General features: G+C 45.3%; 1 protein-coding gene across 1 annotated transcript; it reads right to left on the reverse strand.

Annotated features, from left to right (window-relative positions):
• Positions 1–96,246: 96,246 nt before the first annotated feature.
• Positions 96,247–336,853, reverse strand: MMD2 (monocyte to macrophage differentiation associated 2). Its single transcript, XM_069209978.1, has 7 exons — positions 336,403–336,853; positions 219,755–219,836; positions 180,872–181,032; positions 145,587–145,661; positions 123,191–123,292; positions 115,812–115,881; positions 96,247–106,406 (listed from the first exon to the last, which is right to left on the reverse strand). Exons 1-7 carry the CDS (start codon positions 336,618–336,620, stop codon positions 106,194–106,196), a joined length of 921 nt encoding a protein of 306 aa, XP_069066079.1. The 5' UTR covers positions 336,621–336,853; the 3' UTR covers positions 96,247–106,193.
• Between the last annotated feature and the right edge of the window lie 202,871 nt (positions 336,854–539,724).

Consider the following 539,724-nt stretch of genomic DNA (forward strand, 5'->3'; position numbering starts at 1 on the left):
TAATGTATTTGCTCAGTTAGATCTCATTCATTTACATTCTGATTAATGCATTTCATGTGGGCTCTCGTTGCCCCCTACACATTCTGAGAGGGAGAAGGACATTATCATATCTTCACTATGCCTGTTAATTCCCATCCTTTGAAAACACCCCGCAGTCCTAAAATAGCACTGTCCTGTGAAGAAATTAACATTAATAAAATAGGAACTGAAACACGTTTTCACTGAGCCAGGTAGGAGAAGAGCTGAAACAGTCATATCCCAGGTCTCTCTTCAGAGAAATGTCAGTGTTCTATGAAACTGATCATTTGCTTGGTTGGATGGATCTAAAGTTATTAATTGGCTCATCCTCCCAAATATGCGTTGACTCTCATTGTCTTCCCAATTTTCCTTTCAGTCTCTCTCAACGTCTTCATTGTGGTACCTTACCCTTTTCTTCCTCGCTTGTTTTAATTTATAATACATGCATGTCCTGCAATAAGAGCTTCTAAGAGCCCTAAAGAGGCAACAATATATTTTTATAAAGTAAAAAATAACATTCCTAAAATAAAATCTAATTTAGTCTATTTAACTACATGAAAAGCAGAGTATAGGATCACATAAATATTCGTTCAAAATACATTGATATGTCTCTTCATTTCCCATCTCTCATTTTCAGTCTATAATAACCGTAATCCTCTCCAAATTTCATGTTCAAATGCGTGTATTACTCTTATTTATCTCTCCCCTGCGTCATCATTGGCATTTTTCCCATACACTCTCTCCCTCTCCTCTCTTCTTCCCTTGTTCTACTAAACTTATGGTCTCTCTGAATCCATTACATCTGTTTGTTATTCTGTGCTGTAGTGTTTTTATCACCTCGTCCCTCAAAATGCAGAATTAATGCATTTACTCTTTTATCGAAAATGGGAAAAAGCTCTAAAGTCATTACATTACCCTGAAAAGAAGAGGCTAAGGCTCAGTAGATTAAATGGAGCCTTAAATCAGAGAACAAATCACTGTCCCCTGCACCCCCCTCTTAAAATTCGACAGCAGGATGGATAGAGCTTTTCCTATATGTTTTCATGCTGTCCCTTATTCCTTCCCCAAACCCTGCCACCATCAACTCGAATGGTATATTAAAGATGTGATGGAATTAGGAAACAAAAAAATCAACATCATAAAATATTTTTGCATGCATGATAGCATTCAGATTTAAGAATGTAAAGTAACCCAAATTCAAAGCAAGTAGCCCAAATTCTAATATCAAAAATATCATATTCTAACATTGATTTTAAGCAGGCTAAACTGTGAATATAACTGTTGTTTTGCATGCAGTGGTATGTTCTGTGGGCATTTCAGTTTCTAAATAAATATTTAATATATTAAAGAAAAAACTAAACTTACTTTTATGAAAAGGGGACAATATTAAACTTTCAGTTCTACAAGAGGACCAAATTCAGGGCAAGCATCCAAAAGTCTACAAAGTGGACCTTTCGCCACATGGATGAGCAGCAGCGTCCTGTCGATAAGGGTGAAGGGGCCACGTTGCAGCATATTTTGGACATAAATAGTATAGAACAAAGGTCAGCCTGACAGGCACTCTTTATTTTCAGGTCAGGCAGCCAGGAGCTAGACATGTGCTAAATGCGCAGGCTCCTGGCTGTCTGAGCTGAACTTTACTGGACTGAGGATGGCACAGCTCCTGTGGGTGTATTACTTCCTCAGCTCAGCAAAGGTTCTCAAAGCCCTTCCCCTTGTAACAAGGGGCAGCGTCAGTGATAGCCTCGTACATGGGTGCTTCAACTTTAAGTACAAAAGTTCCCTGGACTGAGTATCTATCACTGACACCTCATGACAGAGTCGGTGCGGTCAGCAGTCAATTGACCCCTTTCTACTCAGTGACGAGGTAGGAACTGCTGCCCCATCTCATTGACTGACCTAAGGTCAGCCAATGTCGAGAGGCAGCAGTCCCAACCCTCCTGGCACCTCCGACGCTTCTCTCCCCGAGAATTGCAGCAGGTAAGTGGTTTTCAATTGACTGGTGCGTACATGGATGTATGTGTGTATGTGCATTTGTGAGTGTTGTGGGCTCCCGCGCCCATCTAAGTTGTACTTACTAGTCACTACTGTGGATGAGGGTGCCACCTCTCAAGAAATGGCAAACCTCTCAAGAAGGATAATGCCTTCAAAAGATGTGGATCTATCACCGGATTGTTTTTTAGACCAATCCCTACAAAACAACACAGTTGGTTAGGAAACACAAAAAAGCCTTGTAAAAATATGAAAGACTCTGAAGACCAATGTTTCTGTCCTAAAGCATAGTGTAAGCTGAGACACCACCTAACTCATCCCTCCCTGAGCATAAATGGTCACGCAGCTGAGTTTAGGTACTTGGAGAAGCAAGGGGTAACTCACTATGACATTGTTGATTAGGTCTTTAGCGTTATTTCCTTGACCTTCACAGTGAGGTTTGCAAAATGCCAATGACTCTGTGGGCCGATTTGAATCTTCTTATTGTTTGCCTTTACTATATATTCTAATCATATATTCTTTTTTTTAAATTCTGTGTAAAGCACAGAATGTTGTTTTTAATAGAAAGGGTTTTATTTTCATCATTTCGGTGAATTATGTATGGCCATTTGCTTCTAAAATTATAGAAGCAATATCAGTCTCCTGTTAAAACCACTGCATTGGAAACACCGGTGGCATTGTTTTTGCCTTCTGACAGAACGAGAGTTCCCTTGGACTAAACCCTAGTTTTTGTTTGAAACCAGGGTTTTTTTAAACAACTTTAGGACTCACCGGCTCTATGCATTAAAACTACAGTTTGGCTGTTACACAAATATATCTTAGTGCATTTGTGAATTTAACATGGTGCAACAGCCAGTGGGTGGGCAAGTTGTGAATGGCAACTACATTTCACTCAACTCTAATTTGAGTAAAACACATTTATTCAAACCCCACTGTCTCAATCCCTTCTTCTCCTGGGCTCTCTGTATCTCTCTCTTCGGCCTTCTCTGTTCCACCCTCATTCTGTCTATCACCCATCGCTTTGCCTTTCCTTTTCTTCCTCTTTACCTCCAGTGGTCTGCTTTCTTTTTTCTCTCAAACTTTCTGTACTTGCCCTCTCTCCCTTTCTTCCTCTTCCTCTACTCTGCTATCTTGTTTGACCTCACACCTTTCACTCCCCTTGTGTACCTCTCTCCCGTCATCTCTGCCTCATTTCACCATTGCTCCCCCGTTCTCATCTTCCACTTTTCCCCAACTCTTTCTCCAAAACTCACTGCCTCCCTACAGTCCTTCCATCTGTCGCACTAGTCCTTTTTCTTGATGCAGTTTTTTTTACCATCAACTACAAGGACAGGAGGAAATGGGAAACATCTCTTCAGTCATAACGTTACCCTAAACTGAACTCTAGAGTGCAACATAGGAGAAACAGTCAGTTTTTAGACTATAAAGCAAGTAGCCAAAATTCAAAGTGAGCAGTCCACATTCCACAAGTTGAATGTATTACATTCTAACAATGATTTAAGGCTGCATAAACTATGAATATACATTTATATGATTGGTATTTTGTACTCAACTGTGCATTGTGTTGGCATTTGATTACAGAAGTAAACAGTCTTTTTAAAAACCTCACTAACTTACTTGTGTCCAAAGTTGACAATGCTCCACTTTCAGACCCCCAAAGAAAGCAATCCAAATCTAAAACAAGTACCCACATTTCCACAAAACTGATTTTTCCCCACAGGGATGAGGCTACTACCACTCAAGAAACAAAGAGACTCACAAGATGGATTAAGTCTTCAAGAGATATGGACAATCATCTTTGACAAAAGAGGTTTTGTCTCCCACAAGAAGATGGATTATTTTGACAAAACTCTACCAAAAAACCCAATGAAAATCAGGATTTACAGAGGAAGCCCTACAAGAATAGATAGATTCAGAATGCCAAAGTGTCTGTGCTAAAGAGCAGAACAAGCAAGTCAACTCCAAAATCATCCCTCTCTGGGCCAAAATGGCCACACAGCTGAGGTAAGACACACTGATGAGCTGGAGGTCTTCCATTATGACACGGCTGATGATGGCATGTACAATATTTCCTTGTCCTTTAAAGTTAGGTTTAGAAAATGCCACAGACTTTTTGAGTAAAGTAGCTTTTTCTTATTTTATCTTTCTTCTTTATAATTTTTTTAATTATGTATTTTCCTTTTGTTCATTCTCTGAAAAACACTGGATATTAAATAGCAAAAGTTATTTGCTCATTTCGGTAAATTCTGCTTGACCATACATGTCTAAAATTTTACAGAGGAAACTAGTCTCCTGTTATTGCCACATGCATTGCAAATGTTAGAGAATCGCCTAGTAAGATCATATAATGAATGGGGAGTACTAGACTCCATTTTTAAAATTTTTAACCAGGAAGTATTTTTCGAGATCGAAAACATTGTTCCGTTTAACTAAAAGATCAAGGCGAGGTCCATTGTCCACCGGCTTCAACTGCTGAAAGTAACTGAAAAGTTGACCTGGACAAAATGTGAATAATAATGCTGAAGTTCATGTAGTTTCCACAGTCAACAATGTCACATATTTTGCATGTGAGAGGCTTTTTAGAGAAGATAATGTCTCACCAGCAGATATTTTTGCTTAAGCCAGTCTTCTGCAAATATCTTTTTTACACAAATTACGCCTTTGCACGAAAAAAGTCCCACAAAATGCCCGCAAACCATGTTAATTCTAAAATCATAATTTTTCAAAATATTTGTGGAATTTTGTGAAAATATTACACATCGTTACACCCACTATACTACAACAGAGCCACAAAATATGTCTGATGCCCTTTAATGGTGTGTAATTCATGCCTGGCCCTCTCAAATTACACCATCCAACCATAGCATCATCAGGGACAACCTGTTCGAGGGTCATATATGCTGTTATACCCATTCATACTTTTAGGAGAGAAAGGCTGTTCTTGTAGGCTCAAAACGAACCTGGTGACTGATGGACATGGTTCACTGACCTTCAACTGATTGGATTTCACTTTCCTGTATCTGAAAACTATATTTGACTATGTCAAGTGTACAGAAGTCACAGAAATTTAAATGTTCATTGATTCTGTAATTTCTTCACTCAGGGCCAAAGGCGTTAGTCCACGGTACTCAGCAAAGTTTTGGTGGCTTGTGAAAGTCCAAGTAATAAAAAAGTTGCCTTTCAATTCTGTATTTATGATGTGACATGTCCTACGCTTCAAAGACAGAGATCATATGACAGGCTATGTGTTCTGACCAATTGCTGCTTATGTTTTCTAACATGGGGACTGGGTGGTTACAAACTCATCTCACTTTGCGGTTACAGAAAGAGAAGTGAAATCAATTATATGAAATCTTGCTGGGGTACACAAGTGTAAAAGTAAAGGCTGTAGGATGTAATTTTTGTAATACACAACACATTGTAAATATCTGTAAATGAAATGTACACATTCAACAATCAGGAAAGCAAAAATTAGGAACTTTGTTGGCAATTTTGAAGTGCGATGGAAACAAAGATTTTAATGGGATCAGAAAAAAATCAAGACAGTCTCTGGGGATGCACAAATAATTTTCACTGAACCCTGGATTCCACATATTATCATTTGTGTGCAACATAGCTTTAAACTGTATGTCTGAACAAAACAAATTTAGTGGCCATTTCAATGAAAATGTGCTGCCTGTAAATGACAATGTGTTACCACACGACTCTATAGTTAAATTCAAAAATTGCCTCTTCATGTCTTTTAAAGCTAGATTGGTTGTAAATGTTTGTGGTTCTAAAAAAGTGGGTCGTGGTTCTCAAAAGCTTGGGAAGCACTGGAGTAGGAGATTTTATGCATAAGGCAAACATATTTAAATTGAATTCTCTGCCTATCTGCCAACCAACAAAGATCTCTCTGTGCGTTTCATATATGTTTGGATTTATTCATACAACAAATAAAACTGGCTACTGCATTCTTCCCAACCAGTAGGCCGGTATGGGCATAGCTCATCAGGCCAGTGTGCAGACTATTGCAGGAGTCTAGTCCAGAAAGTACCCGGCCCGCTAACACTGGTGCATGAAGGTGTGATGGAAGATATCAAAGAGCTCATCTAAGTAGATGGAGGGCACAGTAGCGTGCAATGCATACTATCCTAATCTGGGTAATCATGGTGAAATAATCTAATAAAATGGCTGACAATTCCACATTCATCTGTGGTGTGGCACCAGGGCACACGCAGGATGTCTCGATTGAATTGTCCCACCTCTCTTTAGGTTCCCAATAAGAATGCTCCCTGTCTTCTTGTGGTTCAGTTTGAGGCAGCTGTGCCCCTCTCGTTGCTACACAGCAGGATGACAGTCATGGAGATTCACCACATATCGGGTGGACAGACGACCTAGGAACAGAGTGAACTGTGCCTCATCAGTATATGATATTTCATTGTAACCAAAGGAGTGAATGAGCTTGGAGAGAAAACAAATGTTTATATTAAAAGGCAATGGGGTAAGTAAAGACCTTTGCAACACTTCTGAAGAGTCGAAAGTCATTTGACTTAAATTGATAAGGCTTGACCCTTTGCATTCTCCGTACCAGAAAAAAAAGGAGTACTGTTCCAAGGCAGCCCTGATCACACTGATTGCTTCAGTCAGTGGACCAGAATGACAGAGTCCACCTTATCGAAGGCTGCAGAGAGGTCCAAAATGACTACTACTGTTGCATCCTACTAGTCCACAATGGGCCTTAGATATGCTGAAAAACGGTGGTCAGATGTACAACTGTTATTTTCTTTAAGGTTTTGTCCAGAGGGGGATATAAAGTGATAGATCAGTAATTAAATTATATCCTCTGGGTACAGAGTAGTTTTTTAATAGGCCTTTTATCAGCCTATGGGAACTCGCCCTTCTGTCAGGGAGGCATTGAACATGTTCAGTACTTTTTCAATAATTGAGGGAATAACAGACTCCAAATAGTTACCTGGTAAGGGTCTTCCAGGGAACACGATTTTGTGTTCACACGGAGATCTTACACTTTTTCTGGTGCAACAGAAATGGACCAACAGGTTACAGGTTTGGCAGGGGCGGGCACTGGGTTGGTCCTGCATCATTCAGCCTCAATTTGTCTGAGTAGATGTTTTGAATTTCCTTGTTTAACAGCACTGTAAACTTGTTGTACAGTACCTGCAAGGGTTGAACTGAAGTGATCAGGCAGGTAGGTTTAATAAAGGATTTTACCACTGAAAATAGTTTCTTGTAAACATTTTACACCACCAAGTTGCTGTCACTAAGATAACTAACTTCATCCTTCATTACTGCTCAAATGTAAATCTTCCGCTGTGCCTTATAATAAGAAAAACCTTCCTCCCTGTAGGTACAGGGCCTGCACAATTCTAGCTGCCTGACATGAACATTTTCCTATGTCAATGTGTTAAGCCAAGCAATCTAAGACAGATGGTTCTTGTCTGTTAGGGCTTGGAGGTTAACATAATTTCCCAAGATACGGTCAAGCCGCTTGTTTAAATCAAAAACTTCATGATCAAGGTCTGAGGATAGAGATAGCCACTTCAATAGGGTGAAAATAAGGACAAGATTTACAAAACTGTCACAAAATGCAGTGCAGCACCCAAAGCTATTGCGCTGCATTCCATAAAACAGAGAGAGCAGGAAAGCGCCATATCTACTAAGATATGGCGCTATCATGCTCTCTCCCTAGTGTTGGCACACAACCGTGAGGCTGAGTGCCCCATGCACACCTTTGCACCTTAGTGCAAAGTAGTCTGTGTTAGTCTAGTATAGGTTTTGTCACCTTCCAGTACAAAATACTATGCAAATACACGCTTTAAAACTATTCCCATTTCAGATGTGTGATGCATATTACTTACCTTGTCTGTCTTACTAGTTACAGTCATAACTAGTGATCACTTCCTCTCTCACCAATACAATTCACCCATACAAGGACACAACTATGCCCCTCTAATAAGGCCCCAAAAGAAGTGGATCACACCGACCCTTAAATCGGTGTAAACCAATGTAAATTCTTGTTTTACCTTTTATGTTCTTCTCATTAGAATCATCCATGCTGCTGTTTAGGCTCTAGTGCCATTCTGACTGGGAGCCTGGTGTAGCAAGACAATGGTTGAGAGTGCAGGGCGACATGGCCCCTGCTATGTTTCTAGTTCCTTGGGCTTGTAGACATCTGTTCGATCTGGTCTAGCACCTTCTTTTGTTCAGGGAAACCATATCTCACAAGTGTGACCTCTCGGTCCCAGTCCTGATTTATCCAAAGCTGTAATGATAACTCTACCCATTGAATCTGGCGAAGGGAATTCTGTTAGATCCTCCTCTCTCTTTAACTATAACGATGGGTGCCAACGCTCTGGGTTTTGAGAGCAATGGAGGAAGAACAATTGACCCAGGGCTATTGGTCTCTGGAAGAATTCTTGACTACTTTGAACTGGAAAGAGCGGGCAGCTGTTTTGTTCCTTGGATCAGAGGCAAATTGGTACAACTCAGGACAAACAACCAGGTCACCAGGGTCCAGGTCACCAATTTGGGGCAATCCAGAGCCCCGTCTCTAGTAATACTAGCTGAGCAGATCAGGATCTGGGCAGAGAACAATCTTTTGTCGTTGACCGTGATTCATCTTCTGGTGAAGTAGAACAGGGTTGTGTACCAGCTGAGCCAGTCATTCACCTCCTCGGTCACAATGTCTCCCTGTCCTCAAATATTTCAGGAGATAGTTAGTGGCTGGGCCTATTTGAATCCCCTCTGGATGCCGTGCTTCCCAACTATTGCTCCCTCCTTCCATGCCAGCGTACACGGAAGATTGATACAATGAGCTTTCAATGGCCTACGGGACTCCTGTTCGCCTTTCCTCCCTTTGCTATGATCAGCAACATTTTGGTGAAGATCAAGAGGGAGCAAGTAGATGTCTTACTGGTGGTACTCTCCTGGTACTGCCAACCTTGGCTTCCCTGGCTACACCATCTTTCAGATCTTCCTCCCTGGATCTTCATTATAGTTATCTCTCCGATTCCCTGAACCTCCAGAGAGAACTCTGAATCCTCTCTCTCTAGAGGTCTGGCAATTGAGAGGAGAAGGTTAGAGGGTAGATGTTGTTCAATTGATGTCGCTCTTTCTATCTAGAACCCACAAAGCAGCGGTCTTAAGATTTATGAGCGATATTGGAAGAAGTTTGCCAATTGGTATTTTTAATGGGGTATCTTCCTGTTTCCTGAAGTGGTGTTAAGATACTGGACTTCCTCAGGGATGGTTTCCTTTTGGGTTAGTTTGTATCACCTTTACACAGACAATGGGCAGAAATTAAGGCCACCAGGAGTCTGTCCATTGCTTATTTTGGTCCGTAGCTCTTTGCTTACTCAGGTGCTTTATTTTGAGGAAACTAGTCATTAATTTCCCAGTCACTTCTTGGGACTTACCTCTGGTATTAAAGAACTTACAAACTTCTTCTTTTGACCCTCTTTCTTCTGTTACTCTGCATTTTCTCACTCTTAAGGTCTTTTTCTCTTGTGGCTAGTATTTCTGTCTCTAGATTGAGAGAAATTGGAGCCTTAGTTTGTCATGCTCCGTTTTTAAGATTCTTCGATGGCAATGTGGTATTGCTCCCTGATCCTTTGTTGTTGGCAAGAGTTCCCCTGCTTTTCATATGTGTTAAGACTTGGTGTTTCCATCTCTCTTCTCTATCTCAGTCTTTGCAGTAGGAATCTCATGGTATTCTTTAGATTTGTGGAGCAGCCTTATTATCCACCTGGAAAGAACTTCGACTTTAAGGAAGGTAGATTTTATCGTTGTTACATTTGTGTTGTGCAACAGGAGCCATCGTCCTACTGCTTCCAATTAAGCCAGTGGATAAGGACAGTAATTTTGCCGTCCTATCAGAGTTCCACCCAACATTGAAGGACGTTCCACTAGAAGTATCTCTTCCTCGAGGGCAGCATTCAGAGGTGCTTTTCAAAAAGACTTCTTTGCTTTGCTAGAGCTACATAGTCCTTCCCTAACACCTTTATTTCTCACTAAAAGTTAAGAATTGGTCTTTTTTTCTTTCTGATTTTGACATCTGTTCTGTCTGCAGTTCATTAAAGGTTATATGAATGTAAATTAATCACTTGGGTGTTGAATTTACCTCTTCTGGCTTGGTGTCAATTTGTTTAATAAATGAGCTTGTGTAGATGCTCACTAGTCAGGCCTGAACCAAGGAAGATGGTTGAGGTAGATAGTGACTCAGTTACTTACCAGTAATGTTCCGTACTCTGAGTCATTGACTTCCTTGGCACAGCCCTGGCTTCCCTCAGTGCCAAAGGAATACAGGGAGGAAAAAATGGATACGTTTATGTCTTATCATTTCAGGAAGATACATCAGTTAGCCCACTCCTTTACCGGTTGGGTGTGATCAATTTCCTGTTGCACCATCCTGGAAAGGCATAGTTACGTCTTTTTTCTTGTATGGTTGAATTCTTTGAATGAGGCACAAAGTGCTCACTGGTTTACGTCGGTGGTGAGGAAGACTAGTAATATACAGAGTAACGAAGATGACCTCCGCTGCCTGCCAAACTCGTACTGCCACCTGACCGCCAGTGCGGCCAGAACACTGCTGACCCTATTACGAGTTGACCGCAGCCTTGTGGTGAGCAGGGCCTTAACATTGATGCTGCTCGTAATCGAGCCGGCGGCAATGTGGCGGTGCGGCGGGTGCAGCAGCACCTGTCGCGCTTTCCATTGCCTGTAAGTCGGGCAGTGAAAAGCACAACGGGATTGTCCATGGGGGGCCCCTGCACTGAGCATGTCAAGTGCAAGGACAGTGCAGGGGCCTCTGGCAGCCCCTTTCCACCAGCCTTTGCATGGCTGGGCTACCGCCATGTAAAGGCTGGCAGAAAGGGGTCTCATAATCCCAGGGCAGTGCTGCAAGCAGCGCTGCCCTGGCGGATTGAGACTGCCAGGCTGTCGGCTGCTGGCAACCTGGCGTTGTCAGCGGTCCGACTGGGGCGTCTCTGCCACGGTCGTAATGTGGAGGCTGGATTGCTGCTTTGGCGGTGGTCCAACCTCCACCGCGGCCCTGACGGTCTCATGACTGCCAGGGTAGTAATGATGCCTATAGCCCTCAAACCTCTTTGGCCTTGTGATGGTGGGCCTCAGCTGTTACGAGTGTTCCTGACCCGTTTCGGGTGATGTGTGAGTTTCTTGTGTTTGTCAGACTGCTTCTAGGTCGAGAGGAGCTGCTATCGGGAGTGAGGGGCAGGGTGGTGGGTCACTCCTTAGTTGTTCTACCTCCTGATCTTTTTCCCACTCCCTCAGAAGGGTATCTGGCAGCTGAGTGCTGATCTCTACAGGAGTTTGTGGATGCATTTGGGGAATGCAGACACATTACTTATGATCTTGTCTTTGCTGTTTCAGGCAGTCACCATCGTGCCATCGTGCCTTTCCTCTCCATGACTTCAGGACAGGAGTTGGAGCTTCCCTCCAGTGTGTCAACCGCACACCAGAACCCAGACTCCTATGCGACTGCTTGATTCTCTGGTCCTACGGGCACCACCAGCTTAGTGGTTGTTTTGCCTTCTTCTCTGTTGGGTGTCTGTCACATCGATGAGCTCCAAGTCCAGTATTCTGTGTGTGGAATGTTGACGCAGACAGCTCATCTGAATACGATGTCCTCTGGTGCTCTGTGGGTTGTGTCTGTAGGCACTATGGATCTTTTGGATGGAGTTCTCTACATCCCCTTGCTGTTTGTATGTAACCAAATGGTTTTATTAAGTGTATGCATGAGCTTTTCAACTTCACCATTGGCTTGGGGTCTCCGGGGAGAGATTTATCTATGGGTGATAGCAAGAGTAGAAAGGTACTCTTAGAGTCTTGGCTTAGGAAAGTGGGCCCAGTATCACACTTGAACATGTCTAGGACTCCTAAGTGAAGATTTTGTCAAAGCTTTTTCTGGTGTGTTAGAACATGGTGTTTTGTAGCTCTACTATGGGAAACTTTGAGACGGCATCTGATACAACAAAAATGTAGGACACCAGTGTGAATTCTGATGTTGCACCATGGGCCTGCACCACAGCTGTCAATTATGACTGAAGGAGATTGTTACGGAGACTTGCTCGCCTGCCACTAGTGTCACCTGGCAACCATGTTGCCGACTTCAGCATACAGCGCTGGGAACCAGACTTTTTGCCTTAGGAGAGCTTATGTATTTGTGGACTCCTGGTGTCCCTATGCGCAAGGGGCAGTATGGTTGGCCTCAGTTACTGGAGGATGACCAGCTGGTGGCCCCTAGCAGGATGCCCATTTTGGTGGCACTGAGCTCCTGGCGGATGTTTCACAATGTAGTTAGATCGCGCTGGGCTACATCACCATAGTTCTCCAATTTCCGCCTGAAGTCTCTCGACTTTCCTGATTCAACAGCTTCGCAGCTCTTCTGGAGACATGGATTCAATGTGGTGGCACTGGTGATGTATTGAAAAGTGATAGTTCGGGGGCACCCAGTGTCTGCTGTCCAGTGTGCTTACTTGTCAGTATCAGATTGGGAGGTGGGGAAACTGCTATCTGGTCCACTGTGATGTCTGGAGAGGTTGTCAGTTGGGTTATCACAGCCTGGCTTGTAGCCCACCATCAAGTTATAATAATGGAGTTGTAACATCAGTGCTTAATTTGTGCTTGTTGTTTCCGGTGCTGTGCACCGGCGCTTATATTTGAGGCCTGGGGCTTATTCTTCTGCCTCAAGCATTTGCTGTGAGCAGAAGATACATATGGGAAAAAAGGATGAAAAGAAAAACGAAAAACAGTTACAAAGGGAGAAAGTAGAAAGTCGCAAGAGTGAGCTGAAGGGGCAGGGAGTGGATTTATATGGATTGAAGAGGCCCGAGATGGCTTCAGGATTATGCTGCCTCAGAATTCCATGTTCACACATTTAGTTGCAGCGGCCGCATGTTTAAGAGAAGGGCTTTGGGCACCAGCACCTTTTTATTTACAAATTAAGCACTGTGTAACATCCATTTCTTGATACAGGTTGGTGGGGGTGGTGCAGAGCCTGTGAACAGTTTTATGAGCAGTTTGTGGTCTGTTACATCCCTGAAGAGCTGGCCGCAGATGTATAAGTGAAAGTGAGGGCCACTCCACTTGATGGCAAGTGCTTCATTTTCGATGTGCGTATAGCACTTCTCGGTGTCTGTGAGAGCCTTGCTGGTGAATGCAACTGGTGCCCTGTGGTCATTATTGTCATGTTGCATTAGGACTCCTCCAATGATGACAGGGCTGGCATCTACCATTAATTCAGATTCCTTCACAGGGTCAAAATAGGCCATTATTGTGTCTTGGAACAGAACTGTCTTGATGGCCTGGAATGCGTTGTCTTTTGCCTTCCCCCAAGAGATGTGATAGAAGGCAAGCTAGAGTGGCTATATTGGGGATGACCCTCCCGTAGTATGTTGGGAGGCTAAGGAAGCTGCAGACCTCAGCAGCAAATAAAGGCGTGGCTGCTTCTTTAATGTTAATGCACTTGGCTAGGTTGACTCTGATGTTGGTATTGGAGAATATGGCGCAGAGGAGCTCCATTTCATGTCCAGAAAACTGGCAGTTCTTCTGGTTGACTGTGAGGCCGGCCTAGTTGATTAATTTGAGTGCCATGTGTAGGTGGAGGTGATGGCTTGCAAAGGTAGGGGTGTGGATTAAGATATCATCACTGACATTGATCACTCCCAATGAGGCTGTCAAGGACTTCACAAGTGGCATTCTGGAAGATCTCCGCTCCTTATGATATCCCAAAATTGAGGCTTCGGTAGTGGCGGAGGCCAACATGAGTGGTAAGGTCTGCCAAGAAGTGTGGAAACTCGAGGAGCAAGCAGTCAAATATGCTGGAGAGCTCCCCGATGGCAGTGGTGGAGTGGATGAGCTGCAGGCACTCTGCCTTGTCGTAACTGAGGAGTGCCTCCAACTCCACAGAGGTGACGAAAACTTTTATTGAGCATACTTGGGTGCTGTGGAAGGTGGAGCACATGAAGACTCCTGAAGGTGGAATGGGTGATGAGCTCCTGTAGGCAAATATTCTGGGTGCAGTGGGCAGCAGCAAGGGGCTTAGGTCAAGAACATTATACTGCACGAGGCTGGTGATGTTAACTGGTGCTCCTGTGCCAATTAAAGGTGTGACTGGGGTGTGTCCAATAAATATTCAACAGGTATGGTGGGTTAGTCACAAGAGTTGTTGAGGTTTGAGGGTTTATGAGATCTGCAAGATCTTGTCGTAATCATCATCAGTTGCAGCACTACAGAGGGTTGAGGAGGTCCCTGTTTCCTCTGGGGGGGGGGTGTTATTTGCTCTTGTGTCACCGCTCTCACACCTTGGTACCTGGTGTTGTCACATCCATGTGTAGTGGGGGCTCAACGCCCACAACAACATACCCTTACGAAGTGGTTGCGGCATTGGCACGTGAAGCAGATTTTGCAGTGGGTGGGGCATTCAGCCTGTGGTTGGGTGCGACCTCACTATAACCACACAGTTCATTGGTTTGGGCAGGTTTGAGTGATTGTCAAGAATTGGGGCTTTTGGAGATAGCTGCAACCGTTTCTAATTTGATGGACTTTGGTGCTGATCTGGTTTTGTGAAGAGCCTATGGAATGCCATCTAGATCTAGTCTGCCCGGTCATTAGACAGTTTGTTTGAGCGGGCGAGAGTTAGGATCTCGTTAATCAGCATGTTGGGCTGGCGAAGTATGTGATGCCTCAGAGCAGCAGACCGGCAACTTTGGATGATTTTGGCCCCCACTTCCTTCTGTGGATTGTCGTCTGTAAAGGTTCTAGCCAGATCCAGTAGGTGGGCATAGAAGAGGTCAGTGGATTTCCCCTTGGGCCGTGAAGCCTGGCGAAGCTTGATTCTTTCAAAACTGGGGTTTATTTGGAGGTCAAAGTAAGCATTCCGGGCAGTGATGACTTTATCGTAGTCAATGTCTACACCTGTGTCAGGAGAGTGTGGAACAGCTTGAAGGTCTCTTCCCCAGAGTAGTGCAGCAGCAGGAAATGTTTTGTCTCACCATCAGTCTTTTTGGTGGCGCTGAAGTAGCTGTTCAGATGCACAACCACATATGCCACTGCAGGGCTGTCTAAGCAGGATCGCTGAGTTCACTGAAGGGCAGGAATGGGTTGGAGGCACCCTCGATGGTGTGGGCTGGCATTAGATATTGTGGTGGGGTGCCACGACATGGAGCGGGCCGGTGCTCGCTGGTCTGGCATAACATGTGCATCATCATGTTGGCCAGTGCTCACTGCCAAGAGTGTAGCAGCTCAGGTATGAAGGCATCATAGTGCCGTCTTTAAAACCTACTGTGGAGGAGACTGCATGGCCAGATGCCTGAATGGGGTGTCAGGGCGAGGTGGCACTCTGTGTTCAAGGGACTGTGGTGAGGGGAGGCGCTGAGAACTGTTAGTTGCCTCTTTTTGTGGGGGTATCATTTTACTTCAAAATCTAGACTTATTGGTAGACAGATTTCCTCTGTCAAAACTTGACTTATTTATGGTGAAAAACATTTGTTAAATCCATTATACATCTTAGCATGAATTGTTATTACACTGTGATAAAGCCTGTACACAGGTATTTTGTTATATGGAATCTCACAAATTACTGTAGTAGGCTAGGACACCCTTGTTGGCTACCCACAGCGTAAAAGACGCAGGACCTCCTAACCTTCAGAAAGCACCTTAAAACATGGCTTTTTGAGCAGTAACCGGCACCTTGAGAACCTACCGGGTGAGTAGTGCACTTAAGAAATTATTTGATTGATTGATTGATTGATTGAAATATTAGGGTAGAATACTTGCACTGTGAGAATCCATAACATGCCTATTTAGGAGGCAATGTATATTATTTTTTCAACAGTAGTTCTGTACAAATTTTAATTTTGAGACTATATGCAAATGGATGACTTGTAGGAAAACCTATGTATAATATAGTGGCCGAGATTGGTTATTGCCACAAGCCATTGATCTGTTTTAATGAAACATTACAATAAAGGCAGAAGGCCTGATTTATTTATTGTGGAAAGCATATGTTAAAGTCAATCAGACTGTGAGGGGGGATTGTTACTACACTCTGAACAGGTAAACAGGTAGTTAGTTACATGGAATCTCAGAGATTACTATAGTATGGAAGAGTTTTGGTGTACATTACCCTTTCTGAGAAACTCTTCAGGTATAAAATTTGCAATGTGAGAATATCTGCCAGGCACGAAGGGATCGCTATTGTTTTGCCAATTGTGATTTTGTGCATATTTGTGATTTTATGCCTGTATGCCAGTGCTTGCCTTGTTGACCACTTATCTTCAATTAGGTACACCTGAGTTGGTTATATTGCCAAGCCAATTCTAAAGATTATGGACCTCATTACGAGCAGGCGGTCTTAAGTAGGTTGGACTGCCAAAGACAGGGCAGTCCGACTGCCCCATTGTGACAGTATGCAGCCTGGAGGTTGTAATCCGCCAGGGCAGTGCTGCAAGTAAACACTGCCATGGAAAGGTGTACTTGGCATGGGCAGTGCAGGGGCCCCCATGCACAGCCCCATCGTGCATTTCACAGCCCGAATTACGGGCAGTGAAATGTGCGACGGGTACTGTCGCACCTGATGCACCACAACAGTGCCACCGGCTCAATCACGAGCCGGTGTCAATGTTGTAGTGAGTGTTCCGCTGGGCAGTGGGCGAAAATGCTGCTTTCGCCCGCTGGCCCTGCGGAACACTCCTAATATGGCATGCAAAAGACCTCGAGTACTGGCGGTTTTTGCCTGTAGCGGCTTCGGCGGTCCTGTGAAAGGACCGCCAAAGTCGTAATGAGGCCCTATATGCCTGAGATCTTCATTGGGGAACGCTAATTCAGATACCACATGTCTGATCAATTTATTATGAAATGTTACAAAAAAGGCAAAAGGACCAACACATTTATAGTAAAAGCACGTTAAGTGAATAGAATTCTAATAATGGATTGTTATTACCTGGGTTCAAAAGTGTAGATTGGTGTTTTGTGATACAAAATCTTTAAGAAAATACCGTAGTAGACAAGGGTTAGATACTGCCTTTGTCAAATCTTGACAGTAGGAGATTTGCATTGCATCTTGTTGTGATAATTCTTGTTAGGGCATTTTAGGATGACTTGTTTATTGTTTTCCCAGCTGTAATGTACATATTTGTAATTGTTCTGACCATTGCCTTATGAGAATACTTCTGCTCAATACAGAAGGCCTGTGTTGAATATTCTGACAAGACAATGACAAAAGCTATTGGTTTGATTGGTTTATTGGAAAACATTGTCAGATGTCGTAGGTCTGATATATGTATTATGAAAGGTTATCAAAGGTATTAGGTCAGACTTATTGTCCTTTAAAGGTGGATTGATATTACATGTTAAACACTTTAGACATCCATTTTAAAAAGTTACTGTAGTAAGCAAGATATTTATTATGTGTTGTGTTTCCCCTGAAGACAATCCTGGTGGTAGAATATATTAATTGTGATAATTCTTGTTAGGCCCTTATTTAATTATTTTGTACATATTGGTAATTTTATGACTTAATGCTTGATGGTTGCTTTGTGGTAAAGCTTGTGTTCAACAGTGTAGAAGTGAGTTAATTTTCATTGCAGCAATTAGGACTTACTGGTTCACTGGGAAACGTTAAGCCAAGTGCAATAAATCTGTTTTTTTTTATTTGAAGAGCTAAACCAAAAGCAGTATGCCATATTTATTTATGGTGAGAAGCATGTGTAAAATCGAATAGGCCTTTAAAGAGGGGATTTTATTACTTTATTTTAAAACCAGTACACATGTATTTTGTTAGGTGGATTTTCATGGACAACAGCAGTAGGTATGAGCTTTGTTACTGGTTGTCTTTTCTGACAAACCCTAGCAGTAGAAAATCTGCAAAGTGATATTCCTTTTAAGGTAGGGTTGCATGTATGTTTTGCTCAATTTACTATTTTTTACATATTTGCAATTTTATGATTTATTTGCATGATAGCTGCCTTGTGGGAAAGGAAAGTAGGCCTGAGTTGGTTATAGTGACAATCCAATAATGACATAAGTAGACCTGATAGGGAATGATGTAGTGAGAAGCTGAAGGTCTTATCTGATTGTTATGCAAATTTGTGAAAAAGGCAGTAAGCCTAACTTAATCATTGTAAAAAGCATATGTTAAGGCCAATTTTAGATGGATTGGTATTATACTGTTGTAAAGCCTTTACACATGTATTTATTTTGTTAAATGTATTCTCTCAGACTGAATGGGAGGTGAGGGATTTAATGTTGGTTACTGTCCCTAAAATCTTTATGATAGAAGATTTGCAGAAGTGTTACACTCACTTAAAAGGGGTTGTACATTGGTTTGTCAAGTGTAATTTGTACATATTTGTAATTTTATGGAATTATGCCTGATTGTTGCCTTCTGGCAAAGCACGTGCTGAATTAAGTAGACCAGTATTGGTGTTAGGACTTTTCTCTGTGCAATTTTTGGCCCCAAATAGCTCAGTCGGATGAATCAAAATCTACAACTGAGGCTGGTCATCAAAGCAATACATTAAAATCAAATAAAAACATTAAGCTCCACAAGCAGGGCAGAGGGTGGCTAGGTTTTCAAACCATTCAGGTGTGCTAAATATTTAAAGATTTTACAAATCCCAAATCATCAAATTAGTTGATGTCAGACAAGAATAAATGAATGTGTTAATTGATACAATGTTCAAATCAAACTCATATAACACACGACAAATCTATATAGAGTTGTCTTGAAGGAAAGATTAGGTAAATCAGTTCTCTCATAAAGAGATCACCCTACTCAGCTAAGTTAAGGAAAGTGTTTAAAAAGCTCTGCTAAATGTCTGAGACGGTCTGCTGGAAAGCCTGAGGACCCAATTACGAGTTTGGGAGCCTGAGGATTGCCAAGCTCTTGGTGGTGGTCGGACCGCCGCACTCCTGGCGGTCCGACCCCCAGAATATGATCCTGGCAGTCAGACCATCAGGAGACTGCCACCTCCTCTGGGATCAGGGATCCCGACGAGTTGATGGTGGTTGAAGTCGTGGTCAGCCAAAACAATGCCGAGTTCGGTACTGCGATGCGGATTATGACTTCTCTTTCTGCAAGCCTTTCCATGGTGGTGCAAAAGGCTGGTGGAAAAGCAACGCTAGGGGCCACAGGAGACCCCCCTGCCAGCACCCTTGGATTGTGCACTGTCTGCAATGCAAACAGTGCACATTCCAAGGGTGCTGTGTGTTACAAAATTGGCCTCAGCTCCTAAAGAGGAGCTGAGGCCAGTGCCATAGCACTGTCTCCATGGGGCTGACCGGTGAAAATTTAGTAGTATGAAAGTTTCCGCAGGTCAGCCCCATGGAAACATCGTAATACGGCAATGGTGAGGCCGCTGGCTTGACCGCCGCCTCACCACCGCTGTATTGGAGTTGTAACGGTCCGATTGCCCAACTCCTAATTGGTCCCTGAGTTCTCATATACATTGCACTAGCTTAAATCAAACAATTCTTTTGTTTGATAAATCTACTCATAGTTCCCATAAAGCAACCAATCAGGTTAAGGTAGAAAGATATGCTGAGCTCATTATACTCTCAGGATCGTTCACAATGAGGCTTCTCTGAGCGACCTTCAAAAGTACAGCTATCTGTAACATAACAAAATACATTGGACAGTCTGCAATCTGCTGGTGCACAGTTATCACATAAAAGTAAACATTTCTCATGGAAAAAGAAAACAAGGACAGATCACGTTAGTAAATATAAAGTTTTCTTCTACTAGCAATAAAGAAGTATGCACATCATATGGAACAAAATGTCAACCAGACATTAGCTATTTTAAACTACAGGCCTTAATTAGCTATGGTCAATCTAATCATGAAAAATACACAGTTAATACATTTTGAATACACATTGTAATGTTGATATGAATAAAAAATATTTAGTATGAAAAAAAAAACCTCATTGGTTATGCTGACAATTGATTAATAAAGGTTATGGACCTGATTGATTGCTTTGAAAAAGCGATATCAAATGCATCACGTCTGTTCTGTTTATTACAAAAAGCTTTAGCAACGGCAGGAGGGATGATGTATTTATAGTGCAAAAGATATGTTAAAGGCAATATGCCTTTAAGGATGGATTGTCATCACACTGTGTTAAAATCTTTAGCCAGGAGGAAAATGTTACTTACCCTGTAAACATAGTTTCATAGCATATAGTTCTGTAGATTCACATGCTCTACATACTTGTGCGTTCTAATGTTGGGCTTAGATGTTGCACCTTGTTTTGTTTGAGGAGTTTAGAGTCACAATCTGTGACTTTTTCCACAGTCCATGAAGCAAGAGGATCCTGGCTACACCTCAGATTGTTTTCCATACAGCGAGTAAGTAGTGTAAGAGTCAATGACATGTTATGTGTATTGCGACATATAGGATAAATGAAAATAGAGAGAATCCTCCATGATCAATGCCAGCTTCCAGAGAGAGGGGTAGAAGTATGTGAATTGCCAACAATACACACTATGAACAATTGCTTACAGGATAATATTTTGTATTGCCATCATGTGTGGCTGTAGATACAGGTGTTCTGCACAGACTGCAAAACATTTTCCCTGAAAGCGGTGGCTAGCTGACATATGATGGAGTTGCCTGTGACAACACCCTTAAAAGTTTTTCTCACTGCATTGCCTGTTGATGTGCTAGAGTACCAATGCAGTAGCTTGGTAAACATGTGTGGTGTTGACTAGGTGGCAGCTTGCAGATGTCAGATAATGAGATGTTACAAATGAAAGCCATGATGGCTCCCTTTTTGACCTGGAGAGGAGAGGAAGAGCATGCATTGTTTTGGCCTAGTAAGTCTGAATGCACTTTATAATCCTTTTACAATCCCAGCTTTAGAGATGGGGGAGAGGTTTACAAACATTTTTCGCTGGGTTAGTGTCACAAAAGTGACACTAACCAGCACAAAATGTTTTTTTCCTCATATACTTTCCAATTCAAAACTTGTGTTGCACTGGAAAGTACATTAAAAGTAATACAACGTAGTGCAAAACACTGCTTTGCATTACTTAGCGCCGAGGGGGCATTACATGGGTAGTACATGGGTGTTCCCATCCAACCACCCATGCCTTTTGACACAAAAACATGTCTGCAAACAAAAGTTGACAGGGTTTTGCGCCGAAGGTTAACACCATTTGAAAGTAGAAATGTTTTAATTTCTCCTATCTTTTCTGACTGCGCGTGTGCTGCATTGTGTGGCACGCATACAAAATAGGAAAAGTTTTAAATTGTGTCTAAGCATTGGATTTTGTACTGGAAGGATACTTTTCCAGTATAAAACCTATGCTGGACTCATGCACACCCCTGCACTATTTCGCAAAGGTGTGTGCGTGGCGCAGGGCAGCTGAAATCAGCCTTGGCGCTAGGGAGAGGGGAGGAGAGTTCCATATCTTTGTAGATATGGCGCTCTCCTGCTCCCTCCTTGTCATGCAATTCTGCATTGCGTTCCATGCATTGTCTCTAAATCTGGGCCGTGGTGTCCCTCGTATGTTCTGGCAAAAGCCACCAAGAACTGTATTCTTTCCTATAGGGTTTTGTCCTGCCTAAATAGTAAATGAGTACTGTTTTAACATCTAGAGTGTGTAAAGCTCTTTCTGGTGCTGAGTCGGGTCTGGGAAGGTGACTGGCAGCTCAATGGAATAGTTAGTGTGGAAAGCTTAGACTACACAGGGCAGAAATTTGGGATTGGTCCTGAGGAGCAGACTGTCCTTGTGGATATGAATGAAGGATTCCAAGATTGTGAGGGCTTGAAGCACTTTAATACACTCTAGTGAGGTTATCATACAGAGAACGCATCCTTCCATTACAGAAACTGCAAGTTGCAGGAGTGCAGAGGTTCAAAAGATGAATCTATGAGCACATGAGGACTATGTTGAGAATCCACAAGAGTACATAAATGATTCACTTGAGCCCTATCATGTATGTCTTCACAAATGTAATCTTGAAGGGAGATGAGTAATCCCTATTTTGCCTTCATGCTGCAACCATGGCTAAGTGTATGCATATGGAGGTGTATGCTAGGCCTGAATTTTGCAAGTGTAGGACGTTGCAAAGTACATTCTGTGGTGAGTCCTGATGTGTCTATTTGTTTGGAGATGCAGTGGGGGACAAATTGTTTCCACTTGGCCACATAACATGCACATGTTTTGGGTTTAGGTGGTTTGCACCATATAAGCATAGATTCCGCTGGGCTAGGAGGTTGAGGTAACCAAATTCTAGCACCTCAGGTACCCAATCATTAGGTTGAGCCACTTGGAGTCTGAGTGAGTTGACACTGATGTTATGTGAGAAGGTCTGGCCTGAGCAGCAGCTTTTCATGGAGGCTGATGGACATCTCTAGTAGCATGGAGTACCTCAGTTGTCTGTCCCAGGTTGTAACCACGGATATGAGTGTTTCAGACACCTGCTGCTTTCCCCTCACTATCTGTGGGATGAGAGTGAGAAGAGTAAAAGCATAGGCAAATATTGCTGATCTGGCAGGTTTTATATACGTTCTTGTATATATTCCCAGGCTGTAACCAGTATCTCTTGCACAACATGTGCTTCTTGATGCCATAATAATCTGCTTTGCTTGGTAGGTACTAACTGAACAGCAGTCACCTTTCATACACGATCAAGAAAACATTAACCACTCTATTCTTCCTAGGGCTATAAATCTCTGGAAACCCGACAGATGAATATTACAGGACAGACTGAATTTTGAACCATCTCAATGCTCCCTCAGAAACTGTCCACATGTTTATTTGTTTGGTGCACAATTTCCTGAAGGAAGTCAACATTCAAAAATATATGGACGTAGTCAATAGGCTAAAATGTGACGTATTGACTTCAGAGCTAATGTGTGCAGTGAATGAGTGATTTTGGGGCTGAACAAAATTAGGAGAGCTGCGAAGAGAGCACTCTGCGCATAACTGCCTGCTATCTGGACTCGGCTACTCTGCTACTGTCTCTTCACTGTAGAGATTATGGCCCTCATTATGACATTGGCGGTAAAAAATGAATACCACCGTGCTGACTGCTGACAACACACTGCCGCAGAGGCGGACATCCGTCTGCCACATTATGACATATACATCCAAAACCGACAGAAAACAGCCACAACCACAAATCCGCCAAACCCACTGAATGTGATAAACTGTTGGTGCTACCACCTATACCGTTATGCCACCAACACTACGCCCTCCAAATAATGACCCACCAATCACCACAGCAGACATTCAACAACGATAAACCATTGGCGGTGAACACTGCCGCGGCGGATAAGGCCACCCAAAGACAAAACAAGACAATATTGGCCAGAACAAAAAACCCACACCTGACACAAATACACACACTACACACACCCACAAACAGCATTATAAAACACCCACCCACATTACCCACAATCCTTTGCTAACACGACAAGACCGCAATAGCTAGCCACGCAAATCACAGAGACAACTTCATACACACACACCACAACCACCCATTCATCCGTCACACACCACACACCCCACACCCCACACCCCACCACATTACTCTATACCCTCTGCACAACACACATACCACACAACACCCATGTTCCCACAAAGGCACCCCCATTTCACTGATGAGAAGTTGTGGGTCATGGTTGAGGAAATAGTCTGGGTAGAGCCACAGCTGTTTGGAGCACAGATACATCAGCTCTCCATTGCCAGGAAGCTGGATCTACGGCAGAGGATCGTGGACAAGGTGAATGTCTTGGGACAGCATCCACGAACAAGGGACGACACGAGGAAGAGGCGGAACGACCTACGGGGAAGGTACGTTCCATACCAGCAAGGCACCAGCTCGCCATCCAGAGGACTGGGGGTGGACCCCCACCTCCTCCCCCACAGCTGACAGCATGGAAGGAGCAAGTCTTGGCAATCCTGCATCCTGAAGGACTCACTGGAGTTGCCAGAGGACTGGACACTGGTGAGTCAATTTTACTACCTATCCCCCCTACCATACCTGATGCCACCACCACCCCTAACCCTGAAACACATCACTCCGCTCCATCCCGCACAGTGCACAATCACAATTAACTAACCCAAATGCCAAGCCCTGCATGCCATACCCACTGCATGCACATCCCCTCAAACCCTGCATGTACACCCACCACCAATGCATGGAGAACTAACAACCCCACAATACATCACCCAACACAAACAATGGTGGCAGCAATGATATAGGGGAAGCTAGGGATGCGGAATATGTCACAGACATGTAGCATAATACACCACTTACATCCCCACAGGTGCCTCAGCCACTGCTAGCGGTGAGGAGGTGCCACGGCTACCCAGTCCCCCACCAGAAGATGCCCCCAGTGATGACAGCAACTCTGGACTTCTGGATTTGGATGAACTGCCTGGACCGTCAGGGGCCACTGGTCAGTCGGATACCCCAGCCCACACCCAGTCCACCACAGAGCCTCCCCCTCAGTATCCAATACCACAGCAGCCACCCAACGTCCCCAGACCTCTGTCCCCAGGACACGTCAATCAGCAGTGTGTCCACCTGTACAGGGACCCCAGTCCACACCTCACAGGCAAGACAATGAGGGTCCTGGGGTCAGTGGCAGGGGGCACACAATTCAGGGGACAGAGGCACAGGGAGGGCCAGGGACACACAGAGGACTGCTGTGCACCAGGGGGTGGGCAGGCCCAGGGAACCGACTGTCCAGGAGGCACTCACCAATATCCTGGGGTCTTACCAACAATCCCAGGACAAGATGGGTCAGGTGATAGACATCATGAGGGAGAACCAGCGGCTCCAGGTAGAACACCACCTGGATGACAGGAAAGAATTGCAGGTCCTCAACACCACTATTGTCTCCATAGCAGGGGTGCTGAATGATATGGCCAACATCATGAGGGAGTACACATCACACCAGTGGGTCCCTTCCACTAGCCAGTCAACTGACCAGCCCTCCACATCTGCTGCAGCTAGTGGACAGCAGGCCCTGCCACAGGCCACCAACAGCCCTCCCCCTGCAGAAGGTGAACCACCCCACAAACTTTTCCTGCGATCCAGACAGACACCAGAGACACTTGCCAAGACAAAGCCCACTGCCAGGAAATGAGACCTTTCTGAATGTCCCCTTTGTGTTCCACTGTGTCACCTTGTCCACTTTGCACTGCCATTGCTCCCCTTCCTACTGCCCCTTGGACACTGGGCCTGTGCTACAAACAGACTGGACCAATGCCCTGGACTATTCCCAACCATCACCCCACTCTATTGCACTTCCCATTGTAGAACTATTTTCAAGAAACACCCTTGGACCCAACTTGTGTAATAGTGCTTTATCTACAGGTAATGTACAATGTAACGAACAGGTAATGAACTGCATGATCCTGTGTTTAATGTCCAGTAACATGTTGACCCATCCAACAAATGTGTCTCAGAAGTCTGTACACATCACAGCAGTACACTGTTGGAACAACACCAACATCCGCAGTAAGGGAAGATAAAGGTGATAGTCAGGCGGGATGCAGAGGGAATGAGTGCATCATGCTGCAGTCACACAGTACCACACTAATATGTATTCTTGCTTAGTTCAACAGTCTTATCTGAGTGTCATTGGAAGTACTGCTGGATCAAATGTGACCTGTTGTCCACATCCTCCTCCTCTTCCTCCTCACTGTTTTCAGTGTCCACTGCTTTCACAGCTGCATTGCCACCCCCTCCTCCTGCAGATAGGGTACATGCAGTCTGAGGGCCAAATTGTGCAACATGCAGCACACAACAACGATTTTGCAGACCTTCTCAAGGGTGTAGCATAGGGATCCACCTGTCAGATGGAGGCACCTGAACCTAGCCTTCAGGAAACCGAAGGTCCTTCCGACAATCCTCCTGATACGCCCATGGGCATCATTATACCCATTTTCAGCCCCTGTTCTCGGATTCATAACAGTGGTCATGAGCCAGGACAGGGTTGGGTAGCCGGAATCACCTGCAAGAAGGGACGCACATTAGCCTTGCACATTGGTAGGGGGTATGACTCCTGAAGGCATACACTGACATACATTGGGTGGGGACTCTGTGCCTTTGTAGTTGTCCCATCAGCTGTGGGACACTGCTATTCCTCAGGACAATGCACCTACCCTGGATATTTGGCAGTGATGTGGGGGTGTACTAGTCAGCCAGGCACACCATCTGGACATTGAGTGAGTGGAAACTCTTCTGATTCCTGTACACTTGTTCATTGGCCCTGGGGGGGACTAAGGCAATATGGGTCCCGTCGATGGCCCCAATAACATGAGGTATATGTCCCATTTCCCAGAATCCAGCCTTCACAGTGGGTAAGTCATCTACCTCGGGGAATGCGATGTAGCTGCACATGTGTTTGAGCAAGGCAGCAAAACCCTTGCAAGCACAATAGAGAATATTGGCTGTGACATCCCTGCAGCCAAGCCCACTGTCACCTCTAAGGAGCCTGTTGCCAGGAATTTGAGCACTGAGAGTACCTGCACAAAAGGTGGGATTGCTGTGGTGCTACAGATAGCAGGTACCAGATCAGGCTCCAATTGTGCACACAGCTCTATGATTGTGGCCCTGTCCAGACGATAGGTGAGTATGATGTGCCGGTCCTCCAGTGTAGCCAAGTCCAAAAGGGGTCTGTACACAGGTGTTGCCTCCTCCTATTCCTCCTCAGTGGTTGGTACCTAAGGGACCAAAATGTGGAAAAGGAGTGTCAACAGAAACCATGAACACACTATAGCAGTCTACACAGAGCATGTTTGTATGTTGGACACTGGAACTGTGTAGGTCAGTACATTCGACTACAATGACGCACTTATTAATCTATACATGTGTACCAGCATTAGAAAATGGCACCCACTTGTCCTGTATTCAGGGACAGGTGGAAGTGACATCACACCGCTGGCGTTGACGTCGTGGTGGAAGGCGGTCCGCACCGCCATGCAATTACTCATTGGCTAACATGGAGTATGAGAACCAAGGATGAGAAACGCCGGTGGTGACAGTGTTCACCACCGTGGACGTGATTGCCATTTCCTTTCTAAAACTTCACTTGATTTCTCACTTTCCACAGAACGACATCTCCACTGCATGTGCTGCTGTGATCTGTGTCTGGAACCTGCCATGGCTCATGCGACAGGGGAACTGGCCCCAGCCTTCATGTAGGAGTAGTTGGAGTGCCTCGTGGACGGGGTCCTAACCCAGTATGGCCAGTTGTATGGGCCTCAAGACCAACAGGTGAGTACACCATGGGTACTTTGCATGCGACATGACTGCACTGTGTCAGGTGGGGGTGGAATGGCTGGTGTCAGCATCAATGCAGGGGTATAGGTCATGTGTGTGCCTGATGAGGTGAAGTGCTTTTTGTGGGCCATACGTGTGACAGGCTGGAATGTCAGGTTCATGGTGTCCCGCCTTCTGTGTTTCCTCTGCAGGTCAGCACCCATCAGAAGAAGGGATTGTGGCATGCCATCGCCAAGGATGTGCGGACACTGGGGGTCTATAGCAGGCGAAGCACCGACTGCAGGAAAAGGTGGGAGGACCTGAGATGCTGGGCCCGGAAGACGAGGGAGGCCCAGCTGGGGATGGCCTCCCAGTGATGGAGGGGTGCCTGTCAGGACATGACCCCACCGATGGCCAGCATATTGGCGGTGGCCTAACCAGAGCTGGATGGGCACTTGAGGGCATCACAGCAGCCACAAGGGGGTGATTACAATTTGTATGTCAACCATCTCTGTTGCCTGGCATGGGATTTGGGTTCAGGGTACTAGTCAGTGGATGCCCCAACATGCCAGTTCAGATATATTGCTGCAAGGTCCAGCTCAGGATAATAGGGTTGAAATCATGTATTAGATAGCTAGAAAGGTGTGAGACTGGCAGTGTTTGGCTCCTACCTGCTGTGGTACTTAGCCAATGATATGCCAGTGTGGTCTATCCTGCCTATTCTCAGTCTCAGTGTGTGACAGTGATGTGTCTGGCACCTGTGCTGTTGGTGCTGTTGGTGCTGAGATTGACCCAGTGCTCCCTTTCTCTCTCTCCCCTCTCCTTTTGTCATCCTGTAGATGTGTGGATTAGCATCATCTGGCGAAAGAGTAGGGGCACCAGCGAGTGAGGGACCTTCAGCTCACGGGACCCAGGAGGCAGAGTTCCCAAACGCGAAGGGGAGGGGACCAGTGGGACGGAGGGAGATGGGAGCACCATCGCAGGGAAAGGAGGTGACACCACTGACTCTGAATCGTCCTCCGATGGGAGCTACCTGGTGGTGGTGGACCCCTCTGGGACCACCCCAGCTACAGGTTCTACCGCCACCCCCGTACCAGCACCGCTCACCCAGGAGGGTGGGCTTCTCCTTCGCCCCAGGCACCTCAGGCCCTGCCCCAGTCAGCCCTGCTGCCCTCAGTGAAGAAGCTATTGACCTTCTGAGATCCATCTCTGTAGGGCAGTCAAGCATTGTGAATGCCATCCAGGGGCTGGCATCCCAGATGCAGCAAAGCAATGCCTTCCTGAAGGGCATCCACGGTAGACTGGCGGCACTACAGAGATCATTTCAGGCTCTGGCCTCTTCAATAACAGCAGCCAGTGTTCCTATTTCATCCGTCCCCCTCCTACTACCACTATCCAGTCCCTGTCTCCTTACCCCCAACCCATCCCACGCACACATTCTGACAAGCGTGCACCCAAAACAACACACAAGACTCGCACAGACAAACACAGGCAGCACACTTCAGTCCACAAGCACTCACACAGCCAACCCCCAGATGCACACACAACATCATTCACTGCCTCTGCTGTCTCCCCCTCCTCCTTCACAGTCACATCCGCACTCACACCTGCAAGCACTGCATCAACATTCCCAGATCCTGCCACCTGCAAAGCCTTGCCGACATCATAATCCATATAAGGTAGAACAACTGGAGCATCCCATCAAATCACCTGTAAATCTATGTCAGCATGCTCATCATGCCCTAGCTAAAGCTAATATTTCGTCCTAATCTAGGCCATAACTCTCCAAAATCTTATCACCTTTAGGAAATGCAGTTGGCTGATAACACCATATCATGCATATTCCAAATCTTCACCTGATCAGTCCATGTCCATAAGTCATGTCCAATGCAAGTAAAGACAACTCTATTCACAAACGGCACAGCACCTGCCTTACCAATCACATGCCTAGCTGTTCCCTCAGTACACATATGACACAATGGCTACATTCTCTGATGAAGACACAACATGTGGCAGTCCCATACAGGTGCCATCACGTTTTTACATTCCATGTCTGGAGAACAGCTATGTCATTACATGTACCAAATCTTAGAGGAATAGCAGCAGTCATTATTCACAGAGATTCCATATCACACCATAAATACAAGCACAGCTACAGTGGCCTACCTAGCACACATGAGACATCCACTGACAATCACAGAGCATAGTTACAACAACTAAACAAAGGACAGCCTACTTATTCCTAATAGGATACATTACCTTCCACCTGACATGCAGATACAGAGTTACAACATGACAACATTGAGAACACCAACATCATTCACCATTCCTGACGTAATTTCCAGTAACTAAGTCACATATGTCATTGAAAAGACATGTACACATGGATCACATGACTTCCATTGCACTGACAACATATCCCACAACACCTGTATGAGAAATAGTAGTACAGCTAAACCATGACATCTTGAAATATGAGGTGAGCCAAAACCAATTCCTGCCCACACTGGCCACATCAGCTAGGCTAAGGGCATCAAAGATTGTCCCACTCAACAAGATCTGCCCCCAAGTAAGCATAGTGACATGATGTAGGCAGCTAATACCATATGTAGCACTATTATTGGTAGGGCATTGGCACATATACCATGGACATTGCACATTGTCAAAGGGTACGACAGCCTAACCACTTACTTCATCTAAAACAAAGGCATTGGGATAAAAGTGATATGCCCACATTTCAATTACATGAAAATGCATGGTAACGGCAGATAGACAAAATCAGTCACCCGTAGTGGATGTCCTTCCGCTACAACCTTCACATACCCCATAGTATGAATACGAAGGGACAATAGGGACACCTCCCCAAACATATATGGGCAGTCCAAAACTGGCCATACCTACTGACTAAATGAGATGTCAGCCTCACATGGAGTCAATACCTGTACCAGGACAAAAGGTAACTAGGCCCTATACCAAATATGTCAGGCACTATGTGGCATATACAGCTGATCCTTACAGATTGGAGTGGTCTGACACCTTAGAGCTACATATTCAAATATTCAGAATAATGGACCTGGAAATACTAGATGGGTAGGATGATACAGCAGCTTACATACATATATACGGCTGGGTAGAGTCACACATGTGGCATTGTCAATTGTGCTTCTCCACACGCAGTCACAGATATTCCTTGACACAGGTGATCTAAACGTACACATGCGCAACCCTAAGGCTAGATCTCTATCTTTTAGTCAGGCAACTTGAGTACAAAGTATTCCCAGGAGTCAGCATACATGTAGCACCTACTACAGTGTCACAGCTGCTAAAGTGTGACAGCAAACACCTAACTACCAGAATAAAGTACACATAACTACCAGAGTATAGTACATGGAGTCAGTCAGTACTTACCACCTTGTGGCTGCTGTGCTGCCTTCAAAGGCCCATCCACCTAATGGTAGGCCACCCCCAAAATGCGGGCCATTAGGGGGGTCAGGTTCCAACGGGCACCCCTCCTTTGTTATGGGGACATCCCCAGCTGGACCTCAGCTGTCTTCCAGGCCCAGCTTCTGAGGTCCTCCCACTGCTTTCTGCAATGGGTGCGCTGCCATCTGTGGACCCCCAGAGTCCACACTTGCTTGGTGATGGCACGCCAAATCCCCTTCTTCTGATGGGCGTTCACCTGCATGGATGACACAGACAAAAGGAGAAAGTCATATACACATGCACTTTACCAATAGGAGTGGTCAGTACATATCAGTCACAGCAAGTAGGTACAGATACCCATCGTTTCTGCACACATGCCTTCACATTATGCCATCTCCATGCATCCACATCCTCACAAGTTCACATGCCCGGTGCAACGTCACACAGAGCACCTATCACACATAGCTAGGACATTGGACTCACCTGCTCCTCTGGTGCCCCATATAACTGTCCATGCAGGGGTAGGACCTCCTCCACTAGCCTCTCAAGCTCTTCCAGGGTGAAGGCAAGGGCCCTATCACCTGCAGGACGTGACTTGATGGCTCCCAGAGGAAGTACACGGCAGCACACATCATGGAGGGCTTGCTGGCAACAGTGTCAGGAGTCAAGTGAGCAATAGTGCAGAAGATGGTGGTCTCGGCTGCCACGTACATGACACGTCACTGCGGGAGGACATCCCCATTGGCCCAAGTCTGCCAAAGGCAGCAATGTCTACCAATGGCAAGACACACAGCAGTTACGCCTGCCTACCGCCATGACGACTTCTGCCGGCGGACTTAGGTCACTTCCCACCTGTCCTTTCCAGTAGGTAAGACGCCTGCCATTTTGGGTACATTTCATAGATGGAAGTGATCACTAATCTGCATCATTCGCTTACTCCCCTAAAATGCTGTATATTTGTATGTGTGCCATCATGTTTGTGTAACATGTTGTGCAGATGTGAAGTAAAAGCTGTGTTGAGTGAGTAAATATGGTGATAACTATGTACAGCTACTCAGAGGGTCATAGTCCACAGGAAGATATTGATTGATTCTAAAACATATGTGTGATTAGTGCAGGACAGCTAAGTCTTACACACATATACTCTAACATTAGTATCATATGTACAATCCCATTGTCATGGTTGTCAATGTGCACCAAAGAGGGTGAAATTTTGCATATCTATGGGCTGTACTGCATACGTCAGAGGTGCTAGGCATCCTTTACAGATGTTAGGTGTGAGGTAATAAACAAAGTGTACCTGATGTGTGCATACTGCATTACTCATAGTATTTTCACTTCTCTCAACATAGTTATCCTGCCTTGAGGAGAGGGAGACAACCACCACTACCATCCACTAGGACACCTGGATACCGTGGAGGAAAGGTATGTCATCCAGACATATTGTCGTAATCGTCATACTCCTCCTTCTACTCAGAGACCACCAAGATCATCTGCGGCATCCCGCAAGGCGCTTCTTTTAGCCCCACTCTCTTCAACCTCTACATGGCCCCATTAGCCACCATCGCCCGACACCACACAATCAATATCGTCACATACGCGGACGACACTCAGCTAATCATCTCCCTCACCAACGACCTGCACACAGACAAAACCATCTTCCACAACGAAATTAGGGCAGTCTCCGCCTCGACGAAGGAGAGCTGCCTCAAGCTGAATAACGAAAAAACAGAAGTCCTCGTCATCGGCAACAACCCCTCAGCCTGGGACATCTCCTGGTGGCCCACTGCCCTTGGATGCGCTCCGGCCACCACCGACCACGCCCGCAACTTCGGCTTCATCCGGGACTCAGCACTCTCGATGAACCGTCAAGTCAGCACAGTCTCCTCCGCCTGCTTCAACACCATGCACTAGTGGGCTGAGATATGAATTGTAGAGGAGTAGAGAGACGATAGAACACTGTGGTACTTGGAGCAAAAAAGTGTTACAGTGTACAGTGGGAGCGAGGCATTATCTTTTGCAGAGTTAGAAAGGGATGCAATCCAGAATAGTTCTTTGAATTTTGATATCTACTAGCCATCACTAATTTGTGGTGTGGGACAACAGATGGTTATATCACTTTTGTTTTTAAGTTGCATTACGTTAATGTTTGATGAATGTGATTTAAAAGGCAACACTTTACATCCATTTCACCAAAATGTCTCCAGGGGAGAATAATATGAAACTCAAAAAATACAATAGTGTTAATACAATACAATACAATACTTTTGATAAGAGTTACAATAACCATGATGACCACACAGTATACTAAACAACCACTACAGGAAAAAATACACAATTAAAAAATAAAACAAGAACTGTGTTGTTCATTAATATCTAACCACACCTAACGTATTTTCAAAAACACCTCTTCATGTAGAAGACCCTAACCCACGACCCTGGTTAACACAGTCTGTGAACCTTCAGTTTAAATATTTTATAGTGTTATCATCACTGGGTGCCATGCCCCCAAAACCTAGGTTTCTGGCTAAGGTAGCAAGGTCTCAGTATTCCTGAAATTCACGGTGGGGGTACAGGCCAAGACTGAATAACGAAAAGACAGAAGTCCTTGTCATCGGCAACAACCCCTCAGCCTGGGACATCTCCTGGTGGCCCACTGCCCTTGGATGCGCTCCGGCCACCACCGACCACGCCCGCAACTTCGGCTTCATCCGGGACTCAGCACTCTCGATGAACCGTCAAGTCAGCACAGTCTCCTCCGCCTGCTTCAACACCATGCGCATTCTCTGGAAGATCTTCAAATGGATCCCACCCGAATCCAAAAGAACAGTCACCCAGGCCCTTGTCAGCAGCCACCTAGACTACGGCAATGCACTCTACGCCGTAACCAGAACGCCTAAGCCCGTCTAATCATGAACACCCCCAAACACAGCCACACCTCTGCTCTACTGAGACACTTGCAATGGTTTCCAATAGACAAGAGAATCACATTCAAGCTTCTGACGCACACCTACAAAGCCTTCCACAACACTGGACCAGAATACCTCAACCAAAGACTCCACTTCTACACACCCACCATACAGCTCTGCTCCGCCAACCTCGCACTCGCTGCCGTTCCACGTGTCCGGAAGGCCACAGAAGGAGAAAGATCCTTCTCCCACCACGCTGCCAAGACCTAAAAACTCCCTTCCCATCCACCTCAGAAGATCTCCCACTCTATCGCAATTCACAAATGACCTCAAAACTTGACTCTTCACCTGCTGTCCTCCGTTCTTCGACGACCTCTCACTTACTGCCCCGTGCCTTGAGATCTTAGCGGGTGACTAGTTGCGCTTAACAAGTATGAGTGATTGATTGATCGATTGATCATGGATGTTTGTACTCAGTTGGAGAAAGATATGATGCCTGCCATTCACAATCCCTATGGCATACCTCCCTTTGTTCAAGTCTTGTCAGTGCTACACTTCCTGGCCCCAGGCTCCTTTCAGAATACAGTGGCTTAAACAGCAGGGATGTCCCAGCCCATGTTCAGTCTGGTTTTGAAGCATGTACTGTGTGCATTGTTGAGACACCTGGCGAGCTACATCAGGTTTCTCCACTGAACGGATTTGGCCTATGTGAAGGCAGACTTTTATGAGATGGGGCACATTCCTCATGTGGTAGAAGCCATGGATGGCACTCATGTAGCCTTGGTCCCTCTCAGTGCCAATGAACAGGTGTATAAGAACAGGAAGAACTACCACTCAGTCAACGTTCAGGTGGTGTGTCTGGCAGACCAGTACATCTCACAAGTTACAGCCAAGAATCTGTGCATGATTCCTACATCATGCGGAACAGCAATGTCCCACACAAACATGGCATGACTCCAAACAGATAGGGCCCGGCTGGCTGTTAAGTTTCCATTGTAGTGTGTGTTTGTGAGTTATGTCTCCTGTCATCCAAATATAGCCAGTCCCACATACATTTTTGAGTCGTTCAACCATTGTGTTCACAGGTCACTCAGGCTATCCATACCGTCCTTGGCTGTTGACATCAGTGAGGTACCCAACCACGCCAGGGGAACTCCATTACAACGAGGCCCGTGGGAGGACAAGTTGTGTAATCGAGTGAACATTTGGGCTTCTGAAGGCAAGATTCAGGAGCCTGGACCTATCTGGAGGAGCCCTCCTCTACTCGCCCCACAAGGTATGCCAAATTATTGTTGCCTGCTGCATGCTCCACAGCCCTGAGACATCAGATACCATTGATAGCAGATGAGGGGGAGGCAGCCAAACCAATGTCTGGAAATGCTGATTTGGCAAGTGTTGAAGAGCCAGAGTAGGAAGGAGCAGGTGACTCTAGGGCAGATCTCATCAATCAGTACTTCAACTGACATACAGGTATGTGAACTGGACCTTTTTTTGTGATGAATGTGCACAACTTGAAGTAGATGGCTGCCATTACACCTCCTTTCTTGCTTTATCAGTGGGGTGTCATGAGCTCCAATGCCTATGTGTGAGTTGTGGATGCAGGCAGACTGTAATGTGTACAGGACAGGACTGGATGTTCTGCTTTTTCATGTATTGTTACAGCAGATGCTAACATACACTTCTAGTAAAGAACTCTCAGATTTGTGGTATGCTTCGTGCAATCTCTTATCCTCGTTTCATTCCACTCATTGATTTAGTTATATCTTGTTTGGTTCTGCAACCTAGGTTTGAGGCCTTCATTGTCAGTAGCCAATGGTAACTGCTGATGGACATGAGAGGTCTACCTGACAGATACTTGGTAACATTAGTTTAGTTTCAGTTGTGTGTACCTTGATAGTTTATCCTTCATACAACTGGGGTGGTAAATGATTGGTCCTTTTCTTTTACTTGTGGGGGTTGAGGAGGATGTAAAATGGCATATGACATGTCAGGTGAAGTTTGTGGCACATTTGTGAAGGTTGGATCATGGCCTCTTGCTTCACAATGGGTGGAGTACTTTGTCATGGCCATGGGACCTAGCTGTGTTGTTTGTGTTCTACCTTTCCTGTCCAAGGTGCATGTAACTGTATGCTGACATAGGTGAGTGACAATCCTACAGGTATGGGGCCTATGTTAGTGTATGTTTTATGTACTTGGTTCTTCTGTCATGTGCTTTGTGTGTTCCATGGAATATGTGAATTTGAAGATATGGTATGGGTATGTGAAGAGCCTCTACCTGGTGATATAGAAGACCTATCTGTATGCCCCTGCTTTGTAGATAGTTTACCATGAGCCTGACCTCTATAACCTGATATGTGCATTGTGTGACAGATTGGCATACTGACTATACAATTGTGTTGAACTGGATTTCAGCCTCTCTGAAAATATGTCCTGTGACATTTCTGTTGTAATGTGTCTCCTGCTGAGGGGGCCTCCGTCTGATGACCGTTACACTGGCTGTTCGATACAGGGGGCATGACCAGACCAAAGTTGGCAAGCATGACTATTGTACATGTATTATAAAGGACACATACACAGTAGTTGTGTTTAATTATGATTTATTGTGCATATCAAATGCTATCAGTTACAATTAAAGTGCATAAATGAAAATAAAAGCGATGAGTGAAGTCATGGTTGATGTATTCATCAGGGTAGCTGCTACACCCGTTGGTTACACAAGCCCAGTCAGTAGGGTGTATCTGTTTCACACAAGGGTGACAAATTAGGAAAGGTTCAATTCCTTACAGTGGGTTTAGTCTTGGCATCAGCTCCAGCTCGATATCTGGGTGGACATCCACATGTGCGGGCGGTTCTTCAGCTACAGAGGAATGGGTGTTGAGGCATGTGGTTCTCGAGGCAGGACCTCCATTCCACTAGCAGCCGCAGATGTAGAAGGGGCAGATGTAAAATTGCTAGTGGAAGGAGCCTAATGGTGTGTGGAGAAACCAAACAGGGTGGGATTGATGTCCCTCAGCACCCCTGCAATGGTAGCAATGTGGGCATTTTGCCCACATCAACTCCTCCCAACACTGTTGCATCCACATCACCGGAAACCATTCACCCCAAACCTGTGTCCTAAGGACTGTTCAATCAACCTAAGTCTTACCTTGACACCCCCTGACAATGATGGACCTCCAACAACAATGAGTGGGCGCACTGTGCCAGGGGCACAGGCACATGGATGTAGGGTGCGTGGGCGGGATGCTGTGGGCCTGAGGATGGGGCCTCAAATGGACACAACTGACCAGGAAACCATCTCCCAAGTCTTGGGAGCTTACCAAAGTTCCCAAGAAAGGATGGGCCAAATTATCACCATATTGGGGGAAAATCAATGGCTGCAGAGTGAACACCACCAGGAAGTCATGCAGAAGTGGCGTGCACAAAATGCCCACATGGCTACCATTGCAAGGGTACGGAGAGACATCAATACCACCCTGTTCATCGAAAACCAATCCAAGGTACGGCAATAAAGACACCCTGGCAAATGTCTTCCCTTCAATAGATAGGGTCAGCGTTTTAGCATTCTTCGGTAGGCACACCATAATAAATGTTTTTGAGAAATTTGTCTCCAAATCAAGAACTTTCCTAAAATCCATAATGCTGCTAATCAGATTCTTCAGACCATTAGCCTTTCAGCAAGCAACACCGTGTCATTTGCATATAACAGGGCAGGCACTGCTTTTTTCTCGACCCGTGGAACGACCGCCCTGGCAACCGCTAATGAGATTTCTAAACCATTTATGTAAAGTAAGAAAAGAATGGGACCAAGTACGCAACCTCATAACTCTGACACCTTCACAAACAGGAGTTTAAAAAGGGAGGACAGAAAACACAGACCCACTGGGTATCAAGGTCTATGGTTTAGTCATTGACACCTAGCCAAAGGTGTAATTACCTTGCAATTCGAGTTAGGGCACAAACTAAAACCCACTCTGTTAGATTATTACTTGTTAAGTAAAGACTGCCAAGATTTAAATGGTTGTGTCTAAGGCATATGTCTGAGATTTATTATGATGCATAGCTAATTGGTGGAGAATCTGCATTTGTCATAGTTGAGTAGAATCGAATTTAGAGTACTGGCAGGAACAGATGGCTCTGGCAGAGGAAGGTTTGTAGTGGTAAAAGTGATCACATCCTTTTGAAAGCATACAAACCAGTACGGTCAAAATAAGACAATTAATGTAAATATTTGTCAAGGGATATTATTGTTAACCCCCGGTGTGTGTTCTAGGGCTAAAGATCCACTGTTGCAGCCTGCACTGGCTGCCTTATAGCACTTTTTTTTCTTATTCTTATGATGGATGGGCGTAGGCAACAAAAGGCAACAGGAAGGAAGGTGAGAGTCAACGGTTCAGCAAAAAAAAGGTACAATGCGTCCAGATCTGGCTGTGTTATAGGTCATTTTTTATGGCTGGGGCAGGTGCAACAAAACAACGGGAGGGTGGCAGGGAAATAGCAACACTGACAAAGGGTGGGTGGTTAAGAATTAACACAGACAATGGAAGGGTGGGGTGGAAAGGAAGAAGCACCACGGACAAAAGTAGGATGGGAGGGAGAATAAACGACATGGACAGGGGGTGGTGGGATGGGAAGATGCAAGACATTTAGTTGGTGAAAAGGGAAGAAGCAACATGGACAGCGAGTGGTGGGATGAGGGAAAAGGAAATAGTACCTCAATTAAAGTATGAGCAGTGGAAGGACAATAATCAAGCTGAAACAATCAGTACTTGGTCAGTGCTCCACACAAAAGAGAGGAAGTGAAGACAGCACGTGCTGGCCAATTAGGAGGCAGCAAATAAGAGTGAAAATGAAACCAACAAAGGGTAAGCAATGGATGGGCTCCAAGCCCCTTGTTGTACACAATATCTCTTGAAAGTGTCAGTGCATGTGTGCTGTCTTAGGTCAAGATCTGAAAAGAAGGTCTGCTTGATTGCGAAGGAGGAACAAATGTTGGAAGGACAGACTTAAGATTTGACTATAGGACTTTAGGAAGGATCTCCTACAAGATATGAGATACATCAACAAATATATTTACAAATGGAATAAATGTGACAAATTATGCTGTATAGGATAGACTATAGCTCCTAAAAACAAAAGTCAATAAAATTGCATTGCAAAGCATGAAAGGTGCTTGAAAAAACAGGAGCTGTGATCATGCGTTTCAAAAGTGGTACAGAATCAATATTAAAAATGTAAAAACAATTATTTTTTAAACTGCTGTGCCACAGTCACATTTCATGTCACCTCTGAAAACGTCCCTGGTTTTCTGTCAATGAGCACTTATTATTTACAAGTTAATGTGTTTGTTGCAAGGCCTTGCTTAAGAAAGGCCCCTATATTATTTGGCAACCTTTCTCCTGGTATGCCAAGATTCATCCTCTTAGATTGTCTTCAGCCTGTTTGTCTGGAGAGTTCTCCAGAGCAACAAAACATCAAGTTAGCCAGGCTTTTTCCTATCAAGTTGTATTAATTTGGCATACCCTACCTCTTGAATTATGCTCTATTTCTTATTATCTTTTTTTCAGAAAGAACATAAAGCCTAGCTTTTCAATTCTGGTTACCTGAGGGCTGGTGAGACTCATTTCCCGAACTCTAGTGCCATGAGGCCCTAAAGGTATTTGCATGCTTTACAAATTCTAAAAAAAAATAACTAAAGGCAATGAACTAACAATAAATACGCAATTATTTTTCATCATTTTCAACAAGATGGGTTTTCAAATCTGAATTGGCTTTTTTAGTTATTATCAAACTAGCAGAATTGTATTTTAGTCCTAAGTCATGGCTCACACCCCTTCCTGTCTTGCTGACAAGGAACCTTCTCTGGAAGCTCAAGACACCATAAGATAGAGACAAAGGGCCTCATTATGAGTGTGGCGGTTTGCGACCGTCACACTCGCGGTCTGACCGCCACATAACAAACAAGGCGGTCCGACCCCCAGGGAACTGCCAGCTCTGCCAGGACCTTGGATTCTAGTGGTCTGATGTGGCAGAGATCCTAATCCTCCAGGACATCACTGCATGCACCACTGCCCTGCGGATTACAACCTTGTTCTCCACCAACCTTTTCATGGCGGTCATACCACCATGAAATGGCTGGCAGAGAGCAGGTGCAGGGATCCACAGGGGACCCCCTGCACTGCCCATGCACTTGGCATAGGCAGTGCAGGGCCTCTCTGCCTAGCACCTTCTCAAAGTTCACTGTCTGCTTTGCAGGTGCTGCACACAGTTCTCTTTTCAGTGTTTGGAAAGCTTTCTCATAGTCTGGGGACCGGGGGACCTTGTCTGGCACCTCCTTGTGGGTGAGGTCCTGGAGTGGGCATGCTATGAGGGAAAAATCTGGGACCCAGTGTCTTCAGTAGCCCGCTACACCAAAAGAAAGCCCTTACCTCCCTCTGCATGTCTGGTCTGGGAAATTGCATGATGACTGCTATCCTATTGGGTAGTAACTTTCGTGCCCCCAGAGAATGTTTGTGGCCTAAGTACCATACCCTTTGTTGGCAGAACTGTAATTTCTTGGGGGGGCACTTTGTGGCCCTTCTTCGCTAGGTGGCATAATAGTGCTATGGTATCATGGGTACATGTTATCCGAGACAGTGAGGTCAACAGCAGGTGGCCAATGTACTGAATTAAGGTAGACCATACAGGTAGCTGCAGGGATGCCAGATCTGTCCAAAGGGCATTTGAAAATATTGAAGGAGAGTCCTGATACCCTTGTAGTGTTCTTTCCCGAGTTAGTCTCCTTCCGGAAAATGTGAATGAGAAAAGGTACTGTGAATCTTTATGGAGGGGCACGGAAAAGAAAACATTGCTCAAATCTAGGACTGAGAACTAGGTGGCTGTGTTTGCAATACTGGACAAAATGGTGGCCGGGTTTGGAACCACTGGGAATAATGGGACCAGCACCTTGTTCAGTTCACAGAGATCTTGTGGGAATCTGTATACTGGGGCCCCATCTGGCCCATTGGAGGCCTTCTTCACCGGAAGGATAAGAGTGTTGCAGGGGCTGTGCTGTATTTCCCTCAATACCCCTTGCTGCAGAAGGTCTTGTATTACTGGAGATATAACCCCTCCCCCTCCTTTGAAATTTTTAATTGTAGGACTCGTGGCAATGGTGCACCAGGTTGCAATGTTATTTGTACTGGGGGTAATCTAGTACCCGTCCCACATCATTTGCTCCTTGTGCCCAGACCTCGCTAGGAACAGGGTCCTGCAGTTCTGGCAGCAGCATCACATACATTATCAGTGTAAGGTGGTGCTGGTGAATTTTGTTGTTGCTTCTGCTGGATCCTGCCTCTAGGTCGTCTACCTAGAAGGGGGCAATCAGCCTGCCAGTGTTCTTGTTGATTACAGTGGAGACAGGTTGTGCCAGGAGGGGGCTGAGAGAATGCTCTCTCATTTTGTCCCCATCCCCATCCTCTACCCCTACATCTCTCCTATTCGCCACTATAAAACTTCTCCTGTTCCATCATCAACTTAACTTTTTCCCTTTTTGTCTTTTCTTCTTCCGCCTTCTGCAAGTGTGGATGATAGTCTGTGCAGGATCTGGCTGCAGCCAGTACTTTGTCTATAGTCTCCTGCTGCCAACAGACAAAAGAGATCTGTAGGTGTGTCTGGATAGGCTGCAGTAGCCCATATACACATTTTGTAACAAATGCTGGCATTGCCTCGCCTAGTGGGTTCTTCCTCTCACTGTCCTCCTGATAGACCTGTAAGAGACGGTCATAATAGGAATTCACGCTTTCATTCTTCCCCCGCTTTGTGTGTATTAATTGTACCAGTCTACCTTATCTCCTGGCACCTTTCTCTTTATATATTCCATATATTTTCTTGCCTTCTCTACCTCTTCTCCCGGTATTCCACCTTTACCCCTCGTGGCTCGTCTGTAGGCCAGTTTGCCACTTTCTTACAATATTCTCACAAGTCTTTTGGTACAATTATGCTGAACAGAGTGTCTAGATCATTCAACAGCAACCCTCCCATTGCTATTATTATATTTAGTTCTGTATTCCACCTGTGTGGTTCCTCTCTCAATTTCGGGAAGTCTTTGGTGAAAGACATTGAGTCAGATCTAGTCCAAGCACATGAGCATAAGACGATATTGTTGAGTCATCATTCCCTGATAAGACTGTTAGGATTTCCCTCAGAGGCATGGTCAATGCTGTATTTGTTAATACCGGGTAGATGGTGATAATGATGTCATTAATAACCTGTGCTGTTGTGATGCTTTCTAATAATTATTTCCATTTTTGTAACTTCTGTATGGTATATTGCAATTTTTTCACTTAATTTAGCATTGTCCCAAGACTGCAGTTCGCTATCTGTGAAGCTGAGCTGGGATGTGTCCCAGGTGTGGAGTTGTGGTAGAGTGGATGTGCCCTTGGTGTGCAGTGCAGTGTACATGGGGATATTTTTCCATAAAGCCAGCACACGCTAATGTTATTATTTCCTCCCTATGTGGTCTGCTATAATTCTCAATTATATCTGTCAGCATTGTCGGTGAGTAACATGCAAAACTTTGTGCTGTCTGCCCTGAGAATATTTTTTTTCGGCATCACAGGAGACCTGCGTGGTGTGCTGTGGGGGGTAGACTTCTTAGAGGGAAGGTGTGACATACTATCTATCCTATTCCCTGGTATGGGGGTAGTGCCCTGTAGAGCCTCAGTTAACGTGTCTATGTTGTGTTTGGTGTGATGTGCATAAATGCATATATCCCATATTAGTTGTCACATCCCCTCGACCACCATAGTATGATCCCCAGAATCATCTTGGAAAAACTGTGCCCAGTGAGTTTTGACCAAAAGGGGTATTTTGCCCCTTTTCCTTCACATTCTTTTTGCAATCAGGCACTAATGTTGCTGAGTTTCCCTGCAGCATGAGCTACTTCCTCTTTTATTTATCTCAGTGATGGTGTGTCTTTCACAGTGTTAAGCGCTGTTCTCTGTGCTTCTTCTTTTGCCAGGATTTGTGCCAAATTGCGGCAGGCTGCCTTCTGAGTTGGACACAGCTGAGAAGGTTGAGTCCCTAACGCAGAGTCATCGGGAGTATGCTGCTTTCTAGGGGCAGCTGCTTGAAGGGTGTTTCCTACTCTCCTCATAAGTATGTCTTCTATCAATAGGTCTTCTCCCTCGTCCCTTTCTGCACCTTGTTCCTGCGATTGTGACCCAACGCAGGAAGAGATGGAAAGGTCCAAACTACTTCTAACGTATGTTCTTTCCAACCCTCCATTTTCTCTTTTCCTTTTTCTCAGTCCAGAATCCCGTTTCAGTTTCAACAGTTCCTTATGCACTTTCTCCTTCACATCACTAGTCGCACGCAAATCATGCAACACAATGTCCCACATTCAAAATGCTTCCCATTCGAGAGGCCTAATCATCCTCCCTTTAAGGACCAAAATCTGCCACAAATAAGACAGTTTTGTCATGTCATACATACCGGTCTATGGGAATTGCAAGTCTGGTTTTGGCCATCGACCTGTGCCACTTATCAAAGTAGAGTACTGCGCTGTAGCCTTGTCTAACCGCAACTTGGTGCGCAGGCAAATCTCTATGGGGTGCAGGCTGACTGGTATCCAGATCCCTTTTGCTAAAGGGGTTGACCATGGTGGGGAGAATTACTTTCCCTAGTTGCAGACACAAACAATTCAGCTGTACTCAGCATGGAAAACAAGAGGGTGTTGACAGGCTATCCCTTTTGCTCATTTCCCGTGGATCATTGGGGCGCAGACAGTGGATACTACAAGCAGTCAGGCACTCATCTGCCAACAGCTCATGTTGTTAGTGAAAGCAAAGAGACCATCTGAATCTGGCAACATTCCACTTGGAACCAGTTCACAGTAAGCATTCACTAGTTGGAAGAAGGTAGAGGCCAAAGGTGCTGTTTCCCAGCGTCCTTATGCAGCCAGAAAAGAGGATGACAGAAAAGAAGGGAATAAGGACAGGAATTTCCACGTCCTTGCATTCCTTCCCGCAGGAAGGGGGCAGCTAAATGGAACTGAAACTAGCTGAATCCACAGCCAGCAGCACACAGGTGATGCAACAGTTGGTGAACCCAGCGTGCACTTACATTCATACACATGTAATACAGAAAGCGGGGAACTATCCCTCAACTATACCAGTGCGTCCTGCCCTTTGTACTGAGTGTTCGTCCCAGCCCAATGAATTAAATAGGAGCCATAATATGAGCATGGAGATGAGGCAGTCAACACATATGATGGCAGTAAAAATAATGTTGCAATTACAGGTGGCCTGTTGTCGGGCGGCATTAGCAGTCTGTGTGTGTGTCAAAATAATAAAAAGGAAAACACTGTCCAGGTAAAGATAGCAGCCTGGTACCGTCCGTTCCACTACAATGGCAATGTACCCCTAAAATTGAAATAGGGACCTCACCGGAATCACACAAGCATCCAATCCTCAGGCATGCGGTCTCAGCAGACATCCGATGCCACACAATATCCGGTTTCACATACAATTCACCAGTGGCATCCAAAGAAACATGGAATCTTAATACAGCAAACAACAGCCAAAGGATCACAAAATCCACAGTACTAAAAACAACATACAAAATCCCCATCCGCCACCCCACCCCTTGTTCCCCAGACCTCAGTAGGCCCACAGGAACAAACCAGAGGCCTGCTGGAGTAGGTTTTGTCCACATCAGCAGATCCCTTCCATTGGCCATTTAACATCAGCCCCTTCTACATCTGTGGCAGCCAGTGGAATGGAGGCTCGGCAAGGGGAAGGACATGCCTCAGACACCCCAGCCTCTGTAGCTTATGAACATCCCCACAAACTTGGACGTCCACCAAAACATTCAGGAGGAGCAGATGCCAAGACTTCAACCACTGCCAGGAAGTGATCCTCTACTCATTAGTTCTCATTGTGTGTCACAGATATACCCTGTTGATTGTCTTACAACCACTCTCCATTTTTCAATGGTACAAGGACACTGGACTTGAGACTCCAAATGTTGTAGCAGCTACTCTGATGATTACATCAACCATGACTGAACCCTTCATTGTGTGGTGTTTGCACTTTATGATTTGATCCCTATTCTATAAATTTCCAGTGCATTTGTTAATAAACACAACAAAATCACATCATATTTGGAATCATTTTTCAGCTATAGTGAACAGTTAACTGAAATGTGTTGCTGTTACACATAATATTCACAAATGTACCAATTCTGTTAAGTCCCATCTCACATGTACTCTAGAATCTGGTTTAGATTAATGTACAATGATACAAATGGAGACACTCCTATTCCCATTTATTTCACCTTCCTCCACATAGGTTGACAACATGCCTAAGATCACAGAGTGCAGTACAGCTTCACATTTCAATGCTTCAGCATGGGTGTGAATAACAAGCAACCCACAGACTAATGACGTTAGGGACATATCAGTTTTTTGTCTATCCCAGTAGGTAAACAAATTGGTACAATGTGTCATCAGCTAATGCCCTATCACATACCCATAACATACCTCCCAAAATACCATACCACTATAATACAGATAGAGTTCAGTACAACTGTCCCAAGTCATGGAACCCTCCACTTACCATGGTCAGGTATCTGTAGGCATGTTACTCACCTATGCCAGTCTTGACACACATGCAATGAGGAAACACAGTGACAGTTACATACTAGTTGAATAGTATCATTGCCAAACCAATGAGAAGGTTGAGATTATGGATTGCACAGGATGACATGTGTCAGAGGCACAAGATCACACACATGTCACCACTGGACCTAGATAACATGGCACACAGGTCTATCTTGTGGAACAGAACAGAACCAGCTCAGTGTCCTGACAGTCTGGGCTTGGCTCTCAGACACCACTAATATGATGCCATACAGTACCTGGATCTATCCGTGTTCACTTCACATATCAGACCTGCAAATCCCACCAGCCTCTGACACAATTCAGAAATGACCACATAAGGATGACCTTGTGAAGAAATCTGCAAAGTAAAAATGTAATACAAAAGATATAGGTAGGTAATGGTAATGAAGACATGTCCCAAATACAATGGTAACACTGATTGTGCAGTGTAACAAACGTGAACAAAGAAGATCATCATGATAGTCACAACTCCATGTACCATTTTGCGTGCACAGCTGAGGATTGTCCATCTAAGCAACTGATGGGCTGTCTAATGGTCATACAAAGACCCTTCTCAGACATCTCTTAGCCCCCCCAATAACCCACTGAGTCTAGTTTTTTTTTTAAAGAACAACACATACCTACAGTAAGTTGAAGTACTGAATGATAAGATCTGCCTGAATGTCTCCACCTTCATCCTCATCACAATCATCCTCACTTGGCATTTCTGCATTCTCACCCGCTGGAACTGCAGGCTCCCCCTCATCTTATGTATATGGGATCTGACGTCTCAGGGCGAGGTTGTAGAGCATGCAGCACGCAACAATGATTTGACACACTTTGGCGGGTGAGTAGAGGAGGGCTCCACCAACTTATCAATGCAACAGAATTTAGCCTTTAAGAGCCCAAATGTCCGCTCCACGATACGCCTTGTCTTTCCATGGGCATCATTGAAGAAAACTTCCCCTGGCGTGGTTGGTTACCTCACTGGTGTCAACAACCAGGGATGGATTGGGTAGCCAGAACCCCATGTAAGGAATTGTTACATGTCTGCAAACATCAATCTTGGTCACATTTGGCAGCAGACATAAGATACTGACACACATCACATATATGACTAACCAACCAGCCAGGCCCTCTTTGTGTACTATTGTGTCATCAGCAATGGGATATTGCTGTTCTACAAGATGAAGGCATCATGAACTAAACCAGAGTACTTTGCACATACTGGGGAAATGTAGAGGTCTGCCAAACAGACTACTTGGCTGTTAATGGAGTGGAAGTTCTTTCTGTTCTGATACACCTGTTCATTGCCTTTTGGGACTTCATGAGTACCATCAATGTCTCCCACCACATGTTGGATGTACGCCAAAGTATAAAAATCAGCCTTCACATGGGCCAAATCTTCACCTTGTGAAAATCAGATGTAGCTGTCCAGGTGTTTCGACAGTGCTGAGAGGATATCCTTCAGGACGAAACTGAACATAAGCTGTGACATCCCTGCAGTTAGGGCCCTGTTGGCAGGTAGTGCAGCACTGACATGAATTGTGCAATGTGTGGATTGGTATTGGGATGTTGAATGGCAGGCATCAGATCTGGCTCCAACTGATGACAGATATCCCTGACTGTCTGCCTATCCAGGCGGTAGATCTGGATGAAATGTCAATCCTCTATGGTACACTGGAGGTTGTCTGACGCTTCTCATTCCAGGGTAACTAGATGAAGGAATATAAGAAAGTATATCTATCAGTCATTGTGTCCATTGTAAGTGAAAATACATATATCACACATAATGCTTGCACATGCCAAATCCAAAAGTTTAAACATGGTAAATAGTACATACCTAGGGAAATAATGGCTTATTGCTGCAATGTCATCGTCTTACATCAATTATGACTTGGAAATGGATACACATGTCACTGGAAGTCTATGTGATAGGGACATGCTTACCATGTTTCACATACAATAGGCACAACAATCATCTATCCCACTGCCATGAGAGTGCAGACTATGTCACAAATGATACATTACTCACATATCATCAATATAACAGCATGTCTATGAATTTGGATTTTTATACATGGTTGCTCAAAGTCAGCACTGAATACCTTGGCGTTAAAAGTTTCTGACCTCGTGGCACATCTTTAAATAAACTTTTCAGACCATCTAAGGGCATTAAAACAGCAGCTGCCTGACCTACTGTACTGGACATTAGGAAATGACTTATGTCTGCTGGCGGAAGTCATCATGGCAGTAGGTGTATACTACCCCGGTGGGCATTGCCATTGGAATACATTGCGGTCTTGAGCCAGTGGCGACGTCCACCGGCGGTGACGGTCTCTTACGTGGTGAACTTGACCGCCATTTTATACTTCATCTCTCACTTGGCTCCTGACACTGATGTCAGCAAGACATCCATGACTTGAGCTGCTTTGTACTGCCTTTGGGAGCAGTCATGTCACTTCCTACAGGTGATAGTGCTCTGCCTTCTCACCCGAGGAGATGGAGAAGCTGGTGGAGGAGGTCCTACCCCTGTATGACCAGCTCTGTGGTGCACCAGACGAGATGGTAAGTGCACCACGTGCGCAAATATGTCATTAGCACAACTATACTTTGTTATACTAAGGATGATGGGTAATGTGACTAATTGTGTCCTTAAAGTCTGTAGGGTGCCAAAGTTGTGATAGAATGGGATGAGTTCCTGGTCATGTATCTAAGGGGGTCATTTTGACCCCGGCGCTAAAAACCTACTACCGCTGCGGTGGCGCCACCAAAAGACCTTTGCAGCGGCTACCAGCCGTCTGCCAAATTATGACCACAGCCAGATTTCTTCCAGAAGGATGGCGGAAATCCGACTGTGGCCATGCCGGTGGATGGCGGTAAGGTGGCGCTGCTGCCAGCAGCAGTGCCACGCCAGTAGACTGCCGTCGGCCATATTATGAGAATAATACGGCCTGGTGGTGTTTTGCTGGCGGACGCTGCTGCTGGCAGCAGTGTCCCGTCCCATGCCGGATGACCCCTTGGTCACAGGTAAGTGGGTTCTCCAACAGTGGAGGGGGGGTGTTGTGTGTGTGTGGGGGTGTATGTCTGTGCATGCGTGTATGCGGGGGGGGTGTTGAGTGTTGTATGTGTGTGCATGTTTGGGGGTGTGAGTGCGTGTAGGTTGAGTTGTGCGAATGCATGTCTGTGTGTATGTGTGTAAGTGTGTGTGGATGTGTGTGTTAATGGATGCATGCATGCGTGGATGAATGTAGGAATGGGTGTGTGTATGTGTGTGTGAAGGGAGGGGCGTGTATGAAGGGGGGTCTGGAGAGGTGGGGTGAACCTGGGGAAGGGGTTGGGGAAGACCCCTTTCAGTAACAGGGAAGGGATTCCCTGTCACTGATAGTGCCTACCGCCATGGTTTTCGTGGCGGTAAGGAAACCACGAAAACCATGGCGGTAGGCGGGGTCATAATCCCGCAGGTGGGCAAGTGACGGCCGCTGGGCTGGAGACTCTTGTCTCCAGCCCGACGACTGTTACAGCCATGGCGGTCGGTGGCCAATGTCATAATATGGAGGAAAGTACCGCCAGCCTGTTGGCAGTACTTCCGTCCATATTACCGCCGACCGCCGGGGTCATAATGACCCCCTATGTTTGGTGACAGATATTGAGTCCTGATACATTGTGAAGAGTGTTTGATGTATTTTCCCTGACCCACCTAGTGACTGTTGCATAAGGTTAGTGGAGTTGGTATACCAGACTCCTTCTGCAATACCATATTTGCATATGTGTTTGCTGTCTGGTTATATGTGATAACATGAAAGCTGGTGCTGGAGATGCATGTCGACTGTCTGTGTCCACCTAACGTATGGCTTGACTGCATATGCTCATCTATCAGTGGAGGTGATGTTCAAGACAGTCTATGTTAGGCTAGTTGCACTAACTAGTTAGTTACCCTGCCTGTTTTTGTATGGTACATGTGGACATGACATTCTTTATTTTTTCTATGTCATCCATGCAGGTCAACGCCCATCAGAAGAAAGGGATTTGGAGTGCCATCGCCAAGAAAGTGTGGACCCTTGGTGTCCACAGCCGGCAGAGCGCACACTGTCGGAAGAGGTGGGAGGACCTGAGACTGTGGGCCTGGCAGACTGCAGAGGCCCTGCTGGGGATGTCTCCCCAACGAGGACTGGGTGCCTGTCAGACCATGACCCCCCCCAATGGTCTGCATTTTGGCTGTGGCCTACGCTGAGTTGGATGGGCGTTTAAAGGCTGCACAGCAGCCACAAGGGGGTAAGCACAGATCTAACTCATGTTTGTCCCTTTACCAGGTGACTGAGTTAGGGAATAGTATGTCAGCTCTGACAATGTGGCAAGTGGAAATTGTCACAGATCTCCTGTGTACATATTGATGTACCATAGCCATCTATAGCACTCAGGTGTGCACATACCAATGTATTTGGAGGCATGTTACTCACTATGTAGTCCGCTCAGTACAATAGCATATTTTGGTGCACATATGACTGTGTCATTTCAGTACCATTATACTGCATTTTCTACACTGGTGATTGTACATACCCACCAGCAGATCAATCCTCCCAATGCCATGGTGGTAAGATTTGTAGGTCCTTGATTTCTGTCCCCTGCAATGTCTCAATATTCCTGTCCATGTGCTATAGAGTCGGGCATATTCAAGTCATCTCTAGGATTCTGATGCTTTCTGATAAGTGACAGCAACATGTAAGGCAATGATGTCCATCTGACATGTCACATGACATACAAGTTGACATTTTCACTCCTGTTACAAGGTAATCCCCCTTGGTAAGTGAGGGATGTAAATAGACATATGTGAAGTCTCATCAGAGTAGACAACATGCATGTTGGATACCATTGAGATGTTGCAACATTTCTATGGGCACATATATATTGGTATCAGAGGCTAAGAATGTTACTACCTTGCTAATGTTTTGTTACTGGAAAGTGGCCGCAAAGCTTTGTCCTTGGACATACTGTACCAGGCATGATTCCTAGGCAATGATAGCCTATTCACAGGTCCATTCTTGACAGTTATGTATCATTATCATGTATCAATTGAAAGCTTCGGTAATGAATACCATTGGACATAGTTGTGTTTACTTGCTGTTGAAATGAAAGATGTGGCAATTGAGTCCTTGCTGTTTGGGAACCTAATGTTGGCAATGGCACCTATGTCGTGCACGTGTGATAGTTCACATACACATCTGAGTTGTATTGTAAGTGTATCTAGGCTTGCATCTCTCATCAATGTAGGTGTACCTGTCATGTTAGCAACACGTGCTTTGGCTCTGAGAATGCTACACAGACAGATATAAGGCCTGATGAGTCAGTGATATATTGTCTGTTGTGTGTGTAGTGTTGTTGCCACTCAGTTATTGGCCTATTTATGGACTAATCGCATGACTAGGTAAGGCTGGTTGTCGTCTTTCTGCACTGTATAGTAGTCCATATGTAAGGTACAGTCTTTTTGGCATCTTGTGGTTGTGTGTGGGACATAGGTCTGAGCTTACTTGGCCCTTACTTGACTGATAAAGGTTGTTTACAGAAGACCAATGACCTAGATGACTTGGTCCCCATTGTAATTTCAACCCTTGATACAGCACTATTGGTGGATGTGTGTGTGTCATGTGTTCTGACTCCTTAACCGAAATTTGAAAGGTGGGGCAATTTGAGTTGGTACAGGTTTCCATATGTCCACAGTGTATGGTTGTAACTATGTGAAATAAGAGGTTATGGCTTGTCTACACTAGGTTTGCTTGACTATGCTTTACATCACGTGTCATAGCCTCGTACATGACATCAGAGTAAAACATTTGTATGTGTTGAGTATGTGTTTTTGATTAGTGGCAAGCAATTTCACATTCTTAATCTATTTTTGATTGGTGATTGACTATATTGCTATGGATTGGGAACCTGTCTCATGTGGCAAAGTCACCTTGTCATGGTATGGTCAGTGTGATTGGTCAACTTGATTCATGGTGTTGTAGGTGTCAGTTAGCTAGCTTAGCTGGTGTATAACAATGTTTATATTGAGGGACATACTTCATATCTACTTATAGTTGTGACATGATGTTGGCACTTTACTGGCACTACCTGGGGGTGTTGATGAACAGGACGTAATGAGACCTATGTTTACTGTGTGACATAAATGTTATCTTGTGAATTTGGTGACCATCCCTGACTTTCTGTTTTTCAGCATCAGCACCAGCAGGCTAAGGTGACGGGGCACAGCCGAGTGAGGAAGCTACTGGCCACTGGACCTCCAGTCATGATAACACCGACGAGGGACCCAGTGGCCCGGAGGAAGACAGGAGTGCCACAGGGGAGACTGGATTGACTACATCTTCTTCAGAATCCTCCTGCAGTGGCCACTCCTTAGTGGTGGTGGACCCATCGGGGACCACCCCTGTGCAATCACTGTCTGCCACCCCACATTCTATCACCGCTCTCCCTGTAGCTCCCCACCCAGTTGGCAATGCCCACCCATCCAAGAGGGTGGGTGTCTTCTTTGCCACAGGCACCTCTGCCCCAGTCCCTGTTGGCCCTGCTGCCTTCAGTGAGGAGGCTATTGACTGACTGAGGTCATTCTCTGTAGGTCAGTTGACCATTGTGAATGCCATCCAGGGACCGGTAACTCAAACTCAACAGAGCAATGCGCTCCTGGAGGGCATTTACAGTGCATTGGCTGGCCTACAGAGATCTTTTCGGGCTCTGGCCTCCACACTGATGGCAGACAGTCACCCCTTGTCTACAGTCCCCCCTCCACCTTCCTCTTCGCAGTCCGAATCCCCCCTTTCCCGACCCAGCCAAAGCACACAAACAGACAGGCATGCATCCACCCCAACATCCAAGGGTAGCACATACAAACATAAGCACCACAAGACACACTACTAGCACGCACACAGACAACATCCACCTGCAGACACAGCATCAGTCATGATCTGCCCGGACACTCTCACCACCACCAGAATCACTCACACAACATCTGACAAACCTGCAGACACCACACCAACATTCACAGATCCAGCCACCACACCTATTCTACCTTCAGACAGCCCCCCAGCACACCCTCAGACAACCACTCTAGTCACCACACCCACAGACACCACAACCACTGACACGCCTACATGTAGCACATCCACCATCCCTGCCGTCACCACCCCAACAGACAGCCACCCACCCACCATGGCATCCCCCAGCACCTCCACCCCCTCAGCCCAAGACACATAAACACCCTCACTCAACCACCCAACAGACACCCACCACACACAAGCATACCTACCACAAACACGCACCCAAGACATCCACACTCAAACGTCAAACAACCACGCCTTCTCCTTCTACACCCAAATCCCTTTCTGATGACCATCCCCATGTGTCTAAGAAGGCTTTCCTATGTGAACTTGGCCTTTTCCCTACTGCTCCCCCATGACACCCCTAAATGTTCTGTGACCCTCCCCAAGACCATCCCTTCCACCTCCAAGGCCTCCCCTTCACCCCCTGCCAGCACCCATGCCCATCCCCCATCAAAAATAAGTCCACCCCTCCCAAAAAGGTCCAAACACCCAAGCTAAAGCCTAAATCCCCCCCTCCCAAGCCTAAGCCCAGCTTCCCCCCACCACCCTATGAATCCCTCAGGTGCCTGCCTGCGCCCTTGATGCCCCTACCTGTTGAGGTTACTGGCAGTCAGGAGTCAAGTAGGAGTACCATTTAGTGCCTTTGGTGCTTTTTTATTATGGACAATGGACTGGCCTATGGCCTTGGACACACTTATTTTACTCCCTATATTTTACATAAAATTAACCAACCAGTTGGGTTTCTCGTTACATCTTTCTCCTCCATTGCCTTACCTAGGTTTGAGTTGTTTCTGGCTGACATTGGTTGTGTGCCAGTATTTGTGTGTGTGTGCTGCTTGATGCTTCCAGTATTGTCTGAGCAGTCTGTGAGGTTGTGTGCAGTGCTTTTATCCTCTAGGGATAGGGTGTGTTTTGTGTGATGGGTATGTGCATGTAGCTGAAATGTTCTCATGGTGGTGTGTCTTGTTAGTGATGATATGTGTTTGTTGTAGTGCTGTGTGGCTTTGTGTGTTTAGGCTGTTTAATCTGTGTGCATTGTGCATGGCATAATAGGTTCAGTGTATGATGGTGTAATTGTGTGTGATCCAAGACAGATGGTTGTACATTGTGTTGTATGTGTGTGACGTCCTCGGCCAGGGTCGGCAGTGAGTGCTTGACATGTGTTTCTATTTGAGCAGTTGTGGTGTTGTTGTTACAAGTTCGTAAGTTGTATGTATATTTGTGAGGCTGGGCCTGTGCTGTGTTGCCGTAAGTAACAGTATGTTCTTGAAGTGTGGTGTGAGTGTGCTCTGGCTGCAGTGTGCGTGCTGTGTATGTGTGAGTGTATTTGTTGCTTTATGTGAGTGTGTGTCACTGTACTGTTGCGTGTGACTATAGCCCTCGCACCCGTCTCCCTATGTTATGTTATGTTACAGTTCAATTTTATATATTTTACAAATGTATCAGATGAGTGTGTGTACTTACGGTTGTTTTTGTCCTCATAGGCGGTGATTCCATTGTCTTTCTGCGAGCAGGAAAAGCGGGATGATATGTAGATGTGGTTCCATGGCGGCTCTGGATGAATATGGCTTCCTGGAAGTGAGCTACTTCTTTTATACTGTGAATTTCTGCCTGGTGTTCCATGGTAGTCCGACCACAACGGAAATGTTGGCGGTGTTCAACCTCGTAATGAGTCTGGCGGATACATAATCTTCGCCGGACTGATGGTGGCTCCAATCGACCGCAGCAGGCTGACCGCACTGTGGGTGCGGTCTGTGGTTTGGTGGTCTTCTGTGTGCACCACCAACCCTTAGTTATGTATCCTCAACACATATGCTCTCATTGTAATGCATTTTCATGTCTCTGTCACTCCACTAACACTATCACTGACTTCTCCCAACACAGAGTACCCCATTAACTTCCTTATGTACTGTCATGTTACTGTGAGCCTGAGTACAAGTCAGGCGGAACATAATTAATGCGAGGTTGTATGTGTTTCTTACTGGTTAGATTTGTCCATACCTTGTTTTATCCAGTGCAGCCTTACAGATTTTTCTGGCTGGTAAAACCTGTCTGAAAAATTGCACTAGGCTTTGGCTGCAGGAGCCACCAAGGCGGTCATTCTGACAGCGGCGGACGGGGGTCGCCGCCCGCTAAGCGGTTCCCGCCGAAAGACCGCACCGCGGTCATAAGACCGCGGCGGCCATTCCGGCTTTCCCGCTGGGCCGGCGGGCGACCGCCAGAAGACCGCCGGCCGGCCCAGCGGGACAGCCCCTTCAACAATGAAGCCGGCTCGGAATGGACCCGGCGGAGTTGAAGGGGTGCGACGGGTGCAGTTGCACCCGTCGCGATTTTCACTGTCTGCTAAGCAGACAGTGAAAATCTTTGTGGGGCCCTGTTAGGGGGGCCCTGCACTGCCCATGCCAGTGGCATGGGCAGTGCAGGGGCCCCCAGGGGCCCCACGGCACCCGTTCCCGCCATCCTGGTTCTGGCGGTGGACACCGCCAGAAACAGGCTGGCGGGAAGGGGGTCGGAATCCCCATGGCGGTGCTGCTTGCAGCGCCGCCATGGCGGGTTCCCTGGGCCAGCGGGAAACCGGCGGGAAACCACTGCCTCCCCTTTTCCGACCGCGGCTTTACCGCCGCGGTCAGAATCGCCCAGGAAGCACCGCCAGCCTGTTGGCGGTGCTTATGCCGCACTCCGCCATGGCGGTCATGGACCGCCAAGGTCAGAATGACCCCCCAAGTCTCATTCCACATTATTTTCGAGCAGCGGAAGCATACAATGCTTCCGTCTGCTAAGAAATAAACCCTTCCCCTCCCCTCGACTATGCCCCGTCTACACCCCCACCACCATGACACCCTTCACACTAGCCCCAGCGGAGCAGGTGGCAAATGTATGCGGTAAAACTTCAAGGAATAGAGGATTCACTGCGTCTTTATGTCCGAAAATTTCAGTTCTGCACAATAATTACCCATTTCATGGGTTTTTCCTCGTAATTGCTTAGTACTAGGGCGATTTTACTGCCAAGTAGCAATATCATCGCATGTGAATTTACCATATGTTAAAATTGCCCCCATATGGTGCAACTCGCAATTAGGGTCTTTGTTGCGTATTACTGGCAGAAAAGCTCCCAAATAAATGCTTTACTGTGCAGCGCGGCGGTCGTTTAACATTTTTTCTACCCAGCCCACCATGAGTGAAAATGAGCTGAGGCTGTTTTTTATTTACAGTCAAATGTAAAAAGCCACGCACTGTGAGTAAGCAGCACGATCTGGCAAGGTTATTATGAGTGCTTTGTAACATCTTTCTAAAAATGGAACTGATATTCAGTGTTGCTCTTTTAATGAAAAACATGTCAAACTAGATTGGGAAAAGCTGTCCAAGAAATGTTGTCATAAAATGATTTTGTGTTGCTCTTTTTGATTTTCTCACAATAATTCCAGTAAATGACATTGAAAACATTGCCCGGCAGCCAATAAGTCAAGGGTGTTTTTTTGTCAGGGGAGTTTAGTCCAAGACTTTTTATTGCCTTTTTTACGTCACCACAATAACATATTTAACATTTCAAAATATTGCAATGAGGTACAGTTGTTAGTTTGAAACTACATGCTTTCAAGTACTTTAGTAAAAACACTGTAGGTGTCGGGTCATTTTGTGACATAAACGAAGCAGCCATAGTCCCTTTTTGCAAAATACTCGAGCCCCCACCTCCACCCCCGGATGTCCTTTCACAGCTCCCAAGGAAGGAATGGACCACAGTCTGAAGGCCTGTGAAGCAATGCTAAGTGAGAGAGATGTATTTGTGTTGTAGGAGGTACTTTTTTTGTAAAGGTTTTAAAAGTATAATAAATAAAGGTTGTGTTGGACCTCGCCCTTTTACAGGGTCATTCCCCAGACTTTTTGCCTTTTACCTCCTTATTTTTCTGACCTTTGTTGGCTGACGTTATGACTCTGAGCACTTTTTCACTGCTAACCAGGGCTAAAGTGCATGTGCTCTCCCTTGTAAAATTGGTATGATTGGCTTATACCTAATTGGCATATTTAATTTACCTATAAGTCCCTTTTAAAGTGGTATCCCTATACCCAGGGCCTGTAAATGAAATGCTACTAGTGGGCCTGCAGCGCTGCTTGCGTAACCCACTGAAGTAGCCTTTCAAACCTATCTCAGGCCTGCTAGCACAGGGCTTGTGTGCCCTGATTTCTGCCACAGGGACATGGCATCTAAATTTACTTGCCAGGACCAGAACTCCCCTTTTACTACATGTAAGTCACCCCTAAGGTATGCCCTAGCTAGCCCTATGGGCAGGGTGCCATGTATGTAGAAGGCAGGACATGTGCCAGGTTGCGTGGCCTGTCCTGGTAGTGACAAACAGCCTAACTTGGTGTCTCACTGCTGTGAGTGCTGCCTTCTCATAGGATTGCATTAGAAATGCCCTACCTTATGTGTAAGGGGTATTGTCTGATTTATGAGGGGTAGCGTAGGCATGTTTGGTATGGTTGTGAGAGTGATGAGAAATGCAGTTTACTGGTGTAGGTGTATTTTTTATTACTATTACAGAAATGCCACTTCTAGAAAGTGCACATTTATCTGTGCTGATGACTCTGGTGTTTTTGCAGCTTGCCTTCAATCCACGTCTGGGCAGACTGACAGTCGGGGCATTGTTCATACTTTTCAGACAGCCTGTACACAGGGAGGGTGGAGGTGTCACCGAGGTGCACCTACATTTTGTATAGTCTTCCAGGGCTGAGAGAATGGAGAGGCGGGTCACACCTGCATTTGTAAAGGCTGTTCCATGGCCATCGCACAATAGGGTCGTTTACCCCCACTGATGTTTGCAGCCTATGCTGGAGGAGAGAAGGGGCTCTCCCAGAACCAGTTGTAACTGGTTGGAACCCCCTCGCCTCCTCATTGCAAAACACACCGTAAACTTAGTATATGTACAGGGGAATTTTCCCCACAATGGTGACATTCTGGAGACATTCTTGGAACTGGACAGAAGGCTGAGAGGACTCACCAGGGACCGCCATGGACTGCTGCTGTTGTGCTGACCTGTGACCTGCTGGGTCACCAGGAGGACTTGCCACTGACTGCATTTTCCTTGTGCTGGCCTGTTGCTGGGCCCTGCCGCCTGTACCTCCCTTTATTGTCCCCAGGGGCTGGGTACTGTGGCCCCTATTCCCCTGACTCCTTCACTACTCAAGCGCTGAGAGAAGTGCTCCTTTTTCAGACCAAGCACGAGGACAGCGCTGTGTGGACGAGCCCCTGGCGCTGGAAAATCCTTTTTATTGTAGTGAGGGCCCGAATTCACGGCCGCAGCCCGGGCATAGCGCTTTGAAGCGCGCTGTCTGTGGAGCCATGGAGCGCTCCTACGCACTCTTCTGAACGACCTCACTGCTGTGACCCGGGCTCCTAGATCACCACTGCGATTCGGCTTTTGGTGTGTTTTCAGCACGCCGGAGCCGCGCTGTCCTCGGTGACCCTGGGGCACCTCAAAGTAAAGGAATAGGAGCGAGCGCGCTCCTATCCTGCCCCCGAGGTGAGCTTGCTCTCCGGAGTGCCCCTGGGGCACAAGTAGGCACCTGCTTTGGGTGCCTGCACGATGCAGTGTGCCGGACCGTCTCACTGTGAAGATTCACGTTCAGTACATCAGAGAGGGTGTCGACTGCCCCTCTCTCCTAGGAGCCAAGCGTGGCCCCCGTTGAGCGCATAGGAGTGCCGGGGCCCTACATCAATCTTCCAGGCACTAGGAGTGTCTTGTTCTACAGATTAAAGTACGTTCTGGGACAGTGGGAGGGCGGTAGGTTCCAGGTTTAGGTTCTAATAATATATATTGACTAAATGCTCCTTTCATGGGCATCTTAGGCTGATGTATGTTTACTCTCTCATGACTTGCCATATAATTTTGTAATGTTCCTGATATAGGCCCTTTTGATATTTTCTATGACAAGTGCATACATTTATTTACTGTGATTCCTGACTACTGCTTATGCTGCTTATGTTGGGAATCCTGAGTACTTACGTGTTCTAATGTGACAACTGCTTATTCTTGCAGAGTATTAGTAACTTGTGTAACGTTCTGACAACTGCTAAGGTAGCAGGGTATTATTGACGTGTAATGTTGGTCTAAATATGTTTTGTGCAAGACAGTTTATTTTTACCTAGCTCAGTGTTATGTTTACTTTGTGGTGTACATCTTGCATCACATGTTTTGTGTGTGTTGTGCAAACGCTTTACACATTGCCTCGGGGTTAGGCCTGACTGCTCGTGCCAAGCTACCAGAGGGGTGAGCAGGGGTTATCTTGGACGTTTAACTCCCTTACCCTGACTAGTGTGGGTGGTTTCTGCCTGGCTTAGGTGCATACCCTAGCCAACAAGAAACCTTATTTCTAACAGGTTGCAATTTTGCCAATCTCTCCTCAAGGGGGAATACATTCTAGTGGTTGAATCGGTTGTGGGTGTTTTGAGATGGCAAGTGGGTGGAGGATTTTTGACCTGATGGGGGCTCCAGAAGTGTAGTGTGTAAGCATTAGGTTAGGTAGCTGAGAGATTGTAAAGCCATTAAATGAGCTGAAGACTAGAGAACCAATGTCTAAGTGAATGTTGGTGACAATTTGTCTGCCATCTTCTTCAAAGAGGTAAGTGGACATGGTTTGTTGCTTAGTGTATTCATTGAAAAATTGAAGACCTTGTGGGGGGTTTCAAAAGAATACTAAGGATGTAAATGTTGCAAGGATCAAGCCGACGAAGAACCAGCGCTTTGGTCAAAGTTTTAGTGCAGATGTGCAAAGGATGGTATTGGGCTGATGTGACAGTTTAGGTGCCAAGAAAGATGACATAAGGCGACAGGTGGAGTCAGGCAGAAGGGTGTTGAGAGGAGGAGCTGTGTACTGTTTAAAAGAGAAAGCTTAATATCTTGGTATTTTTTAAGTTAAGCTTTAGAAAGTGTGTGGTCATTCCAATGGTACCGAGAAGAGCCCCTCAGAGATGCAAGTTTCTGGTATGCTGGTGGAGAAGGAAGTAGATGAAAATAATGAACTACGATCTGTTGTTCTGGGAGTCGAAGCCAAATGAAGATATGACTTGTAATATGGTGGTGGATTCCAGCGGGAAAAGGACAGTACTGACGAGAGAGCCTTAGAGCATCCACACCAGAAAGGAGGCTAAGAGGAGACCTTCAGCTGGCATCCATGTGATGGGAAAAGATCAATAGGAGAGCTGAGTGCATATTCAGGAAAGAGTGGTTCCAGTGATATCGGATGGGATCGAAGTAGAATCATTTTGGGTTACCTCTGATTCCCCCATGTCACAAGAGTGTGGCATAATCAGCAGTCCCACACGTGGCAGAGAGATGGCAGAGGACTATGATGGAGCACAGACAGTCTTCATCTGGTTACATCATGGGTCCAAGGACCCTATTTAGCCATCAAGGAAGGCTAATTCTCCTGGTATGATTAATAGCAGAAAAGCCATCCGTATATGATAGTAAAACCAATGCTTGAAATACATCATAGTCCTGCAGGAACTGCGGAGTTCCAAAGCTGTGTCATCTGAGCTTTTGGCATAGGTATGTTTGGCTGAGACAGGGAAATTTTTCCAGTAACCTACAGTAACAGTTCCTACTTTAATATTGGTTTAGGAACAACTCTTTATTTCTATTGCAAGCTGCAATAAGGTTATTTGCTTAAAGACAGAGAGATGAAAGATCAAAGGCAGGAAGACAAGGTCAAAAAACAAGAACAAAGGCCCTCATTACAACATTGGCGGCAAAAGCCGCTAACTGCCGTGCAGAAGACTGCCAACACACAGCTGCGGCAGCGGAATTCTACCACGGTCATTATGACCCACAGCTCGGAATCCGCCAAAATTGAGACACCCACACAAGTCCGCCACACCAAAGGTCAGTGATAACCTGGCGAAAACAAAACCTCCACTGTCACGCCAACACAAATACGCCCACACTATCACGGCGCGCTCAAAATACACACACTCTTACAAAACACAGCCACATTGGACAAATCGAAATACACACACCTGATACACATACACACACCACTCCCACACACCCATTACAATATAAAACAGACACCCACATCACCCACAAACCCCTACGACCAAAATACCGAAAGAAGGCCAGAGAGAGACACTACAAACTACTGCCAAGCATCCACAGGCACACAATACCATCACCCACATAACTTCCACGCACCTCACACAACACACCACTAAATCTCACCCCACTTATCACAACACACACCACCCCACACATCACCCACACCACCCCATGGCACGGCAAAGACACCCCAGGTTCTCTGAGGAGGAGCTCAGGGTCATGGTGGAGGAAATCGTCCGGGTAGAGCCACAGCTATTCAGATCACAGGTGCAGCACACCTCCATAGCTAGGAAGATGGAGCTATGGCGAAGAATAGTGGACAGGGTCAACGCAGTGGGACAGCACCCAAGATATAGAGATGACATCAGGAAGAGGTGGAACGACCTACTGTGGAAGGTGCGTTCGTGGTATCAAGACACCACCTTGCGGTTCAGCGGACTGGCGGCGGACCCCCATCTCCTCCCTCACAACTAACAACATGGGAGGAGCAAGTCTTGGCGATTCTGCATCCTGAGGGCCTCGCAGGAGTAGATGGAGGAATGGACTCTGGTAAGGCAATGCTTTACTACTATATCCCCCACCCTACCTGCATGCCATCACATACCCCCATCACTCCAACTCCTCACAAATGTCCCAGTATCACAAACCACACATCCCAACACCAAGCCCTGCATGCAACAACAAAGCATGGACACCCATCACCAAAGCATGGCCACTGCACATACCCATACACCCCCCTAAACCACCATCACACAAGGTCCCACACAGGAATGCAAGCACTTGGGCACACGGTTACCCACCCATTGCACACCATGTCACACACAGATGCAATAAACATCTTTTTATACCCCTGCAGGACCCCTACCCAATGTCACCGGACAGGAGGGTCCACACATGTCCACACCACCAACAGAAGATGCCCACAGTGATGACAGCAGCTCTGTCCAACTGGATCTAGATGACCAGCCCGGCCCATCTGGGACCTCGGGACGGTCGGTTCCCCTCACACTGGCACAGGCCACCACAGAGCTTCCCCCCTCTGGAAACACCAGCACAGCACCCACCCAGCGGGCCTATACCTCTGTCTCCAGGACACGTCAAGCAGCAGTGTGTCCACCACTACAGGGAACCCAGGCTAACCCACCACCCAACAACAACAGGGACCTGAGGGCAGTGGCAGTGGGCACACGGTCCAGGAACACAGGGGAACTGGAAGGGCTGCTTTGCGACAGGGGGAGGACAGGCCCAGGGAACCCACTCACCACGAGGCCCACTACAACATCAGGGGAGCCTACCACCATTCCCAGGAGACGATGGCAACGGTACTGGCAAAGTTTCAGGAGACCCAGCGGCTGCAGGAAGAACAGTATTCGGGCTACAGGGAGGAACTCAGATCCATCAATTCCACCCTGGGCACCATTGTAGGGGTGCTGTAGGAAGTCCTCAACACCAGGCGGGACACTGTGGCACAACAAGGGGCACCTGACACTAGCCCGGATGATGAACTGCCCACCACCTCTGCCGGCGCTAGTGGACAGGAGGCACCGCCACAGGATCACCACACCAGCACCCCACCCCCTGCAGAGGGAGAACCACCCCGTAAACGGTCCCTGAGATCCAGGACAAAGACAGAGAACGATGCCAAGACCCCGCCAAGAAATGAGACCGCCCTGAATGTCATCCTTTTGTCCCACCTTGTCACCCTGTCCATCCTCAAACTTCCCCAGCTCCACTTCCTATGCCCCTTTGGGCAATGCTCCTGTGACACTAACAGACTGGACTCTGCCATGGACATTCCTCCACCATCACCCCTCACCATTTTACAGCACCCTCCAATATTGAACACTTAAATAAACACCCTTAAAGCACAAAACAATCTGGAGTCTGTCTGTGATTTGGAAATAGTGTATTAGCAATTACAGTGACAAAATGCTCTTTCAATTGTAATTTCAACATACCTATGTCACACAGCTCTAGTCCATGAGGAAACAAAGCAGATGTCACACAGTGGGACCCACATCTGTGAAATCGTAAGGCAAAGTGACAACTCAGTGACCATACACTGGGTGAAAATGACAGACAGTAGAGAGGTAGTAGTGTTAAAGTACATGTAGTAGGCAGGTTTGTATTCTTACCTGTGTCTCATTGGAAGTATTGCAGGATCACCGAGTTCCTGTTGTTGATGTCTTCTTCTTCGTCTTCACTGTCCACAGGCTCCACAGCTGCCACAACACCTCCATATGGACCATCCTCCTGCAGAAAAGACACCTTTCGTCGCAAAGCTAAGTTGTGAAGCATACAGCAGGCCATGATGATCTGGCACACCTTCTTTGGTGAGTACAATAGGGAGCCACCTGTCATATGGAGGCACCTAAACCTGGCCTTCAGGAGGCCGAAGGTCCGCTCTATAATCCTCCTAGTTCGCCCATGTGCCTCATTGTAGCGTTCCTCTGCCCTTGTCCTGGGATTCCTCACTGGGGTCAGTAGCCATGACAGGTTGAGGTAACCTGAGTCACCTGCAAATGGCAAGGGACAACTGTTAGACACATACTAACCTGTAGGGATATCCCCAGACCCAGACAACCATTCTCACTGACTTGCTTCCAGGTGCTCACCTAATAGCCACACACGGTGCCTCTGGAGTAGACCCATCACATAAGGGATGCTGCTATTCCGCAGGATGTAAGCGTCATGCACTGAGCCAGGGAATTTGACATTCACATGGGAGATGTACTGGTCTGCCAAACACACCATCTGCACATTCATCAAATGATAACTCTTCCAGTTTCTGTACACCAGTTCACTCCTGAGGGGGGTACCAACACCACATGTGTCCCATCAATGGCACCATTGATGTTGGGGATATGTCCCAGGGCATAGAAGTCACCTTTCACTGTGGGCAAATCCTCCACCTGAGGGAAAACGATGTAGCTCCGCATGTGTTTCAGCAGGGCAGACAACACTCTGGACAACACGTTGGAAAACATAGGCTGGAACATCCCTGATGCTATGGCCACTGTTGTTTGAAATAACCCACTTGCAAGGAAATGGAGTACTGACAGCACCTGCTCTAGAGGAGGGATTCCTGTGGGATGGCGGATAGCTGACATCAGGTCTGGCTCCAACTGGGCACACAGTTCCAGGATTGTCGCACGATCAAGCCCGTAGGTGATGATCACATCACATGTCTTTCCTCCATTGTCGACAGGTCCACCAGCGGTCTGTACACCGGAGGATGCCGCCATCTCCTCACATGTCCCAGCGGACGGTGCCTATGAAAGACAACAGAGAGCACAGAGTCAACCAACTCAGAGGTACGTACACACAGCTTACACAGAACACGATTCATAATCTGAAATTTGCATGTATGAGGGTTTAGGCAAGGCCTAGGTATGTGTGACGCAGTTAAAAATTAAGCCATGTGGGCCCCTGAAATGGCGGCTGCCTGACCTGTAAAGTGGGACAATGGGACCGCTGCGGACGTGACCGCCATTTTCTATCTGTTCAATCACTCGATACCTGATCTTTGACAGGAGAGGACCTACACTGCAAGTGCTGCTGTGACCTCAGTCTGGAAGAGACAATGGCTCGTGCGTCTGGGGAAAGGGCACCTGCCTTCACCACGGAGGAGTTGGAGAAACTCGTGGATGGGGTCCTCCCCCAGTACACGCTACTCTACGGTCCTCCAGACAAACAGGTTAGTACACTGGGAGCATGCTGTATGGGCTATGCCTGTGTGGAGTGGGGTGGATGAAAGATGGGGGGTGGAGAATGAGGCGTGCATGAAACGACGGTGAGTGCATGTGCCACATGGCAAGGGTAGGGATGGGGGCCAATGACTGTGACGGTGCAGTTGGTAATAACTTTTCTTTTTCCCCTGTACAATTCATGTAGGTCAGCGCCCACCAGAAGAAGGACATCTGGCGTGCCATCGCCAAGGAAGTCCGGACCCTGGGGATCCACCACAGACGGAGCACGCACTGCCGTAAGAGATGGGAGGACATTCGCCGCTGGAGCAAGTAGACGGCGGAGGCCCACCTGGGGATGGCCTCCCAACGTGGGAGTGGTGCCCGTTGCACCATGACCGCCCTAATGTTCAGGATCCTGGTGGTGGCGTACTTGTAGTTGGATGGGCGCTTGAGGGCATCACAGCAGCCGCAAGGGGGTGAGTACACTCTCATTCAGCTGATTCAGCACGCAGTGGAGGTGTCTGGGTGGGGGAGGTGGGCTGTGGGTTTCCCTAGGCCAGGGCGAGTGTGCTAGTTAGGTCCCATTCTTCTGGCAGACCCTGTGGCACCCCACTCCACCTGTGTACAGTGCCAACTACACCTAGTCAGGCTCCTGTGACATCCATGTGTGCAGATGTCGGCCATAGCCTTGTAGGCCATGTCCCAGGGATTGAAGAGTGGACCCCAAGTGCACTGCGTAGTGCAGGGGGCTTCTGTGTCTGTCGTGTCCGCCAACGGTAGCGGTAATGCATGCACTCAACATGTCTTTCTTCTGTCGTCCCTCCCTTTTTGTGGTCTCCCTGTTCTTGTGTGCGTTAGCATCATCAGGCGGAGGAGCAGTGGCACCGGAGCAGGAGGGAGCTGCATCCCACATGGCCCTGGAGGGCGACACTACAGAGTCTGAATTCACCAGTGGGACGGAGGGCGAGGGGAGCTCCACGGTGGGGACAGGAGCTGACACCAGTGATGTGGACTCGTCCTCTGATGGGAGCTCCCTTGTGGTGGTGGCCACATCTGTGCCCCCCGCATCTACAGGTACAGCCGCCACCCCCCCTATCAGCACCGCCCTCCCAGCAGCCCCTCAGCCTTTGCCCCGTGCCTGCTCACCCAGGAGGGAGGGCATCACCTTCGCCCCAGGCACCTCAGGCCCTTCCCCAGTCACCCCTGCTGCCCTCAGTGAGGAGGCCATTGACCTCCTCAGGTCCCTCACTGTTGGGCAGTCTACCATTTGAATGCCATCCAGGGTGTATAGAGGCATTTGCAACAAACCAATGCATTCCTGGAGGGCATTCATTCTGGTCAGGCAGCCCTTCAGCGAGCTTTTCAGACTCAGGCCTCAGCACTGATGGCAGCCATTGTCCCTGTCTCTAGCCTCCCCCTCCAGCTTCCTCCACCCAGACCCAATCCCCTTTTCCTCAGCCTACCCCAAGCACACCATCAGACCAGCATGCACACACCTCAACACACAAAGGAAGCTCAGGCAAACATAAGCACCACACATCCCACAGGCACTCACGCAAGCATCACACACATGCAGACACACCAACATCCACTGCCTCCACTGTGTCCCCCTCCTCCTCGTCTCCCTCCTCCCTCCCAGTCTCGTCTCCACTCACACCTGCATGCACTACATCTACAGCCACTACTTCCATCACCAGCACACACACCACCACACCCCGCTCACGTGCAGTCACCACCACCACTACCATTCACACATCCCCTGTGTCCTCTCCCAGTGTGTCTGTGACGCCACCTCCCAAGGTACACAAACGCAGGCACACACCCACCCAACAGCCATCCACCTCACGACAGCCTCCAGCGCATGCACCTTCTCCCAAAGTCACCAGGAGTGCACCAGGCAGCAGGGCAGCCAGTGTGGCAAGGAGCCACAGCACGGACAGTCCCCCACCTGTCAAGCATCAAAAGTTGGCCAGTGCCCGGCGGGAGAGGGGGAAGACTCCAGCCACCAAAGCCGCTCCCAGGGGTACAGGTGGGAGTGTGGAGTCAGCTGCAACACCTTCCAAGGTGGGGAAGGGGCACAAGAAACCCAGCAAGTCTGGGAAGAGCAGCACGGCGGAGAAGACTGCCATCAGCCCCGCTGCCGAAGAGGCCACTGCCATCAGCACCGCTGGCCAGGAAGCCATCGCCATCATCCCCGCTGGCCAGGAGGCCACCCCCATCAGTCCCACTGGGCCAGACAGGACTGCCAACAGTAGCTCCGCTGGGCCGGACAGGACCGCCAGCAGCAGCCCTGCTGGACCAGACAGGACCGCCAGCACCAGCCCCGCTGGGCCAGACAGGACCGCCAGCAGCTGAGTCACTGCCAAGGACCCCGCCGCAACAAGCACCGCTGAACAGGTCACCGCCGCCACAAGCACCGCTGAACAGGACACCTCTGCCACAGGCACCGCTGCCAAGGACACCGCCGCCACAAGCACCGCTGAACAGGACACCTCCGCCTCAAGCACCGCTGAACAGGACACCGCCGCCACAAGCACCGCTGAACAGGACACCTCCGCCACTGGCACCGCTGCCAAGGACACCGCCGCCACAAGCACCGCTGAACAGGACACCTCCGCCTCAAGCACCGCTGAACAGGACACCGCCGCCACAAGCACCGCTGAACAGGACACCTCTGCCACAAGCACCAGTGAACAGGACACTGCCGCCACAAGCACCGCTGGCACATGAGCGCCAAGGGCACTGACGCTACTGAGTCCGCCACGAGCAGGGTGAAGCACTCTGAGCACAAAGCCCTCTCCAGAACCAGTGGAGAGATACATCCACTCACACAGTCTTTGGCAGGATGAACCACTCTGGGCACAAAGCCCCTTCCAGAACCAGTGGAGAGATACATCCACTACCTCTGTCCTTGGCAGGATGAAGCACTCTGGGCACAAAGCCCCCTCCAGAACCAGTGGAGAAAGGCATCCACTCACACAGTGCTTGGCAGGATGAAGCACTCTGGGCACAAAGCCCCCTCCCGAACCAGTGGAGAAAGGCATCCACTCACACAGTCCTTGGCAGGCTGAAGCACTCTGGGCACAAAGCCCCCTCCAGAACCAGTGGAGAGATACATCCACTACCTCTGTCCTTGGCAGGCTGAAGCACTCTGGGCACAAAGCCCCCTCCAGAACCAGTGGAGAGATCCATCCACTACCTCTGTCCTTGGCAGGCTGAAGCACTCTGGGCACAAAGCCCCCTCCAGAACCAGTGGAGAAAGGCATCCACTCACACAGTCCTTGGCAGGATGAAGCACTCTGGGCACAAAGCCCCTTCCAGAACCAGTGGAGACTGTTATTCACTTGAGAGACTGTGGCTTTGCACTCCCCAGGATTGAACAGTGGGCAAACCACCCACTGTAGAGACTTGAGAGACTGTGGCTTTGCACTCCCCAGGATTGAACAGTGGGCAACCCACCCACTGTAGAGACTTGAGAGACTGTGGCATTGCACTCCCCAGGATTGAACAGTGGGCATGGGGCCCACTCGTGGATTTGGCGTCGTGCACTCAACCGGCTGAGGTGCCCCCCTTTCCCTTCCCCCTGAGGTGCCTGTTTTATTGCTATCTGATGCCCCTGCAGTGTTCTCTCTGTCATGTTCGGGTATTGAGTGTGGGCCTTGCCCATGCAGTGTGGGCCCAGTGTTCCACGGACTTCAATGGAGCAATACCTGGGCTTCTATTCTTGGTGTATATATTTGTTTATAGTGTATATATATTTTTGCGTACTGGATTTCAATAGATTACAATGGTTACACTCATTACCTTTTGTCTTTGCATTCTTCCAGTGGGTTTGGGGGGTGTAACTGTAATGTATCATGCTGTATTAGTGTGTGTGTTTTCGTGGGTGAGGGTGGGGTGGGGGTGTTGCGTGTTGCGTGTGTGTGTCCCTGGTTTTTCCCTCCCCCCTCCCCTGTGTCGTAGGTGCAGTACTCACCGTGGTCTTCGCCACTGGCGTTCGTGCTCCGGGTAGAGGAGCAAGAAGATAAGGGCAGGGAAAATGTGAAGCTCTGGTTCCATGGCATCCTGGTTCCTCGTGGGGTGTGTAGAGGTGAGCGTTTTCGAAGTCCTGTTTCTGCCGTGTTTTTGTTCGCGGTGAATCCGCCCCGGATTGGTAGGTTGTGATACTGTGGGTGGTACATTGTCTCCCGCCTGTCTGTTGGCGGTGACCGCCGCGCTGTTTGTTTGTACCGCAGGGGCGGTCGGAGTGTTAAAGTGGCTGTCTTTGTTGGCAGTTTCCGCCACGGTCGTGATTCCATTTTTTTTACCGCCGGCCTGTTGGCGGTCTTACCGCCGCTTTAACACTGACCGCCAGGGTTGTAATGACCACCAAAGTCTGCTACGGGGTGGGAGGTAGTAGATTAAACTCTTGGAAAAACATTCCTCTTCTTTGCAGCTTGCTTAGCTTTTGGAAAGACGTTTCTTGCTGGCTATACATGAATGTATCAGGTACATTGTAAATGTCTTGAGTGGAAGAGTTTAACTTTAATACTTAGTGGTGCAAACAAGGGTTGTGAATGCTTTTTTCACGGTTGTAAAACTTTAGGATGGTAGCTGGAAATCATAGGCTATCTAGGCTGAAGTCTGAAGTCCTGCTGGTGGTTGCTGTGAGTGTTTCTCTATTCCTCAAGACTGGCTCCCGTCACAGTCCCCTCGGCATAGACATGTGATTGGAACCTGTGAGTGAACTTTGAAGCACATCTACCATTCACACGATTGGAGAGGACTAAAGGAAGGGTGGAGTACCCACTCTCGGAACAATGTGATTGAGCAACTGCTGGTCCTCGTCAACAGATAGCTCTGATATTAGCGAGGGTAATGCTTCACTGAGATTGATGCAATGAAATGTAAAGGTAGGAGTCCTGACCAAGATACTCCTGAAGTTAACCCTTTCCTCTGTTCTCAGCCACTGCAAATCACATCATCCTATTTCTGTTTACAGATACATTGCCGTGCTGCTCGTATTATGCTACTTTAATGATTTCATAAACAGCTCACGTGCCACGAGGAGTTTCATGGCGCTTAAAGAAAGAAGAAGACATGGCAGAGCTCAAAGCAGTACAGAACACCAGCGATTACTAAGGAACTGCTCAGTTGCTTTCTGAAACTCGGGAGATCAGAAGATGTGTGAAGATGGAGAGTCAAATTGTTTTAGGCGCTGGGGCCAGCTCAGACAACGCGATAATTCTTTGAATTTCGTAGAAAATCTATGTACTTTGAAAAGGAGAAGCTCATCTGATAGGAGAAGATGACCAGGGACATGTTTTGGAAGCTTGTTTATGAGGTATCTAAGGCTCGTTTATAGGTCAATCTGTGAATAACACAAAGCGCTTTAAAACTAACCCTAGAAGATACATAGAGTGAGTGCAGAAAACAGAAAATGGGAGTGCCTGTTCCAACTTACAAGCTCTAGTTGTGAGGCTCCTGTGTTTAGTACCATCTAAATCCGTGTAAACCAGCTCTTGAGGAGTCTCAGGAAGAGAGAATTAACAGGGCTCAATCCTAAAGTCCACTAGGGTTATAACAGCAGAAATCCTTCCCAGAAGGGTGGAATTTGCCGAAGTAACGTGAGCTGAAATATAATCAAGTGTAAGTTTTTGTAGATAGTTGCAGCTGGAGAGATAGATTTGTCAAATGTAAATCCACGATCCTCAGCATCTTGGGAGGCTGAAGTAAATCTCCAATCTTCTTTGCCCGGATTGCTGAGTCCCGTGCACTTTCACTTCTCAGATGATAGTGATCTCTGGTTTCAAAGTTGAGTTTCAACAAATTCGACCCTTTCAACCACAGACTTTGAATATGCAGCATCTCTGTCAAGCAAGACTAAAATAATGAAACCCTCCGTTAAAGACCAAAGCAGTGAGCCGGTGCAACCCTGATACATTTTCAGACTATTCATCCTTGTCACTTGTAAAATACCTCTGCCCATTATCCCAAAATAGACTAACTAATACTGCCATTAATTAGAAACACTTTGAACAAAGAAGATAAGCGAAAAGCAAGCATTGAAAGAAAACTAGAAATACAAGCATATCAAACAGGTAGACAGGGGAAAAAAATTAAATCTGCAAAACAGAAAGAGTGTTAAGGAATGGATATTGTTGGCTATTGATTAGTATTTGTTTACACAGGTTTTTGGGGTCAGTCTTGTGTTATGAGGAAACTATTCTATATATTTACTCCAGTTTCTTTGTGGTAAATTAAATAATAGGAGTTAAGTGTGATCATTTGAGGAGTGTATATGAGTTGAATAAATGGCTGATGGGATGCATTGATAGACAAGCGTAAGTTAGGCATTGCTAGGTTGAAGGATTTTTGTTTAAAAAAAGGAGGTTGTGATCAATAAGGTGAGGTGTGGACAAAATACAGAAGTACAACAACTGGGAGTAGTCAGATGTAGGCGGTTTGGGGTAGACTACATTCAGAGAGAGTAAGGCATGCTGAAGATGGAGAGTAAGGAGATGGCCGTTTGATAGAAAGGAACAAGAGAGAAACAGTTGCTAGAGTTAAGTCAAGGTCAAGTTCCCTGCATGTGACTAGAATTTTATGGGAAGAATGCAGGCTATTATTATGCCTTTCTTTTCTTGTTTATAGAGGTGCAATCAAGAAACTACAAATGCCGAAAGGCGAACAACGGTAGTCAATGGGAAACAAAACGTAGTCCAATGAAACCCACCAATCACCAACCAGACAACCCCTCTAGAAGTTATCTTGTCCGTGAACAGCCCTCTTTTCTTGCTGCTCACGGTCAAGATAGTACTTTCATAACGTTTCTGAATATTTTTAGTCACATTGTCATATTGCTGTTATTCTGTACGTATGCGTTACTGAGTGCTGATTTCCCCAACGCGTGGTCTCTTCCCAGTTGGCTTGTAGCCGCATGCTTGACTATCACCGTTGCGCTTTGCTCGCACTTTCGATTCTTAACACAAGGTTCTCCACAACTTGCGGTCGCCATTTTAGACAACAGTTGAGGTGGACGTCGTGTTTCCTTACCTGCTTCTACTTCGTTTGGGCATTTTTTCCAGAGTGTTCCTTCGTTTCTGCAGCCGTTTTTTCCCCTCGTGTGGCTCTTAAGACTGCTCCTTCGTTTCCAAAGGAATTTGCCTACTTCCTGTTACAGGTCACTCCCTTTTCCCTGCCCATAGGCGGAGTTGAGCTTCTCTGTGTCGTCAAGGTCTGAAATTTAACCCCTTCTGTACCGTTTTGTTTCAGTCAGCATTTCTAATAGATTTCACAATGAAGATTGATAGTTCTCTTATTTCTCGCAATTTCGATGAGGAAGAGTCCATCAAGGACAAATTGAGTGACTTTATTCAAGTCTCAGTGGAACAGGCAGTTTCTGCCTCTATGAACAAATTATCAAAATTTTTTGAAAAATCAGTGTTTAACCTGGTATCTAAGACAATTTTGGCCCAGTCTGTGGGGGATAGCAGAAAGCGCCCTGTTCCCAAAAATATCTCAAGAGTGGCGCTGTTGTTTGGTGAGAATTCCTAACGGGAGGTGGAGGATGTGGCTCCTCACTGGCCTCCTTTAAGGGAGGTGATTACAAACATAAAATCGTCTCTTAAAAGTACTAAGAAGTCCAAACATATATTGTCCTCTATAATTATTTCAAAGACATAGACACTGATGACGACTTGGGTGATGCAGTCTCGAATGCTGGTAAGTCCTCTGATGACAATGAGGATCCTTTTGTCTCCCCTCCTCCAAAGAAGTCCAAACCTTCATCTTCAGAAGCTCTCAAGGGGTCCCTATGTTCCACCCAAACGAAATCCATCACCCTCACTCAAAGGAATGGTTTCCAGCAGACCATGTTGGAGAATATGTTGTCTCACGTCTGCGCACTCCTCTAAATAAACAGACTAGGGCAAAATTTTGTTCCAAATGTCCTCGGCCATCTCTTTACTCTAAAATTTCTGTAAAACCTACTATTGACCTTTCACTCCTTACCTTTTTCACAAAATTTGGCAAGGATCCACGCAAAGGAGTAGATAAAGCATGGTCCACGTGCCAAGATAAACTCTTAGATGTGGTGGGCCCATTAAACACATTTTTGACTTAGCTGAATCAGCCAGGTTGGAACATGCCTCTATTGACCCAGATGAGTTATATTTATGGGTCCAACGTGCTATCTGCTAGGTAATGCTGATGCTGCAATAATGCATGAGCGCAGGAAGGGGCTCCTGCTCAAACTGGATCCCAAGTTGGTGAACCTGGCTGTCTCAGATCCAGGTATCAAGGCGGAAGGCCTTCTGTTTGGAGACGCCTTTATTAAGGAACTTAGCAAGTATGTAGCTACTTTTGCGTCACTAGATAAGGCACAACAATTTTGAAGTAGATGTTTTCTGGTCGGGTTTTCTCCAGTGCCGGCAGAGGTAGGAACTGCCTGCTGGCCGCTTTTACAACGTCCAAGGTTCCCGTGCCTCTTCCCAATCCTCATTCCAGGAGTACAGACCTCAATTTTACTCACAAAGGAGTTGTGAATTTTGCAGCAGAGGAAATAGAGGTTGCAGAAATACCTCTTTTATTGTAAGAGATCGAATAACGCTTTTCCTTCCAAAATGGCAGGCGATAACTTTGTAACACGGTTCAGGATTATGTCATAGAACTCTATTCAGAACCTTTTCAGGCAACGCTTCCTCATCCTCCACAGTTTTCTGCAGAATGACAAATCTAATTTTGTTGGAGGTCCAAGCTCTTCTTAAAAAACAGGCTATTGTCCCTTGTCATCTAGATTCTTCAGGTTTTCTCAGTTCGGTATTTCTGGTTCAAAAGAAGAACAATAGATGCGTCCAGTTATCAATTTAAAACAATTCAATCACTTTGTTTTTTATCGCCATTTCAAAATGGAGACTATCTTACACCTCAGGGATTCTCTCTTACAGGGAGATTGGATGGTTTGTTTGGATCTTCAGGATGCGTATCTCACCGTACCCATTCATCCTCAATCAAGGAAGTTCTTACAATTCCAATGGCTAGACCAGACTTTTCATTTTCCCTCTCTTCCCTTTGGCCTATCTTCCGCTCCATGGTGTTTTACCAAACTCTTGAAACCGGTGGTAGCTTTTCTCAGAGCTCAGGGAATCAGACTGATCATTTTCAATCTCAGATCCATTTAACTTGTTCGCTCCTTTCAGACCTCGGGTTCATCATCAATCTAGAAAAATCTGCCTTAATTCCAGTACAGCAAATAGAATTTCTAGACTTCCTCAGAAACTCCATCTCCGCTACTCTTCATTTTCCCTCAGCAAAAGTAAAGCCTATAAAATCCGAAATTCTTCATATTTTGCACACAGCTCAGTTTTTTCTCAGAGCTTTAGCAAGGATAGTCGGTATTCTGTCCTCTTCGATTCAACTATTTTTCCAGGCCCACTTCATTATCGGGCTGTTAACCCCTTCTGTGCCGAGGACGTAGTGGTTACGTCCTTCGGCACAGTGCTGCTGTTCCGAGGACATAACCACTACGTCCTCGGCACACAGCCCAGAGGGAGCGCTCTCGCTCCCTCTGTGTGCTCCCCTCCCTCCCCCAAGTCAGGGATGGAAGGGGAAGCCCTTCCCCTTCCACCCCCGACCCCCCCGTGACGTCAGCGCGCGAGCGCGCGCTGATTTGTCACAGGGTCTCCCCCATCGAAAGAGAAATGCTCAGCATTTCTCTTTCAATCACGTGGAGGAGGTCTGGAGAGGCTTCAAAGGGAAGGAAATGTATTTCCCAGGGGGGGCAGAAACCTCTAGGCACCAGGGATCATTTTTTTTTTGTTTGTTTTGGTTCTTTTTTAGGTGGGGATCGACCCCTTAGGCAAGGGTCGTTGCCCTAGGGGGCAAATTATATTTAGGCCATTTCTGCCCCCCTTGGGGGCAGATTGGCCTATTTTGATGAGCCCAATCTGCCCCCAAGGGGGTCAGAAACCACTAGTCACCAGGGATCTTTTTTTTTTTTTAAATGGACATAAGGGAGCAACCCCTTGGGCAAGGGTCGCTCCCGTGGGGGGCATTTTTTGGGAAGGCCTTTTCTGCCCCCAGAGGGGCCCCAGGGATATATATATTTTTTCTTTTGTTTTTGTTTATGTTTTTGATTTAGGTGTGGGGAGTGACCCCTTAGGCAAGGGTCACTCCCCTAGGGGGCAAATTATATTTAGGCCATTTCTGCCCCCCTTGGGGGCAGATTGGCCTATTTTTATGAAGCCAATCTGCCCCCAAGGGGGACAGAAACCACTAGACACCAGGGAGTTTTTTTTTTTACGTGAATTTCACGCAAGGGGAGCGACCCCTTAGGCAAGGATCACTCCCTGGGGGGGGGGGGGGGAATTATTTTAGGCCATTTCTGCCCCCCTGGGGGGCAGAAACCACTAGGCACCGGGGATTTTTAGTTTTTTTTTGTTTTACAGATGGGGAGCGACCCCTTGGACAAGGGTCGCTCCCCTGGAGGGGAAAATTGTATTTAGGCCATTTCTGCCCCCTTTGGGGGCTGATCGGGCAATTTTTGCTACGCCAATCTGCCCCCAAGGGGGGCAGAAACCACTAGGCACCGGGGATTTTTTTTTGCCGCCAATGTCCCGCAGGGGGAGTGACCTCGTAGGCAAGGGTCGCTCCCGGGGGGGGGTTGGGGGCGGTGGGGGGTCCAAATTTATTTTAGGCCATTTCGGCCTCCTATTGTTATTAGGCCGATCTGCCCCCAGGGGGGGCAGAAACCTCTAGGCGCCAGGGCCAATTTTTTTTTGTGTGTTTTTTTTTTTGTTTGTTTGTTTTTTCAGAGATGGGGAGCGACCCATTAGGCAAGTGTCGCTCCCCTGGGGGGCAAATTGTATTTAGGCCATTTCTCCCCCCCCGGGGGCAGATCGGCCTATTGTTATTAGGCCAATCTGCCCCCGGGGGGGCAGAAACCTCTAGACGCCAGGTAAAAAAAAATGTTGGTGTTTTTTTTTTTTTTTTCAGAGATGGGGAGCGACCCATTAGGCAAGGGTCACTCCCCTGGGGGGCAAATTGTATTTAGAACATTTCTGCCCCCCTTGGGGGCAGATTGGCCGATTTTAGGTCAATCTGCCTCCAAGGAGCAGAAACAACTAGGCACCGGGGATTTTTTATTTTGGCGCCAATGTCACACAGGGGGAGCAACCCCGTAGGCAAGGGTTGCTCCTGGGGGGGGTTTGGGCGGTTGGGGACAAAATTATTTTAGGCCATTTCTGCCCCCCCTGGGGCCGGCTGAGCTAGAGGCCAAAATCCACAGGTAGGCACTGTTTTCTATGAAAAAATGTGATGTGTCCACGTTGTGTTTTAGGCCATTTCCTGTCGCGGGCGCTAGGCCTACCCACACAAGGTATCAGGAGACTTGGGGGAACGCTGGGTGGAAGGAAATTTGTGGCTCCTCTCTGATTCCAGAACTTTCTGTCACCAAAATGTGAGGAAAACGTGTTTTTTTAGCCAAATTTTGAGGTTTGCAAAGGATTCTGGGTAACAGAACCTGGTCAGAGCCCCACAAGTCACCCCATCTTGGATTCCCCTAGGTCTCTAGTTTTCAAAAATGCACAGGTTTGGTAGGTTTCCCTAGGTGCCGGCTGAGCTAGAGGCCAAAATCTACAGGTAGGCACTTTGCAAAAAACACCTCTGTTTTCTTTCAAAAAATGTGATGTGTCCACGTTGCGTTTTGGGGCATTTCCTGTCGCGGGCGCTAGGCCTACCCACACAAGTGAGGTATCATTTTTATCTGGAGACTTGGGGGAACGCTGGGTGGAAGGAAATTTGTGGCTCCTCGCTGATTCCAGAACTTTCGGTCACCAAAATGTTAGGAAAACGTGTTTTTTTAACCAAATTTTGAGGTTTGCAAAGGATTCTGGGTAGCAGAACCTGGTCAGAGCCCCACAAGTCACCCCATCTTGAATTCCCCTAGGTCTCTAGTTTTAAAAAATGCACATGTTTTGTAGGTTTCTTTAGGTGCCGGCTGAGCTAGAGGCCAAAATCTACAGGTAGGCACTTTGCAAAAAACACCTCTATTTTCTTTAAAAAAATGTGATGTGTCCACGTTGCGTTTTGGGGCATTTCCTGTCGCGGGCGCTATGCCTACCCACACAAGTGAGGTATCATTTTTATCGGGAGACTTGGGGGAACGCTGGTTGGAAGGAAATTTGTGGCTCCTCTCTGATTCCAGAACTTTCTGTCACCAAAATGTGAAGAAAATGTGTTTTTTTAGCCAAATTTTGAGGTTTGCAAAGGATTCTGGGTAACAGAACCTGGTCAGAGCCCCACAAGTCACCCCATCTTGGATTCCCCTAGGTCTCTAGTTTTCAGAAATGCACAGGTTTGGTAGGTTTCCCTAGGTGCCGGCTGAGCTAGAGGCCAAAATCTACAGGTAGGCACTTTGCAAAAAACACCTCTGTTTTCTTTAAAAAAATGTGATGTCTCCACGTTGCGTTTTGGGGCATTTCCTGTTGCGGGCGCTAGGCCTACCCACACAAGTGAGGTATCATTTTTATCGGGAGATTTGGGGGAACATAGATTATCAAAATAAGTGTTATTGCCCCTTGTCTTTCTCTACATTTTTTCCTTCCAAATATAAGAGAGTGTGTAAAAAAGACATCTATTTGAGAAATGCCCTGTAATTCACATGCTAGTATGGTCACCCCGGAATTCAGAGATGTGCAAATAACCACTGCTCCTCAACACCTTATCTTGTGCCCTTTTTGGAAATACAAAGGTTTTCTTGATAGTTATATTTCAGCAAATGATTTGCTGTATACCCGGTATAGAGTGAAAACACACTGCAGGGTGCAGCTCATTTATTGGCTCTGGGTACCTAGGGTTCTTGATGAACCTACAAGCCCTATATATATCCCCACTACCAGAGGAGTCCAGCAGACGTAACGGTATATTGCTTTTGAAAATATGGCATTGCAGGAAAAAGTTACAGAGTAAAACGTAGAGAAAAAGTGATGTTTTTTTCACCTCAATTTCAATATTTTTCTTTTTCAGTTGTTATTTTCTGTATGAAACCCTTGTAGCATCTACACAGATGACCCCTTGCTGAATTCATAATTTTGTCTACTTTTCAGAGATGTTTAGGTTTCTGGGATCAAGCATTGGTTTCACGCCCATTTCTGTCACTGACTGGAAGGAGGCTGAACGCACAAAAAATTGTAAAAATGGGGTATGTCCCAGTAAAATGCCAAATTTGTGTTGAAAAATTGGGTTTTCTGATTCAAGTCTGCCTGTTCCTGAAAGCTGGGAAGCTGGTGATTTTAGCACTGCAAACCCTTTGTTGATGCCATTTTCAGGGGAAAAAACACAAGCCTTCTTCTGCAGCCACGTTTTCCCATTTAAAAAAAGAAAAACGAAATTTTCACTGTATTTTGGTTAAATTCTTGGCCTCCTTCAAGGGAACCCACAATGTCTGGGTACCTCTAGAATCCCTAGGATGTTGGAAAAAAGGACGCAAATTTGGCTTGGCTAGCTTATGTGGACAAAAAGTTATGAGGGCCTAAGCGCGAACTGCCCCAAATAGCCAAAAAAGGCTCGTCACAGGAGGGGGAAAAGGCCAGGCAGCGAAGGGGTTAAAAGACTCAAGATTCAGCATCTTCAGAAAGGTCTTTTCAGATGTTATTTCCCTAGATCAAGAATCTTGAATAGAGTTACAATGGTGGATAAACCATTTGGACGCCTGGAACGACACAACCATTTTGCATCAGCCCCAAATCTTGTATTGGAATCGCATGCAAGTCGTTCGGGTTGGGGTGCCCGGTGTGGCCTGATTTCCACTGGAGGTACATGGTCACTAGAGGAGTCTAGGTTGCATATCAATATATCAAACCAGATCAAGCGAAGAGTTTCTGGGATTTTTGCCTCCAGATCAGAATCTCCGTACATGCAGAGTATTTACCAGGCGACCTAAACGCAGTGGCGGATTGACACTCTCGTAATTTCCAAGACTCAAGCGATTGGAAGCTCCATCCCAACATATTCCACTCTATTCATTGCAAATGGGGTCCTTTCCAAATACATTGCTGCTCGTCTCAATGCCCAACTTACCCAATTCTTCAGTTGGCACCCAGATACATTAGCCTTGGCATCCAATGCTTTTTCCCAAGATTGGTCAACCTCTCTCAATTATGCTTTCTCTCTGTTCATTATGATAAACAGATTACTGGCCCAGGTAAGACAAGGAGCAGTACTGATTCTCGTGGCCCCTTTCTGACAATCTCAGGTGTAGTTCCCTACTCTTTTGGAACTCTCAATCGAATCCCCATTTCTTCTTCCTTCATTCCCTCCTTTTGCTTCGAATCCTCAAGGTCTTCTACACAGCCTGATTACCGACAATCTTCTTACTCTCTAAGCTTGGAAAATCTCAGGGATTCCCATTCAATCCCGCTTATTTGGACAGAAGCTTCAAACTTCATTAACCAATCATGGGCTCCAGGAACAAAAAAGGCATACAGATCTGCATGGTCCTTGTGGGATAGCTCGTGCATGGGAAAACATATTGATTCCTTTTCAGCAGATGTAACCTCTATAGTTGATTTTCTGGCCGCAGAAGCTAGCAAAGGGAAAACTTATCACACCAATAACTTATATAGGTCTGCTAATTCCTCTTCCCATCCTTACATCAACGGAAAACCAGTGGGAGAACACCCTTTAGTCTGCCGTCTAGTAATGGGAGTCAAATTTTGTAATCCTCCTTTACTAAAGTATAGTTCTGTGTGGGATGTTAATCTAGTACTAAACCTATTTTTATTGTGGCCTGATAATACAGTTCTTTCAGTGTTTTATTTACAGTTCGTAGACGTACCAAAACTAATTTGTCTACAGTGTTTTATCCCTATGTCCCTGACCATCCTAAGTTATGTGTAGGCCAATGCTTAAAGGTTTATGAACAAAAGGCAGTCGATTTAAGATCATCCTCAGCATCCCAACTCTTCATTTCCTTTAGGAAACCTTTTAAGCCCATTTCTTCCCCTACCCTCGCTTGTTGGGTTAAGTGGGTTATGTCTTTAGCAGGCATTGATACTTCCTCTTTTGGAGCACATTTGTCCAGAGGACAAGGCGTTTTGGGCTGGTTCTCAGCTGGAGGATATTCTCAAATCGGCTGACTGGTCAATTGATAATGTTTTTAAAGCATTTTATTGCAAACCTGTACATCATGCTTCTTTAACGGTGATTAATTTGCCTTAAACAAGCATAATTAGAGCCTCCGTACTTGCCATAAAATGTAGATTTTCCTAGTAAGTTAAGAAGAAAATTCTTAATTTTATTAAAGACACGGAGGCGAGTATTATCCCAACTCATTGTACTTACTTTGTTTTTCTCCCTCCCTAGCAGCATCATCTTTTACTGCACAATCTTCATCTCAAGGATAACATCCCTCTTTGTTTCCATAGACGGATCTATACGCCTTCTTCGGATTGTCTCCTTAACTCTGTTCCAGAAACTGTTGATACCTTTCAAAGTCTACATAAAGTTGTGAACTTTTTCCAGGAACGTTTTTAGGTTCTAATGGCTTGTTGTATCATTTTATCTATTGTTCCTATGTTCTTTACCTTATGATCACTCGCACAAGAAAAGAGGGCTGTTCACAGACAAGATAACTACTAGGGGGGTTGTCTGGTTGGTGATTGGTGGGTTTCAGTGGACTACGTTTTGTTTCCCATTGGCTACCCTTGTTTGCCTTTTGGGATTTGTAGTTTACTGACTGAGCTGCTTTTTAATAAACAAAAAAAGAAATGCATAAGACTCGCCTCTGTGTCTTTAATAAAATTAAGAATTTCCTTCATAACTTACTAGGAAAATCTACATTATACAGGAGGCCTTTTGACATAGCATGCAATCTGAGAAGTTAAAACAGTTGAAAGAAAGAACATTTGCATGGGGGATAGCATAAACTGTAATATTTGTATAGCTCTTACTACCCCCATGTGTCTAATGCCTATCCACAAAGGTAGCACACAATTACGTAGTCAAAGACTTACCCCAGCATAAAAACCTAAATGAAAACTTTTAAATAATGAACTGATCAGGTTCTACCTTGAATTTAATAAAAGATGTTTGTAAGGGATTGGACTGATCTATTTCTTCCTTAGTCAGAGGGTAGTGCAGGTAATCTGTAGACAGAGAACAAGAATTTGTATTGGCAATCGTCTTTGTGAAAAAGATCATGCATTGCTTTATGGATCAGACTGGGAATTACTAACTCTTAACCATTCCTCTAAACTCTGTGTAATTCTTGGTGACTCTATACATTGCAAGTAGGAAATTCCATAATTTGGCAGTTTGAATGGAGAATGTAGCATCACAAAAGGTTTTGTTCCTACTTACTGAAATTTTTGTATACATTGTCAGCCTTAAATGTATGGGTTATTTCTTGATTAATTGAATTTTGGTTCATAGCCATTTTGTGCTCTGTGATTGATGAATGCTTGTATTGAATGAAAAAGTCTTAGGGCCTCATGACAAGGCTAGCAGTCACAAGACCACCAGCCTTGCGGTGGCAGTCAGACCAATACTGCTGTGGCGGTCCAACTGCCACATTACGAGTTTGGCGGGCGTACCTGCCTGAACACCACCATCCTCGACAGGATCAATGATCCTGACAGGCTGACGGCAGTCCTGGTTGTAATCAGCCAGGGTGGTGCTGAACACAGCCCCTCCCTGCTGATTGCAACCTTCTTTTCTGCCAGCCTTTTCACAGCGGTTTCCCCACCATGAAAAGGCTGACCGATAACAAGTGATGGGGCCACGGGGGAGCCCTGCACTGCCCATGCCTTGCACCATCAGAATTCTCTCTGTCTGCTTTTCAGACAGTGCGCAGTCCGAGGGTGCTGGTTAGCTATAAAAGAGCTGAGTGCTTTCTTGTGGCACTGTTCCTGCTGGTCAGATTGCCGGGAACGCTCTATTTCAAGGTTTCCACCTGTCAGCCTGGTCAGGCCAGCGGAAATCTTGTAACAGGGTGGGTGGGACGCCACCGCCATGGTGTCCTTCCCGTGAGCTTGGCAATCCCATGTTGGGACCGCCAAACTCATAATAAATCCCTTAATGTCCAAGGCTAAAAACTGTGGAACACTCTTCCTTACTGGATCTGGAAACAGATTTTAGGTAATTCTAAAAAGGATGGAAGACCCACAGAGTTCCACTTACCCATTACTGTAATATAATGTTGTAGATGCTCCCTGAAGTACAGGGCTGTCTTCAGTACCACTTTCCTGCTTTATCACGACAACGTTTGATCCGTATTAAAATAATAAAGTAAATACATAGGGCCTGATTCACCCCAAAAAATTTGAATCTGCCCTCACAGTGGTGCAGATTTCCGACTTATGAAGTTCACAAAACTCTTTGAGGTCACAGTAAAATGTATTTTTACTTTCTTTACATGGTCTTCTACATCTCAGACCAGGCCTTAATGTGTAGGAGTGATCTAGGGAATAGTATGAATAACGTTTGCAGTACAAATATAAAAAGCTGCAGTCTAGAAAACGGTTCCCTACATACAGGAATGAATATATTTAATGTTACAAGCAAGAAGCATGCTCAGACATTTTCAGGCAGAAAAGGTATTACTGACATTGTATAGGTCAGAAATCAAACCTACATGAGTGGAAGGTTTCCAGACATAAATATGGAAACATTTTGCCAATTGAAGCTTCTCATGTGAAACACATGTGAATATTGTTGTATGACAAAAGATTTTTCCCACTCAAGAAACCACTTATATATCTACCATTCTTGGGGAATGAACAAAGTCAAAAGCTTGCTTCCAAATCCTAATTTCTCTTAAAAGCTTGTGAAATGAAAACCAGCTATGTGCTTTTGTTTCCCCTCCACAACAGGACAAGATCAGCTTACTTAACTGGGGCTCAACTTCTTAGTCAGGTTGGGGGAGGGGGGCAGGGCATATTTTTACCCTTAACAGGGTGGGAAGAAGTCAAATGTGACATTGTGGACACCAACAAATCTGCTCAATTCTATGTGTTTATAAGAACAACTCCCCACCATTGTCTCACCCATACTTGTAGATTTCCTCACAAAAAATCCTTGAATGAGTAAATTCATTTATGAGGATGTAACCAACTGTCCAGAACCGGATGAGCGCCAGTGAAAATGAGGGTATTTGTACTTCTAAGCCTGATGTACTCTTGCAAATAGCTTAACACAGTGATTCTTAACCTTTTGACTTCTGTGGACCTCCACTTTATCATTATTGGAAACCAGGGACCTCCGCTGAATCATTATTGGAATCTAGGGACCCCCCCACTGAATCATTACTGGAAGCAGGAGACCCAGGCCTAAACATTGTCGATGACAATACAGAAACGAGGATTTCATCAAATACATAAACAAATGATAACACATTTAATTTAATTTGCAAACAAATATAAATACATAAAATAAATTAATATGAAGGTTGGAGCTTATCTAAATTCAATGGAAGCCACACATCTTCTATACTATATTCTCTTTGATGCACCTGCATTGCTACCACAAATCAATCTGAGGATACTAATTACATTTTTTGCCTCTAATTTCAAATTCTTTGACATTTACAGAATGCTTCAAAATTTTCAATTGTACACTTAGCCACTTTATATATATACACTATATTAATCTATTAGTATTATCTAATTTTCTGAGCAGTCACAGACCCCCTGAGGAGGCTTAGCAGACCACCAGGGGTCCCTGGACCATAGGTTGGGAACCACTGGCCTAATCAAGTTGATCAAGACAAATAAATACTGACAGGCTTAATATTGTATTACCATTTGACCTACGGTACATTCGTGAAGACTTTTTCTTTCATTCATTGTTTAAAAAAAATACACATTGTGAGTGATGATGCATCTACTGAAAAGGAAAAATAAATTGGGGCGCAACATAGTAGTAGGGCAGGGAGGTAAAGACATTGGTTTGTGTCTAAGGTGTGACTGGAGACTTACGGTTAAGTGTTTATTTACATCTTTTTCTTTGATCTTTTTCAGTCTTAGGGCCTAATTAGGAGTTCAGTTGTTAAACCGCAGGAAATCCATTATGGCAATGGGGAGATGGCTGCCAATCCAGCGGTCCATCCACCTCCGCATTTTTGTAACACTGGCTAACACCATTCCTTAAATTTACCCTAGCTGGTGAGGGATGGCTGTAGGTCAAATTGCACTAGTGGGTCAGAAATAATGTTAGGCTGGTTAGCGGCAAAATCTCTGCCACTAATCAGCCTAGCGTCATTTTTAGATGCACAAGCAGCCAAAAAATTACTTCTGTCTAAGTATAGACAGGAGTCATTACCACCACCCAATGCCCACCACAAGGGGCCAGTGTCCTCTGGGCATATCTTACATACCCAGGGCCAGGCACCGGGTCCTATGTAAGGGGCCCCCAATGGCACACCACACACATACACAAACACTTACCTGAAACTTACCTGGGATGGGCTCCCTGTGTTGTGGGTGGTGGTGTTGCTGGGTCTTGGGGTGGGCATCTTTGTACCCATTCCATGGTGTTTCCCCAAGGAAATGGGCCCACCTGCTCTTTAACACCTGGTCTGACCAGGCGTTAAATAATGGCGCTAAGCGGGCTTAGCGCCATTATTTAGGCCCGCCTCCCACCCTCCCGTCATTTCTGCGCTGGGAGTTAAAAATGGCGCGAGGGGGGCTTGCGTCATTTTTGGGATAGCCTACCTTGCAGCTCATTGACACAAGGTGGGTTACCCCATCCAAAAAATGGCGCTTACTCCAATATTTTGCCGCTAGATGGGTTTAGTGTCAAAATATAAATATGGAATAATGTTAGCATTCCTTTAGCGCCAAAATAAATGGTGCTAATTCGATGCTAAGCTTCCATAAATATGGGCCTTAGTTTGTAAGCATCATAGTGCAACATAGTATTATAATAGATTTGTGTACTCCCATCAGGCTTGTGTTCATGAGTCCTTGTTAAAATATTCTCACCATGGTTTGATGCAATTTTCTTAAATCTGTCCTATCTTGCTCAGATTTCTTTATTATGGCTTCCTGATGTGAGGTTGGTTTTAGGTTCAGTTCTCCCTTCATCTTTTCTGACACATTGGCGTGAAGTGTTTTCTCTTAATGGTTACCCCCCCCCTGCACATTTTGTGAGGTTGGGGTTGCTTGACCAGGTTCTTTCTCTAGGAGCCTGGAACTCTGTCTTTTTCATTTAAGACCAGGTATGCTACTCTATTCTTACCTGAAGTCTAAACTTAGGGTTCTTCTTTAAGTGCAAATACTTATGTCCTTTCACTTGTGTTTTAGTGTTCCCTCTTTCTTGAGACTTTTAGAAAGTGGTTTCCTTTAAAGAGGAGATGTTTTCTAAGAATATCTGATTGGTAATGTTTTTATCACACATTTGCATTATTTTTGCCGGTCTTCATCATGTTTTAGCAAATTGTAATGTTTCAAAGATTTTTTTTAATGTTTCAATTTACATATGTGGTTGTCGTTTTCAGTCATCCCCTGTTTTTCTTTAGTGTTTGAGACGTTTGCCCTTAATGGTGTGTATTCTTTTATATTTTTTAACAACTTTATTAAATCATTTATTGGTACATGCATACTGTGTAAACAGTCAGCTCATACATTTAGTCACATATGAGAGATATGGGATAAAGTATCCTCAACCATAGATTAAATTAATATTAAAAGCCACTGAAGAGTTCTGTAACCATATACAAGAGCAAGGCTGAAGGCTGCTCTTGAATGATGTCATGGAGCTCGATGATCGCTTCCAATATCTTTTTATATGCTCTAATAAATATTATAAGGGATAAATACTCTATAGAATTTATTTTATTATTTATAATACTAGATCACATTATTACATTTCCTAAAAAAACAAATCCATGACCTCTTGCTCCTTCACATGGATGAAGATAGTTGCAAATTTGTAAAATAAATGAAGTGGGAAATTAAGCACACCAATAAACAACTACTTAAAGGCAACACAAGATTTTAAGCAGTTTAATGTAAGGTACCTTCACAAACAGCTATACTTCACACTGAATGGTAGCAAGCACAGAGATTCCTGGTTTCAAGTAATAGACTATAGACGTACAAATAGTTAACATGCACCCATAAATGAATCCTTTCTGCTAATGACTGTTAATTATCCTGAAAGCCAAAGAAATAGTTTTTACTTTCACAGTTAAAATACCATTTGTATTTCTGTTCCTTGACATTGCCTTTACACTACTTACTGGTTCTGGTAACATAAATAGTGACATCACAACTCAGTGTAATAAATTGTGCACCTACGTTACTTTCTTATTACAGATGAGTACTGATGTCATAACTATACTACAATAAGAAAATTAGGTGTCTTATTGTATATATTTTATAGGTAGATAAAGGTTTTTATGTAAGTTTTACAGGCGTCCATGAACTATAATCGGATTTCCTCTTAAAATAAATTGAAAAAGCAAGCAATTTCAAACACACTTATCTGGTCGGATCTTCGTGGTTGAGCAGAAAGGAGAGCGTTCATGAGCATCTCTGGGGAAGTACATTTTACAGGCTATTTCCCATGGCGGGAAATCCTAAAGGAACCTCAAATTTAAAGGTGGCCCAACAAATTGGGATTCTGTGGTTCCACTAATGAAATACTTTAGTGTTTATCCTGAATAAATATTCTGGGATATCCAGGATTGGTATTAAGGGGACGGAAACATTATCATCGCCCATGCCTGTCCAGCTGATACCTAATATCTGAGCGTTGAACAAGAAAAGTATAAGTTATTGAACTTCTTATAATGTCTTGAGGGAGTCAAAGTTACTCAGAGGCACAGACGATTGGTCCTGTTCCACGGAGAGTCCCAGTAGCCACCACTCCATCATTCTCAGGCCATGACCTGGATACTCCTGTTCGTAAGTGGTCCGACCACTAGTTGGCATAGTGGAAAAATGGTAGAGCAACAGTAGTGATTAGACTTAGGTGGAGGCTACTGCCCCTGGAGCCTTGACTCAGACGCCCTAGTTATGCCTGTGTAGTCTAGGAAATATCAAATAGCAAAGAGCTGTATCCATCAAAATTACCTGAGCTCTCACTTCCAAGACAGTGTTGTATTGGCTGTTGCCTAACAATCAGTGGTGTACTTGTCCCTCCAAGCTCATGGTTCGCCAGCTCTATTTAGAGTCGAGGAAGCGCTGTGTTTACACTGGTGGAAGATGCACACATGTAAACCTCTGACCCGGCGCCCCGTCCGGCAAGGAGATGGCAGTTCATGATGATGGCCGTCCCCTCTTTTTGAGTGCAGGGTGACTGTCACTCAATTTTCCCGACGGTGTCTGAGAGGCAAAACATGGCCTTTACAGGCAACAAAAATTTAGAAATGCCCCCACATGCATGGAGAAAATTCCCTGCTTGTCCGGGTCATCTGTTTTTTTATGTGGTCAAAGCATACCCACACTTTGGAAATGTATCTTCTTAACATACAAAATGTAATGAGTGGATGCTTTAAACATGGCCACTTGGTCAGCAAACCTTCGCTGCTGTAATGGAATGGTAGCACTAGAGACTCTGCTCACACCACAAAGATCCCTGCCATGCAGATGGAGACCTATAAATAAGGTAGATCATCCACCACCAGGGCTATGGACTTCACCCATCCTTGGGGTCGGCAGGCCATCTGCCAAAGTCTCAATGATCTTTTGATCTAGGTTGCCCTTTTTTGGACTCTCACTGGAATCACAAATTAGCATTTGGTGGCAGCCTGATTCCCCGGTAATTAAAGCTCAGGAAGAAAAACCCATAACATCATTGGGCTGGGGGTGGTTGAAATTTACATATTTACAGGTGTCTTAGACTTTGTTTGTCCTGGCTTCCCACCACGCTCATAGACGTAGGATACATACTGCCCACTTCAATCCTGTAACTTGTACTTTGTCTGGATGTTAGAAACAACCCTGCTTTGTTACACCAACACAGAAAGATGTTTGCTGGGAAAAGATTTGTGTCTGTTGCAGCTCCTTTCACGGCCAGGACCATACCTGGGGCTATGAAAGGAGCTGTACTGTTCTGAGCTGCTCTAGAAGAAGAAACTGCATTTTCTGGTGTGGAGAGCAGCAGGCCCACAGAACAGGGGTAAACAGGCTGAAGCTTGCATGTAGTCTGTCTGTAGGCAGTGAGCCTACATCATCTGAGACCCATCTCATGCCCTTCCAGACTTTGTGGAAGGTTACATTACCCCATATCCTATCCTAGAGAAAGATACATGTTTTACACTTCACCCCAGGTCCTAGAGTAGTGTCTTATTCTAGATTCATCTGAACAACCTCTGTTGCCCATAAACTGGTTTGTAGTTTGAGGTTAGTGATGCACCTTGACCCTTAATCCAGCATCCAGTTTCAGTTGGTGCACTACTGGATCCAATGGGTGTTGATGGTCTTTTTTTCAGTGCTCACCAACAAAATGTAATGACAACATTTTACCTTTTAGAGGTTTGGGACCATGCTATTTCATAGCCTATGGTGTGTAAATTGGGTTCAATCCTCACCAGTTGCCTCTCTTTCTAATGAATCAGCAAGAGACCAGTTTTGACAGCAATTTGGGTGATCTGTACGGTGTCCGCTGTGCTCATTTTCCTGGTTACCAACCACAAGATCCATTGTGTTCCTATTAAAACAGACGGCAGGGATTCTAGGAGGACCCTCCTGGAACATTACATTCCTTCTTGCTGCTGAATTGGACTTCTAGTTTATTTTAGACAGGACATTTTGAATTTTATAGAGATTCTTGATTTTTGTTGACAATTCTGGCAGATTCTCTGACACCTAAATTCAAAGCAGCTGAGTTGACTCTCGAGCTACCATTGCATTGACAAAGGGTTCCAGAGGAAAGATGAATAATACTTAACTTGATACTTTCTAGTGTTCCGTCTGTCTACTTTGACTTGTAAGACTTGTTTGGTGAGGGTTTTAAAGATACCGCAGCATTCCCAACCAATTCCATAGGTTAATATTGGCCATTGGTTTGGACACTATATAGGTGCTATGACTCTCTGAAATTTGAATTTTGCACTAAAAGCTGATTGGCCTCCTACTTTGTTTTTGTGATAGGACATAACTGACTGATCTACATGTATATGAAAGTCCAGCTTTTAAAACATAGTTATGAATAGTCATGAGTACTTTGAGTGGAGTTAGCTGCATGTTATTGCATATTTTACAAAGGCAGAACCTTGACTATTCAGTATGTTTGCCTGTTGGACCTGGCCCTCTCTGCCCGGTCACTCCCAAAGTTTTTGCCTTTACCCTCCAATTTTTGCTGTATTCGTTTTTGCTGGCCTTAGGACTCTGTGGACGTTATCACTGCTAAATGATGCTTATGTAATTGTGCTCTCTCTGTAAAACATGGTGGAACTAGCTTACACTCAATTGGCCTAGTTAATTTACGTATACATCCCTATTAAAGTGGTACTACATGTACTCAGGGCCTGCACATTAACTACACGTGGGCCTGCAGCACTTATTGTGCCACCCACTTAAGCAGCCCTTTTAACATGTCTCAGGCCTGACATTGCAGTCTGTGAGTGCAGTTTTAAACTACCATTTCGACTTGACAAAATAAACCTTTTGTCAGACCCAAACCTTCCTAGTGTTGGCCCTGGACAGCTCAGAAGGCAAGGTGTAATGTACTTATAAAGTAGGACATATAAATGTAAGTTTTATATGACATGATAGTGAAAAACTCTTACATTGTTTTTCACTAAGGTAAGGTCTGCCTGTCCCATAGGATAACATAGGAGTTACCTTATTACATTTAATAAGCTGTATTTTCCAAATGGGAAGAAGTAATCAGTTCATGTATGTTGTCTTTGGAATTGTAATGAAAAATAATCCTAATTTATGGTGAAGTAGGATGTTAATTTACAATTATGAAAATGTCACTTTTAGAATGTTGGCATTTTCCTGCATTAGCCATTTAGTGCCTGTAGCCTGTCTCTGGGGAACATGACTGGGTGAAGCTGACAGTTGGGATTTGTGTATTTATCTTATATAGCCACACTCAATAGGAGGTGTATGTGTGCCTGGTTGGACCATTGCTGGCAGGATGGGAGGACACAGCTGAACACAACCCTACTCACACTTGAGTAGGCTGTGCCCTGCCTCCACACAAAGATATGCATAGCCCTATAGTTAGATTGGAGCCAGGAATGCCTGTGGAATTCAAAGGTAAACCTCTAGAAGCTTCTCACTCACTTCAAAGGCACCGGAAGGACTGCTGTGCTGCTAAAGGACTGACACTCGACTGGACTGCTGTCCTGCAGGAATATTGCCTTGCTAGACTGCTGCCTTGCTGTGCTGTCCTAATGCCTGCTGCCCTCTTGCCTAAGTGAGAAGGACTGGACTTGCATTTCTTGAACTCAGAACCCCAGAGTGAGTCCAAGGGCTAGTTGGCTGGCCTACTGATCTGGAGCCTCCGGGACACAACAGGCTTACAACAACCTTGCACCTGTACCTGGGCTGCCATCTGTGTGAGTCTACCCTGTCAAGTGATACCACCCTAGTCCTGGACCCTTGGAAGTGGGCCTAAGGTGCTCTGCCATCCTCTGTTGATCCATCTGAAGTGGTGCATCTCCTTGGTTGCGTGGCCCAACCCCAAGCAGAACCGGTACATCACTGCTGCTCTGTGGATCGGAACCACTGCAAAGATCCACATCACATTCCAGCCCATTGCCTCATCGGAACCACAGCTGCGCAACACATCCTCGTTGCAGGCCCTCACATGAATGAATGAATGAGGGGGATTTTTAGAACGTGCAGTTATTCTGAGTGTCCCGGTGCATCTCTCATCAATGGCTGCCTTGGTGATGATGCCAAACTCCCTATTGCAGCCCTGCAGCTCCTCAGGACGACGCATCGCCTCAACTGTGTGATGCATCTTCGACACCAGACTTTCCTTTGCAAGACCTCATTGATGAGATCCTCGAAGATGCAACAGGACCAGCACTGCACACCTCGCCACATCTCAGAACCGATGTCTCGCCTAACCAGCCTGCGCTTCATTGTGGTCGGCCTGAACTTATGACTTTGTCCCGATCCATCGCAACCAGATATCCACAGTTGCCACTTTACACATTGGTGGTATTTCTACTAACATCTTTAAAATTGGGTATCTTCAATTCTACTGTTCAGATTTCTGTTGTTTTCATCTTATTTTATTTATTAAAAATGACTCTTTTTTTCTAAATCTGGCGTGGGCTTGTTTTGGGGTGTGTTTTTACTGTGTTACTGTTTGACGTGTTGCACATATACTTTACACATTGCCTCTGAGTTAAGCCTAACTGCTCTGTGCCAAGCTAGCCCAGAATTAAGCACAAGGTTAATTTAGGGTTTGCTTGTGACTTCACCCTAAGAAGAACTGTGGTTTCTGCTTGAGAAAGGTTTCACCCCCCTCAACCAGTAACCCAATTTCTTACAGTCCCTCAGCATCTCAAGCTTTCATACATCTGTGGTAAATAATAATAAATATCAGGGTTATTGTTCAATAACCACTCAAGGCAGGAAGAAAAGGCCTCACACATATAAAAGTCGACTTGTTATTGTAACTTTGAGTTTCATCAAAGTCACCTAATTATTGGCTGCACCCCTTATGTATCTGCATAAGTTTTCATATACACAGAATGGTTAAAAGCCTTTTACACTTCGGGCTCTGATGGTTTTATAAAGTGCCAGAGCACTGAGCCATGTCGATCAATTGGGATACCACTTACCATAGAAAAGAGAGTGCAGTTATGGAACAGCTGTATTGTGGAAGTTAGAACAGTTTGGGGTGTAGTTGTTAAGTAATGTGGGTAAGGTATGTTTGCCGAATGTTGGCAAGTGTGCCACGTCTTTCTGGATTTTTAGGGCGCTAACTCATTTATGAGATTTCACTTCTTAAAAGAAGATGACAAGTCTTCTTGTAAATAACTCACTTACATAGAGGGCACCTACTTACCACCAGTCACAATCTCTGTACAAACAACCACATCCTTTCATACACCCTCCTTAATTCATCAGTAGGGAATGGAACACAGACACTTCATGTATTTTGGGGTAATAAAATATAACATATCCCTGTATCTAACACATCTCTCAAAAACATAATAAAATCTAGTAAATGGAGAATGCCTATAGTCAAATACACTCATCCAGAGGAATCACACCTTCCTTACAATTTGGTCACTATTTCTCACCAGGGAAAAGCTAACAACCACTATATAGAGAACACATAAGCAGCAGGCCATCAGAGGGACACTGATACATTTTACCTAGATGGCGAAGTTTTATCTGCTTGGTGGATGTCAATGGATCTGTGTTGGCTCAATGTCTCTGTCAACTGGCCACCAGCTATGCAAAGTTATTACAAGAGGTCTCTTGACGCACATCTGTCCTCATGTCCACTAACAGTGTGAAAGGGACTAATGCCTTTCCAAACAAAAGGAGAATTTTGATCAGTCATTCATGTAAAAAAAACTAGCGTTCTAGGGGAATCTAGCATTAGGACTTTTATATACAACGTATAGACTCTACCCACCTTCTCAATAAAACTGTAGTGATATATAAATGTGGAGTCAAGTGTAATAATTCTATATTTCCCTATATATGCTTACCTTGATGAGTTGATAGTAGCCAACATTCGATATTATTGACCTCAACACTGTTCCTTCTGGACATAATTCGTATAGACTTAAATCATTTGGGGCCTATTCACGAATTGCATTTTGTAGTACATTTAATAGTACTGCAATAGTATTACTAAAGTAATTTCAAAATGCTATTCACATACCTTTGGACACTTCCTCCTCTTCTATCTTATGTTTGGAGCAATCTCCACACAGTTCTCTGCACACATATGTATACATAGTACATATTTAATAGTACATGTGACAGCGACAGAGGAGAGTGCCTGAACAAAGGGCAATACTACCTACTAACTGGAAAGGGTTAAAGGAGGAGTAAGGAAGGAGTAGGGAAGGATTAAGGGAGGGTTCAGCTGTCATTAAGGAGGGACATGCACCCACCCACAAAAGTGTGAACCTCTTTCTATTCACAAACTGCCCTTCTATAATTACTATAGCCAAAAGGGCTCAGAGCTGGAGTATGTCCAGCATCCCACGTGGACTCTCATAGGTACTGCAACACCCTCCCCAAGAAAATAATAGAGGTAGTGTCTTAAAATAGAACCCCATAGGAACCAATATTTAACTAAATTAACTTATTTAAACTGTTTGCAAATATTACATTTTATTTTTTAAAAATCTAAAACATAATAATTAATTAAAAAAAATATGTTATTAACCTTTTTGTACATAGAGATTAAAGTAACATCAATATTTATATTTATTAAAAATAATTAAATTACTATATATTAATTCTAAACATCATCTTTATAATTTTAAAATATAATAATGAATACTTTTTTACTTTTGCTGGGCTTTTTAACTAAACTTCAGAAAAATAACTTTATTTTTATTCTACATTTCAAATAAAAATATAAATTGTAATAACATAAATATTTAACAAGAAAATATGTTTTCTTGTTTAAAAAAAAACTTTAATAAACATTTAAACTCTTCCTTAAACTTTACCATAGGGAAATCGTTGCTCTAGTTGCGGTGAAAAAGTACAAGTTATTACTTTACGTTTGTATATTAAGCCCTACCCCCTGAATTTAATGAGCTGGGACTTGTTAGTAACTGTACACTGTTAAATAGTGACTAGCACTCTTAAATGGTGAATAGCTCATAGTACTAAAGTTACTCAAAAGGGTAAGAGTAACTTAAATGTGTAGATTTACTCACATGCAACTTTACCTTATTGAGTAGGCCCCATAATGAACACGTCTACCTCACATCTCTACTGATTGACTAACTGAACTGATAAATGGACATTGCTTAATGCATTGTCACCTCACAGGTTGTCAGGCTAAAGGTTAAAGCAAATGTGTCTTGGAGCCTGAGGTCTCTTTATCAGATGGTCATCACTTAAAAGCAAAGCATCAATTGCATGAGGTAAACATATGATTATACACAGAATATTATTAAAGGTTATGTTTTAAGTATTTCACAATATTGTAGTTTTTACTTCACATGCCATTAAGTAAGCAAATGTAAGGAGAGCATGTTCTAGTTTTAAGAAGTATGGTCTGCAATTTTTTGTAAAAATTTCTGTGAATAACTTCATCAAGAAATACATTTTAGTTTAGTGTGAGGTAGTAATTTTACCAAATAATTCCCATACAGTGCATGTTTTGTTGAGTGAAAGTAGGATCACTATGCAATAGTCATTTTCATTTTTGGAACTGGAAAGAGGTTACCCTGAGAAACCATAAATTGGGGAATAAGGAGTGGTAGAGGAAAAGCGGTAGAGTCACCAAGGGCAGAGCTTGAAAAGCAGAGTACAGTCAACTTATCCAAGCACAAGTGTGACAGCAAATGTGATCTAGCTTACTTAATTGATCTCAAAGAGGCTGCATTTTAAAATATCTTACAATGCTAAAGTACCTGCTAAAGAGATCTTTGTGTGCCCAGCAACCTTGAGGGGATTATAATAGTACTAAAATAACTCTGGAGGCTAATGCAGTTCTGTGCTTTCTCCAATCACAGTTTTGACTCAAAGTTGTATGTAGGGTTAATATGCCTCCTGCAAAGCACAGCGTTTAACATGCAGATCACAGATTTGTATTTTATGTAAATACATAAGTGAGCTACTACTTTTGACACTGAGATCATTTTGTTACTTCCAGTTCTTACATTGTAATACTAATATAGCACAGCAATATATTTACTGGCTTCAAGAAGCTGAATGCAAACTATAAGTGTTAGAAATGGGGTCTCTAGTTGGCTGTCAGTTTACACCCTATCCAAGTTCCCACTAATCAGGGTATGGGAGTCACACACCTAACATAACCCCTGCTCATCTCCTTGGTAGCTTGGCACAAGCAGTCAGGCTTATCTCAGAGGCAATGAGTAAAGTATTTGTACATACACACACAGTAACACAGTGAAAACACCATGAAAGGACTCCACCTCAGTTTAGACAAATAGCCAATATTTATCTGAATTAAAGAAGACCAAAACGACAAAAATCCAACATACACAAGAAAAGATATAACTTTTTAAAGAGTTAAAACAGTCTTAAGCCTGAAAAATCAGTGGTTGTATCCTTATAACACACAGTACCTTGTATGCGTCAAAACAAAGATGATGCGAGCCGCAAAGAAGGTGATGCGTCAGAAAAGCAAGTGATGCATCAATTATTTTCATGCTGGACTGGCGATGCATGGATGCCCAACTCTCAGTCTGCCCCAGATGTGTATTCCACAACCAGGCAGAGGCACAGAATGGTTAAGCATTTATAAAAGTGGCATTTTCAAACTTACAATCTAAAAGCCAACTTTACCAAAAGATGTATTTTTAAATTGTGAGTTCAGAGACCCCAAACCCCAAATCTTATTTGCTCCCAATGGAAAGCTGCACTTAAAAGATACTTCATGGCAATCCCCCATGTTACCCTATGGAAGAGATAGGCCTTGTAATAGTAAAAACCGACTTTAGCAGTATTTCACTATCAGGACATGTAAAGCACACTAGTACATGTCCTAACTTTTAAATACACTGCACCCTGCCCATGGGGCTGCCTGGGGCTTACCTTAGGGGTGACTTACATGTAGTAAAAGGGAAGGTTTGGGCCTTGCAGGTGGGTACACTTGCCAGGTCGTACTGGGAGTTGAAAAACTGCCACTTAGACACTGCAGTGGCACATCTGAGACACGTTTACAGAGCTACTCATGTGGGTGACACAATCAGTGCTGCAGGCCTACTAGTAGCATTTGATTTACAGGCCCTGGGCACCTCTCGTGCACTTTACTAGGGACTTACTGATGAATCAAATGTACCACTCATGGAGACACCAATCACCAATACAATTTACACAGGGGGCACTTGCACTTTAGCACTGGTCAGCGGTGGTAAAGTGCCCAGAGATGTAAAGCCAGCAAAAACGAAATGCAGCACAGGATCAAAAACAGGAGGTCAGAAGCAAAAAGTACAGGAGAGACCACACCATTAGCTGACAGGTCTAACAATAAGTCCTGGGTCTATACCCTTTTTTTTGTTTTCTTTCTCAATCTGTTGTTATTCTAAGTTTGCAAAGAAGGGCTGCCCTGGGAATTAAAGTCTTATTAATACAAACAACTGCAATCACTCTGTTACGTTTTATATCCTGACTTTGAGTTTCTCCCGTCAGTTCACTCTTAATGTGTAATGTCTGCATGTATGGACAATATGTGATTCCTACACCTTAGAACTCTGTTGCCTTAGGTAACATTTCCTGTACATAGATTTACTTGTATGATTTATGTGTCTATGTGTGATGTAAAGTACTCTTTCACCCTATTCTGAGAAAAGTAGCGCTATAAAAGAACTAAATAAAAAGTAAGTTAGTAGGTGCCATTTAAATCACCAATAGTTTAACAACCCATATACACAGATAAATGTTACATACTTACAGTGCGTGTACATCTCTGACATGGGGGTGGAACAAAATAAAAAATCTGTTTCTAAGTGTTTCTCTAAAGTGATAAGCTGTGCTCCTTTATTTCCTTATATTGCATTGGCATCTAGGAGTAGGCTCCAGAGGGCTCACACTACTCGAACAAAAGGAGGGAGGATGGCCCTTTAAGTAAGGCCTTTGGCTGTTCCCAGTTGGAAGTGAAAGCCACGATGCTCACGAAAGGGACTGCAGACCACGCGGCTCTACTGAATTGTGTCCCAGTGTCGGAAATGACATTTACCTGGTTCCGTTGGAACCCAAATCTAGCCCAGTAGTAGCTGCCGAAACCGGGAGTGGCGCAATCCCCCTACTTCCCAGCACTGGTGGTTTTAAAAAACAACAAGGAAGGGGTCACAGAGGCAGGAGAACTATATTTCTGGCACAGCAATCTCCTGCAGCTGCTCTGCATGGACCACTTTGCATGCGGGGAGGACAGGCTGAGTCTTTAAGAAGAGTCTCCAAGAGATTATCCTAGCTCTTCGTCCAGGGCCGGTGACGTGTCTGGTCTGGCTTGAAGATTCCTGGCATTTTCACCCAATGAAAAAAGCAGAGCCAAGAAAATAAAAGCACACCAAAGAGAGGCGAGGTGAGGTATCTTGAGCTTTAATTGACACTCTACTCATCAGGAAACATCACAGTCATTAGCATTGTTATCACAAACCAACTGGAAATAGTTCAATATAAAACAATATAATAGAAAACACTGACTTGATAAGTGCTTAAAAGTTACTTTACAAAAAATGACAGTGCACGAAACATTCACAGTCAGATTGACTAAATATTAGTTTTGCATGAGACAGCACCTAGTTTGAATCATACGCAGAACAGAGTGTCACCACTGGTCATGTTTGTGGCCAAATGCCTGGAGGATTACACACTATATCAAAAATCACAACTTAAAAAATGGCAGTCAGCTTCACCCTGCTGAAGTTCAGGATTCGAAATGCAAAAGTGTTCCAACCACTTCGCCTGTTGGGTTTTGAGAGTCATCACTGTGCCATTTTCTGGAAGCAACAGCATGAAATATGCAAACCTGTGAGCGGACTTCTTACCCATAATTCCTTTGTGCATTCTACCTACCGCTTTGTAACCAAAACATCTTAAGCGCTGTGTCTCTTTGGAAGAGCAGAACAAAAAAACTGAAATGTCAACTTCCAAATATGAATCCAAAATCTGATACAGTGCTTAATTTGTTAAGAAACAAGGTGCCAGGACCCTTGTCAGCAGACTACTGTAGCTTGCACAACCCATTGTCCCTACCAGCGCTGCCAATGCTAGTTCTAATACAACTATTAGCCATCACACTCTTACAAATGGGACAAGTTACGCTATACCTGGCCCCCAATGCTATACGAATGACTTGGGCCATAGGTATTAGTAATTTTTCATGTATATTGAATTAATAAACATCTGTTGCTGTGCGCAAGCCTAAACTAGACAGACAGCGTCACCATGTGACAGACAGTCATAAGTGCCGGTGTTGAAAATTAAGTGCTAGTGTTAAGCACCGAAAACCTAAGGCTCAAATTAAGCACTGGGTTTATAGAGGGCAAAATCCACATTGAGTCTTTAAAGCGCTTCCATTACCGGCGGTCAACATTTTTTTGTGTGACAGAGCAGACCACCCTAGGTAACTAATTCTGGCTGCAATATTTTATTTTTGTTCTCATACCAAGTGGGTGCCTCATTACAAGTTGACTGGTAACATCGAGCGAGAAAAACACCTCGGACATGTTATTGGGCCATTTTTGCATATGGTATTCCCAGCAACCACACGCTGCTTTGCTTTCCCTGCATATTTCCTTTGTGTATTATGTGGACGAGAAAGCTCTAGGAAACTCTGGTTTATTCATACTTTGTTCAAAGTACAAAACTTGATCAAAAATCAGTTTGCACTCATTTTCTCACTTTGCACCAATCTCGAAATGAGGCCCTAAGAATTCACCCAAAGTCGATTACACAGAGCAATAATTTTTTTATAACTACAGTTTTACAGCTGACAAAAGACTTTATCAGCAATAGAAAAAACACATGGATACATTTGTGCTCTGGTGCTCTAGTGTTTCCTTTTCTTGTCTTATTTTCATCAACACAACTTGCATTATTATTCATTAAACCAGAGATTGAAAACGTATTAACAAGCAACACCTTGATTTAATTTTGTAACTGCTGATTCCTGAGCCCAAATATTTTATTATTTAAATATGCATTTGACTAATCGCAGCTTCAAATATTTGGTATTGACTGTGTAAAAATAAAAATTATTAATCTAGTCTTATACTTTAATTTCGGCCAAACTTTGGGGCTCATTCGAGGTTGGCAGTCGGACAAGTCAACTGCCAAACTCGCAGAGAGGAGACCGCCGCGGAGCTGGCGGTCTCCTCCCGGGCCCATTATGAGGTTTCCACCTGGCTGACTGGCAGAAACATCCTGAAATTAGAGGTTTCAGCCGGGCAGCCCAGCGGAAACCGTACAGTGGCTTTGGCCTTGGCTACTCATGGAGCTGAGGCCAATGCCATCGCACAGAGGGGGCATTTGGCTCCCTCGGAATGTGCACTGTCTGCAGAGCAGACAGTGTGCATTCCCATGGTCCTGGGCAGGGGGGCCCCTGCACTGTGTTTCCGACAGCCTTTCCATGGCAGGGACCCTGTCATGGAAAGGCTGGCAGAAACAGGACTCATGAACCATGACTCCGACTGCTGTCATGCAGCCAGGAACCATGTTCCTGACAGAGACGGCAGTCCGCTGGCGGTCCGAATGTCACTGCGAGTCTGGCGTTCCTTTGACCACCAGAATCGTAATGAGGCCCTTTATCTGCATATTGGTGGAAGTCGAGCTTCGATACTTGTCTTCTTGCAACAGCATGAAGCCCTGAACTCCTTTGTTGCCTTTCACAAGGGGCATATAGTAGAAAGAAACAATGTGTTATTGAAACCCGATATCAATATTGCAGTAAACCTCACTTGCGCCTTCATCTTTGCTGGCTATATTTTCCACGTTTGCACAGGGACTGGAATTAAGAGTTGTTTGATGACTGCACCAACCTAAATTTTCTACTAATGAATTTTAGCAAGGCAGACCTGTCTCCATTTGCACAGGGGAAAGTATGGATGGTATATTTCCATACATAGCGGATTTATTTTGCAAAGGATCAAATTGCCCAAGGAATGTCCCATTTACACGCTGAAAACAAAGATTTGGAGGTATCTGTGGCACTACGTAAATACCAGACCCCATTATGTGGGTTAAATACATCACCCATAAATGATCTAATTGTGTCCTTACAAGTGAAGTGATGCAGAAAAAGATCTCACCTGCAGTTTGTGTTTTGGTGTTCTAAAGATTGTACTGCTGAATTTAGACAACAACAATATCGTGGTATAGGAATATTGAGCGGGTAAGTGCATTTAGCGAAGTATAGATTTACTAGTCCTAACTCCACATCTATGTATCCAGAAGATATATGTACCACGTAGGTACATAAATGTGAGGTCAGGTATAGAAGATCTGGACTTACTTGGTAGATTATTTCTTTTCAATAGTTTGCCTTTGCTATTCTGTGCCACTGATACTATGGGTTTCATATTCATGTGGCATACCATTTCAAAAACCTACGCTCTATCTCAAAAAAGCCTCTGGCCAGTAGCCACTAAGGAGATATGCTTTAGACTTTCAGTTATCACAAGTAAAGGATGACTCAACCAGACAACACTGACTAGACAATAGATTGCCATTATGTTTTACAGCATTATTGAGTTTTCTATATTGACCTACAAAATATTGATCCAGAATATTCACTACCACTGTATCTTCAAATGAATTATAAATAGGTAATCCTCGTATGGTTTCTATAGTTATATTCATGCATTTTTTCTGTTTTGGGAAGTTAAACGTATGTGTACAGTCGATCATCTGGGAATTTCACTTTGAGGTTCGATGTTCAGAGCTATATTTTTATAGCCAACATTGGTTGTTCTCATAACTGCAAGCTGTGTTTTTTACTGTACAGTATTTTTTGGAATTGCGGACTCCAAAACTTTAGGTTTTCTTTATGCTTCCTTATTAAATTAAATTAAATATTAAAAATACAAACCCATTATGAACTTCTGATCTCTACACTACTGACCACATTTCATAAACCTTCAGTGCAACAGTACAAGGCCAGCTCTAGAGTAGTGCACCTGGTACACCATCACCTTCATCTGATTTCGGGGTGTGGTGGTGGTGGCGGGGGGTCGTGTTTAAAAATAACAGGTGTTTAAAAAGCACTCATTGAAGAGTTCATTATGTGACCAGTAGTCTTCACACAACAATAAAAATATGAAGATAACTCTTGTGATTAATTTTCCTGCAGGGGAGAGATAGGAGTTGTGTCTAGTTGCAGTTTCCACTCATGATAAAGTAGAGCAGAGGGTTAATATACCTTCTGCAGGGAACATGTATCATGCAGGGCACCAAACCGTATTTTATGTGGCTAGGTCAGTGGGTTGCTGCTTTTGTTACAGCCGATTCTTTTGTTTCTTGCAGTTCATAAGTTCCAACACTAAAATAGCACCATCAGCTACGAACTGTCATCGGAGAGCTGCATACAAAATACATGGTATACATTAGGACGTTATGTTTTTTTTCCCAAGCTTTCATTTTCCTAATGTTGATAAAAAGGGTTCATTTGGGTAGAAATGCATTCTTCTTAGTTACGCCAGCCACTGTGGTACATTTAAAATCCTTTGTTTGTGCTTCTCCAGACCAAACACTCTTAAAATACCCTGCCTACTAGTATTGAGGACATATGACTCCTACACCTTATCCTCATTGTCTTATTTGCTAAAGACTGATTTACAAATGTTTGATTCATTGGCTCTGTTTGATGTCTGTGTGTGATGTAAAGTACTCTGACACCCTACACTGGTACGAGTAGTACGATAAAACCAATTACATGCTTGTGAGAGGGGGGAATGGAGAGATGAGGGGCAAAGGTGGAGGGTGGTAGTGAGGTAATCTGTGGAGAAGAAGGTTTTTGGAAGGTAATTCTGCCAACAAAAATTGTCATACTGGGCGGCACAAGCGCTAAAGCTGGCCTTCTCCAGGCCACCGGTATAGTCTTTTTGTTAAACAAGAATTCTGATAATTACCTCCGAATTAGAATTTACAGGGATGTGTAAAGAACTTAACATTGCACCAGAATTCCAAGGCCAGCATTTCAAAGCTAGTAGTGCAGTCTTTATACCAAGATTTTAGCAGGTCCCTTGCCCGTCCAGGCTGCTTAAGTCTGATATTTATATAGTGTGTGTAAGGGAAAGGTGACAGCTATGCCTTCTGCGCGTTACAGGTAAAGAAACCCACAAAGAGTTAAGATGGTACCTGTGCACATGGCTAATGTTTTTTTAAAGAATCAGTGAAATAACTACACTCTACATCCTTCCCCAGTACAATCAAGAGGAGTGCTGCATTGCATTACTAACTATAGTAGGCTGGGTTTTCCATTAAATATTAACGCCACTTGAAAGCAGACGTTCAATGGAGAAAAGTTTTCATTTCTCCCTTCTTTTCTGACTTTGAGTGCTGTTCTGTATAGGGCACAAACAAAGTAGGAACAGTTTTAAAACTGTTCTAGGCATGGTATTTTGTAATGGAAAGGAACCCCTTCAGTATAAAATCTATGCTAAACTCACACACACCCTTACACCATGGAGCAAAGGTGTGCATGGTGCTTGGCAGCAGAATTCTGCGCCCGTGCTAGGGAAAGGGGAGGAGAGTGCTATATCGCCGTAGATTGGCGCTCTCCCAGTCCCTTCCCGTCAAAAAACGTAGCACAGCTTTTTTGTCTGCGGCGCTGCGTTGGGTGACATTTTCATAAATCTGGCCCCCGGCATTACTGAAGATTTAGCACTATGCTCACAGAAATGGGAAATAAATTGTGAGTATTCTTTTTCTGCATGTCTATCAGCCCTTAGGCCCAGATGTAGAAAGTGTCTGCAAAATATTGCAGAAATGCTTGAGCTGAAAGCCATTTCAGCAATATTCAGATGATGTCAGGAGTACTGGGGGAATAATAGCAGAAATCTTCAGACATTAGTGCAAGCACGTCAACTCCGGGAACAAAAGAGTGTTGAAGTTACTGCTGCTAATAAATGAGAGGCATGCTCTGATACCAGGAGAAGCCCTGGTATTACAACCGCAGAAATGTTTGTCATTCCCAGGTGGAGAGCAGATGTATGCTAATTCGATTACCCGACTTAATCCCCTATGAATTATTACCAGCAGTTTCTAACTAACCTCTGTTAAAGGCACAATTAACATCAAGGAATCTGGGACTAAGTCATGTGTTTTCTTCTCAGTGACGCGATACTATCACATTTACAGTGTGGTAATACCACATGTTTCATTATTGTACCTTCATACCCCAGTAGAATTTTGAAGCTTCTATCTGGCCTGGCACTGCTTCACCAACTCATTAACTACTTGGGTGGTAGTGGGGCCAGCTGCCCCAATGAGCCCTGAGGAATACCACAGTGCACCAACCACACAATTTCCATATATTTAAAGACATGGTTATCCATGCCTAAGCTGGATGCATCACTTTTGCAATATTAATACTGAAGCACATACCCTCCTTTGGAGGTCTGTGCAGTTGTTTGTGATGGATTTGTCTTTTAATGGTGATAGATAGATCTTACTGACCACAAGGCTCAGATATGCCAGTATATGAATGTGCAACATTAGGATCTGAGACCCATGCACCTCTGTTAACTTTACAGGGCATCTAAGAGAAGATATTGAATATTACATCTCCATTTAGGTTCCTGCACAAAACTGAGATTGATGGCATCATTAAGAGTAGAGTGTTAATCTAAAATCATTAGATTTCCAGAGGAAAACTATCCGGATCTGCTGAATGTTTGAGATATTGCACCATGCTTTTTTCTGGATTTAGCACTTTCTTCAGAAATCAGAGGATTTACTGTAACCCACTCCGAACCCAAAAGCACGTCTCAAGAGCAAACATCTACCCTGTTACAAATCATGGATTCAATTTAAGACCAAATGTAGCCTGGTAATCATATTGACAGACAACATCCTTGGATTTCTTCAGATAGCGTTAAAAACATTAGTTACCCTGCTTAAATATGAAACATTCTGTATATGCGCACACATTCACATACAAATCTGAGCTGCCAGGTCTGGCATTCCCCATAAGGCCAAGAGGCAGGATCTAAAGAGAAAAGGGACAAAATCAATAAACAATCTTACATCAATCCAAACTCCTAATAGAGAGGCATAATGCCCACATCGTCATTAAATCAGGTAGGCTTTCTGTGTGGTGCCAATCTTTGAATTGTAATGCGCAAAGTCAATACTGTGCAGTGCAGCTCTCACGCCTTGTCCTCCTCACTGCTGAATGATGGTACTCAATAATCCATTGAGGACGCCCGACGAAAATATGCACCAGATCTTAAGTATCAACCTGGATTTCCAGCTGGCAGACTCCCTGACTTGATCATGTACATCTCAGTCAAGCTGCAAGAAACACCGTCATAACATAAAAAGTGCATTAAGTAGAAAAGGAATGTATATGTACAGTTAATACTGTAATCCAGTGCTTGGAGACTAAGCAAAGTGCTGGAATGTATTCAAGTTTTTTGTAGGGTGAAGGTTGTTGACGTTGGGGCTCTCCACTTCCACTAACCTGGCAAAAGCAGCAAGTGAATGAGGCCTGCATGGTAAATGGTACTTCTTGTTAGTGTTGGGGATGGTCTCAGTGCTACCTTTCTCCTTACTGTGGCCATTTCTAGTACTGCAGCTGCAATTAGCACAGTTGCAGACATGTTGTAATGGCCACCAGGAATCACAAGTCCTGTATTTCAGATCCCTAGATTTAATGTCAAGTTTCTGTTCCACATACACACGTCACCGTTTGGGACTCGAAACACTTCATGAAACATTTAGGAGCATATTTCTAAGCCTCTAGCGCCACCTTGTGCCACATTAGCGTCTTTATTTTTTACACTAATGTGGTCGAATGAGGCCAAAATCCTTGCGCCATATTTACAAAGTGGCACAATGCATGCATTGCACCACTTTGTAACCCTTTGCGCTACATTATGCCTGCGCTTGGCATAATGTAGGCAAAGGGGGCGAAACAATGGCGCAAGGAAATCTAACAAATTCCTTGCATCATTTTTTACGGCACTTTTAACGTCTGCTCAGAGCAGGTGTTACAAGGGGGCTTCCATTATTTATAATGGGCCCCTAAGTACTCTGCAGGAGTAGCACCAATATTTTGACGCTACTCCTGCAGAGTACATCAATAGCATCATAAAAAATGACACTATTGCCCGACCCTGCGCCATGGTGCATGTATTTTAAATACGGCGCACACATGGTGGCGCTAGGGGGTGCTAAGGGGCCCAAGGAAAGTGGCGCAGCACTGGGTGCAGCGCCTCTTTCCTTAAATATGCCCCTTAGTTTCAAAGTCCCAACTTTTTCATACTTGCTATGTCTTCTTAAAAGATCTCAGCCCATTCTCTTGGCCACGATCAATGAATAAAGTTAGTTTAAATTTAAGAATTTTGGAGCCTAGCTAGAGGAATTCTGTCAGAAACTCTCATTTTTTCCAAGATGTTCAATTGTCATGTGTGAGATGCTTGTACTTAACTTGGTATTACCTCTATTGATGTTGGATTCTGGGGTTTATTATTGAACCGGAACAACTTTTCCCATTCCAACTGCAGAGCTGTGTGTACCCAAATGGGGAGTAATGTGAACCAAACAGTCAGGACTGCTTCAACATCTTATGCTTTACATGGACAAATTGAGAGTTTGCATTTACATTTCTGTTTCAAGAAAGCAGGGGCCTGATAATCCTGTTTCCAAATTCTCCTGATAGCTTTCATGACTAAATCTGAAAGGAGATGCTCTTAAGTGATCTTTTGCTTTGAACACTGTAAGCACTCTGTGCCAGCTCATATAGAAAGAAGGTCAGGGCTGGGATTGCTTGGTACAACTCTTGGAGCAGGGGCCTCTTCCACGTGTGGCCTTTGTAGCGAGGCTGTAAGTGGGAAGTTAGCAATCACTGGGAGAATCCAGTCTGAGTGGCAGGTAGGGCGCCATATATACCCAACCCTCAATGCCATCTTAATTTAAAATAGGAAATTGTTATAGTAGAAGGCCCTGGAAGTCTTTTGTATGCATTTGCATCAGTTATATGAAAGATCCAGTGAGGTACTGGCAAGGTTTAACAATTTCGCAAATTTGCAGAGGTTGCTAACTCGCCCACCTTTGCTTGTGGGAATCGTTTTCTGCAACAACAAAAAACAAATAATTTTATAAGAAACGTTGTGTTGGAATACATTTTTGTAAAACATTTCTCCCTCTATTTTTGTTCTGGATATTTATTTATTTATTTTAATTAAGCAGGTTTGGCGAATTCAAAATGTTTTATATAAACATCACAAAGTTGAAGAGGAAAAACCTTGGCAGCTTTCACTGATCTTTGAATCACATTATGCTCCATTGTAACACAAATGCACTCATCTGATTGTCAAATAGGTACTTGACAGTCCGACAAAAGAGGCAAGGAATGTGAAATGTACTAATACAGAACGGAGGAGAACTTGGGAAATAAGGAGAAGACTTCAGTCAAAAACTAAGAATTCTCAGTTTTCAATTCCAGCTATTTGTATTCGTCACATTTCAGATGTCACAATCCTCACAGCGGAGACTTGGAGGTGAGACACATTCACACTCGTGTGTCAATGATAAAATGGGCTAATTACGAGGTTCAAATGGTAAAATATGATTTTCTGAGGTCAGATTCCAGCTTGTAAGGCATAGCCTCAAATCTCAAGTAGCCTACGCATGCTACTGAGATCTATCTGAGTAAAGGTATTATTCATTTGTGTTATTTGCAGAATTTTGACCCTGAAAGCCTGAAGCACCCGGCAGTACATGAATGTTATCTTGGTATTAGCCAGCTGCCCACCTAAGTTTAGTGTGTTGCACTATAGCTTTCTTCCTACTTTGGTCCCCTGTATCTACCAGTTCCCATTCCTGTTCCCTAAACCGTTCCTCTCAATCTTAAGTGGGCATATTTTCAGTCCCTGAGATTGGTGATATGTTGTAACTATCAAAAATGCCATTCTCTTAATATTGCTCCAAAATTCATTTTCTGTGGATTAAAAGAAGGGAATCTGCCATAGACCCTTGCCTGAAACAGAGTGGTTTATGGGACGTGGAGCTGTCAAGAAAGCCTTCACCCACAAGGTTTTTGTTACCAACTTGTCTTAAAACACTTTTTCGAGTAGGTTTCGGAGAGAGGCAATCCATTAAAACCAATAGAAATATATTAGGCACTTTTTTCAGGTAGCAGGCACTGGGACTTATTGTTCGGAGATAGAAAAAATAAATATTTCTTGTCTTGCCTCACCAAAAAGTAAACGGAGATGGGGTATATAGCAGGATTCTCTTCCCACTAACAAACACTGATAGTTCCTTCAGAATTACACTATTGTTTATCGATGTGAAAATGTAAGGTGCGGCCCTATTTTGATGTTTTCACTCCTGATGGGAATCTTTCAGGCTCCAGATACAGGTACCTCCAGATGGCATAGTAGTGGATGCCTGCTCCAAACGCCACAAAGAGGTGCCATATGGCATGAGCAAAGGGAATGCGCCCATCGCTCTTGAAGAACACCATTCCAAGGCAGTAGAAAAGTCCACCAATGATCAATTCCACAAGACCGTCGTAGTTAGTCTGTAGGGAGACAGGAGTATAGGAGTAAATCCTTGACACCTACATACTGTTTTTCAATAAAATAAAAGCCGTAAAACTCAATAAATTGCTTCCTGATTTGACCTTATTTCCTTACAAGTTGAGGACTTCATAGGGTCCTTGCTTAACATGATCTAGTATAGCACATCTAAATGAGAAAAAAGTTTAAGTAGAATAGGAAAGGACATAAAGAAGAGAAGCATATGGCACACATGCAACATTCAATCTAACCACCGACCAAGCCAAACATCTTCTTCCACCACCCTGAAGTAAGGCTACACAGCCCACGTCCTTCCATTAAGACCAAAGGACTACATCAATATTTGTTATATTCCTACAACTTCCCAATCTTCAATGTTCTTAACCCTATCAACACCATACGGAGTCTCATTTGGAGTAATTAATGCAACCCATATATTCGTTATAGGTCTATGGGGGTAACACCGTACTATCTTTCCAACTAAAGAGTTTTTTTACACAAATGTCCATTTATTTCCCCAAAATGTTTGGCGTACACCAGGGGCTCCGTAGCTTATCCAAATCTGAAGAATAATCAGCGAAACTATTATAAATTTTATTTCGGTTGTATTTTAATTTTTAAAATGTTTCATTTTTAAAATGATTTTTAATCTTTTAACGAATTTTGTCGCAATATCTAGTAAAAAAATAAAGGACAGAAAAACAAGCAGAATGTGACACACTAATAACGGAACTAGAGATAAACACACGAGGATTGGTTAATCTAAAATCTAGAAAAAAGTCACTGCACTGAGTGATCAGGTAAGATTAATATGCCTTAATTAAGAAATACAAAATACTATAAGCGGGGGAATCAATGATGGGAATCTAATATCGTGTAAACTATGTGCAAACATAATCAGAGAAAAGATAACTGTGGTAAAATGTCAGGTGGGGATCACATTAAGAGACTCTGACAGCAAATTATAAGTGTTTACTACTTACTCTCAGGAGGTCGTCATGCCTCGTATTCAGACAAACTTCAAAGACACAAAATCCTGCGCCTCAAGCTGGACAGGCACAGCCACTAGTCCCAGATTTTAAAACAGAAGTCATCTCGTACCTAGCTATGCTCAAACTTGGGAAGTCACCAGGCACTGATGTGTTCACCCCCTATATTAACAACCATTCTGGCTCCAGTACTAAGGTGCTTGTATAACACCTTGTCAGACCCTGGAACTCGGGCAAGCACCAAGATGAAGGTCCATAGCTCTGTAATACCTGAGGGAGGCAAACACCTGATGAGCTGCAAGTTCTGTAGGTTGACCTTTCTGTGAACATTGATGCAAAGATATTCAAAGGAATACTGACAGCTCATCTGGGGATGGTTTTGCCTGGCTTGAATGGCGCCGATCACTTTTCCCCCAAGAGAAACTATGGTGAGAATATGTAATGTAGACAACACATTGTAGATAATATAAAATGAACTTGGCAGAGCACCTTACTTCTGTCCTTGAATGTGAAAAAAGTGTTTGACTTACTAAACTGGGTTTCGTTAAGCAAACTCTTGAGGCCGTGTTAGCACAGGTAACATTCAAAATGTGGGTGAAATGTGGGTACCACACCCATCAGTGCGAACCAGGCTTAATCTGAATACCTCCCCACAGATAGCTATGCAGAAGGGAACTAGGCACAACACTTTTATTGTTTGGTAAAAGAAGCACTGGTGAAGTAACATAAACATCACAGGATCAAGGTAGGAACCGTGGTCCAAACCCTCACAGTGTATGCAGAAGATGTCATGGCATCGGTGACAGATCCAATACATTTAATCCCTGCTCTTTTGGAGGAACTGTGATGCTACGGCGAGGTCTCGGGATTTAAAATAAAACATCCACATCCCAAACAATACACATCTCCACCAGCCGAGCAGGTAAATTGAATCAAAGCAAGATACCCCTGCCAATGGCAGTGAAATTAATGACTTACTTAGGCATTCAAGTTGCCCAACCTCTGTTGGAACTAATCGGGCAGACCAGATAGAGAAAAAAAAGACTGCTTTATTAGGACAGGTGAGCAGATTATCAAGGTAACTTTACATAACATTATGCAAAACTCCACCTCACTAATACAAATACAAAAACCTAACACCCCCGCCCATAAACCCCCCCCCAAAAAAAACTTGAAACCATTGCCCCATCCACCATTCAAACTATCATTGCCTGCAATACCCTTTCTTTCCATTCACAGCCATTGTTAGACAACCCAACCTCCTTTTCCCTGCCTTTCCTGTGCCCTGCCTCCCCTGCCGGCCCCAAACCCTCCCAGCCTGTCTGGCTGTCCCCCCTTTCTGCCACCTGTCTGGAGCTCCCACGGTGCATTAAAATATACTCAGAAGCTGTGGGCAAGACGGAAGAAGCCCGACACTCGGTACCGCTGAGGGGTGTGGGAGAATAGCTGCAATCCTAATAGTAACAGTGCCCCGAGTACAATACCTCTTTAAGACCTTCTCACTACCGGCCCCACACATGGTGTTGACATAAATTGAGTGAACCATAAATGAACCATAAATGAGTTTATATGAAAGGAAAATCCAGAGAATCAAACGAAAGATTGGTTTATAAACCTCCTACAGTAGGGGCGTTGCAGCTTCCTAGTATAGTGAGATACTTCCAGGCAACACAGTTAAGATCCTCTGGTGGATTGGAGAAGAAAGTAGCCTGAAAACCATGCAGTTTCATAGCCCGACTAATAACAGGAGCCAGTTCCAGGAGTGTTCACTGGCTGGGAAAAAACACAGAGCTACTTGTTGACAATAACCAGAATTACGCCGACAGTGTGGAATAGGTTTGCAGTTAAGACGGGTGTGACTACATTTCCCTCCGGGCAGATCCTAAAAAACTCAGAATTGTCAGTACTGATGAAGAGGAGGGCACTTTGAGAGGAGGAAGAAGTCAGAATGCTACCAGTATCAGCAGGTGAGGCTCTTGGTCATGAGAGCCTCCATTAGACCAATGGGCAGTGGAGTAGAGAAGAGCTCACCCTTTCTAAGCAATGGCTGGTTACTAAGGAGTGAGACAAAAATTACAGATGCATCGGGGGAGAATGAGAGAATACTGGAGAAACATAGCCATGAGAATGAAAAGGTTGGACATTTTTGAGCAGGGATTGGGAAGAAAACCACCACAGAGGTCTTATAACTCTAGATGCATGGCAATAAGGGCAATAATGGCAAGGGTGATGAAATATTGGTATTTTTCTACTGCTAAGTCACACAAGTGAGATCCTCACAGGTTGAACGAGTGTTGGTGGTGATGCAGGGGGACAGGTACTCGGCTTTATTCAGTCTGGGGCTGCCACGAGCCTGACCTAGCAGACATCATGTTTGGGACATCCATAACCAGGTTTCTTGGCAAACCTCCTGTGACCGCCTGGTACAGGCAAATTGATGTCATTAACGTTAGGCACAGTAAGGAGATAATAATTATTCTTTGAAGGAAGGAATGCACTCCGGATATCAGAGAATTGAAATATGAATTATGGGACAATCTAGGGATGTAGAAAACACCTTTACATTTGAGCAGAGTTGTGAAGTCTTTATGAAGGTTTGGGCATCCTTCCTGATCTATCTAAGAACCAATTTAAGGGGAGTGAAATGCCCTTGATATCTCAGGGTATTGAAAATCCTTCCAAGGCAGGAGGCGATTTGTGAATTAAATACTGACGAATAGAACAAACTTATCTCTAGAAGCACACATAGGGCCTGATTTACCAGTTTTTGCTGCAGGACACCGCAGCAAGTCAATTTGCTGTGCTGCCCTGTGCCAAAAGGAAAGGGCAGGAATGCACCGTATTAATGAAATATGGCACATTCTTGTCCTTTCTGCCTGCGTCGGTGCATAAATTTGGTATCTAGCGCCAACACAGGCACCCTTGCACCATAGTCCAAGGGTGTCTGAGCTATTGGCACAATTGCTTTAGTACAGGAAGGGAGACCTTCCTGCACAAAAACAATCAACTGAGGCGTTTTCTTCTTCCTATGTGCGCTGCAGAATGCAGCACCTACAGAAAGAGGAAAAAACAAGGAGAAATAAAGAAATGTCTCCTTGTTACGCCTCTCCTGGAGAGGCGCACAGTTTTGACGCATTCCCAGTTTTGCAGCTTCTTGTATATCTGGGAATGTGTCAGAACCCATGGGTGTTTTGTGGGAAGCCCCACTGCAGCATGCAAGGAACGCCTCCTTGACGTAGAGTAAGGCAACAAAGCGCTTTGCACTGCCTTGCCTTACTCCATATCTATGAGGCCATGCAAAGCCACACAGAGTGGCTATGCGTCGTCTCATTGATATGAGTGAGAGGCCAGCACCACCGGAGCGTCAGAAGAAGTGATGCTCCGGCTTCGCAGGCCTCTTGTAAATGAGGCCCATAATTCAGAGGATGGAGACAAGGGACAAGGAGGAGAGCCTACTGAATCATACAGATGCAGGTGTGAGAAGATTAAGTTATTAGTGTTTTAAGTGGGTTGAGCTAAATAGAACCAAATGGGTGTGATTTTTTTAATTCCTCACTGGCCTTTGCTTGTATGCCGGAATATGTGTTAACAAATACATTAATAAAAAGATTAGTTACATGAAATAATTACTATAATTGTAGAAAATAAAAGTGTTTTATATAATTGTTGTTTCATGTGGTGGTCCATGTATCTTGGGGTGATTTTCTTCTCAAATGTTTTATGGCTATCGTTTTTATTGGAGGATTGTGAGGGTAGTGATTACTTAAATGGATGTTACACATTTAATTGTATTATATGTTTTTAAAATCTTGGCTTTCATATAAATTAAGATATATATATTTTTTTTTTTAAATTCTATGGTTATAGAGTTTATTTGTGTATAGTGTGAGGAATATTAACATTTTTGTTATTCTCTTTGTTTATAGTGTTCGGTTATACATTTTTATTGTGGGGTTCCTTTTTTTACATTTTTAGAATTTAAAATGCTTATATTTGTTAATGTGGTGAATTGGTTATATTGAGTTTAATTAGTGTTTTTCAGGATTTTGGTATTTCAGCATATTTTATTGTATATTTTGTGGTTTTGCTCATATATAGAAGTTCAGTACGTTTGAACTCCTCGAAATGTACTCAATTTCCACAAACCTTTGGGTTTGGAGCTGAGGATAAAATATTTGATCCTCTTCAGTTGACACAGTTTTCTAAAGGATTGAGAAACTGGATTGAAAATAGTAACAGTGACTCCTACCCCATTCATTTTGTAAACTTTCAGACATGTTTGTAAAATTGGTGTTAGAAAAGTTAAACTGGCCACCAGGATCTGTGCACTTTTCCTACAGTCCCAATGTGGTAGGACTGGAATTTGAATACTAAATCACACCACTACCACATTTATGCACTTTCCTCAATGTTTATGGGACTGGAGTTAGAATACTAATTCTCACCAGTGACGTTTTTGTGAGAGCAGACTTGCTGAGAAGCCATTGTTCCATAACCTCTCAGCAGCGCAATGAGGAATACAACAATGGCTGCAGAGAAATCGGGACAAAAGCAAAATGGAAGTAGGTTTAAGAGTATTAACACATAACACTTATGCAAAACCCTTCTTCTAAGTTAATGTGTGTTTTTATAAAAGGTGTGTTTTCACTAACCTACTAAGTTGTACTAATAGTAACAAAATGTAATTCACAAGCACGTTAAACTTGCTAACATGAATCTTCACAGCAGATTCCTAATTCCTTCTCTATGCCTGGACACTACAAGGACTTGCTTTGAATGTCACCCAAAGTTATTGCAAATGTGAATGTCTGCCAATCTCCTGAACCTGGCATGAGAAGGGAGCATCTTTCAGTATGAAGAGTATCTTAACGTTCAGGGATGTAATCCTGGTATTGATATATTGCGTGTGTAACTGTTGGTTAAACACCCGAACAGAACAAGGTAACATCAAGGCATCTCTTTAATTTGAACTGGGTTATGTCCCACTCTGGTCTTTCAACAGTTAAAGAGAGATTCATACATTTCAGACTTGAACAAGGACATGGATGACATCATTCTGAATCTGATCATATCTAAGATGAAATCATTGACACTGGTTTGTTACCAGTGGGAATACTTGATAGTTGCTCAGCTATAGCTAGGGAGGGGGCACATCTCCTATATAAACCCTTTCTTATAGAAGGTGGGGCAGAAAGGTCTGAAAGCTGAATGATATGCCCCTGGACAGAAGCCAAAAGAACATAGCCTATGTTTGTGTCTTTCAGTCTGTCTATGTGTGTGAACCTGGAACAGGAAGCTTAGCAACACATCTCAGGAATGTGATGTTGGTTGTTATGGGAATGAAAGATCTTGAATGATGAAACTCTATGGGGCATGCCCTCTTTCACCCTTGCAATTATCACAGGTAAGCAATTGGGAGATTGTACATGTGTTTAGGTATTTTTAATAGTCTTTCCTTGTTTTAATAATATGACTATATGACTAATAAATACCTAGAACAGAATATGGTTAGATTATAATTTTCTGTTGTGGGCTAAAACTAACCAATAAATGTTTTGAATCTAATTGTTGGCAAATCTAATGTCATAATTTCTATTATTCATTCTGATCTTGGTTAAGGTTTAACTTTGATGTTTGCTCTTACTATAATTTGTCAAATGATGTTACAAATAGTGCCTAAAAGTCCTACATTCCTATTAGATAAGGGTAATAAACATTTGTTATACATATATTGCTGTCGGAATCGATTAGCAGAGTCACTGTGTTTGAGGTTCCTTGGGTAGGTAACCTGCTAGTTTTTGGCAGGTATTGAACGGTCTTGTTCAAATGTGTACATTTTCATTTGAGTGGAGGTACACGAAACACATGTGGTTTTTATCTTCTGATCGCTAAAGCGGTTATTGTATGTAATTAACCTGGCTTCCACTTTATTGAGATAAGGAATCATAGTGGAATCTGTTCTGATGTAAACTGTTTGTAATACATCAGCTGTGTTCTACCTCAGCCAGCTTGTATGTAGACTGTAATATTCTTGCATAAAAAAATCTGACCAATAGGTCTTGTTTGTGCGATATAAAACTGAAAGATAAATAAATAAATAATTAGTTCACTAACGCTGATTAACAAAAGAGGATTTCAAAAGTTAATAGCATGTGCTAGTCATTAAGTTAATAGTCATTTCGTAGAAGTGAACCACAAAGAAAGAGTACAAAAATATACACCAGGGGGTAAACACATCTTAGCTGGACCTTTGTTAATGTTATGTTCCATATCTTCTAGCATCAATGTATGAAACTTTAGACAAATATATTGTAACCAATCATTTCTGAATTACATCCAATAATGTGTGACAACAGATGGATTATGTAGTTTTAGAAATCAAGTGCATTTGGACTATCAGTACTAAAATAAAAGAGTGCATAGAACACACCTTGAATTACGTATTTGAATTTAAAAGCTTGGGTATTATAGGTCACACATTGGACTATTCAATATATGTTTCCTTGGGTAAGCATTACCCAGCTTCAGACCATTGCACCCAGAAGAACTGGACATTTTCTGGACTAAAGTTTCCCATCACCAAAAACCCTTCACTTTCAAAACTGACTTTAGCTTCAAATTCTATAATACCTTCTGATGTCGAATGTTGAACTGGTTCTGAGATTCTAGTGGGTTTCCAATCCATTTCAGAAATGACTATATTGAGCAGTGCTAGTTATTAGAAATCTAACTTTGAGTATGGAAGTTCAAAACAAAAAATTGCTAAGGAGTACTGAGGTCAACATTTGGAAGAGCTTTATGTTACAGGAACAATATTGTTTGAGAGTTATTGACACTGAAAAACAAAGCTGGTCATGTTTTATCAAACTTTGGCCCAGATTCTGGTAGATGACATCCAATGCAGCGCAGTGCCCAAAGTTGCTGTGCTTCATTGCATGACCAGGAGAGAGCAGGAGAGTACCATATTCTCATAGAAATGGCTCTCTCCTCCCCTTTCCCAAGCACCAGCACTTTTTTCAGCTGCCGTGCGCCACGCACACACCTTAGCGCCATTGTGCTAGGTTGTGTGCGTGAGCCTAGCATAGGTTTTGTGCAGGAAGGATGTCCTTCCTGCACAAAACACTAAGCCTAGACAAGTTGAAATGCTTTTCCGACTTTGTATGTGTGATGTACACTGCAGAACACATGCAAAGTTGGAAAAGCAGGGAGATATGAAAACATTTCTCAGTTTTGCGCCTGCTTTTCAAAGGTGTTAATTTTTGGTGCTAAACCCTTCTGATGTTTCAGAATCAGGTGTGACGTTAAGAAACATAGTTGGTAGCACTGGTATGCCCATGTATCACCCATGTAACGCCTCCCTGACGCAAAGTAATGCAAAGAAGGGTTTTGCGCTGCTTTGAGTTACTTTGCCACACAAACCAACGCAAATACCTATTTGTGTTGCTCTGTGAATGCCCAAAAAAGTTTAGCGTTAAAAAAGTAACACTAAACTGATGCTAAAACTTTGAGAATCTGGGCCTTTATATTTGGATGTGCTTATGTCAAGTTAGTCATACATTGACAGTAGTTTACAATTCAAGCTTTTATTTCGGTTAAAAAACATTAAAAGCAATAATAAAATTTACAATAATAAAAGAAATTGTAATTTATAAAAATATAAAATTGACAGTAGTTGTCCGATGCAATGTATATTTACATATGGCACTTCTATAGAGCAAGCCTAGCCAGAAGATGCGGAGCGTTGCAATGATGAATTATACTCCCATCCTGTATAGTGTCTTGTCTGTTCTCTCTTTGTGTCCTTACTTCTGTGCCATGTTTTATTTCTTTAATATTAGAAGGTGAACACTCAGCAAATGATGTATGTGAAATATTTTGGGTGTGTTTATACAGATTAGGGTTATGGGATTGATATGTTATTTTTTGTTTGTAGATTTTACAAATGTGGTCTCACTATTTTGTTGAATAAAACTGAATATAAGACAGTTGTATATCAGCTATAAATAGAAGCACAAAACCGCAAGAAATTATCCATAATGAATTGTCGACAGAGCATTGGACATAGCCAATCACCTACCGACACCACATGGAACTCTGTAACCCATATAAAGCACACCCAAGTGGTTAACTTAATACATACATAGTGCTCGGAGATGTCTGTAATGAATCTTGTTGGCCCCTGTTAAAACGTTGAAATCAATACATAAATAAGCAAATAAATAAATTAATTAATAATGCACATGCAAAGTATGCAGGAGGAAGAGTGCATTGTTTGTGCAACTTTTGCTTACAGTAGTTCTAAATGTTCAACCGGAAGATATTGCTATTGCCCTTGCCCAAGCCCCCCTCACTCTCCCTCCTCAATCGTCCATTGCTTCCTGTCCCCAGCTTTTGCTCTGGTTTGAACATTTTACTTACCATAGAAAAGACCACAACTGCCGGAGAGAACCCCATGACAACGTAACAGATAAGCTCTACCATCTTGTACCTGTGGGAAAGAGAAAAAGAGGCGAACATAAGTGTCAGATAGTGCAGTGCCATACTGTCCCAACATGGCGCCCATACACAAATTGCTCCCAAAGAGAAAAGGCTGCTTCACACGTGAACACTCACCCCTGGGATCTGTCCTGGCTTTTCAGGCATTGATATTTTTTCAGAGTCTATATTTTACCAAGTCGTGCAAAAGTGACAGATACACAACACCATGACTTTTCTTCCTGTCACCCACACAGGCTCAAGTTGAAAAAAATGAGTGGAAGGGAAAATATAATTGTACGGGTTGTGTTTGACAGACTATAGTGTGATGTCCTATGATAGACTACATTGGGCCAAGCAGGTCATGGAGTGTGTAAAAATATGAAAATACTTCAACAGAGGTTGGTACTGGCGGGGCGTTGCTTGCTCGTGAAGATTGGGAACGTTATGAGTCAGATTGCCCAACAGTCACGCTGGCACATCTTGTTAAAATACTTTAAGAGAAGCAGGACACGAGGGGCCCTTAAAGAAGCAGTGGAAAGAGGGGAGTGCGAATTGTTAGGGCTGCTTCAAACACAATAGTTTTAAACTAACCGAGTGGGTGTGGTTGTGTGTGCAAGGGTGTGTTTGTCAGTGGGGCATGTTGAAATGACCCCAGTGAAACCCGACAAACACCTCACCATACCTGTACCCAACTATTTACTACAGAGTATTTTTTTTAGAAATGGGTGTGACACCCCGAAACAAACCCTGAAGCTTCGCCCCTGGGTAGTATGTAGCTAAGGTATCTACCTTCCAAACCACTTATACTCTTTCTCTGTAAAAAGCGGGAATCGTGACTATCAGTACGGTAGTATTTGAGCTATCCTACAGATGGCGCCATAAACCCGTACTTGAGACTTTACGTTTCAAGTGTTCAGAACATATGTTCAGCAAGAATAAACATCTGGACTGCTTGTTTATACCCAAATGGTCCTTTTACTCCTGTTTGCATCATTCTTTTCGGCAGAGTGCATAAACTGTGTATACAGTACTATAAACACATGGCTAAAGAACTTCACTCAAAGGGGTGTGAATGCTTAGATCCCAAACTTATAAAAAAACTATGAAAAATTTAATTTAAGGGTACCAAACGTGGCCTTTACTTCCCTGCTGCTAGTGTGCTACACATGAATGCACAGAGGACATTGCAAATTAGATTGTAAATTGACCCATGATGGCGTCATGTGATTAAATTATTGCTGACCAATCAGCTCCCAGCTGACCACGTTTCCTGTTAAACTCGGACACTGAACCATTTAATGGCGCACTCTCCTACCAAAGTAGTCACTTGTCCGTTTACACACCTGCATGGAACAACCTACTGATTGACCCACTCCCTCTCGCACACCCAGTTGCAACTGTTTACTACTTAGTTACAGTGCACACCTAGCTATAATTGCCGATCAAGGAGGGGCAAAACTCAGCCCCTGCAGCCCGTGCGACGCAGGTGGCGAGGCCCTCCCCTTCAGCCCCCACCCCTCAAATCTTCAGATGGCCCCACTGAACCCGCGAACAATAAATATATGCAAGATGTGGGAGACTCGGGGGCTCCTCTTCATATTCTGCCTCGGAGTGGGAACACTGTTTTACGTTACGCCACTGAGGCCGATTCCACAGGTTATTGTGGTGGTCCCAGCCGTCTTCTAGTACGCAGCAGTGCCGGCGGTGATGGTGGCCGTGCCCTCTTGCAGAATGCGCCCGGGCCCAAGAAAATGCAGATTCGGCAGTTGTGAGTTTCGGAGCCTCGTGGGGTGGACTGACCTCTCTCCGCCCATCCAGGTCTCGCTTTTATTCTTCAACACACGTGACCCTGCAGGTTAGACCACAGGGCCACGTACACGAGTGAGATACATCTCCTACCCCTGTGATAGGGACCTATTGACACCTCCCACTGTGCGCACTCGTGTCACGAGTGTCACACTACATTCCTCCGCTATTTTAAAACAATTGCATTGACTTAAAAACCGATTCCCAAATAACCTCCCTCAAGTATTAGTCTGAAGGACAAAGATTACTCAAACATTACATGGTGCTTTCAGCCAAGTCGATGGGACCGGATTGGCCTACAGATGGTACTGGGTCCTCTCACTCTTCCCACTTGGCAATTGAGGGGCTGGTTCCGCCTCTCTTGCTGCAGGGCTGTCCAGGACCAAACTCTCTCCCCTCTCTACACCTCTCACCTCAGGCAGGGAATCAGCTCGGGTCTCAGCCGTTGAGAGTCGTCACTGACCAGTTCCTCTAGTTCAGTCTCTGGGTTTGAGGATGGAGAAGTGTGAAACATTTTGAAATGTGACACATTCCTGGACACCATTTTGCCCCCTCACGAGCAGTCATCTTGGTGCTGTGCAGATGGGTGATGGTCCACGGGGATCTTTCGAAAGGCAAGCAAAACTTGCTGCCTGGATTCCAGTCCTTGAGGAGTACTAGGTCGCCCACTTGGAGCATTGGGTGTTGGACTCTGCATCGTTGGCTAGTGCGCACATTGAACTGTTGGTGCTTAGCGAGGACCTTCTTGTTGTCCACTCGAGCGGGGGTCCACTCGGGATGATGAGGAATGGAGTCTTGCACTATTCGGCCCATTTACAGGTGTCCCGGGGCTTTTCCAGTGGCGGAATGGGGTGTCTGCCTATACTGTCTTAAGAAAGCATAAATGGCCCAGTTATAAGGCTGTTGGGTGGCATGAGTGATCCGGTTCACCTTGTTGCTTGTCCTCATAAAACGCTCGGCCTCCCCATTGGCTTGTGGCCATCGTGGAGTAGTTTGTCAGTGTATGATGTTCCAGGACTTGAGGTACTCAGCCATATCTTGGCTTTGGAAGGGGGACCCATTGTTGGTTCTTAATTCTCTGAGCTGCCCATGATTATCCATTATCTTTTCCAGCTTGGGTAGCACCTCGTGAGCCACTAGTGATGATATGATTTCGACAATTGGGTATTTGGAATAGTCATCGATGACTACCCTTGTGTGTCTTCCATCAGTTAGGCTGCCGAAATCTAAACTAGCACTGATCCATGGTTGGTGCAGCCCTCTTTCCATTATCACTGGGGCTGAGTTTGATGCTGCCATGGACACCAGGGACAGGCCCTCACCAGGGCTTCAACTTGCTCGTCGATGAGCGTGAACCAGACTTTGGTGGCAGCCTACTCTTGGTCCTGACCATGCCTTGATGGCCCACATGGGTGAGTTGTATCATCTGGTCGTGGAGGCCGGCGGGGATGACAAGCCAGTGTCCTCTCTCTCAGCAGTCATCCCTCTGGGTCAGCAACTAGCTCTAGACGAACATGGTACAGACTCTTGATGCTGTGTCGTACCTCGGGTGTTTTCTGAGTTTATATTTCTTTAAATCAATGCATCTGATTGTTCTTCACATAGTCCAAGACCTGCTGCAAGCAGTCCTCGTTGGCAGTGGCTCGCTGTATCTGGTCTAGGGAGATGGGCAGTAGGCAGGATCTGTCCACTACGTATTGGACATACTCCTCCGTCTCCGATGCTTCATCCTCCTCGCCCGGAGGCGCTGCTCTGGGGTGTCTGGATAGATAGTCTGCTGAGTTGGTGGACCCGGGTCGGTATTCCACCTGACAGTCATACTCCTGCAATTACAGCAGCCATTTTTCTATTCTTGGGGGTGGCTTTGATGGAGTCACTCAGAATAAGGGTATGAGGGGTTTGTGATCATTGGTGACCACAAATGGCCGACCACAGATGTAGAGGTGAAAATGCCAGCACCCCCAGTAGATTGCAATGGCCTCCTTCTAAATCTGGTAGTACCACTGTTCTGTACCCAAGAGAGATTGGCTCGCGAAGGCCACCGGGGCCCACTCCCCTCTCTCTGGGTTGCATCAGGGTGGTCAGGTCGGGGATGAACCTACCACAGTAGTTCACCATCCCCAAGGAACTGCAAACCTCAGAAACATTGGTGGGCGCGATGGCTTCCTTGATGTCACATACTTTGTCAGGGTCTGGGGCGATTCCCTCAGCTGAAAAAGGTGTACCCAAAGAAGCTGATCCATTGGATTAGGAATTCACACTTGCTCTGGTGAAGAGTGAGTCCTGAGTCTTGGATTCTTTGGAGCACTCCTCGGAGTCAGTTGTTGTGCTCTGGGATGGTCTTATCATATATCAGGATGACATCGCTGACATTTATTGCACCTGGAAGGCCTTCCAGGATTTCTTGGATGGTGTTTTGTAAGTCGTCGGCGGCACTGGAGATGCCGAAGTTCAATCTGCTATAACGCCTAAAGCCAATATGGGTGGAAAATGTGGTGATGTATTGCAATTCCTTTGCCAGGGTGAGCTGATGGTATCCAGAGCGCAGGTCAACCTTTGGAAACCAGCAGGCGCCACTCAATTCCTCTGTTAGGTCATCCACGGTGGGGGTGAGATGTCGTTCACGCGTGATGGCTACATTAGGCAGCCGCATGTCCACACATATGCACACCATCCCTCCCTATTTCGTTTTTCTGGTCACTACGATCGGGGAGACCCACTGGATAGGCCCAGATACTCTTTCAATGACTCCACCTTCTTCCAATTATGCAAGCTCTCTCTCCACTTGTGACCTCAAGTGGAACACAATTCTGCGGTGTCCCAGAACTACCGGCCTCACCGTCAGGTCAATGTGGAGTGTTACTTCCTTTCCTTTGAGGCACCTGATTCCTTTGAACACACCATGAAATTCATCAAGTATGTGGATCGGTCCTTCCTGGTGGACGCCAAGGGCAAAGGTGATGATCCTCAGCACTTCTGGTATATCTCTCTGGATAGTAGGTTGATGGAGGCTCAGGTGTCTACTGTGGCGAGTACTGGATGGATGCCCACTAATACTTGACACTGTGGGAGGTGGTGATGCATTCTTGTTGTTGTCCCCACTGTGAACACTGCGTGAACTGTGGGTTCAGTCTCTTCATTGTCATCCATATCACTTTGAGGGTCTGTTAGGGTGTTGACGGTGGCTTGGGTTGCCCCTTTTGTGCTAGAGTGACATACTTAGGTGAAGTAGTTGTACTTGCCACATGCTACACATCTCTTTCCCTTTGCAGTGCAGTCCATGATGCGGTGTGTGGGGCTGCTGGAGTATCCGCATGACTTCGGTGATGTTCCTTTCCTTGGGGACTTTCTTGGGAAGGGTGTTGACATGACAGAATTGGCCGGTTCTGTCTTGATGGTATTTTGGAGGGCAGCTTCCATGTGAGATTCTCGAGCTTTGGCAAGCTCCTTGTTCCAGCCCATCGTCAGAATGTCAGTTAGGGAGTTTCCTGGTTCTTCCAGGATGCATTCTCTTAGCTCTGCTGAGGCGCAGCCATGTATGATTTGGCCTTGGATCTCTTCACCCTCGCCGGTGAAGGCACAGATGCTTGCTAGCTCCTCGAGTCTTGTGTGGAACATGTCGAGGGACTCGTTCTCTTGTTGCCTGGCTTGCCTGAATATGAACCGCTCGTAGTCTCGACTGACCATGGGTGCGAAGTACACATTGAGTGATGTTATTAGGATTGCATGTGTTCTGGGGGCTGCCTCCGAGAGTGTCTTGGAGATTCTGTGTAAGTCTTTTTCTCCTTCGTGGAGGATCATGGCCAAGTTCCTCTCGTCTTCTATCTTCATTGTGTCAAAGTAGAGATCCACTGGCTCTACCCAAGGTTTCCATCTGGAGGTCTGTGCAGATGGGGTGCCTTCTATGATGAACGGCTCTATGGGAGGAATGTTGGACATGTTGACATGTCAGTTGCTCTTTCATGGTGGTGTGGACTGCCATTTTGCTCCCTTTCCTCTCCTGTCTCCATGATATCTTGTGTGTGTATATGCCAGCCCCCCCCCTTTAGGTGCAGGTAAGTCACTTGCCTCTGGTCCTGTTGGTGGGTGCTTGTGCCGGTATGTAAGCGCGCTCTCTGCTGCCATGGAGCTTCTTCAGGTGCACAGGAGTGTGTGGGGAAGTGTGGGCGACTGTCTGATGACGTCTCCTAAGCTCGCCAAGTACCTCTTTCACTTGCGTATTGCGATTTATTAAGTATTTATTTTCACTTGATTTATGGGTTGGTAACCTGGTAGACTTGAGGGTGTTTTCTCATTGGGAGGAGGTGGGCTTTTACTTTTGACCTCGTCCTGGAGCTTGTACCTGGCTGTTCTGTTTCCCTCAGTCTGGACATGGTTTCTACCAGCTGTGTCCTAGTGGTGGCACTCCGCCGCAGTGTCTCCGACACCGGTGCGAGGTCCGCTAAGCTCCTGTACCGTGTTTCTCTGCTGCGCATATTGTACGTTGGTGATCTGTACCATGATGTTGCTTCAGTGGGGCCATCCCGCCCTCATCGGCAGTTTGTGGTGTTCCCCAGCCAACTTCTAGTACGCGGCACTGCCAGCGGTGGTGACAGCCGCATGCTCTTGCAGCCGGGGCCCAAGAAAACACAGACTCAGCAGCCGTGAGTTTCCGAGTCTCGCGGGGTGGATTGACCTCTCTCCGCCCCTCCAGGTGTCGTTTTTATTCTTTAACACCCATGACCCTGCAGGCTAGACCACAGGGCCATATACACGAAAAAGATACATCTACCACCCCTGGGCTAGGGACATAGTGACCCCTCCAACTCTGCACACTAGTTCCGTCACAAGTGCAACACTACAGGTATGTCCTGTGCTTACCAGATGGCATTTTGCCATGCCCTGTGGTGCGTTTGCAGAGGGGCAGCTCATGGCTGTGCTTTGTGTACACCATGTCGTCTCCTACTCGGACTGACATCACTAATGACACCATTTGTGAAATTACTGTGATGTTTGTTGTGAGATTATGAACAATGTAACAAGGGTTCCTAAATTGTCCTAAACAGAATTAATTTCAGTGGTTCTTAAAGTCTGGATTGTAACCATAACGTCACACTGCTAACGTTTTTTGTGGAATTTATTTGATATTTTGGACAATTGACTTCCTGAGACAAGATCCTTAATGCTCCCTAACTAAAAACATTTTTATAATGATATAACTGCACATGTCCTGAGAGCAATGCTCAAAGGGGCCCGGTGTGTGTGGCTGACCCAGCATACAGGACTACTATTAGACCCATGGACTTTGTGCTCTGTGCACACTGCATGGCACCCAGACAATCCATGATGAAGTATTCGTGTGCACCATGCCATAATCTGTCAGCAGCATTTACACACCATGGCTGAAGTTCATGGTAATGCCCAGTATTGGCACATCAGAAGCTATGGAAAAGCTGAAATATGTGTGATGGGCAAGGGAGCTGGAATGCTATGATCTTGAACACATAAGGTTACATGAAGTATGAAAAGCTTACCTCTCATGGAAGAAAAACACATAAATCGTTCCAGTTGATGCCATGAACCAAATGATCCAGCGCATGTGGGAAGCCCATGGGCCCAGCTCACGAAGATTCAACCTATGAAGTAGATAGCAGGGTGTGTGATATAGATGAGCCTTTGCAGAGCAATTCACATTTATACATGTATACAGACATTTCATTCAGAAGGAGCAATACACTTGTAACAATAAATAGAGGATACACAATGGGTCAATGTGTAACATGGTCCTATATTGCCACAGTTCTGATATCATCATCAAGATTATTTCAACATAAAAAAAATGTATGTACACACAAACACTCACACACACACACATATATATACATATATATATTTTTCAGTGACAAAACAATAGGTTAAAGAAACTTTATAATTAATTTGTCAGTGACATCTTTAACGTTTTGAACAAAAAAAAAGAAATTCACTAGTTATAGTTAGCAGTGTGAACCATAGCTTGCGCCCCTGCCATGCACTGCTTATGACATCACTCATGACATGTTCTATGACCTTATTTATGACATCACTAATAACACCTCATGTTGGCCTATAAATTACTATGACATTAGACGCCTGGTAGTAGGTACAAAATAGCTCAGGAGAATATCAGCCATTATCCTGCCATCAAAGATACAACTCCATTAGATGCAGAAAGCATGCATTGGGTGCAACACTGACTCTATAGCATACACTTTACAGGTAGCATAGATATATAAGAATCCCTCATCGAGGATGGTGTTCAGTTTGTATACAACTATTCGGAGAAAGCCAAGTTTCTAAAAACAGTGAGCGTCAGTTCCAAAGCAAATGACCTACTATGGACAGCTTTTACCTGTACGAAACACCCGAAAGCCACCTAGCCTACAATGATAAATGATGTTAATATCAGTAGAGAACTGGGTACTTTAAACAGTGCTTACTCTATGGAAAGTATTTACTTTACACCATACTGTTTACAAACAGTGAAACTTTCATAAGAAAAACACCACAGAGTATTAAAAAGTATCTACTAAGAACAGTGTACACTCTATGCAACAGTTGTCAAAAAGAGACTATTTGCTAAAAATAACCAAGATCTAAAGGTGCTAAACATCCTACTACCTGCATCCTTTACCCTGTGGTGAAAACATGACAGATAGCCCAACTTCCAAAGCAAAACAAGCACACATATATAGGTTAGTACCTGGTGCACAAAGCCGTCTATGTTAAGTAGAAACTGTCATGCTGACATGATTCTCTCCAATAACACAAGACTGCTTACAAAAGGTATTATCTACTGTGTAGAATCTTACTCTCGTTAAAAAGGTTTTCTGCAGAACCCAAAAAATGTTGTGGAACATAATGAACTGCCTGCAGCAGTATGAGCAGGGAAACCAATGAAAAGTCCTCTCTTAGCAAGTGGGAGCACTTTTAATCAACACCCCTTATGCCCCCACCCCCGGAAACAGTCTTGTTGTTTGCTCCCACTTGGCAGGAGGTTTAAAAATGTGTGTGCCAAGTGAGAGCAAACACAGGTTTCCCTACCCATGCCTGTGCAGACAGGGAAACCGATATGTCCCACTGGGGGGCTCCCCAGGACATAGCCTGTGAGCCGTCCCAGAGGATGGCATTCCTGGTGCTATTAATGCCTCAGAGAGGAAGCACTGCATGACCTCCCTCCCTTAAACAAATTGGTCCTGGGTTTACGTTCCCTGGGTGTTCTAAAGACTTGGGGAGAAGGCCATGCGGACCCCCCTCCCTATAAAATGTAATGTCGGCCCTGGGGGGTGGGCTCCCGGGGGCCCCTGGCGGTGAGGGGGCTAGGCTTCCAGGGCAATACTGTATTTAAATGTGGCCCGGCCAACAATTATTTTTTGATCCCGCATGAGTCTATCTGAATTGTGGCATTTTGTAAATAATTTTGTTTTTTGGCCCCAGGGGACTCCCTGGGGCCTATGGGTCAGGGTATCCCTGCACTCCCACACTCCCTCCATATATCTTAATGTTTTTTCAACTTCAGGGCACTGCACTAAGTCCTCAAGTCCTGTAATGGCTGCCATTAACATTTTTTGTCATGTTACTGGCAGCAAGTCAGAGCGCTCAATCTCACAGGAGCCTGACTCCTGTGGGAGCAAGATGGCCCAAAGGAAGCTTCCTGGGCCAATCACAACGCTTTTTAAACTGGCTTTTCCTGGAGAGTCTCTCAAGACCCAATTGCCAAAATATACAATATTATTTACCCTTAATTTCTAAAAAATTGAACGGATTTAGATTAAACAAAAGCACAATCTGCGCACGAAGATCTAGCTTCCTGCCAAATTTGGTGTAATTCTGTTCAGCAGATTTTGCTGTAGCCTTATTAAAGAAGTCTATTACAAATGCATGGAGATTTAGGCCCTCATTATGAGGCTGGCAGTGGTCTTACCGCCGCGGACCAGGCGGAAAAGACTGCTGCATTACAAGTTGTGGGGTTTGGCCGAAGTCAAACCGCCATAACGCCGCCTGGCCCGTCGATGCAGTCGCACCAACACGGCCGGCGGTGAGCTCCTCCGGGCCGGCTGCAGGCCTCAGGTCACTGCCCGTATTGCGAGGCAGCAAACCACCAGGATTTTTGCGGTGGTGGGTCCGCCACAAAAAGCTTGGTGGTCATGCACCCGGCAGCAGGAATTCCCATTCTGTCACCAGCACCCCCCCACACACGCCCACACACCTCTATGCACCCACCCACCTGTCCACACACCTGCAAACGCCCCCACCCAACCGCACATATCCATACAAACACCTCCACCTGCTCTCACACTGACATACACACCCCCCCACTCGCACTCACACATACGCACCCCCTCCGCAATCATTCACACCCCCACCTCCCGCCGCATTCATGCACATCCCCCACCCCCTCCACACACACATACATTCACACACTACCCCCTCATCCGCACACTTGCACACAGACACCCCCACTCACTTGCAGACTTGCACACAATGTAACCCCACTCATATGCATCCCAATATACACACCTACTCACACGCCGACACCCCCCTCCTCTGCGCATACATGCAGACGCCCCCCAGCCGCACGCATACATCCAGACACCCCCATCCGCACACGTACACGCACTCAGATACTTCCACCCCTCTGCATACAAAAACACACGCACACGCACTCGCACCCCGACATACCCCCTCCCCTCTGCATACATGCAGACACACACAGCCTCCACGCACACATACATACACACGCTCACACCAATTCAGGCACACATACACTCACACACCACACACATGCACCCAACACCCCACGCCCACTTTTGGACGATCAACTTACCTTTTCCAGCGAGGCAGTCGTCTGGGAGTGGATGGGTCCTGACGTTTTCCAGCGCCAGCACCGCACCGCTGATAGAACTCCGCCACATCGTATTACGTATTGTAATACAGTGGGCGGTGTCTTATTCTGTGGCGGTGCTGGTGGTGAAACCGCCTCTTTAACTCTGTTGGCCAAGCCGACGGGGGCGGATGTCTGCCTGTAAACGGGTCTCCTAATATGGCGGTCAGCAGCCTGACAGCACTGGTGGTACGTTGACTGCAGCGGCTTCGACGGTCTTTGAAAAAGACTGCCAAAGTCGTAATGAAGGCCTTAGTGTTTTGGGACCCCCCTCTATTTTCTTGGCTCCTCTCGACAGATCACCCCAAAACTTTCCAGGAAGGACCTGAGGTAGATGCACTTGTTCTTTGGAAAGTTTGGTGAAGATTCATCAAACGTGGCCAAAGTCTGTCTATCTATCTATCTATCTATCTATCTATCTATCTATCTATCTATCTATCTATCTATCTATCTATCTATCTATCTATCTATCTATCTATCTATATGAATATATATATATTACCTGCTGATGGTTGCCCGTAGGTAGATATGGTTAGGACCATGTTTCCATAGAAAAATCATTTTTTGACTTGCTATATCTTTGGCACCGTGTGACGAATCTTCACAACATTTTCCCAAAAAAGTGTGCGAGTGATTCATGTTGCGGCCTGGAAGTTTCAGGGTGATCCGTCAAAGGGGGAGCCAAGAAAAAGGGGGAGGGGGTAAAAAAACGTTGATTTCCCATGTTAATTCTCATAGAAGTTTTGAACACGACTACACCTTGAACTTCTGGATGAAATTACACAAAATATGGCAGAAAGGTAGCTTTTTATTATTGTGGAGTAAATCCATTCAGTAGTTTTCGAGTAATTAAAGGATAAATACATTTGTATATGTAGCACCGTGGATCCGTTGCGGCAAATTCGCAAATGCGCACACCAACAGGAATGCTGTGATTGGCTGGCCGCAACCTGACCAGAAAGTTGCAGGTAACAGGACACAGTTATCAGGGCTGAAAAATAGAAGGAAAAGAGGTATAAGGGTGACGGTAAACTGACCTCAGGGATGTGATGTAGGGGTATTTGAAGGTTAAATGATGACCTTATGAAGATTTTATTTAATGACACATGATATTCGCAAATACGATGCAACGCAGGCCCTCCATATAGCGTTGCAACAAATTCACAAATATTGGCATCATTTTTTTAAAATAAAAACATTCACATACACATTCATACACTAATACCTTCACTCATAGATACACTTAGAGACTCATCCACCCACTAGCACCCAATCAGACACTCATGCAGCTATTCACAGACCCACTCAGACACTCATGCACCCACTCATGGACCCATTCAGGCACTGACGCACACACTCACAGACCCACTCAGACTCTCATGCATCCACATACTCACAGACCTACTCAGGCTCTGATGCACTTATTCACAGATCCACGCAGACCCTCATGCACCCACTCACAGACCCACTCAGACACTGACACACCCACTCACAGACCCACTCAAACCCTCATGCACCCACTCACAGACCCACTCAGACACTGATACACCCACCCACAGACCCACTCAGACCCTAATGCATCCACTCACAGACCCACTCAGACACTGACGCACCCACTCACAGACCCACTCCGACACAGAGGAACCCTCTCAGAAACCTATTCAGACTGTCATTCACCCACTCAGAGACTCACTCAGACCCTGACAATCCACTCACAGACCAACTCAGACCCTGACACACCCATTCACAGACCCCCCCTGAGACTGGTACACCCATTTACAGACTCACTCAGACACTGATGCATCCACTGACAGACCCACTCAGACACTCACTCACAGACCCACTCAGAGACTCATGCACTCACTCACAGACCCATTTAGACACTCATGCACCCACTCACAGACCCACTCAGACATTCATGCACCCACTCACAGACCCACTAAGACTCTCACACACCAACTTAAAGACTCATACAGACACTCACATACCCACTCACAGAGACAATCTCACACCCACTCTTACACCCGAGACACCCTCTCACTCCTATTCTCACACTCAGAAAGACAGTCTCACACCTGCTCTCACACCCAGAGACACCCTCTGACACATATTGGCCCTGTGGCCAAACCCACCACGCACGGCTGAAGGGCAATCATGGCATGAGGTTGGGTGGTTATGCAGGTTGACTGCAGGGCCAGGTCCCGTGCCAGGCCATGCAGGCAACCCCAACCCCGTGGTGCTGGGTTGGGTGGTTAAAGGGGTTGGCTGCAGGCCTTGTGATCAACACATACCGTGCACAGCCAAAGCCCTTGTGTGACACAGGGTTGGGTGGTTATAGGGGCTTGGCTGCAGGGCAGTATGGCCATACGCCGTGCACTGCCATGGTTGGATTAACGTACAGAAATAAAAATTACTTTACATTAACAAAAACATAGAAATGCACTGAAAAACAACAAAGATTACAGGGTCGTTATGGTTAGGTTCTGAATTTATTTGTATAAAGCTATAGAAATTCAGCAGTTATAGTTAGAGTTATTTCAAGTAACTATAACTCGCGCCTCACCATGAACTGCTAATTACCTCATATACTACAGCACTCATGACAACTTCTATAACATTATTAAAAATAAAAATTAAGCATTAGCAGTCAAATTAAGGAGAAAAAACTGTGCCTGCAGAGGTGTGAGTTATAGTTACCTCAGGGCATGAGTAAAAGTTACTTGAAATAGCTCCAATTATAACTGCTGAATTTCTATGGTTTTGTATGAGTAGGTGCATCAGTGTCTTAGTGGGTCTGTGAGTGGGTGTGTCATTGTCTCTGTGGGTCTGTGAGTAGGTGTGTGAGTGTCTAGGTCTGTGACTGGGTGTGTGTGTAGACTAACATCCCCAAACGTGTACTAATGAGTAGAATGACACACCATGTCATGCACTGTTGCATGCACTGAGACAACCAGGTGGAACTGATGCATTAACGGAGATACCCAGGTGCACTGTCATGTGTACACTATAATACCTGATATATATGAGATGTCATCAGTGGTGTCATCACTGATGTCACTGACCATGTCATGAGTGATGTAATATGTGAGGTCATAAGCAGTGCACTATGAGAGCCCAAGTTATAGTTAGCTCAAGTAATTTTAACTGCTCTATTTCTACAGTTTTGTACGAGTAAATTCAAAACCTAACAATAACGTTCATGTAACCTTTGTTTTTTTCAATTAATTCTTAAGGTTTTTTTTACTTCTATTTCATAACTATAACGTCCCCATAACCTTTGTTTTACATATATATATATATGGCAGGGGCAGTGATTGTAATTAAAGTGCAATTAGAATCTACTGTGAATCAGATGTGGATCTAAAACTTGACAAACATTTAACACTGCATGTCACATCACCATCTTTGTATTACTGCTCCATTGAGATAAATGGTTTTTTTTTGTATTGTTACTTTCTACGTCGAAATTACATGGTAAACTGGGATATTCATCCTTTGCAGTGCAAGTGATCAAGAACTTTGTTTCTATTTCGGTTAGGCAGAGGAGGTCTCCCCTAATCTAGGTGTATGTATGTGACTGAGACATTCCATGATATTCTTCTTTTCTGGATGGTCATCAATGGACCTATTGAGTACTAGGTTGTGCAGTTCTGCTTCCTGATACAGCGGGTTGCATATAGCCATTAAACAAAAGAGGTTAGGGCACAGGTTTTCTTTTGTTCCAAAACAGTGGACGTTGCATTTGGCAAAATTAGCATTACCAACCCTAGTTCATTAGGTTTTGGGAGTATGATTGGAACCATTCTACGGCTCTTTTTGAAATCCTGAACTATTCCACATTTGATTTAGACAGGCTGTCAGTTGGTTTCTGTGTTTCTATAAATAATGTCTTATGCATAAAACAAATGAAAAAGTCAAAATAAGAGACTGCGGTGCTTTCAAGCAATAGAGTACATGCAGCGATAATATATCCATAGCGATGTGAGAGGTCAAAACTACTGCCAATGGGATGGATGTACTCTGAGCTCCACTCCCAGTAGAGGTCACCATACGTCAAGTTTCCTACTGCATGTCATTTGCAGTTGATTTCCTGAAGACCTCACATACCCATGCTGGATCCTGGAACGTGACATGACCAGGGAGCTACAGGAGTATGTGAAATAACATAATATTGTTTATGACTAGAAGGCAGGATTTCTGCTGTTGTGGGAAACAGCAACAACATTGATCAAGGCAACCTTGAAGGACTTGTCAGCAACCTATGATCCCATCGACCAATGTTTATTTATTTTTTATATCTTTTTATTGCCATTTACTAAATAGATGCAAGACAAAGATGTCATATTACAAAACATGCATCAGCATCACATTGACTGTACACTGTGTTGTTGCAAGGGAGTAAACATATCGCCAAGATATAACTCAGGCCCTAGGTCATGACCTAATTAAAATGACAATCTAATATAGGTTTTGGGGCAGGGTAGGCCAGGGTTTTGTAACTCTGAAACATTTGTGATTTTTTTTTTACTAACTATGAGACATAGAACACCCAAATTAGACTTTGTTATAATACTGCAAAAAATGTGCTTCTCCATTAATGGTCTTGCTCGCCATTGGTGGTTACTGACAGTACAATATCTATACTATCCATGATTAAGTGAATGAAGCCCTTCCATACTCAGGAACATAATAACATTTAGATTGACATATTGAACCTTAATGCCATCCTTGGGGTTCTAACATTGCCGCAAGGTGTTTGAGATTCCATCAATCAACAGGTTCTCTTTTTAATCTTTCTTCGGCTTTGGAGAGAAGGCTAATATCCTACAGCAAGAAATTTACAAACTTCAATGCAATCCTATAGCTATATATGGTGCTGGCGTATGCGGACCCGCTAATCTTGACCTCTGTAAGTAGAAGAAAATAATTTTGGTAGAAGGATTACACATGCCACAATGTAGCTCTAGTTATTTATGTCATGAGTAATTGGGTATCCCTACCTTGAGGACCAAATCAATTTACAACTGCGAATCTACTAGGTCCAACCCCCAAACAGCATTTTTTAATCATTAATGATTGTTCATCTTGTGATGGAGGTATGGAAATTCCCCAGTTAGCTTTTGTACAAAATTATTTTGTTAAATTAGGTTGTCGATCTTTATTTTCGAGTCCATCTCTTATTGTTAAAAGGGATAAGTTTGGACTAAAGATTTTTTCTGATTATATGACATCTTACAACATACCCATACAAATACCTGCAGGGGTTGAATTAATGAAACCCTCTGTAAGGCAACATGTTATTTTTGAAGACATGCAAAAGTATGGAACCTTACCTAACATAGGTATCTGGCGCTTGGGAAGAGCATAACTTTTTACATTTCAATCAGGCATGATGTAATGTTTGCTGTGTTTTCACTTGGACAGTAGAGGAATGCTGACATACTTACGGGCCCTTGCAATTAAACTTCTAGTCAATCTCTGTTACATTTTATATTGTTTTGTAGATGCTATGCTTTTTTTTACAAGGAGCTTTCTATTACCCATTTTAAAAATGTATAATTTTAAAAGGTGTAGGGTTGCCTTATGCTTTTTGCAAATGTTCAGTGATGAGCTACTTGTTTCCATGTTGGAGCTTTTTCAAAGTTCAATGTTCACCATTGTAAATCATTGATGTTTTAAACGTTCTTCTTTTTTCTTTGATGTATTATTTTTGTTATGTTCTCTTTTGTACTTTTATGAGTGTTATTGATAACATTCGAAATAACATTTTTATTGATTAATTGAAGGGGACTACATACATCTAACTGAAAAGGCTAATAATACAGAATCAAAAATGTACTGATTAATAACTTTTTTAAATAGGATGCATCAATATCATCCATCCTGCCCCTCAGGTCCTTGTTGATGTTCCGAGTTAGAGTGCTATACTTTTGGAGAGTCAGATGCGGCAGACTGCTCTTTTCAGTGCTGGCTTGCAATGAATAAGGCCCATATTTATACTTTTTAGAGCCGCATTTGCGTCGCTTGTGGATGCAAAATCGGTGCAAAATGACAAAATACAATTGTATTTTGTAAGTTTGCGCTGCCTTTGCGTAAAAAATTACGCAAATGCAGCGCTAAAAAAGTATAAATATGGGGCTAAATGTGTTGCCTCAATCCTTGAAGAACATCTCCAAGGAACTCCTTTTAGGGAAGCACTTATGACCTATCGTTTTGCCCTGGCTTAAGGATAATGTAGCAACTTGACATTGGTTGCTTTAAGAAATAGGATACTTTCCAGGAGTAGCCAAGCACTTTACAAAACTTGTCATTAATTCATTCATGGTTCTGCAGGATTCAGTGGGCAAGCTATTTGCCAAATTTCTCCTTTAAAGATTCGAAGGATGGGTCAAGCAGAATGAATTAATCATTTTACCAAAGTGGATTTCAGAAGAAATGCCACACAAGATATAACGGAACGGCATTATTGTTTTGACTAGAAAGGAGGTAGCGAAAATGTTTGGGCTACATTCCAGTCCATTATTTTTCACCCACTAACTATCTGCAGACGTAGATCAGCAAATGTAAGTAAGCCATGCTACTGCTCCAATAATAAAAGTCCAGTCCAACCCCCCAGGCCAGTACCCCTCTGAAGAGGAGCACAAGCAGACCAAGACAGGTTTCGGCCCCCACAGGCTTCATCACTGACCTATAGCTTGTGTCCTATCACAGTGCTGCACTGAGGAAAAAACAAAGGTTATGGGTAGAATACTTGTAAAAAGTCTCAAACACTGCCAACTGCACTCATTGTTTTTCACCCACTAAGAGACTCACTTTGAGTTTGGCAGACGGGCTCTATAAAGTACTGGCTCTATTTAGATTCCTCATGTTTCCACTGGTGGTACCCACACTTGTTGTGCCAGTGGAAACCTTACATGGATGGCTCGACAGACTTGAGGTTGACTGTGTAAGCACATCAGAACATTCGCCCTATTTAGGGTGCATGTTCTGATGTGCATTTTTGCTTTCTTTCTGGTCCTGCACAGAACAAAATGAACCCCAGACCCTAGGAGAAAGCTCCTTTGGTGTCTGAGTCGGTAATTCTTTGTTTTTCAAAAACAAACTCCTGCTTTGGGTGTTTGGTTTTGAAAAACAAATATGTTTGCTTAGTGCCAGATGAAACATGGTTGCCACTCAGCATGCTTATAATGGCATTAGAGGTGCTGCTGCGGCGGTGACTCCTCTGGAAGCATACGGATCTCCACCAGGCAGTCCACTAAACTGAAAATAAGGAGTCAAACCACTTAAAACAGTGACCAGTTGTTAGAAATGGGGTTTCTGGTTGGCTAGGGTATGCACCTCAGCCAGGCCGAACTTACCCACTCTAGTCAGGGCAAGGGAGTTACACGTCCAAGATAACCCCTGCTCACCCCCTTGGTAGCTTGGCACGAGCAGTCAGGCTTAACCCGGAGGCAATGTGTAAAGCGTTTGCACAACACACACATACATGTGACGCAATATCCCCACCACAAAGGAAACAACACCAGATTATATGAAAATATACTGTATTGTACACAACGTAATTATTAGACTAACATCACATAACCGTACTATCCTGCTACCTTAGCAGTTGTCAGAACGTTACACATTAGTTACTCTGCAAACTAGCAGTAGTCACACATAACACACAGGTTACTCAGTATTCTGCAACATAAGCAGTAGTCAGGAAACACGTAATTACATTAGAACACTTGTCATAAGAATATCATAAAACGCCCATAGTAGGAACATTAGAAAACCTATGGCAAGTTAGGGAAACATCTTAGCAAGTTAGGGAAACATATTTAGCAAGTCATGTCCATAAAAGGAACATGTGCACACATATGTAAAAGCATCATGTAACAGGTAGGAAATACATCATAATTAATAAAGCCTGTAGAAAGAACTTCAATTATGATCCTATTGGTCCATTTAACAGTACCTGGTAGATGGAAGAGGCACCTCCAGTGCCTAAAACGAATAATGGGGCCCCCGGCGCTCTTCTGCGCAAAACGGGGGCCTCCCTAAACTTGGCAGATAGAGAGGGGCGGCACGCACCCTCTCTGATTCCTTGGCGGGCCCCTTCTGGGACCCGTGATCATTGGAGGGCCCCCGGGCCTCCACCGGCCCTCTCCAAGGGGGGCCCAAGTCAGGGAAATCCTTCGGGTAAGGAGGGGGGCGCCACGCACCCCCTCCAATCTGCGCACGGGCCCCTCTGGGGGCCCGCACCCTCCTGGGGTCTCCCGGGGCCTCCGTCGGCCCTTTCCGAGGGGGAGACCCCCTTATGATGGCCTTGGGCCCACGAGGGGGCCCACCAGAGAGCTGGCGGCGGGGGCGAGCCTCCGATGAGGCTGCCTCCCTGCCCGCACACGTCGGGGAGAGCCCTTCGGGGCTTGAGCAGGAGAGGGAGAGGCGTCCTCCTCTCCCTCCGGCTCCAACAACAAACGCCGGCACCAGGTTGGGCCGGCCGGTGCCCCGGGGGCGCTCCTCGGAGCGATCCCTACCCCGGGGGCACCGCTAGGAGCAGGCTTGCTCCTCGTTATTTCCTAAGTGGTTTCCTCGTGCCCCGGGGGCACGGAGCTGAGCGCGATCCTCGCGCTTCACAGCATTTATCTCCCCGGGCTGCAGCGGTGATTTTTTTACCAACGAAGCGCTTTTCACAGCGCTTAGGCAAATTATGCAGCCTGGGCTGCGGCGGTGATTTTTTTACCAACGAAGCGCTTTTCACAGCGCTTAGGCAAATTATGCAGCCTGGGCTGCGGCGGTGATTTTCATCAACGAAGAAGTGCTTCACAAAGCGCAAGGGCACAGTTTAAAGCCCGGGCTGCGGCGGTGATTTCTTTTAGGAAAAGAAAAGCGCTTTCCAAGCGCTATAGTGCATCAACAGCCCAGCAACTGAAAGAATGCCTTGTTCTCCTTCAAAGCATTCTGGGCAAAGGTTTAAACGAGCGTTGCAGGGATCAGGGGCCACAGTACCCTGCCCCTGGGAACAACCAAACCAGAAAAAGCACAAAGCTGGTGGGTCCAGCTACAGGCCAGCACAAGGGGTGCAGATGGTGGCAGTTCCTCCTAGTGACCAGGCAGGTCACAGGTCAGCACAGCAGCAGCAGTCCATGGCGGTTTCCTGGTGAGTCCATTCATCAGCGTTCTGTGTCCAGTTTCCAGTTCCAAGAATGTTCAAATTGTGGGGGAAATTCCCCTGTACTTATAGTCCATTTTTACAGTGTTTTACAATGACAGGGAGAGGAGGTTCCAGCCAGTTACAACTGGTTCTGGGAGTGCCCCCTCTCTCCTTTCAGCACAGGCTCCAAACATCAGTGGGGGGTTAACGACCCTATTGTGTGAGGCCAGGGCACAGTCTTTACAAATGTAGATGTGCCCCGCCTCTCCCTTCTCTCAGCCCAGGAAGACTATTCAGTATGCAGATGCACCTCAGTGACACCTCCACCCTCCCTGTGTACAGGCTGTCTGAAAAGTATGCACAAAGCCCCAACTGTCACTCTGCCCAGACGTGGATTGGAGTCAAGCTGCAAAACACCAGAATTATAAGCACAGATAAATGCGCACTTTCTAGAAGTGGCATTTCTGTGATAGTAATAAAAAATACACCCACACCAGTAAGCAGTATTTATTATCACAACCATACCAAACACGCCTACGCTACCCCTCATAAATCAGACAATACCCCTTACACATAAGGCAGGGCATTTCTAATGCAATCCTATGAGAAGGCAGCACTCACAGCAGTGAGACACCAAGTTAGGCTGTTTGTCACTACTAGGACAGGCCATGCAATATGGCACATGTCCTGCCTTTCTACATACATGGCACCCTGCCCATAGGGCTAGCTAGGGCGTACTTTAGGGGTGACTTACATGTAGTAAAAGGGGAGTTCTGGGCTTGGCAAGTAAATTTAGATGCCAGGTTCCTGTGGCAAAAAACTGCGCACACAGGCCCTGCGCTAGCAGACCTGAGACAGGTTTGAAAGTCTACTTCAGTGGGTGGCGCAAGCAGCGCTTCAGGCCCACTAGTAGTATTTAATTTACAGGCCCTGGGTATAGAGATACCACTGTACAAGGGACTTATAGGTAAATTAAATATGCCAATTAGGTATAAGCCAATCATACCAACTTTAGATGGGAGAGCACCTGCACTTTAGCACTGGTCAGCAGTGATAAAGTGCTCAGAGTCCTAGAGCCAACAGCGAGAGGTCAGAAAAACCAGGAGGAAGGAGGCAAAAAGACTAGGGATGACCATGCGTATGGCCAAAAGTCCAACACCAGTCACATGCAAATCAGCTTAAATCCTGCTCCAGCTGATAGAGTCGAGCCAGAACCTCCAGGCTATGTACACCAGCATTTAACAAATTAGAATGATCTATGGTTTAAATCAGTAACACTGATAATACCCTACTTGAGCAGATTCTAGTATTTGGCTCAGACACTTTGGTTAGAATCAAGCTAAACAGCTGAGATAGTTTGTTTCCCAAAACTTTCACACCCAGGGCTGCATAATTGCTCAGCTGCTTTTTTCTCTACATGGCCAACCTGACGGAAGTTCTTGCTCAATAGGTGAATTTCTGCGTACATTAGAAATCAAGAGGATTAAGACACTGATCTCATCCTGTTGGATACCCCCTCCTCGGGTTCATGGTGAATGTTACCCTGGCTGCAGAATTATAATACTGAACTTTACTTGGACATAAATCTAACTACAACAAAGGTAATTTGAGAACAAAATATGTACACATGTATATTATATGGGAGGGACTACAATAGAACACACCACATGGTCTATGACTACCACAATCTCAATTGGTAGCACCATTTGGTGTACTGACAGCTCGCCTGTTATCCCTGACGTATACTTTAAAGAGGTTTAACTCAAACTCGTGGTAGAACATGACGTCCAACACAGAAAGTCAATGTTGACGGGTTGAACCCACTTTTTCTTTACAGTTTAACTGTGTATTTGGGTTGCAGCGATTGCCAGTTAAACGTTTTGGTGCAATAGCATTTAGATTTTTTTGAAATATGTCACAGTCCCACTCTTTAGACGTTAATATAATTTAACTGGTTTAAGCTGTGTCAGCTTTCTCTTATCTCATGGTTGTGTCTGATTTGTTACAATGTAAGAAGGAATATCACCCCAAAAACCAACTTGGGTATAGGAATTTAGATAATTAATATTTGATTCAACCCGAGTCATCAAAATATGTGTCTATCCTCGAACACTATGGGTTAGACATGTGAAATGATTTTTCTTATTATTCAAAAACTAAGGCCCATATTTATACTTTTTTTGCGCCGCATTTGCGTCATTTTTTTGACGCAAAATCGGCGCAAACTTACAAAATACAATTGTATTTTGTAAGTTTGCGCCGATTTTGCGTCAAAAAGCGGCGCAAATGCGGCGCTAAAAAAGTATAAATATGGGCCTAAATACTTAGCAGGGCATGGCCTGTGGAGCACGGAAGCAGCAGCGTATCTGCTGAGCTCCGGCAGACCATTGCAGTCGTGCGGCAATTTCTCCTGCATTACACCGACCCGAAAGACCGCTGATCCCTGCTCTGGCGAGGGAAGTGGTATCTGACTCTGGATGAGGAATTGGGGCTGGCGAGGCAGTGATGGTGATTGGAGCTCACCTGGCGCAAGCTTGTAACACAATATGGCACCCTGAAAAGCAAGGAGATGGGCCTGGCAGAGTCAATCAGCGGTCAAGCAAAGGCATGCTCCCAGTGCTGTCTTGGAAGCGTGCAGAGGAGGAGGCCATGAAAGAGGAACGAAGAGGGAGCTCTGCTCCCTGAAGACTACTCGGTACTCCAGCCAAGGAGACTTAAGGGGGAAACTTTTACATTCAGCAGCACTCCAGCCAGGGCGGGAGAGAAGCTGGGCTCTCCTCTCCTCTGCTCTTTCCCCAATGTAAAGGAGAGCAATCAACATCCTGAAGGTGCGAGGGTAAATACCCATACATATAATATAACTGATGTCTTGAACGATGTTCTGGTACCACAGTGAGGCTTATGGAGCCCTGGGAGATAGCACTACAAAGCCACCGCTGCCGCAAAGGAGCAGTAGTAGGGCTAGGGGAGGGGGCTCCCTCTTGGTTTTTCCTTTGTGTGGTGGGATTGCGGGAGACATGCCTGAACCTTGGACTGCACTGACTTTGTAATGCCAGTACTCTCTGCTGGTTGAGCTCTCCACCCTACCCTCCTCCCCAAATGGAGAGGAGATAGAGGGGGACTCCCAGTGGAATGAAGACCAATGAACAGGCCTGATTTCTTCATTGTTGCTTGACCTAGAGGGTAGTGAGGATGATCGAGGGGTGCTTGTGCCGAGGAAGCAGTGGTACCAAGATCCATGTGGGTTGAAACTCAGGGTTAAAAACCACAGCCCTGTCGATGGTAGCCCTGTTAATTTACCCCCCCCCCCACAAGGAGACGATGAAGCCCCTTGAATATTTAACTACGCCGCTATGGGAGTGAACGACTGCTGGACAGATAGGATCCTTTGTGCCCCTCACAGTAGAGGGGGTGGAGAAAAAGTTCAAGATGATGCATAATAAACATGCGTAACCACCTATGATGGAGGACACACCAGGAACACAGGGGGCATCAGTGCAACAAAAACAACTGATAGGGGGGAAGGTTTGGAATCCCATACGGCAATTATCCTAGCAGCTATTAAGGATACTAAAGAGGTGCTGGAGAGAAAGAATGAGACAGTGGCCCATGATGTGAACCTCCTCAAGGATGATCATAAAAAACTGGTTGACAGTGGCAGGAATGGAATCTACTCTAGCCCAGACTCAACCCTCAGTTCTGAGTCATGGAGATCGTATCTCATGGCTTGAAAAGAAATTGGCCCTGCTACAGGGAAAGATGATGATGCAGAGGACCGATCACTGAAAAATAATGCCAGAGTGGTGAGTCTCCTGGAAAGGGCAGAGAGCCCACCAATGGAATTGTACTTAGACATTTGGTTTGCCAGGGTGGTTCTTGAGGGGAAATACTCTAAATGGTCCATGTGGAGAGGGTGCACATGGTGCCGGGCAGGCTGCCACAGCTGGGATCTCCCTCTAGGGCAGTAGTGGTGTGACTCCTGAATTACAAAGACAGAGATGCCCTATTACGCTCTACCCAGATCATACCACCGTGGTGCAAAAACTGAGAGAGATGTTCCTTGCAGTTAAGCTATACCTAAGTAACTTGGATATTCAATTTGTGTTATCTTTCCTGCCGGACTCCGGGTCAAGCTAGACGGTGAAACTTACTTTTTCTCAGGCCTGGCTGATGTGTGGGCTGGCTGGAGTGCTAAGGGTATCCACCACTGCCAGGCGACCATGGAGATCACTCCACGGCAGAGTGGAGTGAAACAAAGAGGCACCACAAGCTGTGAAAGAGATTGACCCAGAGACTATCAAGCTGAGATGAAAGGGCAAAAGTAGTGGAGGCACTACAACAGCGGTTCACCACGCAAGATGGCACTAGAGGGGATGTCCTCCGAGGTACGGGAGAGAACTCGGAAGAGGAGAACTCTGAGTCAGAGGCCTTGGGATATCCGCCCCTGCCAGGCAACCAAGGAGATCACTCCATGGCAGAATGGAGTGAAGCAAAGAGGCACACCAAGCCGTGGAAGAGATTGACCCAGAGACTATCAAAGGATCAAGCTGAGATGAAAGGGTAAAAATAGTGGAGGCACTACAACAACTGACCACCACGCAAGTGGGACCTGGATGGGATGTCCTCCGAGGTACGGGAGAGGACTCTTGAGAGGAGAACTCTGAGGCAGGGGCCTCGGGTGAGAGACAAAATCATCAGTGGTGACACCTATGACTTCAGGGGAAATAATGTGAACACCGCAAAGAAACGGTTTAGGGACGATTTTTAGATGCCTCACTGTCCCTGTCTTGGCACCGCAGACTCTGGATATTTGTCGGTCAATGACAGTTAATACAGGTTTAGAGTTGGGGGGTGAACGACGTGCTGTGGTTTGGCGGGCGACCAGTTACAAGACCGCAACATAGTAAGGAAGGGTGGGGTGGGAGTTGGAGGGTTTCTTTGCCCATTTTGTGTGTTGTAAACGTAAATAGTTTAGTTGGGAAGGTCAATGAGAGTTTCAGAAGGAGTAGATGATAGACCACCCTCACCATTGGAATCCACAACCTTACTTTATTGACATGGAATGTTAATTGACTGGGCCATAAAATGGACTAGCAGCCAAAGTGCTAACAAGATACTCCGCTGATTTGGTGTTCTTACAAGAAACTCATATGAAGGTATATAATGCACCGCCACGGGGCGAGGGAGATACAGGGTGGCAGGACATGCGGGGTTTACCACGGTATCTAGAGGTGTGGCCATAATGCTTAAAAAGTCCCTCCCATTTGGGGTGACAAATCTATGGACAAATACCCTGGGCCGATATGTGGTGCTTCTAGGAGACTGGGAGTGAGAAACACTAGCGTTATAAATATATACTTCCTGCCAGGTCTACAGAAGGAAACTCTCCGGGCATTAGGCAGTGTACTTCTGGGGGTCCCACTTGCGACTACCATAATAGGGAGGGGCTTCAATATGATTATGGACCCAGGGGTGGCTCGGACTTCTGTGAGATAAGTAGAGACGGCCCATGGAGGAAACTGAGGGGCATTATAAGAGCCCTAGGTATGGAGGATGTCTAGCACTCCCTGCATGAAAGGGATAAGTGATTCTCTTATTATTCAGGTGCGCATGATACATACACCCTCATAGATTATGTATTTATGCCTACCGTGATTTTACCAAGATTTACAGAGGCTACCTTCCGAGTGAGAGGGATATCGTACTACAGACCATAAGGGCAAGAGGGAGAAGTGAATGTCGCATGGTGGCTTTGCTGTTCTCCTTACCAGGGGAGACAAAAAGACTCTCAGGGATAACAGAATGGTACTTCCTAGAAAACTCATATGCCGCTAGCAGTGCGGCCACCCTATGGGAGGCCTATAAAGCTAAGCTAAGGGGGGGGGGGGGGGGAAATCTCCAGAGAGGTAGCAGATAAACGAAGAGGTCGAGAGAGATACAGCTCCTCAAAGACAGACAGGCGCACACCCCAGGAGTAGAGGTAAATCAGTTATTGATAAAGAAAAGGGAAGAATATTGACTGGTGGCGACTAATGAGGTGAAACAGATAAGTCTGGTCCGACAAGGACGGCTGTATGAAGGATGAAAAAGCAGGCAAAGACCTGGCATGGCTGGCAGTGCAGGATGCAAAGAGGACAGATACCACTGAGTTGAGAGGTCCAACAGAAGAAAGAATACAAGTTAGTGACAGCATTGTGGAGGCCATGGCAGGGTTTATGAGCAGGTTTTATGCAACAGAGTTAAAGGGACCGGAGATGGAGATGAGCGATTTTGTCAGGGGCTGCCCCTGCAGACAACTGGATAGAGGAAGGGCGATGAAATTAGAGGAAGATTTAACGGATGGTGATGCGCGATTGCCGGTTTCGCATTTACAATCTGGTAAGGCACCGGGCCGAATGGCCTCCCAATAGAGTTCTTGTGCCACCTAGCAACAAAACTTGAACCCCCACTCCATAAGATGTATGTAGAAACATATGAAAAGAGCAAACTCCTACCGGTGTTGAGAATGGCAACTGTGATTCCTAGCCTAAAATCAGGGCGGCCCCGGAAGAGATGGGACTTCTAGAGACCGATATCTTTATTGAATGTAGATGTGAATCTTAGCAAAGACTCTAGCAAATAGATTTAGGAAAGTGACTTTGGATTTGATACACCTAGATAAGACTGGGATTTTGCCCCATAGGTCCACCCAACTTAATTTTAGGAGCCTACAAAATAATTTGGTTACGGGTAGAGATGTGGGAGAGCCGCTTGCAATGGCCTCCCGTGATGCCCACAAAGGGTTTGATTCAAGTGAATGCCCTTATATATTCACAGTCCTGAAAAAATGGGAATTGGGCGGAAGTTTCTAGCCTGGACGTGATTGCTCTATATGGAGCCGAAATCGAGATTCAAAGTGAACAGGGTTCTCTCATTCGTATTTCAGATTGAGAAACGTACAAATATTGCCAAGCCGAACGAGATGCTGGAAAGGGTGGGTGAAATATTCTAAGTATTCAGGGAATACGACAGGCTGCAAATTAACTGGGGAAAATTCCTGATCAACCCGGTCGGCACTTGGAGGGCAGAAGGCGTTGTCTTAATGTAACTCAGAATAGAATGGGAACATTTTCATAATCTGGGAATATGGATTTCTGGAGGGGAGGCCTCTCATTATGAGGACAATCTTGTTCCATTATTGTGCAATCTGGATTCGGATGTGGGGCATTGGGGGAAACTCCCACTTTTTCTAATGGGAATAGCAGCACTATTTAAAATAGTGACACTCCCCCATTTTACCTATGTGCTACGAAACAGCCTGTTTTGAGTCTCTAGTCGGTTCATCAAGAATGTAGACACTCTACTAAGGAAATTGCTATGGCAGGGAGCCCCCCAAGAATAGCATTATCCACCCTGTAGTGATCCACCTATGAGGGTGGTATAGTATTCCAGATGAGGCAGCATACCTATGTGTGAGTGATGTCTGGGTGTACACACAATTGGACGACCTGATGTTTTGACTAGATAGAGAAAGACTGGGAGAGAAAGGCTATTTGCATATCCTTTATGGTGTGAGACTGGCAGTGAATGCCCCCAGTGACAAAACGGGTAGAAGGTATATAGCATGAGCTTCATAGAGAGATGGGATGGCGGGAGCACGTTACCCCTAAGATCCCATTGTGGGTAGACACGTAACTGAGAGAATTATCTTGCCTTGCGGGCTTCCGTGGCGGGGGTGTTATAGGGCTAAGTACACTGGCAGATCTGTGGGATGCCAATGGAGTGGTGCCATTTGCACATTTTAAAAAATAATATCAGATGTTGTACTCCCAGATCTTTAAGTACCTCCAAATGAGACATGCACTACAAGCTAGGATCGCGTCAGATGAAGAGGTTATAGAGGATTCCCCCCCTAGGAAATAGGTAACTGGAGGGGCCCATGCTAAAAAAAGCGATCTCATTCACCTATCAGACCCTGATGAGGAATACACAAAGGGAACTCAGTTCCTTCATAGGACGATGGCAGCCTTGTGGATGAAGCTTGGGGAGAGGCACTGCAATTCTCTAACAAGTAGCAATTAAAGCCCGATACAAACTAATTCAGCTAAAGATACAGCACAGGGTCTACTATACCAGAGTTTTACTAAATAAAATAGGGAAAGCATTTAATGAGAACTGCCTGAGGGGGGTGTGCACAGAAGGGAACATTTGTATATATGCTATGGGAGTGACCGATGCTGAGGGATTTCTGGGAGGGGGTGACCCAAAGGCTGGAGAGTTCTACTGATGTCCGGATTACCCCGGGTGCCTCCCTGGTACGGTTGGGGATTTGGAGTGAATCGGATGCAACCTTTTACCTGCGCATGCTAATCAATTTGGGGGTTATTTTAGCGGAGAGAGAAAGATGGCACGTAAATGGGGAACCCACGTTAAAAGACTGGGAAATCGAAATGGATCCCCAAAGAAAGGTAAACAGATCTGGAAAGGATGGATGAGTTTAGGAGGTGACCTCAGGGGGAGAGAAGGAGGGGGGGGTGTTGGGGATTTGTGGTTGGGATAACGTATGGTTATTGTATTGTTTGGAAAAATCAATAAATATTTTACTAAAAATAACTACAAAATAAAAACATGGTCTTGCACAACTGATTTAGCGACGCATGGTAAGGAAAATACATCTTAGTGTACTATTGACACGTAATGCAAATAATTGTAACACTGTTTGAAATCTAATTTTATTCCAATTTGAAAACTGCAAGTTTTGCTCTTTCTCTTATGTCATAAACCCGATTTACAATTTGTGGCATTTGCCATTATATTGGAAATCAAAGTCGTGGTGGCAACTATGTATGCTCCCAATGGAAACAGAAGAACATATATTGAGTATATGCCCAACATTGTTAGAGGCCAGGAAAAATATTTAGAGGCCATATTCAGAGATGCTGCTAAGCAGACAGTAAAAGAGCCTGTCATAAATTGTTACACATGTGTGGATTGTATAGTTTGCTCTAGCATAGTTTAATTGAAGACATTTATATCGATATTGGGAAAATGAAAATTGGCTAAATTACATTTAATGGTTTGCTTAGGTTGTGTTCATCTTGGATTTAGCTGATGATTAACTTTAACAGTTTTGTTAAGTTGTGGCACCGAAGTGATCTACATTATTTGAATGACTTGATTTTAATCACAGTGGCCATGTTATTCATGTATTTGCTGTTAATGTATTTCATTGACCAAAAACTTAGATGTTTATAATATATTCTTAATACATCCATACCATGCAGCTCAGAAGAGACATATTTCCATTTATAATTAACACATTCAGGTTACATGTACATCAGCCTTTTCCCCCATAAACCATTGGTAAATCAGAAGATGGAGACATGAACATTTTCTTTAAGACACACCCATATGTTAGATTCAATGGTTCCAAGCAAAACCTCAAAATACCCCCATGATCTATGTCAAAGAAGGATGAGTTTCATACTGTTATTTTTTTCCTAAGATATGCATTCCTCACAGATGTTCAACAAGCAAAGACTGATCTCAGCTTTTTTGTGGCTTTGTAACTGTGAAATTATTGGCAGGCTTTGAGGGTAACGAAGACAGTGGGACATCTAATTTTAATCAACCTGGTGAGTAACAAAATAGAGCAATGTCCCCACTGTAATATGAGGGGTAGTAATGCATGGAGAAAGGAGGGGTGTGGCCCAGTGATTACTAGGTGTGTCAATTTCCACTGCACATATGAGTAAACATATTCACTTTTTATTTGGTGTCAAATCAAAGACAACATTTGGCAAATTTAAACAAATCTTATCAATTTCTATAGCAGATCCTTAAAAAATGACTTGGGAAAAGAAGAATGGCTGGCTTGGCCATATGGACTTACCAAGGGGTGTAAGAGGCAGCAATGAAGAAGTAGATGGTCATCCTGTCGAACATGTGCAAGCAGTGCTCCACTGTCCTGCAGCGAGAGAGCAGACCATAGGTAAACAGGTGAAAACTTAACACGTACCGCAAACCTGCACTGATCCTACTCCGCACAGATGCAAAGGGAACGATTCAGAAAGAGTCCAATGTTGGTTACTTGTGTGGTACTTCTGACTTACTCCATGAGCAGCCAGGAGTACTCTTTGTTTACACCTGGAATTCAGTTTTAAGCCATGAGTACTACAAGAGTAAGTGACACCTACTCGTACCAAAAGCTTTGTGAATCGGCCACCAGAGTAATCAGATCAGTGTGTTGTGTTTTGCAAATTCTCAAAATAAGTGAATAACCATGATTCCTGCCTTAACAGTGCTTTTTGTGTATAAATAAAGCTACAGATTAACCTATCAACAATGGTAGTGAAACACAGAAAATATACTTGCCAACTCTACTGATGTAGGCGCTATGCTTGTTTGGCAGCGCTACTGCTTAGAAATTTGAACCTGTGATCTGTTTCTTTGGGCCAGAGCAGGCTCCAGCAATGAACTCTACTTCTGCGGTAAACACAATAAAAAACAATATTCAACGCTGGCATCCAGCTGTCAAGTTCAGAATCTTCTGGGAAAAGACAAACTGGAGGTGTTGAGAACAATGAGGCGATGGTGGTGTGGGGGATGGAAGGCGGCAGGCTACAATTGTAAGGTTCAGCCTCCTTGCCTCTGCCTGCCCCCCACATGTCAAATATACCCATAAATGAGAAAACCTTCAAACCACTGCTGTTGTTCTTAAGTCTTTCTGAGTCATGTACCGGATATGTGCACATCACTTTTTGGCCCACCTGTCTTGAGGGCTTGCTCAGTTTCGTTTACTTCACCTGTGACTCCCAAGCAGACCCGGGGCATTAGAAACAGACAACATTAGCAAGTGGATTTTCGATTCACAACCCTATGTATCCTGGAACATTTAAGCCCCATCCTAAAAATTAAAGGCAAAACTACAAGATAATTTAAAAAGCTGTTGGATAAAAAAACAGGGCTTAGTGAATGTGTCACTTGTTTGTAGGATGCAAGTCAGACATCAAAAGGCAGAGCAGAAACACTCACTCCTCTTCACGTGTTGTGCGGTAATGAAGGAGAGGACATGAGAGAGGAGAGAGGATGGGGAGAGGAAGGTCATTGTGGAAATGGCAGTAAAAAGTATGGAGGACAGAGGAGTCTGACTGTAGGGACAGGAGGGAGGATGAAGGAGAGAGAGTGTTAGTGAGGGTTCATAGTGTTCCTTTGGAAAATTGGTGCTTTGGTGGAGAGGAGACATTGGTCTCCATTGTGTGTGACACTGCACTATAGTATGAAGCCTCCGGGTGAGCCCATGTATTCGGTGTCATCTTAGACACATGTGTGAGCTATGACTATGGACCAGATTTGGATCTCACAGGATGGGTTACTCTGTCACAATGGTGATGGATAGCCCATCCGCCGAAATATAAATCCCGTAGGATATAATGGGATTTATATTTCGGCAGACACAATATCCATCCCCGTTGTGATGGAGTAACCTGTCTGTCGAGATCTAAATAAGGCCCTCTGTGTCTAATTATTGCTAGAAATTAATCTGTCACTAGCCACTGGGTCCTGCTACAAGTTAATGGTATTTCAGGGAGGTAGCTCCCTCCTGAACGACATGTGACTCATTTACTGGAATTACATCACTTCTGGTGACATCATGATTATGCTAATTAGTAATTTGGAAACCAGAAATATCCTACCTTATTTTTGGTCAGATAATGTGGGCAAATAAGAAAAAGGTATGTGAAACATTTGGGCATCTTTCATAAAATGTTTTGAGGCATGTGGACAGGTGGAATGGTGGCCTTATATTCATAAATGTTTCCCTCACTCCCCAAGCAAAAGGGTACATGGTTTACAGAGTGATAAAGGAAATAGAATTTCCTAATAAATGAAGGAAGTTTTGGGGAAGAGCTTGCCAACAGGGAAATCTTGGTGAGAAAACAGGTTACACAAGAAGTACCAATGTCACCGTTGATGATGACCATCATCTGAAAAGAAAAATGGTTCTGCAAGGAAAAACGACCTTTCTGTTATTTAGGAACCTCTGGGGAGACCTTAAAGTGCCTCAGGAATAAATCACTTCCAACTTACGGGGACATTTAGAGCTTGGCAAGTGTGTGGCATCTGTTGAAAAAAGACTGAAGCCCTGTCATGGCTCCGGCACTCGATTTAGGGAACTGCATGGTGTCTCGGAGCTGCAACCACCTCCGCCATTAGAAAGCCTTGATTTGACAGGCCCTTTTACCACCCTCCTCCCATCTGTGCTTCTGCTTGAGAGAAACACCATAGGTTATCTAGTTATCTAAGACACTTTAATAGCATTACAATGTCATGTGTGTGCCCACGAAGAAGATAAATAAACAACACGATCACAGCTGTGTGGAGAGCAAACACTTTTTTGTGGAAGCACACAACTTCTGTGCAATTAAAACAGGAACTCCTGGCTCCCAACATGTGGGTGGAGACAAAGCCCCTCTCTTGGTGGTCAGGCCCGGCTAGCGTCCTAGAAAAGGACGCTAGCTGGGTGGGGAAGGCGTAGGGGGAACAGGAGGTTTAGCGTCAAAGGATGACTCTAGTATGGGCAGAGGCATAAATAATGCCTCTAATCAGACTAGCATAATTTTCTAACGTTAAAACCCCATGGACATGACTCCTGTCTAAGGTAAGACAGGATTCATGCCCACCACCCCAATGGCCATGCCCAGGGGACATATGTACGCTGGGCATGGCCACTGGGCCTAGTGCCATGTAGGGGGGGCCCAATTTAGCCACCCTATGGCACTCTAGAATTTTTTTTTTTTTTTTTTACTTACCTCTACTTACCTGGGATGGGGTCCCCCATCCTCCGCTGTCCCTCTGGTGTGGGTAGGGGTGTCCCTGGGGCTAGGGAAGGGCACCTGTGGGCACTCTCCATGTGGGTTTTTTCCATGGTCTCTCACCATGGAAAAAGGCTCACAGGTCCCCTAATGCCTGCCCTGACCCAGACTTTAAATAATGGCACTAAGCAAGCTTAGTGCCATTATTTAGGCCCGCCTCCCTCCCGTGCACCATTTTTGCACTGGAGGATAAATAAGGTGCCTGGGCCTTAGAGTCATGTTTTGCCCGGGAATGCCTGCTTTGCATCTCATTGAAGCAAGGTAGTTTTCCGCAGGCAAAAAATGACTTTAACTCGAATATTTTGACGCTGGATGGGTCTAGCGTCAAAATATAAATATGGAGTTAAGTTTGCACTGAAATACCGTAAAAACAAATAATGCTGTTTCAGCGCAAACAGAGTATAAATATGCCCCAAAGTATTCATACCATGGGTTTGGTCTATAAGCCTGTGAGAGTAGTAGTTAATTTCTCAAGTTGGGGGATAAGGCTGCAAGTGTTCATGGTTGACTAATAATAGGCTGCAAGTGTTCATGTTTGACTAATAATCGCCAATATAAATGACCAAGTATGCCTAAATGTGACCAGATATTTTGAAATTACAGGTGCTACAGGTGGAAACCAATCTGGAATGTCCGCGTTTTTTGAAAGACTAGTGTTTCTTTCAGACAAGTTGTTTATGCACTCTAAACATTATTGCAATCAAAATCTGAATCACATTCACAAATAACTACCAGTAAAAGAAGCCTGTGCTCAGCAAATCTCAGAAATCACAAGATGCCAATATCTCTTTCTTACCTGTGATGTTTTAAGAAATTTGTGAGGCAGAGATACATTAGATCCAAAAGGTGCCATGTGGAAAGAAGGAAAAAAGTGTCATCCTTTCTTAACAAAGATGGCTGCCCTGGTGAACTCTCCACAGAAGGTCAAATGGTTCTTGGTCACGTGCGCTCACTTGCAAAGAAACGAGATGCTAGCGGAGCAATAATGAAAGAATATCTCCTTCCGGCGACATGACCTTTAGCTGCCAATTGTGCACCAAGGGCATCCACTACTGATATTTGCGGCTGATAAAAGTAAAGCATATTGTAATGATAATGACAACTATTGCACCTCAGGCCTTATTTTTCTTCCCATCTTCCCGCGTTCTGCTGATTCATGAAACAAGGATTGGGCAGATGTCTGGTTAGATCCAAAGAGCCCGCGGCACTAAATGGACAAGAAGGAATACATTGTGTTTCATGATTTTTCATCTCCTTTGAATTAGTAGAGTGGCTGCCAGGAACCCTCTTCTGAGGTTTAACCGGCCTTCAAGGCTGTGTGAGAAGCGACTCGCGCAGCTGCAGGCACTTACTGTGCACAACAGACCCCTCCAGCGCGCGCTAGGGCCCAAGTGCCTGCAGCTGTGCTGCGTCCCGGAGACTCAGATGGTCTGAGCAGGGGCGCCCTGGGCACCACCACCCCTTCCTACTTTGCATCAGAGCACAGGCTGCCTTTCCCTCACCTGATGTTTTCCCTTTGATCCTTCAGTCACCCCATCCTCCTGTATGAGTGGGGACTGGGAGGGATTGGCGGCTGACTTCCGGGAGTGACAGTGAATAATGTGGGCTTTCGTCAGTTTATGAACTCTTTCCATAATCCTTCCACTGGATGGCACAGGACAATAAAGCCAGGCACCATCAAAGCCCTGGCACTCTCCTCTGTTCCTGTTAACTAGTGCTTGGACTTCAGTTGTGCATTATGCTATGCTCTAACTCATCTTTTGCTTGACAACTAACGTGTAATTTGTACACTCACAAATGCCAAATGTCCATGTAGGATACATTAGGACTCCCTAGACCAGGGGTGTGCACTGTACGCCCAGCAAAGCAGCATCCATGACAGAGTTGTCAGAATACCAAGGTAAGGTACATTTAAAACACAGTTATTCTAAATATAATAATTTATATAGTTCCTGATTATCTTGAAACTAGCGCACGGATCCGAGCCTGGTGGACAAACATTGGCCACCGCTGCCTCAGCCCAACGGAGGGTGCGCTGCGCGTGCAGCCCTAAGGCGCGGATAGTAACTCACTGAGAAGTACACCTATGATTTTTAAAATACTTTGTAAAACGAGTATATCAGAAGCCCTGCAGCATCCATGGCATTTCTAGTGCTTAAAGCATGATTGATCTACCTGAACAGAGCTTCCTGTCTGCAGCCTGAACACGGTGAAGGTTTACTTAGACATTTCATAATCTCTACCCATACCCATGTATGGAGTACATCTCCCCAAAGATGTACTACACGTATAATAACAGCTCTCCAAAGGATTTAACTCCCGTTTTTAGGACCCAGGATATTTTTCTTTCGCTTGCTCACTGCTATATCTAGGACCTTCTCTGCAAATGTCTCTGTCTCCCCGTGCGCAGGTCTTTACGCGCTATAATAATACCGCAGCTCCAGCAGACAATACTACTCGAGACAATCGGCTGCGATGCTTAGATAGCCAGATGTCAGGGAAAGGGCTTCTGTGTAAGCGCATTCACAGGCAGATGCTCTGTGGCATCCCCTGGGCTAGACCACGGTGTAAGGATGCTGTCTCCACACCACACTCCAGGCTGACTCCTTACTGGATGAGAAAAAGACAGGAAATACCTCGGGAGCTGAATAGGAACACCGATCACCTGCATCAGTGCCAACACTAGTGACATTTAGCTCCTTTTAACCTGATGGGTAACAAAGAGTCCTGAGCTAGGCGAGGTGATCTGTTGGGGGTGTTAACAACTAGGAATTAAACAGAGTGATTTAAACGCTGCCTAGTGGCTGTAAAGATCTAAACCAGTGGTTCTCAAACTTTTGATTTTTGTGGACCCCCACTTTATTATTACTTGAACCCAGGGACCCCCACTGAATCATTATTGGAATCCGGGGACCCCCATACTGTGTCATTACTTAAAGGTCGGATCTAATCTGTTAAAATTATTTAATTTTCTAAGGAGTCCCGGACCCCTTGAGGAGGCTTCGCGGACCCCCAGGGGTCCTCAGACCACAGGTTGGGAACCACTGATCTAAAGGATTTTCAGTTGGTACAGTAGCTAGTGGAATTGGGTGGGAACAGAATGCACATGAGGAGACAGTTGGAAGACGCATGCACTCTCATGGAGCGCTTAAACAAAAAGAAAAGTAGTTCCATAAAAGCCAGCAGTGGAAGAATACAAGCTAGCCACTCAAACAAAGGGCAAAGAGGCTACGCTCTTGGGAGGAACAAAGCCAAGGCGGACAAGCTGAGACAAAGAAAGCTACTGAACAAAAAGCAAGCAAATAAGAATGACAACTAAAGCAAACCAATGGTAAGCTGTGGTTTAGCTGTGAGTCCACTGTGCGTTTTTGGAAACCCACATAGGAAATTTCTCAATCAGACATTTTGTACTGTCTGGTAGAAAGAGATTAAGTTAAATAGCTGCTGATGTGCACATTTGCTTGTACTAAATGCTAATTTTTTCAGATTACTGCATTTCTGCATTTGGAATGGTTGGTAATGGTAATAGACGTCATGCAAATGAGAGTGAACACTTATGGGTAAAATAAATACGAAAATATGAGATTGAAAACTTAGGGCCATATTTATACTTTTTGACGCAAAACTGCGCTAATGCAGTTTTGCGTCAAAAAAATTAGCGCCGGCTAACGCCATTCTGAAGCGCCATGCGGGCGCCGTATTTATTCAATGACGTTAGCCCGCGTTAGCCGCCGGCGCTGCCTGGTGTGCGTGAAAAAAAATGACGTACACCAGGCAGCGCCGGCGTAGGGGAATATGGAGCTTGGGCGCCAAAAAATGGGGCAAGTCAGGCTGAGGCAAATTTTTCGCCTCAACCCGATTTGCGCCATTTTTTTCGACTCCCAACCCCCATTGAAATGACTCCTGTCTTAGCAAAGACAGGAGTCATGCCCCTTTGCCCAATGGCCATGCCCAGGGGACTTTTGTCCCCTGGGCATGGTCATTGGGCATAGTGGCATGTAGGGGGGCACAAATCAGGCCCCCCTATGCCACAAAAAAAAAAAAAATACTTACCTGATCTTACCTTAATGTCCCTGGGATGGGTCCCTCCATCCTTAGCCGTCCTCCTGGGGTGGGCAGTGGTGACAGGGGTGGTCCCTGGGGGCATGGGAGGGCACCTCTGGGCTCCTTCCGAGCCCACAGGTCCCTTAACGCCTGCCTTGTCCAGGCGCTAAAAAACGGCGCAAAAGCGGCTGGACGTCATTTTTTTTGACCCGCCCACTCCCGGGCGTGATTTTTGCCCGGGAGTGTAAATACGGCGCACATGCCTCGGAGTCAATTTTTTAGACGGGAACGCCTACCTTGCATATCATTAACGCAAAGTAGGCGTCCACGCTAAAAAATGACGCAAACTCCATGGACTTTGGCGCTAGACGCGTCTAACGCCAAAGTATAAATTTGGAGTTAGTTTTGCGTCGGAATTGCGTAAAAAAAAACGACGCAATTCCGGCGCAAACAGAGTATAAATATGCCCCTTAAAGTCTTCTTAAAACACAAACTAAATAATGTTAAATGCAGATAAGATGACCTTAAAATAAAAACAGATAAATGCAAATGGGTATTAAAAAAAACATATATGCCATTTAAAACGAGAAGTCCTGTTTGTACATCTTCTGCTAAGGACACTAGTTCCATGAATAAAAGGAATGGGTTCACAACAGCGGAGTTGACCAGTACAGAGCAGCGGGAGGGGCGGAGAAGCAAACTATGATTAAGAGCGTGGTGGGCCACTAGAGGATGACTGAGTGCAAATTACTGGCAAATAGGGCGTTGTGGCAGTTGCCCACCCCACATCAACTCATTAACATGTGCGGCGACTAGGTAACAACAACGGAACTCCATGATAGCGGAAACAGACTGGGCAGAGGAAATGACACATGTTGAGTCTCACTGACCCACAAAGAGCCAACAGTCTTGAACCCTTTGGGGCTCAGAATGCTTACAGAAGCTCTTGATTCCCATTCAGTCAACTAATGGAGAGGCTGTATATGTAGATGTTAACAGTAAAAGCTTCCTAGGTTTGTGTCAGGGTGCAGAGCAACTCAGAATGCTCATTTTGCTTCATCATTCATAGGCTGCAGGCCACAACTGCATCTCTATTGAATATGTGGGTAGTAACTCTCAATGATGATATGTAGAAATATTGATGAGTAACTGCGAGCTACAAGGGTGTGTTTCACAGAGGGGTTCGAGGTGACATCAAATAGACAACATGAGTGAAGCTTGAATTATCTATGAGGTCACTTGGAATGTAAGGTGAAAAACATCCAGTAACCTGCAGTTACCTATCTATAATTTTATGTTATGTATGACCCACAAAATCATCTGCCCCAGTTTATTACTGCTAGACTGAGGCAAGGAAAGAATAGAGGACTTGTACAGAATATGGCCTCTCCGTGTCCCAAACTTGTTAACCAGCCCTTCCCACCTTCCTTGCCCCCCCCCTCCTCTGCAGCTGTTCTTTCTGCTTTCATTCAAAGCAGTCAAGCAGCGCTGCAACAGTGGGTAACACGTTTTGTAACTAACTTGAGTTACATCATGACAGTGAATTCTCAGATTTAGAATCTAGTGTAAATGATAAGAGACTTCCAATGGAAGCCATGCACACCAATAATTATAATAATCATAAGAAGGGCAGCAATAGTGATAATTACTTGAATTCCATAGCACACCACACCATTTGTACAGCATCAAGGGGCTGATAACAGGTGCTATGTATCACCAAAGTTAGAGTTACTTGTTTTGGATTGACGGATATAAAGACAGAGTGGACCCTTACCCCTGACCTTAAGATTGCACCCAGATTTCTTTCACGGATGCATTAACCCACCGAGAAAATAAACACACATATGCTTTTTGAATAGTAGGATACAAAGGGGGTGGGGAAGTATGGAAAATTGGATTTAATTATGGGGATGAGTGGGATAAACCGTGAGATTAGGGGAAATATAGCTACAGGGCTGCTTGACTCGTGTATTAATTGAAATATACCATTTGCCCATGTGAACGATTTACAGCTGGATGAATTATTTGTAAAAATATCTTACGTTGATATCCTGCAAACCTGGCACACCTGCAAAAACGTTGGACATCCCCGGGATTAGCAGCCATGAACTTTCAAGAACATTTGAAATGAACGCATCGTTCCCCCATACATTTAATTTTTCAGTTGTATGTAGTAATTTTACATAGGTTTGACGATGAACAAATTGACAAAAATATGACTTAATTCTGTAGTAAACAAAAACAACTGTGGGCCTTCGCGTTTGGCAGTAACTAAAGAAAAAGAAAGCGATTTGGTCAGTGAGGACATATTTTTTTTTGAACATGTATAGGTTTAGAGGCATGTATTTGACTCACAGTGTAAAATCAGATAATATGCGTTTGTATGCATTTGTATAGCAAAGGGGCCAGTAGATGGCAGCAGATCACCGTGTCTTCAACGGAACGATTAGGCTGCGATTCTAAATGTGCCGCCCACTTGCTATGGGGATAAAGCCTCTCTGAAAGGACATGCCCCTGCCCTTGTTCGTGCACGGATGGCTTCTACCCAGTTGCGAAGTAACGGGCGGGCCTAAGAAGCAGTAAAATTGATTGAGCCCGATTCTCTAGAGAATGTATCTGCGTAGTTTAATTCAATACAGTGGCGTCTAGTGAAGTTTGAAAGTGATGGGGCGTAATTTACAAAAACGTGAATTTGAATACGCAAGCGCGCGAGCTCGAAGGTCCCCAGAAGGGCTCGGAGGTGTAGAAGGGGCACAGCAGATGCGCATACGAAAGGAGGGGCGGGGGGGGGGGGGCTATCTGTTGGCTGGGGTTAAGGTTGGACTCCAGGTTGTACCGTGCACTCCTCCCTCGGGGCTCAGACCCGCTCGTTTGCCTCAGGTGGGGAGCTAGACCTCTCCGGATCCCTACAGGACCCGACCCCGTCTCTTAATGGACATTCGTGGGGACAGCCTGGTTGCAATTGCAAAGCACTGTCCCCTTCAAACTCTTCACCATTATCATCCGTGCTTCCAACCCCTGCATTGCCCTCTCGAAGCTCCACCTTCCGGAACCATGACATGTTCCGCGTCACCCGCCGTCCTTCTCTGCTGGCGGTCACCATTGTCCCTTCAATTCTCTCTATTCTCCAGACGTCTGGCTCGAAGGGGTGCAGAACTTCCAACCTGGATGGCAACCTTTTAGGATGACTGATTCTCCCACTTGCAGATCAGGATGTTTTGCTCTCCTCCCGCTGGCTTTAGCGTTGGTTCGTGCCCACTTCTCTTGTGTCTTGAACACATCCAGGGTAACGGGTTGCCAGTGACTGTCCGTTGGTATACAGTCTCTCGGTGGTGAACGGAACATTAAGGCGGCCGGGGCGCACCCAGTAGTGCTATGCCGATAGGGCCTCAAGAATGTATGGAGTCAGAGTTCAGCATCCTCTTGTTGACTCACCCCGATTCACCATCCTCATGAATCGCTCTACATCTCCGTTCACCTGGGGCCATTGAGGGGTGATTCGCTGATGGGTTATTACCAGCAAGCACAGGTAGTTTTGGAACTCCTGGCCATGGAATGGGGGACTGTTGTCTGTCTTTATCTAATCTAGCACACCCAGGAGAGCAAACGTCTTCTTGAGAACGGGACGGACGTGCTCAAGAGCCGTGGACACCGCCAACTCCACCACCGGAAACCGAGTGCAAGAGTCGATCAGGGCGGCTGTCGGCCGGCCATCTGGAAAGTTGCTGAAGTCCAGGCTTATCCGAGACCAAGGTTGAGTGCTGGGTGGGTCGGTCACCACAGGAGCGGGGACTGGATCCTGGGAAGTGATGGCACACGGATGGCTTCTGTGTATCAGGCCATCTACCATGGTGTCCATCCCCGTGAACCATACCTTGCACCATAAGCGCGCTTTAGTATTCGTAGTTCCTTGATGACCCTGGTGGGCTAACTCCACCACTCAGCCCTGCAGATTTCGGGGTATTACCAAACGTTGTCCTCCTAGAAGGAGGCCTTTGGGACTCACAGAGAGCTCCAACCTCACCTTCCATATCTGCTGCATAGCCCAGCACTCTTTGGAGTCAAACACTGGTGTTTTGTCAAGAAAAAGTTTCCAGGACCGGTGGTGTAATGCCTCTGTCGCCCAGCTGATGATGACATCCCTGTCCGAGGCGTCAGTGATTTCTGCCACAGTGAGAGCCGTGGGGCACACCATGTTCACGATCATGCTTACAAAGCTCTCTATTCGTTCATCCTACTCCTCTGCTTCTTCCTCCGAGCGTGACCGCAGAGGATGGCGTGACAAATAATCTGCCGGATTGTTGACCCTTGGTCGGTAGTTGACTTAGAACCGATAAGGCTGGAGAAGCACTGCCCACCTTTCAATCCTCAGAGGGGCAAGCCTGGCGGTGCCCGCAAAGAGGGACACCAACGGCTTGTGATCGGTGACCATCCTGAATTCGTTTCTGCACAGATACAACTGGAAATGCTGACAAGCCCACCTAATGGGCAGCGCCTCCCTTTCAATTTGTGCGTACCAGGCCTCAGTTGATGAGAGGGCTTGGCTGGCGTAGGCCACAGGCGTCCACTGCTGGTGACTCTGCTCTTGCAGTGGCAGAGCTCCTAGCCCAACGGGGCTGGCGTCCACCACTACTTCGGTTCTTTTGCGTGGGTGGAAATAAGCCATGACAGCAGTGTCCATCAGGGTGTTTTTCACGGCCCGGAATGCTTTGTTCTCTGCGCCCCACTCCCATGGAGTATTGACTTTTATTGAGCCGCTTGAGTGGTTCGGCAAGCAAGGCTAGATTAGGGATGAATCTCCTGCAATACGTCGCCATACAGAGGAAGTTCCTGACCTCAGTGGCATTACGAGGTACTGACACCCCCTTGATGGCCTCTACTTTCTTGGGGTCAACCTTCAGTCCTTCCCTTGAAAAAAATGTTGCCCCAAAAAAAGATAGTGTTGCGATAGAAAGCGCATTTCTTTCGGTGCTACGTTAGCCCAGCCTCCGATAACCGCTGCAGGGTGGCTCGCAAGTGTTTGTGATCTTCTTCCAGGGTGTTTGAAAAGTTCAAAATATCATCACTTAGCTTGATGACACCAACTAATCCCGACAGCGTTTCTCATATAGCGTTCTGGAAGATCTCTGGCACCAAGGAGACCCCAAAGCTTAGTCGTTTGTAGCAACGCAGTCCCACATGTCGAAAACGTGGTGACGTTGCGGCTCTCAGCGGGTGACGTTGCGGCTCTCAGGGGTTAGCTCCAGTTGGTGGTATCTCGAGTTCAAGTCCAACTTGGAGAACCATTGAGCCCCGTTACGGTCTGCGATATCGTCCATAGTGGGTATGATGAGGCGCTCCCGCTTTCTGGCTGTGTTGGGGAGGCGCATATCCACACAGAGGCAGATGGCTCTGGGCTGTTTGGGTTTTGGGTCGATGACAAGAGGCGAGACCCAGGGTTTCAACCCGGTCACTTTCTCTATGATCCCCTGCTCCTCAAGAGTCTGTAGTTCTTGCTTCACCTGGGGCCTCAGGTGGAACGACACCCTCCGGTGTATTAAAGGAGTAGGATGTACCGCAGGGTTGACATGTAGGTGAAACTGCTTGCCGTTTAGCTTCCCCAGTCTGTGGAAGAGCTCTGGAAATTCCTCCAGCACCGCTTCAGCATGGGAGTCGTTCACTTTTTCGGGCGAAGAATACCAGTTCCAGATTTTCTGCCGTTTGGCACCCTAGGAGGGTTCCTTTCTTCCCTTCCGCCACGTGGAACTTGGCGTGAAAAGAGTGTCGGTCACTGCCAATGGTGACCTCTATCGTCCCTTTGAGGGGAAGCAGTTCTACGCCTCCATAAAATATATCTTGGTGCGGCACAGCTTGAGCTTGGTTGGGGGAGATAGCTTGTTGTACTGTTTGACGTCCAAGATGTTTACCGTCGCACCCGTGTCTATGAGCGCAGATAATGGCGTGCCATTGATCGTTATGGTGCATATGGGCGGAGGCCGCCGCCTCTGATCCAGTCTGTCGGCAAAGGAGACAATGAATATTTCCTCATCTTCGTCGTCTTCATATAGGGTGGCGTCTGGGTACATTCCTACAGCAGCTGTCCCTGCTTCTTCGGCTGGCGTCTCTTGCTTTACCGCTGCTCTTCTTGCATAAGTGGTTCCGGTTCGAGGCCTCCCTCCTCGGCAGACATAGGCGAAATGGTTAGGCTTGCCACATTTGGAGCAGTTCTTGCCTTTCGTGGGACACACGCCGGTTGTACTGTGTTCACTGCTGCAGTTTCCACACCCCTTTTCCTCCATTCTGGGTGGTAGAGCTATGCGCGGGGGTTTTGATGTCCGTAGATGGCATCGACCTGTTCTTCCTTTATAGTGCTTGATTTTGCTTGCCCTGGTGCAATGGATGACTGCGACGGCGCGGCCATGTCCGTAGCTTGCTGGGACGTCGTGCTGTAGTCCCAGCATAGCAGCCGGGGCCACGCGTCTCCACAGGCAGTGGAGGGGCAGCCCTGGGGGTCCTCGAAAGCCTGCGCTTGTATCTGCCCCTTAAACAGGACTGCCGTGGGCACGCCGACTCAGCAGCAGGTCGGGTGGCAGAACAATGCGCCTCACCGTCACCGTGTGAGACACTTGGGCCAGGAGGTAATAATGTTTGTGGCGGGCGTCGGATGCGGCCCTCTGAGGCGATGGGAGGCCCACAGGAGATGAAACGGCAGTTCCGCTTAGTCGAGGAGCAGCTGCGTGCGCGCCCCTCAGGTAAGGAGGTGCAGCCGTCGCGTAGTGGGCGGCACGTGGGCACCACCTCGTTGCCAAATGAAGAGGGAGCACAGTGGGTAACAGCTTCACTGCGCTGTCCAGTTTGTGATAGCGCATACAAAAGACTCCAACATTTGTTGTGCTGGTTCTCGCTCACGCGGCAAAAGACCGCGAGGGTCTTGCCCTGCTTTATTAAATAGCCCTCACTCCGGACACCATACTATGTCACGGAGCGGGCAACAAAGTATAGGAGAGCCTGAGTGGCTCTCTACAGGAGGGTTCTCTCCTGAGAATGTTTTTTTTTTTAATGGTGTAAAATGGAGCATTTCCAATAAAACTTCTTTAATGAATCTACTCCTCTTGCTCCTAGATTTGTGACGCAGTGCAAATAAGGAGGACGAGTAGGAGGGGGGGTGCCAAAATTGGTTCTGCCCAGAGCGCTCTCTGAGCAAAGGTCAGCTCTGGGTCTACACCCAGGGCCGTTGGAATTATGCAGCAAGGTAGGAACGTAGCTTGGACAGTAATATTGCGGGTGGGTTGGGGGGGTGTGAGCTTTATATTTTCCAATATTCGCGCTGGCATATGATGTTAAAATATATAATACGACAAGTAGAGCGCATGAGAGGGACTTAAGGGGCAGTGGAAAGGAGGAAGAATGCTGATTGGTAGGGGTTACCATTGAGAGAAAATACTATATTTTGTAAAACAACCAACATTTTTTAAGTCTTTCCAAACAGAGAGAAAAAGAGAGTGTGTGTGTGCATTTTTGTCTGTGTTTATAAAAATAATTCCTAGTGAAATCCAACTGACACCTCACCATACCGGAGTGAAAGGACCTCCTGTACCCAACTATTTATCACAAATACATTTATTAGGGAGGTTTAACACTTTTTTCTGTTACTATCTGCTGTGCAGAACAGCAGAAATGCTGCTACACAACATGGCTGAAAGACTTTCTCATTGACAACGCCAATAGCTCGGGCTTGGCCACCACCTACTAGCATGCCAGTGCTTGTTACACTTGTTACCACTATCTGGACAAAAGGTTAATTCACCCCATTAGTACTGATGTAATACCCAAAGAAAGCAATAAGCAACAGATAGGTGACTGGTCCACCTTTGCGATCAGCCTGCACAGCAGAAATGTGTCTCTATCAATTTTTGATCCCTTTGAGTTAGAACCAACAAATATTTTTGTTAAAGTCTGCAGAGTATGCAGCAGATGATGGATTGTGTGCATCAAATCCACAATTATGCAGCAAACACTACAGCTGCATAATAGCATAAAAACAGCGGCCCTCTTTATGCTTATCCAAAGTGTTGTTTAACTAAGGTGCTTAATATGCAGTGGGATTAATCCATAAAATAATTACAATACCACGAGTGACAGGATGCAAACTCTGGTCTCCGTTTGCATCCTGAAAACCAGGACCGGAAGGTACCGGACTCCGCGCTGCAAGGCCATACTGATTGCAGGAGGCACACTTTATAAATAAGTGTAACATAACATGACGCACACTTCGACTCCAATGACATCCCAGAATCTGTGACCCAAGCAACAGATTAATGTACATTACTATAAAATGTTTATTCAAAACTCAGCGCCCCAGGTGATTCATAAATTCTGACTGATAAGAACGAGCCACCAGCTGTAAGATCTAGTGAATGACATACTTCTTCTGAACGCTCGGTAATCAGATCAGTTGCACACACAAAGGTGTGACCTTACATTGCACCTCGTATTGTAGTAGTGCGAGTACAAATCAGGACATCTGATCCCATGCACGTGGTGGAGATGTTATACTCTGGGCGCTTGAGCACATTTCTTGACCTGTGCAGACTAAGGGGGTCATTACAACATTGGCGGTAAAAGCCGCTTACCTCCGTGCAGAAGACCACCAACACACCGCCGCGGCCGTGGAATTCCGCCACAGCTATTATGATCCACATCTCGGAATCCGACAAAATCCAGACACGCACACAAGTTCGCCACACCAAAGGTCAGTGATAAACTGGCGAAAACAAAACCTCCACCGTCACGCCAACAGAAATACGCCCACACTATCACGACACACAAATCCACGCGGCGGTCTTTCAACCGCGGTATTCCATTGGCAGTACACACCGCCGCGCTCAAAATACACACTCTTACAAAACACAGCCACATTGGACAATTCGAAATACACACACCTGATACACATACACACACCACTCCCACACACCCAATACACTATAAAACACACACCCACATCACCCACAAACCCCTACGACCACTATTACAGAGAGAAGGCCAGAGAGAGACACCACCATCCAAAAACTAGCATCCACAGGCACACAACACCATCACCCACACAACTTCCACGCACAAAACACCACACACCACCACATATCACCACACTTATCACCACACACACCACCCCACACATCACCTACACCACCCCATGGCACGGCAAAGACACCCCAGGTTCTCGGAGGAGGAGCTCAGGGTCATGGTGGAGGAAATCGTCCAGGTAGAGCCACAGCTATTTGGAGCACAGGTGCAGCACACCTCAATTGCAAGGAAGATGGAGCTATGGCAAAGAATAGTCGACAGGGTCAACGCAGTGGGACAACACCCAAGAAATCGGGTGGACATCAGGAAGAGGTGGAACGACCTACGGGGGAAGGTGCATTCCGTGGTCTCAAGACACCACCAGGCGGTTCAGCAGACTGGCGGCGGACCCCCACCTCCTCCCCCACAACTAACAACATGGGAGGAGCAGGTCTTGGCGATTCTGCATCCTGAGGGCCTCGCAGGAGTCGGTGGAGGAATGGACTCTGGTAAGTCAAACCTTTAACTACCATATCCCCCACCCTACCTGCATGCTATCACATACCCCCACCCTCGCCCCACCCCTATCACTCCAACTCCTCACAAATGTACCAATATCACAAACCAACACCAAGCCCTGCATGCAACACCAACGCATGGACACCCATCACTAAAGCATGCCCACTGCACATACTCATACAACCCCCTAAACCATCATCACACAAGCCCCCACACAGGAATGCCAGCACTGGGGTACACGGTCACCCACCCATTGCACACCATGACACACACAGATGCAATAATCATGCCTTTCCACCCCTGCAGGACCACTACCCAACATCACCAGACAGGAGGGTCCAGACATCTCCACCCACAGAAGAGGCCCACAGTGATGGCAGCACCTCTGTCCACCTGGATCTAGATGACCAGCTTGGACCATCGGGGGCCTCGGGACAGTCGGTTCCCCTCACACAGGCACAGGCCACCACAGACCTTCCCCCCTCTGGAAACACCAGCACAGCACCCACCCAGCGGGCCCATACCTCCGTCCCCAGGACACGTCAATCAGCTGTGTGTCCACCACTACAGGGAACCCAGGATAACCCACCACCCCAACAACAACAGAGACCTGGGGGCAGTGGCAGTGGGCCCACGGTCCAGGGGACGGAGGCCCAGGAACACAGGGGAACTGAGAGGGCTGCTGTGCGACAGGGCCAAGGGAACCCACTCTCCACGAGGCCCTCTCCTCCATCATGGGAGCATACCACCACTCCCAGGAGACGATGGCAACGGTACTGGCCAAGTTTCAGGAGACCCAGCGCATGCAGGAGGAACAGTATTTGGGGTTCAGGGAGGAACTCAGAACCATCAGCTCCGCCCTGGGCACCATCATAGTGGTGCTGAAGGAACTACTCAACACCAGGAGGGACACTGTGGCACTACAAGGGGCCACTGACACTAGCATGGACGATGAACTGCCCACCACCTCCGCCGGCGCTAGTGGACAGGAGGCACCGCCACAGGACCACCACACCAGCACCCCACCCCCTGCGGAGGGAGAACCACCCCGCAAGCGGTCCCTGAGATCCAGGAACAAGACAGAGCACGATGCCAAGACCCCCGCCAAGAAATGAGACCACCCTGATTGTCATCCCACTGTCCCACTTTGTCACCCTGTCCATATTGAAACTGCCCCAGCTCCACTTCCTATGCCCATATGGGCAATGCACCTGTGAGACTAATAGACTGGACTCTGCCATGGACATTCCTCCGCCATCACCCATCACCATTTTACTACCCCCTCCAATATTGAGCACTAAAATAAACGCACTTAAAGCACAAAACAATCTGGAGTCTGTCTGTGATTTCGAAATAGTGTATTTGCAATTACAGTGACAAAATGTACATGAAATAGTAATGTCAACATACCTATGTCACACAGCTCTAGTCCCTGAGGAATCTAAGCAGATGACACACATTGGGACCCACACCTGTGAAACCGTAAGGGAAAGTGATAACTCGGTGACCATACACTGGGTGAAATCGACTGACAGGAGAGAGGTAGAAGTGTAAAAGTACATGTAGTAGGCAGGAATGTATTCTCACCTGTGTTTCACTGGAAATATTGCTGGATGACTGAGTCCCTGTTCTGCATGTCTTCTTCCTCTGCTTCCTCCTCATCACTGTCCACAGGTTCCACAGCTGCCACAACACCGCCATCTGGACCATCTCCTGCAGAAAATGCACCTGTCGTCGCAAAGCCAAGTTGTGAAGCATACAGCAGGCCACGATGATCTGGCACACCTTCTTTGGTGAGTAGAATAGGGATCCACCTGTCATATGGAGGCACCTGAACCTGGCCTTCAGGAGGCCGAAGGTCCGCTCGATCACCCTCCTAGTTCGCCCATGTGCCTCACTGCAGCGTTCCTCTGCCCTTTTCCTGGGATTCCTCACTGGGTTCAGTAGCCATGACAGGTTGTGGTAACCAGAGTCACCTAATAGCCACACACGGTGCCTCTGGAGTTGACCCATCACATAAGGGATGCTGCTATTCCACATGATGTAGGCGTCATGCACTGAGCCAGGGAACATGGCATTCACATGGGAGATGTACTGGTCTGCCAAACATACCATCTGTACATTCTTGGAATGATAACTCTTCCGGTTCCTGTACACCTGTTCACTCCTGTGGGGGGGGGGACCAAAGCCACATGGGTCCCATCAATGGCACCTATGATGTTGGGGATATGCCCAAGGGCATAGAAGTCACCTTTCACTGTAGGCAAATCCTCCACCTGAGGGAAAACGATGTAGCTCCGCATGTGTTTCAGCAGGGCAGACAACACTCTGGACAATACGTTGGAAAACATAGGCTGGGACATCCCTGATGCCATGGCCACAGTTTTTTGAAAAGACCCACTTGCAAGGAAATGGAGCACTGATAGCACCTGCACTTGAGGGGGGATTCCTGTGGGATGGCGGATTGCTGACATCAGGTCTGGCTCCAACTGTGTACACAGTTCCTGGATTGTGGCACGGTCAAACCTGTAGGTGATAATCAAATTTCTTTCCTCCATTGTCGACAGGTCCACCAGCGGTCGGTACACTGGAGGATTCCACCATCTCCTCACATGTCCCAGGGGATGGTGCCTATGAAGGACAACAGCGAGCACAGAGCCAAACAACTCAGAGGTATGTACCCACAGTCTACACAGAACACCATTCATACACAAAATGTGGCCTGTATGTGTGTTGAGAGTAGGCCTAGGTATGTGAGACGCAGTTGGTAATTAGGCCATGTGGGCCCCTGAAATGGCGGCTGCCTGACACCTCTAAAGTGGGACAATGGGATGTGAAGTAACTGCGCTGGCGTTGTACACCGTCGCGATAGGCGGTCGAAGACCGCGCGCAAAGCTGCATTGGTTAACATTGGACCCTACGGGTCCCAGGAGCCAATGACGATGTACGCCAGCGGTGATGGTATGCACCGCCGTGGACGTGACCGCCATTTTCTATCTGTTGAATCACTCGATACCTGATCTTCGACAGGAGAGGACCTACACTGCAAGTGCTGCTGTGACCTCAGTCTGGAAGAGACAATGGCTCGTGCGTCTGGGGAAAGGGCCCCTGCCTTCACATCGGAGGAGTTGGAGAAGCTCTTCGATGGGGTCCTCCCCCAGTACACACTACTCTACGGTCCTCCAGACCAACAGGTAAGTACACAGGGAGCATGTTGAATGGGCTATGCCTGTGTGTAGAGGGCCGGTTGTAAGAAGGAAGGGGGCAGAGTTCTGCGTGCCTGAAAGACGGTGGGTGCATGTGCCACATGGCAAGGGTAGGGATGGGAGCCACTCACTTTGACGGCGCAGTTGGTAATGACTTCTCTTCTTCCCCTGTACATTTCATGTAGGTCAGCGGCCACCAGAAGAAGGATATTTGGCGTGCCATTGCCAAGGACGTCCGGACCCTGGGGGTCCACCACAGACGGAGCACCCACTGCCGTAAAAGATGGGAGGACATTCGCCGCTGGAGCAAGAAGACGGTGGAGGCTCAGCTGGGGATGGCCTCCCAACGTGGGAGGGGTGCCCGTCGAACCATGACCCCCCTGATGTTCAGGATCCTGGCGGTGGCCTACCCAGATTTGGATGGGCGCTTGAGGGCATCACAGCAGACACAAGGGGGTAGGTACACTCTCATTCAGCTGACTTAGCGCGCAGTGGAGGGGTCTGGGTGGGGGAGGAGGGCTGTGGGTTTCCCTAGGCCAGGTCAAATTCCATAGGCTAGGCCCCTTCGTAAGGCATGGCCCTGTGGCCCCCCACACTACCTCTGTAGAGTGCCAGGTACAGCTATTCATGCCCCTGTGTCATCTATGTGTGCATATGTCGTCCATAGCCTTGTAGGCCATTTCCCAGGAATTGCACTGTAGAGCCCAACAGCGCGACGTAGTGCAGGGGGCTTCTGTGTCTGTCTTGTCCGCCAATGGTAGCGGTAATCCATGCACTCAACATGTCTTTCTTCTGTTCCCCCCCCCTTTTTTGTGGTCTCTCTGTTGTTGTGTGCATTAGCATCATCAGGCGGAGCAGCAGTGGCACCGGAGCACGAGGGAGCTGCATCCCACATGGCCATGGAGGGCCACACTACGGACTCTAAATACACCAGTGGGACGGAAGGCGAGGGGAGCACCACAGCGGTGACAGGAGCTGAAACCAGCGACACGGACTCGTCCTCCGATGGGAGCTCCCTTGTGGTGGCGGCAACATCTGTGCCACCCACTTTTACAGGTACAGCCCCCACCCCCCTACCAGCACCGCCCTCCCAGCAGCCCCTCAGCTTTCGCCCCGTGCCCGCTCACCCAGGAGGGTGGGCATCACCTTCGCCCCAGGCACCTCAGCCCCTGTCACCTCTGCTGCCCTCAGTGAGGAGGCCATTGACCTCCTCAGGTCCCTCACTGTTGGGCAGTCTACCATTTTGAATGCCATCCAGGGTGTAGAAAGGGAGTTGCAACAAACCAATGCATTCCTGGAGGGCATTCATTCTGGTCAGGCTGCCTTCACCGAACCTTTCAAACTCTGGCCTCAGCACTGATGGCAGCCATTGTCCCTGTGTCTAACCTCCCCCCTCCAACTTCCTCCACCCAGACCCAATCCCCTGTACCTCTGCCTATCCCAAGCACACCATCAGACCAGCCTGCACACACCTCACCACACAAGGGAAGCTCAGGCAAACATAAGCACCACACATCCCACAGGCACTCACGCAAGCATCACACACATACAGACACACCAACATCCACTGCCTCCACTGTGTCCCCCTCCTCCTCGTCTCCCTCCTCCCTCCCAGTCTCGTCTACACTCACACCTGCATGCACTACCTCTACAGCCACTACGTCCCGCACCAGCACACCCACCAGCACACCCCACTCACGTGCAGTCACCACCCCCACTACCATTCACACGTCCCCTGTGTCCTCTCCCAGTGTGTCTGTGACGCCCCCTCCGAAGATACACAAACGCAGGCACACACCCACCCAACATGCATCCACGTCACAACAGCCTCCAGCGCATGCACCTGCACCCAAAGCCACAAAACGTACACCTCCTACAACCACCACCTCTTCTTCCACTCCCAAACCCCCTCCAGCTACCCGTCCCAGTGTCTCCAAACAACTTTTCCTGTCCACCCTTAACCTATTTCCCACCCCCCCGTCCAGGCCCAGAAGAAAGCCGGCAAGTCTGGGAGGAGCAGCACGGCGGAGAAGACCGCCATTATCCCCGCTGGCCAGGAGGGCCCCGCCAGCCCCATAATTGCTGCCCAGGAGGCCACCGCCAGCCCCATCGTCGCTGCCCAGGAGGCCACTGCCAGCCCCATCGTCGCTGCCCAGGAGGCCACCGCCAGCCCCATCGACGCTGCCCAGGAGTCCACAGCCAGCCCCATCGTCGCTGCCCAGGAGGGCCCCGCCAGCCACAACCCAGCTGCCCAGGAGGGCCCCGCCAGCCACAGCCCAGCTGCCCAGGAGGGTCCCGCCAGCCACAGCCCAGCTGCCCAGGAGGGCCCCGCCAGCCACAGCCTAGCTGCCCGGGAGGGCCCCGCCAGCCACAGCCCAGCTGACCAATGAAGGACCACCAGCCCCAGCCCAGCTGGGCAGTGAAGGACCACCAAGTCAAGCACCGCTGAACAGGGCAAGCACCGCTGAACAGGGCAAGGACCGCCAAGTCAAGCACCGCTGAACAGGGCAAGCACCACTGAACAGGGCAAGGACCGCCAAGTCAAGCACCGCTGAACAGGGCAAGCACCGCTGAACAGGGCAAGGACCGCCAAGTCAAGCACCGCTGAACAGGGCAAGGACCGCCAAGTCAAGCACCGCTGAACAGGGCAAGGACTGCCAAGTCAAGCACCGCTGAACAGGGCAAGCACCGCTGAACAGGGCAAGGACCGCCAAGTCAAGCACCGCTGAACAGGGCAAGCACTGCTGAACAGGGCAAGGACCGCCAAGTCAAGCACCGCTGAACAGGGCAAGCACCCCTGAACAGGCCAAGGACCGCCAAGTCAAGCACCGCTGAACAGGGCAAGGACCGCCAAGTCAAGCACCGCTGAACAGGGCAAGCACCGCTGAACAGGGAAAGGACCACCAAGTCAAGCACCGCTGAACAGGGCAAGGACCGCCAAGTCAAGCACCGCTAGCCCATGAGCGGCAGGGGCACTGACGTAACAGGGACCGTCACGGGGTGAGTGATGCACTCTGGGCACCAGTCCCCCCTCCAGAACCAGTGGAGACATGCATCCACTACGTCTGTCCTTGGCAGGATGAAGCACTCTGGGCACCAGTCCCCCTCCAGAACCAGTGGAGACATGCATCCACTACGTCTGTCCTTGACAGGATGAAGCCCTCTGGGCACCAAGCCCCCTCCAGAACCAGTGAAGACATGCATCCACTACGTCTGTCCTTGGCAGGATGAAGCACTCTTGGCACCAGTCCCCCTCCAGAACCAGTGGAGACATGCTCCCACTACGTCTGTCCTTGGCAGGATGAAGCACTCTGGGCACCAGTCCCCCCTCCAGAACCAGTGGAGACTGTCATCCACTTGAGAGACTGTGGCTTTGCACTCCCCAGGATTGAACAGTGGGCAAACCACCCATTGTAGAGACTTGTGAGACTGTGGTTTTGCAGTCCCCAGGATTGAACAGTGGGCAAACCACCCACTGTAGAGACTTGAGAGACTGTGGCTTTGCACTCCCCAGGATTGAACAGTGGGCAAACCACCCACTGTAGAGACTTGAGAGACTGTGGCTTTGCACTCCCCAGGATTGAACAGTGGGCAAACCACCCACTGTTGAGACTTGAGAGACTGTGGCTTTGCACTCCCCAGGATTGAACAGTGGGCAAACCACCCACTGTAGAGACTTGAGAGACTGTGGCTTTGCACTCCCCAGGATACATCAATGGGCATGGAGGCCCCTCGTGGATCTGGCGTCGTGCACTCATCCGGCTGAGGTGCCCACCCTTCCCTACCCCCTGAGGTGCCTGTTGTATTTCTATCTGATGCTCCTGCAGTGTTCTCTCTGTTTTGATCTGGTATCGTGTGTGGGCCTCGCTCATGCATTTTGGGCCCAGTGGTCCACGGACTATAAATGGTGCAATACCTGGACTACTAATCTTGGTGTATATTTTGTAAATAGTGTATATATGTATATTTTTGCTTACTGAATTTTGATATATTACAATGGTTACACTCATTTCCTTTTGTCATTGCATTCTTCCGGGGGGGGTTGGGGGTGTATCTGTATTGTATAGATATGCATTGGTGTGTGTGTTGTAGTGGGTGAGGGTGGGGGTGGGGGTGGGGGTGTTGCGTGTGTGTGTCCCTGTTTTTTGCCTCCCCCTCCCTGTGTCTTAGGTGCAGTACTCACCGTGGTCTTCGCCACCGGCTTTGGTGCTCCTGGTACATGAGCAGGAAGACTATCGCAGGGAGAATATGGAGTTCCGGCTCCATGGTGTCCTCGTTCCTCATGGAGTGTCAAGAGGTGAGCATTTTCCCTTCGAAATTCCTGTTTCTGCCGTGTTTTTATCCACGGTGAATCTGCCCCGGAAAAGGTGGCGGATTGGCCTCTCATAATAGTGTCGGTGGTACATTGTCCTCCGCCTGTCTGTTGGCGGTGACCGCCGAGCTGTTTGTTTGTACCGCCGTGGCTGTCTGAGTGTTAAAGTGGCTGTCTTTGTTGGCGGTTTCCGCCACTGTCGTAATTCCAATTTTTTTTCCGCCGGCCTGTTGGCGGTCTTACTGCCGCTTTAACACCGTCCGCCAGGGTTGTAATGACCACCTAAGGTCCATATTTATACTTTTTTAGCACTGCATTTGCGTCATTTTTTTGACGCAAAAGCGGTGCAAACTTTACAATTGTATTTTGTAAGTTTGCGCCGCTTTTGAGTTAGAAAGCGGCGCAAATGTGGAGCTAAAAACAGAAAGGTGACCAGTCAGCATTTATGAAGGGCCTTCCACTGCGCGGCAACACAACACTGCTTTTTTAGCAACTGTTGATTCATTTGAGCTGGACAAGTTTTTTTCTGTAAAATCTGCAGATTATCGAGCAGATGATGGGTTTTGTATGTGGCAAATGCAGCAAATAATTATGCAGAAAAGCCACTGCTGCAAAATTGTATAATGCCAGTGGCCCTCCATATGAGAGCATTTCAACCTTTATATGCCATGAGAACAACTCATGCTGTCCAGGTTATGGATTCATATATTACTCCTCTGAGCTCTAGCTCAGGTAAGAAGAATGCTTAAGGGAATGGAAGTAACAAAAAAAAACTTAAATACTACGAGTGTTCATTAGATGATTTGACACGTATAAAATTGTAACCTAAGCGAAGTGACATTACCTTGTTCTCCAACGATTCTGACTTTCTACTTATGTGCAGTAGAACTGTTGCATACATTTTTTGAGGAACAGCAAGAAACTAGTCATTGCAATTGATTTAAATTAAAAAGAGACCTGGAAGGTGATATGAACATCGAACTAGCAATAATTAGGGAACTCTGACTCATCTATGGGCTGCTTGGGTATAATGATGGGAGTTATCCCAGGATATCTTCTGAGGACTGTCAGACCTCGCGCTGGCTCAGTGCCCATCACACGTGAACATTTACTTCCAGGCAGTGTCTATGTGGGGTAGATTTTTAATGTTACGGATTAGCACAAATTGTTGTAAAAAATCACATTGACAGGTCCAAATAGTGCAATAGTGCAAATTAGACGATCAGCTTGTGTAGGTTCTGGTGTAGCCTGATAGTCCTCAATTCTCTATAGTGTGGGGTCAGACCCACTCGTCGCCATCGTAGTGTTGGATGCCCTAGGCCCTCATGCTACTAAATGAGGTCACACAGACTCGTAGCAGTGGGTTACATAACTGGCCCAGGGCACGTGCGCTCGGTCCTTTTTATTAGCAGGGTCACCTGACTGGTGACGCCTGTGATGTATGGGTGTGGGGTGAGTGTAGAAGCCAGCCCTCTCCAAAGTACCTGGAGGGGGGCCCATCCCCCCTGGACTCACTCAGGGCCCTGATGCCCGTACATAGTGTTCTGTATTGAGGGGGGGCCCCCTGCACCGTGGGTGCTGTGGGAGCCTTTGTTACGCCACTGCAGATACCGTGCAGTATTGGAATGCCACACGTCATACTCTATAAATAACATGTTATTGTTATCAAATTAATTCCTTTTTAATAGGCCGGGCTGGAGGACTCAGTTTGGCCATGCCAGGATTTGAGCTCTTAGCCTGCTACTGCCACGTTCAGTTGTCTGAGCCATCCTTCTATCTTTAAACTGTGTGTCCCTTTGTGCCTCTTTCAGATTTGCTATTTGGACCTGTTTACCTTTAAATCATAAACAGGTATGTCCTCCTCCCATTCCAATCTGAAAGTAACACTCCCTCACCCTATCAGTCAGGCCTAATGTGCAGAATATGAAAAAATATATATATTTTAATGTATATTATTTGTTTTATTGTTTTATTGAACCCTCATATAAACTTAAACAAAACCAGTATCTTTGATTCAAGGTGGAATTACCTTGCCGATAGGGCATGAGTGTGTTCGACCCAAAATATTATTTCATCAAAAATGCCAATATTTTTTACACTCTTTAAACTTTCAGGAAGCAGAGCGACACACGTGCAGCACTGTAAAGCCCTTATTTACAAAAGCAGTGCTGAGTTACTGTCACTAATTTGTGAGAAAGCCTCGGTTCTTCAAACATGTAGTTCATAATGTAAGAAAATATTTAAAAAAAAGGTACAATACCGCCCACACAAAAAAACACAGCATAAAGGCCATTCAGTTGAATCAGTTGTCTGGAAGAATCTGCCTTTTAGTCTGTATGTTGATGTGTGGTTGTAAGACAAACACGTTGGCCACGACAACCAGGCTCTTCATTGGCTTGTCTAAGGTTAAAGAGCTCCACACCACCCTGGAAAAGACTGATGATACTAAAATAATAAAAAGAGGGCTGCAGGCTTGTCTTCATAGTCACGACCCAAACGTCCTCCTTAAAATAATATGCTAAATCCTATGCCTGATGCGGATCCTCTGCTATGGCGGAGGAGCGTCACCCCCGCTAGCAGCACGAGCTGCAAACCTTTAAAAATAAAACGATAATAAACTATGTTTATTATTGATTTATTTTTTAAGGGGGCGGGACCATGGGGGTGACGAGCAGTGAGGGGAGTGCACAGAGCACTCCCCTCAGTGTGCATGTATGTGTGGCCGGCTGTCACGGCCGGCCAAACAAACATGCACACAAGGGCTCTCTCCAACGGCACTGTGTTGCTGAGTTGGAGAGAGCTGTTTCAGGCTCCCAGTCTGCGTTGGAGAGCCCACCCTGGGTGCTCCAGCCAATCATAATGCTGTTTTGAGCAGCATAATGATTGGCCGCAGGGCAGGCTGGGAGCGTGGCGGCGATGTTCAGGTACGTTTTTTCTTTAAATGTATTTTTTATTTTTGTTTTGTCCCCCCCCCGCCTTTTTCCCAAGTTGCCAGCCGTGGCTGGCCTATGCACTTTTCACTTGTCTAAGATGAGGGCTTTGGTCTAATGTAGCAGGAGCACAGGAGGAAAACTTCACAGATCACAGTCAGCACTCCTCCATGCTCAAGTCAGGACTCACTGTAGCGTCAAAGCTGAGAGCTGGTGCCTACACAGTGGATCACCTAAACTTGTGCTGATCCTCTGTGCAAGTGCAAAAACTGCTTTTGCCGTACCGTTTAATTTCAGATCACCGGGTAGTGTGGGGTCAGTGAGCCTTCCTGACTACACTATACTCTGTGACAAATTGTGAAAAGGTAGTTTGAAATAGCTCCCATGGCTGACGTGTATTCACGGAAGCCACAGGGCTGAAACTTGAACAGCTAGAAGCTAATTTTCCCTCTGCATCATCAGGGGTTGGTCCATGGTAGAGCAGCCATTGGCTTTGCTGGGCAGATCACTTTCCAGAAGTGAAGGCTTTCACATAATCTGCCAGCGAAATGTTGATTGATGGCAGAGATGCACTAGCAGCTTTTCATTTGCATTTGTGCTTGACATATAAATATAATGATAAGTGTTAGAAATGGAGTCTCTAGTTGGCAGTAGTTTGCACCCTGTGCAAGTAATGACCCTCACTCTAGCCTGGGTAAGGGAGTAACCCACAGATTAGATCACCCCTTCTCACCCTCTTGGTAGCTTGGCACGAGCAGTCAGACTTATCTCGGAGACAATCTGTAAAGTATTTGTAAACACACACAAACACACACACACACACACACACAGTAACACAGTTAAAACACCACAAAAGTGCTCCACACTATTTTAGACATATAGCCAATATTTATCTGAATAAAACAAAACCACAATGACAAAAAATCTACATACACAAGCAAAGATATGAATTTTTAAAGATTAAATCTCAGTTAAGTGCTTAGAAACACAATAGCTGAAACAGGAGCTATCACAACGTCTTGACGGGGTCTTTCCCAACAGTTCAATGCCACTCGCGAGGGAGTGCGGCCGGTCATTGAGCCGCACGGACCCCAGGTACAGTACCTTTGGAAAATGAGGCAACAAAGACGTTGCACAGAGTCGTGGAGGTCAGGCGTCGCTGGAGCTGGTGCGGCGTTGGGTTCCTTACTGTTATCAGGGAGTTGAGGGTTCAGTTCCTTACTGGTAGGCAGAGGAGGTGAGGCATCAGTTCCTTACGGTTGCAGGGAAGGTGATGCGGCATCAGTAGCAAGGCGTCAGTTCCTTACGATCCGAAAGGGTCGATGAATCTAGCAGGTCAAGATGCTAGGCATCAACATTGCGGTGTCAGGATCACACCACGGAGCCACAGGTGCTGCAACAGAGTCAGAGTCAGGTGTCTCAGACATCAGTGACTCGGCACTCGGGACTCATGCTGTGTTGGGACTTCGGAGGTGCTGCGGCGGCGTCCTCTCAGCAGTGTTGGTCATGGTTGTTGCACTCGGAGCGGACCACGGCTCCTGTGCAGGTACCGGCACAGAGTCGGACAGCAGCACCCACTCACTGGATTTGGAACTAGATTTGGCACCACTAGGTGAGTCAGGACTCTCAGCAAGAGAGCACAGGGCTGCCAGATGACGTCTTTGATGTCCCTGAGACTTCTAACAGAAGGCAAGCTCAGTCCAAGCCCTTGGAGAACCCTTGAAATCAGGATGTAGAAAGCAAAGTGTAGTCCTTTCACTCCAAGGACAGAAGCAACAAGCAACAGGTCAGCACAGCAAGGCAACAGGCAGAGTGGCTGTCCCTCCTACAGCATCTAGCTCTCCTTCCTGGCAGAATGTCCTCAGTCCAGAAGGATTCTAAGGTTGTGGTCTCAGAGGTCCAATACTTATACTCATTTCTGCCTCTTAAGTAGGCAAACTTCAAAGGAAAGTCTTTGTAGTGCGCAAGACCCTCCCTTTCCTGCCCTGGTCCCAGACACACTCCAGGGGGTTGGAGACTGCTTTGTGTAAGTACAGGCACAGCCCTATACAGGTGTCAGCTCCTCCCACCACTCTACCCCAGGATGACCCATCAGGATATGCAGGGCACACCTCAGCTCCCTCTGTGTGACTGTCTAGAGTGAATCCACAAACAGCTCAACTATCATCCTGACCCAGATGTGTATTTCAGCAGACAGGTAGAGGCACAGGATGCTTAAGCAAGAAAATGTCCACTTTCTAAAAGTGGCATTTGCCAACTTGAAATTTGAAAAACAACTTCACCAAAAGATGTATTTTTATATTGTGAGTTCAGAGACCCCAAACTCCATATCTTTATCTGCTCCCAATAGGAAATTACACTTAAAAGCTATTTCAAGGCAATCACTGTGTTTACCTATATGAGAGATAGGTCTTGCAATAGTGAAAACCTAATTTAGCAGTATTTCACTATAAGGATGTGTGAAAAAACACCAGTACATGTCCTACCTTTTAAATGCACTGCACCCTGCCTATGGGGCTGCTTTGGGCCTACCTTAAGGGTAACTTAAATGTAGTAAAAGAGAAGGTTTGGGCCTGGCAAATGGGTACACTTGAACAGTCGAACTGGCAGTTAAAACTGCACACACAGACACAGCAGTGGCAGATCTGAAAGATGTTTACAGGGCTTCTTATGTGGGTGGCACAATCAGTGCTGCAGTCCCACTAGTAACACTTGATTTACAGGCCCTGAGCACCCACTGTGCAATGTTCTAGGGGCTTATTAGTAAGCCCAATATGCAAATCATGGAAAAGTCAATTACCAATACAATTTAGACAGAGAGCACTTGCACGTTAGTACTGATCAGCTGTGGTAAAGTGCCCAGAGTCCTAAAGCTAGCAAAAATGAAATGCAGCACAGTATCAAAACAGGTCTGAAGCTAAACATTTGGGGCTAACCATGCAAAAAGGGCCATTTCCAACAATAAGTATCACTGCCATTGGCTTTAAAATGCTGCCCTGCATACCAGTCTGACAGAGGCAGTCAGGAATCAGGTATTGGCTTCTTTTTTACTGTTTTTTTTTAAGGGCTATTGACTAAACAATTAAGGCGGAAAAGACAGAAGGCTAAGCCCTAACATCCACATCAGCAAGCCACAACTGCTAACAAAATATAGGGGGTTATTCTAACTTTGGAGGAGGTGTTAATCCGTCCCAAAAGTGACGGAAAAGTGACGGATTTACCACCAGCCGTATTACGAGTCCATTATATCCTATGGAACTCGTAATACGGCTGGTGGTATATCCGTCACTTTACCGTCACTTTTGGGACGGATTAACACTCCTCCAAAGTTAGAATAACCCCCTTAGTGTTGTTACAACTGTTTTTCAATTCCTTCTTTAAAATATATGTTTGCATTTTATTGGTGCTCCCATAAGTTACATTGATATTTTATCAAAAGGAGGATGTTGCATCAATATTTTATGCAAATGATAATGAATTGAAATAGTGCTGAGATGGATAACTATATGGATCTGTGAGGCATAATATTGTGCAGGACAATCGTATGAGTCTTACAGCTAGCGTATTAGCACTTGATGCGTCGTAGGGTGAAGGGAAGTTCTTAAGGCACTAGCTTAAGTTATAGTTATCACCAGTGAGCCAGTCTTTATCTGAACAGGTGAAATAAGCCATCAGAGGCGTAGGTTGCTTAATAAAATTGGGGGGTGAGCTTCAGATTTTCCAACAATGACGCTGGCATATAGTGTCAAAATACATTATATGACAAGGAGGGCACATGAGAGGGGCTAAAGGGCCAGTGGAAAGGGAGACAAATGTGGAGTGGTAAGGTTATTAAGTGATGGAAAACACAATATTTTGTAAAATAACCAAAGTTTTGAAGACTTTCAAAGCAGAGAGGGACAGAGTGTGTGCTTTTTTTGTCTGTGCGTATGTTAAAATTCCTTGCAAAATCTGACAGACATCTCACCATACCCGACTGAAAGCACCTGTACCCAAATATTTTCCAGAAAAACATTTATTAGGGGGGTGTATATCCCCCCCAAAAAACCCGAAGCTATGCCCCTGAAAACCATACAGGGTTTGAGCTGGAGGTGTACCCTGAGCCAGTCTGAGGTGCGCAGAAGAGGCCGGCTACATACATCCATGCTGTGAGCCTTTACAGATGCAGGGGTTAGGTGGAGGAGAGGAGGGAGTCCAGAGTTTGGTGTGCCATCCGAACTTTTCTCGCCTCATCCCCAATCAAACTTGCGACATGCCCGATCCAACTCTATAATTTTGACACCTTATTAGTGAGCTGTCCAGTAAACTTCCATTGATGAATCAATCAGCTGAAGGACCTGAGCTCTCTTGCCATCTAGCTCTAACGTCCATTGGAACTAATCCTGAAAGCGTAACCTTCCACATGTTTCTCCACACATATATATATATATATATATATATATATATATATATATATATGTATATATATATATATATATATATATATATACAAACACCCTGAAATTCAGTGTGCCCAAGCTAACAAAAATGGTTCCATTCCTCCCACCTAGAAATAATGGAGCAGGTTAAGGCTTCAAAGTAATAGGCCTCGAAGAACTCTACGCTCTGTCAAACACAAAAACATTCCTATGGGCTTGGCTAAAGACGTCTAAGACAATCCATAACCTGAGTACTGAGACTATTACTCCGTTTGCATCGTAAAGGAAAGGAACTACATCCCTCACTCAAAATAGGCTTTTGAAAGGTCTAGATCCTTTATGTACACCAAGGAGCACTGCTTCATGAACTCAACTCTTTGTGCCCAGCTTCGCTCTTTTTCAACAAATTCAAGTACAAATGCAGCCACTCTCAGCCACTTAATGGTGAAGGCCCTTGAGCTCCAACATAACAGTTAGATAAACTTCCCTGAAGGCCCTCGCTGAACAAAAGGTCAAGTGTCCCACATTTCCAATACCCATATGTGTATTACCAGTGCTTATGTGTTTGAAAACACGTTCATTTCTTACATAACATTACCTATCGTGTCTACAGAGCATAAAATAGACATATAAACAAAATCAGATCTACATTACACTAATGGAATTTGCAAAAATTACCGTAATCACTGACCATACACTGCTAAAACACCTGCGCAACCATTTAATAAGAGCTCAGGTCCTCCTTATGACGACTGCTTGGCTCTATATCTAACAACCATTGGTTATGTACCACCACTTAACTTACTCAGAGATTACTATTAGGGACACATAATAAGGTAATTAATCATAAATGCTAAGGAGTTCTATGAAGTATGTGTTTGAAAGGTGAAACAGGGTCATTCAAGGAGCAAGGTGCGAGTGTGTGAGGCTGGTTTAGAATAGGAGACGTGGGTTGTGTGGGTGGAATAACACATGAATGGATATGAGTTTGTTTAATGTAAATAATGTGCTACATAAATAAATACATGAATAAGATGAATGATGAACCATTATTTACATATATTGTTCTCAGAGGAAGAGCAGGTGTCAAATCTGGGAAAGACATTACATTACTATTCACGAAAAGGTGCATGGTGAACCTTTCTCCTATACAGTTGTGAACATTGGTTTAAGACCGGGGTCTTTAAACTGGGGTGTGGGTCCCACTAGGGGGGCCTCAAGGGTTCCCAGGGAGTGGGCAGCAGGCTCTGGCCAAAAGAAGCATTATGCAGACAACACGGCTTTGTTTTAAGCAGAAACAAATGTACTACATTTTTTTTAAAGTAACAGAACTTAACTGCAATTTTAAATAAGTCTTAGCATAATTAAACATTGCCAACTTAATAAAATAATTGTGAACATTTTTGTGGGGGCCCCATTAAAAAGTTTGAAAACCACTGGTTTAAAATGTGTTCTGTTCATCTGTAGTATCAGCAGGCCTGTGTCATGCAATGGTTGCACGTGGCTGGGGATCCATACATACTATGTACAGATTGATTGTCACAGCTCAGGATATAGATGAAGTTCTGTTTTTTGGAAAGTCCAAAAGCTTGGACTGAAAATGTCCATATACATGGGTACCAAGAAAGCAGAATAGCCACAGGCATATCCACACAGCAGTTCTTGTCTGTTATTGTTCAAAGCTCTGTGGCCCATGGGTATCTTAAGTGGTTTATTCAATTTGGGCTTCAGAGATTGGGGTTCCAAAACATTTACTCTTGAAAGAAAGGTGCAGAACACTCAGAACAAATGCAGGTTAACAGTAAGGCTGTCAATGTCCTTAAAGATTAGAAACCAAGCAGGACTGCCAAGCCTACACAAACACAGAAAACATTCTCACTGTGCGTGTGTGTGGTGTGTTATGTGAGTGTGTGTGTGTTTATGTCTTTGTGTGTATTTTTATCATTATCAATGTCTCCCTCACCGAAGGCAAACCCCAGAAGCTGGTAGCACAGCCATATACCCAGTTACCCGAAGAAAACAAAATTAGACCATGATGATATCACAGTGTATTGGCCTGCCACTCAACTTCCCTACAATGGTACAATCATCTAAACAACAATATACACACAACTTCACGATCACATCAATACTAACCATCTTGCGCATGGCTATCAACCCTGCTTCAGATCAGGAAGCAGCATGGAGACAGCTATGGGCCAGATGTAGCAAAGGTTTTTACCCATTCTGTGTCTATGGGAAAAAGTGTTTGTACATATGGCCCTATGCTACTTATTAGATGCAACACCTGTCTGACCGCAGATAAAGATGGCCTCTCCTCCACATATTGCTGGTCCACTCAGCTACCTTCGACATCAATGTCTATCCCAACCTTCTCCATACCCTGAAGCCTCAATTGTGACTTGCTGGTAACGTCCCTCACTAGTACTCCTACTTATTGAAACAACATAAGTTTGTTCACATGGGCACCTGTGTGTCACAGATGCTATTACCTGGTTCTATCTAGTTCCCTGTCATCTTCAACGTTTAAATGGAGCCCCTTGGGATAGATCTCACCAACCACGGCATCAGTATCACCAATGTGCAAAAGACACACAACTCTGCTTAGAAGTTTCTTCCTCCCCAGATATGCAATGCATCAATCAAAGTTGGCAAGACTTCCAGATATTCCCTGAAGCTTAATCACATAAAAACTGAGTCCCTTCTAGTCTTAAAAGAACAACGAGTAAAAAAGAGCAGAAACCTGGCTCACAAAGTGAAACTGGATGGATTTGAACATCTCTAACATTCCCCACAAACTGTAGCTAATACTAACAATTTGTTTTATGATCCGATGTCAAAACAAGATGTTGAGCCATCAACAGAATGTAAATATATGCACATTGAAGGACAAACGTTATGCATTTTATGCTATATAAAATGGACCTTGAGATGGATGACAATCTCAGTTAGGTCTTGTCTTCATGCATGCTTTTAGAAGTAGTAGCTTTTCCTTAAGATGCTGAGTGAACCACGTTTTTGAACCCTACGACATTGCCACTGCATCAGATGCTGAGTGAAGTTGGCTTAGCCATGACTTTAACTTGTAGGAACATATTCTGACTGGACAACACGTTATAAATTCTGGCTTTTACCATTTATACATGTATTTAGCTGTGTGACTACGCTGCCTGATTAATTTTTGCCTACTGATAGCTTCACCTTGCCTACAGGCTAAATATTGCTTCTACCGTGTATCCGGAGTGTGCTCTTTTCATCCCTGGGTTGCTGTTAGAAGATGATAATGGAGTGCACTAGAACTGCAGAGAAGTAGATTAATCGCAGGGGACATTTCCCATCACCCCTAGATTACGTTGTGGTAAGAATGAAAGCATCCTGGGTTTTCACCTTGCAACATGGTCCGAATAGGGTTTGAAATTGAAATTCTGAATTATGAGGGAAATTGATTAAAGGCTTCAGACTCTCATCTCAACAATCAAAGATTCTGTGAGGGACAAGAGGCCTTCAGATACTGACCTAGAAGGATACAGGCTTCCAAAATATCAGCACCGATCAGGGCTGTGCACCAGTTGTGGACTAAGGATCCAGGAATATACATCAAAAAGAGTGAGACATTGAGAGGCTTGTGTGTGAAAATGATGGATGGCTTTATGCCATGTGCTGTGATGCCATTTGATGGACAATGGTGATTGCTCCTCCTGATACCCAAAGAAATATAGACAACAAAATTACATTAGATTACCTATAGTTATCCTCTGACATACAAAACCAGATATAAATAGTCATCTTATACTCCAAGTATAAGCCTGTACACCAGCCTGATGTCCCCACCTGAGGTGTCCCTTTTTCCAAGAGATTGTGTGAAAGATTGTGGAGACGATGAAGAGGCTACTAAGGCCGAGCCCATAGATCCACGCTGAGAAGGCCTCCCATTGGTCATCCGACAGGAAGTAAAGGATGGTGCTACCAAGGATGCTGGGAATAATCCAAAACTGGAAGGAGAGAAGAAACACATAGTGCAATTGCTTAATGGTTCTGAAATCCTAGGGAAAGGATTCAAAGGTACGACAGCAATACAGTAGATGAACACCATAAATGGGGTGGCTGTGGTGCACATCTATAAATAAATCAACATGTTATACACATAAATTTAAAAATGAGCCTACAATTTATAAAACTAATCAATGGACTATATGAAGCATGCGTTTTTGCAAAGGTTTATATATCGAACCCTCAAAAATATGGTTAGCAGAAAACCACAACTGCTTAGTCCTACTTGTTTCTCCTCAGGTCAGATATAAAACTGTTAATGACATAAATGATGATATTACAGATTAGCAATAATGCTCAAGGGTTACATTTTTGCACTTTAACACCAGAGGAGTTTCTCATTGCTTTAACTGAATCAGACTGGTACATTTGTATGTTTTAATGAGATGCAATATTGGAGAGCTACCATACATAATTATCCCCTGTCTACTTGTATGATGAGGTTATTAGATTATAAAAGAAAAATGGTTAGGTTTACTTAGAGAAATATATCCATTACCATCACAAACCGAAAATTCATTTTTAATAGAGAAATAGCTGACTAAATTTACAAAGTTTCAATATCCGTTATATTCAGCTGGCCACAAAGCAGTATAACCACTTAGAAAGACGTAGAGTTTATTTTGGTTCAACTGTTCTACAACTACCTAGTCTGTTGAATGCTCATCTTAGTGCGAGATGATAGGTGGTGCCTAATATCCTTCACTCGTGATGTGGTGGACTGTGTGCCCACCTCTGTAAAAAAAAGTCTTCCATGATGCATACAGCTTAGGACAACTCTCTTGCTACCCAGAACCTCACCAAGGGCCAGATGTATGTAGCTATTTTCTACTTGCAAATGACCAGAAAATAGCATTTTGGTATGTACTAATATTCTGTAATTCGGTAATCAATTTACTGAATCGGAAAATAGGTTTGTGAGTTGCTATTTGGAAGGGGCGTGCCAAGACGTCCCTTCCAAATAGCGAGTCGCAGTGGCATGCATGATTGTTTTGCGACTGTGAATGTGGTCGCAAAACAATCGCAGTTACCACCAACTTCAAGATGGTAGTAACCCATTCGCAAAAGGGAAGGGGCCCTCATGGGATCCCTTCCCCTTTGTGAATGGGGCGCCAACAGGTTTTCAGAGCAGGCAGTGGTGCCCCTGACCACTGCTTACTCTGAAACATAAAAAAGAAACATTTCATGTTTTTGTTTGCAACGCATCCCGTTTTCCTTTGAGGAAAATAGGCTGCATTACAAAAAAACTGCTTTATTTAAAAAGCAGTCACAGACATGGTGATCTGCTGTCCCCAGTGGGCCACTATTCCTGTGTGTGTGGCCATTTCCAATAGGGTTGCAAATTGAAACCTGCCTCATTATATTAATGAGGTAGGTTATTTGCGACCCTAATGGGACCCACTAAATGGGTCTGAGACACATTTGTACATTTCATTTTGCGAGTCTCTAATTGCACTTCCCAATTAATCGCAATTAGAGACTTTCAAAGTGAAATGGTCGTACATCTGGCCCTAATAGTGGTACTACAAGAAGATTCCATGCAAAGGCAATCCCTTAGTACTTACCAAGTGAGTTATGCAATTCTAATTGTCAAGCTGATCTGCCTTCGGCAATTGAAGAGTAAGTGGTGTGGTCTTAAAACAGAGCAACAACCTAAATGGGTCGACAATGGTGCCAACATGGATTCCAAAGGGCCTTCCATGTAAACTAAATGAATCCATGCTTCCACAGAAAGGTCCTGGTAGTTTTAGATAGGGTCAATGACCAACTCAAGGACAAATGTGAACCTTTCCCTAACTTGTTACATCGAGCAATAGATGATGGCTTAGTGGAGGAAGTGAATCTCACCCTCAAGAGGATACTTCAAAGGTAGGTGGAATTTGGGACAGTAATGGTCTGCGTGGTTCCTGTTGTCACTAGCTGCTGGTTTGAATAGAGACCATGTCAATAATATTGACACAGGGCAGTCTGCATAGAAATGCACATCTTAGAGAATGTCAGACCAGGCCCATCAATGCTGAGATGGGCAAGATTGTTTACCGACAAGTGATTGATCATTTCCTTTGACCTAACCTTGACTTGATTATCCAAGTCTTTCCATGGTAAAGGTCCATTTAGTCACTGGGATCCCTTGCCTATCCACATGAGTGAAGTGTGTCACTGTATTCAAATAAATTACAGTATTCATTAGGTACATTGTGCGTACGGCTGCACAAAATCATGGTTCTCTTACAGAGTGGCCTCAGTCCTACTATACCGTGACAGCCAGCCAGCACACACCAGAAATTGTTCATATGTGTTGGGTATGGAGAGGGTGATATCCCCTTGCCTTTCTTCAGCATAGGATTCGCTGTTCAGCCCTCCCCCTTTCTGTTTTGCCTGCTGTCACCTCACAGTATTGTCTCTGGATATAACCCACAACAACACTTTAATTACAGACATCTGTAAAAACTAGTGAAATGAAAGACACTTCTCCTTGATTGGGAGAAGAACTTGACTTTAAAAAAAATCCTACACTTTGGTTGGTGGAGATGGTGTGCTTGTGCCCCCGAGGGGCTTTAATATTGGGCCTTTTAGTCCAGACTATCACACATCATCCTGATGTTGAAAAATCCTTCACTTCATTGTTGATCAGACGCCGTGCCAAGAGCAAAGCTTTTGGTGGTAGTTGCTTTCCAACAAGCTGAGGACAAGCCTAGATTCCTGTTACACCTTACTGCTGTGACCATTGGTACAGTTGGAGGTGGACTGCCCTCTGACAAGAGGAGCAATACAGAACATTGGAAGACATGTACAAGTACCATTTAATTACTGATCTATAGTGGGGATGAATCAAGGAACTAGGACTATCCACTAGCGCCCCAGCTGACCTTGTACTAAGGCAAAGGCAAAGAGCAAAGCATTGCACGGTGTAAGGAGCTGCACTTGTTCACTTGTAAACCTGCACCATCCCTGACCCCATGAGGGAGTATATTTTGGACTTTACCAGCCTCATAGGGGCCAGGACATTTTGAAATCTTATATGCCTCCAATGTTGAGTCTGGATCTATTGGCTGGAATTCAACACTTTGACTCTGGTAACCTTTGTACCATCTCAATATCTCTTACAGTTTTGTACATATAATTTTTTAACCCCGAGATTGCAATAATAACGTTTTTATCCACCATAAAAAGATGCCTATGTGAAGAATATATTTTAGGGGCATAAGTCACAAAGTTAAGGGAAGTAACCTTTCATTGTATACACAATCTTTGTGCAAACACTGTAGGTAACGTCTGGCACATGAGTGCTGAGATCCCACAGCAGTAGGGGGGTTGTTAATTGTGGCACAGCTCTCATATGATAATAATGCATGTTACATACAGATCAGGCAGAAAAGGGAAACTTTCCACTTCCCTGTTGCGCACAGCGCAATCACCGCGATCCTTATTCTCAAACAAAGTAGTGAATCGATGTCTGGAGTTTTACAACGTTGCATGGATCTAGAGTTATTTGTTTATGGAACTCTTACAAAAACATTTTATTTAGGATTTCTCAAAACATGCCAGGTCACCGGCCATACCTTTAGTTTTTCAGAAGTAGTTATAGACATATTTTGTGGATTATGTTTTGCTTGTTAAAATATAAATGCATAGATCCTCAAATAAGCCAAGAATGTATACATGTATATATTTGTTTTTACTCCAAGGGTACATTTCTTTACAGGCTCAGAATCCCTTCCTCTGCACACCCACAACTGTATTCTTGGGCACTCCTTCCCATTCCGGAGATAGAATTACTCTTTCCTTTATCTATGGTAAATCTCTGATCATTTGGGGGTTGGAGGGGTTCTACAATTTGTTTGTCAAGAACTATAAATGTTTGTGAGTGTGTACAATGTTCACCACATAACTGCCTGCCCTTTAATGGCCGTTCACTACCAGGTGCAGGTTGACATACGCAGAAGACCTCCATTTGCAAACATCTTCAAGAATGAACCTGGAAACTCAGTAGGCAAGGCTTTGGTCACTAAATTTGGCCAGTGTTGTACCAACACTGAGGAAGCACGGGTTGAGGCTTGGTGCAGCATGAAGATGCCTCTGCTAATAAATGGGGACTGAAAGAAATTTATTAGTTTCTTTAGGAGAAAATAATCAATATCAATAATTCACAACGAACAAATAGAATTACTTCAAGTGAGGAAATCCTACCAAGGATCTATCGTCTGCGATGGTTAATGTTTTGGCTGTACTACAGACAAATGCAAATACATTATTTCCCAGTTTATTGCTGCACGGGAACAGGACATCTACTTCAGAAAAAGTAACCAAGAAACGGGGCTAGATAAAACCTGTCTGGAAGAGGAATGGAAACGGTATTCCCCAAACTTGTCACCACAACAAGCTTCCACTCTTGGTGGGAAGTTCAGCGGAGGTTGATTCAGAGATACTTCCCTGATTGAAGCAACTTAAATACTTGGGTGATCTAGGTGGCAAATGTTGGAGAGAATGTCAGTTCCTGATCTCCCATAGGGATATTTTCTGGACCTGCCTAAACATTCAATATTTCAGGGCCCAAATCCTCTGTGAAATTCACACAAATCTTAAGCAGTAAGTTCCCAAACATGAGAGGTTAGGATCCATTTAAAAAAGGAGAAGTACCCTCCTTAACCTTAATGGTTGCAGGCAACAAATGTTTCATGTCACAGTTCGACGTCATATTGGAAATCGGGGTCAATTTCAACAGTTAACCAATGGGCACATTAAGTGAGAGAAATATGAGTGATAGAGAGGTTAACACATAGGATCCAGCTCGGAGAACCATTCTTTCAGAAGATATTGGCTCTGTTTGACCATCTCCACCCACCATAGGTTTGAAGTACAGCACAGAGGAGAACAACTAACCATGCAGTGACCTGACACTTATCATTTTACCAAGCACATACAAAGAAAAAGATAGGTCTAACAAGCTTGTAACAGACGAAAAACTGACACTCCAAGAAGCCACCACAAGGTATTCCCTCAACAAAACTGTTTGATTTCGAATGCTCCTATTATCATTACCATCAGCCGCGCAATATAACTTTAGAATCACTTGTAACAAATTCACAGAACGTGCAATAGATTCTGACCATGGAAACATTGCCCACAAAGAACCAAAAACTTTTCAGCATCTATGATTCAGATCATTCAGTGCAAAATCGTGGCCAAGCAGTACCCTGTTTTCTGTTCCCAAGATCTTGCCCACTTTCCCTCCTGTTTCTATCCACCTCATCTCAGATGCACATTTCCCACACTGGGATGGACACTCAGGTTAAATTTGTTGAGACAGGTTACTCTTTGCTATGTACTGTACGCAAGTAGGGGCAAGGACACATTTCTGGTCCAGGGAAAGTGTCCAACTGGTCTGACCAAGTCAACCAATGTAGTGCCGACAAAGTTCTGAGGTGACAAAGACTGTTGAGGCTTACCAGAGCCAGATGTCTGAGGTAAAATATTCCTGAAACTAATATGAAAATAAAGCACTAATGACGTAAGGAGCTAATTTTTTAAGGATGATCCCCCAATTTGAATGCTTTGTGACCTGACAAAAACAAGAGTTATTCTTTTCCAATAAAAGCTCAATAAAAACTCAAGTTAAAAAAAGAAGCAGAGGACCAGGCATTTTATAGCAAAGCTGCTACATTGTTTTTTTTTAACAAGGACCTCTGGTTTTTTTATTGAAACTTTGTCAGTAAAGAGAGTCGCAAAATAAGTCCTCTAATAGAAACCAACTGCAGCCCTGTAGGATAATACTAAGCCAATCTTGTCCTACTCACAGACGATTTAAAGCATGGGCAAAGTGGGCAAATGCCAAGGGCCCTCACCTCCCCACCCCCGGGAACGTAAACTTTCTCTTGTAGTGAATCCTAGTTTGTTTTAATGGGATAGCAGGAGTTAGCTTAGCCGCTGGTTTGTAGACTCGTGCCCCCGTCACCTAGTGACTTTTAACCTACTTAGCTTGCTCTGTCTTAGCCCATTTAATTATTAATTTCTTCTAAGATGGCTGCCTTGTTTATAGTTAGGCCACTTGTTATGAGTTCCATTATCAGTGTCACCGTGCCAAGGCGTCAAGATCAAGCACCAAAGACAAACAAACAGTAGGTGTTCACACTTAGGGATTTTCCCTCTCTATACTTTCGAGGGATTGTTGATATTAATTGCCATCCCAAGCATGCCTGTTATCTATTGTTTTGGAATACACCTACGTCAGGGTACCTTGTAGATCTGTATAAATACATCACACTTTAGACAGATAATATGAGGGATTCCGACCAGAGGGCATCGCCACCATCGCTGATACCGATGCTGCAGTCATCTTGACGCTGACCCAGTCTTCATGTCCCTGCGGAGTCTGAGATAGAGACCTCATTCCAAGGTAACGAGGGTTGGGGGCTCCTCTGATGGACACGGCTTTGGCAGATTAGGTTTAGCAAACCCAGCTCTCCTTTAGGTAGGAGGTTAGGCCTATTCACATTAGGGTAATAGGGCATATTCCATCTTATATATCTCTTTCATGCATTGCAAAATGGTGGGGGTCTTTATAACAATGACTCTCTTCTTCACAATACAGTTACTTGCTATATTCATTATCCTAATCATTGCAGTTCATGCAACTTATCGCAAATTGCAGTTATGTTAAATAAAAACTATTATAACTTCACTGCATCTGTGTTATTGCCTTTGTTTGTATGAGACCTAATATATCTGTGAGAAAAGGGTAATCTCCGTTTAACCACGACATTCCCTGAGATATCTTATTTCGAGTCCATGCGTAAACGACTGCCATAAATCACCTTTTACTTTAGTATTTCCGGTGAGGTGCTGCTAGTGAGCCGGTAAGGTTGGGACAACAGTTGCGACTTGTTGTAGGAAAGACTCAGTCACCTACAGACAAAAGTACTGTCATCCTTAAACCAGCAGTCTTGCTCAGAGCAAGAGTCCAAACTACGACATGGCACCACCAACGATGGTGTTTAGGCACTAATTTACGGATACCCTGACTATCACTGTCTCACAGACAACAGGTACCCTAAGTACCATTATACGGAGACGTCCGTGGTCTTGGGGAGAATCCTCCTCGGCTGAAAAGGCAACACCTAATTAAGCTGTAGGTTGTTCGAGCTCGAACTCATAAAAAGGAAAATACTTCCCCCATCTGGTGTTCCGTTTCCCTAAACAACTATGGCTAATACCATAGATATTCCTGCAAATGCTAGACATGCACTTACACAACATTTATTAGCGCATGGCCTTACAGAAGAGGGTGGGGATGTTACTCTGATAATAGAGGCAACTGAAGCATACCAAACAGAAACGTTTTACTGTTGGGTCACCTTTCCTGAGGTTGACCAGAGAATACACACATTTCACACATATGAAGTTGCGAACGTGCCTGTACAGTACGAAGCATACCAGTATCATGAAATATTGCTCACATATCAAGAGCATCAGAACTGGTTTGAAGGCGCCCTACCACATGTACTACAAAGAGTGAGGTTAGGTCCCTTAAGTAATGAGGGTCCTACGTGGCCTATGTTCGCCACATATACACCTCACCCTGGCATTCAGAATATGCCGATAGCAGATTTACGAGTTTTATATAATGAATTAGTGGCATTATATATACGATTGGTTCAGTTCGTAATGCGAACATTGAACACAACATCAGCGCGTCCAGCACCGCCAGTAGCTGGTGGTTATGAATTGGCTACTGGGATTAATCCACAAACAGTGCATACTATTATGGGTAAAGTGCCCACAGAACGGGAAAAAATACCGTTCTGGATAGCCCAGAAAACTAATCAGCTGGAAGCTGTGTTTCCCCATACGGGACCACAGGAAAAACATAGACTGCTCACGATGTGCTTGCCGTTTGGGATGGTTCCCTCGGTGGATGACTGTGCCACATAGGGTACAGTCTTCGCTGCCATATATACTACCACACATGATACCCCGACACTTGCCAATTTACCGGAAGTGTTAAAACAAATACAAAATGAGCAAGGGGCTGCACCAGCCCTGGATCTGGGGATGAAATTAATGCGTAACTTTGACGCCGTCTCCTCAATTATAATGAGTAATATTAAAGGGGAAGCGGTAGCACTGGCAATACGCCAGCGTCTCCGGGAAACTCCAAATTTGGAACAAGAGAGACAGCTACCGAAAATAATTTCCGATACTTATACAAGTATAGGACCGGATAGTTTGGGAGCCAAACCTAAAAAATTGGAGTTACAAGGTACTTCCCATAAGGAGGGTACCAAGCAGGCACAAGAGGGCTCTAAAAAACGCTGGGACAAACAAAAAGATTTCAAAGAAAAAAAAATAAGAGAGCTGATTCTCCACATCCGGAGTACTCCGAAAGGAGGTATAATCTCAGAAATAGGGAGAACATTAGAACTCCAGACAGATATAGTGATTCACGTCCCTCTCGTTCCTTTCAGGACGCACCGGATAGACGTAGCGAGAGAGGGGGCTGTCACGATCGACGTCAGTAATACGTGAAAGAAAAAAAAGACTCACCACAGTCTACCATTAAAAAAGAAGAAAAGACTCCTCAGCAAAAGCCACAGTTTAAAAAGAAGAAGGTGGCAGCACTGACAGTTAAAAATGCCAGTAGTATTGATAACGCTGTTGAGGAACAAGACATGGGCAGTGACTCTGTTAGACAGCGCGGCAGAGGTCACGATATGTCACCAGAGTCTGAAAGATCATCTGGACACGACAGCAACTAGCGATTACATCGCGGTTGAAACGGCGGATGGCCGCATTCTTCCTTCCGATAAGGTTTATGATTTAACGATTCAAATAGAGGGAGACGTGAAACGCACTATTAGTGTGATATTTTGGGATGAACTTACTAGTGATATCCTATTGCCCGAGAGAGACTGACCACCTGTTCACGTCCGCAAGCTCCCGCATGGGGAAGATGTCATTTTGCCTTCTTTCTCCGATCTTGTCCCAGAAGCGGCAAAAGAAGCCTATTCTGTTAAATGGGCTTTAGCGCAGGCACCTGCGCTATACCGCAATCATGTAGGTTGGGACAAGGAGTCTCCTTGTCATGTTATTCCCGTTAGGTCAACTCCCCAACCGCAGCCACAATTCCCTGTTAAACATGAAGCAAAAGCTCCGGTGAAAGAGATCCTGTCACAACTTGAGTATCAGGGAGTAATAGAGCCCTGTACATCTGCGATGAATAACCCATTATTCCCCGTTTCATAGCCTGATCATTCATATAGAATGGTAGTTGATTACAGACACTTAAATAGTCATACACGCACATATGCTAAACAAAACTCACACAGCACGGCACTAATAAACAATATAGTGCGTAAAAAATATAAAACTACATTGGATATATCTAATGGATTTTTCTGCAAGAATTTAGCACATGAAAGTAGGGACCTAAGTGCATTTTCATTTGGCTCTCAGAAACGCTTTTGTCATTTACCTCAAGGCTATAAAAATAGCCCAGGCCTGTTTTCAGCCCGTGTGACATCAATTTTGAACGAGATTGATTCCGATGCATTGTCCTATGTGGATGATATCTATCTCACTGACGACACCCTCGACATTCATCTTGCGAGGGTCGATCGGATAATTTTGGGATTTGCGAACATCGGTTATAAATTTAATTTTAAGAAAAGCAAAATAGCCTTTCTTAATGTGTTGTTCCTGGGATATGAGCTATCAAACGAAGGGAAAAGCCTGGCCCCGCACTTTCTAGAAAAGTGAGCTCAACTACAGCCTCCCAACACACTTAAGAAATTACAGTCATTACTGGGTTTCTTCAATTTTGGCAGAACATACATTCCAAATTATGCAGAGCGCATTAAGCCACTTTATGACTTAATTCAGCCCAATTTTTCTAGCAGCCGATGGACGATTGAGCACACACACATCCTTAAAGACATGCAACGGGACATGCTAGAAGCAAAACACTTACACACACGTGACAATAAAACAAATTTGGTCATCAGAATAATTGCTGGTGCCCTTGGGTTTACTTATGTCACCTTTAATGAGGGTGACACAGTGCCGATAGCATATAAATCACATTTATACTCAAATGCTGAAAAACGTTTTGCACCTACAAAAAAGATTCTGACAGCAGTTCAGATGGCCGTCATAAAGGAGAGGCCGCTTGCCCAGGGGAAACGCATTATTGTTGTCTTCCCGGTGCCGGCCTTAGAGGCTGTACTAAAGCGAGCGTTCCGAAAGCCAAGGCATTACATCCACGTTGGATTCAATGGGCAACGTCTCTGACCGCCACGGATGTCGATTATGTATTCGATCCAAGACTTCAGACACAAGAATTTCTCCAGTATGAACAGGATTACCCCGCTCCTCTAAATATCTTGCCACTAGACAGTTATAATACTATAATTTATACTGACGGATCAGCACAACCGGCTGTAGGTACTAAACATCAATACTCGGCAGCTTGTGCTGCCGTGTGCGGAGTGATGGAAGATGGAGTTTTCCACCCTCACAATACCTACACGCAGACCTTAGGGGACTGCACAGCCCAGTTGGCTGAGCTTAAAGCTCTTCTTCTAGCGCTCGAACATACTGAGGCAGGAAGACAGACTTTGATAGTCTGTGATTCATATTACTGCGTCCAGTCATACAATGAATATCTCCATCATTGGAAACTGAACGGGTTTAGGGATTCTAAAGGGAACACCATTAAACACAAAGTATTGTGGGGAAGGGTGGCTGATCTTAAGGATAAGCTACCAGATGTCCATGTAGTTCATACATTAGGACACCAACGTATAGGAATACACGTTGCAGGTAATACGTTGGCTGATGAAGCAGCCAAAGCATCAGTAGCTACGGCTTCTGTGGCTGCAGAGACTCGTTCTCAGACGAGGCTGGATAATGAAATGCTGATTGCCGTTAAAGCTTTGGCTGCAGGCAAGACCCTTCCAAAAGGTTACCCTACAAACTATACTTACCATATCAGTGCACAGAATGTTGCTTATACAACAATTCCTAGGGTTGGAGATCGAGTGATCCCTAATGAAGACCAGAGATTAGAGCTGATTACAGCAGCACATGAGGGTGTCGCTTCTGCACATGCTGGTGTACAGGCCACAATAACAATTCTACAGCAACGATACTGGTGGCCTGGTCTATGCAGATGAACTAAGCAGTATGTCCTTTTCTGTGACATATGCCAGCAGATTAAGGGCTCTAATATCAAACGCCCTCCGCAGACATCCCTCTTAGTGTCAGACAAGCCACTTCAGTGTGTGTACCTGGACCATTGTGGTCCCTTACAACCTGATGGTGCATACAAATACATTCTAGTGGCTGTGGATTCCTGTTCTAGATTCCTGTGGGTATGGCCACAGCGGTCGGCTGACTCCCGGACTGTTATAAAAGATTTGCTGATCTTTATCGGTACATATGCGGTTGCAGCATTCCATTCGGACCAGGGCCCTGCATTTGCCTCTAAAGCATTCAGGGACACCATGGGGACGATGGGTGTTGAACTCCATTACTCCTCACCATACCATCCCGAGGGAAATTCAGTCGTGGAGAGGCGGAATCGTGATCTAAAGCAGTCCTTAACAGCTCGAGTATTAGGTTCAGGCCGCAGTTGGTTACATCACCTATATGGGGTCCAGAGAGCACTGAATAATCTGCCAAGACGGTCCTTGGGGGGACGCTCACCATATGAGGTTCTCTTTGGGATACCTATGTATGTCCCAGATCTTGATGCCCCTGGTACGGTGGCAGCAGAAACACCATTTGACATAAAAGAATGTCTCACTGTTTTACAGGAGCTTCAAAAATTTTGTGATGATAAATCATCTGCAAGTGCTGCCACCTTGGGAATAAGGGAATTGTCGAAAACTACGACTGGCTGGATTCCTAACGTTGGGGATCTGGTTCGTGAGAAGATCGCTGTAAAGAAGGAGTTCAGTCCATCGTACAGAGCACCTGTACCAGTCTTGGGAATAAAAGGTACCAGGACTGTCATCTTACCACCACTGTCTGGTTCTAAATCGAACAGATACATCTCCATTGATGACATCAAATTACACCATGTGGCCGATCCTTCACAGTAGACCAGGAGGTCCCTTGGGTGGTTCCCGATCCCCTCTCACTACCCAACAGGACATCCATCTACATAGTAGGATGAACATCACCACTGATTATGCAACTATGTCAACTGCTGTTCCAGACACTTCCTCGACCATGGGGAGGGCGTAAAATGAACTTTTGTTGGTTCCGGTCACATCTTCAGTGACCACCCCGCTCCAAGATTTGGCTGTATTTTACACGAACACTTCCACGACTAATGACGTTGTCTATCAAGAGCCTCCGCATGCGATGGATCAGAATGTACCGGCTCCTGTGTTTGCAGGGACTGCCTCTGGCTATTTCGTTGACATTGATGATTTTTCTTCGGATTCATCCTCTACAGTGGTTGACAACATCTCAAAAAGTAGTAAGCTGTATCGATGGCTTAAGAAGAACTATTTGATCTACCCATGGAACTATTTTTGGCTCTGTTTGACATTTATTGCATTATTTTTATGGGTTGGTTTTGTGACTGTTTTCTTTTTGCTTATAAATGGTCACTATATTCCTGATCGCTCCTCAGTGTAGCCTGTTGATGAAATTTTAACACCTCATCATTCTTCACATAAGGTCCGGAGAGATTTGTTCCCAGTAAATATTACAGCAATACCAATTACTGATGGGATTGTGTGGGACAAAGCTCCATTCGATATATACGGGCCTACAGAGATTATTCAAATACCATACGTGTTCAAAATTTCAATGTCTGATGTTATTACACCTAATGTTGTCTCTGATGATTGGGCTGTCCAAACAGTTGATTCCATGCTAACTGAAATGAAGGACTATTCCGCTTTTGAAAGTGATGATGCATATGATTATACAATGAATTATGGGGAAATGTTCTGCTACAACAATTGGGGACATCACTACCTACACCGTGCCACTAGATATAGGCCTCTCTTGAACTACACACAGTGGGAACACTGTTCGACACCACAGGTGGGGAGTCCAAAGTATTATAGCGATAAATTTACATACTTTTCTGGGCATGATACAAAAAAAGCAGAGTCGTATTATTTTAAAATACCTCTGGCACAAATTAGGAAAATTTTCCTTACAGATACAAAACTGAGTTATTCAGATCCCTTTGTTTCCCGGCTCTCGATTGAGGGTTACAAATATTGGAAAAACACTATTGACTTGAAAAGTGTTTGGGGAACACAAGATTGGCAGATACAGGGTAGGGAGGCTTTGTTTCGAGCATGCCTGATTCCTGTGCAAATGATTTTCTTAAATGACACTATTGAGCAGACATCCTGTCTGGGGTTGGCAAAAATTAAAGACCTGAACATGGCCAGTATCCTGACTCCGACAAAATTTAGAGATTGACAACGCTTCCTTAATATCACAGAGGACAGGCTAGGTGCAATGGTTAAGGCTGGTGCCTATAATTCTTCACTTTCCGGTACCGGCAGTTGGTTGGTATGGCCCACAGATACTAATGAGTGTCAAAAGCGTTTCTTGAACACTTCAGGTTTTTTTTTTTATAAATAGACCTGACCCTCGCTTTCTATCAGGACAACATACAGGTATAGTTACAACATACAGTGTGGGTAAGCTGTGCCAGCAATGGGTGCAAACAAACACGTTAACAGCAGTTAAGAAACACCTGAACCCTCTTTCCGACAGATTAGACTTACAGGATTTTCTGCTAGGTCCTAGAAGACAGCGCTCGAAACGGTTTTTGTATGCTATGTACAATGAAATTTGGAAACTTTCCCAGATTGAAGCTGCTGCACGTTTAAGGCAACTGGATAAGGAAAATTTGGAAAAAACATTAGCTGTTGTCGACAATGGCATGAACACACTGGCCCTCATTCTGACCTTGGCGGTCGGCGGAGAGGCGGCGGTCGGACCGCGAACAGACCGGCGGTATTAAAAATGGCATTCTGACCCTGGCGGGAACCGCCAACACAGCCCGCCAACTTAACACTCCGACCGCCACAGCGGTACAAACAAACAGCGCGGCGGTTCCCGCCAACAGCCCGGCGGCAGACAAAGTACCGCCCACCCTATTACGACCCACCAATCTGCCACCTTTTCCGGGGCGGGAGCACCGCCGATAAGAACACGGCGGAAACAGACTACGAACGGGAAAACGCTCACCTCTACGCACTCCACGCGAGATTCCGGCAGTATGGAGCCAGAGTTACAGGTCATCCCCGCACTCCTATTCCTCCTCATATACCAGGAGCACGCCCGGCGGCGCGGAAGACATCGGTGAGTACTGCACCTACGACACAGGGGAGGGAAAAGATTACCGGCACACACCCACCCACCCACACCCACTACAACACACACATCAATGCATTCCCACAGATCACTGTCACAACCCACAAACCACCCCCCTCCGAAATAATGCAAAGACCAAAAGAAGAGATCATAAACGGGCAGATATATTGAAATATGTACGCCATTAATCCCAAAAAATAAATAAACTATGTACAAAATATATACAGCTACTAAATGTAGTCCAACCACTGTCCGTGGATCACAGGGGTCCTGTGCAAAGGGGCAAGGCCCAGTCCCACGACAAGAACTCCACGGAGAGAACACTGCAGGGGCATCAGAAAGAAAATAGGACAGGCACCTCAGGGGGAAGGGAAGGGGGGGCACCTCAGCCACTTGAGTACACGACGCCAGATCCACGAGGGGACTCCATGACCACTGGGCCATCCTGGGGAGAGCAAAGCCACAGTCCATACAGTCCATACAGTGGGTGGCCTGCCCACTGGGCCATCCTGGGGAGAGCAAAGCCACAGTCCATACAGTCCATACAGTGGGTGGCCTGCCCACTGGGCCATCCTGGGGAGAGCAAAGCCACAGTCCATACAGTCCATACAGTGGGTGGCCTGCCCACTGGGCCATCCTGGGGAGAGCAAAGCCACAGTCCATACAGTCCATAACAGACCCCACTGCCACTGGAGGAGGCAAGTTGGCCAGAGGACATCCTGCAGCCCTGCCCGAGATAGATCCTGCCCTGGCACGTCTGCCAAAGGGCCAGCGGTTCTTGCCCTGAAGGGCCCAGTTCTGCGGTTCTTGAGACGGCGGGGCCCAGTTCAGCGGTTCTTGAGACGGCGGGGCCCAGTTCAGCGGTTCTTGCCTTGAAGGGCCCAGTTCAGCGGTTCTTGCCTTGAAGGGCCCAGTTCAGCGGTTCTTGAGACGGCGGGGCCCAGTTCAGCGGTTCTTGCCTTGAAGGGCCCAGTTCAGCGGTTCTTGAGACGGCGGGGCCCAGTTCAGCGGTTCTTGCCTTGAAGGGCCCAGTTCAGCGGTTCTTGCCTTGAAGGGCCCAGTTCAGCGGTTCTTGAGACGGCGGGGCCCAGTTCAGCGGTTCTTGCCTTGAAGGGCCCAGTTCAGCGGTTCTTGAGACGGCGGGGCCCAGTTCAGCGGTTCTTGCCTTGAAGGGCCCAGTTCAGCGGTTCTTGCCTTGAAGGGCCCAGTTCAGCGGTTCTTGAGACGGCGGGGCCCAGTTCAGCGGTTCTTGCCTTGAAGGGCCCAGTTCAGCGGTTCTTGCCTTGAAGGGCCCAGTTCAGCGGTTCTTGAGACGGTGGGGCCCAGTTCAGCGGTTCTTGCCTTGAAGGGCCCAGTTCAGCGGTTCTTGAGACGGCGGGGCCCAGTTCAGCGGTTCTTGCCTTGAAGGGCCCAGTTCAGCGGTTCTTGAGACGGCGGGGCCCAGTTCAGCGGTTCTTGCCTTGAAGGGCCCAGTTCAGCGGTTCTTGCCTTGAAGGGCCCAGTTCAGCGGTTCTTGAGACGGCGGGGCCCAGTTCAGCGGTTCTTGCCTTGAAGGGCCCAGTTCAGCGGTTCTTGCCTTGAAGGGCCCAGTTCAGCGGTTCTTGAGACGGCGGGGCCCAGTTCAGCGGTTCTTGAGACGGCGGGGCCCAGTTCAGCGGTTCTTGCCTTGAAGGGCCCAGTTCACCGGTTCTTGAGACGGCGGGGCCCAGTTCAGCGGTTCTTGCCTTGAAGGGCCCAGTTCAGCGGTTCTTGCCTTGAAGGGCCCAGTTCAGCGGTTCTTGAGACGGCGGGGCCCAGTTCAGCGGTTCTTGCCTTGAAGGGCCCAGTTCAGCGGTTCTTGCCTTGAAGGGCCCAGTTCAGCGGTTCTTGAGACGGCGGGGCCCAGTTCAGCGGTTCTTGCCTTGAAGGGCCCAGTTCAGCGGTTCTTGCCTTGAAGGGCCCAGTTCAGCGGTTCTTGAGACGGCGGGGCCCAGTTCAGCAGTTCTTGCCTTGAAGGGCCCAGTTCAGCGGTTCTTGAGACGGCGGGGCCCAGTTCAGCGGTTCTTGCCTTGAAGGGCCCAGTTCAGCGGTTCTTGCCTTGAAGGGCCCAGTTCAGCGGTTCTTGAGACGGCGGGGCCCAGTTCAGCGGTTCTTGCCTTGAAGGGCCCAGTTCAGCGGTTCTTGCCTTGAAGGGCCCAGTTCAGCGGTTCTTGAGACGGCGGGGCCCAGTTCAGCGGTTCTTGCCTTGAAGGGCCCAGTTCAGCGGTTCTTGAGACGGCGGGGCCCAGTTCAGCGGTTCTTGCCTTGAAGGGCCCAGTTCAGCGGTTCTTGAGACGGCGGACGGTCTATGGCCAACTGCTAAATGCCTGGTGGTGCCCTCCTGGGCAGCGGGGATGGTGCTCCTTCACTGCCCACCTGGGCTGTGGGTGGTGGGGCCCTCCTGGCCAGCTGGGCTGGGTCCTCCCTGGGCAGCGGCTATGGGGCTGGTGGGCTCTCCCGGGGCAGCTGTGCCGGTTCCTCCCGGGGCAGCGGCTATGGGGGTTGTGGGCTCCTCCTGGGCAGCAGGCCTGCTGCCTGACCTCTCCAACTTGCTGCCCTTGCCCTCCTTAGTCGTCGGCCTGTGGCCCTTTCCTCCCTTTGGAGCTGTGGCTGGTGACTGTCTCTGGGTGGTGTCCGGGGGGGATGTAGAAGGCGGGCTCCTGCGGCGCCCCTTCCGCCTTCTGCTCCTCTTCCCAGGGGGTGGGCTGGCTGTCCCCTTGCTGCTGGGCGAAGATCCAGACATGCGGGCTGGCGGGCTCCAATACCCCTGCACCCTTGTCAAGGGGGCTGCAGGGCTGGTGGTGGCTGAGGTGCTCTTCTTACCCCGACGAGAAGGAGGGGGGGGCTCAGGGTCAGGAAAGAAGTTAGTAGTGGCGAGGAAGAGCTTCTTGGGACAATGGAGAGTGGTAGGTACAGTGGGAATGGGAGTGGAGGGAGAGGATGTGGTTGTAGGTGAGTCACGTTTGCTGTCTTTGGGTGCAGGTGCAGGAGGGATAGGCTGTCGTGAGGTGGATGGCTGTTGGGTGGGTGGGTGGCTGCGTTTGTGTGGTGTGGAAGAGGGGGTGACAGACACAGTGGGAGAGGACACAGGGGACGTGTAAATGGCAGTGGGGGTGGTGACTGCACGTGTGCGGACTGGAGTGGAGGGTGTGCTGGTGATGGAAACACTGGCTGATGGTGAGGTGAATGGAGGTGTGAGTGTAGACGTCACAGGGAGGGAGGAGGGAGACGAGGAGGTGGGGGTCACAGAGGTGGTAGTGACTGTTGGCATGTCTGCATCGGAATGTTGCGTGTGTGAATGTCTGCGTGATCTGTGGTGCTTATGTTTGGATGAGCTTCTCTTGGGTGTTGAGGTGTGTGCAGGCTGGTCTGATGGTGTGGGTGGGACAGGCAGAGGAACAGGAGACTGGGATGAGGGAGTTAGTAGAGGCAGGCAGGAGACAGGGACAATGGCTGCCGTCAGTGCTGAGGCCAGAGCCTGGAACGATCGCTGATGGGCAGCCTGACCCGAATGAATGCCCTCCAGGTACGCATTGCTGCGATGAACCTCCCTCTCCACCCCCTGGATGGCATTCAAAAGGGTAGTCTGCCCAACAATGAGCGTTCGGAGGAGGTCAATGACCTCCTCACTGAGGGCAGCGGGGGTAACAGGTGCAGGGCCTGAGGTGCCTGGGGCGAAGGAGATGCCCGGCTTCCTGGCAGAGCGGGCACGGGGCGAACGCTGAGGGGCTGCTGGGAGGGCGGAGATGGTGCGCTGGGTGGCGGCTGTACCTGTAATGGCGGGGGGCACGGATGGTGCCACCCCCGCAAGGGAGCCCCCTTCCGAGGACGTGTCCGTGTCGCTGCAGGCTCCAGTCGTCCCCGTCGTGGAGCTCCCCTCGCCCTCCGTCTCACTGGTCCAGTCTGACTCTGTGGCATGGCCCTCCTGGGCCATGTGAGATGCAGCTCCCTCCTGCCCCGATGCCACTTCTCCTCCGCCTGATGATGCTGATGCACACAAGCACAGAAAGACAAACAAAAAGGGGGGGGGAGAGAGAAATAAAGGGATATTGAGTACATGGATCTCCGGTACAGTTAGCGGACATGACAGACACAGATGCCCCCTGCACTAAGTTGCGCACTTGGGGTCCGCTACGCATTCCGTGGAACATGCCCTACACGCCTAGAGTTGACAACTGCACCCATGGATGACACGGCCCAGGGATGGCTGTACTGACACACTACTGAGGGTGGTGGCTGGGGACACAGGGGCTTACGGGGGTGCCCAGCCTACAGATATCGCCCTGGCCTAGGGGGACCCACAGCCCTCCTCCCCCACCCAGACACCTCCACTGCGCGACAACAGAGTAGATAATGCTTGGACTCACCCCCTTGTGTCTGCTGTGCTGCCCTCACGCGCCCATCCAAATCAGGGTAGGCCACCGCCAGGATCCGGAACATCAGGGGGCTCAGTTGACGGCAGGCACCCCGCCTACGTTGGGAGGCCATCCCCAGCAGAGACTCGGCGGTCTTCTTGGTCCCGCGGCGGATGTCCTCCCACCTCTTGCGGCAGTGGGTGCCCCGTCGATGGTGGACCCCCAGGGCCCGGACTTCCTTGGCGATGGCACGCCAAATCCCGATCTTCTCATGGGCGCGGACCTATGTGACACGTACAGGGAGGGAGAAATACCACGTTCAAGTTACTCAGCATTTTCCTTTCCAGTGGCCCAACGCCCCCCATCCCCGCCAGGCCCCCCGCCAGGCCCAACATGCCCCCCATCCCCGCCAGGCCCCCCGCCAGGCCCCCCGCCATGCCCAACATGCCCCCCATCCCCGCCAGGGCCCCCGCCAGGCCCAACATGCCCCCCATCCCCGCCAGGCCCCCCGCCATGCCCAACATGCCCCCCATCCCCGCCAGGCCCCCCGCCAGGCCCAACATGCCCCCCATCCCCGCCAGGCCCCCCGCCAGGCCCCCCGCCATGCCCAACATGCCCCCCATCCCCACCAGGCCCCCCGCCAGGCCCCCCGCCATGCCCAACATGCCCCCCATCCCCGCCAGGCCCCCCGCCAGGCCCAACATGCCCCCCATCCCCGCCAGGCCCCCCGCCAGGCCCCCCGCCATGCCCAACATGCCCCCCATCCCCGCCAGGCCCCCCGCCAGGCCCCCCGCCATGCCCAACATGCCCCCCATCCCCGCCAGGCCCCCCGCCAGGCCCAACATGCCCCCCATCCCCGCCAGGCCCCCAAGCCAGCCAGTGGCCCCAAATCCAGATAGAATTAAACTCACTTGTTGGTCTGGAGGACCGTAGAGTAGCACATACTGGGGGAGGACCCCATCCACAAGGTTCTCCAACTCCTCTCCAGTGAAGGCAGGGGCCCTTTCCCCAGTCGCAGCAGCCATTGTCCCTTCCAGACCGAGGTCACAGCAACACTTGCAGTATAGGTCCTCTCCTGTGAAAGTTCAAGTCGCAAGTGGATAAGTAGATAGAAAATGGCGGTCACGTCCGCGGCGGTGCGTACCGCGGCGGTGCGTCCCGCCACCGCCGGCGCCCTTCGCCATTGGCTCCTGAAACCCATAGGCTTCAATGTTAACCAATGCGGCTTCGCGCCGCGGTCTTCGGCCGCCGCCCGCCGCGGTGTGCCACGCCAGCGCATTGACCTCACATCCCATTGTCACACTTCACAGGTCAGGCAGCCGCCATTTCCAGGGCCCACATGGCTCAATTTCAACTGCGTCACACAGGCCTAGGCCTTGCATAGCCACTCAGACACGCCATTCACTGCATAGAGAATCGTATACTGTGCTAGCTGTGAGTACGCACCTGTGGGTTGCCTGACTGTGTGCTCCATGTTGTCCTTCCTAGGCACCGTCCGCTGGGTTGGGCGAGGAGACGGATGAATCCTCCCGTGTACCGACCGCTGGTGGACCTGTCGACAATGGAAGAACGCCACATTATCCTGACCTACCGTCTTAACCGTGCCACTATCCATGAACTGTGTGCCCGGCTGGAGCCCGACCTGATGTCCCCCATCCGCCAACCCACAGGGATTCCCCCTCTGGTGCAGGTCATGTCAGTACTCCATTTCTTGGCAAGTGGGTCATTTCAGACAACCGTGGGAATTGCTTCTGGGATGTCTCAGCCCATGTTTTCAAAGGTGTTATCCAGAGTGTTGTCTGCCCTGATGAAATCCGTGAGGAACTACATCATTTTCCCTGAGGTGGGCGAACTGGCTACAGTGAAGGGTGATTTCTACGCCCTTGGACATATTCCCAACGTAATTGGTGCCATTGATGGGACCCATGTGGCTTTGGTTCCCCCAAGAGACAGGGAGCAGGTGTACAGGAACAGAAAAAGTTACCATTCAATGAACATCCAGGTGGTGTGTTTGGCTGACCAGTACATCTCGCATGTAAATGCCAAATTCCCAGGGTCAGTGCATGACGCCTACATCCTCAGGAATAGCAGCATCCCTTACGTGATGGAACAGCTACAGAGACACCGTGTATGGCTAGTGGGGGACTCTGGGTACCCCAACCTGTCGTGGCTACTGACCCCAGTAAGGAATCCCCGGACCAGGGCAGAGGAACGGTACAATGAGGCCCATGGGCGTACTAGGAGGGTGATCGAACGCACCTTTGGCCTCCTAAAGGCCAGGTTTCGCTGCCTGCATATGACCGGTGGATCCCTAATGTACTCACCTAAGAAGGTGTGTCACATCATCGTGGCCTGCTGCATGCTTCACAACCTGGCTTTGCGCCGCCAGGTGCCTTTCCTGCAGGAGGATGGTCGAGACGGTGGTGTTGTGGCAGCGGTGGAACCTGAGGAGAGTGACGAGGAGGAAGACGACGGGGCTGAAACAGACAACAGGGACAGAATCATTGAACAGTACTTCCAATAGGACACAGGTAACATTTCAAAGATAATTTAGTAAATGTTAACTACTCTGCAGCATCTCTGCTGCCTGTCTATTTGCCCCAGTGTATGATGACTGAGTTTTGGCTTTTCCCTCCCTATTTCAGATCTGGGGTCCCCACTACGAGTCCTGTGCTTCGTTTCCCCATGGACTACAGCTTTGTGGCAGCTGTTTGTTGACTTCACCATGTACAAGGACATATTTGCACTGTCATGTCAATTACAATCTATTGAAATCACAGCCAGACTCCTGATATTTTGGTGCAAAATAGGTGTTTATTGAAGTGCTCAAAATGGGATGGGTGGTTTCAAGTGGGTGGGGGCTATGGTGAAGGAATGTCCATGGCAGAGTCCAGAGTAACAGTCACACAGGTGCATTGTCCAGAGGCCTGTGGAGAGATGGAGCATGGGCAGTTCGAGGATGGACAGGGTGACAATGTGGGACAGTGGGATGACATCAGGTGGTATCCATTGCTGGCGGGGGTCTTGACATCCTACTCTGTCTTGCGAGATCTCAGGGCCCTCTTGCGGGGTGGTTCTTCTCCTGCAGGAGGTGGGGGTCTGGTGGGCTGCTGCTGTGCGGGGGCCTCCTGTCCACTAGCGCCGGCGGAGGTGGATGGCTGTTCTTGGTCCCGGCTAGTGGCAGGGGCCCTTGGGTGTTGTTCAGTGTCCGCCCTGCTGTTTACGAGGTCCTGCAGCAGCCCTACCATGGTAACCAGGGTGGTGTTGATGGCTCGGATGTCCTCCCTGTACCCCCGATAGTGTTCCTCCTGCAGCACCTGGATCTCCTGGAACCGGGCCAGTACCGTCGCCATCGTCTCCTGGGAGCGGTTGTATGCTCCCATGATGGTGGTGAGGACCTCGTGGAGAGTGGGTTCCCTGGGCCTCTCCTCCCCCCCCTGTCGCACAGCTGCCCGCCGAGTTGCCCTGTTTCCCTGGGCCTCTGCCCCCTGGCCGGTGTGCCCACTACCACTGCCCCCAGGTCCCTGTTGTTGTTGGGGTGGTGGGTTATCCTGGGTGCCCTGTAGTGGTAGACACACCGCAGATTGACGCGCCCTGGAGACAGAGGCATGGGCCCGCTGGGTGGGAGCTGTGCTGGTGTTCCCAGAGGGGTTAGGGTCTATAGTGGCCTGTGCCTGTGTGAGGGGAACCGACTGTCCAGAGGTCCCCGATGGTCCGGGCTGGTCATCGGTGTCCAGATCGACAGAGCTGCTGTCATCGCTGACGGCCTCTTGGGTGGGGGGTGTGGATAATTCTGGCCCCTCCGCCGCGGTGTGTTGACGGTCGGGTCCTGCAGGGGTATAGAGGTATGGTTATAGTTTAAATGTGTCGCATATGGGTGTATCTGTGGGTTCTCGTGTCCCCAAGTGCTGGCATTCGTGTGTGGGGGCTTTGGTGAGGGTGGCTTGTGGGGGGGATGTGTATATGCATTGGGCATGCTTTGGTGATGGGTGTCCATGCTTAGTGGACGCATGCAGGCCTAGGTTTTGGGATGTGTGGGTTGTGATGGTGAGACATTGGCGGGGAATAGGTGTGCTGGGGGTGGGGGTGAGGATGGTGTTGGGGGTGAGGATGGTGGTGGGGGTGAGGATGGTGGTGGGGGTGAGGGTGGGGGTGAGGATGGGGTTCGAGGATGGGGGTGAGGGTTGGGGTCTGATTTGGCATGCAGGTGGGGGGGAAGCAGTATTGAAGCTTCAACTTACCAGTATCCATTCCTCCGCCGACTCCTGCGAGGCCGTCAGGATGCAGGATGTTCAAGACTTCCTCCTCCCATGATGTGAATTGTGGGGGTTGAGGTGGGGGTCCTCCGCCAGTCTTCTGCACGGCGATGTTGTGCCTGGATACCATGGAACGCACCTTCCCCCGTAGGTCGTTCCATCATTTCCTGATGTCTTCCCGATTTCTGGGGTGCTGTCCCACTGCGTTCACCCTGTCGACAATCCTCTGCCATAGCTCCGTCCTCCGGGCAATGCTGGTGTATTGTATCTGTGTGCCGAACAGCTGGGGCTCTACACGAACGATTTCCTCCACCATAACCCTGAGTTCTTCGTCTGTGAAGCGGGGTTGTCTTTGGGGTGCCATGGGGTGGTGTGTATGATGTGTGGGGTGGAGTATGTGTATTTAAGTGAGTTGAGTGTGGTGGTGTGTGTTGTTTTGTGTGTGGATAGTGTGTGGGTGATGGTGTTGAGTGGCTGTGGCTGTTATGTTTTGGATGCTGGTGTCTCGCTCTTGCCTTCTTTACGAATTTGTAAGCGTAGGGGTTTGTGGGTGATGTGGGTGGGTGTTTTATATTGTATTGTGTGTGTGGGAGTGGTGTGTGTATGTGTATCAGGTGTGTGGGATTCAAATCGTCCAATGTGGGTGAGTTTTGTTCGTTTGTGTGTATTCTGACCGCGCCGGTGTGTCCCGCCAATGGAATACCGCGTTTGAATGACCGCCGCGTGGATTCGTGGGTCGTAATGGGATGGGCGTATTTCTGTTGGCGTGGCGGTGGAGGTTTGGTCACCTCCACCTTTCCGCCGACCGCTGGTCTGGCGGTCTGTTGTGGCGGTCGGATTTTCGGAGGTTTGCCTTCTGCGGGTCAGAATGACCGTGGCGGGTTTCCGCGACCGCGGCGGGATTATGGAGGATTTCTGACCGGCGGTAGGCGCCTTTTACCGCCGAGGTCAGAATGACCACCACTGTCCAATATAGTGTTGTCTGCTATTGATATCACTCAGACAGACTTGTCCCGGTTATATCATGGGCAAACACAGCTACGTTCCATCATACAGCTGGGTTGGACGTTACAGACACTGAAAAGTGGCCACATTCCGTGGAGATATATTAATGGGAGTGAATTCTTCACTGCTTTTCATTTTTCCAGGGAACAAGAGACAATGGCTAAAAGGGAGGCTACTTTCACCCTGCTTCAAGTAGAAAAATTTGATAAGTTGCCCTTCACGGTAGCAGAGAGTCCTTCAACTATCTGGCTCTTACATGGCATTATTAATTTACCGATTTCGACCTTTCGTTTCTCTGCTGCCTGAAACATCTTGCAGTGGGACGTTATGAGCAACTAGGAGATAGCTTTATTAAGGAAGAGTGGGAGTTGCCCTTTGACTATAGATGTCTGAACGGTGAAAAGGAGGTCTTTCTTAGCGGAAGTGAATGTGAGACTGCTGTTCGTCATTCTATGATATGCAAGCAGGTGTCTCTTCACGGTCTTTGCAATGCGGGGGTCGCGAACTTGGCCTGTTTTCTGAAGGGTACTCCCGTCCCCTTGATTCGTCCAGTGTTTCATGTACTTTCCAATGGAAGTTATGTTCTACTGAACGATCAAAGCTGTTGCGGCTTGCGACCTGGAATTGCCTACGCAATCTCGGTCACGAAGGTCGTTATGTGTTGTGGACATGTTTTGTTTCCCCCCACACGAGAGATAAAAGTATCTGACATGTGGCCCCACATAGATACTATTAATGTGAACTATGACAAGCTGAGTAGGCTAAAGGCGCTATTGTTTCAGAAACAGGTCGCCTTGACATCTGCAAAAGAGACGTATGCTCTCCAGATTGCGAGATCATCAGCCGAGATACAATCCCTTTTAAATACCAATTTCCCCAAACACTTTGGAGAGCTGGTATCCAGAATATTCAATGCTTCAAGCACCACTGGGATTGTCCATTTCTTTAAGGCTGTCGGGTCTGGTTTCGTGTCCATCTTCCAGACTGTCTTCGGAGTCATCCCGTCAGCCATCCATTCGCTCTTCTCGAGTGTATTTGGTGGCTTTCCAATTATTTTGGCTTTAATTTGCGGACTACAACTGCTATTTCTTCTGATTCGCAGTGGTTGTTTCTTTCCAGCAACACAGAGCAATGGAGCCGCTCCCGCCAACTCCACTGTGCCGTGAGCGCATGGTTCGGATCTTTGGTGCACCTTTGCTGGTGGAACTGGAGCTTGCCTGGTCGTTGTCATTTCGGCCACTTCTCTGGTGTGTACAACTAGTCTTCCGCTGCATATGGTGTCTCTTTGAACATCTGCCTATGGTCTGGCTTGCTGTTGCACCAACATCTCCTGTGGACCACGAACTGCTGATGTCCCCGATGAGGGTTCATACACGGTCATGCCCCTTGAGACTGAGGTTGCTCCGCGAGGCCACCTATGAGCCTTCCGTTATGAGATCTACCATGGATGAGGACACTGCAGCAAGTGTCGATACACCAGGAAATACGGCTCACTTCTGCTCTGTGGATCCGTTTGTCCGCCCTGCACTAGACTTAACTTCAGACGATGTTGACTCATTTTTTAGGTCCTTGACTGGTGACTTCGATGACATTCTTCAAGATCATGCGTATAACACATAATTTGATGAATTGGCTTGCCATTCCCGATTCCAAATTATGAAATTAAATAGACATTTGCTGTTGCACGCTGTACTTGGCATAGTTGATATTAACATCTCTGTATGTATTTTTAGACAGATTTGTTTTCATATATTTTTAACACATGCAAATGCTTTTTGCCTTGTTTTAGCATTTAGCTTTTAGTTCAGGAGCAAATTTTGAGCTTTTTGGATTCCTGTGCCTTCATCATTCCTGTTACGGCAATGGGGAGGGTGTAGTGAATCCTAGTTCGTTTTAATGGGATAGCAGGAGTTAGCTTAGCAGCTAGCTTGTAGACTCGTGCCCACCTTCACCTAGTGACTTTTAACCTACTTAGCTTGCTCTGTCTTAGCCCATTTAATTATTTATTTCTTCTAAGATGGCTGCCTTGTTTATAGTTAGGCCACTTGTTATGAGTTCCATTATCAGTGTCACCGCGCCAAGGCGTCAAGATCAAGCACCAAAGACAAACAGTAGGTGTTCACACTTAGGGATTTTCCCTCTCTATACTTTCGAGGGATTGTTGTTATTAATGGCTGTCCCAAGCATGCCTGTTATCTATTGTTTTGGAATACACCTACGTCAGGGGACCTTGTAGATCTGTATAAATACATCACACTTTAGACAGATAATCAGAGGGATTCCGACCAGAGGGCATCGCCACCATCACTGATACTGATGCTGCAGTCATCTTGACGCTGACCCAGTCTTCGTGTCCCTGCGGAGTCTGAGATAGAGACCTCATTCCAAGGTAACAAGGGTTGGGGGCTCCTCTCATGGACAAGGCTTTGGCAGATTAGGTTTAGCAAACCCAGCTCTCCTTTAGGTAGGAGGTTAGGCCTATTCACATTAGGGTAATAGGGCATATTCCATCTTATATATCTCTTTCATGTATTGCAAAATGGTGGGGGTCTTTATAACAATGACTCTCTTCTTCACAATACTGTTACTTGCTATATTCATTATCCTAATCATTGCAGTTCATGCAACTTATCGCAAATTGCAGTTATGTTAAATAAAAACTATTATAACTTCACTGCATCTGTGTTGCCTTTGTTTGTATGAGACATAATATATCTGTGAGAAAAGGGTAATCTCCGTTTAACCACGACATTCCCTGAGATATCTTATTTCAAGTCCATGCGTAAACGACTGCCATAAATCACCTTTTACTCTAGTGTTTCCAGTGAGGTGCTGCTAGTGAGCCGGTAAAGTTGGGACAATAGTTGCGACTTGTTGTAGGAAAGACTCAGTCGCCTACAGACAAAAATACTGTCATCCTTAAACCAGCAGTCTTGCTCAGAGCAAGAGTCCAAACTACGACACTCTTTTTCTGGCTCATCTCTGTCTATATCTACAGCTCAGCCTCTCTACTCTCAGTCTACCTCTACCTTGGAATCTCTCTCTGCCATTTGCCATCTAAGGGATTTTGGGGGCCCTAGAAAGACATAATTCAACTATTTCAGTGTGAACACTGTTTCTGAAATTCAGTTTGGCATCATGCAGTCTTCAACTTAGTAGCAAATGAGAGGTAAAATTAAACAAAGTAGGCCTCAAAATATGTCCTGACCGGGGCCCGAAAAGTAATTAAGTTGACACTGGTCCTACCGGTACTGTGGACACTCCTTCACAGTATATCTCTGCTTTTTCACTTTTTCTGCTCTGCCTACTTCTTTATGTTTCATCTCCCTTTCTGACTCCTTTTTGGAAACCGGATGTATTATTGATCATCAGATATTGACTCAGGTCAAGAGAGAGTGAGAGAGAAAGAAGACAGAGAAGGAGAAATTCAAAGATTGGAAAACAATGACAGCGAGAGAAGCAGGGATGATAGAGAACCTGCAAGCGTAACATAACGAGTCAGGAAGTGTAGGGCCACGAAAGAAAGAAGCATGAGGCCTGGGAAGCCTTGGTATTTGTCAACCCTGACTCTGGTCTGCTACAGAGATGGGCTCCTAAGAAATACTTTGCCCCCTCCCCCACTTTATTTCACTAAACTGAGCACCAGGTACTAGGCACACTTCTAAACAAAATAGTTAGACCGCACACTCCATGTTTTAGTATCCTAGTGACATTTAGTGGTAGTTAGTGAAATGTACAATTTTACCCCTCTGACATTAAGGGCCAGATTTATTAACACTTTGCGTCATGGTTGCGCCAATTTTATGGCATATCTGTGATGCAAAATGCTAGTAGGTATGTACAAATTTAAATACGATTTGTGTTGCCTTGCATGGCTTTGTAAAAAAAAATTTAACACAACGCAGTGGCTTGTGCTGCATTGAGTTACATTTCATTCTGCGAGGCGTTTCATGGGTGGAACATGGGTGTTCTCATGCATCCACCCATGGATTTCAATCAATGCCAGATTTTCAAAGGTTTGTAAGTCTGAGATTGCATGAATCTCTACGCCTCACAGAGGATGACATGAGGAGAAAAATATTTTTTTCTTCTCGTTATTTGGTCTTTATATGCGTGCTGCAGTCAATGGTTGAAGTGCATTTAAAGAAGTATGGGAACCGTGATGCTGTGCGCAAAAGGGGTGGGTGAGTGAGCGTAGGGGCGGGGTCAAATGCATTGTTAAAAATCAATATATCCAGTAACGTTGTCCGGTCTTTTACTTTCAGATAAATATATAAAAATAAGGCACAAAAACAATTCTCCTTATAACGTAGGATCGTGGTGTAAGTGTGTCTGTGTTGGCGCTAGAGGTATAAGAGAGCATCAGTGCTCCATATCTTAGCAGATATGGAGTATTTCCGCTCTCTCGTTTTCATGCAACGACTTGCTACACTGTGTTGCATGAAAGGTTAGTAAATCTGGTCTTAAATGTTTACATGCCAGTTACGTGTTTACTAGAGCAAGACTGAGTGAATGTACCATGGCCTGATTCCAGCAGACAATGTCATGACTTCCCGAATGCTTATGGTGAACTGGATCCCTTCTTATTTTAAACCCAGGGTTTCCTTTTGTGGATTTTTTATTTTTAATTTCTCCGTCAAGTCTACTTTTTAACAATCTTTTTGTTTTTAAAAGTGTTAGAATATCATGTAGTCAACAGAAAATTAATATCCTGGTACCTTGTGAAAGCCGAGATCGCTATGCCAGTACTTGTATCTCAACTCAGTGAAACACCAGAAGACCAAACATGTTTCGCACGAGTAAAATACGTGTATGGAAAAAAAACGTCGTTCCAGCCATTAATATTTAATAGTAATAATACGGAATTCTCTAATTTCAATTAGCTGACCGACATCTGATCTGTCAGTGTAATATAGCATAACGCAAGATGCTCAGAAAGTCATATTACACATGTGAGGGGACGTGCGTTGGGACTAGACGGCAGGCAGGGTCCTGTCCCGAAAGGAACCACAATTGAAGGCCACACATTTCACGTTATGCTGCTGCGGATAAGAAACTCTCCTAGAGTTTCTCTTCAGAACTACCTGTAAAATATGTGAGCTTCCAGCTCATATATTTAAAATTCAAACACCCCTGAATGTACAACTGTGTTCGTACACAGAGCAGCAGCAGTGACAATTACAAAGAAAGTAGAGGGACAAACTCGTCACAATGGGCAAAACACTGTGTGCAGGAACATAAAAAACTACCTATGCCACCAACGGAGCCAAAACTGAGTCCTGGTGAATGATCTATAATAGCACAGAAAAATAAAACGACCCTCACTTTGAACTACAGCCCAAATGGCAGTGAACATGCAAGTAAGGCAAAACTTGCTTCTCTGAGAGTATTGTCAAAACCGACGTTACTCAAAGTTCGGCCCGCGGGCCCACGGACCTATCTTGGCAGCCTGCGGACGTCCGAGAAACGCAATATAATAATGGCCATAGTACATAAACATAGAAAAGGGCCGCGGGAGCATGCGCAATAGTGGCTACTTCGCGCATGCTCCCGCGGCACTCCTCTATGTTAACCTAAGGCGGCCATTTGTTATGGCGTTTCCATGACGATCCTGGCTAGTGGTGGGAAGCCAAAGCCCCTTAAAAGTTAGCGCTTGCAGCTAACTTTTACGGGGCTTTTTTGTCTGCTTCCTGTCACCGTCTCCACGTCTGCCGCCCGCCCGCCTGCCGTGCCGTTGTACATTTGTGGCATCTTTACAGTGCTTTATTAAGGCAGGTAAGGCTCTTTGGTTATTTATGTATTTGTTTTTAATGTAGTGTGTGTGTTACTGGGGTAGGGGTGAGAGCAGAAGACGCTGTGTGCAGATGGCGCTCTGTGTGATACTGGGGTAGGGGTGAGAGCAGATGGCGCAGTGTGTGTGCGCTGTGTGTGTGTTACTGGGGTAGGGGTGAGACCAGATGGCGCTGTGTGTGTATGGCGCTGTGTGTGTTACTGGGGTAGGGGTGAGAGCAGATGGCGCTGTGTGTGTGCGCTGTGTGTGTTACTGGGGTAGGGGTGAGAGCAGATGGCGCTGTGTGTAGATGGCGCTGTGTGTGTGTGCACTGTGTGTGTTACTGGGGTAGGTTTGTAGTTATATCTGGATTCAAACTGCAGCATTGTTTAGCAATGTTTTGAAAAAGGGGGCGCTGTCACTTCAGTGCGGCCCTCGGCCGCAAACCATACTGCAATTTTGGCCCCGAGAAAAAGTTTGTGAGTACCCATGGTCAAAACAATATAACAATGGTGCATTTTGCCCCTTAACTGTCATAGAATTGGGCCAAAAAGCTAGAAGAGTGCGAAAAAGTTCTGTATGACGCTCGTGAAATAATCAAATTCATCAAAAAAGCCTCCTGTGGCTGACCTGCCTCAGGGATATCGAAGTGACCACTTCTTCCAAAGAACACTTTGAAAAAGATGGGGGCACACTGTGCAGTCTCCAGTAACATTTTCAAATAAATTGGCTAAAAAGCTGTAGTATTAACATGCGTTAATGAAGGGGCACTCTAGGCTTGGACAGAGTTTGTGGAGTTGCGCTACATGGAGCACCTCGAAGTGCCCAAAAAGCTCAGACGTGCTACGTGGAGTTCCGCAAGTGGTGGAGTGCGTTAGGTCACGGCGTTCACAACGATTTTTCGCGCCGAGTATTTGTCCCACGGTGAAAAATCTGCATGAACGGCTCCCTGCACAGCGCAAGAGGGGGCTGCTTCTTTTCTGCCGCTCAGGTTGATTTTCTACTTGATCGGCAGCTACCTCAACACAAACTGAAGGTTTCTCAATGCGAGCGGTATGGTTGCGACCGCTTGAGTTGAGAAATCTCGTCAGGAGGTGGTCTTGGGTAAGATTTTCCTTAATCGTGCTCACCAACTTACCATTGACAAGCGTCAGCGAGGAAAAAACTCCGCTCCGCTCCACTATGCAGAGTTTTTCGGAACTCCGTGCTCTACGCTCTTCAGAAAAACTCTGAAAATTCCGCAAGCGGAGCAGAGTTCTTAGCTAGCTACTAAGGAGATAGATGGATACAGTCTTTGATTCTGCCCTTCTTTTTATCTTTTCCTCATGTTTCATTTATCTTTCTTTCCATGTGTCTTCCTTTTTCCCATTTATTTTCTTCTTCCTTCTTTTAGTGTTTCTATCTTTCTTTTTAGGAATTTATTTTCTCATTCTTTCTTTCTATTATCTTTATTTCGGTCCATATTTCTGTCCTTATTCTAATCTTTCAATTTTTCTTTCCATCTTCTGTCATTCTTTTTATGTCTTACTTTCTTTCATTTTTTTCCAAATTTTTCCATCTTTCCATATTCCTTTTTGAGTTCATCCCATTTCTTTAATTTCTCGTTTCATTGAGTATTCTTTCTTTATTCCTATTTATATCCTTATATCTGCCATTTTTTTTATGTCTTATTTCCTTTCATTTTTTTCTTTCCATATTTTCCCATCTTTCCATTTTCCTTTTCTTGGGTTGATCTTCTATCTTTAATTTTTTGTTTCATTGAGTATTCTTTCTTTATTCCTATTTATATCCTTATTTCCTTCCTACTTTTTCTTCATCCTTTTCTGCTCTTCTTTTCATCTTTTTAGTCTTCATCTCTTTCTCTCCATTGTTATTACTGTCTTTTCTCATTTTCTTTTCTCCCTTTCACAATCTGTCACTCAGGCATTATTTTTTTTAAGTCCTAATTTCCATCGTTCTTTTTGAATTTATAGCTTTATTTCTTTCTTTCTTTCCTTCCTTCTCTCATCCCATGCCCCTTTCTGTAGTTTTTATCCATCCATCTATCCATCGATCCATCTATTCTGTCTTTTCCCTCACACCTTCCTTCTCTCCATCTGTCCTTCCATTCAATCATCTTTATTTCTTCTATTGACCCATGATCCTAAGGCAACTCCTTCCTTCCTGCCTTCCTTCCTTCCCTCCCTCCCCACTCTCTATTCTTCATGCATATATCTGTCCATTCTTCTCTGTATCTATCAAACCTTGTCTTCATCCAGTTATCCTTCTTTCCATTCATCCCTTGATCTGTGTCTCAATCTGTCTTTCCTTCCATTTATTGTCTTTCAAATTACCCAAGCATCGTTGTCTCCATCCATCAATTCATTCATCCTTTTCTCTATGCCTCCCTCACGTATTTCTTTTCATGCTCTCTTGTTTTATTTGTTCCCCCACCCTATAGCTCCATGTCGTATGCTGTGACAGTGGGATTTATATGGTTCTTTCCGATTAAAAGTCAAAGGTGCTATAAACAACAATTTAAGTCAAAGGCGCTATAAACAACAATTTAAATGTTTTATGTTGCACATGACTTCGACCGGGAACCCATTTCCCACTCAAGATGCTACAGTGGGTGGTTGGTTGATGATTGCTCTGGCAAGACCTCATTCTAGCATTGCCACGGGTTATGGTCACATGATGAACCAACCAGTGCAACCAGACTGGACTGCAGCTGGTCAAGTCATCCACATATGGGATGTCAATGAAGGACAAACTTACATCAATCCATTTGAGGATACACATTGACTCACACAATGAAAAACATGAGAAATTAGGGGAAGTTGGGGATGGGTTGGTTTACCACCGTGGTACTGATTGTGAAACTAACTGACTTCACTCGTGGCAGAAATGAGAGATGCATGCCTTAAAAACAGGACCGACCAGATGACACACCATCGAGAACAATAGCTCATGGCAGTCACCGATATCCCATGAACAAACCATCAGGCAGCCTGCTGCGTGGCTTTGACAGCCAGTACTAGTGGTCCAGGGGAACCATCCCACACCACAAAAAGAGATCCCAAACTAACATGCCCAACAGACGAGACGGTACCTCAGAGCAGAAAACCAGTGACGCTAACCCCACTACCACATCCGCTATCTCACAACTGACTGTATCCCAGGGGTGTTACGGTGGAGGAGCATCGCCCCCCCACCCCGGCCAGCAGCAGAAGCTGCAAAACCTTTCACAACGAAGGGATAATAAACTATGTTTATTATCCCTTCGTTGTTAAATGGGCGGGACCATGGGGGTGACGAGCAGTGCAGGGAGTGCACAGTTCACTCCCCTCACTGTACATGTACGTTTGGCCAGCCGTCTCGCGCTGCAGGATTGGCCGCAGGGCAGGCTTTTTGAAACACCGATAGTGAGGTACAACCTCTCAGGGACTCAGGAAGGGAATTCCATAGCTTTGGTCCAAGTATGAGAAGGACTGGCCTCCCATACAGGCCAGATGAATCCACGGCACAATGCACAAGTCTAGCTGAGGAAGCGTAGTAAACGCATGGGCTGTACGTAGCATGGACCCAGTCCTGCTCTAGCCTTGTGCATGTAGCACAAGGTCATGAATTGTATTTGCTTTTCCACAGCGAGCCAGTGACACTCACAAAGAAGGTTCGAGGTGGAGGCGTGTTTTAGAAGGCGATACAGCATCTAGCGGCAGAGTTCTGTACAACCTGAAGACATTGAGTAGATAACTTATCAAGTCCTAAATACAGGATGTTGCCGTAATCTATTCTCGACAGTATATGAGCATGGATCACTGTCTTTTGGACTGACTGAGAAATCACCCAAATAATGTTTTTCATCAATTTCAGTACAGCAAAGCAGGAGGAAGTAAACTTAAACACTTTGGGCCATATTTATACTTTTCGACGCACAACTGCGCCAACGCAGTTGTGCGTAAAAAAATTTAACGCCGGCTAACGCCATTCTGAAGCGCCATGCGGGCGCCGTATTTATTCAATGATGTTAGCCGGCGTTAGCCGGCACTGCGGAGTGGTGTGCGTCAAAATAAATGACACACACCAGGCAGCGCCGGCGTAGGGGAAAATGGAGCTTGGGCGTCAAAAAATGGGGCAAGTCAGGCTGAGGCAAAATTATCGCCTCAACCCGATTTGCGCCCTTTTTTTTTTTACGCCCAGACGCCATTAACATGAATCCTGTCTTAAGAAAGACAGGAGTCATGCCCCTTTGCCCAATGGCCATGCCCAGGGGACTTTTGTCCCCTGGTCATGGTCATTGGGCATAGTGGCATGTAGGGGGGCACAAATCAGGCCCCCCTATGCCACAAAAAAAAAAAAAATACTTACCAGCACTTACCTTAATGTCCCAGGGGTGGGTCCCTCCATCCTTGGGCGTCCTCCTGGGGTGGGCAAGGGTGGCAGGGGGTGTCCCTGGGGGCATGGGAGGGCACCTCTGGGCTCCTTCCGAGCCCACAGGTCCCTTAACGCCTGCCCTGACCAGGCGCTAAAAAATGACGCAAAAGCGTCTGGACGTCATTTTTTGGGACCCGCCCACTCCCGGGCGTCATTTTTGCCCGGGAGTATAAATACGGCGCACATGCCTCGGAGTCATTTTTTAGACGGGAACGCAAGGAAGGTGTCCACGCTAAAAAATGACACAAACTCCATGAACTTTGGCGCTAGATGCGTCTAATGCCAAAGTATAAATATGGAGTTCGTTTCGCGTCAAATTTGCGTAAAAAAAAATGACGCAAATCCGGCGCAAACAGAGTATAAATATGGCCCTTTGGGTTTCATAGATAGTTTCTCAACTGGCCCAAAAAAAGTTTTTGGACCCTTGTGGATAGTTCATCGAGGGTCCTTTGGGACTACGGCCACTGTTGTGAGCCCCAAGAGCCTAGGGTTCTTACCCAAAACCATTATCTCGTCTTATTCCCGTTAAGTTTGAGTGAACTACACACCTAATCCATTCATGAGAGTCACTAAATTGAGTCCTACTTTCTAATTTATCTCAAAGGTGAGCCTAAAGGGACAGCATGATGCATGCTCAGGGCCCAGTTTCTGAATGATGTGAGCTTGTAGTAGGAGGTCTATGTTGGATTGATTGGCATGCTTTTACCATCTGCTGCTGCACTGAGAGGGAAATCATTATGAATCAAAAGGCATGGAGGACTTACACGTGGGTGATGAACATAGTGTTGCAACTGCAAGGCCAAGGTATGACATCATTTGGGGAAATATGTCACACCATGATTGAAACAATAGTTGCAAATGGGTTCAGCAAATCCTGTAAGTCACAAGACGTGAACCCTAAATGCTCCAGCAGCCTTTTGATTCCATTGCCAGTTGAGGTGCATGTGAGTGCATTCAGTGACCTTATGTTGGATGCAAGGGTTCTTGTTAGAGAGGGCAGTCATGACCATGCTCCTGGATGCAGAGCATAGGATACTTATGGGGTGTCCAAACAATCCATGCAGTTGTCTGTGTGTTGGTGACACCTCAATGCTATCAGCACTTCAGATCTCTTAACGATTGTCAGAAAACCAGTGCTTAATTTTTGAAATAATGAGTGCTGGTGCCCAAAGCTCTTCTCGGAAGCCAGTGGCCACATTATTAGCTGTCGGTGTGTGGCGAATTTCAAAGTTGCATAGTCCTGAATCCGCTTCATGCCTCCTCAAAGCACTGCCAGACAGAACCCGTTCCTTTATCTCACTCTTTCCTTTGTCCCTTTGTGATGGGTTTTCCCATCTGTCTCGTTCCTCTTTGTGTGGTTGTCCTTTTCTTGCTCTCAGTAAATTTCCAAAGAGGAAAAGTAGGTGGTGATCCTCAAATTAAGCACTGCTGACCAGAGTTTGACTGAGTAGTCATGACAGATGCTGTTGACAGTCAGAGCTGTGAGCTTAACTGAAGGCCTCAGCAGGGTCACAAATTCAGCATATTTATCCTTGGGAAGATCTTGGCGGCCAAAGCATCCTGACTTGCCCACCTCAAAGATTTTTTTCTTGATAAAACTTACTAGGCTAGAAGGTAAATTGGAAGCACAAGTCCAAAATCTTTTTCTGTTCTGTGAATTCCAAAAATGTCATTCTGCTTTGTGTAACGTGTATTCCACAAACTCTTTCAGTTAAAATATTACATTTTCGCTTATAAGAGATAATTGAGACTATTCTCAAATGGGTTAAATAAGTCATAATCATAATTCATAATATCCAAAAAGAAAGATTAGTTTACCTTTCCCCACTGGCTTTTTGAATACCCACACACTATTTACTAAACCTAGGCATCACCCTCGACAACAAACAGACCATGAAATGCCAAGTCAATGCAGTCACCTCTTCCTGCTTCCACACCCTTTGCATGCTCATCGGAATCTCCCAATTGATCCCAGTCAACACCGGAATCACCCAGACCCTCGTCACCAGATACCTCAACTACAGCAACGCTCTCTACGCAGGCACCTCCTCCCAGCTCCTCCTAAGACTCCAGACCATACAGAATGCAGCAGCTAGATTCATCCTTGACCTCCCCAAACGGAACCATATCACCCACACCTCAGAAACTTCCACCGACTCCCCATCCAGACGTGATGCCAGTTCAAGACCCTCATGCACACCTATAAAGCTCTAAACAATCAAAGACCATCCTACATCAACCATCGACTGAACTTCCATCTACTTTCTTAATTCCAGCGCTTCTCCTCTCTTACCCTGGCGCACACCCCCTGCATTCGTCCTAGCCATAGCGGGTCTGCTCCTTCTCCTACATCACCGCCAAGACCTGGAGTGACCTGTTCTCCTTCCCACCTCCGAACAGCATTCTCCCTGGCAGACTTCAAAAAGAAATTCAAGACCTGGCTGTTCGACTGAGACTTGGCACCCTCAGTCCCCAGATACACCTAAGGGTGACAGTGCTGCTCTTTACAAATGCTGATTGCTTGATTGATTGATTATCATGTTTGAAATAATAATATCTTCATACCCTTTTGTGCCAAATCTTCAACTCCCTCCATAACATTATTCGATCAAAGGGATTTAAATGTAAGACTTGGGTGCAACTTGTTACATTATTTGATTTTTTTTCTGGAACCACAACCACACTATCCTTCTGTGCAGAGTAAAGTTTTAATTTTAAGTTTGTGCATGAATTTAAAGAAGTCAATTTTAAGCTAAGATCTGTGATAAACATAGATACACAAACAATCCTCACGACAATTCAAAGTAAGCTTTCTCAGCCTTTACCTTGTGCCTCCTAACTCTTTGTAGGATAATCAGCGGCTGACAGATCATCTAGTTCCCTTTGCCCTGTCCTCTGGCAATAATCTTAGCTGGTTTGGTGACCTCAGTGCTAGCCATTTCATTGTCAGGGTTGGAGGAGAGTTATGTTTGGTGTCACGTGACTCAGAAGAGTCGTGAAGAATCCTGAGCCTGGAAAACACTATCTTTATTTGAAGCTCTGTGCATTCCACTATTTTCTGAATTTGGTGCTTGCGTTTTGGAAGCTGGGATTGAAAAGTGCAGGTTATATTCGCTCTGGTGACTGTAAAACTGGTTTCACTTTGTCTTCCCAACTTTCTGATCTTGTGCTGTCACCTGTCAGTCGTCATTAGGCAACTGGACTCTCTACCTTTGCTGCTATTCTCCGGCAGCCATTACCCTTAGTGGTTTCCTTGTCACGCGGGACTAGATGATGGTGTGTTACACGAGGTGACCTGCAGCCCAGAAGAGTTCTACAAATAGGTTCACGTATCTCAGCAACTATTGCAACAAAGCTGCATCCATAGTATCGAATACCAGTAAATCTCTACTTCCCTACAAACATTTACCTTTACAATGTAGTGGAAGTCAATAGTTTGGATGCAGTATTTTTTCGCATTGTTCACCTCATTAGTTGACCTCATTTTTGTGACACAGAATCCTCCAGTGGTGAAGATGACAACGTTAATAGCAGTTATTTTGTTGCAGCAGTACAAACTATCCAGACTGATATGAAATTAAAAACACTCATGCATTATTGTAGCTACGTCTAGCAACAATGTGTTCTGCTCGTGCTAACTCTTCTCACTGGATGTGCACAGCTTCTAAGCAAGGTGAGATATGTCTTAGCACTGAAAATGTAAGATTTGCGAAAAAAAGCCTGCTAAGCGGAAACCGTTTACATTGTTGTTACTTTTGTAGGCCATTGGCCAGCTGCCTGGTGAGATCAGCTTTACACCTGATCATGTTCTTTGTAGAGAATTTAGTCATGACAGATGCTTATTCTAATAGCACTACTGGGACCTTGGTCTCTCGCAGTCTCTCTTGTTCTCAGTTGGTCTGTCTTGGTCTCTCGGTCTGGCACCTTTGTTGGGAGAACAATAATGTTGTTTCCTGCTAACAATGGAACTTCATCATAAAAGGATTTACAGATATAAACAGGATATTTTATCAATAATGTAAAGGATTTAACCACTTCAAGCTGAGTGATTGAGATTCTGGGCCTGATTACGACTTTGGCGGATGGGATGCTCTATCACAAACGTGACGGATATCCCGTCCGCGGTATTACAAGTTCCATTATATCCTACGGAACCTGTAAAACAGCAGGCGGGACGTTTGTGATGGAGTATCCCATCCGCAAAGGTCGTAATCATGCCCTATGCATTAGAAACAAATCAAGCGGTTGTTAATACATATGTAAATCTGTCAATGTTTTAGATAATCCTTTGCCCTTTCTGAATTGTCCCAATTATCATTCACCATTCTCTTTCTAATTTATGTAACCAGTTGTTGGAAGCACTGAGGCTCTGGGTCTCACTTTTGCCAAGCACAGCATTTCTGGTTGAAGTACCATATAGAGCAAATACCTCAATTAATAGAAAATATGTACTCATTTTTTTATTGAGTGGAATAGTTGTAAAAGAGCTTACGGCATGGGTGGCACAGTTTGCAGCATGCTCATACTCAGTGGGCTGATACCTCTGATGAGATGGTGCACGATGATTCATGAACCTTAAAGACAAAGGAGAGACACAGAATTCAGTCGAAACATATAGTAGAGTCTAGCAGATTTTTCGTTTTTGTTTTCACTATTTCTTGTGGAGTTGTCCAATTGTACATTGAAAAGTTGAATTTATTTTGAATGGCACAAACAAATCCGACCTCTAACAACATTTTGTTCCAAGTGTGTTTACAGCAACCTAGCAGACTACATTTGCACAATTCTTTTCCTTACTCATTCATGTCTCACAGACAATGTAGACCCATCTACGGGTTTTGGCTTCTGCCAAAGTCTTGGTCATGATCAAGGCTTCGGAGGAAGCCAAAACACATAGTTGAGTCCACATTTTCTGCCCCAATAAACATTTTCAACAACTTACTGTCCTGTGTGTGTCGACTTATTCTTAATGCAAAAGTGAGAAGAATTGTGCAGACAGGACACAGGCATGGTGCCCAGTCAGTAGCCAGGCACCAATGCCAACTAACATTCGTCAAACAAAAGAAAACACATACACTTAAAAAATTAGTTATGTTTGAGGCTCAAACGTACACAACCATGGAAATTCACCAGATATGTTTCGGTAGCACACAACAAATGCTCTAACTAACTCACAGTCGATGTCCATGTTGCTCTTGAGTTAACTGTAGTTTTTGTATCTGTGACATTGCCAAACATTTGTTTTGCTCATAGGGGTTAGTCATGAGTTATGTTGTGTGCTGTGTGCACTTAAATATTTAACTGGCGAAATTCAGTGGTTTTGCATGTTTGAGGCTCAAACATAACTTACCTGTTAAGTGTGTTTTTTTCGGTAAATTTCATTGTCTTTTCTATGATTTACTTATTGTAAACATGCACAATAGTTGTGAGGCACAGAGCATGGCCTCTGGCCAAGCCTGAAGCTCAAACCATCATTATCGCTTCACTCATACTGTGTATGTCCATTGGCCTTGCACAGCAGGGATTGACCACAGAGTGTGGGCTGGGGACACACCTTGTTTCCATCCCAGAAGAGGCCGCTCAACCCACGCTGTGCACACCACAAGTCATGCCCTCTGGGAGTTGGCTGCAGGCCGGTCCTTGCCCCAACTTTCCAGGCTGCCCAGTCCACACATTACAAGTTTGTGGCCAGGCCCTGTCCCAACCTACAAAGGCCACTGTTCACTGGGGGTGGAGGGTGGCCACAGGGCCTGGTTTGCAGTCAAGCTCTTCACCCTACCACCCGCCTTCTGCACAAAGCAAGACACCTGATTCATTTTCTGGCTTTCCTTGTTCTCTTTCTTACAATGTCTGAAACTCGTGAGTCAGAAGTGACTTGCACGTCTGGCAAAAAATGGCCATTGAATCCAGCACATAAAATGGGCTAGTTGCTCATCAAAAGGGCAGCTTATTTCATGTGTGCTGTGAATTTCTTTTACACATCTAGGTACCCATGTCCCTCTCCAATTAATCTTTTTCCCATGTACAGATCTTCACAAACCTAAGCATTCTAAAACTTAGTCGACTGATTTCACCAGTTGCCACTTTTCTTACAAATTCATCTATGGGGTCAAAAGCTATTGGAAAATAAGAAAATAGCCTTTTTAACTGGAAAATGTCACATCTCCATAACTACACAGTGTCTAAGTTAGGTCAGAGTTTCCACTGGAAAAGGAAGTTTGGTTTTCCTTATAACTTTGATGCTGTTCAGTGACTCAGCATGAGGTTTTCCAAAAATGCACATCCACTTTTGATACTTTCTGGTAAGTTTTGTACAGACCTATCAATTATGGAACGAAAAAGAGGGTCCCAAAAGTGCCCTTTTCCATTTTAATTCCTATGGGAGACTTTGCTCCTCGGTACCCGAAAACTAGATGAATAGAATTACACCAAATTTGGCATGAAAGTAGTACGTTATTCAAGGATGGTGCTTTTGTTGGCTTTGTGTTAATCCATTCAAACGTTTTCAATAGATTAGTGCTTAAAATGGTTCATGGATTGGACATCCAGAGGTTAAAGTTTAGAGTTATTGGGACCATTAATTCACCAATCCTCTACTAATTTGTGGATCCATGGAATATTTGCAACTGTATTTCAATATACATAAATGCACCCCATAGGACCACCAAGTTTTTTCCTCACTCATGCTTTTCGGGTTCTTGAATCTGCCACATTCTTTATTGGCTAGCTATCACAGAAACATTTCTTTTGTGGCCGCCATTATCCAATGTGGTACACAGAGCACTGTGTTTTGAAAAATAAAAGAAAATGGGAGCAAAAGAGAAGGGTGAACCCACTCTGAACTTCAGAGAGACAACTTCGAGAGTTAAAATTAAAATCAAAAACATATTTTTATGCAGGATTTGTGAACCCTGTGCTTAGCTTTTCCCTGATGACTGAAGGCCCTTTGCAGCAGAGCTGTTCTGCCTAGGGAGGGTATGATGCAGTGCCAAAGGGCAAAATCTATGGCAAACCCCGCTGCACACAGTTGAAGGGTGTGCAAAGCAGGCGTTGCCTGCTCACAGTGAGATGAGTGCACTACCAGGCCAGCGGCCAGGCTCTGCTTCTCAACTCCCTCTGCACAGAGACAAAGGCCTTGCACATAGAGACTTGGCTACGTATGGAGATTTGAGTGCAGGGGCAGGCCAGAATCAAAGCCATGCAGTCAGCTCTACTGCAGACACTTGAAATTCTGTGTACAGCATGGGTTGGCCACCTGCAGAGGGTAGCATGCCCCAACTTGCGGGGCTTAAGCAATGCTGCTTGTGTTGGCAGACCGTGAAGAGTTAGGTGAGGCGACTGGCAGTAGGCAAGGTTCTGCAGCCAACCCCACTGCACGCAGCCCAAAACTGTGCGCAGCAGGGGTTAGCTGCCTGTAGTGAATTGGGCTCAGGGCCTGGCTGGATGTCAGGACCCAGGAAAGACACAGCTGCCCACGTCAAAGGCTTTGTGCTGCAGGTGTTTGGTACCCATGAGTCATTTGGAGTAGGGCCTAGCTAGATGCCAGTCCCTGTGATGAACCCTTTTATGCATGGCAAAAGGCTCTGGGCTGTGGATTTTGGCCGCCTGTGGAGAGTTGGGTGCATTGGCTGGGAAGAGGCCAGGGCCTATGGCCAGCTCCATGTGCAATGGGGGTAACCACTAGTAAAGTGTTGCGCGCAGTGCTTGGCCAGAGGCCAGGAGCTGTGGCCTACACAAACTACACACAGTCAAACTCTGTGTGCTGTGGGTGTTGGTCACTTACAAAGAGATGAGTGCATAGGCTTATTTAAGGCCATATCTTGCAGCCAACCTCACAGCACACGACCCAGTGTGATGGGGTTCTCCACCCACGGAGTGTTGGGTGCAGGACTTAGACAGAGGCCAGGACTTGTGTCAAACCCTCCTGCACAAGGCTTATAAGCCATGCGCTATGGGCGTTGGCCACCTATGATGAGTTGGGTGCAGGGGCTAGACTGAAGCCCCTGGAGCCTCTGGGTGAAAGTATTGCATCATCATATTTACCGTGGACTTGTAATTCCGACGGGGCCAATGAAAGTAGTTAAAAGGAATGTCGGAGTCAAGGTCTGTGTTTTTTAATACAATCTATTACTTTAGTTAAAATTTCTTTGAGACAAATTCTTATTGCCAATGATCAAATATAATTAGCAGGATGAACAAATGTCATAAACATTAGTTTTTATGCTTTGTACATGATTGCTTTTTTATGTTCCCATGGTATTGTTTGGTGAAACCAGGCTCCGCCCGTAGATCACTATAGAGCTTGATTTAAACTACAAAAGGAACAATAAAAGGTCGACAGGGAACAGGAGAAAGGCTAAATGGATTTTTTAATTTTAAACTACTCAGAATCTTTCTGAATGTTATAAAACTTGGTTAATCACACGTTTTGTGTATTTAACCTTGTATATGTTTAATTAACATAGGTGGACTAAAAAGGTATTATTCATATTTTTGCAGCTGTAGTCTTTTTGCTAGTTTTACTCCTGGGAGAGCAAAGAGATGTGGGGCACCAAGGACCAGAATGCAGCAGCAGCAGACAGAAGTGGTGCAATATGGTTAATGAAGAAATGTATGTAAGAAGAGGGGGTGAAGAATGAAAACAGTGAGAATTTTTTTTAAATGATTTAGAAATAAGCAAAGGAGAAGGAGGCTCAGGGAAAGAGCAGAAGTTGAAGGAATCATAGGAGGCGACAAGGGAGAAAAAAAGGGGGAAATCGTTGGGTGACAATACATTTTTTGATCAGGGACTGTGTTGGGGAAAAGGGCAGGGGGTCAGTCCCTCACCCTCCACTGCCTAGAAAAGGCCAAAAAAGAATTTTGAGTAATAAGACGATCAGCAGCCTGAGTATGTCAGCTTGGACAAAGACACCTAATGTAAACTTTGTTAATATAGATTCAAACACTTTTTTCTTTAGTTAGGGTTTCATTCGTTTTTTTAGAAAATCTCACAGGCTTGTAAGAATCTGTTAATCAGGATTTTTTTTTTTTTAATTCAACATATTATCTATCCAACTACAAGGAAGTGTGGCCAAGGATTGACATTTAGGAGCACTACACAAAGGGAGCAGAAAAGTGTTTAACAATGCTCAGTAGGATTGACCAGATTTCTATGCTGTTGTCAGTGTTAAATTCCCGGCCTTTCCTCTACTTTCGCAGACTTGACTTATGTTCTTAAAAATAATGTGTGTGTTCTTAGAAGTCAACTTGTGTGAACTTTTTTCTTTGTGGTGGATCAAAACTCCCTCATAAAAACTAGTCCGTCTGAAGTTATTGAAAACCTGAAAAGTATGCCTGCCTTTTCAGCCTGGCCATCTCTCAGTAAATGCCAATTCGTTTTGCTATTAATGAAGGAAACATGACTATGATTTACAAAGACAGTCTCAAAAAGGCTTGCCCTGTTCCTCCTCTGCCCAGTTGCTCTCAGATGAACCGTTCAAAGACCTATGGGTTCATGGAAAAACGCTTCAGGTTTGTTTTCTTTCCATAATGTTCATGTACACAATATTTATATTCTAAGCACCAGGACTGCGGCTATAAATAGAAACCTACAAGACTGCTGTGAGACTAAATTAATAACGTGCCACCCAAGAGTTTAAAGCAGGCTGGGAAACAACCCTGTGAGCAGTACTTTGAATGGAAAAATAAATTCAAGCCCTGCTTATCCCAGGGACTATTTCCTAGTGACAAGGACTGGTCCATTCACGGTAGGTAAATGCTGCTAACATGTCCTGTACTCTTCAGGGGCGACTCCAGCACAATAGCAGAGGAGCACCGCCCCCTCTCCTAAGTCAGGCAGTGACAAATAAAATTATAATAAAGTAGTTTTATTATCATTTTATTTGGCACTGTCTCTCGGACAGCCACTGTCTCTCTGACAGCCATAGCGGGCCGTGCCATAAGGAAGAGGACTTACATTTCTCCAACAGTTGAGTTGGAGAAATGGAACCTGTGCCTATGCGAACATCAGACCAGCACACTCAGGCGAATGCTGGTGCTGCTCTCATGCCTGGTATAGCATGAGAGCAGTGTCTGTATTGGGAGCCTGTGCTTTTGTGCCCCAGTGACTGCTGGTAGGACGAGGAGCACTGAAGCAGCCAGCGCTGGGACCGGAGTGGCAGGTAATGTTTTATTTTTGCCCCCAGCCTCCCCTCCTGCCCCTCCACTTTTGATTGCCGGCAGCCACTACTGGTACTCTCCCTTAAAAAAGGGAAGTAGGTGTCTGACTCACCGAAGCCCGGCCTTGACTGGACCCACAAGATGGGAATTGTTGTAATAAATATGGATTTGGCCTACATGTCTTGGATGATGGGGGAAGTTTTATAATGTTTGAATCTTCTCAACATAAATAAAGAGATTTTTTTTAAAGGGAAGCAGGGGAAGTGTTCAGAGACTGAAAGTATCATTCTAATTAATTCAATCACCGAATGGAGACATTTCCCAAACTGTGGGTCGGGACCTACTGGTAGGTTGTGAGCCTATGTTTGGTGGGTCGTGAAAATCCTGGCCTACATATATGTAATATTTAAAATGAATAACCCAGTTTGTGCACCAGTACAAAGGTGCTGCACTATGTCCCTAATACGGTTTTAAAACAAACACTCAGAAGTATTTTAAAGCAAGACCCTGGATGAACCTTCCAGTATTAATCACTGCTGATCTTTTCCTTCACAAATACATTTCAAAGTTAATATTCTCACTATATGTGAGCACACACAACGATACCACTTGTGTAAGACTTTCACACAAATATTGAGAAATATGGATGTGGCCTAACGGCCAGAGCTGCCAACTTGGAATTTGCGGGACCAGCTTGAGTCCTAGCATTGGCTTAACTCCCTTTGATTCTAGGCAAATTAATTAATCGTTCATGCTTAAAATAAAAATAATCACATCTAATGTAATCTGATGCTCTTGTAAAGTGTTCCAGTGCCCTTGGGTATACAACACATCCACAACCACAACCCTTCACGCACAAGCGCACACATACACACACACACACACACTGACACTCACACACACACACACACTCTCTCTCTCTCTATCTCTCTCTCTCTCTCTCTCCCTCCAAAATGCACCATTTGGCCTTATTTTAACACATAAATTGGTTTAAGGCCTTAACCAATACTCGGCAGCAGGAGTATTTTTTTCAAATTTGCTAAAATCACTGGTATCCACACCACCTTTTTTCAGAAGCCTTGTGATTTCAGTGAACAAATGCCACTCACCAGCACTGCATCCTGAAAAGTGTTCCAGCTTCAGATCCCACTGCAATTCACCATCTGCCACTTTTATGGGCAGATCAACATCTAGGCTACAGTCCAATATCGAAGAGCACGGTAAACGTTGTGAGGTTCAGAAACAATCAATGTTATTACATATAAAATTGCCTCATGTCCATTAAAGCTGGGTGAGTGATGAAAGTCTGTTGTTCCAAAAATTAGGTTGTGGCACTAAAATGTTTGCGATGCAATGCCATAAGGTATCTACCTATTTAAAGGATCCATCAAAAGGAGAAGTGATGTGGTATATGGACAAGTTGCTGACTTTGGAAATCTAGACTTGGGTTCTAAACTCAGTTTTGGCGTTGCAGAAATTATCCCGTGATATAGAACGGTGGCAATGGGACATCAATCAAAAAGTAAGAAATGCAGAAGGCACTTTCACTTCCTCTTGTGAAGAACAGTGGAAAACCATGTTGCCGAAGCTGGTGGAGTCATCATTTCTTCGACTCCGGGAAACACGGAGACTTCTCCTAGCACATCAGGGGCAATTTAATTGTGGGTAATGTGCATGCACTGATTCTTTGGGGATACATTTCCTGTACCTAGATTCATAATGGCAGTTCCACCATGCTGTGAACGATGGTGGACTATCCACTCAGTGGCCGCGCACCCTTACTGGATACACAGCTACGCCCTCATTATTAATAATACCAACAGTATATAATAACCTATTATTCACTCTTGGTAGCATAATAAAGTGGCAACCTTTGGACTCATCAGCAGCCTGAGGGAGCCAGTGACACTGTCTGATGGGTGGCACAGGTGCATGATGCCTGCACTAGACATCAGGTAGACTGTCCATTCCTGTTCAAGCCCTAGCCCCTGCCTCAGGGGCTTATCATTCCTCAGTGCCTCCCCATCTCTGATGTTCTGAATCATCGCTGCTAAAAATGCCTCCAGGCACTGTAAACTTAAGGCCTGAAGTGCCCAGGGCTACACACCAATCAATCTGTCACCTCACCCTTTTCCAGCTCATCACAGAGTTGGAAAGCAGTTGGTGAAAAAGCAAAGATTGAAACCTGTGATGTGCAAGTTTGAGGTATCAGTTTCATTCATCAGTGCTAATTAAGCAGTTTGGCTGCCCCAAGGATAAATTGTGCCACAATTTAAGGTAGGACCATCACATTCACGTAGCTATAAAATTTAAATCTATGAAATGTAGCATGATTATGTAATGCAAATGTATAAACTAACATTTTGTGTTCATGACCTGGAAACGTTTTCAGAAATGTATTTATTCTAAAGAACGCCATTGTTTGCTAAGTGGTATATGAACACCCTTTAGATATTCACATATAGACATACATTGTAAAAAAGAATTGAACTAGAAAGAAGAGTTCGAGGAGCATTGCAGAGCCAGACACACTGTTCAATAACAGGAAATGTGTTAGTGTCAATTTCATAAAGGAACAGAGGTGACTTGTATTGAATAGGGTGGGACAAGGAGATTAAAGCCATCTGGTCTATACAGTATTTATCAGTTATCCGTATGGCACAGCATACACTGGCCACTGGAGCAAGATGCCTGCTGTTTGAAAATGTGACACTTTGAAAGGGGGGGAAATTAAATTGAAAAATTAACATTATAATTAAGGTAACATTTTATTTGAATATTCCCCCATTTAACATCATTCAGAGCCATCATTTTATTCTCACTTCTAATATTGAGTTGACAAGGACTTTTATTCAAGAGTTAAATACCTCAGTGCTTCACCGCAGTGCCCCAGCCCGACCTGGGTCATAAATCTGACTGAGCACTGCTCATTATCTGGCCCTGCTCTATGCAACCTGGTGACAATCTAAAATAAGCACATCCTTCCCTTAAACTTAAAAGGGAAATGTGATCCTGTGCTTAGATACAAAGTAAACTCAAGGCTGCAAGTTACTCTGGAGGTGTCTGGGAGCTACTGGGAGCTCAACTAGTTGGAGATATCTGGCCAAGAGTGTATTGGGGTAGAGTGTAGTGGCGCAGAGTACAGTAACATAGAATGGAGTAACATAAAGTGGAGTTGTGCAGACTACAGTAGAGAGGTGTAAAGTGAAGATGCAGAATACAATGGCATAGAGTGAAGTGGTGCAGAGTGATGTAGAGTGCAGTGGCACAGTGTGCAGCAGCATGGAGGGGTGTAAAGTGGAATGTTGCAGAGTAGAGTGCAGTGGTGTGGAGAGGTGCAGAGTAGAATGGAGTGGTGTAAAGTGGAGTATGCCTGGTGTGGTAGCACCGACAAGGCATGTTCAATTGAAATGACCATTATATTTGCATAGACATACAGTTTTACTAATAAAACTATATAGGGCACAAACGATAATATGTGGAAATGGCATCACCTAGGGTATAGATTTGTTTTGTTCACATTAAATGATTTGTTTCCAGCACACTTCAGAATGAACAAAAAACATGCTTCATTTGTGCGTTTGTAATTTTGATATATTCTTAAATACATGCACAGTTTGTTTACATGTTGTTGTGTGCTAGAAAAAAAACCTTTCCTTCCCACAGTATCCAGCAGATTGTCACATAAATGCCCTCACTTTGAAGTCAGAGAAAGAAAAGTAAACACCAGGCACCCTCGGAAGACAGAGCCTGACATTTGACCTATGTCTTTGAAAGCACAGCAAATGTGACAAGATAAGAACAAGATTTACAGGCCTGTTTACAGAAAGGGGCACTCATGGAGTAACATAAGGAAATCTAAAAAGGCTTTGCTCCTTGGAGGGTTGGGGGCAAACCCACCCTGTGCCGCCTAACACAAATAAACCCAGCAAATACAAACCGAGAAAATGTGAGATTCAAAACACAAAGCCAGTGATAGTGGGCAGATTGCATTCCCAGGGAAAGTTTCTGAATGTTCCCAAGATGTATTTTGCAAACCAGACATCTGCGCTATCTGGCAGACTTCAACCTAAACATTGCTGAAATGACAAATAATTCTGAGTATCGGGAGCCTGGGGTTCAGGGGCCTGACAAGTGCACCGCACTAAAGCAAAACCACCAGGTTGCATTAAGCGTTCCAAACAAAAACATGCAATTGACTCCGATATATGCCCACTCCTGTTTGATTAGCTTTATTTATTTTCAAGTTAAACAATCCTTAAGAAAATCCCATGGCTCTTTCAATCAATACAAATATCGGTTTTACATTTTATCAACTCCTGCTGTCAGATTTCTTCAATATTGACTTTCAGCTTTTTCATAGCCCCACATCATAAGTCAGCATGGTACATTACCTAAATGAGCCAAGTTGGTTCTATACTAGTAAGCTGTTCCTTGGAGTGGCGGGCTATTATATAAAAAAGGTTAGGCAAACAATCTCCAACATCTGATTATGAGGTGGCATGCAGATTAGCAAAAACTAATATTCGGCAAAATAAGGAACCTGGGCATTAGACCTCGTGTTTGAAAACAAAGAGAACTTTGCTATTTTTTTGTACCTTGAGCCTAATCATGGGTTTATTTCACATTCCTTCCCAACTTAGTGGAACAATCTGTCCTGAACAAAGGGGCATTATTAGACAGTACTGTTGCCTGGCAACCCCAATGAAGCTCCGTTCGGGGGCCCTTTTCAGTCTTTCTCTCTTTCAGCTTGTGGATGCTTGGTGTGCAGAAGAGAGAAGCTTCTGTCGTGACGTCACGGTTTCCACGGAAACGAGCTTGGGCCTTTTTCACCGAACCCTTGCTTCTCTCTGGCTGTTGTCTTTCTTCTGCCAGTCCGTCAGCAGAAATCTAATTAAGCCAAATTCATGATGATGAACACAGATCCCTCCACCGCTTTCTAAAAAGGAAATATATCAGGGGATTGGAAACCACATTATCTTTTGCCGATTGAAGACAGACGGCCTGAATTTATCAAAGTTGTTTCTTATTTGAAAAGAAATGTCAGACTCTTTAAAAAATCAGGGCCATGCTTGGTACTCAAAATCTTTAGATTGCACAGTGATAACAGAGGCTAAAATTCTTTTATTAATGCATTTCTGTTTTAATGCTAACGCAGCTGCATAAAAATAGAATAAAGAATGCATGTGCTCAAAATTGTGAAATACTGTCACAAATTAGCTCCTTCAGCTGACTCATGTTACTTCGACGGGCTCTCAGCCTTCCTTTTGAGCAATGTGTTAAGATATAATATATGGGATAAAATACCCCCTGCAGTACAGTATAAAGATTTTACAAGTCACAAAGGAGTTCCATGGCCATATAGGAGAAGGAGGCCGAAGGCTGAGTTCGTTTATCTGGTTATGGAACTCTAAGATAACTTGCAATATCCTTATCATGTACAGCAAGGGGTACTTTATCCCTGATAATGCATGGTCACACTATTACCTTTCCTACAAGCAACAAAAATTCTTGTTATGTAGTGCTTTCATATAAAGGAGACAGCATGTTTGTAAACATGAAGAATAAAAATAGAATAGCTAGTGGAAAATTAAATACATCAAAAATATGACAGATATTTGTTGCAAGAAGATATTAGAATCCATTTAATTTAAGACAGATTTTTTCAAATAAGGTGGAATGTTTAGAAACATGCAGAAAGATTCGAACTTTTCTATAATTACCTAAGGAGTGCAGAAATAACAAATGTTGCCATAAATATCTCCTTTCTGGTCATCACTGTACAGCTAGAAAAACAGAGCAGAAGAAAGGAAAGCCATTTTCGCTTTCATTCTATATACAGCTGCTTCAATTATGCTCTTATCCTGACCTGCATTTCTTCTCAGCTGGCAGCAGGCATTTTGATGTCCTAACTCGACTGTAATATATTCTGATGTCATGTCTTTAAAATCTGTGATGAGGTGCGTCAGAAGTCCCAGATTATAGAGAAATCGGAGACATACTTTTTTTACAGGAATTGCAGAAACCCATGTATTATACATCCCTAAAGTCATAAGTAGTAGGTGAACCTTCAATGTATTACAGAATGACTATAGACGCCCTTCACCTGGCCTTTCACAGTGAATTTGAAATGTCCTCACATTACTTGCACACAACTTTGACATAGTTCATAGTACTTGTAATCCTCAACCTGTAATAGCACTGGAACAGTCTTTGAAACTGACAAGATGTGTGGGGCTTCCAATCAGCATTTGGCACTTAATATGGCTGGTAATCTGCGTAAACAAGAAGCCAAGATGGCTGCAACTGCACAGGGTCAAGCAGCATGATTTTGAAAGTGACGTCAGATGCCCCTTACACTTGCAGCATCTCTTGTCAAATTTTGTGAAAGAAGCTGGTGCTGACACTTCACGTGACCACTGCAGCGCAAGCCATGCTTTTGAATTTACATAGTGTGTGACTACAAGGCTTGCCCCCTGGACTGTCCATGATGTAAGAAGTCAACTTAAAGGAAGTAGGGCTTGTCTAAAATACGTTTCTCCAGGCTGTGGTCACAATGTATGGTTGGCTTTTTCACATTACTTGATTTGGAGATCATGGGGTTAGGAGCGATACAACCCCTGCCGCTATACTGTAATCTTTGTTTGTTTGTCTACTGATAATGATAAGAATACAGAGGATCTGCAGTGCAGATGATTTTTGGGGTCACCATCTGATTTGCACAGACACAAGAGCACATTGCCTGATAATAATTATGAAGTAAAAGAACTTCCGGCACCACTGAATGAGTGGCATGCGGGAAGCCTACAGTAGCATTGGGCTACCAATAAGCTCAAAGGCATGAAGGTTCATTTGCATGGAACTTATGGCATGCAGGCACCTATACACAAATTGGATGCCCTGCTGCTTGTGCATTCACCACAGTATATTGTGATATCTTTGTCTCTGTCTCACCTTGTAATCTACATAAGGACTTCAATGGAGTAGAACAAAATACCAGAAACATCTCAAATGGAGATAAAGTCGTAAGTGATGCTGTGAGTGGTTATCAGATGCCTTAGAACGCATGCAAAAAAATGTATCCTGAAAAAAGTCATGCTGACCTTTGACAGCTAAGAGAACATGGCTAAAACATGTCGACCCACGCTGTGGATGTAAGAGGTCATGGTTCCCTCAACACACATCCATCACTGTTTTTAACCTTTGTCCACGCTTACCATAATCGAAGAATACCAATCTAGTACGGTATCCTTAGACAATTTTAACTTCACTTTTTCACTCATAAAATTCCAGCTCCACTGTGACCAGGCGTTGTGGCACACCCTTGACACGCTAGGTGTCTGGGATGGGACGCCAGTGTTGAAGCATGCCACAAACTAGGTTGGTGGGTCAGAGGTCTTTTACAGAAGCTGAAAGGGTTGCTGTGAAGAAAAGCCAAGGGGGGTGTAATACAAAGCTAGCCCCATTCTTCATTTTTTCACTCTACGGGAGCATAGAGCAGCAAAATTACTAGGTAGTGTGCTTGCTTTTCATGTTGTTAGATGATACTTGGGATATAAGCGAGCGCTCTCTGCTCACTTTTCACTTATCATTCACACTGAGACTACTGAAACACCTTTGATGGGCTCTCCAACCCTGCATCCATACAGCTTTTGAGCGTAATAATTGGACTACGAAAAATATATTGACCGGTCGAGATAGCTCTTCCGTACCCTATCATACCTTCTAGGATCACACGCCATATCACCTTGAGAGATGAATTAACATACTTTAGCAAGTCACTGATGGTGGGGGAATCAGCCGACTTCCACTTACTACAGATTTCACGTTGTGCCAACAAGACTAAACAGAAAATAATTCTCACCTTATTTTCTTCCAAGTCAATTCTTAACAGAGGGTCCCTGCCGAAGAAAACCAACTGGGGGGGCTATCTTAATCTGGCAGCCAGAAATACCACCTAGGATCTTGCTTATGTCATTCCTGGTATGTTGACAGCAACGGGCAGGCATAAACATATTTAGATCATCTGCTCGCAAAGTTCCACACTTTGCACAGAAAAGCCTTTGCCTGTCACCTTTGCCAGCTTACCCACAGTCCAATTTGCGCTATGAATAATGAAAAAGTGATTTCTTTTATGTTGGCAGATTTTTCAATAGAATGCAGCATTTTCAGTGATACTTGCCAGATCTGATCAGCATCGTCCTTGGTCAGAACCTCCTTTCAGATAGTTAAAGGCTCTGGACGATGTCTGTCTTCCGCCTCAAGAAGGCAACAGTAACAAGTTGCAACTTTCCTTTTCAGAGACTCATTAATCGCTATCTAATCCACCAACTGAGGCTCGTGTCTTCCCCCCTATTCAGAAATGCCCACCAAGATCTTCACTGATAGTATTGCAGCCAGTTTACCACCTGTACCGCCAAAGGGGTAGTACCGCCTGGCCGAAGGTTCACCACCTTCAGACCCAGCGGTCCAACTAACACCGCCTGTGGTATTTTGAGACACCTTATCGCCAGGGATTTCGTGGCAGCAGCCCGCCACAAAATCCTTGGCGGTAAGGATACTGGAGACAGAAATACTAATTCCTGTCACCACTATAGGACTCCCCAACCCCTCTCCTCCCTGTAGGAGCCCCCCCACCCGTGACCCCATCAGGAGCCCCCCAACCCCCAAGCAGCGACACCCCCACCCCGATCCTCGTACTGACCCCCGATCCCCGTACTGACCCCCCCAGATCCACGCATGCACACATCGCACATACAGACATACACGTACACATACACACATACATACATACATGCACACATACATGCTCACTCATTCACACACACATGTACACATGGCCACAACACTCCCCCCACCCCCGGCATACACGCATTCACACAAGCACACAGACACCTGCACACACGCACACAAACACAAACAACACCTTCCCACCCCCCACCATTCACACACACACACAGCCATTCACTCACACAATAATCAACAACCCCCTCTCCCCTGTCGGTCGATCACCTTACCTGGTGGTCATCTGGGAGGGAACGGGGTCCATGGGGCCTGCTCCGCCAGCACCGCCCTGTCACCACAACATTGCCACGCCAATTACAAAGTTGTAATACGGCGGGCGGTGTTGTGATGACGTGACGGTGCCAGAAGTGCAACCTCCACTAGACTGCTGACCGCCAGTATGGCTGCTGGCGGCTCTCTGCCCAATTTATGGCAGAGAGCTGCCAGGAGTCATAATATGACGGTCTCAAGACTGCCACCACTTGCGGTGTCCTGGACGGCGTGACTTCGCTGTCAACTGTTTTGACCGCCGAAGTCATAATGAGGGCCATAGTCGTTTGAGAAAGTCAAAGATATTGCATCAAATAGGAAAGCAACCTAAGGAAGAATCATTATTTTAACTAACTTTACCCTTCCATAGAGAGTTAAAGGTAAATTGTACCATTTCCTCAATCTATTTCCCTGCTCACTTTCTTTAGGTTAACCATAGGAATATAGCTCAGTTTATGTATGACTTGAACCCCCAAATATCTCATCTGTTGCATACCCGGTTGTCCTCCTCCAGTCGCTCCCCAGGACATGACCTCAGTTTTGTTTGCATTAATTTTGTATCTGACATCTCACCAAATTCTGCTGCCCACTACAACACTTTAGGAATTGAAAACGCTGGATTATTATTATAGAGCAACATGTTGTCCGCATATAGGGCCAACTTGACCTCAAGCCCAGGGGCATCAAACTGAATGATGGAAGAGTCTCCACTAGCTTCCTGTGCTAAGGGCTCCACATATAGGTTGAACAAAAGGAGTGAGAGGGGTAAGCCCTGCCTGGTACCTCTTGTTATCCCAAAGCTTTCAGATAATTCCCCATTTACTAATACTCTCTCCACTGGGGCTTTATACAGTCCCTATTTTGCTCTGATCACCCTATGGGAAAAGCCAAAAAAGTTAAGTGTTGCCCATAAATAAGCCCAAATGTCCCTATCGAGCGATTTTGTGGTGTACTAATTACCTCACATATTACATCACTCATGCTATCTTCTATCACATCATTGATAATAACATTGCAAGAGTTGCAGTAAAATTATTGATGAGAAGCCTGTGCATGGCGGGAGCATGAGTTATAGTTATCTTAGGACACAAGTTATATTTATTTGAGATAACAATAACCGTAACTGGTGAATTTCTGTGGTTTTGTGAGTGACTACATTCTTATATGGCTGAGAAACAAATGGTCTTTTTTTAGCTTCTGGTGCACCTTCCATATTCTCTGTGGGAAAATCAAGAGGAAACAGTTTTCTTAAACAAGATTCATGAAATCCCAGCAGGGTAAAATCACCTTAGAACACCCCACAATGCCTAAAATTCGTATGGTACCATCAACATATAACTTATATTGTAAGTTAAATTTGGTATCACCCTTTATACGTTCTCCTTTTTGTGACCCTCGAAGCCTGCCATTCACTACAACGTAAATGGGGTGCCATCATCTATATTGGTCCCAAGATGGCTGCCAGCACTTCCTGGTTGAAGTGCTGACAGCCAATAGGATCTCACCATGAGGCATGTATTTTTCCATTACTGTATTAAAAACTACTGAGGGGATTTACACCAAATAACAAAAAGCATATTTCTGTACCAAGAGCTACCCTTCTGCCAAATTTGATATAATTCCATCCAGCGGTTCGGGCTGTAGTTGTGTTCAAAATCAATATGGGGATTAACATGAGAAACACACTTTTTTGACCCCCCTCTTTTCTCAGCCCCCGCTTGCCGAATGACCCTGAAACTATCCATGCATAACAAGACCCAAGAAGACACTTTTTGGAAAAATACATGGCAAACTCAAACAGTGCCAAAGAGATAGCCAAGTCAAAAAACACTTTTCCTCTGGAATATAAGTCCTAAATATAAGTGTGTGTGTGTGTGTGTGGGCATATCCATGGTAAAGGGATTTGCATGGTAAAGGCATGCATTGTCAAAAATGTGTGGAAAAGGCATGCGTGGTAATTGCCAGTGTTGTAATGTCATACAAACTTTTAAATCAATGCTTAATTTTTTCGTTGAATCTTTGAGTTATTTATTTTCTTGTTTGTTTTCTCTCCCCATCTTGTTATTATAGGTAGGTAGTGATTTTTTCATTTTACAAGATTTAGGGCCAGATGTATCAAACGATTTTGCATTCACAAGCGGTGCGAATCGCAGAATTTGGCAGTTTGCAAATGCAAAAACGTGGTCTGCGATGCATGAAAAGCATTCGCAGGCCAAAAATAAGGAATCGCAAAATTTGCGATTTTTTGCGAAGTGACATGGTTTTGCGTCTCGCATTTTGCGTCTCGCAATTTGCAACATGAAATACCGAATCGTTATTAGCATTTCGCAAATTGTGAGTCGGAATAGCGACTCACAAATACCGATTCGGTATTTCACATCGGAAATTGCGAGACGCAAAATGCAAGATGCAAAACAATGTCGCAACTCGATGCATCAAAAATTCACAAATTGCAAATTTTTGCAGAATGGCCTTTTGCACATGCAAATTACCACTGAGTGAAACCAGCTGGTAACCAGGTGCAACCTATATAAAGAGGCCCAGAATGCCTCAGACTCTTTCCCACAATGGTTGCACTCTACATCATGGTGAGGAGATTGAGGATCTTGGCAGGTTTGAGGAGAGGGAAGAGAAGACAGGAGCGCATTTTCAGAGTGCACATTACCCTTTTTGACCAGACTGAGGAGGAGATATATGATAAGTACAGGTTGAACTCAGCCATGATACTCGACCTGATAGCTGAGCTACAACCCATACTGCAGCGCACAACACACAGGACCAATAGCATACCCACCCATGTGCAGGTATTATGCTCCCTGCACCTACTTGCCTCAGGGAGCTATCAAGGGGTCATAGCAGCAGCTGGAGGAGTATCACAGAGTGCCCTCTCTAGATTTTTCAATGCATTTATCAATGCCATGCTGAGTAGGATACACCAGTACATCAGATTCCCCCACACCCCACAGGAAATAAAGCAGACTAAAATAGATTTCTACCAGATAGCACAGTTCCCCCACGTCCTAGGTGCCATAGATGGGACACATGTTGCAATTTGTCCATCATCGGCCACAGAGTATGTGTACTGCAACCGTAAATACCAACATTCAATGAACATACAGGTGATATGCAATGCCTCCTACATTATAACTGATCTTGTGGCCAGGTACCCAGGGAGCACACATGATTCGTACATCTTTCGCCACAGCGGCATTCACACAAGACTGCTAGCTGGGGAGTTTGGTGAAGGATATCTACTAGGTATTGTCCCTCTATACAACGACGCATTGATGGCGTGCTGATGTCAGATGGCTCAGTTACTCAATATACCCTCTGCCCCTTCCAGGAGACAGTGCCTACGCAGTGCACACCTACATGATGACGCCCTACCTAAATCCTACAACACCAACAGAACGGAGATACAATTCAGCACACAGGGCAACCCGCAATGTGGTTGAGCGCACCTTTGGCCTGCTGAAGAGTCACTTCCGGTGCATCCACAAAAGTCGAGGGGCACTGCAGTACAGCCCGGACACGACCTGTAGAATAGTGGCCACATGTGCCATCCTGCACAATATAGCTACCACCAGGGGCATACCTGTGGAAATATCTGATCCAGACTCAGATGAGGATGATGATCCCATACCCCCCCTACAGAGTGCAGGCAGGACCAGTGCAGCAGAGGGCAGGCAAAGGCGTGCAGACATCACGCACAATCATTTCAGATGTAAGTAATAACAACACAACTTCACTGACGTGTTCTGGTAATTAGTACCTTTATTACCTTAATGTCAGGTAACATAAGTGTCACTAGCAAAAAAAATTAAACACATGTGTCATAAAATAACCATTAACAGTGTCTCACTATTTATTCATAGTTCACTGTAAAACAAAAAATGCAGACAATCCCCTGTGGCCATTAAAGTCACTTTTTACGGCCACGCAAGCCACGAGTGCGCAGTGGCCTCACCGGCACCTCTGGTATCTGCCTCAGTGGAAGTGCTGTGCCTGGCACTGCGACGCCTAGGATCTGTCGTGGGCACTTCAACGCTGCAGAGGCTAGATGAGTCCTCAGTCTCCCCTAGTCCAAGTTCACTGGGTGTAGCAGAGCGGTTACCCAGCATAGTATCCAGAACATTGGTTATCTGGACCAGTCCCTGGGCTACATCACGACTGCTGTGCGCTGCCTCCACCTGTGCGGCCACAGCACGCCGCGATATGAGGGCCGTAGATGTTGCAAGGCGATTGACCGATCTACAGAATCCACTAAACATGCCCATGAATCGCCTCTCATGCCTGCGGTGGCTGACTCTGTCATGCCTTTTCTCTGTGCAGAGTTCCTTCACTGCATTGGTTAGCTCCCTGGTGTTCTTGGCAGCTGTGATCAATCCCTCATGCAGCTTGAAAATGTTTGAATTAAGGCACTCCAACTGCCGATGCAGCCCCCCCATGTTGGCATTGTGTGCCTGCATCAGCCTATGCATTGCCGTAATCTTCTTATTTTGCAGGTGCTGCAGTTTAAGCATAGTGGATTCCAGGCCACCAAAGACTGATGGGCCCTCTCCTGCTTCCACGTGCTGTGTGCCTGCATACTGAGGCCTCCTGCAGGGTGTTGAGTGACGCTGGGGCTGAGACTCCTGCATTACGGTGGATCTGCCGTCTGGGGATGGAGTGTGGCCGTCCTCCCGCATGTCATCTGAGTCCTGGCTCAATTCGGGGAGAGGTACAGCCCTTGCCCTGCGTCTGATAGGCACAATATTCACTGACTCACTGGTGTTGGAGTCTGATGGTGTCTGTGTGTCAGCATCCCCCACAACGGCACATGCTGATGCTGCTGGGTCTGGCCCATCTGCAACGACAATGTGCAGCATGTAATTTATGTATGTATCTCCAAAGGTTATACACTGGTAATAAATGGACAGTTACATCATATCACTATGTAGTGGGTGTTGTGTTCTTCTGGGTGGCGCTCTACTTAATTACATTCTATGTGCTACTTTCAGCTCTGGGTTGTGGACTACCACTCCCATAAGGCATTGTTGGGCCGCTTCTAAGATGTGGAATGGACTACTTATCACAATGCTTTGCACTAATTGCTAATTCCTAAGGGGCATTTGTACATTTCAATATTGCACTTACCTTTACTGGTGCTTGGTGTGCCGGATGTATCTATGTCAGTGACCCCACTGACAGCTTCTGGGAGGAGTGTCGACTCCACCAGGTCTTCCATGGGGGTGGAGGGTGTCTGGGTGGATGGTCTACCTCCTGTGCTCCTTGCCTCCTGTAGTCTTCTGGCCACCCTCTCCTTGGCACGGGAACGCAGGTCAAACCACCTCTTTCTAATCTCCTCCACTGAGTGCTGCGCAACCCCCACAGTGCAGATTTTGGTTTGTATGTCCAACCAGAGTTTGCGCTTCTCACTCTCTGGGACCTGGAGTGAGCTCTTCCCGAACAGCCGGTCATGGCTCCTCACCACCTCCTCAGTGAGCACCTCCAGTTCCTACTCACTGAACTTGAGTTTTCTCTTCCTCTCTCCTTTCTCCTTTCCATTTGCAGAGTTGTCCATGCTGATGTGAAGTCCTGCCTTGTTCACAGACTTGCTCCCTGTGGCTGGGCTGTGTCTTTCTCACTGCTCCTTTGGGTGTGGCACCTGCAAACTGCCTGGGATGACTCACTTCCTGCTTGTGATGTCATCAGGCTCTGCCAGGTGTGCGTAATTGCAATTTGCGATTTTCAAATACCGAATCGCAATTTGTTTTGCGATTTGGTATTTGGGCCGCGCAAATTGCATTAGCTATTTTTAAGAAATTGCTATTTCTGAATTGCAATTATGTTACATTGCATATTGCGACTCAGAAATAGCGATTTCTTAAAAATCTTTATTTGCGATTCGCAATGGGGTTTGTTCATACATCTGGCCCTTAATTGTGTTATTGGGGGAATGGGCAATTGTTGTATGCTTCATTGTATTATGACTTACGTCATTGGATTTTGGTTTGGAGTGTTGGGCGTGCAGTATTCCACTATTTGCATTGGCTGTCTGACCCTTTTAGGAGGTGGCCGTGTCTGGCGGTGCACGTAGATAACGTCTTACCATCCTCTGCAGATGGTCTTGTCATTTCATTGTATGTTGTGGAATACAGGCACAAATGAACTCCATCAGCATTAAGGCTCCTTGATTGATATTACTTTGATCAGTTCTCAATGCTCTTTTTGTGAACAGTGTTATCTTCTTTCCTTGAATGTTTAACGTCTTGTATGTGGTGGTTGTGCTTTTCCTTAAATTTACCTTTATCCCCTTCCATTATTTTCACCATTTTAGGCCCCGCCATGGGCCATTGCACACCGCTGTTTGGGGTTTTACCAGAAATCATCTTGGATTAGGCAGATGCCATTGGTCTAAATTTGTGATTGTCAACTATTGCAAGTTTATGCTACTATTACCCAGAACACCTTGGGAGGCATGGTTTTTAGCACTTTGCATCATTTTGCTGCTGTTTGGATTGCAGTAAAGTATCTTCTTGTTGATGAGCTATTTGAACCTCCTCAACCTTCCTTCCTGCCTTTTGGCATGAAACTGCGTAACCGATATGACTGATTCTAGTCCTGATCTCCGATCTATCTCATTATTGAAATCTCTCAAAAAGCACCCCCCTTGAGTCATCATGCTGAAATAATATACTTTTGACATAATGCTTGGAATTGCCAATTTTCTTTTTTTTGGGGCTCTAAATAAATTGGTGTTAATTTTATCTAGTTTAATGGTACTCAATACGTCAACCTCCGAAAGATGAAAGGCTGAGTTGGCCCTGCTGTGCTTCAATATCATGATCTGCACGTCTAGAGTTTGGTAGGCCAGGCCCTCTGTGGCAAACACAATGGAGTTCCATGCCTGCCAAACCCTCGGCTTGCCTGCCTCATTACAGATGGGCGGACCTTAAGTATTCCATCATTAGAATACTTCCTCCGATGGCCTGGCGGCATAGGGGTCATCGGAGGATGAACATTACACTGCCCACCCTATTTAAGCTGGATGGTGTAATGCTTTTTTCCTGTCTGTTACTGCCAGGAAAAACCTGTTGGTGAAGGACAGGAAAAAACTAATAATGACCCCCACACCTGGGAGAAAACTGTCAAGGGTGTAGGGGTCTGTCAGGTTTGGTTCGCAAAACCAAACTCACACATTCAGAGCTTTTATGAAAAGTATAATGGTTTTGGTGCCGGACCGGGACAGCTGTATGCCTGGTCCTGACTCTCTGAAACCTAAGAGTTTCGAATAAGAGCTCATTGGTTGACAGTAGCTGGTGTCTGGCATCTGGGGGCTGTCTTTTCCAGCCGTTTGATTAGGCCTATATACGTACTTATATAGGCCAGAAATTCCAGCCCTTTACTGTAGTAGGTTCAATGTCAGAAAAAGAGTAGCTTGAATTTTTCCTTTTTTGCCATGTCGCAACAACAGCAGCCTGGCCGGGAACATTGTAATATAGGTGCTGAGGTATATTAGTTTAGTTGAGAGCCTAGCCCCTGAATGATGGAGTCCATGCAGTCTTCAAAAGCAGTACCTAGGCAGTTACATCTAAGATTCATGAGTATAATCAAAACTCAACTCAATTAATGCACAAGCAACTGTGCCTTGTTCAAAAAACCCAAAAGTGGTTGGGTTCGCTGAGAGATCTACTGAGAAAGCCCAGATACAACCGCATAGGAAATAAGGGACTCATGGAGAGGACTGGGCTGTAGCCGCTGGTGTCAGGGCAGAGGGGTGTGTGGTGGGGTGAGGGAGCGCTGCATAACATGAACCCCCCCCACCAAACAGATGAACACAAACAAAAAACATAAAAGAACTTACCTGCCGCTTGCCACCCGCTGCATCAACGCTCTTCTGCTGCTCTCCACTGCAGCGCAGGCTCCCAAACTCCCCCCGTGGCCAATCCAGATGCTGCTCTCATGCTGCTGGCAGCATGAGAGCAGCATCAGGATTAAACTGAGCGCCCTGACTTTGGGCTCCCTGAGAGACTGTCTCCAACCTGGCAACGCAGCTCGGATTGGAGACAGCTCACTGTGCATGTCAGTTTGCAGTGTCGGTTCGTGGGGCGCAGAAGGGGCGGGGTGCCACGCGGAGTGAGGAATAAAAATGAAATGAATTAAGAAAAACAAAACTTAACTTCTCTGCCACCGCGCCTCTTGCTTCCGTCACTGCTGCAGGCACAGGCTCCCAGCCTGTCCTCCGGCCAATCCTGATGCTGCTCAAAGCAGCGTCAGGATTGGCTGAGAGCACTCAGCCAGTGTGCTCTCAGGCAGACTGGGAGCCTGTGCAGGTTCTCTCCAGCCCAGCAACTGTGTTGCTGGCCTGGAGGGACCCTATGCGCATGTATGTTTGCCTGGCCTGAGACGGCCAGCCAAACATACATGTGCAGTTAGGGGGGGTGCTGTGCACTCCCGCTCAGTGCGCGTCACCCCCATGACCACGCCCCTTTCAAAGAAAATTATAATAAACATAGTTTATTATCGTTTTCTTTTAAAGGTTTAGTAGTTGCCGGCGGGGGCAACGCTCCTCCGCACTAACGAAGGAGCCGCCCCTGTTGGTTTGGCAGTCCTGAGGTAGCCAGCCAAACCCACATGCTCACTGATAGCAGTGCACACCACTCCCCCTCCGTGCCCATCACTGCGGTGGCCTCACCCCAAAACACGGCCCAGACCTTAGAACTTGAAAAATAAAACAAAAATAAACCTTTTTATTATTGTTTTATTATTCAACTTTTGAGGCTGCTGGCAGGAGGGGTGATGCTCCTCTGCCATAGCAGAGGAGCCGGCTGCTGGGACTGGGCAGGGTTCAGTGCACTTAACATTTTTTCCCAGATTTTAGATAGTCTAAGGGAGTTTGTGGCTTATTCGCGAAGACCACTGTCTGGCTGGAAGTAGGTACTGGGGTCTTGATGGCAAACAAATACATAACAATTCTCATTTCTTACCAGATTCCTAAATAGGCAGAGCTGTTCCGAAATTTATGCCGTCCAGGATACAGACATAAAGCCCCTGGAGCCAAGGTGACTTCAGGCAGTAATGCACAAACAAAAACCAAGGAGAATATAACCCACCTAATCACATTAACCAGAAGGAAAGGGAGAAAATAAGAAATGTGAAGGAAGCAGGGGTATGATGCAGAACTAGCCGAAACTGCAAGCAATACAATGAAAAGAAAGGTGCCCAGCAGTTACCAACTTTCCTAAGGCATAAATAGTCCCACGGCCTATGCTGCCCTGGACATGCACCTTCTAGTGCAGTATTGATTACACAGGTGGGGTTTAGTTCTTGATCTAAGTTTGAACAACCTGGTCATCCATAGTTTCTAATATACCTTATACCAAGATCTTCCAGGTGTCATATTGGAAATGTAGTCTGCCTTTACTCTTAGCCTTTGTCTTCAGTGATCTTCCTTTCAGCATTTCATGTTCCCTTCTCATCCTGTCTAACCTAACTCTCTCCTCTCAGACATAAGGCCAAAACAATAATTTATTGAAGGGGGAAGATAAGTAGCCATCTCTAATTGCTCAGGATACCCAGGTGTCCCTGGAGGCAAATGATTTGTGTGCATCCCTAGTGATGCAAGACATGCAGGTGTGCCTAGTGGCACAATACAGATATTAAGAATTAGTTGGGTAAGATAATGACTCAAGATATGCCAGGTCATTTACGTCACAACATGGTCTGGTACCTTTAGTGACACAAGAAATAGAGGTGTCCTTTTGGCAAAAGATATGCTGGGTCTCTAGTCACACAACATATTCAGGTAACAATAATTGTGCAAGATATGCACATATCAGTAGAGATACATGATATACAGGTGTCCTAAATGACACACATTTGACATGATTTCCAAGTAAGGTTTGAAAGGTTTTGACCATCATGCCTCTGATGACAATTTGGCCAAAACGGTATAAGACTTTGATGATGATGAATGTGTTCTCTTGTCAGGGCATCTTCCTTGGCCCACCAATCAATCTTCTATGGCAAAGCCAGACTTAGGGCCTGATTTAGATATTGGCAGACAGGTTACTACGTCACAGCGGTGATGGATATCCCATCCACGGAAATCTAAATCCCATTATGTCCTATTGAATTTAGATTTCAGCGGACGGGATATCTGCCACTGTTGTGATGGAGTAAACCATCTGCCAATATCTTAATCAGGCCCATTGTGATGACTTTCACCTGAAGGAGAGTTGGCCCTCTCCTTTTTATAATAAAATATTAATTCAATATCCCACTTCACATGGGCATGACTATAAATATTTTGCCCAGTCTAGGATTCAATGATGACCATAGCCAAGTGTAGGGAGGCTCTTCTTTGATTTCTGCTGAATGCCGCATCCTTTATTTGTCATTCTGCCTCCTCCCAAGCAGACAGTAAGTTGTCATGAGGTAAAGCTGTTCCATTCTGTAGTGGCCTGTCTCTGCAGATCCCTCGACTGCATGTTTGGTCAACCGTTGATTTCCACCCAGTCGCTTTTACTGATTTTCCTACATGAGGATTTTACAGCATTTCAAAATAATTCTTTTGCAGGGGTTGGTATGGATATTTAGTGTGGCTGTCACAAGGAAAGTTATCTTGCTAAACAGACCTGGAATGGTACAGCTAGTTAGGTATAAATCCAGACTGTAAGGTAGAGTCTTACTTTGTGGCACAGTCAGTGGCCTTGGTACCCACAATAGGGAATCTTCAACAGCTGGCAAATAATCATATTAAAGAAAAACCAACTAGCTTTCTCTTTTTCTATCAAGGGGATTGAAGAAGCTCAAAGTTTGCTTTGAGTGGACAACCTCCTCGGGGTTCTGGCGCACATGAAAATAAAGCTTTGTGAGTATTGCCTAGATGTTTATCTTTAGATCAAGTCTCTATCACTCCACCCTGTGCAACATTGCAGATGAACCCTTCCTCCAACACTTCTTACTCTAAGGCCCACTTACGTCAAATGAGCAAATGAGTTATCAAGTGAGTAGACGTATGTACTGCCAGTGCAAGATGAGTTGACCGAGGCACTGAGATAGCTCTGGCAGTCGATCAAGCTCAGTAGAACCTTTGTTCCAGGCTGGAGAACTGCTATGTCTTCATTGCTCGGAAACATGGACTTGGTATAATTCATTTTTGATTACAGTCGGTCAGGCATGGCTCAACACATGTATACAATGGAAGCCACTGTTGTAGTACTGATTACTTTTCTCACACACCTTTTTTTCCGAAGGGTTTTTTATCTGAGCTATTGCATATCAATAGTCCACTGTCGACTCTAGCTACTTTCTTTCAAATGTTCTTTCCTTATTCTCAGAATACATTAAAAACCTAAATATCTTTCTGGTTAGGGGCATTTCAGGGCATTACATTGTTTCTGTAGTTATATAGCTTGAATCAATAGGTTGTGTGGAATCGTGTGAGAAGGGATTTCCTTTACTATGTTGGCATTTAGCACAGTTTTGTGGTTATTGGATTCTGAATATAATCTAATCTGAGGAAAGAACGGGTTCATAAAATTCCTAACACTTCAGTCCGCAAATCCGCCTTTAATTCATCGTTCTATGTATCCATGAGCTACAGAGGATTTACGAGGCAGTCTCTTCACCCAGTGGCTAGGAGTTTGAGAACGTTTATAAAGTATTTCTGGGTGGATCTAGCTTTTTGGGTGCACTTGGTGTCTGGAGCTGTGGCTATAAGGACTTTCTAGTTTAAGGTAGACTGGAAGACATTGCTTTGTAGCCAGATTTGTTTCATCTCTCTATCTCTCTCTCTCCATAATTAACTTTAAGTCTGTGATGCATTTGACTTCACATTAATGCAATATGCTAGCCTCCATGCTTACCATTTAATGACCATGTCTCAAAAAAGGGGCAGCCATGTGGATTTTCTTAATGTCAGACAAGCAAGTATTAATCACACATGACACTAACATTTCATATTCGCCTAATTTGGGATGGTGGAGTTAAGGTTTCACATTCACACTGTTGGGTGGCAGTTTTGGTGTGAGTACCTCACCTTCACAGGGCTGGAACTGTTCAGTTCACTTGCTTGGAGGGGAAAACACACCTGGCCCTTTCACAGTAAGCTAACAATTCAGATGCAAACACTGTTCAAATAAATAATCTTGCAGAGAGATTAACAAACCCAGGCGTATTCTTTACATCTGCATGAAAGGTGTGTTTGGCAAACTGTGCAACTTTATAGTGTACCATTTAAAAATGGATCATGCAGTGGAGGCTCAGTTCTCTGTAGTTGCTTCCCCCAGAGCTACTGGGGAGAGCTCTCCTTGACCTAGAGCCCCACAGGTGTACATCCTAAAGCATAGAATGTGGGGACATTGTCAGGCGTTGACAATAACTTCTGCATGAATTTCCCTAAAAAGTAGATCTGGGAATTCTCAAATGTCCAGAATGGATTCCTGTAAAATGCCGGCCCTCCTCTGTTGCTGGATATACTGAATTGCTTCACTACTGCTATACTTAGTGATTGTTGAATCTGTAGCAGTCAGACTCCCCACCATGGAAGGATTTAAAGACGAGATGGGGGCAAAATCACGTACAAACATGAAGAGTACCTGCTTCATAGGATGTTTACGGATCTTACATAAGTCCATGTTTGCCTGCCAGTCTTTCAGAAATGAAACACCAGGACCACTTGAAACAACTACCTTTTGAAACTAGCGCACCTTCTCTGATAGTAGGTCTTCCCCAGTGTACTTGACAGAAGTTATCCACTCCCCTTCTTAAGATGATTGACCCATGGTTGCTGAGTAGGAAAGGAGGCTCTCCCAAATTGAAGTTGAGCTTCTCTCACGCAACACCCACCACACCAGGATTATCGGCATGATATCACTATATTAGGAAAAAAACATGGCAAAAATGATTATAAACTAGCCGCACATCCCAATAACAGGATATCAACTTAAAGGTGCTCAATGACACTATAACTCATCCGTTGCCACCATGTGTAAGCTGGAAATACCAGTTAATATGAACATTGAATAATAGTGGAGCACTCAGATATTATATTTAGAAAACTTGAATACAGTACCTACTAGGACCATTTAGGGAAACATATTTCAAAAACAGTAGTAAATAGGAGGATTATATTTTTCCTCCTATTTACTACTGTTTTTGAGATATGTTTCCCTAAATGGTCCTACTAGGTACTGTATTCAAGTTTTCTAAATATAATATCTGAGTGCTCCACTATTATTCAATGTTCATATCACTATATTGCCTGACATGGGGGACCAATCGTTTCTAGCATCCACCAACTATTTACATCCCATGAGTGTAGCATAAGGCCGTAATCGATCTAATCAACAGGATGATAGTTTCATGGCAGCCTGTCCAAAATCCTGCAGTGCTTTACTGAGGGTTCCATTCTTCCGTGGAGGTGGCCCTCAGATCCACAAGAGTTATGTATCAGCCACCTACCTTTATCTCAGGCTGAGGCTTCACTAGATTTCAGATGTCCCCTATCCTGTCAGCATCCGTCTGTGCACAGACGGTAGAAGTGGAGCAACACCGAATGGGATCATTTGTGGCCTCCAAGGAGCATGCCTCCTCTGAGAGGACTGCAAAGCAGGCCATGTCTTCGAGTGGCAAGCCGCTGCTAAAGTTGCACACCGTGGCCCCCATCCACCCCAGCCTCTTTGGAGACGCATGCTAGCATATAGGATAGCCTGCTGCATTCTATTCTCAGCTTGGTGAAGAAACAAGAGATATCGCCACAGCCCATCAGCCCTTGTCCACACATAATGATAAAAGGAGGAATGGGTTGACCAGATGACCTGGCACTTTCCCTGTCACAAGTCAGACCCTCCTATGTTTATGTCGGTTGCTATTATATAGAATTTCTGAAGGCTTAATAGTATATGTAATGGTTCTTGTTATTCTTGAAATCCAAGACCATGATCGCATTCTCGCCCTGTGAGTTCCAAATGCTTCTGTTAGACAGATGCAGCTGGAACTGTCAGGACGAGGATCACCTGGACGTGGGCTCCTTTCGATAAACTTACTGGATACATTCTCTTGTTTCAGCTGTCCTTCTGTAGCTCACACCTAATTAGAGAGATTTCTTAGACAAAAGATGAAAAACCAGAGAAAATGATGTGTCTTTATGTTAGTTGTGCACGGACGGCACCCTGCAGGTTGTTTCTCCCTTTTAATGTTCTCCCTCAGGGAAGACTTACCTCTGCTGGTCCTTGAGGTCGAAATTATGGGCCCTGACTGCCACCTTTTATATTTTCCAGCATTGACCCGGATTTCTCTTCTTCATTCATAGTATCACATTTGCCTTTCCGCTGCTGGAGACCGCTGGGTTCTGTGACTTGGTTCCACACATTGTCGGGTGTGTGTGTTCTCTGTTCTGGTTCTAAGTGAGGTTGGAATTATTAAAGGGACACACATTAGTGTCACTAATAAAATCTTGATTCCCACGGTCACTGCTTCTGGGAACATTGACATCCGTGCTAAAGTAACGACCTCCCAGGTATGCACGGTGCTTATAGGCCCTTCAAGTATTACTCATTGTCTATCTTGCCAGCCCTGAAAAGATGGTGCAATGCCTCACCAGGGAATCAGCCCCCAAGATCTTTGCACCCTCAGGGCTGCATGTACGAACAACCAGAATTGCAATTTCCTAATTGCATTGTTTCCCAATTGTAATTCGGAGATCGTAATTCCTAATGTAAGAAAATTTACAACCTTTATATAGTGATTTCTAATGGGGTAGAAAATAGACCTACTTCATGAATATTCATGAGGTACGATTGCAATTTCCGACCTATTAGGAATTGCAGACATCAAAGGGGTGATGGTCTGCTGGGGTCAGCAGACCACCATGTCTGTGGCAACTTTTTAAATGCAGTTTGTTTACTTTAAGGGAAATCAAGATGTGTTAGGTTAGAGAATGACAGGTTTAAGTTTCATTTTTTAAAGAATATTTGTTTCAACATTCTCAAAGGAGAAGGGTTCCCATGGGTAACTCTTCTTGATTGTGACCGGTGAACACTGCCCTTGAGGTGAAGATGAAAAATTAACGTTTTGCGACCGTAATTTGGTGGCAAAAGAATCTGCACTGCAATACGGTATTTGGAAGGGACACCGTGAACACATCCCTTCCAAATACCGAATCACTAAACACTAATTGCAATTCAGTAACATGTTACAAAATCACAATTTGTGTTTTGTACATATGAAGAAAAAAAAAATTGCAGTCGGAAATGGCCCAGTTCCGACTGCAAAAATACTTTTGCACATATGCCCCTAAATGATGAAAGGTGTGCACATTCATCAAACTCTGACACCGCCAAAATATAATGTAGTTCCTCAAAAGCAAGCTCTGCCAGTTCAATCATGTAGTGTCGGGACAATGCAAATGAAGAGTCACCCTCCTTGATGGCAGGTAGGCTAACTTTATTAAGTACAATCCCAAAGCTAGCACGGCTTTCACCTCCCTTGATTCCTACTCTTCCCTATCTACCTTATGGCTCCCTTTCCGGTTCCTGGCCATCTTTCCTTGCCAGGACATGTCTCTATCTACGAGGTCCTGGTGCCCTCCTGTAACCATGCTACCCCATTACATCTCACATACCCAGTTGCTCCAGGCCTTCAATTAATTCAAACGGGTTATGACATTTAAAATAAACCAAACACAAAGAAATGCATTATCCCTTATATGAAGAGAATACCCCGCCTCTCCATACCTGGATGATTGCGCTTATCTGTTTTCTTTCAATCTACTTTGCAACATGATGATATGTAACATAATCCGGTGGTGGTGTCTGTGTTGCAACCACAGTGGACCATCTAACATAACCACGGATCAGGAGTTTCTTTAGCTAGGTATTTTGGAGCAACCACATATGTTCAAACCCAAGAAACATACAAACAATTCCAACTGGACATGGTAGATGGAAGACGGCACACACATCTTGCACATAAGAGACCTAGAAAAGAGTTGGGTATCACTGTGCTCACAACAGCACTGACCACCTTGACCTACCATACATCATCCTACAACTTAACACATTGACAGGTATCCTTACATACATCTGACACAGTCCAAATATGTCATTAAATGTCTTTTGAGGAAACCAACAGCATGCACTAGTGCCAGTACAATTACACACACCTATACTTCTGCAGGGCAATGGGCACTCAACAAAGCAATCTAGAAGATACATATGTGATTTAGTATAATCATTTGGTCTCACCCATCTGACGTCACCAAACTTCATGCATAGGTCATGGCCATATAGCCACTTATAGAACATACTTACTCACGCTACTATGGGCACACCTTCACAAGTCGACTCAGACTCCTCTCTATGATAGAAACCTCAGGATCATTTTTTAAAATCATCCCAGGGCTATCAAAAGTATTGTGCTGACATGCCAACACCAAATTGTGTGCTATACAGGTGAACATAACAGACACGCGAACATTGGAAAAGTGGAAAGAGGGTCAGTCAGATGCATGAAGAAGAACCAACCCTCACTCCTCCTTGAAAAGCATTGACTTCAATGGATTTCAGGAAAACAATAAGAAATACTATGGGAATGTCAAAACCACGAACTAAACACAGGATTTCCCCTCTTAAAGAATATCAAAGAAGATATGGAAAAGTATTTGCTTTTCTGCAACCTGCATTCCGTTACCTTCTGCATCCAAGAGCTCAGACTGACTCATCTGGCAAAGTGTGACTTCTTCTTGGCTGATCTCCATGCTTATGTCCCCAGCCTACTCTACAATCTGTTGCAAATGAGTCAGAGAGGGATCATTTCCAGCCACCGCGTGACAGCACCTGGCTATGGATACATGTCAAATCATGTATACTGGTCCCCGTGTAACCTACGTGCTTACCCATGCCTCAACCATGATTCAGGTCTAAATGTTAAACCATCTGTTCTTCTCTCTAACGCAGGCAGCCTGCACTCTGTCGGTCGTTTCTACAGATTCCATAAGTTCACTCCCTTATGTCTCCTTTCTTGAGGAAAATCCATGGTATAGTTACACCAGGGTGGTGCTTTTTTCCACCTTCTGGTTTTCAGTGCCATTCAAACACAAAAAATTGTTATGAGCAAATCACAGGTAGTGATTTAAAGCCTGTTACTGATTCTCAACAAGAGTGTACAAAGTATATCTAACTTTTTAAAATGTGTTCTCACTGCATGAGCCTTGAGAGGAGATTTTATTTATTGTGCCTAAAGTGGAGAGTTTACTACTTGAACAACTTGTTGGAAGTTCATAGACACATAGAGCCTGATTTAGAGTTTAGCAGATGGAGTTAACTCCGTTGAGATGGCAAAGGAGAATACCGAGCCTTCCCGAGGGACCTTTCCCAGCCAAATTTAGAGTTGACACATACCCTGCCAACAACTCTCTACATCTCAAAGTGGGAGTTTGTTTTTAAAGATTGAAAAACGAATGATGGACAGGAAAAAAAAGCCTAAATAGTCCTTGCTGTGGTCGCCCTTTAGTCCGCTCGCTCTTCAAAGGAAATATTCTGCTGACAGAGCCAACAAGGACTTAATTGATTAAATACTTTCTGCCACTCCAACTCTAAATGAAGGGTCAGAATGTCAGTTTTGGTGGACAGGGTACTTCATTATGTTTGTGACAGAGGTGTATGTCTAACTCTAATTTGAAAATATTTTTGTTGTGACCCCAGGAGGAACACCAATGCTCCTCACTGCATCCTACATTTCTAGTGTTTTTTTTTTTAGAGGAGTAGAATATAAAAACACTAACCCTTCCTTGTATTTTTAGATGTTTTTAGTTGAAAACAAGAAATATGCTAAAAGGCCTCCAAATATCTGTTCATACTTCTCATATGACCCCCTTTAGCAATACAGTCCTATCTTATCAGTCATATATATCTTATCAATCGTAGGAGATACCTGCCCTACAAGTGTCAATGAGGGCTAGTTAGAGACCCGTCAACTAGCCAGCCAGTGCTGATCAGTGTGCATAAGCATGGTCAGGTATTAACAGGACTTTGCAATGTAATAGGTCTGGCACATTTCAAACAAGTTAATTGTCATCTTTTGACAACAGCGCCACGAGCAAAAACAAAATAAAAAAGAGTGGAAACTGAGAACAGATGACTTAACAAAATAAAATAAAGTTAACTTCAGAAAAAACTTAGCAATTTTGTTTGTCCTGCTGGGCACGTTTTTGCCAGTCACAAGCCTTCTGTTTGCAGGGCACTGGAAGTTAAAAATAACAAATAGTACCTTGATCATATCAGGAGCAGCGGACGGGAACTAATTAAGATGAATCAATTAGTGCTTGATCCCTGCTCCACACTGAGGAATGGAAATGATGCCAGGCATGCCTTGATGAATTACGAGGCTGTAAAGAAGAGTGCCACGTAAACCAAAAAATGGTGAGCGACAGGCAGGCTCCAACACAACAGTGTCTCGCAATTGAGACGCATGCTGAAGCGCATCCACTCACAGGCTTGACCCTAAAAAGGGTGCTTGTGGGCCTCTGATTGACTTAGCTCCTGTGGGATTTGGTTGTGTGTGCCTGATGTAAGATTCTTCTATGGGTCTGTCAGGCTGTTTTGAACAGAGAAGGGCACCTGATCTGCAAAGCTTCGGTCCTGCTGTACACCATTTGGTGCTGAGAAGTGTTCTCTGCTCCAGGAACTGATCTGATGACTGATATTTCTGTGGAATAGAAAGGAACCTTTTGGGCCCAAAGATTGCGGCTCAGTAGTAAGATGGACTAAACCAGTAGCCCAAAGATTTTTTTTTTAACTGCGTCTCTGACCCCGCCCCTACAGTCACTGATCCTGCCACACCCCTCCCCCACTGTACTCAGGATCACAGTTCACATACGTTTTTAATGTACTTCCGCAGTGGAAGATGATAATGTTTTTAAATGAAACTGTGAAACCACCTTCCCTGCAAAAAACAGATATGTATATTTGTACAAATAAAGTGTTGAACTCAGACAACCAATGTGCACTCTGAACTGCTCACTCTGAGCACCTACAGGGTTGAGGCTGGGCCCCGTGACACAAAGCAGTCACTATGGGTGGAATTTCCACAAGAAACTAGGGAACTCATTCCCAAATAGCGTACGAACCACCCTTAAACTGTCATTCTTCTCTCAAAAGGCAAATAAACCCATCTCCAAAACCTCGAAATCTAAAATGGTGCCCTCACTCTTCCACTTTCCATCAACAGTCCTTCGTTCAAATTGTCAGTACCATTACCTTATATTAGTTTCTAGAAGATCAGGTTGCTTCTGGCTAACTTTATCAGACAATAAATGCAGTTTTTAGGGTCAGCAACAGAACATAACACATAACATAACATGTTAAAATAAACTAGCATGACGAAACGGGCTTATTTGTAGAATGCGTCCCCCGGCATCCTGCAGCTATTGACGGATAAGCGATATTCTATATGTGCAGGGTAATGCCTAATGTTGATGAATTAGTCCCTCTTCTATGTTTACAAGTATACGACTCCTGTGCGGTATAAAAGTTCTTTGAAGCTGCTAGTCGACAGGCATGCTAGCTTCTAGAGAAAAGCCAACCATAGATAAATGAAAACGTTTGCTTTGAATTTTGTCTGCCTGGTCTAAGGAATCGATTCCTTCGATTGCTTTCATGTTTCACAGCCTCTTGCAGGAAGTCTATTGTAAAGACTTATGCTGCAGTAAGGTTCATGGATATGCATATTTGTGCATCTTCCACACAGCCAGGAGTCAGGAGAAGTGTGCCTGCTCCTAACAACATCCTGCCTGCCTACAGCACTTCAGGTCCTGCAGGTTTTTCTGGAGTTTAGCAGAAAGAATGCTAAAGGCCCTAATGTACACATGTAAAATGAGACCCATGACACCTGGGTGTATTGCATCTGCCTCCTGCACTGATAGGCTCCAGTGCTACTGCACCTGCTGCACTATTGATAACTACATCCTTAGCTTTAGTCTCTAGGGCTACTTAGATGCTACAGAAGGAAAGTTAGAGACTCCTATTCCATTCTTAATATGTACTCCGAGGTTTAGATGTCCGGGATTCGTTGTGCAACATGCATTGCTGAAGCCAATAGGTCTCACCTTTTGGCTTTGATAACGCACAAATCTTCTTTTAGCAAGTGCTTTTTGCCGAAGAACTTCAGTGTCGGCAAAATCAGAATGGTTATTGCCATATTGTCAATACTCAGCAGCATCTGCAAAAATAAAAAACGTGCCATGTTACGTATGCGTGTATGTTTCATAATGCTTCCACGTGCATGCCTTTTGATGCTGCGGCAGCCCTAGCGCCACCTCAAAATGCGTGCCTGACAAGCTGTGAGTTTGTTTTTTTCAATTAATTTACTGTACCACGATAGAGGACGTCCATCTTGAAGTGGTAAATTAAAGAATATAAACCGTGCTCCAAAGTGCTTTTTTAGAAATGCCCAGGCTGGCAGCAGATCACGGCTGTCAGGACCTTCCAAAAAGTTTAAAAAATGTTTTAACAACGAACAAGATGGGAAAAGAGCGATGGTGCTGTATGTAGGAGAGGAAAGGAAAAGCTTGGTGGAAGAAGGGTGGAGGGAAAACAGACAGGTTTGAGCAGGATGGAGAGGGGCAGGTGAAGCCACGGACAAACTTGTGGGAGCAACATAGAGAGTTTGGGTGTAGTTTCAGTCAGGAGTTGGACACAAGTGAGAAAGCAAAGAAATACATGCACCCCCAAGGAGTGCTGCAGGAAAAAGAAAATTATTGCTGTGGAAGGATGGAAGTCAGTCAATCAAAAGGATGGTAAAGTAGTCATCCTACAAGCGTGATACAAATACAAGAAGCAGAAGTAAAAAATACAACCAATAAGAACCAAGCAAATGAGATTTGCCAGAAAGCCGAGCAGCGGAAACTAATGAGCTGGCCCAAGGCACTCTGTATGTACTGGTGCTGTCCACAATACGTCTTGGGCAACAGGCAGCTGAAAGCTGTCCGTAGGCAGACCTAAAAAGGAGTTATCCCACACGGCCATTAAAGCTTGCACATTCAGCCCCTGGCAGGAAAGCATCTTTAATGCTCTCCCATAAATGTGGGCTGGGAAATGCAGAGTGGCTTCCTTTGCTTGTTGACAGATATGAGAACAGAAAATGTAATCAGCTTCTTCCATTACTAGGATTATAATTTTCATGAGTGTCGGCTGGGGAGGTGGAAGAGGCCTCCACTGTGATTAGTAGCCATGGCTCGGATCAGCAGAACCTGTCATGTCGAAGGAATGCTAAGTGCATGCACACAGGCGGTCACACTGAATGTCTGTCATTCCCCAACCGGGCCAGTTTCTGGTCCTGCGTTTATAGGTTCTGTTCATGACATCGCTGTAAAAGCTAACAGCTCCCTGTTACCATAAATAATGTGTACGCCATGCTTGGAAGCAATGAACTCACTCTGCCTGTGTTTATGGTACTTCACATCTGGCCTTGGACTAGCTCTGTTCCACCCCGAATCTTTCTTTTTCAGCTTACATTGCTATCAGTACCTTAGTCATGTTTCCTTGTTGTCTTTTCCTGCTTCACGTACAATGCCAATGCTCCTTTAGGCTTGCATCTCTCTTGCAGCATCCCTGTACTCTAAGATTTAGAGGAAGATTTATGAAAAGTGGAGCTGCACCCAGTGCAGTGCCACTTTTCTTGCGCCCCTTAGCACCCCCCTAACGCCACCATGTGTGCGCCGTATTTAATATATGGCGCACTATGGCGATAGTTAGGGAACCAGTGACAGAATTTTTGACAGTAGCTCACAGCTTTGCAGGATTAGCATCTAAAATGTGGACGCTAATCCTGCAAAGCCCATTGAGGCTCATTGTAATCAATAGTGTGCCTTCTTTTAACGCCTGCTCCGAGCAGACGTTAAAAGTGCTGAAAAAAATGACGCAAATAAATCTTTTAGATTTCTATGCGCCACTTTTTCGGCCCCCTGACGAGGGAGCAACCTCTTTACATACATTATGCCTGGCGCAGGCATAATGTAGCGCAAAGGTTTGTAAAGGGTTACAAAATAAACTTTGGATATTTGGCACAGCGACTCTGGCCTCATTGGGCCACATTAGTGTAAAAAAATGAAGCTAATGTAGTGCAAGTAGGCACTAGGGACTCTTAAATCTGCCCCTTAGAATCCCTTCCTTGAAATGGAGAGACATTGGCAAAGCCAATAGGTCTGGTTTGCATTTTCAATTATGAACCAAGCCTATTGGTTTTGCCAAAGATGCTTAACGTGCCAAATCTGTTGAAAAACATCACAACGGTTTCCAGTTTGTCCAAGTTTTTTTAATTGAAAAACACCCAAGACAACTCTTTAAGACCTCTGGCTTCATTAGCAGGCCAACTAGCTAAATGTTTCCATACTTGCTTCTGCACATTTCGGCCCCATATGTTTTCAAAATGCTCTCACCCGACAGCCACCAGATAGGCTAATCTCTCTCCACTAACTTTGTGCATTTCAGTGACACATTTACACATCACTATTTTGAAAGGTAATCCGCCACCACAAACTGCAGACAGTGCCTCTACCCTTGTAGCTACAGAATCTCACAGGGGCCGCAAACAGAAGCATCAGCCTAGTTTGGACGCAGAGTGCACTCGATGGAGCAGTTGCCGTTTTTCACTTTCATCAAACAAGCCCTACAGGTCGAGGTGCCATTCCCATGCGTTTCTTCTCCCCCGTGGTACAATTCAGTTTTTAGCATGTGTTGTTTGCACAGGTTAACGAGTCTCTGAAATATGACTGGACAGCACTACACATCATTCCAATGATTTCTAAGGACGCTCATTGCCTCATAAGGTGTTTAATATTTAACTTTTTAATTTCTTACTAGACAAACCACACATAAATCATTTGTTTGCTTGTGCTCGGGGCCTTCAACCATTGGCTTTCGACATTGCCAATCACATCTTGGATCTGCCCAGAGGAGTATGTCAGACTCCCCACCACGCTACACTGCTTCACTTGGGACAAGGAAACGAATTGCTAGGGATGTCAAGGAATCATTCCTGTAATGTCTTTAATTAGAGAAACGATCCTTTGGCATCCTAAGTGACAACTTTCAGCCACTGGGCTTCTGAAAGTATTCAATACAACCAGCAGCTCCTAGCGCAGTTCCCTATGCAAATTCAGTAGAAACTTTAACAGGTTGAAGAGATAATTTTTCCCAAGTTCTCTCCATTTCATTTGTTGGTATTGTGCATTATTTCAATCTCTGCTGTGGCTCCAGCACACAGTACTAGCCAAGGCGCTTGTGCTCTGTGTGAAGAACAGGACTGTGCTCTTGCCAAAACTGTCTGAGGAAACTACTTGTTTGCAGCTGCACAGATGACCAATATGGGAAATAAAAGTGAAAGATATAGTAGTCCCACCTGCTCATAGGTGCTGGAAGTAAGGATGCGGGTGCTAAAGCAGCACATCCAAAATAACACATCTGGAATGCAGAAATGAATGAATGAACAATCAAGATACATTTAAATGTTGTTTTTATTTTGTGGCATTTGCAATACGTTCAAAGACAGGGGTCAATTGTCAGCCTATGTCTTCTGAGAAATTGCTGCTCATTTTTTTTAACATGGAGATTGGTGTTTACTTTTCTTTCCCTAGCTGCAAAGTGAGGGATTTCGAAAGTGAGCTATGAAACCTGCTGGAGTACAGGGGGTTTGGAAGGGAAGGTTGTAGGATGTTATTTTGTTTTGAACCGCACAACAAAATGTGAATACCTGTAAATGAACTGTATAAATATTTCAAATTATATCAGCAGTTCGGAAAGAAAAATAGAAGGACATTTTTCATTCTGAAGCATGAAGGAAACAAAGATTTTACTTGGATGAAAATGAATCTAGACACTTTATTTGATGCACAAATGATAAATATTCACTCAAACCCGTTTTCTGTACATTATAATTTGTATGCTACACAGTTTTATCTGTAAAACTGCATGCCTGAGCAAATTTAGTGGGCATTTCAATGGAAATGTGCTGTCTGTAAATGACAAGGCACTACCACACAATGCTTTAATTACATATTTCCAATAGGCTTCTCCAAAATGTGCGACAGACACATCCTACACCCGTACCACTGTGCTGCTGAATGGGTACGGCTCATTTGCTCTTCTTGTTCTTTGTGTACCACTTGGATTTTTCAATCTCTAACATTGATGGAAGCATCCCCATTCTGAAAATTGTTTCAGCGCCACTGCCCCTGCTTCTAAAAGACAATATTTAATTTCATATTGCCCATTTTATTCAGCCTCCGCTGCTAGACATATCTCCTGCTGTGTAGAAGTAATGTAACAGCCAATTTGTAACTTTTATTGGGTACTGTTGTCAAAACCAAACCTGAAGCATATAGGTAGCATTAAAAGGAAAATTGGTGAAGTTAAAGTCCCTTCACCTATTACAACTATAGCATATAAGAGATATGAAATATATTGGGTCTGCGCTGAGCTAAAGTCCATTTCAGTTGCATACTCATTCCTGCTAGTGATTGTATCCACTGACTCTGCATTCCAGAACACACAAACCCAGCATACAATGCCCAGGATGAGAGGAGGAATCAACGAAACCTATCAACTTGGACATCTGTGACTGAACAGAATCTGTAGCATGGGTCCTTTTACTGCAAAACCGAGAAAAGGAAGTCCTAAACTGTTACTAAGATTGAATAGGCCTTGCCACCAGTGACTGCCTGAGTTACACTCAAACACCCAGTTTGGCCCACTCCAAAGAGAGGCCCTACCTGCTCCTGATGATGAGAGGACTTTCTGGTCTGTTGCAATGAACAGCTTTCGCCTGCCTACCATAGATAATTGTAGGGCAGCACCCCCAAAATAACACATCTGGAATGCCTCCCCCACCACTTGAACTTCAGCTTGCAGTAGTTTACTCAAAGAAATGTAGTTTACTCGAAGCACTCAATGCTGGGATGGAAGAGAAAGCCTGCAAGCTGTGTGTAAACTGAGAGACAGACCTGCTGCCAGATACTTGAACATGTTCTGTGTGCTCTGAATGACAATCCCAAAGTTTGAGCCCGTAAAGTATTTGAAACATGATAGATGAAACTATTTGAAGCTTGCACCTTTGATATCTGTGTAACGTCAGGGATGGTTCTGCTGTCTGCATTTCCAGGTTATGAAATCTGTTTAAGCCAGTGAATAAGTTGTGCTTTGTGAAAGGTGAACATTTAAGATCAATTTAACCTGAGAGATAATTGTACTTTCCAAAGCTTGAGCCTATAAGATCCTTGTAACCACATAAAAGTGTGCTGTGAAAAGCCTGAGCATGTATAATGGGTGTTATCTGATGGAGAGCTCTTCTTCTTGATAGCGCTACTGTATTGAGCTTAAGCCTGTAAAATGTATAACCTGATGGACAACTCTTCCATCTGAAGCTTGAGCATTTTAGATGTCATAACCAGTAGGATATAACCCCTCTTTTAGGTCTGAGTCTAAAAGTTTTAGTAACCTGATAACCAATCCTGCTGCTTAAAGCTCGCCCTGTAATATTTGCTCAACCTAAAAGGTAGCACAATTGTCTGAAGCTGGAATCTGCAAATTCTGCTCCAAATTACAAATAATTCTGCTCTGCAAAGCCTGAGACTGCAAAATCTGAATACCCTGAGGATGGTTCTATTCTATTGCCTTGACACAGGGGTTGTGGATGTGCATTTAAACTTATGTGTGAGAAAATGATGATTGAGCCTAGGCATTTCCGGCTATAATTGGGTATATGTAGTTGTACTTCACCATATAATCGTGGACCAGAGGCATGTGATGGTTGAACATGTCCTGGCTGTATCCCTGGTGTATCACGGTTGGATCCCCCAGTTAATAAATGGTTGCAACTAAACTACCCTTTTGCCTGGTTCTATAACTATAATTCTTTTGTCAATGTATTGATCTAGTACTTGAAGCTTATTTTACTTGAGTGATGTCATATGATATAATTTCCTGTGATGTCATCAGCGGGCTCAAAAACGTGATGTTACTGTCGCAACCACTTCGATTTTGATGAACCAACATGTACCTATTTGTGCAGCTATAGCCTACAGGAAGTCTAGCTTCACACACTAGGTATTTGTGCTTCTGTGATTTCACCCAGAGTAGAGAAGTTCAACCACGCCTTCGACAGTCAATTAAGATTCTGAGGAAGATGCAGTTTCCCTAGAAAAGCAAATAATTAAAATGCTTGTTCCCCAAACATCTGGCTAAATAATATTCTATTAGTCCTCCTAGGAGAGGCATAGCTACAACTGACCAAAAGAAACAGCCTGCTAATAACCCATTAAGATAGGAAGGTAACCAGTTGAGATAGGAAGCTGCAGATATAGCTCCCTAAACACATCAGGTAATTAATACTCTATAGAGTCTATCCACAAAAACTGCAGGAGCAACCCAATGAAAGATGCAGCTTTCCAGTAATAAATAGTTATTTAGGAATCTACAAAGATGCTGCTTCCCAAACTACTAGATAGGACTCTTTGGGTCCATGTATGAACAGTGCAGGTGGAACATCAAGCAAGATACGGCTTATCAAGACCATCAGTTAATTTGGGAATATAAGGAAGATGCGGGTTCCCAAACCATCAGGTAATGGAGAATCTCTGGAAGATGCAGCTTTTCGAAACACCACAACAGTCAATTAAGACCCATTGGTCCCAACTAGTATATACTTAATGACCTTATTTAGAGTTTGGTGGACAGGCTACTCCATCACATACGTGGAGGATGTCCCATCTGATGTATTACAAGTGCACTATAGCATAAGACATTTGTAACACGGCGGATGAGATATCCATTATGTTTTGTTGGACTATCCCATCTGCCAATTTTCAGATAAGGCCCTACGATTCTATGGGTCCCCGAGTGTGGTGTTGGTGAAATTCACTAGAAGGTCCAGCTTTTCTAAACCATAAAGTGGACTTAAGGCCAAGTAGAAGGTGTAGCTCCCCATGGTCTGTAGACTTCATGAAGGAGTGTGGGGGGCAGAGAAGAGGTCCAGTCCACTGGAAGTCGCAGCTTTAAAAATACCATACGTGTGCAGTCTCTGAGGCCCTTCCAGAAGAAGCAGAGATGCATCATACTGGTTGGCATAGCTTTCCAAAACCACCAGATTCACACCATCTGCAAACAAATTAAATAATGACAGAGAAATGGCTATGAATTCTTCCAATGGAGCTTGGTGCACATGTGCATAGGGGGCGACGATTTACTAAAATTCGGTTAACTCAGTGGTGCATTAAAATACCCAGTGTTGCTTTGTGCAAACTAGGAAAATTTCACGGCGCTGTATTTACTAAGTCCCTCATTACAAGTTTGTCGGAATAGTGTGGGATATTTACCACACATGGTATATACCAAGTCTCCAGTTGGAGGTTGTGGACCATAACATGCAGAATCAGTTTTTAACACAACGAATTCTGCGGGTTTTGCCTTTCATCCGGGCCTTTAGCCCCACAAATTTTGGCAGGTTTTACCTACCACAATTTTTCAGGGGAAAACGGAGAGGGCGGGATAATTATCAAAGAACTCATACTTTTGTTAAGGGGTCCAAACGTGTTTGCACCGTGATTTGAGTACAGCCCTTAATTGCTAATGAGGGCCAATGAGTCATGTGCTCATGATTTCTTCGACCACACTTGGGTTAAAAATACCCCCCAGCACGACGGTAAAGCATTGCACCATGGAGCAGAGACAATCAACGTCTAGTGTGAAATGTATTCTCATAACACAGCCTCAGTACAAATTTCTATGCGAAGACAACCGCCCAAGGGTAAACTGCGTAAAAGGAGTAATTTCACAGAAATTAGAAATGTTACAAGTGGGAATTCAAGCGCTATTCAGCTTGCCATTCTTCGCGGCTGGTTCCATTTGATGCTAGAATTCCACACAAATCCAGGTCATGCTACTTGTATCAATCGGACTTTTGAATAGAATCCCAGTGGAGTTTGCTCTGCTCCCGACCCCTTATGCGGACTTCACTTACATTACCAGGGAACTCCCGCCACGCAATACAATGCTCTTTCAGCGTCAACTTTCCACGGGAAAAATCCTTTTATGCATGAAGTGCCGTCATATAGCACTGCTTAACCAAAAGTATTCGCCAACACTGTTACCAAATGCCAACTTGGGATAAACATGAATGAGCAGTGACACAAATAACAGAACTTGTCACCCTGATTATTACATGGAACCAAGATGAGCCTTACGGAGTTCTTGGCAGCTGCCGTGCGGGGCCGCAGACATGTTCCGGGCCCTCCAGCTCCCATCCCTTTCACCTTGTAGGGCCTTTTGCTGTTCCAGAGCTCAGGGTGTGCGCCTTCCCTGCACGTGCAAGAGTATTCAGCTGAGTCCCTGCAGAATCACAGGCTCGGAGAGCTGCCTCCAACACCCTTGAAGGTCACACTCTGTTCTCTGCCCCTGGGCTTTCTCCGATGCCACAGAAGGCCAATGTTATTTTTCTTACTTCATACATTCCCTGTGTGGTTGAAGTGCTAGGGACAAACTGTTGTGAGAAAAGTTTTTTTTTTCACAGAAACGCTTCTCTCAGTAAATATCATTAAATGCTCTCCCTTAACTCTGCAAGAAGGGAAAAAGTGCGAGCTGGTTATTCGCGGAGATGAGCATAGCAATTGTAATTAGCGCCTTCCATTAGTACGATTTTAATTGCAAAGAGCATAGTAGTCACATTGTGACAGCAAACATGGCTGCATTTCAAGGCCCTGCTCTCTTCCCATCGCTCTCTTTTCTAAATATAGTGGTACTGCATAACGCAGGCATTGTCTACTTTTCTTATGTATGTTCAGGTGGGTAACCTCAGCCACCCACTAGGTGGCGACATATGCTGCCTCTGCCTCAAAATGCCTACAAGGGCCTTGGTTTTCCGATCACTTAAAACACAGAGAGAGAGCTCACACGAATTGTGACCCATGCTCAAGGCCGTTGGAATTATGCGATTGAGCTGCGTTTTTCACATAATTATAGGTTTGCCGCATTTGCCACATGATCCACAATCTGCAGATGTTCACAAAAAAAATTGTTCCAACCTCAAGCGTTTTAAAAGTTGCTAAAAACTCAACACCACGTGTTGCAGTAGAGTGGGAGGCCCTTTGCAATTCTTGACTGGTCACATTTTTGTTGTTTCTTGCCATATTTGGGTATTAAACGGTACAAATGAGGAGCAAAAACGCCATAATAATAATAACAAGTGTAAAAATGAAAAATAATGAAGTAATACTATTATAAAATGTGCTGCATTAATTCGCATAATTTGTATTTTCTTGCTGCATAATTTACTCAACCCTGCCGCATAATTTGGCCCTCCCCTGTCGCATAATTTCAGTGGCTCTGCCCATACCTCACAAAAACTTCTACCATGTCTGGCCAGGAGTGCGAGCCAAGGTGCATCGCCAGCGTTCACATCACCAGTGACATTCAGTTTTGCTGAGCACTTTAACATAGTGGAGTATTTACTGGGTCAAGCGGAGTGTCAGATTACTGACTGAATGAATGAATGACTAGGGATATTTATATACAGTACTCATACCACATGACCATCGGAAGTCACTGGTGACGTAATGTTGTGACAAATTACAACAACCATTGGCAAAGCCAACAGGGTTTGCCTTTGTGACCTATTGGCTTTGTAAATAGTTTTTAGCCTCCTTGCACAAGCATACCATGGTTAAAAGGTAAAAAAAAAAAAAGCTTTTATGCGGTTGCCGCGTCTTTTTCTAGCTATGCACACTATGCATGCACACGCTTACGAAATGAAGCGGGTGACTTTGTTTTCTTTTTAGTTACCGATCTGAATTGAATTGGTAACTTGAAAGAAAATAAAAAGCAAAAAAGAGTTTTCTTTTTTTTAAAGTGGGCAGGCGGTGGAGTGCAAGCAACGCGGGAGAGGGAGGGAGAAACGGAGAAGCAACTGGGGTAGGGTGAACGCCCGCTGGTGAGGGTGCTGGAGAACGCTGAAGCAACACGGAAAGGGATGTGAAAGCAATGGTGGAGGGCAGGGGCTGGAGGGGACACGAAAACAGGGGGAAGGCAAAAGCGTAAGCAACGAGGACTTGGGGGAAAGCAAAACAAAGGGTCTGGAGAGTCAATGGGGAGAAACACGCAGGCAAACACGAAAGAGTGAAAGGCAGGGAGAAGCCCTCTGAAAACAGAGAGCAACACAGAGGTCAGGAGGAGAGAAGTACACGTGAGATATGGTTCAAAAACACAAACACGCTAGTGGAGTGCTTCAAACACAATAAAACAGTAGTGCTTGGAAAGCTGCTTTGGCTCCTGGTTGGCATTCTAGGTACCACATGGGATACTCTTCTTGGTGAATGTGTGACTACAGAAGGTGTCCCCCGCTGCTGAGACCACTGGGTCAATACTTCCTGAGTTAGGGTGGTTAGACAGAGGAGTAGGCTGGAGATAAGACTTATTCTTCCCTTACTGCATGTACTGAGACGTAGTACAGACAGTATGATCCAGCCATCCCTGATGAATGCCCCGGCGTGCCCGTATGAACAGGTGTAAGGGTCGAAACATGTTGTCACTTTTTGGATGAATGAGGTGTAATTCCTCATTCTTCATCCAACTTTTCTAATTTTAATTCGAACCTATGTACATCTTAAATCAAGGAAATTCTGTAGGTTTATCCAGCATTATTTATATTGAACTCCTAGTTTTGAGGTTGAGCCTTCCTGATAGTACTACCTTATCAGGGCGGGGCAAATAAGCCTATGATGAAGCATTCCTAAAAAGTGTATGTGAGGTCTTTTAATCCAATATCAACAAAATTGTGCCCATGAGGCCTGTGGAAGCTTGAAACAATCGGTTAACTTGTCTCACTATTGTATATTTTGCATTTTATGTGTGAGTGGAAGCAGCAATGCTCCATGAGACAAACACAGGATTGACAATTTTGAACATGAATAAGAAGCAGGAAAATGAGACTGACAAGAAAAGCTAACCAATGGTAAGTAATGGGCGGGTTCAAAGCCCATCTGTGCTGTTCCTTGGCTGAACGCACATTGTCTCTTGGCCCGGGGATACGACCGCTCTTTATAAGACCGAACACGTATCTACATATGCACTGAGTCTTGGCTGGCATTCCCTGTAGGTTTCATATTTTCCCTGGGAGAAGAAACATGCAGCATCCCAGCTGCAGAGTGGATGTGCGGTATGTTGATGATGCCTCCAGGCATCACTCAGCCATCCTTCTTACTGGCTATTGAATTTGAGTGGTGCTATTAGGTTGGGGTGCAATTTGTTAATTGTCTCGTGAGGCGGATACTGTGAATAGAAACACCTAGAGGCATGCCTTCATTTTGAAAAAGAACAGGAGCCGCATCTCATTGTGAAAGATGGGATTTGCAAAGAATAACACATGGTGACAGCTGGTATTCACTCTGCAAAGCCTCAGAACATGAAGGTGTAGGTCCTTTTTAGGTCGAGCGCGCAAGCGCTTTGACCTGTTGTAAGTATGGTGAGCTTTTAACCATGACCATCTCATGCCCATCACTTTCATACGTTTTTGGGCTTGCCTGTCAAAAATCACTTATTGTCATTGGTAAATAATTTACGTTTGCCCTGCCTTGAGCCTGTTTCTGTCAAGCCTTGCAGACTGCCCTGTTACGTGGATTATTGCATGATTGTCGATATATTTCAGCGTGGGCAAACTATTTTTTTTCTTCTTTTGTCTCTCCCCTTCATGGTGCATTGCGGCCATGGCGCTCACAGCATGAACAGATACAACAGCATGAACTCGATTGGCGGTACTGGAGCGCTAGTCACATTGTTAACAGTTATCTAATCAGAGTCATTTCTTGTGGCTCTCCCCTTAAAACACTTGAAATTGGTAAATGCTTGACGTAAAACAGAAATAGTCAAGGCGAAAGCGGTCTTCCGGCACAGCGGGAGAGCCGATACTACAATATTCACTGCACTCTGGAAACTTTGCCCATAAATCTTTGCAGGGCATTACTTTCACAGAACAATTTTGCTCATAACTCAGCCTGTAGTGGTTGTAGGACAACGCGACGACCTACAAAACGTTCAGCACGACATGCTCTTTCTCTCTACATCATCGCTGGGTCCTCCCAATAGCTTACTGGGGTCCCAAAATAATAATCCTTCCCACCATTCAGTGTCTTTTTAAGCACTCTCATGGCTTGAGTTTTTGTTTTATAGCTTGGAATAGCTTGCATTTTAAGGGCCTTGTTTGTAGTATCATTTCTATAAGCTTGCTATCCCTGAAAATATGTAATGCACTAGGACCTACAGGGGCTAAATATATGGTTACACTGCATCATTTAATGTAATTTTCCTTTTGTATGGTTATGTCATCTAGGGGCTAACTATATAGTTACATGGCCATGTTTCCTACAAAAGTTATTTTCATTGTGGTGTTCTCTAGGGGCTGGTCTAAGCATTACAGTCATATCAACATACTAAAATATTTGTGGCATGGCAACGTGCCCCATAATGCTTTGTAGGGCATTACTTCTACAAAACATTTTTGCTCATAAATCAGCCTGTGGTGGTCCTAGGACAACGAGACTGCCTTCAAAACATTGACCACAATGTGATCTTTCTGTCTCCATTATCTCTGGGTCCCCACAGTATGTTAGGGGGGCTCCAAAATAATGACCCCTAACACAAGTCATTTTCTTTTTTAATTTTCTCATGGCTGGAACTTTTGTTTTGTAACTGGGAGAAGTTGTGTTTTATGGGCCTTGTTTGTACTATGATTGTTAGAAGCCTGCTAGCCTTGAAAATATGTAATCCACTATTCCCTCCAGGGGCTAAATATATGGTTACATTGCATTACCTTTTCCCATTCTTTTTCATGTGGTTATGCTCTCTAGGGGCTGACTGTATGGTTACATGACCATGTTTCTTGCAAATGTTATTTTTATTGTGGTGTCCTCTAGAGGCTGTTCTGAGCATTGTTATTCCAAATGATATTTTTATTGTGGTGTCCTCTAGTGGCTGTTCTGACTATTGCAGTCAACATACTATAATATTTGCGGCATGAAAAGTCGCCACCTAATGCATTGCAGGGCATTACATTTACAAAACATTTTTGCTCATAGTGTAGCCTGTCATGGTCCTAGGACAATTGAACCACCTTGAAAACGCTCTTTCTGTCTACATCATCTCTGGGTTCCCACACTAGGTTAGTGGGGACCCCAAAATAATAACCTGTCCCACTACTCAGTGTATTTTAGGCTTACTCGTAGCTATAACGTTTGGTTTACAGCTGGGAGAAGTTTTGTTTTAAAGGCCTTGCTTGTAATATCATTGTGGTAGGCCTGCTGGCCCTAAAAACGCCCTCCTGGTGCTATGTAAATGGTTATACTGCATTATTTTCTCCTGTTTTTTCATGGGGTGTTTCCCCCCAGGAGCTAACAAAATGGTTACATGATCATGTTTCAACAAATGCTATTTTTTTATGGTGGCCTCTAGGGGCTATTTTGAGCATTACAGTGTAATGCCAAAGATTTATTTCTTATAAAGGTTTATATGATAATTGTATAATCTCTCCTTATTACAAGTATAACCATGATTCAGGCCAACTTAACATCCTTATTACAGTATGATTGTTTGAAAACTCTTGATATGTTTGGGTGACACTTCTAGTTTATTTCCCCTCTGTGGCTGCCTTGTGTCTTTTTAGGGTCGAGCCTGCGTTGCATGCGCTCAAGCATGCGTATCGCAGCGAGACTCTTTTGTATTTAGAAAAGGGCTCGGAGCCCTGTCAACTTCACGTCAGTGTTTTTTATTGGTTCGTGGGCTTCCCTAATAAAATCTGCTTGCTTTCATGAGTCGAAGGCACCCATATGTCATGCCTTTTCCGGTGGCAAGCCCTCCTGGAGCGCAGCGACCAAGTACAGAAAACATGCGAGGCTCGCTGTTTTCCATCGGGCTCGTGGACTTTTTTTCCTCTAATTTATGAGCGCGATCTCGCTTGGCAGAAGTCGAGCGCTTTGCATACTTGATTTCACTTTTTCGGGTTATGTACATAAATGCACTTTTGCCCGATACGTGAAAAGTCGGGTTAAGAGTTTACAACGCGATCAAATCTAACATGAGCAAACGTGAGACCCGTTGCATTGTAAATGCTTGCTTTTTCACTAATTGTGTTAGTCAGCCAGCAACTCTGATGGGTGGGTGGTGAAAGTGGTGTGCTATTGGAATTAGCAAGGCAGATTTAAATCAGGATGCTAAATGGCAACATTTTCATTTTTTGCTGCAGCTAGAGGAAGAAGGTAAATGGAAGTGCTTTAGTCATATACAGGGCCACTGGAATTATATGGCAGGAAAAGACAAAATTATAAGGCAGGGTTGACCATTTTATGTGGCAAGAAAAGACCAGTTATGAATTTACAACGCCAATAGCTCTAACTCAAGGAAATGAGACATATTGTATGACAAGTGCTTGTCTAAGCATATGGTTGAACTCCGTGTGCAGAAGACATCACTCTGAGCTTTTTCTTCATCTGCTTTCGAAGCTCCTAAATTGATGTCTATTTTCACTTTCTCAGCAATTAAAATCCTAATTCCAAATATATTTTTCTATATTATTATTTTTCCCCTAAAATACTAAAAGCATTGCTTTCTGCTTCCTCACTGGTCCCTCTTCAGTCTGCCTTAAACTCCCTTACTCCACTCCATTGCAGTCTTCCCCACTGCAGATGTCTCTCCCCACTCACTGTGGGTCCATGGCTTCCTTTTCTATGGCGTCTTCCCTTGCCCATCCTAGTTCGTAAATGCATATTTAAATACATCCGGTAAGCGCCTCATTATTTGACGTTTTATCTTTCGGAATGGAGAGATGCGCAGATATGGGAGAGGATGTGGCGTAATGGCAAGCGCGTCCGAATTTGGAGCTGGGGAGCCAAGTTGGAATCTCCGGGCCGACTCAGTGAATTCTCCTGCACCTCCTAAAAAATTAATGTGACCTCGTGTAACATAACTGGTGCTCCTGTAAAGCGCTCGAAAACCTTCGGGTAGAGATCGCGCTATATAAAACTGCACAAACGTGTGGATCTATCTCAGTGATTAATCTACTGTGTCTTGATTTAAATAGGGAAATACCACAAACAAACTTAGCAGTGGGACACTTTAGAAATCTGCTCGGACCCACAGTTTAGGCAACGTTGCTCAGGAGGCATATTTTGCTAAATAGAATCGGTGCAGAGCTTTTCTGTTCGGTAAACTGCATTACCTCCCGTCCCTCCCTCGCCTTCCTTTAAACCAATGAGGCTTCCTGCCTCCCTCTAGACCCTCCCTTCCCCTTTTAAGCCCCCCCCCCCCCATCTCCACCACCTCCTGTTTTTTTTTGTCTAGCCCACGCTAGGCTTACCTGTTCTCCTTTCCTCCATGGCAGGGCCTGGGGGACATCGTTTCGGCACTACTCGGGGCGCAGGGCCCCTCGACGTGTGCTCTGGCCGGTCGCGTCTTCAACAGGCAGGCGGGGCTGCTTGGAGGACGCGTCCTGGAAGTCGGCTGACGAGGTCAGTCGGCTCTTTGCAGCTGGGGCGTCGATTTCCGGTTCCTTAGCCCGCGTAGCCGCGCGGAGGTGCCGGCTGACATTTTCTGACTTCGGGGAACTGGTAGGACGGGCGTTCTGCCCGCATTTTTAACTATTTGGGTTCCTTTTTCATTGGTTACAGGATTTTTTTTTTGTGGGAAGGTCCTGTACCATATATTTGGTAAACGGCAGTGTGTTGGTAGTTGTTAATTGGTTTACCATGCCGAAGGTTCAGGCTAAACATCGCCGGATTGTTTCTTCCTCCTCCTCGGGGGAGGAAGGTGCTGGTCCCATGCCGACTCCTGGGGGTCACCAGGTGCTGGGAGGTGCTGCACCACTCATGTCCAGGGAGGAGGTGCAGGACATGATAGAGGTGGCTGTTTCTGGGGCTCTCCAAGCAGGGATGACCAGACCTACTAGGTCTAAAACATCACTTCTTTCTGCTGCTGAGGAAAGGTCTTCTTTGGATGATGAGGAAGGGGAGGCTCCATCTACCTCTTCTGGGGGTAAATATGTCTCCAGGGAGGAGATGTGGGAGGTGATGGCACATGTGCGGGACAATTTAGGCTTTCCAGTCTTTCAGCCTACGAGCAATGACTCTCACTTATTCCCGCAGTATCAGACGCCTTCTAAATTTGCCATGCCTTTTCAGGGTCCTGTGAAGGATATGGTGTTTTGGAAATGGAAGGATGTGGATAAAGCTCAGGTTCCACGTTTCCTTCAGAAACTCTATTTGCTAGAAGGGGAGGATGTTCTGCCTTCCTCTGTTCGCCTGGATTCGATTTTGGCTACCCTGATTGGCAAGACGGCAGTCAATCCGGAGGATTGTGTGCCTTCTGATGCCAAGGACCGTAAGGAGGATTCGGGGCTCAAGAGGGCTTTTGCGGCTGAGAATCTGGCCCTGAGAGCGGGTATATATTCTGCTTATGCGGCCCAGTCGTTGGTACAAGACTTTGATAAGCTGGCAGTGGCTGTGCAGGAAGGGGCGGAATGCTCTGAACTCCTGGCTGGTATGGAACAGCAGGCCAGGTTGCTGGCAGATGTATCATCAGATGTGGTTCGTACTTCGGCTCTGGCATCAGGGGCTTAGATTGGGGCCCGGAGGTCTCTCTGGTTGCGGTCTTGGAAGGCCGACCCTGGGGAGAAGTCTGCCCTCCTGAGACTGCCCTTTGAAGGTCATAGCTTGTTTGGAGATCAATTGCCTTCAATGCTGTCCAAAGCGTTTAAGGAGAGGAAGCATGCCTTGCCTTATAAAGGGGGATCTGCTTCTGGCAAAGGGTGGAAGAAGCATTGTCGTTCTTCCCCCAAGATGGATGCGAAATCTTTTTCTTTCAGGAAATGTCGTTTTCAGCCACGTTTTTCCCCTAAGAGGGCTGCTCCTTCGAACCGGGGGGGGGGGGGTTCAAGAAGGGGTCCTGACAATCACTGTGGGCCTGGCATAGGGCAGGTTGGGGGATGACTGAGTCACTTTCTTTCAGCTTGGCAGGCGAGTGTCAGCGATCATTGGGTGCTGGACATTGTGGCGATGGTTACGTCATCGATTTCGTTGTGGTGCCTCTGGATTTGGGGGTGCGTCCCACTCCTCTGCCTGCGGTCGGGGCACAGAGAGAGGCATTATTGGACGGAGTCCGGGACTTGCTTTTAAAAGGGGCCATTTACCGTGTTCCTCTAGAAGAAAGGGGTCCGGGCATTTATTCTGTCTTGTTTCTAGTTCAGAAGGTGTCAGGGGGTTTTCGGCCTGTGCTCAATCTAAAAGGGGTGAATGCTTGGATCAGGACGGTGCATTTCCGCATGCTGTCAATTCAGACTATTTTTCCAATGGTCAGGCAGGAGGACTTTCTGGTGTCTCTGGATCAGCAGGATGCATACCTGCATGTGCCTGTGGCAAGGACTTCTCAGCGGTTCCTGAGGTTTGCTGTGGGTCAGGATCACTATCAGTTTTGTGTTCTACCTTTCGGCCTCAAGTCTTCCCCCCGGATTTTTACGGAGGTGCTGGCCCCCCTGGTGGCTTTGCTACATTCGGAAGGGGTGTTTATTCATCCGTATCCAGACGACATCTTGATTCATGCTCCTTCGCAGGTCCTGTTACTGAGGCAGGTGGCCCGGGTGCTGGTGGTCCTGCAAAACCACAGGTTTTTGATCAATTGGGAGAAGCCACATTTGGTCCCGTCCCAAGATCTGGTTTTTCTAGGGGCTCGGTTTTGGACTCTTCTCGGGTTGGTGACGGTGTCGGAAAAGAGGTTAGGTGCACTTCAGTCCATGGTGAGGAAGGTCGCGTTGCAGCCTGCCCCCGTGCGCTTCTGTGGTTACGTCTGCAAGGTCATTTGGTGTCAGTGATATTTCTGATCCCTTGGGCACGATTTCATCTTCTGTGCTTGATGAACTGGTTCCTGAAAAGGTGGACTCCAGGGTCTGGGGCTCTGATGGCCAGGATTCCGGGGTCAGGATTAATTCGCAGGGAGTTGAGATGGTGGTTGGGGTCCGATCATCTGCGGGTAGGGGTGTCTTTGGGGGTTATTACAACTTTGGAGGAGGTGTTAATCCGTCCCAAAAGTGACGGTAAAGTGACGGATATACCACCAGCCGTATTACGAGTTCCATAGGATATAATGGACTCGTAATACGGCTGGTGGTATATCCGTCACTTTACCGTCACTTTTGGGAAGGATTAACACCTCCTCCAAAGTTGTAATAACCCCCTTTGTCTCCTCTGAGCCCAGTGGTGGTAACAACGGATGCCAGCCTCTCAGGATGGGGTGCTTGGATGGGGTCAGCACAGATTAAGGGGTTTTGGTCCCCATTGGAGGCCAATCGGTCGTCGAATTGGCGCGAGTTGAAAGCAGTGTTGTTGGCTCTGATTCATTTCCAGGTGTCCCTGAAGGGGGTTGCGGTTCTGGTTCGGACAGACAACTTGGTAGCCAAGGCTTATGTCAACCGACGGGGGGGACCAGGTCAAGGGCCTTGTTCAGTCTGGCCAGGGAGATTTTTGTGTGGGCTCAGGAATGGGTTCCTTCTCTCCGAGCTACCTACATTCGGGGGGTGATCAATGTCCGGGCGGACCTGCTGAGCAGGGTGATTCCTTCCTCTCAACTTTTCTCCCTCCGGAGGTCGCTGTTTCTTCATCTTGTTCGTCTCTGGGGTCTTCCGGTGTTGGATGTGTTTGCGTCCCCGGAAAATGCAAAACTCAGTCGCTTCTGCTCCCGGTTTCGGTGTCCTCAGGCTTGGGAGGTGGACGGGATGTCGTGTCCTTGGCCGCGGGGCCTGTTGTACGCCTTCCCGCCGTTTCAGCTGATCCGGTCTTTTCTGTTGAGGGTGAGGCATCTAGGGGCCAGGGTTATCTTGATTGCGCCCCATTGGCCAAGGGCGAATTGGTTTCCATTGCTTCTGCTGATGGCATCCGGCCGGATGTGGCCTCTTCCTCTTTGTCCGTCTCCCCTGGAGTTTCCTTGCCTCTCAATGGGGTCGTTGAGGAGGTTACACTTGACGGCCTGGAAGTTGAACGCCGGGGTTTGACGGGTCTGGGGGTACCGGTGGCTTTGAGTTCTACTTTGCTGGCTTCCAGACGACGTTCCACTTTACTTTCTTATGGTAGACAGTGGAAGGTGCTTTCTTCTTGGTGCTTCAGGCATAATTTGGATCCTACCTGCTCGTCAATATTTGAGGTGATGCAGTTTTTACAGGATGGTGCACATTTGGGTTTGTCAGTGGCTTCTCTGCGGGTGCAGTGGGCGGCTATTCAGGCGTTTAGGGGTCCTTGGCGGAATCTTCAAGATGAGGGTCATTTGATGCCTAGATGTTTTCAGGGGCTTCTTAATTTATTTCCTCGCCCTGTACGTTCTTTTCCTTCCTGGGATCTTTCTTTGGTTTTGGATGCGTTGACTGCTGCGCCTTTTGAACAACTGGGGGACTGTGATTTACGCCATCTGTCTTTGAAAACGTTCTTTTTGGTGGCCATTACTTCGGCCCGCCGTTTAGGGGAATTGGGGGCCTTGGCCTGTTCTTTTCCTTTTTGTAGAGTTTTTCAGGATCGGGTGGTTCTTGTTCTGGTTCCTTCCGGTTCCTTCTTTTGTTCCGAAAGTTAATTCTTCTTTTCATGCTCGGCAGGAGGTCATTCTTCCATCATTTTGTCCGAATCCATCCTTGGGTGAGGAGGTTCGTTTACATTCTTTGGATGTGCGCAGGGCATTGTTGCATTATCTGAGTGTGGTGGCTCCTTTCCGTAAAGGTGATTCGCTGTTTGTAAATTTTGGTCCGGCCCGTAAAAGGGAAAAGCCTTCCACGGCGTCGTTGAGTCGGTGGGTGAGGTCTTTGATTCTGTTGGCATATTCCTTGAAAGGGGTGGTTCCCCCCCCGGGGATTCAGGGCCGTTCTACCAGGGGTATGTCGGCAACGGTGGCTGAGCTTCAGGGGACTTCAGTGGTGGAGATTTGCAGGGCCGCCACTTGGGTCTCTCCCTCCACGTTTGTTCGGCATTATAGGCTGGTGGACTTGGGTGGTTTGGAGTCGGTGTTGGGTCACCGGGTCTTATCCTCTATGAGGTAATGGGGTTGGATCTTGGTGGCCTGTGTGCATTCTAATAAATTGTTTGCAACTCAATGTCCGTCTCCTGTGTGTTTCTTGCTATGTATCATTGGTTTAAAGGAAGGCGAGGGAGGGACGGGAGGTAATGCGTCCATTTCTTACGATAATGGCATTACTCCTAGTCCTACTCCCTCGCCTTCCTTTACGTTCCCTCCCGCCCCCCCAGTACGGACAGTCTGAGTTGCTCCTTGGGCTTGATTTTTGTACAGGAGGTGGTGGGGGGGTTTAAAAGGGGAAGGGAGGATCTAGAGGGAGGCAGGAAGCCTCATTGGTTTGGAGGAAGGCGAGGGAGTAGGACTAGGAGTAATGCCATTATCGTAAGAAATGGACGCAGTGCCGCGCAGCGTATGAAAACACACACTTAATGCAATGGGAATATGAGGTGTTCCAGAGCCGAAGAGAGCTGTCAATTTCCAATTTTGAGGGTGTGCTGTGATCTCAGAAATAGGCTGCGCTCAGGTGAGATGTCCACAGGGCTGGAAATAGATTGACATCGCCCACGCATCAATGGCAGTCGAGACGGAGCTCATGGACGACTCAATTTCAAGAAACAAATGGCTGGGCCCCACGAGTCACATAATTATAAAAAAAAGAAAAATATTGTTTGGAATAGCGGCCAGTAGATGTAAACTCAGCGTTACATCGCTGGAACAAAAAATGAATTATGTATCACAGAGAAGTAATTGCAAAGATGTGTCTGGAGTCACTCTCCATAAAGAATGTTCACAGAAAAGAAGAAGCCACTAGGTCCCGTCTTAGGGACATACTGGCTAATGTTTTTTAGCCATGCTGCACATCATTTCCAATGCTGTGCAGCATGGCTAAAGAATGAAAATAAAGGCCTACGATGCAGCAGTATGTGTCATTTTGTAGGTGTGTGCACAATGCAAGTTGGATCAGCAACTAACAAGAAACAAATGCAGGATTTCAGCCTTTTTGTTCCACATAAAAGCAAGTGTGACAGAAGCGACACAGAGAGAGGACATTGCATGTTGGGTTCGAGTGGGGGCAGTCGAGAGAGCAGCATGGACAGGCACTGGAGAAGCACACGGGTGAGCAGGCAGCAGAAGGTCCGGGGTAAGGAGGAGACACAATGGGCGAGGGAGTAACCGCAGGTGGAGGAAGCAGCACGGAGGGGGGGGTAGGAGGAGCAACGGGTGAGAACGCAATGTGGATGGGGAGCAACCAGGAGACGTATGAAAGGTCAAGCACAACACCGGGAGAAAACGACAGCAACTTCAGGGAGAACCAACAATGCTCTCATGGAGTGCTTAACAGAAAAATAAATAGTGTTGAAAAGCAAGCAGTGGAAGCATAGAAGCCAACCAATCAAAAGTGACAGTAAAGAGGCAGTTCGCTACAAGATAAAAACACAAGATTGACAAGCTAGGACACAAATAGGAGGCAACTGAAAATGACAAATAAGCCAAGCAGCGGGCAGGTTCCACCCTCCTGTATGTTCTTGGTAAGCCCACAATGAGGGTCTAGTGAGCGATACCTAAAAATGACTGCATATTTCGAGCAGTTATGTCACAGTTTTGCTTTGTCAAATGAATATTCATTATAGAGAATGAATTTGAAAAAGATTGCAGGTGGTTTTCTGTCCATTTGTTTTGGAATCAAAGAAAAACAGGCCCTCCTGTTTAAAGCATAAATGTGGGCAGCTAAATTATTGGTAGAAGTAATGCAGTACCTCAAAAGGACTCAACTCTGAAAATGCCATCACATGATCTTGAAATCATCTCCTTGTGAACATTAGTTTGAATCTATTGAGGTACTTTCACTGAAGTGGGAAACTGCCCTCAGGTAAAGGTAAAATGGCATGAAAGTAGTGCACGGACTACGCTTAGGCTACTACAAAGTCCACAAATGAGTGTGAAACTGCTCTGGAAGTATAACAATATTCAAGTAAAAAATAGCTTGTCACTCTTCGTGAAGGCACCAAGACTAGAACTCCCCCCATCTCAGCATCTGGACCAAACATGATCATCTGTTTTATATTGTGACACTCTGAAGCAAATCTGCCCTCTGGTTAACCATTGGGTGTATATAAGAATACTCCTTTAGTTTTCCTAATCAGTCCATGAAAGGAACACATCACTGGCCACCAGGAAAGTACTGGCCCCTTCTCTGCAATGCTGCATGCATGCCATCCAGCCTCTGTATTGTATTGTATACTATTGTATTGCAGCATTTATGTAGCCTTACTACCACTATGTGGGGCACCAAAGCACTTACCTAAATTGGGGCGGCAGGCTAGGCCATGTGGTTGGAATGGTGATGTCTTTGTTTTATGATCATATGTGGGACGTGTTTCATGTTGTGCATGATGACCACATGTTACCCCGAAACTTCTGACTTCTCTTGATTATCTTGAAGGGTCCTCAAGCTCCTCCTCAAAACCTAACTAGCTACCTCTCAATTCACCTGTGCTGTGACTTAATCGGAGCAGATATCTAGTGTCACATATGACATATGAGTAGTTACTGAGGCAACTTATGTGTGTTACGTGTTTAGTTACGAAAAGCATACATTATTTGAATAAGACAACACCTCATGTTACATATAAGTAGTTATCGTTAGGACCTAGTTTCTATAGAAAAGGTGTTTTTTTACTTGCCTATCTCTATGGTACTGGTTGATGAATCTTCACAAAATTTACCCAACAGAATTCAATGCTCACATGAGCTACTGTCTGGAAAGTTTTGGGGTCACCCGTCAAGGGGGGGGTTGAGAAAACAGTGGGGTCCCAAAACACTTTTTCCGCATTCCTTTCTCCATAGGGATTTTGAAAAGCGATATCGCCTGAAGCACTGGACGCAATTACACCAAATTTGGCAGAAAGGTACCTCTTGGTCTAAAAAGCAACCTTTTTAGGTCAAACGTGCAAGTGCTTTGATCTGTTGTAACTATTGTGGGCTTTTAACCATGGCCACCTCACGCCCATCACTTTCACTCGTTCGTGGGCTTCCCTTTCAAAAATCCTTTGTGATCATTGGTATATGCTTTACGTTTGTCTCTCCTTGGGGAGGTTTTGTTACTGCTTTGCAGACTGGCCCTCTTACATGGACAATTGAACGACAGCTGATATGTTTGACTGTGAACAAGCTTCTTTTTCCTCTTGTGTCTCTCCTTCGCGCTCATGCTCATGGTTGCCATGGTGCTTTGAATCAGCTCGTTTATGTCAACTAATGTTTTACTTTTCATTTTCAATTTATGTGGCAAGAAAAGTAGTGTTAGGAATTTACAACGCCAAAAGCTCTAACCAAGGGCAAATGCAAGACCCGTTGCATTACAAATGCTTGTTGTTATTTGGTGTAAATCTGTTCAGTAGTTTTTTAGTAATTAAAGAAAAAACACATTTGTATATATTGGGACACGAAGGCTTTGCAAACTCGCCCGATCTCGTGCTGAGATCTGATTGGCTGCCAACACTTCAACAAGGAAGTGTTTGCAGCGCTGTTGGGACTCAGCTTCAGCCAAGTCCCTAAAAAAAATTATGAAAAAAAACCAAAAGGGGCCAGGGTACAATCACTCTGACCCCTTAGCTCTGATGCTGAGGTTCCAAAGGGGCATCCCCAGAGCAGAAGCTCCCACCAGCAAAAGTAAACAAAGTCTGCTTTCCGACAGCGAGAGCTGTCAAACACCACACTGTCAGAAAATGGACATTTCATCTGTTTCCCTGCACGCAAATATGAGTGTAGAGAAACAGATGAAAACATTGCTCTCGCAAGCAGGGGGCTGATATTTAACGCAGCTCCCTACTTGTGGGAACTATGCCAGCTCCCACAGGATGTGGGGAGCCGGCTAGGACCGAAGGGCCTGAGGCTTCGCCCGCGGTTGTGTCACTCTCTCTCTCTCTCTTTTCCATCTCATAATGGGATAGAATAGAGAGTTTGTCATTGCAGTGGTCTCTCCATACAAATTACTTCAAATCGTAAGACTAGCAGGATGTTTGGTATGAATGTTATAGTTACGTTTGGATGCTGAGGGTAACAGATCCACTTCTGGCCCAATGTTCACGGTCTTTTACTGTCACTCAGTAGGCTGAAGTTTCAAATCCTAGTATCGCTTGGCAGTGTTTTATTTTTATTTACTGTGCTTTTTACTTTTAAACCTTCCCTGTGATGGAACAGTCACATTTGTTTCAATCACATGCATGGGTTGACTGTGATAGGTGCATAGGAGCAATAGGAGTCACCAAGGTTCATGCGAAAGGAGATCTAAATCATTTTAATTGACAAAAACATTTTTCTTTCACTTTGCCCAGAAATATCTAATTCTAAGTATATAATTAATCACAGCCTAAATCACTCTCTCTTTCTCTCTCTCTCAGGGTTGGGTAATTAGGGGAGGCCCTGTGGCCGACCACCACCAAGCACATCCACAGGACTTGTGAGGTGGTGATTGGATTAATGTATAGGAATGAAAATTACTTCACGTTACAAAAAACATAGAAACTCACTGAAAAAACAAACGTTACAGGGACTTTCTAGCTAGAAAATAGAATTGAAAAAACATAGAAATTCAATAAAAAAAATAAAGGTTACAGGGAAGTCATAGTTAGGCTCACATTTTAAATGTACCAAACTATAGAAGTTCACCTGTTACAGTTAGAGTTACCTCAAGTAGCTAAAACTCGTGTCCTAAGGTAACTATAACCTGCGCCATCACCATGCACTGGTAATTATCCCAGAAATTATTGCAATGATGACATCTTTGATAATATCAATGTAATATTTGCAGTAAAACCTTTGATGAAAAAAATGTCCATGGCGGGGGCACGACTTATAGTTACCTTAGGGCATGAGCTAAAATTTGAAGGAAGGTAAAAGGTCTCAATCAGTGCGAGCACTTTAATTGCTTGGAGGTGGCCATCTTGAGACTTCTTTTAAGTATTATTGAACTATAACTGGTGATTCAGTATGTTTGGGGAATTTATATTGTCTTGTTTTAGTGAAAAAATGATAAGGGGGGGTTTACATTGTTGTCTTTATGAAACCTGATAAGTTGGTTTGGGGGACTCTCTCTAGAGTCCTTCAAATCCAGTTTTAACAAATAAAGTGTTCTGATTGGCACAGGGAGTTTTTTCCTTTGGGACAATTCACTCTAGTGAGTGCTCTGATTGGCTGCCAGCAACATGAGAAAAATGTTGCTGGCAGCCATTAGAGGACTCTGAGACTTAGGGGGTCATTATGATCCCGGTAGTGAGTGATAATCTGGCGGTAGTACCGCAAACAGGTTGGCGGTACATACCGCCAGTTTATGAGAATGGCGGGTTGGCTGCAGCCAACCCGCCAGTTCTCCACTCATACTGCCATGGCGGTATTAGCCGCTGGGCCAGAGATATAAATCTGCAGCCCGGCGGCCGGCATAGTACCGCCGGTGGCATTTTGATCCTTCCTTCCACCATGGTTTTCATGGCGTTAGTAAAACCAAGGCTGTAGGCCCTACCAGTGACAGGGAATTCCTTCCCTGTCACCAGTAGGCGGCTCCCCCAGCCCCCACACACACCTGTCACCCCCCAGCCCCCTCCATCCAAAATTGCCTCACCCCCTCCGATCCTCTCACTTCCCCCACCCCCTCCAATCCTCACACTCACCCCAACCCCCCATACACGCACACACCCGCAGACACGCACCAGGCATGCACCCAATCACTCATACTGGCATACACGCATTCATACACGCATACTTCCAGGTATGCTCGCACACATTCTTACACAATCACTCACACGCATACAACCACACAAACAACACACACAGACGCATTCACACACATATTCACACATTCATGCACACAACCAAACACACACACACACAACACCCCCCACCCTCTTCCCCTGTTGGAAGCCTGACTTACCTTGTTCTAGGTGGTCTTCTGACAGGGAACAGGAAGGGGCGCTGCTACCGCCAGCAGCGCCCACCAGCAGAACACCGCCAGGCTGTATTACAGGTCATAATACGGCTGGTGGCGTTCAACTGGCGTGGCGGTGCTGGTGGTAGCAGTGCCAGCTTACCGCCGTCCGCCAGTATGATCACTGCTGGATTTCCGCCCTTCTTGTGGCGGAAGTCCATCAGAGATCATATTATGGCGGGCAGATGGTAGCCGCGGTGACTGTATTTTGGCGGCTGTCACAGCAGCAGTAGGCGGTTTTTACCGCCAATGACAAAATGAGGGCCTTAGTCCCCTATCCTGAAGTTTAAAAAAATAATAATATCAGGGCGCAGGTTAGGGATACCATGCTCGATAGGCCTTGTGAATGGGACCTATAGGGAGTCCCCAGGGCCAAAATTAAAAAAAGAAAACAGCAATTATTGCCGTGGCAAAAAAAAAAAAAAAAAAAAATGGGGGCCCACCATTAAGTTAATAATTTAGGGAGTTGGACGTGAGTGAGATAGTGAGCCCCCCTCTACGAGGCTTAAAACTAATACTTAGCTACCTTCCAGCAAAGTAAAGGCACTACAGATGTAAAGGCATGCAGACAGTGCCCAATGTAATGTACAATGTGTGGTGTAATGGCACCCCCGGTGTAAAAAACGTGATGTAATGTCTCCTGATAAAATGAACTTAGAAGAAATGATTGACATTAAGACAAATTTACTCCCAGCCAGCCTATATGGGCAAGGCACTTTTTGGACTCTCAGCACCTAGCTGATACCTCCGTTTGGAAAGTATGCTAAAGAGGAAGCTCTCTTTTCTTTTTAAGCAGCTCAAGTTTGGCTCACTTTAGCAGCCTCTCCATATGTAGAACCTATACGGAGAACCTGTCTGTATCTACCTTAATAATGGTCACTCCCTGAATATTATTCAAGCAATAGTGCCAAGAAGCCTTCGCTGAAACCACACTTAACAAAACAAAAGACGTGAAACCAAAGGACTTTTCAATCACAAGATACATGACGTTTCACTAGATGATCCCTCAAAAATTTGCCACAGTGACTTCATTTTACTAATCAAAACCTAATTTGCTCCAACATGATGCACAAAGTCAACAAATTTCCTCAACCAGAAAGGAAAATGTGTTCATTAATGAGAACATTAGACCCAGTGAGAATGAGCTACAATATTTCTGCCACCTGAGATTGAAAATGTATCCCAATGAGCCTTAAAATATCCTCATCACCCTCAATTGTCCACTTTGAGCCACACATTGTCCACATGTACATTAAACACTGCGACACGTCTGTAATCCATTTGTTCTCACCAGAACCAATACATTTACCCTGGATACGTGATACTACATGCACGAGCCATGCAAGTGCACACTGCTAGCCCCTGCTCATTGTTAGCAATAGCAACTGTGCCACTATCACATGTGAGTGATCGGGTTCTACCCAAATTTACCCAGAACTATGCCCACCATAACTGCTCTCCCTTCTCCATTAGTTCGGTTCCCTTTGCCCCCCTCATGTCTTGGTCGAAATAAGGATGTCACTTGGAAATCCTGACTACTGTTACTGTGTGGTTCAGTTTGTACCGGAGATGGTAGTGTCTTGTGTCTTTAAAGGCGCTTTCATAGTTGCTACAAAAATCCAAAGTTTGTCTAACAGTTTTGAAAAGAGTCCACACACCAAAGAGTTTGGAAGCCGAACTACAGTATGATTCACCCAAGCAGGTATGATGCACCAGCTAGTATGAAGATGTCTTCACTGTTGAAGAAATTACAGCCTAATTTTCTTATACTCTGGCACCTTCAAAAGGATCATCCATTGAATGCCATTGAATGATGTCACAATATGTTTCAAAACCAATAGGTCACACCAAAGGAACATTCTGGAATGTCTGTTGTTGAAGGTATAGAACAGGGCAAAGAGTATAACTTTGTTTTTTTAACACTAGATGACCTCTTAATTAAATACTACATTTTAATGGTGACGTGACACAAGACCAATAAACAATTCCGTTTGCAACTTCTAAAGTTACTCCAATGTGAACAATATTAGCGCCTTAGTATGTGCCATGAATTTACTCTATGAGCCAAGAATTACACAAAAAGGCATAACATCATGTACGCAAGTCATATTTCCCAAAGGCGATGTAAAAATTCTATAGACATTAAACTGTCTGATTAAATAGATGAAATTGCTCTAAATGCCTTGCTTTTACGTCACATTTTATGATACTGCCGCAACAGTCCTACCAACTTTCCATTTATTAACTAGGAATTGTCACCAAATTAAATTATGTTTTTTTCTATAAACACATTGATGCCACCTTCTTGTGAGCTATGAATTTGAAATCTTATTTCCACATATCCTTAGGCACGTCATATTTCTGCTGAAAATCTCGGGAACCGTATCATCTCCATGATATATCACATGAGCTGCGTTATTCAGTGGCCTTGACTTTTTCCGTGCAACTACGGACTTTTCATCTAACTCACGATCTGTTGCCTAACTTTTAACTTTTACAAAAAATATTGTTTCTAGTTCAAAGGGATCAAAGATACCGAAATTGCTAGAGCCTGGCGGAATGCAACACCAGACACATTGAAAAAATCAACTGGTCTCCTTTCAGCTTTTGAATGCAGCATTCAAGAATTATAACAGAATCGAATCGTACCCCTGTGGTGCTAAATGTACAAAATAGATGAATTATGGGAATGCCTGCATCAGGAAGAATAAACTGCATATTTCAATGGCATTCACGTACGGTGTACAAAATGAGCACCACTTTGTCAGGAAAATATTTTAATTCACTATTCATCCATATTCATGTTTACATAACATACAATGTTCTCAGAGCGGCAGTTATATTAAGAGGGCACCGAGGCTTTAGATGAATCCCAAACATGTTGCATCTCTTTTTAAGATTCGCTGTCTTGAATTTTAAAGTGCTTCCTATTGAGATATGGACATCTTGAATAGATAATACATGGATCGTGCAGTCCCTGTATAAAACCCTTTCTCTGATTTCTTTATTACAGGTGACTTGTGACGTACCTCGTAGTCCATGATTAAAGAACTACGTAGCTGATATCTGTAATAACTTATTAAAGTTGTATAATGATGTCACAATGCCTGTGGCCAATGCCAGTTTTTTCTTTTTCCATGCACGTTTCGATATATTCTGAGCAACAGCGCTTTCTTTAAAAAAAATGAATATATAATTGCTTTTTCGTGGTGTTTTATTTTGCACTAGAGATTCTATTTTTCTTCATGATGTTTGCAACCTTGTTATCTCTTTCTTATGAAAGAGCAACACACTGTGAATTTAAATGGTTTATGTTAGACATGGCATCCTTGGCGTGGTCTCCCCTAACATTTTGCCTCTGTTTCTGAGGTTGTTGCTGGGTGCTGGACTCTGTTTTTGCTCTTTTTGTTACTCTGGGCACATTACCACTGCTGACCAGTGCCAAGGTGCAAGGGCTCCTAATGTGAAAATGTATGTGTAATTGGCTTTTCCATGTTTGGCATTTTGATTTACTAGTAAGACCCTAGTAAAGTGCACTAAAATGCTACTAGTGGGCCTGCAGCACTAGTTGTGCCACCCACATAAATAGCCCTGTAAACATGGCTCAGACCTGCCCCTGCAGTGTGTGTGTGTGCAGTTTTAAACTGCCATTTGACCTGGCAAGTGTACTCACTTACCAGGCCCAAACCTTCCCTTTTTGTACATGTAAGGCACCCCTAAGGTACGCCCTAGGTAGCACCATGGGCAGGGTGCAGTGTATGTTGAAGGTGGGACATGACATGCACTTATGTGTTTAACATGTCCTAAAAGTTACATACTGCCAAATTCGGTTTTCACTGTTGCAAGCCTATCCCTCTCATAGATTAACACGGGGCTGCCTTCAAATATCCTTAAATTGGAGTTTCCCTTTGGGAGCAGATAGAAATATGGAGTTTGGGGGTCTTTGAACTCACAATAAAAAAATACATCTTTTAGTGAAGTTGGTTTTTAGAGTGTTAGTTTGAAAATGCCACTTTTAGAAAGTGGGTATTTTCTTGCTTAAACCATTCTGTGACTCTTCCTGTTTGTGGATTCCCTGCCTGGGTCAGACTGACAGTTGGGCTGTTTGTGAATCTCCTTTAGACAGTGACACAAAGAGAGAGAGAGCTGGGGTGCAGCCTGATTATCCTGATGAGCCATCTGGCTGGAGTGGCGGGAGGAACGGTCATTTACACCTGAATGGGCTGGGCCTGCTCTCGCACAAATGCAGTCTCCAACCCCCTGGTGTGTGTCTGAGCCCTTGCCTGAGCAAGGCAGAATCCTGTAAATGACAGAGACTTTCCTTTGAAGGCCAATGGGGGTATAAGTAGTGGACCCAAAACTCCAGACTTTTTGATAAGTTCTGGATTCAAGAGGAACCTCTGCCAAGGAGAAGAGCTGAAGAGCTGAGAAGTGCTGCCCCCTGCCTGTGACTGTGCTTTGTTGGGCTATCCTGCAGTTGCTGCTTCTTCCTGAGAAAGGGAACAAGGACTGAACTTTGTTGTGCATCCCTGCTTGAGAAGAATCTCCAAGGGCTTTGTTGGACTTTTGCTCATGCAGGGTCATCCCCAGTCTTTTTGCCTCCTGCCTCCTATTTTCTTCTGACCTGTTGCTGTTGGCTTTTGAACTCTGAGCACTTTCCCACTGCTAACCAGTGCTAAAGTGCATTTGCTCTCCGTGTAAATTGTATGTAATTGGTTTATCCATGATTGGCCTATTTGATTTACTAGTAAGTCCCTAGTAAGGTGCACTAGAGGTGCCATGGCCTGTAAATCAAATGTTACTAGTGGGCCTGCAGCACTGGTTGTGCCACCCACACAAGTAACCCTGTAATCATGTCTCAGACCTGCCACTGCAGTGTCTGTAAGTGTATTTTTACACTGTAAATTCGACTTGGCAAGTGTACCCACTTGCCAGGCCTAAACCTTCCCTTTTCTTACATGTAAGGCACCCCTAAGGTAGGCCCTAGGTAGCCCCAAGGGCAGGGTGCAGTGTATGGATAAGGTGGGACATATAGTAATGTGGTTTATATGTCCTGACAGTGAAATACTGCCAATTTCGTTTTTCACAGTTGCAAGGCCTGTCTCTCTCATAGGATAACATGGGGGCTACCTTTAAATATGATTAACGTGTAGATTCCCCTAGAGAGTAGATGGACATGTGGAGTTTGGGGTCCCTGAACTCACAATTTAAAAATACATCTTTTAGTGAAGTTGATTTTGAGATTGTGCGTTTGAAAATGCCACTTTTAGAAAGTGGGCATTTTCTTGCTTAAACCATTCTGTGACTCTTCCGTGTTTGTGGATTCCCTGTCTGGGTCAGTTTGACAGTTGAGTTATTTTTCACCTCACACCAGACAGTGACACAAAGGGAGCTGGGGTGTAATCTGCATTTCCTGATTAGCCATCTCTGCTAGGAGGGAGGGGTGGAGTGGTCAATCTCATCTGAAAGGACTGTGCCTGCCTCTGACAATGCCGGCTCCAACCCCCTGATGTGTGTCTGATGCCTTGCCTGAGCAAGGCAGGATTTCACAAGTAGGTGTGAGTCCCCTTTGAAGAAAGGTGACTTCAAAGACTAAAATGGGTATAAGAAGGGCACCCAAATCTACAGACTTTAGAAACACTTCTGGAACCAAGAGGAACCTCTGCCTGGAGAAGAGCTGATAGCTGAGAAAGACGTGCTGCCCTGCCTGTGACTGTGCTTTGTGGAGCTTTCCTGCAGTGCTGCTTCTGCCAGAGTAAGAGGGCAAAGACTGGACTTTGTGTGCCTTCCATCTTGTGAAGAAATCTCCAAGGGCTTGATTTAGAGCTTGCCTCCTGTTGTTTGAAGTCTCAGGGACAGCAAAGACTTCTCTCTACCAGCACCTGGAGTCTCTGGAGAGACTCCTGCTCTGACAAGTGGTGCCCTACCCAGTCCCTGGGCCCTTGAAAGGAAAGCTGGTGGAAATCCAAGGAAATCGACTTCGGACCGACGCCGCTGCTGAATCCGGTAACGCCGCCTGCACCTGACGCCGTGACCTTCGCTGGAACGCGACACTCTTCGCAGGCCCGTCGCTGCAGCAGCCCCACTGAAGTCCGCGACTCCGTGGAAGTCGCCGCACCACGTCGTGACTGACGCCGCTTGAAGTGCACGGATTCAACGTTTTGCACAGACGCCGCGATTCCTGACTTCGCGCCTCGGCTTGTTTTCACTCTACACCAAAGGTACTGTACTTGGGGGTCTACACGACTCCGTGTCCGGCGCCGCTGGTGTCGGCTTGTTGGGAATGACTCCGTCACGACGCCGTGTTAACATCTCATTGAAGCATTTTTGTTTCTAAGCGCTATTTTTTAGTTTAATCTTTAAAAATTCATAACTTGACTTGTGTATGTCGGATTTTTGTAGTTTTGGTCTTGTTTTGTTTAGATAAATATTTCCTATTTTTCTAAACCGGTGTTGTGTCATTTTGTAGTGTTTTCATTAAGTTGCTGTGTGTGTTGGCACAAATACTTTACACCTAGCACTCTGAGGTTAAGCCTACTGCTCTGCCAAGCTACCAAGGGGGTAAGCAGGGGTTAGCTGAGGGTGATTCTCTTTTACCCTGACTAGAGTGAGGGTCCTTGCTTGAACAGGGGGTAACCTGACTGTCAACCAAAGACCCCATTTCTAACATTGGTGATCAGCGGTTGGGATTTGGACTTGTATTTGTACTTGACATACAGTAATTAAGTGTACACTACTGTTTGAGTTCAGACCACTACGTGACGACATACTACTTGTTTGGTGATCTTCGATTTTTCCTCTTTGGGACTCTTTTTATTCTACTTCCATGATTTTGCTGATCCCTTGACTGATTCTTTTTACTTCATTGGGAACTTATTTTCTGCCTTTGGAACTTTGCACTTGTGACCATCATGTCTCAATCTGGAGATGCAACAGCGGTAGCTGTGTTTGAAATGGAGAAACTAAAGGAGTACTCAGTTGCTCAATTGAAACAGTTCCTTAAAGATCTTGACTGTCCCACTGAGAGCTCCACCAGGGAGGGGGAGCTGCAAAAGGCACAGAGGGCCTGGGTGACAATCAAGAAGGCTGGAGGGCACACAGAGGAGGAAAATGTGGGTGGGGAAGTGCAGAGGATACACAGTGGTGTAGTGGAGGTACCTGTTACGCCTGGGGGGAGGGTCCCCAGGAAGGGTAGCAGGGTGTCATCCAAGGGTCTGACTCCTGAAGAGTTACAGGACAGACAGGCAGAGAGGGCTCGCCGGTTCAAGGAGTTGAGGATGCAAAGGGAGAAGGAGTTGGAAGAAAGGAGGAGGGACTTAGAGATCAAAAAGAGGATTTGGGCTTATGAGCTCAAAATGAAGGAGCTGGAAGTCATGAGGGCTGAATCCAGCTGGAATGGTGGCAGCAACAATTTTTTATCTAGTGCTGCTGAAGAAGTGCACATGCCCAGAGATGTGGTGCCCTACTTGAAGGAGGGAGTTAACACACACCAGGAGGTTCAGGGGTATTAGGTAGCTCCAGTGATGCACAGGGTCCCTGAGGTGGATTGGGGAACTGGCATGGGGAGTCATATTCCTACTGGTGGGAGGGACACTCTACTGACTCTAGGTGAGAGTGACAGGGAGAGGGGTTCCCCCCAGGTAGAAGTCCTGATTATGGAGTGTGAAGACATCCCAGAAGAGTGTGGGTTGAGTGTCAGGGACAGTCAGGTACTGTCTCACCAGTCTCAGGAGGGTGATGTGGGGTGCTTTTTCAAAGCAGAGTCACTGGATGGTTGGGTGAAGGGTACTTTGGTTAATTCATGTGAGGGGCTGAGTGATGTAATTGCTGGAGAGCATATGTCTAGTCCTTATTTTCCAGAGCTATGCCAACACCAGGTGGAGTGTGGGTTCTCTGACCCCAGGGAGCTTACAATGGAGGCAGACTTCTGGGTGAGTACCAGAGAGTCTGAAGAGGCATTTGGGGGTGCTCCTGAGAGGAGTGGTCTAGGTAGTTCCCAACCAGGTGAGGTAGGGAAGGATTGTAGAGTCCCAGGTAGGTCCCAGTGTAGTGGGATGGGTGAGGGACCCCATGTCCAGTCTCAGAGGAGAGGGAATGGGGATGGGTTGAGGCCCAAGGTGCCCGATATCCGGTCCCAGGTCCTGGAGAGTTCCATGAGGGAACACCAGGAAGTGAGCCTAGCCTCTACCATAGGGCCATCTGTTGAGGGAGACCCCACAGTGTCAGGAGAACTTGGGGGGGCGGCTGTAGCCAACGTCCCACCAGTTCTGGTGTCTGGCAGTACCACTCCTAGTGAGGGGGTGCAGAAGTCCAGACAAAGGGTTGAGAGGGGGTTGCGGACCCCAGTGGAGAACCTGGCGGGTCAGCTCTGAGAGCAGAGCCCCCCAGGAATGACCTTGGTGAGACCATTTCTGGGTTGGGGGGAATCCAGACTCTGTCAGATGGGCAGAGGTCAGGGGACCTGCGCCAGCCAGACTCTTGTGTGGCCCTTGGGGACAGTGCGTCCCTTGAGGGGGGTAAGTGTGCCCCCCTGGAAGTCCTGGTGTGCCAGGCAAAGGTTCAACCTCAGGGTGGTGACTCTGGGTTGAATGATCAGGTTCAGGGGGTAAACTCTGACCTGGTGGGGGGTAGGTATGCCCCCCAGGAAGTCCTGGGTTGCCAGGCAGTGGTCCAGTCTGTGGGTACAGACCCTGGACTGTAGGATCAGGTTCAGGGTGTCCCCCCTGACCTGGAGGAAGGGGCTACTGCTAACAGTGCCCCTACCATGTTGTCTTCTGGGGGGCCACTCCTAGTTGGGGGATGCAGGACCCCAGAAGGGAGGGCAGGGAGAGGGAAGCCTCACCCCTGGCCCTGGTCCAACCTGAAGGTACAGACCCCAGGTTGGCGGACCAGTTGCAGGTTAACATCCCTGCACTGGTGGAAGAATTGCGCAGGACTGCTTCTACAAGCACCCTGACAATTTTTTACTCTGGGGGTGCCGCTCCTGGAGGGAGGATACAGCGCCCCAGAGGGGAGGACCAGGGTCAGGTTATCTTCTCTGACCTGGTGGAAGGTAGAGTGGTCAAAGGGTGTCAGGCACCTGGGGCTACCGCCCCCCACTCTCCACAGTCACAGTGGTTGGAGAGGCCTAAGGTCAGGCTCTCATCCCTGACAGTTGTCAGGGGTCACTGTGGTTTGCTGTCCTGGTGGACAGAGCTGCCCCTGGGGGGGGGAACAAGAGTCACACCCCAGGGGTGGAGTGGGCAACACCACTGTGTTGGTCCTGGTGGTACTATCTGCCCATTGCAATACATCTGTGAGCAAAGTAAAGTTAGGCGCTGCACAGATGGTGTCTGCAGATGTGGAGAAGGGTTCCCCATGGGTTAGCTTAGTGGGCCCTGAGAGTATGGACAGAGGGATCCAACTGGAGTCAGGAAGGTGTAGAACTGGAACATGCCCCTGCTGTTGTGGGCCTGGGTCCTTGTTCTATCGCCCCAATCAGGGAAGTACATCAAGGTATTGTAGGAAGTTGGCTCTGTATGTGCTATTTCAAAGTAAGGAATAGCATGCACAGAGTCCAAGGGTTCCCCTTAGAGGTAAGATAGTGGCAAAAAGAGATAATACTAATGCTCTATTTTGTGGTAGTGTGGTCGAGCAGTAGGCTTATCCAAGGAGTAGTGTTAAGCATTTGTTGTACATACACATAGACAATAAATGAGGTACACACACTCAGAGACAAATCCAGCCAATAGGTTTTTATATAGAAAAATATCTTTTCTTAGTTTATTTTAAGAACCACAGGTTCAAATTCTACATGTAATATCTCATTCGAAAGGTATTGCAGGTAAGTACTTTAGGAACTTCAAATCATAAAAATTGCATGTATACTTTACAAGTTATTGACAAATAGCTGTTTTAAAAGTGGACACAGTGCAATTTTCACAGTTCCTGGGGGAGGTAAGTATTTGTTAAGTTAACCAGGTAAGTAAGACACTTACAGGGCTTAGTTCTTGGTCCAAGGTAGCCCACCGTTGGGGGTTCAGAGCAACCCCAAAGTCACCACACCAGCAGCTCAGGGCCGGTCAGGTGCAGAGTTCAAAGTGGTGCCCAAAACACATAGGCTAGAATGGAGAGAAGGGGGTGCCCCGGTTCCGGTCTGCTTGCAGGTAAGTACCCGCGTCTTCGGAGGGCAGACCAGGGGGGTTTTGTAGGGCACCGGGGGGGACACAAGTCCACACAGAAATTTCACCCTCAGCGGCGCGGGGGCGGCCGGGTGCAGTGTAGAAACAAGCGTCGGGTTCGCAATGTTAGTCTATGAGAGATCTCGGGATCTCTTCAGCGCTGCAGGCAGGCAAGGGGGGGATTCCTCGGGGAAACCTCCACTTGGGCAAGGGAGAGGGACTCCTGGGGGTCACTTCTCCAGTGAAAGTCCGGTCCTTCAGGTCCTGGGGGCTGCGGGTGCAGGGTCTCTCCCAGGCGTCGGGACTTTAGGTTCAAAGAGTCGCGGTCAGGGGAAGCCTCGGGATTCCCTCTGCAGGCGGCGCTGTGGGGGCTCAGGGGGGACAGGTTTTGGTACTCACAGTATCAGAGTAGTCCTGGGGTCCCTCCTGAGGTGTTGGATCGCCACCAGCCGAGTCGGGGTCGCCGGGTGCAGTGTTGCAAGTCTCACGCTTCTTGCGGGGAGCTTGCAGGGTTCTTTAAAGCTGCTGGAAACAAAGTTGCAGCTTTTCTTGGAGCAGGTCCGCTGTCCTCGGGAGTTTCTTGTCTTTTCGAAGCAGGGGCAGTCCTCAGAGGATGTCGAGGTCGCTGGTCCCTTTGGAAGGCGTCGCTGGAGCAGGATCTTTGGAAGGCAGGAGACAGGCCGGTGAGTTTCTGGAGCCAAGGCAGTTGTCGTCTTCTGGTCTTCCGCTGCAGGGGTTTTCAGCTAGGCAGTCCTTCTTCTTGTAGTTGCAGGAATCTAATTTTCTAGGGTTCAGGGTAGCCCTTAAATACTAAATTTAAGGGCGTGTTTAGGTCTGGGGGGTTAGTAGCCAATGGCTACTAGCCCTGAGGGTGGGTACACCCTCTTTGTGCCTCCTCCCAAGGGGAGGGGGTCACAATCCTAACCCTATTGGGGGAATCCTCCATCTGCAAGATGGAGGATTTCTAAAAGTCAGAGTCACCTCAGCTCAGGACACCTTAGGGGCTGTCCTGACTGGCCAGTGACTCCTCCTTGTTTTTCTCATTATTTTCTCCGGCCTTGCCGCCAAAAGTGGGGCCTGGCCGGAGGGGGCGGGCAACTCCACTAGCTGGAGTGTCCTGCTGGGTTGGCACAAAGGAGGTGAGCCTTTGAGGCTCACCGCCAGGTGTGACAATTCCTGCCTGGGGGAGGTGTTAGCATCTCCACCCAGTGCAGGCTTTGTTACTGGCCTCAGAGTGACAAAGGCACTCTCCCCATGGGGCCAGCAACATGTCTCGGTTTGTGGCAGGCTGCTAAAACTAGTCAGCCTACACAGATAGTCGGCTAAGTTTCAGGGGGCACCTCTAAGGTGCCCTCTGGGGTGTATTTTACAATAAAATGTACACTGGCATCAGTGTGCATTTATTGTGCTGAGAAGTTTGATACCAAACTTCCCAGTTTTCAGTGTAGCCATTATGGTGCTGTGGAGTTCGTGTTTGACAGACTCCCAGACCATATACTCTTATGGCTACCCTGCACTTACAATGTCTAAGGTTTTGTTTAGACACTGTAGGGGTACCATGCTCATGCACTGGTACCCTCACCTATGGTATAGTGCACCCTGCCTTAGGGCTGTAAGGCCTGCTAGAGGGGTGTCTTACCTATACTGCATAGGCAGTGAGAGGCTGGCATGGCACCCTGAGGGGAGTGCCATGTCGACTTACTCGTTTTGTCCTCACTAGCACACACAAGCTGGCAAGCAGTGTGTCTGTGCTGAGTGAGAGGTCTCCAGGGTGGCATAAGACATGCTGCAGCCCTTAGAGACCTTCCTTGGCATCAGGGCCCTTGGTACTAGAAGTACCAGTTACAAGGGACTTATCTGAATGCCAGGGTGTGCCAATTGTGGATACAATGGTACATTTTAGGTGAAGGAACACTGGTGCTGGGGCCTGGTTAGCAGGGTCCCAGCACACTTCTCAGTCAAGTCAGCATCAGTATCAGGCAAAAAGTGGGGGGTAACTGCAACAGGGAGCCATTTCTTTACAGGTATTGATTGTTCTCCCCTGGCTTTAGGCTGGTAGGAGGTCGTGTTGGACTTTTGCTCATGCAGGGTCATCCCCAGTCTTTTTGCCTCCTGCCTCCTATTTTTTTCCGACCTGTTGCTGTTGGCTTTTGAACTCTGAGCACTTTCCCACTGCTAACCAGTGCTAAAGTGCATTTGCTCTCCGTGTAAATTGTATGTAATTGGTTTATCCATGATTGGCCTATTTGATTTACTAGTAAGTCCCTAGTAAGGTGCACTAGAGGTGCCATGGCCTGTAAATCAAATGTTACTAGTGGGCCTGCAGCACTGGTTGTGCCACCCACACAAGTAACCCTGTAATCATGTCTCAGACCTGCCACTGCAGTGTCTGTAAGTGTATTTTTACACTGTAAATTCGACTTGGCAAGTGTACCCACTTGCCAGGCCTAAACCTTCCCTTTTCTTACATGTAAGGAACCCCTAAGGTAGGCCCTAGGTAGCCCCAAGGGCAGGGTGCAGTGTATGGATAAGGTGGGACATATAGTAATGTGGTTTATATGTCCTGACAGTGAAATACTGCCAATTTCGTTTTTCACAGTTGCAAGGCCTGTCTCTCTCATAGGATAACATGGGGGCTACCTTTAAATATGATTAACGTGTAGATTCCCCCAGAGAGTAGATGGACAAGTGGAGTTTGGGGTCCCTGAACTCACAATTTAAAAAGACATCTTTTAGTGAAGTTGATTTTGAGATTGTGCGTTTGAAAATGCCACTTTTAGAAAGTGGGCATTTTCTTGCTTAAACCATTCTGTGACTCTGCTGTGTTTGTGGATTCCCTGTCTGGGTCAGTTTGACAGTTGGGTTATTTTTCACCTCACACCAGACAGTGACACAAAGGGAGCTGGGGTGTAATCTGCATTTCCTGATTAGCCATCTCTGCTAGGAGGGAGGGGTGGAGTGGTCACTCTCATCTGAAAGGACTGTGCCTGCCTCTGACAATGCCGGCTCCAACCCCCTGCTGTGTGTCTGATGCCTTGCCTGGGCAAGGCAGGATTTCACAAGTAGGTGTGAGTCCCCTTTGAAGAAAGGTGACTTCAAAGACTAAAATGGGTATAAGAAGGGCACCCAAATCTACAGACTTTAGAAACACTTCTGGAACCAAGAGGAACCTCTGCCTGGAGAAGAGCTGATAGCTGAGGAAGACGTGCTGCCCTGCCTGTGACTGTGCTTTGTGGAGCTTTCCTGCAGTGCTGCTTCTGCCAGAGTAAGAGGGCAAAGACTGGACTTTGTGTGCCTTCCATCTTGTGAAGAAATCTCCAAGGGCTTGATTTAGAGCTTGCCTCCTGTTGTTTGAAGTCTCAGGGACAGCAAAGACTTCTCTCTACCAGCACCTGGAGTCTCTGGAGAGACTCCTGCTCTGACAAGTGGTGCCCTACCCAGTCCCTGGGCCCTTGAAAGGAAAGCTGGTGGATATCCAAGGAAATCGACTTCGGACCGACGCCGCTGCTGAATCCGGTAACGCCGCCTGCACCTGACGCCGTGACCTTCGCTGGAACGCGACACTCTTCGCAGGCCCGTCGCTGCAGCAGCCCCGCTGAAGTCCGCGACTCCGTGGAAGTCGCCGCACCACGTCGTGACTGACACCGCTTGAAGTGCACGGATTCAACGTTTTGCACAGACGCCGCGATTCCTGACTTCGCGCCTCGGCTTGTTTTCACTCTACACCAAAGGTACTGTACTTGGGGGTCTACACGACTCCGTGTCCGGCGCCGCTGGTGTCGGCTTGTTGGGAATGACTCCGTCACGACGCCGTGTTAACATCTCATTGAAGCATTTTTGTTTCTAAGCGCTATTTTTTAGTTTAATCTTTAAAAATTCATAACTTGACTTGTGTATGTTGGATTTTTGTAGTTTTGGTCTTGTTTTGTTTAGATAAATATTTCCTATTTTTCTAAACCGGTGTTGTGTCATTTTGTAGTGTTTTCATTAAGTTGCTGTGTGTGTTGGTACAAATACTTTACACCTAGCACTCTGAGGTTAAGCCTACTGCTCTGCCAAGCTACCAAGGGGGTAAGCAGGGGTTAGCTGAGGGTGATTCTCTTTTACCCTGACTAGAGTGAGGGTCCTTGCTTGAACAGGGGGTAACCTGACTGTCAACCAAAGACCCCATTTCTAACAGGCTTGAACTGAGCTTGCCTCCTGTTTTGAAGTCTCAGGGCCATCAAAGACTTCCTCCGCCAGCACCTGGACTCTCTGCTGAGTCTCCTGCCCTGCTAAGTAGTGCCCCATAAGGTCCCTGGGCCCTCGAAAGGTGAAGTTGGCAGAACAAGGACTGAAATCCATGCACAGAACACCGTGAGGGGAAATTTGTGACACACCAGCTGCAACACGGCTGAAAACTGACACGCCACCCGCTTCACGGCTGAAATAGATGCTCACCCTGCATCGCGGCTGGGAGATCGACACATCTCGGCTGGAGAAGTGATGCAAAACCCGCTTGCTGCTGCTGATAACAGCACAAACCCCATGCAGTGAGGTTTTCTAACACCGTGCAACCGGATTTCTCACGCATCGTCGCTGGGCGTCGAAGTCATCGTGAACCTGCACAGATCCGAGGTGCCCCGTCCAGAAATCGAAGAATCGCTCTCTTGAGAGGGAGAAAAACGACGCATCGCCTACCCAACGGGAGAAAAAAACAACGCACAGTCACTCTTGCAAGTAAGGACTCAACGCATCGCTGACTTTTCTGATGCACGCTCACCCGGGCGGCATTATTTTTGACGCAAACCAGGTACTTTGTGTAAAATCAATGTTTCTATTGTTTTCTATGGAGTAAGAGTCCTATTCTTTTGACAATTCATATCTTTACTTGTGTATATTGGATTTTTGTCATTTTGGTCTTGTTCTATTTAGATAAATATTACCTATTTTTCTAAACTGGTGTGGTGTCCATTTTGTAGTGTTTTCACTGTAATACTGTGTCTGTTGGTACAAATACTTTACACATTGCTTCTGAGTTAAGCCTTTCTGCTCGTGCCAATCTACCAAGGGGGTCAGCGGGGGTTAACCAGGTATGTTTCTTCTTTGACCTGACTAAAATAAGGGTCCTTGTTTGGACAGTGGGTAACCTCACTGCCAACCAAAGACCCCCATTTCTAACAGTTTATGATAAAGGCGATGAAGTGATCATGTATTATATGGTATAAAGTACCTTCTGCCATACATTATGATGGTACTGAAAGTCACTTTGGAGTTTCATGACCTTATAAATGAAATCGACCTTCAGCCTTGTTCCTATATATGGTTGCAGGACTCCCCGATGACTTGTTATATCCTTATCATATACTACAAAGTGTATTTTATCCCATATATAATGTACAATACTGTTGTGAAGGACTGTTTCCTTGCAGGTGATGGTGTTCCTGCTGCCTTGTATGCTGATCACAGAGTAAACCAGAGTGAAGATGCACTTTTTGTCAGTGTATTATTTGTTTGACATAATACTAACAACAACAATAACACTAATAATAATAATATTAATAATAATAACAATAATAATAATAATAATAATAATAACAATAACAATTTAAAACACAACCACTTTTGGCACAGTCAATAAACCAGGCCCTGGCTTGTGTGCAATAGTTTTTTCATTATTTTATTATTTTTCCAAACATATGCAACAATTAAAACAAATTGCAAACTACAAAAAATATAAAAATAAGGGAAAATCCCAGCGGCTGAAGCACACCAGCCAGACATTAAAGTTCCCTTCCTTTCTGGTGATTGCTCTTATGTTATCAGGCAAAATTCTTTCACTCAGGATGCGAGACAGCCAACGGCCTAACGGGTTGCCCCATTCCTTATTCCGTGATGGGCAGAAACTAATCATGAGTCACACTTGCACAGACTACTGATGAAGAGAGCTGACCAAAAGCATCCATATTTATGTGTATATGAATGTATTTTATTATGACTCTTTTGGAAAACATGAGTTCGGCTAACCAATTAAATATGTCTGTTGGCCAGACTGAAAAAAGTATTCAATTTTAAGTTAATGCGTGTCGAAATTGCGAAATATATAGGTAATAATGGCAATGAATTTACTCCACAATTTATTTTTAATCACACAACGTACCTCAATACTTGCCTCTGCTTTCATAATGAATAGAGTCAATCATGCCAGATATATTGTCCTTCTACCAATTACTTTTCCATCACAGACACCACAACATGCCGCCCATTAATCATCATCACATGGATATAGATGGATAGCATTGTCCACAAGGCATTTGGCCATTAACCCCACATGAAGCATGGGATTGTTTTATTCAGCCTGCTCCTTGTTAGTTCTCATTAGGTGAACACACAAGAGCGGTTCCTATCAATGTATCTGTGGTGTAGTGCTACAGGACTGTTGAGCAGGCTGCTCTCCTGCACAGGGTTGGTGCTACCAGTTTCTAGAGCCACTGTGGTTTACCTGTGTGACCAATGGCAGTGGAAACTACTGTGAGCAAACCTCTGACAGCCTGCGGTAGACATCAAGATTTGCCACCAGTGGTTGACTGGATGAATGAATAGTGTGTGCGCAATTGCTCCAGATCCTCCTCAAAAGCCGAGTGAACAAAGCATTGAGGGTGTAAAAGGGAGGACTATGGAAAGGGGAGCTTCAGCCATTCAGGTAGCATCCAGTCTTATAGCTTTTAAACATCTTTTAAAGATCCAGCTTTTCAAATGCTGATCCTTTGTTGGAACTGTTTTTGTGAAAGATCCGAGAAGTTTTGGGGATCTGAGTCATTGAAAAAAATTTGTAAAACATTAGAGGTTGGGTTTGGAATGGGAAAAACCTAAATGTGACAGTGGTGGCCAGAGGTGGGCACCGAGCCCAAAGAGCCATTGGACTCACGCTGCTTATCACCGATGAATTGCCCTGATTAACTACCAAAGGTTAGGACTTGATTCAAGCGTTTCATCAATCACTTTTTTGTTTTTATAAATGAGACACCCTGTGAGACTGGCGTGCCTCGGCAAGGACCCATACTCACTCTCCTGTGGTACACAAGCTGCACTGATGATGCCCAGCAAGGGTGAAACAACTCTGAAGTTGTGTTCCCTCCTTGAATCGACATGTCTTGGCACTCTGGAGAGGACAGTTTCTGCTGGAGCACACCCAAGCCTTATCTGCATATGACTACCCTCTGTCTAACTGGATATAATAATAAAAAAGATAACTAGAACGCAGCCCATGTAAATACCAGTGGAAGACCACTGCTTAATTTGTTAAAAAAAATAAAGGCCAGGACCCTTGGCTGGAGGTCACTTCCTCTTGCACCACTTACACCACAGCATTGCTGCTCTCAGAGCTGTCACTTAGAGTAACAACACAACTACTATCCATCACACTCCTACAAGTTTGACAGTTATGACTACTACAGGCTCCCAAAGCTATAAGAATGGCTTTAGAGGCAGATATTAGTAATTTTTAATGCACATTTAATTAATAAACAAATGTGTGTTGCTTGTCTTTGACTTAGACAAACAGTGCCACCATGTGGCAGACTTTCATAAGTGCTGGTGTTGACAAATAGGGGCAGGTACCGAGCATCGGAGATCACCGGCTCAAATTAAGCATTGCGGGTGACATTAATGCAAACATTCCTTCCATCACTTTTTTCTTTTTTGGTTTTTCAACATGGTGGCATGTACATTTTACCCAGCTTTCAAAAGGAGTCAGAATTGCACCAATAATCCTTAAGTGAGCAGTGAAACTGACTACAAATGGGGCTTTGTGAACCAGTTAATAATGGCAATGAAACATATATTGCCCCTGAGACACTGTTATACATTTTTCTATTGGCTTTGTAAAGTCTCCTATGGAGAGAAAATAGAAAATATTGCCTTTTGGTAAGAGGTTTTCCAAAACTATCCTAAGGCTCGGAATTATAATTTGGTGAATGGCCCTTTGTACCACCAGGAGGATAGAGTAAATGTATCTGTCCCCATAACGGTGGCACTGCCCGTTAAATTTATAAGTGACCGCCAAGCCGGCAGTCATTTACATTGCATTGCCAGGAACCACCGTAATTGCAGCTCCTGCTAAGACATTTCACAGTTTGGTGCTGGACTCCATAAGCATGACGCAGTCCTGCACCAGTTTTATTTTTTTCTGAAACAAAACAAAAAGTACAATTCTACACCAAACAGTTTTTCTTTTTTCTGAAACAAAACAAAAAGTACAATTCTACCCTCGCTATGGGAGTCCTCTCCCATGTTGACTGGGAGCATTTAACACTTTTCACTGCCACTTCCTGCCATGGATTTCCTGGAAGCGAAAGGGAGTGAAAATTGACCAGTCATGACAGGTCAGCCTCTGGAGGCCCTCATACCGCAGGGCCTTTGGAGAAGTTTGGCCACAGTGGAGAGACCAAGTATTCTCTGCTGTGGCCAAATTTAAGGTCCACAAGCATCTAAATTTGTCGGGCAGACCACTATGTTGATGGGGAGAGTGCTCCGTCACCCTTGCAACTAAGTTATTTTCCAGCCAACATATAAATCGGGCCCTAAGTAATACTTCCTCTATACTGGATGTTTTTGGTGTCTGCTGGACTTTTGCCAGGGAGGGAGCAAAGAACCACACCTACCTGGCTACGCTTCAGCTGGAGAACCTAAAGGTGAGGAGATGCTAGACTTTGCTCTGCCACAGCATTGGACTCTTCATTTGCAGGAGTTTTCCTGGGAGGGAGAGAAGAAATATACCTCCCAGGCTACTCTTCTGCAGTGGAGCCTGAAAGTGGAGAGGAGGAGGAGGAGGAGGCACAGGTGCTAGACACTACAGAGCGCTTAGCTCTTCTGCAGCATGGGAGGCTTTTGGTGTTTGCAGAAATTTTGTCCAGGTGGGAGCCAAGAACTACACCTCTCTGGTTGTCCTGCTGCGTGCTGTGGACCATGACAGAGAAGAGGAGCTATTACTACATAGTGTACTCTGTTCTACTGCAGCGCAGAACATTGCTGGGCTGTGCCTGGGCTAAAGAGCAAGCCCATCCATGCCTGTCAACGCCTAGTAGGTGACTGGACTTTGCCACCCCTTTTTTTCCTTTCCTTTCTCACTCAGTGCTCTCTTGTTCAACTGGGAAGTACAAGACTCCAGGTATCTCTAGGCTGCTCTCACTCCATTGACTGTTTTCTTGTGCGTGCCCTTGTTGTAATTGCCAAACAAACTGAATTGGCGGAGAAGCATAAATCCGTAAAGTATCTACCAAATCTTTCTTCGTCTAACTCCACATACTCAAATGCCACACTTATAACAGCAGGGCCTTACATTCTTTGAAAATGTCCTTTGTGACACAGCTCTAAAGTCAGTGCCACCCGCTGAATGCAACGATGCTAATGCGTCCCATCTTCCAAGCGTTTCTGCCAAACACAAGAAAAAATTGTCTAACTCACAATCCAGGGTGCATGTGTGTCACTATAAGACCCCAGATGAGTTACTGTCAGTTCCTACTGTTAAGACAAAGACAGGCTGTCTTGTATTGATTGTGCCTTAAACATACTGTTTAGCCACCGTACCTCTACCTTAGTTTCTCAACTAGGTTCCACCAATGCTGTCGCACCTGGGTCCCTCACACCAGTGGAGCTTTATCAGTATCTCTTGCACCCAACACTGGTGTTTCCTTGTCCTGTGTTTCTGCAACTCTTTCTAGCAATTGTTCTACTTCCTTTTATACCCAGCCCATTGAATCTTCTAGGCATAGCAGCCAGCTGACCACATTCAGTTTTAGTGCATGCACTGACAACACTGCAGGTACATTTCGACATATTTATCTCTCCACCTGAGACTCTGCAACTCCCTCCTGAAGCCTACCCTTATGTTAGAATTCTGATCAACGTTCCTCCTTTGCATCGTACTGTTACGGAGATCACCCATCAACTTATAAGAATAGGGTGATGCACGGGTTTCCCACTAAAATCAGTGTCCTCGCACATGGTTATTCCCCTGTCCTGAGTCTTCAGTTAGGACTGCTGGCCTAGTCCGTCTTGTTAGTTGAAACACAGCTGTACCAGCCTCTAAACTGAATTTGTACAACTGCTTGTCCTGTTTCAAAGACTTTGACATTGTCTTGTCCAAGAAACATGGGCTATTTCGGATTTTACATGTGAGAGGATTGTCTGTTATTCCCTGCCTGCTTCTCTATCAACTTCTGGGCGCACTAAGAGGGGGCTTTTCCAGGATATCTATTAAATGATCTGTCAGTTTTCTTAGCACCTGTCACTCAGGCATGCCACAATGTCTTGTTTCTCGGGAAAATGGCTTACAGTTTCCTTTGTACAATGATTGTTTTTGACCATGTAATTTCAATAATTTTGTATGCTTCTTAATATGGTGGACAAGTTAAGCAAGTTTTTTGTTGACCGATCCTCATCTGGCATGTATGTGATCTTGGGCAGCAATTTTAATGCCAAGATTGGCTCTAAACCAAATTTTCCTAATACTTTTTTTTCCTGCATGATAATTTTTTCCTCATCTGTTAATTCAGACAGAGCGTTACTGCATGGCCCTATATTTGAATATGAGCCTGATTTTAGGATTGGCGACAGGACTACTGCGTCACAAACGTGACGGATATTCTGTCTGCCATATTACGATCCACGTAGGAGATAATGTGATCATAATATTTTGAAGGGATGTCCTTCACATTTGTGACGGAGTATTTACTTCCGCCAAGACCCAAATCAGACTCTGTGACTTTTTAAAGAATAAGTCTATTTTAATTTTGACCATGAAAGTACTCCAAACGTTACAGGTAGAGGCTGTTCTTCTATTATAGACTACATTTTCATGCCTATTGTGTATGACTAATTTTGCTACTGATTATTCTGTAGAGGTGAGCAGCTATAGCAACCGCTTATCATCTCAATTTGTTTGCCTGGCCATGAGGCTTGTTATCTCACCTCTTCTGTCCGCAGTGAAAGCATTAAGGATAATGGGCTGAGAAATAACTGTGCTTCATCTATCCTGTTATTTAATTACAATTAGCTTGGCTGTGCCAGTTCCCTGTTTTCTCATTTGACTTGAAACATTAGCACTTGTTTTAGTTTTAAATATGAGGATGTGGTAGCCTATATTTCAGAAAGTCAGCCTGGTAAAGCTCCTGAAATACACCACTGTGCCAGGGATGTGTTTAAATCTATTATAGAGCTTTGGCACCACCTCCATTTCTGATCTTAAACTCTGGTAGTCATTCGAGATTACTATGTTCCTGGCATAATTCAGTTATCATCCCTGTTTTCAAGAAGGAAATCTGTAGGCCCATTTCATTAATTGATTTCACTGTTAAAGTAGCTGAGATTGTAATCCTGAAAAAAAAATTGGGATGCTCCTCTGGTAACTATTTTCTTGCTTAAATCCAATATGTTTTTGGGGAAGGCTGGGGACCATAGAGCACATTCTTAATCTGCATTTAATCATCAGTAAGTATCAGTGGCTTAACAAAGACCCCCACAGCACCCGCGGTGCTGGGCCCCCCGAGCTCCAGGTGGCCCCCTCAGCACAGTACACCGCATAGGCGTCAAGCCACTGACTGGGCCCAGGGGTGGGTCCCTTCCAGGTACTCTGCAGTGATGGCCCCCCTCAACATTCCCTATGCCACTGGTGAGTATTCTGTGTAAAAACTGACTTTCATCCCATTAGCTTTTATGGATCTGAGCAGTGCTTTCGATTGTTTTAATAGATCGAAGTTGTGGCTTATTTACTCTATGGATCTTGTATCACGTATTAAATGTTCTCCTTTGGTTATACACCAATCTTTTAGATTAAACAGGTGGCTGTACAGTGTTGTGTTGTGGCCTAAATATAATTTCTTTTGTACATTGATATTCTTAATCCTTATCTAAACTCTAAAGGACGAAATATGCCTCATATTGGTCATAGGGTTATCCTGGCACTTCTTTACTTACTTACTTTCGAGCACTGCTAGCAGTTTGAAAAAAATTGTAGATGCCTTTGTTGCCTTTATGCATAACCTCCATTTGGATACTACTTTTCAAAAACGTATGTGATTATGTGTGGACCAAACACAACTGAGACCAGGACATTGTGGGCCTGATTATGAATCTGCCGTTCTCAAGACCGTCAGATTCGCGGTGGAGGTTGGACCACTGCCAATGTGGCGTTCCAACTGCCACATTACGAATGCAGCGGTTGCGCCGCTGTCGGACCGCCCGCACTTCCAGGATTAGTCATCCTGGTGGTCCCAGCGGTCCTAATCTGCCTGGGCAGCACTGTAAGCACGCTGCCCTAGGGATTACAACTTTGTTCTCAGCCAGCGATTTCATGGTGGTAGCACCGCCATGAAAAGGCTGGCGGAGAACAGGTGTAGAGGGCCCTAGGGGCGCCCTTGCACTGCTCATGCACTTGGCATGGGCAGTGCAGAGCCCCCCCTGTCCAGCACTGTTGCAATGTACACATTGCGAGGGTACTGGTGCACTGTGCAGACTACAGCATTGTCGCTGCCTCGATCACGAGCTGGAGACAATGCTGTAGGCCTTTTCCCCCTGGGCCAGCGGTAAACTCGTAATGGTCCCGGCGGGGAGGCAGCCACAAAGGTGGCAACCTCCCCATTGGGATTTCGGTGGACTGGCTTTTCCGTCCGCCAAAATCGTAATGACCCCCTGTGTGATAAACACACAATCATTGAAAGAGTTGATGATTTCTCTTATCTGAGGGTTACATTTGATTTTGCTGGAGCCTGGTCTGCTTACTGCAACCTTAGAAGTATTAAAAGTGGCCAGTCGGTGGCTGTTTTTAATTTTACCTTTAAACTGGGATGGAAATGTCTTGATTAGATATTATTAATTTACTAAATGGCTGTGTCCCTATTTTGTGCTATGGTGAATGCACTTGCGTTACTTCTCCAGTGCCAAATTAAAAAAAGAAGAAATCCCCCTACCACTGCAAGTTATTTGGCTTATCTCCTTAAACTCATGTTTTTGCCATAAGGAATCTGATCTGCCATATATTGAGAATTTTATTCTGTTGCCCCCTGATTATAACGGATATCAGTTTGGTCTAACCATAAGCCCTCACTTAATAGGGCCATTATTATTGATTGTCTTAGCTCCCAAGATGCACTTAGAATCTTTTGGCTGAAATTGGTTAAACAAATTCCATTAACATTGGCAGGTTGCCTCTGTTCTGTAACATTAAGAACATTGTTAAGTTAAATAGAAACGGAATTAGGCGGAATTTTCGTAAAAACTGTATCAGCTCATGTGAGGTTTCTGATATTCTTAAACCTTCAGTTTGTGAGTCCGTTTTGTTGCAGAACTGTTAAACCTGGGAGTAATACTTATTAGCTGTTACTCTCCTCTGGGAGGGAAGTTCCCTCTGTCGCTTCATGTTGCCCTCCACTCGCTGCATCATTTCATTTCCAAAGAGACAATGCAGCTCTGGTTCCACCTGCTGTTCTACGTCTGATGAGGCTTTGCCCCAATCACTTTTGCACTTTTTTCGTGCATTTTTTTTTCCTTTACATTTTTACTCCAGTTCCTATAAGCAAGTACTGTAACTCATTATTGTATGTATTGTATTTGATGCTCCTTCAATATTATTACATTTATGTACTATGCTATAATGCTAATTAATGTGATTGTTGTTTGTGCTTTTATGGTATTATTTTACAACTGCATAAAACTTTCTTTGATTGATTGATTAATTGATGCTTCCTATACTCTCTCACCCGCAGATAGACCACAGAGCCGATTTTCCCCTGTCCATTGTTTGCCATCTACAAATGTCACCCCTTAGATACCTGGATCACTCAGTCCCCAGGGGCAAGGATTGAATATGGGGCTGGGAGGCCTGGTGTGCTGCATGAACTATTCTGAGCTGTAATTGATCAGTATTCTGTAGGGATAGTAAGAGGATTGGGCCTCGCTGCTTCCTCTGGTTAAGTAGCTAACTGCCAGCTTTAGCCATCTTCCTGAGACAATCCTCTTTAGGGGATCAAAGACTGTTCTCTGGCCCTGGGTCCAGGTCAGCTGGCAGCCTGAACAGAGAGGTACAAGGAGGTCGCAGTAGTTGATTCTTAAACTTATAATTTCAACTCATCACTTTGTGGTACATAAGAAACCATGAACCTCTAATCAAGTTAGAGAGTGATGGAAAGAAAAGAACTGTTCTCTTTTCCCAGGCCTACATCGCTAACAATCACCACCAATAAGCATCCTAGAATGTTACTTTTTTGATGATATGGTCTTGGGTTTTGAGACATATTGTGACATAATTCACTGGAAGTGTTTTTAAATGCTCAGAAGTGTGTGGGTTCCACTGTTGGTAGTAGCTGCTGCTGTAAAGGCGGCTGGTCAAGCTCATTGTCTAAATAACGCTTCACTTTAGAGAATATTTTGTTCTGAAAATGTAAATTGCATTAGTCTTGCAAGGAAGCAGTATGTGGAGATCATGAACAGTAGAGGACAGTAGTAATATTAACCCTCCATTGCCAAAGTGGGCTGGACTGAGGAACAAAGCAGCTCTGACAAAAAAGTTTTATCCAGCCCCATTCCCTTCTTCCCTTCTCAATCTCTTCTTCCACCCATCCATTCTCTTTCTCTCTCCTTCTTTCCTCTCTCTCACCACCCCCTCTCTCTGCATATGCTCCTGTTGTGTCTGCTGCAGTGAACCCTGGGAAGTGAAAGAGGAAACAATGGCAGCTCTTCAGTGCCACCCCAATGGCTGCAGCCCCTCGAGGAAATGTCCAATGGGATAATGGCCAGTCCAGCACTGGCACTGTGAGATGAGTAAAATGGGCTTTCTTTTAGAGCCCCAATGCAAACAGTGCAAGCAATGAAACTTAGAACAAGTATACTTTTCCCTTTCAGTACCAGGTTACGCTGCTTATGGTGCATGCTAGGTGTGTATGCCTGGTGGACGTGGCCCTGCAGATGTTACATTGTGTCTGATGTAATTATTAGCAGAAAGATATGTTTTGATGGAAATTCTAGCTGAATCAGGATTATCCATCTGAAGAAACCCCACCCACTTGTTCCTCCGCTGAGCATTTGCCTGCCGTTCGCAGGGGCTCATATCTTGGTTTCTTGTTGCTCAACAGACCAGGTGGAGGTACAGATGCACGCAGTGATCATCATCCAGTCTTGTTTTGGAATCAGTTAATGCAATTTCTTGTATTTTTAATATACAATACAGACGAATGTACTTTTGGTAAAACAAATAATATGAAATAATACACACAGGCTGACACATATAGACACACACACAAGCGAAAAGACACATACACTTGCCCAGAAACATAAAGTACATAACATAGATTTATCATTCTGAGGGAAGCCATGTTTTATATGCAGATGATTTCCCTTCGTTTAGTTTCACACACATTCACACATATTTCCTAGCCATCAGTGCATCTACCAATAGACATGCAATAACTGCAACCAACAAAACTGCAAGCAGTGTATGTTTTGCAATAGATATGTTTGTGTACAGTTGCTAAAGGTATTCTGCTGCTGTCATACCAGTACCCCTTCTATAGATCGAACTGGTGCCCTCTGCCTGTCTGGCCACGCTACCGCCGCCACATAGCTTATGTACACCTTTTACAGGTTATAACGGGAGTAGCCAGAAAAATAAAATAGCTGCCACTTTGAACTGAGCAAACGGGTGAGGGCAAGCAAACCCGGCAATCATTTGGGGCACTGCTCCCTCTGAGGAAATTCTGAGTGTCTGAAAATTCCTTCCTCCCTTCTCTCCACCTTTCTTTCTGATGTTTTTAATTTCTTTACTTCAATTTAATATTTTCTATACTTTTTCCATTGGTCCTTCTTTGTCTTTTTACATCCATCCATACATCCTTCTTTTCATATATCTTTTTTTCCATCAATCCTTTTCTCTATCCATCCTTGTAACTTTCTTCATTTCTTTATCCATCCACCCTTCTTTCTGACAATGCTACCGTACCTCCGTCCTTCTCTTATTCATCTGTGTGCATCCTTCCCAACCACCTGGATCACCTACTCTTTACATTCATCACTTGATTAACCCTTATCTACACCCACCTAATCATGCATGCATCCATCTCTCCACCCATCCTTTTCCCCATGCATCCTTCTCTCCATTCACCCCTCAACCCTTCTTCCTCTGTAGCCACACAACAATTCAACCATCAATCCACCCTTCCTCTCTCCATCTTGCTCCACACTGCTCCTCTGCAGCCTCTTCTCCATTCCTTCCTTCCACCAACCTCCCTTCCATCCCCTACACTACAACAGCTGTTATTTAAGAGCTTCTGATCAGTCAAAGTAACCATAGACGCCAATGTAAACGTTTCATATCATACAGGCCTCCCTGTGGCACCCAAGCCCCACTCAAGCTGCTAAAGCACTGGGATAATGCATTCCCGGCAGGTTGCATTGCTGCTGTCACACTGTTTCTTCACAACTGCTGTAGAAAGTAGGGGGGCAGAACTTGCAGAATTTTACTCAGCAGAATTCCACTGAGTTACATAAAAACTCTGCGAGATTCCGTTGAGGTCCGTCTATGGGCGGAAATAGGTACATCGCAGTGCAATTTAGCGCCGTGAGTGCGTTCCACACTGAACAATCAGCGCACCAGAGAGCACAGATATTCAAGTTGATTTTTCTGCTGCTCAAGTACATTTTCGACTTGAGAGCAGCCTTTTGATCGCGAATGGTCGTGACTGCCCCTAACTGCCCATGTCAGAAAAATCTCATCGGATGCCCTTCTAGTGACCGGAAATCAGGTTAGGGGACGCCAACTCGAGCTCCCGCTCACCAATTTACCATCCTGGAGCAGCAAATGAAAAAAAGTCTGTCATTGAGCGATGTCAGAATTTGGCCAGATCTTCGCATTACGAGAGTAATGCGAAATCGCCAAAATTCCACCAATTCCAGCAGCGGAACAGAATATTTCGCTCACCCATGGTAGAACGCACACTGCTACCCAATTGTTTCTGTACAATGTGTTGAGGAATAGTTTGCGACACCTGAGGACTAACAGAAATGATTTTCTAAATTATGGTTCCTTTTCTTTTTTTGCAGTTAAATCACCATTTTTGTAACACTTGCACTGGGCACTCTCTTAGATGTCAATTATCTCATTTGATTCTGTAATGAACCATGAAGCATCCAACTCGTAATCTATATTTTTCAGTAACCTCCACTTCCAGCATCTTCCCCTCCACGCGTACCCATCATTGCTGCAGGCATGGACCTACTCAGTGGTGCACCTGAGAGGTCCAGATGTAGGTTCTCCTCCCGTCAGACATACCTACACTTAATGAACACACACACTGCTCTTAATGAGTACACTGCTTGTTACTTTTGCCATCTACAAAGGGTTCCTGGAGAGATTCTCAAAGCACAGGCCCAGTCTCCTGAATTCGGCTTTGGAAGGATTTTAGTGGGAATAATTTGGAATTCCACATTGTGCCTCATATGTAGGCTACATGTAATTGTTTTTCTTCCACTCTGGCAGTCTTTGAGCCCTATTTGTTTAGGTCTGGCCTTTAAGACAACTTTAGCTGCTTCACCAGATTATTGTTGTTCCACAAAATCATTCATAATCAACATACTTGTAAAGCCTATGGATTAGGGGTCTTTATCCATTGGTCTGTTAAATTGTCATTTAAACTTTGCTACCACCCACCACATTATACGTAACCGGACAATGGGTCAGCCCACTTTGCTGTTTGGTAGTGACTTACTTATTTTTAAGTTAGAAATAATAATAAAATGCATGGCCAAGTGTAAGACTGTAAGATATTTTCAAAAGTGTTGCTAATAGTTACGGCAGAATAAGGCCTAATCAGTGTTTTTTTTAGTTATACTTTTTTATTGTAAGCATGGGGCAGCCACGTTTAAGTCTTTTTTTCTATTTATTTTTATTTCATGGGCTGGCAGTAATTAAAAAAAAGAACAGCATACCAGCCTGAGAAGGCAGACCTAATAGCTTTGACAATGTTTGTTGCTCAATTTGCCTACAAATAGACCATTTACAAATAGATTGGCCCCACACCTCCACAAAAAGCACCGGGACTTATTACACAGTTTACCTCCCGCCTACCCTTACCATACTACTGCCCCATTGGCTGCGTCTCTGGCTCCACCACTTTATTGTTACCCTTTACCCGCTTCTTGTCGGCAGTGCTACTGCTGCAGTAATGTTCCTGCACACCTGCTGCAACGAATACTGCTGCAATTTCACTATTTGTGCAAACACGATGCACCTAGCTAACTGCTGATGTCATGCTGTTTGTATTTTATGGTCATTAATATGTCAATCTCCATGCTCCTTGTGAGGCGTCAAGAGATTTGGGGGGTTTGTATAAGCAGCTGGTCCCTAAGTGTCACTTATATAGCGCTTTGTTGCTCTGGAAGGTCACTGGAGAGCTTTGACTTGCATAGCAGCTCTCTTCAGGTGCATGGTTGGAAGGATGTTGCGTGTACCTAGACCTGTAATGGGGACATTGGGTTATCTGTATGCTGTCTGTGGGTAAAAAGCCCTGGCGCAAGCACTACTGCTCTCTGATTTTAGCTGTACACCTTGGCCCGTATTTATAGTTTTTTTGCGCCGCATTTGCATAAATTTTTTAATGCAGATGCGGCGCAAACTAAACTCCATATTTATATTTTGATGTTAAACACGTCTAACATCAAAATATTGGAGTTTGCACCATTTTTTAGATGCGTGAACCTACCTTGCGTCAATGAGATGCAAGGTAGGCGTTCCTATCTAAAAAATTGTGCTATCCCCATAGCCCCATATTTATCCCCCCCCATGATAAAATGATGCACAGGTGGGAGGTGGGGCCAAATAATGATGCAAAGCTTGCTTTGCACCATTATTTAACACCTGGGTCAGACCAGGCATTAGGGGACTTGTGGACCCATTTCCATGGTCAGACACCACGGAATGGGTCTACAGGTGCCCTCTGCAAGCCCCAGGAACAACCCACCCCCACCAGAGGGACACTGGAGGATGGGGGATCCCATCCCAGATAAGTAGGGTAGGCAGAGGTAAGTATTTTGAAACCTTTTTTAAAGTGCCATTGGGGGCCCTGAAATTGGTTCCCCTACATGGCACAGGGTGCAATGGCCATGCCCAGGATCCCTTGTCCCCTGTGCTAGCCTTGGAGTGGGGGGCATGACTCCTGCCTTTTATATGACAGGAGTCATGTGGTATGGATGGTTTTGCGTCAGAAAACGAGGTTAGACTGGTTAAAGGCATTTTATTTACTCTAGCCAGCCTAATGTCATTTTTTGGTGCAAAACCCCCTTCTCCGATACCGCCACCCCCACCCAGCTAACGTCATTTTTCTTTAAGCTAGCTCACACTTTGTGCCAGCTTGCGGGATTCCATAAATTTGGCGCCTGGCTGGTGCCCTGGAATGACGCAAGCCAAACCTATACTTTTTGGTGCAAAACTGCATTTGTGCAGTTTTGCATCAAAAAGTATAAATATGGGCCCTTGAGTGCAGAGCATTGCTCTTGTGAGGCTCTGTTTGTGCACCTTGTGCGGGTTTTGCTCTTTTACTCACACTCTTTCTGCACATTTCATCCATCTCCTGTTATCACAGTTTTTGAGCCACTTCAGTCAGGTATGTGGTAGTCCTGCTCTAACGCTACTTCCATAGAGCTGATGCACTGGGGCTGATGACGTCACACCTTTACCTTTTCTATACACACTGTGCATACTGTATTGGGGCTGTCTCTCATGATTATTTTGTTGTTCTGTGGATGCAGCCCTGCAGTTCACATTGTGAGGCCCATATTTATACTTTTTTAGCACCGCATGTGCATCATTTTTTTACGCAAATGCGGCAGAAACGTACAAAATACAATTGTATTTTGTAAGTTAGCACCGCTTTTGCGTCAAAAAGCGGCACTAAAAAAGTATAAATATGGGCCTGAGTCTGCCCACCTGGGGCACAAAGGGTACAGCCCTGCATGCAGTGGCCCTGTTCCTCTCATGCTGTTCCTGCACATGGAACATTGCTTTGCTTCTCAAGTTAAAAAAGAATGAAAAGAAACAGTGAAAGATCGCAAACGTCCAGTCATTGAGCTTTGTCCCTGTCTATGCAAAGACAGTTGAAGGTAAGATACTTCAAGAAGGAACAGGAGTGGGGGGCGGTTGGAGGAACAAAACAAAAACATTAAGGGCCTGATTACAACTTTGGAGGAGGTGTTAATCCGTCCCAAAAGTGGCGGTAAAGTGACGGATATACCACCAGCCGTATTACGAGTTCCATAGGATATAATGGACTCGTAATACGGCTGGTGGTATATCCGTCACTTTACCGTCAATTTTGGGATGGATTTACACCTCCTCCAAAGTTGTAATCAGGCCCTAAGCGTTGAATCTTTGAATTAATCTCAGCCGCTGGCAAATACAAAGACAGGCATCAACTTTATGCAGATTAGCCTCGGCCCCGCTGCAATAGGAACAGTCTAGGCTGAAAAGCCAGGGTGTTTCCCATCTGAAGCAACTACCAGACCAGTTTCACTCACAGGCATTCCAACCACACTTTTAGGCTTTTCTCAGGAGGTTCGGAAGAGTAAAATGCATATTCTTTCAAATCCTTGCAACTATCTATAAGGTATCTCCTGCGCATATATACAAAATAATTGGAACCCATGCAGATTGATTGCACTGCGGAATATATAGCTTGGGAATATCATGGTATCATAATACCATAGAAAAAATATTGATAGACAAAACATCAAAATTCAAGCACATGTAGGTGAAGTATGGATTTTCTATTCTTAGTCCACATCTGTGTACCTTGAAGCTATATATACTGTCTCTTGGTACTGATAAGTGGAGTTGGGAATAGAACATCTACATACTTAGCTTTCGATATTTTGTCCCTCAATATTCTGTCTATGATATTAAAGTCCCATGATATTCTCTTCTCAAAATTTAGGAGGCACAACAAGCAGATCTGAGAGCAACGAATCTTCCCAAACCAGATCATGCAGCTTCTGCGTCAGTCTTAAGAATCTAAGAGGTCCTGCACTTTTATTGGTGCTGATTTCTCTGCAAGCAATGGAATTTAGAGCAGTGTGTATAGGTCATACGGACAGTTTGGGTAGGTAGATGAACCATTAGATTAAGTGTTGAGAGGATGTAGATGGAACAAGTGTTTTTAACAATTCAATGACTATGACAGATTTGCACATTTACAATTGATCCCGAGGCAGCTGGGCCCCAGGGTAGAGCACCAGAATATGGTGGTTAGAATTTTGCCTCAGACAAATATTGCGTCCTAAATGCTGTCTACTGAAATCCTGCTCCACTGAAGTTAGTAATAGAACATCTATACCACAAGAGACATTGTTTTCTCAATGATATCTAGGACAAGATTTGTACGTGAGAGGATATTTCTGTACATGATAGTCTGACATAGAACTGTGCCTCTGACCTCCAAGGTGCTGACAGGACAGCTCCTCCGTCACTGAAGCATAAGGTATTAACAACTTGGTTTTCTATGAAGCTATTCGTAGGTAAATGCTAGGAAGAACAGGCCTTACAAATACCCAGCTTAATGGTACTCAATGTTCTGACTGAAGAAGGAAAGGGGACGAAGTTGGCCTTACCGCAACCAAAATGTGTACGAAGCAAATTCCCACACATTTCAGTGACCAGTGGTTACCTCATTGCGTGTCTTGCCAAAATGAATGTACCAAAACAAATCTCTTTTCTGCCTAACTGTACAAAGGTGTGCCTTTCCTGAAACATAAACGCCATGTGCTCTAACTAGGTTACTGAACGAATAAATACCAAGAACTAGATGGCACAAAGTTGCCTAAAAATAAGTGCTCGGATGACCAAGGTTTTGCTGTTTTGGTCCAGCTCTGGTTCTGCAAATGTGGCTTCAGGGAGGTTTGGCAGATAATGGGGCTCAGTGCATCATTCCCCAAAAACAAACTATGTTGTGGTCATCTAAATTATAAGCACACTATGCAGTAACACAATAAGAATACCTGCCAGTCTGCTTCATTTCAACTCCATCTTTCGGAAGACAATTAGGCCGTTCAGTCCTGGAGATGGTTTAAGAACTGCTGTCAGTGTCCCTTGGCTATCTAGCCTGCATGCTGTAGCTCGGACATCCTGATGCGTCTCTTGCCCCATCAAAGCCATTGAACATTCCACTGCTACACTGGTGTTTGGTCCTTGTATGTTTGATCATGCCATACCAAGTCCCATTGGATGTTTCAGTAAACAATGCTTTTGAAGCTTAGTTATGTAGAAAAGAAGCACAGAATCTCCAAATAAGTATTGTAGGTCCTTTTTTTAGAGCATCCCATCCACTACAGCACAACGCAACTGCTCTCCTCTCTGCTCTCCTCTAACAAGATCAACACTCCACATTCTATATGAGGTCATATGTGACTTCAGCTAGAGGAAGAACTATGAGAACATTCCACCCCTGTGCTGAGCCCACACAAGCTATATACCACACACCTTCCCTCTTTACAAAGAAACTCCAAGGAAACTATATACAAAAATCTACAAAGAGAAAATAAATAAAAATAAAAATAAAAATAAAAACATCACAAGAAATAAGATACTACTAACATCATTAACATCTACCTATAGATTTGACAACTCTATTAAGATGTCACACTCTTCCATCCTTAATTTTCACAGCATTCCTAAAAAGCTTAACAACTTCAGAGGGTCCTAAAAATGTACTCCTGCCTTTACACAAAGTTGGTTTCTTAACTAAAATTTGTTCTCCTATTTTCACATCAAAGTCATGCGTACCTTTCTTGTTATTATAGTACACCTTCCTCTTCTATACACATACTTTCTCATACTCATTCTCCACATTTTCAACACTCTCTTGTTCCTTATTATTTTTTCCCCAACTCACCAACGCAGGTGAAAGCGGAGTGTTGGCTTTTCGACCTCTGAAAAGATCAAAAGGAACCTTACCCGTAGTGGAATGAGGGGTTACCCTGTAAGCATAAAGAAAACTCTTCAGACCATCTCTCCAGTCCCTATTTGACGCAACCTCCAGCTGTATACATTCCTTCACACACCTGTTGAATCTCTCCACTGTCCCATTCCCTTTTGGATGATATGGTGAACACCTCTTGTGCTTGACACCAAATTTTCCAAGAAAATCCCTCATCTCCCTTGAAACAAACTGTGGACCATTGTCCGTAACTATGGTGTTGGGCAAACCTTCTCGCCCAAAAATATCCTTAAAAAATTCAATTATCCTTCTTGTCTCTGTGGTGCCGCAAATTCCAATTTCTGCCCACCTTGAAAATTGATCAATCAATACTATAAGATAGTTGGCAGCCACCCCTAACATGCACCGGTCCTACAATGTCAACTGCCACTACGTCCCATGGTTTTTGTGGCATGTCTCTTACACACATAGGAGGAACCCTCTTCTTGTAAACCTTGTCACTGTTGCAACAGTCTACACACTCCCTTACCACTCTCTCCACCATTAAATCCATACCTGGCCACCAGTAATCCAGACGAATCCTTGCCTTTGTCCTGCTCATACCTTGGTGCCCTTCATGCCCAAGTTCAATAATTTTTTCTCTCAACCTTACTGGAACCACCAATCTCAATCCCCGTAACAGAAAACCATTTTCCACAGATAATTCATCTTTCACTTTCCAGAAACCACACAGATCCTTATCCTGTTTAGCATTATTACCCCAACCAAATCTGACTTTCTCACACACCTGTTGTAAGACCTTGTCCTCTGCTACAGCCTTTACCCACTCTTCTTGTTCTACTACACTGCCAGTTACGCTGCACACGGATATGTCCTTTAATCCTTTCTTATCAGGAAACTCTTCTACTTCTGAGCTTAATCTGGATAGACAATCCGCAACTTTATTGCAGGAACCTGGAACATAATGCACAGTATAGTTGTAATCTTGTAAACTGATAACCCACTTACTAACTCTTCCAGAAATCAAGTCCAGGCCCTTCTTCATAAATACCTCCACCAAAGCTTTGTGATCCGTAAAAATATATGTACCAAAGTAAACTACTCGCGCGCTACTGCGCGAGTGTACAACACGGTGTGTGCTATGTTGATGCACTTGCGCCCTCCTGAGCGTGAGTGTACAACACCGGTATACAACTCCGGTGAAGGCTGAGCGCGAGCAGAGCGCAGCCCGTGAGCTGCACTCGCGCCCTCCTGAGTACGAGTGTGCAAGACAAACTGATGCACTCGCGCTCTCCTGAACGCGATAAGAAACGGCTCCAGCGCGAGGGAAGAGCAAGCCTGAGGATAAACAGAACGCGTTAAAGAACGTGTGAAAACAAAACCGTTGGCCAAGAAGGCCTGAGGCTTTGAGTACTCTTTACCAAAAAAAAAAAAAATTAGCTTTGAAAGAAGTACGAAGGCGAAAAGGAAATAGACGGAATTAAATCCAGTTAAGTCCAATCAAAATCCGATAAGCACAGCATGAACCTCCTGAAGCATCACAGAGGATTGAAAGATAAAGTCCAAGATAGTGTTAAGATGCTCCAAAGACCCTCGTCGCCAGTGTAGAAAAGAAGCGCAGAATCTCCAAATAAGTATTGTAGGTCCTTTTATTGGAGCATCCCATCCACTACAGCACAACACAACTGCTCTCCTCTCTGCTCTCCTCTAACAAGATCAACACTCCACATTCTATATGAGGTCATATGTGACTTCAGCTAGAGGCAGAACTATGAGAACATTCCACCCCTGTGCTGAGCCCACACAAGCTATATACCACAAGTTAATTCATTGAATAAGATGAACACATGCTGTTTAGAGCTGGTGTGAGCTTACAAGTCGCAGGTTTAAATCCTGGCAAGGTCAATTCACCATTTTAAAACTGGTAAAATGAGTGGCAATGCCAATTGGATAATAGTGACTGCATGCAAAAATGGTCTATGTAAGGCACTTGGAACAAAAGAGCTCTTAATAATTATTATTATACAGATGAACCATCCTCAAAACCTGCGTTTTCAGCCTTGAATCTCAAGGGGTTTTGGTCCTCCCTTTGTCAGTCAAGTGTCCACATTTTAGCACCAGAAGATTTGTTGTCACTTTCTAGTGGGTTAAAACTTTCGACTTTTTTGGCAATTTACAAATACTAACAGGAGTAGCCCTGGAAATCCATGACACCTCTAGACTTCCAGTAGTTCTACCTGATGATGATGAAGCACCAAAAGGCGAATTTGTACCCTTTCATTTTTTCTTTCTTTTCTGCTTTGATATTTCCTCATTAAATTGAAGGTATTCCCTAGCACTTCAGTCAAAAACATCCTACTTTTCTAGGATGAGAATTCGTAACCAGATGGGCTCCATGTGGTCAGTCCCAAGGAGGAAATTGAATATTTTTAAGAAATTGTGTAAATGTGTCACTTTTGCAAATGTGAACTATCTGTCAATGTTTGTTACTGTAAGCACTTATATGAAAAGCTCAGGGTTTTTGGTTTCGGACAATCTTACAACGCCTTACAATCACAATCTCCACCGTGTGAAAAGCCAGTGAGTAACAAGAAACAAGAGGAAGATCTCTGCAAGTTCCTGCCGCATTGTAGCTGCCTGTTCCCATTGCTAGCTCTGTCCCAAAGGGTTCCCATTAATAACATCTTCGGTTCTCTGGTCTTCTGCATTGCCATTTCAGGCCATTCATTGGCCCACCTCAATGTTCCCACTCACACTGCATGGCTATCTCTGTCTACGGTCCACTCAAAATCTCTGTTCCAAGTTCTGATCACCGATGTATGTCCCAACCCCCTCTCTGTGATCGCCTTCGCACAATTCCTACCTCCTATCGCTGTGTCAAGCGATGTCCCTCTATTCATTACTAGTCCCACTTACATCCCAGCAGTGTATCTGGCCCTGTCTCACTCTTCAATGGTATCTTAACCAGAGGTTGAAGTGATCTGGATGTATGGGGAATTATGTAGCCATGTTGAAAAAAAAAACTTTTACAAAACAGTGTTCTTCCTATTTCTAAAAAAACTGTCTTGGCATGATTAAAGCTAAGACTGAGGTTCATACAGCTCAAAGGGAAGGGAGGGATTCTCCTGTTCTGTGAAGCCGAGGGAGGGTAAGATCTAAAGATCAAACATGCCTTCTCACCTGGGTGCACGCTACATAAAAAAGGTATAAGAGTGCAATAAAGGAATCAACAAACGAGAAGGCTAAGTGGGAGCCAAAACACCACTATAAATACACAGTCCACCATGTGTAGATTGTGATCCCGAAGGTCCACAATAAATGAATGAAGTTGAAAGAACCACGGCACATCCAAGCATTCCAAATGTTAGTCCTTTATTCGTCTTGGGTATTCCTTGAAGCAGCAAACGTTATACCATTCATGTACATACAGCCGACACGTGTTTCGTCGTAATAACGACTTTTTCAAGGCTGTGAAACAATATCCAAAACATGTCACAGTAAGCCAATAGTTCCAATGTCTAGTATACGAACTTTACCATCACCAAAAAGGTATCCCTACCTTTGTATTAGGTGAATTAGCAGATAACTGATTGGTGCTTGCCTAGATTACTAGAAAAAGGAATAATAGGCATGCTGAATAAGTGTAGCACATGGATAAGAATTTTATAGAGTGAATCGTTGTAACACCCAGGGCAGAAGACTATAAGGATGCATGTCAGTGACCCTAGTGATGAGCAAACGAGAGGAAGAGAGAAGAAATAAAAAAAAAGCAAGAAAAGAACCACAAGAGATTATAATACAAATCATACCTTATTAAAAGCTGTAAATTATTTGATCTGTGTCATAATATAGTCATCTTGTAATGTTCGTGGTAGAAGTTGCTTAACACATGTATGGATATATCAATCTGTATTCAGCGGTACACCTTGGTAGTGAATCAAGGTTTGTACCAGGACCATGATAAGTCCAGCTGGGAAAGAAAGATGATCAAGAAAGCAGCTCAGTGCCACATACTAGTAAGATAAGTGATAAGAATGGTGGCATTGTATGCAGTAACGACCTAGAAGTAAGTGATATATCCTTCTATATCTAGAAAGATGATGTATGTATTCATACTACGAAACACCCATATAATGATATGGTGGTAAGAACAAAGTAAAAAAGTTGACACTGACAGGTTTTAATTTTTAAACCCAGCATAGCATATTGGTCCTATCCCTCACCTAGGGAATGTTGAACTATGGTAATAGATGGATTACCAAAGTGGAGAAAATAATTATATAAAAATTAAATCACCCAAACATGGAGTGTCCATTGTGTTGTCACCACACAAATCTGACTATCCACGGTAATACCTATAAAAAACATAAACCGCATACTTGTAAATGCGGTAAGATATGGAGGCATTGAGCTTAATGTGCATTCTCTTATTTTGTATTGCTATCTGCAATCAAAGTCAAATCGTGAAAATTGAAACTTCACATAATCAATAATATAACTGGTAACGTATTTAGCGAGCCGTATCCATTTAAAGAAACGTCAAGATGCATGTTAAAAACGCAGAGGGAGCGAGAAGAAAAAAAGGGCACAATGCTGTAACATTCTTCGTCGTGTTGTATTTAGACATCTGGCCCATCCTCAAATCAAGTACAATGGCTATGGCGGCAACGAAATACAGTTGGCTGGTCAAACAATTTTTGTTGCCTAGCGTTTGTTAAGCAGTAGAAAGTATGGTCAAAAGTTTAAGTAATGTGGACATAAAATCCTACCAGTAGTATGTTCGGTCTCATCTCTTGTTTCAAGTGGTCGGAAACGCTTGTGCTGGTTTAGACCGGCATTGATAGTTTCACGAGCATTAGACATGGAAAAAAGGACAAGTAAATTATCAATCTTGGTGGCGGCCATCTTATAATGAGCAATGAGAACCACAAATAGGTGGAGATCCATAGTACAAGGTATCTGAATATAACAGTTCTTGAGCGATGTAAAATAGAAAATGTGTAAAAATATGAACAATGAAAGCGAGAACCCGTGGATATGAAGAGAGACACTAAATTGTGACCCACATGCTTATGTGTTTGGGAATAAAGCCCTAGTCTAAGGGTAATTGTTGATGGTCAAAACGTAAACCTAGACATTGTTACAATATTGTCCATATAAAACATAACTATGTTCATCTGTGCTATGTACATTTGTTTAATCGCAATACATAGTACTACATTCCATTGTAAAACATCCTCTATTGAAAATGTCATAATTTAACTCCACATATTTTCTAACATAGTGTTACATATATTATTATTTGGAAAGCTATCAAGTAACAATTACAAAAAAACATGTAGATCTTTTTCCTTGTTTAATCCCTCCTCCACTGCCCGCAGCTTTTTGCTGCTGGAAAGAGCTATTACTCTCCTATGAAAAGCATTGGAACAATGCTGAGAAGTGCGGGACTATCCCTTTCAAATTAAAGTAGAGCAGGTAATCAGTAGAGGACATTACCTGCCCATTTAAAGCCCTCTTCCAGGCAGTCCCAGTCTAGTTCTGGTCCTGTCACTCTTCCAAATACTGGCCATTACCTAACTCTCCATCATGGTATCTGGCCATGCCCCTCTCCTCTGACCCACCCCTCCCCTCTTTCATACATGCCAGCCTTTTAGAAGAGAAATTTGAAAGATTTCTAGACCAAAATCAGGAGAATGTATTTCCCCCATTGACTTCTATTGGGGCCTAAACCAGTTTACTGTTATGGGGTTTGCAAGTATGCTGCTGCAGGGTTGGATATTAGATACGCAAAGGTAGGTTTTTATTTCCTTACCTTTCAGGAGCACTGAGAAAGCGCTATGGCAGGCAGAGAGAGTGTGATGCAAGTGCTGTGCAGTGGCCTGCAGGAGCAGATTACTGGCAGTGCACGCTACGAGTTACACAAGACCAGGCCCTGTCATCTCAAGACCGCAGACGAATCGGGTTTTTACATGCAGGAATTGGAAGGGGGGAGACTAGCCTTGAAAATTAGTAGTCTCCCTCCTGAATCGAAAGGGTTGGCATGTATGGCCTTTAACTGCCTGCAAAAAACTGTCGCTCTAAAGTGCCTTCTGTGTCCCCCTCCTGCCCCTCTCAACACCGCCCCCCCACCCCCCTCCATCCCTGTCACACAATGCAATCAGGGAAATCATACACAGTGTACAGAAAGTACAATTCAAACTTTGTTACAGCACAGAGTCACCAGTGACCAAAAAACCTTCATCTTGTGCAGATTTCTGTACACAGCCTTCTAAACACATTGAGATAACAAGATAGATAAAACACCTCAAAATAGGCGTGACATTGCCATATCTCCGCCCTTGCAAATTATTGCACGTACGTTTTATAAAATATATATCTAGGTGTTTAAATGCTTTACAATAATAATGCTTAAACACCCCTTTTATTCTTTGCGTAGGAAATTTTCTGTCATAGACTGGGACTTCACAGCAATTTAAATACAAAAGTCACTATCCCCTGCTCCGATTTAACTCTGCGACTTTCTGATTATTCAGACAGTGACCTGCAGTGACTGCATTTACAGGTGGGTGAGCCAAGAGCTGAGTCCGAGCCGAGCCACGGGTCTGGCTGGTTCTAAGAGTCTGTGCTCGAGCCGGGCCCTGAAAATAGTTGGCACCTAAATCATGCAACAGCTATCATGCGTAAATATGGTAGCTTGCTTAAACTAAAAAATGTATTTATTTAACATGCAGAATCATTTCACCTTGATACATCTGTTTTTTTTTGTGCAGTGAACCCCCTGAGCTCACATGCTGGAAGGTGGTCTCATACGTAATAATGAAGAAAAGAAGGAGACTTTGTGAAATGTAATATTTGCCTAGGATCACACAATATGGTCAAGGGGGAAAGCCAGGACTGTCCAGGTTTTCTAGTTTCCCATTATGCAATTCACAAGCTAGATGGCTACGTGTTTCCGTACTTGTTAAGACCAACGTATATGATGTGCTTTTAATTCTGGGTGCACAGTAGTAGACAGTGGGTGGCAGGCAGACGCCACATTAAAGTTCGTCTCATTTGGCTCTTGAGGGCTCAGGAGGACTCAAGGTGAACCAGACAGAGCCAGGCATCTGGCTTGAGCATGGATGGAATATTCAGTGACTCACCCAACTTAATCGCGTCAAGTAACTAAGGTTTCATAACGAAAAAAAGTGTATCGCCTAGTTGAACTTGTATTTATTTTTATTTTAAGGTAAATGTGTTATTTTATATTTTGTTACATGAAGCGGAAGGCTAACAAAACAGTTACAAAATATTGTTTTTTTGCTCATGTATTTGACCCCGCCCCCACATTCACTGACTCCGCTCCTACGGCACTTAGGGTGACAGTTCCGGCACTTTTTTATGCACGTTAACCGCTGTTTTCAACCCGTTTGTAAATAATTGCATATGATAATACCCCACTCCCGCCTCACACACCCATTATTATATCTGACCCCGCCCCTTTCCCTTTTAGCTTATTTTTACACACACAACAATGTATCCGGACACGAAATACTGTACAAAGCAACAGTGAATAGGCACAGTACTTGTAACACACGACAGTTTGAGCTGAAACATGGAAATGGGATGAGTATGGAGGTATGATGAACAATAAAAACACACAGTACAGTATGTGTGTATGCATTTTATTTATTTACGTACAACAACGCACTTTGAATGCTTTACATTGCAATATTAACTCAGTAGCAGTGGTGGTTGGATCCGTGCGTACAGGGGAGCGATTTGACGGATACCGACCAGTAGGACATTATCATGCATTTATCATATCTAAAGATATACATCATCTTCTAGGCGGTCCCTCTCTGATTCTGGCCTGGCACTCTCCACCATGGATCCACCAGTCCCTACTTTCACTGCCTGCAACAAAGTGTTGCTCCATCATGTCTTATCCTTGTCTGCCTCCCTCCCCACTCGCCCCGCCCCCACCCCGCAGTGATGTGAGCGGAATCTTACACAGCGCACGTACAGAAAGTACAGTTCAAACTTTGTTACAGTAAAGTGTCACCACTGACCAAAACGCCTCCAGATTGTGCAGATTTCTGTACACAATCTTCTGAACATGTCGAAACAACACAAGACAGATAAAACGTCACGCAGTAAGCGCGGCATAGTCGTTTCACTGCCCCTGTACAAAAGTATGCACGTTATTACATCAATGTATACGTGCGCGTTGACGGTTGGCGGCGTGCTGATGACGCACGATACAGTGATGCAAAAAGCGCTGCATGACTCAGTCCCAGCCCCATCTGCCATTTTACAAGCATGTCCTGACCTGAAACCTTGAGACCCATGAGGCAGGTTGGCATTGCCTGGCACTCCTGGCCCGGCCTCCGCCCCCTTCCTATGCACGTGTAATCGAATACCCCCACCCCACGCACCCTTGCTTCTAATTGCTTAAACTGTTCACAAAGACGCTGAAATTCCAGTCAGGAGCTCACATGGCACGAGAGACAATGCGAGCCCTCCTGGCCCACAGTGGCGAGCCGACAACAGTACTGCACATGGCTTGAGGGTCTTGGCCTCCTGGTGACCCTGCAGGCTCGGAGCCTGAGTGGGGGTCCTCTTCCAAACTGCCGACGAACACGGGGAGCTGGTCCTGTCCCGAGCCTAAAAACCCAAATCCTTTTCACTCGAAAAGCGCCCTCCTTTTCATTGGAGTGAGTTTACATATTTTGGCGTGACCCGCAGGGGCGTAATACAGGCCCCTGCAGCCCCTTCCACAATTGCAAGTGTTGGGACTTCCCCTCAGTGGCAACCCCAATTCATCAAAGAGGGCATTCAACCGAAGACCAATGAATATCTGTGAGAAATGCGAGACTCCGGGGTCCCGCATCAAATTCTGCAGGGAGATTGGGTGGCATCATTTTGCATTACGCCAGTTATTTGGCCGTCCCAAGCACTAATTAGCTTATTTATTACCCCTTCTATGTGTCCATATGCTGGTGGACCATGGAGTACTCCGTAGGGCCCAGAAAGCCCCACGCAGTGGATACAGGCCCTCATTACGAGCCTGGCGGTCTGTGACCGCCAGGCTCGCGGTTGGCGGGAGCACCGCCGACAGCCTGGCGGTGCCCCTTAGGGCATTCTGACCGCGGCGCTTTGGCCGCGGTCAGTGCAGGAAAACCGGCGGTCTCCCGCCGGTTTTCCGCTGCCCGTCAGAATCCTCCAAGGCGGCGCAGCATGCTGCGCCGCCTTGGGGATTCTGACACCCCCTACCGCCATCCTGTTCCTGGCGGTTCGCCCGCCAGGAACAGGATGGCGGTAGGGGGTGTCGCGGGGCCCCTGGGGGCCCCTGCAGTGCCCATGCCAATGGCATGGGCACTGCAGGGGCCCCCGTAAGAGGGCCCCGCTTGTATTTCACTGTCTGCATAGCAGACAGTGAAATACGCGACGGGTGCAGTAGCACCCGTCGCACCTTCCCACTCCGCCGGCTCGATTCCGAGCCGGCGTCCTCGTGGGAAGGTTGTTTCCCGCTGGGCTGGCGGGCGGCCGCCCGCCTGCCCAGCGGGAAACTCAGAATGCCGGCCGCGGTCTTCAGACCGCGGTGCGGTATTCCTGCGGCGCAACTTTGGCGGGCGGCCTCCGCCGCCCGTCAAAGTTGTAATGAGGGCCACAGTGTCTTACTGACTGCACCCACCTTGTGCGGCTGGCTATCAATCATGGTACCTCCCAAGGGGCAGGGAGTACCTAAGCCAAAACTGGAAGCCCGACCCCTGGTGTAGTGTCGTGGTCTCTGCGGGTTCACTCCTAGCCAGGCTTTGAAAGCGGGGAACAGCAGGACCCCAATGCCCCCCGATAGAGGACTGTCATTGGCACCCTCTGTCTCCTCGCACACGGAGCGCACTGGGGAGATGTGCTAAATGTCCAATCCGTGGTCTATCCGCTCTGTGCGCGCACTTTAGCAAGATGGGGCATGCGCAGGGGTTACCAATAAGGTCATTTGAACAGGGCTATGCCCTCATGCGTATGAGCGAGCACCGTTTGTCACAGTGTGGGAAATACCTTTGTGCCATTTAGTCCATGAACTGGAAATACAGAAGTGCAGGCACTTTTTTTCCTGAGCGCATGTGTGCTGTTGAGAAGTGCTGGTACTCTCCCATTAAAAGCTTTCGAGCAGTGATTTGAAGTGCCGGTACCACCCTTCCCAAATCAGAGAAGTGCAGGTATTAAGTCCCTGCTTATTCAAAGCATGAGTGCCCCTACACAAACGGTTTTACAGAAGTGCTGCACAACAGCGCCCCCTTCTGTAATCCCAAAGTGTACTGCGAAAGCTACAACTAGAAAACAGAAGTTGCACTTTTAGTAAACTTTCGGGAAGTCCCCAAACTACAGTTCCACAGCCCTTATCCTATAAAGCGTGAAGTGTTTTCATGATTGGTCTGAAGCTTAGACCAGGATGCTTGGGGTGGCCTCAGCCCAGGCCTGGCCTCGGGATCTTGCATCTGTGAGGCATGAAGAAACATGGCTGAGGAGGTATGGGGTGGTGGGCAAGAGTCAGTATATAGCCTCATCACCTACTGCTTTATACACTAAGAAGTCCACGTGTCAACAAATTCAACTATATACCATACACACCATTAGTATAATTGGTTCCAATGAGTACATTGGTTGCTCTCCATTAGTTAAATCATCGAAATATCTCTGCCACATTGACTACTTCTAAATTGCCATTTAATAAAGAAGAAGTTTCACTTATGAAAAACCCGACCTATTGACGTTGGCAAGCGTTGTTCGTATAGTGCAGAGCACAGAAGATATCATCCAACTCAGTGATGCTTATGGAACGGGCCTATCTTGAAGGACTAAAATGGGCTGAGTCCTCAGTGACCTGCAGAGTGCATAGACGTCTCCACAGGAGGTGCATCCACCCACTGAGATCTGCTACCACAAGGGGGTGCGGCGGTCAAGTGGATATTGGACGGTCATTAGGGAGGCTGAATAAACACCAAACCTTGAAAGGGTTTTAGCAAATTACTTTTTAATAGGCCCTACACTCCTCCAGAGAGTTCAGTCTGAACCCTGTCCATCTTTTGTCATCAAATGTTTTCATGGAAAGCAAACAAAGCTGCAGTCTGTCCCGAAGAACATCCCTGAAAGTAGCAAACAGGAACAGATGAGTTAATTGTAGAAGTAGAAATATGAAGGGGGTCATTCTGACCCTGGCGGTCACCGACCACGGGAGCACCGCCAACAGGCTGGCGGTGCTCCTAAGGGCATTCTCACCGCGGCGGTTCAGCCGCGGCCAGAAAGGGAAAACCGGCGGTCTCCCGCCGGTTTTCCGCTGCCCTACGGAATCCTCCATGGCGGCGGAGCGCGCTCCGCCGCCATGGGGATTCTGACACCCCCTACCGCCATCCTGTTCCTGGCGGGTCTCCCGCCAGGAACAGGATGGCGGTAGGGGGTGCCGAGGGGCCCCTGGGGGCCCCTGCAGTGCCCATGCCAATGGCATGGGCACTGCAGGGGCCCCCGTAAGAGGGCCCCACGTAGTATTTCAGTGTCTGCAAAGCAGACACTGAAATACGCGACGGGTGCAACAGCACCCGTCGCACCTTCCCACTACGCCGGCTCAATTCTGAGCCGGCGTCCTCGTGGGAAGGTAGATTTGCCCTGGGCTGGCGGGCGGTCTTTTGGCGGCCGCCCGCCAGCCCAGGGCAAATCTCAAAATACCCTCAGCGGTCTTGCGACCGCGGAGCGGTATTTTGTCGGGGGAAAACTGGCGGGCGGCCTCAGTTAATTGTAGAAGTGGAAATATGAAGGGGGTCATTCTGACCCTGGCGGTCACCGACCACGGGAGCACCGCCAACAGGCTGGCGGTGCTCCTAAGGGCATTCTGACCGCGGCGGTTCAGCCGCGGCCAGAAAGGGAAAACCGGCGGTCTCCCGCCGGTTTTCCGCTGCCCTACGGAATCCTCCATGGCGGCGGAGCGCGCTCCGCCGCCATGGGGATTCTGACACCCCCTACCGCCATCCTGTTCCTGGCGGGTCTCCCGCCAGGAACAGGATGGCGGTAGGGGGTGCCGCGGGGCCCCTGGGGGCCCCTGCAGTGCCCATGCCAATGGCATGGGCACTGCAGGGGCCCCCGTAAGAGGGCCCCACGTAGTATTTCAGTGTCTGCAAAGCAGACACTGAAATACGCGACGGGTGCAACAGCACCCGTCGCACCTTCCCACTACGCCGGCTCAATTCTGAGCCGGCGTCCTCGTGGGAAGGTAGATTTGCCCTGGGCTGGCGGGCGGTCTTTTGGCGGCCGCCCGCCAGCCCAGGGCAAATCTCAAAATACCCTCAGCGGTCTTGCGACCGCGGAGCGGTATTTTGTCGGGGGAAAACTGGCGGGCGGCCTCCGCCGCCCGCCAGTCTCAGAATCAGGCCCGAAGTGTCTGGAGAGGTCTGTCCTTGCCATTTCCGCCGGTGCCGAAGAGGGACACATTGGGGCTGATTCACAAAGGCATTTACGAGCATGTGAAGTAGTTCTCCTGCAGTACTCTTTTTTACTGACTCTTTCATACATTTATGAATGGGAGCTTCCCAGGAGTAGTTTACAAGGAAGAAAGAGAAGCAATGGGGGTCTGAAGATGCCTCCTAATGCTAGGTGCAGGATAGGTGACCACGCGGTGCTACTAGATTAACGGGACTACTACATTCTGGATGTTGCCACAGAAGGTGTTTTACGTTTTTTTCGGTACAAACCTTTACCACATAGTAACTGTTGTGCTGATTTGTCTCTTTAGGGCTTACTTTGAGGAAGTAGTTGACCACACACACATTAAGATCTCCCAAGCAGTCCTTCATGGGGACATTGCCCTTGACGTATGATAGCCTTCAAGATGGCTCGGCACCATGCTCCTGTTTTATCAGCATGGACCATGCCATGCACATTGCCGGTGCTGTGCAGACTAGCTTCACTGTGTGCATCAGCACCGGCCATCCTATGACTGGAAAAGTATTATAGGTCCCTTGAGTAAAAGCACTCACCACCATAAATATCTTCAGCATCACATTACATGGCATCAACAATGCTGCTGCTGGTGAGAAACTCTTCATTTAGATGGCTACAAATACTTTGACTTGCCACTGCTACGTGTGTAGGGGATAGCCTGGTAGCTAAGATCGGCTCCTTTATCGCTGCTTACCCAGGAACTGTGGTTGCAGTCCAGAATATCGAGGATACAATATTGGGTGGCCACAATTTCATGACCAAAATATTTAAAAAAACGGATTTACTATTCTTAACACCACATCTCCATACTTTGACAAAATACCACATCCACATACCTTGACAATATAGCATTGAGGACTTACATGTACAGTCAGATAAAACCTACTCACATGTTGATATTTTGGCTGCTCAACATCCTATATTCGACATTACAATTTACACTGGTACTGGTCAGGGCCAGAGTAGGAACCAAAACTGTCCTGGCAAAAAATGTTCAGATCAGCCCCACCCTTCCATGCCTCTCTCTATCTCTTTCCATCCATTAATCCTCTACCTCTCTCTCTCTCTTCTCTCTCCCATGAAGCTCACTGTGATGCCACAATTAACTCCTTATAGCTGGAGAAGGTGGCAGAGGTGCCAGAGGTGGCCAGGCCTCCAAAGGCATCAGCTCCCTTGGGAAATGTCCAATGGGTTGAGTAGCAGCCCGGCCCTGGAACTACTGACTCAAGAACAAGTGAGGCTACCCCCAAAACAAGGTCTACAGCATGCCCCTCTACAGGCGTGCAATAACAAAGCCATGGCTTTGCAGGCCGCCACAGATGTTCTCAGAAACAGTTATGTGCTGCCAAATGCTAATGTGTGCCTTGCTCTGCCATCTCTCAGCGACACAAATCAGGCTCTCTGGCACCTTGTTTCTTTGAAACTCGTCCAAGTTTCTTAACATTGCCAACCACACAGAGCCCAACGCTAGAACAGAATATCCATCAATTCGAAAGTCACTAAGGGTACAAAACAAAGCAGTGAAACCTATCCTTAGCCTACAAAGATGTGAACAACCAAAACCTTCAATAATAGTTCTTCATTCGCTTTCAGATAATGATAGAATCTGGATCCAGGTTTTTGCACCAAGCAAAAGGCCACAGTCTATTTGCTGAAGCTGGCTCCACATTATGTGTCCATATAAGACGTTGGATCAAGAAATGCACGCGCAGTAGCCTGCTAAACTTCAGGAAACAGAATCTGAGATGTAGGGTCTGCAGATTGTTAGGACCAAGGCTCCGGAATGTCCCCAAATTTCAACTGACAGCAAAAACAACCTCCTATATGGAAAAATGCAGAGAACTGAGTTACTCAGACAAGTATTAAACTTGGAGCATTGCTGATCACTGGGTTGCAATAAAATGACACGATTCGATGAGACAACAATCTCATCTCTAAGAGATGAAGCAATAGTTAGCATTAAAGAAAAATGAGGGGAAAAGTAGACTTTAGAAAGTGATGTCAAGAATGTAATTTACTGAAAAGAAAGAATGAAAAATTGTCACTGCATAGAAAGTGAAAAATGCACTGTCTTACAGGACACAGGTAAATGTACTGGGAGAAAGGCAAGGGGTCGTCCTCATTCTAAAGTAGAGAGGAGCATTTACAGTCAGATGGGGAATGGGGCTGGAGGACTGACGTATAATTCAGGCAAGTGTAGCGTTAGGGTTAGTAAGGGATTTTTAGGGTACAGGGCACAACAGAGTTAAAGAGTAGTAAAAACATTTTAGGGTTCAGGGAAAGGTAGGGATGGGGAGTGTAGTAAGCGATTTTTGGTGGTCATAGAAGAGTAGCGTTGAGGGATAGTAACTTTTTTTGGCTTCGGGGGAAGGTAATCTTAAAGGATAGTAAGTTGTTTTAGGGTTCAGGGGCAGCGTTAAGGGGTAGTAAGAGTTTTTTAAGGTTCAGGGATTAGTGATGTTAGAGACAGTAAGCTAGCGATAAGGCATAGTGATGGGGTTTCTGAGTACAGTCAGATACATTAAAGAATGTATGCAAAACAACATTTTATATTCAAGATTTTTGGAATTGTCTTGGATAATAAAGGATGCAACATTATTACCTCCACAATTTTGATGTAGTCGAGAATTTAAAAGTCAACTTTAATACATACATTCGTAACCATGAACTACTGCTCTGATTTAGATTTAGGTAACTGAGAAGGGAAGTGCTGAATCTGGCAGAACATGAACTGGAAAACTTTTGCTACACTGTAGCAGGAGTTGGATGGAAGGATATCTCCCAGTGGAGTGTTTTTCTGGGTTCTGAATTTCTTTAGGGTGAGTACTTTTTATTACCATCTAACTGTACGTCAGGTCCCTAGCACTCTCCTTCTCTTTCTTACGATCAATTACATTTTAATGCCTAACTCTTGGGAAGATGCGTTTACATTCACCATGCAGTCAGTTTGTCATACTCCATTTCTGAGGACTGCTGCTTCTTCTAATACTGCCCCAGGCGAAAGATGGACGAAAAACATTGTTGCACAATGAAATGTAAGTGTGACTTCTGGTGTGTGTTTTTCTGTGCTTGCTGTCTTCTCGTACACTGAGCTCAGTTCAGATGCTACCTGTGAATTCCTGTACCACACTAGGGGCCATTTGTACGAACACATTTTCCCATAGACACAGAATGGGCAAAACTGCTTGCTACGTCTGGCCCTAGGTGTGTATCTTGTACGACCTAGAACTAGGCTCACCTACTGTGAGTGTGGGCCCCCTCTGAGGCACTGGAGGACCTCAGAGGGAGCCACCTGTAGCATGTGCTGCACTTGTTCAAGTCAAGGCATATCACATTGGTGTTAGAGGTGAACTATCTAAATAATACCAGCCTCCAGATCAAGCACAATGTTTTACCTTTTTCAGTGTCTCGTCGGACAGAATCAGCTGCTGATGGTGGCATTTTTTATGGAAAATAACCCCATTTTAGCATGCTGTTTCTTTATCCAAGAAGCGATCATCTTTGCCCATTAGCAATCAGATTCTGGCATCATCATTTGATGAGCTACCTCTGCCCTCTAATCCACTGGACTGTTTAAATATTGATTACCTACAGGCAAAACTGCAGAAAGTCAGAAGCGAACGTTTATTTTGGATTTCAAAACTCTGCCAAGTGGCACTAGGACTTATGATATCATCAACAATCCCTGGCTTTTCAGGCAATAGTTTGTTGCGTTGTGGGACTTGTAGTTATGCTTTTAACACTTTTATTAGGGGTTAAAAACCATAGAATGCAAAGTGACTGTGGCCAAAGTGCCAGAACTGGCTGAAAGAATTTTACTTGACATGAAGCAATAATCAGTTATGTTTTAGCATTTTACTAAGCCTACAATTCGATTTCAAAAAGTGCTTTTTTCACATTCAAAGCCAAAAAGTAAACTCTACTCACATTTTTCATGAGGGTTCGTGTTTTCATTTACATCTTGCATTAAACAAGCTTTGGGAGGCAAACTATTTTGTCTTTTGTGTAGTGAAACATTTTTAAATCGAGTTTCACCACACAAAAAAGTTACAACATGGATATCAGCAGCGCAACCTTTTTTTAAACAAAGACTAAGTAAAGGGAAGGTGGTAATAGCAAGAGAAAGATCACACTATTCTCTCACACATACAATACAACACAGTTAGTTAGAACACAAAGAAAGAGAGGGAGGATTTAAAGGGCTGTTGTAGGATCCTATAAACAGATATAAACATATAACAAGTATAAAAAACAGGAAGAAATCCCCAAGCCTACTATTGAAAAAACATTAGTTCATGTGCTCATTTAGGAAGATGAACCTTCATCTACCTATAAAGATCTGCCTTTTTAGTGTGTTGCACATGTAGCACTGGGAGGCATCCTAGTTATGGGGTCCTATCTTGGGTAGGATTATGTCCCCCATTTTTGTGGACAGGTAAGTTCTCTATTTTTTCAGCTTAGAGCTATTGTGTGAGCTAAAATGTTTTTTGCTGCTGTCTCCCTACCTCAAGATTAAAAATAGGAGGATCGAGCCACGGACTCTGCTTATCTTTTGCATCAACATGTTTCGGCACTCACCTTTGCCCGTACAGGGTTGGGTGCCTCCTTCAGGACAGTGGCTGTTCAACATCAAATATTGTGAAACAGTCCCTGGTTCATAGGCCAAGTTATATGAGTGAGTTCAACGTATCCTTAGTTTTTTCATAAGGTGGGGCAACAACAGTTGGAAATACCCCTTCTTAATAGTTTAGAAATGCCTTGGGAAGAATCAGTGCAAACTCCTCCTTCAGAGGACAGGTACACCTAGAATAGCAGCACCACAAGCTTCCCCATCACAAGAAACATACAAAGCAGGCAGCAGCAGTTTCAGCTTTACTTCATCACAGAGCTGGGAAAGCTTGGCAGTAGCTGGCAAGCTTCTCTCTCTCCCAGACGGCAGCATGTGCAATCTTCCATTTCCAGAAGAACAGATCCAGCAAGGCAGACTAGTAAACGCTTTGATTGTTCACAGAACACGTACACAGATGACTGGGTGACATGTGGCTTACAGACACTGGAAAGTTCCAAGCAGCCTCCGGGATGGGTGCTTACCTTATGTAGAAGAATGTATAGGGACAGGAGGGAGTGAATGTGAGCATTATGACACTATTCTTACTAAGATGATATTTCACATCAGCATCCTGAAAGTCATTATGCTGTCAATCCAAGACCTGCTGTTTGTGTTGATTCTTTGGTTTTCCACGTATTGAGAAGTAGCAGTTACCTAGTAGGTCATTGGTATTTGGATCAGCCCAGCCACAGTCTAAGTAACTATGCCCTAGACAGGCACATATTTGCCAACTTCTGCAAAAAGCTTTTGAATGCACACACACCAGGGGCTGCACAGTCTCAGCCTCTGTGGTGCATCTGTTCCCAATGTTGAGGGCTGCCCCTCCTCTGCGGCGTACTGTACTGTCTTATTAATGAAAATAAACACCTTCCCTGTTCTAATTTCCAATCGATGCTGGAAGCTATGAGCAGTAATGTCTGTTTCTTCCCCTTCTAGAGCGCTCGTCGAGGAGGCCACAGAGGGCCATTAGTGGGTGAGTCACTGCACTCTGGGAAGCTGGAGTGTCATTCGTTTGTGTAGAAAATAGACCTTGGATGCATGGCGTCCCTAAAGCCTGGCCTCGTTCCTCTTGCACTCAGTACTTAACGATTTCTTTGCTGCTCTGAAAGTGGAAAACACAAAATGTACTGGCCACAGATGCCCTTAAGCGATTTTCTTAGACTTTACATGTTTGACAGTGTCTCAAAACATGGCTGTAACAATGCTGGCCTAGCTATGTTAAAGCCCAGTTTTTTAATAGTGTTCAGTCTGTTTTAAGGGCTTGCATATTTGACACTAAGCCAGTTGAAAAAGAGAAATTGAACCAATATTGTTAAGTGTGAAAGCCAGGATTGAAAAAATAAAACAAAGTTCCTTAGTACTGAGCTTGGCATTTGAGCCACTAGAATACAGTCCCTGTTTCCTAAGCAAACGTCTACAATTTGTTTATCAGACATAATTTTTAAGAAATAACTAGGAGAAACAATTATCAAATTCAGCAACCACTTTAAAGAAAGGAAATCACGTGTGGTCAAGGTGTCAACCGAGGTGTTCCACATAACCCCCTGCTTCTTTGAAATAAAAGCACGATTGAACTGGCTGCGTCAAAGTGCTTTTTTGAAAATTACTGGAGAAGGCTGGGTGGGAGGCATCTTGGAGCAAGAGAGGGTGTGCAACACAGAATATCTCCTGCGAGCAACTGAAAAAAGGACTATATCCAGTCAGTGCTCACCAAATCATAGCACTTTTTTTTTTAATAAAACTTTCTACCACTGCATCATGGCTAAAACATTTACAAACACAAAAGGCCGATTAGGTGGGACCTATTGCCTGTGCCAATGTTATTTTTTTGTCCGGTTGGGAGAGAGGACTGGAACCAATGATGGGGTGGTGGGAGGGGGAAGCAACACAACACAGGCTACCACCAATGTGGGATGGGAATGGGCAAGCAACAACAAAGGATGGTGGAGGTAAAAGTAATAGTGCAATACAAAAAGCAAAAACAGCAAAAATGTACCTCATCTTGTGTAATGTAATCCTGTGCTCGTGTAAAGTGCTCCAATACCTTTGAGATGATTTTGAGCTATATAAAAAAAACGTGGAGCATGGGGGAGGGACGGAAGCAGGGAAGCGCAATGGGAGAAGATGGCCTGCAAACACATGCACTCTTAGAGTGCTTGTACAAAAAGAAAAAGTAACCCTGCCATGAAAGTGTGACCTGCGGAAGGACACTTACTTGGAAAGGAAACACTAATCCACAGGAGGGACAAACATAAAAGGCCCGATTTACAAAGGTAGACTTGACCAAAAGTCTAAGTTTAGAACTAAAGTCTAACTTTACTCATAGTAAAGTTAGACTTATGGTCTGTTTAGACTTTTGGTCAAAGTTTACTTACTACGAGTAAAGATAGACTTTAAGTCTATACTTAGACTTTTGGTCTAAACCTACACTTTTGGTCTAAGTTTACCTTTGTGAGTCTGGCTCACAAAGAGAAAGTGAAGCCAGCATATGCCGACCAAATAAAAGCATGGAAATGACACTGATGACGTCAACCAAATAAGTATTAAACGTGCTCTAAGCCGCTTGTAAGTTAACTATGGCGGTCATTCTGACCCTGGCGGTCAAAGACCGCCAGGGCGGAGGACCGCGGGAGCACCGCCGACAGGCCGGCGGTGCTCCAATGGGGATTCCGACCGCGGCGGTAAAGCCGCGGTCGGACCGGCACCACTGGCGGGCTCCCGCCAGTGTACCGCCGCCCCATTGAATCCTCCACGGCGGCGCAGCTTGCTGCACCGCCGCGGGGATTCCGACCCCCCCTACCGCCATCCAGATCCCGGCGGTCCGACCGCCGGGATCCGGATGGCGGTAGGGGGGGTCGCGGGGCCCCTGGGGGCCCCTACAGTGCCCATGCCACTGGCATGGGCATTGCAGGGGCCCCCGTAAGAGGGCCCCTACATGTATTTCACTGTCTGCTGTGCAGACAGTGAAATACGCGACGGGTGCAACTGCACCCGTCGCACAGCTTCCACTCCGCCGGCTCGATTCCGAGCCGGCTTCATCGTGGAAGCCTCTTTCCCGCTGGGCTGGCGGGCGGTCTGAAGGCGACCGCCCGCCAGCCCAGCGGAAAAGTCAGAATTACCGCCGCGGTCTTTCGACCGCGGAACGGTAACCTGACGGCGGGACTTTGGCGGGCGGCCTCCGCCGCCCGCCAAGGTCAGAATGAGGGCCTATGTGTCTTGCAAGCAACAGAACATGTATTGACTCAGACGAGTGCTAAAAGGTCAAGATAATGCAGTAATACAGTCACAAAATGTGTGACATTATGCAGTATAATTTTCATTTTCTTACCACATAATTTAGTCATCCTTGCCTCCTAACTAGGTCCACCCCTGTCTCATAATTCCAGTAGCCCTGACTACAAAGTAACAGCGTGCAAAGAAAAACTGTTGATTAGATGAGCCTTAAAAGAATATGGGCCTGATTCTAACTTTGGAGGACGGTGTTAAACCGTCCCAAAAGTGGTGGATATACCACCTACCGTATTACGAGTCCATTATATCCTATGGAACTCGTAATACGGTAGGTGGTATATCCGCCACTTTTGGGACGGTTTAACACCGTCCTCCAAAGTTAGAATCAGGCCCTATATCTGGGAAACGCGAGAGCTCTGAGAAGCAGTGATGAAAATAGGGGGAACCGCCAATTTGGGGTAGTTTAAAGAAATTATGACATGGAGACAGGTATTTTGACCATGTGTGAGAGATGTGAATGGACTGTTAGAGTGCAAGATGTATCTGTGTGTGTAAGAGATTACACAAATAATGATTTAAAAGGCACGTATTTTTTTATTAAACGCTTTTATAGCACTACTCATCGCAGTGTATGTGTCAGAGCGCTTTACATCACACGCTGAGGCACAATATTTTACGTGAGCATAAATCAGTGTCCAGAAAATGTACCATAAGGCAATGAGGGTTATAAAGTGTAGGAATAACATATTGTCCTTAATTGTAGACATATGCTAATAGTGAATGGATGGGAGAAACACAAAGTCGGGATATGAAACTTAACACAGTGATTGAGGTTGTCTGTACTGACAAGATTTTATAAATTCCCAAAGGAACCCTTTTTTGCAATCTTACTAACAGCAGATTGAGAAAGAAAAAACAGGGAGCTAAACACACGACTTACAGTTTGATTGCAGCTCTTTGATGCCAGTAAATAGATCACTGTATAAATGTATATGAATTGACTGTCTGACTTTGTGTTTCAAGCTCCGCCCCTCGGATCCACTCCCTTTCATCTGTCCCAATTTGATTCTAAATGTATGGATTCCCGGAGATTTTTTTTTTTTAATTCCAGCACTGCTGAGAAGGTTAGAGAAAAAAGACAAGTGTTATGTAGGAGGGGCTATAACAGGAATATTGTATCATTCTTAACAGATGCTCCCATTAATACTTTCACAGACTCTGACACACTCACTCACCCGCTCACGAGGGCACGCACAAACACTCAGACGCCTGCATGCAGTCGTGAGGGCGCATGCGCACACTCACAAGCAGACTGACCACGCACGTGCGTACCCGCACACACACACGAGGTCCTTGATCTTTTTATCCCACAGATCCTGCTTAACCAGTCAGTGGTCTCTGCTACCTTATCCCGGTCACAGTTCTTTTCCCTGGAATTACATCCGCTCCCCCGCCTGAAATGAGGCCTTGGACGGATAATTGCTTGGGGACATTTAACTACAATTGCTTTCTGTTACATAAGCTTTCAACAATCTGCCATAATATATAACCTAAAATAATTCAAAGTAATCTATGCATTTTCAGTGAAGTTCAATAAACAGATCAAACATATATGCCACTATTAAAAGAAAATCAATTCTTCCCTGTCAAGCTCAGACTTGTAGTAAAATGGATGTGAGCTATCTGATCATTAGAGGCCCCGCCCTGTCTCAGGATGCTACCCTGACCAGGGTGTATGTTTGCCCAGATGAAGTTAGGTAGGGCCTCACTTCCGGCAGATGCGTGCACCCTCTCCACCCTCGGAGTGAAACACTCCCGCTCCGTGGGAGATCGCCTTACACTGCTTTTAAGGAGAAACCATGGACAGATCCGTCTGAGCCCTGGATTCTGGGCTGATCCCTTTGAGCTCCACGCCGCCTATCCCTGCCTCTGTGAGACCCCGTCAGATAACCTCTAGGACCCATTCCCCTGAGACCTTGAAAAGTCCCATATGAACACTCCCCTCACCCCCTGCTTTGTGAGACCCTTGGTTGATCCCCTGGCCCCCCTTTCTATTGAAAACCTAATCAGATCTCGCAAAGCCCCCTCGTCACTGATTCCAATCTCAGTGGCCCCAGAAAAAATATGTATAATTCCATGTCACACCCTCCAGTCACATCCTAGGCATATATCCAAATACCCCGCCCCCTTCCCGGATCCCTAGCATTAACACACCGCAAACTTGGGACTCCCTCCCAAATGCTTCACACACCTGTGGAACCAGGGAAATTTGATTTGATTAAGAGCATTTTCCGGGGGAAGCGGCGGGTTTAGCCCACCCTCCAAGTGCCACCTGTGGGAACCCACCGGGTCCAACTCTTAAGGGAGGGTGTATTTTAGAACTCCTTTCGATGCCACACCGCCCCCTGCCGACAGCTGCCCGCCGGGCTCCGTCACGGAAGGGGAACAGGCGTCCTACCTGGCGTATCTGCTCTTCTGGAAGTCCAGTCCCCTGGAGAAGAACATTTTAACCGGTCCATGGGGGTCCAGCCACGGTCCGGGTGGTCCTAGGGGCCAGCCCATCAGGACCAACAACGGGGAGCCCCAGTCCTGCGGGAGGGGCCCACTGGAGCCTGGGGGGTCTCCTCCAGCACCCGGGGAGGGAGCGCCGCGCCCGGGGGACTCGCACAGCTTCATCCGATCCGGCTTTGTCTGTCACCGCTGGCATGTGGGAGTCAGGCAAGAGAGAGAGCGGGTGGGGAGGAGCGAGAGGGGATGAAGTGGAGAGAGAGAGCAATAGATCTAACAGAGGAGAGGTAGGAGTGGAGAAAAGAGGGAAGACCGAGATCGAATGGGGTTAGAGATAAAGGGAGGGGAGACGGAGAGAGGTCAAGGGAGGGAGCGTGGGAGTGAGGGTGTTTGTTGACTGGCAGGAGAAGTGGAGATGGAGATGAGAGGGAACAAGAGGCAAAGGAAGGGAAAGCGAGATAGTGAAATTAAAAATTGGAAGGCAGAGAAAGATGGAGGGAAGGGGCGTCGGTGGAAAGGAGGGTAGGGTCGTCATCTGACCTGATGCTCAGAAAACAGTCCCTGCGTTTTGAGAACATTTCAACATTTCGCCTTGCGTGACCCTAGATTTTTATCGTCTCGGTGATATGACTGTGGCGGTTTTAGCTAGTGCCTGAAAATGTTTATATTTTCCATAGAGTGTCGCAAAATAAGTTTTTTATTACACAAAGGCGGCAACCCCACGGAGACGGGGGTAGAGGAGGTGAAACGGAGATGTGAGTGAGAAAGGAATAGACCTGAGACGGGAGAGGCGGAGAAGAAAAAAAAAGCATATGAGGGTGTGTGGAGGGGAGGGGGCGCGAGGAGAGAGAGACAAGGATATAACACGGCTGGAAAGAGAGGAAGGTTGGCGGAGGTATGAAAGAGCAGGAGGCTGGACAGCGAAGGAGGGCGGACAAAGAGGGGCGGCGAAGGTCAGGGCAGGATAAAGCAAAGGAGGGAGAGACGAAGTGGGAGAGGAAGAGGAGAGATAGCGAGAGAAGATAAAATGGAGGCGAGTTGGTAGAGAAGGGGAATTGAATATGAGGTACTTAGAAAAGAGAAATATAGCAACATGGGATTAGGAATGGAGGGAGAGGGGGAGGAAGAACGACAACACAAAGGGAAATAAGGAAGGAGAGAGAAAGAGAAGTGGTGGAGGGGTGAAGAAGGAGCGAGGAGGACCATTGCCGCCCACCAGCGGCAGGAGCTGCAAACCTTTAAAAAGAAAACAATAATAAACAATGTTTATTATCGTTTTATTTTTAAAGGGGTGGGGCCCTGGGGGTGACGAGCACTGAGGGGCGTGCACAGATCACTCTCTTCAGTGTGCATGTATGTTTGGCCGGCCAGCCGGCCCAGGCCGGCCAAACACACATGCGCACAAGGGCTCTCTCCATCCGGGCACTGTGTTGCCGAGTCGGCTAGGGCGCTCCAGCCAATCATAACGCTGCTTTGAGCAGCATCATGGTTGGCTGCAGGGCAGACTAGGTGCCTGGAGTGCGGCAGAGAGCAGCGGCGAGGTTCAGGTAAGTTTTAAAAAAAAAAAACCTTTTTGTTTTATTCTCCCCCTCACCCGCCAGCCACGACTGAGTGAGAGACTAAAATTAAAAGAGGGAGAAAGAGGGCGAGAGAAATGATGAAAGAGACACAGATGGAGAAAGAGTGGAACATGGGGAGATTGGGAGGTGCAGTGATAGGGTAATAGAGAGGGTGGGAAGGGGAGATGAAGAGGAGAGGTGGTCAGAAGCAGAGTGCGAGAGTCAAGAGAAGTAGGAGGTGGAGAGATAGGGAAAGTAGGACTGGGTGGGTAGTCTGGGGGTGAATTGTATGGGAGGCAGTGGTGGCACCTTCCTGTTTAAAGTAGTGGAAAGATCACAAATGCCCTTAGGACCAACCCCAAAAATATCAAACGTGGTGAATTATAAACAGTGTTTAAAACAGGTCCTGATTAAGAGCTCTGGAGTTAAGGCTGAAGGCAGTGCAAATTTCTCACACTTCTAAGCAGTGTGTAAAACAAAATAAAACAACACAGTAAATAAAAAATAAAAATAAAAAAATGTACTTACCTACTTTGGACCTCTCCGTCATACAGTCCGGCAGCAAGGAGGTCTGTGAGCCAACTCTCCTCAAGGCAGCATGAGTGAAGCACCAGGATTGGCTGGAGTATGCTAGTCGAAGCTCCTTCAGGCCCTGGAGGCCTACTCTCCACTCAAGCTGTCAAAGACAGCTTGAGTGGAGAGGTTTAAAGTACGCATGTCAGGCTGGCCATCGCAGCATACCTGGCCAAAGCGACATGAGCACTTTAAACTGGAGTGCCCACCACTCCTACTTCTCTGCTACCAGTCAACAGTGATTGCCCGCCCCAAAACTTGGCTCGAGCTGGCTGGCTGCACTGAAAAATAAAACGTCAATAAAATGGTTTTATTACTGTTTTATTTTTAATTTTTGCTGCACTGGCAGGAGGGTGGGTGATGCTCACCTGCCCTATAGGAAGCACCAGCACTGATGGGAGGGCTGAAAGAGGGAGGGACAGAGAGTGAGAGGGACGCAAGGGACAAATTTTCATGTGGCATGGGAAGGAGGTGTAATAAAGAAAGAGAGGAAGGGAAAGGCATACAGAAGACGGAGGGATAGAAAATATGTAGTGAGAGGGAAGAGAGGGGAAGGCAGAAGGAGGAGTGTAATATGAAAAGAGGGAGAAGAGCTGAAGCATGGGGAAGAGTCAAGGACAGACACAGGAAGCAGTGGGAAAGAGAGGAACCGAGGATGGAGGAAAATGGGAGACAAGGAGCATTTTTCAGCTTAGCGTGAGCCTACTAGACAATGCATGTACTGTCTGTTGTGAGGCCTATTCTGGCTTACCAACAGCAAAAAGGGGCTTGAAGCCCGTCCATTGCGTACCCCTGCTGTAGCACATTCCTTTGCAGAATTATACTCAAGCAAGGTTGATTGGTCTTTTCACCCAGTGTCTGACGGTATGAAGACCTAACTGTCAAAACTTCATAAAAACCAAATAAATTATAGACAACAGATGTCAAGGCACTCGTGAATAAAAGTTCAGTCATCCATGTGTTTATGTCTTCGTGTCTTGTTCAGAGCCATCAAACATAAGCCAGACCAGGAAGATTGGCAATGGTTTAATTTATTCTTGAAATGAGATATCCATTAAAGAAAACAACAACCAACATGTGTTTCGTCCTGTGAGAAAATAATTTCAAAGACTTCATCAGGGCTCAAGCAATAACTGAAAAAAGCAGCGTTTCCATAAGTGCTAAATTAGCTCTCCTGGAGTCCAAAAGATGTTGATGTCCCGTAACACATTGTCCAAGTCTGTGCGTGTGTACCCATATTGGTGTGTGTACACCTACGTGGTTTTGGGAATCATAGTCATGCGGCGCTCCAGTTCGTGAACAGGTATGTGAGAAACTTCCATTGCGTCATCACCATCCATTCCATAGTCCTGGATGTCCTAGGCTCAAAACAAATTCCTAAGTCTTACTATGTGTAAAACAATACAATATTTATTTACAAGCTACATTTCTCATGAGAATGAATCCTGAAAGAATGTCACGTTAGCAAGAATGACTAAACATCTTCTGCAGAATCAAGAAACATTTTCTGCAGAAGTAAGAATGAATATAGTAACACTTTTATTAATGCAATTAATACATAAAACATTATCAGACTAAGAATTCTCAATAACAGGCTTTGTCAGTGTTCTTTATTACATTTAATTCAAAACAAAATAATCCTGTTAGCATAGTCATGAAGTTTTGGTGTAGACCTGCTTTCTCCATGTTTGCATATGACTTTTAATATGTTCTAGCAATAAAACATTATAGTTTTAGCGCAAACTATTAATTTACCTTCTAGGGCATAACATAATAACAAATTAATTGGTTATACATAAAGTTTAAGAACTATACCACCTGCTCAAAATACCTACTATATAGCGAATGCACGTTAATATGGATTCTCAGTGCTTCACTTTACAATGAAACTAATAGGACTTTGATTAACAAAATGCATAGAATGTCATGTAGAATTGATTACTGTGACACTAGGGACAGTACTAAAATGTGTGCTACATTAGTTTTCCCCCTGATGGCGAATCAAGCCATCACACAAATTCCAGTCTCTCATTTTATAATAAGACAATTCAATATTGCAGAAGTAGATCCAGAGAAGCACCTCTGGACTACTCCAACTGCTTGATGTCACTGTAATATAGGCATCGTCTAGTCTCCATCTTAATCTCCTCTCCCTTTTTCCCTTTGCTGGCTCTCATTTCTTTCAGTTTCTTATACAGCTTGTAAAGGCAGAGTATTCCTAAAATACTCAAGGCAATTATCAGTTTAGGTCTCAAGACACTTCCAACAATTCCTCTTCCTAAACTACCAAAGCATCTTCCAACTGCTGAAAAACCACTATCTATCGCTTCCCAGGCACCGGGGTCCTCTAACTTTTTTGGGTCCTTTTTCAGGGCTACCATGTTTGAAATATACTTTCTCATTTCCTTACTGTTGTCTGGTATATAGGTACAGCACTGCTGAGTTTACAACATTTTACAGACGCCACCCTCTTTCACAAGAAGGTAGTCTAACCCAAGTCTGTTTTGCAAAACCATTGATATCATAACAACCATTTCTGTGTCTACTAACAAAAAGTCACCTGCAGTGTCTTAGAAAGCTTGTCCACAATCATTGACAACTTCCTTATCTTGTGATAATTTGGGATTACACCTTCTGATGGAATTAGGGCACCAAAGATATCACCCACTATCTCTGAAGCACCAGAACATCTCTTGACTTGGGTGTTTGACTTCTCATCCAAAATAGGATTAATAAAAGGCTCCACATGATAAATCTTTGTAAACACCACTCCTAAATAACATGTACTATACTAACCTTTTGGCACCTTGTTGTTGTAAGGACTCTCATATAACAACAAGACTGCTGGATCTGGGGTGGCAGCACCTCTGCTTGTAGGTGATTGAGTCACTCCACACCAGTTGACAGCTGTCAGCCCAACCCTCACGGCTCCCTAGCAGCACCCCACCCACACCCAAATGGTAAAGGTGAATCATGGCAGCCTAGTGCATGGAACACTGAAAACCCCACAGCTAAATCGTGGTGAACCAGCCATACCCTTTTCTCTCCAGATATAAGTTTCTTACACACATATCAGCAAAAAAAGAGATGCAGAATAGTTTTCAATACATTTATTGAGAATACTGCAATCTACGATAAAATGCATGAACTGCAATGATTAGGATAACAAGGAATAACAAAATTAAGATTGTGAAAATCAGAGATGCAAATATAAACAATCTCAGCATATTGTAATGACATGAATGTTTGATTCCTACCCAAAAACCTAATCTCTAGCCCCATATTGAGAACATGGCGATTTAAGCCAAATCTGTCTGTGCAGTGTCCATGAGAAGCACACCCCACCCTCATTACCATGGTAACAGGTTAGTCCTCCAGTCTCCATATCAGGCTCCATAAAGACAAAAAGCTGAGGTTGACCGCAAACTGGCATCAAGTATAGATGGAAAATCCTGGCTAGAACCCCTCTGATGCCCATTTGCCCCACAAGATGTTTGTATAGAGGACATGTTTTGTTCTTTCACAGAAGCCTAACATGGGTATGTACCTAAGCGATGGACTGTTAACGCTGTCTTGTGGTGGCACTTTAAAAATATCCTGTGTATTGCATTCTCTTCCTGCTAACCTGGGGTAAAAGAACACAACTAAAAATTTGCCATCCATAACACTGATAGTCATGCTCTCACAGAATGGCGACTGATTATGAAAATAAAAACATTACTGCTAAAACAAGTTGTGCTAAAATGAATAAAATTGAATAAATGAAAACAGAGCATATTGTCTGGGTAAAAGAGCAAAGGTCACAAGCCAAAGCAAAGCCAAATACTGTGCCCAGGCAAGAAGCTACAAAAATCCCACAACATTGTAAAGGGCATTTTCCCTCAAATGAAATAAACACCGATATGGCAGGGTCTTCTCTATTTAACATACATTTCGATACACCTAAAACAAAAACAAGTCTACATTCACTAGTCCCTACAAATAATAAATGGGTGTTGATCCAGGCCTACATATACACAGCTTCCCTACATGTTGCCAGTTTTAAGCAAATAATCCTTGATTTCCAGTTGAAACATGTGCTTTTTCTTTATCTCAATTTGGTAAGGTTGTTCCCTTTTCTACTTTAACCTTCATTGATCTCCTTCTCTCTTCAACTTGTCCAGTAACCTCCTTCTCTACTGGTGTAAGGGTACAGGTCAAATTATTCTTATGGGCATAACCTATTTCAAAGGTCAAGATAGGTTTGAAGAAACATCCCTCTGTGTCAATATTTTTAGCTTTGACAATGCTGCTCAGATGTGTTATGATCTGGACAATTGAGAAAACCAAGTCATAGTTGGAATAATAATATTCTTGCTGATGACACATTGTCATCAACAGGCTGCAGGAAATTCCATAGGTTTAAGGGGATACTATGATATGTGATTCCCTCACTGACTGAGGAAGGCAACTGAGTACAAACGTAACAGTTACTAACCTACATGTTATCTATGCACTCATAAAGAGCTTATAAAAACATTTGCGGATAAATCTCCTCTGGACCCATCTTTGTGCAAGTTTTTCTTATTGTACAAAGACTTTTGATTTGATATTGGGTTAATAATTCTCTGGGCACTTGTGGATTTGACCGTCTCCGAAATAGTGGGTGCTTGTAAACTCAATCCAAAGAGCAATAATATAATCATAAAGATTATCACAACTATTAACCCTACACATACTGTATGTACTTACACTTACTACACTTATTTCTATTCAAGTCCATGAGTTCTCTAAGTTCAGACCTAAATTCAAAAATAAAAAACAAAAAGTGAAAAATGCTAAATGCGGCAGCAAAACTGTCTCTTTCAGTCCTTTTTTATTTTGGGCAAAGCAACTATCGAAAAAATAGACGCTTTTGGAAAAGTTCAAACTGTTCACAAAAAGTATCCTTGATCTTCTTGAAAGTTTATCAAGTATTTCTACAGGCGGTGTTTAAAATGCTTCTAATAAAAGTTCAGGGGGGCGTGTCCAAGGTGGTGCCCATGTGAGGCTGTCCTCTTGGAGCTTCGCAGCATGTGTGCTGCATTGGGGCAGATGCTGGGCTCCCCAGGGCCTGAAAGGTAATGAAACCATGCCTAGAGCTGATCCTAATGATCAGGGGCAAGGCTCAACCCTGTTCTGCCCAGAGAACCCATCTTAGAGACTGGCAGGAGATGAGATGATTGGCCAGCACAGCTAAGATAGTAGCCTTGGCGGATCCCTGAGCCTGACTTCGTGACAGGCCACGTTTGACAGACGTGCTGCCTACATCTACCTTTCTGGCATGGCGGAGAATGTTGCCTTGGTACTGCTAACCATACCTAGGGCCAGTGCTCTGTTTAAAGTGGCAAATTAGGCTAATTATAAATGGATATGTCAACCTACCTATAAATCCCTAGTATATGGTAAGGCATGTTGGGTTAGGGACCCCAGCATAGGTGCACTGCCGAGGTGCCCAGTGTTATTTTAAACTCAGGCCTGCCTTGCTGGCTGCTTTTATATTAAAGTTACCTTCAAAATCGACTTTGGAACTAATAGTACATCCAAAGTCTTAAACTACCTTATTTTTTACATATAAGTCACACCTAAGGTGTGCCCTACGTGCCCCTAGGGCTGGGTGCAATGTAACTATATGAAGGGACCTTCTACAAGATGTTTTATAAACCCTGGTGAAGGAAAAATAGCCAAATTTGTTATCCCCTCATTGTATTGTATGGGCTCCATAGGCTAAAATGGGGATACTTTATTTTTAATTAATAAAGTCACAAAAGGAGCTACATTTTTCAAGTTTGGTATCAAACTGATTATTATACTAAATCCAACAACTTGCTATTGTTGAATTTAATATAACTAGTTCAGGAAAAGAGTTTTAGAACTCCAGCTGAAAGTTGTCAACTTCGGCTCTGTAGTGTCCTTCTCTGATTGGCCAGCCTCTGGCAGCCTGGCCAGGCTTCCTTGATGAGGTGTGAAGTGGCCTGGGCTGAGGACAAAGGAAGTGCCTGGGGGAGGAGATCTGACTCAGCAGATGGTAAAACAGGATGGGGGAAGAGCAACCAAACTGGACTTCAAAGGAGAGAAGGACATTTGGAGCAGCTCAGGACCTTCCATGTTTCCTGCAAACTCAGACAACCAGGTGCAGCCTTGATTAGATTAGGAAAGGGCAGTAAAGGTATGTGTTAAGGAATTTTAGCCAAACCAGTGGGTGGACTCAGCCAGTCCTAACCTCCAAAATTGAATTTCTGCCATTGTGGATTTGTAAAGAATGTTGCTCCCTGGGACTGATTTTTACCACACTTCCCAGGAAGTTGTCATCCAAGAAGGTGGTGGCCTGCCTGTGATTGGACAATTGCCCCTCCCTTCTTTCCCCCCAGGAGCAAGAATAAATATGGCAGAGCTGCACCCGCACCTCAGATCCCTACAAGGAACAAGGCAAGAAGAAGAATGACTGCCCTGCTAGACTCCTGACCTGCACTTGGACACTGCACTCTGAAGGACTGCACCAACTGCACACTTGGGCTTCACCACAAAAAAGATTTTGCCTGGCTTCAACTGGTTGGAAGAAGGGACTCCCTGTTTGCTACAGGCAAAAAATAGCTAACAGCTAACCAGAGCCCCTGTATCAAATCCTGAAGAAACTGATATGCTAACCACTGTCCTGTGGTCATTTATAATTTTGAGCCAGGTGCGTCCTGGGAGTTGGAGTCCTAATGCTCAAGGAGCAACGTCAAGCTTCTGGAAACTTGGGGTGAGCTGGGGACTCCTAAAGGGCCTTTAAAGACTTTCGAGAAGAAGACCCAGAAGTTTGGAGAAGATTGGAGAATTTCTGGTGAAAAGCTCCATAAAGGTATTGACCTGACGTCGTGAGTTTAACCGGCTTATGTCGACTGCGAACATGCCTGACTGCAGGTTCATCCCGCTGAAAAGTTCAGAGCCCCAGACTACCAGGATTTCCCAGGGGCTCCTGGAAAGGCAATCCAACAATATAAACTTGCTGTGGAGGTTCACCAGACATCAGAGAGAAAAAGCTCAAAAAAAGTGACAGAGTCCGAATGTAAAAAGTTGACCGGGACTTCTTGCACAGTTTATTTGAGAAGGGCTCCAGGGACGTCGAATCCAATTTCATCTTCGGCCTGGACAAAGATTTCTGCCCTGAAAAATCAATTAAGTCCAAAGGATTTCTTCACCGAGGTCTCCTGTGACGCATATCCGAAGAGGACTCCAGGGAGGTCAGATCCAATTTGCGACTTCGTCCAGGGGAGAAAAATCTTCCCAAAAAAGACTAAGGTGGTCATTATGAACATGGCGGGAAAGACCGCACCGCCAGCGGTGGCGCTAACTACCGCCAACAGGCTGGCGGTCCGGACCACCAAATAATGAAGCACATGAAAAACAGCCAGCGTGAAAACCACTCACTGCCAGCAGAAGAATGCCGACATCGTCGGAAGAGGCTGCCCACAGGCCGACGGAAAGGCCCCATCCACCGCCACGCAAAGCCTGGTGGAAACTAACCAAATAAAAGGAAACACACACAACACGCTGAAGCAGACATGGAGAGATCATTTGAAATCATGCCAGTGCTGCTCCTTGCCATATACCTCCATGACCGTGACCGCCGACGAAGACGACAACGGTAAGTACTGCAACCTACTAAACAAGGGAAGAAAGAGCACAGTTTCACAAACACCCACCCCACCCTGCAACGCGCCCCCAACCCCTCACACCATCACAAGCCATACACACTAGAACAAGAGGTACTTACCCGACACAAGGTCAATACAACCTTGCCAAAGTACACACATGTGCACACCACACCCCCACAATAAAACGATGAGCCACGTCTCCACATTGTGCCAACAGCAACACTGGGCACACAAACCTTAATAGAAAATGAAAAATGCAATGTCCAAATAAGGCCATTGGCCAGTCCAACATGAAAAGGCTGAAGGGCCCAAATGGCCTGAACTTGACTCCTACTTGTGCACATGGTACTCCACCATAAAGGGACATAAATGGGGCAGCCAGGCACCTCAGGGAACAAGGGGTGGCGGGGGTGGGGACTTACGTCTGGGAGGGGGGGCTTGGGTTTACGTTTGGTAGGTGGTGGGGGTTTGGTCTTGCTCTTGGAAGGTGGGGGAGCGGGCTTGGACCTGGGCCAGCACAGAGCTTCTTGCTCACTGGGGAAGGGGCACAGGAATGGGAAGGGCGGACTGTGGTGGACTTAGACATGGAAGGAGTGGACAGGGCAAGGAGGTGGGCACGTTTAGGGACGAGACGGGGTGGGCCAGTGGGTTCAAAAAGGTCAACACAGGACAGGAAAAGTTTTTTAGGGGCAGTTGGGGTGGACATGGAGGAAGGTGTGGGAGTGGAGGTAGAGGGAGTGTGTGTAACAGGTGTAGGTGTGCTGGACGTGGATGCAGGTGCCTGTACAGTATGCTGAGGAGTGGTGGATGTATGTTGGGTGGGTGTTTGGGAATGTTTGAGTGTTTTGGGAGGAGGGGGGTGGACACAGTGGGACAAGACAGGCTGCCAGTGTACAAGGTTGTTGTCTGGGTGTCTGCAGGTCTGGTGAGTGTGCTGCAAGTGTCAGTCAAAGTCGTTGTGGTGAGTGCAGGTGTGGTGTCTGGGGTGCATAACTGGATGTCTGATGTTGTGGTGACTGCAAGAATGGGGTCAGCAATAGTGAATGAGGGTGCAGTGCTTGTGAGAGTGCATGTTGAGGTGACAGACAGGGAGGCGGAAGAGGTGGACACACTGGGGGAAGTGGATGTTGTAGTGTGTGCTTTTATATGTTGGCTGTGTGTATGCCTGTGGTGGGAAATGTGGTACTTGTGTTTCTGTGTATGTTTTGTGTGTGTTGAGGTGTGTGCATGGCTGTCTGAATGTGTGCTTTGGGTGGGTGAAGGGAGTGCAGTGCTGGAAGGGGTAGAGGTGGTTGTAGGGGGAACGGAAAGGCCAGGGACACAGGCTGCTGTCAAAGAGGAGGCCAGAGCCTGGAAAGGTCTCTGTAGGCCAGACTTGGCAACATGAATGCCTTCCAGGTATGCATTGCACTGCTGCATCTGGGATGCTAGCCCCTGGATGGCATTCACGATGGTTGTCTGCCCTACAGAGATGGTCCTCAGGGGGGCAATAGCCTCCTCCGTGAGGGCAGCAGGGCTGACTGGGGCAGGGGATGAGGTGCCTGGGGTGAAGGAGATGCCCACCCTTCTGGGTGAGTGTGCACGAGCAACTGGGTGGGGAGCAACTGGGAGGGTGGTGATGGTATGGGGGGTGGCGGAAGATGACAAAGAATGGTTGGTCCCACTAGGGTCTGCCATCACAAGGGAGCTCCCATTGGAGGAGTTATCAGAGTCACTACCGCCAGTGGTAGTAGCCTCCCCCGTGGTACTCCCCTCGCCCTCCAACCCACTGGTCCCCTTGGCGTCGGTAGACTCTGCCTCCTTGGAACCGTGGGCTGCTGCAACCCCTCTCGCCGGTGCCACTGCTCCCTCGCCAGATGATGCTGATGTACACTGACAACACAAGAGTTCAGGGGTGGGGAGACAAAACATGAGCGATATATGTAAAAAATACCTGAATGGATGTATACATTTGGTTCACTCATACTTCCACCCAGCTTATATCAATCAATCAATCAATCATTGGATTTATAAAGCGCACTACATACCCGTGAGGGTTTCAAGGCGCTGGGGGGGGGGGGGGGGGGAGCTGGTGTTACTGGTCGAAGAGCCAGGTCTTGAGGAGTCTTCTGAAGGTGAGTAGGTCTTGAGTCTGTCGCAGGTTGGTGGGGAGGGTGTTCCAGGTTTTGGCGGAGAGGTATGAGAAGGATCTGCCACTGGAGGTCTTTCTTCAGATGCGGGGGACGACTGCGAGGGCGAGGTTAGAGGAGCGGAGCTGACGGGTGGGGGTGTAGAAGCTTACTAACAACAGATTGAGAAAGAAAAAACAGGGAGCTAAACACACGACTTACAGTTTGATTGCAGCTCTTTGATGCCAGTAAATAGATCACTGTATAAATGTATATGAATTGACTGTCTGACTTTGTGTTTCAAGCTCCGCCCCTCGGATCCACTCCCTTTCATCTGTCCCAATTTGATTCTAAATGTATGGATTCCCGGAGATTTTTTTTTTTTAATTCCAGCACTGCTGAGAAGGTTTGAGAAAAAAGACAAGTGTTATGTAGGAGGGGCTATAACAGGAATATTGTATCATTCTTAACAGATGCTCCCATTAATACTTGCACAGACTCTGACACACCCACTCACCCGCTCACGAGGGCACGCACGCACACAGACGCCTGCATGCAGTCGTGAGGGCGCATGCGCACACTCACAAGCAGACTGACCACGCACGTGCGTACCCGCACACACACACACGAGGTCCTTGATCTTTTTATCCCACAGATCCTGCTTAACCAGTCAGTGGTCTCTGCTACCTTATCCCGGTCACAGTTCTTTTCCCTGGAATTACATCCGCTCCCCCGCCTGAAATGAGGCCTTGGACGGATAATTGCTTGGGGACATTTAACTACAATTGCTTTCTGTTACATAAGCTTTCAACAATCTGCCATAATATATAACCTAAAATAATTCAAAGTAATCTATGCATTTTCAGTGAAGTTCAATAAACAGATCAAACATATATGCCACTATTAAAAGAAAATCAATTCTTCCCTGTCAAGCTCAGACTTGTAGTAAAATGGATGTGAGCTATCTGATCATTAGAGGCCCCGCCCTGTCTCAGGATGCTACCCTGACCAGGGTGTATGTTTGCCCAGATGAAGTTAGGGAGGGCCTCACTTCCGGCAGATGCGTGCACCCTCTCCACCCTCGGAGTGAAACACTGGACAGCTCCGTGGGAGATCGCCTTACACTGCTTTTAAGGAGAAACCATGGACAGATCCGTCTGAGCCTTGGATTCTGGGCTGATCCCTTTGAGCTCCACGCCACCTATCCCTGCCTCTGTGAGACCCCGTCAGATAACCTCTAGGACCCATTCCCCTGAGACCTTGAAAAGTCCCATATGAACACTCCCCTCACCCCCTGCTTTGTGAGACCCTTGGTTGATCCCCTGGCCCCCCTTTCTATTGAAAACCTAATCAGATCTCGCAAAGCCCCCTCGTCACTGATTCCAATCTCAGTGGCCCCAGAAAAAATATGTATAATTCCATGTCACACCCTCCAGTCACATCCTAGGCATATATCCAAATACCCCGCCCCCTTCCCGGATCCCTAGCATTAACACACCGCAAACTTGGGACTCCCTCCCAAATGCTTCACACACCTGTGGAACCAGGGAAATTTGATTTGATTAAGAGCATTTTCCGGGGGAAGCGGCGGGTTTAGCCCACCCTCCAAGTGCCACCTGTGGGAACCCACCGGGTCCAACTCTTAAGGGAGGGTGTATTTTAGAACTCCTTTCGATGCCACACCGCCCCCTGCCGACAGCTGCCCGCCGGGCTCCGTCACGGAAGGGGAACAGGCGTCCTACCTGGCGTATCTGCTCTTCTGGAAGTCCAGTCCCCTGGAGAAGAACATTTTAACCGGTCCATGGGGGTCCAGCCACGGTCCGGGTGGTCCTAGGGGCCAGCCCATCAGGACCAACAACGGGGAGCCCCAGTCCTGCGGGAGGGGCCCACTGGAGCCTGGGGGGTCTCCTCCAGCACCCGGGGAGGGAGCGCCGCGCCCGGGGGACTCGCACAGCTTCATCCGATCCGGCTTTGTCTGTCACCGCTGGCATGTGGGAGTCAGGCAAGAGAGAGAGCGGGTGGGGAGGAGCGAGAGGGGATGAAGTGGAGAGAGAGAGCAATAGATCTAACAGAGGAGAGGTAGGAGTGGAGAAAAGAGGGAAGACCGAGATCGAATGGGGTTAGAGATAAAGGGAGGGGAGACGGAGAGAGGTCAAGGGAGGGAGCGTGGGAGTGAGGGTGTTTGTTGACTGGCAGGAGAAGTGGAGATGGAGATGAGAGGGAACAAGAGGCAAAGGAAGGGAAAGCGAGATAGTGAAATTAAAAATTGGAAGGCAGAGAAAGATGGAGGGAAGGGGCGTCGGTGGAAAGGAGGGTAGGGTCGTCATCTGACCTGATGCTCAGAAAACAGTCCCTGCGTTTTGAGAACATTTCAACATTTCGCCTTGCGTGACCCTAGATTTTTATCGTCTCGGTGATATGACTGTGGCGGTTTTAGCTAGTGCCTGAAAATGTTTATATTTTCCATAGAGTGTCGCAAAATAAGTTTTTTATTACACAAAGGCGGCAACCCCACGGAGACGGGGGTAGAGGAGGTGAAACGGAGATGTGAGTGAGAAAGGAATAGACCTGAGACGGGAGAGGCGGAGAAGAAAAAAAAAGCATATGAGGGTGTGGGGAGGGGAGGGGGCGCGAGGAGAGAGTGACAAGGATATAACACGGCTGGAAAGAGAGGAAGGTTGGCGGAGGTATGAAAGAGCAGGAGGCTGGACAGCGAGGGAGGGCGGACAAAGAGGGGCGGCGAAGGTCAGGGCAGGATAAAGCAAAGGAGGGAGAGACGAAGTGGGAGAGGAAGAGGAGAGATAGCGAGAGAAGATAAAATGGAGGCGAGTTGGTAGAGAAGGGGAATTGAATATGAGGTACTTAGAAAAGAGAAATATAGCAACATGGGATTAGGAATGGAGGGAGAGGGAGAGGGGGAGGAAGAACGACAACACAAAGGGAAATAAGGAAGGAGAGAGAAAGAGAAGTGGTGGAGGGGTGAAGAAGGAGCGAGGAGGACCATTGCCGCCCACCAGCGGCAGGAGCTGCAAACCTTTAAAAAGAAAACAATAATAAACAATGTTTATTATCGTTTTATTTTTAAAGGGGTGGGGCCCTGGGGGTGACGAGCACTGAGGGGCGTGCACAGATCACTCTCTTCAGTGTGCATGTATGTTTGGCCGGCCAGCCGGCCCAGGCCGGCCAAACACACATGCGCACAAGGGCTCTCTCCATCCGGGCACTGTGTTGCCGAGTCGGCTAGGGCGCTCCAGCCAATCATAACACTGCTTTGAGCAGCATCATGGTTGGCTGCAGGGCAGACTAGGTGCCTGGAGTGCGGCAGAGAGCAGCGGCGAGGTTCAGGTAAGTTTAAAAAAAAAAAACCTTTTTGTTTTATTCCCCCCTCACCCGCCAGCCACGACTGAGTGAGAGACTAAAATTAAAAGAGGGAGAAAGAGGGCGAGAGAAATGATGAAAGAGACACAGATGGAGAAAGAGTGGAACATGGGGAGATTGGGAGGTGCAGTGATAGGGTAATAGAGAGGGTGGGAAGGGGAGATGAAGAGGAGAGGTGGTCAGAAGCAGAGTGGGAGAGTCAAGAGAAGTAGGAGGTGGAGAGATAGGGAAAGTAGGACTGGGTGGGTAGTCTGGGGGTGAATTGTATGGGAGGCAGTGGTGGCGCCTTCCTGTTTAAAGTAGTGGAAAGATCACAAATGCCCTTAGGACCAACCCCAAAAATATCAAACGTGGTGAATTATAAACAGTGTTTAAAACAGGTCCTGATTAAGAGCTCTGGAGTTAAGGCTGAAGGCAGTGCAAATTTCTCACACTTCTAAGCAGTGTGTAAAACAAAATAAAACAACACAGTAAATAAAAAATAAAAATAAAAAAATGTACTTACCTACTTTGGACCTCTCCGTCATACAGTCCGGCAGCAAGGAGGTCTGTGAGCCAACTCTCCTCAAGGCAGCATGAGTGAAGCACCAGGATTGGCTGGAGTATGCTAGTCGAAGCTCCTTCAGGCCCTGGAGGCCTACTCTCCACTCAAGCTGTCAAAGACAGCTTGAGTGAAGAGGTTTAAAGTACGCATGTCAGGCTGGCCATCGCAGCATAGCCGGCCAAAGCGACATGAGCACTTTAAACTGGAGTGCCCACCACTCCTACTTCTCTGCTGCCAGTCAACAGTGATTGCCCGCCCTAAAACTTGGCTCGAGCTGGCTGGCTGCACTGAAAAATAAAACGTCAATAAAATGGTTTTATTACTGTTTTATTTTTAATTTTTGCTGCACTGGCAGGAGGGTGGGTGATGCTCACCTGCCCTATAGGAAGCACCAGCACTGATGGGAGGGCTGAAAGAGGGAGGGACAGAGAGTGAGAGGGACGCAAGGGACAAATTTTCATGTGGCATGGGAAGGAGGTGTAATAAAGAAAGAGAGGAAGGGAAAGGCATACAGAAGACGGAGGGATAGAAAATATGTAGTGAGAGGGAAGAGAGGGGAAGGCAGAAGGAGGAGTGTAATATGAAAAGAGGGAGAAGAGCTGAAGCGTGGGGAAGAGTCAAGGACAGACACAGGAAGCAGTGGGAAAGAGAGGAACCGAGGATGGAGGAAAATGGGAGACAAGGAGCATTTTTCAGCTTAGCGTGAGCCTACTAGACAATGCATGTACTGTCTGTTGTGAAGCCTATTCTGGCTTACCAACAGCAAAGAAGGGCTTGAAGCCCGTCCATTGCGTACCACTGCTGTAGCACATTCCTTTGCAGAATTATACTCAAGCAAGGTTGATTGGTCTTTTCACCCAGTGTCTGAGGGTATGAAGACCTAACTGTCAAAACTTCATAAAAACCAATTAAATTATAGACAACAGATGTCAAGGCACTCGTGAATAAAAGTTCAGTCATCCATGTGTTTATGTCTTCGTGTCTTGTTCAGAGCCATCAAACATAAGCCAGACCAGGAAGATTGGCAATGGTTTAATTTATTCTTGAAATGAGATATCCATTAAAGAAAACAACAACCAACATGTGTTTCGTCCTGTGAGAAAATAATTTCAAAGACTTCATCAGGGCTCAAGCAATAACTGAAAAAAGCAGCGTTTCCATAAGTGCTAAATTAGCTCTCCTGGAGTCCAAAAGATGTTGATGTCCCGTAACACATTGTCCAAGTCTGTGCGTGTGTACCCATATCGGTGTGTGTACACCTACGTGGTTTTGGGAATCATAGTCATGCGGCGCTCCCGTTCGTGAACAGGTATGTGAGAAACGTCCATTGCGTCATCACCATCCATTCCATAGTCCTGGATGTCCTAGGCTCAAAACAAATTCCTAAGTCTTACTATGTGTAAAACAATACAATATTTATTTCCAAGCTACATTTCTCATGAGAATGAATCCTGAAAGAATGTCACGTTAGCAAGAATGACTAAACATCTTCTGCAGAATCAAGAAACATTTTCTGCAGAAGTAAGAATGAATATAGTAACACTTTTATTAATGCAATTAATACATAAAACATTATCAGACTAAGAATTCTCAATAACAGGCTTTGTCAGTGTTCTTTATTACATTTAATTCAAAACAAAATAATCCTGTTAGCATAGTCATGAAGTTTTGGTGTAGACCTGCTTTCTCCATGTTTGCATATGACTTTTAATATGTTCTAGCAATAAAACATTATAGTTTTAGCGCAAACTATTAATTTACCTTCTAGGGCATAACATAATAACAAATTAATTGGTTATACATAAAGTTTAAGAACTATACCACCGGCTCAAAATACCTACTATATAGCGAATGCACGTTAATATGGATTCTCAGTGCTTCACTTTACAATGAAACTAATAGGACTTTGATTAACAAAATGCATAGAATGTCATGTAGAATTGATTACTGTGACACTAGGGACAGTACTAAAATGTATGCTACATTAGTTTTCCCCCTGATGGCGAAACAAGCCATCACACAAATTCCAGTCTCTCATTTCATAATAAGACAACTCAATATTGCAGAAGTAGATCCAGAGAAGCACCTCTGGACTACTCCAACTGCTTGATGTCACTGTAATATAGGCATCGTCTAGTCTCCATCTTAATCTCCTCTCCCTTTTTCCCTTTGCTGGCTCTCATTTCTTTCAATTTCTTATACAGCTTGTAAAGGCAGAGTATTCCTAAAATACTCAAGGCAATTATCAGTTTAGGTCTTAAGACACTTCCAACAATTCCTCTTCCTAAACTACCAAAGCATCTTCCAACTGCTGAAAAACCACTATCTATCGCTTCCCAGGCACCGGGGTCCTCTAACTTTTTTGGGTCCTTTTTCAGGGCTACCATGTTTGAAATATACTTTCTCATTTCCTTACTGTTGTCTGGTATATAGGTACAGCACTGCTGAGTTTACAACATTTTACAGACGCCACCCTCTTTCACAAGAAGGTAGTCTAACCCAAGTCTGTTTTGCAAAACCATTGATATCATAACAACCATTTCTGTGTCTACTAACAAAAAGTCACCTGCAGTGTCTTAGAAAGCTTGTCCACAATCATTGACAACTTCCTTATCTTGTGATAATTTGGGATTACACCTTCTGATGGAATTAGGGCACCAAATATATCACCCGCTATCTCTGAAGCACCAGAACATCTCTTGACTTGGGTGTTTGACTTCTCATCCAAAATAGGATTAATAAAAGGCTCCACATGATAAATCTTTGTAAACACCACTCCTAAATAACATGTACTATACTAACCTTTTGGCACCTTGTTGTCGTAAGGACTCTCATATAACAACAAGACTGCTGGATCTGGGGTGGCAGCACCTCTGCTTGTAGGTGATTGAGTCACTCCACACCAGTTGACAGCTGTCAGCCCAACCCTCACGGCTCCCTAGCAGCACCCCACCCACACCCAAATGGTAAAGGTGAATCATGGCAGCCTAGTGCATGGAACACTGAAAACCCCACAGCTAAATCGTGGTGAACCAGCCATACCCTTTTCTCTCCAGATATAAGTTTCTTACACACATATCAGCAAAAAAAGAGATGCAGAATAGTTTTCAATACATTTATTGAGAATACTGCAATCTACGATAAAATGCATGAACTGCAATGATTAGGATAACAAGGAATAACAAAATTAAGATTGTGAAAATCAGAGATGCAAATATAAACAATCTCAGCATATTGTAATGACATGAATGTTTGATTCCTACCCAAAAACCTAATCTCTAGCCCCATATTGAGAACATGGCGATTTAAGCCAAATCTGTCTGTGCAGTGTCCATGAGAAGCACACCCCACCCTCATTACCATGGTAACAGGTTAGTCCTCCAGTCTCCATATCAGGCTCCATAAAGACAAAAAGCTGAGGTTGACCGCAAACTGGCATCAAGTATAGATGGAAAATCCTGGCTAGAACCCCTCTGATGCCCATTTGCCCCACAAGATGTTTGTATAGAGGACATGTTTTGTTCTTACACAGAAGCCTAACATGGGTATGTACCTAAGCGATGGACTGTTAACGCTGTCTTGTGGTGGCACTTTAAAAATATCCTGTGTATTGCATTCTCTTCCTGCTAACCTGGGGTAAAAGAACACAACGAAAAATTTGCCATCCATAACACTGATAGTCATGCTCTCGCAGAATGGCGACTGATTATGAAAATAAAAACATTACTGCTAAAACAAGTTGTGCTAAAATGAATAAAATTGAATAAATGAAAACAGAGCATATTGTCTGGGTAAAAGAGCAAAGGTCACAAGCCAAAGCAAAGCCAAATACTGTGCCCAGGCAAGAAGCTAAAAAAATCCCACAACCTTGTAAAGGGTATTTTCCCTCAAATGAAATAAACACCGATATGGCAGGGTCTTCTCTATTTAACATAAATTTCGATACACCTAAAACAAAAACAAGTCTACATTCACTAGTCCCTACAAATAATAAATGGGTGTTGATCCAGGCCTACATATACACAGCTTCCCTACATGTTGCCAGTTTTAAGCAAATAATCCTTGATTTCCAGTTGAAACATGTGCTTTTTCTTTATCTCAATTTGGTAAGGTTGTTCCCTTTTCTACTTTAACCTTCATTGATCTCCTTCTCTCTTCAACTTGTCCAGTAACCTCCTTCTCTACTGGTGTAAGGGTACAGGTCAAATTATTCTTATGGGCATAACCTATTTCAAAGGTCAAGATAGGTTTGAAGAAACATCCCTCTATGTCAATATCTTTAGCTTTGACAATGCTGCTCAGATGTGTTATGATCTGGACAATTGAGAAAACCAAGTCATAGTTGGAATAATAATATTGATAATATTCTTGCTGATGACACATTGTCATCAACAGGCTGCAGGAAATTACATAGGTTTAAGGGGATACTATGATATGTGATTCCCTCACTGACTGAGGAAGGCAACTGAGTACAAACGTAACAGTTACTAACCTACATGGTATCTATGTACTCATAAAGAGCTTATAAAAACATTTGCGGATAAATCTCCTCTGGACCCATCTTTGTGCAAGTTTTTCTTATTGTACAAAGACTTTTGATTTGATATTGGGTTAATAATTCTCTGGGCACTTGTGGATTTGACCGTCTCCGAAATAGTGGGTGCTTGTAAACTCAATCCAAAGAGCAATAATATAATCATAAAGATTATCACAACTATTAACCCTACACATATGTACTTACACTTACTACACTTATTTCTATTCAAGTCCATGAGTTCTCTAAGTTCAGACCTAAATTCAAAAATAAAAAACAAAAAGTCAAAAATGCTAAATGCGGCAGCAAAACTGTCTCTTTCAGTCCTTTTTTATTTTGGGCAAAGCAACTATCGAAAAAATAGACGCTTTTGGAAAAGTTCAAACTGTTCACAAAAAGTATCCTTGATCTTCTTGAAAGTTTATCAAGTATTTCTACAGGCGGTGTTTAAAATGCTTCTAATAAAAGTTCAGGGGGGCGTGTCCAAGGTGGTGCCCATGTGAGGCTGTCCTCTTGGAGCTTCGCAGCATGTGTGCTGCATTGGGGCAGATGCTGGGCTCCCCTGGGCCTGAAAGGTAATGAAACCATGCCTAGAGCTGATCCTAATGATCAGGGGCAAGGCTCAACCCTGTTCTGCCCAGAGAACCCATCTTAGAGACTGGCAGGAGATGAGATGATTGGCCAGCACAGCTAAGATAGTAGCCTTGGCGGATCCCTGAGCCTGACTTCGTGACAGGCCACGTTTGACAGACGTGCTGCCTACATCTACCTTTCTGGCATGGCGGAGAATGTTGCCTTGGTACTGCTAACCATACCTAGGGCCAGTGCTCTGTGTAAAGTGGCAAATTAGGCTAATTATAAATGGATATGTCAACCTACCTATAAATCCCTAGTATATGGTAAGGCATGTTGGGTTAGGGACCCCAGCATAGGTGCACTGCCGAGGTGCCCAGTGTTATTTTAAACGCAGGCCTGCCTTGCTGGCTGCTTTTATATTAAAGTTACCTTCAAAATCGACTTTGGAACTAATAGTACATCCAAAGTCTTAAACTACCTTATTTTTTACATATAAGTCACACATAAGGTGTGCCCTACGTGCCCCTAGGGCTGGGTGCTATGTAACTATATGAAGGGACCTTCTACAAGATGTTTTATAAACCCTGGTGAAGGAAAAATAGCCAAATTTGTTATCCCCTCATTGTATTGTATGGGCTCAATAGGCTAAAATGGGGATACTTTATTTTTAATTAATAAAGTCACAAAAGGAGCTACATTTTTCAAGTTTGGTATCAAACTGATTATTATACTAAATCCAACAACTTGCTATTGTTGAATTTAATATAACTAGTTCAGGAAAAGAGTTTTAGAACTCCAGCTGAAAGTTGTCAACTTCGGCTCTGTAGTGTCCTTCTCTGATTGGCCAGCCTCTGGCAGCCTGGCCAGGCTTCCTTGATGAGGTGTGAAGTGGCCTGGGCTGAGGACAAAGGAAGTGCCTGGGGGAGGAGATCTGACTCAGCAGATGGTAAAACAGGATGGGGGAAGAGCAACCAAACTGGACTTCAAAGGAGAGAAGGACATTTGGAGCAGCTCAGGACCTTCCCTGGTTCCTGCAAACTCAGACAACCAGGTGCAGCCTTGATTAGATTAGGAGAGGGCAGTAAAGGTATGTGTTAAGGAATTTTAGCCAAACCAGTGGGTGGACTCAGCCAGTCCTAACCTCCAAAATTGAATTTCTGCCATTGTGGATCTTTAAAGAATGTTGCTCCCTGGGACTGATTTTTACCACACTTCCCAGGAAGTTGTCATCCAAGAAGGTGGTGGCCTGCCTGTGATTGGACAATTGCCCCTCCCTTCTTTCCCCCCAGGAGCAAGAATAAATATGGCAGAGCTGCACCAGCACCTCAGATCCCTACAAGGAACAAGGCAAGAAGAAGAATGACTGCCCTGCTAGACCCCTGACCTGCACTTGGACACTGCACTCTGAAGGACTGCACCAACTGCACACTTGGGCTTCACCACAAAAAAGATTTTGCCTGGCTTCAACTGGTTCAAGAAGGGACTCCCTGTTTGCTACAGGCAAAAAATAGCTAACAGCTAACCAGAGCCCCTGTATCAAATCATGAAGAAACTGATATGCTAACCACTGTCCTGTGGTCATTTATAATTTTGAGCCAGGTGCATCCTGGGAGTTGGAGTCCTAATGCTCAAGGAGCAACGTCAAGCTTCTGGAAACTTGGGGTGAGCTGGGGACTCCTAAAGGGCCTTTAAAGACTTTCGAGAAGAAGACCCAGAAGTTTGGAGAAGATTGGAGAATTTCTGGTGAAAAGCTCCATAAAGGTATTGACCTGACGTCGTGAGTTTAACCGGCTTATGTCGACTGCGAACATGCCTGACTGCAGGTTCATCCCGCTGAAAAGTTCAGAGCCCCAGACTACCAGGATTTCCCGGGGGCTCCTGGAAAGGCAATCCAACAATATAAACTTGCTGTGGAGGTTCACCAGACATCAGAGAGAAAAAGCTCAAAAAAAGTGACAGAGTCCGAATGTAAAAAGTTGACCGGGACTTCTTGCACAGTTTATTTGAGAAGGGCTCCAGGGACGTCGAATCCAATTTCATCTTCGGCCTGGACAAAGATTTCTGCCCTGAAAAATCAATTAAGTCCAAAGGATTTCTTCACCGAGGTCTCCTGTGACGCATATCCGAAGAGGACTCCAGGGAGGTCAGATCCAATTTGCGACTTCGTCCAGGGGAGAAAAATCTTCCCAAAAAAGACTAAGGTGGTCATTATGAACATGGCGGGAAAGACCACACCGCCAGCAGTGGCGCTAACTACCGCCAACAGGCTGGCGGTCCGGACCACCAAATAATGAAGCACATGAAAAACAGCCAGCGTGAAAACCACTCACTGCCAGCAGAAGAATGCCGACATCGACGGAAGAGGCTGCCCACAGGCCGACGGAAAGGCCCCATCCACCGCCACGCAAAGCCTGGTGGAAACTAACCAAATAAAAGGAAACACACACAACACGCTGAAGCAGACATGGAGAGATCATTTGAAATCATGCCAGTGCTGCTCCTTGCCATATACCTCCATGACCGTGACCGCCGACGAAGACGACAACGGTAAGTACTGCAACCTACTAAACAAGGGAAGAAAGAGCACAGTTTCACAAACACCCACCCCACCCTGCAACGCGCCCCCAACCCCTCACACCATCACAAGCCATACACACTAGAACAAGAGGTACTTACCCGACACAAGGTCAATACAACCTTGCCAAAGTACACACATGTGCACACCACACCCCCACAATAAAACGATGAGCCACGTCTCCACATTGTGCCAACAGCAACACTGGGCACACAAACCTTAATAGAAAATGAAAAATGCAATGTCCAAATAAGGCCATTGGCCAGTCCAACATGAAAAGGCTGACGGGCCCAAATGGCCTGAACTTGACTCCTACTTGTGTACATGGTACTCCACCATAAAGGGACATAAATGGGGCAGCCAGGCACCTCAGGGAACAGGGGGTGGTGGGGGTGGGGACTTACGTCTGGGAGGGGGGGCTTGGGTTTACGTTTGGTAGGTGGTGGGGGTTTGGTCTTGCTCTTGGAAGGTGGGGGAGCGGGCTTGGACCTGGGCCAGCACGGAGCTTCTTGCTCACTGGGGAAGGGGCACAGGAATGGGAAGGGCGGACTGTGGTGGACTTAGACATGGAAGGAGTGGACAGGGCAAGGAGGTGGGCACGTTTAGGGACGAGACGGGGTGGGCCAGTGGGTTCGAAAAGGTCAACACGGGACAGGAAAAGTTTTTTAGGGGCAGTTGGGGTGGACATGGAGGAAGGTGTGGGAGTGGAGGTAGAGGGAGTGTGTGTAACAGGTGTAGGTGTGCTGGACGTGGATGCAGGTGCCTGTACAGTATGCTGAGGAGTGGTGGATGTATGTTGGGTGGGTGTTTGGGAATGTTTGAGTGTTTTGGGAGGAGGGGGGTGGACACAGTGGGACAAGACAGGCTGACAGTGTACAAGGTTGTTGTCTGGGTGTCTGCAGGTCTGGTGAGTGTGCTGCAAGTGTCAGTCAAAGTCGTTGTGGTGAGTGCAGGTGTGGTGTCTGGGGTGCATAACTGGATGTCTGATGTTGTGGTGACTGCAAGAATGGGGTCAGCAATAGTGAACGAGGGTGCAGTGCTTGTGAGAGTGCATGTTGAGGTGACAGACAGGGAGGCGGAAGAGGTGGACACACTGGGGGAAGTGGATGTTGTAGTGTGTGCTTTTATATGTTGGCTGTGTGTATGCCTGTGGTGGGAAATCTGGTACTTGTGTTTCTGTGTATGTTTTTTGTGTGTTGAGGTGTGTGCATGGCTGTCTGAATGTGTGCTTTGGGTGGGTGAAGGGAGTGCAGTGCTGGAAGGGGTAGAGGTGGTTGTAGGGGGAACGGAAAGGCCAGGGACACAGGCTGCTGTCAAAGAGGAGGCCAGAGCCTGGAAAGGTCTCTGTAGGCCAGACATGGCAACATGAATGCCTTCCAGGTATGCATTGCACTGCTGCATCTGGGATGCTAGCCCCTGGATGGCATTCACGATGGTTGTCTGCCCTACAGAGATGGTCCTCAGGAGGGCAATAGCCTCCTCCGTGAGGGCAGCAGGGCTGACTGGGGTAGGGGATGAGGTGCCTGGGGTGAAGGAGATGCCCACCCTTCTGGGTGAGTGTGCACGGGCAACTGGGTGGGGAGCAACTGGGAGGGTGGTGATGGTATGGGGGGTGGCGGAAGATGACAAAGAATGGTTGGGCCCACTAGGGTCTGCCATCACAAGGGAGCTCCCATTGGAGGAGTTATCAGAGTCACTACCGCCAGTGGTAGTAGCCTCCCCCGTGGTACTCCCCTCGCCCTCCAACCCACTGGTCCCCTTGGCGTCGGTAGACTCTGCCTCCTTGGAACCGTGGGCTGCTGCAACCCCTCTCGCCGGTGCCACTGCTCCCTCGCCAGATGATGCTGATGTACACAGAAAACACAAGAGTTCAGGGGTGGGGAGACAAAACATGAGCGATATATGTAAAAAATACCTGAATGGATGTATACATTTGGTTCACTCATACTTCCACCCAGCTTATATCAATCAATCAATCAATCATTGGATTTATAAAGCGCACTACATACCCGTGAGGGTTTCAAGGCGCTGGGGGGGGGGGGAGCTGGTGTTACTGGTTGAAGAGCCAGGTCTTGAGGAGTCTTCTGAAGGTGAGTAGGTCTTGAGTCTGTCGCAGGTTGGTGGGGAGGGTGTTCCAGGTTTTGGCGGAGAGGTATGAGAAGGATCTGCCACGGAGGTCTTTCTTCAGATGCGGGGGACGACGGCGAGGGCGAGGTTAGAGGAGCGGAGCTTGCGGGTGGGGGTGTAGAAGCTGAGTCTGTTGTTTAGGTAGGCTGGTCCGGTGTCTTGGAGTGCTTTGTGAGCATGGGGAAGAAACTTGAAAGTGATCCTTTTGTTCACAGGGAGCCAGTGAAGGTTTCTCAGGTGGTGGGAGATGTGTCTGTGGTGGGGTATGTTGAGGATCAGTCGGGCGGAGGCGTTTTAGATGCGTTGGAGGCGTAGTATGTCTTCCGCTGGGATGCCTGTGTAGAGTGTTTTGCCATAGTCCAGCCTGCTGCTGACGAGGGCCTGTGTCACTGTTCTTCTTGTTTCCGTCGGGATCCACTTGTAGATTCTGCAGAGCATGTGGAGTGTGTTGTAGCAGGAGGAGGAAACTGCGTTGACCTGTTTAGACAAGGTGAGGGAGGAGTCGAGGATGAAGCCCAGGTTGCGAGCGTGGTTGGTCGGTGGGGTTCCTAGTGCGGTGGGCCACCAGGAGTCGTCCCAGGCGGAGGGGGTAGATCCGAGGATGAGGACCTCCAAAACGCAACACCAACAGCTATAGTCATGCCAATGCCCCTGACTAGTGGCCACAACCCTAGCATACACCACTTCTCCCACATGTCACAAGGACCTGATGAACTGCAGACCTGCCCCTAATCATCTCAGTGCCCATGGGGGCCGGATTGCTGTAAGACACCTGTCAGAGTCCCTGGCACTAGACAGCATACATATACAGCACCCTCAGCCATCCATCAAAGAAGCATGATATGGTGTTGGTACTCAACCCCTTTCGGCTGCTGTGCAGCCTTCAAGCACCCACCCAAGTCTGGAAATGCCATCGCCAGAATGTGGCACATTAGGGGGGGTCGGGGCCCGATAGGCACCCCTTCCTCGTTGGGAGAACTTCCCTAGCTGGACCTCGCAGGTCTCTTGGCCCAGCGCCGCAGGTCCTCCCTCCACTTCCTGCAGTGGGTGCTCTGCCGGTTGTAGACCCCCAGGGTCCGCACCTTCCTGGCGATGTCCTGCCAGAGTGCCCTCTTCTGATGGGCACTGACCTGTAGGGGACACACAGAAAAGATAAACAGAGGCCAGAAATTGGCCATGTGATACTGCTGACTATTCGTCCCCTATGGGACGGACACTTGACAACATAATTTCAGCACCTCACTCACGGTACATGCCACACATTCTATGCCTGTGCAGGTACATACTGACAACACATGCATACAGGCATTCACCATCATCACACACATCCATGCACATCATCCGCCTACTCACCTGCTCCTCTGGTCGCCCGTATAACTTGGCATACAGGGGTAGGACCCCGTCCACCAGCTTTCCAGCTCCTCCATGGTGAAGGCCCTTTCCCCTGTGACTCGTGCCATTTGAGTAACCAGAGTCAGGACACAGCAGCACACTCAGTGGAGTACTTCCATGCTCGGAATCCGGGAGTCCAGTGAACCTGGGGTGACGACATGGCATATGCTCTGCGGCGGTGTGCACCGTCACCACCGGCGCCGATCATGATAGGCCCAGATTCCCCGTTGACAACCCAATGAATGGGTGCACGGCGGTGAACACCGCCTTACGCCATAACAACAACTGCCAGCGGAATGAGGTCACTTCCACTGCTACATATCTGGATGGCAGGGGGCTGCCATTTTGCTAGCACCACACTGAAATTTCCTGGTCATGGGCCTCATGCGGGCCCTATGGACCCCAGTCCTTAGTCACATGCACACATGACTCTTTTCTCCCCACAACAGTCCAGACGTATCACTTCATACATGTCAGTACAGTTGTACATCATACACTGCATGTGTGTAACCTACATATTGTATAGCAGTTATTCATACACAACATGTTGTGCATATGTATGTGTGTCCCTCACATGTGTTCTCCACTCCCCCTCGGTACAGACCCATGTGGCAAGGGAGGGCCCCATCTGTGTACAGATTTCTTGTTGATTTGGAGACCATGGTGGAACGGCACATCATTATCAACTACAGACTCATTCGTGCTACAATCCATGAGCTATGTGCACTACAGGATCCAGTACTGAGACCGGCTAATCGGAATCAGCATGCCATCTGTACTGAAGTGCAAGTGCTCTCTGTACTCCATTTCCTGGCCACGGGCTCATTTCAGGTGACAGTGGGCATGGGTGCAGGGTTCTCACAGACAATGTTTAGCCTCATCCTGTCCAAATTCCGGGGTGCATTTGTACTACACCTGCAGACATATGTGAAGTTTCCCCAAAGGGCTGATCTTGCTGCCATCACGTCTGAATTGTATGCCTTTGCTAACATTCCCCATGTGATAGGTGCCATAGATGGCACCCACATAGCTCTCATCCCCCCAAGAGTAAATGAACAGGTGTACAGGAACAGGAAAAACTTCCACTCAATGAACATACAATTGGTGGGTACTGCTGACCAGTACATATCTCATGTGAATGCCATGTTTCCAGGATCAGTCCGTGATTCATTTGCCCTGAGGAACAGCAGTGTACCACCCATGATGGATCAACTACAAGGGGACAGAGGATGGCTCATAGGTGTGTGTTTGACACTGGTTCTGTACATAGCTTACAGCTAGGCTGTCTGCAAGTAATGGCAGTCTGTTACAGTCCTGTTTCTAACACATTTGCAGGTGATTCTGGCTATCCCATCATGCAATGGCTCCTGACACCTGTGAGAAATCCTAGGTCAGTTGCAGAGAGGAATTACAATGAGGCCCATGGATGTACTAGGAGGGTGATAGAGCGCACTATAGGTCTCCTGAAGGCTAGATTCCGTTGCCTCCATCTCTCTGGGGGTTCCCTGTGCTATGGCCCTGAAAAGGTGTGTAGAATAGTGGTGGCATGCTACATGCTGCACAACGTGGCTGTGAAGAAAGCTATCCCCCTATTGGAGGAGGAGAGTGCTGTATATCCAGACCTACATCATTTGAGAGGGGATGAGAGTGATGGTGAGGAAGAAGAGGGGGAAGATGTCCACTCCAGGAACCAGCTGATCCATCTATACTTTCAGTTATTATGAGGTACTGTTCACTTATGATGTTGTGTGCAACGCATAATATCTGTCTGACTTATTCACTATTGGGATGTGGGGTCTGTAGTCATTGACAGTGTTACCTGAATATTGAGGTGGCATGTGCCATGATAACAAACATGGTGAACATTTCTGTTTACTCCACACAATGTTGTGCGTGGGGTGTCATTCCTGCAATAAAGGTCTGATTATGGAATTGGCTGGCAAATGCATTCACATTTACAATTGATTCATCAATATGACAGGGGACATAAGATTTGGTGTACATGTGTTTTATTTGGTGTCATTATAGCATTAATACGCTTTACAGAGATAGGGTGTGGGCTAATGGTGGATGTCCATTGTAGGTACATGGGCTGGGCGATTGGTGGCAGTGGGTATAGGCCCATCTGTTCCTTGCAAGTTGTTCTGTTGCTATTGGCGGGTGAGGATGGTGGCACAGAGGTACACTTGGGAGTCAGTCCATGTCAGAGTCACTTCTTGGTGGGGGGCTTGGTCTTGGCAGGTGTTCCAGTGTCATATCTGGGTCTGAAGGACCGTTTGAGGGTCTGGTGCTGGGCTGCATGGGTAGGGGTGCTGGACTCCTATGTGTCCTTTGCCAGTGCCACCAGTCCAGTTGCTGCTGCTGATGTAGATGGCTGGTCTGTGTCCTGGTCAGTGGTAGGCGCTTCCTGGTTTGTGGGGGCCTCAGGCTGGGTTTAGTGGTGGTGCTGCAGCACCCCTGCTAAGGTGGCCATGGTGGCATTGAGTTGTTTCCACTGCTCCATGGTCTCTTGATGTTGGGCTATCTGCAACCTTTGACTCTGTTCCAGGGTGGCCAGGATCTGGCCCATCCTGTCTTATGGTTGGTGGTATGCTCCCAGGACCTCAGAGATCACCTCCTGGGCTGCAGCATCCATCCTTTGGCCTCCCCCCTGGGCCACTGATACCTTCCCACTGGGGCTAGCCCCCTGTGCCCGTGTCCCCAGCACAGGTCTGGCAGTACAACTTGTACTGGGGCCATCATCATCCTGCCTGATAGTAGGTGGAGACTCTGGCCTCTGTACTTGTGTCCTACCAGTCTGTGGCCTGGATCCACTGGTGTGGGGTCGTTTGGCCAGTGCTGATGTTGGTGGCTGGGTGGTAGGGGGTGTCAGTGGTATCCTGGGTGGGGCTGCTGGAGGGTGACTGTCCAGGACTGTGTGATGGGCCAGGGTATTCCTCACTGTCCACACTTCCCTCTCCAGTGTCCTGAGTGGTGCCTCTGTCTCCATGTGGGGCCCTGGCACTCCTTGGCCTTTCCATCAGGGTGGCATGGGTGGTGGTGCCGGTTGGGGGGGTGATGGAAATGTATATTACATTTACTAAATCGGATGAGGATGCACAGCTCTGCCCTATTTTGTGCAGTTTAATCCCCAGTTGGGCCATGCAGGGACCTATTGTGGGGGTGCCATTGCATTTTGCATGGGATGTGGAAGTGCATTGTGGGTGGTGTAGTGCCATTGTGATTTCTTGCAAGGGGCAGGTGGCTGTGCACAGAGGGAGGGATGAGGGCCTGTTGGTGGGTTTGTGGGCATGCGGGGTGACTGGATGTAGTGATTGTGGCCTGGGTGGGGTAGTGGTGCTGGTGGTAGTTGGAGGGGTGGGGTGGTGTATGCATTACAGGTGTGGTGGATATGGGGTAATTGTAGATGACTTGCCTGAGTCCATTCCTCCAGTGAGCCCAGTGAGGCCCTCAGGGTCCCAGTCGGTGTAGCAGGGTGGTGTAGGTGGGGGTCCTCCACAAGTCTTCTGGACCACAATATTGTGCCTAGATACCATGGACCTCACCTTTCCGCGCAGGTCGTTCCATCTCTTGCGGATGCCGTCCCTCGTGCGTGGATTGTTTCCCACTGCATTGACCTTATTCACTATTGTCTGCCATAACTCCATCTTCCTGGCGATGGGTGTGTGCTGGACCTGTGCCCTGAAGATTTGTGGTCGACCATGAATATTTCGTCCACTATTGTTCTTAGCACCCTATCTGTGAAGCTTGGGTGCTTAGGGGGTGCCATGGTGTGTGTTGTGGGTGGTGTGTTGTGTGTATAGTTGTGAGGGTGCTGTTGTGTGGTTGGGTGTGTGACTTGTGTGATGTTGAGTTCAGTGTCAGTCTCAGTTGTCCTATTGGCGATGCAAAGGATAGTGGGGTGTGTATGGGAGTGTTTTATAGTGTTGTGGATGTGTGTCAGGTGTGTGGGTTTCAAATTTGCCAATGTAGGAATTTCTTGCTGTTGGACCCCATTGCTAGCCGTGGCGGTCTGTCCCGCCAATGGTCGCTCGACATCCACTATCCTCTGCGGTGATTTGTGCATCATTATTTGGAGGGCGGAGGATTTGTCTGCTTGACGGTGGCTGGGTTGGATGTACAGCCAACAAGGGCCCTGGTGGTGGCTGGTAGTAGCTGAATTTTTGGCGGTTTCTGTTTTTGGCATCATTAATGGCAGGTTTCTGTTCACCGACAATGGCGGTCTTCTGTTCACAGTCACCACGGCAGCCGACGGTGTTTACCGCCATGTTCATAATGAAGGCCTAAGTCCGAAGGTAAACTTTTGATCGAGGCCTCCCGCTTGCTGTAGCCGAGCAGGACTCCATCGCGGTCAGCCTCAAATTTTGCCTTTGCCCCGGTTGAGGTGCGACTAGATATCCCAAGTGGCACTTTCAGTTTCTAAGTGCTATAAAATGTTTATTCTTTAAAAATTCATATCTTCGGTTCCCTTTATCTGATTTTATTAATTTTGGTGTCAAATTAAAGAAAAAAGTATTTTCGTGCTGTAGCTGTGGCGGTAAGGAAGCCACGAAAACCATGGCGGTATGCGGGGTCATAATCCAGCAGGTGGGACAGTGACGGCTGCCTGGCTGGAGCCTGAAGTCTCCAGCACAGCGGCTGTTACCGCCATGACAGACGGAGTGGTACATTGGCGGTTTGGCTTCAGCCAAACCACCAATGTCATATTTTGGGGAAGAGTACCGCCAGCCTGTTGGCAGTACTCTTCTCCGAAATACCGCTGCCAGCTAGGGTCATAATGAGGGCCTTTGTCTCTTGAGCTAAGCCTTGTTGCTTGTTGCCAAGCTACCAAGGGTTGAGCTGGGGTTAATTTATCGAGACCTAACTAGACCTAGTAGGGGTTGGTGGCCTATTGCGAAGTGTAGGTACTTACCTGCCCTTCCCAATAATCCACTTTCCAACAACTATTATAGACAGAAGGATGCCATGTTGTCCGTAGCACGGGACAGGAATACCATTGAGTTTCAAAGCACTAAGGTCTTTCCCCAATAACAGTATAGTGTTGAAGATCCCTTCCACCTCTAACCAACTTACTCCACCATAAAGGAATCAAATACAAGTGGGGGCACCCCTTCAAGCTCTAATTTGTCTGGAACAATGAGACTAGGAGTATCTGGATCTTAGATGAGGCTCATTGCCTTCTGGATATGGCCACTCTCCCTACTGTTTGAAGCCTGAAGCAGCTGGGGACTGGTTCACCTCCTCTGTTGCTGTAACATTTTACCTGTGGCTTACCATGTTCCCAGGCTGTAGCATTGTTTCTTGTTCTTCCCCTCCCCTCCCCGACATCCTACACCTTTACACATTCCCCTTAAAGTCTCTGGGGATATCTGCTTGATACCTGCCCCCCCTTGATATCTATTTCTCCCTAATACTCATCTGCCTATGATTAATATACTTAGCTTCAATGTTCGAGTTCTCAATGCCCCAGCAAAATGCATTACTCTTCTATCCTTCCCTAGGGATGTTAAGTGCGACATTTGCCTTCTTCAAGAAACCCATCTCCTTAAAGCTGACTGGCGGCTCCTGCTCTCCCTGTGTTTTGCCCCTATATACTTCTCCTTGGGAGAGGAAAAGAGGGCAGGAGTGGTGGTTCCTCTAGCTACACATTTCCCAGGGAGGGTGAAACAACCACAAAAGGAACTATCTGGTAGGCTCCTATTGCTGTGAATACACCTAAACGGTCACAGGTTTACACTGGCTTATCTACATGCCCCAAATGACTATCAAGAAGCCTTTATTAAGGACACAATAAGCTGTGTTCTTGTCACCCCAGACACAGACATCATTATGGGAGGGAGATTTAATATAGTGCCCGATGCCCAGATGGATAGATCCACCCAGAGGGTGGGACAAACTGGTGCTCTTACCCCAGCAGGCAGACAGTGGCTATCAGACATAGGATTAGTAGACGTGTGGAGACAGAGACACTCGACTGTGATGGACCACACTTTTTTTCCTGCTGCCCACCAGACCAAAGCCAGAATCGACCTCTTTCTAACATTCCAACGCATCACTACCACAACTGTGAATGCTAGATTTCAGGGTGACCCCCCCTCTCTGACCACTCTCCCATTACCTTCAGGTGTGCCTTTCCTAGCTCCGCACCTCCCCCCCATACATGGCGCCTCAACTGCAAGCTTCTTACCTATGAAAAGACGGTCACTGACATCACAGGCACTGCCAGCTCTTTCTTAGCTACCGATGACACTCCAGACACTCCTATAGATTTATTGTGGGACACATTGAAGTTTGTAGTCCGGGGCCAGTTTATTGACATAGCTGCTTGCCTCAATGAAGCTAAACGTGATACTCGTGTTCAGTTGGAGGCCAGCATTAGGGACCTGGAGGAATCACACAAACAAACTGGTTCATTTGCAATACGATATCAACTCACAGTGGCTCGCAAACAACTCAAGGCTCTAGATATGGATAGAGCAGATTATTCCTTGTTGCTCATGAAACAGACATATTAAGAAGGTGGGAACAAAATGGGGCAGTTTCTGTCCCACCGTCTTTGCTCCCAAGCTGTTCAGCAAAGGGTGGAGGAACTCATGTATCTTGACGGTAGCACAAACCATCACAATGGGCTAATCGTAAAGGAGTTTGAACACTTTTACACCACAATTTATACAGCGGAAAAGCTGGACTATGGGAATGCTGACTCCTATCTGGCACAGGCCCCCAGGGAGATGGTTCCAAATTGGATGGAGATATCTCCCTTACTGAAGTCTTCATGGCCATACAGCACCTACAGCCAGGCAAAGCTCCCAGGCATGATGGCTATAATTCAGACTTCTACATGCCATTATTAGCTTCCATACTGGGGTGCCTATATAACTCCTTTAGTCCTACAGATGCAATGCAACCTGTGACAATAACGGTAATTCCGAAGCCTGGCAAGGACCCAGCGAAGTGCTCCTCCTATCGTTTTATTTCACTGCTCAAGGTGGATACCAACATTTTCACTGCAGAGTTAGCACATTGTCTTGCCCCCTATATGCAAGGCCTATTGGACCCTGACCAGACAGGATTTACACCTGGAAGAGACTGTAGTGATAGCACAAAGCATATTTGTCATCTTTTGGATAATGGGCAGCACTCCCATCTTCCTGCCCTTCTCCTGTCCATAGATGTGGAAAAGGCCTTTGATCTGGTCCACTGGTCTTATCTGCGCTTAGTGTTGGAGAGGTCTGGCCTTGGTCTACGGTTCAGTCAGTGGATCTAATGTAGTTATACAACTCCTAGAGTGGTGGTGCAAGTTAATGAACTTTCAACAGCTCCAGAGGCACTTGCCAGGCTGCCCTTTATCCTCATTACTCTTTGTCTTATATATAGAGCCCTTTGCTGAATGAATATGTGGCAACCAGGATTTCACAGGCATACCCCTAGGTGGTAGGGAACATAAGGCAGTATTGTACACTGATGACATCTTACTGGTCTTGTCGAACCCGCACATTTGTTTGTCTTCGGTGATGTGGGAACTGGCTACTTTTGGGTTGGCCTCTGGATTTAAAACAAATCTACAGAAATGCTCAGCGCTGAACCTCACCCGGAGGCTGATCAAGCTCTGCTTCAAGATCAATTTCGTTTGTCTGGGCCTCACATGGGTTGGGTACCTGGGCTTGCAAATCTATTCCACACCTGGACGCACTGCTGAACGTATTTATGCTGTGATTTTGGCAACTTCCCGCTTCGACCTCTCCATGTGGAAGCGACACAGCATCTACTGGTTGGGAAGATTAGCCACCATTAAAATGACACTCTGACAGAAGATCCTTTATGTCATGCAAACATTGCAGCTTCAACCACCCCCACATGCCCTCGATAAGTTGTAACGCTTAACTGAGGAATTTGTCTGGGATTGGAAAAAGGCACGCATGGTGAAGAACCAGGCATAGTTACCTCAGTTGGAGGGTTGCCTGGGCATTTCACACCTACTTTGCTATTATCAGGCAGTGCAGCTGGGTTACATGGTAGAGTGGTTTTGACCTAGCACTGAAACAAAATTGGTGTTTCATAGATCAGCTGGTGGCTGGCATCCATATTTGGAAGGTGCCATGGCTTTCGAAACAACACGCCCAATAGTGGTCTATATGTCACCGGTACTTCGAGCTACAGTGGGAGTTTGCGACAAAGTGCAAGTCCAATGGAAACTGTCTACATCCATTTCACCACAGAGCCTATTATAAGGAACTCTGATTTCCCCCAGCATTGCATGGCTCCGTGTTCACGCAGTGGCAAGAAGCCAACTGCAAGAGGGTGGGTGTCTTATTTGATATGGATGGCCTCATGGACTTTGCTCAAATTCAATCTGCGTACGGTCTCCCGTCAACAGCCTACTGACAGTATGCCGCTATCCAACACTGGGTCTCCCGCCCTCCGGTCTGCTCCTATGCCGGTAGACCTCTTACACCCTTTGAAAAATTGCTTCTTATTCGTCCTTCGATAAATGCCTCCTTTCCAACATTTACATGTCCCTCAACACACCCCAAGCACCCTTTACATCACCTGCACTGCGCCAATGAGAGGATAAATGCAGTCGCATGTTTACCACTAAAGAATGGAGTGACATCCTCCACCGAGCCCAAGCCTCTGTCTGTAGCACCTATGGCAAAAAAATGCTCCTTAAAATTTTACATTGCACACTATTGGTATTATACACTAACCAGGCTTGCCCAGTGGAAGAGGGGCAGTGGCAATACTTGCTGGCAACGCTGTGATTTTTTACACACCTCCTTTGGCATTGCCCCAAAATAAGTTACTTCTGTACAGAGGTCTTAGCTGCCATAGACGAAATATATGATACTGACATCCTTAGATTCCCTAGATATATCCTGCCGGGGCTTCCAAACCCCTTGACGTTTCCCGTAAAATATACAAAGGGACGCGCCATTACTTTAACTCTTGGAGCGCCAAGCTACTTCTCATTTCGACATGGTCTGTATGTTTTCAATTTTACTAGTAGTACAGTGTCTACTGGCCTCTGGAAGGAAGGGCCCTGCCGTTAGTCAAATGAAATCTGGAATTGTGAGTATCATGAACTGAAAATTCAGCTTATTCTTTAAGATTATTTTTCATTTCAAAGTAGAGTTATTTTAAATGTTGTCAAGCAACATTCTGTCCCCAGCTAAATTATTCAGTTTAGTACACTCCAATCACAGCACTTCGCTCATGTACAAAAATGGTAAAATTAGCCTGTATATAAAAAAGGAACAAGGTACTTAGTAAAAAATGTCCCACTCAAACATGTACCTGTTCCCCTAGGTTCCTCTACAGCTCTCAGGCCTGAGACAGAACCTCCCTGATGACTAGTTCCAACTCCACAGGGGAGAGGGCAGGGTCCCTGTCACCTGCTTTGCCCAGCATCCTGGCTCCCAGACATCAGTAACAGCAGAAAAAGTTGAGGAGGTGTTATTGGTTGCAGTGTTATGAGGCAAGATTGCTTTTTTTCGATATGCCATGTACAAGTACACAACGTATGTGTTTCATGACGGAGAAGCCATTGGCTTTTGTGTGTAGACGTCACACATGTTAGCCTGTGGCTGTGTTTGTTGTGGAGTGTTACACCTACTACACAGTTAACTTCCACCGACAGGTGTCATATAGCCAGCGTCCTGACATCAAGGTCAGGCACCCGCCATTTTAGGATGTCAGGCAGTGTATTTTTAAATTGTTTGTACATCACCACCACTCAAAATGGTGGCTAGTTTGTATACTAATGCTGCATACGTATAACACTGTTTTTGCCTAAATATGACACATTAAAAAGTGAACCATTATTGTGTTTAATGTCAAAAGTCCTGTGATGTATGTTATACCTTAGTTGAAGGTTTTTTGAAAAAAAAAATAATGTGCACATAACACATTTCATTTTTTTTTATTTTAATTTTTTTATTTTTATTTTTATTTTGAAGATGCACAGTATACAAATACCAAAACAGAACGAAGGCTGAATAAATACAATGAATACATTAAATAAATACATATCATTACATGAATTCATTTCATCGATCTACAACAGACATCAAGACCACTGAAAAGGGGCATATGAGATAGCCTGTTCACAACCTTAGAATACAATACCTTAGAATACAAATAAAGTGCCAAAATTGAGCATGATTAAATAAATAAATAGATCCCCTACGAGCCTGATTCAATTATTGCTTAGCCACTGTGCAAACGGGGCCCAGATAGCTTCACCCATCCGTTTACGCCCTCGGCCTTTACACGCATAAGAACCCATCTCTAAATAAAACAATGAGCACATCCGAGCCAGCCAATGGTTGAAAGTTGGCGGACTTGCCTCCAACCAATCAGATGCAATGCAGCAGCGGGTCACAGACATAGCTAGAAACAAAAACCTCAGTGAATATTCTGGGTATACCGCTCCATCAGTTCCAAGTAATACTAATTGCGGCGTAATTTCCACCTCCCGATAGTTTAGCCTAGTTAAAAAATTAGCAATATCAGTAAAAAATGTATGTAGCCTGCTGCACTTAAAAAACATATGTACTAGGTCGGCTGATACACTTTTGCATCTGGGACACACCACACCCCTTGTGCTGCCCCGGTTAAATAGCTTAGCGGGAGTATAGTATAAATGAAAAATAGTCTTATAATGTTGGGCTTGTGGTCCAGCAGATAATATAAAACGCTGTGCCATATCTAAAGAGGTACGTACTGATACTTCAGAAGCTCCAACATTCCGAGCCCACCTCTCCGCCTGTTTACTCAAGTCATCTGGCATTAAGTTCAAAAAGAGCGGATAAAGCGAGCAAACCCGCCATCTAGTGGAATTATGAAGAACCTCCATAACTGGGATTCTATCCCCCACCTGGCCAAATGCTGATCTAAAATGTGCCCCCAGAAAATGTCTGATTTGCAAATATTTAAAAAAATCCTTAGTGCTCAATGAGAATTCACTTATTAGTTCTTCAAAAGATTTAAGGTGGGTGTTCCCATAAAAATCACCAATACACCGAACACCAAGCTGTGCCCACCTGCCACAGTATTCATCCTTAAAAATATCAGGAAGTACCGACGAATTCAAAATTGGGGTATAAAAGTTAATCCGGCCAATTCCAATTTTTTTTTTAACATTGGTCCATACCTTAAATGCAGCCCAGACAGTCTTAAACTTCACTTTTTTAAAATAACTAGGCTCCACTGTTCTCAAGAAAGCTGCATTAGCATGCCTTCCCCAAATCATATTATATATAGTAGGACACATTTCGCCAGAATCTTGATTATCAACCTGTGGATTTATTAATGGTTGGATATATTGCAATGCAGATGCCCAGTAATAAAATAGAAAATGAGGGGCCGCCCACCCCCCTCTCTCTGGGTAGCACTAAATACTTTTATGCCCACCGTACTTTTTTAAAAGACCAAATGAAACTAATCGCTAAGCTCTCCATATGCTTAAACCATTCTTTATTAAATTCCAGTGGAATAGTGCGGAAAAAATATAGGACCCTAGGTACAAAAAATCATTTTAATGAGATTGCATCTACCCATAATTGTTAAATGCAGATTGTTCATATGATGCAACTCTTTCCTAGTTTTAGCTAAGACAGGAGCAAGATTGCTTTCTACTATCAAGTCCAAGTTAGCCGACAATCTGACACCTAGATAGGTCACTTGGTTGGCCCTCCTGCTGTCTTCAATAATGGCCCACTCATTGCCCAATATTTGGCACTTACTCCTATTTAATGCATAGCCTGAAATTTCCCCAAACTCCGCAGCTAATTTCTCTATTTGTTCGATCGCCTTCCCTGGTTCAGGGGTAGTGACGGCTATGTCATCAGCATATGCCAAGATTTTGAACCTGCCCTCCGCCATTACCATAGGCGAGATCAATGTACTTTGCAATAGCTTCTGAATCAAGGGGTCTATATAAAGTGCAAACAATAAAGGGGAACAGGGGCAGCCTGCCTAGTTCCTCTTGTAATGTAGAAGGGTTCTGAAATTGCCCCAGCTAATTGAATTCGAGCAAGGGGCTTCTGATATAGACCTTGTATAGCCTTAATAAAACCAGCCCCTATATTAGCGTAACTGAGCACTGTCCATAAGTATTTCCAATTGACCCGATCAAAAGCCTTTTCGGCATCTAGTAATATTAATGCCACAGGGGCCTCCATAGCCTGAGATGCATCTAACATGGTGATAACCCGCCTAACATGATCAGCGGTCCCCCGCCCGGGGATAAACCCATGTTGCCAAGGGGAAACAAGCCCACCAATAACTCGACTAAGCCTAACCGCAAGGATTTTGGCATTCCATTTAGCATCCGCGTTTATCAATGAGATAGGTCGATAGGAGCCTGGCAAAAGTGGGTTCTTCTCTTTTTTTAAAAATATGACAATGTTAGCCTCCAGCCATGAGCCCGGTGCCCGCTCTCCAGCCTGTACTGACGTAAAGAGTGCAATGATATCATCCTTCAATTCCTCAAAAAACGTTTTAAAGAATTCTATTGGGATCATATCAGGGCCAGTAGCTTTCCCATTAGATATAGCAGTTAGAGCCGAGACAATCTCCTCCAACTCAATAGGGGCAGTCAACTGACAGCCCTCTTCTTGCGGTAGCTTTGGGCTTGACATGTCACTCAGATACTGAGCCATTCTTTCGTCTCTCTCATCCGAGAAGAGGTTTTCCTGCTGGTACAATGCGGAATAATATTCTTTAAACACCTGTAGTACTAACGTATCTCCATACACCATCTGCCCCAGCCTATCTTTAATTGCCAAAATGGCACTCCGAGCCGTCTTTTGTCTAGTCTTATATGCAAGCACCTTGCCCACCCTCTCACTCAACTCATAACATTCCTGCGTACGAATCTGGGCTTTAATGATGTCTTCATCTAAATACAACTGAATGATCTTGGCCTTCACGACCGTAATCTTATCCAAAGTATCTTGTATTGGAGCATTATTCCTAGCAAACCCCACTATCTGACTCTCCAGAGAAGCCAATTCGGTCTGGGCCGCAGATATAACTAGGTGCCGATGTTTCTCCCGCCTAAGGGCGTAACTCAGAGTTTCCCCACGGATAGCAGCCTTTAAAGCATCCCATAACACCTCCGGTGGAACCGTACCCCTGTTAAAGCCCAAAAACTCAGTTAACCATATTTTCATCTGTGACACATAAGCTGAGTCAAGCAGCAAGCTCCGGTCAAAAGACCAGGGTCTCAAATGTCGCTCCTTTCGCAAGTCCGAGAGTTGTACTACCAAGGGATTATGGTCAGATATGACCCTAGGAAATTTTTCCACCAGAATTCCTTCGCATAACGATGGAGACAAAAAAAAATAATCTAACCGGACGGACTTCCGGTGGGGGTATGAAAAGAAGGTGTAACCAGGATCCATAGGCATACAATGCTGCCAAGCATCCACAAGACCATGAGTCTGCACTAACATTTGTAAAGCGCGAAACACCTTCGGCTTTCGTCCAACATATGGACCCTGATTCTGTAAGGGGATATTAGTCTCAGTATGTATATTAAAATCCCCACATACAATAAGCGGTAAGGCCCAGAGCGCAAGTTCAGTATTCAACATATTAATACCAGCTGGATCATCAGCATTAGAGCCATAAATAGAAAATACAGTAAAATTTGATTGCCCCATAACACACTCTATTATCACCCATCGGCCCATATTATCCACCTTTTTCTTGACCACCTTAAGAAGAAGATCTCGCCGTGTAAGTACTGCAACCCCTCTAGTATTCGTTTGTTGGGTGGTGTACGCGACTAATTGTAAACCAGGAAAATCTAACAAATACTTTTTAGCCGGGGTAACATGTGTCTCTTGCAAACAAATTATATCTGCCCTTAATATTCTGAGCTCATGAGTGACAAGACGTATTTTCTTAGAATCATTTAGCCCACATATATATTTAAGGTAGCTATCCGTAAGATATTACGTTCCCCCATTGAAAACTGTAGCAAATATACCCACACTTACACCTTGTTTCATCATACACCTAATAATCTCCTGTGCCTTCAAATACATATTTCTGTGCATCTCCCGTGCAAAGCCTACCCAACCCCAGCCCACCCTACCAATCACCACCCCACCCACAAAAAAAAACCCTACCTCCCACCCACCCCCCACCCAACCAAATGAGGCTTCCAGACTGTAGTCTGTAAGATGGACTAGCGGCCCTCCCCCCTTGATGGCTCCTGCAGTGACTCCTAAATTAAACAAATTTACTAACCAAAGAAGAAGAGTTGTTTCCCCTAAGAGAAAAGGCCCCCACCAACCAACCATTTCGATAAGAGCACCTCTCCTCCTTTTCTACTCACCCCAGGCTACCCGCCTCTCTCACCCACCCCTTTCATTTTTCCTTCTCTTTTCCTTTTTTTTTTTTTCCCTTTCCCCTTTCCTCTTTTTCCCCTTCTCAAAAAAAAATAATAATACTTTAAGCCCCTCTCTTTTTTTTTTTTTTTTAGCCATATGTCAATAGTTAAGTCAAAGACTGCAAGTACTCCTTAGCTTTAATCTCAGATGCAAACACTCGTATCATCCCATTATATATAGTTTTAAGTCGAGCCGGGGACAGTAAATAGGCTTCCGCTCCCTTCTCCTGGAAGGGGCTAATCAGTTGTCTCAAACGCCATCGTCTCTCTACCGTAGCATGGCAAAAGTCGGGGCGGGAGAAGAATGTGCAGCCTTCACCGCTGATCCTAGCATCCGGGCGGGCTTTCTCAAAGACTATTTGGCGCAGCAAATAATTGCCAAAATAGACTATAAAAGCTCTAGGCTGTTGCTGGGCTGTTCCACTTGCTCCTGTTAATTGTTGACTTCTCAGACGTAGTGGAAACCGATGGGCTCTCTGTATCTCTTTCTCCCAGTCCCATCCAGTCTGCTCGGGGAGTGCTGCTTTAAGCAATCTAATTATGAAGGCTCTTGAATCCTGCCCTTCTACGCCTTCTTGTATCCCAATTAAGCGCAAGTTGTTACGACGTTGCCGGTTTTCAAAGTCCTCTATTTTCCACTGAATATCCGAGAGCTGACTCTCATGCATAGCGGCTTGTTTTGACACCACCCCGAGATCTGACTCCAGTGCGTCCGCCCGGCATTCAATAGCAGCGATCCGCTCCCCAATTTCAGAGCATGTCTTCGCAACCTTACTGACTGCCACTCGTAACTGCTTCGTGGCCACCCTGGCTTTCTTGCTGTCCCTCTGCGTTTGCTTATGCTGTGTTGTGATGGTCTGGTAAATAAGGTGCAGAGAAGGGGAAGGAGGCACAGTCTCTACATTCAGAACATTAACCTCTGTCTGAGCTGGAGCCACTGAAAGATCACCCATACTATGCAGCAGTTGTTGTGTTTCTGTGTAGTCCCAGGACATAGCTCTCGACCTAGACACCTTCTTCTTTTTTTTTTCCCTCTTCTGACTGGACTCACCAGCTTTGTCTCGTCTTAATACCTCGGTCTGTTTTGCTTGGCGTTTGACTACGGTGCCCCTCAATGCAGAAATAGGGGTTAAAGGCGCTGTAGAACTATCGCCAGTCTCTGAGTCTATGGAGGGGCAGGTGCTGTCCTCATCGGAATCTTGAGATTGATCTGACAGGGAAAAAAAGTTCTCTCCAGGTTCCCCCTGAACTAATAAGTCCCCTCTGCCCTGCCGGTGGTCACGAGTCGCCTCCGGAGTACAAGCCGGAGTTGCCGGGTCGGTGCTTGGCAATAAGCATGCTACTGCTGCTGCTTGTTCGCAGTAACCTGCCCCTGTCACCACTTCTTGCGCCAGCCCTACATTGCTTTGAGACCCAGGGGCATATAATGGCCCGTCAATTTCCCCCTCAGATACTGCTGCAAGCGCATTACCCCCCACACAAAAAACAGAGACCTGTGGGGATCCCCCAGCAATGCAACTTACAGTTTGATGTACATCCAAAGAGCGGCTACCAACGCTGGGTTTCACCTGCGGCGACCCTCCATTATCTGAAGAAGCTAGACATCTTAGACCAGTGCTGTCGCCATCCCAAGCCGATTCTGTTGCACCAGTGTCAGAGTCCCTTACAGTAGTACTGCCCCCCATAGGGGTTGAGTTATGGAGGGCTTTAAACATCCGGGGTATAGTCACCACTTCCTCCTTTTCTCCAATCTGTTTGCGCCATTCTTTGCCTTGTGCGTCTGCCCCAAAGCCGCAAAGTTCCCAAAAGTTGGCTGCCTGCCCTCAGGCACATTATCACCGCCGCCGGTGTTTCCAAAACCGCTGTTCTTGGTGATCCCCCCCCAGACGAGGGGCTGGGGATCCAGAGGCCGTCGTTCCTGCGGCCCTGCTTTCGACCGGCTACCACGCGCAGCTTTCGGGGCCATCCGCCACTGCCTGCCACGAGGGGGTAAAAAAATAGCGAATGTCGAGATGAGGAAGCCACGGCCGTTATGGCCGAAATCACCCAGGGAACTCTTAATAAATCCGCCGATTCCGCCGGATCCGCGTGTAATGCTGCTTGGCAGGTAACGGCCGCAGATGTAAGCGTCTGGAGCTGCCCGCATAATCCTCCCCGCGGGGGAAACAACAAAAAACGCCACACAGGAGCCGAAGGGAAGGAGAGCTTACTGGCCGCTAGCTACTCGTGGCCGCCATCTTGCCTCGATCTGCACGGGCAACAATCCATAACACATTTCAATTGTATTATTTACACAAAAAGTGTCAGACGTAAAAAATTGAGCTTTGAAGTTGCAACAATTTGCAAAAAGTATGTGTACATGTATGACACAATAAGATTACTAATTTTACTAAGACATGAGATGTGTGTTGATTGTCAAAGTATTGTGTGATCACTGTAAGTGATAGTTTGGTTTCCTTAAATGCAGATATGTGAACCCAGGGATAGGTAGAAGACGACAGCCTCAAGTCTTCAGACCGTTTACAGAATTTGCAACCATGGAGGAAAGGGAAATCATAAAGAAATGCAGATTAAATAGTAAAAATGTACTGGATTTATGTCATTAACTGAAGCGTGATCTCCTTCCTCACAATAGAAATACAACAGCAATAACACCAATAGTGAAACTCATGGCAGTACTTCATTTTGTAGCCACATGATCTTTCCTTTACACTGTGGTAGTATCTGGAGACATGTCACAACCAACTTTCAGTGGTGTGTTACAAGACGTCCTTAATTCAATGCGGAGACACATCAGCAGCTACATCTAGTTCCCACGACAACAGGATTTTGCCAACGTGAAGGGAGATTTTCATGCTTTGGGTGGCATACCACATGTTGCTGGAGCAATAGATGACACGCATATTGCCTTGGTGCCATTACATGGCAGGGAACGGGTCTATCGCAATCGGAAGAACTTCCATTAAATCAATGTGCAAGTTATCTGCCTACCTGATTCATACATCTCAAGTGTGTGTGCCTATTTCCCTGGGTCAAAACATGATTCCTTCGAACTACGGAACAACACCATACCCCCGCAAATGTTACAACTTTGACCTGAGAGGGCCGGGCTTATTGGTAAATACAATATGACATGAGGATTATTTGCTTTATTCATAGTTTAGGAATGTAAAATGGGATGAGATATTGTTGCTCAAAATATTTTTTACTTTCTTATGGGAGAGTCAGCATATCCTAACCGACCATTAATGTTGGCACCGCTGAGGAATCCAGGAACGCCAGGGGAAAGAACACTGAGGCCATTGGAGCGGGCTTTTGGACTCCTGAAGGTAGAGCCCTTCTCTACTCTTCCAATAAAGTGTGCCAAATAATGGTTACCTGCTGTATGTTGCACAACATTACCCTGTGACGGCACATCCCAATCATGACAGAGGATGGAGGCCATGAAGAGATATCAGGTGAGGATGTTGAAATGGCAAATGAAGATGACAGTGGTGAAGAGGAAGGAATTGACATATGTCAAGATGTTATGGACCACTTCTTCACCTGAGTGTAAGTTTACCTTTATATATTGTAACAGCAAATGTCAGAACAACTTCTAATACAGTGAACATATCAGGCTGTGATGGTTATTCAGTAGCAATGGTTAGTTCAGGAAAGTCCAGGCCAAAAATGTTTGTTGATTAAAGTTTCCATACATTCACTGATGTGTTAATTGACATTTATTATCTTTGCTTGTGCTAAGTATATTTGTCCTCCTAACTGATCATTGGAGTTAAATTTCTTCTGAGAAAGCATTCATTTTCCCTTTTTATTCTATTTTAGAACTCTTCACCATTGTCATCCTAATTTGGACTTTTCAAAGTTGTGACATTTGAAATGATGTGTTGCTGTTGGAAAATACAAAGGGAACATGTGTTGATCCTGGGACAGACACACACTTTGGATGTACATATCTTGTAGAGAGAAAACTTTCACAGTGATTGAATGAATGTTCTTGGGATTGTACCAGACCTGTTTCTTGTTGAATTTTGTCACCAAGGCAATTTGTGCTGCTTAACTTGCTCTAACCACAGATATAAGTCAAGCTATAGCATACGCATATCCTTTCACATTGGTAGAATCTTTGTTATGTGTTAAGTGTATGAAGCTGTCGATGTGTCTCATCATAGTTTAAATATCTTTTTGTAGCACACCACTGAAAGGTGGACTAAAAATGTGTTACTGCCATGATGTAGACTATTTGTGTTGTTGATGTAGGATTCCGATTGTGAGGCAGGATGTCTGACTTCAGCTGATGTCATTAATCAATACCAGTTTACCAATTTAATTTGGATTATGAAATTTTCCCTTTCTTCCATAGTATCAAGGTTGTGGTGTGTCAAAGTCTAAATGGCGCAGAATATTTGGGTTATGCATGGTTTGTGAAAAGCATCTATGATTTTGTCAAAGTCTTGTTACCTATAAGTGTTTGACGCCAATACTTTGAGATTTCAGGGTTTCTTTTTCTGCCTTTTTAATGTGAAATACATAAGCAAGTTGTATCTCTTATTTGTTTTTTTAATCCAATTGATTGACAGGTTTACAAAATGATGGTGTAGGAAGTACTACAATAAATAATACACCAGTCTTTGACTTTGTGGTGTGTGGATTTAGTTTGAACAAAAAATTGGGTGGACTGCATGTGAAACCAGAATAATAAAGAACAAGAAGAAAGAACTAAAGTCCATCCTGATGGGTGAAACTATGGTGAGCAAAAATTGTTTGGAGTTCAATGTACAAAATACAACTGTCCGCAGAAAAGTTAAATGTGTCCATGAAATAGTTCACAGAGTGAATGGTGGAGTAAATTAGGTTCCGCATTTCTTGGAGGTTGTGGTGGAGTGCTTGTCATCCTCCCCTGATGGTCTGGAAGAATGTCCCCTTCTACAGGGTGGCGGGGTGGGACAGGATCTACAGCTGCAGGGACCGAAGTAGGTAGAGCAGTGTCCTGTAGTGGCAGGAACTCCTTGCCTGTTGAAGGATTAAGTCCATTTAACAATGGATTCCTGCCAAGCCTTCAGGATGTAGGATCTGCAAGACCTTCTCCTCCCAGGGAAAGAGTTATAATTGGGGGCTAGGAAAACCACCACCAGTTCTCTGGACCTCCAGGCCGCCGTTGGTACACTGTCAGCACAACTGAGTTATCTAAATATTGTTGGCGCAATCCTGCTACCCCGACGGAGTAATAATCGCCAGCAATGGATTCTGTTGCATTGGCTGCGCAACACAGCTGGCACGATGGAGTACACTCCGTCAATGCTGACGTTGGTTGAACCACTGTAGATCTAAATACGGCGGTCAGAACCTCATAAGCTTCAAGAGTACGTGGGTCAGCGGCAGGACAGCAGTATTGCAGTCAAGATCTAAATCAGGTTCATACTGTTAGAGCCTCACAGTGTTCACCAGTGCCATCCCCTCACACTGCCCACCACAAGAGGTAGCGAGCCAACAAATTAGCAGGGATAGCCTAGCCAGAGCCGAGCCAAAGGTCCGGCTCGGATCTTAGAGCCTGTGTACGAGCCAAACCCTGAAAATGTTTGCTGAGTAAATCATACACCAAACATCATGTAAAATATGATGAAGTCTCTTCAAAATTCAAAAAAGTGCATTTCTTTAACATGTGGGAGCTTTGCAATAATATGGCACTGCACTGAGAAGTACTTATTAAAGGTTTGTAAACATGAGCCATTAGTGAAGTGAGAGGCAAGACAGTTATCATGTAAACCCCATATGTGGCCCAAATTATTATTATTGACACTATACTCTGTTAAATCAAGCACACTAGGTTTTTGCACAAGTGGCATTCTGAACTCATGTATTTGAAAGTGTTTTCTTAGCCGACAATGAAGAAAAAGGAGCTTTAATTAAATAAATTATTTGCCTAAGATCACACAATTTAAGCGGGAAAGCCGAGATTCATCCGGGCTTCTGGTTTTACTTTGTAAAAATCAGTCAGTAAATGAGTATCTACTTGCCGTTCCTTTTTCATGTTAATGTTTACGTTTTGTTGTTAACTCTTTATGCATATTTGTTTTCAGGTTTTGCTGCTTAGTTTTCACACCGTCTTTTAGCTCCAACCACTCACACTGCGCATTGTTGCCAGCTACTTATTCTCCCCATTGTAAGCTCCTCACACAACCCCATCAAAGTCAAGACTTGCAATGCCCAAAAGTGCAACCTTTTGCCACAAACATGCAGAACTTTAGAAGCAAATGCATTTGTTAATGTAAATATGGAGAAGACATACACGAAGCGTGAGGGAGGGGCACCCTACGTTTCATTAGTTTAGTCGCAGTGGGAAAAAAGTTCTGAAAGTCACCTGGAAAGGGAACTTTTACTGTCACCGTCAGAAGGCGGAAGACTACAAAATACAAAACTAACATTAAGGCCCATATTTATACTTTTTGACGCTAAACTGCGCTAACCCAGTTTAGCGTCAAAAAATTTAGCGCCGTCTAACGCCATTCTGAAGCGCCATGCGGGCGCCGTATTTATGGAATGGCGTTAGCCGGCGCTAGCAGACCGGCGCTGCCTGGTGTGCGTGGAAAAAAAACACGTAGACCAGGCAGCGCCGGCGTAGGGGGAAAATGGCGTTAGGGCGTCTTAAAATGGGGCAAGTCAGGTTGAGGCAAAAAAAACGCCTCAACCCGATTTGCGCCATTATTTTCGACGCCCAGACGCCATTTAAATGACTCCTGTCTTAGTAAAGACAGGAGTCATGCCCCCTTGCCCAATGGCCATGCCCAGGGGACTTATGTCCCCTGGGCATGGTCATTGGGCATAGTGGCATGTAGGGGGGCACAAATAAGGCCCCCCTATGCCACCCAAAAAAAATTAAAAAATATAAAAAATTATACTTACGTGAACTTACCTGAATGTCCCTGGGGTGGGTCCCTCCATCCTTGGGTGTCCTCCTGGGGTGGGCAGGGGTGGCAGGGGGGGTCCCTGGGGGCAGGGGAGGGCACCTGTGGGCTCATTTTGAGCCCACAGGCCCCTTAACGCCTACCCTGACCCAGGCGTTAAATAGTGGCGCAAATGCGGGGTTTTTTGACCCGCCACCTCCCGGGCGTGACTTTTGCCCGGGAGTATAAATACGACGCATTTGCGTCGCCGTCATTTTTTTAGACGGGAACGCCTTCCTTGCATCTCATTAACGCAAGGAAGGCGTTCACGCAAAAAAATGACGCTATTTGCCCATACTTTGGCGCTAGACGCGTCTAACGCCAAAGTATAAATATGGCGTTAGTTTTGCGCCGAATTTGCGTCGAAAAAAACGACGCTAATTCGGCGCAAACGGAGTATAAATACGGGCCTAAGTTTCCCTAGAATGAGATCAAAGGCCGGACACAGCTTCTGCTTTTTGAATCTGTTTCTCAAGGTAATGGCTATAGTCACAAGCAAATGACTTTGTATCCTTACCCAGTTTAAGCTCGTTTATCTCTCCCAGCCTTTCTCTGTTGTACAACGCATCATTCCCTTGAAGTTTATGGCGTGTATTGCGCCAGTGGAAAGTGTCAGATTGAGAGAACTGGGGTTTAAAGTAATTCATGCCAGTGTGGACCCTTGGCATTGCCAGCCTGTTCCAGCCCCTCATACCATCAATGGCATTCTGGCGTAGTTAGGTCCTCTTGTTAGTGTCATTCTTGTTGTGGTCACTGATATTGTCCTTGTCTGTCTGGCACCAGTGATTGCTATTTTCCTTACCATTACGACAACTGTGTTCACTTCTGTTGTCACTGCGGTTGTCCTGCTGTGGTTACAACTGTGGTGATAGTTGTGGTCTCTGCCTTGCTAGTAGCTGTTGTTGCTGCGGCTGTATGTACCATGGTGATAGCTGTGTTCACTGTTGTGGTCCCTGCTATGGTTACTGCAGTCCTTGCCACTGTGGTCTCTGCTTTGCTGGCAGCTGTTGTTGCTCCTTTGACCTTATCCTGGTGGCAGGTGAATGCCCTGTTGAGATGTGGCTGTGCAGTGGTTTGAAGCACTTGTAGCCACGGTAGTACTTGCTTTGCTGGCACCTATTGTTACTGCTTACCATGGTGGCAGCTGTGTTCACTTCTGTGGTCCATGCTGTGGTTATAGCAGTGGTTGTTGTTTGTGGCCCATTTTGGGGGCAACTATGGCTGCCTCTGCCATGATGGCAAATGTTGTCATTGCTGTCATGACAGTAGCTTTTTCTATTGTGGTCCTTGTGGTGGCGATAATCATGTTAGTTGAAATCTATTGCATTTTCAGAGCACCGTCTTAGGATCAAGGGTTCTCCATCCAAGTATATGCCTCTGCCATGGAAAGAGTAACTTTGAGGAGAAAAGTTAGCATTATGCCTCCTCAAATATGGAATTTCTACAATTAAATGAGGGCCCTAGAAATGTACCAACAAAGTGAAGGTCACTTGGTACTGCCCACATACCGAATTTTTTTAACATGCCTGATGGTTTCCCAGTATGTTATGGGCATTATGTTTACAGTTTAAGCCTTATCATAAATAAAAGGGGGGAGCACAAGGGTGATGGTTGCCTACGTCAACTTCCTACTATGATACCCACAAGTGCCACAAAAGAGGTACCCAACAGAAATAAGGTGGAAGTAAATAAGATACTCTGATCTTCTGTTAGCAGCATCCAGCATCATTTGAAGAATGTTTGACTACAATGACGGCCTACTTTCTTGACCGCTATGGGGCTTCACAAACTCCTACAAGGGAAATAAGACTAACATTACCCATCTGGAGAACGTATGTGTGCCTGAGTGTGTGCATGCTTGAGTGCATTTTTTTACACGTGATTTACTCATCAGTTTAGGATATCTATAAAATTTAACAGGATCTTAGGTCCTTACGAAGTCCTTGTGACCCAAATGGGTAACTTAAATCAGCTGTAACATATAGACTTATAGAGATTAGTGGTGTGCGAAATTCCCGTAATTTGCTTTTGTGTAATTAAGAGAAATGTTGGCAAAATTTGTCATTTTGTGCTATATTTTAGCATGAAATTCACCTTCCAGTCAATATTTGACACAAGGGCCAATACTATGGTGAAAAGAACAGTGCAGAAAAGTGGACGCCCCATAAACAGCCACTTATGGTCTGTTGTTCTCTTCCTTTCACAGTAACTTCTTTTAACTTAGAATATTGCGTTCATGATACCTTTTTACCAAGGGTGGCACATAATTACGCAAAGTGGCATAATGACATAATTTGGGGAATTTTGCATAACAATCATAAAGAGAAATTCCAGAAATTTGGCTAACATAATTTCAATTTTACCCATGCCAAAGGGAGATTCAGCACCAAAGAATCAAAATCTCAATGCATCACTACGTTTTTAACTTTGCCAGAGGAACCCACTAATAGAGGTATCTCCAGGGTAGCCTAGTAGGTAATCTTAGCCACAGCTTCTGAACGAAATCCCTTAGATATACATTATTAAGAGCTTTGTTTTTGGTAGAGACCATCCAGATGCAAGGTTAGACTGACCTACAGGGCAATCTGGCAGGGCCAGAATGGCTTGTTTTACGGGTCAGTATGTGGACCGTTTTTTGGCTACTGGTTGGCCGATTTTATGATCTCATATGCCATTTTCAACTGATTTCCGTGATATTGCCACAAACGTTGCTTCCAACAGGAACAAATGGATTCCGTCTTCCAAACCGTGTGAAACATATATACGGTGTGTCTTCACAAGTTAAAAACTGCCCAGATTTTAAAATGTGTGCCACTTTTTTTGGGTGCTCAATTTGCTAATGAGTGTTCCCGGATCTAATTTATGTCCCATTCTGACCCTGTCCAGATGCACAATAATTCTGGATGAAGGACTCCATGATGAAGCATTCCTCAAAGAATTTATCAGTGAGGGTCTTATTGCAACCACAGTGTGGTCTTCAGTAGAGGACGTCTGCGTACTGGATCAGAGCATTCAATTTACTTCCACCTTATTTCCATTGGCTATATCTTTCGTGGTGCCAATAGCGTATTTTGATGGAGTAATCTGTCAAAAATGGAGCCGTATGGCTGACCCACCACTATTTATGGGGAGACCAGATTGCAGTGCCTGAAGGCATTCTCCCAGATGGTTGCCCACCACTGAGAGACATTTAAACTTGATAGTTGGATCATCATATGTTCATACAGAAAATGTTCTGCTTTCTGCTGGATTCTCCCTTGGTACACCCCTTTAAAACAGGCTGCTCGCCTTTGGTCTAACTCGTTTTCTGCCTGAAAATCTGATAATTCTATTTTACTTTTCTACTGTTATCAGTTCTTGCCTGTCTTTGTATGTGTGTTTTTTTAATTTACAGAATTTATGTAATGACTAACATTTATCTTACAAAATGAAAAGCAAGTGAAGAAGGAGTAAAGTGAAGATATAAAGGGGGTGGAAAGGGATGAGATAAGGGTATAAGAGGCAAGTGGGTGATAAGGAGAGGAGGGAAATTGGGAGGGCGAGAGCGGTAGGGAGGAAATGAGGTGGCATGGAGGTAGGCAGACTAGGGGAGACAATGTTAGAAAGAAGGCAGAAAAGGAACAGAGAGTGAGAGGATAGTGATAGAGAAAGAGAGAGTTGGAAGCTGCCATATAAAGAGAGAAGTAAGGGTATAGAGGAGAAAGAGTTAAATAGAGAACAATTCAATATGGAGGCAGAGAGAGGATGCCAAGGTGGAGGGTAGGGGGCGATGAGAGAGAAATACAGAGACTATTAGATGGCAAGGAATAAAAGAGGGAGAAGCTGGAGGAGAGGGGGTGGACTGGAGGAGATAAAGTGGAGTGAAAGAAAGATTGCAGGGAAGAGGTGAGGAAAGTAAGACTTTGGGACGGAAAAATCAGAAAACACGAGCAGGAGAAACGGAGAAGACAGGAGGGCAAGTGAGGGCACAATGGAGAGAGTTTGGAGTGATGAGGGCAGAAAAGGGAGAAAGAAGAAAGAGGACAGCAGGTGGAGGGAAAGAACAAGGAAAGGGAGGATGGAAAGAGGAATGGAGGGAAAAGAAAGCTGATGATAGAAAATCAGGGGTGAAAACATGAAAAGTACAGAGAAGGAGAGAGAGAGAATATCAAGAGGTGACTTGACTGAGGGAGAAAAGATTAAGTCAGAGCTCCCTTCCCCCTTCCACCCCAGTGATCTCGTCCCAGATCTCTGCAGAGGCTAACATGGGTTTCTGAATTTGTTTGGGTTATCTTTGCTAATGTGATAGGACAAAAAGCTAATGCCCTGAAGAAGATGCCAAAAGGACATACAAGGTGAAGACTTAGCAACAGGTTTAACAAAAAACATACAATGGCTGTTTATCATGATTAATGCACAAGCGCATGTTCAGGAAGATGCAGTTCTTCCTGTTCACTACTCAGAAAGAGGGGAGGAGATGCTGACACAGAAAACAGTACAGGAACATAACCTCATCACATAATCAGTCATCTGCTACATAATCTGCAGATTTTAACCCAAAACAATGTTTCTAGCTCAAATGGATTACAACTTAAAAAAATACAGAGACTTGTTTGCACGCCGTGGAAGGGCCTTCGCAAAGGCTAAATGGTCATCTTTCAGTTGTCTATTTCTATTTTTGGTTTTAAGTGAAATCTTTGCCCAGTCAGTATTACCAGGTGTAAAAATTACAAAATAATGACCTAACACTATCAAAAATGTGCAGCATTATGCTACATAATTTCCCTTTTCTTACCACACAATTAGTGCAACCTGCAACATAATTTAGTGCTCCTCTGCCGCACAATTCCAGGGCCTGTACTACAATGTACTAGAAATACACACACTGACAGCCGTCGGCCACACTCTAAATAATGCCCTATAAGAGGAGTGCTGAACATGGTCCACCCAATTTTAACTTCTTAGTCCCATTTTTAGTCTGTCCTTGGGGACAGTGACATGTTTTGCAAAATAAAAAAGATAAGATATTTCTGAAAGAATCTCTAATTCTAATGTAAATGCACGCTCCAATGGATTGTGCCACAGGTAATAATTCCCTTGATAGTGTCTGATGAAAAATACCACTGGCAACGTCTCTGGCGATGTGATGTTGTAATATTGTACTTGGTATTACGAGTATTGTATTTTGTATTTATTCTTTTTGTCGCTTTAATTGTTGTCGTCATTCGGAATGTTTACAAGGTTACAGTGTTGAAGGTTTCTGGACCTGCAACTGACACTTCATCCAGCAGGCTTCACCTACATGCCTGTTCGTGGTAAGTTGCCTATTTGTTAAATACACTGAAATACTTTCCATCTCTGGATTTGTGGGCACCTATTTTTTTGTCACCATCGCTCAGCATGCTACTTAAGGTTCAGTGCTTAATGTGTGCTTGTTGTTTCCAGTGCTGAGCACCAGCACTTATTTGTGAGGGCCGGGGCTTATTCTTCTGCCTCAAGCATTTGCTGCGAGCAAAAGACACATATGGGAAAGACGGATGAAGGGAAAAACGAAAAAGCGTCACAAATGGAGAAAGTAGAAAGCTGCAAGAGTGAGCTGAAAGGGCAGGGATTGGCTTTAAACGGATTTAAGAGGCCCGAGATGGCTTCAGGATTACTCTGCCTCAGTATTCTGTGTTCGCACATTTAATTGCAGCAGCCGCGTGTTTAAGGGAGGGCTTTTGATGTTGCCCCTTCTTGGCAAACCTCAAACATCTATTTAGTGGCTGTGGTCTGTGGATTTACTTCCAGTATGTTTACACAACGTCTGGATCGAGTCCGCATACCAATTTACCTGTGGTGTCTATGGTTTCCATTCTAGGCGACAGGTAAGTTGGTACCTATTTGTGATATGCGAATAGCAAGCCTACCTTTCACCCTCTTTTGCATATCTCTCATGCATAAACCATGCTACACGTCTGCCTCGATGTGGTTGGGGCACAGTCTCCGAAATATTCCAGTAACAGAAGAAATACCCCACACATTAACTGACACTTTTCCAACCATGCAAAACAAAAGGCGTAACAAAGGGACCACTCAGAAAGCACTATGATCCTTGTAAGGTGTAGAAAAGTGCTATACAAATGTCAAAACAATGTAATGTGTGCGAAACTGTTTTTGCAAAGGGCCATGTCATTTTCAACGTATAGAAATGTTGCCTGAAGCCAAGGTGCTAAACCTAGCCACGAACAGCCATGATTATGTTGCTGACAGGCACCTCTGTCGAACAGCCTGGCAGATTGTTGACTAGCACTTACCTCAGACTTGAATCATTCCTGGGATTCCCCATGCCCTCCTCCATAATGCTGTGCTTCTAGTTCTAGGAATTCTCCAGGTTCAGGAATAATCCTTAGGATTATCTTCCCTTTTGCACATAGTTTACAGTTGGAAGTTATTTCAATTTTGTCTTATTAAGAAACTGAATTTGATCAAGATGCACCTGTATTTGGTCCGTAACTTTGGTCCACATTTACAAAAAAATGCTTTTTGGAATGCACAAAGCGCACGTTGTGATTGGGTCACTTGTTACTGAATTGTAATTTGGGTTTTGCGATTTGGTATCTAGAAGGGGCATGTTGAGAAGGTCCCTTCCTAATAATGAATCAGAATGAAATTTACAAATGTTTTGTGACCATAATGTGGGTGAAAACATTTCACTGTACCACCAACTCAAAGTTGGTGTAACCCATTTGCAACCCCCCCTTACCCATTGAGAATAGTTGGGAAAGTCGTTTTAAGAAGAGGCAGTGGTCCCACAGACCTCTGCCGACTCTTATAAAATGAAAAGAAAACTTTTCATGTTATGTGAAACACATCCCATTTTCCTCTAAGGATAACGGGCTGCAAAAAAAAATGATTGCTTTATTGAAAAGCGATCACAGACATGGGGGACTGCTGCCCCCAGCAGGCTACCATCCCTGTGATTATTGCGATTCCCAATGAGTTGCAAACTGAGACCTACTTCATTAATATTCATGTGGTAGGTCTAGTAGCGAGCCACTAGGAATCGTAAAAACGGTAAAACACATTTTAGTACATTACTGTTTGTGATTACAAATAACAAATTGCAAAAATGTGCTATTTGGCAATCAAAAACACTAATATTAGTACATCGGCTTAATTACTCTCATACCTTACTTATTACACTTAGGCCAGTACTAGGAGTTTTTAAAGGTTTTCTTACACAACATTCGAGAAGGTTTACAGACTTTGCAACTTCATGAAATTTTCACTATTGTTTGCTTTTGGACATCCACATGAAAATTAAGACTTTTGGAACCTTTTCGATAGCATATGCCCTTAATTAATCATGTAACATACATAACAGAAAACAGTTAGAGGTTTTCCTGTGAAATTACATTAAAATTTGGATAGGAAAGTTCTCCATACATCACCCTATCTAGTATTATTTGTGGTACATCTAAACAACAAACCCAACATAAGCTGATCCAAATACTTGTTACTAAACATCCCTTTATTAGTTTCACCATGTCACTCTGATTTGTCCCCAGATGTTCAACTAAGCATAACATGAAAGGTTTCTACTGAAAGGCTAAGAGTGGGGCAAACTAGCACTGAATATTAAAATCAAGTCTGATTTAGATGGCATCTGCATAGAAAATATGTCAGGCAAGATAACATATAATGTATTCTGGTGTAGATCTTTGTGTATTGGTAAGTCATTCTGAAAATGTATCTGGATTTTACTATTATGCGGGTTGACAAAGCTTGCCATTCCTACTAAACCTAATGGATTAGCACAGATTGGTGCACATTGGCAATCTAGATATCAAAATGCATTTGATTTTGTCTAAAGGTCACTTAGGGCCATATGTGCCAAACAGTTTTGCACATTCTGGGGGTCATTACGACCCTGGCAGAAGGCGGAGAACCGGCGGTAAAACCGCCAACAGGCTGGCGGTCTTACCTTGTGGGATCATGACCATGGCGGTTACCGCCATGGTCATCCGCCGGTTCTCCGTTCCGCCCGCCGGGCTGGAGACCTGGGTCTCCAGCCCGGCGGTCGTCACAATACCGCCGGCGGTATTTGGACCCGGCTTACCGCCGTGGTTTTCCAGCGGTTTGAACCGCCATGAAATCCATGGCGGTAAGCACTATCAGTGCCAGGGAATTCCTTCCTTGGCACTGATAGGGGTCTCCCCCACCCCCACCCGACTCCCTCCCCTACACCCCCCACCACCCCTGCCACCCCCCAAAGGTGGCAGGGCCCCCCTCCCCACCCCGACCCCAAACATCACATAACTCACACACACTGACACGCATGCAGGCACCACCAACACACACACGCACACACCCCGACATACATGCCAACATCCACACACACACTCAGACACGCACACCCACATTCAAACATACACGCACACATCCATACAGACATACCCACAGATATACATGCAATCATTCCCAAACATGCATCACCTCCACAAGCATACACGCACTCACACACCCCCTCTACACACTCAGACACACACCCCCATGCACGCACACAACACACAACGCCCCCCCACACCCCTCCCCTAACGGACGATCGACTTACCTGTTCTGTCGATCCTCCGGGAGGGGACGGGAGCCATGGGGGCAGCTCCGCCGACACCACACCGCCAACAGAACACCGCAACGGCGAATCACAGGACGTGATTCGCTGGGCGGTGTTCTGTTGGCGTGGCGGTGGAGGTGGAGCAACCTCCACTTCCCCGCCTCCCGCCAGTATGGCTGTTGGCGGCTCTCCGTCCGAAAAAGGACGGAGAGCTGCCAACGGTCATAATAGGCCGAGCGGCAAACCGCCTGCACTGGTGGTCTTCCGCACGGTGGTCCCTCGGCGGTCTTTAAAAAAGACCGCCGAGGTCAAAATGACCCCCTCTGTGTCTATGGGAAAAAGTGTTCGTACATATGGCCCTTAGTTTTATTTTGAACGATAGAATTGACATCCATATCACAGTTCTTATACAGTTGCTCAGCATCTACACACAAAATGTATCATGTAAGTGACATCTGAAGACTTCCATCTGACAAGGTGAACCAGGCGTTACTATCTCTGTCTCCGTTACTTTTGTCTTGGACTTTCATCCTCTGGCCTGTGCAATTAGGGAAGCTTTTGAGCTATTACATTCAAATTTATAGAAAATAAGTCATATTTTTTAGGTTTCACCTGCACAGCGTTTGCGCGGTGGCAAAATCTTTTCTGTTGTAAAAAAATAATCTTGAAAGGGGCTTAGAGCCTGCCCCGCAGCCTTCCCATTACTTACCATTGGTAGGCTTCCCCGGTCACTCTCCTTTTCTTGCTTCTAATTTGTCAGCAGCAGCCTCTGATGTCATCTGGCTGCACTTCCTCTCTTCATTCCTTTGCTTCATTGGCTTCGTCTGTTCATTGGAGTTTGGACAAAGTACCCTTACTAGATGGCGATGAGTGGATGCCAACCAGTTTCCTTCCACTAGTGTCTCGCTTCTGAGGTACTTTTTTTTCATTCCGTGTCTGTGCTCCATACGATCAAATGTGTTCCATCCTTACACTGCTCTGTTAGCCCTGTGAAGTGTCTGTCATCAGAGGGTCGAAGTAATGCAAATGCGTTATGTCACTGCATTACCGACAGTGCACAGTGGAATCGCTTGCACTACATCTTTAAAAAGACATGCTGCCAACGCAAACGTGGCTCATGCATAGACAGTGCAGCACTCAGAAACTGCTGCCCCTCTTATATCACGCTTGGGGTCGAGTAGGTCCGGCCTTGTCAGGTTATCTTTGTGGATTGTAGCCCACGAGAGGGCTTTTTGCGGATTTGGTTGCAGAGACATGATGGTTGTCATGAATTGGTGCATGAATCACGCAGTTCTCCAGCACTTTCGTTGCACGATAAGCGCAGTGCACATGCAGTCTCGTGCACTTGACTGATACGGGCAGTCCGGCACCTCCCAGGATCTAGCTGCTGGCACAATATGGCGCGACTCAGAGGCCCCAAATGGTGTGCAGTGCAGTGGAAGTGAACACTTTCAGCCCCGGGTCTGCAGGCTCTGCACATACAGGGCATTCATTACTACTCCGCCCGGCTATCCTTATCTCTGCAATAAGCTGTCAACCTGTCGATCTGCCCGCTTGCTCTGCAGGGTTCCTCAGGGTCTGAGGAGTAGCGCTTCATGTTCAGGGGCACTTTGAAGTCGGCTCGTGCATCTGCAGGCAGACTGTCCTGCTGAAAAGACCAAAAGAAAACCCACAGGCGCCAAATATATCTTACTGCCATGAGCTCAATTTCTACCACCCTTCTGCCGTTTTAGTGACAACTTTCTTAACCTTAGGGTGGATGCCCACGCCTTTGAAGGCACAACAATTGGTGCTGGGCACCGCAGATAACTGGATGTGACTGCGGTTTTCTAGTTATTTTGCAGTGCTTAAAAACGGGTTGAGGTTACATCGAGTGGTGTGGAGAACTCAACAGGGGATAACATGATTTGAATATGTTTGCCCATGATTGACTCGTTCCCATATATTTATTCATATGTATGTACACTTCTCAGAGAAACGTATAGCTTCCAGAAGCTCCCAGATATACCCATGGTGTTATACACCTGGCTTTAGTTGACTGCAGGTCAAAGGGTGTGATAGCGCGTCCAGTCTTTATAAATTACCTGTACTTGGACACGCTGGAGGTCGGTGAACCTTTTTACCGAGTTGGGTTCTCCTCATCCAAGAATAGTCGGATCACTCGAATCAATAATCAATAACCATTATAATCAATACCCAATACTCAACTAATAGATCAAACAACACATTAGTAATCAATAACAATCAGTATTTTGACACACCATGACCTTTCAGCCATGAATAACCACACCAGTTTGTTAGTTTGTTAGATGTTAATAAATTTATTTCCCTATATTAACAAAGCTAGCACAATATAGATGAGCCTCAAAATCAAATGATATACGTATACGAACATTACTAGCTGTCCATAGCGGCGGAAGAAACGCAATCTACGCAAAATCTGGATTATAATGCACTCGGTTATAGCAATGCAAATCACTAATATAAGTAACTGAATTTGACTAATTGTATACATCGGTCAGCATAACAAGATTTCAATTCAACATGGTGCATCACGTGAATATCTCAACTAACCTCTAATTAGCATTGGCATGTGGGGCTTCATGCAAAACGAATTTAGTCAACACAAATTTAGAAAATATCTAGCTTGGGCCCTATCAAAATAGCAGTCGGTACCTAGGAAGGAAAACACAATGCATAATACAATTATCCTTTCATATTTACCAAATACAATCAGCATTCAAGGAAAAGTCTTCGTCCTTCAGGTACTGGTTCGATCAGCATGGGGCAAATTTCAAAGGGGCAAAGTTAAAGCAAGTTCCCTTGCGGCAGCAAGGGGAATGGGGCAAAGGTTACTGCATGGGCAAGACGGGGCAAAATTAAAGTTAAAGTCTCTAGGGTGAGAATTCTTTAAAGTCTCTTTCTCTGCGACAGAGAAAAGGCATCGGAGGGTCGTTCAAGATGGCTTCTTGAATCAGGCTTCAAAATGGCATCAAAGAAAATGTCTGACTTCTCTTTGTCCGGTGGGTTTAAGTAAGAAACATTACAAATTCTTCAGGGTCTTCCATTGGAGGATTCATAGGGTGGCTTCAATTTGACCAATGAATAGTGTCTTTCTCTTAGTACGCATTTATGCATAAGGTGTCCTTGGAGCCTTCGAACACAACTTGCAACAAAGTTTGCCAATTAATTTTATCACTGTGTCTTTATTGTCTGCACCTGCAGAAACTGACCTTGCTTCAAAGGGGATGAAGCTGGCCTAGCACGAAACCTTGAGATAAGTGTATTAGTCATTTCTACTGGAAAAATACAACCTTTAAAGTAAAATAATGTCTTTGTTAATGCAAGAAAAAACCATGCAGTTAAAATTTGAGACCAGGCAACTAGGCCAAAGCCTCTGCTAAATTTAAGCTAAGCATATAACAGTTTCAACAAGAAAATCATGGAATACATTTGCAATTACGACGGATTACTACATTTGTCAATTCTTCATGATTAATTAAGCCTGTTTATAATAATGACGAACTACCCCGTGGGCCCAATTTCCCACGCATATTATTTTTCTTTGCTAAAATCACACTACCTTATACGATTTTGGTTACTTGATATATGAATATTTGTTAGTCCTTCTTTTTCTGCGTCATCAGGCGTTACCTGTCCGTAAAAATAAAAAATAAAAAAATAAATATGAGGCGATCAACGCTGGCCGCATCACAGTTCTTTAAAAACAGAAACCTATGTTGTGCAGCAGCTCACGCTGCTGTGTATCATGTCTAACTAAACATTAGCAAAACCAATAGAATTCAGACAGGCGAAACCTATTGGCTTTGCAAATGCTTGTTGAGTTTGCATTTAATCCACTTCCTATTTGACAGAAACCTTAACATTAATATTCTGCTGTTGATGGAGAAATAGAAGAATTCAGTGATTAGGCCGAGCTGGTTTTCAATGGGGGAAATCTGAGCTATTTCCTAACATACACACCAAGTGGACACATTGTACTATGCTCTTCAAGGAGGTAACCAAGACCGTCAGCTACATAGCTGTTCAGATAAGCAATAGAGTGGAAGTTGTATCAGAAAAGTATAGCTTTAGATCAGATGAACAGGTTGAATGCTGTCTCAAAAATCAGACACATAAAAATGTTGATAGTGTCTTATCTGTAATACTTGTTTTTTTCATATGTCTTTGAGACCCCCAAGAGATTATTTTACCTGCCTCAGGCCCACACAAAGGTGGGTGATGACCCATGGACCATATTAAGGAACACCTGTCAAAAAGCAGCGGATGTCCTGTCCACCCTATTTAGAGTGCACACTAGTATGTACTCTTAAAAGGGCAAGTTGGACAACTGCCACTTTTTAGCAGATTTCTCACATCTGCCAATTCTACACGACCCTTTTAGGGTGGAACACATTTTCTTGTAAACTAAAACAATTTGACCTTGCATTATGAATATCTACATAGAAATCCAGCATGCATTCATATCATTTTCCATTAATGACATGTTATTTTCCTTGAAAGTTTAATAAGAAGTTTAAACTTCAATATCAAAATGTTTTTGTCCTTGTGTTTTTAATGTCTAGTTTTCTTTCCATTGTCTTTTTCTTTCCACTGTGGAGCAAGGTATACTACCTCTTTGTATATTTTTGCATTTCTCTGTTGTGTCCACATGTGTGAGACATCCTTGTTATTTCCTTTTTTTAGACATACCAATCAGTTTTCAGTCCCTCGGGAGACTGACTTTCCAACTATTTGCTTAGTTATGCACATGCACATCCCACAAGGTACCTTTACATCTTCCATCCTAAAACTGTGCCACTCATTTTCTCTTCTGTGCTCAATTCTGCATGCCCATCACCTGATGTAATAAGTCTGACCTCTCCCCAATTATCATTTCTCTGCCTCTGGTGTTCGCTTATTATGGATGACACCCTCCTCTTCAGTGCATACATCAATACTAGAGATAGAAGAATGACTCCTAGTACAACTTCTCCTGGACATCAAAACGTTTTCTACCTCAATTGTAGTTTTCGGGCACCTTGTATTCCATTTGTTCAATATTGTCACTTTTGCATGCAATTCAACATTTCTGTCATTCACACGTAATCACTCGAGATTCTGATTACTTATGATTTTTGTCCCCACTTTTTACTCTTACTTCCTATGAGCAGGCTACACTAGCTATTCCAAACTCAGAATTATACCATGGAGTGGATGAAGCTCAATGTGCATTCTGGTATGTAGCTGAGGAGGGAAGACCAAATAAAATATTAGAAAGTTTTGGCAATGGAAAATATATTCTCACTGGGTTAGAGATTAATACACTGCATAACATAACTGATGAAAAAGGCAGGAAAGACTATATAATAATGTGCATCTCTGCTGGTGGAAGACACCAGAATTATAGAAGCAAAGTTTATCACAGCTTCACTAAGAAAGACATATCCTTTCCGGGTGACCTGTTCCTAAACATGGCATCCATCTCACTTGGGCAGTTGTAATATATAGAATTATAAATGGGTAACAGTGAATTATGAGGATGTTTTTCACTGAGGGGCTCTCATTGACATCAAATAGGCAAAGAGCGCAAAACCGAGTTGTCTATGACGTCATTCAGAACCCCAAGGTAAAAAACATCAACAATATTTACTTTTTGCCCATCCATTAATTTAGGTTATGCATGGCCCCCAAAATCATCTGCCCCTGCTTTCTACTGCTATGCAGTGGCGGAGGAGTAAAAGTGGAACCATACATACCATAGCCTCTGTTATGTATCCCTCTCCCAAAGATTTAAAAAAATACCTGCCATCCTTGACCAATCCCAACCACATTCCCTGCCTTACTTCCCCCTCCATCTGTGCTTTTTGCTTTCAGTCAAGGCAGACAAGCAGAGCGGTGCTGACAGACTATCAGGGAGGCCTGCCAGCCTGGCCTAGAAGACCTTTATGACAACAAAACTGTTGCTATGTCATAGCAGTGGATTATGAGATTCAGACACTGAAAAAATACTAGAGGCTCTCTATGAGTCATACATGAGGAGGAGGTAATACCCTAGGTACTTTTCAGAATTTTACATGTTACCAAAGTAGCCCCAATGAACCCAAATACATGGAAATGATAAGCTACGAACCATGAAATCACTCCCAAAATGAAGAAATTGATATATTTTAGCCCTCTCACAAAGAGCGTGTAAGGAAACAAGTTTTCAGTTGCACTTCACACACAATAGGGTTTCACAGCATAGCTACTTTAAAACGTTAATTTTCAAAGTAGCGAAAAAATAAAAGTTCTTACTTTTTTATTAACCCCTTAGGCGCCAAGGACGTAATGGTTACGTCTGTGGCTGGGGCGCCGAGACGCCACAGACGTAACCATTACATCCTAGTACTGGCCTTCAGGGGAAGCGCTAGCCCTCCCCCAAGGACCACGCCTCCACCCCCCCCAAGGCAGGTCTGGAAGGGGAATCGCTTCCCCTTCCACCCGACCCTCTCCAATCTCCCCCAGTGACGTCTGATGATATCAGCACGCAATTGCACGCTGACCTCATCAGAGGCTGCCGCACAGCGCTGGAAGCTCAGCTTCCAGCGCGGATTGGAAGAGAAATGCAAAAGCATTTCTCTTTCGATCATGTGATGCGGGCCTGAGAGGCTTCAAAGGAAAGGAAAGGAATTTCCTTCCCTTTGATGTCTCTCAGAGCATTTCAGCAGCCGGATCGTGAAGCGATCCGGCTGCTGAAATGCCCACTAGACACCAGGGATAATTTTTGTATAGTGAAATTGACATAAGGGGAGCGACCCCTGGGGCAAGGGTCGTTCCCCGGGGGGGGCAATTATTTTCAAGGTCTTTTCAGATTGGCATATTGTTATTAGGCTGATCTGCCCCCGGGGGGGGGGGGGGACAGAAATCTCTAGGCGCCAGGGATCATTTCTTTTTTCTTTGGTTTGTTTTTCAGACATGAGGAGCAACCCCTTGGGCAAGGGTCGCTCCTCTGGGGGCAAATTATATTTAGGCCATTTCTGCCCCGTTGGGGGCAGGTCGGCCTATTTTTATTAGGCCAGTCTGCCCCGAAGAGGAGCAGAAACCACTAGACACCAGGGATGGGTTTTTTTAAGGTCAATTTCACGCAAGGGGAGCGACCCTGTAGGCAAGGTTTGCTCCCCTGGTAGGTAAATTATATTTAGGCCATTTCTGCCCCCCTTGGGGGCAGGTCAGCCTATTTTTATTAGGCCAATCTGCCCCAGGGGGGGCAGAAACCACTAGGCACCAGGGATTTTTTTTTAATTGTTTTACAGACGGGGAGAGACCCCTTAGGCAAGGGTCGCTCCCCTGGGGGACAATTTTATTTTGGGCCATTTCTGCCCCTTTGGAGGCATCAGCCTATTTTTTTTAGGCCAAACTGCCCCCAAGGGGGGAGGGGGCAGAAACCACTAGGCCCCAGGGATTTTTTTGTGTGCCAATTTCATGCAAGGGGAGCAACCCCTTAGGCAATGGTCGCTCGCCTGTGGGGGGCAAATTTATTTTAGGTCATTTCTGCCCCTCCTTGGGGGCAGATAGGACTATTTCTATTAGGCCGATCCGCCCCTGGGTGCGCAGAAACCACTTAGGCACCAGGGATTGGTGTGTGGGTATGTGTTTGTTTTGTTTGGGGGGGCAGCCCCTTGGGCAAAGGTAGCTCGCCGTGGGGGCACATTACTGTTCGCCATATCTGCCCCCCTTGGGGGCAGATTGGCCTATTTTTGGAATTCCCATCCACCCCAAGGGGGGCAGAAAGAACACCAGAGACCAGGGAAGATTTTTTTTTCAAAATAAGAAGGTGGGGGTATGGCCATACACCACTCCAAATAAATGGGGCCAAAGTTGTTCTGCCCAACAGTGGGCAGATAGGGCAATTACCCTCGATCCACACCCCGGGGGAGGGGGGACAGAAAGTCTTCTAGATGTCAGGGAATAATAAAAAAAATAGTGGAGTTTGGCTACCAACCATTATGGGCTTGGTTATGCCCCACCCCAACTGAAGGGGGTAACAGTCTTTCCGCTCTCCCCCGCACACTAAAACATCTTATCCTACGGCAAGCAAGAGGACATTTGATTATTTTGGGTTTCGGTTTTACATTTGGGCCATGAGAGCTTGGCTAACTTTCAAAATCGTCCCATTTGGTATGGTGAGGGCTGCCCGTTTTTTTACTTTTGGGACACTGCCATGTAAAAAATCCACAAGACCTAGACACATCTGAAAACTAAACATCTGGGTGAGTCCAGGGTGGTGTGCTTCACATGCACCTTGTACCATTTTCTTACCCACAATGCCCTGCAAACCTCCAACTTTGCTGGAAATCACACATTTTTTCAACATTTTTGTGATGGAACCTTCCGGAATCTGCAGGAATCCACAAAATTCCTACCACCCAGCATTGTCTCATCTTTACCGATAAAAATTCTGCCCCACTTGTCAGCCTAAAGATTTTGTTTTTCAAACTGCCCTTTTGGACACGCTTTGGTTCCCCCTCAATTTCAACATGTTTTTGGCTCTTCCCTGTCACAGGCACTTTGCCCACCTACACCAGTGAGGTATCATTTTTACCGGGAGACTCAGGGGAACGTTGGGTGGTAGAAAATTTGTCCCGGTGCAGTGATCCCACAGAGAAATGTGGGAAAAATTTGATTTTTTAGCTAAATGTGAGGTTTGCTGAGGATTCTGGGTAAGAAAACACTGGGGGATCCACGCAAGTCACACCTCTCTGGACTCCCTCAGGTGTCTAGTTTTCAGAAATGTCTGGGTTTGGTAGGTTTCCCTGTATGGCTGCTGAGCCCAGGGCCAAAAACGCAGGTGCCCCCGCAAATACAGGTAGTTTTGTATTTGATAATTTTGATGTGTCCAGATAGTGTTTTGGGGCCTGCCCACACAATTGAGGTACCATTTTTAATGGGAGACTTGGGGGAACACTGGGTGAAAGGAAATTTGTGGCTCCTCTCAGAGCTTCTGTCACCGAAAAGTGAGGAAAATGTGTCTTTTTTGGCCAAATGTTGAGGTTTGCAAAGGATTCTAGGTAACAGAACCTGGTGAGAGCACCACAAGTCACCACATCTTGTATTTCCCTAGGTGTCTAGTTTTCAAAAATGCGCAGGTTTGGTAGGTTTCCCTAGGTGCCGGCTGAGCTAGAGTCCAAAATCCACAGCTAGGCACTTTGTAAAAAACAGCTGTTTTCTTTGGCAAAATGTGATGTGTCCATGTTGTGTTTTGGGTTATTTCCTGTTGCGGGCGCTAGGCCTACCCACACAAGTGAGGCACCATGTTTATCGGGAGACTTAGGGGAAGGCTAGGCGGAAGGAAATTTGTGGCTCCTCTCAGATTCTAGAACTTTCTGACACCGAAATGTCAGGAAAAAGGTTTTTTTTGGCCAAATTTTGAGGTTTGCAAAGGATTCTGGGTAACAGAACCTGGTGAGTGCCCCACAAGTCACCCCATCTTGGATTCCCCTAGGTATCTAGTTTTAAAAAATGCACCGGTTTGGTAGGTTTCTCTAGGTGCCACTGAGCTAGAGGTCAAAATCCACAGCTTGGCACTTTGCAAAAAACAGCTCTGTATTCTTTGGGAAAATGTGATGGTCCATGTTATGTTTTGGGGCATTTCCTGTCGCGGGCGCTAGGCCTACCCACACAAGTGAGGTACCATTTTTATTGGGAGACTTGGGGGAAATGCTGGGTGGAAGGAAATATGTGGCTCCTCTCAGATTCCAGATCTTTCTGTCATTGAAATGTGAGGAAAAAGTGTTTTTTGGCCACATTTTGAGGTTTACAAATGATTTACAAATGATTCTGCGTAACAGAACCTGGTGAGAGCCCCACAAGTCACCCTATCCTGGATTCCCCTACGTGTCTAGTTTTAAAAAATGCACAGGTTTGGTAGGTTTCTCCAGGTGCCGGCTGAGCTAGAGGCCAAAATCCACAGCTAGGCACTTTGCAAAAAACAGCTCTGTTTTGTTTGGGAAAATGTGATGTATCTATGTTGTCTTTTGGGGCATTTCCTGTTGCGAGCACTAAGCCTACCCACACAAGTGAGGTACCATTTTATCAGGAGACTTGGGGGAACGCTGGGTGGAAGGAAATATGTGGCTCCTCTCAGATTCCAGATCTTTCTGTCACTGAAATGTGAGGAAAATGTGTTTTTTGGCCAAATGTTGAGGTTTGCAAAGGATTCTGGGTAACCGAACCTGGTGAGAGTCCCACAAGTCACCCCATACTGGATTCCCCTAGGTGTCTAGTTTTAAAAAATGCACAGGTTTGGTAGGTTTTCCTAGGTGCCGCCTGAGCTAGAGATCAAAATCCACAGCTAGGCACTTTCCAAAAAACACATCAGTTTTCAATGTAAAAATGTGATGTGTCCATGTTGCGTTTTCCTGTCACGGGTGTTAGGTCTATCCATGCAAGTGAGGTACAATTTTTATCAGGAGACTTGGGGGAACAAAGAATAGCAGAACAAGTGTCTTTGCCCCTTGTCTTTCTCTACATTTTATCCTTCCAAATGTAAGACAGTGTGGAAAAAAGACATCTATTTGAGAAACACACTGTAAGTCACATGCTAGTATGGGGACCCCCCAATTCAGAGATGTGCAAATAACCACTGCTTCTCAACACCTTATCTAGTGCCCATTTTGGAACTACAAAGGTTTTCTTGATACCTATTGTTCACTCTTTATATTTCAGCAAATGAATTGCTGTATACCCGGTACAGGATGAAAACCCATTGCACGGTGCAGCTCATTTATTGGTTCTGGGTACCTATGGTTCTTGAGGAACCTACATGCCCTATATATCCCCACAACCCAAAGAGTCCAGCAGACGTAACCGTATATTGCTTTAAAAAATCTGACATCACAGGAAAAAGTTACAGAGTAAAACGTGGAGAGAAATGGCTGTTTTTTTCACCTTAGTTTCAATATTTCTTTATTTTAGCTGTTATTTTCTGTAGGAAAACCTTGTAGGATCTACACAAATGACCCCTTGCTGAATTCAGAATTGTGTCTACTTTTCAGTAATGTTTAGCATTCTGGGATTCAGCATTGGTTTCATAAACATTTCTGTCACTAACTGGAAGGAGGCTAAAAGCACAAAAATGGGGTATGTCCCAGTAAAATGGCAAAATTGTGTTGAAAAATTTGGTTTTCTGATTCAAATCTTCCTGTTCCTGAAAGCTGAGAAGATGGTGATTTTAGCACCGCAAACCCTTTGTTGATGCCTTTTTCAGGGAAAAAACACACGCCTTCTTCTGCAGTCCTTTTTCCCTATTTTTGGGGGGGAAAAACGAAATTATTGCTCTATTTTGGCTAATTTCTTGGTCTCCTCCAGGGGAACCCACAAACTCTAGGTACCTCTAGAATCCCTAAGATGTTGGAAAAAAAAGACGCGAATTTGGCGTTGATAGCTTATGTGGACAAAAAGTTATGAGGGCCTAAGCGCAAACTGCCCAAAATAGCCAAAAGAAGGCCTGGCACCTGAGGGGGAAAAGGCGTTACAGCGAAGGGGTTAAAGTAGGGAATGTCTTTGTATCATCCTTGCCAGACTCTGTCTTATTTTAGGCTCATTTCACCAAAGCATTTGCTCATCTGAGTTGGACTTAGCCTGCAATGGTTTTTGTTATACGTGTAATTTGAGGGTTCACTCAAAATGAAAACATTTTCAGACAAAAGGGAAGTTTTTTATGGTAGCGCATTGAAACTGTCCACTTTCACTTTTTGCTAATGGTTTGTGTTTGAAGAGTATGGTATGGCTCATAAAATCATTACCTATTTTTAACAAAATACAAGTAGTGACTTTCATTTAGTAACATAAGTTTTACGTGTTCCTGGTGATGGGGGGAATGGGCACAAAGCAATCAAGTACAAAATAAAATGATTTATCGGTTTAAAGGATTTTACGGCGCCCTTTCCTCATAACCCCTTGCAAATGCCCGGGTGTGCCTTGGTTTTGGGGCAAGAGCTAGATACAGGTTTACTTCTGCCTTTGAGTGATACAAACCAGTAAGTATTGCTCTAATGCCCTGGGTAAGACCTGCCAGGAAAAGGGTGAGATATTTACGTTACTTGATATATTCTGACCCAGCCGGGATTGAAATTTATCAGGTGCGATAAACAGAACCTATTTAAGAATATTTCCCTCAATATGGGCCATAACTTCTCAATTTAAGGGCCGGATTTATGAAGTATTTTTGCCTTCATAAAAGGTCAATTTGCAACAAGCTTTCTGTTATGTACGAAACACAAATTAAATTTTGATAATACACTACCGAGTGGCACTTTGTGTTTCTTGACAAAATACGGAATCGGTATCTGAAAAGGTAGTGTTTATGGGTTCCTTTCCAAACATAGATTTGGTATCTGATATGTTAATGTTTCATAATGAAATGCGGCTATAAAACATTAATATTTGACAATCTCCTCAAAAGAAGTAGTACATCATTTGCAAATTGGAAGTGGTGAAAAAAATGATCGTTCCCTTTTGTAAATGTGCCTTCTCTTAAAAAAGGTTACATACACTTTTCATCATTTTTTTAAATGTGCCAGTTTCCTTTATGGAAAATGGGTTACATTAAAAAAGCACCTTTACTTAGAAGCAATCGCAGACATGGTGCCTTGCTGACCTCAGAAGGCCAACATCCCTGTGATGAAAGCGGTTTAATAGTTGGTCACAAATTGCAACCTACCTCATTAATACTCATGAGGTAGGGTGAATTGCGACCCACCATAAACTGGGTTTTTGCAAACAGACTTATTAGTACATGCACTGCTTTGCAAACGAATAATACAATAAAAATTGACCCATGATTATGAACTCATTTACTGAATCCATTCTTCAATTAGCAAAGATCTGGCCGAGCAAGGAGCAGGTGGTGAGACAAAGCAGGAGAAGGGCGGACAGTTAGGGCCCGCCGACGTTCTCTGGGCGGTCTCTGGGCGCACAGGTGCACAGGCTCCCCTCCCTGATCTTGCTGAGGACCGGTACTCTGGTGCAACAGCACCCAACCGAGCTGAGCGGAGCTTGCCGAGTAGCAGCCGAGTGGTGGTGGTTCCCGGATCATCAAGGTGCAGGCAAGTCTATTGGGGCCCGTGCTCAAACTCTTGTGCCACAGTTAACCACAATCGGCCCCAATTTATCCTGCATACAAGTCCAGCAGCACGCCAGCCCACCTGTCCATCTACACTCAAGCTCCACACTCACGGCCTCTCCTACCTCCGTCACTGCTCCTAGTTGCCTCCTCCTTGGAAGAAGAAACCAGCTAAGGAGGAGGGGAGGATGGGGAGTACCCTGATAACTGGGCCAGCTACAGGGCAGTAGTCTCTTAAGGTCTTTAGTTGGCACAGATGCCATTAAGGCACCTGGCACCAGGGGAGGCAGCAGTGGACTGGGGAAGTGGCTGCACTAGGACCCAGTGCGGCTTGCGGCTCCTGTGCATCCTTGGCTGATAGCTTTGATAGCCATACCTCATCGCCCTGCCGCCACCACGTGGGGGGAGAGACAAGAAGATACATATAGAAATCCACATCGGCATCAGGGCAACAGGGCACCCGCGCAGTCAGGCTACATGAATTATCATGGGAGGAACATTATTGAGCTAACATGGAGCTACTACTGCCACCGATGAACTGCACTGCCATAGTAACATTCAGCCGTGGGCAGCAGCAGCTCGCCACCTAAGCACTGACGCCATACCCTTGCTGAGAGGGTAGTCGCGGCATACTCGGAGTCAACAGCAAATAACTGCAAAGCACCTCTAGGCAATTGTACCAAACTGCCCACAATGATAATATCCTCCCTGTCACAGGCATTACTGAGGCTGAACTGATCCCCAGCAAATAGCAAATAACCTATCAGCCAGACTCAATGAGGTTGGGGAAGGAAAGGAGATCGGCCACGACAAGAACTGTCAAAAGAAAATGCACTCATCAAAACACCCAAGCTGCAAGACCCTCAAGATCCCTCATTAATGGAGAAGATCCCCCACCACCACCAGCTTGGAGTCGGCAGCTGAACACAGTGGACCCTCAGCATTTGATGAGAGCGTCCCCACTTCAAAGATAATGACTCATAGTTTTCAACCGAAAATATACCCAAAATGTACTTCCTTGAAGGATGCGGGATCAGATCTTTACTCTAGCAATGAGGCGATAACAGGTCTCCAATCACCATTACAATTGGAGGTTATCAATCTCCCAATGGAGGGGGGCTTCACCCAGCCAGAACCTGCAGCTGTCGCCTCCAGAAAAAGCATTGACGAAGGGGGAGCGACAAATGCATTTGACAATAGTAAAGGACACACAAAAGAAATGAGGAGAAAGCCATGGATCAGGGCTCTGAGTGTCCTCCAGGCTTAAGCTCCCCTAACAAGCTGATCAGCTTCGAGGAGGAGGGCAGCACGCCCACAGGTATCCACAACTCTAATGGGTCCTCAGATGGAGGAGCAAATCCCAAGCACAGTGTCTTCTTTGGGGAAGGAAACCCCTCAACCTGCGAATGCCAAACATCACCTCATGGGGCATCGCAGAGAGGAAAACTCCCAAAGCAAGGGAGTGGAGTCTTATTTCCCTTGACGCTAAAAGCCATTAAGCACACCAGTGGCCAGTGGCCTGGGGGCCAATGTTAGCAAAGAACTTTTCAATCATTGAGTTATGGAAGAGCCTCAGGTGATAAATAACGAGATCTCATACCTTACAACTCAGTAATTGGAGGGGTTAGCAGCTTTGTACACTCAGAGCTTACCCCAAGAAGGTAGCATCCCTAATGTCAAAGCGGAACCCAGGCTGGAAAAAAAACAGACGGACACCAACTGGTCTTCACTTTTAAACACAATGAAGCTTTCAGTGAATGCTCTACAATACCAATCTAATAAAATAGACATTCAACTATCACTTCTCAACACCTTAGTCGTTTTCGTTTCCGGTTTGAATGAAAAACTCAAAGAATTAAACAACTTGATTAAGGGAACCCAATCTGAGTCTCAGTTGACACAAGTAGGCTGCGCATGCGCCCCAGTGCTGGTTAAACTATCATCTCTTCCCACTCTGCTAGGCGACTTCTTAACAGACATAAAAGAAACTATCAAGCCTGTAAATGGAACACAGATACAGCTTTCAGACCCCTCCTTGGTTTCTCTTGATTCACAAAAATGGGCCACTCCCTGCTCGGCGGATAAGGACAGCCAGGATCAGGCTACAATTGTATTACCCAAAAGGCCTCAGATCTCTCCTGCAAACGAGCAGGCGGAAAAATCAAGTAACTCAGAACCAGTTTTGACAAACGCTCTAACTCCGCCAGGGCAGCCAAACAATGCACATTCCGGACATACGCAGAGAAGGAAAGGTAGAAATAAAAGAAATCGCATCACCACCTACTTCAGGGCAGACTTTGCATCTCGATCAGTAACAAGGTCACCTAATGACAACAACATTGTAATGGCACTTCATCCACAAAACACTCCTGATGCTCCAGCATCCGATATGCAGTGAGGGGCAAAGGCAGGAGACGGTGGCACTAACTGCGGGGATGCAGCCAACAGAGATATAAAGAAGACCTAAAGGAACAGCAAGACAATGGCCACTGAGAACTCAACACCCCTGGTAGCAGAATCCTTGAGCACAGAGGTGGGGAGGCATTTTTACGAAATACAGACACTCAACAGACAAGAGGGTCAAACCTTGGACCTAATCTTGCAATAAAGGTGCATCTCACTACACCGCTGGGCGTTGACCCAGCAGTAAACCCTCTATAAACATGTGGGGCACATAAGCACAATCCTAGAGGAACTAACAACTTGGGCAGTCAAACAGCATTCTCCAAACACATGAGAACTACAACTAAAATCTTGGCCCTATTACTATTGATTGATGCAGCAAAAGGAGAAAGGTTGCCTCTGTGCTGTGCTCTATTGACTCCAGGTCTGCTTTTGATCACATCGACCAAGGCAAACTTTGTCCTAAACTGGCTAATTGGAATATTCCAACTGCTTTATTGACTCAACTCATACTGCTGCATATGGACAGGGGGTGCAGGTTATGCTGGGCGCAGGTAATCACCACTCCAGATGAATTCCAACAACTAAAGGGCTGAAGCAGGGTTATGTTCTCGCGTCCACTTTGTTTAATCTCTTCCTGACCCAACATCAAGACTGAACACCTGCAGCTCCCATGCTCCAAAACTAGAAGGCATGGCCCTTTCCAGCCTTGTATACGCCGATGACTTGGTCGTAATAAGCCGCACCCCGGTAGGGCTCAAGTGACTAATTGACATCACATACGCCTACTTGACAGAAAACAGCTTGATCAACACGGAAAAAACAAAACCAATGCCAATTCACCCTGCAAAGAGGATACCATCTAGCTGGTACTTGGAGAAAAAGCGGCTGGGGTCAGTTCGCAAATACAAATATCTGGGAGTCCTCATAGATAAAAACGGATCATTCAACTCCCAGAAAAAAAGCTTTGAAGAGGAAAGGTAATGCATTGTCCTTAACTCTTAAGACCTTAAAGAAAAAACTAGCTGTCCCTACACTTATGCCACTACTCCGAGTGATCCAAGCAAAGTTGGTACCAACTATAACGTATGGGAACAAACCTCTGCGAGGAAGGGATCCACCCACCCCGAACTGCATCATGGTTGGGGCATATAGAACGATCTTTACCCTCCCCAAGTACACATCTTCAGAGCAGATCATCTCGAATTTGGAACCCAGAAGCAGTCCCTGGCGAGACGGTGGTTTAACATCAACTGCTGGTATAAAATCTGGAGGACAACAGTGACCACTTTGAATTCCCACCTCTGGTTGGAGCTGCGGTGCAGGGACAACTCTCCCGCTAAAGATTACCTCAATGGGTCGTCACTAAAACAGGTCATAACGGTCTCTGGCAAACTCTAACTACTCATGCATGTTTCAGAAAACTAGTTAACAAAACCATCAATTTCCGCACAGTAATCGAGTACAAGGCAGCTCTGGCATGAAGAGCCATGGCTGGCTTGTTTTGAGCAGCTACAAAACTGCACCACTGCAATCCTACTTTCACACAGGGGACACAAATTCCGTCAAGGAGATCGTTTTGAAATATCGCCCAGGTATAATTCCATCGTTATTACAGCAACCACCCTGGAAACGTAACCCAGCCATGCCCAGCTACTGTTTATGCAGGGTTTATAAAGAAGATCTCCCTCACCTAATATGCTCCTGTAAGAGCTACTTTCAGAACAAAGACTACTGTTAAGAACAGTGTTTAACCAATGAGGAATCCGCACAAGATGGCAGGCGGCGTTGGCTTGCTTTGCTCCAGGAGACTTGCAGCTAAATTGCCGTCTGGTGAGGTTTCTTAAAAAAGTGGAAGGAAAAATGGCAGCAGTGGACAGTCTGCAAGGGATGGCCGATGCCCCAGCTCCTCCAGCACATAACTTGCCTTTTGAACTGCTTTACGGAGCGCCTAGTATGGGCTCCATTTGCAACCATTGGCACATACCGCAATAAGCAGTTACTCTGAAGGAGTGGGACTTGGTAACAGCGAGGGCTCCATTTGGGAACTTACGATCAGTCCTTACTGTGTCGAACCACTTATGTATGTACTTTATGAATTGAAAGGACTCCCACTGGAGAGAATAGGAAGATCTTACATACGGCGCCTCCTTCAATGACAAACCCTAGTAACCACTTAGCACACACTTTCTGAACTGCTATGCACTTTTGCTCTGCATTACTCGCAAGAAAAACTGTTCAATTAACTCCAGGACTGAAGTGCACTCATTTTTATTAAGATGATTTGCACATGTGCACCAGGAACATGCTGTCACACAAGGCGAAGTTTTCCAATGGCTGAAGCAGTGTGCCCCATTGTCTAATGGTTTAAACTGTAGTTTCAGGAAGACCAATTCAAGGGCTGGCTAATATCCCCTATAAGTATGTTATATATTTGTATTTATTTAATAAAAACAAACGGTATTGGCTAACGCCAGAACTACAAAGCACACTTCACCACTTTCACAGAAAGCAAAACCTGCAGGGGAAAAATTGCAAAATTATTAAGTGTACAACTTTGCAACCTCACGCATCACAAATGTTCATATCGTTGCATTTTACTAACCATTCCTCAGACACTACCGTGAGAAAGGTGTCAGTCTATATCACATTAAGGGCGTTGTGGACAGCTTTCTTAATAGCGCCACAATAAGAGGCCAAACGAGGGCTCCAAACCGCTACAGTTGCTCTGGAACTTCGGATTGTTACCAGAGGAGAACCAAAACAGCAACATTTCATTTGTCTTCAGTTCTAAAATCCTTGCATCAGAGTTGCCAGAGAAGGTCAATTGTTACTCACATACTAATGCAGAAATATCTGCACAAATTATGGAAATTCCAAATGTCTGCATGCAAACCTAGGTAACAGCTCTGTGTGTAAAACCTCAATGATTCTGGCTTTTTCAGTCAGTTGTAAACCTCACATGCAGTTTTTAGGCATCTGCAAATTTAAGTGCTCAATTGTCTGGTATTATGGAGAAGCAACAGACTTGCTACATCACAGCTCCCTCGTGTGGTAAACGGGAGAGAATAAATGTGATCTGGACACCTGTGGCTTTACCACATAAAGTGAGCAGGGAAAGGGATAATTTAAGACGGATCTCTGTTATATGTTTAGCCTGTCTTAAAATGCTGAAGCAGTCTTGGACATGAGTAAATGGGTTTCAGTGGGATTCAAAGCGACATACAACGAAAACATATTGCACAGCTAAACAGTAAAAAAGAGAATGTAATAGGACAGCAACAGTACAACGTAATGCAAAAAATGCAGTACAAAAAACGACACATAAAACAACACAACATATCCCGACCACAAACAAATGCAACACAACCAATATACTGAAGTGTTCACACTTTACTTCCATCACAAATATCCTTTCACATTAGGTGGTAAAATGTGTTTGCACCAGGATCTGGTTACCACCAAGACTTTTTGTAATCAGCTTGCAGCTTCATTTCTACATCTTACAGTATCCGCTCACACTATTTCTTTGCAAATATTACTTTTCCCCATCTTTGTATTTCATCTGTCAAATGAAATGGAAGCATCCCTTAGTATACAAAGTAAAACATAGGCCATAATCTGGGTAATAATTTATTACTGCATTTGTTTATTTACAGATTTACTTGAGTTTTTTTGGGAGTCAGTTTAAGATCCACAAACTTCGGTACACAAGTTATGTCTGAACTGGACACTGTTTTGTGTTGGAGGGCATGATTACAGTAGTGATTCTTGTATCAAGTCTGGAATCTTTCACAATAAGAATACTTTTGCTCTTGCCTTCGCATGCTAATTGCAGTACCTGGACACTGGCAGAACCTTGTGGTACCCAATGCACTCTCTGCTCCCACCTTCGCCACCCATTGCTCTAAGCCTCATCTCCAGCCATTACTTAGTATTAACTTTGTTTGTGGAGAAGCGTAAATTTGACTCCACCCCTATAGGTCACAAAATACAATATGAATGTGCAGTCAGCACTACATACTCTGTGTGATCTAAAGTCATTAATGTATTGCACTTGAACCCTGTACTGAAGTGCTTTCACTGTAGAACTAGAGATTCATATTTACTGTGTGCCTTAACCTTCTAAATAAAATGTATTCTTTAGCGATGGAATAAGACCTTCCTCATATTATCGAAATGTATATACTTCAGAAACTAGAAGAACTCATGTAAACGTGTGCATTGTTTTCACATTTGTATCCGTAATGTAGTTCCTAGTAGCATTTATACAAGTATGTTTTAAAATGGCTTTGCTTTTACTTAAACTCTAACATTGAATTCATTTGAACTTATGTACTGGCATTCTCATTTATTTGAATTTACATACGCACAAATGACATGCATTTAAATGTTCACTTTTGCGTTATACATTTAAACTTGAGATGACTAGGCATGAATTTCTATCACCATGAAATGCTGTTTTCCATTTCTGTCTGCATGTCATTTTCTTTGCAGGAATGTGCACATGAAATGTTAGTTTGAAAATAGATTTTAAACTGCCTTAGTAATAAACAGCCTAAGAAAAAACATTGATGGAAGACATGGAGAAACAGGGCCTGAGCTGACTGTCTCTATTCAGAGATGTTGCAGGTGCTCTCAGGACTGCTCTGGCAGAATCCACAGATGTTGCAGCTTACAACGTGAGAACGGACAAGGCAATGGAACCCCTAATGGTGTGAACAAGGGGTGTTGCTTAGAAGGATTCATGTCATTTTAACTAGTGCTCACATAGGTTATTAGGCAGGACTTTCCGTTGGACTTTGACAGGTAAAAACCTCTATCTTGTCCCCTTCATGCTGTCCCCTTTTGCAGAGTGTGGTTTAGGCTAATACTTAATTTCTGATTCTAAGAAGACTGTTGACCAAGGTTCTGAAATGCTGACACGGCCCTGATAGACATGAGCAGATTTATTCGTTTTCTAGCATTGTTCTCACCTTTTGACAACTCTCCCTTAGACTTAGAAATTTTGATTAATTTAGGTCCTACGCTAGATGTTCTCAGATATTACTCATGTGTAGGAGAGGGAATCGAAGATTGTTATCTGTGCATTAAATATTACTGCTAATTTTCTGTATTGCTGTAACTGAACGTCTTGTATGCATAATGCTGATGCGCATAAACTTCTTCATTCTGGAAATTTGGCTATCCTGTTTTAATTCTGTGTCTGTACAGCATGGATTGAGACTGGTTTATATTAACTTGACTGTTAACTTGTAATACATGTTTTTAACTTTCTTCCTGATTCCTGGTCCGTGTTGTGTTGCCAAAATGTGTTATACTGTTGATTGGAACTTTGTTTTGACTAATGCTAACTCCCTACATCTCTCAAATCAACTAAAGAAATGTTAATCAGATGACCGATTTTAGGAGAGTGGCCCAACACTCCACCGACCAACATTTACTTTCCTCAAATTACTTTAGCAATATCTTTTTTTTGTCTGCATTTACTGAGTTATTCCACTACTTAGTACTTAGTAATAATCATCCAGAAAATACATTTTGAGGCACTGTATTTTCAACTGTTGATTTATAATATGGCACATTTGTTCAATTTAGGGTTATGGTTACTATTACTCTAATTAATTAATTAATTAACCAATATGTAAGTTACATTAAAACAATAATATTTATAGTCAAGGTTAGGGATAGTATTAGAATTACTGAGTATGTGTTTAGTGAAATATAAGCTCAGCATTAAGATTACAATACAGTTTGTAGTTATTATTTGAATGTAATTAATTTATGGTTAGAAAATGAATTATTTTAATATAACATAAGTTGATGTAATTTGTGTTACATTATTGTAAAGGAAATAATTATGGTGCTAAAATTAGGATTTCAAGAAGATTTTTAATTTCCGTAAATAGAATACACATTAACATTAGTAGTATTTATCCAGTATAGTGAGAATTCATATTGGATGTATTATATTTAGTGCTTGGTGTTAACTGTGGCATGAAAATAATGAAAAAATAGTATTTTAATCACATGTCTTTTCAATTAAATTAAATTTAGAGTTAGAGTAAAAGTTAGTATAGATTAAAGTTAATGTATTTTTTAAGTAAGAAAAGGTTCATGAAAATGGAAACTTCATGGTAAGTTTTAGGTTTAGGGAAGAGGATGAATGGAAAAGTAGGAAAGAGTAAGCTGGACAAAATAAAAGCATGTTCTGCGTTGTTGGTTAGTGGGAGAAGTAAATGTAGGTCGAAATGGAGCTGCAACAATAAAGTTATTGCGGACTAAAGGTAGTATAACTAAAGCTATACAACTTGCTCTGGCATACCCTGGCATGCACGCGTATAAATTCACCAACTCTATCCTTGCCCCAAGCATGGAGACTAGAAATGTGCCAATGTAACAGGGAATGCTTCAAGCAGTTGCTCTGCAGCAGAGCCTAGGGCTGTTTCTTACTAAAGGGTCTGGGGAGATAAGTGCAGAAAACGACAGGTACAATTTGTCAAGTGTGAACTGAAAATATAGGTACCCTTTTTAAAGGGTGGCACTGGAGGATGCTCTTGTTCTAATGAGATCTAGACCCTACCAATGGGTTACATTCTGACGCATTACAGGACGATATTTGGTGGCACTGATATAAACTTCTCCATAACAAATTATGTTTTACCAGTGAGTGATGCACAGGCAATGCTTCTTGGAACTGGAGGGCACTATACTCTTGCGCCGAAAGAGTCTACTCAATTATGTTTATTGTGTCACTGATGAAACTTATACTATGAACCCTATCGGCAATATTTCCAGGTAGGGTGATGATGAATGTTAGTCTTCACTGTGGAGCAATTCAACAGAACACCTGCGCCAATACTCTCGCCCCAGTCAAGAATCCCTCCAATAGACGCACTGACAGAAAGGCCATCTGGTTTACCGCCGACCTCCACGAATCTAAGCAAAGCTGCCGAAGACTCAAAAGAAAGTGACGCCACGATCAGACTCTGGACAACCACACAGCCTTAAAAAACGCCACCCACAGACGCCACCAACTCATCTAAGCCACCAAAAGAACCGCCTTCAAAGACTGAATCCACAACAACGCACAAAGCCACAAGGAGCTCTTCAACATCGTGAAGGAACTCTCCAACCCCAGCTCCAACATCAACAACATCCCGCCATCCTGCGACCTCTGCAACTCCCTAGCCTCCTACTTCCACCACAAGATTGCAGACATCCACAACAGCTTCAGCACCCAGACCTCCCTGGCAACCACCAACACCACAGATTCACCTCCAACTAACCTCCTGCTCTCCTGGACCCCTGTCAACGACACCATCAAAATCATGAACACCATCCACTCCGGCTCTAAATCTGACCCCTGCCCTCACCACATCCTCAACAAAGCAAGCTCCGTCATCTACGGGAGATTATCAACAGCTCCTTTGAGTCCGCTACCTTCCCAGAGAGCTGGAAACACGCTGAGATCAACGCCCTCCTCAAAAAACCCAAGGCGGACCCAAAGGACCTCAAGAACTTCCAGCCTATTTCCCAGCTCCCCTTACTGGCAAAAGTCATTGAGAAGGCCTTCAACAGACAACTATCCTGTTTCCTAGAGGAGAACAGCGCCCTGGCCCCTTCCCAAACCGGATTCTGCAGCAACTACAGCACCAAACCCGCCCTCATCGCCGCCACCGACGACATCAGAACCATACTGGACAGCGGCAAAACCGTGGCCCTCATACTCCTGGACCACTCAGCCGTGTTTGACACCGTCTGCCACCACACCCTATGCTCACGCCTCAGCAATGCTGGAATCCGCGACAGAGCCCTGGATTGGGTCACCTCCTTTCTCACCGGCAGAACCCAGAGAGTCTGCCTCCCCCATTCTGCTCGGAGGCCACCGAAATCGTCTGCGGTGTATCCCAGTGTTCGTTCCTCACCCCGACCCTTTGAACGTCTACATGGCCCCACTCGCTAACATCGCCCGATCCCACAACCTCAACATCATCTCGTACACCGACGACACCCAGCTGATCCTCTCCCTCACCAAGGACTCCGCCAATACCTACCTCCATGAAGGAATGAAGGCCATCGGCGAATGGATGAAGAGCAGCTGCCTCAAACTCAATTCAGACAAGACGGAAGTCCTTATCTTCGGGCTCCACCCCCTCCACATGGGATAACTCTTGGTGGCCTGCCACTCTCTGAACCACTCCGACTACGGACGCAACCTAGGAGTCATCTTGGACCCCCTCACTATCCATTACCCAGCAAGTCAACGCCATCTCCTCCTGCTTCAACACTCTCCGCATGCTCTGAAAGATTTACAAATGGATACCCACCGAAACCAGAAGAACAGTCACCCAAGCCCTCGTAAGCAGCAAAGTGGACTACGGAAATGCCCTCTACGCAGGAACCACGGCCAAACTCCAGAAGAGGCTGCAACGCATCCAGAATGCCTCCACACGCCTCATCCTGGACATCCACCGCCACTGCCACATCACAGACCACCTGAAAAACCTACACTGTCTCCCAGTCAAAAAGAGAATCACCTTCAAACTCCTCACCCATGCTCACAAAGCACTACACAACACCGGACCAGAATACCTCAACAAAAGACTCTCCTTCTACACCCCGACCCGGCATCTCCGCTCCACTGACCTCACCCTCGCAACCGTCCCACGCGTCCGCAGAACTAAAACCAGTGGTAGATCTTTTTCACACCTTACCGACAAAATGTAGAACACTCTTCACACCCACCTGCGCCAGACCGAAGACCTCCTTAGCTTCAGGAAACTTCTCAAGATCTGGCTGTTCGAGCAGTAGCAGCACCTCCTCCACACCTCCTTCCCCTCCCCCCCCTCCTCAGCGCCTTGAGACCCTCACGGGTGGGTAGTGCGCTTTACAAATCCATGATTGATTGATTGAATATCTTGTACTTTAGATAATTGTGAGAATGCAGCAGTGATATCATCAGGCGAAATACATATTTGTGAACAGCAAAGAATCTTCTCAGTCAAAGGCCGTATTCTGTAGGTGTGGAGGAGTAGGCAAAAATATGGCATTACAATGACTGGGAAAAATAACTAACAGAGAGTTTTATTTCATTTGAATCCGATCATTTCATGCTAGTCAGTCAGGAGCTACTTTCTGCATCAAGCTATCTGTAACAACGGTTCTGGAAAGAAGAAATAAAGGACCCTGTATTACAATAAGTGACTGGCATGACTGTGCTGTTGCAAAGAGCTTGTGACAGTGGAAACAAGGTTCTAAGTGGACCAGTATTTGCCTGCAGTAATTCTCCCTCAATATTTCAAGGTGTGCTTTTTGTCAATAACAATATTGTCTCCACATTGCTAGTTCCCCAGTTTGGAATGTGGGATAGCAAAATGACGTTACATGCATTCCTCTGTTCTGAAATGGAAAAGTCTGAATCTTGCAGTTCATCCCCAACACTAATTTTGCGGGTAACATCTGGCAAACTTCCCAGTTAATGTGGAATCGTACACAAATTATAATGCCCATTTGGTTTCAAAAAAACATTTGTGCCTGACTCAGCTAAGGTAAATGGTCATCCAGACTAAACTACCTATATAGTGCACAAAGAGCTTTAAATAATATTCCAAGATATGTTAATATGAACTGTAAGTCTTATGGAATGCTAATTTGGATGTAATTCAATGGTTAATCAATGGACACCTGTTGCTTTTTCCTCTTCCTGCATAATGGTCTTTGGCCACTCACACTGGCAGAAGCTCCTGATAGGCAGGACTGAAATCTTTCATCTTTCCAGTCCCTCTGCTAACAGTTCTCCGACTTCAGTAACAAGCCTATCAAAGCACATAACAACAGGACTGTGGCAGACTCGCCCATGCTTCCTTTGGTAAACTGGAATTCCTAAAAGATCAAGACGCGAATGATCATGTGGATTATACCCTTCTGCAAGAATCAGTAAATGTTGCAAAATGTAACACAGTGGGAACCTCTTTTAAATTAACATCAAGAAGGTAACCACGGGACTTACTGGAAATGATTTAGAAACAACATCTGTACTTGCATTGTCATGGAGGTCAGACGTACAGAAAGTCTGACAATTCCAATGACCAGAACGCCACACCATTCTGATTCAGAGTTGTAAGTGTGTCAGAGTTGTAATGTAAATGATTTAGTTGCTGAAGAATCAGGTTATAGGTTTTAAGTGCTCCAGAAATTCCACTGTGAAATAGATGGGTAGATTTTAGAACAACTATGGAGATTTATGCAACTGAACTTATGTCTGGAGAGCAGTGATGCTGATCTAGTTTCTGATTTGGTTAACAGCTGAGGTGTTTTAGTATGGATAGTGCATGGGGAATATCTTCCAAGGATTGATGATCCTGATCTAGTTACGAGGAAGCTGAGCAAGGAGGAAATATTGAACTGAGTTGTTAGGAGTGTGTCAAATGTGTCTCTGAGTAACCTAGTAGTCACCCTAAAAGTCACCTAATTGGAAGATGGTGTCTATTTCGAGGATTTTGAGTGTCAAATCGTAAGTCCAGCAGAACCCGTTTAAGTACCACAAGCCTTCTGTTTGGACCTAGATGGCATCTTAGTTCCAGGGCTATTCACCACTGATTGGACTCGAAACACTGTTAAGAGCCAGCTTGGCACTATACAATCCTATGCTTCCCTTTATGATGCAGATCCTCATTACACAGTGAACAACTACAACCATTTGCTTTACTTTGATCAATAGGCTGATCTGTTCTTATAGATGTCCAGGAGCAGTCACTAAAAGTTCACACAATGCAGCAAGGCAAGTTGTTGCGCTGTGTTGGATGATTGGGAGAGAGCTGATCAGCGCCATATTTACAAAGTTATGGTGCTGTTTAGCTCTCTCCCTTTTCTCCTGCATTTGTAACTGCCCAGTATCAATGCAGGCACCATTGCTTCATATCGTATGGGTGCCTGTGTTGTGGTTAGGATGGTGTTTCTGTAGGAAGGCGTCCCTTCATGCACAAAATAATCCTCATAGGCATATTCTTCTTTCAATATGTGCTGCAAAATGCAGCCCACATGAAAGAGGAAGTAACAGGGAGAACTGAAGATATTTCTCCTTGGTACACCTCTCTTGGGAGGTGCACTATTCCGGCGCAAATCCAGGTTTATAGACTTTAGTAAATCTGAGTTTGCATCAAAATACATGGGTGCATGCATGGGAACACCCATTCTCCACCCAAGTATTGCCTACTGAAGCAGTGTAACGCACCATAATGCAAGGCGCTGCATTGTGTTATTTTATTTTTACAATACAGTGCAACACAAATAGCCTATTTGCAGCTTTGTAAATCTAGACCACTGTTTTTCATCTTGGCTGTGCCAAAGAGTAGCACAACTACAACACAAGATGGTACCAAATCTGGCCCTCAAAGTCAAAAGGATGGTGCTCCAGCATTATCAGTGTGAAAATTGCGCCTTACGAGTTTGGGGAAGTAAACATTAATGCGTCTAAATTGTCTTTATTTTGAACCTTCATCAAAGGGCAGCTTTGACGCTGATGCTTACTTCAATAATCAAACTATACAAACCAGACTTGTGTGTTTCTTTCGAGACACAAGAAAGTTTACTTATTTGCATTTCTAGATGAATACACTGAACAGGGGTTTGAGGTTTGAAATAAAACAATACTGTTACTATTTGAGTGGGAAAATGAGGCATTGCAAATTCTAGGATCAGACACATTGATTCCTGTGTGTTGAGTCCTTCAAGATTTCATCTTTATGAATGACAGTATTCAACAGACCACATGCATTTACTTGCGTGTGCTATAGAACTATTCCTTCCACTAGTGCCTAGAAAGGATTATTCATACTTTGCAAATTGTGGGTGGAAAAAACCATTAAGAAGTGATAAAAATGGATGAATTGACTGCAAGGGGCAAAGAAAGTAACTTCTGACTCTAAAACATGTGTTTGGAATTTACATAGAAATTAGGATCTTGCAAAAGAGTGGTTCAACTACTTGTTATATGAGTGGTTCCTAGATTTGGTAAGTTCTCTATCAACTCCAGCAGTGTTGGTAAATTTTGCTACACATTTGGATAATAATCATTCATTAGGCAACATCACTCAATACATATGAACATTTCATGAAGGAATGACTTGAATGTTTTTTCTTCAAGGTCCAAAACACAAGAGTAGGTCTACTAATAGATTTGATATCAAGAATTCCCATGGCCTTTGCGCAGAAATCATCTAATTTTGTGATGGAAGCATTGGGAAAAATAAAAGAAATAGACAATGAAAATATTAGAGGAACACTCAGACTGATAGATGGGGATCTTAAACTTGTGAAGGAGAAAATATATTTGTTACAGAAATAACGCTGTCTGCCTTCACAATTGTAAAGAACACAGCAGAAAGCAACTAACATGAGCAAGAACAATATAAAGCAATATTTGCATTAATGTATTCTTTACCAGTGTTAAAAGTACAAAGAGAACCTTGGAACATTACCAATGACTATTTAACCTTATAAATGAATTAAGCTTCAAAGAATATTAAGTAAACATGATTTAACTAATATTTTACTCTCTGTACAAGAGTGTGAAATCCCACCCTTAGTCTCCTTATAAGAAACCAAGTATTACATAGTTTATATATTGGGTGATTGCGACAATACCAATTGTTGTGTTTTGAAGGTTGCCTCCAGAGAAAAGAAGTAGGGTGATGTATACAATTTGGAAATTCCTTTATACATTATTCTTGGAAAGTTCTGTATTTATAACATTGTTTGCTAACGAAAAAGATTATTTATTTGAATGCAGAGGACTGATCTAGAACATTGAGAACATCTCTCGTATATAAAAAGATGATGAACGAAACACAACCACTTTGAATGACGTTTGTATGCTGAGGATCTTTTCGAAAAAAATAACTAGATGCAGCATTAATAACCAATGAAAATTATTCAAATTTAGTGAGAGTCTCAAAAACTGCTGTTCTCTGAAAAAAGGCTACATTTATTTAGATACCGTGAGTTCAACAGATGATTGTAGTTGCTTTGAATTATATCCAACATCTCAATGAGCAATTAACTTACTCCTTTGTCCAGATTCTAACAAGATAAATGCAAACTTTGACAGTGTCAATATTATTGAAACAAGATATAACATTGGAATCAACAAATAAATATTACACAACGTGGGTTGCACATACTGCAACACAAATAAATCACCTGTTAAAAACAACCTACTCTGTTGCTTATAATTAAAATTTAGGAACTATCTTTCACACTTCGATCTTCTGGTAAATGGAATATTAGATGCATTCAAATATACATCTGGGTCTCTTCACAAACTCTATGACATTGAATATCTAGTTATTAGTTTTTATTAAATTAGTTCCAAGTCTAATGATGGGTAAAATCCCAGTTGTTGTGGTGTAACTTCTAAAGAAATAAATGAGCTCAGCAGACAGGTGCTTAGTGCATGAATCAAGAAACAAGGGGAGATAGGTTGAGGACGAACAATAAACTTGAATGCATTGGCTAAAAATACCAGTCACTTAAAAGACTGTTGTGCACATGTATTTGTCTGACCTAAGAGTTGTCATTTCATCTAAGTGCACTGGGAATAAAACTCAGCATTTCGCTGGGTCACTGAAGAGTAGCACTTTAAAGCAATGGCGATCTGAAACAGTGAGCAATATTCTAAATGCCCACTGAGCTCATTTTTATGGTCGAGCGCAAAGCGCTCAGTCTATTCTGTAATCTCTCTTTGGGCTTGAAACCACGCCCATACCACGTCAGTCACTTACATTGGTTCATGGGCTTGCCTTTTAAAATCCACTTCCTTTCATTTGTGGAAGGCATGCATACGTCATGCCTTTTCGGGTGTTTAGCCCACCTACACAGAACCGGTAAAGTACCAAAAACATACGAGGTTCGATGTTTTTAGCCTGGAGTCCGGACTACTTTATCTGTTTATTTTCCACGCGGTGCGATCGCGCTGCATTTTACATAGGGCGATTGCGCTGCGTTTTTTTTTGCTTTACAACGCTAATAGCTCTAACTCGAACAAATGCGAGACCCGTTGCATTGAAAATGCTTGTTCTGCCTGTGAGCAGTGGTCAATGAGATAACATTCACACTTCACTAATCCAAATTTGTGGTAGGGAAATTGAAATTGACAAACGTTTTAGTCAGCATACAAAAGGGGTGCAAATGACTGTCAGTCGTGGCGATCATTGGCCAAAATGGAGGTTTTATGTGTGACATGGCTTTTGTATGATAATAATGTTGTCACGACTCACGTGCTGCTTGCGCCTGGAGTTTGCAGATCTTGAGGCGTGGATCTTGAGAGTTCGACTTTGGCCCAAAAAGGGGCGACTCTTTCTGGTAGCCACGGTGCTGTAGGCAAAGGAACGCCAAGGACAGACCGTGTCCGTGAGAAAGTAGCGCCAGAGGGAAAAAAAACCTTCAGAAGAAGAGGAAAAAACCTCCAAGAAGATTCGCAGAGGATTCCTGAAACAAGAACAGAGGAACAGGAATCAAAAAGAACTGACGTAATAACACAGAAATGGCGAAATCCAGAACCAAAGGCTAGGAAATCAGGAGCGAGGACACTAACTGAACAGAGAGTGTTGCAGCGCAAAGAGGAGAAGAAAACACCACCCTTAAATACCATAAAACAGGAAGTGACCCACAGGAAGAAAAAGGACACCATCTTAGATAGGGAAAAGTAGATAGAATAGACTGGAGCAGAAACCATAGAGAATAGGGAAGGAGGAATGCTGGGAAGACAAGGGTAACCTGGGAAGGGGAAAAGACATAAAGGAAGAGCAAGAAACAGACCCAAAAAGAAAGAGGACAGAAGAAAGAAGAAAAGGAGCCCAAACAGGTAAGAGGGGTCAGGAGACCCCAACAAAACGGAGGGAGAGAGCAGCGCGAGGCCCCAAGTAAGCCTTGGGGCCTCGTAGGGTGCAGGAAAGGCTTGGGGCGCGCCGCGTCTTAAAGACGCGAAGCGCGGCCCGAGCCGAACGTGCGGCTTGTGCCGAACGCTCGGCTCGTGCCGCGCGGTGCGGCGCGACAAATGTATGCTATATGCAAGGCAGGCCTCGTTGTACCTAAAAATGACTCATTATAATATTAGAGAATGAGTCTAATAGGCATAGGGTCAAGGAGAGCAGACTAACTGCATGAATTGTGATGTTAAGACACTTGTGCTCATTCACCATGTTTTCTATGTCGAAACTCAATGTTCCATGATACTGATCAAACAGGACAGGAAGGAAGACTTTGGCACTCACTTTGTAACTGCATCTCAAAGGAAAGATGGCTTTGGTGAGATCAACCTTGGAAAGAGGAAGGAAAAAGTATTATTAACTTCTGTACCTTGATTATGCTTCTAAAAATTGCCATTATTTGCATAGCTGTGTAATTATGCAGGAGCCAACCACGAGTGACCACTCACACCATAAAATATCATTGGGGATAATGACCGAAGTTTAAATTACATGGTCTAATTAGGTAATTTGGGCAATTTTGTTTTACCCTTCTTGCATGAAATTCCTGAAATGGCGCTATATCCCATTCTGCATGATAACACCCCATTTCCAATAAATAAAGGGGCATATTTATACTCCGTTTGCGCCGAATTTGCGTCGTTTTTTTCGACGCAAATTAGACGCAAAACTAACTCCATATTTATACTTTGGCATTAGACGCGTCTAGCGCCAAAGTTCATGGAATTAGCGTCATTTTTTTGCGTGAACACCTTCCTTGCATTAATGATATGCAAGGTAGGCGTTCCCGTCTTAAAAAATGACTGCAATGCTATTGCGTCGGATTTATACTCCCGGGCAAAAATGACGCCCGGGAGTGGGCGGGTCTAAAAAACCCGCATTTGTGCCGGATTTTAGCGCCTGGGTCAGGGCAGGCGTTAAGGGACCTGTGGGCTCAGAATGAGCCCAGAGGTGCCCTCCCTTGCCCCCAGAGACACCCCCTGCCACCCTTGCCCACCCCAGGAGGACACCCAAGGATGGAGGCACCCACCCCAGGGACATTAAGGTAAGTCCAGGTAAGTATTTTTTTTTAATTTTTTTCTGTGGCATAGGGGGGCCTGATTTGTGCCCCCCTATATGCCACTATGCCCAATGACCATGCCCAGGGGACAGAAGTCCCCTGGGCATGGCCATTGGGCAAGGGGGCATGACTCCTGTCTTTGCTAAGACAGGAGTCATTTCAATGGGGGATGGGCGTCGTAAAAAAATGGCGCAAATCGGGTTAAGACGATTTTTTTGCCTCAGCCTGACTTGCCCCATTTTTGGACGCCCAAACGCCATTTTTCCCTACGCCGGCGCTGCCTGGTGTACGTGGTTTTTTTTCACGCACACCAGGCAGCGCCGGTCGGCTAACGCCGGCTAACGCCATTCAATAAATACGGCGCCCGCATGGCGCTTCAGAATGGCGTTAGCCGGCGCTAATTTTTTTGGCGCAAAACTGCGTTAGCGCAGTTTTGCGTCAAAAAGTATAAATATGGGCCAAAATGACTGCAAACACCCAACTCACATGGACCAGTTGCTGAACAGAGAAGTGAATTTACTCATTTCCAACTGGTGGTCAAAGGCACAGAAACTATACATGGATATGGCATGTGTGATGATATCTCTGGAGCCACATTTGCCATAATATGAATATTATCTGCTGAGATGTGTGTAATATTTATGATCATTCAGATGTACTTGGTTTGTAGCCGAATATTGCACAAAAAATAATCTACAGCTAAGAGATTCTGCGACAGGTTTATCTGACTCCTATCACTCCGTATCTAGCAGAGTATAACTCTTTAAAGCAAGAGGGAAAGACACCAGCGAGTTCTACTTTTCTCCAAAAAGGGTCCATTCAATGTTGAGACTAAAGGGAAGTACCAGGAGTGAGCAGTGTTTGATTTTAAATCAAAACGTGGCGGTGCCCAAAGATCTCCTCTGAATCACGCGGCTGCTGCAATTAAATACGCAATCACGGAATACTGAGGCGGCGTAATCCTGACGTCATCTCGGGCCTCTGCAATCCATTGACTGCACTCCCTGCCCCTTCAGCTCACTCTTGTAGCTTTCGCCTCTATTCCTTTGTGACACTTTCTCGTTTTTCTCTTCATCCGTCTTTCTCATGTGTGACTTTTGCTCGTAGTAAATGCATGAGGCAGAAGACTATGCGCCGGGCCTCAAAAATAAGTGCCGGATGCTCAGCACGGGAAAACACCTGCTCAAATTAAGCAGTGGGTGTGACCCCAATATTAACTGGGTGAACACAGTAAGAGGGACTTCAAAAAAAGGCTGATAGAACTGATCTTCAAAACTGTAAACTGGGTAAAACAGCAGGAACAATCTAAAATATTTTCACCCAACTGATAAATATACTGAGGGAGTTTGTTATTGTTACAATGCACAAGTAGTCACACTGTACCTCACAAAGTGGCTTAAAACTACTTAGGATAGTTTGTTTACGCAAATGCCCCAATTCATAGAAGAAAAGTGTCAAATTTACTGCTGCAGGTTTGTGCTTATATTTTTGGTATATTTCTTATTTTGTCGAAATTCTGAAAAGTCTAGGAGTACTGCAGCTGTTGCAGATTCTCTGAAATATTCACGTGTGTTAATATTTCCATTTATTGACATATAGCGCCGTTACATTTCTGCAGGTGGAAAAGTGATGAAAAAGTGCCTTTCTACTATTTTATTTATTTTCTTCCACCCCTGTTTCCGGGCCTCAAACCAGTTTTCATTTAATTGTTGATCATCTTAATAGCAATCTGAAGAGAGAGGACGCAGGTGGTCTGCTGGGGTACACAGCACAATCCATCGGGACATAATAGTCGACACTCACTTATTAGTGTAAAAGGCCATTTATTAGGACAGGATTGCAAACATAACATAACATTGATATCCACTGTAACTTCAACTTATCGACCTTTCAACCTCCCCCTTTGAACTCTCCCCATTCTTCCTTTTTACTTCATTCCTCCAATCTTGCCTCCGTTCCAGCATCCACATGCATTCCCCCACAAATCCCTCTTTTCCTTCCGTCCCCTGCCTGTCTCGGGCATCCCCCACTCTGTCATCCTTCACCTGTTTCTTCTTCTCCCCGTGGAAGGGTGGCCAGGCCCGCATCTGGCTCTCCACCCTCCCCCATCTACTGCTACCACTGTGCAAACCTGCCCCAACTCTGGCATGCTCCCCCCTTTGCTCTTGCCCCATCACCCTAGCCCCCATTCACTTTACCTTATTCCCTATGTAGGGCGGGTGGGTGGCCAACTTCATGACAGCGCGGCAGGCTGTCGCGGAAGAGGCCGTCCCCCTAATCCCATTCCTCCTATATACTCCCACCATTAGACCCTCCCCCCACCTAGCCCCAGCCAATCCCTGTCCTGGTGTGTCACTTCCTGTCCCGAATGCCCCCGTGGAGAGACTAGACTGCGTCTGCTCTCCACGGGTCCCTACATCGGGACATAATAGTCGACACTCACTTATTAGTGTAAAAGGCCATTTATTAGGACAGGATTGCAAACATAACATAACATTGATATCCACTGTAACTTCAACTTATCGACCTTTCAACCTCCCCCTTTGAACTCTCCCCATTCTTCCTTTTTACTTCATTCCTCCAATCTTGCCTCCGTTCCAGCATCCACATGCATTCCCCCACAAATCCCTCTTTTCCTTCCGTCCCCTGCCTGTCTCGGGCATCCCCCACTCTGTCATCCTTCACCTGTTTCTTCTTCTCCCCGTGGAAGGGTGGCCAGGCCCGCATCTGGCTCTCCACCCTCCCCCATCTACTGCCACCCAGCAGAAACCCCTCTTGGGCGTTTTGCTGCCCCACCAGCGAACCCACAGCAACACTGCAACCTTAAGCCGTTCAGCTCATCATTTTCTTTTCTTTTCTTTTTTTTTTTTTTTTTTTTGATTTTGACACATTACCATAATGTAATATGCATTCCCCGTCTTCAGAAAAAATGCACCCGTCATCTGTGGAGTGCCCGCTTCCTTCACCATAAATGCCCTTGCATTCCATCACTCATGTAATGAATCCCAACCAAAAACCTTCATAGCCAGATTGATCTTCCTCCAAGCCCCTTTCGTGGGTATGTTTCATTGCCCCTCACCATCTTCTTTTGAGGACCGCTTAGTCCAGACAACACAAATTCCCTGCCCATTCTGGGCAACATACGCTATGCCCCGTTGCATGTGTTGCCGTAGGGTGAGCCCCAGGGAGCCGTACCAGGCCATTATCCCCAGGTGTAACCAAATTGTCCATACAGCCCCCATGTTGGCCTAATAGGCATTCAAGAAATGCAAGCTTCCCCACTCCATGTTGCTCTTTCCTCCCACAAAAATGTTGTGATGGCCACCCCAAAGGTCCAGCAAACCTCTGTAAAGTTGCCCCTCTGCATATATCCCCTCTCGCACATGACTGATGATGCTCAATGCAATGGAACCACGTCCGCTTACCCGGGGCCACTTATGTATCCTGCAAAGAAAACATAGTTTAATGGTGGACTAATCTGCAAAGAAGCACCATAGTTTAAAGGTAGACTATCACAAACCCCCCCCCTCTGCTTCCGCTACCATGCCCTTATACCTCTTGCCTTGACTCTCACTGCTCATGCCCCCCACCTGACGGACACTGCGTTTTACCACCACCCCAACCCACCAGAAGGAAAACCAGCCAACCTAAACTGTCTGCCACCGTGGCTGCTCCACATAAATGAAAAAACACGCAGACAATTGGCCTACTGCCTAACCCAGACAATGCCACCCTCAAGACCGCCATCAAATGGAAATGCATAATATATTTCCCCTTTTGCCCGACAAACAGCTTCCTTCCCTCACGTCACCCTGTGCGTCCCGAAACTGTCCCCCATTCACATACCAGCCATGCTGCTGCAACTCCCTCTGTGCTCCCCATGTCTGCTTCCCTGGCCCCCCATTTATTATTATATTATTATTATTATTTTTTTTTTAAAATATATATATATATATATATATATATATATATATATATATATACCAAAAATACCAATTATCCCGCCAACCGCCACTCAACTAACCCCCCCCACACCTGCTAACCGACTTCCCTCCAATCGTCAACTCCTAAACTCCCATATGAGCCCCAAACCTATCTACCCTGCCGAAGCTGACCATGCCACTTCCAGTGCACCCAACCAGCATATTGGCAATACGTACAATTTCAAACCGGTGGACAAACGCAATAAACCTTGTTCACCGCTGTTCCCTACCCCAGGTCCTTTCTTTTTTTTTTTTTTTTTTTTTAAACCCCATCAACCTTTCCACAATATCGTTCTCAACGGGATAGCATTGTAAACCAAAATGCCCATGGAAAACACCTGTCCACTTGTCCACCCTTGTGACGTGCGGGAAACCCTTCCAACCCCAAGACAAAACCACGTAAACCCTCCCTTTCCAAGTACGGCTCAGCAGTCCCCAAATTGCCCCGTCACAAACCTACCAAATCTGAAAAACCAACCATGTCAAGCGGGAAACTTCTCTGCATGGGTGGGGCTAACGACCCTTCGGCCCGGTTAATGACCATCCACGCCCCTGTTCCCAAAAATTCCTCCAGAAACCTTGACCTGCCTTCGTTCTTGCTTGAGCCAGGCTTCCAAAATTATTGCCACCTCCAACGATCCAGTGCATCGGCAGCTAAACGCGCGCTGCCTTGAAACTTTTGTGGAGCAAAGCCCTGAAGCATGCAGAAAATTCCACCGCAGATGCAGCACCCTAAAGTCCCTTGCCCTCTGTCAGTTCAACAAAAAACACTACCTTCAGATTGCACACATGTGCTGATGGTTCGAGTGGCCAACCTCTCTCCCCATTCTGTCCAAACCACAAACAGTGAAAAAACTTCTAGAACACCATACTCCTGTCTTAACAAATTTGGTTCCAGCCGTATTGCCGTGCTGTACCGTACATCCCCAAAATTGGCCAACACCCAAGCAGCCCCTGTCGCATCAGGCAATATCCGCACCTGCCATACAGTACCTGTTTTCGCCAAAAACCCTGTATACCCTGTGTAAAACCATGCTAGAAACGTGTTCCACACCCGTATACCCTTCCTCCGGCCCCTTAGGAAATTAAAGTATGCACCCGGCATCTCAACAAATCCCACCCAGCTGCCACGTACCTTGTCCCCCCCATGCGCATATAATTTGATCGCAGTAATTCCTTACACCGCATAGTGCCCAGAAAAATCCCTGCCATGCCTCGTGGCATCTTGCCGTGAAGGCCACTGTGTCCAGTTTGATTCTCCATTGTCAGTACCCCCCCTGGTACCCTCTGTCTGCCATGGAGCCAACAGAAACACCACTCCCTTTTGCGAGCTGCTTGAAAACCTGCAAATCTCAAGCCCCCAACCCCAAAACCGTGTCCATCCCTCAAAGAGAAATCATTTCACCAGTGCAGCCCCGACCGGTGTCCACTCCCCTTGTGAAAGGAAACCAATCAGAAATGAACCAAAGGCTGCCGAGAAAGGACAGTGGATTACACATTCCATGAGCACTCCTGCCCCCTATATTGCCCCCCCCCCAATAGCAATTCTCAGCACTGTAACAGTATCTCCCCATAAGTATTCAAATCGACAGTCGCTTCAACTGTCGCCTTCAGCCCATTCATCGCCTCTGCCACACCCCAAAATGAGCCGATTAGCCTCATCCGCTAGCGCATGTACCACCTGCGTCTCCACCCAGATGATGAAATCATTCACCAACGCCTTCCCCATCCATGACGGGTGTGTACAAATCTGAAGTACCACTTTTCGTGAGGGAAACCACACAACCCACTGCCTCACTTGCATGTTCCCAAGTTTTCCCTTTGACCTTTCTTTGTGCACTCCGTCATTTCCGAAACTGCCACTTCTGGTGCAGACCGCAATTTGTCAGCCCCAGCGTCAAAAACTCGGGCCCCAGTGACCCAAACTGAAATGATGTTGATGACCCCCATTCAGCTAGTGCGCCAGGACCATACCCATGCATCCATTTTTATATATATAATTTTTATTTTAATTGTTCAATGTAATTTAATGTTTTTTTTTTTTTTTTTTTTTTTTTTTTTTTTTTTGTTTCCTGGGAAGCAGCCCGCAACATCAACGCCTTCCTGTTTCCCCGCAACCTCATCTTTAGCTTACTCCACAAAATGAAAAACCAAAAACTTTGTCCAACCCCTGCACAAGAGCTTTAACCTGTGTCCCCTTCTCTGTCTCCTCACCTTCAGTCTCCCTTACCGATATCGTCTCTCCCTCCCCACTCGTAACTCTTTACTCTTGGGCCACTACCCCCTTCCTGGCGCTCCACCTGTGTTGCACCTATACCGAGGCACTCCGTGTATGGAGTAATCCCCCATCCCAATATGCCATGCAGTGCACCGTAGCTACCCAGCAAAGTATCACACTGGACCCCCAATTCACCATACCTGGCACCACTGTGCGCCTGCTCCAGTGTCCACCATTGCCTTGCAATCGCGATTCTCGTTGCGAAAAAATTCCTTATTTCCATCTTGGCATTCTGCAAAACATTAACTGACAAAAGGGGGGGGGGTCATGCCGCACCTGCGCCCCTTCCCCTTCCCGCTTCAAAGTCCCACGTACTCATGAATCTCCCTTTCCTCTCAACCTCTACACCACCTCAAAATGAATTGCCCCACATCATCGTCTTTCCCACACACGTGTCCCTAGCACCTTCAGAAAATACGTCAAGCACTCACTCCCCAGCTCCTTACCCCTGATGGCGTGTGCCATATGTGTGGTGTCCACGTTCCCACGTTGTAGAGAAGGCCGCCGGTGACCCCTCTAGTGCTTCGGGCCAACGTCCGAGGGCCGTGTTGCGCCCCGTTGGTTTCGCCACCTTTCTGCCAGCCTCCACAGCTGACTTCGACTCTCGTCGACTTGCATGGCCGTGTGCGCCATGCACTACCTGCGCGCTGCCTGCCCCCTTGGCCGCTCCAGCCATCTGCCCCTTCCTAAGATCCTCATGCGGCACCCCCTCCTACTACTCCGACTAATTCAGGCCCTCTTGACCAAGGCGCCAGCGTCCCCCCTTTCCTTGTCCTGTCCACTGGCCCCCTGCCGCCCCCGGCTACCCGAGCCCACCTCCCTACTGTCTCCGATGTCCCCTGCCAGCCACGCAGATCATTGCCTTCACCCTCCCGAGGGGGACGAGGGGTGGGGGTGGGGGGGGGCCACCGCCACAGTTGCCGCTGTCCCCGCCATACCACCCCCCCCCGCCCGCTGTCATGCTCAACCAGAGGGGGGGGACCTGCACCGGGGTGCACCCCAAACCATCTCCTTTGGTACCCCCTGGGGGGGGGAAACACAAACCCCACTATGCCTCTCCTCTCTACCTTTACATGCCCTTACAGCCTGCGTATTAACGGGTAACCTCTCTCCCCAGTTCCCCAGCTTCCCACCTCCCCCCACCACCAATAAAAGTTGAGACTGGGCAGGGCCCTGCTAGTTCCCCCCCCCCCCACCCCGTCCGCTCCCAACCTCTGGGCCCTACTCCGCGTGAATGGGCTATCCCCGCCCTGCCGAAAAAACGCCCTGCCTGGCCGGCCTGCCTGGCCAGGAAAGAACAACATGCGGAGTGCAAATTTGTGAAAAAAACAGGTGGGGGTGAATAGCCACACCCGCCCCACAGAAAACCGATTGTTCCCGCACCTGAGCCGCGGACGACGCGCTGTACAGCCGCCTCTCCGCCTTGCGCTGCGCCATGTTTCCAGCGCTCCTTGTCCCCCGAGGCCCGGCCCACAAAACAGGCCTGGGCAAATTTGCCTGGCTGGCCAGGCGACATCGCGGGGCACGGCCCGCGCAGCCCCCACTCACCGCGAGTTCCTCCAAGAACCTAGTAATCCACCCCCTACCTTTACAATATTGAACAAGAAAAAACCCCCACAGCCAACTTCATGACAGCGCGGCAGGCTGTCGCGGAAGAGGCCGTCCCCCTAATCCCATTCCTCCTATATACTCCCACCATTAGACCCTCCCCCCACCTAGCCCCAGCCAATCCCTGTCCTGGTGTGTCACTTCCTGTCCCGAATGCCCCCGTGGAGAGACTAGACTGCGTCTGCTCTCCACGGGTCCCTACATTGACACTTGTGCCTTTCTACTGGTGATCACTGCAAATTGCATCTGTTTCTCTATTCTCTTTTTTTTAAATACTGTAAAAAAAAAAAGGGCTAGGAGTTTAAATCAAGCGAAACGAAACGCATGAGGTGCAATTCACAAAGAGTAAAAAGAAGGTGCTGAGACGTATGTCTCTGTCTAAACATCGTTTTACGCACTTTTACAAAGATTCCGAGTAGTTGACCGGAAAGCTGTGCCGCAGGGAGCAGTTTCCCATCACAGTACTAAAATGTCATCTGAGATTTTCCCTCGATTCACATTTCCTAAACGCATATTTGCACACAGTGTACTGGTATTGAGGAAAGGTAGCTGAATGTACAGGTGCACATTTTCTCTTTTTCTTTTTTTTTTCTCCACAAGTAAAGAAAAGCATTTCCCCCTTCCGGATAACCCCCTTCTTCTAAGACGTCTCCAAATTTGGAAGTAATCTGTTTCCCTTCTCCCTCTGGAAAGAGAGTTACTCCAGCCCTTGACTCAATTTATGCGATTTCCTAGGTCAGACAGGTTCAGATCAGAGTTTCTGAATCGCCTTAAACTCTCACGTTTTTTGGCATTTACAAACCTACAAGTAATAACAGAATTGTTCTATCTAGTTCCCACCCCTTGACTGGGGGACACTACTGTGTAAGCCTACGCACTTGTGGCAAGATTTATAAATGAGTACATTGATTGAGGCCTGTGAGAAAACATGGGAATTTCTGAAAGGCGTAAACGAATTCATTTTTCTGCGCTGCTGGGATGGAAATCTTTTCCACATGTAACAGGCATGCACCCAGTGGCGGCCCGTCCTTTAGGGCGGAGGGGCCACGCCCCCCCCACTCCATGAAGAGTGTCTGTCAGGCTGAACAAAGGTCAGCCTGACAGACACTCTTTATGTTCAGGTCAGGCAGCCAGGAGCAGACATGCGCGATTTGCGCAGACTCCTAGCTGCCTGAGCTGAACTTTGCTGGGCTGAGGAGATCACGACCCTTATGGGCGTGATCTCCTCGGCCCAGCAAAGGTGCCTCCAGGCCCTCCCCTGGGTGACGAGGAAAGCGTCACCCATTGACACTCTCCCTGGGCGCTTCAGGTTTAGCCCTGAAGCGCCCAGGGCGAGTGTCAATCAGTGACACTTGGTCACAGAGTGAGGTGGGGTCAGCAGTCTCACTGACCCCATCCCACTCTGTGACGAGGCTGGGACTGCTGCCTTCCCTCATTGGCTAAGGTCAGCCAATGAAGGAAGGCAGCAGTCCCAACCCTCCTGGGACCTGGAGGCTGAAGGTAAGTGTGTGTGTGTGTGTGTGTGTGTGTATGTGTGTTATGTTTTCCTTTGAATGTTTGGTGCGCGCGTGCATGTTTGAGTGTTATGAGTGTTGTTCATGGATGTGCGTGCGTGTGTGTGTGTGAAAGAATGAATGTGTTTGATCTTGTAAAATGAATGTTTGGTGCGTGCGTGCATGTTTGAATGGAATAAGTGTTGTTACTGGATGTGAGTGCGTGCGTGCGTGTGTGTAAGAATGAATGTGTGTGAATTTGTAAAATGAATGGTGCGTGCGTGCATGTTTGAATGGAATGAGTGTTGTTAATGGGTGAGCGTGCGTGCGTGCGTGTCTGGGTGTGAAATAATGAGTCTGTGTGTGTGTTTGTGTGTGTGCCCCGCCCGCCCTCCTCCCAAAGCTGCCGGCCGCCACTGCATGCACCCCTTTCCTGAGTCCCCAAACTGTACTGACCTCTGAATCCCTAATGCTGAATTTTGTTGCCATAGGAAAACACGGAACATGCGTGTGTGCCATGGCACAGACCTATCTCACGGACAGCTGACTTTTTGGACAGGGAGGGGGCGCTAAAGCACTACCTTATAGTGGTGAAAGGCTTCCGCCTTTACCAGGAGCTAAGCAACACCAGTGCAGGGGTGGCAGCATATTGTGTAGTGTTCAGTACGAGTGAACAGGTCAGGGCCGGCTTTTGGGCGGTGCAAGCGGTGCAACCGCACCGGGCGCTGACCTCTGGGGGGAGCTGTGTCTAGCAATAACTTCCGAAACTTGCAATTTAAAAGCACCTGCTGAAAAGTTACTTGTGCGTTTAGCCTTCAAGAAATAATTAAAATGTCAAAATACCTCTTGTGATTAATGTTCCTGCTAGAGAGAGAGATGGGAGTTTTGCCTAGTGGCAGCTTTGACTCAACATAAAGTAGCATAGAGGGTTAATATGCCTGCTGCAAATAACAGAACTATGGGGCATATTTCAGAAAAGTGGCGGTGCACACTGTGCAGTGCCACTTTTCTTGCACCCCTTCGCACCCCCCTAACGCCACCATGCGTGTGTCATATTTAAAATACGGTGCACCATGGCGGTAGTTAGGAGACTAGTATCAGAATTTTTCACGCTAATCCGATGCTTTGTAGGATTAGCGTAAAAAGTTTTGAAGCTAATCTTGCAAAGCACCCAGAGGCCCATTGTAACCAATGGAAGCCTCATTTTAATGCCTGCTATAAGAGATTTCTTTGCGTCATTTTTTTGGCTCACCTAACAGCGGGATGCCACCTTTGCATACATTATGCCTGGCGCAGGCATAGTGTAGCGCAAAGGTTTACAAAGTGGCGCACTGAATGCATTGCGCCTCTTTGTAAATATGGCGCAGCGTTTTTGGCCTTCTAATGCCACGTTAGTGTAAATAAATTACACTAATGTGGTATTAGAATGGCACTAGGGGCTCTTAAGTATGCCCCTACGGCAGTGCTTAACCTGCGCTTGTTGTTTCTGGTGCGGAGCACCAGCACTTATTTTTGAGGGACGGCGCTTATTTTTCTGCCTCAAGCATTTACTATGAGAAAAAGACACATATGGGAAAGACGGAGGAAGAGAAAAACGAAAAAGCGTCACAATGGGAAAAAGCAGAAATCTGCAAGAGAGAGCTGAAGGGGCAGGGAGTGCCTGTAAATGGATTGAAGAGGCCCGGGGTGGCTTCAGGATTACGCTGCCTCTGTATTCGGGGTTCACACATTTAATTACAGCAGGCTTGTGATTAAGAGGAGGGCTTTGGGCACCAGCACCTTTTTATTTACAAATTAAGCACTGCCCTATGGGGCATATTTGAAAATGTGGCACTGCACACAGTGCTGCACCACTTTTCTTGTGCCCCTTAGAACCCCCCCTAATGCCACCATGAGTGCATCATATTTTAAATACGGCACACCATGGCGGTAGTTAGGGGACTAGCGTCAGAATTTTTTATGCTAGTCCGGTGCTTTACAGGATTAGCATAAAAAATGTTGATGCTAATCCTGCAAAGCACCCAGAGGCCCATTGTAACCAATGGAAGCTTCCTTTTAAAGCCTGCTCTGAGCAGGTGTTAAAAGTGTCAGAAAAAAATTACGCAAAGAAATCTGTCAGATTTCTTTGTGCCATTCTTTTGGCTCTCCTAACGGGGGAAGGCCCCCTTTGCATACATTATGCCTGGCGCAGGCATAATGTAGCGCAAAGGGTTACAAAGTGGGGCAATGCATGCATTGCGCCACTTTGTAAATATGGCGCAGCGTTTTCGGACTTGTGACGCCACGTTAGCTTAATTTTTTTTTAACTAATGTGGCGTTAGAATGGCACTTGGGGCTCTGAAATATTCCCCTATGGGGATATTTGAAAAAAGTGGCGCTGCACACAGTGCTGCACCACTTTTCTTGCACCCCTTTATGCTCCCCTAACACCACCATGTATGCGCTGTATTTAAAATATGGCGCAACATGGCGGTAGTTAGGGGACTAGTGTCAGAATTTTTTACGCTAGTCTGGCGCTTTGCAAGATTAGAGTAAAAAATGTTGATGCTAATCCTGCAAAGCACCCAGAGGCCCATTGTAACCAACAGAAGCCTCCTTTTAACGCCTGCTCTGAGCAGGCGTTCAAAATGCCGGAAAAAAATGATGCAAAGAAATCTGTCAGATTTCTTTGGGCCATTTTTTTGGCCCGTCCTAATGGGGGAATGCCATCTTTGCATACATTATTCTGGGCGCCGGCATAATGCAACGCGAAAGGATAAAAAGTGGCGCAATGCACGCATTGCGCCACTTTGTAAATATGGCACAGTGTTTTTGGCCTTCTAACACCTCATCAGCATAAACAAATGATGCCAATGTGGCGTTAGAATGGCGCTAGGGGCTCTTAAATATGCCCCTATATTTTATGTGGTTAGTGGAGTGAATTAGTAAAGCCAGCCTTTACAGGTGCTTTAAAACACATGAATGTATGTGAAAGGGAAGCTATGGAGAGATGAGGGGCACATTTGCCGGTGGTAGTGAGTGAAACCGAGGAGGCGGTCATGGGGTGGGGGGCGCCACAGTAAACTGTCACACAGGGCGCCACCAGTCCTAAAGCCGGCCCCGTAACAGGTCCTTTATAACCTGTGTCAGTGGAGTAAGATCTGCAGACTCACTCATTCAAAGTTTCACTGTTGTATGCCAATCTCACTCCTTGGTCTATATCACATTCATATGGAGTGCTGCACAGCACAAGTGGTGGATGAGCTGGGTGTATGTGTGACTGGGAAGAGTTTAACACAGAGATAAAGCAGTACTGTGCAGTACATGCATGTTGAGTGCACGTGCTGGGATTATGCCTGCGTGTGAGTGGTACAGTACATGCAGGATATAGTGCTGTGCAGTACATGCATGTAAAATGTATGTACTGGCTGTATGTATATGTGTGAGTGGTAAAGTACATGAAGGATATTGTGCTGCTGTAGTGCATGCATGTTAAATGCATGTGCTGAGTGTAAGTGTACCTTTAAGTGGTACAGTGCATGAAGGATATGTTGCAGAGTATGGGCTCCATTTTGGTAAACCCAGGGCTGCATGGTGAAACGTGGACAGGTGGTAGAGGAATTCCCCCAGACAGATTTGTGCAATGCTGCATTCCTGTTAGCTGGATGTGACACACTGGGAGGGGAAAGCCTGGCTTCCAACCCCCACACTTCAAAGGTTGCTCTTGATTCAGAGCGAGGTCACAAGAAAGGGGAAGGGCACATCTCAGGAAGGAGATGGGAGCTGATAAGGATTCATAAAGAGGCGAACCGAGGGCCTGGTGTAAAAATTGTGTTGTGGGGCTATCAGCTTTGGAGTCACTCCTGCTCTCACTGACTGCTTTTGAAATGCAGAAAGGGCACAGGAATGAGCACTTGAAAAAGAAACAAATATCTAACATTAACTTCAATGACTCAGACCCAAAATCACATTTTAGCTTGAAACCCCCCAAAAAAGCCAATTGTCAAGCAGCCAGTGAGGCTGTGTGAGGAGGAGAAGCTCTGCATGACTTCTGCCTGTGGCCAGGACTGGAGTTCAAAACCTTCTAGTCTCCCTGCTGGGTGAGGGGATATCACCCAGGGAATCCAAGACCACCTGCCCTAGAGCCTGGAGCACCACTACCTGCCGGTTTGCCAAGACTAGTGTGCCCTTTGAGGAAGAGGACAGCATAGGAGGGAGTGATGTCCGGTGGGGAATCCTGTTGAGTGGACTCACTGAGTAAGGTGTGTGGGAAAGCCCGCTGCTGTGATCAGGTCGATTCCCAGGTGTATGACGAAGTTGGTGAAACCCGTATGCCAGAGGAGGCCTACCGCGACATGAGCCGTGGATATTGCTGTGCCAAAGCCTGTGTGCAGTGAGCAGCAACCCCATATGCCAGACGGGGCAGCCGTGGACAGATTGCCATGCAGAGTGGGCCATAGCCTTTGCACAGTGAAGAGCTGGCAACCATATTTGCCAGGAGTGCCTATGTAAAGTAGAGATACGATGACTCCATATGCCAGGGTAGGTCACCAGAACTAGCAAGGAGTGTGACGTGAACCAGAACGTCGTCAGTGTCACAATTCGCTTCCTGCGCTCTCGTGCCCACCACCAGGGGGCTTACATGTGGTAATTTCCAGTGTTTATAAGCTTCTAGACTTTCTACTGTACTCACATACTGACTTCCAGGTTCTTGAACACTTATTCCAGATTCATTCCAGGTTTTCTGGAAGTCAGTCTGCTCATGGTAAAAACGCAATTACCTAGAATTTCCTACTCACTGCTTTATCCTCACACCCTGCAGGCCATGGATGGGTTGAGAAATTCATCATACCTGTGGCTGGCAGGTGCTAGCCTTCTCACACCTGATAAATATGAATAAAGTGAGCTCTTTTAGGACTAAGGCACTCATTTCAACCTTGGCGGGCGGCGGTTTTGAAACCGCCAGGCGGCCGCCAATGCAGCCGCACTCCCGCGGGGCCTATTTGGAGATACCCGCTAGGCCGGTGGGCGGAAACCTGGTTTCCCAGCAGGGATCTCGGCCGCAACACCGGAGCCGGCTCCAAATGGAGCCAGCGGGTGTTGTGGCTGTGCGACGGGTCTGCTATGCAGGCCCCGCGACTCCCCTTTCCGCCAGCCTTTTCATGGCGGCGGGAGGGGGACTCGTAATCCCCTGGGCAGCGCTGCTGGGGGATTTAAACCCGCCGGGACTAAAGTGGCGGGAAACCGCCGGTCCCGACGGTGCAACCGCGGCACTTACGCCGCGGTCGTAATTCCCAAGGAAGCACCGCCAGCCTGTTGCCGGTGCTTCCACCAAAACAGCCCTGGCGGTCAAAGACCGCCAGGGTTGTAATGACCCCCTAAGTTTTATTAAGTCAAGTCTTGGTCATTGCAGCAGTGTTCCTGTTTAGCTAGTGTTAGAAATGGGGTTTTTGGTTGGCAGTCAGGTTACCCTCTGTCCAAGCAAAAGCCCTCACTCTAGTCAGGGTAAGTCACACACTATCCAAGATTATCCTGTGCCCACCCTCTGGTAGCTTGGCACGAGCAGTCAGGCTTAACTTAGAAGGCAATGTGTAAAGTATTTGTGCAATAAGTCATACAATACCACCATATAACACCACAAAAATACACCACACAGTGTTTAGAAAAATATATAATATTTATCAGGATAATTGTAGGTCAAAAAGAATAAAGATGCAATGGAAAATTGTAGAACTATCACAGGAAAGTGATATAAAGTGTCTTAAGTCTTTAGAATGCAATACAGTGTCTTTCAAGCACAAAGTACCTGGTTTCTGGTGGAAAATCTCCTCAGAGCGCCACAGGAAAAGGGATGCGTGGAAAAAGGGTGTGTGCGTCGATTTCTCCTCAGCACACAAAGACTTGCGTCGTTCTTTTCCACGCGGGGAAGTCGGGCGTCGTTTTCCGGCGCGCAGACAGTCTCTTTTTGTGGATCGCGGGGATTACCAGATGTCCCGGGTCTGTGCGTGGATTCTCCTGCTTGTTTTCCGGCTGCGCGTCGTTCTGCGGGGCTGCGCGTCGAAGTTTCGATCTCACGGTAGGCGTCGCGTCGATTTCTCCTTGGAAGTCGGGCGGCGTTGTCCTTGCGAGGCCGTGCGTCGAAAGTTTGGTCTCACGGCAGGCGTCGCGTCGATTTCTCCTTGGAAGTCGGGCGGCGTTGTCCTTGCGAGGCCGTGCGTCAAAGTTTCGCACTCACGGTAGGCGTCGCGTCGATTTCTCCTGGAAAGTCGGGCGGCTTTGTCCTTGCGAGGTTGTGCGTCGAAGTCTCGATCGTCCCGAGGGTGTCGCGTCGATCAGCGTCGGTGTGCGGCGTTTTTCTCGCCGCGAAACAAGCTGTGCGTCGAAATTTTCGGCGCACGGAGCGTCCAAGTGAAAGGAAGAAGTCTTTTTGGTCCTGAGACTTCAAGGAACAGGAGGCAAGCTCTATCCAAGCCCTTGGAGAGCACTTTCACAGCCAGACAAGAGTTCAGCAAGGCAGCAGGGCAACAGCAAGGCAGCAGTCCTTTGTAGAAAGCAGACAGGTGAGTCCTTTGAGCAGCCAGGCAGTTCTTCTTGGCAGGATGTAGTTTCTGGTTCCGGTTTCTTCTCCAGCAAGTGTCTGATGAGGTAGGGCAGAGGCCCTGTTTTATACCCAAATGTGCCTTTGAAGTGGGGGAGACTTCAAAGAGTGGCTAAGAAGTGCACCAGGTTCCCTTTCAGTTCAATCCTGTCTGCCAGGGTCCCAGTAGGGGGTGTGGCAGTCCTTTGTGTGAGGGTAGGCCCTCCACCCTCCCAGCCCAGGAAGACCCATTCAAAATGCAGATGTATGCAAGTGAGGCTGAGTACCCTGTGTTTGGGGTGTGTCTGAGTGAATGCACAAGGAGCTGTCAACTAAACCTAGCCAGACGGGGATTGTAAGGCACAGAAGGATTTAAGTGCAAAGAAATGCTCACTTTCTAAAAGTGGCATTTCTAGAATAGTAATATTAAATCCGACTTCACCAGTCAGTAGGATTTTGTATTACCATTCTGGCCATACTAAATATGACCTCCCTGCTCCTTTCAGATCAGCAGCTGCCACTTCAACAGTGTATGAGGGCAGCCCCAATGTTAGCCTATGAAGGGAGCAGGTCTCACAGCAGTGCAAAAACGAATTGAGGGTTTTTTTACACTACCAGGACATATAACTACACAGGTACATGTCCTGCCTTTTACCTACACAGCACCCTGCTCTAGGGGATACCCAGGGCACGCATTAAGGGTGACTTATATGTAGAAAAAGGGGAGCTCTATGCTTGGCAGGTACTTTTAAATGCCAAGTCGAGGTGGCAGTGAAACTGCCCACACAGGCCTAGCAATGGTAGGCCGGAGACAAGGAAAAGGGGCTACTTAAGTGGGTGGCACAATCCGTGCTGCAGGTCCACTAGTAGCATTTAATCTATAGGCCCTAGGCACCTGGAGTGCACATTACTGGGGACTTATAAGTAGATTAAATAGTTCAATCAGGTATGATCCAAAGTTACCATGTTTACAGAGAGAGAGCATATGCACTTTAGCACTGGTTAGCAGTGGTAAAGTGCGCAGAGTCTAAAAACCAGCAAAAACAGTATCCACAAAGTGGAGGGAGGCAGGCAAAAAGTTAGGGGTGACTACCCTAAGGCTGTCAGGTCTAACATGTGTCCCCCCCAGCTGAAAGTGGGGAGAGCTACCCGACCTCTTGGGAGCTCTCATCGCTAAGGCGGAAGTACCTGGAGAGACCATCAGCATTGGCGTGGTCAACCCCTGGGCGATGTTCCACCGTAAAGTCCATCCCCTGTAGGGAAATGGACCACCTCAAGAGTTTTGGATTCTCACCCCTCATCTGCATGAGCCATCTGAGGGGCCTGTGGTCTGTCTGAACTAGGAAGTGAGTCCCAAACAGGTAGGGTCTCAGCTTCTTCAGTGCCCAGACCACAGCAAAAGCTTCTCTTTCAATAGCACTCCACCTCTGTTCCCGTGGTAATAGTCTTCTGCTAATAAAGACTACCGGTTGATCTCTGCCCTCCTCATTTAGCTGTGCTAGAACTGCCCCTATGCCATGCTCTGAAGCGTCTGTCTGCACGATAAATTCCTGGGAGTAGTCAGGGGCCTTGAGCACGGGGGCCGTGCACATGGCTTCCTTCAGGGCGTCAAAGGCTTTCTGACAAGCCTCTGTCCAATTCACCAACCTAGGTTGCTTCTTGGAAGTGAGTTCTGTCAAGGGTGTTGCAATGGTACCATAGCCCTTGACAAATCGGCGGTAGTATCCCGTGAGGCCTAGAAAGGCTCTCACCTCCGTCTGTGTTCGGGGTGGTTGCCAGGCCTTGATAGTTTCAATCTTGGCCTGGAGTGGCTGCACCTTGCCACCACCCACTAGGTGTCCTAAGTACACCACGGAACCCTGCCCAATCTGGCACTTACTGGCCTTGATGGTCAGGCCTGCCTGTTGCAGGGCCTGAAGCACCTCCTTGAGGTGAAGCAGGTGTTCCTCCCAGCTGGAACTGTAGACAGCTATGTCATCCAGGTAGGCTGCACAGAAGGCATCCTTGCCAGCTAGGACCCCGTTAACCAACCGTTGGAAGGTAGCGGGGGCATTTTTCAACCCAAACGGCATCACCCGGAACTGGTAATGGCCATCCGGGGTTGAAAATGCGGATCTTTCCTTGGCCCCCTCAGTTAGGCCGATCTGCCAGTACCCTGAAGTAAGATCAAACGTACTCAGGAACTTGGCAGCGCCTAGCCTGTCCACGAGCTCATCAGCTCGGGGGATGGGGTGAGCATCAGTCCGTGTGACTGAGTTGAGACCCCGGTAGTCCACACAGAACCGGAGTTCTGGCTTCGCACCTGGGGTAGTAGCCTTAGGGACCAATACCACTGGGCTGGCCCAGGGACTACTGGATTTCTCAATGACCCCTAGAGTCAACATCTTGGAGACCTCCTCCTTGATGCTGGCCTTCACCTTATCCGACAACCTGTAAATTTTGTTTTTCACAGGGAGACTGTCACCGGTGTCAATATCATGAACACAGAGGTGGGTCAGCCCAGGAGTAAGGGAGAACAGGGGGGAGAACTGCTCCAACAGCTCATAACAGTCTCCTTTCTGATTTAGAGTCAGGGAGTCAGACAGAATGACCCCGCTTACTGACCCATCACCTTCTTGGGCAGAGAGGAGGTCGGGGAGAGGTTCACTCTCCTCTTCCGTTCCTTCATCTGTGACCAGAAGCATGTTGATCTCCGACCTCTCACAATGAGCTTTTAGTCGGTTCACATGGAGCACCCTTAGGGGATTCCTAGGGGTTTTGAGGTCCACTAGGTAAGTGGCCTCCCCTTTCCGCTCCTTTATTTCAAATGGGCCAGACCAGCGGTCCTGGAGAGCTCTGGGCTCTACTGGCTCCATTACCCACACTTTGTCTCCAGGTTGAAACTCTACCAGGGTGGCCTTCTGGTCATACCATTGTTTCATCACCTCTTGACTGGCCTCAAGGTTATCTTGGGCTTCTTTCCAGAAGCGGGTCATCTGGTTGCGGAGGGCCAACATATAGCTGACCACATCCTGAGGGGGTGTCTTTGGAGCTTTCCCCAATCCCTCCTGGACAATGCTTAAGGGTCCCCTGACAGGGTACCCATAGAGAAGTTCAAAGGGACTGAACCCTACCCCTCTCTGGGGGACCTCTCTGTAAGCAAAGAGAAGGCATGGTAAGAGGACGTCCCACTTACGCCTCATGGCCTCAGGAAGGCCACCAATCATGCCTTTCAGGGTCTTGTTGAATCTCTCCACAAGACCGTTCGTCTGGGGGTGATAGGGTGTGGTGAACTTGTAAGTTACCCCACACGCATCCCACAGAGACTTCATGTATGCAGACATGAAGTTAGTGCCTCTGTCAGACACTATTTCCTTGGGGAATCCCACACGGGTAAATATCCCCATCAGGGTTCTGGCCACCACCGGTGCAGTTACTGTCCTTAGAGGGATTGCCTCTGGGTAACGGGTGGCATGGTCCACCAAAACCAGGATGAACCTGTTGCCTAAGGCAGTTTTGGGGTCCAAGGGACCAACAATGTCGATGCCCACCCTTTCAAAGGGGGTGCCAACGACAGGAAGTGGAATCAGGGGGGTTTTAATCCTTTTTCCTGCTTTACCACTGGCCTGGCAGGTAGGACAGGATCTGCAGAATTTGTCTGAGTGTGTCCTCATTTTGGGCCAATAAAAGTGGGTGACAAGCCTGTTAAAGGTCTTGCCCTGCCCCAAATGTCCTGCCAGGGGAATGTCGTGAGCCAGACCCAGTAGGAAGGTTCGGTAACATTGGGGGACCACCAGCATACGTGCTGCCCCAAAGCCCGGAACCTTAGGCTCACTGTAGAGGAGATCATTCTCCCAATATAGGTGGTGATCGCCAGAGGCGTCGCCGGCTGCCTGGTTTGAGGCTTGTTTCCTCAAACCTTCTAGAGTGGGACATTCTTTCTGCGCCTTGCAGAATTCCTCCCTGGTGGGTCCACCCTCAACTTGCCAGCCAGCAAGCTCAAGTAAGTCACCTAGGGCGGCGATGTCTTCCCCAGTTGGCTCGGAAGCCTCCTCCTCAGGAGCCCCGTCAGCCACTGTGGGAACAGCGGGGGCCGGTTTCCCGCACCCCTGGTCCCTCCTCCTGGCAGCTCTCTGGGCCATCGTTCCAGGCTCCAGATGCCCTTGACTTCCCTCTCGGTCAGCCATGGACCGTGTGGTCATGCAGACCCACTCAGGTAACCCTAACATCTCCAGGTGAGACCTGAGCTCTACTTCTTTCCAGGCAGTGTGCTCAAGGTCATTGCCTAACAGACAATCTACAGGCATGGCAGGACTCACAGCTACTTTCAGAGTACCAGAGACCCCCCCCCACTCAAAGGGAACCAGAGCCACCGGTAGGTGACTCTCGCGATTGTCAGCGACTCTGACTTGGTGGAATGCATTAGGTACTATCTGCTCTGCTGACACCAGCTGACTCTTGATAGTAGTCATACTGGCTCCTGTGTCACGCAGAGCCTCCACCCTCTGCCCATCAATGGTGACCCACTGCCGGTACTTGGAAGTATTTCTGGGCATGTGGGCCTTGGGCACCATTTCTCCTTCTCCCAGGGACACTAGGGAAATCTCTACCTGCTCCCCAAAGCTAGTTGGGTCCATCTCCCCCCGAGTGCTACACTAGTCAACCCAGGTGCCTGTCCGGTAGTGGACGGTGCCCTCTTGGGGCACTGTGGATCGCCTTTGTAGTGACCATATTGGTAACACTCCATGCATTTGGGGCTAGATTTTCCTGACCTGTCAAATGTCCCTGGCTTTTTCCCAAATTTGGAAAAGGAAGGGTTGCCACCCCCTCCCTGGGAATTCTTTTGGGGGCCTTTAGAGAGTTCCTTATCTGTAAGTTTATCTCCCCCCTCTTTCTTCTGTTGGGAACCCTGACCACCTTTGTGGGAGTCCCCCCCAGGTACCTTTTTGGACACTCTGGTGCTAACCCAGAGGTCCGCCTCCTCAGCAAGCTTCCTGGGATCAGTCAGCTTACTATCCACTAGGTGCTGGCGCAAATCTGTATAAGTAACATTAAGCATATGCTCTCTCAGGATCAAGTCATATAAACCTTTATAATCTGCTACTTTGTTGCCCCGCACCCATCCATTCAGTGCCTTACTAGAGAAATCAAAGAAATCTACCCATGTTTGTGTGGTTTGTTTGGTGCTGTCCCTGAACCTCTGACGGTATCCCTCAGGGGTCAGCCCAAACTTGGCAAGTAAAGTGGCTTTCTGGAGTGGGTATGTGTTTTGATCCGGTGGATCCAATGTGAGAAGTGTGTCCCTCCCCAATGGCGGCACATAACCCCACATAGCTACCCCCCATTGCCCTTCAGGAACCTCATGAGCCCTTAGTGCAACTTCATAAGCAGCTAACCATTTATCTATGTCATCTCCCACCACAAAACTGGGCACCACATGTTTGGGTATACGAACCTTCTTTTCTCCAGCAGGTCCTGTCTGTATGCTGCCACCATTATTGCTGGATTCAGACTGTCTTGCCTTGATCTCCAGCTCCTTGAGACTCAGTTCATGAGCTAACAATAGTTTCTTTTCAGCCAAAGCTCTTTCAGCTTCCACTTGTTTGGCTGCTCTTTCAGCTTCTGCTTGTTTGGCTGCCCTTTCAGCTTCTGCTTGAATCTGTTTGGCTGTCCTTTCAGCTTCAATCTGTTTGGCTGCTCTTTCAGCCTCAGCTTGTTTGGCTTCTCTTTCTGCCCTCCTCTCCTCCTGTTGTGCCTCAATTTTCAGTTTTGCCATTTGCAATTGGAACTCCCTTTCCTCTCTCCTTTCCTCTGCGGTCAGGCTTTGCATGGAGACACTGCTCCCTGGTCTGGAAGGGTGCACAATTGCAGTGGTAACACCATCCATAGATAGTGAAAATCCTTCTGAGGGGCCATTTTCTGGCTCCTCTTCCTCATCATCCTCTAAATGGGCTTCTGCCCAGGCCCTCAGCGCCACTTGAAAGTCCTCCTTTCTGGAGGCCCCTTGGGTGGGTACCCTTAATGCCCTGCAGAATCCTCTTAGTTGTTTGACCGTGTATGTATCCAACTGGACTAGGTCAAAGTCCCCTGTCTGAGACCCAGTCAGAGACATGTTGAGTGAGGATTTAGTTTTTGAAAATTGTCAGGAAAAAACGGATTTTCAAAAAGAGATAAAAACCAAGTTGACCTTCAACTGTGGGTAGGTAGTGAAATACTTAGCTACTGTATGTCACTGCACAAATACAAGTCCTATCCTCACCGCTGATCACCAATGTTAGAAATGGGGTTTTTGGTTGGCAGTCAGGTTACCCTCTGTCCAAGCAAAAGCCCTCACTCTAGTCAGGGTAAGTCACACACTATCCAAGATTATCCTGTGCCCACCCTCTGGTAGCTTGGCACGAGCAGTCAGGCTTAACTTAGAAGGCAATGTGTAAAGTATTTGTGCAATAAGTCATACAATACCACCATATAACACCACAAAAATACACCACACAGTGTTTAGAAAAATATATAATATTTATCAGGATAATTGTAGGTCAAAAAGAATAAAGATGCAATGGAAAATTGTAGAACTATCACAGGAAAGTGATATAAAGTGTCTTAAGTCTTTAGAATGCAATACAGTGTCTTTCAAGCACAAAGTACCTGGTTTCTGGTGGAAAATCTCCTCAGAGGGCCACAGGAAAAGGGATGCGTGGAAAAAGGGTGTGTGCGTCGATTTCTCCTCAGCACACAAAGACTTGCGTCGTTCTTTTCCACGCGGGGAAGTCGGGCGTCGTTTTCCGGCGCGCAGACAGTCTCTTTTTGTGGATCGCGGGGATTACCAGATGTCCCTGGTCTGTGCGTGGATTCTCCTGCTTGTTTTCCGGCTGCGCGTCGTTCTGCGGGGCTGCGCGTCGAAGTTTCGATCTCACGGTAGGCGTCGCGTCGATTTCTCCTTGGAAGTCGGGCGGCGTTGTCCTTGCGAGGCCGTGCGTCGAAAGTTTGGTCTCACGGCAGGCGTCGCGTCGATTTCTCCTTGGAAGTCGGGCGGCGTTGTCCTTGCGAGGCCGTGCGTCAAAGTTTCGCACTCACGGTAGGCGTCGCGTCGATTTCTCCTGGAAAGTCGGGCGGCTTTGTCCTTGCGAGGTTGTGCGTCGAAGTCTCGATCGTCCCGAGGGCGTCGCGTCGATCAGCGTCGGTGTGCGGCGTTTTTCTCGCCGCGAAACAAGCTGTGCGTCGAAATTTTCGGCGCACGGAGCGTCCAAGTGAAAGGAAGAAGTCTTTTTGGTCCTGAGACTTCAAGGAACAGGAGGCAAGCTCTATCCAAGCCCTTGGAGAGCACTTTCACAGCCAGACAAGAGTTCAGCAAGGCAGCAGGGCAACAGCAAGGCAGCAGTCCTTTGTAGAAAGCAGACAGGTGAGTCCTTTGAGCAGCCAGGCAGTTCTTCTTGGCAGGATGTAGTTTCTGGTTCCGGTTTCTTCTCCAGCAAGTGTCTGATGAGGTAGGGCAGAGGCCCTGTTTTATACCCAAATGTGCCTTTGAAGTGGGGGAGACTTCAAAGAGTGGCTAAGAAGTGCACCAGGTTCCCTTTCAGTTCAATCCTGTCTGCCAGGGTCCCAGTAGGGGGTGTGGCAGTCCTTTGTGTGAGGGTAGGCCCTCCACCCTCCCAGCCCAGGAAGACCCATTCAAAATGCAGATGTATGCAAGTGAGGCTGAGTACCCTGTGTTTGGGGTGTGTCTGAGTGAATGCACAAGGAGCTGTCAACTAAACCTAGCCAGACGGGGATTGTAAGGCACAGAAGGATTTAAGTGCAAAGAAATGCTCACTTTCTAAAAGTGGCATTTCTAGAATAGTAATATTAAATCCGACTTCACCAGTCAGTAGGATTTTGTATTACCATTCTGGCCATACTAAATATGACCTCCCTGCTCCTTTCAGATCAGCAGCTGCCACTTCAACAGTGTATGAGGGCAGCCCCAATGTTAGCCTATGAAGGGAGCAGGTCTCACAGCAGTGCAAAAATGAATTGAGGGTTTTTTTACACTACCAGGACATATAACTACACAGGTACATGTCCTGCCTTTTACCTACACAGCACCCTGCTCTAGGGGATACCCAGGGCACGCATTAAGGGTGACTTATATGTAGAAAAAGGGGAGCTCTATGCTTGGCAGGTACATTTAAATGCCAAGTCGAGGTGGCTGTGAAACTGCCCACACAGGCCTAGCAATGGTAGGCCGGAGACAAGGAAAAGGGGCTACTTAAGTGGGTGGCACAATCCGTGCTGCAGGTCCACTAGTAGCATTTAATCTATAGGCCCTAGGCACCTGGAGTGCACATTACTGGGGACTTATAAGTAGATTAAATAGTTCAATCAGGTATGATCCAAAGTTACCATGTTTACAGAGAGAGAGCATATGCACTTTAGCACTGGTTAGCAGTGGTAAAGTGCGCAGAGTCTAAAAACCAGCAAAAACAGTATCCACAAAGTGGAGGGAGGCAGGCAAAAAGTTAGGGGTGACTACCCTAAGGCTGTCAGGTCTAACAGCTAGCATCTTGTTTCCTGATTTCCTGATCTTTTGCTCTCATTGTTACCTTGATGCCTGATACTTAAGCCAGCAGTATTTTGATGCATCCTTGACCCTCAAACTTTTTTCTTTCTGTATTTACTTTTTTCTCAGTGCCTGCTTCCTTTTCCCTTTAACTTACTTCTAGTTTCGGGTTTGCTATCTTCATGTTCCTGCTGTCTTAGCTTTCAGTTCTCTTGTGTTTCTTGACATTTCCTTTCTGTCAAGTATGCACTTTGTTTTTTCTTCTTTCTGATTAAGCAATCCTCCTTGCTACTGCCTTGCCTATTGTGGCTGTGTATTTAGCTCTACATCCTTGCTGTTACTGCCTTGCATGTTCCTGTTTGTTAGCCAGGATTAAGGGCACCGTTGACAACCTAGGTAGTGTTTTTTGTCCAATGTGAGTGTTGTTTTTGAGTTACTTTTAAAACATCACCATAAGGATCAGCTCCATAGGCCCTGCCTTTCATGTTATGTGCAGTCAGTATCTGTAACAACAATTGTGGGTGAGGACCTTATTGAGCTTCAGTCTTACCGTGTGAAGCTCCTGACTTCTTTACCCCACATTCCTTTTATTGTTAATGTGGTTATACATATGGCTTGCATATGTCCTGTGTGTTGGCTAGTCTGAATGCCAAATTGCCACTTGAGTGCTTGTTCTTTCTGAGCCTTTATTTTCTTGTTGCCCTGTGCAGAGCTTCCCCTTTACATCCCCTTTCCTCTCTGACTCTGTGTGATCTTGGGTGGCTGTCTACTCAATGTTCTGTTTACTGTTTCTACCCCACCACCTGTCCTTGTCAGGTTTCCTGGCAGCTGGAGGAGTGAGGCCGCTGTGGGAACCCCTATGCACCTAATCCAGGACCAGGGATCAGATCAGGAACTTTGCATTACCTTCCCTCCTCCCCAATAATGGGACAGCCCAAAGACCTACCCTGCAAGGAGGAGCTGCAAGGAACCTCCGGTCCCTGCAGGTGCGCAACCGAATGTGTGGAACTCAGGGCCACTGAGGTCTACCAGGCTGGGCCTTGTGCATTGAACAGGTGGTGCGCTCAAAAACTCTACTCGCTTCGATCTTGCAGGTGTCGTTAGGGCTGAATTTGGGCAAGACTGAATTTCTGCCAATAAGGGGGGACTTTCTTGCTAGATCCCTCTGCAGTGCTAGAACACTTTTAACTTTAAAATTGAGCCGGAGCATACGCATGAGACTCAGACAAGGGAGCCTTGGACTGCTCATTCTTAAGAGTCAAGTACTGAAGGGGTATTTGACCCAGTTGCTTGGAATCTGTCGTAGGTCGGGCCCTGGGGCATCAGGAATGAAAGTCTCCAAACTCCACGGTTGGGACCAGTAGCTCCTGCTTGACCCGTGGCCCTCTGAATGAGGTTCTGATAGAGGTGAATGTACATCTAAGTCTGAAACTGCCTTTATTAATCGGCCCAAGATTTGTTTGGTAAAAATAATTTGTAGATACTCAGTTTTGTAGTGAAGGGGAAAAAAATCAAGCTTACTTAGGTTGGAGTTATGGTCACAGCCGAAGCACAATATCACTGGTCAATAACAGGAAGATAATATTGACTCATTTGTGTTTTGCAGTATCATAGTAAATTTGGAGGCCATGATGTGGAGGCAGCCCATAAAGTCTACAAACTAAAGATCCTCCTTACTGTCAACCTTTACGGCAGGATAGTAGAGAACTTATAGAGCAGAATAAATAGGAAATACATTCTCAAAATGCTTAGGGATTGTTAATAACAGTACATCATTGATACCACATAGAGCTAGTCTTGGTGTTGGCTCCATGCAAGTGTTTATTTGATTTGCACCTTTTTTTGCTTTGTGTGGGGGGGTGGCCCCTTGGGCAAAGTTCTTCCCCCAAAGGTGGCAATATATTCTATGCCATTTCTGCCCCTCTTGGGGGCAGATTGGCCTATTTTCTTTTAGGCCCATCTGCCCCCAAGCAGAGATCACTAGACACCAGGAAAATGTATAAATGGTTGGTGGCAGGGTGTTTGTTAATTAGCGAAGTATTTGCATTTATGATAATAACAGTTTATTTCTCCTTTTTGTTCTAGTTCAAAGCTTTTGCTTCCTTTGCTGTGGCTTGTTGCGGTTTTGGCAGTGGTTGTCCTGCGGTTTGCGTAGTTGCATGTTTTCGGTAAGTAAATACATTTACTCCAAAGGAGTATTGTTGCCATGCATGAATGACATGTTTGTAGGTGGTGTACTGAATGCAGGATTTTGTGTGAAATTGTCCTTAGATTTATGCACAATGATTATTGTGTTGTCTTATGTCTGATTTGCTTTTCTTTTTTCTTTTTAGTGGGATATCATTGGTGATTGCTGTGGCTTTGCAGGGTAGTTTCTGGTGAGTCAAGCTTTTTCAGGCAAGTGAGCAGTATAGTTTTGAGTTTATAACGCCTAGTGATAAAGCTACCCTTTGTTTATTACTTATCTTACACAGTGCTGGTTGTTGGTGGTGCATTTGTCCAGTTACCTTTTGTAGGAAGGATCATGGTTAGCCGTAGGATGACCGCTCAGCAGGTTGCTGGTGTGCTTTTTGAGTCGTCTTCTGACCATGATTATGAGACTGACTCTGCATCTGAGGCAGAGGAGGAAGTGCAAGATTCTGGAAGTGAAGTTTCTGTCATAGGGGAATCATCTGATGATGAAGCCAGTCTCAGTGCTGATGAAGGGCCTGTTTTAGAGGAGGACACTGGTGTGCCAATGGTGCAGCAGCCAGTGGCTGAAAGGCTTCCCATTGGAAGACCTGACACCTGGGTTGCACCAAACATGGAGCAACCACAGCTGCCTGCATTTACTGGTTTCCCAGGGTGTCGAGTTAATACGGAAAACTTTTTGCCCATCAACTTCTTTGAGTAGTTTATGGACGATATATTTTTGGAAGAGATTGTTGAGCAGACTAATTTGTATGCAGAGCAGTATTTGAGGGACAATGTTGCCAGACTTAGGCCACACTCTATAGCTAGCCGGTGGATTCCTACAAACCTGGAAGAGTTGAAAAAGTTCTTGGGTTTAACTTTTTTGATGGGGCTGATAAGGAAGCCATCACTGTCTTCATATTGGTCTGCTAGTGCCTTGATGGCAACTGCTATATTTCCTGCAATCAAGATTCATAACCGGCATGAGCTTCTTCTTCGGATGTTGCGTTTTGTAGATAATGCTTTATCCTTGCCACGAGATCACCCTGATTCTGACTGTCTTTTTAAGATTAGACCTGTCCTTGATCATTTGGTAGATCGGTCTTCAGAGATCTCTGTTCCAGATTCTGTAGATTAGTTTTTGGTCCTGTTCAAGGGCTGTTTGGTTTTTAGGCAGGACATTCCTAGCAAGAGGGCATAGAATGGAATTAAATTGTATATGCTGTCTGAAAGTAGTACAGGATATGTTTATAATTTTCGGGTCTACACTAGTAGGAATTCCAGTATTGACCCCCCTGGTTGTCCACTCACTTTTGGAGTTAGTGAGAAAACTGTGTGGGAACTTGGTAGACGACTGTTTAACAAAGGTCACCATTTATATGTAGGTAACTTCTACACTGGAGTTCAGTTGTTCAAGGAGTTGTTCAGAGTGGACACTGTTGCTTGTGGCACAATCCGCTCTAATTGGAAAGGCTATTCAAGAGAGCTTGTCTGTAAAAAACTTGAGAAGGGACAGTGTAGTGCCCTGCGGAATGATGAGTTGCTAGCTCTGAAATTTGTAGACAGGAGGAATATGTACATGCTAACTACCATCCATGATGAGAGTACTTAACCTGTGGCTGTTTGGGGTCAAGTTGCTGAAGTGCGCAAACCTGTGTGCATTGTAGGCTACAATAAGCACCTGGGTGGTGTTGATAGAGTAGATCAGAGGTTGGAACCTTACAGTGCTGCTTGGAAGTCTTATGTTTGGTATAAGAAATTAGCGGCTCACCTGTTCCACTTGGCAACTTTTAATGCTTTTGTTGTGTTCAAGGATAGTTCTCCAGAGTCAAGGATGACATTTGTGAAAGTTCAGGAGTCTATCATGGCGAGCCTTAATGTGCTGCAACAGGCAAGAGTTCCTTAGAGAAGCAGTGGAGGAGGATGTGGCTAGATTGAAAGATCGTCACTTTGCTGAGCACATTCCTCCCACAGCCCAAAAAAACTTTCCTGCTAAGAGATGCAGTCTGTGCTCGAAGAGGTATCAGGAAGGAGACTAGGATGTACTGCCCTGATTGTCCTTCAAAGCCTGGGCTGTGTGTGGGTGGCTGTTTCAGGAGCTACCACACACAGAAGAATTATTGGGAAATACCATGAGCGTAAACTGCTGTTTTATATTTTCATATGTTCAGTTTCACGGTTGCATTACTGTCATGTATTCAGTTAGAGCTTTTGTGTTTGTAGTTTTGTTTGTATTTATAATTAGTGGTTTCTTTGCTGTTTAAAAACAACAACAAAAGTGATGGTGGTGTGCATGGACTGGCGCTTGGCCCGCAGTGTGCTTGGGGTGGTGCTTGGCTGGCGGTGTGCGTGGGGTGGCGCTTGGCTAGAAGTGTGCGTAGGGTGGCGCTTGGCTGATGGTGTGAGTGGGGTGGCGCTTGGCTGGCGGTGTGAGTGGGGTGGCGCTTGGCTGGCAGTGTGTCTGGAGTGGTGCTTGGCTGGCGGTGTAAATATTGACTTGCTGTTGGCTACTGCAACACACTGCCAGCCAAATGCCAGTCCACACACTCCCATCAGCTGGTGTGATTGCTGTATCAGGCATGAGGGCATATGTAAGTGATGAGCCCTTGAGTGGCGCTGTCTGTCGATGCAAGTGTTGTAATGTGCTGGGCCCGTGGCTGGCGGCATGAATGGTCTTGTGCATGTCATGTATGAAAGATGTGTGAATGGACTGCAAAGCGGTTGATGCCTTGTCGTGGCTTTACAGCTCACGAGCTGTGAGTCATTGATTCTGTTTTTTGGCCTTTCAGTTATTAACATTGCATTTCATTTTTGAGAAATCTCTTGTTAATAAAATTTTAGCTACTGACCCATCACTCATCCTCGTGCCAAATCCAATTGGTATGTGTGGTACAAATAACAAAACCTGCTCTGCTGTAATCACGTGTCGCAGCACACCCGTGACACGCTAGGTGTCTTGGGTGGGACCCCGATGATGAAGCATGCCACCAACATGGTTGGTGGGTGAGGGGTCTTTTTAACATAACCTAAGTGCGTTTCATTTCACAATTTTAGTGTTTGGAACATCACATAAGTACGTGGACATATCAAAATGATCTATTGCAAAACTACCTGTGTTTGGGGGGGCACCTATGTTTTTGGTCGCGAGTGCAGCCTTCATCTAGAGAAACCTACCAAACCTAGACATGTTTTAATACTAGACACCACAAGGTGTCCAGGTAGGTGTGGCTGCCTGGATCCCCCAACATTTTCTTCAAGAATCCGACATCGCAGGAAAAAGTTACAGAGTAAAACGTAGAGAAGAATGGCTGTTTTTTCACCTCAATTTCAATATTTTTTCATTTCAGCTGTTATTTTCTGTAGGAACCCTTGTAGGATCTACACAAATGTCCCCTTGCTGAATTCAGAATTTTGTCTACTTTTCCAAAAATGTTTAGCTGTCCGGGAGCCAGCATTGGTTTCACACCCATTTCTGTCACTAACTGGAAGGAGGCTGAAAGCACAAAAAATAGTAAACATTGGGTATATCCCAGTAAAATGACAAAATTGTGTGGAAAAGTTTGGTTTTCTGATTCAAGTCTGCCTGTTACTGTATGCTGGGAAGATGGTGATTTTAGCACTGCAAACCCTTTGTTGATGCCATTTTCAGGGAAAATACCACAAGCCTTCTTCTGCAGCCATTTTTTCACATTTTTTTAAAAAAAGGACATTTTCGCTGTATTTTGACTAATTTCTTGGTCTCCTTCAGGGGAACACACAAAGTCTGGGTACCCCTAGAATCCCTAGGATGTTGGAAAAAAAAGGACGCACATTTGGCACGAGTAGCTTATGTGGACAAAACGTTATGAGGGCCTAAGCGTGAACTGTCCCAAACAGCCAAAACAAAAGGCCTGACACCTGAGGGAGAAAAGGTCTGGCAGCGAAGGGGTTAAAGATGTTGAGATGGAAAGTATTTTTTCCAAAACAGAACCCGGTTTCCCCCACAATTCAATCAATTGTCAGTGTTTTGTTTGCCAATACACAAAGAAAAGGCATTCTGCTAATCCACGACAGGAGTAGCCTTGAGTGTTTTTATAGTAGGAGGCTACCTGTATATGTTTTGCTAATAGCCACCTCGCCAAGAACACCCTCCCACAGGATTATGAGTTACACATTTATAAATGGTAATCATGAAATTTTTTGGTGCGTAGCACGGGAATGGCACTCTTCAGTGTGGAAAGATCAGATTGAACAACTAAAACAAGCCACTCATAATTATAAATGTGGTAGTCATCCATTTTTTCAATCTGTAAAGACTGGCTTAAACATTAATTAGGAGATCAATACCAATTTATAAATGTGGCAATCATAAATATATGATCATGTTTATATTTTGGGTATTCTTAAAAATCAAAATAATTGCAATGTACCAGCCGTGTAATTGCCACTTTTAGTATAATTAATTGTCGCTTAATAGGTTCAAATCTCCTTTGGTTGTTTGAGGAATCAAAATAGCGTTTATTGTTTTTTTTCAAATCACATCATTTTTCAGTACTGTTTTCATCTATTCTTCCACATTATTATTAATTTTGTATCCGTAATATAATTTTTCCATGAATAATGTAATGCTGAACTTAACAATTAATACAGATTTTACTATTTTATGTCTGTTTGTTCCTAGAGCTTCGTCTTTCTCTCTTTATGATAATGATAATTAAAAATCTTCTGTTTGTTTCTTGCAAAATAAGATGTAAACAAGCATTGGCATAGCCAATAGTCCTCACCTTTGAAACCTTTTAAGTGTCTAGCTAGAGCTGCTGTTTTCTCCAATGTTTATGAGCTATGTTGTATAGTACTATATCTGCCGTGCAGCGTGTTGATAAGGTATAATAAAAAAGTGGGTAACCACGTTCAGTGACAGACATCAGATAAACACAATCCAAGCCATCTTTTCTTGTGTTTCAAAGACATGCCAGCGGTAGCTATGCCATTCCGCCATAGTGACTCCAAGGCTCACCGCTAGTGGGCAGTGTGCATGCACCTAATTAAATACTAGGAGTAATGTTTTGCTTAGCACCTTTTTTCTTTGGCGCATGCAGAGTCATAAATCCAATGCTGCTGTCAAAGGGAACACCTTCATCAGTGATGATCTAGAGGAAAACAAATGCCGCTTATACAATTAACTAATATCCACACAGAAGTAAAATGTTGACTAGATACCACAGATTCAAAGCTGGATTGAAAGTCTGTCAATACTGAATTTTATGGCTCTGAACTGAGGAAGAAATTTAGCTGCACAAGTGAAGAACAATTTCAGGTAGTCTGAACAGTGGCGCTGCAGTTATAATGGAGGCATTCTTTATGGATCAAAGCATGTTTATTTGACACCCTTGATAATTGAAAAAGACAAATATCTAATTAAATTCAATTTGAAAAAGTTTGTGCTTTTATACTCATTGCAGCATAACTTAGAGATGGAAATCGACTAGTGAGTGAAAGAGTCAGACAAACCAAGATTATTGAGGAAATGCAGCACAATTATTTTAAATTCTATTTTGTGGCACTGCACTTTTCCTCACAAAGGAGATGGTGGGGTATAGAGACAGCAGTGGAGAGGAAGTGAGAACAAGCAAGAGATCGAAAGCAGGGATGGGCACTATAGTAGGTTGAGGTGGAAGAGGTAGCCAAAGAGATATTTCAGTAAAGAGTGGATTCAAGAGTAGAGAAGGACAAAAACTGCACAGGGAAACAAAATATAAAATATAGATAACGAGAGAAGGGGAAGAGGAGAATCTTCCAGAGTGGGCTTGCACCCCCTTAGGTCTAATTTAAGAATGGACAAATCTTTTATTTTTGACTACCAATGGGGCCCAAGCGTCCAATAGGAAATGCTGCACCTCTAACTCTTACTGTGGAATGTAGAAATATATTTCCACACTTTTTATAAGAGGCGTGCATACCTGAGAGTGTTTCCTTCTGTGAGACCGAGGCACTCATTATGACTTCAGCGATCTTTTTCAAAGACCACTGAAGTCGCTACAGCCAACAGACTGCCAATGCTGGTGGTCTGCTGACCACCACATTAGGAGTCGTGCGAGGACGAAGTCCCACTCTGTCGGCCTGGCCAACGGAGTTGAAGAGGCGGGTGCATCACCAGCATCGCCATGGCAGCAAGATTCCTCCTGCCTTGGCGGAGTCTTGCTGTCGTGGTGGTTCTGGCGGTGCAAAACCTCCAGGACCTGTCCCCTCCCGGACGATCTCCTCAGCGGAGAAGGCAAGCGATTGTCCGACACGGGGTGGGGTGTCTGCGTGTATAAGTACGTGAGTGCGAGCATGCGGAGTGGGGTGTAGAATGAGTGCGTCTATGTGGAGGGAGGTTGTGAATGCTTGTGTGTCTGCGATTGAATGTGAATGTTTGTGTGTGTGCATGAATATGGGTGTTTGTGTGCTTGTGTGCATTTGTAAGGGTGTGCCTGAGTGCGTGTAATTGTGTGAATGGGTGTTTCAGTGTGCATGTTTGAGTGTGTGTCTCTGAGTGAATGGTATGTAGCGAGTGCGTGGATGAGTGCGGAGTTTGTGTTTGTAAGAGTGTGGACGTGTGCGGGTCCATGTGTACATGTGTGTGGATGTGTGGGGTGCATGTGCAGCGAAAAGAATGGGGAAACCTGGGGCTGGGTGTGTTTCTCCAGGGTTTTCATGGCGGGGTGACCGGCATGGAAAGCCTGTCGGTCTGCAGCCTTGTAATCGGGCTGGCAGGCTGGGGCCTGCCGCTGGTCTGGAAGTGCTCACTGCTGCCCACGTCGGTGCGACTGCACCGGCAGGCCAGGCGGTGTTGTGGAGGTTTGGCCCCACAACTTGTAATGTGGCAGTCTTTACCACCAGGTCCGCGGTGGTAAAACCGCCACAGCAAGGCTGGCGGTCTATTGACCGTCAGCCTCGTAATGAGGGCCTGAGTCTGTAAAAAGTGCGGCCTGCACATTTTATGGGATAATTGCAGCTGAATCGTGTACTGTACTCTTGACATGCATGGCAGTACTACTGGTGCATTCTTTATATCCAGAGGTGAACTGTAACAAAAGCAGAGTAGAACTAAGATCAGTGGGGGTTAGAGTGGGTCAGGGAAGATGAAAGCTCTGGGCTTGAGATGAGGCTGTGGGTGGTCTGAATAATTTAAATGCCTGCCAGCTCAGCAGAACAAAACTTTTAGCTTGAAATTAAAGTAAGCATAGTTTTATACTGGTGTTTTAGCAGTGAAAAGAACTGTGCCTGAAATGTAAAACTGGCTGTAAAAGTGACAAGCATCGGTTTCAGTGCACTCACCGTCATGGACGAGAGATGCCGAAACGCGTGGCGCTATGCAGAGAACAGTGAGAGGTGAACAAGGTCTAGAGCAGCGTCTTACTGTCAACAACATTGAAAGAGTCACGCACAAGGGTGAAGGCGGTCCTTCAGTGCAACAATAATTTCGGAAGAGGAGCATCCTGTCTTGTGCTTGGTAGTTCGGTTCTGCTGAAAACCCTAAAAGGAAGCACTTCTTTGCGCATGTACTGTAAAATAAGTTGCTATTGAACATGTACAATTTGTAATTTTCGATTCTATTGTTCAATGTATATTTAATGTAAACTTACAAAATGTACCTAATGCAACATTGTTCTTTTCTTTTTTCAAACATTTACGCTGTTTGCATTAAAATGGTAAAAGTCGTAACTTGCGCTTGTTTTCCTGTAGCTTTCTTTTAATTGGGGTTGCAGTCTCTTTCTTCCAGGATTGTGGCTTCTGTAGCGTCCTTTTTCATCGTTCCGACTCAAGCTAACTGAGAAGCACAAACGAAAAGGGCGGGCGAAGAGAGGGTGCACGATCCTTCCAATGAGGGCACGCACAGCTCTTTGCATATAGCCAAAGAGCGTTTTGGGAATGTAGGAATAGCTAAAAACTATTGACATTTTGAAACTATTTATAGTTTAACTATCTACAAATATTATATTACATTTTGTTTTTCTGCAATGTCAGCCATGCATACTATGACAGTTTAATTCTCACCATAATATTATTACTTTTATAATTCTGAATGTCATATACAGAGTTGGTCCCCTTATTGGGATGTGAGGGTGATCTGGCTGTGACATCTGTGACAGCAAATGCGATGGGCGTGCACAAAGCCCACAGAGAGATTTACGTCATGTCTATCAAGACAGCGCATGTGTCCTACCCAGGCCCGACCTAAAAATGACTGCCTTTGCAGGACCTCATGGTTTCACAGAACATTGGCCCTCATTCTGACCTTGGCGGTCGGCGGAGAGGCGGCGGTCGGACCGCGAACAGACCGGCGGTCAGAAATATGGCATTCTGACCGCGGCGGTCACCGCCGCGATCGACCGCCACTTCCCCACTCCGACCGCCACGGCGGTCATGACCGCCGGGCTGGAGTTTGCGCACTCCGGCCCGGCGGTCGTCCCAAGACCGCCAACGGTATCATGACCCTGCCTACCGCCGCGGTTTCTGGCGGTCGGGAACCGCCATGCGAACCATGGTGGTAGGCACTATCGGGGCCAGGGAATTCCTTCCCTGGCACTGATAGGGGTCTCCCCCACCCCCCACTACCCACCCGAGTCCTCCCCCCACACCCTCCACCCCCCTGCCACCCCCCAGAGGTGGTACGAACCCCCTCCCCACCCCCACCCCGACATGCACATACATGCACCCCGACATGCACACACCCCCAACATGCACATATACACACCCCCTACACACACATACACAACGGGGACACATACCCGCACACATACATGCAGACATGCGCACCTGCCGAACAGCACACATTACCCATAGACACAGCAGCACCCCCGCCCGCATACACGCACTCACACACCCCCTCTACACACTCACACGCACACCCCCATGCACGCCCACATCACACAACACCCCCCCTCCCCCTCCCCTCACGGACGGTCAACTTACCTTGTGCGTTGGTCCTCCGGGAGGCGACGGGAGCCATGGGGAGGTGACCGCCAACAGAACACCGCCAACAGAAGACCGCCACACAGATATGTGGGTCGTAATTCTGTGGGCGGTGTTCTGCTGGTGTGGCGGTGGAGGTTGACCAGTCTCCACTTTTCCGCCGACCTCCAGTGTGGCTGCTGGCGGTTTCCCGGCGGAACGCTCCCAGCGGTCGGAATGCGCACAGCGGCATACCGCCGCGGTCGGCGGTCTTCACCGCGGCGGTAGCTCGGCGGTCTCGCGAAAAGACCGCCAAGGTCAGAATGAGGGCCATTGTCTCTCTACACTGCTGTATTTTCATGCTTATTGGCACCAATTTGCTCTTGTGGGTCTAGATATTTTCCTGTGGCGTATTGATAATTTTTTTTCATTTAATCTCTTTTCCCTTCTTTCGTATAAGTTACAGTAACTAATCAATGGACTTGGGCTGAGGTCAACTCTGTCTTCCAACGTAAAAAGACTGATTAATAGACGAATTCTGAGGCCCACAAACATACTATGTTCTATTGTTGAAATCATGTGTAATGTATCTATTTGGACAAAGTAACTCTCAAAAGTGGACAATGTACATGATCAACATTGACCCAATAAAGTTAGTGCTAAGTGGACAGTAGTTGTAATTGTTTCATTATGATGTATATTTGTTCATGACGTTTTTATTCCTCCTTACAGCTTTGATAAAGCAGATAGTGGAGCTGCAAAATAAGATTACCTGACTTAATCTGTACAATTATTGTAGCTGTATTATAATTCTGTGTGTTTCTGTACCAACATTTTAATACTATTAATCTGTATATTTATTTGGCTATATTACTAACTGTGTCTTATGGTGTAACAATTATTTCGTATTTTATTGAATATGGTGATGTTTATGTATTGGAAACTAAATATATATTGCTTCCTAGACTTAATAAACTAATTTGAATAAATCATAGCTTTTCAGATTTTTATTCAATTCCTTCTAAATGTTCCTAAAGTTAGTCCGAAAACAGCTTAACATTAACAAGTAGTCAAAAACGACCACTATGTGTCTCTACTGTAAAACCAATGGTTATGAATCAAGGCGACCTTATGGTCTAGCCAGTCCAATTCAGTAGTGGATTGCCTCACACCCCTCAATGGTATCCGTATTCCCTCAAATTTGTCAGTTGCCGTTTGCTGAAGTGGAATGCAGATACTCTTCTTTGCTTTCCTAGATAGTGCCTGCTCTTCCTAAAAGATTACCCAGAATCCAGAGTGATACACAGCTGGGTTCAGTGAGATCCAGGAAGAGCACAATGGAAAAGTCCAGTTCATAGAGGAAATATTTGAGCACAGGTTAAAAAGTTCTGAGAGAGACAATAAAAAAGCAGGAAACAAAAGATGGCTATCAATGAAAATAACAGCTCAGATTAATCCACAGTGAACATCAATACTATTGTGATACACTGATACAAAGTTTGTTTCTGCTCATATTGGCAATTATGCCCTTTGACATGGAATTTCCTTGGGGCCGTCTCAGATTGAAAGTATGCATGGAACAATCACCAAATAAAAGGTAGATTCTGACATAACACCAGCCATCAAATCCTGGCAGAGGTATCCAAAATAGTGCAGCCAGAAATGCAGCACAAGTGGTGATAGGTGTGATGCCAGTTACATCAAGGGGAAAGAAGTGATGCGACGAGGACTCAAGCAATAAAGGTTGTGGTAATATGTAAGGGAAAAGCAGACACCAGCATAAAAGACAGGGAAACTGTGAACAAAATCTCGTACAAATCAAGGAACTTGCAATTTTAAAATTAAAACAAAATATACTTACACTTAAACTCTACCCTTATCACAGTCTTGGGGGCATATTTATACTCTGTATGCGCCGAATGTGCATCACAAATTTTGAAGCACATTCAGCGCAAACCTTGCCCCTTATTTATACTTTGACGCCCGACCCCGCAGACGTCAAAATTCCTCTGTGTGCATCATTTTTCGGATGCGGGAAACCGCCTTGCGTTAATGACATGCAAGGTAGGCGTTCCCGCCCAAAAAATGACTTTAAGACCTGTGCGCCTTATTTATACTCCCGCGTCATTTTGACGCACAGGAGGAGGCAGGCCTTGAAAAACGGCTTCCAGCCTGATGTGCGCCGTTTTTTGACGCCTGGGTGAGGGCAGGCGTTAAGGGACCTGTGGGCTCACTTCCATGGTCTCTGACCATGGTAGCAGTCCCCAGGTGCCCTTCCCTGCCCCCAGGGACACCCCCTGCCACCCTCGCCCACCCCTGAAGGACACCCATGGCTGGGGAGACCCATCCCAGGTAAGTACAGGTAAGTTCAGGTAAGTATTATTATAAAAAAAAATTTAAGTGGCATGGGGGGCCTAATTTGGGCCCCTCTACATGCCACTGTGCCCAGTGGCCATGCCCAGGGGACAGAAGTCCCCTGGGCATGGCCATTGGGCAAGGGGGCATGACTCCTGTCTTTGCTAAGACAGGAGTCATTTCAGTGGGGGTTGTGCACCAAAAAATGTAGCAAGTCCGGTTTGAGCCATGATTTTTGACTCAAACCTGACTTGCACCATTTTTTGACGCACAACCCCCATTTTCCCCTACGCCGGTGCTGCCCGGTTTGAGTATTTTTTTTTTACTCTGACCAGCCTGCAGCACCGGCTAACGTCAATCCTTAAATTTGGCGCCCGCATGGCGAGTGGGAATGGTGTTAGCCGGCGGTAAAATTTTTGATGTCAAAAAGTATAAATATGGGCCCTGGTTTATCAGGGAACTGGCTCTGAAATATTTTAATTGATCGAGGAGCATGAACAGATTTAGGTGGCTCCCAAACACTTCAAAAATAGGATATCCTTCACAGTCAATCGAGCTTTCCTAGGGAAAATCTGGAATTGCAAGTATCTTTAATGATAAATTAACTTTAACACATTTGGGTGGTATCTTTGTTTTAAGTACGTAAGAAAAACACAAAGTTGGTTTAAAAAAACACACATGACAGGAAGGAGGAACCTACTAAGAGGGAGGTAACCTAAGCTTTACAGTAACTGGGCTTAACAAACTGAAAATCTAGCATGGACCCAAAGACGAAGAGATAGTTTTGCTCTTTTAATTTTTGTCAATAAATGATTGGTGGAGAGCCAAACCTTACCTCCCACCTTGTAGTCAGACGCCTTACTTCTTTCTCTGTTTGCCCACCTGATGTGTCTGTCCTGACTCTTTCTTAAATTAAATGTTAGCTTGCCTTGAGCGCATTTCAGGCTTTTAATAAAGTCCTGAATAGCTGGAACAGAGGTGTCTGACAACTGGTAGTAGATATATGTATAGGTGATAGCCCTAATTTGGACAAAATGGACTAAATCCAGTGGCAGAATGAGTTGTTATTATAAGCAAATTGGCAAAACAGTAAATGATTTCCAGCTGGACTGAATAGAACTGTTGAACCAATACAAACATTTCTCTAAATTCTTGTGTAGTCTCTCAAATTGCCATTTAGTCTGAGGGTGATATCTGAAAGACAAGGCTAATTTTTTTCTCAGGCACTTCCATAATAAGGACCAACATCTAAAAACAAATTGAGAAACTCTGATTGTGATAATCTTTTTTGGCAATCCAAGCAACCTAACCACTTCAATAAAACTGAGACAGTTATTTTCATGACAGTAGACGAGGTAGAGTGACAAAATGACTACGATTTTAGCACTACAACCTTTGGATCTAGCTACATTAGCAATGAAATCAGTTGAAATAGACTCCCAAAGTTAAGCAGGAATTTCCATTAATTGTCATAGTCCGCAGAGCACTGTGTACTCTCTAGCACCTGGTCATATGTATCACATGACATGATAAACTTTCTGACATCTATGCGTATTGATGTTCGCCAACATCTTTAGTTACCAAATTTTCCATAATTCTTTGACCACAATATCCACCCAACATTGTATCTTGACTAGTTTGTAACATTACCAATTGAAGATTCTTACAATAAACAATTTCTGTTTGACAAAAAAGTAACCCATCACTCACTCAAATGTACCTTTTTCCTTTTCATGCATACTTTTTGATATCTTGTTTTTCAGCTCTTACTGGATTTAGAAAAGGGTTTACTTGTGGAAGGACATCAATGATTTCATTAGGCTCTAGAATCTTTTCTTTAATGATTTCAATTCCTTGGTCAAGATACAATCTGGAGTGGCAATCTACTACAGTGTTATTTGTTTTGGGTATGCTATTGATGACAATATCAAACTGCATAACAAAGTACGGCCGTCTTATTGACATCTGTTTAAACATTTGGCTTCTTGTAAGATAAGTATATTTCTATGGTCAGTCTAGCTATTGTATATTGTGGAGCTTCCAATAGAAAATATCTCCATTTTACTAACAAACTGGCAAATCAATACACAACCAAAGCAGACATGTTGGGATCCTATTTAAAACAAAGAAAAACCACCAACACCAGCCTCTTCCAATAATCCCCTCCAAGAGTAGTCTACCCCAGCCCCTGCATTCCTTCAAACAACTATCCCAAAGTGAATTTTGGATCTGGTCAAAGCAAGCAGGTCAGCTGGCTACCCTTCTAACTCTTGTCTGCCACAAACCTTCAGGAACATTCTTTTAACTAACTCTGCTGCCACACCAGGAAGAAAAGTCATCAGTGATTTTTTAACTACAGGAATCCTTCCAGAAGAATTAAAAAAGGCACACATACGTCCATTGTTGAAGAACACAAACCTGGACCAGAATGACCCACATAACTACAGACTCATTAAAAATGGACCATCTTGGGCAAGCTGATTGAAAGAGCGCCATTTGACCAGATGTCCCGATTTAATGAAGATAACTTCACACTTTCTGACTTCCAAACAGGATTTCATCCAGGAAGAGGCATAGCATCTTCCCTCATCACCACCTGGGATTACCTTAAAAATACACTAAACCGGAATGGGGTCACTGCACTACTTCTCTTGGACTTTACAGCTACGTTCGACAGAGTTGACCATGACACTCTAATCTAAAGACTCTATGAAGCCGACATAGAGGGGACTGCTCTTGACTGCATCACATCCTACCTTCAAAACAGGACAAATGTCAGCCAAACTTCCCCTTTCTCATTCAAACCGTACTTCACAAAAATATGAGACCCTCAAGGCTCTATCATCTCATTCCTGCTTTCAAACATCAGCATGAAGCTATTACCGGCTGTAATCAATTAATTTCAGCTCACATGCTATAACTATGCAGATAACACACAAATACCTCTTAAACTGGAACGCTCCAAAGACATTGGAACCTCAAAAATCTTCAGTTGCCTCAGAACTGCTGATCAGTGGATTACATTAAGACACCTCAAATTGAATGCTTAAAGAACTGAAATATTCACATGTGGAGATTGGAAAAATTATGACCCATTCTGCGTCTGGCCTGACGATCTGGGATTACCTCTTAAGGTTTTTAAGGAAGTAAGAAACCTAATAATTACCATGGACTCCAAATGATCAATGAATACCCAAGTGGACAAGTTAGCAAGATCGAGCTTCATTATTATGAAAACTCTGCAACACATCTTCCCTCAACTAGGATTACCACAGAAGCTCCAAGCTACTATCTCTCTTGTACTGTCTAAAGTTTATTACACCAATTGTCTTTACCATTGGATCATCTTCATCAAATATGAAAACACTACAACAAATTCAGAACTCTGCTGCCGGACTACTCCTACATGTAAAGCCACAAGTCCACATCTCCCCTGGCTTGAGGACCCTACATTGGATACCGGTTGCTAGAAGATCCACCTTCAGGCTGCTTGGTATCACCCACAAAGCAATGCATGGAACAGGGCCACTTTTTATCAGGAATAAAATCACAAGTTACATACAACAAAGGAAGCTCTGCTCAAGATTGGCACCTCTACTCACAAGAACCATGGGTGGTACATATTTCTCTGTTCAAGCAGCTAAACTATCGAATTCATTACCCACAAACATAAAAGCCATGGACAGCTATCTTATCTTCAGAAGAATACTCAAGAGTTGTCTCTTTCCTACATGACCATTACACTCAATCACAAATCTGCAGCATATGCCAGTGCATGTAAATATGTATAATGTGGTTATATGTATGTATTTAGATAAGTGCATTTCTTTGTACAAATATATATACTACTTACGGTTTAAAAGAATATAAATATTCCTATAGATTTACCATCTGCAACAATAAATCTGCCAATGAGCAAACAAATTCATGAGTGTCCGGGAATTCTTTCATGTGGTGATGAATTAACTGTGACATATTGAGGGCCACCGAACCTGCCTTGGACCACCATTATAAGTGCCTTCCAAACTCCAGATGTAGGTTGGCGATATATATATATTTTTTCTATGTAAAGGTAGAAGGCGACCAGGGCACTCCAAACTTCATAGAACCGAGATACGTAGAATAACAAAAAGATTTATTGGTAAACCTCCATGATAAAGCCTTCCATGTACTTATGATCAATACATGAAAATTCGGTAACAGCCTGTTCATATAGTAAAATTAGTGTCCATATAATGTGACCAATACATGTATATTCGGTAACAGCCAACACGTGTTTCGTCCTCAATGGACTTCTTCAAGGCTGGAAACAAAGAAAAAATTGGAGCTCTTAAACAAAATAAAATCTCTACCAATCGGTAGGTAACATTTATAGGTAAAACCCTTTGTTTTAATTAGAAAATAGTGAGAGGTGAGCATTAGGTATAGGTCAAGTGTAGAGACCCATTACGAATAATGCGCAATCAGAATAGAGAAAACCCATTAATTCGTGATGTGTTGAGTCTAAAGAAGTAATCTATTAGGTAATACAAGTAGTGCATAACAGTGAGAAAACCCAGACTTGACAATTTGTGAATAATGGAGATAGTAACACCCATCAATAGAACCAAGAGGTGTGCTGCGGGGGGTGTAAGTTTTTTATCCCCTTTCTTTCCAGAAGGAAAGGGGATTGTAATAAGATTGATATTCCATGCACATGTGTAATATATCATGGCGCCAGTCGGCATATAAAGCATATAAAGTTACCTCATGAACTAAAATGTAAATGGGAATCACGATGTTAATGTTGGAGTTCCAAGTGGAAATTCTGGAATGGTAGAAAAGGCCCAGAGAAAAGATACATTACTAATGTGCAGGGCTCATGTAGGTCCAGTAAAAAAAGGAGGAATGTTGGAGTCAAAAATAAGACCTACCAGGGAGACCGAGGGGTTCTCCATCTCAGTAACAAAGTCCATTTATAATCCCGAGACGAATATTAGTAATACGCGAATAGTGCGTATGCAAATAGAGTGTGTCTGTAGTAAGAGGAACACTCTGATTGTGGTCTTGGTGAGAGCAGTCTGTAAAAATAGAGCAAGGGACATAAGGGAGAAATCATATCAACTAGAAATGTTGCCAAAAACGGGAGCACCAGCTTTAAAATCTAGTACAGAAGATACTAGTAAACTATAACGTAAGCGGGAGCATATAACAGATATATGAACAAAATTCTATCAGTAAAAAACGGGTCCGCGAAATACTCGCTTTAAATTGGTACAGCGGTAACACGCCACTCCCTGGACATAAACAGGGTTCTATCCCTGCTGACCAACCAAAGTACAAACTAATTCTAGTAAAGTGTGCCGGGGCATGTTGTACGGGGGGAGTGGATCCCATTATTCTAAAGCGGTTACAAAATCTAATCTATACCCACTAGGGAGGAAACAAGTAGAAGCGCTTACCAGTGTTTCCCCAGATCCGGGAAACCAGCACACCAGTACGTGTGCGCGTAGCAGGCAGCGCGTGTTAACGCTGCTGTGTCCTGTCCGACAGCAGAGCGTTAGAGGAGTGACGGCATATGTATGCGCGTGCTCCAAAAGTAGAAACAGAAAAGGGGACTAACGTCTAGTCCGCATTGGCAGATGGAGATGCAGGCTGCATGGTTGGAGCACTCTATCGACGCCATGTTAGAGGGAAATAAAGCGGAAAATAAAGTAAGATGTGCCACAATGGTAAAGTAAAGCGACCATGGTCACAATAAGTTAGAAAGCAGGCGAGTGGGTTAAAATTGATAACACACGCAGAAAATAAAGTGGTGCTAAAATGGAGACCAAATTCCCCCGATTAAATGCACCCTTACTCCAATATGGTTGGTCCACGAGTGCTGTTCCAAGCGAGGGTGGGAAGAGCAAAGACAGGGTGCATGCATAGTGAATTCAGTGAAAGAAGAGGAAAGGGAGGGAAGTAAACAACAGAAAGGTCGGTAAATACATGAGACACAGTCGGGAAATTATATACATATACTAGTACATTATGTAGAGAATTTAACATGGTAAATTGACAGGATTACCGTATTGGCATTTTACATGAGGGGAAGTGGACAACAGAACGGTCAATGAGTACATGCGTTTCATTTGGAGAGCTAAAAACATATACTTTGCGATTAGTGGAGGATTTCCAATGGTGTTTTAACAGTAATTCCGTACTGGACTTTCAAAAGTAAGTATATACTGAATGGCACAAACAAAAACAAAGACACTCAAAAATTAATAAAACAAGACAGAAATCGGAAATGTTAAGAAGATTATTACAAACAACCAATAGTACAGATTGTTCATAGTTGTGCCAGGTGTCTATAATGCAAAGGGGATGAACACCAAATATGCTGCGAGAGTTACTCATAGGCATTACAATATTACAATACATATGAAATGACCCGGGGGCACGTATACTATTTTTGGGTTGTCTTATTCGTTATTTGATTTTTTAATCTTTTAATTATAGCCTAAAATCAACCGGCTAGAAAAAGCTGTGTAGAGGCCAGAAACTGGATTCTACTGGTGAATAGATGAAAGCTGAGTGGATGACATCAGTAATAAGGTGGGACATTACAACTTCTTTAGAGAAAAACATGTAGGTCCTTATTAATGTTAAGGCCCTGTTCTACTGCTCGTAACTTAATGATCCACCTACTTTCAAAGCGTCTAAGGGCCAAAGTGCGGTTACCTCCTCGAGGCAGCTTTTTTAACAGAGTCAACTCCATGGACAGAAATGTCCAGGACTTCTCTACGTCCATGTGTCTCGTTGTAATGGGTAGCAAAGGGATAATTAGTATTTGAAGAGCGAATAGCCCTCAAGTGCTCTTGGATTCTCTCTTTCAAAGGTCGGATGGTGCTACCCACATAAATGAGTCCACATGTACAAACAATACAGTACACCACAAAACTTGTGTTGCAATTAATAAAATGCTTGAGTTTATGCGTGACCTGTGTGTTGTATCGGAAGTTCACTGTCTTATCTTTAATGTATCCACAGATGTTGCAGTGTCCACACCTGTACGTACCAGGTGGTGGTTTGGGCATCCAGGTGTCCCTATTCTCTGGTGGCAAAAAGCTATGACATAACTTGTCCCGTAGGGTGGTACCTCTCATGTAAATAATGCTAGGGTTGGTGGTAAGTCCATTTTTTAGAATGTTGTCTGTTAGCAATGTAGAAGTACATGTACAGGCCCCTATCTCCTCCCTCCTGCCGTGTCAGCTCTGTTGTCATGCCCCTGCCCCCTCCCTCCTGCTTCATTGAGGTTGATGGACCTTTTGACACAGAAAGAAGTGTGATAAACCATACACAAATTTACATCAACACCACCCCAACACTTTAAACACCATGACCAATGTGGCCAAGGAAGGAAAACTCCAATCAGGAATAAAGTTCAAAAAATGTATTTTACACCCACTAAGGTAGTGTCATAAAGACAGTGCCTATAGGCACCATAGGCTGCCCAAAGCGGTGAAACAAGTTCAGACTAATTAGCATTAACACAATTAGGCATTCAAGAAGAATCATGTACATCAATAATTAAATTATCTGAGATACAGAAATATATCTTAGGTCAGATTTTATCAACATTTGTTGAGTTCAATTAAGCAGAGTATGACATTTTGGGCTGGACACAGGTTGTCCCTACAGCTAATCAAATTAGGAAATGCATATGTGGGCACAGACACATGTGGGCAAAAATACAAAAGGAGACAAAAATAATTAGAGAAAATATATCTCGGACTACAGAATACTAGCTAGTAAAATAAAAGAGTGTCAGCATGATAGATTCTGTTCTAGAAAACGGGACATGTCAAGGGGCAATGGCAATCAACTGAGAGGGTTATACCTCTCTAATGAACAGCTTTCAGGGATTCTTCATCAATAAAGCATCTGGCTCAGCAGCTAAATTATTTCGAGAAGAATGCATAGAGAGTGAAAACGAGGGTCTTAAAGTCTGATAAGGGTATGAGGGTCTGGTGAGAGTCTGATCTAAACTTTAAAAATTCGTCCCTGATATAAAACACATAAATTATGTTAATTCGCTGGATTGATGGTGTCAGGTCATGAAAAAGGGTCATCATCCAGTCATCGGAAATGGGTGATCTTGAATTAGCAACAGTCCATCAAATTCTCAGACTTTCCCTGGGAACCATCTTCAACCCGTGTGACTCCCTCCAGTGATGGCAACATTTTATTTCAGGTTAAGTCTACAGGCGAGGATGTTCCTTTCAAGTTCGCTAAACTAAAAGTGTATGTGCAATAGAATAATTAACCTATTGCTTCTTGCAAAACGTTTCATGAAATGGAACCTAGAGAAAAACTCAAGTTACAAAGAACAATGATTCATAATTTTTACATGACTGCAAAATTCGAGCTCTGCGGGCCTCATTTAAGCTAACATAAGAAAATCAGTTGCGTTACAGTTAATCATTGCAATTTAATAAAACATGTAAAATATAAACTTATAAATCCATCAATATTACTACTTCATTAGTATGAACAATACAATTTACTTTAAATGATAGCTTTGTCAGAACATTTCAGTATATGTGACAGAGAAGTACAATTATTTCATTTCTACATGTATCTTTAAACTCATAATTCACATTTTAAACATTAGAAAACTTAATTAGTTTCAAGACACATAATTAGTCTACAGTCCAAATTGCACTTTAACATCAATTTTATTTCACTAACATGTTATGTAATAAGGAAGGCACAATTATTTAGATTTTGTCTTGCTTAACATTTATGTAGGTCACTGCAAAGTTTTAATATTCATAATTTGATTAGATGCTTATGGGTTTCTGATATTTTAATTATCTGTCACAATATATAAATACTATTCTAACAATTGTATTTATAAGTGTTTAACTATTGAAATATTGAAGAAAACATAAAAATTATATACAAATATTTAAAATCATAAAAATATACAAATACATTCGATTTTACGTACAGCAACACCAGAAAGTCTAAATTTCTAACTATCAATCCATACTTGGGTATATAGAACTTTATGCAATACAATTCTTTGTTATTTTCCTTATAAATGTATACCCTTTCTATGTAGTTATTGATCTATATATCTATTACTTTACTCCTACTGTTGAAAGAAATAAAAAGATAAAAAAGTTCAATCCCTCCAATGCACTACTCAATGCCTCATCCTATGCTTATCTCAGTGTATTCTCTACCTCTACTCTCTGACTCATCCCAACCTTCATTCTATTACTATGATCTCCCTAGGGTCCATCCTTGACTCTTCCCTCCTTTATCCCTCCTTGACTGACCCCAAACCTCATTCTACTACTATGATCTCCCATATAACCCTTTCTAGGTCATCCCTCTAGTCCCCCTTGACTCACCACAATACCTCATTTCACAGCAATGATTTCCCTAATTGTAATTGTAATTGCATTTATATAGCGCTAACTACCCCTGGCAAGGTGTTGAAGAGCATACTACTTCGGAACCCAAGGAGGATTAGTGGGGAATTAGTATACGAAAATATGGGATTAATTTGAGCGGTGAACATGTGAGTCTGTTAGTTGACTTGAAAAAAGAATAGTGGGAGATAGAAGAAGAAAGGGTTTTCATTTATATAGCGCTTACTACCTCTGACGAGGCATCAACGTGTTTTTCGTCTAGTAGCACGCTACTCCGGAACTGAAAAAAACTAAAAAATGATTAGAGCTGAGTTAGGATAGGAAAATATTAAATTTATTTGAGTGGTGAACATGTGAGTCTGTTAGTTGGATTGAAAAGGATATTGGAGAGATAGAAGGAAAGGTTTAGAAAGTGTTTAATTGGAGATCATATCAGTATGAGGAGGTTTGGGATTAGTAAAGTAGAGGTGGAAGTGGGACGAGTCAGAGGGAAAAGTTTAGAAAGGCTTTTTAGGGATCTGAATAGTAAAAGAGGTCTGAGATGATGCAAGGAGGGGTAGAGAAGGGTGAGATATAGGGTAGTGCATTGAAGATGCTGAATTATGAGGAGTAAATAAATAAATATATTAAGATACATACATACATGGATATGACTAAGGAAGGTAATATATCTAGATTTTAATTCTATTTAATAAACTCAGACGTTCAACTGTTGCTGTAATTTAAGCTGTGTTTCATTATTTCAAGAGTGAAGTCATTGAAGACAGTTATATTTAAAATATACTTATTTATGCAGTCACCTATATACATGTTAAATATGAATAATAATTAATATGTGCATTTTTCTAAGCAGAACCAACAAATATCTATACATTTATAAACATAACTATTATACACATTTATACAAAGGCATAAACATATCTAAATACACATATATATTCCAAATGAATCCTTATATGCACAGGGATATGCTGTACATTTATCTTATAATAACCCTATATAGACTTGTCCCTGCTCTGACTCATCCCAAACCTCATCTAACTAATATGAGCTCCAAAATAACAATTTCTAGAATCTACGGTCTTCTATATTTACTTTATCCTATTCAATCAAACTAACAGACTCACATGACTACCCATCGAATTAACAATTTATATTTCCCTATGCTAATCCACCACTAATCCTGTGGGTTCTAGAGTAGTGTGCTACTCGCCCAAAAACACTTCAACGCCTTGCCAGGGGTAGTAAGTGCTATATAAATACAGTTACAACTACAATTTAACTCGGCTTTGATTGCTAGCAATTGGATTTTGACAACCGAATAATTGTTTTCTGACTGAGTTAGTTTGTGGAACGAACTGGCTACAAGATGTTACTTGTTGTCTGGATCCTACTGAATCAGCACTGCTCCAATTCAGAAGTATCTGTTTCAACAATAAATGGCTTCCCAGAGTCTAGAGAAAGCCAAACAGGTACTCTGTTAGTCTTGATCTCAGAAATGGACAAATGTGCTTTGTTAGATCAATGATCAGGCTTCCCCTTCTTTAACAGATGAGTAATGGAAGAAGAATTTTCATATATGAACAATGTAAAAACAAATAAATCATCAATATTACAATGACGCACCATTATCAGCAAACTAAGGAACTGGTTTATTGTTTGACGTACAGAGTTATCTCAGTATGAAGAATTGACATCCGCCAGGCAGAGACTACTCTGCCCACCAAGTTTAGAAATGACTGACATACTGGTGTTCATTACTAAAGCATTCACCAGAACTACCATCACGGCATGCTTTATAAAGTTTGGCGCATGGATCCATCAACATGTTGGAGCCAACCTTCAAACTTCGTTTTTTTTTATTTTCGAAACGAAAATCCCTAAGTGGGCTTTTTGTTTTGAAAATCAAAAAGAATGCTTCCCTCGCCATGGAGGTTATCTCCCACGATGAAGGGGGCATTAGACAGCTTCCACTGGCTCTTACCACCAGGGTCCTTCTGGCAGTGACGAGCAGTGAAACCAACCTATATGTTTGCCCATCTAAATTAATGAGGCGGACATACAGCCTCCGATAGCCCTCACACCGTTGGGCCTTCGGAGGGGTGTAACCATGCTGAATATAGAAATGGAATAGTCTCCATCATGGTTACAGTTGTGGTCCATCTGCGTCTAAATTCAGTGCGCGGATCATCATCTTACTGGTAAGGCTACTCAATTGCTGTTGCAATGGAGTAACCTTGCCCCCAAAATTTAAATCAGCCCTAAATCTTCTTATGACACATTTATCTAACTTGAGAACTAAAAAAAAAATCCAAAAATCTTTGCATATGTACAAATTTAAAACAAATAAATCATCAATAGTTTCATAATGCACCATTATCAACAAACTAGAATATATCACATACTACACATGACATAGTACCACAACACAAGCAAATGGAATCACAAAAAAGTACAACCCTTTGCGACACAGAACATTCCACCATGCAAAATCTATTAATACATACCAAATCAAACTACAGGACAACATCTAGATTTACTTTGGCAATACTCTCAAAATCTCCAGGATTCTCCATCCCCGCAGTACCCAAGTTGTTTATTTAATCAGCTAGTTTCCTGCACGGACCACTAAAACTATAGACCCTCTGAATAATTTATTAATTGGGTCACTTAATTGGACTGCAATGGTTTTTAAATACTTCAAATGAAGGAAGGTGAAAACTAACTTTTTTAAAATATATGTTTTTATGAGAGTATAAATTACTGAAACATACTGTGTGACTGTATAAATGAGAGTGATGGAGGGTTAATTAACGGGTATTCAGTATGAATACAGAGAAGGTGAGTCCCTCCAAATTAGGGTTAGTCATCAGGTATGCAATATCATGAACACAGAGTGAGAGAGCTCTTTACTACATACATTCATTTGCCAATGTCCCCAGTTTGGCAAGCAGATGGCAGAGTTTGTAACCTTAAAGTGATTGTTTTTACCTTTTGACACTGGAAATGTTCTCAACTTCAATGCAAGTTATTTAGGAAATTACATTCCCTGATTTGTTTGAATGCCTTTGGATGCGGGTGTACGGAATGTGTATTGTTCTTTGGCGCCGTTTGTGTTACCCGAGGCTTTCAGTCTGAGCTGAGGTGTGGGCACATTAAGGAAGAAAAGATGTGGTAATTTTCAGTCAGTGTCTGGAGTGTGCATTATTGTACAATCATCTGTTTGGGTGACCGACAGGTTTCCTGTGCACAACAGGGATGTGTGTTGTTTCCTGATGTCATACTATTTTCTTGATAATAGGCCTGTGTGTCTGACAAATATTTCGGTATCAGAAAGGTGTGAATCAGCGTATGATTTTTAATGCAGTTTCAATATCAAATAGTATGTGTGTGTGTGTGTGTGCGTGTGAATCTTTGGAAGTGTTTAACTGTGTGGTCTCTGTATTTGTTTGGGGTATGGGAGATTGGAAACCGACGTTCGATGTTGTGCGAAGATTTCCAGTGGAGTGTCAGACTGTGTGGTTATCTAATGGTGTATTTGGGTGTCAGTGATTTTGGGTGAGTGGCTACCTAAAATTGTGCCTGATTGCCGGAGGGTGTCTGCTGGTGTGTATGAATATCTTATGTCATGCATAGGCTTCATTTCATAATTAGAACGTGGGGATGGGAAACATCCCCAACCATGACTCCCGAACAACGAAGTCGCGGACAACGAAAGCGGAACAACGCTTTCGTTAACCACAACTTCCTTGTTCGGTGCCTTAACCACTCATGTGCTGAACAACGCACATGTGTGGTTAAGGCACAGAAGAAGGGAGTCGGCTTCTTCGGAGGACGTGATCAGGTAAGTGGGGATGGGGCTGTTTTAGGGGCGGGGTGGGGGTATCGGGGAATTTTTAATTTTTGGGGGTGGGGGTTCAGGGTGGTTTAGTTTTAGGGGCAGGGTTGGGGGGTCGGGGTAGTTTTGGGGGTGGGGTCAGTGGTCAGAGTATTTTTAGTTTTTGGTGGTGGGGGTCAGAATAATTTAGGTTTAGGGGCGGGGTGGGGAGTCGGGTATTTATAGTTTTTAAGGGTGGGTGGTCGGGGTAGTTTAGGTTTTAAGGGGAGTGGGGTTTGTGGTAGTTTTAGGGGTGGGGGTCTTTGTAGTTTAGGTTTTGGGGGGGGTGGGAGGTCATGGTAGTTTTAGGGGTGGGGGTTGGGGGGGTCAGGTCACAGGTGGGGCGGTCGGGGTAGTTTAAGTTTTAGGGGTGGGGGTTAGGGTAGTGGTAGAATTGTTTTTAGGGGTGGGGTGGAGGGTTGGGGTACGATTGGGTTAGGGGTGGGGGGAGTCGCATGCTGGAACCACGCATGCCGTTCACGCATGCCTTTACCAGGAATGCCTTTACAATGAAAAATCGCTGTTAAGACATTTGTGGCAAAGGGATTTGTGGTAACAACACTGTTGTTGTTCTGACCGTGTTATTTAGGCGTGTGTGGTTCCAGCATGCGTAGTTCCGACTCCTATTCTGCTGTGATACTTAGGTGATTGCTGGACATAGACTCAAGCGATCCCAGGATGATTGCCTGCCGCCCGGTGAGGGAATAATACTGCATTTCTACTAACGAGCCATCCCACAAGGCCATACATGATTTATCAGCAGCATAATAACGTTGGCAATAGCCACTAAAAGTGCATTCCCCAACACTACAGTAAAGTCCATAAAACTAGCCCTGCATATTTGGAGACTGCCTAATCCATTCAAATATCTTTTCAAATACTACAAGGACTAATCACAGATTTGTATTTCTTTAATGACCTAATTTTATTCTTACCAAATTTATTTCAATGACTAACTTCTAAACTATTTATTTGAATGTTGTTGTTTTGGCTTTATGTTTTCTACATAAGGAGTCACTATTTTATTTATTCCTGTGTGGAATCCTTTTGTGGTGTTTTACTGTGCTGCTGTGAGTGTGTTGCACAAATACTTTACACATTGCCTCTGATGTTAAGCCTGCCTGCTCTGCGCCAAGCTACCAGAGGGTGAGCACAGGTTATCTTTGGTGTGTAACTTTCTTTCCCTGACAAGAGTGGTGGGTTCTGCCTGGCCTAGCTGTATACCCTAGCCCAGTGGTTCCCAAACTTTTTTGACCTCCGACTCCCTTAACCTATTGGCCATTGACCACCGCTCCCCGTTATGTTACTTTTTTTTGATGGGCAGGGGGATGTAAGCCAGGCCTCGAAAGCACTTCCATTTTTCTCCCTGAAAATAATTGGGATGAAGCCGATAAAGGGCTTCTGCGACAGGGACTTGCCTTAAGTGACTGGGAGTACGTACTGCCAGTAATCTGCTGCTGCAGACCAGTGCACAACATTTTTGTCACGCTCTTTCTGCCAGCCACAGCACTTTCTCCTGGCAGGTTAACGGATCCTGCATCACCACACTTGGAAGTCCAACACATGATAATAGACTCGCTGGTCCACACCATTCCAGACGCTGGTAGCTGTGGCTTTCATAACTCCCCACATGGCATTCCCACATGGGTTACTCAGAGCCACAAATGCACATTAGAAAACCCTAACAAGTTTGATTTATTTGCACTGTAATTCTTTCTTTTTCATACTACCGCACGGCTCCATTCTAAATGTAAGGTCTTTAGAATGGAGCCTTATGGTAGTCTGAAAGAGAAAGCATTGCAGTGCAAACAGTGCTTAATTTGAGCCGATGGTTTCGGCAGTGATTAATTTGAGCCGGTGGTTTCCAATGTGGGGCACTGGCACTTATTTTTGAGGGCTGGCATTTAGTTTTCAGCCTCAGGCATTAAGTATGAGCAAAGAACACATGGGAAACATGGAGGAAGAGAAAAACTAAAAAGAGTCACAAAGGGAAAAAATAGAAATCTGCATGAGTGAGCTGAAGGAGTGGGGAGTAGCTGTAAATTGTTTAAAGAGGTCCAAGATTGCTCGCACATTTGAATGCAGCATTTGGTTGTTTCAAAAGAGAGATTTGAGCACCGCACATTTTTATTTACAAATTAAGCACTGGGTTTCCAGTGAGGGTCACCGGCACTTATTTTTAAGGACTGGCGCTTAGTTTTCTGCATCAGGCATTTACTGCAAGCAAAAGACACATATGGGAAAGACGAAGGAAGAGAAGGACGGAAAAGCTCCACATTCGGAGAAAGCAGAAAGCTGCAAGAGTGAGTTAAAGGGGAAGGGAGAGGCTGTAAATGGACAGAAGAGACCCAAGATGGCTTTAGGATTACCAGTGCCTCAATGTTCTGTGCTCGCATATTTAATTGCAGCAGCCAAGTATTTCAGAGGAGAGCTTTCAGCACTGGTGCGTTTCTATTTACAAATTAAGCAGTGAGTGGAAATAGATTAAACAAATCAGCCTTTCTCTTTCATACTACCATATAGCGTTGTTAGCTGTATGGTACTATGAAAGAGAGACTCACAGTGGAAACAAATCCAACTTGAGGGGTTTTACAACTTACAACATACCATTGCAAAACCCTAACAAGTTTGATTTATTTGCACTGTGATTCTTCCTTTTTCATACTACTGTATGGCTCTGTTCTAAAGGTAACTTGTCTTTAGAATGGAGCCGTAGGGTAGTATGAACGAGAAAGAATCACAGTGCAAATAAATAAAACTTGTTAGATTTTTGCAATCTTATGATGTATATTGTAAAGCCCATTGAGTTTGATATGATTATACTGCAAGCCTTTCACTTTCATACTACTGTGCTGATTTGTTAGCTGTGCTGTACTATGAAAGAGAAACACACACAGTGCAAGCAAATCAAACTTGATGGCTTTTACAATTTACAACATAACATTGCAAAAACCTAGCAAGTTTGATTTATTTGCACTGTGATTTATTCTTTTTCATACCACTTTACGGCTCCATTTGAAATATAACGTGCTTTTAGAATTGAGCCGTACGGTAGTATGAAAGAGAAAGCATTTCAATGTTCCCTAGAAGTGCGTGGCGCCCCTGGTGAGTTCTGATGGCACACTGGGGTGCCACGGCGCACACATTGGGAAACACTGCCCTAGCCAACCTGAACCCCCCATTTCTAACATTGGGGATCAGCGGTGAGGATAGGTCTTGTGTCTGTGACATACCATATACAGATTCAGTAGGCACTACAACGCAATACTGATGCCAATTAGTACCTGTTCCTCCTGTTTTGCACATTTTTTGTCTGCCCTCTACCAATTGACAGTTTTATTTTTCAATTCTCCCTAATTGGCCTTTTTGGATTTTTTCTGCTAAATTATGTCTCGCTCTGGAGAAGCACCTGCACCTGCAGTAGATGACCAGGTTGGAATCCTACAATGTGCAACATCTGAAATATTTTTGCAAGGACTTTCAAGTGTCTACAAGGGGTTTCACCAGGAAGGTGGAACTGCAGAAGCCTTGAGAGCTGGGTGCAGGCCAAGTTTCAGGAGAAGACATTCTAGAGCAGGAGCAGGAAATTCCTAATGACATGATCCTGGATTTCCATGGAGAAGTGGAACTGTCTGTGGAAAGGGCCATCAGTTTGCCAGAAACAAGGGTGGTCTCCAGACCAGGGAGCAGCTTCTCTTCTAGAAACCTACCACCAGAGGAGCTGGCAGATAGGAGGGAGGAAGGAAAACTCAGATTGGAGCTTGCCAGATTGGAGCAGGCTTGTGAGGAGAGATACCTGGCTCTTGAGGAGAGGAAATTGGCCCATGAGCTCAGTTTGAGAGAGCTGGACATAAGAAGCTCTGGAAGTAGGGTCCAGCAATGGAAATGGTGTGAGCATACCTGCAGTGTCTTCAAGTGATTCTAAAACCCACCTCTCAAAAGATTTCAGTGTGGTGGATGACGTGGATAAGTGGCTGGCAGCCTATGAGGTGGCGCTCTAAGAGTGCACAGGGTCCCAGAGGAGCTCTGGGGAGTAGTCTCTGGTGGTGCATGCCCACAGTTCAGAGGGACACCCTTCTTACTTTACAGGTGGAGGACCAGACCAACTACCTTGTTACAAAAGCCATCCTAGTCAAGAAGTTTGTTCTGGGACCTGAAAGGTATAGGCAAAAGTTTAGAGATAGTCTCAAACCCAACACACAAACATGGGTAGATTTTCTAGACTATAATGGTAAGGCACTGAAGGGCTGGGTGAAGGGCAGCAATGTGGATGATTTTGATGAGTTGTACAACTTTGTTTTTGAAGGTGAGCATGTTTGATAGTTCTTTTACAGAGCTGCACCAACACCTTCTGGATAGCAAGCTGACTGAGCCAGGAAAATTGCTGAGGAGGCGGACCCCTGGGTCAGCACCAGAGTGCCTACAAAGTTATCTGGGGAGATTCCCTAAAGGCTGGTAGGGTTTCCACCAGAGGAAAGAAGCGGAGGATAAAAAGAAGGAGTTTTCTAATGTCCCTCAATACAACTCACAAGGGAAAGGGACTTGTTCACATTCCCAATACGGCCATCAGAAAACAAACTACTCTGACAAAAGTCAGCAGCCCTAAACATCCAAGTGCTATGAGTGCGGTGCGTATGAACACTACAAGGGAGATCCCAAGTTTCCAAAAGAGCACACCCACCCACTGGAGATAAGAACCCAGGGGTGGCTATCATAGTGCTGTGGTAGGAGTGTGCCCCAGTTAATGGGGGGGGGGGTTTAGTGGGGCTACCGTAGTGTGCCTGGGTAACCGTGAGATGGTTTCTAAGATCCATGTGCCATCAAGTCTACCAAGTATAGGCAATGGGTCACGATCAATGGGCAAAGTGTTGAGGCTCTGAGGGACATAGGTGCCAGTATGACTATGGTAAGTCAACTGGTGTCCCCAGAGCAGGTGATTCCCAATTCATTCCACCAAGCTGTGGTGGCTGACAACAGAGAGGGTCATTATCTACTGGCCCTGGTTTCATTTGAGTGTGGAGAGGTTCCAGGTCATCTGAGTGTTGCTGAAAGCCCTGCCATGGCTGTGGACTGCTTGTTAGGGAATGACCTAGAGTCCTCAAGGCTCATGTGGAGATGTTGTGGTTACCTGACTGGATCTGTGCTACCACAAGATCCATGGCTGCCTGGAAGGGGAGTCAAGAAGGGCTGGAGCCTGGAACAATGGCCTAGCCAGCTGCTAAAAAGGGGAGAGGCAGAGGGAATGGTAAACCAGCCCCTGAGTGTACCCCTAGTGAGATGGATGGGGCACCACTAAGAACACTCCGGAGTCTTCTGAGGAAGGCACTGCTGCCCTAGGTGACCTGCCTACACCTGCAGACTGGCAGGTGAAGGAGGACCCACCAAGAAGCTCTGTAGGGCACAGAGGGAGCGTTTAACCCTTGAGGGCATGAGGTGACAGGCTGAAGCCAAAGCAGCAGGTGAAGCCTCTAGGAGCTACCACATTTCCTGGGAGGACGGCCTCCTATATAGTAGACCTACGGTTCTTGTGCATGGGACAACAAGGGCCCTGGTAATCCCCCAATGCTACAGGGCCTTACTACTGAAGCTGGCTCATGAGATACCCCTGGCAGGACACTTGGGCCAAGTCCAGACCTTTGCAAGGCTTGTCTCCCACTTTTATTGATCCAAGATGAGGACCTCCTTAGACACGTTCTGGGGGACCTGCATGACCTTCCAGGCCAGTGGGAAGACAGGACAGAAGCTGAAGGCTCCCCTGGAACCACTGCCAGTTGTTAGCACTCCCTTTGAGAGGGTGGGCATCAACATTGTTGGGACTATGGATCCCCAAGACCACTCTGGTCACAGGTTCATCCTGGGTCTGGTGGATCATGCCACACGGTACCCAAAGGACATACATCTGAGGACCACCACTGCACCTGTAGTGGCAGGAGCCCTTATAGGGATTTTGACCCTGCGGGTGGGTCCCCAAGGGTGTGGTGTCTGACAGGTGCACCAACTTCATGTCTGCTTACATGCAGTCCATGTGGAAAGAGTGCAGAGTAACCTACAAGTTCTCCACCCCTTACCACCCTCAAACCAATGGGCTCATTGAGAGATTCAACAGGACCCCCAGAGGTATAATCAGAAGTCTGCCTGAGGGCCTTAGGAAAAAATGGGATATCCTCTTGCCCTATTTGCTGTTTCCCTACAGGAAGTACCAAAGAAAGGAGTTGGCTTCAGCTCCTTTGAGCCTCTGTATGGGCACTCTGTCAGGGGACTTATTAGCTTGGTGAAGGAGGGTTGGGAGCTAGCTCCCAAGAAAGTCCCCCAGGATGTAGTCAACTACAGGATGATCTTCTGTACCCAAATGGCTAAGTTGTGGAAGCAAGCTTCTGACAACTTAGAAGCCAGCCAGGCTGGAATGAAGGAGTGGTACAACCAAAATTCTACCATTGTGGAATTCCAGCCTTGGCAGAAAGTGTGGATGATGTAAACTGTGGAGTCCAGGGACCTCAAGGATCTATGGACTAGCCCCTACGTAGTGGTTGGGAATAAGGGTAAGGTCACCTATGTGATGGACCTTAAGACCCCTAGGTAACCCCATAGTGTGCTTCATATGAACCGCCTCAAACTCCACTTTGAGAGGTCTGAGGTCACCATGTTGCTGGTGACTAATGGAGCTGATAAGAAAGACAGTACACCTCCACCTGACCTCTTAATCTCCAAGGAGATGAATGGGTCAGTGGAAGGAGTGATCCTTTCCCTCACCTTGACTCCTGAACAGCAGAGGGTCTGCCGCAAAGTATTGGAACAGTTCTCCTCTCTTTTATCCCTTAATCCTGGGATTACCCACCTGTGTACCCATGATGTGGGCACAGGAGACAACCTCCCTGTCAAGCACAAGTGTTACAGGTTGTCGGATAAGGAGAGGACCAGCATCAAGGTCACTAAGATGCTGGATTTGGGGGTGAAGAACCCTCCAGTAGTCCCTGGTCCAGCCATATGGTTCTTGTCCCAAAAGATGCCTCACCAGGCACCACACCTGAACAAAGCATCTGTGTGGATTATAGAAGGCTAAATTCTATAACCAAAAATTATGCACATCCCATCTGCTGGGCTGATGAGCAGATTGACAGAATAGAGACTGCCAAGTACTTAAGTACTTTTAATATCACCCCCGGGTAGTGGCAGATCACCATAACTGATGGAGCCAAGGAGAGGTCAGCCTTCTCTACCCCAGAGGGCCAATACCAATTCAGGATGATGCACTTTTGTCTAAAAAATGCTCCTGCCGCCTTCCAAAGGCTGGTAAACCAGGCACTTGCTAGGTTGAAGGCCTTCTCAGCTGCCTACCAGGATTAAATAGCTGTCTTCAGTAGCAGCTGTGATGACCACCTCAGGGAAGTGCTTCAGGCTCTGCAACAGGAAGGCCTGACTATCAAGGCCAGGAAGTGCCAAATAGGCAGAGGTCAATGGTGTACTTAGTCACCTGGTGGGCGGGGGTAAGGCGCAGGCCCTTCTGGCCAAGATTGAGACTATCACGGCCTGGAAGCCCCCCAAAACTCAGACTGAGTTCAGAGCCTTCTTGGGCTTGGTACTAAAGAAGGTTTGTCTAGGGATATGGCACCATTGTTGCCTTTTAACTGAGCTGACTTCTAAGAAGCAGCCCAGGAATGTGATTTGGACAGAGGCATGCCAAAACACATTTGATTCCTTGAAGCTAGCCATGTGCACAATGCCTGTGCTCAAGGCCCCTGATTTCTCCAAATAGTTCATTGTACAAATGGATCCCTCACAGCATGGCGTAGGGGCAGTATTGTCACAGCTCAATGAAGAAGGTCTGGATCAATCTGTAGCCTTCATCTCTAGGAGGTTACTCCCCCCAGAACAGAGGTGGAGTACTGTAAAAAAAAAGCTTTGGCTGTAGTTTTTGGCCCTGAAGAAGTTGAAGCCATACCTGTTTGGCACTCACTTCCTGATTCAGACTGACCACAGGCCCCTGAGGTGGCTAATGCAAATGAGGGGCAAAAATTCAAAGCTGTTGAGGTGGTCCATTTCCGTCCATGGTATCGACTTCAGAGAAGTCCCTTGTAAAGTGTATACCACACACCATACCATACACCCAGGACATGTAAAGTAAATGCTACAAGTGGCCTGCAGCACTGATTGTGCCGCTGTAAACATGAAGTAGCGCTGTAAGTAGCGCTGTAAACATGTCCCGGGCCTGCCATTGCAGAGCCTGTGTGCAGTCTCACTGCCACCCTGACTAGGCATCTAATACCTCTTGCCAAGCCCAGAACTCCCTTTTCTTACATATAAGCCACCCCTAAGGTAGGCTCTAGATAGCCAATAGGGCAGGGTGTCATGTAGCAAAAGGCAGGACATGTACCTTTATGTTTTTCATGTCCTAGTAATGAAACACTCCTAAAATCATTTTTCATTGTTGTGTGGTCTGCTCCTCTCATAGGCCAGCATTGGGAATTACTTATAATATCTTTAAGCAGTAGTTCCTGATCTGAGAGGAGTAGCTGCATCATGCTTAGTGCCATTGGAATGGTAATAATAAATCCTCTTTACTGCTAAAGTCGGATTTATTATTACCATTTTAGCAATGCCACTTTTAGAAAGTGGACATTTCTCTGTGCTCTCTGCCCTGTGTGCATATAGCCTATCTCCAATACTTGTCTGGCTTGGACTAGGTGGCAGTAACACTTGTGCATTCCCTTCAGGCGCCCAAAACACAGGATACTCAGCTACATCTGCATTCATCTACATACTGATTGGTCTTCCTAGGGAGGATGTTGTGAAGGGCACACACTTACATCTCAAAGGGTAGTGACCAGAGCCCACACAAAGGGGGTCATTACAACACTGGTGGACAGCAGTAATTTGGGGAAAGGTACTGCCAACAGGCTGGCGGTAGCTTTTTCCAAATTATGACATTGGCAGTTTAGCTCAAGCCAAACCGCAAATGCACCTCTCCGTCCACCAGGGTGGTAACAGCCTCCGGGCTGGAGACTTCGGTCTCCAGCCAAGCGACCATCACAAATCCCACCTTCAGGATTATGACCCCGTCTACCGTAAATCTATCGCCCCGAAAACCATGGCGGTAGGCACTATCAGTGCCATGGAATTCCTTCCTGGCACTGATATGGGCCTCCCCTGTCCCCCTCCCCCTCCCTCTCCCAACCCCCGACACACCCACATGCACACACATACACACTCATACACACACGCATACCCACATCCACCCATGCACGCACACATATATACCCACATCCCACAACACACACTAACATACATTGTAGACACACACATTCACAACACACAACATACACTGACATTCATTCATTCACACACGCATTCCACGCGACTCACACCTGCATGCACGCATACAAAAACAGACACACCCCCAGACACAACACCCCCACACACGCACACAATACCCCCTGTCGGAGAACCAGACTTACCTGCTTGCAGGGGGTCCTCCGGGTGGAGATTGGACGTGGCTCTGCTACCAGCAGCAGCGTCAGCCAGCAAAACACCACCAGGCCATATCATAGCTCATGATATGGTAGGAAGAGTTTTGCTGGCATGGCGCTGCTGCTGGCAGCAGTGCCACCTTACTGCCGCCCCCCTCCATGACCGTCGACGGAATACCGCCAGCCCTCTGGCGGTATTCCATCTACAGTCATAATGCGGTTGGCGGCTGGTAGCCACAGCGACGGTATGTTGGCAGCCGCTGCCGTGGTGGTAGGCGGCCTTTACCGCCAATGTCATGATGAGGCCCAAAGTGTCTGTTTACCCCCCACTGATAGTCTGGCGCCAAGGATGATCTGAAAGGAAGAACCTGTGCACTTCACATAAATCCTCTGTAGTCCTCCCCCATATCAAAGGCACTTTCTAGTATGAGTATTGAGTCTCTTGACCCACTAAAACAGTACACTACTTGATGCACAAGAAACTCTGCTGGAGTAAAGGCTGCTGCACCAGAAGGATTGTCACTTTGCGGAGCCTGACTGTGCGCAGGAGCTGCTGCCCTGCCTGGTTGAGCTGCTCTGCTACCTGCTGACCTCTGCCCTGCAAAAAGAACCCACTAACAACTCCAGAGCGTCCCTAAGGGGCTACCGGCCACACCCATCCCCAAGGTCACAGGAACCTGACATTCTGCCTGTGTCTGCAGCCCTGCCGGAGTGCCGTGGGCTGAGCCCCTTAAGATTGTTGCAGCAGAGGCATCTATGGTTTCAGCACAGTCCCCGGGTAAGCAACAACAAAGTTTGGGGGCCCAGGAAGACTGAAGGGCCAAGGGCAAGGAGTACCTGGAAAGCGGCACATTGTAACAGGTGCACTCTGGCCTGAAGTTCTGCACCTCACTCCTCCCCCCCAGCCCTGCTTGCTGCTGTGCAGCGTGACTGTCTACCTTTGCATGCCTTTTGTGGGGGGGTGGCAGTGGGAGGGTGGCACATCTGGGAGCACAGACTTTCCTGACAGCCTGGTCCCTTCTTCGATGTACGGCAAGCACTGACCTGACTCTGCTTCCCCAGCCTGCCACCAGGTACTTTCTCTGTCCTGGCCACTGAGATACCTAGGTGATTGCTGGACATGGACCAGAGGGGTCCAAGGTTGAATAACAGGCCCTCCTCGCTGGCGGGGGAATAATACCACATTTCTACTAGCGGGCCCGCCCCGCAAGGCCATACTTAATTTATCAGTAGCATAACGAAGTTGGCAATAGCCACTGAAAGTGCATTCCCCAACACTAGTGTCAAGTCCCTAAAACAAGCCCCACATGTTTAGAGAGTCTGCCTAATCCATTCAACTATTTTTTCAAATACTATGTGGACTCATTACAGACTTGTATTTCTTGCTGTGGCCTGATATTATTCTGACCAAATTTACTTCAATGCCTAACATAAACTATTTATTGGATTGTTGTCTTTTTGGTCTTATGTTTTCTCCATAAAAAGTCACTATTTTTTTATCCTTACGTGGAGTCTTTTTGTGGTGTTTCATTGTGTTGCTGTGGGTTTGCACCGCCAGGAAGAGGCTGGCGGTAAGGGGTGTCCTGGGGCCCCTGGGGGCCCCGGCCAGCTTTTCACTGTCTGCATAGCAGACAGTGAAAAGCGCGACGGGTGCAACTACACCCGTCGCACGGCCGCAACACCGCCGGCTCCATTAGGAGCCGGCTCCTATATTGCGGCCTCATTCCCGCTGGGCCAGCGGGAATGTCATAATGGGGGCCGCGTGAGTGCGGCCGCATTGGCCCGCCAAGGTCGTAATGGCCCCCAATGTGTTTTTAGAGATATTTCCCATTTTAAAATTCAAAAAATGGCCTTCGATGAATTAGTGTTTGTGAACCTGGAAGCAGGGAAGTGTGCTTGTTGTTCATATGAAAAACATGAGAGACTGGAAAGTTGAGAAATAGTTCAAGCCAAACTATAAAGATAATCAATGAATCTTATAAAATGAGAATGGCAGAATCTGAATTACAGATTAGCACACTGTACAAGTAAGAGCAAATGTCAGAGAAATTACAGATTTAATCAGAGATTGTGAGAATGTGAAAAAACACAAGGATGACTGGACAGAAAAGCTACAAAAATGTAAAATGAGGAAAGTCATGGCTGATTCTGAATGTGAAGTTTCTTAAAAAGAATTCTCCTTGAGAGAAATGCCTGGAGGGGTGTATATGCAGGCTCCATGGAGCAGACAGGATATTTGGACTTTTACTAAGGGTTTTCCAAAACTCAGCAAGGAGCTAGAAAACTGGTACGCAGAGGTGTATAGAATCTTGACTGTTTCAAAAGTGTTTTGAAAAGATTTAGAATTTTTTTTTCAATGATGGTGCACATGGACTTATGTAATGAGCGCGTGAATATTTTAAAGTCACCAGAGGAAGAACCACATAGAGAGGGTCCAAGTCACAAGCCCTAACCGATTGCCATGAAAAAATATGTTCAAGTAATTGACCATTTAAAGGGAAAGGTTCTAGCCAAAAAAAGATAAAATGCTTAACATTTATGAAATCAACACAAAGTGCAGATAACTAAATTCATATATATTATCAGAGAATAAACCACACTTACAGGCAACATAGTGGAATGGTTCAGCTGGGATATATTTCAGCTTATGGGTTGGGGTTACATCTGGAATTGAGTTTACAGAATCAGCAGAATGTTATGTGGTGGCAAACAAAGTTGATTTTTGCCTGTGCAAAACATTTTAGGGATTAATGTGAGTTTGAAAATTAAATCTGATAAAGAGAACTTAATACTGCTGCAGACTAAGGGGGTCATTCTGACCCTAGCGGTCATTGACCACCAGGGTCAACGACTGCGGGAGCACCGCCAACAGGCTGGCAGTGCTCCCAAGGGCATTCTGACCGTGGCGGTATGCCCGCGGTCAGAAACGGAAAACCGCCGGTCTCCCGCCGGTCTCCCGCCGGTCTCCCGCCGGTTTTCCGCTGCCCTGAGGAATCCTCCATGGCGGCGCAGCTTGCTGCGCCACCATGGGGATTCCGACCCCCTCACCGCCATCCTGTTCCTGGCGGTTGTGACTGCCAGGAACAGGATGGCGGTGAGGGGTGTCGTGGGGCCCCTGGGGGTCCCTGCAGTGCCCATGCCAATGGCATGGGCACTGCAGGGGCCCCCGTAAGAGGGCCCCTAAAAGATTTTCAGTGTCTGCCATGCAGACACTGAAAATCGCGACGGGTGCTACTGCACCCGTCGCACCCTTCCCACTCCGCCGGCTCCATTCGGAGCCGGCTTCCTCGTGGGAAGGGGTTTCCCGCTGGGCTGGCGGGCGGCCTTCTGGCGGTCACCCGCCAGCCCAGCGGGAAACACAGAATAACCGCGGCGGTCTTCTGACCGCGTAGCGGTATTCTGTTGGGGGAACTTTGGCGGGCGGCCTCCGCCGCCCGCCAAAGTTAGAATCACCCCCTAAGTTTTTTCAGAAAAGTGGTCAGGGTGTTTTTCATGCTCCTGGTGTGCAATTTCGGGATCCTCTGATATTTGGAGAAAATGGTTCCCATAGTACAGGTAAAGGTTTAAATAATTAAGCTATTATGGTTCAGATAAAATGGGGAGCTTGTCATGCTTGTGGGAAATATGGTCATTGGAAAATGAGTTGCAGGCTTTATGTGAATCAATATGCAAATGGCCCACAAATGTTGCCTCAAATGAGTTTGATGCATCAAAACATAACTCCGATTGCACAGAATGGGATGACACAGTCAAAGGTACCAGCCCTACCTGCACCTATGCAGAAGATGCAGAAAACACGTCAGTTCAATGGGATTATACCTTCAGCTCAGTTTACACATCTAATGCAGAATAATATGATGGGATTTCTATGGAATTTTAAACCTAGCTCAATCTCAAATGAAACAATCAGTGAATAGTGACAAGTTTCCACAATTTGAAGTTACATTTGGATTCCCTTGTGGACCAAGCCAGCCACAAAGATGGTGGAGGAGGATTGTATGCTTGGTGCAGTCCTAGAGGTAAGCCAGAATGGCCCATATACAAAACCTCCCTGATGACAGTAGCACTGATACCTGGCTGCACAGATCAATGTTCAACCCAATTATGCTTAGTCTTCCAGTGCTTACTTCCTCAGTTTTGACTGCCACAAAACTTTCTTTATCATCTTTCAAAATCTCCTAGGTCATATATGTGTCACTCAGCAGCGGATGGTCAAACTTTCTCATCTCATATGTTATTATCCATCATACTCCAATGAAAGCAAAGATCTCCATGTGTTTAAGAAGCATCTTTGTTCCAGGTTCTGCACTCAAACAGACCCAGCTAACGCCTTTCATCTCTTAGCAGAGACTTCATTGGGGACTAAAAACATACATATACATATATAAATCACCATATAGTTTATATTAAACCCTTTTTTTGTCAATTTTAAATTTTATGTACCTTTGGTAAAGGGGGTAAGATTCCCGCCTGGGAGACCTATTATCGCAGGAATTGGTGGACCCACAGAGAAGCTATCTGAGTTTATAGACCATTTCTCAAAACCACTTGTTGTAAATTTGCCTTCTTTTGTGCGAGATACTATGGATGTCTAAAAACAAATTAGAGGATATGGTATGGGATGACAAGATGATGTTTATATTTTTGGATGTGGTAGGACTGTACACGTGTATCCAACATGGATTTGGAATCCATGATCTGAGATCATTCTTGGGTTCCAGGAGTGCTAGCCTCTGGGATCATTCGGAGATGCTAATACAAGTGACTCATTTTATCTTGATGAATAAGTTTTTTCTCTTCAACAAGAAGTGGTACCAAATGTTGAGGATTTGTCGCATTTGCAGTGAGAAGAAAGACTTCAGAAATGAGATCAAAGGTTTAAGGAACAGATTAAAGGGGATATGATAGGAGCAGAGAATACTAGATCAGGCTGAGGATAAGATTGCGAGGATAGAAAGAAGTTCAGCTCTTAGAAAAAGGATAGATATGAGAGTTGAAAGAAAGATTGGAGATGTGAGAAGCCCTATTTTTCAACATATGAAAGTGAACAATCTGGATAACCTAAGTATCACCTTTCATGGAATACAAAAGGTTACACTGAACCTGAGGAGAAGACGTTTGGTAATAGTGTTAAGACTAAAGGAAGACAAATGGATAGTCAGGCTAAAGGCGGTGGAGAGAGGCTAGAACACCGAAAACGAGCTTCATTGCTTTCTGTGAGTCCTTGGATAGACCTTTGTTTTTTACTGCAATGCGCTAGATTTGACTTGATTGATCTTGAGGGTACTACTGCATATAGATGTGTACATTGATTATCATGGTGGTTCTAAGAGGGTGCTGGCCTGTAGTATTTCAATGACTACATGTGATCTAAATGATCTCATACAGTTTTGCATAATGACCACATTCTATTGGATCTATTGGAGATATTGAATCTTTGAAAGAATTTCAGTGTGCATTTGTCACCATGTGAAGATGGCGTCCGCTAGAATAGGTTTACATGGTGGGCTATGTCATGTTTCGTTGCTAAAGAAAAAATATATGTACGGTTAATTTGGTCCATGGTGAAGTCAGTGTTTTAAACTTTCTAGAAACATATGGATATAAAGTTGGTGACAGTTAGAACTAAGATGGTGATTTTAGTGACAAAGTTATGTAGAAATATTAGGTGTGAGAGATCTTAGGGAGATAGAAGTGACGATTAGTATACAAAACTGTTTCTTGGTGGATTTAAAATGATTTCTAAGTAAAAGAACCTCTTACAAGATGAAGCTTTAAGATGGCCGTCCTGGTGAAATCAGTGTTGTAAATGTTCTACAAATATACAATATAAAATTGGTGATAGTCAGAATTAAGACAGTGAATTTGGTGACTAAGTGATAATGAATTTTAGAATTGCTGTTTTTTTGGGGAGATACTAGCGGAGATTAGTATGTAAACTGTTTTGTGATGCATTGAAGGTGATACAAACTAAAAGAACACCTTACAAGATGGCACCAGACAGAAGTGTAACTTAGCTTTTGCTGGGTCTACACAGGTGGGGAGAATGAGCACTAATTGGCGGGGATTATAAGGCGAGCGCTTGCCAGGAGGGTTTGAGTGAGCTATGTGTGAGGATGCAATGCTGCCGTTTTTCCTAACTGTGACATAGAGGTGAGTGATGAAGAACAATGGGATTTCTCCACGGGATGGTTTAGTAGAGCTACTTAAGTTGTGAGCGAGGAGTATTTGGACTTTGGGTCATAATAGATGTGTTTGGCAGGTAGCGTACTAGTGTTGTGCTTTGGTACATAGAGTCATTGGTGTAGGCTGGGAATTGAGGATTGTAGTGGATAAGTTTTGTAAACCTATGAGAGAGGATTAAAAATCAGGGGAGAACGTGTTAAGTACAGAGCAGATAATAGCGCAGCAACTAATAGTGCAAGTTGAGTAATATTGGTTGGTGAGTCTGAGGTTGTCCATTTTCTTCATTTCTTTTACAGCACAAATGTAGATGAACAAGATATTGCATGAGAACTATGGGTGTACGATGGCAGAATACTGAATAACTACTAAGTGTAAGTAATGTATTGACAATCTTTATTTTTGAAGGGGCATTTATGAAGATATTGTGGGTAGACGTCATTGGTATAAAGAGATAATATGAATATCATGATAATGATGGTGAGATGGTCGCTTTTATTGTTGATTTAGTATATGATAATTTAGGTGGTATTGGTGCTGGATTGTAAATTGATTTGGTGTACATGTACCTCACTGTACATGCTTTTATGTAAAAAGAAAGAAAATTACTAAAAAAAGTTTAAAAGTGGAAATTATCCAAAAAGAGTTTAACAGGAATTGTTAGACCTGGCAGCTTTTTGGCATGTTTCCCCTGTCTTTTTGCCTTCTGTTTTTATGGTATACTGGACTCTGTTTTTGCTGGTTTGTAGTCTCTGCGCACTTTATCACTGCTGATCAGTGCTAAAGTGCAAGTGCTCCCTATGTAAATTGTATTGGTGATTGGTTTGTCCATAATTGGCGTATTTGATTTACTGGTAAGACCCTAGTACAGTGCACTGGAGGTGCCCAGGGCCTGTAAATCAAATGCTACTAGTGGACCTGCAGCACTGGTTGTGCCACCTACATTAGTAGCCCTGTAAACATGGCTCAGAACTGCCACTGCAGTGCATGGGTGTGCAGTTTTAAACTGCCAATTCGACTTGGCAAGTGTACCCACTTCCCTTTTACTACATGTAGGACACCCTAAGGTAGGCCCTAGGTAGCCCCATGGGCAGGGTGCAATGTATGTTAAGGGTGGGACATGTACATATGTGTGTTACATGTCCTAACAGTGAAATACTGCTAAATTCGATTTTCACTGTGCAAGGCCTATCTCTCTCATAGGTTAACATGGGGGCTGCCTTTAAATATTATTAAAGTGCAAACTCCCCTTGAGAGCAGATAGAAATTTGGGGTTTAGAGTCTCTGAACTCACAATTAAAAAATACATCTTTTGGTAAGGGTTGTTTTGAAAATGCCACTTTTAGAAAGTAGGCATTTTCCTTCTTAAACCATTCTGTGACTCTGCCTGCTTGTAGATTCCCTGTCTGGGTCAGTTTGACTGTTGGACTGTTTGCACCTCTCTCTAGACAGTGACACAGAGGGGGCTGGTGTGTATCCTGCAAATCCTGATGAGCCATCTGTGTGTGAGAGGAAGGAGGAGTGGCCACTCACACTTGAAAGGGCTGTGCCTGCCCTCACACAATGCAAACTCCAACCCCCTGGTGTGTGTCTGCAGCCTGGCCTTGGTAAGGAAGGATCTGTCAAACACTTGAGACTTTGCTTTGAAGTTTGTCAACTTCAAAGGCAGAAAGGGGTATAAGTAGTGGACCCTAAGCCCCAGACTTTTAGAATCTTTCTGGAATCTAGAGGAACCTCTGCCAAGGAGAAGAGCTGAAGAGCTGGAGGAGGAGTACTGTCCCTTTGCTGTGTTAGTCCGCTGGACTGGCCTGAAGTTGCTGCTTCTACCTTAAAAGAGATCAAAGGGTGAACTTTGCTGTGTATCCTGCTTGAGAATGATCTAGAAGGGCTTGGAGTAGAGCTTGCCTCCTGTTGGAAGTCTCAGGGACACTGAGAACAGTTTGTTCTGGGCTGTAAAAGAAGAAAAATCACTGTGACGCCATCAATGAAGCTTCTGGCCTGCCCTATGACATGCTGACGCCGCAAGGAGCTGCACTGCCCCGCTTCACACCATGACCCTGGTCTCACTGAGGCCATCCTCAGATGACTTCACAGAGGCGCTGCTCACACCGCAACCTGTGGGCCCCGCACTCCGGCATCGCCTGCTCATACCGCAGCCTGGGCATCCCCGACGACACCGCTCCTACTGACCCCGACACCGCTGCCTACACCGTGGGATGTAGACACTGCTCGTGAGGAGAACGAAGCACCATCCCGCACCACAGCCCCGGTCCACCGACGCCAGCACCGTTGATTCCAGTGTCGTCAACCGACGTCCTTGTCTGCACCGCGGCCCGTAGATGCCGCCTGGAGCTGCCCTGCGCTGCACCACGGACGTGGGCCTAACGACAACAGTGCTTCAGCAACGAAAAAGCTACTGCCTGCACTGTGACCTAGTGACACTGCATGTTGCACTGCCCCATTTCACACCTCAGCCCTGGTCTCACCGACGCCACTGGATGACCGTCACCGAGCCGCTGCCTGCACCGTGACCTGTGGGCACCGCACGTCGCACCGTTCCGCTTCGCACCACAGCACCAACGCCATCCACGCCAGCGCTCCTGACTTCACCAGCTCGGTGTTTGATTCCACAACACGTGTGACTTCAAGGCTCCGAAGACTCCGGAACCGACTCCGGAACCGACACCGCAACGCCAGCGACGCTCCTCAGGAGGATCACACCGCCCTGCAAATCCAAGGTCCTGTTTGCGGGTCTTCCTGACACTGTAGCTGGCCCATGATGCCACGGCTGGCCTGAACTGTTGATTTTGTTGATCACGATAGGTGGAGCTATTGACTTCAAGGAACTGAATTTTTAAGTTAAATATTACAAAATTCATATCTTTAGCACTGCATGTTGGATTTGTCTCGTTTTGGACTTGTTTTACACAGATAAATATTGGCTATTTTTCTAAAAATGATGTGGTGTTTTCAGTGTATTACTGTGTGTTATGTGCAAATGCTTTACACATTACTTCTGAGATAAGCCTGACTGCTCATGCCAAGCTTCCAAGTAAGTGAGCTGGGGTTATCTGAGTGGGTATCTCCCTTATCCTGACTAGAGTGAGGGTCCCTACTTGGACAGGGTTCAAACAGACTGCCAATAGAGACCCCATTTCTAACAGGAACTGTATGGTGATTTGTATATTTATAAGTGTTTCAGACCCTGATGAATTATCTGTTAAGAGATGAAACATGTTGGTTCGGTCTGTTTGAAGGAAGAACTCGGAATGAAGATACATCTTTTCATTGGAGAATGGATGGATAATAACATATGAGACAAGAAAGTTTGACCATCCGCTCTTGATTGACACATATGCCTTAGGAGAATTTTAAAGATTTGGAATATTGGTGTCTTCATCTGATGTTAGCAGAAAGGCCCATATGTAGAAGGAGAATTAATGGGCATCAATAGTTGTTCCTGCTTGGTACTGGTGCTACCGGTTCCACAGTTAGACTGGAAGTAGTTCTAAACCTAACTGTCTCTGGAAAATAAGTCTAGGTAATAGGCACTTCAAATAAACAGGTAACTAGTGAATTGTCAGTGATTATTTCTGTAAAACTAGGTTCCATTATAAATACACAGGAAACAAAGCCAGTAAATCTGTTAAATTGTGATCCTGTATGCAAGATAAAATGTGTAATTTATGGCACACAGGATGGTGCTTGCATTCAAACAAGGGATGATTGTGTTGATTTCAAAATTTAATTTAAAGAAACAAAAATAGGTGTGTTCCCAGTTCTCACAGATGAGAAAGTATATCCATATTTAATATACATAGTGAAAAGCGAATTTTATTATATAACAAGAAAAGTGAGCGGGCTGATTAAATGTGCAAAACCAGGGCATACTGCAGCAAAACCAGACAGAGTTTATCTACACATTCCCTAATATAATTTGTTTCTCAGGGTGAAGAGGGGATTGGGAGACGACGTGTGATTGAAACCATGGTGCAGCATGGCATTTTAAAAGGGGGTTTTCGGAATACATGTATCACACCTATAATTGGCTTGCACAAACCAAATGGAAAATGGAGTGTAGTCCAAGGTTTAAAAAAGATGAATGAGATAGTAGTTACATGTTGTCCCATGGTTCTGAATACAGCAGTAATTTATTTTCAAATTCTAGTAGATGCAGATTGCTTCACAGTGATTTGTGCTCAGCATTTTTCTCCATTCTATTTAAGTATCTTATTGCATTTAAATTTCTAAATATAGCTACGATTCGTGCTAGAATCCCTCAAGGTTATTCAGAAAACCCCTCAATAGTCTCCCAAATTGCCTTGTGAATCTCGACTGATGCAACACATTGATGATTTAATGATTCGTGGATTGCAACAAAAACAAAAGAAAGAGGTAAGTTGGACCTTTTGCCACTGTTGAATCATTTGGCTGAATATGATTACAAAGTTCCCCAACAAAATCGTAATATTGCCAGAAAGAGGTTATTTATTTGGGGCATCAAATTTTGAAAGGAATAGGGAAGGTGTCAAAAGTGTGCATCTCTGTTACTTGAGAATGAATTTATCAACAACAAAAAGAGTAATGAGGTTGTTTTTAGGAATGATTGGCTACTGTCTGCGGCGGCTTCCAAACTTTTCCTTCATTAAAAAGCCTCTACACAGCCTGATACACAATATGAGTTCTGATCTGTTACATTGGGATTAAGAATGTGTGCGATCCTTCCTGGAGTTGTCACACCCTTTGTGTATAGCACCTGTTATAGGTGTACTTAAATATATGAAAGATATTTACTTATTCTGTCATGAAAAACAGGGCTGCCCACTTTCTGTTCTTACTCAACATAACAATACAAAGAGACTGATTGTGAGTTGGATTGGAATTGTTACGACCGGCGGGAGCCAGATGGCGCTCGCGTGGTTACGGTTGCGCCACGCCCACCTCCGGCAGACTCGAGAGCGGGCTGAGGACACGCAGGACGCGCCTCAGCCTGGAAAGTGAAGCCCTTTGTTTTTCCCCATATCAGAGTGCCCCAGGGGGCCCCTCCGTACTGGAGCTCCCTGCACTCCTTCTTTGCGGAGCGGGGCGAGGACATGGAGACGCCGCGCCGTGCAGACAGCTCTGCTTGCTGCAGGCCGAGGTCGCGTGTAGGAGTTTGGCGCGCCCTGGCCTGCCGGCGAAACTTTTTCCCCTGCATCGGACTCGCAGGGGGGCTCCTGGACCAGAGCCCCCGCGCCTCCCCCTGTCCCTGGGGGCGCGAAGAAGCGGCAGGAGGGAAAAACAAAAGGACAATGGAGGACACCTCGAGCTAGAAGGGGCTGGGACCAATCAAGGCAGTACAAACTTAACCAGGTACCGGGTCTGTGGCATGAGGGTTCACAAGGCAAATATATTGTGTTTTCTATGAAGCCATTATAGGACAGGATCAGGCTTTTTTACAGTCCAAAACTGACTACTATTGACTCATGACCTTGGTTTTTTTTTTGTGAACCAGCTCATGCATATTATATGGACAGTTCATGGATGGGAGTGTGTTGAAAAGCGCCAATAGATTTCAAACTAGAGCTCGTAGGAATAATAGCGTCTGCTTAATGACAAAGGCGGATGGTGCTACTTGGGAGCACCCAGACTGGGTGGAGGAATTGAACCGGATTGGACAAATCAAGATAGGCACAGCCAAGCCCTTTTGAAATTAGTGAACTTTGGCTCCTTGAAAATCTTTGGTGTGTTATTGTCGAGCGCACAAACTGGGCTAGCGCGTTTTGAGAGAACCTGTGACTCAATTATCAGCAATCTTATTGTCATCATGGCACCAAAAAATAGCCGAAAGCCTGGAGAGAAAGGAGAAGGTGCACAAGCCGCCCGGACTAAAAGATCTAGCGGCGGAATGGCCACCGGTAATAAACGGCAAACCCTAATGCTTGGGAAAATAAGCGGGAAACAGGCTACTGGAACAAGTAGGGAAGCAAAAAGCAATGTCCCCCTATTGTCTCCGCCCCGGGGGAAAGAAAACACAGCCTATAAATACGGGCTTTTGGAAGGGAGGCATACAAGAGGGTAATCTCGAGCATTTCTCCCAACCCCCCCACACAATTTGGTATGCAAACGACACCAGGCAGGAAACAAGTGGCCGATAGTGAAGGAAAAGTGCTTCCTGAGGTTTGAAGTCAGGGGAAAGACTTCCTTTCGGACTGGCAGCAAGCTTCTGTGGCCTTGGAAGTCTCTGAGAGTGCAGTGTTTAAGGGGGGAAAGGAGGCCTTCAAAAGATATAGAAATATATATACGACCCTCGAAGGGAACCCTCAACTTGGACTCAAGGAACAGGAAAACTGCGCCCCCATCCCAAGCCACTCAAGAAGTTACTTGCATACTGAAGGACTCTGCAGGGAATTCAGCTCAGATGGCCCAGGCATTTAGTCAAGGGCCTGAAAACATCATAGCAAAGGAGAGGGGGCCAGAATGGTCCAAAGATGGAGGGGACAAATTTTACTCTTTAACAGAGGACTCAGACTCCACTAACAGTGATCTAGGGTCAAATGAAAGTAGAGACAGTATCTCTTCCGAATACGTTAGTTTTCTATCCCTCGCAGAGTCCACGGTGCGACAGCGGTGGCAGAAAAGCAAGGGGCCGATCCCCAGTGGAGATAGTGCAGAGCCCTCAGCCCAGACCCGGAAAGCACTCAAATTGGACTATTCAGGCACAAATCTTATGAGCACAGTAGAGAACCATACCTCCTAGAACGCAGCAAAGATGGCTGATGAATCGGTATGTGGCCCGGCCCCTATTTCTGATGATCGACATACAGATTCTGAAATGTTACAGTCTAGATATAATTCAATAAAGGAACAACAAACTGTGACAAGAGCAGAAAGCCACAGAGCAAGGTTGGCCACAAAACAGCTACAAGGAACAGTGCGTAAGGTGGTCAAATCCTGCACAGAAATTGAAGGGAAACTAAGTTCGATGGAAGAGAGGACGAAGGTAGTTGAGGGGGAGATTGCTGCTCTGAGAGCGCAAACTACAACGCATGAAGGACAACTAACTGACATTATGTGGAAGTTAGAGGATCAGGAAAATAGGCAAAGGAGGAATAATCTGCGCTTTCTTGGCATCAAAGAAGAAGCAGAAGGCAACAACATTAGGGCCTATCTGATTAAAGTATTGCAGGGAGCGTTTCCAGAGCTTACCAACTGGGACTGGGAGGCTGAAGTCCAAAGGGTACATAGGCACCCACCAGTACGCCGGGAGGGCCGTAGAGAGGAGGTTAAACACCCTAGAGCTATCTTGGTTTACTTCGGGAACTATCTCTTGAGACAGACTATATAAGAAAAAGCCTGTCCCGACGCTCTGCGCAGTGGAGGCGGAGCAACTTTTTTCACCCGACCCGATTACTGCCATGTCACTGTGGAGTGAAGGTGGAGGCTGCGGCAGCTGATCAAACTCTTTCAAGATAAAGGGGGAGAAGCGTACTTACTTGCTTCCACTTGCCTTCAATGGGAAAACTAGAGTGTTTAATTCAGAGGTTCAGGCTAAAGAATATTTACTTGGGCTGTAATAAGTACGATGTGAGGAATTTAAGAAGCCCTGTTGGTCTCGAGGGAAGCATAAGAGGCCGGTCAGCCGAGGGGTGGGGTAGTGGGCGGTACAGAGTACCTAGGCGGCACCAACATTCAAGCCAACGGTGGTCTGACTGCCTCTAGGAGGGGCGGGGGAGGGAGAGGGAGTCTTGGGGTCTTGGGGGGAAGGGTGAGGAGGGTGGAGGGTGTAAGGGGGGAATGGGGGAGATGGTGGAGATGGGAGGATGGGGGTGGGAGGAGGATCAATCTGGGGTGGGGGGTGGGGGAAAAGAGAAAAACTTGTACCCAAAGAGATGTGCAGAGCTATGTATGTTTGTACAAATGTAAGATGGTCATTGGTCAGGTGCAAGGCCGAGCCAGTTAAGTCAGTCAAATGTAATCAATTAAGACTGTACATATGACAGGTATCAGGATAGCAACCATTAATATATGTGGGTTAAACACCCCCCCGGAAGAGGAAGAAAACCGCAGACGATTTGAAAACGTTAAAAGCAGATATCTATTGCCTGCAAGAAACACATATAGAAAAGGCGGAAAGAAGATATAATTGGTAGGTGGGTAGTAATGGAGTGCTCAGTTGGTAATGTTAGTTTTACGTTATGTTCATTATACGGCTCAGTGGATGATGACCCCTCATTATTTGACTTTATATCTGCAGAATTGACACTTTGGCCCGCACCATACATTATTTGTTGTGATTTGAACTTTAAAGGATCATGGGATGGGGCACAGAGCCTAAGAGATATTAGGAGGAATAAATATCCAGGGGGAAGCCCAGAGTCTTTCAGGCTCTCAAGAGTATGCAAAGGGAGGTCGGACTAATAGATGTATGGTCAGCTCTAGAAGGTCCTAAACCAGGATATACCTATTTTTCTGCACCACTCAAGAAATTTGCTAGATTGGATTATTTTTTAGTTTCTCCAATATTCTTAGGCAAATTAGGGATTAAGCTATACCCTCGCTTTATGGCGGATCATAACCCACTAGTATTAGTGATTAGGGATAGAGACCACCAGAAATCTCAGAAGAACTGGACATTCGAGCGTGCTTTGCTGACCGATCCTTTGTATATACAGCACATGCGTGCGCGGTTGAAGGAATTCTTGGATTTCAATATTGGAACAGCCCCAATAAAATAGTTTGGGATACATAAAAAGGCAGTTATATGGGGGAAAACTCTGGGGTACAGTATAAAGCGACGGAAGCAAGCAACAGCTCAGCTTCAGATATACATGGGGGAATTACAGGCAGCGGAAGAGCAGGTTATCCGGGCTATTAGGAATGATGTTGGGGTCGAGGACGCCCTACATCAGGTTTTAATTGCAAAAATGGCATTTGGGAACTATTCAACTGAGAGGTTAGCGGAAAGAATTGTAACAATACGAAGTGAGTGCTATGAATGCAGTGAGAAAGTAGGGCATATTTGAGCTATGCGGACCCGCCAGAGGGCATCTTCAGGCTCAATCGTGCAAGTGCAAAATAAGGCAGGGTTGACAGTTACGAGACCCGACTCCATTAGGTAAGCTTTCCGGGAATATTACACAGATTTATACGACACGGCTAATATTTGTCAGGAGCACATCGATAGACACTGGCTGATTCCGACTAGGTATAGCCAGATTAAAGTGGACGATCAAAGAGCACTGGGACAGGAGGTGACAATGAAGGAAATGTTGGGCGCACTTGAGGCACTTCCAAACGGGAAGGCTGTGGGGCCAGACGGCATTCCATTAGAGCTATATAAACATTTCAAGAAGGTGCTCTCCCCAGTCTTGTTGAAATTGATGATTCATGTACAGCTGGGAGACAATCCCCCTCCGTCCTGGGGTTCTGCTAACATTGTAGTATTTTTAAAGAAAGGGAGGAACCCTTAAGCTCATACCGCCCTATCACCCTTATGAATAGTGATGCAAAAATGTATTCCAAAATATTATCGACTCGATTGTCTGGATGCATTCGTAAGCTGGTTAGCTGTAACCAACATGGCTTTGTTCCCGGCAGGGACACAACTGATCACATAAGGAGGGTTATAGAATTATTTGGTGCTACGCATGTGGCAGCAGAGCCCATGGCTATGATTTTACTGGATGCTGAGAAAGCGTTTGACAGAGTTCACTGGGAGTATCTATGGGATACATTAAGGATATATAGCTTAGGAGAAAGATTCATCACAGCTGTTAAAGCGTTATACAGGGAGCCGCATGCTAGCATACAGATCGGGGGAGAATACTCCCATCCCTTTAGGATTAAACGGGGTACACTGTCACGTACTGCGCTGGACTTCTCACCTCTGGATTTCGAATTGGCGAATACACCAAGTCTTCTACAGGTCCTGGATGCTCCCAGATAAGGGCGACCCCTTCTAGTAGCCACGGTGCCGCTTGACAGGCTACGCCAAAGCAGACCGTACCCTCCAGAAGGAGTCCCAGAGGGAAAAAAAAACAACACTGGGGAAAAAACCTCTAACAGGAACTCCAGAAGGAAAACAAGAAAAAACAGGACTTGACAACAGGAAACAAAAATAGGCAATATCCAGGGTACAAGGCAGGAAAAAAGGAACAGGCTAAAATATTCCAAAGCAAAAGCAGGAACAAAGAACAGGCAAAAATCTCCCAAGGCAAAAACAGGAACAAAGAACAGGCAAAAATCTCCCAAGGCAAAAGCAGGAACAAAGAACAGGAGCGAACAGCACAACCAGAAGGAAGTGTTTGCAACACAAGGAGGAACAAGACTGACTGACTTATATACTGAGAAAAGGGAAGTGACATCACAGGAAAGGGAAGTAACACCATCTTGGATTGGGAAAAGCCCATAGACCAGTATAGGAAAAAGGAAGTAGTATAAAAGAAAAACAGAGCATGCTGGGACAAAAACACGAAGAAGACAAGATGGACACAACATGGATAGAGACAGGCAAAAGGTCCAACAAAAAACCCACCACCAACAATAAAAGAAGAAAAAATGCTACAAGTAAGTGTAGCGCGACCGGGAGCGAAATATATGCTTCCCAGAAAGCTTAGTCAAAAAACGCGGGGAACAGCGCTCCGAATATCGGTAGCGCGTTCCACCTGCGAGGACAGAAAGAGACGTTGCGTCAGAGCGCGGCGTTACATACACGGCATGGATGTCCATGCTCACCCTTATTATTCACCCTATTACTAGATCCCTTCCTGCGATTTTTGGAAAAGAATGTTAATGTTCAGCCAGTTATTCGTTATGGGTGGGCAACAAAAATTCTGGCTCATGCAGATGATTTGGCGGTCATAACTGCGAACCCGGATCTTGCCCTGAAAGAAATCGAGGATGCGGCAGAAACTTTTAGGGCAGTCTTGGGCTATCTCCTCAACAGAGACAAGACACAAATAGTATTGAATGCATACTGTAGATCGTCAGATACACGGAAAGTAGAGCACGCAGTGTACCTAGGGATTGATATTCGACCCCAGGTAGAGGAGATCGTCCAGTCTAATCTTTGGCCTATTATAGAAAATGCTAGATATAATTTTAGCAGATGGAACAACTTCCATATGACTATTATGGGGCGGTGTAATATGATAAAGATGGCGTTTCTACCTAAAGTATTATATTTATTTCATGCGATTCCATTGGAATTTGAGAAATCTTGGTTTAGGAAATTAGATCAGCTAATTATGCGGTTTGTTTGGTCATATGGTAAGATATGCAGAGCAAGCAAATATATGACCCTTTCAAGGGGAAAGGGTGGATGGTCCCTCCCCAACTTTAAATTGTATCAGACGGCAGCTGCAATGCAGTATATGCATTCGCTGTTTATAAATGGAGGGCTGGCAAATGATTGGGAATATGCCCTAGTATCAATGAGGTATTAATTGGCCCTGCTGCAAAAAGGGCGATGTTTAAGCTTTTTGAACCACCTACTTTAAGAAAACTTGGTTTAAAGACCTCCAGACAGCTTCCAAAATTTGGGGTCTGTGGCGAAAGAAATATGGGTTGGGAAGGCACAGCTATTACACTTTGATCAAAGACAACATGCTCCTCTCTGAGATTTTCCACAACAATATCATGGAGCGGTGGAATCAACAGGGAATACAAAGGCTCTGTGATTTTATTGAGGACTCTAAAATTATTGCATTTGGAAGCCTTTGGGGGAAATTCGAATTAGCCCAAACAAGCTTTTTCAAATATTTGCAAGTAAGGGATTTTATCTTATGGAAAACTGGTGGGGCAGCAGGGTTTGTTAAGAATTCCTTAGTAGAAAGGATGATTTCACCTGATAAGAATACGATACGATTATTATACGCAGGATTGATTGATAACCTATCTGAAGATCTGGTGAAGCATAGTCAAAAATGGAGTGTTAAGTTAAGTGTGGAAGAGGAGGCTTTCTATGAATCTCTTGAGTTAGGGCGTACCTCCTTGTAGTCAGCATCTCTCCAGGCACAACATTATAAAACAATATTTGACTTGTATATCACTCCCGGGAAATTAGCACAGTGGGGTCGGGAACAAGGAGTACATTGCCCAAGATGTCAGCAACACGGCGTGGATATAATTCATATGTTTGCCACCTGTACAAAATTAGTGAATTTTCGAGGGAAAGTGGAACAGTTTATTAAAGATGTTGCAGGATTAGAAATTGAGTTATCACCGGGGGTGGTTATATTCGGGGTCGCGAAGCAAAGGGGGCCTACTGTTAGTAAATTTCTTTTTATGGTTATGTCAGTATATCAACTGTGTATTTCTTCGGTATGGCTCAATCAAACACCCCCTACATATCAAAATTGGTTAGATCGTCTCCTTGCAGTATATCAGTTGGAACAGGCCCTGTATGAGCGAAAAGGGGAAAGAGGGAGACAAAAAGGGCGAGAAATATGGGGGGGTTTGGGCAAATGGCTTGCCAATAAGTGATGATTTTACAAAGATAGCCCATATGTGGCTAAATGGTCTGTTGATTTATTTATTGTGATTTCTGATAAATTATACATATGTTTATATATGTTTTCTTGGGCAGTATTAAAAATCAATAAACAAAAAAAATAGACTGATTGCTACATTAGATCCAGGTGCAATAGCTTTGCCTGGATATATGAAAAATCTTGCAGTAGCTGCCATTGCTACAACGCAGAGGGAAATAGCTATGGGTTACACGCCTATCGTGGTAGTACCATATTCAGTGGAAATGCTATTACTAAAATTCTAAGCACAGCATTTAACCAGTAGCCGAATGACTAAGCATGAGTAAATGTCTCCGACTGCTGAAAAAATTTCCATCAAAGACGTGCTGGCCTTAACCGTGCTACACTTTTACCAGAGCTAAGGAAAAAAAAATCATGATGAAATAAATGAATTTGAGCATGACTGCAATGATGTAACAGAATTGTGCATCATGCCAAGACCAGACATTCAAACTGCACCATTCAAGTTAGAGAATTTGATTTTAATTGTGGATGGGTCTTATTTAAGAGATGGCCATAGAAACCTTCGAGCCACATATGCAGTTTGCACATTGACATATATTGTGGAAGCTTCATACATGTGTAATATAACTGCAGCACAATTATCTGAATTTATTTCTGTTACTAGAGCTTGCTTCATGGCAAATGAATTTGGTGTTTCCATCTATACTGATAGCACTGTTTAGGAATGGTATATGATTTTGGCCAATTGTGGTCATGGGTGGGTTACATGACCTCAGCTGGTACAGCAATTTGCGAATGGGATGTGCATTCTTGTTTTGTTGCATGCTTTGAAATTTCCAACTAAAATAGCAGTTGTCAAGTTTGTGGAAGCATGTTTCTCTCTCCTTCGCAGGACTAGAACGCTTCACAGGTCGATGGAACTTTTCACCCAGTAAGGAGTATGGTGAACCAGAAGCATCAACAATTTACAGCAGCATGACGATCAAAAATTTAGACACCATGACCAATTTGACCACCGAAGGAATATTCCAATCAGTAAAAGTTCAAAGCATTATTTTCATAGCCACAGAACCAAAGTCACATAAATAGTGTGCAAAATCAAATTGTATAGGTAAATGCAGACCATTTGCTGACCAAATATCGGAAACAAATTTAATCTACTCAGCATCAACACCATTAGACATTCAAGAAGAAGAATTAATGTTAATATTGTAAGTACTTGAGCAGCAGAAACACTTTTTATATCAGACTGCAAATACATTAATCAAATTCAAATGCACAAAATTAACAGAAATGTTGGTTAGTTCTCCCTACAGCGATCCAAATTAGAACATGCATGTGTGGCAATGGGCTAACACATGTGGACAGAATAAAAGCATACAACATAAATAATTTAGGAAATCATCTATATCAGGCTAAATTCTAAATAAGAAAAAATTAAATATGTAAGTGTTAACATGCTAATTTTTAATAAAAGCAGGTCAAGGAAAAAAATAACACTACAATAGAATATACCTCTCCTTAGGGACAGCAGACAATTCTGATTTCGTTGGCAAAGCATGTCAGCAACGTCCATTAAAACAGCATCAGAAAAAAGTGCAGAACATGAGCTGCAATAGAAATCAGGAAAGAATTTGCAGGACAAGTTAACAGCATGAGATTCAGAAAGGGAGCCCTTGCAAACTTACTTATTCCATCCCTTAGTCAAATTCCTACAACAATACGATTGGTCAGTTAGATGAGTCCACATAACGCAAAAAGGCAATGTCCAATTAGAATCTTAGCACAAATCTAAATTTAAACATTGAAGTGCATTCTCAGGACTTGCTTAGAAGATGTCTTTCCTTTCCGTGTGACTCCAGTAATGTAACAAATGTTGTACATCACTTGTTGCAAATTGAATTCCTTCTCACCAGCTGTCTTCCTTCGTTCTCATGAGAAAAGTTCTTTTGAACAATGGCACTACTTTCCATTCAATCTGTAACATCCAATGTATCAATTCCAGGAGGATGACCGCAAAATAAAACGTACACAAAATACAATAGGGCTCTTTACTATTCATGAGAAACAACGTAATGGGAAAAGTCATGTTAGAGAAAGAAAAATGACTCAGCTTTCATATAATTTCAAATACGAAACATCAGGCTTATTTATGCTAACTCAAAAAATATAATGCATTAGTATCATCATTATTAAAACACACATAGGCCTTCATCAAGAGTTTGGTGGGCGGCGGAGAACGCCTGCCAACCTCTTCCCGCCCTCAGACCGCCTGTGCAGCCTGAACCCCGCCGGCCCTAATAGGACTTCACCACAGGGCCGGCAGGCGGAAACAGTATTTATGCCCGCCGGCCCTGCAGTGAACAGGGCCTTATCAATAACCCCGGCTCCTCTAATGGAGCTGGTGCCAATGGGATGGTGCGCGGGTGCAGCAGCACCGGTCATACATTCCACTGCCCGTAATTCAGTTCCATTAATCCTTTTCTAGTTTATTAGTAGTAGCAACACAACATAATATTACAGTGCTTACAGTGTAGGTTCATGAGATTCGTCATAGGTGGTATAATGGACAACAATCGGTGTGGGGAGCTAACGTGTTGGCTACCAGAGCATGTGCATCACATTTTACATCAGTTAATGTCCATGGAGGCTTCAGCATTAGTGATTTGTGTAGTAAACTGTAGGTCGCATGAGTTCAAACATAAACCTCAAAGTGTCCAACCACTCCATTGCTCCACTAAATGAGAGTGAAAGTGGCTATGTACTTGTATATAAGTGCAGATTCTAGGGTAATATTAAGCAAAACAGTAACATGCAACAACAAAGGAGTACAATGGATTTAGGAGCCCAGTACAAGCAATTTGATGCCCCTGTGTGTGAGGAGTTCCCCAAATAGTTTACAAAAATATCCACTCATGTAGCGATTAACTCGTGGCTAAATGTGCAGCACCACTACTGAACCAATCTGGTTCTTTGTTTTAGAGTGTAATAAATGAGCAAATCACCGGTGACATTTGCAACACATCGTAAGAAAACTATGATCGCTGGGCTGCTGTGAGTAGTTAAGTTGTTGCAGTGAGGTCAGAGTCTGTTTCCGGAGTACGTAAAGATAGCAGCATCATTTCCCAGCTAGCAGAGAGGAGATATTTACGTAGGCCGAGTGCATCCTCTCGCCTCAGCACCACTCCCTCAGCCTCCGCCCATGTCAGAAAGGAGTGTTTCCAGGCCAATACAGTTGGTGCTTCGGCAGCCTTCCATCTCCGGGTTATCAACCGCTTGGCCATTAAAGGCCCTAGGTCTAGGAATCGGGTGGTAGCCCTGCTGTTCGTACTTCTAGGAAGCAGGCCTAACACGCAGGCTTCCCATGCATATGATAGTGTGCGCGACGTGCATGTCGATAAACAAGCAACAACAGCACCCCAGTGACTATGTAAGAGGGGCAAGACCACATCATATGCAGGAGGTCCGCATTTAAGTGTTTGCAACGGGGGCAGGCTAGATCACCGCAGCAGAAGTATCTATTAATGCGGGCCGGAGTAAGATATGCCCTGTGAATAATGTAGAATTGTATGAGTCGGAATCTGGAGTTGCGGGGATAGTTGTGCGGCTGGACAGGACGATTTCCATTGCATATTTGTGAAGGGAGTGCCTGAGTCCCTCTCCCATGCAGCGCTCAGTGCTCCGTGATCATGCTGTGTGTGAGTTCGAAGCCCGTCTGTAAACCACCTAATCAAATGTCTGCCCTGCCCCATAACCTGTATATATTGTATTGGCAAATGGGTTGGAGGTGCGGTCATTAGGTCCCCCCATCCGCTTGATAATGACTTCAGTAATGAGTTATATAACAGAAACTGTCCTGCCGGGAGACCCGTGTCAGCAACCAAAGCAGAAAACTGAGTCAGTTTGCCATCGCTATAAAGGTCGCCCAGCGTATGTAATTCTACACCGTGCCACGACCGGAGCTCAACATTAGACGTGATTCCAGGGCCACGAGGTGTACCTACCAGCTCCAGGGCCGGTGCGAACGGGACGGTTCCCTTCGTAAGTTGTAAGCACCTGCGGTAACAACGATGTGCCACATTAAGGAAAAGATCATCAGGTGGCGCTAAGTGTGGAAGTGGATGGAAAAGGTGCGTTAGTCAAGCAAATGGCCAGGGCTCGGAGGTAGTTGCCGTGTTAGAGAGATGAAGCCCCGCTAGCCATCGGGACACCCACTGAAGCTGTGAGGCCAGATAATAATGTTCCAGGTTCGGCGGCGAAAGGCCACCATGCTCCAGAGGTAAGTAGAGTTTTTTCAATGCTACTCTGCAGCGTCCATTATTCCAGATAAACCCGTGCAATCTGGGTTCCAGTTCTCTAAAAAAACTAACTGGGATATAGTATGGGGGATTGGAGAAATAGTATAATAATCGCGGTAACACGATCATCTTCAGGAGGGCAACTCGGCCTGCAACAGATAGTGGCAACGATTGCCAGAAGGTCATTTGGGAGCTGATGGATGCCGTTGCCCTTCCAACATTTCCATCGGTATAAATCCTCCTTCTGATGATACATGTGAATGCCTAAATATCTGAACGTCCGTGGCTGCCAAGGGACATCAATACCAGAAAGGCACAACCTCAGATTCGGAAGGTCCGGGTCGAAGGGGAAAAGGCATGATTTCGCCCAATTGACGAGCAGGCCCACAAGAGCTGCAAAGCGCTGTAGAATAATCCCAATCGCCGGAGGGACATTAGTAATGTCCCTGAAGTACAATAGGAGGTCATCAGCATATAGCGATACGGCATGTAGACCGTCACCCAGCGCGATACTCCAGTGGAGGCCTCGACTGTGCAGCTCCAATGGGGAAAGGGGCAGCCCTGCCTCGTGCCTCTGCGTACTTCACCCGAGTCCGAGATGTTCCCACCCATCTTGACCCGAACCCTAGGGCTGGTATATAGAAGCTTAACCATTCGCAAAAAATGCGAGCCAAGGCCAAACTGCTGTAAAGCTTCGAAAAGATACGGCCACTCCAGGGAATGAAAAGCCTTTTCCAAATCAAGAACCAGGCATCCGGCTAGCGGCCAGTCACGTGCCGAGTATCGACTGATACGAAATAGGCGCCTGATATTGTGAGAAGTGTCTCATGCGGGTACAAATCAGTTTTGATCAGTGTGAACCAGGTCCGAGACCATGGGTGCCAAGCGTGTCGCCAGGGCCTTAGCAGGAAGTTTACAGTCAGTATTGAGCATCGCCAGTGGTCCGCAGGAGCCAAGTTCTAATGGGTGTTTGCCTGGCTTAGGAAGCGACACCAGCAGCGCCTCTTTTTGCGATACCGACAAAGACGCCCCCTGTATAGATTCCTTGTATAAACGGAGGAGGTGAGGCGCAAGGATTGCGGAGAAGGTCTTGTAGAAGTCGGTCGGAAGTCCATCCGGACCAGGAGTTCTGCCCGCCGATAGATCATGAATACTGCCCTGGATCTTGGGAAGCCTCAGGGGTTGCTCCAGTGCCTCCCGCTGGGCATCCTTCAAGCAGGGCAGGGTGATTGACAAGAAGAAATCCTCACAGGCCCGCTGGCTCGGTGGTGCAGCCGAACTGTAGTGTGTGCCATAGTATTGTGTAAAATCAGAATGGATCTCTGAGGGAGTGTGGAGCACACTCCCAGTCAGTGAGCAAATTTCCACAACCGGGCCCCGGTCCTGCTCGTGCCTGGTCAGCCAGGCTAAAAGCCTGCCCGACTTGTCAGTAGAGGCATGAGTGTGTGTCGAGTGAGCCACATAATTTAAGCAGCGTAGTCGCTCTAAAAGGGATAAGTGCTCACCTCGGGCTGATGATAGCTGCGCCATCCCTGCAGGGTTTTGAGTGGCATCTTGCTCAAGGAATGCAAAGTCCGTTCCATCCGCGTGAGAGCACTTTTAATAGAACATCGCAGATACCACTGCGTTCCCATGCAGTAGCCCCTAACAAAGACCTTAAATGCATCCCACTCGACCAAACCGGAGGACGCCGTGCCTGTGTTATGTTCGAAGTATTCGAGGATCGCCCCATTCAGCGATGCTCTAAATGCTGCGTCCTCCAGGAGCTCAGGCCGGAGCCTCCAGGTAGGAATACTTGAGGGAGAGGTATCCCACCCCAGTCGCATGAGCTGTGGGTTGTGATCCGAGTGAGTGTGACCCAAATAATCGGTGTCCAACACTGCAGGATAAACATTTTGTGTGCATAGAAGTCTATCAGGATGAACATGTAAGTGATGTGGGGCGGAGTAGTATGAATAGACTCTGGCGGTAGCGTTGTGGTGGCGCCAAATGTCTAGTAGGTACCATTTCTGGATCCATGCATTTAGCGCACGTTCAGCAACCACAGTAGGTGCCGTGAGTAATGGAGGGAAGGATCAGTCCAAGTCAGGATCCAACAAACTGTTAAAGTCGCCCCCCTAATAACCAAGGGTAATCACTCCATTTCGATAGTTGACTGGACAGAGAGAGGAGGAAGGAGGCCTGATCCGAATTCGGTGCATATATGGAGCCCAGCACCAGGGCTCAGACCACAAGTCGCCCTCGCTCCAAGGCATAGCACCCCTGATCCTCTGCTACAAAGGAGGTGCCCGGCATGATCCAAACCAAAGCACCTCTGGCATAAGAAGAGTAACCTGTCGCGTATAGCTGTCCCCTCCATCGCCGTTGCAAGCGAGGCACCTCGGGCTGTGCTAGATGTGTTTCTTGCAAGAAAGCTATGTGTATTGAGTGTCTTTTGAGATAGGAGTATATGGAATATCTGCACGCGGGTTTGTGTATGCTGCGCACATTCCATGTAAGAGCGGATTATGTGTTCATGGTGGGTCATGGTAACGATAGCAACTAAACAGCTGAGTGTCACGTACATGAGAGGCTGTATAAAGAACAGTAGGGTTCCAGCAGACCGGTAGGCCAAGAAGGTCCAGACTCCATTCCAAAATTAGCAAAAAAAATACCATTAGAGCAGAGGGACAACTGGTGTCTGCCCAAACCGAGTAACCCATGAGGTCAACAAAACAGGTATGAACAACAAGTCTCCACTATTAGGAGAGTGGGGTAGGCCAGATAAATTGGAGGTGGTCGTAAAGTAGAGCAGGTTCCCCGGAGAATATGGATGGGGGGACCAATGGAAGTGAGGCTAGTAGATGCATGAGGGGTACAGGAGTATGAAGAAGTGTGAGGTGCCCCATAGGGGGCTCCCACCGGCACCCAAGTACGCCAAGAACCTGGCGTACTTGGACTGCAGCAGCAATTAAGGGGAGAGCAATCCCATGAAGATATCCTCCTGGGATGTCATCAGAAGGCGGAAATCAATATAAAGGTGTTAGAGCAGATCGTCTTCTTTCTGGGGTGTCACCTCCAGGTGCGCGGGGGATCCCATCTCGGAAGAGTGTTCGAGAGAAGAAGGTTCCTTACTGTTAGACTGTGTGAGTTCAGTTTCCGTCTCTGAAACAACCGGGAGTACATTAATGGTTGTTGCTGACTGCAATGCACAGCGATGCTCCTGAGTGACCTGCTCCAGATCAGGGATATGTTTCGCCTTCCTCGGGGCAGCCGTGTGAGTTCTACGGTTTCGTCTCCTGCAGGAGCGGCGACCCTGCGTTATTGGTGGGTCCGACTTTGGGTCTCGTCCATTGACACGGCCAGCAAACTCCAGCCACTCCCATGCCGACTCTGGTGTAGTAAAGAAGTGAGACTTGTTCTCGGCTGTTATACGAAGTCTGGCTGGGAATAAAAGAGAATAAGTGAGGTCAAGGGCCTGGAGCTTACGTTTTAAAGGCAGATATGAAGCGCGCTCTCTTTGTACAGCCAGCGTGTAATCAGGAAACAGCATGACCTGGGCATTGTCTACTCGGATCGGGGGTGATGACCTGAGCGCCCGGAGGATAATATCCCTGTCTGCATAGTGAAGCAAACAGAGCAGAAAGGGACGCGGTCCGTTCCCCGGTGGTCGTGATCTAACAGGGACCCTATGTGCACGCTCCACCGAGAAGAAAGGTGTCAGGGATCCCTATGGCATCAGCCCCCAAAGCAAAGACTCAGAGTAGGCGACCGCATCCCAGCCCTCCATGCCTTCCGGAAGGCCAATGACCCGAATGTTGTTCCTCCGGGTGTGGCCCTCAGCGTCCTAAACATGGTATTCCAGTTCGCCTATGGGGGTCAGAGCATCCTGCAGCGAAGACTCCAGTCGAGACGTCGTGGGTGCCAGCTCGCCAAGCCGACCCTCGAGTGTGCATGTCTTATCCGCTAACTTGCGGTGGTCTGCATGTAGTAAGGTAAGATCGCTGGTCACCTTATCTATTTTGCCTTCCAGGGAGGCACGGGTCTGCGCCAAAGAATCACCTATGCGCTCCACCGCTGCCAGCACAGCGTCTAACTTTTGACTGTCCTGATGCAGTGCTTCCGATGAGGATTTAATGCCAGTTCCGGAGTGGAGGCGGCCTGCGCCCGCCACATTTGTTACAAAGAAATTGTGTGTGCTGCTGCAGGGTGTCACCATATGCACAAGCCATGTCTCAGGAAATCTGGTCAGGAGGGGCCCGCTTGCATGCGCTGTTTAGGAAGAGGGCGCAGCAGCACGAGCAGCCCCGACTCCCATCTAATGCATGCCACAAGATAAGTCAAATCTCATACAGACCCGTACTAGACAGGCGAGTTGACCAGCCAATCATAGTGCAGCTGAGTGCCTTCCAATAGAAGTAAATTGTCTGCTCTCTGGTCCACAAAACAATAATAGGTGACCAGGGGGTCGGCAAGAAGCCCCCTCCGTTCAGGGCGCAGCTGTCAGCAGGATCGAGTGTCGGCTTGTAAACAACGAGTGCAAAAGCCAGACAGGCCCGCTTGCGTGTGCATCAAATATAGTAGGCGCAGCAGCACGAGCAGCCTCACCGCTCAGCACGGCGCCGCCCCAGCAGGCACTTATTCCAGGCATCCGCGGTGTGGGATTGCGCCAGCACTTGCAGGTAGCCACAGGGCGTCCAGGATACAAAGAGGTGGGGCCACGCTACACTTATCTTGTAGGGTCGCAGCAGGCCCTAGGTCTGCTCCCAATCACCAGGGGTCAGCAAGCATCATAGGCGTGTCAGTGCCTTCAGACCAGGCATATACTCCAGCCCCGCAGCTGATGTCCTCCCAAGTGCCGCCGCCGCCACGGGCCGTGCGCGGCTGTAGCGCGTTCCCTCAGCCAGGCCCGCTCCTCCTGCCTCCTCCAAGGAGGCTGCCGCTGTTAGCCCCACACGCGATGGCACAGCTTTAACAGAGATCGTGGCGTCTCTTACTGACGCAATCGGATCCGCCGACGCACCAGAGGTTCCTCCCAGCGGAGCGCAGGGCGAGTGGTGCTCATTAGCCCCCCGTACCGTTATGTAGTCGGATAAACTGGGGATGAATCGCGGAGCGCGATCAGATCGCTTCCGCCATCTTGGCTCACTAGCCACGCCCCACCACTGCCAGTAATTCAGGCAGTGCACTGCATGATGGGGCTGTGCGTGGGGTCCCCTGCACTTCCCATGCCAAGTGCTTGGGCAGTGCACCGGCCCCCAGGGGACCCCCAATTCCATAAGCCTTTCCATGGCAGTGGGGCTCCGGTCATACGACCACCAGACTCGTAATGAGGGCCTTAATATGCAAATTCATAATTTCAATATTAATAATACATCACCTAAATAAACAAGAGCATGTTATTCATAATTGCCATCTTTGTTAAGACATCACATTAAATATGACAGGAATGTGCATTTATTTTCTGCACACATGTAACGCTATACTAATAAATCATTGAGCATTATAAATCAAAAATATTCTCCACTAACAGTTATTCTAATAATTGACTATATTTCAATATTGCTTTAACTCATGTTAGCACGTTGTCAGTTCTGGTAGGCACAATGTTCACCACATTCTGAACGGGGACACTTTCAGAATACGTCAGTGCAGTTCTTCTATGGAAGGCTTTAGAACATGAATACATATATGTCACCAAATGCTAACGTCCTGTGCACTAAAAACATCACTAAAATTACGCTCCAACAGTCACTCCTCTGACAGCAAAATATGCTGTCACAAAAGGAAACATTCTCATTTCGATGAAACAATGCAGAAGTTTGACGTCTTATATCTTATAGATCTTGATCTACTTAATCTCTCAATTCTCCTCAGGTTCTTAAAAAAAGCACTTCTCACTTTCTCCATTTCAATCTCTTCCCCTCCTTTACCCATTCTTAGTTCTTTTCTCTTTCCATATCCATTATAGCTTGTAAAATCAAAGTGCATTAAGGCACACAATGCCACAATCAACACAGGTCTCGAGATCATTCCCACTATTTCTTTTCCTAAGCTTCCAAATCACTTTCCTATGGCTAAAAACCCATTTCTGACATATTCCCCAGTGGTTGACAGTCCTTTCAGGACGTTTTTCACATCAGTGATGTTAGAGATAAACCTCCTTATCTCCCTGTCCTTATCTGTATGTATGTGCAACATTTGCTGCGACATTGCTGCGATCAATAATCCAATTTACACAAAAGATCGTGACCAAGCACATTTATTGGACTTGAGTTGCAAACTACAAATTGCTTGTTCTCAAATTATCCTATTTTGAGTGGAATGTGCTCTGTATTTTGGTTAGTTAACTGCTGATTTGCTACTCCTACTATCTGAACTCTTTTGTCCTGACAAAGGCACATTTGGTACTTCTGCGGTTCTGACAGTGGAATGCATTGCTCCAGTGTCAACCAGGAATGAAATGTTGTGTCCCATAACATTGGCATTTACATAGGGACCACGTTGATTCACCTCTAAGGATGGTGCTAAAATAAACTCTTCCTCATCAGAACTGCCACTGTTAAATGTTTCTGAAACTTCTTCATCACTGAAATTAAGTAATGGATATTATGTTACCAGTTGATTCACATTTGCATTTGCTCTCTGATTTATGTTTTGCTGAGGAGCCATCACTTGCTGCTGTTGCATTGGAGGTTGAGGAACCTGAATCTGTTAAGGGACTTGATTCTGCTGATGGACCTGCATCTGTTGTAACCCAGTAGGAACAGCCACATTTTCAATTTGGGATCTTTAAATTCTCTGAATTTTAATCTGATCTTTATCCACAGTCTGAGCAACACCACTATCCTGCACCACATTAGTCACATTGCCATAAGGACATTCCCAACGCCAATGTCCAAAACCTCCCCAAGCATGCCATGGACTTGTTTTCTTCATCGACTGAACATCAGTCACTTACCACTCTGATTTATCCGAATACATGTCCTCTACCTCTGAGCTGAGACACATTGTTACCCAGCTGTTGCACTCCTTGCATCCCACTAGTGTTCACCATCATTTGTGCATTCTGTATTTATGACTGTGCAGATTTAATTTTCACCACCATTAGTTTCTCCTTTAACTTTTTCTGCTTCATCTCAATTTCCTCACTACAGTACCTTGCATACTACAGAACTTCATCAATTGGTTTACATTGCCAGCAAATCAAATGAGTCTGAATTATGTTAGCAACTTCAGGTCTCAATCCTTGCACAAATCTGAACACAAAAGGACTCATGTTTTTTAGTTCAATGACCTCAGACCCACTACGTGGCACACCTGAAGTAACCTTTCATGGTAAACATTTTTTGCCTCCTTCGTTCCTGTGCTGTCCTGTCAATCCTTTGCCAGTCAACATCTTTCGAGGAAACTTTATTCTTCAAAAACTCAACTACTTGTAATACCCTTATATCACCTCTTCAGATGGTGCACCTGTTACAGGATCTCTCGGTGGTTCACGAGTTGGCCAATCAACACTCCTTTTACATATCAACTTGATTTGCTCCAGTCGGCAGCAAATTCTGCTTCGCTTTCTTTTGGTCTCTTTTCTTTGCCCATCTTCCTTCCCATTTATCTAGTGCACCCCATGTTTTGATACTTATAATTAATAAGTTACAGTGAATCCTCGTGGAGGGTGATCTCATATTTGCTATGTATTTGGAAAAAAATTCCAATCTGTAACTCTGTCTTAAAGGCTTTGATTTCTCTAAATCTACATCATATTTTCCAGCCAATTCTGCTAATTTCTCATATGTCAGTCATGCACAGGTTGTAACATTTTTGCACATAAAGCGCAATTCTTCTTCATTATATGCCTCCAATATCTCCAGCTCAACCACTCCTTCAATTAACTCAGTAAATTCAAATTTTAATCTGGGCACATTCACTGTCCATTCTCTTTTTGTGGTTTCTTCTGTCCAGGCACCACTGTTTACAGTACCTGTTGCACCTTTCTAACTTAAATTTTCTAATCACTCATTTAACTGTTGTGCTGAAAACCATTGATAACTGATATTACTCCTTTGTGTTATATTTTGTGGCTTACTGCAGTGCAAACTAGCAAACTGGTCTCGTGTGAGCATGTAAGGTAGTGTGGTTCCCTGTTGGAACCTCGCATCCTGAACTGGTCCTGCTTGATTTAACATCTGGTTAGGGTTTGCAATGCGCCTAGGTGTCAAAGGTTGAACTAAATGCGCTAATCTCTCCATCTCTGAATTGCTCGAATATAGCCACCTATGCATGTCAATTGGTGATATTCCTGCTGACACAACTGGGGTTTCTGGAACTACTGAACCTTTCATCGGCTGAGCATTACTTCCAGGCTTACCTGAAGCATACAAAGGAACAACTGGATCTATAGTTACGGTTACATTCGTCTGACTCTGAGTAATTGACATCCCAGCACTCTGACCTGTTAAGACAGTACTGAAAGTCTGTCCTGATTGACTTGAGGTAATACTTGGGTTGGTCTGTACTGGAGTATACATGTGCATAGTCTGATTCTGAACACAAACTGGAACTGCCTGATTCACATAAGGCGTGGGTACTATCTGACTCACAACGGGACTCAACATAACCTGGTTCATAACGGGACACAAATTGAACTGTGCTATACTAATAACAGGAACTGGGGGATAAATTGTGGGCACCTGCATTACTGAACTAACAGGTGTACTTTAAGCTGCCTGAATTAGACTCTTTGAAATGGGAGCTGATGGTAGACTCGGTACCACATTCTGAACTACTCTCTCAACTGAATGATTTGATGGGATGATTCATTAAAAGCTGCTGCGGTCTGCTCTGTCTTTTCCGTCTGCTTCTTTTATGTTTTGTACTCCTATCACCTTCTTCTATAATAGCTGGATACATTCCCACCCCATCTAACACCTCTCTTCTCCACATGTTCTGTTTCTCATCCAATCTAGCCTCTGCTAGTGTTTATTTCTGCTCTCCTCATTCTATTCTGACATTTTTCTGTTTCCTTATGTCTAGCTACAAGTTCCAAAATAGCGAGAGCTTCAAATTGTGCAGGGCTTGGAGGAGGCTTTATGTTGCACAACATTTTCCTCAAATTTTCTAAAATCCTCAAATTAACAGATCTGTAACAAGGAAAAGCCAATGAATCCTCTTTCTCAGTGATTTTACACTAATGTTTAACCCAAATGCATGCTGAAACTTTCTTAAATCTGCCACTTCATATGCTCGTGTTCCTTCAGGTGCTGCCTGCTCACCCTCCCTTACTGGAATAAAGACATCTCCTCTCAGCGCACTTCTTAGAACTTTGAAAAAGTTCATTTTTGTACTCATTTTTTAATGAACAATATGAATTTGGGCATTACCATGAAGTAAATTTAATTCCACAGTTCTTTTTGTGAGCTATCCTCAGCCAATGGCAATGCAGTATTGTCCACCAATACCTATGTGACTTTTTTTAACTGGCCTATCCCAGTGCGGTACAACTGACGTCACACTCACTTCACTGTACAGCTGCAAGTCACTGCGCAATGGTCTCTCATACAATTATTCACACATACACTAAATGCAACATATTGTGAACACATACCAAAAAACTAAAACCTGTCTGCACAAACGACAGTAGGACTCAAACGCTTTGAAAGCTGTACGGACTACACTTCCGACTGTGGCTTTTGTAATTATACAAGTAAGTCTTGACCAGCAATTTTTACCCTGGTTGATACGGATCCTTCTCTGGGCCCTTAAGAATTCACCTAATACCAACCAAGATCTCACACACTCTCAAGGAAAACTACTGATAGTGTCACAACATCCAATGACAGATATCCCAGCGCAGACAATAAATTAACCAAGTGTGCCACAAACACTTGAGCGTTACACCAGAGTCTTAGGCTTTGACAAACCCATCAACAACAACTATATGGACAATATTTGAGCCAACAGCGCCACAATCACTTTGAGTACAATTAATCCACAAACACCTCAAAATTACTCTTCACCGCAATTCACAGCCAAAAAGCATTGCAAGTTCAAATCCCTACTTACACATGCACCGTACACTTGTAACACAATGCTGGAATCTCACCAAGCTATTACTAGCCATAGAACAACTTTGCTATGGTTCCCCCTCCTATGGGAGAAATGGTTCTTCTGCTGCCAAAACTGGAACCTAATCCTCCACCATAAACCAAACATGTGGATCTTCCTCTCATGGGACTGAACCTTTCCTCTGCTACCAAAACTGGAAATGCGTTTTCATCTTTTGCAGGACTAGGACGCTTCACTGAGGTCGATGGACCTTTTGACCCAGTAAAGATTGTGGTGAACCATAAACATCAACAATTTACATCAGCATGACAATCAACAATTTAGACACCACGACCAATGTGACCACAGAAGGAAAGTTCCAATGTGTAAAAGTTCAAAGCTTTATTTTCATAGCCACAGAAACAAAGTCACATAAATAGTGCACAAAATCAAATTGTATAGGGAAATGAAGACCATTGGTTGACCAAGGGCCAGATGTATCAAACGAATTTGCATTCGCAAATGGTGTGAATGGCTAAATTTGGCCGTTTGCGAATGCAAAAACGTGGTCTGCGATGCATGAAAGGCATTCGTAGACCAAAAATAAGGAATCACAAAAAAAGCGATTTTTAGCGTTGCTACCTGGTTTTGCGAGTCGCATTTTGCGTCTCGCAATTTGCGACACGAAATACCGAATCGCAATTAGCGATTCAGTATTTCAAGTTGGAAATTGCGAGACGCAAAATGCGACTCGCAAAACAAAGTCGCAATTCGATGCATCAAAAAATCGCAAATTGCGATTTTTCGCAGAATGGCCTTTTTCACATGCAAAATACCACTAAGTTAAACCAGGTGGTAACCAGGTGCAACCTATATAAAGAGGCCCAGAATGCCTCAGACTCTTTTCCACAATGGTTGCACTCTACGTCATGGCGAGGAGAATGAGGATCTTGGCAGGTTTGAGGAGAGGGAGGAGGAGACAGGAGTGCATTTTCAGAGTGCGCATTACCCTTTTTGACCAGACTGAGGAGGAGATATATGATAAGTACAGGTTGAGCTCAGCCATGATACTGGACCTGATAGCTGAGCTACAACCCATACTGTGGCGCACAACACATAGAACTAATAGCATACCCACCCATGCTCAGGTATTATGCTTCCTCCACCTACTTGCCTCAGGGAGCTATCAAGGGGTCATAGCAGCAGCTGGAGGAGTATCACAGAGTGCCCTCTCTAGATTTTTCAATGCATTTATCAACGCCATGCTGAGTAGGATACACCAGTACATCAGATTCCCCCACACCCCACAGGAAATACATCAGACAAAAATAGATTTCTACCAGATAGCACAGTTCCCCCACGTCCTAAGTGCCATAGATGGGACACATGTTGCAATCTGTCCACCATCGGCCACAGAGTATGTGTACCGCAACCATAAATACCAACATTCAATGAATATACAGGTGATATGCAACGCCTCCTACATCATAACTGATCTCGTGGCCAGGTACCCAGGGAGCACACATGATTCATACATCTTTCGCCACAGTGGGATTCACACAAGACTGCTAGCTGGGAAGTTTGGTGAAGGATATCTACTAGGTATTGTCCCTCTGTACACTGGCGCATTGATGCCGTTGTGACGTCAGATGGCGCACTTACTCATTATACCCTGTATTCCTTCCAGGACAGTGCCTATGCAGTGCGCACCTACATGATGATGCCCTACCTAAATCCTACAACACCAGCAGAAAGGAAATACAATGCAGCACACAGGGCAACCCGCAATGTGGTGGAGCGCACCTTTGGGCTGCTGAAGAGTCGCTTCCGGTGCATCCACAAAAGTGGAGGTGCACTACAGTACAACCCGGAGATGACATGTAGAATAGTTGCCAAATGTGCGATCTTGCACAATATAGCTACCACCAGGGGCATACCTGTGGAAATATCTGATTCAGACTCTGATGAGGATGATGATCCCATACCCCCCCTATAGCCAGCAGACAGGACCAGACAGCAGAGGGCAGGCAAAGGCGTGCTGACATCACGCACAACCATTTCAGATGTAAGTAATGACAACACAACTTCACTGACACGTGTACTGTTAGAATATTTATTACCTTAACGTCAGGTAACATAAGTTTCACTAGCAGAAAAAATAAAATAATATGTGTCTTAAAAATAAGCAGATAACAGTATCTCACTATTGAATCATAGTTTACTGTATCACACAATAAGCAAACAGTCCCTTGTGGCCATTACAGTCACTTTCTACGGCCACGCAAGCCACTCAAGTGCGCAGTGGCCTCACTGGCACCTCTGTTATCAGCCTCAGTGGCAGTGCTGTGCCTGGCACTGCAACGCCTAGCATCAGTGGTGGGCACTGCCACGCTGCTGAGGCTAGATGTGTCCTCAGTCTCCCCTAGTCCCAGTTCACTGGGTGTCACGGAGCGGTTACCCAGCATATTGTCCAGCACATTCGTGCTCTGAAGCAGTCCCTGTGCCACATCCCTACTGCTGGGCGCTGCCTCCACCTGTGCGGTCACAGCACGCAGCGATATGAGGGCTGTTGAAGTAGTGAGGCGATTGACCGAGCGACAGAAGCCACCAAACATGCCCATAAAATGCCTCTCCTGCCTGCGGTGGCTGACTCTGTCGTGCTGCAGCTCTGTGCACAGTTCCCTCACTGCAATTGTCAGCTCCATGGTGTTCTCAGAAGCTTGGATCTGTCCCTCATGCAGTTTTGTGATGTTGGAATTAAGGCACTCCAACTGCTGATGCAGCCCCCCATGTTGGCATTGCGTGCCTGCATCTGCCTTTATCTTGCTGATATTTTCCTGTTTTGCGGGCGCTGCTGTTTCAACATAGCCGACTCCAGGCCACCGAAGACTGATGGCCCCTCTCCTGCTTCCATGTTCTGTGCGCCTGCATACTGAGGCCTCCTGCGGGGTGTTGAGCTATGCTGGGGCTGGGACTCCTGCATAACAGTGGATCTGCCATCTGGGGAAGGTGTGTGGCCGTCATCCCGTATGTCGTCAGAGTCATGGCTCAATTCGGGTAGCGGTACAGCCCTAGCCCTGAGTCTGATAGGCGCAATATTCTGTGACTCACTGGTGTTTGAGTCTGATGCAGGGTGGGTTTCAGTATCCCCCACAACAGCACTTGCAGATTCTTCTGGGCCTGGGCCACCTGCAACGACAATGTGCAGCATGTCAGTGATGTATGTATCACCAAAGGTTACACAATGGTAATAAATGTACTGTTACATCATATCACTATGTAGTGGGTGTTGTGTTCTTCTGGGTGTCGCTCTGCCTCATTACATTCTATGTGCTACTTTCAGCTCTGGGTTGTGGACTACCACTCCCATAAGGCATTGTTGTGCCGCTTCTAAGATGTGGAGTGGACTACTTCTCACAATGCTTTGCACTGCTTGCTAATTCTGAAGGGGCATTTGTACAAACACATATGGGGTTACATTTAAATATTGCACTTACCTTTACTGGTGCTTGGTGTGCCGGATGTGTCGATGTCAGTGACCCCACTGACAGCTTCTGGGAGGAGTATCGACTCCACCAGGTCTTCCATTGGGGTGGAGGGTGTCTCGGTGGATGGTCCGCCTCCTGTGCTCCTTGCCTCCTGTAGTCGTCTTGCCACCCTCTCCTTGGCATGGGAATGCAGGTCGTACCACCTCTTTTTGATCTCCTCCACTGAGCGCTGCGCAACTCCCACAGCACAGATTTTTGTTGGAATGTCCGCCCAGAGTCTGCGCTTCTCACTCTCAGGGACCTGGAGTGAGCTATTTCCAAACAGATGGTCATGGCTTCTCACCACCTCCTCAGTGAGCACCTCCAGTTCCTGCTCACTAAACTTGAGTTTCCTTTTCCTCTCTCCCTTCTCCTTTCCCTGTGCAGAGGTGTCCATGGTGATGTGCAGTCCTGCCTTGTTCACAGACTTGCTCCCTGTGGCTGGGCTGTGTCTCTCTCAGTGCTCCTTTGGGGGTGGTACCTGCAAACTGCCTGGGATGACTTACTTCCTGCTTGTAATGTCATCAGGCTCTGCCAAGTGTGCGTTCTCGCAATTTGCGATTTTCAATTATCGAATCGTAAATTGCGTTCTCGCAAATTGCGATTCGGTATTTGGGCCTTGCAAACCACAAATAGCGATTTTTAAGAAATCGCTAATTCCAAATCGCAAACAGGTTTGGAAATACCGATTGCTTAAAAATAGCTATTTGCAATTCACAGAGGGCTTTCTTGATACATCTGGCTCCAAATCTCCGAAACAAACTTGATCTGCTCAGCATCAACACCATTAGACATTCAAGAAGACTAACACATATTAATAATGTAAGTACTTGAGCATCAGAAACACTTTTTAGATCAGACTGAGAATACATTAAGCAAATTCAAATGCACAAAAGTATAATCAGAAATTTTGAATATAGGTTCTCCCTACAGCTATCCAAATTAGGACATGCATGTGTGGGAGCGGGCTAACATGTGGACAAAATCAAAACATTAGACAAAAATAATTTAGAAAATCATCTGCCTTGGGCTAAATTCTAAGAAAAAATAAAATATGTAAGTGTCAACATGCTACCTTCTAATAAAAGCAGGCCAAGGAAAAGTATAACATTGCAGTAGAATATAACTCTTCTTAGGGACAGCAGACAAATCAGTTTTCGTCAGCAAAGCATGTCAGCAAAGTCCATTAAAACAGCATCAGGGAAAAGTGCAGAACATGAGTTGCATATAGAAATCAGGAAAGGAACTGCAGGACAAGTTAACAGCATGAAATTCAGAAAGGGATGCCTCGCAAACGTAGTCTTTCCATCCCTTAGTCAAGTTCCTACAACAGTACAATTGGTCAGTTTGATGAGTCCGCTTTACGCTTTACGCAAAAGGGCAATGTCCAATTAGAATCTTAACACAAATCTAAATTGAAATTTTCAAGCGCATGCTCAGGACTTGGTGAGAAGATTTCTCTCCTCTCTGTGTAACTCCAGAAATGTAACAAAAAATTCTGTACATCACTTGTTGCAAATCAAATTCCTTCTCTCCAGCTGTCTTCCTCCTTTGTCACAAAAGATTCTGTTGAACAATGGCACTACTTTACATTCAATCTGTAACATTCAATGTATCAATTCCAGGGTGACTGTAAAATAAAACTTACACATAATACAATAGGACTCTTTACTATTCGTGAGAAACAACCTAATGGAAAGATTCACGTTAGACAAAGGTACTGATTCAGCGTTCATATAATTTGAAATTTGAAACTTCAGGTCTAGTTATGCTAACTCAAAAAATATAATGCATTAGTATCACCATTAATAAAACACACTTAATATGCAAATTCATTTTTTCAATATTAATAATACATCATCTAAATAAACAACAGCATTTTATTAATAATTGCAAATCTTTGTTAAGACATTGCATTAAACATGAATATGACACTTATGTACATTTATTTTCTGCACACATGTAACTCTGCACTAATAAATCATTGTGCATTATAAACTAAATAATTTATCTTCTAACAGTTATTCTAATAATTGATTTTACTTCCATATTGTTTTAACTAATTTTAGCATGTTCTCAGTTCTGGTAGGCACAATGTCTGCCACTTTCTGAACAGGTGCACTTTCAGAATAAATGTCAGTGCATTTTCTTCTAAGTTAAGCTTTAGAATATGATTATATATGTTGCCAAATGCTAACGTCTGGTGCACAAAAAGCATTACTAAAAGTTACGCTCCAGCATGTGATGCACACAAAAGTGTAGATGACATGATTACCTTAGGAAATATCTCTTCAGACTAGCTATCAATTATTGTTCACACATGTTAGCAACAGTGTCAGACCAAACAAATGAGAATTCAGAAACAGAAGTTGAAAAAGTTTGCATCTATGTCAATGTAAATAAGTAAGCTGAGAGAAATGCAAAGTAGAATGTCAAATGAGGAAAAACAAAAGTGTCAACACCAGGACAGTGCGCGCTCTGCGGGCAACATAATGCAAAATGACAAACCTTATGCAATGTAATAATTCATGCATTGTGTGTTGATATTGCATATTAACTTTTTGCATTGCAGGTATTTATCTTGAAATGTCATTAATGCTGTTTGTAATGTATTGTTCATTTTCAAGCCTTTCCTGCAGCCTGGCTGGGTGTGGCATGTGGGCAGGGCTTGGGTCTATTTAAGGAACCCAGCCCAGCTCCACGTGCTCACTATTCAGAGGTCCCTGTGCAGAGCAGCAGCATTTCCCTGGCTCCTGTTCCAGAGGCCTACTTGGACATTTCCTGGCCCTGTCCTCATTATCTTGCTGATCTTCAAGCAGGGTGGTAAGACGGAGGTCGAGGTAGGCCACCGACTCCGTTTCTAGAAACATTTGAGTTTTTGGCTTTGTGATTTACAGTGTGCGTGATTTATTCTTGGCACTTAACCCTTGCAGTTCAGATCGGCAGAGTGCGCAATCATTTTGAGGCATTTGAATCTTGATGGTTGAATCGGCAACAGTGTGCGTGGTCATTCTTGTCACTTAACCCTTGCAGTTCAGATCGGAAGAGTGTGCGATCATTTCGAGGCATTTGAATCTTGATGGTTGAATCGGCAACAGTGTGCGCGATTCATTCTTGGCAATTAACCCTTGCAGTTCGGATGGGCAGAGTGCGCAATCATTTTGAGGCATTTGAATCTTGATGGTTGAATCAGCAACAGTGAGCACGATTCATTCTTGGCACTCAACCTTTGCAGTTCGGATCGGCAGAGTGTGCAATCATTTCAAGGCATTTGAATCTTGAAACTTAGATCAAACAGAGTGTGATCTTTCTAGACAAAACAATTTTAGTCAGTTTGCCTATTCTACAGTATCATTCACGAATCCTATAGCAGTTAATTATTTGGGAACAAATGTATTCATTGACTCTTGTTGTGGTGTAATTGCTATTCTAAGGATTAACTTGAGAGAGTTCAATGTTCAGAGCATATGAGTATAAAAAGGTCACGTTATTGAACAGTTCGTGATCTCTCATGTTATTAGAGCATAAAGAATTCAAACAAAGTTCATGAAGATTAATGTGAATGACCTTGCTATTGTGTTTTTAACTCTTGCTTCCACAGGTCTCCTTCCCCGCTGTTCCCACCCTAAACCCCATCCCCCGCTTGGCCATTCTTTAACTCTGTGCTATGATAGCTAGTAGACTTTGGAGCTGCCAAGAGGTGGACATATTGGGAACAGGCGCAAACCCCGAGGATCCGGTCTAGCTGACAGAATAGTGAGCCCATGAATTTTAATCCTCCTGGTTTGTGCTAGGTTTTCAATAAGCCACATTGGACAAGTTACTTAAGGTAATTACGCAGCTTCAATTGGATGTAGTCGAATCTAAAAACATAGCAGCCAATCTAGCAGAAAGTGTGGATCAGTTACAAAGCAGAGTGGGAAAGAAGGAGCAAAGTCCTCTGGGTGCGGGTTGGCTTAATCCTCCTCCTCAAAGTTCAAGAGGGAATCCTCCAACTAACATATCACTCACAGTTCCCACACCCATTCCTTTGGCTCCCCCAGAAAGGTTTTCAGGTGATCCTCAGAAGGTACAATCCTTTTTGACTCAAGTAGAATTGCATTTCACCTGTAGACCAAACACCTTCCCTGATCCCCAATCCAGGTTGGCCTTCTTGATTTCTTATTTGACTGGAGACACGGCCACCTGTGCAATCCCTCTCGTGCATCAAGATAATCCTTTGCTTTATAACTGGAGAGACTTTGTCCGAGAATTTAAAAGTGTTTTTGATCAAAGAACAGTTACTCTGTCCGCAGACCGAGAACTGTTAGAACTGCGACAAGGAAATAAGGATCTTGTCTCTTACTTGGCTAACTTTGATCGGCTGGTAGCTGAAACGGCCTGGCCTGAGGGAAAGAGATCAGCCCTGTTCTATCAAGGACTCAAAGATGAGTTAAAAGACATTCTTGCACAGATTGATCCTCAACCCACGGATTGTCAAGATCTGATAAATCTTGTTTTAAGACTAGACTATCGTCTTGCAGAACGATGGAGAACACGCAAAAAGACTGAGAAAACTTCCTGGTGTGTTCATGAGCATAGAAAATCACAAGTTCATGGAGACAACAATCATGAACCAATGGAATTAGGAACCATCAGGCGACCCATAACGAAAGAAGAGAAAGATCTACATAGAAAGAACGGACAATGTCTTTATTGTGGTCGAAAGGGCCATTTCACTAAAGAATGTCCAGCAAATCCAAAAAGTAAACAAACCCCTACCAAGAAGGTTGTAGCAAATGCACAGATCAATCAGGAAAACTAGAAAACCCAAGGTGTAAGGAAGGGTTGCTCTTGGGTGTAACCGTGGACCCTTCACAAGATGCTAAAAAGGTTTTACTCGAGTCAAGACATTTAAAATTAGATCTAGAAGTACTGGTAAAACAAAAGACTTATCTAAAGAAAGCCTTAGAAGATTCTGGAGCTACTGGTAATTTTATCGATGCACAATTGATTCAAACATGGGGGATCCCATGTAGGAAGAAGAAAACACCAGAAATAATACAAGCTCTAGATGGAAAACTCCTAGCTGGAGGTCCGGTGACTGTGCAGACCTTCCACTTATCTGTGATCTGTAAAGGGGGAAATCAAGACACCAAACGTGTAGAAAAAATAATCTTTGATTTAATCCATGCTCCTCGGTATGGAATTATCCTAGGAATGTCGTGGTTAAGTTACCATAAGCCTTTAATAAATTGGCAAGAAAGGAAAATCTCATTTTCTTCACTTCTGTGTAAAGAAAAATGTCTCCAGACATCAAGTGTCATAGATTCCCATAAAGCCCACATAGCCACAGCTGCTGACAAAGATGTAACGCTGCCTTTGCAGTATTTATCCTTCCTTGATGTTTTTGATGAAAATGAAGCAGGAACCTTGCCACCTCAAAGACCCTATGACTGTCAAATTCATCTGACTCCTTGTGCTATACTCCCTAGTTGTCGTGTGTATGCCCTGTCTGAACATGAAAATCAATTTCTAAGAAGCTATTTAGATCAATTTCTAGCTAATGGATTTATCCGCCCTTCCAAGTCTCCTGCAGCATCTCCTCTTTTTTTTTGTTCCCAAGGCTAATGCGTATCTTAGGGCGTGTATAAACTAAAGAGGAGTAAATAAAATCACAGTAAAAAATAAATACCCATTACCCTTGATCCCTGTCCTGTTGGATCAAGTTAAAAAAGCCAACATTTACACCAAGTTAGACCTAAGAGGAGCTTACCACCTAGTCAGGATGAGAGAAGGCGACGAGTGGAAAACCACCTTTAAAACTAGAAATGGTTGATTTGAATACACAGTCATGCCCTTTGGACTTTGTAATGCTCCAGCAGCGATCCAATTCTTTCTGAATTATGTCCTTAGAGACTATCTAGATCTATTTGCAATAGTTTATATTGATGATATTCTAATCTATTCTGATAACGAAGTAGAACATGTACAACATGTCCAAAAGATTCTCACAGCCCTTCGGAAACATCATTTATATTGCAAATTGAGCAAATGTGAATTTCATGTTACCACCGTTGAATTTTTAGGGGTCATCCTCACCCCTCAAGGCATGGTCATGGCAGAAAGAAAAGTGCAAGCGGTATCTGATTGGCCAATCCCAAAAACTGTTCGAGATGTTCAGTGCTTCCTTGGTTTTGCAAATTTCTGTTGCAGATTCATAGACCACTTCTCACAGACAGTGGCACCAATCACCAAGTTACTATGAAAGAAAGAACCATTTGTATGGTCTTCAGAAGCTGACAAGGCTTTTTCAACCTTAAAAGAAGCCTTCTCCACCGCCCCAGTCTTGACTCACCCAGATACTGAACGTCCATTCATAGTAGAAGCAGATGCTTCAGATGTGGCAATTGGTGCAGTGTTATCGCAACGCAACAAAGATACCGGTCAGCTACACCCTGTAGCTTACATGTCTCGAAAACTAAACGAAGCGGAAAAAAATTATGTAATTGCTGAGAAAGAACTTCTAGCAATCCGTGATGCCTTTAAAGAGTGGAGACACTATTTGCCAGGCGCCAAGTACACTATTACAGTATACACAGATCATTGTAATCTCCAGTTCATCAGTTCAGCTAGACTGTTGACTCCTCGAAAATTAGGATGGATGCTGTTTTTTGCCGAGTTTGATTTTGTGGTAACCTTTCATCCCGGCAAAGACAATCACAAAGCGAATGCCTTGTCCAGACAAGACTCTACCATGTTACCCACAATCCAGCCCCCACGAGCTATCATTGCTCCAGACAAAATCCCTTGAATCCTTAAAACTGAAGATTTTTTGAAAATATTCGTAATTCTTTCACCATCCAAAAATGGCAGAAATGGGCTCAAGCAGACCCCAAAAGATCAATCAAACAAGGCCTACCTTTTCATGATGCATGTTTATTTGTTCCCACTACCAAGTTGCGCAAATTAGTGTTTCATTCAAGTTATACCTACAGCAGGTCATCCAGGTATTCCTAAGACACTTGAACTAATCTAATTATATTTTTGGTGGCCTACTTTGACAAAAGACGTTAAGCAAATGGTAACTAACTGTGAAGTTTGTGCTCGTACCAAGACAAGTCATTCAACACCAAAAGGACTGTTACATCCTCTCCCAACTCCACTCCGACCTTAGGAACACATATCAATAGACTTTATTACAAGACTGCCAGTTGTTCAACATCACTCAGTAATCCTTGTAGTGGTAGATAGTCTCCCAAGATATGCACATTTCATTGCTTGCAGGAACTTGCCTACCTCCAGTGAATGGGCAACAATACTTTTAAATCGAGTGGTTCGTTATCATGGATTACCAAAAGTAATTATTTCCGATCGAGGATCGCAATTTGCCTCTAACTTCTGGAAAACATGGTGCAAAATTCTGCAAGTTACATCTACATTATCTACCAGTCATCATCCTCAAACAGATGGCCAAACTGAGAGACTCAATCAAACATTGAAACAATATTTGCGTGCTTAAGCTGAAAAGCACTCCATTCTTGGGTATCAATGCTTTGGTTAGCTGAACTGGCCTACAATAACTCGTATCATACTTCTACTGGAGCGAAGCCCTTTTTCGGTCTATTTGGTTATCACCCAGATACTTTGCCAAACACAATTCCACAAGAAAGATCACTTACACCAGCAGTGTCAGAAACAATACAACAACTCCATCAAACCCAGAAACAAATCCAGCAACATCTAAACAAAGCAAAACAAAAGTATAAAAAACATTATGACAAAAAACATTGTGAGGGACCACAATATAAGCCAGGAGATAGAGTGTGGCTTTCCACATGCCACATTGATTTCAAGAAAAGACATATGTTTAATCCTAAATATATAGGTCCTTACACAGTTCTTCAACAGATCAGTCAAGTAACCTACAAACTACACTTACCAAAATCACTACGTATTCCTCCAGTGTTTCATACTTCTCTCCTGAAAAGAGCTTTCCAGAAAACTCGCTCTCGACCAACTCCAGTACTGGTACAAGGAGAATTGGAATACGAAGTAAAACGGGTTCTGGATTCAAAATTTAGAGGTCGTACTCTCTGGTATCTAATGTCTTGGAAAGGGTACGGTCCAGAGAACGACTCATAGGTCTCATCATCTGACATTCATGCTCCACGACTAGTGCGGAGTTTTCACCGCCTAAACCCAGACAAGCCAGGCCCTAGAGCGCGTTAGGGAGGGGGAGTACTGTCAACACCAGGACAGTGCGCGCTCTACGGGCAACATAATGCAAAATGACAAGCCTTATGCAATGTAATAATTCATGCATTGTGTGTTGATATTCCATATTAACTTTTTGCATTGCAGGTATTTGTCTTGAAATGTCATTAAAGCTGTTTGTAACGTATTGTTCATTTTCAAACCTTTTCTGCAGCCTTGCTGGGTGTGGCATGTGGGCAGAACTTGCGTCTATTTAAGGAACTCAGCCCAGCTCCACGTGCTCACTATTCAGAGGTCCCGGTGCAGAGCAGCAGCATTTTCCTGGGCTCCTGTTCCGGAGGCCTACTTGGACATTTCCTGGCCCTGTCCTCCTTATCTTGCTGATCTTCAAGCAGGGCGGTAAGACAGAGGTCGGGGTAGGCCCCGACTCCGTTTCTAGAAACATTTGAGTTTTGGGCTTTGTGATTTACAGTGTGCGCGAATTTCTTCTTGGCACTTAACCCTTGCAGTTCGGATCAGCAGAGTGTGCGATCTTTTTGAGGCATTTGAATCTTGATGGTTGAATCGGCAACAGTGTGCGCGATTCATTCTTGGTACTTAACCCTTGCAGTTCGGATCGGCAGAGTGCGCGATCATTTTGAGGCATTTGAATCTTGATGGTTGAATCGGCAACAGTGTGCACAATTCATTCTTGGCAATTAACCCTTGCAGTTTGGATCTGGCAGAGTGCGCAATCATTTCGAGGCATTTGAATCTTGATGGTTGAATCGGCAACAGTGTGCGTGATTCATTCTTGGCAATTAACCCTTGCAGTTCAGATCGGCAGAGTGCGCAATCATTTCGAGGCATTTGAATCTTGATGGTTGAATCGGCAACAGTGAGCACGATTCATTCTTAGCACTTAACCCTGGCAGTTCGGATCGGCAGAGTGCGCGATCATTTCGAGGCATTTGAATGTTGATGGCTGAATTGGCAACAGTGTGCGCGATTCTTTCTTGGCAATTAACCCTTGCAGTTCAGATCGGCAGAGGGCGTGATCATTCCAGGTACTTGAGTCTTGATGCGCAGTCTGGCAATAAGGTGCGCAATCATTTCTGGGCTATTGAATCTGGAAACTTAGATCAAACAGAGTGTGATCTTTCTAGACAAAACAAGTTTAGTCAGTTTGCCTATTCTACAGTATCATTCATGAATCCTATAGCAGTTATTTTTTTGGGAACGAATGTACTCATTGACTCTTGTGATGTAATTACTATTCTAAGGATTAACTTGAGAGAGTTCAATGTTCAGAGCATATGAGTATAAAAAGGTCACGTTATTGAACAGTTCGTGCTCTCTCATGTTATTAGAGCATAAAGAATTAAAACAAAGTTCATGAAGATTAATGTGAATGACCTTGCTATTGTGTTTTTAACTCTTGCTTCCGCAGGTCTCCTTCCCCGCTGTTCCCAACCTAAACTCCATCCCCCGCTTGGCTATTCTTTAAGTCTGTGCTATGATAGCTAGTAGAGTTTGGAGCTGCCAAGAGGTGGACATATTGGGAACAGGCGCAAACCCTGAGGATCCAGTCTCGCTGACAAAAAGTGACAAAAAGCAGCATGTAAGCAAGATGAAAATAAAATATTTATAGGTACTGATGGGAGGCTTGCCTTGCAACATTAATTGCTAAGGCAAATGTTATGAATGATGCATGGACATAAGAGTGTGGGATGTGATGGGATGGTCATGGATTATGGAAAGGCTTGGCCAACCCAGTGCTCTTTATCTCTAGCCAGGTGAAGTTTGCTTTTGCTGGAAATACTGAATCCTCCCATGGCCTGATGACTGGGGTTTGTGAAGAAGCATGCACAGAGGTGCTGCCTTGGTGCAGACCACACAAAGTGATAATGATGACAAACAAAGTTGAGAAGTGTGGAGGTTTGCCATATTGGACCCACGTGTCTCACATCAAAAGAGTCTGTCCTACAGATGACAAAACTGTGACACAAGCCATTAACTAAAAAATATTTTTATCTGGTTTGACTGGCTGAAAAAATTGAGTCAGATGCACCCACACCTGTAGAAAAACTAGGTGTGGAAATCCGAAATACTTGACATTTACATAAATTGGAGTTACAGAATGTAATTCTGTTCCACCTGACTCATGATCAGGTTCTGAAGTGGTAGTCTTTTAAGAAAGTGCTCACAGGCTTTAATTCAAACCATGTGTTTAATGCTCACATATAAATTTGAAGTACCCAGGGCGATCAAAAAAGTCTATTCTGTCATGTATGACTGTAGAGATAATAAACAAGATTGCAAGAAACGCTATGCAGATGCGGATGAGTGGTGGTGAGAGATAATCACATGGTACGAAAGGGGCGCCAGTAGGCATGTTTATTGTACTTTTCATGTATTTTACACTAACCGCATGTACTAGCGGTTCATAAATGAGTAGGGAACAGTTATGCGCCTTTGTTGCCCCGAGCGCATTTGGTATATATCAACCGCATATACTAGCAGGGTGCAGTGATGGCTTATACAGTTTTTGGAATCCCATTGTGTTGTTCCTTTAGATACTAGTTCTTGTCTTTTCAATTACTCTTTTGGCAGGTTGGCCCATATTTGGTTTACACTATACCAATTATATTTACCCTGATATTTACTTGTGATGACAAGCATGAATACTAAACATATGCGAGGTATGATGTTTTCATATTTTTGGTGAGGTTAGTATTATGTTTGGATTAACCAATACTATGCAATTAGTATCAATATGCAGGTTAAAACTTTTATGAAATAAATATTGTTTTTTTGTTATATCAAATTATTGATGAATTTGTTAACTCATTTTTTAATTGGTGGGTTTGGAGCTAGTTTTTAATGTCATTATATATGTTGATGTCATAGGTGTGTATATAAATTATATGTTTGTGCTATGGTTAGTGTACGCATATATTGTCTGTCTGCTTTTTATATTTTCGTCCTTTTTGGACATATATTCATGTACATATTTATAATTAGATGTGTGGGGAAGGTACAATTATTCTATGGACTTATTTTGTATATATGTTTGTTTTGGTGTGTAATATTGAATGCAATTGTCCCTTGCTGTCTTTTTTTTTTTTGTCTTTTTATTTCTATTAGTGATTATGGCGGTCATTCTGACCCTGGCGGTAAAAACCGCCAGGGCCGTGGTCCGCGGGAGCACCGCCAACAGGCTGGCGGTGCTCCTTTGGGCATTCTGACCGCGGCGGTACAGCCGCGGCCAGAAACGGAAAGTCGGCGGTCACCCGCCGGCTTTCCGCTGCCCGGGGGAATCCTCCATGGCGGCGCAGCTTGCTGCGCCGCCATGGGGATTCCGACCCCCATACCGCCATCCTGTTCCTGGCGGTTTTGGCCGCCAGGAACAGGATGGCGGTATGGCGTGTCGTGGGGCCCCCGTAAGAGGGCCCCACTAAGAATTTCAGTGTCTGCTTAGCAGACAATGAAATTCGCGATGGGTGCTACTGCACCCGTCGCACCCCTTCCACTCCGCCGGCTCCATTCTGAGCCGGCTTCCTCGTGGAAGGGTGTTTCCCGCTGGGCTGGCGGGCGGCCTTTTGGCGGTCGCCCACCAGCCCAGTGGGAAACCCAGAATGACCGCCGCGGTCTTTTGACCGCGGTACGGTCTTCTGCCGGTTCCCGCTTGGCGGGCGGCTCCCGCCGCCCGCCAAGCTCAGAATCACCCCCTATGTGTTAGCTGCTTTGCATGGTTAAGGTTGTTTTATCTTCTATAATTTTAGAAAAAGAACACTTTTTCTAATATTTAATATATAATGTATTGTATTGAGGATATTATTCTTATTACATTGCAGCCCTGAAGAAGTCCTATGTTGAGGACGAAACGCGTTGGCTGTTGTTTTTATGATTTATTCCAAAGTGAAGTTGAATAAAAGGAAGACAACAAAGAGAACAAAAGTGACATTACATGATGTGTGGACTTTTTTGACATCAAAATACTCTATAGAAACGTTCTACATATTCAGAAGTTGATTCCAGCAGGCTTTTGATGAAAGAATCAATCGTACGGACTGGTGGTTTAGCGACAGTCTTAAGAATCTTGTGTAGAAAGTACATTGTAGAAATTGTTGGATTGTATGTTCTTAACTATGAATATTCATACGGTGAAATTTGAAAATGAGAGAACAGGCGTTATGTGTATTGAGATGCCATAACACCGGAATACAGACACAGGAGGGAGGCTCGACTGGCTGACTTCCGCACATCACGCAGTGCTTAATTTGTAAATAAAAACGTGCTGGTGCTCAAAGTCCCACTCTTAAACACGCGGCTGCTGCAATTAAATGTGGGAACACGGACTACTGAGGCGGCATAATCCTAAAGCCATCTCAGGCCTCTTTAATTTACATAAAGCCACTCCTTGCCCCTTCTGCTCACTCTAGCAGCTTTCGGCTTTTTCACTTTGTGACGATTTTTTGTTTTTCTCTTCCTCCATCTTTCCCATAAGTGTCTTTTGCTCGCTGCAAATGCTTGAGGCAGATGAATAAGCCCCGGCCCTCAAAATTAAGTGCCAGTGCTCAGCACCGAAAACAACAAGCACAAATTAAGCACTGACGCCACGGGTACCACAGGTAAAGTAGCTACATCAGCAGTTGAGCCCACAGTGAAAATTCCGCAGCTACCTTTCCTTTCTGTCTCTACATCCCGTCCAGCCACAGCGCTTACCTGAGGGCAGCTGTGCTAGTATTAGGCAGAAGCAGGCTGTAAAGAAGGAGGGCAGGAGCCACTGATGGTCTGCCAGAGATGGAGCAGAAGGACATGGAAGGATGCAGAAGCGCATCCCTAGGCAGAGAGGTGGTAAACTGCGATGGTAGAAGTGGACAATATTAGGCAGGCGCAATTTGCTCACTCGCGGGCCACCTTAAAAACTCTCACCCTTCTTGCTTTGTCACTTGTCTACTAGTTTCCCTGCTGTAAGCTACCTCCGTCCTCAAATAAAACCAAAATGTAACAGCAATTGTTATGCTATTTTCTTCTAAAGGCCTCCATAAGACTTGATAGTAGCTACCTATACCTACCTACATTAATTACTATGTGCTACGTACTTTGTTATATCTTGTAAAAAAAAATCTAAAGTCTGAGCCGCAATTTACTACAAATTACTGCAAAAAAAGCAAATAACACTAGGGAACCCCTAGAAGTGTGCTTGTGCCCCTTGAGCCAACCTCATGTGAGCTGCTTGAATCAAGAAAGTGGCGTACAGAGTACAAGAATGAGAAAAATAAAAAATACCACTGAAAACACAAAAAGAAAATCAAAGTGCATTGCTAGCATACTGCACAAGTAAAGAAGCATATGTCAAACTAAGGATGGAAGCTTGATTCAAGCTGGCTTGACGTAATATGAGTATCTTTTGTGTTTACTTTTGTATGTTATATGTATTTCCATCTAAACTGTATTTGCTTTGTTTCGTCATCATGGACCTTCCCTAAAGGTTTCCGTTTGGGTTTTCTATGTACTTGACGTGAGTGCCTGCCGTGGATCCACAATAAAGAAACTTATTTTAAAATATAAATCTGTCAGAAGGAGAGTTTCTTTGGATTGCCCGTCTCCCTTTCCTGCTACAATTACCTGTGAGTGTGCAAGAAAGAAGTAGAGTAACGCAAAGCAAGCCCAAACTGAAGAAAATTTATGATAGAGGCAGTGCAATAGAGTGATAACAAAGAGGCTGGGCAAAACATTGGTGAATTATCATCTGAGAGAGAATTCAACTATAGGTGTTACATCAAGAAGATTAACAAGAGTAAGAGTACCAAAAAAGAAAAAACAGCTCCTAAGTGGTAATATCTGAAGAAATTGTGCCAGAAGAAAGACAGATTGATTTGAAAGCTTTCGATTTTTGATTGAAGAGGCCATAAAATGACAGATAAACCATGCAATGATCAATGCTAAATATGCTTCCTGGTGAAGAAGTTAACTGTTGCTCTGAATTTTAAATATTGTGCGTTTTCTTTGAATGTTTGCTTTTGATGAGTTCAGAATACGTTTAAACCGCTTTTGAGTAATTAGAGTATTTTTTAATAACTTCGTTATGTTTTTATGCTTTGGTTACTTTCTTGCACCTTTGCTATTTTTTCCTTTCAAAATCAGACGCATTTTGGGAAAAAAGAACGGAAAGACTTTGCTTGGGTATCAAAATAAATTTGATAATTGTTATTTTGGCCACACTAATTAGTGTGTTGATACTTGTATATCCTCCTGTAGAATATCTCTCATTCCAAATTAACAACGCAATGTTAATATAAATATATGATTACTAAATATCGTAGGGTAGATCATAAAGATAGTACTAGAGACGAGTTGAGAAATAATCTTATATAGATTATACAACTAATAGGTTGATTGGTTGTAATAAGTGAAACATTTCTGTTCCAATCCTTCCTATTAAATCATGTCATGAAATGGGCGTGTCTTCTGCTCCTGCAAAATTATAAAGGAACATTCTTAATGGAGATGAGCCAGAATTTTGCTAACAGACTTTTTGCTTCGAGAATCTTTGCTGAGATTTTTTTGTCCTGTCTAAGACCTTTGTTCTAAGATCCATTAGTCTGCTGTTTTAACCTCTTTTGACCATCTTTTTTCAGCTTTCAGTCATGGCCTGTACACATAAAGGTCGAAAAGACACTGAAAGCCTGAGCCAGGTAGTAGAGTGGAACTGGGTGGCCTGAAAAGGAACTGTGTGGTGTGGAGTGGACTGGAATTGTGGGGAGTGGAGTGGAGTGGAATGAAATTGTGTGGCATATAGTAAAATTATGTGGCTTGGAGTACAGTGGGTGGCACAGAGTTGAATTGTGTGGCATGGAGTTGCATTGTGTGGTGTGGAATGTCACTGTTTGGTGTGGAGTGGCATGGAATTGTGTGGGGTGGAATTGTTTGCCGTGGACAGGAGTGGACTAGAGTGGACTTGTGTGGGGTGAAGTGGAGTGAAATCGTGTATTTTGGAGTTGTGTGGTGTGGAGTGGAACTATGTGGCATGCAGTTAAGTGGAATTGTGTGGTGTGGAGTGGAATTGTGTGGAGTGGAACAGTGTGATACGGAGTGCATTGGAACTGCATGAAGTGGAATCGAGTGGAATTGTGTGGTGTGGCCTGAAATTATGTGGCGTGGAGTAGAATGCCTGAGGTTTGGAGTAGACATGTGTGGCGTAGAGTGGAATGGAAATTTGTGGTGTGGCAATGTTTGACCTAGAGTGAAGTGAAATTATGTGCATTGGATCTGTGTGGCATGGAATTGTGTGGCGTGGGGTGGAATTGGGTGAAGTGGAATTGTGTGGAATTGAGTGGAATTGAGTGGAACTGAGTGGAGTGGAGTGAGATTGTGTGTGGTATGGAAAGTTGCCCCTCAATTGCCCTATAGTGATCACAGACCTGCGCTATATATATGCACTTATAATCCAATATTTTTCCAATTATCTCGAACTATGATCAATATAAATATCTGTTGCATTTGGTTCAACGCAGGAGCTTGTTAGTATGTACAGCGCTTCAGTAAGAATTGGTTTGTTTACAAATAAATGTGCTTTAGACCAGGAGGGGCTAGTGGGCGGGGGAGCAATATTTATCAAGCACATGCAGCTAATTCACTGTGGTGGTTTGGCATGTGTGACGAATCTAACAAGCTGAAACTGAAATCCTCCCAAAGCTGTCTGGAGAGAACGGCCAAATGAAGTCAACTTCTGCTGAGGAATGAAACTAAAAAAAATTAGAGTGAAGGGGAAACCAACCAATGGTAAGTAATGGGGGGGCTATAAGGCATTTTTTTTTTTAAAGAACAATACGCTGGCGAGTCCTAAAAATTCCACATGAAATAGGCAAGATATTATTTGAGACACTTTTGTTCAATCAGGCCATCAAGCTGACTGTATGATTACTGGGGATTTTAACACCAATGTATTCCAAGATCACCAGGAAGACCCAGAACAGTGCCCTTTGACTACTACCACAAACATCACAGATCAAACCAGGCCAAGGGGCTGCCAACACTGCCCACTGGGCTTTTGATCTTGTAACTCAACAGTGTGGGCTTCAAAGTGCTGAATGGCAGGCTGCCTCAAGATACTCCACCAAACTGGACAAGAATTGCTGGAAAAACCTATTCCTACCTGGATTACACAGTATGCAATACAGAAATGTTTTGGTCAGTACCAAGTTCCAGCATTGCTTCCCGCATTGAAAGTGATCATCGCACACAAATTATTGCAATAAACTCAATCATGTCAATTCACGCTCCGGCTACTGTAACCTGCAAGGGAATACATACTGACAATCTAAAACACCATAAATGGAGTGAATCCATCAGTGACGACATTAAGGTTGTATGCAATAAATTGTCAGAGTAAACAGTCTTAAGTACAGACTCACCAATCACCGCATGGCTAGATCTCAACGCTGAGCTTTTAGATAAATTCTATTGTCCAGCTCGCCGGTATAACCATCTTAAATCAGCTGCTGTATCATCAACCATCTGATGGCTAAATAAAGCTTGCAACTCGGCATTGAGTAGCGTTAGAAAAAACCCTAGGTCGAAAGCTAGTCAAGGTAGCCCATAAAAATTTCCAGCAAGCCGTTCACACAGAGAAATTAAGTCACCTAAACCATTTCTGGGCAATCCTTTTACATGAGAGTAAGAAACCCAAATCCAGGGACTTCTGTGCCCTTGTTAACAAGCAGCTGAATGGATCCAGCAGGCTTGGCTGTGTGAACATCACTGAACCAGAATGGGCATCTTTTCTCACTGGCCATTTCCAGGCATGCAGGATGTGAACTCAAATTCACATGATGTGCTTTATAATCTGGAAATGCCCATTACCTCTGGCGACCTTGAAGATCAAGATTGTTCCCCTCACCAAATCACAGACATGGTCTCCCTAAAAAAGGTAGATGAGTCTTGTGAATTCAAAGGCCAGATCAGATGGGGGCTCTGTGCTAAACGGTCTCCCTAAAGCCCTTTTCTAAGAGGATATTCCATTCTGGGCAGAAAGGGTCTCCCCACTCGTTGATTAGTGTTTAAGGAGTTTGACAATTCTTAACTCATGGCACGGCGCCATAATTCATCCCATTCACAATGGGGGCTCAAGATTAGACCTAGTCATGTAGATTAATAGCGCTTCTTGACAATGAAGCTAAGTTTCACACTAGCCTGCTCCTGGAAGACCTAGGGCTATGGGTGGAGTCGAAGAATCTTATCCCAAAGAATCAAACTGTGTACCAAGGGGCGCGCTCTGGTCCAAACTAAAAGCCTGGGGAATCCCATGAAAGATCTTGGAACAAATTACCCAGTTGCATTCCATAACCTGTATTCAGATTAAATCAGGTGACGATGCATGCTTATCAAGGAAAATTCCCACTGCGTGAGGAGTAAATCGGGGAGTGTGTGTTGCCCCCCTGCTTTTCAACCTGCTT

Source organism: Pleurodeles waltl, chromosome 10 (assembly GCF_031143425.1).
Source record: "Pleurodeles waltl isolate 20211129_DDA chromosome 10, aPleWal1.hap1.20221129, whole genome shotgun sequence".
In the NCBI taxonomy this organism is placed as follows: domain Eukaryota; kingdom Metazoa; phylum Chordata; class Amphibia; order Caudata; family Salamandridae; genus Pleurodeles; species Pleurodeles waltl.

Coding starts and splice junctions, on each gene's coding strand:
- MMD2 (XM_069209978.1), bottom strand. CDS start 336,620: ATGAAGCTGTGCGAGTCCCCCGGGCGCGGCGCTCCCTCCCCGGGTGCT. Junction 219,837..336,402: donor CAGAAGAGCAGATACGCCAG/GTAGGACGCCTG, acceptor TTTGTCTTTAAG/GTTCATGAATCATCGTGCAC. Junction 145,662..180,871: donor TGGAAAAAGGGACACCTCAG/GTGGGGACATCA, acceptor CTCTCGCTGCAG/GACAGTGGAGCACTGCTTGC.